The sequence below is a fragment of the Lissotriton vulgaris genome, chromosome 12 (assembly GCF_964263255.1).
Source record: "Lissotriton vulgaris chromosome 12, aLisVul1.2, whole genome shotgun sequence".
Classification (NCBI taxonomy): Eukaryota; Metazoa; Chordata; class Amphibia; order Caudata; family Salamandridae; genus Lissotriton; species Lissotriton vulgaris.
The window spans coordinates 665990054-666566769 of NC_141700.1; the positions used below are offsets into that span (position 1 = coordinate 665990054).

A 576716-nucleotide genomic window follows, 5' to 3' on the forward strand; every position below is an offset into this window, starting at 1 on the left:
ACAGAAAAGCGCATTGTTAATTTCATTCATCGTTTTCAAATACATTGTACTAATGAATGCAGCAGCTGCTTTTCCAAACAAATTTTTATCAAATCCGTAAAGGGACAGGGGAGCTTGTATAATGCTCTAAATCTATGATCACGCTCCACGTGTCTGAGTTATACAGAGTGCCTCCCTGATGCTCTCAAATTATACTCAGGAGCGGACTACAGGGAAATATGTGAAGCAACACTGCTACACAGTAAAGCAGTGATATTTTAGGAAAACAATTTAAACTGTACCAATGTACATGAACAAAATTAAAATTCATTAGTGTACCCGCCTGAAGTCTACAAACTAGTAATATATTGAAGTGATTCAACAATAACTAAATATTGGTTTTATTTGGAGACAGGCAAGAATACAGCCTGCTCCAACATCAGGAATGAAAGCACAATATATTTATCCTCAATTATTGAGAATAATGCAAAATATTTGAACACGTTCACACATACCACAGTGGTTTATAGATATTAACACATACGTATATATTTTTATACATATATACATAGTTTATTTATAAATGTACATATTTGGATATATATCTACATAGCTATAGCTATCTGTGTTTGCCTCTAGAATAAAAATTTAATTATTTTCAAAATTAACTCACTGAAAATGATGTCTGAAAAAAAAATGTGATAAACTGAAGGAAACAAAACGAGTATCTCATTCGGTCATGAACTACAGAATGAAGGAGAAGATCATATAGTACAGCTTTGGTAGACCTTGCAACACATTCCATAAACCGATTACAAATGTGGTAGTTAAATAGTAAAAAGTAAAGAGAATGAATAAAAGAAGACTAGCATAGACAATTCCCAAAAGATTCAGTTTAGAGGCAAAAAGGTAGAAATAGTATAATTTTACAAAATTAATAAATTTTGTCAAAGAACATTGACAATGACATTCAAGTGTTTAAACCACCGGCTAGTTTTGTTCAGTCACAGAAATACCATGACTACCATGCATAACCCTACCGTAATACACTAACTTCACAGACAATATGAACGACCCCACAGCTTCCGCAAAGAAAAAGGTTCTATACCATCAAGCAGGACTTGAATACACTTGGCTCTTCAGCCACATGGTCACGATGTAGCCAATCTATAAAATAATATTTTAGTAGATTCCAATCTAAGAAGAAACCTAAACTGATGCTTCCTTATGTCATCTCCTCTATTATGTGTGCTTTGCGTCTTAGCCAATATTGTTTAAGAAAACTGTGATACAAAACGCTGAGCTCCTTCAACATGACTATTATGGCCAAGGGGACAGATTCAGGGGCACTTCAGACTCCACAGCAAATTACATTGCTTGGGCCAGTCGTGTTAAGCAAGAGATTACAAAAGTACTACAGTCCAAATACTGACGAACACAACATATGCAACTCCGAACAATATTGCATTTGTTGCCACTGCTGACTGAGGTGAAAAGGTTTCCTACCTACCACAACATTGACTAATGATGCATGCAATTACCCTCAGTCAAAAGAGGCAATAAAAGACCATATTACATCGCATCATGGCTTTCGTATATAATTGATGTACATACATTGTTAATTCCTAAATGTTCCACAGTAAAATATTACCACTAACCTTTTATACATTTGAAACTGAATTATTTATGTACACACACACATAAACACACACACAAAAACAATGACAGTTTATGGACTATACTTTCCGACCTGTGGTGTGCTTAACTTCTGTTACCATAGGCCACAGTATCTCTATGCTTAAATTTAATTAGAATATGAAATATTCCAAAAATAGAATACTGAAGTCTCTTTGCAAACCATTCAATTGTCTCTCTTTTAATCTATTAGGCCACCTTGGATTAAGAGGCAAGGTGCACATGGATAAGAGGTCAAATACCATAAGGTGAATGATTTGTCACTTTCTGCAAATAATACAGTGCATGGTTATTCAACAGTCATTTCTGGCTAAGCGGCTGATTAAAAATGAACGGAAGAATACTACAGTTTCCTCTTGATTGCGTCCAGCATTAATACCTGCTCTCAGGATAGAAGAATCAAGGAGTAAGCTTTGATGATAAAAAGCATGATAGTACCTACAATGTTTTCTTTCCCAAAACAAAAGGGCTTTCATGGAAAATCTGCAGAACTTTGTAAAATTAGAACACAGTAGTACAGATATGATTTGGCTCATTTACATGCCATGCCCTACTCAATTTCACGTTGGTGGCATCAAATGTATACTTTCCCAAAATTATGTAGATGTTGAAGGAACGGCTTATAAATGTACTTCATAAAAAAATGTGCTTGCAGCAAGCCACGTTTTCTTTCATTTCACTCCACATTGGTCATAAAACGTATGTACACAGCTTTTCTGGCACCAAATAAATATGATAAATGTTTGGTTTTTGTTCTTTAAAAAGTTCAGTAGGGTACTCCCAGATCAGACTGAAAACTCTGGTCCGCCTTTCCTTCCTCGGAGGAGTAGGCGCCTGATGTGGAGTCCAGCAAAGGGATTGATCCATAGGAGAGATGGCTGGCCCCCGAACACAGACTTCATGCCATCCCATCGAAGACGTCGCTCCCATGTGGGCTTCTCACTTTTGAGTCGCTCAATCTCCTGTGAGAGAATAGAGATGAGAAGCAGTTATAGAACATAACCTATTAATCAAGGCTCTCCGTGAAAAAGCGACAGCACTTGAAGTACGTAGTGATATGCACACCCACAGGAAATGTAACATACTATGGATAAAGGCAACATGAAAATGAAGCCATAATGTGATATTAAGGTCATACACCTTTAGCAGTTGTCCCATTTATGAAAGAAGGTTGACTTGGAGATATTTCGAATCTTCAAAGCAATTTATCAATAGAATAGCATCCTTCCCTTAAAGAAAGCTGACTGCCAAAACATTACTGCATATACTCCTATGGCAAAATCTGCAGTGGGATGCATACTTCACATACTGTTCAGTGATGTAACATGTGAGATGGCTGGAGGTAAAGTGGATGAGGTACAAGCTTCCACAGAATACTACCAACCGATTGATGATCTCAGAAGAGCGCACTGGGCAACCTATATCCCTAATACTTACATTGAGGAAGCGATAGGCTCAAAGAAAGGGGATGCACATACATACGCTCAACTGAAAAAAAATTCCTGCAATGTTTCAATCATGTAGTTACCCTCTTCAGATAAACACTATGCATCATTTTTAGCTTAAACTTTGCAAACTTCAGGAAACCTCACCATCTATCAAATTCTCAATGTTTGCACACACATTTATTCTGGGTATTGCGAAAACTAACCCTGGGCGGAGTCGCACACACTACGCGGAGCTCGGCACGCGGCGGAGTACGTTAGAAAAATGGCGTTCGCGGTGATTGCACAGTGCCGGATGCTTGTCCACACTGTGCAATCATTGCGAACAGCACCATGCACAGCGCAAGCTTACCTTTTCTGCCACTCAAGTAGATTTTTACTTGAGCTGCAGCTTTCTCAATGTGAACGGGCAGTTTCTCAACGCGTGTGGTCGCAAGCATACACGACCGCTCGCAATGAGAACTCTGACCCCCCCTGAGTTCAGAAATCTCGCCGGAAGGTTTATTTTTGACACTGCGCGAAGCGGAGCTTTCGGAACTCCGCAAACTCAGTGAGTGCTGGAAACTCCGCGAGCGGAGCAGAATTCACCGCCCAGGGTTAGCTACAACCTCGTTTAACTTATTCACCTATTTTGCCTAGAAATTAACCAGAGAAATGATCTGCTTGTATGGCACGTTCAGAGCTATTTATTCGCGCTCATCCACTTCCTCAGTCTGACTTCGACCATGTTGATATTGATTTATGCACTGAATCTCTAACGGGAAATATGAAGATTATTCTATTTGTCAAACATGGAAAATAATATGGCAACATTAATTAAGGAAATAAGGTATTTTAGTTCCAAGTATTGGATTTCTAATTATGGAGGATTTTCCAAGGGGTGTGATCCGCACAGAGTATACATATCGCACTTCCCAACTGACCCACTATAAATACCAAATGTTACTATTACCACCACCACCACCTATAAAAAGGCTATCATTAATATAATGTTATTCTGTTACAATGTCTAAGGTCAGACTTTACAGAATTTAAACTGTATGAATAACCTTGCAAAAGCGGGTACAATTAAGGTAACTGAAAAATACGCCCCAATACAGTTTTCTTGTTGGTAGCTTTTGTCCACCTACATTATTGCAATAGTCTTCTATGAGAGGCTGACATGCTGATAGGTCATATTTCGGCAACAAGTTGTCCAGTTCAGGCAACGAGAGGCGAAACAAAGCACAAAAGAAATCTTTCCACAAGGCACAGAGCCTATTGGATTACTCATACAAATTATTGATTATGTAAACCGAATTGAGCACCAGGTGACTTCAGTAGTACATATGAGGAGGATTTGCACATACCCACAAACAAATAATTTGTTTTGAGGAGCAAATTGATACACAGCAGGAAAACCACACTGCAGAGTATATATTTATAAAGTGTTTACTTTCGGTTAAATAGGACTTGTTATTATATCATTGCTGGGGGAAAAACCCCTACAGCAAAACAACAGAGCATACAATCATAATGCTTTGATATGTTTGACAAATGCAAAAAGAACAATTGAATGACAGAATGCAGAACAATGTCATACATTCACCCCAGTACAGAGATCTGGGCCTAAATTCATAGTTTTTTTGCTCGCCATGCCATGCCAGTTTGGACCCAGTCATATGCAAAATCAGTCTTGACCTGGCACCCAATGGGAACAGTCCAGCCCACACTGTCAGGCCAGGTCCTCCCTGGACTAGAAACAAGCATCGTAGGACCGGTTCCTACTGCCACCCTCTTACTTTGTGTCCAACCTTGTATTCTCCTTATCGGGCGTGGGAGCGTCACGAGTGGTCTTAATGAAAACCGGCTTGCTTGCTGTATGGATGACAAGGGAGTCTGTTGGGACATGAACACACATGCAGGCTGGGTCGTTGGTTAAAGGCTTGTATTTTTATTTCAATCTGTGATGTTACCACCCTGGCCTTGACGGGCTCCTTCAAGGCATCGGAACCAGATTTTTTCATGCCTTTACACATAGGGAAGAGCACCACCATTCTCTACGACTTGGAAAGTGTCTCCATGAGGTATAGTTTTCCTCAAGGAGGACATGCATGCCCACTATGTAAAAGGTGGTCGCCGTTGAATCACCTCGTAGTAGGCTGTGGCGTTATCCGGGGGCAATGCCCTTACAGAATTGTATGCCCATACGGGATAATGATCCAAGTCTGGATCCTCTGCGGGCGCTGCATCAAATGGTGTTGGAAGGGTCGGCAGGGCCGAAAGGGAAGACTTCCCCAAAAAGATTAGGGGGATCCGTCTTGTGAGTGTGGACGCAATGGAGGCAGTAAAGCAGGAGGTGGTGATCGGGGTGGATGTAGAGGAACTGGAACTAAGCGGAGAATGCTAGTTCCCATATCCTTACATTTTACTTTAGGTGTGGGAGCTGGCACCAACCATTTCTCAAAGGTCAGAGTTCTCTTGCGAGGCACTGTCTCTGAAGATGCTGGAGAAAGCTTTGTTGAAATTTTCCTCATTTAGGGTCGGAGACAGTCATAAATGGAAACCTGTGTGCAGATAGTGGTCTCAACAGCTTCAGACTCGACACAGGCCTCAGAATCGTGGTTGGCCTTCATGCCAGAGTCAAAAGTGTGTTCTTCTTCTTAGGTCCTTGAGGCTTATGGAGGATCTTAGGGCTCAACGGCCGAACAGGGTTGTTCCCTGGTCCCTGGAGTCTGAAATGACGCCTGCTCTGAAGTATTTAGTCTGTGCTGATCACAGCCAGACAACTACTGAACCCCTGGTGATTCTCTGGTTGTCAAAGCACTCGATGCCGACCCTCTCTGGGTCAGTGCTCTGCCTTTGCATGAAGCCTCCTGGAAGGCTTGGTGTGAGTGTGCGTGTCAATCATATTTACAACCCCTGCGGAGTTCTTCGTTTGAAGGCCTGAGGAAGGTGAGGTGAGCTGAATCTCTTAACTTCTTGTTCATCTTCCTTCTGGTCTGAGTCAGAGGAAAAGGATGCCTCTGGACTGGGTGATGATTGATGGGGTAGGATGTCTGATAGGCCAACATCCTCACATGTTTTGCGAAGAGGTTGAGGGTGTTGATGGAGGCTTGCAGCCGTATCTTTCAGATGGACCCATCTATTCTCTTGTCGATAGTGGAGGGGCTGCTTTGAGCAGAAGACGAGACAGGCCTGGCATGAAGTGTTGTCGAGGTAAGGGGAAAGACAGACGTTATAAACCTTGTGGTGATTGTTGTGTTCTTGAAACGGGGAGTGGCAGCCTTAGGGGTATCAACTTGGGGCCTACACTCCGGGGCATCTAGGTCTAACTAGGCCTGACACGTGGCCCTAGAAATAACTGAGACGGACACTGGGAATAACTTCTTGGCTCTCCGTCTGCGCGTCTGACTGCGTACGTGCGTGCGGGGCCCCTCTTTATTATAGCAAGTCACATGACTCAACGTTGCACGCTCATGGCGTCATGGGCGTGTCCGAACCAGGAACATAACAGTGATGAGACTACGGAAACTGGGAGTGGCTGTGGGGACAGAATTGGAATGGGGTTAGTTCCATCACCCTGAGTGCATTCTTTGCAGAGAAATTGTCAAAGATGACGTTTGCAAGGCCCTAAAAAAGGCTTAAGGACCGAATGGTCGAGAGTCAATGGATAAATCGGTCTCTGGATGTTGTGACCAAATGGAACGAAAATGCAGAAGGATTATTCCTGAGGTTCGGATGCAAATTATACCACCTGTGCCGGTGTGGAGAAAGTGTCAAACCTCTGAGCCTTAGCAGTACACGTCTAAACTCAATGGTGGGAAAAAAACACTCATATAAGGAATAGTGCCCATTAGGATCACAATCTAAAGGAGAAGTCACACAGCATTTCATATCTTGAAAACCTTATTCTATCCACGTATATCAAGCACAGCAATTCATCAACTGTCATAAAACAGGCATTTGATTGATTTATGTTGTGCTTCGGGAAATAAGAGTTGGATTTAGGTGGGGAAATCATCCCTCTAAATAAAATGTAGTGGGGAATAATAGAGGGATAATATGGTCCAAATATTAGGTGTAACACAGATGTTCAGGTGAATGAAAACGCGAGAGAGGTAAATGCCCAAAAAAAGAACCAGAATAACAAACAGTTATGACAAATAAGAAATTTGAAATTATGAAAATCTGTGAAATGTCTGTATAGTACACTTTGATTGGTCAAGATTTTGGCAATGGACATGTCAAATAAAATACAAGCATCTGATATACCAGAATAATCATTTTTTTCATCAGAGGCATCTCCAAACTAAAACATTCAACAATGTTCCAAAGTCATACATTTAAGTTATTATTAAATATAGCTAGGGGAAACTTTACCTACCGTTTCATCGTTGCATATGGAATGAAGCTGTGTGCCAAACATGACTGCTGTAAAAGTGAGAAACAGAAGACCCTCAAGGCACAGGAAGATCATCAGAATTACAGTCACAGGAGGGGAGAAATTACTGCACACTGTGAAGAAAAAACAATCATGAGTGACCATGCAATAAACCATTTAAACATGTGTAACCGATGTCTTATGCAGAATTGGTTTTTAATTTGTACCATTTTACAAATGTTAAAGCAGTCACTTTGAATTAATAGTTTGAGGTTCACATTCCTTTTGAAGTCCATCACACATCATACTGATCGTAATATTTTTACACCTAGTAGTTAATAACTCACAAACCAAACAAAAAGCTTACTCCTACATACACACGCACACAAACACTCATATATATAAGCAAACACACCCACCCACTGTATATATATATATATATATATATATATATATATATATATATATATATATATATATATATATATATATATATATATATATATATATATATATATATATATACTTATATACACACACAGTAACTTCTATATAGAACTTCAAAGTCTGAATGTTTTCAGGAAACTTGGAAAATGTGTAATGACGCCATAACTGGTTATCAGGAATATGCAGTTTTTGCATCCCGCTCACCTGCCTATGGTCAAGCAAGCGGTGGGTTATATACCTATGTGTCGTTGGACCTAGATACCAAGCATTAAGAAATTGATTGTTAACTAACTTTGCTATTATGGATTAAAATAGATTTTGAAACACCGATTATATTTTTAAATGTATATTTAAGTACAAAGAGATCAGACAAGATAACTCAGTTTACTGTCCTTTGGGAAATAATTAAAGTCTTGAATCATCAACATTCTGCTACTAGTTTAATTATTTCAGGGGATTTTAATATACATATGGTTTCTAAGAACAGTGCTACTGAACCAAGCAGAGCTTTAACACATACGTTTTTCCCAACTAAAAAAATAAGATCTTATAATGCTATAGGAGGTCACTAAAAATAATGTTTTGAGCACCTAAACATTCAAAGATGCACGGCAACACTCTACTATTGATCTGCAGAGGATCTGGTATCTGGCTTTATTGGGTATCAAGTGGCCCCTAGAGTGGAAAACGACCATAACCCCCAAACAATTACACTGCTGTTAATAGTTGACCGCCTACCAAAGTCCAGATCCCTTGAATCTGGGTACCCAATAAAGCAAACTGAGATCTTGGCCTACTTAGAACCAGCAATATAATTACCAATTATTGAGCGCAGATATGGGAAACCAATGGCTGAAATTTTGCCCGACTCTTTTCTTCTTTGATTGATTGCTTTTTGGTAAAAACAACAGTTAGGGGATACCCTACAAGGCTAGCAAAAACTGGGTGGTATTTGCATAGCTTATATCAACAAAAAAAGGCACTTAATATATCTCAGATCAAACACTGCTTAAAGATTCTAAAAATTGTGCTTAATAAAACGCTTGAGAAGAATATATAACAAGGATTGGCATAGCCAATAGGTCTTGCTTTTGGGACCTTATAAGTATTTAGTTATGCAGCACAATAGCCTTGGTGCAACAACATCAACTGTTGCATGGCTAAACACTTATAAGGTCCCATAAGAAGCAATGCTTGCTTCTTATGCAGCTTGAGTTAGGCTCCCATGCCATTCCCAACTTTGGCAGTGAACAAAGGGAACAATATCAGAGTACACTGGACAGGTGTTACACACCTAAACAGGAGTGAAGCAACCAAGACAATTAGCACCAATTCAGAACCTAAGATGGTGGAATTCACAAATGTCAACAGATACCCATTTGCTCACTTGAATGTTTGATGGCTTTGCCACGTTTTCTTACCCGCAGTGGCCACTGGGAAGCTCCAGACAGTGGAAAAGATGACCAAGATTATAATAAAGTATGTACCTCGAAAACAAGCAACAAAAATACAGCAAAAACCAAACTCTGCTCCTCTTGGTTAACTATTAAGTAACATCAGCGGAGTAAAACAGTAGCTGGTGATGACTGCTCGTTCAGCATCAAAGACTCCATGATAACAACATCATAGTATTCTACAAGTTTTGGTGAGGCCACAAATGAGGAGTCAAAACCACAGATCATACAATATTGTTATTTTAAGTTTGGATGATCATGATTACTTTAAAAAAAATTACTTTCTCCAATTGCTTACTAGATGCACAAAGCAAGGACTGAAAAATTACAATCAGGGTGATAAATCCAATGGAGGTATACAACGATTTGTAACGTGCTGATTAAATAGACGATACTTCAAATGTCTTATTTTGCTTGTGCTTACTTTCTTCAGGTTTAGTATCTGAACAACTGTAGCATTTTAGGAAGGTTAAAGACCCCTGGTTTGAAACTGTACAAAGTCGTTTGCTTGTATTTCACCGATCTTTGAAAATGGCAAAATAAGAAGCTTTTTCCTTCCCGTGAAAAACAAAGCGTTTTCTTCACTTTTCATGTGCACGCCTTGATCATGTTATCTTGTCGGGATACATCACTATCCGCCTCTGTGACTGGCAGAAAGATCAGTTGCACTTTCACTGCTGCAGGGCACAAGGTCGGCAGCAGTGCAGTTCTTCAATCACTGCCCCCCCCCCCCGCTCACTGACAATTTACGAGCAGAGAAAAAAATAAAGACTAGACAGCTAAAGGCCAAGAGGAAAGCCAGATGGCGCAGGCGTGAAGTGGCTGGTGTGAAAGAGCAGCAGGGAAGGGGACAGAGAGGAGACTGCGGGAGAGCGATGGCTAAAGGCCGAGAGGTAAGCCAGCTGCTTGAGGCAAGGAAAAGCCTCTGGTGGCACTTTTAAAAGGCAGTTTACTAAATTTCTCGCAGAGCGGCGCATGCTCTGGCTCAGCGAGACCTACAAATGAGATATGGAAGGCAAAAAGAACATACCATGAAGAAATATGGCCAAAGTTGCACTTCACCAGTAAAACCAACAACTTGAAAGCATTTTGGGGATTAATTAACAATCTTGAATATGGTAGTAGGAAAGTTAAGTGCCAATCTCTCTGAATCAGGCTGGGCATCCTCCATTAATAAACTGTACATGGCCTCTTCAATGAATGTTTCAGACATTAACATCAAACAATATATGGTAGCACCGCTGCTGAACATATGCAGTGGGATGAAGGAAAAAGAATATTATAATGAAGTCCAACCATCGGTAACTGAGTAATTACAAGAGGAATCAGTTAAAATGGCCTTAAGCATGATTTGATCAAATGGAAGGCAGGGCCCCAATGGGGTTCTCAACTCTGTTCTTAAAGCGAAAATCGATCTCTGGTCAGAGAAATGTTATCATCACTGTTTAACGACATGCTAAAATCCAAAACAGTTCCAGAATCATGGCAAGGAAGCATAATACAGCCATCTATAAAAGTAGCCCACCACATAATCTGGCTAATTATGGGCTAATTGTCCTAACAGACATCGAGGCGAAAATCTTTGCTACAAGTCTGCTTAAGAAGTTGGAAGAATGGGCTGCGACAAGAGCAATCATACCAATAGTCCACACTGGTTTTCGTAGGGCACAGATAAATGATCACAAACTTGCTGTCTCTGATCTTTTTGGAGGAGAGAGCAAAGCATAAAAAGCAAAAGTAATATATCTGTTTCGTAGACCTAAAGGCTGCTTTTGATTCCGTTCCCTGTAACTTATTTTGGGCAAACCTATCACCATGGGGTGTTCCTAAACAATTGTTAGACATTATATAGTTACCCTCTAATACGCGGGTCCAGGTCAAAGTGAGGGATGGCAGATGTACTACTCATTGCCTGAAAACCTACGGTTGGCTCATGTGTTTTAGTCCCATGTCTTTTTAACCTTTTAATGGCCGATCTACCATCTTATCTCGAATGTTAATGCTCATTCACCAAATTTTGCAGGACATAATATAAAATATTGACAGTACACAGATGAAAATATATTGCTTAGCCACACTGCTTTAGGCCTACAAAGATTGATACAATCATGTAATTACTATATTCTAGCCAATGGTCTACAAATGAATCCAAATAAAACTAAAAATCATGACAAAAGGATCAACTAAATCAGATATGAGAATATGGAATATTAATGGGTTGAAGATTGAAACAGTAAAACTCTATAAGTATCTGGGTATCACGTTTGATGACAGAATGTCTTTTAAACATCATTTTAACAATATAAAGGCTAAAGTCACCACACTTTATTTTGCTTTTAAAATGCTGGGAGATAAGCTGTTACGTCAAAGCCATGAGCATTTACTTAAGGTAATGGAGTCAAAGCTGATTCCCCCTCTAGGTTATGGGTCAGTAATTTTTCAAGATAAAGATTCCGAAATCCTTGATAATCTACAAATAAATGTTTTTGAATCAATTTTTAGGGTACTAAGAAACGCCGGGCATGCTAAAGTTAGATTGGAATATGGTTTGAAAACACAAAACGTAGTGAGACAATCTCCATTTTTTAAACGCTTATATTTGCTTTGATCCCTGCACTCTTGCAAATCATTGCTGGCAGGAAGTAATGAAACATGAGTATGCAAGTGATTGGAGATCTTATATAAAGGAGATCCTAAACCCTTTAGTCCCATCCCTTTAAACACACGGATAGAAATAAAACTGTATTTAGACCGATATTAAATTAATCAGCAAATTTCTTATCGACCATATTGGATAAGGAGGAGTTTGCAAATAAAAAGCATGAATGGTTGGTCATGAATTCATTTAATAAAATAGAGCCACAAGCATATTGTATTTCCTATTTAAAACCGTTTTTAAGGGATACATTTCTAATGCTAAGATTCGGTTAATACCCCACAAGGGACGGAATTCTTATATGGTTACAACATTGGCCAACAAATAGATGTAGATTATGTGGGTTTTATAATTAATCATTATTGCATATTGTATGCATTTGTCCCCGATTGCTTTAGAAGAGGAAAGCACTATTAAAATCCATCCTCAAGGAAAATGGGTGAGAACATGTCGGCAAGCAATTATAACTTGGCTTTCTGGGAACTCCGCTCTCTTATCAATCCAATTTGTAAAGTTCATTCTTATTGTAGAAAAAGGGTAAATTATGAGTGCCCCCCAGACATAAAGGATAGTAATGACAAGCAATTTGTCTGCACTGTTATTTTATTTTCCCAACGTCGTCGTGAGACCTGAGCATGGTGATATTGTTAATTGTAACCCCGTATACATTTATGTTGAAGATGTTATTAGGTTTCAGGAATGGAACCTCCATATTTGTTTTTTTTACCTTCCAGTAACCTAAAATAACTATCACTAATAGGCATTTGATTTACTTGATGTATTTTGACTTTTGTTAAATGTCAATTTCATTCCAATTGCACATAATACTGAAAAGAAGCAATTTGACTATTTCCCATGAAATACAATTCTAATAAAAATAGCACAGTTTGAGTGAAAAGCACAATGGCACTTTAACATAGAACATTTATAAAGTAATGTGGAAATTACAGTTTTTCCGGAAGTTTTTTTTTTACTAGTATATAGAGAATCATTATCTTAATAATGAAAGAAATATGGCATGAAATGTTAACAGTGGAATGAAATGCCATTCTAGTGTTGGACGTTTGTGTCATCAATGATTCGGTACTTTACGTTATCCCTAAATCATCTTAACACTAGTAATATTTTGTTCTGTATTTGATGATAAAGAAATTACCACTGCTCTTCTATGAACTTTTAATTTTATTCTTGTAACTTATTTAATGTATTTTATACATTCTTTGATTGTATTGATTTTTAATAATTGACAAAGATTTAATTAACTATATATATATATATATATATATATATATATATATATATATATATATATATATATATATATATGAGCACAAAGTTCCTCCTCTGTCTGCTCTGCGCTCGTGGTCACAGCCTCCACGCCAACAACAAAAAGGATACGGACCACCAAGTCAGCAAATGTTATTTATTTTAGCCACACAGAACCAAAATCAGCGACTCGTTTCGAGCACAAGTGCCCTTGTTCACACTGCAACAAAATGAACAATCACAAGCCTTTTATCAGTATGCTAACACTCTGTTACCACCCCCTGGTGGTAACCTTCCGTGTCACGTGAGTAACAACAGTGAAAAGAAACTTTTGCTGCAAATGTCAAATATAAACAGCACACATAGAGAGCAACAGTCACAGGTTAAATCCATATGATGAAAGTAATGACATATATATATATATATATATATATATATATGCAACAATGTATCCCAACTCCTGAACAAAGGATATGGACAAACTCCACGGCAAGATGTTCAGCAAATGTATTATTGTAGAGCGTGCAGAGTGACTGTCTACGCATTTCAGGTGCTCACAGCAGCCTTGATCACGGCAGTGAGCTCCATTTTTTAAAGAACTTATATAGTGGTATATCTAAGTGATAAACAAAAGGTGCAATGGACATAGAAAACATATCCAATTCCAAGTGTTCACATATATTGCCATAAATTCAGTTGAATACTTGCTGTCTTACAGGGAGGAATGTTACAATTTAAAACATCTCCATTGCAATGCAATTGTGGAATCTTGTTTAGTGGTGCTATAATCCATATTTGTGCAGCGTGTTGCTATTGATGGTTTAAATAATTCAATGTTTCAACCACAGTTGGTTAAAAAACTTCTCAATACCTCTGAGAAGGGGCCTGGGACATAAACATCCCAACCGCATAACGCTAAATTATCAAGAGAAATCATGGGCACGTGCCCCATGTATGCTATGTTGTATATCTATATCAAATAATATAAAGTGCACTAGTGTGAAATTAATCTAATCCAACAAAAGTATATATATATATGTCAGCTTAAGACAGGAAAACCCATCAGAGCTCATGCTTCATAGAATTATCTCAAAAAGGTAAGCGGATAGGGAATACGTGCCATCTCCTCACAGTGTAATATATACATCCTAAAATATAATAAAGAAGATAGCATAGAAAGAAAATTTGAAAGTAAAATCTGAAGTTAAGAAATTCATGATTCAACCTAACACACAGCGAGAATGAAAAATGGAAACCTCTATACCGAATGCCAATCAGTTCATAGAAAATGACCCCACATGTTGAGAGAAAGATGTAACATGTGCTCATATTGTTCTCTCATAGAAGGCAGGTGTGTAATTCTTTGTCTATAATTCAGACCCACAGGTTCCCTGCTGTCCAGTTCTAGAATAAACCAAGTTTGCGTAGTTCCTTCTCCCTGTCCCCTCCTCTTTTCTGTTTAGGTATTTGTGCCACACAGCTATATCTCATGGCTGTGGGATTACCTTGATGATTTTTTTCAAACTGGTGGGCAACGGGTTAACTGCGGTCTTTGTGCATGATGGCCCGGATATGCAGTAATATTCTTTTGTGTACCAGCAATGTGGTACTGCCCACATAGATTTTCTTGCAGGGACACAAAAGAAAATACTGTTGTACCCTGTACATAGAGACACAGGTAACCATGTAGTATTTCCAAGTCTTCTTTATTAGTTCCATGTCCAGTTAACATCAATCTCTATCCAGCCAGCTCTGGTCAAGTACCAGTCCCACCAGGAGCTGCCTGCCTATTGCTCAGCCCATCTCTGTCACCACTCATCCACTTAGGCACCCAGGCACTCCTTGCATTACAGTCACACCAACATTCCGTATCCAACTCACACTATGGCTGAGCAGCCAGGAGAACCTAGGCTGGTTTACATGTAAATGTAATACTGATGATATAACATTATCCCTTTTCTTTAAACAAAAATAACAATACAAAAGTAGAGAACTATTGTAGTGTAGTTCCTATTTTCCCTATAGGCCCTGCGCATTGGAATAACAAACAGCAGTTTGGACGTAGAAGTGCGGACTTCCAGGTCTCTACTGACTATGCTAAACTTAATCGGGTTTGTTACCAACTAGCTCAGAGGTCACTGGAAACTTTCTTGACTGAATAGGAAGTGATCAGCTTCCCTGGTACAGACAAGAAGGGATTCAGTTTTCCAACAATCGCATAAACAGGACAACTTTGCTCCTTAGAATAAGAGTCAATCTTTAGAGTCGTGTGAAACAATAGACAGTTATTTTACTCAGTCAGTTGTGCAGATTACTTTCACCAAGATGCAGAGAATAGAGAGACGGGCGTTTTCAATAAAAGGTATTATTTATTGAACAGTCTTTCTTTTCATGCAAGAGAAATGAATTGCCACAATTGCAAGACTAGTTATTATAAAAAGTGCGTACAGTAAAATGAGGATTGCGAAATAATACTGTAAAAGCATTGATATGGTTTCTTAGCCATACATGGTTTAAAATGAATAAAATATATACATTCATATATACATTTGACTAACGTACTCAACTGGTGCTTCTAACTACGCCTACCCCAGTGTACCTGACCTAAGCCTAATACGTGGGAGGGAGTAAGTAGCAGTTTTAGTTTAGTTGGTTTTGCCAAGGTTTGCTTCAAGAATTCTCTCTAAGGGTTTAGTCAACACCATACCTCTGGAATACAATGTTGGAGGTCTTGTATCTCCTTTCAGGACTCGATATCCCAGTCACTCGCAAGGGTGGGCTGGAAACGCCGGAGCTGGATTTTCTCGGCAGGAGAAAAGACAGCGTCTCTCTCAGCGTGTCGAGGAGGAGGAGGGGCAGCGTCTGTGGGCTGCTTGCATCTGCTGGGCTCTGCAAGGGACAGCTGTTCTGCTCCTGTGTTCACCACACCATCGCTATCATCGATGTCGCATTTGCTTAAGGCAACGTTGGTAATATTTATACTTGAAAGGTGCCTTGTTTGACGTAAGTTTTTGGACATAAGACGTCAATAAAGATGTCACTAGGAAGTGATCGTCCTTTCAGTGCTCATTAGAGTTCTATTACTAATCAAAAAATAGCAAGCAGGGCTTTCCCAGGTTGCTGAGTTTTATCTTGTTGAAGAACTCTGAGTGTAATCTAGGAATCTTAGATAGTGGCTTCTGCTGTGTCATGTACTGTAATGAGCTGCAGAGGCGAGTTTCAGAAATATGGCTGCAATATGGCTCTGATCGTTTATGCCATTATAGGGGCATGAATGGATTATAGCCGTATGGGGGCATAAGGTCACAGTATTGATCGGGGTCCTAGATTAGAACACGACACTATGCACAAGAAAGCTGTAATTTTAAGAACTCAGGGATGCAACATAAAGCAAAACATCACGAGAGTGAACAGTACAAATCAAGAAAAGATGGGCAAAATACAACATCAAAAATACGAACATCAATATCCCAGATCGCCCCTCATGAAAATGATCAAAACATTTTGCCACTCAAGCACCCAGGCATTCCACGCATCACAGTCACACCAACTTTCCGTATCCCACTCACAATCTGGCTGAGCAGCCAGGAGAACCTAGGCTGGTTTACATGTAAATGTAATACTGAGGATATAACACATACACAACATAGTCTGACTTGCATGTCAAATTGCCCTTTATTTTGATGACTTTGTTGAATGGTGTTGCTATGGAAGTACGATTCTCACTGCTCCTACATGCCTTACACTCAAAGCATTTTCTGAAGCCATCACATTTCATCAACCAGGTTTGGGGTCTAGTTTTTCTTTCAAAGTTACTTTTGACTAGGAAGTCTCTCATTGCCTTTGACTTCCAATAAGTGATCATAGGGTGTCTAGGAATTAGTGAACCTATGATTGGGTTTTTTCTCAGAAGGTGCCAATGTTGTGACATGTTCTAAAGCACCTTTTGGTGTTCCTGATTGTATGTGGTTATGAATCTTGGCATATCTGTTGTGTTCATTCTTTTCATGCTGGTTTTAGTAGGAACAAACAGTGCTTCCTCCCTGTTTATGCATCTAGTTCTTTTGCAGGCTGTTTTTAGGATGTTATCTGAATAACCTCTTTGCTTAACTTTCTTTTAACATTTCAGTTTCTGTAGCAGTATAGGATTCATGGCTGCTACAGATTCTTTTGGCACTTAATAATTCCCCAATGGGATGCTTCTGACAAGTGGTGCTGGGTGGAAACTATTGGTATGCAGTATAGTGTTACCAGCAGTGGGCTTTCTGAACACCGCAGTTTCTAAACGCTTGGGTTCAACCATAATACGGACATCCAGAAAGTCCACTGTGGTGGAGCTGATATTGGCGATGAATTTCAGATTTAAGTTGTTCACATTAAGCCCTCTCTGTGCCTTCCCACAACACAAAGAGGTTGTCGATATATCTTAGCCATAAAGCTGTATGCTGAGACGAAACAGGCTCCTGCTCCATCTGCCCATTTTTTTCAGTAGATAGCCCTGTGGCATATTATTAGACCTGTCAGATGTTCCAAGAAGTGTGATATACTTTAAGATGGTAGGCTTTGCATACTCAGACGTTTTCCTTTCCTTTGTATACAGGTCGTACAGAGCCCTTTTTACAAGGTTCTTATGGGTACAGTCAATAGTTACGGGTGATGAAAATAAATGCCCCATTCCAAACTTTACTGCTCTTATCCATGGTATATAGTTACCCCGTTCACATTTTAAACAATCTGTTATGATTTCGCGGGTTAAAGAAGCAGCAGGATTCCGCCATATTTTCAACCAAAACCAAGTGGGCCTTGATCTTATGAAGTCCTCCACATAGAGGAGATTCAATTCCCTATGGCAGATAAAAGTTGGAGCAGAAATCACCACCACCCCCCCCCCCCCCGAACCTTCCTACAAAATCTATTCTCCTCGGTCTATATGTTGGTGCAGTTTGAATAGCCCCACACCTCTGCACCATAGGTTCCTGTTGGTAAACATTGGGTTTTATAAATTTGTAACAGTGGTGCTATGACCTCGGCATATTTCGGTTGCCGGAGGCTGATAATGGAGTTAATAGCTTTACGCATTTTATTCCTCCCACTGGCAACGTGCGATTGCCAGCAGCCAGAGTCTGAAAACAATAGACCTAGATAAGGAAAAGTGTTTGTGCTTTTTAAAACATTATTACCTGAGATAATTTGAGAAATGTTGTGCTTTTTTGGCCCACATGACATTATAAAAGATTTACTAAAATTGGTGCAAAGACCAAGGTCAGCCATATATAAAACAAAACCTGATATTAAAGTGCGTAGGGCATTGGGTGTGCGGCCCATAAGGACCGCATCATCCGCATACAGAAGTACGGGAAGTGGCTTATTGTTAATATTCGGGACATCATTAGTCAATTTACATAAAGAGATACTCAATTCATTTATATACAAAATAAATAGGAGGGGGGCCAGGACACAACCTTGTCTGACCCCCCTGCCACTTAAGATGTCCCCCGAAACTTCCCCGTCATTGTTGATTCGGACGCGTGCTTTCAAGTCACTGAGTAAGTGAGCTAAAAAGTAAACAAGTGACTCGTCTAACCCATAATTTAGCAAGACAGACTAAAGGCGGGAGCGATTAACAAAATCAAAAGCTGAACTTAAATCCATAAACCCCAAATATAAAGGGGATTTTTTGGCGATAGTGTATTTGGCCAGCAATAAATTTTGATTTAAGCATTGCTCCACCGTCCCTACATTGCTTCTGAAGCCTAGCTGACATGGGTGTAAAATCATGTTTTCCTCAACCCAAGTTCGAATTTTGTTAAAAATTACCCTTCCTAAAATCTTCAAGGTGTTATGTATTAAAGATATGGGACGATAACAACCAGGATCTAATCTATCACAATTCTTGAAGATTGGCACAATTATACTATTTGACCAGGCTGCCGGGACTTATCAGATAAATTATTAAAAATATTACAGAGTAAAGGTGACCAGAAAGCGGGCTCTGATTTAATTTGGTCCATAGACAATCCATCGGGCCCGGGTGCTTTATTACTTGCACTTTGGGAAATAGCATCTTCCACCTCCGATATTGAGACATTCAGTGCATTGGGGTGGTTCTGTGTTGCTGTTGCTGTTACTGAGTCAGGTGCAGCATAAATACTAGAGAAATGGTCTACCACCTAACCCCTGGTATATTACAATTTATGGGGGTAATATTTGACCCAAACGATCTCATGTTCTTTACCCCACCCCAGAATCCAGCGGTATCTCTCAATGCAGCTGTGCATGCTAGGGATTCCCAATGATCTTTTAACAACTCTTCTGTTCGTGTTTTTACGGCGCGCTTATAACTTGACCCAAGTCTCCTCACCTGAGACTGATCCCGCGGTTCAGCCATAAGAGCAGCCCGTAAATCACGATTTGCCTTAGAACATGAAGTGTCGAACCATCTTGGGTTTTTGTTATTATTGTTTACTGGAGTGGGTTTAGAAATCTCCTCTTTTATAGCCCTACACAACCCAGTGAAAGCCTCGATGATATCATGTCCAGAGTTGTCACAGGATAGGCAGACAGACACTAGCGAAGGGTACTTTTTAATTATGCGGGCTAGGACCTCCTTATTATCTATCCCCTTCCAGACTACCCGAAGATTGTCTGTAGATGCCACCAGATTTTTGGCCCCCGGTTCTTTACGTTTACACGTTTTTTTTTTTAAACATTTTCAGAAGAATAGGAGAATCTGCTGGGAGTTTCTTTCTGTGATCGCCTCCACCATCTGAATCACCTCTTCCCAATAGATACAAACCTTTGGGGAGGTGCCCCACATGTATACCATGCCTCCCTCTCTACACAACCTCTCAAGTAGAGGTCAGAGACACCATTTTTCGCTTTCATTAGAGCTGGGGTGAGGTACCATCTAGTGAGGAGTTTGTATGCATTTTCCTATTTTTTTTACACACTGAGGACTTCACTGATTAAGTTCACACTGTTCCCCAAGTGTTGTCTGATATCTCTTTATACAGGTCCCTGCTCCAGGCTGTCGTACAGGAAGGGAGGTTGTTCACTGTGTGATTGATTGATTTCTGTGTACAGAAGGAAAGTCCCTTTTTTTGTTTTGTTATGAGAGAAAGTTGTAATCAACATCTTATATATTGGTCTATTGAGTGGTCCTCGCAGCCCCCTATCCTAGGTAACAACTGGGTCAATTTATATTTGTCATGTGGTTGGAGGTGGAATTGATCCATGCATGCTTCTCTGTCTACAAGTGTCCCTTCTTTGTAAAACATTTCCCACTGGTAATTGGTTTCTCTTAATTCAAGTATGAAAAGCCTGGGTCTAATTGGCCAAGTAAAAGGTGAGGGTTGTAATTAATTGGAGTCATGGGAGAAGGGAAGGAGATCTTCTTCCAATTTTGTGACATTGTCTACTTGCAGTCGAGATGTATGTGGTGGCATGGAGTAGAGTATTTTGTTTCGGTCTGTGTTTACGTGGCAGCCAAAGTATATGGCATAAAGGAATCTGGCATAGTGTTTTTCTACTTTAGCACTGAGAGTGGTATGGGAGGTTTAATGCTAGTCTAGCGCCTGCCACAGCTGAGCAGTTAGCATACAGCCAGCAATGTTAGTAGCCCCACAACCCCATCCTCAGGCTTCCTTAAAAGTGTGAGCCTGGACAAACTGGGGGATTTGTTGCTCCAAACAAAGTAAGAATTTTATTTTGGATAGGTTTGAGTAATGGAGGTGTACACCCACGTGGAGGTGGCTGAAGAACTTATAGTAGTCTGAGAAGAAAGTTCATCTTGTTGCTGGCAACACATTCCAGTCAGGAAATCTCCAGCTCACCCCATCTTTATAGGTCTTTGAACAGGACATTTAACAACTGTGGGATGTTAGCCTCATAGATACATTCTGTATCCAGCACTAGGGTGATTCCTAGATATTGCAGTGTGCGGTCATCCCAACAATAGCCCAAATTGGCCTAGAGAGTCCCTTGGGATCGGAGACTCCCAACGCAGATGATTTAGCATAATTCACCTTAAATTCAGAGACCAAATCAAACAGTTTGATTTCCAGAAGCAAGGCTGGAATCAATGTAACCGGTTCGGTTATAAAGTAAAGCATATAGTCAGCAATCAGAGCCAATTTGTATTGCTTCAGGTCCAAGACGGATGCCCCAGATTTTGGGTTTCGGATTTATTTTTGTACCAAGGGTTCCATTGTGAAGGCAAAAATTTGAGGGGCAGGAACACCCAGTCGTGTTCCCCTTGCTAGAGTCAATTTATCAGATAATGCACCATTGAACTTTAAGTTAGACGAGGGGTGGACAAAGTTTGTCATAATATATTTGAGAATGTTAGGGCCCACACCCCTCTTGGCAAGAATTTTTTTATGAACTTTCAATCTACATTATTGAAGCCTTCTCAGCGTCTAGCGAGAGAAGGGCCATTTGTGTGCTGTGCATTTCTGTACATTGATCAGGTTATATGCAATGTTATCCGCCACTTGTCTGTGTTTGATAAAACCCCATTGTTCCACTGATACTATTAGGGGTCAGGTTCTCGTAAATACTCAAAGTTTAGCAGGGCGATCAGTCAGTAAGAGAAGTAGGAAGTGGGGTTTTCTACGGTTTTAGTAGTAAGATTATTGTAAATTCGGTCATCGTTGACCTAAGCTCTCTGGTTTGGAGAAAAGAATTGTAAAGCTTTGTAAGTGGAAGGGGCCAATATGTTTATGTATCCTTTATAGAAGGATGGAGATAGTTCATTGGGGCCCTGCTCCTTGCTGGGCATCTACCTTTGTCTGAAGTTATTGGACCATCAATCAACAAGAAGTTGAGCTCTCTCGTGTTGGGGAAGACAAAGGACTCTAAATAACAGTCTTAGCTCATCTTATCCAGTGATTGGGTGATACATAATTTGACGTAGTGGCAGTGAAATGCCTTCAGTATGTCAGAGTCCTGCCTCTTCTGTAATTTTCGAAATAGTATTTCTGGTTTGGTGTTTGAGTAAGCTAATAACTGAATCTGCCTAATTACATTTCTCAGAATATTTCACATTTATATAGAGAATTTTCTTTGCCATCTCCTTCATCAGGAGTTGCTCTAGCACACCCATCGCAGTCTGTAAATTTGGGTATGTTTTCTGAGAGCCGCCATGTTGATGGCGTAGGTTGAGCTCTTGTATTCAGCTTGCTAATTCCACTTTTTGGGGGGCTGATATAAAAGTAAATTGAGCCATATGAGAAATGAGGTCTCACCTAATGACTGGCTTGGCTGCGTCCCATATTATATTCCTCTCCACCTACCCACTGCCATTTTCCATAAAATAATTTTCTATGGTCTCTTTAATAGAGTTTAGCAATGTTACTGGTTATAGAGGAAGCATTAAATCTAAATGCATTATGATTGCAGAGTGGTCTGACAAGATCTTAGTACTTATGCTAGTATCAAAGATTTGGGGTGCCAATCCACTGTCTACAAGAGTGGTGGCATGCATAGTATTTTGCGAAACTCGGATGAAACTACCCTGTTTGGTGACCCAGCCTCACGTGTATACATTTGCCTTTTAAAGCTGGTCTCACCTAAAACAGATGTTTGCTCCACAGGCTTAGGGGAGCCTCTCACTTTCACAAATCTGTAGTTATGATCAGTTTGACAATGACATCCAGAAAAAAACACATAATAAGCGTTTCAAGGCAGTGTATGTTACTTCTTTTTTCATGTACATTCCAAACCTGAAATAATGACCACAGAAAAACTACTGAGCCTCTTGTAATGGCATCAAAAAGTAGCTGGCAAAGGATACAAAAATTCTGTACTGTCAAATACATTAAAAGCTACAGGTCTGGGGTCTGTCCACGAGTTGGAGGAGGTCTGGATGAAAATTTCAGATAACACAACTGTAACTGATAAAAAGTTAAGAATTACACCTTAACTGACCCTGAAAGGCACAGTCGACACTCATACTCCTGGTCACAAAAAAGACCCCAAATTGGAATGGAGGCTGTATTGCTTGATGTTCAACATCAACAAGTGGGGGGGATGGGGTGATGAGATCAGGGCGAAACTGTTGCACTCTTCTATTATCCTTTTCCCCAGTTTTATGCTTTTTGTATTGTATGAAAGAGTATCCAAAGAAGGCATGGTAAATTAATTAATGAGAAACATTTTTCCCTCTGAATGGTGTCATTTTCCTTGACGGGCTTCGATACGTTTGACCTATCTGGGATAGCTAATTGAGATACAGGCAACACCAAGACAGCCCTTTTGTGAGTTGGACTCTCTATCCCATGACAGGATTATAACTCTGAATTTAACATTTCTAGGGTATGTTACTAGGAGATCCCGATCAACCACCAAAATTATCCAAACCTATGAAGTTGAGGAGGCACAAGCTCAACATACATAGTAATGTAGTGTATAATAAGAAATCAGCACCCATCCAGAAAGTATTGTCTTTATAGTCTCAAATGTCCATAGTACATATACAAATGCACAGTCTTGTAAAAAAAAGGGATCCAAATTCTTGCAGACTTTCTTGTTCAAGTTCTTTATTATAGTATTTCAGCACAAGAAAAATCCAAGAACACAAAAGGATTTACTTCTTAGCCAGCCAACGCGTTTCGTCTCTTACAATGAGACTTCTTCTGGGCTAAGGATAAAACATATCATAATTAGACACCATACACCATTTACATATACAATTGAGTTAAGAATAAAAATCTACAAAAAACCACCTAAAATTGTGTTGTCTCCATTTGATTTACCCAAGTTGGCCAATGAATTAAATTCAAAAGAAATTTTAAAGGAAATTTTATGCAGAAAAGGAGAGCGGATTGATTGGACAAACAGAACAGAAGGAAGCAATGTTCTTTTGAGAGAACCCTACTTATTCCACTATAGTGCTCACAACCTTTTTTTGTCTGTATGCAAGGTTTACAAAAAAATGATTAAGTTACAATACAAAACAAAATTACACAACAGAAAAAACAACAAAAACCTGGACCCGTAGCATACCTTCAACGGGAAATGGTAATCATACATCACTACATCATGGTAAGTTTCTCAAAAACAGGATATTAAGGTAATTTTCTAGAAAGTGCAAAACAGAAACAATTTCCACTTTAGATTATATAACAGAAAAAGGAGAAATCAAGCACGAAGTCATGACATTTGAGTAACAATCTAGTTCTAGAAAGGTTGTCCATTGTTACCTATTGCAAAGCTTTGGAGTGTCTGATAGTTTGTGAGCATAAAATATCTCCCTGGATTCAAGGCATACTCTTATTAATTTATTAACTGATTCTCCTCAAACGGTACACTGTTATCTAAGTAATCACCTAGTCTTGTAACCAAAAAACTATTAATAGCCATGAGTGAAGCCCAGGATGTTTTTAAGATGATATGGGACAGTGTAGTGTCCCTTATGACTGTATTGCTGTTATACCTAAAAAACATCTCTTACATTAGATGAAATCCTGCATAATATATTACATCAGACTATGTGATTACCTCTTTGTTTTGACGAGCAGTGTTCAAGAGGACAGAACCCATACAACGTCAGGATTCCCTGTCTGTTAGATAGCTGTATTGCTCACACTGAAAATAAATGCCATATTAACATCAGTATCATAATATTACTCATTAAATTAAGATGGAAAGTTTTTAGATCATATAGTCACTAAACACATTTAGAATTCGAAAACTACCTGTTTTTGCTGTGCTTACTCTTAGTAGTCTGGGCATGATTCATAGAAAGAAACAGAAAGGAAAGAATGTAATTATAAGTATATATACTATACTAGTTATTAAACAATTCTGATTTAGATCATCTATAGAAACTCACAAATTCACAGATTCAGGCCTTCAAAGTTAATCATGACATCCTTTCTTTACAATACTAGAGTCACAGGCTGGTTACGCTTAAATCTGGTATCTTATATGAAATTCCCTACCAAAACACAACCCTCAATGCATAATATGCAACCCATACTCTAAGTACCGACATTGAACATGATTTTATCATTCTCCTTAAAAAAATGTATTCAGTATGTCAATTCAAAGTTATCTCAACAAGATGCTGTTGGAGAATAAGAGAAATTGGGAAAGCTGCTATCTGGTCCATTAACTATATACAACAAGTATAGATTTATAAAATAGCACAGAATTTATAAAGTGAGGGTGAATCCTGAAGGAGGTTTAATCAAAAGGGATCTAAGCAAAGATTGACTTTAAGTAAAGTCAGCCAACCTTGTTAACAAAGTTAAAAAGTAAGTAACCCAACTATCTACACTCACTTGGGTTACTTACTTTTTAACTTTGTTAACAAGGTTGGCTGACTTTACTTAAAGTCAATCTTTGCTTAGATCCCTTTTGATTAAACCTCCTTCAGGATTCACCCCACTTTATAAATTCTGTATATGTAAGAGATGTTTTTAGGTATAACAGCAATACAGTCATAAGGGACACTACAATGTCCCATATCATCTTAAAAACATCCTGGGCTTCACTCATGGCTATTAATAGTTTTTTGGTTACAAGACTAGGTGATTACTTAGATACAGTGTACCGTTTGAGGAGAATCAGTTAATAAATTGATAAGAGTATGCCTTGAATCCAGGGAGATATGTTATGCTCACAAACTATCAGACACTCCAAAGCTTTGCAATAGGTAACAATGGACAACCTTTCTAGAACTAGATTGTTACTCAAATGTCATGACTTCGTGCTTGATTTCTCCTTTTTCTGTTATATATTCTAAAGTGGAAATTGTTTCTGTTTTGCACTTTCTAGAAAATTACCTTAATATTCTGTTTTTGAGAAACTTACCATGATGTATTGATGTATGATTACCATTTCTTGTTGAAGGTATGCTACGGGTCCAGGTTTTTGTTGTTTTTTCTGTTGTGTAATTTTGTTTTGTATTGTAACTTTATCAGTTTTTTGTAAACCTTGTATACAGACAAAAAAAAGGTTGTGAGCACTATAGTGGAATAAGTAGGGTTCTCTCAAAAGAACAGTGCTTCCTTCTGTTCTGTTTGTCCAATCAATCCTATCTCCTTTTCTGCATAAAATGTCCTTTAAAATTTCTTTTTAATTTAATTCATTGGCCAACTTGGGTAAATCAAATGGAGACAACACAATTTTAGGTGGTTTTTGTAGATTTTTATTCTTAACTCAATTGTATATGTAAATGGTATATGGTGTCTAATTATGATATGTTTTATCCTTAGCCCTGAAGAAGTCTCATTGTAAGAGACGAAATGCGTTGGCTGGCTAAGAAGTAAATCCTTTTGTGTTCTTGGATTTTTCTTGTGCTGAAATACTATAATAAAGAACTTGAACAAGAAAGTCTGCAAGAATTTGGATCCCTTTTTTTTACAAGACTGTGCATTTGTATATGTACTATGGACATTTGAGACTATAAAGACAATACTTTCTGGATGGGTGCTGATTTCTTATTATACATTACAATTTTGGGCTTTGCCCTTGACGGAACAAACGGGGTTGTGTTCCTTGGAATCACAAGCACCATCAATTTGAAATACAAGCCACAGGTGAAAGCAGGTGCTATTTGTTTTACCTCAACCCTTGGTGTCCTTTTGTATAAATACATAGTAATGTATTAAACTTATCAGGTTTGAGCAGGTTGTACAGTACCGATTGAGTTCAGGTCTTTTGAACAGATGTATTCTGACTAAGATGCTTAGTTGCTTGAGCATGGAGTTATTACCTCCTGAATAAACAGCTGAATACCCAAGAGGGGAGAGGCAACCATCACATCAGTACCAATAAGAAATGCAAAAACAAGTTTCACACCTGGCCCTAAATCCCAGAAGGAATGGATTGGACCCTAAGTCCATGGTCTCTTGAAGCACTGCTTCTACTTTTGATATGAACAGAATACTGGTCGTTGGTGACCTTAGCTGAATTCCCTTGCAGAATAAATGGGAACCGATCAGGTAAAACTTTTTAAAGCAGGATATGTAGGATTTGTGAGGTTCAATTGCTGAGACAGAAAGTCCTATTCTGAAGCCCATATTTAGTAGTAAATGGAGAAGGCAACTTTTTTAGACCAATTAACATGAAAAAGCTGCGCCTTCAGTAAGGTAAGGCAGCATAAGCAGAGTAAACACCTCAGAACAGGTCAAGCGTTAAGAGAAGCTCTTCCATTGGTATTGGTGGTAGGAGGAAAACATGATCTTGGCTGGGATGGTTGAGGCAGAACGGCAATAGGATGATCCTGCATGTTAGGGGAGCATTTTGCGCTGATGCCACTTTCTACATTTAAAGAGCATCTATTGCATTTTCTTTTACCAGTCCGACCTGACATGTAGACATTGCTAAATATGGAGGGAGAGCAAGACGAGAAAGGATGCTACAGTCTTTTATTCACTCACCACAGAATTTTAGCTGACAATACTACCACTCCTCATCTGTCTCTTGTAGTATTCTCCATCAATACCAACTAATCTACCAACCGACCCCAGTATATGTTGGGAAATGTTGTATTTTCACCCTGGCCCGTCATACATATATATGCTGAAACTAGATGTCTAACTTTATTGAGGGAGACTGATTGGTGCAATAGTAATTCAAATCAAATAATGAATGGGGGAAGTCAAATAGAAGTAATTGGCCATCAGCTGGCTCATTCTGTCCAGGTTAGAGGTGTTCAAATGAAGAATATGCCAATGTGTACGCACAAAAAACATTTGTTTCTCTACAATGAGCTGCATCAATACTTGGGTATTGATCTGAAAACTCTCATTAGCTATTATGATGTTGGGCAACAATTCATTACTTTGAGGTAAGCCTTCTAAAGGTAAAGTATGCTTGTTTAAAGACGGCAACGAGCACAACAAATGTTTTGAATTACAAAATAGTTTTGGCTCAAACTCTCCTCCTTTATGCTTTGCTAGACACAGCATGTTACTAAGTGGCAGCAGTTGTATGTCAATCTTATAAGTTTCCCAAAGGTAACAACAGTAGTACATCTGCTTCTTTTGGGATTTCAATAACCAAAACTCAAATGTTTTAAAATGTGGAAGATTTACCCGTGTTTAGTTGTGACCAATTATGGAGATAGGTACAACAGGGAGAGTATGGCAATAATTACGATAGAAGGGGTAAGAACGTGACAGCCAGAAGAAAAAGTGTTCCTAATTAAAGAAAGGCAAAATAAAAACATAATAAACCTAACAGGCGAAAGCTAACTGGTATTCCTAGCTTTCAAGAACATGTTTTATCCTCTCTCATTAACACAACTGACAACCGATTAATCGAATTGTATTTTACAACGAGCAAAAGAGAAGTTCTGAGTTAAGTTTACAGAAGATAGGATGGAAACATTAATTCAGTTTTATTGCAATTGCGGTTCACTCTAATTGCATGTTGCTGTATGTGAAATGAAAATGGACCAATGGTATAAATAAAAAATAAGTAACATTTCTGGGGGAAAACATTCGGACAGCGAACTGACAAAGCAAGAAGAATTTCTAAATACAGTTGGCACAAAAACTGGCAGCTAGAGCATTAATCACAGAAATACAGATAGAAAAACAAACATTGGCAAAGCCAATAGTTCTGGTCTTATTATGCTGGTAAAATGTTTACGTGTCATTTCTTTTTTCACATTTATTGTACACATGACAAAAAAAAAGAAAGCAGACCTCAACGTAAACGTGGGCACCATACTCTTGCAATAAAAAATGTATATGTGAAAAAAATACGGCTGTGATTTATTTTGTATTATTATTTAAGTTGTGCCATGCATTTTACCACTGCACTTTTTGAAGACAAGAAAAAATAATTTTCCAACTAAGCATTAATTTTACTGCCTGCTACAATATTACATAAAACTATTTACAAAAAAAGCTGCTTTAAAAACGAGACAAAAAAAGAATTGCCACCTAATCGAGCACCTGAAGAGCAGGCAAAATAAATTCCTGTTTATTTTGAAGAGAAATATATCAAAATAAACTTAAAGAAAACACTTTGATTCTCCATTGCCACATGCTGGGACCGATGGAAGTAAATTGTATTTCAAACAACGGAGCATAGTGACCAAAAGCCCATCTTGTGGGTTATTTATTAATACTTGTCTCGTGAGCCACATAAAGCGGTCTCAAAGGCCAGAAATTACAAGAGTCCAATGGATGACCAAAAGTCCTTCATTGTACGCACATTACGTATGATTTTTTGGATATCTTTATTCTGACTAAACGGGTGAAGCATTCTTGAAAGCCAGACCTAAATGCACATTGTTCCAGTCCATGCAGAAATTTCGGGCAATGTTTGACAATCCTAAATTACGTTTAAAATACACAGAAAGACATAAGAATAACTGAATGGATTTAAAGTATAGACATTTCTCTACCAACTGAAATAAGCAAAGGCAGAAAATGCGCGTGCCAATACCAGAAATGAATCCGTCTCTCGTTGACTTTTTCCGACCTTTCAGTCTCGAACAACCGAGAAAACCAAGAATGAACTCCCCTCCCATTCGCATCTTCAATGCTAAGCCGGTTCTTCAAACTATCACTCACCATTTCATTGTGCTGAACAAGCAGAATGCAACGCACAGAAATGAGTAGGCATCTTCCTTCCCGTTTCTATCAAGTCAGCATGTTCTTTATGAACACCGAACAGCACAGTTAGAGTTAAGGAAACACGTTTGCTTTCCCCGTTTCCTGCTTCCTTACAAACGAGTTTTTTCCAACCATAAACTATCAAATTGAATTTGAGTTCTCTTCTCATTCAGCTGTACTATAATTACCAGAGGAAATGGACCCATGTGGTCTACGTAGTTATCAAGCAAAAATATGTGCTAACCTAAATAAGACAAACATATCTGTAGCACATTTTGCTTTTTAGTTTGCAAGGTTTCTAATCTCTTTACAACAACTAATAACATTAACTTTTTGACAAAGGACTTGGGATCTACAACTGCATAAAAGCTGTTCCACATCAACCTAAGGTTAAACCTTGATCACCAATAGTTTCTGTATAATTATATATTAATTTTTATTATGTCAAAAAATATTGCCTTCGCAAACTGCTTCCTTAATTTCAGCTCTAAATTGAATTGTGATAAAAAGAATAGCTCAATGAACTTGTAAATACATTTACACTCAGCTCTTCACGGGGAAAATGGGATGCCCACACTCAATATTTGTAATGCCAAAGTTATAATCTTGGGCCCCTCAGTTCTAGTTCTCTTGATCACTAACCTCATAAATGCATCACTCAACTCTGGTGAAATTCGTCAAACACTGAAAGATGCACTAATAACCTTGCTCCTCAAACAAATCAAATGAGAATGTAGCGGTCATGTCAAACTACGGTACCACTGCTTGTCTCCAAAATACCGTAAGCACCGTGCAATCAGTGGTGACGTTTCACCTCTCCTCAAATCTTGAAACTAAGGCAGAGAAACTCTGCCCCTTAAAATCCCGAAGAGATAATCACTACAAGGAACAAAAGTCAAGCCTGAGCCTTGTTACTATCAGACCTCTTCGCCACTTTTAGCACCGTTAATCATCGTACACAAAAAGCCTATTTATCAGACCCCCTCAAGAACCTGATCGACAAATTGCAAAGAATTCACAACCACACTTCAGGATTTATCTTTTGCTTCAATTGCAAAGACCATATTAGCGCTGTCTGGAAATCACTACATTTGGTAACTATCAAAAGGGAATCACAATTTAAAATGCTGCGTGTTGTTCAAATATTTGTGCATGGTTGAGCAACTGGTTAACTATCCAAACTTTTTCTTCCTACAATACGAGATCCTCCTCTGCAAACCTGCTGATGAACCATCCTCCAGGTTAATAAAGGTTTTGCAAAGACCACCTCAGGCACTGTGATCAGAAAAGGACTTCCTAATGTTTATCATAAGTCTAATGACTCTCCTATTCCTGTCCGCCTACAGCCAAACCTATTCTCAGCTGGTCCTCTTACTGATCCATCAATCAATTACTTCTTCAGTCTATCTATACCCCCACCCAAGACTTTTTGTTAATTGCTCAATCATTACTGTAAAGGTTTTTAAGTCTTTGAATAATTCATAGTATTCCCTTTGCGGGATTCAATTCTGGTTTGTTTTGTTTACATTTATCCCACTTTAGTGTTGCCACTTTTTCAACCTGCATCCAGCAATACGAGCATACCTGTAGTTTGAGCGTTCTACAAAAACTCCAAATCGATGAATAACTCTTAACCCCCATTTTATTTTTACTATGGAAGATGTCATACTTCGATAACAACCTGGGAATATAGCCTCTGTATTCAGATATGCGGATACTCAGACCTTCATCGTTGAGACGAAGGAAAAAATAAAAACACATTGCATTTCAATGCACGTTAAAACTGTTCTTGTGAAATAGGTTTTTAAACCTATAAGGATTATTTAAAAAGGTTAATATTCACTCACCAGTCCATTGTCCTCGGACACAGGAAAAAAACTGAAACCCACAGAGAATGAGGGAATGGGCAGAAATCAGAGCTATATACATCTGAAATAAAAGAAACTCTAGTTCAGCGAAATGTTATTCAAACTACGTAGACAAGCTGGATAGAAAGGATGTGTAACATTTAACTCTTGATACTTAGATTCATTAAATACATCAGTAAAGAAGAGGAAAAGTAACTGCACCTGCTTCAAAATTAGAAGGATGATTTCATGAAATATTTTTAGCATATCCTAACAGAACAAGTTACTTACCTTCACTCGTTCTTTGGGATACTCTCTATAACCGTTGTTTCCTCACCAGACAGGATCCGGACGTTTTACTAGTCAGAGCTTGTATGTGCCAACTTGTTCCACATCAAAGTGATGGACCAGAGTAGTATATAAGCACAAACCCAGTGCACCGATGTTAGTTTCTTGCTCAAATCTTTCAGCATCGTTATATGCATAGCACCAAAAAGCTATCTAAGAGGTATCAGTGTGCAAATGTCTAATTTGGACCATTTTAGTGGACAAAAGAAGACCATTGTTATCATTCACCATCGCCTTCATGCCACGGTTGACAAGGTTGTCCAATTACCTAAAGTTCCTTGGAGCCGACTTCAGATAGTGATCACCCAGATCGGACTTACCCATGTATTTTGTCATTGGAAATATTTCACTTTTGGACCACTTCATCCAATAATTGGAGAAGAGAGAGAATTCATCAATAAGTGCCATGATGGTGGCGATGGAAGACTAGGGTTCACAAACAGTTAATAGAATGTCGTCCATATGTAATACTTTTTGTTAGCCTGTGGGAGTCACTATCCCCTCCACATCACTGGACTGTCTGATCTTGGCAGCCAAGGGTTTAAGCGCCAATATAAACAATAGTAGGGAAAGTGGTCTTGCCTGCCTGGTCCCCCTCTTAATTGGGAAGGTCTTGTACAGAATTCCGTTACAGTTTATCTGAGCTATGAGATTTCAGTACTGCCATAGGATTATATGGACAGAAGTTTTTCCCATAACAGCTCTTTTTAGGTTCCAAACCAAATAATCCCAATCAAATTATTTTTTGGAATCCACTAACAGGGACACACTTCTCCACATCATTTCTAACCTGCCTAATGAGAAGCCAAAGTGTTTTTTGAGTATTATCTCCAAAAAGCTACCAGGAACAAACACTACCTCTATTGTGCATGGGTCTAGCAATTAGCGAGATGAGCCTCTTAAGAAATAACTTGGCAAGAATGTTGACATCCATGTTCTATAAGGTCATTTTGGTGTAGCTAGACACTGTGAAGGGTCCTTGCCAGGGTTGGATAGGAGATTATAGTGTTGTTAAATACCACACACACAGGCAGCCCAAACACTCAGCTACTTTAAAAGCCCTTAAGAACAAGGTTGCCAGCCCCATCTTATTAATCTTTTAAAATTCAATAGGAAAGCAGTCTTCTCCTAGAAAAGATGTATACTGCCTGAATGTGTGATATGTAAATCTGTTAATGCACAGCACTGATGTTCTGTGGAGGGGGCGATGGACTTTGAGTTGTTTCCAACCCAGTTTTCCTATGGTCTCCGCATCCCTTCCCCCCCCCAACCCCCCTAAGCCCTCCCTAACAGCCTCAAAAACTTGACTCAGCTGACTCACTAAGTTATTTTTTCTCCTTTTGTTCATGCTGTACTGCTTCGCCATTGTTGTTGCTAATGTACAGCAGTGATTCTTAACCTGTGGTATGGGGACCACTTTGGGTCTCCTAAGCCTACTCAGAAGCTCCAAGGCTGCTTAGAAAATTAAATAATATTCGCACATAAATAAAGTATGCTTAACCGCATCGCTGCGGCGGCTTTTCCCGCTGTGCGCGGCAAATTCAAAATTACCGCGTTACGTGACGAGCTGGCCTTGTCATCCGCGCAGGACAGGTAAGCGCGATGACGAGCCCAGCTCGTCAATAGCCTCGAAGGGGTTAAATAAAGAAGTAAATTGTAAAATTGAAAATCTTAAAACTTCTGTAAATGTTAAAGAATTCGAAATTGGAGACTAAAAATTAAATTAGTATCCTTGGATTGATTAGTGGGAGAACTGCAAGTGAATCAAATAGAATAAAGTGTAGATGTTGAGTGGTCTCAATGGAATTTAGAAAAACTCCATCCTTCCAATAAAAATAAAAATGTTTCTTTTAAAACAGTTTTGTGAATTAATCCAAATATGGATGTGTTTGCCGAGTGCTTGTTTCTGTATTTTTTGTGTATTGTTTTGCAGCTCAAATCAGCAAAAAAGCTTACGTTGGGATCCACAGCTTCCAGTAATGTCTTAGTTGTGGTCCCTGGATTCAAATAATGATTCAGTAGTGGTCCCTGGTTTCCAATAAAGATTGAGTGGGGGTCCACAGAAGTCAAAAGGTTAAGAACCACTGCTGTACAGGATGAAAAAAGACTTTGGCAGAGCCTATAAGTTTCAAAGGTGCGACCTACTGGATTTGTCAATGCTTGTGTTGCCTCCAAACATATGGAAACATCTGTCTCTAGAGTTGCAGGTGGAATCCTCTCCTTACATATTCAGAACTCAACTATATAATTCATATTTTCCTTCTAAATTCTCTTGTTTATACCAATTTAGTTCTCAGCAACTAAAGTCTTTGTTTTTGAATACACTTCAAAAACATCTTGCCCCAAAAAAAAGACTGCATTTAAATACGAAACTATTGATTAATATTTTAGCACAGAAGTGTCTTTTGGAATAAGCAGTGGAGAAAGAATGGTGTAAGGAAAGCACCGAGGAGGAAGACTGATTACATGTGCCTGCCTCTCGAGATGCCCAAGAGACATTCGGATTTCAATATCACATTAATATTGGGATTCAGGTTGATTTGGTGACTAGAAAATTCTGTGATAAAGAAGGTCGATGATCAATGGTAAAAAGATCCTCAGTAAACCAGTACAGACCTCGAAAAATCTGTTCGCCCACTCGCAATGGGAAGTCAGATTTTATCAGGTCTCCTACTTCCACAACAAGATCGCGGACATACACAACAGCTTCAGCACTCAACCGACGCACGCCACGACCGCACCAACGCCCCCCACCACCACCCTCCGCGCCTAGACTCCGATCAGCACCGAAGACACCGTCCGCATGATTAACTCCATCCACTCCGGATCTCCGACCGACCCCTGCCCTCACCACGTCTTCAACAAGGCCGACGCTGTCATCGCACCCCACCTGCGGGACATCATCAACACCTCCTTCGACACCGCCACCTTCCCGGAGATCTGGAAGCACGCCGAACTCAGCGCTCTACTAAAGAAACCAACAGCGGACCCCACCGAACTCAAGAATTACCGCCCCATCTCGCTCCTCCCGTTTCCAGCCAAAGTCATCGAGAAGACCGCCAACAAACAGCTGGCCGCCTTCCTCGAGACGAATGGATCCCTCGACCCCTCACAGTCTGGCTTCCGAGCCAACCACAGCACCGAGACCGCCCTCATCGCTGCCACCGATGACATCCGAGCCCTGATGGACAAAGGAGAAACAGCGGCCCTCATCCTCCTGGACCTCTCCGCGGCATTCGACACTGTCTGCCACCGCACCCTAGTGCAGCGCCTCAGCAACGTCGGAATCCAGGAGAAGGCACTGGAATGGATCATCTCCTTCCTCGATGGAAGAACACAGAGAGTCCGTCTACCACTGTACAAGTCAGAGGCCACCGAAGTCATCTGAGGCGTCCCTCAAGGATCCTCGCTGAGCCCCACCCTCTTCAACGTCTACATGAGCCCCCTTGCAGCCATCGCACGCCAACACAACCTCAACATCATCTCCTACGCCGACGACACCCAGCTGATCCTCTCCCTGACCAACGACCCCGCCGCCGCCAGAGCCAACCTTCACGAAGGGATGAAAGACATAGCCGAGTGGATGACGACCAGCCGCCTGAAACTGAACTCAGACAAGACGGAAGTCCTCATCCTGGGCTCCTCGCCCTCCGCCTGGGACGACTCCTGGTGGCCCCCCGCCCTGGGCACCGAACCCAAACCGACAGACCACGCACGCAACCTGGGCTTCATCCTGGACTCCTCCCTCTCTATGACCAGACAAGTCAACGCCGTCTCCTCGTCGTGCTTCAACATCCTGCGCATGCTACGGAAGATCTTCGGGTGGATCCCCACCGAGACCAGGAAGACGGTCACCCAGGCCCTCGTCACCAGCCGACTGGACTACGGCAACGCCCTCTACGCCGGAACCACCGCCAAGCTCCAGAAGAGACTCCAGCGGATCCAGAACACCTCAGCCAGACTAATCCTCGACATCCCACAACACAGCCACATCTCCGGACATCTGAGAGACCTGCATTGGCTCCCCGTCAACAAAAGAATCACCTTCCGTCTCCTCACCCACGCACACAAAGCCCTACACGACCAAGGCCCGAGCTACCTCAACAACCGCATCAACTTCCACGCTCCCAAACGCCACCTCCGATCAGCCAGTCACGCCCTCGCCGCCGTCCCCCGCATCCGAAGAACGACAACAGGAGGAAGGTCCTTCTCCTACCTGGCCGCCAAGACCTGGAACTCCCTCCCGACCGACCTGCGCCTGACCCAAGACCACCTCTCCTTCAGGAAGAAGCTCAAGACCTGGCTGTTCAAGCAGTAGCAGCACCCCCCCCCCCCCCTCCCCCCCCCCCCCAAGCGCCTTGAGACCCTCCGGGTAAGTAGTGCGCTCTATAAATGTCTTGGATTGACTGATTGATCAGGTCGAGGTATTTTTAGCACTTAGTCCTCCTTTCTGGGGAGTAAACTTAGCCTGGAAGGAACAGGTGTTCTGTTCATTCAGAAAGAGAATGCGCAAAAAAAAGGAGGCCTTTAAATCTTGTTTTTATCTTGACACATGCTGTCTATTCAAGGACAGAGGTCAAATGTCAGTTTGTCTCTTTTTACTAATTGTGATTTGTTTTATCCTGGAAAATTATGTTTACTTTTCTTTCTCTCATTACAGTTAGAGGTTTTTGTCAAGTGAACGGTCCCACAATCATTGTGAAACAAAAGGCTGTAAGATGCCAGTTGTTTTTTTCTAACGCACAAGATTTAAAAAGCTTGCAAATGAATAGTTCAAGTATTTCAAAACGTATCAGGAATTACAAAAGAACATTTTTTTTAATTCATAAGTGTAATGCAAACAAAGGTTTATGAGCAAGCAAAACCAATCAGAACACTTTACTTGGTGACATGCAAATGGCAGAGGTTTGCTGAAACTATTTCCAAACACTGTACGCTATATAGTTTTATCAGCAAAACCACATGTCGGGGGGGAAATCTTGTGGCCATTTCGATGGAAATCTGCTGATTGCACAGTTAATGAGTTCGATATGTATTTATTAAAAGTGAAAGTTTTTAAACGTTCATTTGAGAAACATTTGTGCCCCTGCAGTGATGACAATGCGGTTAATGAACTAAAAGGCATGTCAGCAGTCATGTGTATCCTATATGTGGCTAGATTTGCATTACAAATGGAGCACATGTTTAGTATATTAAATCGAACAAAAGTGTTTTTTGTACAACAAACATGCTGAACTCGCATATCCGAAGGTGCTTTCATATTTGATAAAGAAGAAAATGTCAGATCAGTCAATTAAAAAATGTGCCCAAGATCAAATCATATGAAACCAGCTTATGGTTTAAGAGCATTATAATTAGTTCAAGCAGAACATTTACGTCACTAGATCTGCAGGCCTAGAAACATTTTTATGATTTTTCGAGACCTGCAGTAAGGTATTCAAGTTTACCTGGCTATCATTATTGACTTAAATGTCAGGCAAAACGAGAACCTGCAACAACATACAGTAAAGGTGCATTGTTAGAGACATTCCAAAAATAAGAAAATCTGAAAAGGTACCGAAGTGAGCAGCAATAGTTCAATCTGTGCTATATTTTTTGGGGGGGCGGGGTGGAAGGGGGGAAGAATAAGGGTATTTTGGAGCAAGCCCAATCTTAGGACTGAAAGGGAAGCCTGGACTGGGCAATATTTAGAACACAAACAACTGTAACAAATACTGCCCCACTGGACAGCCTTAAAGGTTGGTTTAACAGGATAGGGCATGATGATGCACTGAGGCTATGTAGTGAGAGGAGAAGGTCCATCCAAATATGGAAGAAATGATCAGCAATGCCAACGTGCGGAACAGAGGTTCATGGGTGGAAAAACGGGTATCTAGAGTACCTTTAGGTATTTAATCTGGCAGGCTGTTGATAAATGTGTAAGGGTATCCTTGATTCAGATCATGGCTTGCCTAAGCTAAACACTATTTTATTGACTTCTGCTAAAATGTGTATGATGACTTTGTGCATGCCTGGTGATCGCATAGTTAATTTGGCGTCAAGGTTTCATAGGCCTGAAGAAAGGAAGACAAGAAAGAAGGGCAGATTTCAAAGTGCTTTGTCTTTTTTTATGTTTACAATGTTATTCGATAAAATTTCAGTGTGAACTGCCATGAGATATACACTAATCGTAGTGCATGTGTACTTCGTTTCAGCCAGAAAACTGGAGATATGTGTACAGCTCTTAGATACGTATATATAGGGTGTCTTTAAGCTATATTATACTGCTTGTGTCCCATTTAAGTTGTATCTGTCTATTCTGCTTATGGTCAGTGAGAACGTGAACAGGATTTAGAGTTTATAAAAACATACTACATATTGAAGCAAGGATTCCATGGACCTAATGTAATTAGACAAACCATATTGGTTGCGACAGCCATGATTTGCGCACAGTGGGACACATCATACACTTGAACGCTGGTGCCACTGCATTTACCACGCTAATGATCGCTATTCACATATTGGGTAATAGATAAGTGCACTAGCATCACAATCAGCAGATTACCCATAAACGTATATTGTTTACTTAAAGGGAAGAAAACCCATGCCACTAACGGTGTGCTACTGCATCGAAAAGTCTCCCAACTAAGGGCCCCATTAGGATCTCGGGCAGATCACCACTGCCCGCATGGTGGCGGCGATCTGCCCGACATCGGTCCCCGCCCACCACCCATTTCCCCCCGCCATATTACTATGGCTGGGGGGACCGCGGCGGGCGGACGGTCTCCGTCCGCCGCTTTTTTGCCCGGTTGACAAGTCGACCGGGCGGAAAAGAGTTTAATATGGTGGCAGTGTCTACTAGACACCGCCATCCTTACTATGGGAGCGGACACATGCCTTTCCATGGTGGTGTTGCCGCCACGGAAAGGCATGCGGGAATCTCTTGCGGGGGCCCGTGTGGGCCCCAAGGGATTCTGGGGGGTGCACATGGGGGGTAACTATGGTACCCCCCTGCATTTCAATATACAACGTGGCAAGCACCATACGGTGCCTGTCACGTTGTGATTTGAAATGCATGATATGCATTTTTAACATTGCAGTGGGCGGTGCTTTGAGCACCGCCCGCCGAAATGTAAAAAAAGGTGGGATGGCGGGCGCATCCTAATGGCCCCAGGGGGACCCCCGCCCTTATGGCGGGCGGTCCCTTTTTACGTCGGGATGGTGGTCAGACAAAGTCCGCACACCATCCTAATGTGCCCCTAAATGTTTCTGTGTAATTATACTAATAGGCATAATATCAACTCAGCCAGAACAGTTCAATTAAACAAATGAATATCTACAATATTAAGGGAACTGAAATAAGAGCATAATCTCAACTGCCCACAGGCACAAACAGTTCCACATTCAGAATTTTAATATGGTGAACACGAATACTTACAGTAAATAGTACAAAAAACCTCTGATTTTTTTCTCCCACACAATTATTCACCCATGGACAGTGATGATCCATCTTCCGAATACAGCGTTTGCAAATACTATAGGGGAAAGAAAACGCATCTTCAAAGCAGGCAATCTGTTTTCTTGCTCTTTAATTCTACTTTAGAAACGATTAAGTTTACCAGATAACCATGTACTGTAAGTACGTATATGACAATCATTTAACATGCACAGATCCAGACCAAACGTTTCACATAATTCATTCACGATCAGGAGCTCTTTTCAAAACAATCTTTTTTTGTTGCCATTATGGTCTTAGAAAAATTCTAAGTTGTACGTTGTGATATATTTCATAAAATGTGCAAAAGTAACAAAAATATAAGAGTGCATTCGTTTTCAAGAACACGTAGGCACAGTCAAGCCTTTCATAATGATCCAATGAGACACTTGTAAGCCTCCACAATCAAACTCAAGATGTGATCATAAGATGGGGCGTCAAGTACAATGTGTCCACGCAAGCTTGCCCAAAATGAGGAACCCATACACAAGTAGATTATTTAAGCAAAACACTTCATAGGTGCGACCCCTTATTACATGAATACATTATATTTAATGAAAATGACCAGACACTACTTTTTTTTGCTTTAAGATTGTGATCCGTTAAAAAAAAAAAATGTTTTACTGTCTAAGGAAAACCGTAAAAGACGCATTTAACCTAAAATCACTGAAGAATGCTCTTGATAATAACCGAGCATACGCAGCTATATATAAACAGATTATGCAATATTTCTAACGATGTAAAAATACAAAATATTAAAAATAGGAATATTCTTATTATAAAAGAGGATATTCAGTAACTTGAGGCAAGATATCAGCCATTTGTGTATATAGCTTGCGTAATGATCCCACCTCTCGTCCAATATACACAGAACATCGTCCATTTGCACATGATGGGGAAAAAAGAGATAACATTGTGGGTGTCACTGTCAGTCCATCACTCTCACCATTCTTCAAACAGAATACAACATCAACAGAATACAAAGATATTGCCACACAAAATCAAACCTATAGGTAATTTGGTTGGGCCCATGCACAGGCTTTTCTAATGAGCATAGTAGTCAGTATTCAACCCACAATTTTACTCTAGGGCTAAGGCTATATTTAAATTTGAGAAACATTCCTTCTTTCTGGCAATGTTTAGTGATTCGAAAAATAAAGCTTTTGAAGTCTTCTTCCCAGACAAAACTTTATCTTAATGCGGACAAAGTAACGCAGCTGATCCTTTTACTCGAGACTGCAATGAGTTGTACTTGCTGAAAAATCCCAAAACTGAAAAACGACTCCCCCAAACTATCTCCCTCACAAAACTAAATCATACGGGGACAAAGCACAGTTGTACTCACCACATCACAGGTCAACAACACATTCAGAGACATTTTCAACTTTCAGACTTCTCAAGGTACAATATTTGTGGAAAATTATTTTTAAAAAGATTGTGATTATCAAGATACCCAGCAGTCAGTGGCTTTCTGACGCCCGATTTTTCCCACAAAAATGTATGCATTTTTTCTAACCCCTGCAATAATTTGTGCTGTGCAGCATGAAAAACAAAAGCTTTTCTTGAAATGTATTATGAACGCAATTATTAACCCCTTCGCTGCGGCGGCAATTCTGCCGCAGCGCTAGGGGGGGGGGGGGGCGAGCCGCGGTTGAGCTGTGCTCGTGACGGAGCGGTTCCGTCATGGCCCCGCCCGCTCAATAGAACGCGCCGCTGAGGCGCAAAATCAGCACCGCGCCGGCGCGCCGGCAGGGCCATGACGGAACCGCTCCGTCATGAGCACAGCTCAGCCGATGCTCACGACGGAGCGGCTCAGTCATGAGCATGGGAGGGGTTAATGAACTACATTTGTCCATCAGAAATACTGTACACATTAACAAAGCTATATATTAGCGTTTTGGTGGCATAGTAGTTAAATAGAGCAGTGGTGATGGAAATGAATGGATTCAAAAGATAATAAAGAAACATCTCCAGTCCACCATAAGCACTGTGTTTAAGGACAGCTATCCAATGTACAGATTTGCCTGGTTTAAATAAACCATAATAAAGCGAATTCACTTACCACCTTGAAAAAAATACGTATAAATGGTGCCACATTACAAAATACAGTTCTCCAGTGGGTTGAATGCAGATGGATTACATTCTATACCACTATGACAAATGCTATTTACTCTTGTTTGTCCAAATATACAACAGGTCAAGTTTGACTGTCTCAATACACACGGCGCATTCTTCCAGAAGTAGACACTTATCTTCTCACCAACACTGAGGAGGGCTGACGATTCATAAGGGAACAGCCTTCATTACCTTGTCAACTCGTGAGTCAGTCAGTAGACTAAAGTAAGGAGGTCAATCATTTGGTTGGTGAACAACCAGGAATCTACTGTATGATGCCCTGCTAGACCTCGGTTTCTTTCAGAGGGTATGTGAGTGTTACCTTTGAAAACGTTGATTAGATTAGTCAGAGGACCTTAGATGTCTAGTTTTAGTACAGAGCGGATCCACTGGGTGACAGGACAGGACACTGAACCCATTTATGGAGCACGTAAAGTGTCTCGAAGGTGTCTATAAGTCTGATTGCCAGTGGAATCGTTTTCTAATGTCCATGGTACGATCTTATATGGCAAGACCGTCTGGCAGAGGCACTGCAACATTTGCTGGCAATGCAATTCTAAGAAAGCTGTCTCCAAGTCACCGATCCTGCCCTGCCAACCCCTCCCCACTCCACCCCCCCAAAAACGATATGCAGTAGTGAAGGTGTGACTGCAAAAAGGCCCATTTCGTTGCTCTGCACAGAAGAAACACAAAGACTAGTTCAGAGTGATGTAGCTGCAAATAATAAGGTTTGACAACTTGACTGAGTTGCAGGGACTTAAAAAGTAGACATCAAACGATCTCGTAAACTCATTTCTGACATGGAGGTTGGCTTTTCTTCTAGTAAAGTGTATGCCACATGTGAGACCTTACAGAGGACACAGGTCGCCACTGTATTTGCAAAGTGAGTTGCTTGCAGCTTATAACGAAGGCTTCTCTGCAGATACGTCCTAAGAGATATGGGCTGACGTGCGCCGTATGGCTTTCTTTACCGAAACCAAGTGGTTGTTTAGGTGCCCTGGGCATTAATAAAGATGACAGGATTGCACAGGTGTCTATATCTCAGTATGTGGAAGGTGTCAATACCTAATAAGAAATAAGGGAGAAAACCACAAATCAACCATTTGAACGCAAAACACAGGTGTAATGAGTTAACCAAGAGAACAAAAGCCTTTTCTAACACGACAAAAAAAAAATCCTTTCATTCTGGGAGAAAACTGCTGTATCACTTACCATTGTAAACATCAACCATTGAAATCAAGCATAAAACAATGCACCAGTGGTATTCTTTCATATAATTTTAACAGAAAGTCAATAATTAAGCTGGCTCTGCTGCATCCAAGATGGCTGAAACTCTAAAGCTCAAGGAACCCTAGCTCAGATCCCAATCCTGGCTACGGCTATGGGGACTGTTGGTGGCGGATAATCACTGCTCATCCCCGATCTGATGTTCCCCGACCTCGGAGAGCAGCCGTGGTGGGCCGGAAAATCGAGGAAAGGCCCTCAGTGGCATGCTGCATTCAAGGCCAGGCACAGCGCACAGCAGTAACCCTACCCTTAACCTCTGTACGACCAGCGCAGCAAACTGTTGTCTGAGCCAGGCACGGGTGAACACCGACCCAATACCCAAGTGAGCAAGCCTATGAGGAAGAGCAAGAAGAGACAAGAAGTAAGACTCCTACCACTCGAGCCATGCTAGAAACCCCAGAAGCAGGACATTTCATGGCACAGCACAGCTGGCCACACTAACATGCTACTGCTCAAACTTGTGGCATTCTTGCTTCGACCACAAGAGTTGGACCCCCACACTCATAAGGTGGGGTTGTTGTGGGAACCAAGTCTCCACCTTCCTGTACCCCATGGCAGATGGGGTGCAGGTCTGGGGCGTAGTCCATTGATGATGCATGTATGTCTTGCCCTCAGTTTCACCTGCTAGGCAGTCAGGAACTTCTGCCCAAAGGAAGCCACTGTAGCAAAACCCTAGGGACACTGTTCAAAATGAGGCCCATCTTTGCATGACCCTTACAACATCAACAAGCCAGATCACTAATCATGGTAGTCAAACAGAGCAATGGGCCCTTCCTCTAGAAGACCACAAGATATTAATTTCTACCAACTTCTCATAACAAACTAAAACCATAACGGGAAACAGTATGAACAGGAAGACCTGGAGGAATGAATGGAGTTTGACACTACAGGTATGTCAGACGTTCCGCCAACCCGCCGTTCATCTACATGGACAATCTAACAGTCCAGGAGTATGACTTGGCGACAATAACAGAGCACCTAGAGCTGGACATGAGGTACTGGCTGAACCAGGATCCACACACGAGAGGTCCAAGAAAAAATAGATTAAGGGACAAATCTAGTTTGCAGTTGAAAGTATAATCCACTGTTACTATAGATCAAGGTGATATTCAAGTTGACATTTCTTGATTAAATATGGATGCCACTTCTTTCTTTTCCAATTGTGTGCATATTGTGACATGTCATGTTTGCAATGCAACCTCCACAACTGACCTGCACCTCGAAGAGATGAGTGATGGGATCATGGATACATGTCTCATTCATTTCTTACACCAACTAAATGTTTTATTTGAAGTGCATGCCCTTGGAACCCCAACCGTTGGTACTTTCTGAAATGTTTCTTACTGCATACTTGACTTGGTCACCTGGCTTCTCCCCCCACTATTGCTTATTTCTCTATCTTGTCCTTGTTCTTAGCCAAGGCAGATCCAACAGTTTTTATTTAACTCCTTCTCTTCTGGGTGACAGGTGGTATTTGGCCTTTTTAATGTATAGACCACCTGATTGCAGTAAGAAGCAAGCTAAGCATTGACCTGACCCTTCCCTCGCCGTCACTGACCCACTGATGCAGTTTTGTGCCCCAACCCCAGTCCCCTTTGAAAAACCCTGATCACTGGGGTCTTATATTCCCCTCTCAGTACTCATTCTGTGTTGTTTTGGAGGTGTGGCCAAGTGGTCCAACATGGCGGATGCACATTAGATCAGCGCAGCCAGCCCGATCAGTTATTTGCCCGAATACTGATTAATTACTGCACTAAACCTGCCCATAGCATTGGAAACTGCAAGCAGAGCACAGATACGACTGATCCGGACCACCGGGACAATTACAAGAATATGCCTAGGGCCACTTTGTGTACCGGGCCTGTGTGTCGGCAGCCTTGGCTCGGCCACGGGCTGTGCCGAGACACAGGTGCTGGGTGGATCGGGGACCGCCACTCCGGTGCGCCTATAGCCCTGCAGCAGAGAACAATAGTACCGTTCCCAGGTGCTATGTGTGGCCCGAGCATCCACACATGGAGGGGCCGGACGTGTCCTTGCTAGGGCTGTGCTGGGCGCATGGCTAGTGCGCCGGGGGCCCTAGTTTCACGGACAGGCCGCGGGGTCCTGATACACGGACCTGTCGGCGGGGCAGACTTGAGCTCCGACCGGTCCGCCTTTAGGGGAGCAAGGCCCACTTGACTTGCTGTCGGAAGTGATTTCTCAGCGGGTGAGCGCTGGGCATATCAGTGTCGTACATCTCATTAATGTCTGAGGAGGACTAGCCTGAATTGTTGACCAAACAGGACAAAAGCCTGAAGGAGGCCAGGCTGAAGTTTAGCTTTTTCAATCTCTTGCATGATTACATACAGGTGTTCAATCCCTTTCCTAAATATATACTGATTCCATACTGTAGCTCTCTGACGTCACGGACAATGGGGTTCATACTTCATTCTTACAGTATTCTTGGCCCCATGTCCTATTGTACGATGTTCGCATGTTTAGGCATTTAGATAATTGCCAAATGAAGAATAGTTTCACACAAAAATCAATTATCAGGAATTTAGAAGCCAAAGAGAGGTAAAGGAGAGGGAGCTTTCTCACGAAGTTGGATGTATTTGGGTTCATTGATACGTTAAGCTCAGATGAAAATGAGGATGTCGTGTAAACAGCTTAGCACATTTTAGCAGACACTGCTATCATGGACACTCTTGGCCTGGCCATTGTATTAGAGATAATAAAATATCTGAGATGAACATACTTGGCAGCGTCTATCTATTTTGAATAACATTCTTTTTTAGCTAGTCTGTGTGTAGCACCAAAAAAAAAAACACGTCTGGTTACCTATGGTACTAAGCTGCTAAGCAGGACATGAACTGGACTGCCTAAATTCTGCTTTAGGTTCAGTGTGTATTAAGCTCAGATTCTTCGTTTGTATGCTACGGGTGGCCTGAGCTGGCCTGAGGTCTCTGTGAAGGAATACTATGCTCTGTGGAACTATCTAGGGTAGCTTGAGGCAGCAGAACATCTAAGATGTCTTCACTGAATGCAGAAACTTATGCTGACTGAAAGCTGTGTGAGACAATGAACTTTATTTAAACAGAGAGAGAGCAGATGCACATGATGTCCTCGGAGAAGCCAATACTGATGTGAACTGGTCTTAGGGCAGTGTTTTAATTTTTAGAAGCCTACTTAGGAGCCTTGTTGCGTAAACTCATGAAAGGGTTTTGAGGCTCCCGACTATCGACCCATTCTTAGTGAAATAAATCTTTACATTAATGCAAACCTAGCGAGGACTACTCAGTGAACATTAGTGACCCACCAGGATTCCACTTTGAGGGACATTAATGGATGGTACGCGCCTCAGGATTCGGACAATGAGTGAGCCGGTCGAACATAACACATATGAGAATGAAGGAGTGCTTATGGCACAATCGCAGTATCACGGCCAGCAATTCAATTTACTTTGTGTTTAACTAAGGGAAGGAAAGTGGGAAAGTAAGAGTACATGTGCACACCACAGAAACACTCTCAGGCTGTCAGAGGTGTAATTTCCATGTTTCTGTTAAGATGATTTGTCCTTGAAAAGTCAATCATCTATCAAGAGATACCTTGAGGATTTAAGGGTCCTCACTCTACCGAATAATGGCAGTTAAGAGTGACTTGTTCAACAGGAAGTATTCCCCAAAAAAGCATTTCTTTATAGAGAGTGCAGGCGAGAACCGCCTTATATTCCGGACTGACTAGTGTTCACAAACCACATTGCAATAAGATTTGTTTGCATTGCACAGTTTAATACAAAGCCAAGCACTAAACTAGTGTTGACAGGACTGAAAAATAAGTCAAGTGACCCATTTACATACAGACAGACACAGCATCACGGGTAAGATATACCTTTTGAGAGAGGAAATAATCTCTATTTAGAAAATTGCTATACTGTACTTAATTCAGCTTACAACAGACCATAAAGGTTGTGGATAGTGTTTCGTATATGACAAAATGCTTAGTAACTGGACGAAACAGAGGCGCGTGCTTTCAGAAGTACAGCATCCATTTTTTAGGTATAATGAATATTTTTTTTTTTTATTGATCAGTGTTGATGAGCTAGTAGTTTCACCTCCCGTCAAGTAAGTTCAGTAAAAGAGATCCGGGCGACGTAGCCTCATGAGATGGTCTGGTGCTCCTTTCTTAGCAGTTATTACATGCCAGACTGGCGAAAAGGGGAAGCGGCGGAAGTAACACCTGCTGCATGAAGCTGCAAAAGGTATTTACCAGATGCAAAACAAACTGCTAGTCAACGTTCCCTTTGCGTGTAATGGCACTTTGTGGCCCTACTGGGTTTTCTATCTGTGAAAACCACCTCAAACCCTTGGGCAGAGATAAAAGAAATCTCCAGGTTCATTAACGTGTAATTGTGTCCAAGCAGCTGCAAAGATGCTTTTCGCACTAAAATATAGCGCTAAATGCCAAATTTGCATCTCATGTATTTTTTGTAGAATTCTATATAATTACACAACAGCAAATTATACGAAGGTTGCACGCAACTGATTCCAACCAAGGTGTGGGCCCTGACAACGACCTGCATGAACAGGGATCTGAAGTAACTGCCCAAGATCTGGGAATGCTGAGCCCATGTCATGACTGGTCTTCCCTATTTGAAAAACACACTACAAATTACATTTCGGGCAGCTCCGTGATGGCAGTGGCTGCCAACACATTGAGTTCTTTAATGATTGATGGAGGGTAGGTGAGAACAGGGATTAGAAAACATCGGAAAATGGGCAATTCCGTAAAGGGACCAGCATGGAATCAGAAATGCAGTAACGAAAAATTGCATAGTACTGCATATATCAAGTGATAATTTAAAATGTATATTATTATTTTGTAAATATTACAAGGGCCGGACTAAAACCAGGGGAGGCGCTGATATAATTGATAACTTCTCGACATTAAGAAAGCTTTAGGGGCTGAATTGAGCAAAATGTGACATTCTTAAAACTATTATAAGAAAGCAGTTTTGTAAACATTTCTTGAGGATTCGAATAAAATTATTTGGGACATCAGGACACTCGGGCGTATCAGATGGAATTGAATTATTTTCACCTATGATCCTTTTCGACAAAAAAAAAACAATTAAAAAACAGAAACCAGGGTTTTGAAGCAGTTTTGCACCAGAGTTGCAAGACTCGTGTACCAGCAAGTATGCGATATATATCTGCAGAACAGAGCCCCTCCCTTTATGAGCCTCCTGAATATACTCAGGGGGAAGATGTGTTACAAATAAACGTGTTCCAATTAGCAACGAAATATCCCGTAGAGAAAAAGAACAATAAAGAAATGCATGTTTTCCTCGGACACCGTACAGGGGTTCTAGTGTAGATCGTTGTTTACTATTTTCACGTCACGAGTAACGAAAAGATTGCCTTTTACACCACTACCGCTAGATGTCCCCATAGCCATGAAATTACTGCAAAGTAAATGGGACCGGTGGTTCATGCTCTATAAATTAGAAGCTTCCTCGATAATTTAGTTTTGCATATCTTCTACATTCTAAAGATAAAAACTCGAACAAACCAAAATCCCTGGCAGGAACAAGCGGGAAAAATGCCCATCTTGATGGACCAGACTGCTGAGGCAGCTGAGCTACGTAAACATGTGTCCTGATGGCCATGTAGCTGACTGACACATGTGCAGGCAGACTGCGCGCTGCCTACACAGCAGCCTGACAAATGGACAGACACTTCAGGGGCCAACGCATAGGAACAGCAGCTTTTGATCTGGTGGAATGAGCCCATGGCCCTTACAAAGCCTGCTTCTGAGCCAAGCGTATCAGATTTTAATAGAGAGAAGAGGCCATCGCAAGATCGTCTGTTTCTGCCCTGCTTTGCCCTACATTGCTCGCGAGAACAATACAAAGAGCAGATCATCCACCCGCTGTTCCTTGGTGCGATCTATTGAATATGAATAAGAGATAAAAATAGGAACATGTACAACGATTTGCGATATCCCAGACTCGTAATCCTCGATCATCATTTCAGAGATGTGCCAAACAGTGCACCACCATTTGCTCTGGACAGTGCACCAGTATCCACTGGATAGTTGGCTACCACATACAGTACATTGTCCAACCACTCTCAGAACAGTGCTCCACCACCGGCTGCACATTCAACTATAACCTGGGTCACATGCACCCTCAGAACGGTGTACTACCACCTGAGGGAGAAGGCACCACCCCCCACTGAGTAATGTATCCCCTCAAATGGCATACTGCACAGTGCACTGCTATCACAGTACAATGGACTTTAGGCTCAATCTACAGACAGTCCATGTAGTTAGCGTACAGCTGTTCACCCTACCTCCGGAAGACATTCAAGGGAGGTACACTGGCTAACAGAATGTAATTCTGGCAGCCAGTGCAATAAGTAATATTTTTAGAACACAGTCTTGAATTCTTTCACTTCCTCTTTGATGAATTGAGATTTTCTTAAGCATAGTTTCTGGCTTCAAAACGCTGACAGGGTCTTGCTTAAAGTCTATCCTCTATTCCAATGCAGGTAAGAAGGCAGCTGAGAAAAGTACAGAAGCCCTATATAGGGAAGGTAAATAGTCTATCTGGCCGGTGTGCACTAGACAAACGCGCCCTATCAGGATGTGGTGGCATGGTACTACCTTTTGGAAAAGAGGGGACCCCTACTACTATACAAATACAAATAGGGCATGGTACTACCTTACATTTGATGGAATCCAAGGCTTGTCGGATGCTAAATTGGATTGTACCAAGAGAAGCAAAGAGAGCAAAGCGAGTGTCTTACTTTCAAACTACCTCTAGTGTTTCTCACAGACCTTCCTGGAATCTATATGGGTAGCAGCAGCTACTTTATGTCATAGCCAAAGGCAGTACCGCTTTACCTCTGGCAAAAACAGCAAGCTGCAGCGCATGTAATAATGACACTCAGCAGAGAGGTTGTTACATTGTTCAGAATGTGGAAATCCATCCATCCACCCACCCAGAACCTCTACATCCACCCACTTTACCAACTAGTTCTTTTTCGTTCATTCCCACACTTCCGGTCCATTCACCCATCTACACTATCTTCAATTCATCACGTCGCTGCAACCATCCAACAGCTACACCTTCGCTCACCCCAATCTCCACCCATTCGTCTGCACCCTCTTCATTCACCCAAAACACTATCCCTCTATCCACACCCTCTCCATCATCCATCCAGCCACTCATCTACTCATTAACATAGATTTTGTCTAGTTAACATGTTTAAAGACTATTGTTTGTTCACAGAGCATTTGAGGTTTGGGGGGCATCTTAAACTGAGAAATATTTTAGAACAATGCAACACACCTCAATGAAGAAATACGAGAGTTTGTATTTAGTTTAATTACAGGATAAAACATAGATGATTGATATAAAACAACGAAGGCATCCTTTCATAGGAGTCAAAGCGAGACATTAAGGCCTGGCCTAAATCAGCATAAAAATGAGTGCCCTATTGTAAAATGAGAGATTCATTTGAGGTGCACTGAAATGAAACAGGCTGAAGAGAAAACAGACGGTTCCTTTGGGAAACTAAAGCACACTGAGGTGCTGTGGAAATATTCATGCCATTTTGGAACAGCGGAAGCGCACCCAGGACATTTTCAATGAACTTTGGTCCTCGTCAGTAGTACATTTTCTGAGGGAGGGATCACCCATTCCAAAAGAGCTTGCTCTGTTTTCAGTTTTTAATAGGGTGTCTGCATGTATCTCTTCAGAGAGAGAGATGTGTGCGCAGCTCTGAAGACCACCCACCCTTCTTTGATCCAGTTCCTTACTTGGGGGACAGTTTAGAAAGAGAAACAGGCAGACCCGCCCCTCCTACCCATTCCCTTTCATCTGTTACATGCACATGCAGGACCGCGGGATATAGTTATTACTCTTTAAAGAGCTTTAACAATATTTAAAATAAGTGTCAATCCTCCACATTTTAAACAGGTGCAGCATGAAGGCTGGGATTGCACAACACCTTCAAAACCCATTCGAGGAGGTTGGCGCCAGTGTGCCAGCCTAGAGCATAGATCCTTAGGCTGGAGCTGGCTGAGACTAGGGCTGCTCCAAACAGCAAGTCCTACTGCGTAATGGCAACTTCCCAATACATGGAAAACCCAAGAATCATTATAAGCAGCCGGTCTTTGAGTGACAGTGATAGACCTTTTAGTATATGGACACAGGATATCACTTAAGTGAGAATGATGTCATAACTCCCAATTTAGTCACTTCTCCACCTATACATTACTCGAAGTGAGCTAAGCGCTCGCACCATATAGCGGTCTATAACCGACATGTCGGCCATGCCTTACCTGTGCATGTTCGGTACGATTAAAGCGTGTACTGGTCTATCCTGCTGGATCTGTCCTGCAAGGAAGACAAGACTGCACTTACGCCCTTCTGTGACAGAGGGACGTGTGATTTCCTACTGCCATGCTGTAACTGTACAAGGAAGAAGCAAAGCTTGCAATGTTATTGCACAACGTGTCCGTGTCCAGTAATGGGAAAAGCTTGCACTGCTGACGCCCTACTTATACCGGTCCTCTGCAGGAGGGAAGTTCGCACAGTTTGTGCTCAGGGTGTAACCTGTCTTATGCAGAAGGGCTGACTCAATTTCTATTGCACCATCTTATGAAGATGTAAAGTCTATATTTTAGGCGCTTGGTCTTCCTGTTTGTAACCATCTGGTAGGGAGACAACAGTAAAAAACATTTTTAGCATACTCACTCCCTTTTAATAGAAATCTAAAAGGGTGGGAGAATATACACGTTGACATGGCTTAAGGAACATAACGTCACCCATACTTGGGGACCTACACATTAAAGTCTGTACAAACAGTAAACAATAGCACTCTAGGATGCTTCTGAGAGCTAGTTGTGGAACCCACTGGTGAAGCATACCACGCTAGATAGGTAAGGGTTAATAATCCAACTTGAATGTTTGGTCATTCCATAAGAGATTTTGGATGTTTATTCCAGTGGTTCTGTACATTTTGTATTGTTATATCTGTTAACGGAGAGGGAACAAGAGCCCTTTAACTCCCCACACTCCTTCAGCTACCTATGTTGTACCTGCCCGTATGTGTGAGAAAATTGTGTGATGTTTCTACTGCGACCACCACATCCTGCGCTTCATCTGTCCATGTTGTTCCTTTGTTGTCCCTACCTGCACTCCAAAAAACCAAAGTATCGATCCAGCTGGAAATCTTCAACTTGAGAAAATGAAAAAATGCATCAAAATCCTGCAAATGTTTCAAGACCACACGACCAGGACTGGCCCTTGTGACACAATCTGATGCAAACGGGGCCTGACTGGACACCAAAATCAGCCCTGGCAACAATGGTCAAATCAGCATTGCATTGCACAAGGCCTGCTAGCACGCAGCGCACTGGGGATATGCAAAAGGGGCAGAATGGCCCCAAACACAAATCACTGAGTCATGACTGCAGGGCACAGTGCAAGAGACACTACTAACACCAAGCAATCAAAAGTGCTACCAAGTTCTATGTAATCAAGATGTGAACTCCACTTCTTGGGGGTGGGTAGGCACACCCAGAAAGATCATCCAAGCCCCATCAGGATTTATATATGATGTACCCTCTATGGAGGAATGGATTCTCTCAATCCACACTACAGGTTGTGCTCACTTACTATAGGAGTCAAGAAACCCCGTCTGAGTAACTCATCTGTAGTGCAAGTACTGTACAAAGTTATCGACCTCCATCCTGGTCCTAGTATTATTATTATTATTATTATTAATTTAATCTTATAAGGCGCACAGCTACCCAGAGGTTTCCAGGCGCCATCGCACTAACGCAACAAGAGAGGGAAAGCGGTATTGGTTAAATAACCACGTTTTAAGACCTTTGCGAAAGTTCGTGGCGATGGTTTCAGGCCGAAGTGGTTTAAGTGTAGTAAGTGTAGACACAAACATTTGTTGGTATTTTACAATAAAAAGTTATATATTATGGCCTATTTTGATATGTTCGCTAATGCTACACCCCAGGGGTTGCCGGGGAGCATTTCTAACCCCCTGGCACAGGACTTAGTCAATATGCCAATATGAATTGGAAATCCAGTTGGACTAGAAACTGCACAATACTGTACAAAAAGAGTTTCCTGGTAATGATCAGACCCACAACATGAGTTAAGGGACATAGTGGAACTCAAACCCCTCTTTCATTTGATGAATAACACACTCACAACAGCTCTAAGAAACAGAACATGTATTTCAAAACCTCTCTTTTCAAATCCTAACCTAATGCATTAAATGTGAATGGTAATCACAGAGAATATGAAAAGCAAGGCAGCAAAGCATATTATATATGATGAAAAGAACAAAAAACCTTTTATTGTTATTCAGTTCTATAATCATCAAAGCCTTATGCTGTTTCTAGGTGCTATGCTAGCTGTGGCTAAGACAGAAAATAGCGAGCCTGTTCTCAAGTTTCAGAAATGGTTCGCACAAAATACCTTTGTTTGGCCATTTTCTATCGCAGCTTATACCAGACTGGAACATAAACATCAATCGGCTGATTGAGCCAATCTTTATGGCATTTCTTAAGGGGTCCTGTGTGAGAGGCGATGAGGAGGAGGAAAGCTAATGATTATTGGATACAGAGATTATATTGTCAAAGGAAGGGGGCCTTAGTAGCAGGGGGTGGTGGTTGGTCAGATTGGCTATCAGGAGACTAGCAAAAGAAGTTCAGATAGACAGCTAACTGGGTAAGTAGAGTTTAAGTAGGATGTTCCTGTTTTATCTGCTAGATTTTAATACTCTTGTTTGGGAACAATTCTATGAAAGCTGTACATCTGTCTCTGAAAGGAACAGTTGTGGGACTGGTGTATTGTTGGCATAATGTTTAATTGTTTTATAGAAAATGTTGCTCCTTCTGTAGTGTTGGTTGATGGAGCTAGTGTGGTATGGGGTCTTTGCCTCAGTAATTTGTTTTGGTTATCTGTGGCTGAAACATTCTTGTTGCTTAAATCAATGCCATGTTGTTGTAGTCTATGTATGTGGTGCTTGCTGTAGTTGGCATTTCTTATATATACCAAGGGGCGGATGACGGAGCCTTCCGTCAGCTACTGACTTAAGGATGACCCTGGATTTAGAAGGATAGTCAATGCAGTGGTTTGGGGTTGAAGGTGGCTATCAGTGTATCTAGTGCCCTGAATGCTAAAGTATTGAAAGACTTGGAGGAGAGACATCAACACAACCTGCTACATTGACATCTAGGCATCTAGAAGGAATCTTTTAAGTAGTTAAAATTGTTCTCAGGAACGAAGAGTAATCAATTTAGAGATACAGTGTCAATTTTTCTTGCCAAGCCAACATATGTTTTAGTTCAATGATTTGAAATATAGGTGTACTGGCCCTCCTTTAGTGCAAGTGGTAGACTGTTTAAAAAATAACTGAAGACTAAAGCCTGCGAAATATGGAAACTTTTTAGAAACTAGTAATGAGCACCCTATCCATATGGAGAAACAGTACTATGTTTTTTTAACCAGAGGATCTCTAGATAAATAGAGCACTTGGGGGGAGCTAAGATGGTGGCACAGACCAAGACAGAGCTCCGTTTCTACATGCCACGGGTCCTGAGTGTGCAATCTTCCCTATTTGCTGGGCCCACTGGAGACTGGAGCACACTCTCCGTTGATGGAGATTCCTCAAGAGGATCAGGGAGACGCTGAGGCCCAGCAGCAGAATAGTATCCATCCCTGACAGTGCAGAGATAGATTAAAGAAGGCAGACTGACCCCAGTGCGAAGAGAACAGAGACCGGTAAAAAAATATAGCACTGCCTTTAGCGGGGACAGAGGTAAGGTCAAGTGGCCTATATCCCTCCTCATACCGTCAGAACACGAGGTCCTGGGAAGTATTTTGGAGCCCACAGACATAGCAACTACAGCCTCAAATGGAGAGAGTTGGTGGGTCTAGACTGCTGTTGCATATAGAGCATCCCTCGCAGTGAACACTTGAGACCAGAGAGAGACGGACTCAATCAATCTGGTGAAGGTGGCAGCAGACAGGGGAAGAAAGAGAGTGAGGTTGCCAGCCTCAGAAAAATAAGGGGGGGGGGATCAAGAATGGAGATCCCTTTTGCACATGGTTTGTCCCACTCCTGACCTCAGTAACATTGCAGGCGAAGGGCTGAAAAAGAGCAGTAGAGACACTGCCTCCATGAGATTGCCCTCTGCCAATGCTAGGAGTGGGACCACGCCGGTAAAATTCAGTGTGATGTGCGAGGAGGCGGCGGGATTCTTGGTGTATGGAAATCCGTTTGACCTCTGAAGAAATCTAACCTATCCTCCCACACACAAATACATCTCTGAACAGAGTATTTGCTACTTGGTCCTGCTAATTTATTGCAAGCCCTGCTCTAAGCCTGCTCCCCCACATTGCAGGCCAAAACCTAATTAACAGTTCAAGCAACAGCAATGACCACAGTAGAGGGAAAGACGGAAAATAACCTCAAGGACATATTGTGCCCAAAACCTCCCACCTAAAGCAGATGAAGAGAAGCCACAAGACTAAACAGGGTTACTCCCAAACCAGCAACGTAAAACAGAAAACTCAAACACAGGAGAAGGGCCTGTTACAAGGAAATATCTAGAATCTTTGTTTGAGGGCCTCAAGGAGGATTTGGAGGGGCTGCTTGCGATTAGTAACTGAGAACTAACAGACCTCTAAAAAGATGTCAATGAGCTTTGAGAATGTATTTTCTCACTGGAAGAGAATAATATGTGAGGGAAAAGAAGCATAGGTGTATTAAGGAAGAGCTATTACTGCTTCAACAGCAATATGTTCAATGCCTGAGAGACTTTGTTGCAGCAGGATCTTTTTTCTAAGTCCTCAATGTCAGAATTCAGGGAGAGCCTTTATCCATGATCGGCAATCACCAGAAAACGTTGGAAGCCTTCATTCTCTTGCTCTTTAAGGACCTGCTGGGCACTGACACCCCCTGAGCATACTGAATTAGATAGAACACATTGAGTGAGTCTGCCGCAAAACCCAAACAAGCCTCCAAGAAGCCCCATATGAAGTAGTCACAAGGATTCACCGCTAGGCTACCAAGGAACAGATAGCAGCTACCTGTAAGAGAGGAGATCTCATGGTATAGGGCATTAAGTTCAAAATCTTTCACGATGTGTTCACTGCCCCCCTGAAGAAGACATGGGACTTAAAACCAGTGACTGATCATTTAAAAAACCGAACAAATCAAGTAGCAGTGGGGTCACCCTTTCCTCCTCATGTTTTGTGGGAAGGAGAAATTACATCGATATGTTCCAGGGTGGAAGCTAAGTACCTTTTGCAACCAGAAGTCTGTGCTGAGGAGCATCTAGAATCTAAGAATCAACTGATTAGCCAGACCAATAACCCAGCCACAGACCATTGCTGCAGAGTGAGTTGCAAGCTGGGAGACCTGAAACCCTCCCCATAGCAATCTGAAAGGGGGATGAGAGATCGGATAAGCAGCTAACAAAACAAGCATTAGAAATGCAATAGGTCTCGCAGCATTAGAGTTAGTGCTTTTAGAATTGTTAATGGGTTTTTTTGTAAATCTTTAGCATGAGGTTGAGGGTGAGTGAGGGTGAGTGAGGGTGAGTGAGGGTGAGGGTGAGTGAGGGTGAGTGAGGGTGAGTGAGGGTGAGTGAGGGTGAGTGAGGGTGAGTGAGGGTGAGTGAGGGTGAGTGAGGGTGAGTGAGGGTGAGTGAGGGTGGGTGAGGGTGGGTGAGGGTGGGTGAGTGTGAGTGTGAGTGAGGGTGAGTGGGGGTGAGTGGGGGTGAGTGTGAGTGGGGGTGAGTGTGGGTGAGTGTGGGTGAGTGTGAGTGTGGGTGAGTGTGAGTGTGGGTGAGTGTGGGTGAGGGTGAGGGATTGAGGGTGAGGGGTTGAGGGTGAGTGAGGGTGAGGGGTTGAGGGTGAGTGAGGGGTTGAGGGTGAATGAGGGTGAGGGAGGGTGAGGGGTTGAGGGTGAGTGGGGGTGAGTGAGGGTGAGGGGTTGAAGGTGAGTGAGGGTGAAGGTGAGTGAGGGTGAGTGAGGGTGAGTGAGGGTGAGTGTGGGTGAGTGTGGGTGAGTGTGGGTGAGTGTGGGTGAGTGTGGGTGAGTGTGGGTGAGTGTGGGTGAGTGTGGGTGAGTGTGGGTGAGTGTGGGTGAGTGTGGGTGAGTGTGGGTGAGTGTGGGTGAGTGTGGGTGAGTGTGGGTGAGTGAGGGATTGAGGGTGAGGGGTTGAGGGTGAGGGGTTGAGGGTGAGGGGTTGAGGGTGAGGGGTTGAGGGTGGGTGAGGGGTTGAGGGTGAGTGAGGGTGAGGGTGAGGGGTTGAGGGTGAGGGGTTGAGGGTGAGTGGGGGTGAGTGAGGGTGAGGGGTTGAGGGTGAGTGAGGGTGAGGGGTTGAGGGTGAGTGAGGATGAGGGGTTGAGGGTGGGTGAGGGTGAGTGAGGGTGAGTGTGAGTGAGGGTGAGTGAGGGTGAGTGAGGGTGAGGGTGAGTGAAGGTGGGTGAGGGTGAGGGGTTGAGGGTGATTGAGGGTGAGGCGTTGAGGGTCAGTGAGGGTGAGGGGTTGAGGGTGAGTGAAGGTGAGGGTGAGGGTGAGTGAGGGTGAGGGGTTGAGGGTGAGTGAGGGTGAGTGAGGGTGAGGGGTTGAGGGTGAGTGAGGATGAGTGTGAGTGAGGGGTTGAGGGTGAGGGGTTGAGGGTGAGTGAGGGTGAGGTGTTGAGGGTGAGTGAGGGTGAGGTGTTGAGGGTGAGTGAGGGTGAGGGTGAGTGAGGGTGAGGATGAGGGTGAGTGAGGGTGAGGATGAGGGGTTGAGGGTGAGTGAGGGTGAGGGTAGGTGAGGGGTTGAGGGTGAGTGAGGGTGAGTGAGGGGGTGAGGGTGAGTGTGGGTGAGGGTGAGTGTGGGTGAGGGTGAGTGTGGGTGAGGGTGAGTGAGCGTGAGGGGTTGAGGGTGAGTGAGGGTGAGTGAGGGTGAGTGAGGGTGAGGGATTGAGGGTGAGGGGTTGAGGGTGGGTGAGGGGTTGAGGGTGAGTGAGGGTGAGGGTGAGTGAGGGTGAGGGGTTGAGGGTGAGGGGGTAGGTATTTTGGGATGCGAGGTGACACCGCCACGAGACCTTGTCATAAATGCATAAAAACATATCCCTATAAAAAGAAAACAAAACACGAGATAAACAACATCCCTTAAGGAAAGTTACGTGCTGTGAGCCGCGGGGAGGGCTGTCGGAAACACCTACGGAACTGACATTTTAGAAACGCGTGGGCTGCAGGAAGGTCCCCCGGCACCTTGCAGAACAGAGCCTGCTTGTGATTGTGAACAGTGTGTGGTCGAATCTGCCCTCCAGCGGAAGGAACGCATCACATTGTAAATGCACGCAGCAGGGGGCGTCATGATTACCAGAGTGGGCACAATAGCACCGGAATACCGCCTATGGAGGGGTGTGGGCAGTCTGATTCTATCAGGCAGCCCCCTGCAGGTGCTGCGTGGGGTGGGGCTTGAACTACAGGCCGGGGAGCTTTGTGTACTGTGCTTGTGTGACTACTTTCAGTAAAAAAAAAGGTTATTCTACTGTTTGTCCTTTAGACGATCCGGGGAGGGTAGAGGGGAGCTATTTATTAACCAAGGCGTGGGCGGGGGGTCTGGCCCTGAACCCCAGGGCCGTCCCAGTGCAGTTTGCGCATCACCTCGAATGCTGTTCATGCAGCTTCAGACCCGGAACTGGCCTGCCCCGTCTGGTCTGAGATATTGGCTCAGTCCGCTTTCTCTTTACAAGTGGTAACAAGAAAGGGTGGAGGGGGCAGGGGAGGAGGGGTTCGGGGAGGAGGGAAGGGCCAGAGGGACTTGATGGGAGTGGTGGGGGGGAGGGGGAGGGTATAGAGAGGGAGAGGAGGAGAGACAGGACAGGGGCAAGCAGCAGAGACACGTGTCGGCTCGAGTCCGCCAACCAGCTGTGACGGAGGCTGCTGCTGGATCCAGCCCACGTAGGGCTATGGCACTGGGCCTGTCGTGCACAACAGTCGCGTACGGGGATACACTGTCATCACTGAGGCCAAAGTATGGGATGCAGGGAAAACAGCACACTGCGGTGCTCGTGCTATGATGCAATTGCAAGTTGAACGCGTCCTGGAACTGCGGTCAGTGGTAAACCCTACCTGGTGAGACCTGTGGAGACCCCTGCGACACACCAACCGCTTGCCGCCAGGATTAAACAGATTGGGTGGATCTGGTCGACCCCAAAGTGCAGCCTGTGCCTGCACGCCATACTGTGAATGGGCCCACAGGACTAAATAGGGGAGCTCAGTCCGCTTTCTCTTTACAAGTGGTAACAAGAAAGGGTGGAGGGGGCAGGGGAGGAGGGGTCCGGGGAGGAGGGAAGGGCCAGAGGGACTTGATGGGAGTGGTGGGGGGGAGGGGGAGGGTATAGAGAGGGAGAGGAGGAGAGACAGGACAGGGGCAAGCAGCAGAGACACGGCGGGTAAAATAAACAAACAAGCCTTTCACCGTAACACGGCGGGCAGGGGAGGGGGCGGAGAGGGGAGAGGTGCGACACGGCAGGCAGGCAGGGGAGGAGAGTAGGAGGAGGAGGGGGGAGGAGAGTAGGGGAGGCACGGCCTAGCGGCAGGCAGGCAGGGGAGGAGAGGAGGAGGGGGGAGGAGAGTAGGGGAGGCACGGCCTAGCGGCCGTGCAATCAAGTAGTGAGGGGGCGGAGCTGGGGGAGGCTGTGAGAGAGAGTAGGCAAGGCAGGCGGCTGGGGGCATGTGCACGCGCATTTAAGCTCAATGCGCATGCGCATTGAGCTTAAATTTCTCGTGCACTGCAAGGAATCGCCACGATTCCTTGCAGTGTGGATAAAGAGCGGATAAGTGCCAATACTCTCGCCTTGCTCGATGCGCATGCGCATCGACAGGCGAGACCTAAAACTACATAGATGATAGACTCTAGACTCTGGCAAATTAAGGCATGGCCTCCAGCCAGATCTAGGGGTCCTGAAGTCAATGTGGACCCAGAGTACCAAAAGAAATACTGACAGTTGGGCAAACACAACCGGGTGAAACATCTAACTACACAATCATGAAATGTTAACCATGGAACAGAGAAAAAAATGAAAGATACCTAGGAGGTATATTGAGAACTGCACTCAAGACCCTCATCCACGTGTTCGACCTCAAAGTGGTAGGCTTATCTCCGCTAGGGTTGATCTCGTGGACAGCATCAGGACAGGGTCTCCTTTACTAGAGTGTCCTGTTCTTCAAGTGAAAAGCCATCCTCCTTTATGTAGTAGTGTTATTAGGCCTCCAGGCAGGAACAATGACGTTATCAACTCTAAACACATAATGCTCCTGTGGCACCTACTGGTAGATACTATAACACGAATAGCTACCTACAAGAACAATACTATCAGGTCAAATATGCTGCAGCAGTTTGGATAGCTGCGGTGGTCTTAGCTTTTGAAAAATGATTGGACTACTTGACCCACACAGAGCAGGAATTTGCAGCCATGTGGTTCTCACTGATTCAATACCTATCCAGAATAGACCATCAACATTTCACATGGCCTAAGCCTTGGGCCTTACAACTATTCATGTAATGCTATCTCATGTCTGCCAAATTTGATCAGCTATATGTACTGTGCAGGGAAGGTGTTGGGAGAAAGCCCCATGAGCATACAATTTATGCAAACATATGTAACGGAGAGTATGGCGAAAGGGACCATTGGGGTTGTTGTGGCAGCAGATGGGCTTGTTCTTGTTAATGACTTGTTTTGCTATCTTGCTGGAATACCGATAAAAACGATTTAGCAGAAAAATAGAGCACTTTAAAACCACAATCTAAATTTGTAAATTGAAAATTCGAAAACTACCGTAACCAACTAATAATGATATAACAATTCTAGTGGGTAGTACCAATGTATAGAAATTATTATGAAAAAAGTGGAGAATAACCTGTGGTATTGAGTTTCCCATTTGCACTTTCCGACCTCTTTCTATCGCAAGCTTTTAACTGGTGGTGAAAGGTGACTATTTTCCTCAATATTTACAGTATTTGCTACTAGTGATTAAACACAGCACAGAAATAAAATGCATGATAACCAGATTGAGAGACATTTATACCTCTCCACTACCTTTTAAATGAGTTTGAAAAGATTCATTTCATCAACACTGGAAATATCAACGACTGAAATGGCTTCTGTGGGATTCAGGCTCATGATCTTAAGGTCACACCAGATGTCAGCAGGAAGTGCGCAAGTCATTGAGCATCTTGCTGGGAAAAACAGGTCTCCATTCATGGATTCGGGAGTATAAGGACATCATCAATGGAACCCTGATTCTTAAAGGAAAGCAGCATCATAGTGGGTGGGAGTGCTGACTTTACATATGTGCTTAATGGTTATAGGAACTTTGACAGAAGAATTGGTGAGAATCCGAAACGTAGGCCACCTCTCAGGACCATTCACGGATTATGTATGTTATAAAACTGACGACAATTCCTGTACTGAGTCATTGACTAAAAATCCACATATGCATACACCAATATGGAAAAGATGAATTCAGTCACCTTCAGACGAAGATCCCGCTCATGATTATCCATCGACAGGAGACTCAGAGCAACCCTGAATTCACGCCATAGGAGTCATCTATGTCTGACTACTGAGAAAATGCCCTGTTGCTGGGCAAACTGCCACAATCAGACCTCCCAAAGTAGAGTCCTTGAACCTACACAGCTCTTTCTTTTGATATACTGAACAGTGGAGGTGTTTTCTAGCACAAGTTCAATTTCACTCGCTGAGAAGAAAGGGAGAAAAGATTTCAAAGAAAGACAGACCACCCCATAGCTCCAACACATTTATGTGTAGGGGCTGCTCTAACATGGAGAAAAGGCCTCATGATCTGCTGCTGCCCAAATGAGGCCTCAAGCCCTACAGATAGCCTACAGCTGGCGTGGACTGAAAGGGAAACTGTCCTACAGCTCGGAGGCACATTCATCTATCCAGATCCAGGACTTCAGATTATAAAACCTGAACCCAAGTCAAAAGGATATCCTGATGCTGAAGTGATTGTCTCCTTAGGCACCACTGAGGAGCAGAGTCGGGAAGCGTTGGGGTTGAAGCGGATGGAATCATTAAATGCACAGGAGCAGACTCGCCCTCAGAGAAAGACAAAGAAGGTAACAGGCCTTAACCTGCATGACATTGTCTGATGGAATCAGAAATTCCAACTTTATCTTCTTCAATGCTGGAATGCGAGGAGACCCTGGTCATAGGGACTACAAACGGTCCTTAGAGCAAGAGCACTTCCTAAAGGAAGATCATATTTTCTTCATGCCATTGTCTGTGCTTTTTGCTTGAAGATCATTTGATAGATCGGTCCACGTCAGGGTATGTACCTGAAGAGGAATGCTTCCCTGCAGTCCTTGACCTCAAACAGCTTGGCCTCCCACTCTGATGATTTCTGGTGCATCAGCCACCAGGAGTTACAGGCCAAGTGGGTGGGTTCTTATCCAAAACACCAAATATTTAGATGCTGAGTAGGTCTGCCAAAGATATCTTCTTAAGGTACCTGTGGCACTGCTTGAACTGACAAATCTCAAGAGGCGGTCTTCGAAATCTGAGGAATTTCATTGGTGAACCAGCGAAAGGTCTCGTCTCAAACCAATGAATGTAAAAACAGGAACTAATGCCAGAGTACCAGTTGACGTCTTGTGATCTTTGATGCAATCACATCTGGGGAAGACAGAGTCATGGATAAACCTACATGACGCAACCTGGTGACGATGGAGAACTGTTAATGGGGTATCGCATCCTTGATTAACTCATCTACGCAATTTCCATTTTGTTCACAGCAGTATTCTACAAATAAGTATGCATACTATTTTGTTGTTTAATATAATTGTATTGTTTACTAACGTCATATCTGCTAACGATTATATGTTTTCAACACCCTTATCAGACATACTGAGCCCTAAATTATATAAGCTTGTTAGATTTAAGGTTCAACTGAAAGGTGTTTATGCCATCTAAATAGGACGACATTAATACACTTGGAACTGTAAACCAGAACGTATGGTATACATTGTTTGGAAGTTCCTGTCAACTGATGAAATGCTTAGTTGCATAATGCTGTGGTAAATGATAAAGAAAGGACCATGTTACAGAACTGAAAAGACTGTTTAGTGTGTCCTTCCTGAGCACAACTGGCTCTGCAATGCCCATACATTAATTCGGTAAATGAGTGCAATCATGGCTCTGCATTGAGCGTAAAGGATCCATTTTGTGCAACAGCAGATGTTTGTATACTCTCTTCAAATGACTATATACAAGTAACTAATTGTCAAGTGTCTCTCAGAAAAAGGCTACAATAACACCAGAAGTAGTTCTGCCAGATACAAATAGAGACCATTCCATTTAAGGAGTTTAGTAAAAGATGTAATGCGTACTTGAAAAAACACATAGAATACTGATTTCAAGTAACTCCTCCAACAAACAAATATGATATTTGACTTTACTAGAGTATTAATCCTGTTGAAAATTGATCTGACCTAAATGTATTTCCCTGGTAAGTGTTCTGTCTCTGCCACAATGGTTAATTCGAAAAGACATTCAAGAGTGCCAAATACTCCAGTACCATTAATTGTTAGTGGATAATTTTCATTACATCCAAACAGTATATTCATCACTCAAAAGGAAGCCTCTTCCAAATGTGCTTAAACAGCGGATAATTAAAAATACTCAGCAATTGGTTACCTGCAGTGGTGTGCACGTTCCGGCTTGATACTACAACATTTAGGACATTTGTAGATAACTTCTCCCGGTTTCAACTGTAAGCTTTCCATGTACTCCTTAGTAGCATTTCCTTTGGGCACTGCCCCCTACAATGACAACAAATAAAAAAAATATATAAGAAGAATGAAAGCTATTAAATCCCATGTACAATATATGAACTTGCTCGAAGAGTTGGTACAATCAGTATTTAATGTACGACAATTCTATAGGCAGTGAAGCTGCTACTTTAATATATAGAAACCATTGTCCAACTACAAAGGAAATAAGCGGATGGGTATTATTGTTCACCACTTAATGAGTGGATTTTCGGCACGCAGCACTTAGAGCAATGCCAGTTTTAAATAATGCAATAGCTTCCAATGGCTAAACAAATACACCCATCACTGATAATACGTTTGCACGAGTTTGTTGCAAGTTTCTGCGAGAAATATTGAGTTTAGCAATCGCTGGCTGCACTGTCTGGAAGATCTTAATGTGAAAAATTAGAAAATGTTAAAAAAAAAAAATCAAACGATAAGTTAGAATAACATTTTTTGCAATTAAAACTACTTCAAACTAATCTTTTTAAATCAATGTATTTGAACTATTTTTGAAAAATAATTAGAATTGACTATGTAATTAATAAAAAAAAATAGCTAAAAAGTAATGCTTGTAATAAAAAAAATTTAAAAATAAAGTTACCTAGTGGTAATGAAAGGTGAGAGTTTAAAGTCAAATGAGAGGAATAGGTTTGGGAATGGGTTCCGTTTTGCGCAGAGTTCATGAGGGGCGCAGGGATTCCATCAATTTTACCAAGAGAGCGAGTTCAAGTAAAATACAATATCAAACAAGTGACTTCAAACTAATTACACTTCCGATCTAAAAATATCACTCAAAGTAAATAAGTTCACCCATGTTCTTGCAAAGCACGGTCAGAAAAGAGCACGTTTTTGCACACAACTGCACGCCTCAAAGTCAAATTGGATGGGAGCCTCAGAAAAGTTTGAGACACAAAAAAATCTGGTTACTACTACTCAAAGTCTCAAAGGTGACATACTGGGGAAATTAATTAAAAAGCAAAACAGAAAAATAACCATCAAATCATTAACATATTTAAAATAATCAACAAACTAAACCTGGACAAATTTACTTTTGCAAAAACTATAGAGATGCTGAACATAGAAATACTAGACCCAGGTCCTCTACTGCTCATTCTTATGCTCTTGTCAGTCCCAAATTAATTTAATCAGATCCACTGAATCAAATGACCATATGGGTAAGGTGTAAATAGACGCTTTTATGCAAAACACAAGGGAAAGCCTGAGATAAAATGCAGAAAGAACCAACATGTTCATTAATTTATTCACAATGTCTTGTCTTGACAGGCAATTCATACACCGGTAATTTGCGGAGTATTTGAGGCAGGAGCTTGTAATTTCAAGAATCAAGTTCTTCTACCAGGGCGGAGACGTGTTCCACAACATATCACTAGGGTTTCTCCACACAGTTATCCTCTAAATACCGAAATACTTCTAGGTGCCCCACACTAGAGTTACCTTCACCTTGCTAATGTTAATCATACACTTGGCACGGTCCAGTATTCTCATATTGGAGCACTCCTTAAAATTAGCAGAAAGCAGCAGGAAGACCTGGAATCCCTGCCTGGTACTTCTCTCTACATGTAGTGTATCCACAGTTCAAGAATGTATTACCAAATGCATCAAATCACTTTCATTTATACTTCTGATTAAGCTGACGAACTGAGTCAGAAAAGGCATTTTGGTTATAAATGCCTGAAAAGGTTCCCAGCTCACCATGTCAAAAGTATTTGCATGCATTCAAAACAAAAGCAGTGGAATTTTACATGTGGAGGCAAAATAATTGTACTCTACTGGCTAAGATGTCAAATAGGTCAATGTAAATGTAAGCTTTTGAATGGTTTTGTTGTAATCTGTTAGTTGACCATAAAAATATGCCACTGTTTTACGCTTTTGCCCATTTTTTTTATCTCTTTCTTAGTAATAGTGCAATTATCAGCCAATCTCTCAGAGGGCGAGCCCTCCGTGTTCTGCTCTTTTAAGTGACTAAAGCACTTGTTTGCCCACATTCAATTAGAACTCTTCCCAACCTACCAGGTCAGATACTTTTCCAGTGACTAATCAGCTAATTTGTTAAACAGTTACACAGCCATTCTGTTTGCTTTATGAATTGAGTTTAGAGAGATGATTGCTAATTGTCCTTCGTCATGTAGTAATTAAGAAATCTAATGCTTCCCATGACTGTACAGATTCCTTATTAGAATACCTGTTGTGATACCTGCACCTTGCTTGTCATTCAGTCCAACCCTGACTTGCACGCACCTTTTCGTGCCTAGTTCTCAACCCGTACAACCCCTCCACCAAAAGGAAAGAAATTAATGTGCAGTGTTTCATAAAAAGCAAAAACTCCTTTTCCTGAACTTTACAACCAGTTTCTATTACTTTGTCCCATGAAGAGACATTCCACAGGTAGGAGAAGGGGTCTCGTCTATGCGCGGGTTACAAAATTTACAAGCTTTTGGAATTTAGGAATTAGTACATTCATAGGTTGCAAGACTTCAGCCGCGTCAGGGCTTAACTCTAAAATGAAATATACTGTAGAGCACACTGGTGCACCCAATGCCTTTGAACTCTAGCTGTACAAAAGGGGGTGGTGATGGACGGAGCATCTGAATCAATCAAACACTCACACCCAGTCAAAAGATGTGGGTTTAATCCATCACCGTTCTTTAGCCCACTCTGCCACCCCAGTTCAGACATGGCTATATGCAAATCAGTCTGACCCTGTGCCTCATGGGAACAGTCCAGCCCGAACTGCCAAGCCATGTCTTCCCTGGACCGGAAACAAGCTTCCGAGGACCGGTTTCTGGCATTCCAGCCGTCTTCAGCCCGGCTTGCATGAATCCAGTGGCAAAGTGAGCAAGGGACTCACGTCTGAGCATACCCTGCCACACTTATCCATCACCGTTCTTTAGCCCACCCCTTGCTCACTTTGCCACTGGATTCAAGCAAGCCGGGCTGAAACTGGTCCTCGCTTACAGTCGCTGCTAGGCAATAAAGCCTCTGTGGTAACAATCCAACCTTTTACCTAATTCCTCATCGGATGGTAAGCGAGAAGGATGGTGATGGTTCCCACAACATTATCAGTAAAAAGACAAGGGAATACTTTGCATGTACAAAAATGAATCCAACATGCCGCTTAATGATAAGACCTGAGCAACAGGGCCGTCATAATTTTATTCCGGACTCTGATTCTTAAAAGCTGGCTCAGAATGGAACAGATTAATAAGATACTCGTACAGCAGTTCACTTTATGAAGCTATTGCCATCACTGAAAAACAGATTCCAAAAAAGTAGTAATGTAGCACTGTGCACAACATCTAAATATGCCCCTTCTGGGGGTCCTAGTTCTGTTGCATTGGACTCCCATCACTCCATGGCGGAACGTAAATCAGCCACACTACATTTTTAATGTAGTTCCAGCTCTAAAGCTTTCAGTCTATCTATAGATCAAATGAGATAAGCTAGTAATAGAGATTCTGCCATTGCCTTAATCAGATCACTCAAATCGATGGGTGCTGAGATGTTAAACATTGTTATTCATACTCATCTCCATAATTACAGACACTGATTGCAAATTCTCGTATCAGCAGTCATAAGAAAGAAGTTTTAAAGGCTTCTTGTTACGAGTTCTATGGACACTAATGAAAACACATTACCCAAACCAATCGTTTTTTCCTCTTGTATAGTGAAAAGAGCTTAACTAAAACAAACAGGGGTGCAAGCGTCATGCTTAAAGTACAGCAAAGGCCTCAGCAGTACAAACTACACTAAAACAACAAAGTGGTAAAATTGCTTCAGCTTTCCTTTAGGAATAGGTGCCCTGTAATAACGTGACTGAAGTACTGATTTTGCAGGGGCAAATAAATATTTAGTCGCATAGGGGCACATATACCAGGGGCATTGATGTAAAGGGGCATAAATATACACGAGGGGGCCATAGCAGCAGAGAGAAAAGAGGTGAGGGACGTTGGAGTAATCAGTAGTGGTGAAGCAGAGGGTGAAAGAAGCAGGGAGGTAGGTGCAGGACCCAAGGCTGACTGGGAGGGCTTGGGGATGACGGAGACACAAGTGAGAACATTGTAGGGCATATGGATGCAAGGAATCACAGTGGGTAGGGAATCAGAATAAGGAGCTTATTACAATGTCCATCGCGGATACGGGTCCGACCGACCTCTGCTCGGCGGTCCTGACCGCCTATTTAATAAACTCACACTAGCACAAGCTCCCAAAGGGAAATGGGAGCTTGTATTCATCCCTGCACCGTTTGACAGGTACAAGCGGTGCAGGGATCAATAGGGGGGCATCATATCTGCCGCCCTCGGCCAACAACCGTAGGCCGCTGTTTAAAGGGGGCCCTGCTAGGGGGCCCCTAACTCAATTTCCGACAGGCTTTCCATGCCGGCATGGAAAGCCTTCCGGAAACCTAGAATTGCAATCCGGAAGGCGTAAACGCCATCCATATGGATTACGGGCCGGGCTCCGACTGGCCGATGGGCTCCTTGAGGATGTCGGTAGCCAGCCGGAATGACAGTCCGGTTTCACTTCCGACCACCTAGATTGTAATTAGGCTGTCGGAAGTGAAACCGATGATCTCGGTCGGAAAGCCTCCGACCTAAGGACAAAGGCTTTCCAACCGAGATCGTAATCGGCTCCTAACCAGGGGAGCACAGAGAAACATCAGCAAGGAGGTGTCTGGGGCTCAAGAAGATGGGAACTGGGGTACTGGGGTACTGTGGTGCAGGATGAAGGGCTGCAATAGTGAAGCACAAAGGATAGACCGCTTATAAATAATACAACACTCAATGTGGGTACCACTAGCTAAGCGTGAACCAGCTTGTGCTCCCTAAGCTATTTATTTGCATCAGACATCACTAGTGCTAAATATTTGCACATGAAAATGGAGTGAGAGCTTTGCCATTCATTTAGAGGCAGATAAGCACAGAGCTATGTGTACATCATCATCAGCTAAATTTATTTAATTAGTGGCAGCTGGTGGATGGTACCTCACTTGTGTGGGTAGTAGGCATAGTCCCTACGACAGGAAATGGCACAAAACGCAACGTGGACACATCACATTTTTCCAGTAAAAGCTGACCCTTTTTTTCAATGTGCCTAGCTGTGGATTTAGAACCTTAGCTGGCCTACCCACAAAAGTAAGGTCCCATTTTTATCTGGAGACTTGCGGGGTGGGTGGAAGATTGTGGATCCATGCAGATTCCAGAACTTTCCATCACGGATATGTGAGAAAAATTAGTTTTTTTGAAAAAAGGTCTGAGGTTTGGCAAGGGATTCCAGTAAACAGAACCTGGAGAGAGCCACACAAGTCACCCTATGCTGGATTCCCCTGGGTGTCTAGTTTTCAAATAAGTATAGGTTTCCTAGGTTTCCTGTTATAAAGAAAGTCAACTGTTCCCTCAAGGTTGATGGAGGTAAGTGGATTTATTGCGTAGAACAACAGTCGTGATGGATCAAGCCCTGATCTTTGGACTGGGTAAGAGTGGTCTGCTTAATTCAGACACTCTGTTCATCACCACCCCCTTTTCTGAATAATTTTTGTCCACCATAAGCGTGGAAGGGTATACTCAGATGTGAGTCCCTTGCTCATTGCACCATCAGGATTCAAGCAAGCCGGGCCGAAGACGGCTGAAATGCCAGAAACCGTTCCCCGGTAGCTTGTTTCCTTCCCAGTATAAGAATTGGCTTGGTAGTTTGGTCTGCCCTGTTCCCATGATGCACTGGGCCAGGGTTAGACTAATTTGCATATAGCCAAGTTCTGAGCTGGGATGGTGCAGTGAGCTAAAAAACGGTGATGGATCAAGCCCTGATCTTTGGACTGGGTAAGAGTGGTCTGCTTAATTCAGACACTCTGTTCATCACCACCCCCTTTTCTGAATCGAACAACAGTCGTAAGCAGCTCCTCCTGTGCTGGCCAGTCTTCAACTGTCCACCTCAGAACCCTGCCCAGCAACGTTTGTGTGGAACCCAGTATAACCAGGATTCCACCACATTGGAGGCACAAGGCAAGCGCAGGACTGTACACCTGTACATTTATTCACAAGCTTTATACAACACATCCCCTCCCGCTCCGAATTGTATATTATCGACAAGAACAAAATGAACAATACATGGCGCAGGAAAACATACCTGAATTACCAGATCAAACTCGCCATCTTTCATCAACATGTAAGCACTTCAATCCTCCCCCTTTTCTTTACACTCAGTTCACCCTTCTGGTACAAGGCCACTCCGCGTTTACTACACCTTTCACCATTCTCCAAGACTACATTAAATTTATGTACACACTTCACGCAGAAAGGACCCTTGAATTTGGACAATCCTCTCATCACCCTACCAGACCTGTCCTTGATCCAATCACCTCCTTCAATTTCACCTTTTGCAACAAAGACCAATGCCTTGGATCCTTGCCTCTCCACACCACCCATCATTACCCATTCTTTCAACCTTGAGGGTATCATTTTGGAACTTGGAACCCTACTTCTCATCAATTCGAATGGAGAACTGCCAGTGATCTCAGGCTTCGTAGAGTGAAACGCCCGCACCAAAACTTCAACTGCCCTCCTGACATCATGTCCAGCCACCACAGCCATCTGGATCACACCCTTGACCAATCTGTTAGCTCTATCAACCACCCTGTTTCCTTGTGGGTTGTATAGAGATGTGGTGTGATGCTTGATCCCTCTACTCAAGAGGAATTCCTCCATGTCACGAGAAACAAATTGCGGATGAGTGGTATTCCCTCCTCAAAAAACATCTTCCTTAACACACAAATGGTAGCCTCAGTGGTGATCTCATGAAATCCAGTCAACCCACTTTGAGAGCAACCATGGCAAACCTACACTCACTACTGACTTCAGACATGGGACCAATAAAGTCAACAGATGGACTGTGCCAAGTTTTCCCAGGATCTGTGATGTGCCCTGTGGCGACTTACTTGCCCAATTTGAGCCTCTTCTCCCCTTCTTTGCATACACTGCACCTAACAACCCAGGTGGTCACCTGACCATCCAGGCCAGGCCACCAGAATTGCACTTTAAGACTACGCTGCATCAAGCTTTGTCCAAGATGTCCCTTGTGTGCCAAACCCATGAGTGTGTTTCTCAACCCACCAGGAAGAACAAACCTCTTGACCCTCATAAGGACCATATCACCACACATGGTCAATTGCTCAAGGATTTTGAAATAAGGACGGACAGGTAATGGAACACAACTCTTCCTCTTTCCACCAAATATCAACAACTTTACAACCTCTTTGAGAGTGTTGTCATTATAAATTTTCCTGCACCTTTCTTCCTGTGTGAAAGAACCTGACCCTTCCAAAACCATATCCTGTACAGAAGCTACTGATTCTTCACATTTGTCACCCCAATCATCCAATCCACACATGGTTTTGTGATCAACTACAGTCAGAGACAAGCAATCAGCTTGCATATTGTTCTAACCTTGTATGTGCTCCAGTACATATCGATATTCCCCGAGTCTAGCATCGAGACTGGCCAATCGGTCTGACCCTTTACCGGCTCAACCAGGCAACAGAATCTTTATCAGGGGTCTATGATATGTACATAGCAAAATCTGTATCCCATAAATATGTTCTGTAGTATTTGACACCCCAAGCTGCAGCAAGAGTCTCTCTCTCAATTAGAGAATAGTTCATTTTAGCATCTGTTAAAGTTCTTGATGCAAATGAAATTGTTCTTTCCCTACCAGGATGCATTTGAGACAAAATGGCACCAACACCTGTTGCACTAGCATCTACAGTAATAATGGACTTACGACTTGTATCAAAAGGCACAAGAATTCCTGCCTCACTAATCTCTTTTTTGATGAGATTGGAACAATCTTCTTGTTTTTGCTCCCATAAAATTGTTTGCCCCTTTCTCAACAGTAAACATAATGGTTCCATCTTATCAACAAAGTTTTGTACATAATTTGCATAATATTATGTTAGACCCATAAAGGATTTCAATTGTCCTTAATCCTTGCTGCTAACTCAGAGGCTCTCAAAAGATTTTGCTTGGACTTCACTCCATCAGCCGATAACTTATACCCCAGATACTCCACAGATTCTGTTAGAAAACAATATTTGTCCTTGCGTGACATGAGCACAACATCGACAATGCACTGCAAGGCTTGCTTCAGAATAGCATTGTGCTCCTCTATGGTCTTACCAAATATCAAGATATTGTCTTGAAAACAGAGGATGTTATCCATTCCTTGAAATCACATGCTGAAAAACGCTAGCAGCGGATGACAGACTGAACAACATACTTTTAAGTTGGAATGTTCCCTCCATTGTTATAAAATTAGTCAGATGTTTGGATTCATCATGCAGGGTGATCTGATATACGTTTTTCAGATCCGATTTTGCACAGTACTTCCCTCCTTTCAATAACAGTATCAACTCATTTATATTGGGCAAGGGATAGGTATCAGCTACAATATTTTGGTTTAAAGACCTCGGGTCCACACAGAACCTCAAACGCTCATCAGCTTTGCGTGTGATCACCACTAGAGACACCCAATCCGAGGCTTCTACAGGATCAATGACACCTTGCAACATTTTAATAATCAACTCCTTTACACCATCCCTTACAATAACTAGAACAGTCCTAAGTTTGTGCTGTACTGGGATATTTTTGTAAACATTATGTTATGCACATAACCTTTCAACATACCTAATTTGTTGTCAAACATGTTATCAATTGAACTTACAATATCAAATACTGACTCATCATTGACCACCATAACCTGAGCAGGTGCCCAAGGGTTCACTATAATATGCAAGTCGTTTGGGGGACCTTTTTCAGTCACACAGAGCTTTTCTCATGTATTCCTCCCTTCAAACAGTATCTGTTTGTTGATGTAAACCACAATATCTATAGTCTACCCTTGGTAGCCTGCTGGTGAAATATCCTTGGGTTGTAGAGACTCATTACTCCACACTTGCTCAAACATGTCCCTAGGTTACATTGAACCTGTGTCAACCATTAGCTGAACATCCTTTCCATTTAAGGTAAACACAGCGTTTGGCCTATTCCTTCTTTGATTTTCATTGCTTCAGTATAGTCTTCAACACTACCACACCTACTACAACCTCGGTTTCCTTGTCTGGATGGTATATAGCCCGTCCCTCTTGAATTGCTTGGTTAAGTTGTAGAAAAGGATTCCTGTCCACATTTGTCCAATGCTCCTATCTCCGAAACTACCTCAACCAAGGTTTTTTTTCTAACTCCTTCATGCACAGGTCTGACTGCTCTAAAACTTTAGCTATCCTATTGGCATCACCTAGTGTGGGATTTTTTGCAGCCCGCAACCTCTCCTGGATCTTTATGTTCCTGCACTATATAATTAGCTGATCCCTAATAAGTTCATCTGTCATGGGCCCAAAACGACACAAGGTAGATAATTCATGTAATCTAATCACAAATTCATCAATGGTCTCGCCTATTTTCTTATGCTGGGTATAGAACTTATACCCATTCATAACTAAATTCTCTTCTTTGGCATAACAGGTTTCTAACCTATGCCTCGCCTCTTTGAAAACATCAAGAATGGGTTGACCATTTGCTTCAGTAGCTGTGGGTAAGTATCTAAACACTCTTTGGCCTTCTTTGCCTGAACCACTAAACAATAAAGCCTTCTTTCTAGCAGGTCGAAATCCTTCACCATCCATTGCCTCTATATAATTATCAAACATTAGGATCCAACCCTCCCAGGGCATATGTGGGGAACTGGTTGCATTAAAAAACAAGCATTTACGCAAGAGAACACAATGCGGCAGACATCGTTAGATAAATAGCAGGTCCCACGCGTCACCGCCCTCTTTCTTTTGTTAACCAATCAAAGCTCCCCTTCTGTTCTAGGCCTCTCCCCAGCCTTTACATTCCTCCGGTTGATAAAAAGTCCCTGCAGCAGCAGGCAGTGCTGTGTGTTCAACCACACGGCAGGGTCTCTGCACACACATGCACACCCTCCACACAACCGTCGGCAGGCTGGGCACACCTTGAGTGACCAACACTGCCTGGCACATTTCTGTTCCCTTCAAATATTTATTTTCACTTATCGAAGCAGCCTTCCCGCAGTGTTTGCGCCTCGCCGCTTTGGAATCCAACGGTAAGTGGACCCAAGCTTTTAATTATTAATTAAGTGGGTGCTAAGTGCCTCCCTGGGAATATTATGCGCACCTGCTCATTGGCTGAATCCTGATCCTAGCAGGAGAAGCGAGGGAAGCCGAGGGGGGGGGGGCGGGGGGTGGCAGGCAGGAAAGCACCATCTACTGCCCTTGTAGAGCTATCAGTTGTCAAATAATCCAACTGTGACAGGTGGGGGCGCCATTCTACGCCACAGCAGGCCAAGGGCCTGGACTCTACCTGGGGGTCTCAAAGGCGGGTAGGGGGCCTGGACGATGCACGGGGAAGGTACAGAGCAATGCTGTGTAAATACCTATAACCTGTTCACATTTCTGCAAGTCTCAAAACGGGTAAAGGTCGCACCCTGTACAACATTGTCTTTCAGGGATACAGAGTTATCTTTATGCCTGCCTCCATGCTTGTGCCCCAGAGTGATTCACCATCTTTTGCAGTTACCGCGTGGGGGTTTTCCTCTAGGCCATTGTTGTTTAGTCACATTAAATGATTCAATTATGATGTAAGGCCTTCTTGATTTACTGCACAGCAGCTCATAAATAACTTAAAAGATAATATTATGGAAGGACTGAAGAGTGGAGCCTATTAAATCCAAAGAAGGCAAGCACAGTTGCCAAGAGTGTAGAAATAATGACAATTGAAAATGAAACGAGTGGTGCGCGCGCGGCGTGCCACAGCGAGTGGTCGGTTTTCAATGATCGAGCCTGTGTCTGGGCACGATAATTTAAAACAGATGTCGGCATGCGGGTAACAGACACCAATAGGCCATGGGCGGAGCAACGTGACCGCCTTTGGCCTATTGGTGCTGTCTTTCAAAAAAATACGACCGCAAACGCCAATACCGTGGCCCAAAAGGAATCGCACAAGCATGTGAGATTCCAGGATCCGTTTTGGAACCCTCCACAAAAAGACTCACCTGCGCGAGCGGTGCTGCACACTGCAACGCAGGGTGCGAGCCTTAACAAGGTGGGGGTATGACAGAAATATGTGCAGGAGTGACAGGAGAAACTTCACGGTGCTTATTCCTCAGACACTTCTATGACCTTCACATAAATGTTGTAATTCAGTACAATAAAACCTATAACAACTTACACCCAACACACTTATGGTAGTAGGCTACACCGTAATTGACAGCAGAATATACCTTATGACGTGTCTTATGCACAGCATTAAGTAAACAATGTAGTTCCTCCACCAATTAGTAGCCAATGTTGCACAGGACTTGTATGCTTTATGGTGTGCACATCACCGCTTCCTACAATGTGCACGCACTGTGGTGTGCGCATCACCATTGAGAAATTCGGATTGCCACTCACCAACTCTTCAAAATGGCTGCTAAATTGTTTGACATCTTCTGTTGCCGCAGAGCAGTAGTGGCAAACTTGCGAACACACGCAGCGTTTCCTCAATGCTTCCCAAGATGGCCACATGTCTATGCTGCGTCATTAAACAACTAGACCCAAACAACTGATCGCCCACTCTTGACATTCATCACTTCAAAGATGGCCACCACGTACTTGCCATGTACGAACTGAGCACAGCCTATATTCCAGTAATGGCTGCTGTATCATGCATGCAAATCAGCTTCTAAGCTCAATATTTTGCTCCTATTTCGGAAATACATAGGTGTCCTCGATACCTATTTTTCAGTCTAAATTTTATTAAAAGAATTGCTACATACCCGGTGCACAGTGAAAACGCATTGTAAGGCGCAGCACAGTTATTTGCTCTGGGTACTTTGGGTTCTTGGTGAATCTAAAAGTCCTATATATCACCACAACCAGAAGGGTCCAGCGGATAAAACTGTATATTGCTTTAAAAAATCTGCCATACATAGAAGTTACTGGTGAAAACGTTGGCACAAATGGCTGTTTTTTTCAACTCCATTTCAATAATGTTTTAGTTCAACTGTTAGGATCTATAGGAAAAACTCGAAGGATCTACACAAATGACCCCTTGCTAAATTCAGAATTACCTAGCAGCGAAATGGTTAATTTTGTCGTGGACATTCACTTACCTATAACGTTACATATATATATATATATATATATACACACACACACACACACACACACACATCACTGTAGTGCCTAAATACTCTCCCTATATATATATATATATATATACATATATATATATACACACACACACACACACACATCACTGTAGTGCCTAAATACCCTCCCTAAAGGAACATACATTTTAATAGCTTTTGCATATAAATGAGTGAATGTCCACGCAGTGAGCTGCACTCCACACGAACGTAAGGCACAAAGCCTTTCTTCGGGGTAAAAACGTGGTGCTGACTGCAGAAAGTCCTTGACAGCTACTCCTGCGCATTGCCTTACGTGTTTCGAAAATTCCTTATTCTTCCTCAGAGGATTCGAGAGGAATAGATGGTGCAACTCAGAACCTGACTCCCACTGATTTATTAGCGGCTGAATACACGCCTCCAGATGGGCCGGGCGGTCAGCTGATCTTGCTAAGCCTTATGGGAGTCGTGGTCCCGATCGTAGATGTGGAGTGCAGCTCACTGCGTGGGCAGGTTTGGAGATATATATATATATATATATATACATGCAAAAAAGAAGGAGAGAACTGGGTAGTTCTCAGTTTAGGTGGAAAGCAGCTCCTGTTAGAGCACTCTCAACACCAGCGACATTCTAGATTTGCTCACCTCAAATGTCTGGTTTTCTACCAAATTCTTTAAGCATAGGATTAGCACAGTGCCATCCACGCCAAGATAGAAAAGGACAAAGTCTTTTGCCATTTCTTCAGCAAAGTCTTTAAGAATAGGAATAGCACAGTGCTGTCCTTGCCGAGCTGTAAAATGACAAAAGCCACTTACCACTCCAGGCACAGTATTACAGGTTTGAATTGGTAAAATACCAACTCAAGCCAACCTGGAATGAGTAGAAGCAACCCCTGACACAGTGTTTCGCTCTAATTAGAGCTCTTCAAAGAGGTATAGCTTTCTCCAGACACAAGGGAGCACACAGTAGAAGTCAAAATAAAACCCTTTCAGGCATAGAGCGACGCATAAATTATGAAAAAAAGAAGGAGAGAACTCTGGGTCGTTCTCAGTTTAGATGGAAAGCAGCTCCTGTTAGAGCACTCAACACCAGCAACACTCTAGATCTGCTCACCTCTAATGTCTGTTTTTCTATCAAAGTCTTAAAGCATAGGACTAGCACAGTGCTGTCCTTGCCGAGCTGTAAAATGACAAAAGCCAGTTACCAGGCGCAGTATTACAGCTTTGCATGAATATATATATCTCCTCCCAAAAACGCCCATGCATGCACGAGCTCTTTCCTCAGAGGCAGTTCGAGTATGCACATTTGACTCTCCCATAGTTCCCTGCATTTAACTGGGCTTAGCTTGATGAGCCTCCGGTGTGCTCTTCTTTGTAAATTCATTACACTGCATGCCGGAACTTGTGGTTTATTTCAGAGTTAGTTTAATCCTCCAGTGGATGTGTGCAAAGTTCGAAATTTAGCCAGGACACAAATTGTGTCCTGGCTAAATTTCGAACTTTGCACACACTGCCTCTGAGGCTCTGAGGAAAGAGCTCGTAAGCTCTGAAACGCGTCAGGCAGCAGGACTGAAATATTGGAGCGAGGATGCCTGTTCCTTTCGAATAAAATGATTTGTTTAAATCGCCAGCTGGAGGAGTGCGTGTCTAAATGCATGGGCGTTTTTGGGAGGATGTTAAACACGGCAAGTCCAAGCCGTGGGAAGGTCGCACCACCCCTCAAAAAGGTTACGAGGGGCCCGTCTTACCTGAAGCATTTGGGGGAGAAATACGGCGCAGCTGGCTCCTTATACTGCAGGAACAGGATTTTAACTCTGAAGCCCACTGGAGGGCTTTAATTTGTGTCCTGGCTAAATTTCGAACTTTGCACACATCCACTGGAGGATTAAACTAACTCTGAAATAAACCACAAGTTCCGGCATGCAGTGTAATGAATTTACAAAGAAGAGCACACCGGAGGCTCATCAAGCTAAGCCAAGTTAAATGCAGGGAACTATGGGAGAGTCAAATGTGCATACTCGAACTGCCTCTGAGGAAAGAGCTCGTAAGCTCTGAAACGCGTCAGGCAGCAGGACTGAAATATTGGAGCGAGGATGCCTGTCCCTTTCGAATAAAATGATTTGTTTAAATCGCCAGCTGGAGGAGTGCGTGTCTAAATGCATGGGCGTTTTTGGGAGGATATAGATATATATATATATATATATATATATATATATATATATATATATATATATATATATATATCTTCACACACAGGTTGCCCCATTGAAGGTGCTGCATACGAAGGGGTAACGCACAGGAAGCCGCTGGTAGCAGAGATCACAGGATGCCGCTCGCTCTCCTGATACAGCCATACGCGTTTCGAGCATACCTGGGCTCTTGTTCACTGGCACTGCAAACACAAAGGAGGCGGGCTGTTAGGAATCACATATTTATTCACAATAGGTCACGCCCCTGTGGGCTATGGCATTATGGTCCTGATAGTCCTTAGTACAGCCAAAAGACCTTGCATTTCCTTTTAAAAGCCAAGTGGATACCGCTCCCTCAGTGATTGAAAAGTTAATGTTTGTTAGTGGAAAGCGTCTCTCGCACCTCTGTAGAAAACCGCCAATATCAAAGCGGCTCAGGCCCCCTTCGTTCTCGAAAGTACTTGTAATCACCAGCACTAGAGAGCCGCTGAACAGCGCGGCAGAGCACCTTCGCGACCGGACTAGCCGCCTTTTTATCCACACACAGGTTGCCCCATTGAAGGTGCTGCATACGAAGGGGTAACGCACAGGAAGCCGCTGGTAGCAGAGATCACAGGATGCCGCTCGCTCTCCTGATACAGCCATACGCGTTTCGAGCATACCTTTGCTCTTGTTCACTGGCACTGCAAACACAAAGGAGGCGGGCTGTTAGGAATCATATATTTATTCACAATAGGTCACGCCCCTGTGGGCTATGGCATTATGGTCCTGATAGTCCTTAGTACAGCCAAAAGACATTGCATTTCCTTTTAAAAGCCAAGTGGATACCGCTCCCTCAGTGATTGAAAAGTTAATGTTTGTTAGCGGAAAGCGTCTCTCGCACCTCTGTAGAAAACCGCCGATATCACAGCGGCTCAGGCCCCCTTCGTTCTCGAAAGTACTTGTAATCACCAGCACTAGAGAGCCGCTGAACAGCGCGGCAGAGCACCTTCGCGACCGGACTAGCCGCCTTTTTATCCACACACAGGTTGCCCCATTGAAGGTGCTGCATACGAAGGGGTAACGCACAGGAAGCCGCTGGTAGCAGAGATCACAGGATGCTGCTCGCTCTCCTGATACAGCCATACGCGTTTCGAGCATACCTGGGCTTTTGTTCACTGGCACTGCAAACACAAAGGAGGCGGGCTGTTAGGAATCACATATTTATTCACAATAGGTCACGCCCCTGTGGGCTATGGCATTATGGTCCTGATAGTCCTTAGTACAGCCAAAAGACCTTGCATTTCCTTTTAAAAGCCAAGTGGATACCGCTCCCTCAGTGATTGAAAAGTTAATGTTTGTTAGCGGAAAGCGTCTCTCGCACCTCTGTAGAAAACCGCCAATATCACAGCGGCTCAGGCCCCCTTCGTTCTCGAAAGTACTTGTAATCACCAGCACTAGAGAGCTGCTGAACAGCGCGGCAGAGCACCTTCGCGACCGGACTAGCCGCCTTTTTATCCACACACAGGTTGCCCCATTGAAGGTGCTGCATACGAAGGGGTAACGCACAGGAAGCCGCTGGTAGCAGAGATCACAGGATGCCGCTCGCTCTCCTGATACAGCCATACGCGTTTCGAGCATACCTTTGCTCTTGTTCACTGGCACTGCAAACACAAAGGAGGCGGGCTGTTAGGAATCACATATTTATTCATAATAGGTCACGCCCCTGTGGGCTATGGCATTATGGTCCTGATAGTCCTTAGTACAGCCAAAAGACCTTGCATTTCCTTTTAAAAGCCAAGTGGATACCGCTCCCTCAGTGATTGAAAAGTTAATGTTTGTTAGCGGAAAGCGTCTCTCGCACCTCTGTAGAAAAACGCCAATATCACAGCGGCTCAGGCCCCCTTCGTTCTCGAAAGTACTTGTAATCACCAGCACTAGAGAGCCGCTGAACAGCGCGGCAGAGCACCTTCCCGACCGGACTAGCCGCCTTTTTATCCACACACAGGTTGCCCCATTGAAGGTGCTGCATACGAAGGGGTAACGCACAGGAAGCCGCTGGTAGCAGAGATCACAGGATGCCGCTCGCTCTCCTGATACAGCCATACGCGTTTCGAGCATACCTTTGCTCTTGTTCACTGGCACTGCAAACCCAAAGGAGGCGGGCTGTTAGGAATCACATATTTATTCACAATAGGCCACGCCCCTGTGGGCTATGGCATTAAGGTCCTGATAGTCCTTAGTACAGCCAAAAGACCTTGCATTTCCTTTTAAAAGCCAAGTGGATACCGCTCCCTCAGTGATTGAAAAGTTAATGTTTGTTAGCGGAAAGCGTCTCTCGCACCTCTGTAGAAAACTGCCAATATCACAGCGGCTCAGGCCCCCTTCGTTCTCGAAAGTACTTGTAATCACCAGCACTAGAGAGCCGCTGAACAGCGCGGCAGAGCACCTTCGCGACCGGACTAGCCGCCTTTTTATCCACACACAGATTGCCCCATTGAAGGTGCTGCAAACGAAGGGGTAACGCACAGGAAGCCGCTGGTAGCAGAGATCACAGGATGCCGCTCGCTCTCCTGATACAGCCATACGCGTTTCGAGCATACCTTTGCTCTTGTTCACTGGCACTGCAAACACAAAGGAGGCGGGCTGTTAGGAATCACATATTTATTCATAATAGGTCACGCCCCTGTGGGTTATGGCATTATGGTCCTGATAGTCCTTAGTACAGCCAAAAGACCTTGCATTTCCTTTTAAAAGCCAAGTGGATACCGCTCCCTCAGTGATTGAAAAGTTAATGTTTGTTAGCGGAAAGCGTCTCTCGCACCTCTGTAGAAAACCGCCAATATCACAGCGGCTCAGGCCCCCTTCGTTCTCGAAAGTACTTGCAAATCACCAGCACTAGAGAGCCGCTGAACAGCGCGGCAGAGCACCTTCGCGACCGGACTAGCCGCCTTTTTATCCACACACAGGTTGCCCCATTGAAGGTGCTGCATACGAAGGGGTAACGCACAGGAAGCCGCTGGTAGCAGAGATCACAGGATGCCGCTCGCTCTCCTGATACAGCCATACGCGTTTCGAGCATACCTTTGCTCTTGTTCACTGGCACTGCAAACACAAAGGAGGCGGGCTGTTAGGAATCACATATTTATTCACAATAGGTCACGCCCCTGTGGGCTATGGCATTATGGTCCTGATAGTCCTTAGTACAGCCAAAAAACCTTGCATTTCCTTTTAAAAGCCAAGTGGATACCGCTCCGTCAGTAATTGAAAAGTTAATGTTTGTTAGCGGAAAGCGTCTCTCGCACCTCTGTAGAAAACCGCCAATAAACTGGCTTTAGGAGTTGGCATCCACTGGGACTACAGGAATATGAAGTCTTGTGGGCAATATTTGTGGACTATCTTAACCAGAATGCCTTGAGTGACGCCCATTTAAGGCGGGACTTCTTACTTTAATAAATCTTTTTTTTTCTACACAGCCTGCCTCATCGTCAGTAACTGCCAGTGATCAAGAGCATGCAAGTTGCTCGAAACGCGTATGGCCTTGAAAACCCTGCCGCATGCTGTGATACCCGCTGCCTGTGATGTTTTGTGCGGCAACCTCTGCTTGTGTGGAATCTTCTATGGGGCAACTCTTGTGTTTAAATATAAATATAAATATAAATATATATATATATATATATATATATATATATATATAGTATGTATGTGTGTATATATAGTGTATGTATGTGTGTATATATAGTGTATGTATGTGTGTATATATAGTGTATGTATGTGTGTGTATATATATATATATATATATATATACACACACACACACACACACACACACACATATATATATATATATACACACACAAAATATAAAATGCACATCAAGGTATTACAAATAAATATTAGCTCAACTGTGAAGATGTGCTACTAACGAGGAAAATGGCTGCTTTTGATATTGGATGCAATGTAATGACATGCAGCCAATTTTGTGCTTTATAAAAATAATAAATTCCCTATTTTACCATTAAATGTTCTGTTAAAAAGGAAGGGGGCAAGTAGTACGTTTTTAAGACAATGGTCCATGATCTTCTGTGGTTTAAGGGAGACAGCTCTGGAACGACTAGATTACATAAAACTTTTTAGCCGAAGTCCATTGAGGCTTGAGGTGTGATTACTGCATTGCACTTTATTAGGAGTGAGTCTGACCTTGACTTGTGTTCATCAGAGAAATCCCACCAGAGATGAAACAGACATGTTCAGCTAGACGCCTAACAAGAGCCTGGCGTCACATCGACTGGGGCGTTTACTCAGTAAACGCTGCAGAGCTCCAATTCATGCCATGATTATGGGTTTAATTGACTTTATGCCAGGGTTTGCGAAAACAAGAAGCCTACATAAATGCGGTTCTTTTATAGGGAAAGTGGCAGGGAGCTAGGTATGCAGACAATTACGATATTTTCTCTAATTGTACTAAAAAAATATATTGTTGCTGTTTCAAAGATTAACAAAGTCGTTTACTGCGTCTTGCGGCAGTTCTTGGTGCATCCTATAAGACCTTTCACAGGTGTAGTTACTTTGCGTGTATCAAATGTAGTGTCGATCAGAGCAAATGGAAGGAATAGTTCTTAGAAAAATATCACTTATTACAAAACCTTGTGCGTAGTCACATCTCATAGTTTATATATATATTCGAGGTTTGTGCACATAAATAAACAACTTGCCTCTCATCGCCGTGTCCGTGCAGAGACTTTGGAGCATTTCGAGATATATATATATATATATATATATATATATTCACTGAAAAAACCATAGGTTTTAGCCCATATATAGTTAGGGATTAGCATTTACAAAACCTTAATTTACTCGCACAAAACCATAGAAATTCGCATATATAGTTAGATGCAATAACTATATATCGCGCACCCGCAATCCACTGCTGATCATGTCACATATTACATCATTCATGACATGGTCAGTGACATCACTGATGACATCACTGATGACATCTCAAATGACATCACTGATGACATCACTGATGACAACATCCAGTGACTGTATGTTTCTGTAAAGTTAAAATATGTCTTACATATTGAAGAATGAGTGGATGTATAAGTGTCTGGATGAAGGATTTAGTAGGTGCATGACTGACTGTATGAGTGAGTGATTAAATGTGTCTCACTGAGGGCATGGGTTAGTGACTAAACTGTCTTAATTTGTGCATCATTATGTCTGTTGTTCTGTAAACTGCTGCATGTGTTGATCAGTAGCTATATGAGTAACTATATGGGTTATTGATTGGTTGCCCAAGTATTTGTATGGGAGACTGAGTGTGTGTGTGGGTGGCTGGGAGGTGTATGACTCTGTGCATAGATGTGTGAGCAGTTGATTCACTAGATGTATGGGTTCAAAAGTGCATGTGGAAACAGCTGTATGGGCGGTTGACTGTGTGCATGAGTGTATTGGTGAGTACATGGATATCTCAGTGCTACATGTCAAAGTAAGTACATATGTAAAACACAGTACATGTGAGAGTTGACATATATAAATAACTGTGCATAAGAGCCAGTGAATGTGTGAGTGGCTGTATGGATCATTGTGAATTTGTATCAGGGATTGTATAAGAGAGTAAATATGTGTTAGTATATGTTTGAATAAGTAAGGTGTGTATAACTGTATAGTTGAGGAAATGGAGGTGTGATTGATTCTTTGCATGACTGACTAGGTGTGTGAGTAACTCCATAGATGAGTGACAGTCTTTGAGTGTCACTTTACATTGAGTGTATCTAAGGTTATATTAGAGTCTGAAGAGGTTCATCGTATTATCACATGAATGATGTCATCAGTGATGTGATCAGTAATGTCAAATGAGATGTCATCAGAGAAGTCATCAGTGATGTCATCAGTGATGTCACTGACCATGTCATGAATGATGTAATATGTGACATGATCAGCAGTGGATTGCGGGTGCGCGATATATAGTTATTGCATCTAACTATATATGCGAATTTCTATGGTTTTGTGCGAGTAAATTAAGGTTTTGTAAATGCTAATCCCTAACTATATATGGGCTAAAACCTATGGTTTTTTCAGTGAATTTCAATGGTTTTTTAATAGCAAATATCAAAAGCTGTTAAATGTCAAGTACGTGATAGGTAAAAACATTTTCGTATTTATGCACGCTGATGTGCTTTGAACACTGCCCCCCCCCCTCTTTTCTCTTAGAAGTACTCTCTCTTTGCAGATAGTGAAGGGTAGTTAACGCAGGCCTTTGCCCCCGTTGTAATCCGTCGTGCCTGCTTGTCTCTCCATTTGATTGATTGTTATCCAAGCATTTACTATTTTAGAATTTATTCTCTTTGGTTCATTCTCTATTTACTAACAAGCACAAAGCCGCAATACTCTGTTTAGTCTTTGCAGATAGTGAAAAATCGTGTAAAAAAAAAATAATAATCGAGCAAAATCAGTAGGCCACTAATGGGATCTCTTTTTGACCTCGCTAAAATAGAAACATTAGGAACAACCCTTCATGAGAAATACGAAACTAGTGAGATGAACTGAGCTCCACACCATGATGGCTGCAAGACAGCTCGGCTCCGCCACCCACCCCACCCAAAATAATTATAAACTCTATGCTAATATTATAAATATACACAACACACCAGCAAAGTAACAGGGTAAAACATTTTATTAAATAACTATTTACATAACTATTTTATACTTTTTGTTGCCTGATCCGGCTAGCTCAATCGATCGAGCATGAAACTCATGCACTCTGATAGCAAGCGTTGCTGCTGATGCTATGCAAACAAAAACTGGTTTTCAGTTTGTACATTCTTCAAGATTTTTCATCCAAGGCTGGTTGAGAGTTTGTAGAACGATGGCTTCAGATTTTCAACATACGGTGTGGTGGCGCGGACTGGGAGGGTGCGCTTGACTTCTGCCCCCTCCCCAAGTCGTGTTGCCCTGGCGTGGCCTAAGATCGCCCCCGACATACGCGGCCGGCTCCTGGGGTCCGGCGGAACTTTTTGCCTTTTGATGACTCTTCCATTCTGGACCTTATCCCACAATCCGTTTGACCTGAAGACACGCTGTAGTGGGGCGCCCCTTTACCGTTTCAGTTGCCATTCCGCCCGCTTTTGCTACACTGTGCCTCTTCCGCCATTCAGCTGTTTACCGCCCGCTCTTGCGACTACAGCATCTCGCTCACCGTGTAGTTGAGTTGCTCCCGCTCTTGCGATGCAGCTATAGGCGGCTGCCACAGGACTCTCAAAATGGCGGCCGCCTCTTCAGATTTGGGCGTGGTCCACTAAAATGGCCATGGGACACCTTGGAACTCGGACGCTTGTCTGCTAGGGCTTGGGCCCCATTCTCGAAAGCGTCCACTGAGCCTTGAAGATTCTACAAAAGTCTTGGGGGCCCCCGACTCCCGCAGGCTTCTGGTGGGGAGCGGCTGCCATGATTGCTCGTGGAATGGCCACGACTGAAATACGAGATGGTGGTGCTCTCATGCTAACGCCAGCTTCAGTCTGAAACATCCAGAAACACTGTAGACTACCAATTCGATCAGTTCCGGTAGCGCCCCAACGTGACCCGGTAGGGAAGAACTTGCCCTCCCCTCTTTGACTGATGGTTCTTGTTGCCTGTCCCTTCTGTTGTCATTTAACAGAACTTTTTAGACTGCTGAAAGGGGTTGTGTTCCGACCACTGGTTGGTGGAGACATTTTGACTATATTCTGGACCTATGTTGTCGCGTAATGCGTTATATGACACGCCGCGTTAGCGCACCCGGAAGTACTCCAGTGCGCAAAGCGCAGCTTCCCGGAAGGGATCCGGGGCACGGCGCGCAGCGCGTAACGTAAGCATAACAGGTCATGTGACTTGTTAATAAAACTTTTCATTGGTTCATTTTACTTTTGTTATTCTAATGATGAAAGGCTTGGTCATATGACCTAAAAATTACGCTTTTTATTGCTTTCGAACATTATTTTTTCTTAAACATATATGTTATAATGTTCCAGGCTAATGTATTTTCCCGGAAAATTTACAACTGTCCTGCAAGTAAAATATATTCCTTTTTCTAGAAAAAGGGCGTTTCTTCGTCCCATGACGGAGCCGTTGAGCAAAAGATGCTCGGCCTGCTGTCTTAGTCGCCGATACGCCTGAATATCAGATTCTTATCGATCACTTTATGTTGCAGGAGTAAAAAACACAACAGCCCTTGACCATTTATCTTTACTGCGTTCCTGCGTATTATACCTTTTATCCGTCATGTAATTGGACTGCTTTATTTCACTTGCCTTTTACTGATTCGAAAACAGTGACTAAAATAAAAAACTTTACCAATGTAAATACTACTACCATGTTTTGTTTTAAAAACCTTTATTGTGAAAATGTCAGTATACAAATACGGGCCTCTAACCACGTGGGCCGGCCACGGAGCAAACTGGAATCGTATATGAAGAGGAGACATTTACACTGTAGAGGAACGCAACGAGCGGGCCATTAGGTTGCAAGAACTAAGGTGTCTAACAGTTGCGGAATCGGTGGACGTACATTTTGTAATTAAAATAAGACAGGGCCACTTACAATAAAATTATCTAGATATACATTTGCGGGCAAGTACCATGGGTGACGTTAATTCAAACTTTCAATAGAACAGTAATCAATAACACATCAGAACTTAATATCAATAGGGATGTCGAAATATTCAATCAATTCTCGTTCCCGCCCGCCATGTGCTTCAAAACTGCATACGTATCTCGTGATATCAAGGTTGTGCAACCAGTACACAACAAGGAGTTACAAGTCCCATTTATACCGGCGCCATTTTGGGCGAGGCCGGGCAGGTCCAGGATATAGTCAAAATGTCTCCACCAACCAGCGGTCGGACCAGAACCCCTTTCGGCAGTCAAAAAAGGTTCAGTTAAATGACAACAGAAGAGATAGGCAACAAGAACCAACATTCAAAAGAGGGGAGGGCAAGATCTAAAGCCATTGTTCTACAAACTCTCAAGCAGACTTGGATGGAAAAATCCTGAAGAATGTACAAACTGAAAACCATTTTTTGTCTGTATAGCATCACCAGCAACGTTTGAGTCAGCTTTGTGTGAAGCCGCCATTTTGATTCAATCAATAGCGTCCCCCTGCCCACATTCAGGGACCTGGTCGTGTCTAAAGGTCAAACGGATTGTGGGACAAGATGCAGAAAGGAAAAGGATAAAAGTTCCGCCGGACCATGGGAGCCTGCCGCCTATGTCATGGGCGATCTTTGGCCACACCAGGGCAATAGTGAAGCTGCAGCAGGTGCAAATAAGCTTCAGACAGTGTTACAAGCGCTGCTCAGAACTCTCAACTATGACACCACCTCCGTGCCATCCGGATCTTGGCGCCTTGTGCTGGTTCCGACCTATTCACACATCGGTCCGCTACTGACACCACCTCATAGGCCAACGGGACACCCCACGCCGACTTTCGGCGCAGCATTGTAGGATGGCCACACCAGTGCGGCAACTTGCTAGACACCACCTCAGTGCCATCCAGATCTCGGCGCGTTGTGCTTCCTTCGGCCTACTGTAGCCGCAAGTGCGGACGCAACTCAGCTGGATAGCGAGTGAAACACCAAGGGGCGCCCCACTGCAGCCGAGGAGCCTCCATCTTGGGGGCGACGCACAGCATCACATTGCTTTCCAATGCAGTCAGATCCTCAAACAGCCCCCACTGACTGACGCGACCTCACAGGCCAACGGGGCGCCCCACGCCGACTTTCGGCGCAGCATTGTAGGATGGCCACACCAGTGCGGCAACTTGCTGGACACCACCTCGGTGCCATCCGGATCTTGGCGCGTTGTGCTGCCTTCGGCCTATTCGCACATCGGTCCGCTACTGATGCCGCCTCACGTGCCAACGGATTTTCTACGCTTTTTATAGCAGCGCGTAACGTAAGCATAACAGGTCATGTGACTTCTTTATAAAACTTTTCATTGGTTCATTTTACTTTTGGTTTCCTAATGATGGAAGGCTTGATCATATGACCTAAAAATAACACTTTTCATTGGATTAAAACCTTTTTTTTTCCCCAAACGATGAAAGCCCCACCTTGTTTCTAGATGTTTCAGACTGAAGCTGGCGTCAGCCTGAGAGCACCACCATCTCGTGGCTCCGTCGTGGTCATTCCGCGAGCAATCATGGCAGCCGCTCCCCACCGGAAGCCTGCAGGAGTCGGGAGCCCCCAAGACTTTTGTAAAATCTTCAATGCTCAGGGGACGTCCGAGTTCCAAGGTGTCCCAGGGCCATTTTAGTGGACCAGGCCCAAATCCGAAGAGCCGTCCGCCATTTTGAGAGTCCTGTGGCAGCCGCCTATCGCTGCACCGCAAGAGTGGGCGCAACTCAACTACATGGTGAGCGAGACGCTGTAGCCGCAAGAGCGGGCGATAAACAGCTGAATGGAGGATGAGGCACAGTGTAGCAAAAGCGGGCGGAATGGCAACTGAAACGGTAAAGGGGCGCCCCAGTACAGCAGACGAGCCTCCACCTGGGGAGGCCCGTTCTCTACAGCTGGGGCCATAAACTACATCTGCAGGGCTAGGTGATAGCCTGGGACCGGCCTGGACAATCGGACACAGAGGAAGAGGAGTGTCAGAGGGTGCGGTAGTGAATAGGGTGAAAGGGTGGTGTCGGGCGGGCACAGGGTGTGATTCTCAGGGAAGAGCAGCGCACATGGGAGGAGGTTTCTGGCCCATGCATGAGAGAGAGAGCGGGGGTGACCAGTGCGTGGGGGAGATGCTTGCGAGGGTGGGGAGCCATGCTGAGGATCGGCGGCGTGCAGAGAGTGGGTCTGGTCAAGGCATCTAAAATGGCTGCCGTGCTCAACAAAAGTGTGGCATTGCAAAAAAGACAAGATGGCGCAGACAATGTTTATCAATAAGGATTAATTTATAACAATTATTTTTAACAAAATATTTACTCGCAGTGACAAAATGGCGGTCAACAGTTCCTGATTTCCATCGAATCGAACGTTAACAGACGTCACGCAGCAAAAAAAAAAAAAAACGCTCACGCACAGCCGTACCCCCTTATACCTAGTAATTTAATTAAATCGAAACACAAAATGGCGAATTCACGTTTCGCTACCAGTTTGCGACCCGGTTCGCGAACCGAGAAGCGCTTCTACCGCGAAAAATCAAATTTTTATTATTTGCCCCACGGGACCCTTTAATAACCCCAACATCATTCCTAGGGGGTCAAGAGGGGTCTACCTAGCCCCCTTTCATTAAATTCCCCCTTCGTTTTTCTCCTCCTCTTGTCTCTCGATCCTACCGACAGACAAGATGGCGGCCGCACCGGACTGTTTAGAATGTTGACAGACACCGGAGAGCCAATCAGCTTCGCTACGCAAAGCTCCGTTACGCGAAAAGTACGCGATCTGGAGCGCTATCTGGGACGCTGTCACAGATATATCTGTTTTTTAAACGTTAATTTCTCAAAATCCACTGGAGCACATATATTGAGACCCAGCAAAGGCACATCGGGCTAACAGTCCCTATAATTTTGCCAAGTTTCGTGCAAATCCATTCAGCCGTTAGTTTGCGACCCGGTTCGCGAACCGAGAAGCGCTTCTACCGTGAAATATCAATTTTTTTTTATTTTCCCCACGGGACCCTTTAATAACCCCAACATCATTCCTAGGGGGTCAAGAGGGGTCTACCTTGCCCCCTTTCATTAAATTCCCCCTTCGTTTTTCACCTCTTCTTGTCTCTCGATCCTACCGAGAGACAAGATGGCGGCCGCACCGGACTGTTCAGAATGTTGACAGACACCGGAGAGCCAATCAGCATCGCTTCGCAAAGCTCCGTGACGCGAAAAGTACGCGATCTGGAGCGCTATCTGGGACGCTGTCACAGATATATAAATTTTTTAAAACGTTAATTTCTCAAAATCCACTGGAGCACATATATTGAGACCCAGCAAAGGCACATCGGGCTAACAGTCCCTACAATTTTGCCAAGTTTCGTGCAAATCCATTCAGCCGTTCGAGCTAAAAGTGAGGCCAAACGCCCTATGGAAATTAACATGGGAAAAACGTGTTTTGGGACCCCCCTTTTTTCTCGGCCCCCCTTGACGAAACCCCCCCAAATTTTCAAGGGCTGCTCAGTAACAAAATGTGCCATTTTCCTGAAAATTTCAGCCGATTCCGTCCACAAACGCCAAAGTTATTAGACATAGAATTTTCAAAAGTCCCATAGGAAAAAAATCCTAACTATATATACCTACTGGCTATCGCCAGTAGGTAATATATATATATATATTGACCAAGAGCCTGTGCGCTCGAAACGCGTCTTCTTTGTGCCCATTAAAAATATCTAAAACCTACCCGGCTGGAGTGGCTTGTGATTCCTTCACGTTGCAGTGTTGTGCAGGAGATCGGAGTGTGTATGTGTGTGTGTATATATATATATATATATATATATATATATATATATATATATATATATATATATATATATATATATATATATTCACTGAAAAAACCATAGGTTTCACACCAGTTATAGTTAGGAATTAGCATTTAAAAAACCTATTAAATTCACTGAAAAAACCATAGGTTTCACACCAGTTATAGTTAGCTGGAAATTTTACTGATATAAAACCATTGAAATTCCCACGTTATAGTTAGATGGACTCACTATAACTTGCGCGTGCAATGCACTGCTGATGACGTCACATATTACATCACTCATGACATGGTCAGTGACATCACTCATGACATCACTGATGACACCATCCAGTGAATGTGTGTCTTTCTGAAAAATAAATATATTTTATATATGTATATGTAAAAGTTGATGGAAGAATAAATGTTTAAATAAGTGTCTAAATGGATGGTTTTTAAAAATTGATTGGTTAACTGGCTTAATAAGACATCATCAGCAGTGCATTGCACGCGCAAGTTATAGTGAGTCCATCTAACTATAACGTGGGAATTTCAATGGTTTTATATCAGTAAAATTTCCAGCTAACTATAACTGGTGTGAAACCTATGGTTTTTTCAGTGAATTTCATAGGTTTTTTAAATGCTAATTCCTTTGTATATCGAGTTTCTAACCTTTTTTTTTTTTTACAATTTGCTGTTTTTTTTTAAGTATTCATTTTTTTATATAATTTTTTTCTTTTGCGCTCTGGGTGCGCGCTCCGGGAAGCTTTCAGCTAAGCTCTCCGGTAAGCTTTTCCGTGAGCTCATCTGAAAGCGCACCCAGAGCGCAACTGTCGTTCGTGAAAAAAAATATGAATGAAAAGTTAATAATAATGCAAAACATTTCGTACCATACAAATAAAATTAGTTTTTTTTAATAAGGAAAATGATTATGCATTTCTATAAAAGATTGATGACGTCACTTCGGCGCGCAACGTAAGTGCCCTCGGAAGCGCCTACGTTCGCGGCGCATAAACGCACGCAAAAGCGCCTACGATCGCGCCACGTTTGCGCCCCGGAAGCGCCAACGATCGCGCTGCGTAAACGCACCGGAAGTGCTCCGGAGCGCGCAGCGTAAACGCGTCGGGTCATGTGACCCTAAAATAACACTTTTCATTGGTTGCTAACAGTTTTTTTTTACAATGAATGAAATCCCCACCCATTTCCTTCACTTCTTCTTTCACTTTTGTGACTGAAAGACCTGCCTTTTTTGCTGCTCCATATTCCTTGATTAATCATGGCTGCCAGACCATCCAGCAGTGAAGATGACTCCAATGATTTCATTGATGAAGAGCCTCCTCAGCCGAAGGTCAAAGAACATTTCATCTGGAAATTTTTTAAGTTTCCAGCAGACCAGAAGAAGGTGAATGCACCAAAAGTAGAGTGCAGGATCTGCAAACAGGTCCTGTCACGGGGTAACCCCCCAAAAAAATACTCTTTTGGCAACTTCACCATGATTCGCCATGTGGAGAGGAGGCACCCCCAGAATTTTGCCCGGGAAAGTGTCAGGGCTCTGGCACAAGAGGTTCCCAGAGATGGGGCCTCTACATCAACAGGAGGAGCAACTTCTTCTGGAAGAGAACAATCACAGGAGCAGGTAGCAAACATTCAACCTGCATTTAACCATGGGGTCGTCAGATGCAGATACTGCAATCAACTCCTCACCTATGGGGAGCAAAGTGTCCTGCTCATGGTTCGGGCATTGGAGAACCATCGCTGCCCTTCCCACCCCTAATTTTTTTCTTTTCTTTTTGCTCCTGTTGAGCAGTTTCTATTCCCTGTTTTTGTTCCTGTTCAGTTAAAAGAAGAAAACCAAAAGTTCTTTTCAGAACTACCTCCAATTCTCATCAAAGAGCTATATTCTTAAAAAATGAAAAGTGAAATATAGTGCATTGATAATTGAAAGGAGAATGAGTAAGAAAGAACAGAAAGGTATGAGAGGTGAAAGGAAGTGAAGTAGGAGGAATGAAAGAAGGTGAGTGTTAGAAAAGAAAGTTATGACACAGTGAATAAACTGGAGGCCTCATTTCTGAAAAGTGACGCATCGCTACGTGAAAACAGCGATGCGTCACTTTTCTGGACGCACTCCTTATGACATTCCAGATATGTCATATTTAATATATGACTAATCAATTCGCAAGGAGTTACAGATATGTCAGTATTTCTGACATATCTGTAAACACAAAAGTAACGCATTGCAGGAGTGCGTCACAAAAGTGACGCAACTCCAGTAATGTGTCCTTTCACATGGAAAAAGCACCATGTGAAAGGTTTGCTGTGAAGCAGGCGCAAGATTTTGGCGCAACAGCATCCTAAAAGTGACGCACTGCGTCATTATTACCAAGCTTTTTGCAAGGAACACCCCCTCTGCATGCATTATACCTGACACTATTTTTTAAAAAGTGACGCATCTAGGTACATGGGTCACTTTTTAAAACACTGCGCCACATTGTATCTGCATCAGGTATAATGTATGCAGAGGGGGCAATCCCTCGCAAAAAGCTTGGTAATAACGACGTACTGAAATCTATGAGATTTCTCTGCGTCACTTTTAGGATGCTGTTGCGTCAAAATCTTGCGCCTGCCTCGCGTCACTTTCATGTTTACAGATATGTGAGAAATACTGACGTATCTGTAACTCCTTGCAACATGATTCGTCATACATTAAATATGACACATCTGGAATGTCATAAGGACTGTGGACAGAAAAGTGACGCATCACACCAGCAGTGTAATAAAATGTGCCTCGTTGCACTATATTTAAAGGATGCAACAGCATCCTAAAAGTGACGCAGTGAAATCTCAAACATTTCACTGCGTCGCTATTACAAAGCTTTTTGTGGGGGAACACCCCCTCTGCATGCATTATACCTCACGCAGATATAATGTGGCGCTTGATTTTAAAAAGTGACCCATCTACCTAGATACGTCACTTTTTAAATATAACGCAACGAGGCACATTTTTTTACACCACTGGTGCGATGCGTCACTTTTCTGTGCGCACTCCTTATGACATTCCAAGTAACGCATTGCTGGAGTGCGTCACAAAAGTGACGCAACTCCAGTAATGTGTCCTTTCAAATGGGGAAAGCAGCATGTGAAAGGTCTTGCCTCAGTCTAACACCTGCTGTAAAGCAGGCACAAGATTTTGACGCAACAGCATCCTAAAACTGACGCAGTGAAATCTCAAAGATTTCACTGCGTCGCTATTACAAAGCTTTTTGCGGGAGAACACCCCCTCTGCATGCATTATACCTGACGCCATTTTTAAAAAGTGACGCATCTAGGTACATGGGTCACTTTTTAAAACTCTGCGCCACATTATATCTGCGTCAGGTATAATGTATGCAAAGGGGGCATTCCCCCGCAAAAAGCTTGGTAATAACGACGTACTGAAATCTATAAGATTTCTCTGCGTCACTTTTAGGATGCTGTTGCGTCAAAATCTTGCACCTGCCTCGCATCACTTTTATGTTTACAGATATGTCAGAAATACTGACGTATCTGTAACTCCTTGCAACATGATTCGTCATACATTAAATATGACACATCTGGAATGTCATAAGGAGTGCGCACAGAAAAGTGACGCATAACACCAGCAGTGTAATAAAATGTGCCTCGTTGCACTATATTTAAAAAGTGACGCATTTAAATATTGCATAACAATGCGCATTTTTTTACACCGCTGGTGCGTCACAAAAATTGACGCACAGGAGGCGCAAAACTAACAGCGCAAGGCCTTCATAAATATGGTCCTGGATTTTCCCCGTGCTTCGCCGGTGCGCGTACCATGCGCTTCCCCCGCGCAAAACGAAAAAAAAATTTTAATGCCCTGCAGGACCCTATTTTAGTCCCTACATCAAACCTAGGGGGTCAGAGGGGGTCTACTCTTCCCCCTTATGGTCATTTGCCCCTTTTTTTTTCAAACCCCTTGTGTCTCGATTTTACCGAGACACAAGATGGCGGCCGCTCCAGACTGTTTAGAATGTTTACAGACACCCAAGAGCCAATCAGCTTCCTGCGCGCAAGTCGCGTGTCGCGCCTGGAGCGCACTCCGGTGCGCGCACCGGAGAGCGCATATAGATATATATATTTTTTTGAACCTAAATTACTCAAAATCCACTGGAGCACATATCTTGAGACATAGCAAAGGCACATCGGGCTACCAGTCCCTACAATTTTGCCAAGTTTGGTGGAAATCCATTCAGCCGTTCGGGCTAAAAGTGAAATTGACCGCCCTATGGAAATTAACATGGGGAAAACGCGTTTTGGGACCCCCCTTTTATCTCGGCCCCCGCTTGACGTATCCCCCCCAAACTTTTAAGGAAGGACCCGAGCTCGACGAGGCCATTTTCAGGAAATTTTCAGGCAGATTCGTCAACCGGTGCCAAAGTTATTCCAAATAGAATTTTGAGATTTAACATTGAAAAAAATCCTAACTATAACTACCTACTGGCGACCGCCAGTAGGAGATATATATATATATATATATACGCTTGCTTCTTGTCCCTTCAGATCCCAAAAAGGACGACGCAGCACTCACGGTGGAGAGTCTCCAAGTTTATTAAGATTCTACAACGCACCAGAAGCGTTTCGGCAGTCGCCTTCCTCGATGGTACGAGGGCGCGCCAGAAACTGCCATTTTTTATTTACATTTTCAACACTACTTCCTGTGTACAATCAACAAAATAGAAAGAGGGCCAAAACACCTCTCTGTATTGAGGGCGCCATCTTACTCTTCAATACTCTTGTGTAATCAAGGATACATAACAGTAACCGACATTGATGCCAGTACAAAATCTCACATTTACAGTTGTAATAATGTTACAAATATCTGCACATGTTTTATCACGCCCTGAATGGGCTGTCTATTGCTCTTACACATATGTTATGTATCACATTCCTATACTCTCGCCCTGAATGGGCACTTCACAATAATGAGTATACATTCTTCTACCATCCCTTCCTCGTGCCACACAAATATTGGTCCTTTTCCCTCCCATAGTGACAACAAAATGAATGATCAAAATTTACCAAATACTTTAAATTCAAATCCATCGCAAACAGAAATAAAAAAATTACAAATTTCCAAAGTATTTAAATGTATACAGCTACATCTGATTCAGAGTCCTTCCCCTTATTTCCGATGAGTTCTTATTTCATTTTATTCATCTTACAGAGGGACAACCCCTAGGAAGAGAGCCCTCTACCCTAGGTGAACTGCCAGTTCCTTGTTACTCTTCAACCCTCCAAGGGCCTTAGTACCTAGTTCTATAATGTATCTCAACTCTAATCGTCTCAATCTAGTCAACCTGTCTCCTCCTCTTAAATTAGCTGGGACATGATCTAGTGTTAAGTAGGTAAGTAGATCCCTGTTACTATCATGTAATACTTGATAGTGTCTCGCTACCGGGCATGTTATATCCCGGTTTTTTACTGCACGTTGATGTTCTAAAATCCTCACATTGGTCTGATGGATCGTACTCGCAACATATCTTGATCCACAGGGACATACCAGACAGTAAACAGTATAGGGGGTACTGCAAGTTAAAAACTTCCTGATCCAGCGTGGTTTGGTACTGCCTTTCACTGATTATGATGTCACTTTTTTACTCGTACTATACGCTTTACATCTTCCACAAGGAAAGAATACATGTGGGGCTTCCCCAAAAGGCTTAGGTACTGTGCGCACAAAATGGCTTTGCGTCAATGTGTCCCTAAGGGCCCTCGCTTTTTTGAATGTAAGAATAGGGCGTACGGGAATATCTTTCCCAATCACTGGGTCCGATCTCAGTAGATTCCAGTTCTTTCTCATAATATTTCTCAACTCTCCACCCCCACTCGAGTAGGTCATTATCATTCGAAAGTTATTCTTTTATTTTTTGGATTTCTTGGTGTAAGTAAATCCTGTCTGGGTTTGGCTTCTACTTTAGTAAGTGAGTCTCTCAGTAACTGTTCTCCATACCTTCTGGCTCGGAATCTCTCAATGCTAGCTTTCGCATGTCTATGAAGAACTCGTTAGTGGTACAGTTTCTTTTCATCCTCAGTAACTCCCCATTCACTTTTCGGCGTTAGCCTTTTTCAATCCTTACCAAGGAGTACAAATGACACAATTGAAAATACAGCACTTAAATATCCACCATCAAACATCCCTATTGGAGGATGTACTGCTTGGCCTTTGGCCGTGCGCAGAGGTGGGCCTGCTGCAGGGCCATGCTGCCAATCACAAGCAAACACCCATCTCCAGGCATCACATGACATTTGGGAGTGCATGGCAGGGGGACGGATGCAAGATCTGTGGACCCCCCCCTATGTAGTCAACCCAGGAGAGGGGCTGTGTGCCCCTCTACCATCCCATCCCCCGGGGCAGAGCCCATTACTAAAAGGTGCGGGGGCAACATTGCCTCCCTCCCCGGGCCGATATTTTGGACCGGCCGACCCCATCTCTTGGACCCAGACAATTCGTTTAAGGGGAGGGGAACTGTGTGGCCCTCCCTGGGTTGATTTTGGCCCCAGGGAACCCATCCCTTGGGGCCAGGCCACTTGATGGACTCAGACTTTACACCCGCCCAATTTTTGCCCTGGCCCCACACAGACACCCAGTGTACACTTTTGGGGACAGTGGGGAGAGCCTCAATGCCCCATTGGTCCCTGATGACTCCCTACCTCCAGTGGAAGCAGGCATTGTTCGTGCACGCAGGGAGCAGCAACAAATGCTGGAGCAATTCTTTAATTTGTTTTCTAACCTGGTTGACCACAGGCAGAAAAACAGATGAAAAGTCCATTCCCAGCGGGTGGAAGCAGTTGTCCTACTACCATCGCTGGGAGCAAACTTACTGTTTGCTCTTGACTGGCAGCAGCTGTGAAAGCTCCTGCCAAGCAAAGTAAACATCTATGTCCCAAGATTGGGGGCCTCAGGACACAGGGGCCAGCACCTGGCAGTGGTGGTCCCCAAGGCAATTAGTGACTCCAGGAAGGGGGCAGGGAGGGGGGCTGAAAACGGGGTGACTGTGTGGCACCCCTCCCCATTGAAAGATAGGCCTAGCTCAGGGGAGGGGGTGGTCCATGAGGCTGGTAATGGCCCTGGTGGGGGCTGTGCATCCCCCCTCCCACATTTTCTAAATTGGCATTGTTCCGGGAAAGTAGTGGTCCCCGGGCCGTAATGGATCCAGGAGGGAGGTCCAAGCAGCCCCCTCCACTCTAAAACAAAGGCCTTGCCCTGGGGAGGCAGTGGTCCCTGAAGCCGTAAACTGCTTTGGAGGGTGCCACTCACTCCATTATAAATATCACATTATACCCCTGAGACCTGGCCTACCCGGGGGCCGAGGTTGAAACAAGCGTGGTAGAGTTTGCTTTTTTATTTTAAAAAAGAAAAAACATTCCGGAGATTCTTGGATCTGCTGCGATTATTGCAGGAATAGTTTTTTTAAAGATGCTTTTTGGCCCTGGCCAAGTCCCAGGGGAACCACCACGAGGCATAGGGGGCTCAGAGTATTTCTACGCTCCGTCTTCTCTTTTTTAACTTTGATTTGGGGGGGAGGGGTCGTCTAAGTCAGAAAATGGCTGCCAACACTTCCTTCTTGAAATGTTGCCAGCCAATCAGATCTCAGTATGAGATCTGTTGGAATCACAGAGGATTTGTATCCCTATATTTCTATACTTCTTTGATAACTTTACAACCACTGAAAAGATGTACACCAAATGACGAAAAGTGCTCTTCCTGGACCAAGTGCTAACTATTTGCCAAATGTGGTGTCATTCAGTGCAGCGGTTGGGGCTGTAGTTATGTCTAAAATCACTATGGTAAATTGGAAGGGGAAATTACGTTTTAGGACCCGCCACTTTTTTTCGGCCACCGCTTGGCGAACCACTCCAGAACTTTGAACACAGCAGCTGAACTCAGGTGCCTACTAGCTTTGAAAATGATGTGAAGATTCGCAAAATGCCGCCAAAGTTATTGGCAAAACAAAAAATAAACGCTATTCCTTTAGAAACTAAGTCCTAACTATAGCTACCTACTGGCTACAGCCAGTAGGTAATGTGTGTTTGTATATATATCTATACACATACACATACACATACATTATATATTTATGTAGCCATACATATATGTGTATATATACACACACACATACATATCTGTAATTACATACGCATATATAAATATATGTCTAGATATATAATGCATACTTAATATACACATACATATACATACACCCACACACATTTGTATGTAAATGTATTTATTATATAACAATATAAGACTCTTTTTACAATACTGGAAAAAGAGGCAGAGAGAATACATTGTAGGTATCAATGTAAAGTAACCTATGAGGCAGAGAGAATATCTCTCTCTCATTGTGATGTTTTATCAGTATATAGGGGTGCAAAGAATCAGTCTCTCAATAACCCTTAAATCTCCAAGGATATAGATCCTATACATTTATAACAAAAGCAATGATTTAGCACTCCAACATGTGCAAGGATTAATATTTTCCGTAAGTACGGACAAGATGAAGATGAAGAGAAGCACATCAATTCAGCAGGTTCTGGTTTCTTTATTGAAAAAATTCTACTAAAAATGACCGTAGCCAACGCGTTTTGACCCAAAAGGTCTTCTTCGGGGCAATAACAGTAACAATGTTCTATTATAGTTCATTTAGCTCCTTTTCTGTAATTCAACTAGGTCCCTCACTATCTAGGAGTGCCAGTTGACCCTCTTATTTTATAAGCGCACCAACTAGGTAAATATTTCCTGTTTGAGTTGCTTCTTAGTGAACTATTCCAAGGAGCTCTTGTCAGTGTAGACAAGGTTTTATTGGCCCATGTATATCTTTTTTCTGTATAAGAACCGCTCCCGCCGCATAGCCAAAATCGGCAGAATAGTTCACAAAGAAGCGACTCAAACAGGAAATATTTATCCCGTTGGTGCACTTATTAAATAAGAGGTCCAGCAATGTCGACACAAGACTGTGTATAGTTAAAATTACTCTCGGGACAAAATGTCAAACTAAGAGAATGTAATTGAGTCTCGGCAGTCGTCAAGATGGTATCAGAGAGATTTATCACGGTATTATCACCTGGGGCTGTTGGTTTCACCATGTCTTCGCTCTTGCTGCCCTGCCTCTGAGGTTTCCTCTGAACCCTGCGCCTCTCCCTCCTCTGTTCGGTTCTCCTTCTCCCTGCTTGTGCTGAGGGTTCCGGGGCTGTACGGTCTGGCACCGATCCTGCGTCAAAAATTCAGTTCTTCAGCCGCAGTGTGTTTGGCAAATGTGGCAGCTAGAAGCATTCCCCCCCCCCCCCCCCCCCCCCCCCCCCCACGAGTCCCTGTTGTCATCAGACTCACAACTGCTTTGTATCAACCTGGCGTCATAAGTCAGCGTTGCAGGGTCTACATATGTAGATCTAGATATATAATTACGTCAATGCCTGCAGCGGATTGGACTCGGATCACTGAGTTCGTGAACATTGTCACCTCTCCTGCCTTTAAAGAGCGTTTTAAACCAATGCGAGAATAGGTGCTCTCATTTGAAATGGACTGGATTGGACAAAGACGGCAGCGACATTTGAAAAAGGAAATATTCTGAAACGCATCACGCCACCCCTTACTAAGCTGTACTTTATCCATCCTTAAACGCCCTTATAAGCCATATACTATCCCTTAAATGTACCCGCTTCTTTACTCTAGAAACTCCTTAGTAACTTATACTGTTAGACAGCCCTGAACTTTAAATACAGGTTGTCAACTCCTTCCCTGAACCCTTAAAACCCTTACAGAAAGGTACACTTACTCAATACCGAACCCCTTATCACCCTGACTACCCTGACCCAAAATCCGGTTAGTAACCTCTTCCGTTACCCATCCATGCAACACTAAAAACCCTAAAAAAACCTTCTGACACAATATCCTCACCAATTCTGAAAAACTAAAAATCCCTTACAAACTTATACCCTTGTCTTTGAACCCTTAAAATTACTTACACCTCCCAATAACCGTATCATGCTTAATAATGAAATAAAACACTTACCTGTGTTGTAAAATACTGAAAATTGGCTTTTATCGTACTTGCCTGTGTTGCAACGTCCATTGTGATAAAGACCACGCTGTAAACGTTACATACCTTCAAATGGTCTAGTAGACCTAAAAGTTGGGGCAACAAGGGGCGGCTCCAACAGGGAGACTGTCTAGTCCAAGTCGTAATTGCACAAATATCTCATTTGAACGATGAGAGATTTATTAACAAGGCAGCTGCGTCTGCCGAAACGAGTCATGCCATTCTTGATGGATTAAATAAAAATACATAAAAAAGAACTGATCCCCAGCAGTGTCGGTAACTGTGTTTAAGTCACAGCAGAACTGGGATGGTGTAGTGACATATGCAATGTGTTGACTTTGGAAACCGAACACAAATATTCTGTTCCTGACCCAATCGTCATGTCCAGTATGCCCACGTTCCTACACCTGAGTGAGTGTTTTGAAACATAATAACTATCAGAATTAAGAAGTACATTCAAACACTTGACCTTTCTTCGTTAACCTAAATGGAATTAGAGGTGACTCACACTGCAAAGTTGTCCTATGAAAGCCTACTGACTCCCTGATTAGTAATCAAATTAACACTGCCAGGAATGCAAATATCCAAGAGTATTAATCCTGCTTACACCTCAGAAGCATGCAGGCACAGGTGACAAGGCATTCCATGGGTACCGGTCAAGCAGCCTCTCGATTTCTGCCACCCACACATTAGTAAAAAAAAATGAATCAGAGGCCAGATCAGGCTCCAGAAGCCCTGGAAGGAGATGCTGTGAGGCTTCCTGGCCCCAGCCAATCGGGACCGATCTCTCAATTTCTGCCTTTCGGACAATACAAAACAGGAAGCAAAATACAAACCCAGCCATATTTTTACCTACAAGCCCGAATTAAATACCTGGCCAATTTTTGCCCACCTTCCCTCCACCACGTCCCTGTTACTACTGGGAGTCCTACACCCGGGAAGCACAAGTTATCTTAGCCAAGGATTTCGAGCAACCTGTGGGCTGGATCAGAACATAACTAGACTCATGAACTCCAAACAAATCAAAGGAGCTGATGAAAATATCCACATAGAGATAGCTAAAAAAAATTGAACAGCTTTCACACTATGAATATTTTTATATAGACCTGCGTGTAGTAGGCAAATTATTAAATTTCGACCTTCATGGAGTACAAAGTTCCCAGAACTTGCGCAAGCATACTTGAAAATTCAACGACTCCCTGCAGGTTGATGTCCCAGCCATGAGACTCATGGGGCTGTTTAAGCAACACCACTCTGTGGTCCTGATTCCTAAAGGGCCAGGGGGGGGGCTTCCTGGACCGGAGAAAGTGGCTCTCATTAGTTTAGCGGTTTGTCATTAACAGTGGAAAAACATAACGGCAGCCGCTCAGTTGCCTCAATCTATTTTCTTTCTATGTCACTCCCCAAAAATATTACATGGAGTCCTGATGTATCACCATCCTGACCTAGATATAAAATATCAACCGAATGCGGACGTTTGCCACTTGCCCCGCAGTTGTTTCCTTCTGTGTAACTTCCAGGATTGAGAAACCGAAGCGCATGGCACTCCCTGAACAAGGTAAAATGGCTGTTGCTTCCGGCCATGCACAGTAGTGGGAAAGGTAACAGTGCAGCAGTGAGACATACATACATACATACATACATACATACATACATATATATATATATATATATATATATATATATATATATATATATATATATATATATAACATGAGCGTGCTTTGCAATTTAAGAAGGTGCCAAACATTATTTAACAAGCACTGGCAAATCCAATAGGTCTGTGCAAACAAATGCAAACAGGCATTCACAACTGCGTTGTATCACATTAAGCCTGCCACATTTAAATGGCTGGAAAAAGTAGCAAAACGGATTGCTTTCTTTACAGAATAGATATATAGGAGATTAGGAATTTAATGCGAGAAACTGATGACTGAGTTTATTTTCCTATATAAAATAGTCGCTCATGCCTGCCACTGGAAGCACTTCCAGGAAGGCGCTATTTTGATACAGCAATTAACAGCATCAACAGCATCAGGCTAGTAGGGACTGATACACGCCTGGCTGGAGCCAAAGCCCACTCTATGTATACTTTGCCAATATATCAGGCAGTCATAAAAACTTCAGTGGTGTCGACGTTCATAAATTTACATAGCCCTAATTCTAGACACAAATGCACTCAAACTGAAACCAAAATGTCAATCATCCTCTTGAAAAGTAAACATACGTTCCTGTAGTGTTTCGATTCTTATTGGTGCAATGTGCTTGAAGTGGGTCTTGCTTGGTCAGCTACAGTGCTGTACAGAGGAGTACATGCATGGAGTTTGCATTTGGATTTGCTTGTACACGGTTTAACCAATGAGAAACGCCACAACGGCTCAGCATCAGTCCTCGGGCATCTCAGACTAGACTGCTCACTAATCACTGTCTGAGCTGGTGATGCAAAGTAGGTAATTACGCAGTGACATTTCACATGACACTGCGGTTTCCGCAGGCCGGCGCCTAGGGCTCAAACACCAGCAAACTCACTGCAAGTTGTCACCGCCGATCTCCGGCTCAGAGAGAGGCTTTTACTGTTGAAGAGGGACTAACACTTGTGAAAGCAAAGATAGCAAACGATGGGACTGCAGTGGCTAAAATTAGATTGTAAGGAACATTCGAAGATTAGAGAAGCTCTAGAAAGACCGCAGAGAAACAGCTACAGGGAAGGACTGCAGAGTAAAGTTATTTATTTATTTTAAGATTTATATACTGCGAACTTGATCCCGAAGGATATCAGAGCGCTTTACAATTTTATTATTTTTTTATTTATAAAGTTTTATATAGCGCAAACTTGATCCCGAAGGATATCAGAGCGCTTTACAATTTGAGGCAATTAAATAACTTTTCACCCTATTCCCCTATAAACCCACATCCCACTATGGAACCAAAAATGCATGGAACCAATAAAACAAATCTTACACCAAAAATACATGCATCACATACATACAAAATAAATACAAACATAATTACATTAATACAAAATCAATATTTTTAACATCTATATTTCTGCTAACGACATCAACACTTCGATATTTTTTACATCTATGTCTTTGTAAATGATATTAAACACTTCGACATTTCGTGCTGACATTGTTTTCGTAAAAGGCTTCTTATGTTGACAATCCCAAGGTCTCTTACGGTGTGTTACAGTAGTTGAGACAGGGCAATTAAATAACTTCCCACCCCACTCCCCCACATCCCACCATGGAAACAAAAATGCACAACTAGTACAAAAAAATGCAACAACCATAGTCAATCCATGGAAGTGATGTGCAGACCCATGGTCGAAACCCCATCCCTGGTGACACCGTCCAAACAATGCACATCCAATCTGGGCTCCGAGCCTCCACCAGGCAACAGGTCAGAACCACTCCGGGCATTGGCGTACGCATGGCAGGAACGGAATCCAGACACTAAAATATATACCTTCCCCTCCATCCCACATAACTTGCGAGTGCGCCTGGATACGTTTCTCTGCTCCACAACAATACTCCCGAAAGAAAAGTACACAGACTATTTAGGTAGAGTACTATCAGATCATGACGCACATATAATGACTCTCAGGTGGAAGCCACCCCACCCCGGTATCCACCTGGAAATTACCGCGGGACTGCCTCACAGAGCAGGTGTTTTGTCACGAGCATGGGGATCACATCCAAAAGCATTTCACACTAAACGCCAGCATGGCGACGTCCAGACTGATAGAATGGGACGCATTCAAAGTCGCAGCCAGTGGGCAAGGTATACAACAAATATTAGGGGTACGTAGAACGCTCGAAATATCACTGCAAAGCGTGGAAATAGCACTAGCGACTTTAACGAAAAAAACTGATACAGGGGAAGCCACCCCAGACCAAGTAGCAACCGCCAATACATCCCACGCAGAGGCAATGAGAGACCTCTGCAGATATCATTTTAGGGTCTATGTTTCCAAGGTACATCGAGAAGGCAATAGAGTTGGGACGCTCTTAGCTTGGCTAGCCAAGCAAGACACAGATGTGAAACCTATCAAAGAAATAATTGACAAGACTGGGACCCCTCGGCATTCACAGAGAAAAATCTTGCACATTTATCACGACTATTACTCCTGTGTCTTTCAGGCCCCAGCGTCGAGAGACCACCACACGATTACCCAGTTCCTCCACCCATTGCTCCTACCCCGCATCCCAGCCACAAACAAAAAAGCACTGGAGGCGAGGATGTAGTCCCTGGACGTAGTCCAAGCAATCAGAGCATTGGCGCGCAACAAAGCGCCAGGAATGGACGGCTTCCCGCTCGAATGTTATAGCACCTTCTCAGCCCAACTGATCCCCATATTGTAGCCATGTATGAAGAGGTTTTGACAAGAGGCGAACTTCCCAGGTTCACTCAGGGAATCGATCCTAGTTACATTCCCAAAACCACAGAGACCCAACGCTCCCTGCCTCATACAGACCAATAACACTACTAAACGCAGACTGTAAAATATTGGGTAGCATACTAGCGGACCGTTATAACCAAATTCTCACATCACTAATCCACCCAGACCAATGTGAATTTGGCCAGCGGCGTAACACCTCGCAGAATCTACAAGTGTTATTCCATATCCAGGACAGGGCGAGAACATGGTTCCCCAACGCGGCGTGTCTGATTCTAGACCTCGAAAAGGCCTTTGATACTTTGCTTTGGCCATACTTATTTGCTGTTCTCCGCTGAATAAACATAGGACCTACCCTGATGGTGTATACAAAAACTTCTATATACAGGCCTTACCTCGCGGGTGAGAATAGGAAAATACATTTTAGTGACATTCGCGATAGAACAAGGAACTAGACAGGGGTGCCCATAATCCCCCATCCTATTCGCCCTGGCGGTAGAGCACCTGGCGATACGTTTACATCGAGAGGGTGAGAAATGGGGTATTCCGATAGCAGACACGGTACACTGTGTATCACTGTATACCGATGACCTCCTGATAAATGTCCGAGACGTCACAAGTGACCTAACTCCAATCTGGACGGACGGCGTTACAGGACTTTGCGGAGGCCTCCAGCCTCAAAGTCAATTGGGACAAATCCACACTCTATTCATGGAGACCCTATTTGGCCCCCTTAGATATCCCAAGTTGGGGCTCAGAAACTTGCCTGGAGTACTGCAGTGCCCAGATATCTGGGGGTGAAGCTGTACCATTCTCCCAAGGACCTATAAAGGAAACCACCGCAGGGCACTGGCAGGGATACGCACGGCAGTGGGCTTCTGGAAAACACGCCCCCTGGCTCCCATTGGACGAGTAGCCCTGGCCAAAATTATCATGGTTCCCAGATTGCTGTATTACTTCACCAATCACCCAGTAATACCACCAAGCCCTTTCTTTCAGGAGCTGAATACCCTGCTCGCTGAGTTGATATGGGGAGGGGGTCGACATAGGGTAGCATTAACCACATAGTAATTGCCCACCAATCAGGGAGGGCTGGGCGCTCCATCCTTTGAAGCATACTTTCTGGTGGCTCAACTCCATTGGCGGTCGCATTGGACGGCAGAACGTCATATGGGAGAAACCGTTACTGATGAAGGTCGCGCACCCCTCCTGGCGATCCGGAGAATGCTCCTGCCAGGTACCTGACCACTGTGCACCTACTCCCTGAAAGTGTCCATAGCCCGCACATGCATGCTGAAAATCCATCGCATGTCCAGAGGAAGACCCTGTACTCATCTCCGCTCCCACTGGTAGGTTTCCCCCGAAAGGATAAATACTATACCGCCGCTCGAGAAGATGCATTGTACTCCTAGCCATCATATTTAATACATGGGATCTTGAAAACACTATATAAAACACCTTTACTGTTCCTATTGTCATTTACCCTCATGTAATAATGTAATACATTTGAGTTTCAGTGTAAATTATTGCACCCAAAGTCGTCACACAGTGGAAAAAAACATAGTGCCATTATCTGCAACACACCCCACCCGCAAACACAGCAATCTCATAATAAATAACATACCAGACACATTGTTTATTGTCGAAAATATTCCTACAGGATTATTTTGCATAAGAAATATGCCAATGTGGTGGTCAACATACGGGCGATCCAAGCGCAGGCAGCAGTGACACCCATAAGCTGCCCTGCCACCTGAAGAGTGAAATTGCACCGTGGCCTAACCAATCGGTGCTCACCATTTTGGGGGGTCACCCCTTACATCATGTGGACCACCATTTACTCACGCCCTTTGAGCGGGCAGAGTGTATCCAGGCAATCCCGCCGGTTGGTCAGGTTTACAACCGCCTGAAGGACTAATGAGGCGCTGTGTTTCCTCCAGGGTCCTGCAGTAAGGACTTCCTGGGGTTGTTTGGCATTTTCACCGTTGTTGTGCTCCTGAAGAGGGTACCCCAATGTACCATTCAGCCTCTGTATCGCCCAGTAACTCCGCCTGCAACACAAAATAAAAAGTTAACAGCCTTCCTACCCATGCCACCCTTCCAGCCGACATGCCGGGTAAGCGGTAGGGAGAGAAACGCTGTGAAGTTTCGGCGCTAAAAAGGATTGCCAGATGGGCGGGGGAGGTCTGTATACCTGTCTCCCGCCCACTGGTGCGCCGGAAATGACGTCTTTGGATAGCGCCGGACCCGGAGTGGGTCAGAACACTAGACTTGTCGGGTTTGTGCCCTCATGTGGCAGTAAGGTGGCCACCCTCCTTATGGGGGCCCCCTGCGTGGGCTGCGGGCAGCCTCACATCTGGGCCGGTCTCATGATGGGTCAAGGGACTGTATATTGGGGGAGCGGGAGAGGTATCTAAAGTTCAAACGCATAACTCAGAAATTCTTTGAGGTAACTCTTGAGCTTTAAACACATAAGGTAGGAAATAAAGAGAGGCAATCAATCTTTGCTCACTATTTTCCACTTGTTCTATTTAAGGTTCATGAATTAACTCGGGGAAATTTGGAATTCTGTTTGAAAATCTCAGACACCTCAAACGGAAGAAACCGACGCTCGGCCCAACATATGGCACGGCCCCTGGTGCATAACACACTCATCTATTTTGGCCTTTGTATGCTGACAGAACACTGAACTTTCTCAATCTTACGTAGTCAAAATTCTGTCTATCGTTCAGCAAAATAAACTGGCCCTAAACTTGACGAAACATGGCTCAACATTTGTAATGCCTCTTTTGGCCGGGGCATAGTAAAAGACTTAGTCAAGTTATTAAAAAAAAAATAGGCAGCTCGACTAGCGACACAGACGATCCCAACAATTAAAGACACTCAAAAAGTCTTCACGTTTTAGATAAACTATTTAAAAAAGGTCTTGCAGCCTAAATAAAACTACATCTTGGAAAAATAACGATTATGTACCCTCCACTTACATTTCAGTTGAGTGATGCCCTAAGCACTTTGAGCAAAGCTGTGTCAATTCTCTTTGTCCTGCACCATGGGGTTTAACACTGCAGGCCGCATAACAGCCTGCAAAATATAGTTGGCACCGACTCTGTGCAAAAACTGAACTTTGAATTATCTATGAAACGGAAAAATCACACGGGGCTGTCATTCTTCTAGTTCATGCCCTCCTAGGTCTCACAGTGTGCCCCAAGGTTCTATCCGCGCTCCTCTACTGGTTAATATCTAAATGCATCCATTGAGAAACCTTTTATAGCAACTGATTATTTACTGCAAACAATATGCTAGCGGGCACTATGCTCCAGCTTAGGGTAAACTGCCTGCGAGGTATGTAATTACTTGCAAAAACCATCGAGCAAAACAAGTCCTCGAGGTCCCAATGAAAAATCAAACTACATGCTTAAAAAAAAATCGAACTATGAGCATCTTTGTGGGTCATTTTATGACAAAAAAACTGGCTAAGCTCACTGGATGCATTAGGTGTAAAACCAGTACTGGTAAAAATGGCAGTCCTCTGGAAACCATTCTCGATAGGAAACCTTGTATGGATGGTCAACTAACAAATATCTCCAAAGCAGCACAACTCCAACTAAAGAAGTTAAGAAAAATAAAGAGGGTCATGCCTATACAAGACTGAGAACAAGTTGAACAACCCCAGGTGTTAAAAAGAATCAATTCACAGCAACTCTTTTTTTTGCAGTTTTATATAGTGCAAACTCGACCAAACGGTATTTGAGCGTTTTACATGAGCACCATTTACATTTCAGAAGGATACATTTATTTTTGGTAGACACAGGGAGATTAAGTGATTTGCCCAGAATCACAGGATTTTGAGCCGACACGACACTCGAACCTGGTTTCCCAGTTCCAGAGTCGGCAGCTCTGACCCTCAACGCAGAATTCATTTATCTATTTGTTTAGAGGCAGACACCACGAACAAGAACAATATCACCTTTGTAAATAAATAATCACTACTCGCTCATTGTTGAAGAAAGATGCTGCTTCAAACTCACTTGCATTACATACAGTGCAGATCACCTACACATGCAAACCTACTTTTTACAAAAACCTTCAGGAAATTAGGTGAAGGAGAGCTCCTTAATCAGGAAATCCATGTACCTCCAATGAAAGCACCCACCTTAACTTATTAAAATATAAGCTGAAGAACTTGCAACTAAGAGAACACAAAATTTACTTCTCCTTCAACATGCCTCACGCTTAAAGCAAGGAGTGTCTCACCTTTGATGGGACGAATGCACCAGATTTCATTTCACGATTCATATTTAATGTTCATGCACAGCAAGCTGTACTCTCCATAGGCACAGCGTCTCTACTGACCAGCCACTAGTGTGTGCAAGATATATGTGCCATAATACATTCAAGCTGTTTTACATCATCTGACCCTCCGGAATAACCCCCCACCTAATAGAAAGCTTTAGGGTACATAAACAGTCCACATGGCTGAATTCAAATGTAAAATTTAGGCATCAATTATTTTCCCTGTCGTGTTAAAGTGGACATCTGATTTCGGTACAGATGTTGGTATTACATATGAAGAATTTTTCAATCCCTTACAAACTAAAGGAGGTCTCAATTCTATTAAAAACCAAGTAATGCCAAATTATTGCTCAGCTATCATTCCTCTGTTCTTAGATATTGCCCGCCGTTGGGCTTGCACAGGTAAACGCTGTGGGACGGTGAGGCGGGGGTCGAGGAATTCGACATACGACGGGAATGTGAAAAGTAAATAAACAAAAATAAAACCACTTACCTTGCGCTTACCGCTTAGCCGAGTGATGCGGTGAGCACAAGGTAAGTGGTTTTATTTATTTACTTTTCACATTCCCGTCATATGTTGAATTCCACTACCCCTACCCCGCCCCTGCCCCGCCTCATCGCTCCACAGCACTTACCTGTTTGAGCCGTCACTGGTTGCCCATATGAAAATATCCACATACGATTAAGTTTGCTGGACTCACTGGGTACAAGTGCCACTGTGGTTGACTAAATGATAGGCCAGGCTAGATAAGGAGGTTGCCATAGAGCTGCTGAAATGATCCCTAGCTATGGGGCTTTAAGGCCAACATCATGCCAAATTTAGATTACAGCGTTATTACAATTTATTTGATTTCTCCGTCACTTCAAAAAAAGATAACCAAATGGAAATCTGATTTATCACCATTTTGTCCTAGATATAAAATGCATGCTGCAAACAAAAATCCTATATTTGCCACTTGCCCTGCAGTTAGTTCTTTTTGGGGGGGATCAAAGTGCCTATAGAATCACTGATGCAATTGGCTTACCAGACTGCTATGATGTCACCTTCATTATGAAGGAAGGGAGAACCGAGGTTACAAGCAATTTGGTCTACCCTGCAATTTTGATTTCATGTTTGCCTCTGTCTACATACTGAAAGGGCTCCTCCCACCCATGACTGGGTCCAAGAAATACTCAATATATCATTTTGAACAAAAAAGTATATGACACAAAGAAATAAGAAGTTTAAGGGAGTTACGGGACATTTTGACATTAAAGAACTCTAAAATGGCAACTAAAGGATACCACGTCACTGTGTTAGAAGAGTAACTCACTTCTAGTTATGTTTGGTTTATGTTTAAAAAGTAGTTACGGCATGACAACATCAAAAAAGAATTTCAGGAAAGAAGGTGAAAAGAAGAGTTGCAAAAGTAAGGAAAGCGACAGTTGAAGAGGATAGGCAAGGAGAGAGAAAGGAAGACAGGAGGGAAGAAGAAAGGAGGAACGTTGAACATGGGCAGGATGGATGAATATCCAGAATTAAAGCAAAGAGTGAAACTATTTAATGATTTTATTTATTTATTTTTGGAATTTTATATAGCGCGAACATGACCCTAACAGGAATCAAAAGCCTGTACATATAGTTATCAAGTCAGATATAAGACGACTACATACAGTCGCAATTAGCGTTATTAGGTCATTATTACAGTACATTACCCACAATCTCCCGGGCGGGGCCGCAGGTGTTGCGGCGCTTCCAGCCGGACAGGGCGGAATGAAGCTTAGCCCTGTGATGGTAAACGCAGTGATGGGCAAGCGCCCCCAGAATAAGGATGACTTTCTTTTCTGGCTTGCCGAGAAGTTTGACCAGCTGGAAGCAGTATTTCCTAACAAAACTCCTGGTGAAAAACACATGATTCTGACAATTAGTATGCCTAAAGACTTGATCCCAGAAGCTGGTGACTGAGTCTTGGGGTAAGATTTTTACGGCAGTATATACGAGATGCTTCGGCACTCCGTCAATGACTGTCCTTCCCTTGGTCATTAAGCGTGTTCAAGATGAGCACGGACCTGAGGCAGCGGTTGAATTGGGTATGCGCCTATGCGGCAGTTTCTGATCTCGTACTTGCTAATGTCAAGTGAGATGCGGTAAGCTTTCAGGTGTCTAATGCTTTGCTGGCGGTTCTCAATGCCGATAAACCCAGACAGTTACCAAGAATTATTGTGGCGGCCTATAAAACCGTGGGCCGCAATAGTTTAGGGGTCAAGCCTTTCTCTCTTAAAAGAGAAAAAGCAACCCCAAGGGCCAAAGTCAGAAACAGACGAACAGCCCAAGGCTAAAAAACAAAATTGGCCCAAAAATAAAAAACAGGGTGAACAACAACAGCAGAAACAGGAGTCACGTCCTGCATCTCCAGTGCCTGCGTCTACAGAACGTGTTTATGACTTGCGCGATCGTGCAACGTATAATCACCTGATCGTTTTCAGGTTTCTGAACAACGCTCTCCTCGTTCTTTTCAGGACTCATCGACCGGTGGTGGAGGAGGCGGCAGATGTCGGGGTGGCCAGCAGAGACGCGACCAGCCCCGCCCCAAAGACAGTAAAGGCAAGCAGGACGATTCTACACTGAGAAGACCCCAGTTTCAGAAAAAGAAAGTTGCCTCTTTAACAACGAGATATGCTACAGATAGTGAGAACACAGCTTCAGAATCCAACATGGGCGCTGACGTTGTTGGACAGCGCGGCGGAGATTACCATAGTGCGAGAGGCCATGCGTCCACTACTAAAGGTGACAGCGACTGACCAATATGTTGTTGTGGAGACAGCTGACACTAGAGTAGCTCCCCCTGATAGACTTTATGAAATAGTCCTTTTAATTGAAGGTGACATACAACGTACCGTTAAGGGGGTATTTTGGGAAAATCTTACAACTACCTATGACATATTGTTAGCGGAGGCTGACTGGCCCCCACCTTTTGTGCTCGCGGCTCAGAGAGGCGAGAAGGTAATCCTCCCTAGTTTCGCGCACACGGTCTCGAAAGAGCATGCGCTGAATTTTGCAGAAGAGTGGGCTAAGGCTCTTGAGTCGGCTTTGTACCGTACACATTGTGGGTGGGATACATTTTCCCCACACCATGAGATTCCTTTACGGTTAATGCCACATCCTCAACCTCAATATCCCATCCGACGTGAAGCTAAGGCTTCCGTCGCCGAAATCCTTGAACAATTGGAATATCAAGGTGTAATTGAAACTTGTGTGTCACCGATGAATAACCCTCTTTTTACTGTGACCAAGCCAGACATCTCGGTATTGTATTACCGGCATTTGAACTCGCATTGTCATACCTGTGCAGTACAGAATACCCACGGCTCTGCTCTTGTGGATGGTCTTGTGCGGAAACGGTTTAAAACCACACTTGACATTTCCAATGGTTTTATTGCCCACGATTTGGATGGACTGAGTTCCCAATGGACCAGTTTTACCTGTGGCGGCAAACAACGCCAATTTAAACACGTAGTGATGGGCTATAAGAATAGTCCAGGCGTGCTTGCTGCCCGTATTGTCTCTCTTGGAGAGAGTGGGCACGGATGCGTGTTCGTATGTGGATGACATATCTCACAGACGACGAGCTTTGGGCGCATCTGTGTCGCATTGACCGCATAATTTGTACCTTTGCGGACTTTGGTTACAAGTTCAACTTTGCAAAGTCTCACATTGCAGAATACACAGTGTTGTTCCTGGGCTATGAGCTCAACAATGAAGGTCGAGGATTGGCCCCTCACTTCTTGGAGAAATGCGCACAACTGCGCGCTCCTACAACTCTGAAAAAATTACAGTCCTTTCTGGGATTTCAGAATTTCGGGCCTACTTATATTCCTGAATATGCCCAGTGTGTCAAGCCATTGTATGCTTTGATACAACCTACTTTTACCAAATCTTGCTGGCTGCCAGAACATTCAGCTGTTTTGCAATCTTTGCAGGCTGATCTTCTAGAATCAAAATTCTTACTGACTCGTGACAACCACACCAACCTGGTGATAAGAATCATCTCTGGGGCGGTGGGTTTCACGTACCTTACTTTTAACGAAGGAGACACAGTACATATTGCTTACAAGTCACACTTGTACACTTCGGCTGAAATGCGGTTTTCCTCCGTGGAAAAAGTTTTGACAGCAGTGCAAATAGCGATTCTTAAGGAAAGTGCACTGTCGCAGAGAAAACGCATATTGGTTGTTACCCCGTATCCTGCACTAGAGGCAGTGACAAAGGCCAGTGTACCGAATTCTAAAGCTTTGCACCCACAGTGGATACAATGGGCAGCATCATTGACATCTCCGGATGGCACGTTTTTTTTGATGCCTCCTTACAGTCGCAGGAATTTTTGCAGTATGAATTTGTTCATCCTGCGCCTTTGGCTATGCGGCCTTTGGAAGATATCCATTGCATCATATACACTGATGGTTCAGCGCAAGTTGCACATGGGTCTAACCACTCATGCGTTTCCGCTGGCGCCATTGTGGTAGGTGCCATGGTGAATGATGAGATAAAGTCGTGCACACGCAGATTTTAGTGGACTGCACCGCACAATTGGCAGAGCTTCGTGCTCTGATGCTTGCATTGGAGTACGCTGATCATAGTGTGACAACTCTTATTGTGAGTAATTCCTATTATTGTGTCCAGTCTTACAATGAAAACTTGTTCTTTTGGATTCAGAATGATTTGTGATTCCAAGGGTAGCACAATAAAACATAAAATGATCTGGGTCCGAGTGGCTGAACTTAAAGAACAGTTGCCACTCGTGTATGTAATTCACACTCTCGGTCATCAGCGCATGGGAGTCCACGCTGTTGGCAATTTGTTGGCTGATGAGGCCGCGAAATCAGCAGTATTGACATATTTGGTTGCAGCAGTTACACGTTCCAAAAGTAAGATCGATGATATCTTGGCAGCTGTTGCTGCATCTGATAGGGGTAGTAAATATCCTAAGGGATTCCCTTCGAAGTATTCATACCACTTAAGTCCTAATAAAGTTCGGTATGTGATAATACCGGACGTTGGTGAAAGGTTCATTCCCAATGCGGACCGCAGGCCCAAACTGCTTACTGCAGCCCATTAAGGTGTTGCGTCTGCGCATGCGGGCGTTTCGGCTACTGTAGCTCAGTTACAACAATGTTTCTGGTGGCGGGGACTGTGCAAACAGACGCGTTATTATGTCCTTCAATGTGACATTTGCCAGCAGATTAAGCCTTCAACTGATACGCGTCCGCCCCAGGCACGGTTGTACATCTATATCTATACTAATATAATAAAGAGAGAGCCCAAACCTTTGAGGCGGGTAATCTCAGGAACCACAGCACCAATCACAACACTCAATACAGCGTTGGAAAGGGCAGTTGCAGCAGAAGGACATAGGCTATGCAGACGCCCACCATATACTTTTAAAAGGTAAAAGAACCGTGCCAGCAAAGTAGTCCCTTGTGGGCCTGTCTGCGTTATGCTAGGGGCGTGACAAACGCTGGGGGCGTGTGGTACGTTCCGCCCTTCATGCCATGTCTCATATTGTGTGCTAATACCACCCTGCTCCCTTTAAATACCCTTGCACCCCATAATCATAACCCACTCTTACTCCTTAAAATACCCCAACACCCTTAAACACTAACCCATCTTACCCTATAAATATACCCTGTACCCCAAAACCTAAACCCTAAAAATACCCCTGTACCCAAAAACCCAAACCTAGCCCTGAACCATAAAAATACCACTGTACCCCAAAACCACCCTTGAACCCTAAAATACCCCTGTACCCCAAAACCCAAATCTAGCCCTGAACCCTTAAAATAACCCTGTACCCCATAACCCTTAAAATACCCCTGTACCCCCAAACCTACCTCTGAACCCTAAAAATACCCCTGTACCCCTAAATCTAGCCCTGAACCCTAAAAATACCCCTGTACCCCAAAACCCAAACCTACCCCTGAACCCTAAAAATACCCCTATACCCCAAAACCCAAACCTACCCCTGAACCCTAAATATACCCCTATACCCCAAAATCCAAACCTAGCCCTGAACCCTAAAAATACTCCTGTACCCCAAAACCCAAACCTAGCCCTAAACCCTAAAACTACCCTTGTACCCTATAACCCAAAACTATATCTGAACCCTTAAAATACCCAAACACCCCAAAACCTATACCTCAGCACCCCAAAACATATACCCCTATACCCATACTTCCCTTATCCAAACATTACAAAAAACATGCTTTTACCATTCATGCATTTACAACGAATTTCGTTGTAAATGTATGCGTGGTAAAAGCATATAAAATGTAATGCCATGAGTTATAATGGCATTGCGGAGTCATGGTACTTTCGAAATGAAAGTATGCAGAGTGATGGTATGCGGAAAGAAAGATGCGAATTAATGGGTGTTTACCCTCCCCCGGTAAGTACATTGGTGGCACGGCGGCCCACATCTCCAGCAACATACTCATATTTTTTAACCACCCATTTGAAAAATGCACAGGTCTCTCTCATTGATGGCCAGCACTGACATACACTTTTAGACACACCTCCCGCCACAAGTTCTAGAATTGCGAACTTTAGAGCTGGGGAGCTACGTTCGAATCTCGGCATCAGCTCACCATCCTGTGATTCCAGGCAAATCGCTTTGTCTTCCCGTGCCTACCACAAATGAATACGTTCTTCTGTAATGTAAATTGTGCTCATGCCAGGTTGTCGAGTTTGCGCTATATAATATTGCAAGGAAAAATAAAGTAGGGAAACTCGAGTTCACACACTACTGAACGCGCACTCTTAAGCACATCAGCAGTGCACTGTGAATCGGAGCGTTTCACAAGCCTGTCACAGATAAGAAATGCTATCAAAACGAAATCCTACAAAACAATATACTACTGGCCGGCAGCAATTCATACCCGGACAACGTCGGGACGGGCTGCTAGTTTCTAATAAACTGCTTGGATGTGTTTATTTAGATCACTGCGGTCCTTTTTCTTCTGATACTGCGTATAAGTACATAGTAGCAGTTGATTCATGCACACGCTTTGTGTGGGTGTGGCCACACCGCAGCGCTGATTCACGAACTGTCATAAGAGACTTGCGTGTCTTTGTAGGGATTTTTGCCAGTGGTACCTTACATTTGGATCAGGGTACGGCTTTCGCCTCTAAGGCGTATAAGGATGCCATGACTTAGTCAGGTGTCCAAGTCAAGTTTTCGTCTCCATACAGACATGAGGGTAACAGTGTTGTGGAACGAATGAACTGAGATTTAAAGCAATCTTTGACAGTTAGAGTTATAGGCACTGGCAGGAACTGGCTGGCCCACCTCAATAGCGTACAGCATGCTCTTAATAATCTCCCTAGAAGGTCTCCGAGTGGGCGGACTCCATACGAAATGCTCTTTGGTATCAACATGTTTGTACCGGACCTTGACGGTCTAGACCAGGCGGCTGTTGCTGCCTCCTTTGACGTAGATGAACATTGCAATGTTTTGCAGAATCTACAAGAGACAAAATACAGTCTTGCAAAGGAACATTTGCCCTCCACCTCGGATGATGCGTTGCAGATACCGGTAGTTGGCTGGCTACCCCAAGTTGGAGAACTGGTTCGAGATAAGATCGAAAACAAGAAAGAATTTGGTCCCTCTTATCGAGCTTCGGTTCCAGTGCTTGGTGTGAAGGGCACTAGAACAGTCATTTTACCACCACTTCCAGGTCGTAAGGAAAACAGGTACATCTCTATTGACAATGTCAAGATACACAGAGTGACCGATTCTTCTTAGTATGACACCGGCAGTCTCATGTCCTTTAATTTTGAGAAATTCTGTTTTGGCTACGGCTTTTAATCCAATGCCTGATGTTGCCATCAAGATGCCTACAATTTCTAGTCCTTTATTGAGTACACTGCATGTTACTCAACTTAATGAAACAGACTACACTTACCCAACTGACTTATCAATGCCTGATTTGCAAACTCGTTTGGCTACGGAATCCAGATTTTCATTTGACACTGATTCACACACATCGGGGAAACATTCAAGAATTTCTGTTTTGGCAAGACTGTTTAAAAAACATTTTTTGATTCCCCCTTGGACCTACATTTGGCTGGTGCTTTTTTCAATTTACCTTTTTATGTCAATTGGCTTTGTGGTGTATTTTTTCCGACTCGTGAATGGACACTATGTCGAGGAGAGAACATGCATCCGACATATCAATGGAACATTGGCTCCCCATTCCTCATCACACACATTGAAGAGAGACTTGGCTTTTGTTAATATCACTGCTTGGCCCGTCTTAGATGGGACTGTATGGGATGCTGTTCAATTTCAGATCCATGGGCCTACAGAGGTTATAAATGTCCCTAATGTGCTTAGAGTTTCAATGGGGGATGTAATTAAACAAAATATACGTTCTGATGATTGGGATGTTCAGACCGTAGAAGCTTTGATTTCTGATTTGAAATATTATGCTGCCTTTGATGCTGAAGATTTGTATTTAGAATCTGCTAATTACAGTGATTTATATTGTTGCCAACATTTTGGCAATCATTACCTCCATAAAGCTAATACCAGGGGGAATACTGCAATTATACGCAATGGGAACATTGTCCAGCTTCTATACAAGGCAGTTCTGCTTCCTTTTTGAAAAGGTTCACTTACTTTACCGATTTTAATCAGTCGAATCCCAATGCATTTTATTTTAAAATGACTGAAAAGTCCACATACAAAGTTCGACTCACTGATACTAAATTATTGTATTCGAAGTCCTTTCTAGACCAGTTGGCTGTTGGAGACTATGAGTTGTGGAAGGATACCATTGACCTGAAATCTGCCTGGGGTTCTAAAAGCTGGCAAGTGCAAGGCACTGAGGCTGTGCACTGTGCATGCCTCATCCCGAACCACATGTTTTTGAATTCTTCGATTTCACAGACAACTTGCTTTGGATTGGCTACTACTAAAAAATTGAATGCTCCTTTTCCTGAATTAGAAGAATAGTCTGGTTGGAATAATGCCACTAACTTTTCGATGAGAGAGATACAAAATCTGGTTTGAATTCTTCCTTTAACATTTCCAGTTTGGATCCCAAAGGCTGGTTGCTCTGGCACACAAGTGCTGGCTCTTGCCAGCATTGTTTTCTGGGTTTAGCAGAAGGCTTTACACAGGTCAGGGTGGATCCCCGTTTTGAAAGTGGTCATTCTCTGCCTACCTATTCTGTAGGCAAAATATGTCACAATTGGGTCAAACATTCTACCTTGGCGTCAGTTAAACTACATTTGTCTACACAGACTGACAATGTTGATCTGAATGATTTTATTAAGGCCCGGCTAACAGTAGATCTAAAAGATGTATATATGATAGTTACAACGAAGTCTGGAAAACATCCCAGATTGAGGCAGCTACCCGCATTAGGGCTATAGATCGAGCCAATTTAGAAAAAGTGCTAGCGGTTGTAGATAATAGCATAAACACGCTCTCTTCCCGCATTTACACATTAGACAATATTGTGTCATCTGTTGTTGATATTGTGCAAGATGAAGTGTCTGTTCTGTACCATGGTCAAAATCAATTGCGTTCTATTATGCAGTTTGAATGGACACTGCAGACCTTAAAGGCAGGAAAAGGGCCCTAGGATTGCATGAACACGTCGTCCTTGTTTGCCCGTTTAATTTAACTGACAAACAACGTTTACTGTTGATGAAAGATGCTTCTTTTTCTATGTTACAAATTGAAAGGTTGGAACCTTTACCATTTTCTGTGGCAGAATCCAATACTTATCCACGGTTTGATAACTCTCCCGTTTCCTTTATTCAAGTTCGAGGGATGTATGAAGTACTTTACCATTGGTAGATATGAGCCTCTTAGCAGTGCTCATCTCCATGAAGCTTGGTCGCTTCCATTTACCTATAGATGCCTTAGGGAGGGAAAAGAAGTTTATTTGAATGGTGAAGATTGCACTAAAACACCAGATCACTCGATGTGTAGACATATCCAATTACACAGCTCCTGTAATCAGAATGAGCCGAATTTGGCCTGTATTTTGAAAGGTACACCTGCGCCTGCTATCGTACCCACATTCACATTACTGGCAAACGGGAGTCATTTACTTTTAAATAATGAAGATTGTTGTGGGTTAGTAGCGGGAATTGCTTATGTTATTACAGTCAGTGAAAGGGTGGTTTGCTGTAAAACTTTAATGTATCCTCCTCCGCATGGAAGACTTGATGTTTCCATCTGGCCCACGATTCCGACCTTAAAAGCAGAGTTCAACAAGATGAGTTGCAAAAGAGCTCTATTGTCTCAAAAAGAAGTTGCCCTCACATCTGCTCGAGAAACATTTGTCCTTCACGTGGCTAACACGTGGCTAACACCCGCACAGAAGTGCATGCTTTATTGAATACTGATTTGCCATTGCATTTCGGTGAGTTAATTCACACTATCTTCAATGCATCCTCCACAACTGGGCTGGCTCACTTTTTTAAAGTTGTAAGCAGTGGCCTTGTCACTTCTTTTCAGACTATATTTGGTGTCTTTCCAGCATTTTTTCATTCTATTTTTTCCAGCCTGTTTGGTGGATTTCCCTTACTGCTGGCTCTAGCTGCTGGCATGCTTTTGCTGTTTTACTTGTTTCAAAATGGATGCAATTCCTGTGTTACAAGGAGAGCTGTCTCGGCTGGGGCTGCTTTGTGCACGAATGCTTGAGTACTATGGAGCGCTGCCTCTTGCTACATTGAGTGCAGTTTATGGATTATCATTTCGATTTTCCTACTTTACATGCATCCAAGCTTGTCTTTCATTGCCTGAGTTGCGACTTCGAAAGGGCACTGGATTTGTGTCCCTGCAATACGTTGTCTCCCAATGCAGATTATAATCAATTTATGAGCCCCTTAGTTGATCATGAATTGCTTTGTTCTGATGGAGGGATTATGGCCTTTGCAGCGATGCCTGGAGTACTGGGTCGTTGGAATGTGTTCGCAGCGGCGCAAGGTTTCTTGGCACGCAGCTTCATTGAAAACTCGCCGAGTTGTCGTCTGATGGTGCTAGAGGCTCAGGTAATTGAGGAACATGTATGTTATTTCCCTTTGTTAAATTGGATGGCCGAATTATTTTCAGATGAGAACAGTGACTTCCTCTTGGAGGCTGTTGCTGCATATTTTGCATATTCATTATTAGGATGAAGTTTATCTTCCGTCTCTCTTCCATGACCGACGCCACTTATTGGATATTTTTAAACTTTTTCATCAATTTTGTTTTGGCCCAGACCTATTGACTTCACTATGTCCGAAGGTTAAATTAAAAAAAAAATTTGACAAATTGAACTGTTGACAGACTGAGATTTTGGCTTCTAAATTTTTTTTTAGCTCTATCGTTCTAGGAACAAATTAGAGACTTATGTACAGACTATTGTTCTTGAACTCTGCATACCTAAATATTCCCCTTATCTTATCTTACCTTATCCGTGCTAGGATCAAGGGAGGGTGTCATGGAAATAGGCTTTGTCTTCACACTGTCTTAAGTTAGCATGAGCTTAGTAGAAGTTTAAACACCATTTTTCCTTTCTGCTGCTTCTGCACACGGCACATATTGTTATTAGTGCTTTGAGCCTAGTAGAATATTTTGCTTCACACGAGAATATTATGTTTTCCTATAGTATCAGCTTTGCTTGGTAAGCTATGTCTGAACAGTGAGTGCCAAGGCCTTCAAGGTTATTTCAACACAGTGGTGGTTGTTCGGCCTGATCAGAGCACGTCCTAGACATAACACATATGCAGCTGTGGCCAACTCTGGCTTTTGGTGCGTTTAATAATGCACAGCGCAGAGCATCCAAACACACTTGATGAATATTTGCATGCAGAGAGTTGGTGTAGAAGATGATGTGATCCCTTTCTACTAAGACCAGAGGTATGGGGCCGCCCTGCTAAAACCCAAAGAGACCTTCTTTAGATATAACATAATATACTAGCAAGGGGGGGTAAGACTTAGGTGTAATTTAGCCGTCTTTCCTTTAGCATTTTACCATGCTTTCTCCCTTTGTATTTTATGGAATAGTAACTATGCTGATAACCTTGTTGCTTATAATATGTTCGCTTGTATTAGCTAAGATACTGCGCCTGAGAACACGGCATTAGAAATAAATATTTCAAACTTGCACGTGTCCTCATTTACTCCTCGTTCTGGACTGATACGTTAGTATAACGAAAGAGTGTTCATGTGTTCCACGTGACCTGAGGTGTTCTAAGTTCATGTTCTGGGTTGCCTAATCATTGGGGGTGTTTAAGAACCAATGAGACACTGATTGCTAGTCTGGTAGGGGATTTTGGATACTAAGGTGAGTTTTGGCACACCCTAATTCACTGAGGGTCCAAGTATGCACAGTTCTGTGTAGGAGCAGAATCCCTGCAACAGTTCTCTATTAGGGTTCGAGGGAATGGTCTGGCTGGTGTTCAGTGTGTGTAGAGTAATTAGGAGTATTGGAATATGATATCAGAAAGGAGTGTATGTCGACATCAGACAGGTGTAAGTGACCCTATGGGGTTTGGAGATGGGGCTGGAGTAGGGTCGAGATCTTGCGAGCAAGTATGGTGAGTTTTCGTTAGTTATTGAAACATGGTGAGAGAAGTTAGGTCGTACCATATAGAATGGAGCGAGATGGTTCGTGTGAGGGGTTCTATTATACCCAGAGTTCCAGTTAAGATTTAACAGCTTTTCAAGCTTGGAGGTGAGGTGTATATGGTTTTGGAGATTGGCTTTAACAAGCTGAAGGTCTTGACTAAGGTCAGTGAGTTTGTCCTCAAGGCAAGAGGATTCCTCATTATGTAAGGAAAAGTAGTGAGGCCTCTGGGAGGAAGAGGAAAGTGTGCTTGTTCGGGTACTTAAAGCCGTACATGGTAATGGTCCAATCTATATCAGGATGAGGATGTCGCACTACTCCCCTTCTTGGACTCTGCGGTCATCCTCCATCCATCTGGCTACCATTCCTAGGTGGGCAGGCTTAGAACCGGAGGTAGATCTTTCACGTACTTGGGTGCCTAAGCCTGGAATCAAATCCCACTTGCACTTCGTGCCAAAGTGGAATTGGGTCTTTCAAGAAGCAACTAAAAACCTGGGTATTCTGCAACTAAAGTGTTCCTAGCTGTTAAGTGTGGAGATGCCCTGCTGGCGCCGCGACACACTACGGAGTAGTCGCATGCTCTACAAATGCTGTTTAAATTTGGGGAGGAGGTCAGAAGCCCAGAAGGACTACCAGTGTTGTGTGAAGGAAAGGCTGTTGTGGCACTTCATGGAATTGGCCCGGACTACCTGAAGAATAACCTTAAATGATATTCTCCAGGTATATTTCTATACTCTAGCTACTCCAGAAATCTGGTGGTTCCTTTCCCCAAGAGTATGTCCTGGAGAGGCAGGAGCTTCATTAGATGTACTGCCCTTAAATGGAATACTTTTCTTTACTCTCTGAAATCTTCAACCACTCTTTTAGCTTTCAGAAAGTTTCTAAAAACTTGTCTGTTTTCAAATTAAGACATCCTTTTCCATTGATCGCAGACAGTGCAAAGATGCCTATGCGTATATGTGCACTCTGCAAATTCGTTCAATGTCAATATGAGCATCCTCTGCCGTCGGGAGGTCAGTTCTGGTGAGTGGGAGATCTGTGTGGGCAAAAGGGATGCTGCCTGTGTATTCACAGTGTTGAGGCTGTTGATTATTCTCAGGCGGGGATTATCATTTCTTGGTCTGTTGGTCAGCCCTATATCGTCTCTAAAAGAGGGGAGTGGTAGAAAAGCACAGATCATCAATATGAGAGGGTGATCTGGGTCATTCAGCGTAGGTTCCTGAGTTGCCAAGACCTGTGGGGACAGCAGGTAGCCTTGGACAATAGCTTTGAGAGGAGATTAAGGCATTGTTAAGCAATGTGCTTTTGATCTTGAAAATTAGGTCAAAGCTTTTTGATTACGATAAGATTGGATGAGACTGTTTCCATTGTTGTATAGGGTGATGGTTACCTTCACATTGAAATCAGCTGAAGGTGCTGTGGAGATACGAAGCCCATGTGGTGTTCTCCTTGAAGTGATAATCTGGAGTGTTGCAGCAACAGCTCTTCTCCATTGTGCTCTTCTATTGGTGAATAACAGGTGTCAGGTATGAGTGTTTCAGAGCTTCATTTTAGAAGATTGTGCTTGAAAGGTTAGATAGATTGGGGGTGGTAGACTATGTTACATGCATTATGTCGTCTCACTGTCAACAGATTATCACTAGAGCTTGGGATATTCGGTTCCATGTTAACAGTGATGAATCGAGATTTGAAACGAGAGGAGGAAACAAATGTGATCCAAGTATCCTCTAAAGATTTGTACTCTAGTGACCACGATGTGTGGAGTCCTTCTTTTATTTTAAGCAAATAGGTTAGACACACCAAGTCCTTTTTTACTGCCTAGGGTAATGTGCAGCAAGTCCTATTTCAGTGTCAATGGATGAGGAGCAAGTCCTATTTCAGGGCCCATCGATGTGGAATTGCCACCATCTTGAGGAAGTAGTCATCACAGAAACTACACGGAGGAGAAACCTACAAAATGGCGCTATTGCAACACGAAAAGTAGAACTCAGACCGATCCAAAAGACAAAAAGAAAAAAAGTATTGTGAGAAGAACAAAGAAAGAAAGACAGAGAACACATGAACAAAAAGGATTTAATGACGCTGAAGGAAATGGAATGAACAAAACAAGAATTAACAGATGTGGTATAGGGGCTAGGTTCAGTACTGTGTAACCTAACCAGAAGATCACAGGCAAAACTGTCTAGTGCAAAAATGGAGCAAACCTATTTACACCACGTTTAATGGGTATGCTAATATGGGCTGCTGCAGATAGGGGTTGTTTGATTTCATATTCTTTTCAAATTTTTGCAGTCAGCTAAAAAAATTGAACACACTTCATTTGACCAATTTTACTATGTTTGCGTGGAAAGAAATGGAAATTAATAATTTGCTCCACATCTAAAATGTGATAGATAAAAGCAAAGTCTGAGACAAAATTAATTTACTGTTTTATGGTACAAAATCAGTGTGTTTCATTTTTAAGCCAATGAAATGTTTATGTAATCAGACCCATGTTCTAATTCTGGTTTCCCATTTGATAAAAACTGTGTGGTAGACCAACCACTTAATCTTTCTGTTATGTCAAATTCAGGACCATCTAGAAACTGGTTGACCACCTAACAAAGTGCTATATTAAAGACAATTTACTCCCAAAATATTAGTAGCATGAACTTCACTTTATGGTACATCATGTATTATTTGCTCCTCCTAAGAATATTTTGCTCATTTCAAACTGAAAGGGGAGGAGGGTCTTTTACTATTTCCCATTGTCAAAGACGTAGAACAAGAAGATAACTGTAAACATTGAAAGCGAAAATCTGAGCAGGCTTCAGTTTACTGGTTTAACAAGTGCTTTCTAAAAATGCAGCAACTTTCCTGGACAACAGAAGATACAAATTCACAGCACTCAAGACATACCTTATGCCCAGAACCAACGTTTCTGTATAAAAATCAGATTCTGCCAACTACTCATATCATAATAATCATCAATGGTGTATCCACCACAATCTGAAGATCAATGTTCATTCTATGCTATCGCCTTTACAGACAAGTGAAATAAAATAACAATTTGTGATGGATCTCAAATACTCATTTATCTGAGACAGGTGTCAACTTCTTTAAACATTTGTACATATAGGGAAACTATTTATTTAATGAGCTTCCTGATCAAGTATCACATGTATCACCATTTGCTTATAACAAAGAACTCAAGCCAAAGGAAGATGTAGAGGAATGCCCAGTAACACTCTTCAAATATGTCAAACAAAATGTCAAATATCATGTAAAGTGCAAAACAGAATGCAAACTGCACAAAATACTGCAGAACAAAAGAAACGTTAAGATCAGGGAATATGTAAAGTGAATTATATCGAGTAGTATAGGGCTGTCAATATTTATTGCCATCAAAGGTATCAATGAGACATTTGACCCATCCTGTAAATGAGGCCAGAGCAAAGGGAATACTAAAGAGAGTGCATGTTTAACGAACAAGGATGACATCTTACACCAATGGAAGACTGACTGTAACTTCAACCAGGGAGTAGAAAGGACAGCTAAAGGATGGGAAAGAAGCCAAGTGAAGCATCTGGTAATCAGTGAATAGAGGGGATGGGTGTCAGAGGGCCACCTGATTAGCCGCTCCCACCTTTCTGCAAGTAAGTAGGCCTCGGAGTAGCTGCTCTAGCCCTAGCTGGATGCTTTTCTTCACAAGAGCTGCAAGATAACATTCTTAGAGAAGACAAAGATAGTTAGGAGGAGAGTGCAGTGATCGATTCACTAGAGTGTAGTGGTCAAGAGTGCACAGCCCTCCTTTTGAGGTGCATTTACATTAGTGGAGGAAGGGATTTGTTGCCTTATGTTGCTTAGTGGCAGAAGCTAGGTATCCTCACATCCCCCAATCAGTGGTGCCACCTGTGAACCCTGGAAGGAATGGGATCACAGATCCACCAAGACATGTTGAAGAATTTTGCAAGAAGGGAACTACATTCAACGTTTACCCACAATGAGAAAATCAAAATAGCTTGCAGGTAATCAGTAATATTTCTTGATTACAACACTATCAGTTTCTGTGACAATGCATTTAACACTCCTAAATATATAAAACTTGTTCCCTAATTCATGTTTAATAAAAGCATGCAAAAATAATGAATTTGCACTTACTGGGTCAGTTAGCATAGTCCTCATATGTGATGCCAGGGCCAAAACTCCCAAACAGTTAAAAATAACCCCATTGATAACAGAGTACCAAAAGTCTTTGGATGGCAGCAACATGACAACAGTTACAACAAAGTCTGCATATAGAACCAGCATCCAAGTCATTACGGCACAGACCATGCCACATCCATCTCGAATAAACCAAACCCTCTCCGTCATATCCGCTTCCAGCGGTGATGAATCATAATTGTCATTTTCTGGAAGAAGGGGATGGTGCTCAACATCTCGAAACCTGTGGCCAGACGACTGCATGATTTTCCAAACTGGTCCTGAAATATAAAAGAAAATCAAGGAGACATTAGAGAATTTCAGAAAATATTCCAAATCAATCAATTTACTTTGAAAAAAAACAAGCAGTAAGAAAAGAAGCTATTGATCCTATTTTAAAATAATTTAAATTAAACATGAACATACACCAAATATTCTATCAACTAGCCAATGGAAGCACAACACCAGGTGTTGACGTGGAGGGATCCGGCATCACACACTTCTCAAAACTCTTAAAAAAAAATCCAAAATATATTAATGAACAAGTTACTTACTTTCAGTAACAATGTGTCTGTAAAAGACATGTTAGTTAGAGATTCCTTACCTTAGAATAACTCCCAGGTGTCAGACTGGATCCAGAGTATTTGTCTTAGCAGTAACCCTGCATGTCGGTAGGTGGGGTCGGTCAACTCCATGTCCATCGGTGGCGTCGTGTCCGCCAGGATGACGTTGCGGAGTCTACATAGACGCCGCCCCTGTGTGTTGACATCAGTTTGACTCGACTTTCCACGCTAGAAGCGCAGAGTCATGCAAGACACTGGCCACTGATGTGCTAAAAACTAGGGACCTGCAAGGGAGTCCCTATCCCTAGAAGTCAGTATTGGGAGGATGGGTGGAGTGGTAAGAAATCTATAACTAACATATGTCTCTTAAAGATACATTGTAACAGAAGGTAAGTAACTTGTTCATCTGAAAGAGACCATTAGTTATAGATTTCTTACCTAAGAGTAGATACCCTAGAAATACCGACCCAAGAGGGATTGCAAACTAAGTTCATACCAGAAAGTCCTAGAGGACAGAACGGGTATAATAGCCATCTCTCTGGACCTGACTATCCAGGCAGTAATGCCTGGTGAACATGAAGAAGATGACCACGTGGCTGCCTGACAGATGTAAGGGAGTGGAACTCGGCGAGCAAGAGCAGTGGTGGCCCCCGTGGCTCTTGTAGAATGAGCACGGAGCCCCACTGGAGTGTCCTTTTTCACCAAAGCGTAGCAGATTTGTATACAATGGACAACCCATCTAGAGACGGTCCGCTTTTGAAAGGCCCGACCTTTCTTGGTACCCACATAGCCAACATAGAGTTGATCGTCCCCCCGGAAATCTTTCCTGGGATCAAGGTAGAAAGATATCACCCGCTTGGGGTCCAGACGGTGGAGTCTCTCGTCCTCTTTGGAAGGGAGCGGAGGTGGGGAGTAGGTGGGCAAAGTAATGGGTTGACCAATGTGAAAAGGCATTACCACTTTGGGAAGGAACAAAGACCTTGTCCTAAGCATCACTTTGTCCAGGTGCACAGAGAAGAAAGGGGGCTTAGAAGAAAGGGCTTGAAGCTCACTCACTCTGCGAGCAGAGTTGATAGCAACAAGGAAATCTGTTTTCAGAGTGAGGAGCCTGAGAGGACCGTTGTGAAGAGACTTGAAGGGAGCACACATAAGGTAGGCTAAGACCAGATTCAAATCCTACTGGGGCATTACAAAAGGAGAAGGGGAATAGAGATGAGTAATGCCCTTGAAGAATCTCTGCACACCAGGGGACTTAAATAAAGTTGGATGATCAAGAAGCCGAAGGAAGACCGAGATAGCCGAAAGATTTCCCTTAAGAGTGCCCAGGGCAGAGCCCTGCTGGGCCAAAGAAAGTATATACAACAGGTCCTCTGAAAGAGGGGCAGAAAGGGGATCCACAGCCTTTGCTGTGCACCACGCCATAAACTTGTCCCATCTACAGGAATATAAAGTCTTAGTGGAGGGAGCCTGGCTGCCAAGATGACGTTACAAACTTCGGGAGGAAGTTCAAAAGTTGCCAACTGTCGCCGCCCAATACCCACGCAAGGAGGTGGAGGCTGGACAGGTTCGGTGAAGAACCCTCCCCTGCTGCTGCGATAGAAGATTCTCCCGAAGAGGCAGTCTGACTGGAGGATCAACAGGCAAGCTCAGGAGCTCTGGGTACCACACTTTGTGCCCAGTCCCGAGCCACAAGAATGACTTGGGCACTGTTGCAATTGATCTTCTTCAGTAGTCTGGGCAGAAGTTGTACAGGCAAAATGGCGTACAGGAGGCTGCAGTTCCACCAACGCCGAAAAGCGTTGTCAAAGCGAGTGCTACCTTCGAAATTCCAATGCACAGAATTTCTGGCATTGCGCATTCTCTTCGGTGGCAAACATATCTAACCATGGCTCTCCCCACTGCTGAAAGAGACCTTGCACCACCTCATAGTGAAGACGCCATTTGTGATCCACCAGGCACTGGCGGCTGAGTTTGTCCGCCCTGGTGTTTAAAGAACCTGCCAGGTGTTGAACCACCAGGGTGATACCCTTATGTTCCAGCCATGTCCAAAGACAAAGAGCCTCTTGACATAGGGTCCACAAACCCACGCCGCCTTCTTTGTTGCATTACCACATGGTGGTGGTGTTGTCTGTTAACACCTGCACCACTTTCCCTTAGAGAGGGAAGGAATGCCATCAGGGCCAGGCAAACTGTCTGTTGCTCCAGCAAGTTGATATAGAGCCCGGACTCTGCTGGAGACGAGATGCCTCTGATGTCTGCCTCTCCCAGATAGCCGCCCCATCTCAGGAGTGACTAATCTGTCACCACTGTGAGGTCTGGTTGAAGAAGGGAAAGGAATCTTCTTCAGATCCAAGCTTGGTTTGTTAGCCACCAGTGCAGTTGTTGCACAGTCCCCTCCAAGATCTGGACGCAGTCAGAAAGATTGCCCTGAGGCTGTACCCACTGGAACTTCAGGACCCACTGCAGAGCCCACATTTGCCATCTGCCATTATCCACCAGCAGTATGCAGGAGGCCATGGAGGACCAGCAGCCTCAGGGTCATTCTCGCCGAAAACCGGGATATAGGCTAAAACATCTATCGTAGCCCTAATATCCGGGACTCGCTGCTCGGGAGGATAGGCCCGAAACTGCACTATGACTAGAACAGGTCTGATTAAAAGGAGCGTCTGAGTGGGAGTCAGGCGTGACTTCAGCACTTTGATAGTGAACCCCAACGAATGTAGGAGGTCTGACATAGTCTGGAGGTGGGAGACAACAGCCTGGGGGGAGCCCGCCTTCAACAGCCAGTCGTCAAGATAGGGGAAGACTGGAACCCCTAGTCTGCGCAGAGGAGCTGCGACCCCCGACATCACTTTCGTAAACACTGAGGGGCACTGGTAAGGCCAAAGGGGAGCACGGTGAACTGAAAATGCTCATGGCCTACCATGAACCGTAGGTAAAGTCTGTGGGCTGGCAGGACAGGAATGTTGAAATAGGTATCCTGCAAGTCCAGCACCACCATACAGTCTCCAGGGTAAAGGGCAGATAGGACCAGGCCAATGTTAGCTTTTTGAACTTCTTCTGGAGGAAGCGGTTGAGGGCCCTGAGGTCTAAGATAGGACGCAGGCCTTTGACCTTCTTGGGCACCAGAAAGAAGCGGGAATAGCAACCACAACCTACTTCTGACGTAGGAACCCTCTCGGCAGCTCCCTTGGCCAAGAGAGCTGAGACTTCCTGCCGGAGAAGTGCCAAATGATCCTCCGACATTCGATCTAAAGAGGGTGGCATGGTGGGAGGGGTACTCTTGAAGGGGAGGGAGAAGGCCCTTGGGACTATCTGGAAAACCCACCTATCTGACGTGATGGATTGCCAGTGGGGGAGGTGATGATGAATCCTGCCACCCACTGGCCGTTGATGGGGCTGAAAGGTTAGACTAGTTGGGTTTAGAGGCTGCAGCAGTGGGTGGGGGTTGAGGGGTGGGGAGGTGGGTGTATTGACCCGCGTGCTGGTTCCCAGAACCGCACCGCTGGGTCCCACATCAGCGGCCATGCACGTGCTGAGTAGGATGCGCGGCCCCTTCCGTGGCCACGTGAGGGGCGAAAGGCAGCCTGTGGGGGATGGGAGGACGCAGTGAACCCCAAGGATCTGGCCGTAGCCCGAAAATCCTTAAAACCCTCTAGCGACGAGTCTGCCTTGTCACCAAAAATGCGACAGCCATCGAAGGGCATGTCCAGCAGAGTTGACCAAACATCCCCCGGAAAACCAAATGTCCTCAACCAGGCGTAGAGCTGAAGGGCTACAGACGTGGCAATCGTTCTGCCCAGTGAGTCTGCAGTATCCAGTCCACAGGGAATTGTGAATTTTGCTGTGTCTCTCCCATCTGACAGTGCCTGAGAGAGAATAGCCCGGGCCTCCTCCGGGCACGGAGTCAGCACCTGCGTAAACGTATCCCAGATGGCATGGGAGAATCGGTCCAATAAGCATGGGGTATTCACAGACACAGTGCTAAGCTGGAGGAAGAGGACACGGGCTTTCCAAGCTGATCCAGCTTCTTGGATTCCCTGCCCGGGGGTGCGGAAGGGAATGAGTCCTTGGATGAGCCCCGGTGCTGGGCTTGGACCAAGTGCCCAGAAGGACGTCAGTGAGGGCTTCATTAAAGGTCAAGAGGGGTTCAGAGGAAGTTGCCGCTGACTGAAGCACCTCAGTCAGGAGATTAGCCCAAGGCCTCAGCTGCCCTACGCACCACTACTCCATTGGACACTCCCTCCTCCGTAGCTACAGTAGGGGGAGAAAGCATGCCAAGGTCTGGGGAGCTATCCAAACCACTGGCATCACCCAGTTACTCTCTTCAGTCCGGTTCTTCCAGCTGGTCTCGACGGCTGGAGGGTTTCCTGCCCCGTGGAATGCCATAGAAAATTATTTTCCGGACGGACGTCTAAAAGCTATCGGAACTGCTGACGCCTGCACCAGCGACATCGAGAGACTCACTCTCTGCATTATTTCCCATTGAGGCTTCTGGCAGCGTATATGACCACCGGACCTGATCTATTACCGATCCCCATGAAACAATGTGGATCGCAGATTTTTCATTCCTGACCTTATAAAGAGAACCCTAGTGAATATCCTTATCTTTCAGGTGTGTTTGTGTCCCCCACGCTACCTATCCGTTTTCACCCTGATGAAGGTGCGACCCAGTCCTGGGCTGTACACCGAAACGCGCGTAGGCGTTTGAACTCCTCCGTGTTTCTGGACCTTGTCCCCACTTACCATTGGGATGATTCACGAGAAATTTTCCATCTCAATATCAGTTGGCAGTTTTACCACCTTGAATGATGTGTGATGTTTCAGGACATTGTTTGTTCTGTAGAACGAATGTTTGCCTGTATGAGTGAATGCTAGTAAGAATGATGTGTGGGACATTGTATATTATTACTGATGATTCTTCTGTATTTATTTATGCACTGCTAAAGCTTGTTAACTAGGTTTTGACACTATGACAATAAAAATAAAAATAATTTTGTTAATCAATTTTGTGATTATTCGGCATGAAAATATGTTTGGGTCAGCCCCAGTTAGTGATGTATAATATTGGGACCCTTCCTTTGGGCCGGTTGTATCCTTAAATAGACAGGTGATTTTTGTTAGTGTTGGCTCTACTAATGTTCCCCTGCTCCACCTGCCTATCAACTGTCTACTGGGGTCCCCCTTTGTATTGGTCATCAAAGGGTTCAGCTATCCCTCCTAGTCCTCACCACCACCCTTAGGGCAGTATGGAACACCTGGGATAAAGAGGGGAACAAAAGTACCCTAAGGCGTCCGATTCAACCTCATCCGGGTCCATCTCATGGATGGGGACAGCATTGGCCGGTATCAGCGCAGGGGAAGGTTGAGCCAGGTCGACTGGCATCGATCCAGATCCAGGCCTGGATCCACTGGGGCCCTCCAGTGCCGGGGGCAGAGCTGCTGGCATCGAAGGCCAAGGGCCCCCAACAGGCTCTGTGGGGCCCGAAGGCGCGCCCGCGGAGTCGGGCTGCCCAAACGCACGGTGGAGGGCTACGTAGAATGAATAAAGCTGGGCAGGGGGCGCTCTCAGTCCGGAAATAGGGGCTGGAGGGCACAGAGTTATCCCTGAATCAGGTGCCGGAGACAGCGCCTTCGAACGACGACGCTTCGGATCGCATGTCGCATCAGCCAACCGATGGGCAGAAGGCGAAGAGCGAACGTACTTCTTCACCTTCTTCTTATACTTCGACTTACCCAATGAGTGAGAACACTTGGACGGGTGTGATGGCTCCAAGACTGGTCTCGAGACGTTCGCCTAGAGCAAGACTGGGAACGACATAGAGCAGACTACCGGGCCTCCAAAAGCTTTTGGGACCGCTCCCGCAAAAACTTCAGGTTCATGTCCCGACAGTCGGAGCATGACTTCTGGTTGCGGTCGAACTCCAGGCAGCAAAGGCACACGAGGTGTGGACCAGTCACTGACATCAGTTTGTGACAGGAGTCACAAGGCTTGAAGCCGGTCTGACTATGGGACATTCTTTGCGCACCAGGTGTAGAAGACTTATTAAAAGATGTCAACAGAGGTTGAAAAAGTTTAGTCAAAAAATGACTAAGAGGCAAGCTCTCTCTGCCCAAGTCTGGCACGGAAAAAAAGCACACTACGGCAGCGCAGGGGTGGCATCTATGAAGACACTGCAACGTCATTCCGGCGGACACTACGATATATATATATACATAAAAATATAAACATATATAAGCAGTCCTAGTCCCGTCCGATGATGGCGGAACCAAACATGTCAAGACCTCAGAAGCCTCACGCCCAGCAAGATGAAATAGCCACAAAGAATGCCAGGAATCCAAGAATGGAAAGCAGGGAAGACGGTTTATTGAAGTAAGGATGACGCGTTTCGCTCCACACGAGAGTGTGTGTGTATATATATATATATATTTATGCGAATCTCTGCACCTATTTTTAAAAACTGTTTTACCTTTTACTTGCTGCACCACCTGCTCCTCTTGGGGCCACACTATCCTGTTTTCAGCGGACCGAGCGCTGTCACGGGACTCTGGGGAAAGGAAAACACACTGCCGCCATCACTGGCGAGATCGCTGGCCACACCCCTTTTTAGGCCACGCCCTCCCTTCGCCGTTTTCCAACACCCATAAAAATGTGCCATTTCAGGAAGCGCAGCGGACGAGCACAGCAGGCGCGCCTAAGGCAAGCCCGTCTGCGTCCGTCCGCGCCAGACCGGGCCCAGGGGCAAGCCAGGCTGGTCATATCATCACATATTCGACCACTTCCCTGCGGGACTTAGTCTCCCAACCTCACACCCTCCCCTTCCACCATCAGAAGCATCCTCACGGCCGACATTTCCCAACCAGATCGGCATCTCACCAATTTGGTCGCATCTCCTAGTCAGCCTACTCAGAGCAACACCACCATCAGAGTCCTCTATTTAAATACTCGATCCTTAGTAAAACATCACGCCGACATCTTCATCCTTCTTTCTAAGGAAAAACCCGACGTCGTCCTGCTTACTGAAACTTGGTTGACAGTGGACTCACTCCCTGACATTCTGGCAGCCCTCCCCCCAGACTATTACATCCTCCGCGCCGATCGGCCAGGAAACCGCCCGGGGGGTGGGGTAGCGGCTTAATTTCCAAACACCTGAACTCCACTTCCACTTCATCCATCTCCCTCCTGGGAGTCGACAATCTCATCTTCAGCTTAAACATGGATAGCGGGGCCTTAATTTTCCTTCTTCTTTACCGCCCCCCTCAACCGATGCCAACTTTCGCGGCCACTTTGTCTGATCAGCTGATTAATCTCCTCCCATCCTAGTTTCGCACTATTTGGCGATTTAAATTACTGGTTCAATGACACCAATGCCGGGCCCTATGCCTCGGAGGCCTTTGAGGCCCTCACTAGTCTCAATCTGTCCCAACAAATTACTTTGCCCACACACATCAAGGGCCATATTCTAGACCAAATATGGACCCAAAACCTTACTCTATCTCCCCCCTCCGTTTCACCCTGTACTTGGTCAGACCACCATTTAATAGACACCACTCTCACGATCAGTGGCAAACCCCCCATCCCACTGATGGCCAGAGGTCTATCTCGCAAATGGAACGCCTATGACGCTGAAGGATTTCTCGCGAACCTATCAGACACTAGTCCTGCCCCTATCCCATCCACTAACATGGATAAACTAGAAAATTACATCTCCCTCTGGCTGCAGTCAGCCAGTGACAAATTCGCCCCCCTCACCAAATTTCCCACAACCAGACATCAAAACTCCCACAGATGGTTCTCGGATGACCTCAAAAAACTGAAATTGAAGGTACGTCAATCAGAAAGGGCATGGAGACGTAACTACTCCGAAACAGCTAGATGACAATATATCTCAGCTCGCAGAGACTATAAAATTGCCATAGTTTCTGCCAAATCTAGCCACTTCTAGGACAGAATCTCCTCCTCCGACAACAAATCCAAAGAAATTTTTAACCCCTTTGATGCTGGTGACGGAACCATTCCGTCATCAGTCACGGTTGAGCTGTGCTGATGACGGAATGGTTCAGTCACAACCACACCCTGTTCATAAACAAGCAGCACAGCAGGAAAGTTCCTGTAGCAGGGATGTGGTTAAAATTATGAATGAACTGACATCTGACGACCAAACCCTCCCAGGCCAGACTCCCACCCAAGAAACCTGCGACGCCCTCAACCTTTTCTTAGTCGAAAAAATCAATAAAATTAAGGCATCGATCTCCACCATCCCTCAGATCGCCCCCCTGGAATCTTCCTCCAATAACCCTTCGGTTTTCACCGAATTCCCCCCCATCAATCCGATCTCCCTAGTACAGCTTGCATCCCGGTTAAAATCAGATTCCCCAAATGATGGCTGCCCACCTTCAGTCCTGCGTAGAGTATGTCACTCCTTACCTGAATACATACTACCTCCCTTGAACAGCTCACTCAGCACAGGCACTGTCCCGAGATCCTTCAAAGAAGCCATCCTTGTCCCGCTATTAAAAAAACCAGGCGCGAACCCAGCGGCACTCTCCAATTATCGCCCCATATCGCTTCTGCCTTACTTTTCTAAACTCCTCGAAGCACATGTCACCAGATGCCTTTCCAATTTCATTGAGTCCTCTTGTTATCTGGAGCCTAATCAGGCCGGCTTCAGGCCTTCGTTCTCTACTGAAGCCGTCATCCTAGCTGTCCTCGACACACTGAGGAGAAATGCCGACTCAGGAACCCCCCAGGCTCTCGTTCTCCTGGATCTCTCGGCCGCATTCGACACGGTTGACCATAACATCTTGCTCAACCGTGTCGAACAGGCTGGCATTCAGGATTCCGCCCTCAACTGGATCCGGTCTTTTCTGTCTGACAGATCCCAAGCCGTCGGCCTGGGCCCCTACACAGCTCCCAAGACCCCCACAACCTGTGGAGTCCCCCAGGGCTCCTCCCTGTTACCCCTCCTGTTCAATCTGTACCTCCGGCCCCTACTCCATTCACTCCGTAACTGGGACATTACAGTTTTTAACTATGCCGACGATTTGCAGATTATTTTTCCACTCAATTATCCCAATGCAATAGACAATTTTCACTCCGTCATGCTTCATATCCAAGATTGGATGAATTCCAACCAATTGAAGCTAAACCCCGGGAAAACCGAGCTCCTCCTCCCGGGCTCCAGCTTTTCTTCCTGGGGAACCCAGTTCTGGCCTTCCGAACTGGGCTCTCCGCCGACCCCTTCCACCTCTGTAAAAAGCCTCGGCGTAATTATTGACGCCGAACTCTCCCTCCGTCCTCATATCAGCTCCGTGATCTCATCCTGCTCCTTCCAGCTCAGAAAAATCCGGAAGGTCAGCCATCTGCTTCCCACACCTGCTCTGACCCAGGTTATCATGTCTCTTGTGCTCTCCCGTTTGGACTTTTCCAACTCCATTTATCACGGACTTCCAAAAACTCTCCTTCACCGCCTTCAGGTGGTCCAAAACCAGGCAGCCCGGATCACCTTTAAATCTCCTAAATGGCAATCTGCCAAACCCATGATGTACAAACTTCACTGGTTACCAATTGAACAAAGGGTGGCCTTCAAGTTGGGCTGTCTCACGTACAAAGCCCTCAACTGCCCCAGCCCTGTCTTCCTGAGTTCCCTTATCACTCCCTACTGTCCAAACCGCAACCTCCGCTCCACCTATCTAAAATCACTTAGAAGTGTGGCTCAGGGGTTAGAGGCGGCAGACTCGGAAGCTGAGATCAGTCCTGGACCAGGGTTCAATTCCCCGCCTCGGCGGGTCTTGGGCTCAAAAATTCCACAGACTCGATAATTCTCGTTCCGGTGCCTACTCGACTCACGGGTTCACACTCTGCGACTCTGGGCAATAGCTTGCTTAATCTCCACTACAGCCCCTCGCGGCGGGATGCCTGGCTTTCACCTTGTGGATACCCTGCTGGGGTTATCTCACAGGGGAATACCAGGACGGGTTCCCAAGGCAAGCGCCTTGATGCCTTCGGGTGATACGTGCGCTATATAAATCGCCATACATTTACACCCAAAACCAGAACTAACAAATTCGGTGGACGAAGATTTGCCTTTTTGGCGCCGAAACTCTGGAACTCCCTTCCCTTGAACATCAAATCAAGCAGCTCCCTCCTTCATTTTAGGAAGTTGCTTAAAACTTTTCTTTTTCCCTCACCCTGCTAACCCTGCACTTTACCTCAGTCCCGGAATTTGATGTCCCATAGCGCCAGGAAACCCATGGTGTCAGTGCGCTCTACAAATTTCATTTAATAATAAATATATATATATATATATATATATATATATATATATATATATATATATATATATATATATATATATATATATATATATATATATATATATATATATATATATATATATATATATATATATATATATATATATATATATATATATATATATATATATATATATATATATATATATATATATAATCCAAACACAAGTTTGCCTGCAAAGTAGAGAAGCTAACGAGCAAGGTGAGAAATGTTGCTTTTATTCTATGTAGAAAGCAGCCTGCGAAATGGATGCAAATACAGCAGCATTGTCAGAAAGTCAGCCTGACGCGTTTCGTTTTCAACTTCTTCAGAGGCACTGACTCAGATACACCCAGGCAAACATTTTCAGGCAGCTACACAAAGATTTATCTCCCGCCTCAGTGGGCGTGTCCCAGCACAAAGCCTCATGATAAATGTAGTGTCCTGTCATACTCGAGTGAGTTGCTTGCCTCCCCTTTTGTGGGAAGGTGATACAGCTGGGATGTCGTGATGTGATGAAGCACACCCCACTGTGGTTTAATTGAACAATATCATGGTTCCGGGGCAAGCAACTAACTCGAGTAAGACAGGACACTACATTTAGTATGACAAGGGTGACAAAGAACAGATTTACCCTCAAATCCGGCTGCAGTGGCGAGAAATCATCGTCCAAAACTATTTTGGAAGCACCACTTGGTGTTTTAGAAATCCTTTCACTGAATGGGCTCTAACGAAGGACTTCAACGTCCAGCATGCAGCGGGACTGTAGGAGAGCGCAAGATGTCTCATAAATGTGAGGCAAAGGTGGGGCCAGTTATCACATGATCCAGAGTGGTCACAGGTTTAAACATCACCATAACGGACTCCCGGAAAAAGCGAGAAGGCAGCTGAGACGGACACTGATGAGGCCAATGGATGGCTGAAACGCGTCTGCCCAGCGTTTCAGGGACATTATTGCCAGCGCAAGACAATCAATAAATCTGTTCTTACTACCCCGGAGCTGTGTCACTCTCTTTCTTGAGTAAGAGGGAGTCTGGATGATATTTATTTATAAATATAAACAAACAAAATTCAAATGTGACAAGCACAAGACTTGCAATCGCAAAGCCTCAGAACACCATCTAGCAGCTAGTGACATCGGGGAGCGAACAGCACGGAATGACGCTGTTGCTGTGTTGTGCCCATACATGCTGTGCAACGTCTGGAGCAGTGGCTGGGGGGAAAGGACTTTACAAGGTGCCACAGGGCATTTTAACAAGTGTAACCCATCGTCCTGGAACAGAAGAGCTCCAGTAATCTGCTCCAGGTGAGCCTTCCACCACATGACAAGGAGGAGCTTAAAATGAATGTCAAAGATGGGGCCCACACAGTGTAAGGAGGACGGCTTTTGAGAAAGGCACTGACCGAAACTAGTTACAACGAAAATCTTGAATAAATCACATGCAAATGAACCCGCAGTGTCTCTTGAAGCTCTTGAAGTCTCTTTGATGTGAGGATATATATATATATATATATATATATATATATATATATCCAGAAAATCGTCGTATTCACCATCAGCCTCCCACGCAGAACGACGAAAGGAGCGAGACCACCAAGTAGCTGCAGTTTCCTTCAGTGCATTTTATTTCGTGCAAAAAGTTACAGCCTGCAATCCACCATGACGCGTTTCACCTCGAGAGAGGCTTGATCACATAGCGTGTCATGGACACAAACAAGGGTTTTTAAAGTGCTAGTGCCTAATTCCAAACAGCTGTGCAGTTCACATTTTTTTCACATTTTTTTCCACATTTTTTTCATCACTTTGACACGTTTTTTTCATTTCATCAACAGTGAAAACATACTCTGCTAGGTCAACATGGGATAAAGGGCTTAGTGCCCAACGGGTTCCGGTGTGTATACAAAAATTATTATAAATATATATTCATGAGGTAAATAATTCTCCTTAAAAAATTATATAAATAGATAAATTTCATATATATACACATGGCTAAAATTTGTCCATATCCAATACGTATAATATACTTCATATATATACACAATTAAATCAGTATTCGCAAACATTGTTCATATGTAAATGTCTACGATGTTATGAACCCTAATTTATCACTGTAATCACAAAGATAAAGTTTTCACATAAAGAAAGATGGAAAAACAAGGATTCCGCCCTAGTGGGCTTATTCAGAGGAACTGCACATTTTGATAAACACAATAAGGGCATGCACTGTTAAATCAACCTCTTATAGTTACTGCAGATCAAAATTTGTTGTGAGTGAGAAGTGTTTATACTAAATATTAAAAAACATGCTACAGTTAACAGCAGGTAGCAGAGTCCGATAAAGACAAATCGAGAGCCAGCAAAGGGGGAAATTTTACAGATACCCCTAAATAAAGCCAAATATAAGATCGTGGATCATACAGAAATGAGGGACCGCAGAATTATATTGGCTAGAGACAGGTGTAAAGGTCCTCGCTATTGTTTAAACCTGCTGGGCTCTTAGTGTTGAACTCAAGTATGAATCTGGTTTCCAAGAGACGTAATTTTGCGTCTCGATTACCCCCTCTCTTGAGAGGCAAAACTGAGTCAACTAAAAAATATTGGAGGCTACTGGGGTCACTATTATGAGCGGTTTCAAAGTGTCTGGCCACGGGGTATGCCTGATCCTTTCCCGAGATAGCCCTGAGATGTTGTAAAATCCGCTTGTGGGCAGGTGGGCGAGTACTTCCCACATATTGTAGTCCACAAGGGCATTGCAGGACATAGACAACATATTCTGTCTTGCATGTTAACCTTTTATTAATAAAAAAAGGTTTTTCTGAAAAGGGGCGTGAAACCTGAGTTTTGTTTATCCCGTGGCGGCAAGCTTTGCATGTAAAGCATTTCTTGAAACCGGTAATGTGATCCATCCAGGATCTTGTAGGTTCTAATGTATTGCTGACTAAGGAACTGGCAAGGCTGGGGGATTTGCGGAAAGTTAGTTATATAGCATTTCTTATCTGTGACAGGCTTGTTAAACGCTCCGATTCACAGTGCACTGCTGATGCACTTACGAGTGCGCGTTCAGTAGTGTGTGAACTCGAGTTTCCCTACTTTATTTTTCCTTGCAATATTATATAGCGCGAACTCAACAACATGGCATGAGCACAATTTACATTACAGAAGAACATATTCATTTGTGGTAGGCACGGGGAGACAAAGCAATTTGCCTGGAATCACAGGATGTTGCGCTGATGCCGAGATTCGAACGTAGCTCCCCAGCTCTACAGTTCGCAATTCTAGAACTTGTGGCGGGAGGTGTGTCTAAAAGTGTATGTCGGTGCTGGCCATCAATGAGAGAGACCTGTACATTTTTCAAATGGGTGGTTAAAAAAATATGAGTATGTTGCTGGAGATGTGGGCCACCGTGCCACCAATGTACTTACCAGGGAGGGTAAACACCCATTCATTCGCAACTTTCTTTCCGCATACCATCACTCCGCATACTTTCATTACGAAAGTACCATAACGCCGCAATGCCATTATAACGCATGGCATTACATTTTATATGCTTTTACCACGCATACATTTACAACGAAAATCGTTGTAAATGCATGAATAGTAAAAGCATGTTTTTTAAATGTTTGGATAAGGTAAGTATGGGTATAGGGGTATATGTTTTGGGGTACCGAGGTATATGTTTTGGGGTTTTTGGGTATTTTAAGGGTTCAGATATAGTTTTGGTTTATGGGGTACAGGGGTAGTTTTAGGGTTTAGGGATAGGGGTAGTTTTAGGGTTTAGGGATGGGGCTAGGTTTGGGTTTTGGGGTACAGGGGTATTTTTAGGGTTCAGGGCTAGGTTTGGGTTTTGGGGTATAGGGGTATTTTTAGGGTTATGGGGTATAGGGGTATTTTTAGGGTTCAGGGGTGGGTTTGGGTTTTGGGGTACAGGGGTATTTCTAGGGTTCAGGGCTAGGTTTAGGGGTACAGAGGTATTTTTAGGGTTCAGGAGTAGGTTTGGGTTTTGGGGTACAGGGGTATTTTAAGGGTTATGGGGTAGGTTTGGTTTTGTGGTACAGGGTTATTTTTAGGGTTCAGGGCTAGGTTTGGGTTTTGGGGTACAGAGGTAGATTTGGGTTTTGGGGTACAGGGGTATTTTAGGGTTCAGGGGTGGTTTTGGGGTACAGTGGTATTTTTATGGTTCAGGGCTGGGTTTGGGTTTTAGGGTACAGGGGTATTTTTAGAATTTAGGTTTTGGGGTACAGGGTATATTTATAGGGTAAGATAGGTTAGTGTTTAAGGGTGTTGGGGTATTTTAAGGAGTAAGGGTGGGTTATGATTAGGGGTGCAGGGGTATTTAAAGGGAGCAGGGGGGGGATTAGCACACAATATGAGACATGGCATGAAGGGCGTACCACACGCCCCCAGCGTTTGTCACGCCCCCAGTATAACGCAGACACGCCCACAAGGGACTACTTTGCTGGCACGGTTCTTTTACCTTTTAAAAGTATATGGTGGTCGTCTGCATAGCCTATGTCCTTCTGCTGCAACTGCCCTTCCAACGCTGTATTGGGTGTTATGATTGGTGCTGTGGTTCCTGAGATTACCCGCCTCAAAGGTTTGGGCTCTCTCTTTATTATATTAGTATAGATATACACATGCATATTATTGGCTATTGCTCCGGGGTCTATTCAGTGCTTATGACTATTGATGAGTATCCCCTGGAAGAGAAGCAGGCCACGCAAATGTTTACTTAGGGGCCTAAGCACATGAGGTAAAGGAGAGGGTAGTGGCATAAGCAAGGTAGGCGCCGGGGCAGTTGAAGGCTTGGTCTCTATAGCATAACGGACTAAGCACATGGGCCATTAGGGTCAGTGAGGTAAACAAGAGGCAAGGGGTGGGTGAGACCCGAACATATTAGGGGAAGAAAGCACAAGGCATGTATTTTGGAGGAGAATAACATTTAGGAGTGGTAGTTTATAGTCTAAGTGGAGACTAAAGGTTAGAGAAAAAAAAGATATGGGGGATATTGCATGGTATAGGGAGAGTAAAAGGCTTTGCGTTGGGGAACAGCAGAATGATCTGCACCAGGGAGGAAAGCAAGGCACCCAGTTTGGAACATGAGGTGGAGCAGGGAGCTGAGGAAGGAGCCTGTGGCGAACAACTGGGAACAGGGTGTAAGAGGCTGGGAGATGGGGGTAAGGCAGCAAGGTGAGAGGAAGCAGGCAGAAATAAACGAAAACACTGGAAAAGCAAAGGGCAACTGACAAAGCCAGTAAGTCTGGTTTTGCCTTTGTTAATGTTTGTTTCGTGTTTTTTACAAAACATTGTTTGTGAATCTAGTGTGCTCTCAATCTGAAAAAACAAATAAAGGCTAGAAGCAAAAACGTTTTGCACAATGAAGGGAATATCTGGAGGATTTAAGAGGGAAAAAAGAGACTAACGCTTCTGATATTAGGAGTATAGTTCTAAAACTAAATTAATAAAAAAACTAAGAAGGAAAATCGGGTCGCTGGGAGAGAGAATCTGGGAAACGTTAAATAGTTTCCGATTTAAGAACGCAAGCAACAGTTCAGTAGGGATGGTCAGCGTGTTTCTTTTACCTCTCAGACCTTCAGGCCTTACAGACAATGCTCTCATTCCACACTGGAAAACAAACACTTGGGAGCGAGAAGGCTGGGGATCTGGGCCAGGCAACTCTGCTTTAGCCTGGATTTAAGAGAGCGAGAGAACAGTGCGAACGTGGAGGCCAGAATGAGGGCAGTGGGAGGGTGAGGAGGGGCAGAGAGCCAGAGGAGGGTGCGTGGGGCAACGCTTTGTCTGGGCACTACGAGCGGAAGTTGAAAGGTTGTGTGGAGGAAACGAAGGCTGAATAAAGAGGGCGAGGTCACAGCAAGAAGAACCTTCTCAATGAAGCAAATTTGCACACAAAGGGGAAAAAAACAAAAGCAGCGAGGGGCGTGGTGTAAATCTCCTTGTTTCACTGAACACTTTATGACGTGTGGTGGGGATGAGAACGTCTGCTGCCAGCTGTCATTCCTCATTATATTCAACGCACGCGAGCCTGGTAAGAGCGCTTTCATATTTTGAACTGTGTTTTGTCCAGAGCAAATGCCACGCAGAGGGAGACATTGATTTGGTGCTAAGTGAAAGCCAAATGCTCGCAGGGGAATGAGAGTTGTCCAAGGCAAATGCCACGCAGAGCGAGCTATCGGTTTGGAGCTGGGGGCGGGGGAGCGGCTTCCTTTGAAGAGATGCAGAGGCTCAGAATGGTGTGCGATGTGGCTGGCGATGTACACGCGCCTGGCTCACATGAACTGTACCCGATCCGCAGTTTGGGTAGACTTTTGAAAGCCTTACTATAATCTCGACAAACAAGCATTGCTAAAGCAATGCTGTAGTTGAGACCTAAAAACCCTATGATGACGCACTAACGCAATGTAAAACGGCGGAGAATCAAGATATACCGCCATGCCATCTACGTAAAAAACCTTGGCTACGTAGTTTCAAGTGGTCCATTCTCCCCAGTTGATTGTTTTGGATACATAGCCTGGAAGCTAAATGGATCGCAACTTTTACCTCCCTCCATTTTGATTGAAAAAGAAAAACCGTTTGTGACAGTCCCTGCAAAGCTTAAAACGGGTTGGTTTAGGAGGGGACATTTCCCTTGAACACTGAAAACTTTAAGAAAAAGATTAGAAAAATCTCAAAGACCAAACACGTAGACTTCCAGATCGACGTCAGACGGTGCAGAAATAAAGCAACTGATGTGGGCGTGAATAGGTGGCACCTACATGCTGCTCTGTTTGTCACTTATGGAGCAGAACATAGGCAACGCAGAGCCGAACAATGCCTTCTACCGGCACACAGGAGTACTGCTTTTGAGTTTGCCAGATCCAGTCTGATGTCTGGGGAATATTCACAAGGTGAGCAATCATCAGTAAAACGTATCCATCAGAAACTGTTAATAATGATGGTGTCTACCCTGAAGAGTTCGCCTAAGGCAGTCCTCTTAGTATATGTCTTACCAATTCCCAAACCCACCAGAAGATTTGTGGCAGTGGCACTGCTGGTTGTTAAATGTAGGGGAGCCTTGGCCTAGTTCAAAGAACTTGATGCCAGGTAAAATACTGGATTAATGACCTTACTACATGTAAAAAAAAGGACCAAACTTTCCTCAGCCAACAACCCATGAAATCACTGCCACAAGATATATGAAATTAGGTTTCTACTTGGCTAGGGAGTTAGTTGGGGGAAATTGAACAGCAACAGTGTATAGCAATGAAAACCCCCAAAACACACTTTGAGGTTAAGATTGAAAAATAAATAGTGTGTCAAGTTCTCTGGATGGTTAAGCAATCAATCAGCATTGCATTCCTGGTGTGTGGTGATGTACTACTAAAGACCCATATACTTAAAAAAGATTATCATGCAGCCCTGCCCTTGTTACACAGACACCTTAAAAACCTTCAGCGACTCAGGTTTATGGTCCAGGCCAATAGGGAAATGGAGATAGGCATTCAGTGTTAAAGGGGTACAGGGTTGTCTAAAACATGTTAATGCATCTATAATATTTAAGAGGCCCACGGGGACACATGTACCTCTTCAAAGATTATTAAAGTTTCCCATTGGGATAGCAATTTTCCCTAAACTCTTCCAATGAGGCCATATTAAGGCTTAAGTACATAGGCAAAGGCATTTCCTCATTTGAAGGGGCTAGACACCACTGAAATTAAGGAACACCTTTCTATTGCATGGAAAACAACTTTTCACTGGTGCAGTGTGTATTACAGAAAAGGTCGAATAAGCAACTGCAAGGCCTTTACTAAACAAAGCTGGCCATAGGAGCATAGGAACAGGCATAAACTATCGCTTGCACTCCTGGGGCAATGTTCCTACAACTGGTCCAGGCCATGAGGCAACACCCACCAAATTCACATATCAGCTTTAAGACAAAAACTTTTACTCTTCCACGTGTGCGTAACAAAACATTACTATAAAACAACGATAGAGACCATACATAAGTAACTAAGACGGAGAAAAAATACATTTTAAGGACATTTGACTAAAATTCACGGTGGCAAAACTGTGATAGTTCAGGTTTAGCTTCAAAGGGAAAAGGGGCGAATCAGGTAGTTTTGGAAAAAAAAAAGGTAAAATAGACATCAGAGGCCTCAGAGTTCATTCCTTCAAAGCGCGTCAAGAGTCATTGAAGTGAGAGCTGCTTAGCTCTGGCACTCACGTCAGCCCACATTACAATAAAAAACGCGGTACATTTTCTCATGACAGATCTGCATTCGTTCTGCAGAGCTATAGACGGGAAGTGACACTCGTCCTGGGCAGCATTTACCACCGAATCGAGCAGACCCATTCGACTGCACACGAGTGGAGCTCAGAGCACATCTGGGACCTCGAGAGTGAAGAAAGGCCAAGGAAGGAACTGTGCTAGCAACGAGTTCTACCTGAAACGTCTCGTCATTCTAACGTCTACAAATCATGCCCCTTTCTCTAATTCTATACCACTGGGAAGGGTATACATTAGCAGAAGAGAGCATGCTCTTCCAGCCACATAATGCCACAGACCACCCACCGTGCACCAGCGCACTCACCTCTTGCCATCACTGCCTCGCCAGTCTGATCACATTAGAGTGGATGGAAGGGTCACACAAGCACATCTCAGTGGCGGAGGAGCGCGCGCCTGACTCACTCATACACAGGAGGAGCAAACACAATGTGTAATTAGATGACGGACTTCTTGGAGCGCTTCAACATTCCAGGAACAGGGAGAAAACGTGCCGGAGCGACTGAGGCGACTTTACGCAAGTCATACCGAGTTACAGTTTATCTGCTTCAATAATGCACCCCACACGATCCTATGACTACATACGACAATTTGCTTACAGTAACAGAGGTTATCCGGTCAGACGTGTTCGTACAGTTTCACTACATTAGCACTACTTTCCGAATCCGGGAGGGTAAGTTAGCACCAAAATCACCAGCAATCTGACAACTGCCATCAAGCACAGACATGCCTGGGAGTCTTGCACTACAGAAATGTCAAGACTACACCACCCTCTGTTACCACAGCCAATGACACTGCGCCAATGCATGCTTGCCAGACCGCCTCAGCAAGGGAAGGCCCAGCACGAGGGAATATCAGGCAACAATTACTCTGACGACATGGAGGCGGGCCCGGGCAGGTCCACAGGTGGCTCTAAAACCTGGGGAATGGCTTCATATCTACACTGTAAAACTTCCCACGCTGTGTTCAAATAACAATGACATCACCATCTTCCGTAAGAAGAGCTGAACACACCAAATATAGCAGTGAGTCATAGCCAGCGCCTATTATTAAAACTCCACGGATAATATTTGCATCATGAACCATGCACCTCGATGACATGCTTTAAATAACTTCCAAATATATCATTACTTGAAAGACGAGGATTGACCGACCTTGCTGGGGGTTGAGTTGAGTCTTTGTGGGGCATAGAACAGATAGTTGAGCTCCAACTGTGGTTGAGGGAGTTTGCCACTATAGTCCCCGCTTTCGACCTACTGTGGCTCTCCATACTGGGCCAAGTACAACTCTTTACGCTATTGACTCAGAGCAGCCAGAAGGTCGCAGGTTTCTGAGGGAGGCCGCCCAAGCTCAGGACTCGAATCTGAACAGACACAGTAACTTCAATGCGCAGTCTAGTGTTTGTCAAATTAAAAATTACTTTTTTTTCTTAAAAACACAAGAGTACTAATTACCACACATTTCCATCCAGTATCCATGGCAGTGACCTTGGTGACATTTACTGCTTGTGCCTCTCAGCAGGGAGGGAAGTAGCATGAATCAGGTTCCGGTGCAGTGTAAAATACCCCACAAGACAAATTCACACTCAGTCCACGTTTGTCAAGCTTGCTTTCCCTTGTGGTTTAGTGGGTGATAAATGTAGTCACTCGTAATCCTCCAGAGCGGATCCAGTGGGATGAATATCCTCCAACAGGCAGAGGCCCACGGAAGCCAAGAAAACCTCAGCGGTTGCTGAAGAGGACAAGTGCGGCCGGCTTCTGCGTAGACATGGTCTCCCCGCTCAGTTCTGCAGTGAGCAGCAGCCCTGGTGCTTATGGACCCAGTTACTGTACAGGCCAATAGTTAGGCCCAACTGGGTTATTTGGCTGACTCGGGTACAGGCCCCATCCAGACCAGGGCAGTTACCACAGCAGGTGTAGCCCCAATCGAGTCAGCACACATGCGACAGCAGTTGGGGCTCTGATCAGGCCAGCACAGTTACCAAGTAATTTGGAGCCTCAACTGTTTTGAAGAGGTTCGGGACCCGCTCTTCGCCAAATGTAGTAAAGAGACTCCGAAGGAAGGAAATATTGTTTGAAGTCTTCTTTATTGAAATACATGCAACACCCACAGGTATGTGCTGCCGCTCGACTCAAGGACTCCGGGCAACTGACTTTCGTTGACCAGAGTGCTAGAACCGAACGGAGCCATTAGAATCAGAATCCAAAACATAACATGAAGTGTTCCCTCGTGCTGAGTATAGCACGAGGACAAGAGGAATATACGACACAACTGAGGCGCCGATCGGGTAACACACCCTCTCTCCTATTGGGTTGATGTCTGGACAATTTCGGCCCGATCAGGCCACGCTGGCAGTTGAAGCTCCAATCAAGCAGACACAGCAGTTGCAGCCCCCATTGAAATGACATCGGCAGTTCTAGCCCGATCGGACCGACCAGGTAGTTGCAGTCCTGATCATGCAGATTCAAGCAGTTGCAGTCCGGGTTGGGCCCAATCAGGCAGTTGCAAATACGATCTGGCTGGCAGTGTCAGCTGCAACAATGATCTGGCCGATGCAGACAGCTGTAGGCTCTTTACTCTTCCTGACCTGTCTCTCTTCTTGCCAAACATGGCACACTTTTCCGCTTTCTCAGCATGCAGGCCGGCTTCTAGACAATAGGCTGGCCATCTGCTCCTCTAGCATAAAGTGCAGATTTCAGGTAACGTCCTCTTTCTTGTTGGAGACTGGCTGTCAGGCAGACACAGGCTCTGATCACACAGCAGTCCATTGGGTACTCTGCACATTATTCCCTTCCTTGGCCATCAATGACTTGGAATTGGAAACAAGTGGATGGTTTGGGTCCCACATGTTTTTTGGGGGGGTATATGGATCCATGGTCTCAAACTTGAAAAGCGACTTGAGGTGTTTCTCCTTTCTAGTGTCCTTCACACGCTGCTCTCAAAGCACAGCTCTTAAGCAGAGTGCAGCTTTCAGAGCAGGTAGCACAAGGTCCGTCTCCAAACTGGACAACCCGAAATATAGGCATAACGAAGTGTGAGGATTTTGCTTCTGGCTGCAATCAGCCTCTCTGAAACAGCAATGAAAGAGAAGAGGGGTAAGCCTGACCTTGAAACTTCCTCACCTAATGCAACAAAACTGTAGTATCATCCTTCATTCATACCACCAACCAAATGGCAGTGTTCAGGAAGAAATAATCAGCAATTTGAAACAAAAACTCACAGACCTTTTAAAGGTAGCCTCGCCTCCAACCTCCTCCTCACTTCAGTGTCTGGATCTCCACCTTCCAAACACAGGAATGAACACACAATTATTCTGCTGCCTGGGGAAGCGGCCTCCATTCTCCACCTTATTCCGGGACAATTCATGGCTATGAAAAAATGGGTATGCAAAAAAGATCCCACTGACTTCAGTACTCTGGCTTACTCAGACTCTGAGCCTTCCAACTAAACATGAACTCGACATACGCACAGACTACTAGCACAAGGCTCTGGGCATACACAATACTAAACACTCTCAACTGAAGTGGCTATTATCATGCACTCCATTTACCAGAATGCATCTGGGGTAATTGTGTATTGGTATGCCTGGTAGTGTGCACCCTCCTCGTTTTATGATTGGCTTCATGAGGAGTTATTGATTTGAGGAGCTACGGGATGCACCTGTGCTCTGGGACTGGTACTAAGCCTAAGGAGTCTGTGAGCAGCATTGCCAGCACTCCCAAAAGTCACTTCTTACTCTTTACTGAGTAAAGACAGCAATCCTGAAACATGTGTCTAGAGATACTTAGCACTGGCTGCACTAACAATGGTGGATACTTACGACTTTCAACTGAAATGAATATTATCATGCACTGCATTTACCACAAGGCATCTGGGTGAATTGTGTGCTGGTATGTCATGCAGTGTGCTCCCTGTTCTTTTTGTTGAAAATAACTTTTTCTTGTGACTATAGAGTAACTACACCATTGTTTAGCAATCCAACAGCTGTGCTAGTCCCATGTGTGGGCTTTGCAGTTTCAGCATGCCTGCTACACCACATTTACATTAGATCGTCTGATGTTCTGGTCTTTGCACATCTTAAGATGCAGTCACTAAACCTTAAAATTAATTTGAAATAGAATTCTAAAATGTCTTTTCAAAACTACAATCAGTCTTCTGGCTTGTCTCATAACTGGTTTCCGAAACGGTGCAGAAGACAAAAAGTTACTTGAAAGTTAAGGCCCACTTACTTTTCATCATAGTCTCACTCCTCTTCAAACCCATTTTTGCAAACTACAATCCTGGTTTCACCACTGAATAGTCAAAACGTTCTATTTGAAGGTAGGTTTTTCCATATACCGTGAAGGCAGTTCTGAATTCTGTTGATTTATTTATACACTAGTAGAGCGCGGTTTTTCCCAACCCAAGATCTCCTCGTGTTACAAAACACAATGAGAAGAACACTAGGAGAGTTTGTGAACAGACATGCAGATCCTCAAGTTGTTTCCTGATAGCAAGCAAATTACTTTTCTGTTTGAAGTAAATGAGAGTATTGTTCCAAGGTTTATGGAGATGGTTCCTTCTACAATGAGTATGATTTTAAATCGTATTGGGCTAAGGGCGAAGGTCCCATTTCTAGGTACAGCAATCCCATTCCCACTGACAAGATAACCACTAAACAACAATTTCTGCGAGTAACAAAAAAGAAATCTGCCATATTGTTTCAGACGTCTTGGCTGGATTCTAATATATTACTAATATATTGGACTTGTCGGCTGCTTTCGACACCGTCCCTCATGTCGGTCTCCTGTCAAGATTATGGGGGATCGGTTTGCGGGGGACGGTGTTGGAATGGTTTAAGTAATTTCTTATCAACCGCCGACAAGTGGTCTGGGCACCTCCGTTTTCCGCTGAAATGCCTCCGCTGGAGGTAGGGGTCCCGCAAGGGTCCATTCTTAGCCCCTGCCTGTTTAATATCTACATGGCTCCTCTGGCGGAGGTAGCGGAGTCTTTTGGTGCCCAGATCATATCCTATGCTGATGACAACCAGCTACTTTTCACATGTAACAAGGGAGAGGATTTTGACGGCAAGCAGATTGGGGAGTGTCTAGACGCCGTGTTTGAGTGGTTTCAGAGACACAGCCTGAAATGCAACTCTGATAAGTCAGAGTTGCTTTTCTTTGGAAGCCCACCAAATCCTGAGTGGAGGTCCTGGTGGCCACAGGATATGGCACCGCCTAGAGAAACCTCGTTAAAAGCCAAAAATCTGGGCGTCCTATGTGATATAGATCTTTCTTTTAGACCTCAAGTCATAGGATTGACTGGAAAATGCTTTGGCATGTTGAAGAGGATGCGGAAATTCCTCCCCCTAATATCTCTTCAACATAAAAAAAAATCATAGTTCAAGCCCTGATAGGCTCGAGGCTTGACTATGCAAATGCCCTCTACCTAGGCCTCCCCAAATATCTCTTAGCTCGCCTGCAGGTTGTGCAAAACTCGGCCGCAAGAGCTATCTTTGGACTGCCGCGAAGGGCACGTGCGTCAGAGCTGCTGGAGAAATTGCATTGGCTCCCCATTGCCAAAAGAGTCACTTTTAAAGTTTTGACTCTGGCCTTTAAAGCCCTTCATCACATCGGCCCTAAGTATCTCCGGAAACGGATGGCTTTTTATGTCCCAAAGAGAACCTTGAGGTCTGCACAACAAGCAAAAGCTATTGTCCCTATAATTAAGCGAGCCCGTACTGGAGGCCGCTCTTTCCGTTATCTGGCCCCTTGCTGTTGGAACGAGCTCCCAATTGCTGTGCGATCATTGTCCAATTTGCTCGCCTTTCGAAAAGAGCTGAAGACGTGGCTTTTTACCCAGTAATATCTTTGCCACCTGCGTAGAGCACTGTGTTATGTACTGACTTTTTTTTCTCTTTGCCAAAGCGCCGGGACACTCTTGTGAGTAGCCGCGCGCTATAGAAGAGCTTTATAACATAACATAACATTACTAGGAGATTGGACCGGTCAGTTCGTGAACTGTTTTAAATAGCTCTCTGCTTGAGTTCTTTGCCCTATTGATCCTCTCTGTGTAAAGATTAGCCTTTTCATCACTGATCTTTCTTTTAATAAACCTGAATTAATTGTTTAGATTTTGCTTTCTCGTCATTGGAGTAATTACTTCTCCTGACTGTCTCCTGTTTTCTGCAGTTACTTAAGTTTGGAGGAAAACCAGGGTGCAGTTGGAGGCTTTCTATCTAAAGCTTTTAATTAATTTGGCTGGGACCAATTTATTAGCTTCTGAATTAACCCATTCCTTATATTCTGTGGCGGCCATACTGGTATCTCCCTTCAGTGATGGTTGGGATGAGTCTAAGATAATAATCATGTCATCCTTGTTAATTTTATTCCAAGCCTGCACTAGCTTAGCCTCGCCTTAAATTTTGATAGCTGGTCTCTTTGAGCGTGAGTAGATGCTAATCCAGACCACCTTATGGTGTGACCATGTAAGGGGAAGGATATCTCCTAACTGAAGATCTGAATAATTTGCAAAAATGCTGTCCAGTGTATGCCTAGACTCATGAGTGGGAGTATTGACCAACTGGACGGAATTAAAATAAGTCTTGTTGTCTATTATAAAGAGAAGCATGCCAAACCACTTACATAAATAATCCAAAAGTTATTATAGTTAATAATTAAACAGCTGTCCTGGGACCTCTTTTTAGGAGACTGGAAAAGCTTCATACCTCTGGAAAAATGGATGCTGCATATAGTAAGTATTTTGTTCACAAGCTTTACAAGCAAAAGGGCCTGTAGGGCAATATCCCATTTAAGGGCATCTGCCGGCATTCTATCAGGCTCCGGGGCTTTTGTGGCTGTGTTGTTTCATGATACCCAGCCAATTTAATAGAGGCAAATCATCCTTAAAAATTAAAACTCGAGGTGCGACGTTCTCAATTCTGAGGGTTATCGGCAATGTATACAGCTGCACAAAATCATCATCCCATATCAGTAGATTAACAGTTGCGACTTATCATGGATCAACAAGTGAGAACTCTAAAGTTTCCTTGGTTCATGAGTGAGCAGCTCATCCAGGCCACATGTCTGCTTTCCATTCTAGAGCTTGTAGTCTTGGTTTTTAAAAGGGTGAACAGGAATATAAATTGCAGATGAAAAAAAAAAACCTGGATTACATGAGCTACTCATGCATGGGCCTAAGAAAAGTGTGAGATATACATTAAGTCAACACCGGGTAGTCATCAGAGGTTTGCTTGGCTTCTGCACAAGACCTCTCGTACTGGTGTGTTTCAACAGCACTTCAATTAGAAGCTAATTAGGAACACATTTATTAATGGCTTGTCTCATGTAAAGCAGAATCCAACCAACTAGGTTTCAGAGCACAATAAATCACAAAGTGATTCAGAGCACATAAATCATACTAGCATCATACTGTAGAAGAGATCATGACTCTAGCCATGAATGTAGTAAAAAATGAGCAGGGTTAGGAAAAACTACAGGCGAATGGTAAATATAGAACACATTTGAGAAATTGGGAAGAAGTACACAGATTAGACGAGCTGGGAAAGAAAAATCTGACTAAAAATACCAGGGGGGAAACTGGTCTCACAACATTGGGGATACACAATAAATCTAGATAGGAGAGCCAGAAATAGATTGAAACAGGTAAATTCAGATGCCCATTCAGCAATCATAGCATCTGTATATTACATGAAGGGGACAGAAAGAATCATTTATACATTAACAGTGGCACTACTAAATCACATTTATAAATGATTTCAAACAAGATAGCTGAAAGTGTTAGAAAAGCTTATAAAAACAGAAATATAAACAAGGTAGGTTACCAGATTACCAAAAGTGTGTGTAAATTAGTTCGGCAAAATATATCTGAAGTTTGAAGCAGAATTAAGTTTAATTGCAGGAAAGCTAGAGAGACTGTAGTCCCAATAGGTACTGGCCCAGCTAACAGATGAACACAGTTCTGTCGGTAGGTGTTAATAAAGAGATCACTGTGGAAAAGGAGGCAGGCTTCCTACTGATCTGTACCACTAGTGGCAACATGATCAAAGTTTGGATTTATGAACGAAATCTGAAAGTGTTGGTAGATGAGCCTTTGTGTTTTCAAATGTAAGAAATACTTACATGCACAGCTACTCAAATTATTGGTGTCCATTCCTCTTACTGCTCTCTTGGTTGAAACAAAGTCGTATAGAATTAGCTGTTCCAGTTAAAACATGAGGGTACCCTAGAGAGCTTGGTCAAATTTCCGAAATGGTCATTGATTTTTCCTTCAGGGCTAATTAAAGCGAGCACCATATGGTTTCAATGCAGAATGGTAAGACTTTGTACAACTCCTAATATTTGTATGGGACATTTTAAAATTAACAACTTTGCTTTCTTTGTTTCAAGCATCAAAACGCTGTGAGAAGTGTGTGCAAAAAGGTCTTCAAACAGTCCTTTGCTGTTTAGTTAAAAGAGGAGACCGAGGTGTCTCACTGAAAGCAGGAGGAGGAATCAGTCTTAAGCACCAAGTGCACAAACCGAAAATGCAACCCAAGGAGATCGGCCAACCCTGAAGTCACTATTGATCTCTGGCTATAAATGGATGGTCACAAGGGAGCCAAGCTTCAGAGCACTATTGATTAGTCAAACTGAGCATATGTCACAGCAGTCAATTTTCTCTGTTTTTGTGAGAATGTGCTTCCTTGGAAATGTTAAGGACAGTTTGTGTATTTGTGAATGGGAGCCGCAATGGAATGGTCACTTTTTAGGGGCACTTTTCCTGGAACTAAAGAACAACAATGCTTTGTTTGCGACATCACTGAGTCAGCTGGGCACTACAACTTGGCAATAAACTCTGTGGCCCAAAACTCTGCTTATTAATAGAAATTTGCCTAGCCTACGAGAAGGTAAGTTTCAATTCTATTAAGAACGCGGAAGCGAGGATTATGCTATATATTCTCTCTTCGCTTTATTCAAATTTTGCACAGCAGCTCCTAATATAACCATTAACAAACTCGATTTCCCACAACACTAGGGAAAAGAAAAACAAAGTCTCTTCAGTCCTTCCACAGTTTCCATGAAGGTCTTCCCATAAAACCTCATGCAACTTCCTGCACTTCCTCTTTCTTCGCTGGAGGAGTTTCTTTAAGTTTAGGCGCTTTGTTTTGTGTGATCATTCCCTGAAAGAAACAACACCAAATTACTAGAGATGCCCTTAATCGTTTTGCACATTGAGGTACATGAACAAAATAAACATTCTGTATACACAGCTGTGATCGTTAGAAAAGAGAACATTGTAGGCATGCAATAACAAACTGAGTTACTTACACCCATTACGGCGAGGGATAGCAACCAACGCGCTTGCAGGGTGGGATAATCCTCGCCATGCATCCTTAATAGAATTGAAACTTACCTTCTCGTAGGCTAGGCAAATTTCTATTCTATGTCAGGACTGGAGGCGAGGATTATGCTCCTTCAAAGTTTACTCACCACCACTTGCGCTACACTCAGCAGCGGCTTAAAATAGAACCGTTTAAAGGTTGAGTCTGATGACCAGTCCTCTGCTCTCATAAGGTCTTCCAAACGCACACCAAGGTTGAACGCCTTGGACGCCACAGCACCCCGAGTGGAATGCGCACCAAAAGCTCGTGTATGGATACCTGCCTCCTGCATCACCCACCGTACCCACCGGGCAATCGTGGGGGAGGAAACCGCCTTAAAGGGCTTCTTGAGGGCTATCAGGAGTTGTCGTTCGCCCGGGGGATGAACTTCCTCCGTAGCGACCTCATAAGCTTTTAATCATTGCACCACACAAAGCTTCGGGGATTCTGCAAAAGCAGGATAGGAAATTGTGCGTGTGTTCGATTTGGTACGTCTACTCACTGTAAAAGTCACCCCATCCGGGGAAAAAATGCTGGCCGTGATGTCTAGGGCACGATCATCAGACACTCTCCTACACGACACCAAACATAACAACATAGCTAGTTTAGCCGACAATTCCTTGCGTGAAAGAAAACGATTAGGCTGCCATGACAGCAGTAAATTAAGAACCAGGTTTACGTCCCAGAGAACTGAATAACGGGGTTCTGGAGGGAGCGACAGCCTAATGCCCTTCAGGAGTTTACACACAAAAGGATGTTCCCCCAAGGAGGCTCCATTCACCAGAGCATGTCCTGCTGAAATTGCTGACCGGACCGCATTCACTGACCTATATGCCAGACCCTTTTTGGCTAACTCCGCTAAGTAATTGAGAACATGGGCCAGATCTGCGACCACTGGATCCACTTCCCGTCGTAGACACCAGCATACATCGCGTCCATGCAGATTTATATCATTTCGATGTGCTGTCTGCCCAAGCTTTGGACAACAAGAGCTCAGCCTGGCCCGAAAAGTCTGGCAATCTCCAACGTTGCCTGTAATCCACCATGCTACGAGCTGAAGGGAACCCTCCTCCACTAAGCGGTGGGGACTCCCCTCTGGACTCAACAGGAGATGGGGAGTCGGGAGGAGTCGGATTGGAGAATCTCAAGAAAGTCCCAGAAGAACTGGAAACCAACTTGCGACCTCCAGCATGGAGTGATCAGGACCACCGCGGCCCCTTGCCTGAGAACATGGGCTGTTACCCTGGTGATCATGGAAAACGGAGAAAAGGCATATCCCCTCTCCTGCGGCCAATCCTCTCTGAACGCATCGCATGCCTCCGCTAGAGGATCCGGTCTCCAACTGAAGAACCGGAGAAGCTGCCGATCGAGGTGGCATGCAAAGAGGTCGATGGAGAACGGACCCCCATCTCTCCTGAAGGTAATGGAAAATCACCGGACCCAGCTTCCAAACGCTGGAGTCCTGGAGGTAACGGGAGTGCCAATCCGCTACAAGATTCTCCTTCCCCGGAAGGTACTCCGCTGTTACCGATATGTGATGGGCTAGACAAAACTCCCAAAACTGCTTCGCCATATTCGCTAACGCTTTGGACCGAGTACCCCAGGTGGTTTATGTATCGGACCGCCAACACATTGTCCATCTTTAAGAGGACCGAGGCTTGGACCCGGTCTTTGATCCAACACTGGACACAAAGGAGCCCGCTATGAGCTCCAGACAATTGATGTGGAGCAGTTGCTCTTGCGGAGACCAGCTGCCGCCGGTAGAAAACTCTCCACATCGTGCAGCCCAGCCTGCCCGGCTGGGGTCCGACTCTATCACTAAGTCTGGGGCTGAGCCGAAAATTGCTCTCCCGTTTCACGCTTCCATGTGTGATAGCCACCACTCCAGCTCCTCGCGGACCTCCTCCGTTAGGGGAACCACCTAAGAGTAAGTGAGACCCGAGGCCGAAAAGAGGCCTACCAAACGGGCAATTTGCCGCAGGGAGGTCCTCTGCTTCGCCAATTTCTGCCGGATCTCTTGACGGATCTTTGCTACCTTCCTGGAGGGAAGGTGGAATCTATCACAAACCCCAAAAGGTGGCCTTCTGCGTAGGAACCAGGAGGGACTTCTTCTCGTTGATAACGAACCCTAGGGACTGGAGGAGAGACACCGCCATCTGCAGATGGGTTCGCAGTTGTGAAGGACTTTGACTTAGGAGAAGCAAGTCGTCCAAGTAGACGATCAAGCAGACCCAGTGAGTCCTCAGGTACTCCACCACTGGCTTGAGGACCTTGGTGAAACACCACGGGCAGAGGAGAGGCCGAAGGGGAGGCACTGGAATTCGTAAGCCTGCCCCCTCCAAAGAAATTGGAGGAACCGCCTGTGAGGGGAAAGATCGGCACCCCCAGGTACGCGTCCTTCAGGTCCAAACGTACCATCCAATCGAGAGGTTGGAGAACATCTCTCAACAAATGAATGCCCTCCATTTTGAAGTGTCTGTACACCAACCACTCGAACTCCCGAAGATTGATCACAGGCCTCCGACCACTGTCGGTCTTGTCCACTAGGAAAAGGTTGCCTAAAAACCCCGATGGGTGCACCTCTGTGTGATACACCGCTCCTTTGCGGAGCAACTCTCGCACTTCGTCTATTAAAGCCGTGTCTGATGCGCAACACACAATTGGTCGAGGGGGGCGCGCCTGCCAAGGGGACCCATAAAACTATTTGAAATCCCTGGACTGTCTGGAGTACCCACGCATCCCCCGTCAGGGCTTCCCATGCGGGGAAGAACTGCGCTAACCTGCCCCCAACCTGCAGCGGCGCCGCCGGCAAGACACTCACCGTTGTTATTGCCGTTGTTTCCTCTGTAGCCTCGTCCTCGGAATCGTTGGCCCCTGGTTGGGTAAAAGTTGGTGAAGCGCTGGTCTGACTGATATTGTCCGCGCCCCCAGCCTTGCCCCCTACTTTGGGGCTGCTGGTTTTGGCCACGGCCGGGCGGGCGGCTCCTACCTCGCCCGCCTCCTCGGAAAACCCACGGAGTAAAGACCCTCTTTATGTTCGCCTGGGCTTTGTCGAGGGATGTGAACGTGGCCACAAACTTCCCAAGTTCCTTTATAAATGGTTCACCGAACAGACCGCCCTGCGCCGAGGCCCCCGCCTCGGAACCTGCCAAGTCCCCCAGCCTGGGGTCGACCTTAATCAACAGAGACCTACGCCTCTCCGTCGAGAGGGGGCAATTGGCATTGCCCACAAAACAGATCGCCCATTGCGCCCAAGCTGAGAGGACCTCGGGATCAATCAAAGAACCCAAAACCCGAGCTTCCTCCGCGATGTCCAGGATCTTGGCGAGCGGGCAGATGGTATCTAGCAGTTTATCCTGACAGGAACGCCAGGAGCGATCTATTCCCTTCTTGGGATCCTTGATAAACTTGGCTAAGAACGTTGCCATTTTGCTTTCAATTTCCGGGGTAATGGACACCTTGCCTTCTAAAGAGGGCCGCAGGCACTCCGCCCGTAGTCTTCTGCGTGCCTCATTCTCCAAAGGTTTCCTGACGCGGGAAGCCAGGTACAAAGCTGCTTTCTCGGCGGGCACCCACACCGCAGAGCGGGGATGAACAATGTCATCGGGATCTAACATGTCAGAAATGGTCGCCTTAGGTGGATCCGAGGATCTCATAGGCCTCCTCAACCTTGAGGAGCCCGCCTCATCATCGAAAGCGTCCAGGGACGCTGGCGGGAGTTCATCATTCCCAGAAGAGGGGTCTTGGGGCGGTAAAATGGGGGCTCTATGCTCCAAAAACACATGTTTGAGGTGCTCAAAGGAGTCTGTATCTACCTCTCTATCGCACTTTTTCTTAGGCGGGGGAGGACCCTGACTGTCTGAAGCTGGACGTGGAGTATCCGACGTCCCCGGGACTGCAGGGGGTGGCTGGCCCATCTCAGCACACAGCTGCTCTATTTTGTCCACTAGACACTGTTCCACAGGCGTCATTAGGTCTGATACTGCCTTATGAATAGAATCGTCGACTTTGGCGTAAAAATAGTCATCCCATTTCAGGTACGCCAAGGAGTCTTCCTCCTCATAATAGTCTTGCTCCATGTTAAGTGCGCACACCCATGCAAGCACAGCACCGGGTACTGAGGCTAAAGCTGTTTAAAACCGGTTGCTAAGAGCTTAGGAGCACTTTACCACTAATGCGGTAACTTTTTGCGGCTGAGGGTCTCTCAGTAATGCTAGCGGCCAAAGTCACAATTGATGGGCTTTCCAACTCAAGGACACCACTTTTCCAACGTGTCCAGCGGGAAATGCTGCCGCCTGATGTGGTGTCCGGGGAACTAACTGCTGAGGTCCCCACAACGCTACCTACCCGACCGTGGATCGGGCGTGAACAGGATAGGAATTCCTTGGTGCACCGCACCACTACCTACCCGCAGCGCGGGCGTAATCAAAAAAGGGGGAAACACTTTTAAATACAGACCCAGTACACCTGGGCGTTTTCAGGCGGGCCGGGCGCGGACTTGCACTGAGGACCGGAGCGTGTCTAACGTTATCCCTGTCAGAACGCGCTCCGGGAACCAGGTCGCGACGCCCCTACAGCAGCCTCTAGCGACCGGCGGACCGCACCGCAGTCTGCTGATGAAGCGGGATACCGCGTAAGAAGCGCACAAGCGCTCCCTCGGTGTAGGGGATCTGAAATAAAAGGTTAGCCTTATTCACAAACAATCCCCCAGCACGAAAACGTTCACAAAGCCCAAGAGAAAAAAATGCACTTATCTCGAGCTGCCGAGCAGCGAAGAAAGAGGAAGTGCAGGAAGTTGCATGAGGATTTATGGGAAGACCTTCATGGAAACTGTGGAAGGACTGTAGAGACTTTGTTTTTCTTTTCCCTAGTGTTGTGGGAAATGGAGTTTGTTAATGGTTATATTAAGAGCTGCTGTGCAAAATTTGAATAAAGCGAAGAGAGAATATATAGCATAATCCTCGCCTCCGGTCCTGACATATAATTCATTTCTAGAGGAAGGCCAATTGTGGTACTGAAATCTACCGAGCATTTTACACGAGCACTAAGAATCAGTGACACCTTCTTGAAATCATAGCCATGTGCCTTTAACCATTCTCTGCGTCTCCTTTAATATTTGTACACCCATCAAGTATGTTGAGGCTAGCAAGAGGGTTTGAGGATTAAGTTTTACGGACAGCATGTAACTAAGAAATAAAAAAAAACGAATGGATGGAATGCTTAAATTACATTAAATCAATACCTAAACCCAAGTCGTGTGCACCATATTAGTGGTTTACAGGCTTAGACAAACACAATACGGAACAGTATATGCTACTAACAGTATAGGATAGCTGATGGCCATATTTCCAGCAGACAAGGGCTTTTGGCAGAATAGAGATTTCCAATACATTGACTGTCTGATGATAAAAAACACGCCTCATAAATAACACAGTTAACTGGATAATGGCAGCTTTCCAGCAACCAACTCCTCTAAAAAGAGAGTCTTCTAACTACCATCAACATTCAGTACAGATTATTTTTAAACAAAAAAATGCTTGGTTGCTTTCTTATCGCACAAGTGAATGATATGTACAACAGAAAAGAACGGATACAAGCAATTAAAGCAATAGAAGCCGAAAAGGCTGTTTTGATCGAAGAGGTACAAGGATTTTAGATCAAGTACACATGTATAGCCCATTCTCATTATTTGTATGGAACCGCAATACTGTCTGTATCCCAAAGACCTTTACGGGTCTTGGGTTTTCATCATTCGGAGTCAAAATGATAACTTATTTCCGTCTGTTTTGTATAATTTAGAAGTAACTAAAGTTCTAGTCTCATGTCTACCAAAGCACTCCACTGCTGATGTATTATAGCTAGAAACTATGCGGCCTACAGTTTCCGAGCCAATCTTTGCATAACTACTGGGAAACTATGGACACTGAACGAGATTAATCATGTTAACAAGAGTGAATAGATCTGCAACACCATTCTTCTGAATCATTTCAATAAAGTTATGGACTGATCAAATGAATAGTTTTCTAAATACAACTGGCCAAAAACCAGCACATCCATTTCTTGTAGTGATACCTTTGCCTTTGGTTGATACATTCATGTAGTATTGTGACCAGATCGGCACCAGCAATTTCTTTTAATTCTTACCTGCAAGTCAGTCTCAGGCACACATGGAGTTTTGCAAACCAAAGAGGTAATTTGGATATAGTGGGGAAAAAGCCACTGTACGAACACTGGGCTATGTACTTTTTCGTCCATAAAACGTTTCCCTTAAGCAAACATACTAAGAATAAACACAAAAACTGGTTGTAGAAAGTTCTTTAACAGGTCCTTGATCATCAACAGCTAAATAATCGCCAACCTTAGACCCAAGTCACAGATATTTTCATTGACAGCCTATCCACAAAATACACTTTCAAGTAAACCTTTTCATTGAAAAGAAACGAGCACCTTTCGCCTAAATTTTTTTATTCAATATGTAAATAAATATCAGCAGTGCACTTTCTGTGCAGACATTTCTTCTCTACTGAATACAAAGGCCTAAACTTCACGGGGAGCCAAAACTCTTACCGGCCAGCAATGGACCACTCGCTGGCAAAACTGTATAATCTTTACAATGATCTTTGTGAATGGCTAAGTTGCAAGACACAACTGAGCACTGCTGTAACGCAACTGCCTTTGATGGTGCTGGTAAATATCAGGGAAATATAAATGCAATGCAAAGCTGCTTGATCATTTATTCAAGAGTACCTCCCACAGCCTCACAAGGCACTGGCTCCAGATGTCCATGTCACTGCAAATTCAAATAAAAATGAAGGGTTTACCTTGCAAATGGAGCAAACGCTATTTGGACATAGTTGCTTTGCCTCAGGCTTCCAAGTTGCATGCAGTCATATGTGATGTGATCTGAAAAGACAATCAACTTTTAAGAAGTGTGGCTCCACAGAACTATTTGCAAGCAAAGAAACTCTTAAAAAAAAAAAGACATGCTTGGAAATTCAGTACATTGCCCATTTCTTCTGTTTGAAAATGAAGAAAACAATAGCCTTTAATGAAGAAGAGAATTAGAAAGTACACTAAGAGGTCTATTACTGATTAGCTAAAGTACCCCCTTCGTACATTATAAGGATATGGCATGTCCCCTAGGGGCTCTGTGACCATACAAAAAAATAAGGTTGAAGAAAGTTACTTTATAGTGTCATGGAACTCCACCGTGACTTGCAATATCCTTAAAACGTATGGTAAGAGCGTACTTCATTCCTTAAAATACATCAACAGAACACCCCTCTTCCTAAAAACCACTTAAATCCTTGTTGTTTTGCTCTTTCATATGAGATATATAATGTAGTAGCAGTCATGGTGAATGAAAGCAGAATCTCAGTGCAAATGTAGACACAACAAAAACAGTTATTTCTTGCAAAAATATATACAGATCAGTTTTATGTAAATCAGGTAAAATCGATGGTTAACATTACAATGTGTACATAAATGCATAGGGATTCCATTTTTCCTGCTATGAACTTCAGTGCGAAAAAATAAACTTGTTACCACTAAAACCTAAATTATGCTCCTCGCTTTTCCTTTTAGAAAAACAGATCAGAAGGAGGAAAAGGCAGTTTTTGTTGCTTTGTTTAAATTGAGCTGGAATGATGCTCCATGACTTGCATTCACCTTGTCTAGTGGCTCTGGCAGCAGGTATTACAGCATACAATTCAATTGTAACTAATTACATTTGAGCATTAGCAACATTTTGTAATTACAGGTGACTAGAGACAGCATAGCTCCACTGTATAAAGGATATAAGAGAAGCTTTTAACTGGGGCTGCAGACAAGTATTCTACACACATTATCAACATTCATGTCTTTGCTGCTGTGCATGAATATACAATTGCCTTATTTATACACATAATAAGCAAATCCATAACCTTATTTATAAGATTATTATAGAATACTGTCTTGAGTTCTGAACTGCAAGAATATCAGTGCTTGGCATGATGCTAAAATGATGCATATGACACACATATATAGATCGCCAAGTGCATATGGAATCGAGTTTTGAAACTAGGTATTGTAAGAAATTAGGCAACTGGTTGAGGGGGGTGAAACCTTTCTCAAGCAGCACATACACATCTTCTCAAGGTGAAGTCACAAGAAACCCTAAATTAACCTGTGCTCAACCCCTGCATAGTTTGGCAGAGGTCAGTCAGGCCTAACTCAGAGGCAATCTGTAAAGTATTAGTGCAACACTTCAAGCAGTAACTCAACACAAAATGATCCCATAACAGTTTAGAAATACGAGTTACTTACCTTCGGTAACGATGTATCTGGTAGAGACGATTCTAGTTGCAGATTCCTTAACGTCGAATTATCCTCAGGCGTGAGACTGGATCTGGAAAACATTTCTGCCACAGCACTCCTGCGCGCCGGGGGGAAGGCACCACGTGACTTCTCCTTGACTTCGTCCGCATTCGTGACGTCAGTGAGGATACACAAGTCCCACCCCAGCGCGCCTACATCAATTTTCTTCGGAGAACTTTCCGCGCAACAACGCGGAGCCATCCCAAACAAAACTGTGAGAATACTGGAACAGTGTGCAAAACTATACAGAAGGGAAACAAACAAATTGTGAGGGAACAGCACCATCCAGAATAGTGCCAGGTACTAAGGCACCAAGTCATGGAATGAAAGAATAGAGCGCAGCTACTGTGAGCAAGTCTGTAACCAACATAACAGCCTCTATAGAGGTAGAAGGCATGTGAAAAAGGGAACAGCAGACGAAGAACTCTACAACCATCGCCCGGAACCAGGAAGGGTTCCAAGCCAGAATGGAAGAGCAGTGACAAGTCATCCCCCAACCACACCAGCAGGGGGGGGGCGGGGGGGGGGGGGGGGGGGGGGTGGGGGGGGGGATCCCTTAAAAGAACTGAGGGGCGAGACCCAGCCAGGGGACTTCAACATCAAGGACTGTAAGAGTCAGAAGTGCAAGCAAACACAAGGAAGCAGGGCACAACAAACCCTACATTGGAGACCAAATAAGGTTAAGGCTTGCAAAACGTCGCTAACGAACCCAAAGGGGACCGCACCGGACAGAACTGATCCACGAAGAAGTGCGATCAGCTACAAGAGAAGTGGAGAAACTAGTAGGACAGACCAGGCCGTTACACAGGACAACTATTCCCTCAGAAACATCAGACAGAGGACCAGAGCAAACGGCAGGCGAAGGGCAAAAACACCGCAGCACAACACTGTAGATGGCCAAGCTATGCCCTAGTAAGGACCATAAACCACACCATCGTAATGCAGCAACACCAGGAGGGGCGAGGAACCAGCAAGTGGGAGCCCACACCCTCCAAGCGCAAGACCCGGGTATACAATAGCTACATGTACCCCACATAGGGTAGGACACGTCCCAAGAACGCATGGGAACCGGTCTTAAGGAAAAAACAATCCTGCATCAGAGGACAAAACCATAGACCTGCGGCAGAAACCACAGAAGGCTTAGTAATCAGCCAAAAACACCTCCTCACCAAAAAAGGGGGATGAACAAGCAGCCAACTGAAGAAAGGGGCCAACCAAGGAGCTGAGGGCACAGTAACCCTCACAGAAAGTGTAACAGCCACTCCAAAACCCAAAAGTAAGAGCAAGTGGGATAACGCCTCTCACCAAGACCCAGAGGATCAGTAAAACAACCTACTGAGGAGGTGGAGGTGGAGGTGGAGGTGGAGGAGGAGGACGGAGCCCCGCAAGAAGACGCTGAATGGCGGAGTCTGCATGAGTATTAAACAGCAGGATCCAGTCAAAAGGGAGGTCTATTAGACGCGCTCTAATATTTTCAGGAAACACAGCATCGCGTAGCCAAGCATGGCGATGGAGTGCCACAGTAGTGGCCATAGTACAGCCAAGAGCATCGGCACCATCCAAAGCTGCACAAAGAATAAACGCAGCCAACTCTCTTCCAACACATGGACCCGCAGATCAGCACAGGCACACTCATGAGAGACATGAGAAAGAAGGGACTCCACAGAATCCCACAGGCTGGAAGTAGCCCTGGTCAACACACACACACAGTGTTAAGCGCCCACAAGGCAGCACTGGAAGAAGCGAAGACATTAGGTCCCCATGAATCTAACCACCGGGCCTCTCGAGACGGAGGAAACAACACCACAGGCAAACACAGAAAGGCATTTCGCAGTAGAGCACCTTGAGTAGAAGGGTGGAAATAAAGATAGACCGGGTCGCGCAGAGCAGGACGATGGCGATGCAGTAGTGCCTGAGGCACCAGATCGCCTGTGGCAGGGGGCGCCCACATAGGAGAATTATGAGGAGATGCTTCAAAAGGAAGGACAACTCCCGTCCACCAGTGCCCTGGTGGAGAATCTCCAAGAGGTTGTCTGTAGGAAATGGAGTGACAGGTTCACCCATCCTCAGAATTCCACCAGCCGTGGAAATAGCCCGACCAAAGGCCTCAGTAGGGTGCCGCTGAGGAGAAAGTAATTCCTACGTCGGTGGCGGTTGCAGACTGAGCCGCCCATCCCCAAGTCCAGGGGGAGCGGCCAGCCCCAGAATAGAGGAGGATCCACAGAGGGATAGGAAACCTGAGGGGCCCCAGGGGAGGGCGGAGAGGCCGGTGGATAAGCCAGCCGCAAGCCACGGAAAGAAGGGTTCGAGGATTTAGGCCGTGGGGACGGCGAAGAGCCTTCCCTGGAAGATGCCGGTGAAAAGGCACCAACACGGCACCCTCTCTCCGGGGAGAAACCCACCAACAGATGATGTCATATAGCTAATTCTTTTCTACATACTGTGTTAAGTTAGCATGAGCTTATTAAATGTTTAAACGCCTTTTTTCCTTTCTGCTTCATTTTTGCACACAACACATAATTGTTGTTTTAGCTTTCAACCCAGAAGAGCTTCGTGATTTACTTGAGAAATAATATGTTATTGGTCTGATATCAGTTTTGCTCGGTACTCTGTCTGCACAGTGAGTGCTGAAGGCTCCAAGGATAACTTGACACAGTGTTGTTGTAAGGTCTGAACTTCGCACCTCTATAGACATAACACACATGCTGCTGCCAAAATCTGGCTCTAGGCGGGTTTTATATTGTTGTGCTGAACACACACGAACACACTTGATGTGCTTCGCATGCAGATAGCTGGTGGAAGATGATGTGATCTTCTGCCACTGAGATTTTGAGGTATGGGCCCGCCCTGCTAAAACCCAAATGAGACCTTCATAGATCTAAAAATACTATGCTAAATAAGGAGGGTGAGAATTAGGTATTGTAAATTCCTATTCATTACAGCATCTTAGTATGCTGTCACCGTTTGCTTTCTATGGACTAGTAACTATGCTGATAACTTTGTTTCTTATAATATGTTTGCTAGTGTTATATAAGATACTGCGTTTGAGAACCCTGCATTAGTAAATAAATATTTCAAATATCAACGTGTCCTCATTTACTCCACGTTCTGGTTTGAAATGATTATATAGCGAAAGAGTGTTCATGTGTTCCACAGTTCTGTAGGAGAACAGAATTCCCGCTACAATGACAGACCTCTGGAGAAGAAGGGCCCTCAGGAGACTAATCCAGAACCAGACGCTGACGCGGATCTGTGAAGTCCGCCATCGGCGCCTGATCGGCGTCGACCGGCGCCGAAGGGAGCCTCCGTGGCGCCGGGCCGACTCCTGCCACCACGTGCTCTCCAGGAGAATGGGGTGAGGTAGATGCCGGAACGGATAAGGTGCGGCGCCGAAAAGGAGGTGAGGAAGGGTTCCGGTGACGAAACGGCGCCGGCTCGACCTCTGGTGAGGCAGCCGCCTGCTCAGAGGATCAAGGGGGACTCAGGGACAAGCCCAGAGTCCCGGCGATCGCCTGCGACACTACGGGGAGCCCCGTAGGGATTTGCGGTGAGGCAAGGACACTAGGCGCCGAAGAGGGGAGCCCCGAAGGACTACACCTCAAAGACGCCACTCTCCTACGACCCGAAGTCGAAACCTTTGGCGCCGGAGACGCCAGCGACTCCGCGGAAGTCCCCGCACAAGGCAAGGGATCCGCAGACTTCACAGGAGGTGGAGGAAGGGCCAAAGAAGCCTGCAGCGCAGCAGCCTAGGCTGTCATTTGGGCCCGAGCCGCCTCTGCACCGGGAAACGGCTGGTTGGGAGGCGACAGGTAGGGGCGCCTGTTCCGGGGGGAGCTGGCGCCCACTGCGGAAGGAGGACTGGGCCTCAGAGACAAACTGAAGAACATACGAGCCGGTGAGCCACGCCCAAAGGGCCGCTGCGACAGGCGATTTCGCAGACAAAACAAGTGGATCCTTGCTTCCGAGGTAGGGGATGGATGCTGGGACAACACCGACCTGGATAAGCGCGCCACCAGCAACTTCATCCGGCGCTACCGCCGTGATTTAGGCTTAAGTACTGGCAGGCGTGGCAACTCTCCAAGTCGTGGTGCTCACCTAGGCATCACATGCAAATCGGGTGAGTGTCCGTCGCGAACATGGGACGTGCACAGGAGGTACACGTCTTGAAGCCCGAAGGCATTCGCACACTGTTCCACGTAATGCCAAAGCGTTAAAAAGAAGAGAAGGCCTGAAAACAGGCCAGGACACAATCCGAATCCACGTTGCACGCGGAAAGAGAAAAAACTGATGTAGGCTGACTTCACGAACACGGACGATGTCAGGGCCGAATCACGTGGTGCCGCCCACCCGGCGCGCAGGAGTACTGTGGCAGAAAAATTTTCCGGATCCAGTCTCACGCCTGGGGTTAATAATTTTTCATAAATAAAACTAATCCAAAATGACAAAAATCGAATCAGTAGAACCGGAGCTATTCAATTTAAATGGTTTTAGTAAAAATAGTGGCAAATGCACAACATGCCAACTGTTGATATCTGGGCACACCGGACCGGGACAAGGTCACAAGTTCAGGCTGAGGGCGGGCTGGCTACAGGGACCAAGTTAGGCCAGCTGAACAAAGTTCCTGAAATCCTGGTTTGGTTAGCAATGGAAGGATCCGCATCAAAAAATATTTCGCACAGCCGTAGCTATTGTGCCGGTCCTGAGATGAGGAAAGGCTGGAATGCGAAGTCTTGCATTGGCATCAAGGATCCTGTCGACAAGGGCTTACAATGCAAAGTCCGCCTCGAGTATGTGTTGCGTAGTCAGGGCGATGCGCTGGTTCCAAGGAGGAGTCTGACATCGTTAGCAAGGCTGCCGTTCGCAAAGGATGTGAGGGCCTGAGCAGAGGACGTATCATGCAACAGCAGTTCTGATGGGCGACAGGCTGCGAAGCTGGTCTTTGTGGTGGTTCAGACTCAAGCATAAGCGGCGATGTGTCTGTTCTGCTAAGGTTTATGCCACGCAGCAGAGGAGATTTGTCCACTCCGTTGGATCCACAAAAGCTGGCAACACACCTTAGTCCTACTTATTAGCATCCTGGACTGGGATGGGATGGCACTACTTGGCAGGGTAGATTCAGAGATGGTAGAGTCCAAGTGCAGGTGCAAGGTTGTGTGAAGTCTTTTTTGTCACCGAGGTTTCAGATCAGGAGGCCAGCCAACTAGCCCTTGGAGTCACTCTGGGGTAATGAGTTCAAGAGAGACAGGTCCAGTCTGTGTCACCCAGGCAAGAGTGCAGCAGATCAAAATGGCAGGGCAGAAGTCCTTCAGAGAGGCAGTCCAGGACAGTGTCAGTCCTTTCAGCAGCACAGCAGTCCTTCCTGGCAGAGCATGGATGTGGAATTCCTATAGCCCGACCCCCGGGACATATTGTTTGGGGTCAAGGGCAACAAGTTTCCATGTGTATTTTGTCCTTGGGACAAGTAGGCCCAACCCCCACATCACAAACCCTTTGACTACCAGTTTACAGTACCACATTATGGATCAGGGAAAGGATTTGCCTGCAGTTAACATAATATGTGTGCCCATGTGTTAATGCTGTTAAAACTTGTATTCATGGTCCATTAATGCAAAACCTTTGTTATTAGGGTGCGCGATCTAAGGACATGTTGTAAGTTCAGACAGTGCGTACAGTATAAAAACGTGTACACACGTTTTCAATATTTAGCATTTTGAGGCTGTGCATTCTGCTCCCAGAACGCTCTCTGATTAGATGTAAATATATGCAGAAGCTTGAAAGCAAGAGTGATTATTCTTTGCTTTCAAAATAAAATGTTCCAAAAAAATGCAAAAACATTTTGCTAAACTATTGTAACATTTTAGGTACCGTTTTCCTGCAGCATCATTTAGTAAAATGTGTTGATGTATGCTAGTGTTTCCCAAAAATATTCATAATGGAAAATCAGTGTAAGGGGTTTTAATAAGATTATAGGAAACAAAAATAAACAAGCAATTTGTAGAGCCAATAGGTCTCAAACTGTTGGTCAGCCTTTTGGTTTTGTCAATGCGTGACTTGTTTTGGCATGTTTTTAGGAAAACCTTATTGTGTGGGAGCTGCCGGGTCCTCATTATAACAAGCATTGGCAAAAGCAAAAAGTTATTTGGTCTCAAAAAGCACACATTGCCACAGTACTTCCTGGCACTGAATAAAACGACTATGTGTCGGTTATGCTCCTTGTGAAAGAACGGAATGCTGTCACTCAGTGAAGCTAGCCGACAGGGAGAGAGACAGAATTTTAATAAACACAAAATGTCATGGTTAACGCCAGACCTAATCAGGGGCCCAAATATTAAATAAAGTCTCAATATTCACTCATGTCCTTGCATTAAGTACAGATATACGACTTTAATGAATTCACAAGACTTTACAGAAGTAGGCCAAGAAACAGTCCTTCTAGAAAATATTTGTGAGCTGCATTTTAGCAAGTTCACTTTCCCTCCAACCATTTTTTCCCCAACCCTGAAAAAAGTTTTATGTCTGCCATTGTCAGGAGTAAATGTCCAACCTTTCTCAGTATGGGAAAAGTTTAGAGAATAGTTGGTGAAAAACCTTAAAACATGCAAATTAGTAGGTTTGCACAGACTCAAACGGGCATTGCAACCCTGAAACTGATGCTTACCTTCAGCGCTAGTATATAGATCTGATGAAACTTGACAACATATGGGAATAGCTAATATCCAACCCCTACTATGGAAAGAGCCCTGGCATAATCAGAGAGGCTATTTTGGAGCCCTTATATAATGAGATTGCTGCCATAGTTTGTCACTGCATTACATGGCTCTGAAGGGACAAGTGGATTTTGTCACAGGACATGTAGATTTATGAAGCAAACTGCCCAATGGACAAGTAGATATTTTATTAAATCCCACACCCCTGCAGAGTATCCACAAGGTCATGGGTGTACTGACGAGTTGGTGTTTGAAGTCCAGCATTTATACCCAGTTGTGCCTTAGAACTGGGAGACAAGCTTTCAGTAGTTTCCCTTTTAAGTCTCCATGCATCCTGTTTTCCCTTTCCTAGCATCCAGACTATCTGCAGGGGTATGCAGTCCTTTGTTCGGAGGCCGGGGCCAGCCTATTTAAGTGTAAGTAAGTAGGGTTGGGTCCATCTCCACCCTTACATCCAGCCAGTGATGGTCAATCCATGCAAACCTAAGCTTTTTATTGTGTGTGGCTGTTTAGAAGGAATACACAAAGCCCAACTGTCAGCTACACCCCGCCACGTGACCCAGAGACAGGCCACAGGCACTAAATGGCTAAGGAAGAAAAGTGCCAACTTGATAAAAGTGGTAATTTCAAAATTGTTACTTTAAATCCCACTTCACCATAAGTTAGGATTTTTCATTACATGTCCAGACACAGACATGAAATGGTTACCTCGTCCCATTTGACATTACAGCTTTTTAAATGCAATAAGGTACTCTAATTTTATCCTATGGGAGAGGTGGACCTTACAGTAGTGAAAAAACTAATTTAAGAGTTTTTGACTCCCATGACAGGTAAAACTTAAAAGTACAAGTCCAACTTTTTAAATGCACTGCACCCTGCCCTCTGGACACATGGCAGTGAGCACATGCACTTTAGCATTAATTAGCAGTGGTAAACTGTGCAGAGTCATGAAGCCAGAAAAAATTAGATCAATGAAGTAGGTGGCAAAAAGTTTAGGGGAAAACCACCTTAAATCTTATAAGTTGAACAGATATGCCCAAAACATTTATCTTGAAGTATGCCAGTACACAGGAGCCGACTGAAGAATATTTATGTAGGAATTCTACGATTAATTTGTGGTATTCCATTTTTCAAAATATTACAAGTTTGAAAGAGGAGTTTGAGGGTCAGTCACTTTAACCAGATCTCCTGACAACAGATTAATGAATAGGATTCATTTGTTTACAACAGAATATGAAAGGTTAGGTATTTCTCAAAACACTGTGGGCTTGCATTAAAAAGCCTAAACACCATTTCCACTAGTCAGCTACCTATCCCACTATGTTGTAAGGGACTGGAAAGCATCAAACTTTATTAGGGATAATATTTCAAAACACTATGAAATCACTTGACTAGTAGGCCTCGGTGTACTGAAGAATCTAAGCAGGGAAAGAAACAGTGGCAAGCTATAACTGGAAAAATGGATGTATCCAACCCACGAACCAAGAGCAAGATTCACCAACTAATCTGACAAGCGTTATACCAAAGTATGTATTTGGAAAATGCTGTTAAATGCACGGACGTTAATGTAGCATAACTGCCAGACCTGCTAACTTTGGAGGAGGGGTGGGGTGGGGAGGGAGGGGAAAACATGAAATGAAATGAAAAGGGTTTTTATAAAGCGCATGGCTACATGGAGGCATCCCAGCGCTGTGACGTTAACTAGAGATTAGAGAGCTTCTACGGGAAGAGTCAGGTCTTCAGAGGTTTTTGGAATGTTTGAGTTTCGGCATTGCCTCAACATCTGTGATTGTGAGCAAATTACTTAATCTCCCAGAGCCTAAAAAAAACCCTGACCTTGTAACATGTAAAACACCAATACCTTGGTCAAGTGGAGCGGAATGTGTAAAGTGTTCCAATACCTTTGGGCGAGTAGAGAGAAGAGGGAGTTAGGGGTAAACCACAGGAGTGGGTGGTGGTGAGGGAGAGGGTCTGCAGACATCTGCACTTTGTAAGAGTGCATGTGGAAGATTTAAAAAAAAAAAAAGGAGTTTCGGCACCTAGTGGAAGGACACTGGCCACAGAAAGTAGTACTTGCTCCATGATGCTCCAAAGCATGGATAAAGACTTGAAACCTAGGAGGAAATTGGAGGTCAGGAGGAGCCACTGACAAATATGAAGGCAGGAAATCAGAGTAGCGCGGGAGCCAAGCAGTGGTGATTAAAGGTAAGTAATGTGCGGGCTCTAAGCCCCTTTTTAGATTTTTTTTGTTTTCCATTACAAGAAATTTTGCAAGCACAGTGCAGGTGAAACCTAAAAAATGGGACCAAAAAGGAATCCTTAACTAGCCAATCAACATGATTCTAAATTGCTACTGATCAAAAAGTGTGCAATACTTTGACACCCATGCCAAAACCCTATAAAGGTAACACTACATTCTACACATGCTTCCAACCCCAAATATAATCATTATAGTTTAATCACCCTTCAACTAGAAGTTACATAGAAAACAGCCACACTGCATATTCAGAGGACATGTACTGATCCCCTAATGTCTTGCTTGGATAAACGCAGAGCAGGACTGCATTTATCCTTATGATGGAAAACATGTATTCCCACAGAGATTCCTATCACAATTAACAATTACACTGCTCAGAAGCAACAAGATTCACTTATGCCTTAAAGAAGACCAAAATGTAACACGTAAATGAGACAGACAATATTCGGGTCCAATTTTGAGTTGAAAGTTTCCAGAAAGGTTATTAATGGGTTTTCTTTGCCCAGAGGATCCAACCAGGAAATAATGATGCCAGCTGCTCACCACGCCTACTGGCATTATGGACCTTTATTCCAGTAACAAGGAAACAAGTTCCTATGTTAATTAATGCTCCTATAGCTAATGCTGTCACATGCTATTTGCCACCACCACTGGCTGCTCCTAACTAGCATCGCACTATGCCATTTTCCACCACCATTAGCTGATTTTCCAACTCAGGGCACTGCATAGCCTATACATCCAGAACGACTAGCACCACTGCCTACAAGGATGATACGCCCACTATCCATGGCTCTCGGCTCACCTGCAGCCAGGACACCATAAAAATGGAGGTGAAATAGTGTGAAAAAGGAAAAAGATGTCAACAGGCCTTCCCCATTAATAAACCCAAGGTCTGGAACAACAAATTTAAGAACGGAGGCATCTATGTAAAGAAGACTACTTCATGACGAATTATGAGTCTGCCTCTTCTCTAACTACCAAGTTTCCCTTCCAACAAATTATTGAATGGATCTTTGCCTTTGATCCGGTACAGCTCTAGTTAGGTTTGTGCAAAAAAAAAAATAGCCTGTTATCACATAAATACATACACTACACACAATAGGTCACAGCGGCAGTTGAAAGACCTCTGTAAACAAGTCCCACAAAGCTAGTGAAAGAATATCATCATTTGATTCCCAGTCAGAAGGGAAGGACAAGAGGTCCTTGGGGTTGCCACCAAGATCAGAGGAGAGAACTGCTTGCATTTAGACAAAGCACTTCTGGAGTGAACAGCTGTATCACCAGACTGGACAATGGCAAATAGCACCATGTTCCGGCATTCATCATCCGTGCTTCAAACCCATGCAAGTTCAACAAGTCGGTGTTGTTTAGAAGGGTGAAAAATCATGACTGCATTTCATTTAACACCAATCATTACACTGATTATCTGTTCAATAGTATACCAACAACATAATATCCCACCAAAAGCCTTACATTGTTAAGGTTAAACCTAGAAGACAAAGCAAGCTGTGCTGCTGCAAAAGAGCTAATGTGGGCTTATCAAGAACTTATAGGGACTTACAGCCTGCCCACTACTTACCACTGATTGGGTTTTTTGTTACTTATTTGCTAGCTTCCTACTGAAAAGCTTTCCTTGTCCCAGTTTGTCCATAATGTGTTTCTCCCTCCTCTAGAGCACATCATCTTTACCTTCTCTCTGACTGGCTGGTTTCTATTCTTCCACTTTTCTCTTTTTTTGTCCAAGTACTTCATGAGAATTCTTGTGCTTTCCAGTGGTCTCCCTCGTGTGCTTCTTTCCCGCTACTAAATATCCACACAGGTGCTCTGTGTTCCTGTCACCCTCATTTTGCAAGCTCTCCCCTTCACCAAACTTCCTCACTTTACATGCTGCGTGATGGTTATCGTGTATGCTTCTCATCTGCCCCCTGTGTTGCACTCTCGTGTGTGTTACTTTTCTTCCCCCATCCACTCCCACCTTCTTTAAAAAAATATATACATATATTTACTTTAAGTGTGGCGAAGACCATGCAACAAGTTGATGCTGGCAACTATACTATAATAATAATTTTAAAAAAAGCTTTCACATTACAACTTTTATATTTTTGTTTATTTACCAATACATTTCGGGTCGATAAATAATAAAATGGCATCCAAGTCGTGCCTCATGCGCACACCTACAAAATGCCACAGAGGTGTCATCATGCTTTTTTTCTTTTGAGCATGCTGGGCAGCTTCTCCCTGATTCTGTACAGCCAAAAGGTGCCCTTTTGGCTTTTGCCAATGCTGGTTTAGTTCACTTTTCAGTAAAACCTTCTGGCCCATTATCTTTTCTCCTTCTCAAAATATCTGCCACGCCCCTTTCTTTGCTCTGAAACTGGTAGGTAGCACGCCATTTCAAATCTAGGCGGCTGTGGCCTAAAGAGAACTTTCTGAGGGCATGGAAAGAACAGCAGCCTCCTTTTTCATGGACGAGCATCCCCAAGCTCGGTTCTTATGCTCCACCTATCTTTCTTTGATACTTCTTGGGAAAACGTGTGCTCTAAATGTAAGACTAGAGGCAAATAATATCTATAGGCACATAACATCTGGAGGCACTCGCACATGCACACTCTCTTGCTTATGCATAGCAGCACTGAGACACTTGGTGCCTGCCACATTCACAAGAGTTTTTTTATTGTTGTATTTATACTAGACACTTTCTTTACTTCACACTCGGGCAAGGTCTGTCATTCCTTAAGTGAATGCAGAAAAAAATCCTATGGTTGAATTCCAGTCTTGGGTGGCCGGATTCATTCATGCTGGTGGCACAACTTAGTCTGCAACCATTGCAACACACACATCCAGTCTGATAACGAGTCACCTCCTTCCTTATTTATTGGCAGTGCTTGCCACGACAAGAAGGAACAGTCATGGAGAAAATTAATCACACTGCTCTGCTCGTAATTACAGTGTGCTGAAGAGCAATATCTGGAATACACAAGAGTCCCACGACCGCGTTATGAAACCTCCAGGCTGCTATCAACTCAGGTGACTGCTCGAAACCACCACACCGCCCAGCACACGCTAAAATGTGGCTAATTAGAGGCAAACCAATATTATGTTAAACAGAACTCAGGGAGCAGGGTTGGCTACGGTCAACATTCTAATCCGGATTTAAGAGGCCTCTAAAATACAGTGGTGCCATCATGCGTCACGCGCCTGGCATCTGAAACAGCCATGATAAGAACGCGTCCCACTGATGATCTCAGGCACCCTAAGTCTCCCGCCAAAACCTTACTCACGAACATAGGTGGAGAGAGATCTTGTAGAGAGAAACAAAGAACAATTCGAGCCTAAACTTTAAACCTTCCAAGGGAGCTGAAGTCGCTATAACGGACACACATAGTGATTACAAGCTTCTATGTATGATTTGCTGTTTTTCAGAATGAGGAGCTGTACATTTCTTTGCTCTTATTTATGGTTCATGTTTTCTTGGAGAAATTAAAGGCTTTATTATTGTAATATTAAAGGGCATTTCCCAATCTTTTCATCAGACCGATAATAGCTTACAACTTTCTCCCTGGGCCCATACTGGACTAGGAGGACCCAGATTTACCAGGACTTGGCCCTGTAACATGAAAACCTGTTCCATAAAAGGGCCCTTATCACACTTCATCCAGTGAGTATTGAGGGACATGTTTTTATCCTGAAAATCTAAATTAGACCCTTATCGGACACGGGGAATGCGCTTCTGATACATATAATTTTGTTTTCCTTCCCTTGTTCTGCAGCTATTGTTTCATGGATGTTTTTATTACTTTACATAACCATGATGGCGAAATTTTAACTGACCTCTATACGGATGTTCGCTCAAACATAAGCTAGCAGTTTCCCCCAAAAAATTAGTAGTTTGCTCTTTATGTCTGTTAGACGGACCGGGAGGGTCGGCCGAGGATAAGGGGAGCGGTCTTCAGGGAGAGCCGACTCCAGGGACCGTACAGACAAGTAACTTCCCCCCCACAGACGGACACCACACAAGGGTAAGGTTTAACGAGATTTTATAGGCGATTCTTAAAGTACGATCAAATGGTACCAGGAGGTCTGGACTCAGGGGTCCCCTCGATTCTGGTCTCTGGTTTGGGGAAAGGGTAGCGGGACAGTCTTGATTACCAAAAGATGGAAATAGCTCTCAATCCTCGAGCTCGGCGTTCTAGATGATCGGGCCGCGGCGGAGCCAGCAGGTCCCGAGATGGACGAAGGAAGCGACGGTCCGCGGCGGAGCCAGCAGGTCCCGATGAAGATGATGGTTGCAAACGGTCGGCGGCCACGCCAGCAGGTCCCGACGACGATGAAGGATTCCGAAGGTTACGAAGGTTGCGGCAGCACCAGCAGGCAGGGAGATGGTGCACAAGGCAGAGCTACGGCAGCGCCAGTAGTCCGTCAAGGATGAGTTCTTCTTTACGTCTCTCGACTCCAAGATACAACTGCCTTCCTGCTCTGGAGCTGCCCCAGTTATAGGGCTGGTGTTCTTTGATGTCCGGACCCTCGCACTTGGAGGTCGGGAGGTCCGGGATGGGGGAGTCCAGACACCCAGCAGGGGGGTGGGGCCAGCGCCCGGGGAGGCGATGGGCGAGCGGCACTTGGCGGGGAGAGCCATCGACACCTCGTTCTCCCATTGACTTGCCAAGTAGCCTGCTCACCTCCTGGGTGGATGGTGGTGCCGGGATGTCTGAGGTCTGGCCAGGCCCAGGGTTGAGGTCGATCGGGGGCCAGGCGGCCTCGTGGTGGAGTGTCCAAGATGGCGCCCAGGATGGGCGCGCGGGCCAGCAGTGGATCGGGTCCACGAGGTCGATATGTTCGAAGGCAGGGGTCCCTGCGGGGACGGAGGACGTGCAATGGTGGTGTGTGGTACCTGTGTGACCGGGCTCGGACCGGGTTGGGCCGGGGGAGAGCGGCCCTTCATGTGGCCTGTCCAACATGCGTCCCCCCCAGCTGAAGGCGGGGAGAGTTACCCATCCTCTTGGGGACTCTCCTCGTCGAGGCGGAAGAACCGGGACAGGCCATCTGCGTTGGCGTGATCCGGCCCAGGCCGGTGTTCAACTGTGAAGTCCATCCCTTGTAGGGAGATGGACCAACGTAGTAACTTCGGGTTTTCCCCCCGCATCTGCATCAGCCACTGCAGGGGTCGGTGATCGGTCTGCACCCGAAAGTGTGTGCCAAAAAGGTAGGGCCGGAGCTTCTTGAGGGCCCATACCACAGCGAAGGCCTCCCTCTCTATGGTGCTCCAGCGTTGTTCCCGTGGTAGGAGGCGCCTGCTGATGAAGGCCACTGGCTGATCAAGGCCTTCGGTGTTCACTTGAGACAGGACTGCCCCAATGCCGTGGTCGGAGGCATCCGTCTGGACGACGAACTCCCGGCTGTAGTCAGGGGCCTGGAGCACAGGGGCGGAACACATGGCGGCTTTCAATTGTTCGAATGCTGTTTGACACTCTGGGGTCCAGTTGACTTTCTGGGGTTGATTTTTTGACGTGAGTTCTGTGAGGGGCCCCACGATAGTACCATAGTCTTTCACGAACCTTCGGTAATAGCCCGTGAGGCCCAGGAAGGCTCGTACCTCGGTCTGGGTGAGGGGTGGCTGCCAGGACTGGATGGCGGCAATTTTGAGCTGCAGAGGGGCCACCAGGCCGCTTCCCACCTGGTGCCCGAGGTAGGTCACAGATCCTTGCCCAATTTGACATTTGCTGGCCTTGATCGTGAGGCCAGCTCGCTGAAGGGCTTGTAGCACTGCTTGGAGGTGGTGGAGGTGCTCGGACCAATGGTGGCTGTATACAGCGATGTCGTCTAGGTAGGCGGCACTGAACCCTTCAAGCCCCGCCAGGACCTGATTGACGAGCCGCTGAAATGTTGCTGGGGCATTTTTCATGCCGAAGGGCATGACCTTGAAATGGTAATGCCCATCGGGGGTGGAAAAGGCAGAACGTTCTTGGGCCCGGGGTCTGAGGCCGATTTGCCAGTAGCCCGCCGTCAGGTCGAAAATGCTGAGGTAGCGGGCAGCTCCCATGCGGTCGATTAGTTCATCCGCCCGGGGGATGGGATGTGCGTCTGTTCTGGTGACCGCATTCAAGCCCCGGTAGTCGACGCAGAACCGGAGTTCCGGTGGGGTGCCAGGGGCGGCCGCTTTGGGGACCAGTACTACAGGGCTGGCCCAGGGGCTGTCTGAGGGCTCGATGACCCCGAGTGTGAGCATTTTGGCTACCTCTTCCTGGATGCAGGCCCGTACCCGATCTGGCACGCGGTAGGCCCGGTGGCGGATAGGGGGGCTGTCCCCCGTGTCCACATCGTGCACACACCAGGAAGTGACCCCTGGGGTGAGGGAGAACAGGTTGGCGAACTGTGACAGGAGGACTCGACACTCCTGGTGTTGCTCTCGGGTGAGGGCCTCCGAGAGTCGGACCCCATCCACGGAGCCGTCTTTCTCCTGAGTCCGTAGGAGGTCAGGGAGGGGCTCGGAGTCCTCTTCAACCCCATTGTCGGTGGCCATCAGGAGGCCGAGTTCGGAGCGCACAAAGTGGGGTTTCAGTCTGTTAGCGTGGAGGACCCGGAGGGGGTTCCGGGAAGATTCCATGTCGATGAGATAGGTGGCAGGACCCTTGCGCTCGACTACTTTGAAGGGCCCCGTCCACTTGTCTTGCAGGGCGCAGGGTTCGGTGGGGGACATCACCCATACCTGTTGCCCAGGTTCAAATTCGATGGAGGAGGCATTCCGGTCATACCACCTTTTCATGTCCTCTTGACTGGCCTCTAGGTTGGCTTTTGCCAGCTCTCTGAACCGCCGGGTCTGGTTGCGGAGTGTTAGGAGGTACCGGAAGACATCTGGTGGGTTCTTTAGAGGGGGCATCTCCCAGCCCTCTTTGACTAGGCTGAGCGGCCCCCGCACTGGATGTCCATATAGCAGTTCAAACGGGCTGAAGCCCAGGGACTTCTGGGGAACCTCTCGATATGCGAAGAGGAGGCACGGCAGCAGTACATCCCACTGGCGACGGAGGGGTTCTTCCAACCCCCCGATCATCCCTTTGAGCGTGCGGTTGAACCGCTCAACGAGTCCGTTTCCTTGATGGTGATAGGGGGTCGTGAATCGGTAGGTAACCCCGCACTGTTGCCAGAGGGACTTCATATATTTGGAAATAAAGTTCGTGCCTCTGTCGCTGACGACTTCTCGGGGGAAGCCCACACGGGAGAAGATCCCCATTAGAGCCCGGCCGACTACCGGGGCTGTCACAGTTCGCAGGGGAACAGCCTCGGGGTAGCGGGTGGCGTGGTCCACTAGCACCAGGATGAACCGATGACCTTGTTTTGTGCGCGGGTCCAGGGGCCCCACGATGTCTATCCCGACCCTCTCGAACGGGGTGGTGACCACGGGAAAAGGTTGCAGGGGGGCTTTTAGTTTGCGGCCGCTCTTTCCACTGGCTTGGCACGTGGGGCAAGATCGGCAATGCTGGTGTACATCGTTCCTCATTTTGGGCCAGAAGAAGTGGGTCACCAGACGACTGTAGGTTTTATCTTGACCCAGGTGTCCCGCCAGGGGGACATCGTGGGCCAGGTTTAGCAGAAAGTCTCTAAAACGGAGGGGCACCACCAGTACTCGGCTGGCCCCCAGCTCCGCGATTCTTTGCTCACTGTACAGCAGGTCATTGTCCCAGTAGACCCAGTGAGTGCCGGAGGTATCCCCTGCGCCTTGGGCAAGCGCTTGCTGGCGGAGTCCCTCGAGGGAGGGACAGGTCTTCTGTTCTTGGCGAAATTGTTCTTGCGTGGGCCCCCCCTCTTGAGGCCACTGGTCGAGGTTAGTGAGGTCTGGAGGTTGAGCTTGTTCTGGGGGGACGTCACGGTCGGTGGTTTCGGCTGGGGCGACCGGAGGCGGTGGCGCCGGCCATTCGGGTTCCTCTGGGCGGGGGCTGGCACGGGCGGCCATGGACCGGGTGGTGACGCACGCCCAGTCCGGGACGCCTAACATCCCCAGGTGTTCTCTTCGTTCCACGGCGGCCCACGGGGAGCTTTCAAGGTCATTCCCCAGGAGGCAGTCTACGGGGGCATCGTCTCGGACCGTGACTTTCAACATGCCGGAGACCCCCCCCATTCGAAAGGGACGCAGGCCATCCGACACAGACTTTCCGAGTTATCGGCTGAACGTACAGGGCAGAGAATGTTCGGTAGATACTGTTCCGGGGTCACCAGGTGACAGCGGACGGCTGTTACACTGGCCCCAGTGTCACGAAGGGCTTCAGCCCGGCGTCCATTGATGCTCACCCATTGGCTGTACTTCTGGGTGTTAGCGGGTAGGGGGACCCGCGGGACCATGTCTTTCCCCCCTAAGCAGGCTAGAGCCATGGCGGCTGGCTCCCATTCCTGATGCTCTTGCTCATATTCTTCTTGCTCCTCGGAGATCTGTTCTTCCCCCAGGGCAGCAGCAGCCACCTGGCGGGGTCTTGGGCTCTGGTACTGTGGGCAATTTGGATCGTTGGCATAGTGGCCGACTCGTTGGCATCGATGGCACGTAACATTGGCTCGGTATCCCGGTCGCGCCGGGGCGCTGCCCCGGTTGGCCGGGGGGGTGGTGCTGACCGCGGGGGCGACCGGAGCGTTGTCTCTTCCGCGTCCTTGGCCTCCTCCTCCTCCTCGGGGACGGTGCTGACCATTGTTGTTCCGGTTCTGTTCGTAGGACCCATTCCGGCCCACTCTGGTGATTTCCCATCGGTCAGCTTCGGCTGCGAGCTGCCGGGGATCGGTTAACTTGCTGTCGAGGAGGTGCTGGCGGAGTTCAATAAAGCAATTGTTCGATAGGTGCTCCCATACCATGAGGTTGAACAGTTGTTCGTAGGTTGTAACCTTGCTTCCTTTGATCCAGCCCTCGAAGGCTCGGCTAAAGTAAGTTACATAGTCCACCCAAGTTGTACCCGGGATGCGGGTGCAGTCTCGGAACCTCTGACGGTACATTTCGGGTGTGAGGCCATAGCGGGTGAGGAGGGCAGCTTTCATATGGTCATAGGAGGTCATCTGGTGGTCCGGGAGCTGTAGCAGGGTGTCGCGGCCCTCATTGAGGAATCTCCCCCATAGGCCGGCTCCCCAGTCGTTTCTATCGATCCGGTGTGCCGTCATAGCGATTTCGTAGGCTTTAAACCATTGCTGGATGTCGTCCTCTCGGAAGTATTCTCGAACGACATCCTTGGGGATGTGTACCTTTTTCTCCGTTGTCCCTGGGGTGTGGGGTTGCTCGGACACCCCTATCTGCTTGCGTAAATCAATCTCAGCTAGTCGTCGCTCGTGTTCATATGCCAGTTTCTTTTCCTCGAGCTCCCTTTGTCTCTGTTTCTCCTCTCTTTCTTCTCGGAGACGCAGGTGCTCTAAGTTTATTTTCTGTTCGGCCAACTTAAGTTCAACGTCCATTTTGAGCCGAGCCATTTCTAGCTCGTGTAGTCGGGTTTTTTCTCGTTCCTGGATCTCGTCTTGCGAGAGACCTGTTCTTTGCTCTTCAGGAGCCATGGTGGTTTTTGCTGCGATGCTTCGATCGGGGGTTCCGGCGACCCCGGTTTCTGCCCAAGACTCTAGGGCAGTGTTTCCCAAACTGGGGTCCGCGGACCCCCAGGGGTCCGTGACACATTCCCTGGGGGTCCGTAGGCAACAGTTTTAAAAGCACAGAAAAGTTTATTGTATAATTAGCAGCTTTCCAGCAACAATAAAAGTGTCAAGATCATGCCAGTGATTAATGTACCGGCTGGAGCGTGAGGAGAGTTTTGGTCAGTGGCAGCTTTGACTTAACTAATATAGCACAGAGGGTTAATGTGCCTACTGCAAAGAACGTGTAACATGCATCTTAAAAAGCAGCATTTTATGTGCCTAGGTTCGTGGTTACTGCTTTTTTTCACAGCGATTCTTTCGTTACTGTGCACTTCACAAGTGACAATTGTAATGTAGCAGAGGGACCTATAAACTGTCATCAAAGAGCTGCTTGCAAACTGCATGGTACCAGTTAGTAACTTATGTTTTCCCCCAGTTATTCATTATCCTGACGCTGCTAAAAAGATTTATTTGGGTGGAAATACATTTTTAATGTTAAAGTCAGTGCTAGCCACCGTGATATGTTCTGAATCCTGAGTTTGTGCTTTTCCAGACCGAGCACTCTTTAAACATTTTATATACACACTGATTTCCATGTATGATTCAATGTCTCTATATGTGTGTGATGTAAAGTGCTCTGACATCCTACAATGGTATGAGAGATGCTATAAAACAAATGAAATACATGTGACAGAGGGGCTATTACTTCAATATAAAATACCAAGGGCCAGATGTATGATCAGTTTTTATATGTGCAAACGGGTTCGCGAACCCGTTTGCGCATGCAAAAACCTATTGGGCCATGTGCATTGCCTATTTTGAGTGTTGCAATTTGTTTGCGACTCGCTAAATACATTTTGCAACTTGCTATTTGGAAGGGGCATTTCCTTCCAAATAGCGAGTCTAAAAACCATGTACAAATGGTTTGGGGTCGCAAAACGTTCACAATTACCACCTACTTCAAGTAGATGGTAATGCATTTGCAAATGGGAAGGGGTCCTCTGGACCCCTTCCCCTTTGCAAATGCATGAAAAATTAATATTTAAGGGCAGGCAGTGGTCCCAGGGACCTCTGCCTGCCTGCCCTTATAAAATTAAACGAAAATGTTTAATTTCCTTTTTCTTTAAATGCATGGTAATTGGGCTGCATTTTCTTTTTAAAACTGCTTTATTTAAAAGCAGTCCCATACATGGTGGCCACCATACCTGGAAGGGCTGGCATTCCCAATGGGCTCGCAAATTGCGAGAGGCTCATTAATATTAAAGAACCTCCCAATTTGCGACCCCATTGGGAATCCCAAACAGTGTTAAACACACTGTTGTACATTTCATTTAGCGACTCACAATTTGCCACTTGCCATGTGTCGCCAATTGTGAGGCGCTAAATGAAATGGTCGTACATCTGGCCCCAAAATCCTTAGTACTTTTAGTATTTGTTTTGTATGCACATGTGCGTATTTTTTTCGAATTACGGTTTTAATATTTGAAATGTAACTCTTACAAATTGCTTGGGGGTCCCCGGCTTCCAGTGATGGATCAATGGGGGTCCTCAGGAGTCAAAAGTTTGGGAACCACTGCTCTAGGGCATGCTTGAAATCGTCTTTGGTACTTAGTCCGGTGGTAGCGATACCTAGTTCGATGCAGAATTGTTTTAGTTCACGATGGTTGTACTCGTCCAATTTCTCCATCTGGAATTTCTCGGTGGATCCGCTTTCTTTAGTTGACATCTTGATTTCGTCGTGGGGTGAGCTACTGTCTGTACGATTATGCGGTGATTCGGATCGCGCCGCTGGCCACCAATGTTAGACGGACCGGGAGGGTCGGCCGAGGATAAGGGGAGCGGTCTTCAGGGAGAGCCGACTCCAGGGACCGTACAGACAAGTAACTTCCCCCCCACAGACGGACACCACACAAGGGTAAGGTTTAACGAGATTTTATAGGCGATTCTTAAAGTACGATCAAATGGTACCAGGAGGTCTGGACTCAGGGGTCCCCTCGATTCTGGTCTCTGGTTTGGGGAAAGGGTAGCGGGACAGTCTTGATTACCAAAAGATGGAAATAGCTCTCAATCCTCGAGCTCGGCGTTCTAGATGATCGGGCCGCGGCGAAGCCAGCAGGTCCCGAGATGGACGAAGGAAGCGACGGTCCGCGGCGGAGCCAGCAGGTCCCGATGAAGATGATGGTTGCAAACGGTCCGCGGCCACGCCAGCAGGTCCCGACGACGATGAAGGATTCCGAAGGTTACGAAGGTTGCGGCAGCACCAGCAGGCAGGGCGATGGTGCACAAGGCAGAGCTACGGCAGCGCCAGTAGTCCGTCAAGGATGAGTTCTTCTTTACGTCTCTCGACTCCAAGATACAACTGCCTTCCTGCTCTGGAGCTGCCCCAGTTATAGGGCTGGTGTTCTTTGATGTCCGGACCCTCGCACTTGGAGGTCGGGAGGTCCGGGATGGGGGAGTCCAGACACCCAGCAGGGGGGTGGGGCCAGCGCCCGGGGAGGCGATGGGCGAGCGGCACTTGGCGGGGAGGGCCATCGACACCTCGTTCTCCCATTGACTTGCCAAGTAGCCTGCTCACCTCCTGGGTGGATGGTGGTGCCGGGATGTCTGAGGCCTGGCCAGGCCCAGGGTTGAGGTCGATCGGGGGCCAGGCGGCCTCGTGGTGGAGTGTCCAAGATGGCGCCCAGGATGGGCGCGCGGGCCAGCAGTGGATCGGGTCCACGAGGTCGATATGTTCGAAGGCAGGGGTCCCTGCGGGGACGGAGGACGTGCAATGGTGGTGTGTGGTACCTGTGTGACCGGGCTCGGACCGGGTTGGGCCGGGGGAGAGCGGCCCTTCATGTGGCCTGTCCAACAATGTCTTTTAGAAATTGGACTTTCCCCTCCTGAACATTTGACTCCTGAATACGGGAGGACCAGTTATTCATACGCCTTTCTCTTGTATTTTTGTAGAATAGATCTCAGAAAAAGACCATACTGCATCAGCCGCTTCTATGATCAGCTGGCCTCATCTCCTTGGATTAGATCATCTTTCATACCCATGGTGGGTTGATTAATTGTTGAATCATGCTCTTAGAAATTCTGGACCCCTTGTGTTCTATCTTGGGTTCATCGACCCCCCCCCCCCAAAAAGATTAAATCTTTTGGGTTTTCATATTATGGGTGGGCGTTTCCTTGGTTTCTCCCTTCCTTTTTCACATTTTTTTTCTTCCTTTTTTCATTTTTTCTGTGACCTCGATTAAACTTCACTCCTCTCAAATGGTGGAGTTTCTTGCTGTTTTCTTCACTTGCTTGTCTAAAAAAACTGCTCCGTCATTAGCCGCAGTGGCGCTGTGCTGATGACGGAGCGGTTCCGTCATGGCCCGCCCGACGCGCCGATGCAGATACTGCGCTGGCGCAGATACTGCGCTGGGCGTTCTATTGAGCGGGCAGGGCCATGACGGAACCGCTCCGTCATCAGCACAGCTCACCGAGGCTGGTGACGGAGCGGTTCCGTCACCAGCGTGTGAGCGCCGCGCGGCCACCCCGCCCCCTTAGCGCTGAATAGCCGCCGCAGCGAAGGTGTTAATATGTCCAGGTTTGCAATTCTTGTCAAATGTCCTTGTGTAGTGTGTGTATATATATATATATATATATATATATATATATATATATATATATATATATATATAGTTAAATTGACAGCCCTGAAGAAGTCCATCTGTATGGACGAAATGCGTCGGCTGCTAAAACTATCAAGATCAATGTTTTTATGCTGTTTGAATAAAAAGAAGAACTTTGAAGAAACATACTGTGGACACTGATCTAATATTTTACCTTAGTTTTGTGGTGCACCTTAGCTTTTTGTTTTCACTATGATAATCCTTTATAGGAATGCATTGTGGCAGAGGGTGCGTTGTCAGTGTGCACCAAGATCTCTAGATACTCCCAGTAGATAGACATATTAGGCCAGGGATAGTGTGTCAGGTGCTGTGCTTTGTAGGGCTCCGCTGTCTCCCCTTTTCTTCTTTTGTAATTTTATTAAAGTGCTTGTCGTCAGAAGACCGTTGCTAGAAGTGATGGTTTAGCTCTGGAATGTCATAACGATAAAAATGTAGTAGAATAGTAGTGATGATTGCATATAAGCAAGACAAAGCATACCCAGGTAATTACATTGTGCTGTATCTCACTGAAGCATTTGGATATGCCTCACAGGCCAGACCTGAAAATTACCCACAATCTAAGAATCCTATACCTCAAATCCTAAATGAAGCTTGGCTACTATATTCTAAAAGAGTGAATCTTATACTGTCCTCGAAGATTTTTGTTTAACGTTTTTCTATTGTGCAGCGGCAACTACACGGTATTAGCGTGCTCTACATAGAGCTAAGAAATCATAACCGAAAATTTATCAGACGATCTGTTAAATAGAGGCGAGAAGATATTGAGTAGCAAGAGTTTTGTATTAGTTCACGTGGTGACGGAAAACATGAGTTGCAGCAATTTCCTCAAGGGAGGCTATCAAATGTCAAAGAGATGACGATCTATTTCAAAAGGAAGCAACATCTGGTTGCACCAAAGAAGAAACAGTTATAAGAACATACATATGCTATGTTCTGAGAGAATTTATAGTTGGTGTTACGCCATTAGTAAAGCCTCGCAGCATATTGCTGTTCAGTACAGTTATCCCAGTCCATACACAGCAAACCGCCCTCAATCCCACATCTCTTGAGGATTCTGTTACAGACCAGAGTTTGATTTCCGGTTGTTTCAGCTGAATGATCAGTACTATAGGTGCTGTTCATGCACAGTTTTCATGTGCATGATTTGGTAATATTTGTGTTACAGTATGTATTTAGTGTTTGATATACGTGGGGAAGGAGGTCTTAACCAATTTGGGTGTGTGACATCTGGGAAAATTATTTTACACACTGTCCAGCAACTAATATGTGCCAGACATCAGCAGCGGTAAGATATCCTGTTGATGATCACACCTTGACTGGTTTAAGTTTGTGGTGTTGGACGATTGTTTGGCTTAGTTTGTTACATATAATTTTGGAGTACAGTATATTTTAAACAATAGATTGGCTACAGTTATGAGCCTGTTCAGATCCACTTATCTGATAACATTGAGCTGTACTGGATGTATGTACAGTGTTCGGTCTACACGACTCCTGCTGTACATCTGTTAAGTGTGGGGTTATTAGGTCACCGGTTAATGGACTAAAGACCTTCAACTGGCCAAGTCTGAGTGATAAACAAGATCACGTTTCTTCTGATCGATAAGATCTTCTCAGAACAGAGGCCGATTTGATACAATTTCACTTTTCGCTTGTTAACAGCATTAGCTCTGAATTTAAAAGTCTCTCCATGCTGTAAGGAGTATCACACTAGGGTTATAAACTAATATATCGGTGTAATGAAACATTTAGAATTTGGAGAGCAAAGCGTGCCTGATTCACAGCCACGTTTCTATGCAATAACGTCAGTGCTCCTGAAACTACACATTAAAAATGTACTTTAGCCTTAAACGCATCATGAAATCCAATGAAAACACTGATCTACACTTATATTTTCGAAAGCATTTATTAGGTTTGACTTCAAACTCAAGATATATTTCTACGGTGTATGTAAAAGAGCTTCCTCGTCTTACAGGGATTTTCTTCTTTAATTACCCTAAGTGTCATAATGTTTGTCTTTCAATTAAAATGAAGATTAGAGGATTGGAGTATGGCACATTCTAGGAAAACTGGCGATTATTAAATAATCCATTTACAAGATATTTTTCAATATATTTGTGGAACATTGAACTGGAAAGATGATGCTACCTTGACACAATGTATGCATTAATCGCAGGCACAATTCTGAACATTAAGGTTGCTGGCTCACAAATCAATGTTCTCCTCTAAAAATGTACCTAGGTCTCCATCTAATGTCCGACTTTCTGGAACTCAAAATGATAATCATGAAAAAGTACACCAAAGCTGAGACAGATTTAGATTCGTACTAGTACTCGCTTGCGAAAATTTATACATCTGAAAATATAGCAGCAGGTGTACATTTCGAGACAGTGAAAGCACTTAGCATTTAATTTTCTATAGTTTTTTCCGCTTTTTTGTACACGAGAAAATACACTGATCTTCAGAAGCACGAATGTAGGGGCATGCCATCATATAGCAAATGGAAAAGGCTTTCCCAATTTAAATATGCAGTCTGATTAGTACCGTATAAACGCCAGTATTCTTATTTTATCTTATCACGAACGCATTCTGACGTCAAAACAGCTGCAATATGTAAATGAATTCACTGTTCGCATGTGATTCATTATTATTACAGGTGGTTAGGTACACCATACCATTGGGCTCATACTTCACGCAAGCAGAGACGTAAAGAGTGCATAGCATCGTGCGGCTTCACCACTGTCGCCCTCCACCCTGTGTCCGCTGTTGCTTTTCCGTTCCCGCCCACCTCCTGCTGTTTGTTTCCTTCCACTCCCCTCCCACTGTCCGCTGTTTGCTCCCTCGCACCTCCTGCTCTCCTATCGCTATCCGTTTCTTTGCGTTGCTTTTTTATTTATGTTAAGTTTGACTGTCTTGGAGGAACAGAGCTGCGACAGAGTAATGCTGTGCTCTAAGAGGCTTCCCCTTCTTCCATTACCCTTGATTTCAAATCTGTTTCAGGCATTTATAAAATCCTTTCTCCAGCAACAAAAATAGAAACGGCATGGAAAATTGCTTGCCTCTTGTTTAAACTCACTTGAAAGTACATGCTTGTTCTCATTTTGAGGGGTTGGCGTAAATACTTTTTGGCTTTGTCAATGTTTTTAGACATGATGCACCGGAGCCCGTGCTGCTGAGCAACATGTCTGAGAATCATTAACAAATCAAAATGCAATTTGATTTGTCAATGTTTTTTTAAAATGTTGTTGCATGGGCAGCTGTGCAACACGCCTTAAAGAAAACCTTTGTGCTATGACGAGGTCAACGCAGGCCGCCTCATAGTGCTTTTTCAGGTTTGTCTAGCAGCAGCGCGCATGCGCTGCTTGCTCTGCGAGGCACTGGAAACCCCGCCCAATATCCGCCCATATTTGTCATTGGCTTGTGTGCCTGACCTTCGTAAATGCTGGCTGCTACTGGTTCGCAAATAGGCTTGTTAGTCCCTCCTTAGTATCGCCTTACCTTCATTTGTACCCTCCCATGGTGATTGACCCTTTTACTTGGCTTGTTACAAGGTCTCCGTTTTGTTTATTAACTAACTAATGGAGACAATGGCAGCTGCCTCTTGCATTTGCAGCGTACCTACACAGGACAATGGCGGCCGCTTTTCACATCGAGCGCTATGCCGCTCTAACTTTAAAAGTTACAGAATGGCAACGCTTTTTTGCATTTTATTACTTTTGAGATGAAAACAGCATGCACTTCAGTGACAACGCGCTTTCTCTCAGCTTTTATTTTAGGTTTAAAGCATTTTATTGCATAATGGAAAACAATACAAACAAATGAATACAGTCGTCTCAAAAGAAATAGTGCAAAGTTTCCGCCCCAGGAGCGCCATCATCGCACAATATACTGCAATTATGAAATCCTTCAGAGCATTAGGCCAAGTGTGCATGCGGCGACGACCATTTCAAAAACCAACAACCCCTTCCCCAACTCCCCTCCACCCGTCCCGCCCCCCCAAATCACCCGTCCCCCCTCTCCCCCCGTGTCGTGCGAATGTCTCAAACCTCTACCATGTCTACAATGCACCCACTTTTCACATCCAGCATTCTTCCCGGGCAAACTAGGTGGATGGGTTAGCCTGGGACGTTAGTCACAGTAGTCTTAGATACCAGGGACAGGTAATTTCTTTGAATTCTGACTGTAGGAGGGTATGGAAAGGCTGCCACAGCTCCTCAAACTTATTCACCTCCCCCGCCACCATGAGGGACAGCTTCTCCATTCCCAAAACGTGCCACAATCTATGTAATCAGCCAACAGTGGTGGGGAGCGTGGTGGTGCGCCAGTGGATGAGTATGTTCTGAATCGCCGAGCCCAAGGCGATCGCTATCTGCCTACCCTTCCTGGCCCTCAGAGGATACATTAGGCCATTGGGCAATCCTAGCAGGACATAGACCGGGAAGCGGGGTAATTCAATGTCGAAGCACTGGTCTATCTCATCTAGGATCTCCTTCCAGTAGGGGCTCAGTAAAGGACAATCCCACAAGACGTGCCAATCTGTCCACATTCTCGACAACAGGTGTTTACAATGTTCCAATTAATTTCATGTATTCTCTCAGGTGTATAGTACCAGTATGAGGATATCTTGGTGAATGTTTCAGTGAGGCCGGTGTGTTATGCAGAGTGGCGCGCCCGGTAGGAAATGTGGTCCCAGTCCGTGTGGCTCAGTATCCTTCCCAGCTCCCGTTCCCAGCGCTCCCGCCCGGGATTGTAAATGCGGAAAAGGGGGGGTTGCAAAAGCTTGTATAGGTCTGAGATGAGTTTGGAGTCCGAGGAGCGCGTCACCAGCCACTTCTCATAGGATGTGAGCTTCCGGTCAGCTAGAACACGCACCTGCAGCTGAAGCGCCCAGTGACGCACCTGCAGATATCTCATCCGTTCGGTCTCAGGTAGGTGGTATTCTCGCCTGAGATCCTGAAATGGTATGGCGCCGTCCGGGCCGTATATATGAAACAGCGCACTGCATCTAGCCGCTCGCCAGTTCGCGAAGGCTCCCGGTTCTATTCCAGGACGGAAGTCTGGGTTCTCAACCAGTGGCGTAAACGGTTAGGGGAAAGTGGTGAGCTCCTGCTTAGCATTTACAGCGTCCCAAATTCGTAAGGGGACTCGCGTGATAAAGGACACGTAGAGGTTAGGGGGACGGTGTGTCCTGCGCAGAAAGGGCACCTCCTGCAGGGTCCTACCCGTCACGCCTGGTCCTGGAACAATCAGTGTTTGTCAGATTCCCACTTGCTCCATTCCACTAAATACCGCAATTGCGCCGCCGGGAAGTACTTGTGTAGATCCGGTATACCAAGTCCTCCGGACTTAGATGCCAGTGTGGACAAGGCCTTCTTGAGCCTGGGTTTGCGGCCCTGCCAGACAAAGCGCGCGATGTCCGCTTGAGCCTGTCCAATCCACCCCTTCGGAGGTTGAAGTGGTAGGGCCCTAAAGAGATATAGCACCTGTGGCAAGAGTGTCCTCTTCACCGCTGCTATTCTGCCCAGCAACGACAATGTACCTTTATTCCAGCGGGTCAATTCCTCCCTGATTTTCTTACCTAAGGCCTCGTAGTTGGCCGTCACCATGGCAGGTAAAGAGGGCGCCAGTAGCAATCCCAAGTATGGCACTAGGTCCTTGGACCAGCGCATGGGGAAGAGACTCTGTAACTCGACTCTCGTGGCGGTGGTCAGCGAGATGTCAAGGGCTGCCGATTTCCTCATATTCATTTTAAAACCTGCCACTGCAGCGAAGGCGTCCAACTCGGCGATGCAGGCAGGGAGCGCCTTTCTTGGGTCATCGAGTATCAAAATCACGTCGTCCGCGTATAAACTTACGGTGTGGACATACCTCCCCATCCGAACACCCGATGCATCAGGATTCAGACGAATCCTCTGGGCGAAGGGCTCCATGTAAAGAGCTTAGAGCAGCGGCGATAACGGGCACCCCTGTCTGGTGCCCCGCTCTATCGCAAATTTTTGAGAGCTGCAGCCCTTCACTCGTACCACTGCGGATGGGAATCTATAACAATTGAATATCAAAGTGTGGAATTTCTCACCTATCCCCAGTTTGCAGAGAACTTTCTCTAAGTACGGCCAGTGCACCCTGTCGAACGCCTTCTCCGGGTCAACCGAAAAAAGCATTCGTTCCCCAGGAATACGGGATGCCTTTTCTAGGATATGGATCACTCTTGGTATTGTCAACCGTTTGCCTACCAGGAACGAACCCCGCCTGGTCCGAATCCACTAGCCCCGGCAGATGAGGTGCTAGGCGCGCCGCTAGAATCCCCGTGTACAGTTTGAGGTCCACATTTAAAAGTGAGATCGGCCGGTAGGAGCCACACTCAGTCCGGTCCTTCCCCGGCTTAGGGATAACCGACACCGTCGCTTGGAGTAGGTCCGGGGGGATAGCCCCCGGGTCAGAAAAAGGATTTGAAGAGTCGCGTCAGCAGCGGCGCCAGCTCTGGGCAGAACGTTTTATAGAAAAGTGGGGTATAACCATCGGGTCCCGGGGCTTTCCCATGTTTGAGTCGGGAAATCGCTGTGATCACCTCCTCGATCCGAATGTCCCGCTCCAAGTATTCTGCCTGTTCCGGAGCAAGGGCGGGAAGATCGACCGAAGCCAGGTAGTCTGCCTCTGCTTGCGCCGAAGAGGGCACGCCGGCATATAATTCGGCGTAGTAGCGACGGAACCCGTCCGCAATTTGGTCATCCTCCGTGGCCGTCCCCCCGCCGGGAACCGAGAGCTCCGTCACCCGATGGTGTTGGTGTTTAACACAGAGCTTATGCGCCAGTAGTCGGCCGCACCCGTCAACACCGGTGTAGTACGTGTGTTTCAGGCGCAACGCCGCGTATTCCGCTCTATCCATGTCTAGTGCAGATAGGAGTTTTCGGGCAGCTTTAAGTTGCCTCCAGACTCTAGGAGCCCCCGTTCTCTGGTGTACCTGTTCCAACTCCCTCACCTTACTCGTAAGTTCGGCTCTTTTTTGTTAGCGTTCCCTGTTTTCCGCAGAGGAAACAGCAATAAACTCACCGCGAAGACCCGCCTTCAATGCAGCCCATTGGGTCGCTCGGGTGGTGTCATCATTGTCATTGTGCCGCTGATATTCGTCGATCGAGTCTCGTATATGTTGTACTACAGATCGCCTATGTAATAGAGAATCCCTGAGGCGCCAGACCCCCCGTGTGGGAGGCATCGGTGGTAGCTGGAAAGTGCCCGTTACCGGGGGGGTGATCCGACAATGTGAGGACCCCTATTTCGGAGGCCGTTGCTAGTTCGGAAAGCGGCCCAGTCACTAGAAGGTGATCTAATCTCGCATAGGACTTATGTGCGTGTGAGTAGTAGGAGTAGGCTCGGGCAGTAGGGTGGAGGAGTCGCCACAAATCATGCAAATCAAGGTCTCCCAAGCGCGATTTACTCAACTGCGAAATCTCCCCAGTTTGTGGGCGTCACTGTGCCGATCTATCTAAGGATGAGTCAAAGACCATTTTCAGGTCCCCTCCGATAAGTATGTGCCTATCCGGGGTGGTCACAATGTCCTCCAGGGCCGAATGTAGAAACCGTTCTTGGTGGTCATTGAGGCTATATATCGAGCCTATAGTAAACACTAAACCTCCCATCCTGACCCTGTAAACCAGGAGCCTCCCTTTCTGTTCAGTCACTTTGTGCAAGACCTCCCCCTAAACCTCCTAGACACCAAGATTGCAACCCCTGTTGTTTTCGTGGCGCCAGAGGAAAAGAACTGTACTGGGAATTTCGATGATCGCATCCTGTGGCAGTCTTTGGCTAGGAGATGAGTCTCCTGCAAGAGACAGATATCTGCCTGAGTGTTATCAAGTAGGGACAGTACCGCCCTCCGCTTGACCGGGTTGTTCAGCCCTTTCACATTAAGGGTCACTATTTTAAGGGCCATCAATGACAATCGTAAGGGCAGTGCTTATGAGTCTGTCGTGTCCCCGTGGGGTCGTCGCTAGTGTCAACAGTGTGAAATGGTGGTGCAAGGTGAGAGTAACTGCATTAACAGCACAACACGGTTACCGGATCCGAGTAAAGGTAGTGCGAGGTCAAAGCAAATGCAACAACAATATAGCACGGCCCCTGAACCCCCCCATCCCCCTTCCTTTGAACTACCCTCCAACACCCCAACTCCCCTCTTCCCCCCCTCACCTGCGGTCCCCCGAACCCAAACCCTCCCCCCCCCCCCCAACTCCCCCTCACTCCTTCCTCCCTCACCCTCAACCATTCAAACAACACCATTGTCCCAGTCTAGTCCGTAATGGACGAGTCCGCGGAAAGTTATTTAAGTGGACGTCCAGCCACAACCTATGCCCTCCCGCCGCCCCCCCATTCCCCCGAACTCCCGCACCTGCAATGAAGATGAAGCCAAGATGATCTCCCCCCGGAGTATGCTCAGGCTGTGAGGGCCACATCACCTGCCGACGTGTCCCTGGTCACCTCCTGTATTGCACTGTCCATTTCCGCACTGATAGTGGGCGAGTCAGGCCGCAGGGGTGGAGGTGAGGATCGTCGCCTCCGAAGCATCTGCCAGCCATCCCTGGTGCTGCGTTGGCGGCGAGGTGTAGGAGCGTCTTCCTCTGTCGCGGTGATCCCTAGTACTCCGCAAGTGTCCTGGAGGAACCAAATCTGATGAAGGGTCCCGTTCCAACGAAAAATGAGCCGGAAAGGGTGGCCCCAGGAGTACTGCGTGTCATGCTCTCGCAGGAAATCCGTAGCTATTTTGAATGTCTTGCGTTTCTGCAGTGTGATCGCCGATAAGTCCTGAAACAGGGCCACCGGGTGACCCCGGAAACGCAGGGGCTGTTGTCGACGTGCCTCCCGGAGAATCCGTTCCTTTAGAGGGAAATCCGGCAGGAAGGCCAGGATATCCGGGGGAGGCGCTGAGGCTCTCCGTGGCGGACCCACTCTGTGTGCTCTATCAATTCTCACAGGGAAGTCCCCAGATTCGCCCAGGATTTCTCGAAACAGGTCCCGCAGGTAGGCGGCCGTGTCCTCACCTTCTTACTGGGACGGCACGCCCCAGACCCGGATGTTGTTGCGCCTGGACCTGTTCGAGATCTTCAGCGTGGGCCTGAAGATCGATCTGTTGATCTCTGAGCCGCAGTACCTCCTGCTGCAGGTGTGCGATCTCCTCACCCGGCCTCCTCCACAGTGGACACTCTTTCTCCAAGGGAGTCGACCTCCCTTCTCACCTCGCGGACCTCCCCGGCCACTTCCTGCTTCAGCGCTTAGAAGTCTTCCCTGAGGGAGCCGAACAGCGACTCCAAGAAAGATCTGGTCACCGGAAGTTCCCCTCCTTCCGCACCTCGAGAGCTGTTCGAGGGGCTCGGGCAGGCTGGCCCCTATCCTGTCTCGAGGCGCCCCTGCCCAGCATTTCTGGCAAGGTGCGGTCTCCTTTCTTACTCCCTCTGTTGCCTGACATTGTGGAGGGGGGGGGAGGTGCGGTAGGTGGGGTGAAACTCACAAAGGTCTGTGTGATGTGGTAGTGCTAGGGGTTGAGGTGTTCTGCAAGGCCTGGGCACAGCAGCACTCCCACGGGTATCTCTGCACAGTCACACCCCGTTCAGCATGCTCGCAGAACCACGGGAGCAGCGACTCAGGAGGGCAATTTCGGTCTGCTCTCCGCAGTAGGGCGCCTCCCCGCGTCGTGGAACAGGAGAAGAGTTCCGATGTTGTTGACGGCAGAGTAATCCTCCCCCTTCCTGCCGAAGATCCACCGCATGCTGGGCCACTAACCTCTCCTCCCGACCGACAATCAGGCAGTGCCACTCCCGCAGGAGTCAGGGTCGACCTCCACAGCACAATAGCGAGAGGGGATGCGAATCGGTCCTCTTCTCGGCATTTGTTGGCCACTCCAATTACCACTCCAGGAGTACGGCGTTGAGGGGTGTCTCGAGTCCTCAAGGGGCGTCCTGAGGAGTCCCTGCTGCAGCTGCTGGGCTTCGGCCCTGTAAGGAGAGGGCACGCAAACAGGGGCCTACTTCTGGCCGGGGCTGGTGGTTCACGTGATAGCCCTGCGACACAGGCCCAGAGGGTAGGGTCACTTGGGGGCCGGGGCCAGGCCCAGGCGGGGGTCGATTGGCGCGACCCCGGCCGTCGAGGTGTCCATTAGAGTTCCCTGGTCCCCACTCGTCTTCACCCTCCAGTTAGGCCGCCTGATAGGGAAGGTCTGGGGGCCGATGCACAGACACAGGCCTTCTTATCCGCCCGATCCCCGCTCTCGCGTAGCTGTCAACCGCCTGCTCCTCCCCCGACTCGCTCCCGCCAGAGCGCCGCACGTACCGCTCAATTCCTCCACCTTCTGGTTCCGCCAGTGGGTCGTGCTGGGTCCGCTGCTGACCCGCAGGTCACCGCTGCTGCACCCGGCCACTCCGGCGGGGAGCGGCCGCAGGCCCCTCTGATCTCCACCGGCTCCTCAGGCGTGTCTAGTTCCGGGGCCCTTCCGGCGCTGCGCCGCTGGTGTTGCGGGGCTTCTAAGGACTTTGGGCAGTGCCGCTGCTCTCTCGGCTGCACCCGGTGCTGTTACCGCTCGATCCGGGGGAGATCAGCGCTACAGACCGGTGCAGGGGCTCCTAGATCACAGGAGTTCACAGAGAGAGCGTCCTCTCAGCCCGCCATCTTGACCACGCCCCCCTCAGCTTTTATTTAAAAAAAAATTGCATGCTGAGCGCAGCAACCGCTTTAGGGACACCGTGCTCAGTTTAATTTTTTTTTACCTTCTTAAAAAAAACTTTAATAATGAGCGCTACGCCTGCTTCACGGACACTGAAATACAATAGGTCTCACTTTTCTAAATAATAAATGACAATGCTTTTAACTATTATAAACAACATTGGCATTTACAATGCCAATAGCTCAAAATCTTGCAATTGTGAGACCATTGCATTGTAAATGCTTGTTTCCCATTACTTTCAGCTATAATGCACAGCAGATGCACTGCTGTGCAACATGTCTAAATAAACATTGACAAAGTCAATATAGCTGGAATAGGTGAAACCTAATGGCTTTGCCAATGCTCGTAGTCCTTGCTATTTACATTGTAGGGGGTTCTGGGAGGTTCTCACTCCATTTCCAACTCATAGCTTTGGCATGCACCATCCACAGGTTCTTCTCCAAACAGTAGTAAATCTGCCTGCACATCACTTACTTAAACAAAGCAGTGCTCCAGTCCTGTCACACCACTATAGCTGCCTGCCAAGCTGAACTTGAGCAGAAAGGAGTGACAGTACATTTCACTGGGCACCAGCCTGGGCCTCATTTTCCTTCACAAGAGAGAGCCATTATATCACAGAGACAACTACAGCCCTGAAAAAAGAAGAAATCAAGCATTGGCAAATCGAATAGGTTTCCTCATTACTACATATTGGCTGTACCAATGATTTTTGATGAAGAATTGTTGTGCAACAATGGCAAAAACAAACAAGAAAAATCTTGAAGATGTGCATACATGTGAATGAGCAATTTTAGCCCACTGTGATGATGTACATTCACACATATACTACACTTGCACATCCCGTTCCAAGATGGCGGACACCCTTGAGCAGTAAATAAAAAGAAAAAGCTCAAAGACAAATCATGACAAAATTGCAGCCTAGTATGACCGCGTATGTGCATGCATAACGCACCACACATGTGCACCCTACGGCATGACACTGCCATCTTGTTTATATTTTTATTTGCCATTCCAAGATGGTAAATACTGTTGAGCAGTAAATTTATAAAAAATTAAATGTGCACAACAGCAGATATTTAAAACAGAGCAGCTTGGCAGCTAATGGCAGTTGCTGGGCCGTGAAAAATGATAAAAGTAAAAAAATATTAAAGGGCAGTGGTGAAAATGGTGGGGGAGCAATCATGATGTGGTTGGGAAGAAAACACGGAGGGGACAACGGGAAGTAGGTGGAGGGGACAACGGAGCAGCTTGACGCAATAGTAGAGGGAATGAAAAAATGAAAAAGTAGGGTTGGAAAATGAATGCATGAGCTGGGGGAGAAGTGTGCCTTATTTGGGCGGGAAGCAGCACAAGAGGAAGAGAGTGATAAAACACATGCACTTTCAAAGAATGCTGACTGAAAAAGAAAAAAAGAATTGCTCTAAATGTGAGCAGAGGAAATACACAATTCATCCAGTATAAATGCTATGATCCAGGGTAGGAGAAACACAAGAACAGTAAAAAAAAAAAAAGCCCTGAAATAAGAAACAAGAAAATGAGTGACAAGAAAGTCAAACCAGTGGTAAGTAGTGGGCTGACTAAGGTCACAACATTTTTCATATGGTTCAGAAGAGGTCTTTCGACCACAGACAGCTAAAAGATTTCTCTATGTGAGAGCTAAAAAGCAGCTCCCTTCCATCTCTGCCCCCCTACTCAAAACCCAACTGACGAAAAGGATCTCCAAACATGTATTTGTCTATGGGGTTTGCGGAATCCCCGTACAAAATCGGTCATTTGCCATTTGCTATCTTGGACCATATGCCAAAATGTTGCCCCATTTATCAAACCCCAAGGTTCACTATTCGTGCTAATTGAAAGCCTGGGCATCGAGAAACAAAATAAGTAATGCCCTTTGCTTGTCATAATGAAGACGATATGGTCGTACTTCACTCAACATGGTCTGTATTGTATTCACTATTGAATTGGACTACGTTGTGTTAAACAATGGCCATGTTGTGATATAGGATTGTACAATCTATACATACAGCTCAAGGCTCAATCTGTAATTACAGCTTTCTCTGACATGCTTAGACTACTAGGAATACAAGTATGAGATTTCTTTTTTTTAAATCACATCTACCTTTACAGAAGAGTACCAATCACGACAGCAAGTGCTGGATTTCTTCTAGATATTAAAAGATGAGATACCAAAACTACTAATTTGCTAGTGAGGAGCGTTATTAAACTGGTAACCAAGAATGCCAATTTTTAAATTTCATGAAGACTAACGATGTCAAAATACCTGTACACTGAAAAGGGCAAGGAGATCCACTCAACTCCACGTACAATTGAGAGTAAGTGCTATTGGGCAAGGGAAGACAAAAAAAGTCAGTCAACTTTTGGTGCTGTGGGATCAGTTGCAGATAGATTTTACTTTTTACTACTTTCACTGCACACAGTTTTCCAATGGTATGCGGTTTGCAGCCCTGCCACTGGTATGGGGCCGTCTCAGCACACACGTCTGTGGTTTCCATCACAAAATTGAGTCTTGAGTGGTCCTAATATATTTTGAGTATTGTGTTTAGGAATGTCTCTGGTTTTTGATTTATGCAGTCAAAAAGATCTGCCAAAGTGCATTTACAGAAAAGTTACACATCTCTAGGACAAAATCATGCCCTGTGTCCGACCAACAGCCTAGGCCTCATGTGGCCGGTAGAGTTCAGGCTCCGAGTTTGAGATGCGCTAGTGTGTACCAGATGTTAATTCAGATCTCATCTACAGAATGTCTGCGAGGTGGTTCTTGTGGTAAATGTAATTGGAAGAAAAATCTATTTGTACTGAGGAAGGACTCCTGGTTGATTACTTGTGCTGAAGGTGGATTGGTGGTGGATTATTTTTGCAGTGGGTGGATTGGTTAAATAAGCAAAGATAACTACTGGGACAGTAATAAAAGTCGGAGAACTAAAGAATCTGGCACCGATGATTGTAGCCCGATCTACCCGGAAGATGAGATCTGAGAAAACCACATCAGATCCAGGATAGCTATCAAAAGATGTGGGAAGGGTTTAGCTTACACAATAATTGCTTTTTAACATACTAACAAACGCCACAAGTGACTGGCTATCACCAGCCACCTCATTACAAAACAAACAAATGCATACGTTTTGCCTATTCTTCGTGGAGTTTTAAGGTCTAATTTCGAGCAGGTCCAGGTGGACGAGCCACAATTTGGTTACTCCTAGCTAGACAAACAAAATTTTGAATAAAGAACATCAATGCAATTAATGGTCTGTACGGCTACCTAGGCGTGCTGGAACCGATGTCAGAAGAAATGTAACGACTGATCTCAATGAATGAAACCGGATTCACCAAAATACACTGTACAATTAAGTGTAGAATATGTCATTTGAAAAATAAGTCTTGAAAAGTGGAACTAAAAAGCATGAATTTAAGTTTTTTGCTATTCATGATACATCCCGTGCACAGTACAGCAAACGAGGACACACTGACAATAAATAGCCATCTCCTCTAAACTTAAGGTGATTATCTTGGCATGCAATCCTCTATTTCAACAGCTAGCACTAAATTACATTTCACGTCTTAAAAGAATGAAGATTTCGGTCTGTTTCGCTGAGCATAAAGACAGCTGCCCACTTTGGCGCGGCACACTTCTATGAGCAGCACTTGCAGCAGCATGGCCACATAAAACCGGTCTCAAAAGCGCTCTACCGGCTACCAGGGGATACAAGAATAAAAGTTGGAAATGATTTACACCATGCGCAACTTGCTGGAAAAGGAGCCCATGATACATGTGTAAACTGGACGCTCAAAATGTGCCCAAAAGAAACCTGGATTCACAAACAGCAATCCTCAACTCTTACTGAGATTTTAGACAGGCTGCTGATGCAGATCTCTGGGAATCCAGAGATCGAGGATGTAGAATTCACTGACCCCAAGGATCAGGGTACAAACAAGGCGAGAAAACGTAACTGTTGCAGCATACAAGCACAATGATTAAAGAGTATCAGTCGGGTGCCCTCTACCCACCGACTGTACACTAAAATGTTCCCTTTCTGTATTTTACCTTCTGTATTCCAATAAGCACTCTGATGTCACCATAAGCAAACTTTGTGTCAATGAAACGTCTAAATAAATAAATAGAGCAACAAACATACTAAAAGCGCTTCGTGAGACAAGCATAACAGGCTTAAATTACCTAAAAGTCCATGTATATTTAAAGGAGGAAACAAGGCCACCTTTTGGTCAGAAATACATCGGCAGGAAACCAACACAAGAAATGTCAAAACAAATATATCTAGCTTGCATTTGGAGATCTGACTAAAATATTGTTTCAAAACAATTCTGCAGCAGTAAAAAAGCAACAACAAAACATTGCTTTCTATGTAGAATACACCTAGGGGGTAAAATGCTTAATCTAACTGATGAAGTGTACATGGTGTAAAATAGTTCCCAGTGTTTTGCAATTCAAGCACTCTAAAGAGGCAGAATGATATCATTTGAATTATATGTCAAACATATATATCATACAGCCAACAACGTGAGGGCGAGTGTCTGTCAAGGTAAACCTACAAAACAAATTTTGCAATTTGTTCAAAGAAATTGTGGCTTAAATGGAAATCGGGCAAAATGTATACCGGTGGTGGCTCTGGACTTTCAAGGTACAGCCCCGTCACCAAAGTCTGGCACCTATGGCACCTTTGTATTTTTTTTTTTTAAACTAGAGTAACCGTTTTACCAGCTAAATGTAGAGCTTGTCTGAGCAATTGAAGGCCTGGAAAATAGCTATTACAGGGATTATGTGGAAAGCGAGTAAAAAGCTATGCAGGGAGGCAAGAGTAGATTATGTAGGGAGTAATGGCAAATTATGTGCAATAGCCTGTGGATTATCTCGTTAATGCCATTTTATGACTAACACAGTTTCAAACAATGTTGCACCAAGCATGTTGCAAAAGACGAGTAACCCAGTGCATCGTAAATGTTTTAAAGCAACTCTGCACTTTTTAATTTTTTCTGTGTCCCTCCTAGGGGTCTTTGGAGCGACCTCTTGCGACTGAGAAACTATAATATATAAGTCAATATATACTGTATGTACACTTTTTCTTGTTAAGAAGCATTGTGCGAGTAACGTATCGGACCTTTCAAAGAGATCTAAAATATTTGCGATTTGTCTACACTTCGATGACCCTTCTAAAATAATTAGGAATTTTGGTCAGTATTAATTTGCACTGATAACGAAACCAAATATTTTTATGACAAAAAAGAAATAATTTTCACACGGATTGAAATACATTTCAATATAAATACTATTCGTGCTAATTGAAGGCCTTGGCATCGAGAAACAAAATAAGTAATGCCCTTTGCTTGTCATAATGAAGACGATATGGTCGTACTTCACTCAACATGGTCTGTATTGTATTTCCTATTAAATTGGACTACGTTGTGTTAAACAATGGCCATGTTGTGATATAGGATTGTACAATCTATACATACAGCTCAAGGCCCAATCTGTAATTACACCTTTCTCTGGCATGCTTATACTACTAGGAATACAAGTATGAGATTTCTTTTTTTTTTTTTTTTTTTTTTTTAATCAAATCTACCTTTACAGAGGAGTACCAATCACGACAGCAAGTGCTGGATTTCTTCTAGATATTAAAAGATGAGATACCAAGACTACTAATTTGCTAGTGAGGAGCGTGACATTAGCTGTGAGAAGGTAGCCCAAATTATCAGCTCTGCCGCATTCATTTTCTTTAGGTTTAACGTCCAGTGGAGGGTGATGTGACAGATGTTTTGTCCAACTTGACTAAACTAGCAGAATCTGAAAAAGGCACTAACCTTCATTTTTCCCAAGCTGTTTGTCATGGGTATAAAAATGTTTGGAAACATAATCATCATGTTGTTGTTGTTGTTACTTTCTTTCTAAGAAAGATTTGGTTCATTTGAGTAGGAGCGAAACCCTTGACATCATGCTCAAGGGTATCAATTTGCTTTTGAACAAGGGCATAATGTGAAATCGGAATGTGAAACTCAGAGGCAATCACATCATAGCATAGCGAAAAAATAGTGAGAAATGGAAAATAGAAAATGCACTGATAAAGTAGTGGCTAATGGACTCTTCCAGACCGGTTGTCCTGAATTTTGACTGCCCTCAATTTTTACAGTTCTGTCCAGAATTTGCCTCTATTCCAGGTGGGCACCCTAGGATCCATGGGGAGCGTCGTCATTGGAGCCTGCCCATTCATGTTTTGGCACTGGGCAAACATTTTAGCCTAAATCCCTTGACATGCTTTTTTAATGATGATACAAGGCTTTTAAAACAACTCCTAATATTTCTGACTTAAATGTAGGGACTCCATTGGTGGAAGACGCGAAGCCCTGGCCGACTGTCCTCTTCCTTTGGTACTGAAATCTTTCTCCCATCTTTCCAAGGAGAAGGTCTCTAACTTGATCACATCTACCTCTGGAGACCCCTGCCTTTCAGAGGTCTTCCACCCGCTTGCAACAGCCATTGACTCTCATCTCACGCCATTATCGGATATGGCACTTGAGTCAGGCATTTTTTGCCTTTATTAAAACAAACTCTCTCTTGACCCCATTGATGTAAAAACTGTAGGCCCATTTCATGGTTCCTAATACCAGCCACATTTTAGAAAAGACTATGGCCCAAGAAATCTCACTATTTGTCGAAGAGTCTAACTCTCTTGACCCTTCCCAACACAGGTTTATTTGATTTCACTGTACAGAATATGCCCTACTAGTTACGTCAGAAGCCACTAAAATTATAGTGGATAGAGGTGACAACGCAGCCTTGATCATTTTGGATCTTTCGGCCACGTTTGGCATGGTGGATCATCCCTCCCTAGTAAATCATTCAGAAAACATGGGCACTGTAGGACCAGCCCTCAGATTGTTAAAATTCTTTTTGTCCAACCGAAAGCTGTCAGTGGAGTTGGGCAGCTATACCGCTAATACTTGTTCGCTGCCATGTGGGGCCCTGCAAGGGTCCTCACTGATTCCAACTCTATTTAATGCATAAATCGCTCCTTTAGTCACACTGGTACGTTCTCTCTGGTTCTCAGTTATATCGTACGCTGATGACACCCAAATTGTGGTGTCTGTGTCTACTGACCTCAACAAGGCGGCTTGGGATTTTAGATCATGCATGCTGATGATTGTTACCTTGATGCGAAAGAATATGTTTAAATTAATTCTGACATAATACTGTTTGGTAGCGACCGTTCATTCTGGAATGCTTTCTGGTGGCCATCCAGTATTGGGCCCCTTCTGTGTCCTGTTCAGAAGGCAAAAAATGTGGGTGTCATCTTTGAATCAAATCATAGTTTCTTTATTCACTCTAAGTAACTAACTTCATCATGTTTTCTTATGCTAAGGATTCTAAAAGAAAATACTGCCTTTTATTCCTATGGAACTTAGGAAAACAGTTATACTAGCTTTTTTTTATATCAAAGATCGATTAATGTAATGCCCTCTTTGTAGGGGCCTAGTCTCTCCTTCTGAATAAACTACAAATCTAAAATACAGCAGCCAGCATTCTTAACAATCTACCCAAATTCTGTTCGGCATCTAAAGCCATAAGAGACCTTCACTGGCTGCCTGTCAGGGCAAGAATCAGATTCAAGGCACTTTGTTTGGCCCATAAGGCTCTACATCAAGTAGGTCCCCATTTTCTAAAATTCATTTTTAAATGGTACATTCCCTTTCGCACCCTTCGGTCGGACACTGCAAGGTTGGCCTGTGTCCAGAGTATAATAAGATCTCAATGGGGAGAAAAAAGTTTTCTTTATTCTGACCTCCAAATGGTGTAACTCCATCCCCTCTCATCTTTAAATATTTAGGAAAAACCTACCCGATTAGTAATCCGCTTCAAGAGATATGTTATCTGTTTTTTGCCCTCCGTTATTATTATTATTAGAAGGGTACAATGACACTAGCGCCAAGACGTCCTAATGTAATCACACACTATAAAAATGTAATAATGTGACATAACTGGTTTTCAGATAACAGCACTGTTGAATTGTTGAAGGAAGTTAAGCACGTATGAAGTGGAATGTTTTGTTCACAATTTTTGTAGGAAAAATAATGAACTTAATGATAAAGATAATGTTTTGTTGGTGACAGAAGGGGATGTTCTATATTGTAAGGGCCCTGCTATGCTGTAATAGCCCTTCCAGCAGCAAAGGCCGAATTTGCATCAAAATAAGAAGCTACATAAATTCCTCATCACCAAAATCTTTCATTAAACCAGACAAAATTCTTGTCCACATGTACTGGAAAATGACAACAGATCTTTTACAATGCATGGGAAGCAGACACAATTACAGTGAAAATTGTCAAATATCGCTATTGGTTTATACTCTTTAGATATATCACAGTGTGATACTAGAGAATGTGTGCACTCATGATTTAACTCCCTTTGATTTCAAAGGCAATATGGAGGGCATGCTGGATGCATTTCCCTAGCACAGAACGAGTGCTTCGATCTTCTGATATCTTCCTAGTACAGAAACTGGATGGCAATTTCAAAATTGGCACCTCCTGCTACAGAAGAAGCTAAAACCACATACATATGTTCAAGAAACGTGGATTCTACATGGCAAACTCAATTTCAAAAATTAAAATTACTGACAGAAATCGGTAACCAGTTTCAATATTCTACTTGTAGCTTTAGTCACCGTTTTAGTCAATCACTCACCATACGTCAACTGCTCTTATGTGATATATTGCAACTACAACTTAAAATGTGACCAAGTAAAAACAGGTCAGCCATAATCTAGCACAAGAGTCAATGATAGAAAATATCAAATTTGGAAACAGGATTGATTTGTCCTTAGGCAAACTTGCAGATTGATGACTGCAGTAAGCATGCGATGCTGCTATGGCTACTAGACCAGCTGCCAGAAAGCACAATATGTCATTCTAGTGATCAAGAATACCCACCTACGCCGAGAGAGCTGTGTGTTTTACATTTAGTACGCAGAGATGATTTTTGAGAGCCTAAATGCAAAACACATATAACAAAGGGCCTCACACATATGCCTATCTAACCACAAACTGCAGCTAAATTTACGTATAGGAAGATTGTTTATGATATCTATCATTTAGTCTCAGCCGCAGTACATGCTAACTCTCAAACTAATGGCTTGAAATATGTAAATAGAAGAATATTGCATGGTACGAAGTGCTAGGAATATATCTTAATAAGTGTATGACAGATGTCCATTAAACATACACAGTGGGAACATTAAAACATAAACCATCATCATTACATAACATAATTAAAAACGAACCCTCGGTGTTTAATAAACATTAAAAGAAAATGTGCAATATTAACAGCTGAATCAAACAAATACATATTCCCCAAAAAGGTAATTGCTGCAGGGCTTGACCAAATCTGATATTTAAAAAAAAACCTGGTTTTACATTTTACGAGTGTGTAGATAATAACGAAAGTTAATAGGAACATGTCAAATATAACATTTAATTAAAACATTTTTTGTACATATTCCATAATTATCCTTCAATACACGGTACTATTCAGATCGAGAAAACAATTGGATTACAGACAACCAGCATTTTAAGTGAAACAAAGCGCATTTTGGGATCTGGAAGATCTGTCATGTAGGGGAAAACATCTGCTTGACCAAGATTCTTAACTGTAAATGTTAAGAGAGCTTGGTAAAAAAAAGAGGTTCCATCGCCAATGCATGTGAGGCAATAAAGGAGGATTCTCTAAAAGTGAGTCTATTGGAAAATGGTACCACCTATGATACCTAGAGTGCTATGCATAGCTGTAATCTCATTGACTCTTTTAATAGAACCCGTGGCCAATTTCCTATCACTTACAAGAATCTCTTCCCAGCATAATTTTGAAAATGTTGATGCCTCTTCACAAGAAGACAATTTAGTAAGAAAACTTAGGAATCATGAGCCTGCCATAATATACTAAGGAGTGTGGTGAAATTCTCGTGAACCTCTGCTCCATACAAGCTCAAAGGAGGGATTTTATTTGCAAAGGGTTTCATAAGAGGGGCTAACAAGTATTCCCCGGATGTATGGTTACATTTTGCTAAACACCCAGCTTGTAACAGGGTTTTTGCCATTGCGATTTTCACTGGCCAACCCATTTCAGGTTGTCTGAAAACAGCAATCCGAGACATTTATAGGCTGACCACCTCAATTTGCTTTTCATTCAGGAACCAATTTGGTTTGATTACCTTTCTCCCAAATATCATCATCTGGGTGTTTTTAAGATTTATTTTTACAAAAATGTCCCTACAATAGAGTGTTAGAGCGTTAAGTTTCCACTACAAGTCTACTGCTGTATAGTCCATTAAAATTAAGTTGTCAGCATAGTGGAGAGATGGGATATGCTGGGCTCCATCTTTGGTGCGCAGGACTGGGTAGTTATTAGAACTCCTCCCAAATCCAATCCAAAGACTGAAAAGAGAAGGTGCTACTACACAGCGTTCCTTATACGGATTATACCAGATAATCGCCCCAAAGAGTCCAATTCTACATAGGCCAAGTTTGCCGTGTGCAAGGACAGTATGAAAAAGAAGAAACTTGTGGATTGTTGACAGCTGAAAGCATGTGATGCGGCCCTGGCTACCAGATTAGCTGCCAGAAAGCACCATATGTCAGTCTGGCGATCTTCATTACCCACCCACACCGAGAGCTGGGAGTTTTACATTAGGCACACACAACTGACTTCCAAGGGCAACCCGTATTTATAACCATGGGAGTTTACCACCTTTGAGAACGTTTATGTTGATCAGCAGCGGCAAATGCCAACTCATAAAGTAGTGGCTTGAAATAAGTGAATAGAAGAACATTACATGGTGCAAAGTGCTACAAACATATGAGCTAGTCCAATCAGGGTCCTGATATAGACATCCTGATAAAAAGATTCATCATTGCCTTTTATATTGGTATGTTTATGAATATCATAAGATACTGCAAAACAACAATAGCTGTCCGAAGAAGGTAGTTCATATAATAAATAAAGAAAAAGGGCTTCATTATTTTCCATTAGCAGAGAAAAACTATTTTTGTTCCTTACTATGATTGGCATGGCCCTTAGGGTTGTGGTCGCAGATAGTGGAGGACAGTGTTCAGAGCGGTCCAGATCTGTAAAGACCGTTCATGTGTGTTTTAAGAAGCAAGATATTTAAACCGGAATATAGGTTATTTTTTTGTTCATACGCTACCTTTACCAACAATGTTTACATACACGGTTCTATATAAATAACACTAATATATGCCCGATATTAATAAAGAACCATACTCTAGGGGGGTCTATACATTTGATTATGGAGAACATTTTGAGTCCAAACTTACTAAATCTTTGACTCATTTGACTGCAGCTTTCACTAGTAATCGAGGCAAGCAGGTCTGGAGATAGCCCCACACATTTGAGAAAATGTGTTCCTGTGGCATCCGTTGAACCTTTGCTCCTTACCTGAGATCCTGTGGACTTTGCTCTTATATATTCTTATTATGAGGCATTTGCTTATCTGCCATGAATAAAGAAGAGAAAAAGACATAAGCACCATAAGTATTCAGACTAGCGAGGTTCCTCTTTGGTGACTAAGCCAGTGCTCCTGCTAGTCCTTTTGTGTGCATCCATTATATTAGGTGCTTGAGATGTGGCTGGCGTTCATATTCACCCTGCGGTCAGTGCGCGTCAGTGACATAGCTGACCGTGTGTAGCGCAATTTTCTGTTGGATTTCAGGAGTGTGGAATGTATAATCAAGGCAAAATGTGTATGCGAAGTGTAACCTTACAGGCTGATCAAGCAATTATAAGAAGAGCATTACTGGCCTTTTGAGGGTGTTTTTTAGGTCACCTACCAAAGACAACTTGTTGGTCCGGATTGTACTGGAGGCATACAAGTGATAAGTGGCAGTATGCAGGATATCATATTTTCTAATTGTGGTAGTTTAGCCTCTGTTGAGATTGTGAAAGTGGAAAACAGTTGTTTCACACTACATAACGGTTAAGTTAAGTGTCACCAACTCAAGTATTCACTGGAGAGATGCATTGTTATACAGTGTCTAGAAATACACATTAGCATTTTTATTCATTAAGTGCCAGATGTATCAAAGGGTTTACCCATTCTGTGTCTATGGGAAAATGTGTCCATACATATGGCCCTAAGTGTACAAACATAATGATAAAAGAGCAAATAATCGAAGAGATTTCCTGAAATGTGGTGTCTAGTTGTATAGCGCACTAATCACGTGCAAGGGTATCCAGACGCATGACAGGTGTGTAGGCGATTCTCTTTCGAAAGTCAGGTCTTCAGCTTCTAGCGGAACTCAAGAAGCAATGAGGAGGCTCCTTTGCAAAGTGGAAGGTTGTTCCATGTTCTGCGGGAAATGTACAAGATATTTTGTAGTGCTTTGTGTGTGGAGTTTGAACAGAGAGAGCTGTTGTAGGAGGAGCTAGTAAAGTTCCTTGAGGTGTGAGATTATGTGGGTGCAGCGAGGTAGGTTGAGGAGGAGGCGTGCTGCAGAGCTTTGAATGATTTGGATCCTGTTCAGGAGCTGTTTGGTGATTCCTGCACATAAAGTATTCCCGTAATCGAGTCATCTGATTATCAGGGCCTGGGCAAATGTTTCCCTAGAATCCTCGGAAGCGGCTTTATAGCAGCATCCTCAGGATCTAGAACCATGCTTGCTTTGGTTGTTATGTTGAGATCGTCGTCTAGGATGATTCCTACTCTTCTGCCACGGATGGTGCAGATTGCGATGGAGTCAAAGTCTGCCAGCCACTAGGTGGACTCCCAACAGAGGTTTCCCTTCCGAAAATCACTGCTTTGGTGTTGTCTGAGTTGGCCTGGTTACTGTACTCATGCAAGTGGCACAGTTGTTTTTTGTTGCAGGGGTCTTCTCCATCAGGGAGAGTATCAGTTGGATGTCATCTGTGCAACAGAGTATCTTGATGCCATGAGATCTGCTTAGGTAGGTCAGTGGGGTCATGTAGGTGGTAAACAAGGTTTGACTGGGAGCTGATTCTTTGGGAACTCCCCAGTTGAGGTACATGGCTTGTGATGTGTAGTGTGGCATGCTAACCAATAGTGTTCTTCCAGTAAAGAAAGAGCAGATCCAGTTGAGGGTGAGCATTTGGCTGCCTATTTCATGCAGTCTTCTGATCAGGGTGAAGTGGAAGACCGTGTCTAGGATCATCTTAATGCGAACTGTTGCTGCGATGAGGGCAGTCTTGTGTGTGATTGGGTTTGAAGCCTGATGGTGTGGTGTCTAGGAGTTGGTGTGTTTCGAGGTAGTAGGCAAGATGCTGGTTGACTGTTTTTCTCCATTACTTTGGCTTGGTAGGGCGGGGAGGGAGGGAGACTGGGCAGTATTTGGCTAGGTGAAGAGGGGGGGGGGGGGGTAGGGGGGGTTTGTCTGCCAAAGTTTTCTTTAGAAGGGTGTTGACCCCTACATGCTTCCAAGACTCCGGGGACATCTTGGTGGTGATGAAGGTGTTCAGGATGTGGGCTAGTATTTTGCTGATAGGGGAGGCATCCAAGATGTGCTAGAAGTAGTGGTCCATCTGTGCCCCTGAAGTGGATGGTTCCCATGAGGTTAGTTCTCTCTTCTGTGGTGACTGTTTCCCATGTAGTCAGGGTATTTCCGAGGTTTGTTTTGGGTAGGCTGGAGGTCAAGCTAAAGGGTGCAGCTGAAATTGTTGTTGATGGTTTCGATTTTGTGGCTACCGGAAAATTCTGATAGGTTGTCACATAGGTCTTTTGGAGGGATGATGCTGCTTGAGGTGAAAGTCAGAGTGGTGACAATTGCACTCATTTCTTTACAGCTATTTGAGTTGTTATCTATACGCTTAGCTAGGGCCTTCTTCTTGGTCTCTCTGATCTGCTGATGGTGGCGTCTCAGTGCTGCTTTGTTAGTGTCCTTTTCATTTTCTTTGTTGGTCATTCTCCATCTTCTTTTTGGTTATTTGCAGTTTTGTTTAGTTGTGCGGAGTTCCTCGGAGTACAAGCTTGCCTGCATTACAGGATCTCTTTGTTTTGTACGTTTATGTGGTGCCAGGGAATCAGCGCATTCTGTGATCCACTTGTCAAGCTATTTGATGTTGCTGCTAAGGTCGCCGGTGTAGTTGTCTCATGCGCCAGGTGTGGGATTAATTAGCATTTGTGAAACTGATCCAGGTGCTACTGGCAAGGCGGTTACCAGGTCTTAATTGACGATGGATGATATTTTTGAAGTGGACGATGGCGTGGCCGGTTCAGGTGAGAGGCATGGTTGTGGGGACTTGGACACTGTTGAAGGTGGGGAAGACAGGATTGAGGGTGTGTCCAGCAGTGTGTGTGAGTGCGGCAACGTGTTATGTCACTCCGAGGTTTGCTAGACTTTGAAGACGTGCGACTGAGCTGGGGTCATGACTGTCTTCTGGGTGGAAGTTGAGGTCACCTAGCATGATGTAGGGGTGTGACAAAGTCTGCGATGTCTGTGAATGTCGCTTGTGGTCCTGGTGGTCGATAGAGGGGGTTTCCGTTCAGGGTGTATATTGCTGACATTCATAGTTTGAAATGTAGGTACTCCTTCAAGGGGGGTGGGGTGGGTCGAGGTTACTGTGGTTGTGGTGCACCTGGAAGTTTCTTTAAGGATTATCAACATTATCTGGTTTATGTTGGCGGTGCTCCTGTGCGATCTTGTAGTCCTCAGAGATGGCCGTGGCAATGTTGGGTGTCTTCTTGGTGGTCAGCCACGTCCACGTAAGGAAGAGAAGGCAAGGGTGTTGTTGTTCAGGATGTCCCAGATTTTTTATTTTTTTTCATTTTTTCAGTGAGCGTGTGTTAAGGAGCATGCATGATAGTTTATCTTGGGGTGCGTGTTTACTAGTGAGAGTGGGAGGGATGCTGTGCGTAGGTTGGAAGAGTGTGGGTGGCGTTATCAAGATGTGAGGCTTGTGCCACGTGAAGCGGCAGTTAGTGCAAGTGTAGGCTCTGTCTGTGTTGTGCCGTACTGGGCGTCCTGGATAGAGAGACTGGAGTAATGCTACAGGAAAATGCAGGGGGGGGGGGCTGCTAAACCAGGGTTCCTGGTGGTGGGTGCGGTCCAGGCACAAGCTGGCTTGCCTGTGGCACACCAGCGGTGTGTCTGCGCTCATCATTAACTTGGTACTGGGGACTTAGAGGAAGCACAGGAAGGAAACAGGTAAGCAGAGGGTAAAGAAGGGAGATGGGAGGCGGGAAATAGAGTGCAGGAAGTAGGCACCAAGAAAAAGGATAATAAGGGGCAAAAAGTCAAGAGAGAAAGCAGTGAAAAGGCACACAAGAACAAAGATTGATAAGCCACAAGAGCAGAAAAAGTCAAATGGAGCAGTGAGAGACAAAATGCATTAAAGGCAAGAGAGAACGGACAAAGGAGCAAAGAGTGAGAAGCCAAAGAGCAAAGGGTAAAAAGGCACAAAAGAGCTAAGAGTGAAAGGCCAAATGAGTAAAAGAGCAAGAAAGCAAAAAGGGCATTTGTGAAAAAGGCACAAAAGCGAGGCCAAAAAAAGCAAAGAGTTTAAGGCAAAAGAGCAGAGAGTGAGAAGCAAAAATAATAAAGAGCAAAGAGTGAAGAGTGAAAGGCAAAAAGAGCAAGAGGCGTAAGGGCCAAAGGTACAAGAGAGATGGAGAGAGAGCGAGAGCAGAAGGAGAGGCGGGAGCCTCAAGATGCAGGTGCCAGGTCCTCGACTGGCCGGAGGACTGTTCTCAAGTAAGTTCAGGGAGGACAGGGCCTCGGCATCGGCTAAATTCGGCCTTCACCAACAAATAGCTTGGGCTATGGGTAGATCTCCAGCTACTTGTAAGTAACTCTCCTGTCTGCTGCCCACATACTAAATTAGAAGGTTTTGCCTGGTTGGATTAATAGAACTATCCCAAAATTAAAAATTAAGACTTATCACTAATATTACCAGGGACACTGCAGCTATGGCTGTCGAGTATTACAGCTGAAGAGGCATTCAACATTGATTTTTACATTATGGCTGGCACTTCTACCTGATGCACAGACGTGATCATTGCTGGTAATCGTGAATGGGGTGACCCTAATATAATCTTGTCTGACGTGGTCAGTATTATGACACTAATTAAATTAGTGGCTCAGGATGATTTTCATTGAACATAAGTCGTTCTTCTAACAGAGAATGTTGAAGATCACTGGACTAACAGCGCTGACCCATCGCTTAAGTATTAAACAAAAACACTGACGATCAAGGACGTTCATACAGTACAAAGTGTGAATGGGAAGAGGGAAGTGAGGGTGTACTAATATATGAACAATGGCAAGAGTATGAATAATACGTCAGGATTTGACAAGTGTGGAAGGGAAAAACATGTGGCCAAATAGGATCAGTGTATGTATAACACTGAAATGATTCATAAGGAATGCGGCAGGAGTGGTCACAAGGTGGAAGGCATTAAAAATGATGGCATGTTAGAGGCCAAAACCGTGGGCGAGGTTTGTGAGGACATGGAGTTAAGGTTGGTAATTCGAGACCATACAGAATAATGTCCCAGATGGATGGCAATGGTGGGCAGTGAGGAAATTAACATGATGGTGGACTCAGGATCCAAACAGACATTCATTTCAAGTCAACGCATTAATAAACAATTGAACAAAACAGTTCACAAGTACAGAAACTAGTGTGAACTCAGGCGTACTCATTTTACATGAGTAAAACCAAATTACAGAAAAAGTATGTTTCTAAATGTTTTTCTGTATGCTTTACAATAGAATATGGTTTTATGATTTTTAAAAAAGAATAATATCTCGATCTGCTGTGTCAGCCTTGTACAGATGGATAGCCACAAGACAGGTATGACTTCAGTACAGGATTGTCCATTGATAATGAAATAACAGACCACACCATTAAAATGAACAGAAGTAAGCCCAGTTTTAGGTTCTGCACTAAGTGAGGCAGAGCCAATTTCGCCAGTCTACACAAATTTCAACAATTACTCAATGTGGAATGTCACAAGAAAATCTTTAAAAAGCTATAACTGAAAATATCCGACATCTAATCTTACCAAGTTCTCGCCACAGGGGCTCCTACCTGATGTTGAAGGGGTGAGAGCATAATATATGCGTGCTCTGCTGTTTAGCTTAGAACAATGCAAGACCAAAGTCTGCTCATTAATTGGGCTTTTTCCACTGTACTGGCACTAGCTCTTTGGGCACTTTTCTGGTCTGGTGCCCCTGCTCAGGGGCCTCCACGCAGTAATTTGTACATTCAATTCAATAAGTATCCGTATTTGGTGTCAATGTAACTGGTCATGCGACCCAATCAAGCAACCTCAAAAGATGCCCAGCATGCAAAAAGTTATTTATTTCCAGTTACCCAACTTCCTCCACACTAATCCAGGTGGGTCATAAAACAGTTGGGCGCTCACTGCTGGAAATTGTGATGAAACTTCTGCAAAATCACAGCACAAACAATGTAACTGGAAGATTATATTGGACCATCTACGTCACTACAACTGTGTCCAAAGTGCATCAAGTTTTGTGCCTGGAAGTAAAATCTTGTCCGAGAACCATCAGAACATTGATTAGATAATGCAATGAGGGTATAGCATTTGGGCCAGACACAGGTTACAGGGTTCAATAGGTTGGCTTCCGTACAGCCATCATATCAAAGGCCCTTTCTCAAACACCAGTTTCTGCTTCTCAAATACACGTCCCACATGGATGACCATTAGAATGTTCTCTGTTCTATTTGAATAGTGTCTGAAGAAAGGGTTTCTCTGGTTCCTGTGGGGATATAGACACATCGTCTGATATTGCTACAGTAATCCATACATCAAGTTTATCCCTGAGCCAGATATCGCTTTCACTGCAGAGGGGTTACATCATCGAATGACTTCTCATACAGACAACTCTCATTGTGCTATTCTATTGTCACAACTGTTGGACTGGTCAGTCGTCTTCATGAAACGTGAGGAGGGGCCCGAGGTAGTGCTTTTCCTAGTGTAAGCCCTATAAAACTACAAATCTACACTTACCTTACCTACTTGTTTTGGAGAAATCATCCTGAGTTGAAATGCCACACCAATGCAGTTTGGTGGCTAGGTACTGAATGCCAAAGCCCTTAAAAGGATAAGCTGGGACCTGGGGGCAGATCTAGCATAATCTTCAAGGGAAGAATGCAGAGCTAACGGAATGGAGTAATGCACACATGCAGAGACACACACTTTTCACATGCTTTTATATCAGGATGTTGAAAAGCCAGGTGAGATGGTCAGAGAAGGTAAGATAAACCAATGCTCTCTTCGTCAAGGACCAGACTGCAGACACCTGTGGTGTCTCTCAGAATGATGGATCAATAGATCTGTGAAAAGGATGAGCACTTAAATGCATTAATTCAGCCAAGCTCACTTACTGGCACATGGAAGGTTCCCGATCATAATATCTATTGGTGGAAATGCTACTATTCCTAAATCCCTCTGAAGGAGATGGACAAGAGATGAGAAGCGAGCAGGGCTCACTTCCAAACCGTTTACTGTGCATTTGACCAATAAACAAGCTCGCTGCCATACTCGTCCACCCTATAGGAACAGAAGATGTGGTAGAGAGATGTAGCAGGCTGGACTGGGATCCTGCAAGTGTGCATTTGTGCCACTGTATTGTTTGTTTAGCATTCAAAAGAGAGGTATTTAAAAAAAAAGCAAGTGCATTACTTATACAGAAATGTAACTACCTCTCTGATTCGCTTCGTTTTAAACCACAGAAATAGGTACACTGCAGTGCTTGAAATGGAAAAATAGAAGTGCAGGCAGAGGACCTGCTTGTTTCTGAGAAGTGGCGGTACTCTCCAATTAAAAGTATTGCATTTCTCCTGAGAAGTGCTGGTACTCTCCCTCTCAAAATAAATAAGTGGCAGTACACCAAAACACTTTCCAAATTTTGAGCATCCAGGGGAAACTTCAGCATTACCGACAGCCGCCAACGTAAATAAAAAAGGTATGTTGAGTACGTGGCCTCTCCCTAAACTCCTCTTCCTCTGCTCAGTTGATCCCTTGTTGAGCTGCGGAGAGGTACACGAATTATACATACCCCTTCCTTTGTCTCCAGAATAAAGGTTCAAACCCCCCCCCCCCCCACCCCCCCGCCCATGTTCTAGCGACTCAACCCAAATATATATATCATGTGAGCGGAATAAAGAAAACTTTACCAGCACTAATTCTGTGGTCCAATCATTGGGAAAATCGGCGTGTGGTGGTTGGAGATAGATATAGCGCCGGTGCATCCCGATGTTTAAAAAATGACATAACTAGAATCAGGGTCGGATTGGAATCACAATTCGGCCCGGGCATTCACAAAAAAGTAGCCCACATTCCCGTAACGTGCCTTTTCATTAAACACCAACTGATTAGTCTCATTGGGCACATGTTTATAGAACTGTTTGGTAATTTTAACATTGTATAGCTTAAAGAGCCAGTAAAAGGGTAAAAACTAGGAGCACGTAGTTTTGGCCAGTTGGGCAAGGTGAAATATAATGGTCCAAGGTCCACAACACATGGTCTGAATTGAGTTTTTAAATGCTGGCCTGAACGAAAATGACAAAAGTCACCAAAATCCGGTGTTTTTCACCCTAATCAGTATGTATTTTAAGCATATAACCTAAGGCAAATGCACTTTATATTGATTTCTAAGAATGCTGCCTGAATGATGTGTGACGGATCGTCAAATTAACAAAAGCAGTAAAGCCATTTTCAAAAAAATAAGGTTTTTATTCTACATAAAGATTTGTCTTTGATTATCATGCAAACACCCCCTCAGACCCCCCTCCCGCCTCCTCCCCCTCCCCCCTCCCCCCCACCCACACACACCTTGCACTCAACACAGAATGACACTGGGGCTGAGAAGACAACACCTGGCCCACAGCAAAGCCCCTGAATACTCTCTCCCTCCCCATCCACCACGGCCTCAATGTTATGTGTTGGCCTGGTGGGGAAGGGGGCAGGGGAAAGACAGTGATTTTGGGCTGGGTGGAACCTAAGGCAGAGGTATTCAAACTTTTCCAGGTTGAGCCCCCCCAGCTGAATTCCCCCAGATGTTGGGCCCCCCACCACCCGACCGGAACCTCGGGAACCCGACACACCACATGATCGACTGCAACGCGCACACCACGGGCCATATCCGGCAAACAATGCTCAACACAACAAGAGTGCCTAGCAAACTGCAGGCCTGTGAGTGGGTGTGGCGAAACGACAGAGGCGTACCACACAGCTCAAAACACAATCCTCCAAGGCAAAGGAAGTCATCACAACCCTCCCCATCCATCATGTACACCTTGTCATCCACCAACTCCCCCACCATTCATTCCGTCCCTCCATCTGTGCCCCATCCACATCCAAACCCCTTCAACCACTTGCAAACCCATCCACCATCCATCCCTCCATCCACCCCCTCACCGGTCCATCCATCATCCATCCATCCCCTCACCAATCCATCCACTCTTCCACCCATCCATCCACCCACTCATCCATCCAACCACTCACCCCTTCACCCAAGCTATCCTCCCACTCATCCATCCACTCCTCCATTCATCCATCCACTCTTCCACCCATCCATCCACTCCTTCACCCATCCATCCACTCACTCATCCATCCAACCACCCACCCTCTCACCCATCCAGCCACCCCCCCACCCACTTATCCATCCACCCAGTCACTCATCCGTCCACCCACTCAACCCCCCACTCATCCATCTACCCACCCATCCATCCCTCCCGCTCTCCACCCTCCCCCCACTCATGCATGCACTCTCTGACCCATCCATCTCCATGCTCCTCTCCTCACCCATCCATGCACACACCTGCCCATCCACTCTGCCAATCATTCATCCATGTCCTCGCTCATCCATCCATCCATCCTCCCCCTCTCTCTCCATTCCCCTCACCCAGCCACCCATCCCTCCATCCACCCTTCACCCATCCACCCACTCATCCATCCACTCATCCACTCATGAATCCATCCATTGACCTCTCACCCACCCCTTCACTCCTCCATCCATCCCCCGTCCATCCACCCTCCTCAATCACCCATCCATCCATCCCCACATCCACCCCTTCACTCATCCATCCATTCATTCATTCACCCCTTCACCCATCAATACATCAATCCATCCATCACCTCTCTCATCCATCCACCCACCGACTTGTCCACCATCCACCCCCCCCATCGATCCATCCACCATTTCACTGATCCATCCATCCCTCCACCCATCCATCTACCCTTCCAACCATACACACATCCATCCACTCCCATCCATCCCTCCACTCATGCATCCATCCTCTCTCCCACCATCCATCCACCCCTTCACCCATCCATCCACCCCTTCACCCATCCATCCACCCCCTCACTCATCCATCCACCCCCCCACCCATACATCCACCATGTCATTCACACATCCACCATTCCACCCATCACTCCACCCATACATCCACCACCACTCCACCCATACATCTATTCACCCACATGGCAACATAACGGACGTCTGGTGAGTAGCACCAGACGACTGCCGGGTAGCACGGGCTGCTGTGTTTTCTAGTAGCGCTCGAAAAAATATTTTGGTTTTGTTGTTAAATTCTGCAGATTATGCAGCAGATGATGGATTTTGTGTCAAATGTGGTAATCTACAATTATGCAAAAATCACAGCTATCGCACAATTGTTTAATTCCAGTGGCCCTATCAGTGCCTAGAGAACCAGCAACAGCGGCAGTGCTGAGCCCAGAAGGGACACACATTCACAGCTATTCTCTGCGAGCAGCCTCATAAACCGTGTGATCCCCGTCCTGTTTGCATCACATTTCAGCACATCACGTGCCCTGCCCTTTTAAAACTCAAACGCTTGTGTGTGCTAAGCGGAAGTGGGCTGTGCCCCCACCTGCAGAGGACCCTGTCAAGCCAGGTTTCCAAACCTTGTGTAGATTTATTTATTTCAATCTTTCTAGTCTCTGCAGTGGCAGGCGCAGGACGTTATGCATAAGGACATAGGATGCGTCAGCTTATACGGTTGACAGGTTAATGGGCTATTAGAGCTGTGTAACGCGCCTCCAGACCTCACCTTCAGCTGCAGTGGGAGGCAAGGGGTCTCCTCTGCTAAAGCTGAAAGCGTGTCTGTTTGTTTGCTTTCGTTTTTAGCAGAGGAGAATCCTTGCCTGCACTGCAGCCGAAGCCATCAACTCCATTAATTGGCCCCCTCCTGGGAGAATCACTGAGACAAAGGAACGGGGACAGACAAAGGGAAGATCGGAGTGGAGCGCGCGCCCCCCCTGGGATGGCGCCGCGCCCCCCCAGGGGGGCGCGCCCCACAGTTTGAAGAACCCTGACCTAAGGGGATGAGTTGAAAAAACAGCCAGAAGAACAACTGTCCCCCAGGGAGGCCTCTGGCCGCTTCACACTCTCATCCTTCCCAGCCCACTATGGCCTCAGGGCGATGGAGGGTGGGGGGTGGGGGGGGGGGGCAATGGGGGCTGAAGTGAAGATGGGCCATCGGCCGTTATCACCTGACAATGAACCCCCTGCAAGGCGTTTTACTCTTCCTTCCCGGCCTCTGTTTGACAGCCCAGCAGGGGAGAAGGAGCACTGATTTTGGGTGTGTGCAGTCCCAAGGGCTAAACTGAGGTCTAGTGACAAAAGTCAGCCTGTCTTACAATACAGCGTCCTGGCTGGGGGGCTGCCAAAGATTGAAAGGCTCTGTAGATCAGGTGACACATGGCTTAATAAAAACGGCCCACAGGTGACACTTAGGCGCCGGGTCATCGACCAATGCCCGACTGCCCGCCTTCCCAATCCGACCCCGACTATAATACTATCTCTATTACACCCATCTAGTTCGAGTCATTTCCTCCCCCGGACACACACACCTGAAGCTGGGTTCTCTGCTCCTGGTCCGATAGTGGAGAGTGGCGCTTTCCTGGATGCTCTGGGACGTCTGCCGTCATTGAGAGTTACAATTCATGGTCAGTCGAGCACTGAGCGTCAGGCAGGGGGTGAGGGGTGTGCAAGAGCGCCCACGCATTCTCTCGCCTCTCTTGCTTTTCTCTCCGATTGACACTGAAGCAGTGAATAACCAGGTTTGAAGCCTGCGTTTGGACAAAAGTCTTGCAGTGGAAGCCGCCATGCACCGCAACCAAAGCAACCTCTTTCTTACTCGCCCACCTGCGCATTCTTTTGGGCCTCACAACGGATGCGAATCCCCATGCAAAACACCACAATGCAAAAAGACAATCTCTAAACCCATTAGCCTGAACACGAACTCTAGAGCCGACGAGCGCTCCGGTTATGGAATTTGCTCAATAGGGAAAGCATCCGCGAAAAACATCTTATTTGACAAAAGCGGTCAGCTTTTTGTTGTTGTTGTTGAAATATACAAATAAGGTTAGGAGATACAGCTAACTCGTTGAATTCACGTAACACCACTATCAGTAGATTGTGCTCCAACTGTGCTGAACCTTTTCCACCGGGTGGACAGATCTGAAGCATTTGTGCGGATTACGCAGAACAAAAACCCAGCCCAGTTTTAATCCTTCTGTGTTTCGCGCTCGCAGCACCAGTGTTTCAGAGGTCCACAATCTAGATGAGAGTTACTCATGGGGAGACCACAAGCTCCAGGAAGCTGTTGCAAAGTCAGGATCATAAAACAGGGCTGAAGCATGACGTAGCAAAACTGCAAGCAAAAAACACACAATAAAAGCGCCTTGTCACGTTTACTTTGCACTACTGTTGTGTTGTATATTACTAACGAGTCACTTCAAGGTGCTTTAACGGATCGTATGAGGGAAGAAACGAGGAAGGGAAAAAAAGAGGGAAAGATGTATTAAACCGTGCAAAAATGAGTGAGAATTAAGGACAGGAGGTGAACTTGAACTGTTAAGACCCTGGATCTCAGAATAGGAGGAACACAGCGCATGCCAGCTGAAGCAAGAGCCTGTGCCCTGCTCTGTGTGAGCTAACCCTGCAGACTCATTTTAACTTTAGCATACAATATTTTAGTGGCATAAGGCCAACATAGCCACTTAGCGCAAGCCTTCTTTAGAAGGAACGAAGGTTTTATTGGCACTATAAGAATGCTGTTTGCTCTGGACATCACAGAAGCAGTCTGCTTGGAAAACATTACACTTTCAAGGTACTCTACAAAACGAAAAGTAAAATGGAAATAGCTATGGCTCAGTGACAATGAGAGCCTCCTCGGCAGGGAGCCGTGCTTGGTACACTGCAGTGTCCAGATGTATTGTATTGTAATTCATTTATACAGCGCTTACTATCCCCGACGAAAGTGCATTAGTAAAACTGGAGACTCAAGCTTCGGAGGCACAAAAAACATACTTTATATTTAACCTAAACAAGCCATAGTTTATAATTATTACGTGATCGAGAAAGAGCATTCCACAAGCAATGCTAACTCACCGACGGAATACCTAGATTGAAAGACGGCTAGAAAACTTATAGCCAACAACATCCTGTCAATTTGAGAATTTTTAGTTAAATGCAGTTTAACTAAACTTCCATCACCCAGATCAGGGGCCAGTTTAACAGAATCATTAATATCGAGCAAATGTGAAAAACTGCAACTAGATTTGATGGCACGAACAATTCAAAACCTAATTACCAACCTTTGAGGATTAATTCTTAGCACGTTGTATTAGTAGAAGGTGACAAGTAATATATTCGTAAAATGTGGAATTGTTAGTACTGCAACAGGTCTCTCTAAAGTTATGATACCATGTCATGTTATATGAAGCAAAGCTTCTCTGGGTACTTTAGGGTTGAAGCTTACCAGACAGCTCAGTTCTCTGGTTGAAGAGATATCTTGGGAAAATGCCTAAAGCTTACGTATGGATGCAACCCACCCCTTGAATACTATTGGCTTTGTGTTTTGTCACTAACATTTGCCTGGTTTCCTTTTGTTTGCTATATTAGTTTTGACTCGTTCCTCTGGTCTTTGCTACGCCCCCACCCCAATGTAGTATAGCTTGTTTTTCACTCTCACTCGCTCATGCTATTCTTTCATGATGTTCGCTGTTTGAGAACTATTTTTTGCTTTTTCGTAAAGAACTCCAAGAGAGTGCATGAGTTTCCCAACAGTCCTCCTCGTGTGCTTCTCTGTCCACAAAGTATGTTCCTGAAGGTATCTACAGAGTTATGGGGAGATGCGCTACCATTGGGGGCATCTCATAAAAAGTTACGGACTGGCCTCACACACAGCCCAATGTCATGCTTAATCATCGGCTGTCCTCGCCCTCTAAAAACTTGGTTTGCTAGAGGGCGGGCATACACCTGGAGACAGGGATGCACTTCTACATCTAAGTGATGGCCATGAGGGAGTGAAAAGTGTATTAAAAACCATTACCTTTGCCCATATCCTAAGTTTATTCAGGGATCAAAAGTATGGTGGTTAAAAGAAGTGATCGGTGATGTGGGACATTATTCTCCCTTCACCGTGTTATATAGGGTCGACATGTTTCTGCTTCTGTGTCCCCAAAGGGTACATAGCATTCTTCAGGACCAAAAGGGAGGGGATACTACCTCAAGGTCCACCTCCTGACACCTAGTGTCAGTGTGTCTGGACCTGCCTCTAGTGTGCAAATTATCCCTCTTGGTGTAGTACTCTAGTAATTAACTCCTAAAGTCTAACTTACTTGCTCCATGTGAGGGCAGGGGTGGAAGGACCTACTTGGACTTTTGTCTGGACTTTTGTCTTTCTTCAGTGCTTCCAGCTGCTTTCCGTGAGGCATCCTCTCGACCTCCCAGTCGATGGGGGCGAGGAAAGCCGATGATGAAGCATCCCCCCAACTCTGTAGATACTTTTAGGAACATACTCTAGGGGCAGCCCTCTTTTGTGGATTCATAGTAGAGTGGAGGCTGGCTTGTCCCTAAGCCCTGTGCCTCTGGTTCCCACCCATGGCGAACGCTAAGGTTAGTGTGTGTGCTTCTCTGTCCACACCCAGTGCCCCTGTTTTTAGGTCTCGCCTGCCATTGCAGCGCAAAGCGCTGCTCGCTCGGCAAGAGATATTGTAAGAGAGTAGATTTGAGAAGGGGAGTTGAAACCCAGCCCCTCATTTCCATTGGCTGGCGTCACCGTTTATGCTAAACGGCGGGCTGCCATTGGAAATTAGGTCTTTTTGTTGCCACCCTTTCGCCTTTTTGTCCGGCCCATCCAGACTGGCTCGTCTGCTTTGTGACTGTCGCAAATCAATTTCTTATCTTTAGTGGGGCCATCTGTTTAGAATTAGCAGTATCAGGTTACTTCAGCTGCATGTTTATTTTGGCATTGCTCTTTCAATGAAAGTGAAAGCGCAATGCAAAGAAAAACAAGCGGCTGCGAACGCTTGTTAAAGGAAGGCTTTGTTATAAATTGTTTAACTTCAATATGCATGCCAATTAATAATAGTACTCGAGTGACGTATTAGGCTATGCTCCTATCAGAGATCCAGAGCCTGCCCCATTTAAGGGGACTCAGTTACACCATTTGGACTGACTCTCAAGGTATAGACACTCTTCTTTTGAACCGCCCTTCAAGCGCTGCGCCTCAAGTTTAAAACACCAGCGGCTGTTGGCTGCATTAACTGCTCAACTTTCTAGTGGCAACACACAAATCTCGATTTTGGAAAAGGGGGTGGTGATGGACAGAGTTTCTGAATGATGCAGAATACTCTTACCCAGTCAAGAGATCAGGGCTTGATCCATCACCGTTTTATAGCTCACTGCACCATCCCAGCTCAGAACCTGGCTACATGCAAATTAGTCTGTTCCTGTCCCAGTGCATGATGGGAACAGGGCAAACCAAACTACCAAGCCAATTCTTATACTGGGAAGGAAACAAGCTTCCGGGGAACGGTTTCTGGCATTTCAGCCGTCGTCGGCCCGGCTTGCTTGAATCCTGATGGTGCAATGAGCAAGGGACTCACGTCTGAGTATACCCTCCCACACTTAGTGTGGACAAATCTCAGCAGGAGGCACCGAAACCACTGAGCTTACCAAAGCTCTGTGATATAGATATGGGGCTTTTTCACAGATATTTCAGACCTGTCTCTCGAACTTCCCGTATGTCGGTTCACTTCACAGGGCCCCCAGCCCCCCCTGTTGGTTCGATTCACAGGATGCCCCATCCCCAGCTAATAACTCCCCCCCCCCCCCACCCTATGGGAAATCTAATTGCTTCAGCACAGAAAAGCAGTCACATTAAACAGAAATCTGTTCCCTCTCAGAGAGGTGGTCCGCGGCGTTTATTTATACCAGCCTCAGAGGGATAAAGGTGAGGGGCAGAGGGCCTGGAACACAGACTTCCTGTGTGTGACTTCCCCTACGGCCGCTGGCCGGTGGACCACAGGAAGCGCCCCTCAACCCTCCTCAGGTGCCAGGCATCATCCGGACACCCCTCCTCTTACCCCTGATGAGGACTGGGGGCTTCAAAGGCACCCCTTGGTTTTCTGCCCCTGGCTGCAGCGCACTGACTGTCAGCGCACCAGACTGAGGGAGTCAGACAGACCACACAGAAAATTTAATCAAAACCACATTTGAATAAAAGCTGCTGAAGGGCCCTGAGCTATAAAGCTCAGGCGAAACATGTTTGCCTCAGATCAAATGTATCAAAAATAAGCGGCCACGCCGGGCACAATGGTGCAGCAAGGATGCCAGGGGGCCCCGGTGCAAGAAAGGAAAATGGCCTCTTTGACTGCAGAGGGAGCAGTAAAATGCAGCAAATGGCAGGGTTCAGTCCCCCCTCACGGCTCTCGGACGGTGCCACTACACCTGCTGCACCAATGGTAACCACGGCCCTGGTCAGCCATTGCCAACGTCCTCGAACTTGGTAGGAATGCATGTTTATGGTGCGCCTCGTTGCGTTGTTGGTAAGCCTTGGAAATGCCAAGCTAATATTATTGCACAATCTATTGGCACTCAATGTATTGACGTCAGACTGCCCCTATCCCGGGATTCAAATGTTTGCCCGCAGATCACTTAAGGTGTTGGCAGAAGAGCTGCGCTGACAGCATGTGTAAAGCACTTTAAGCAGCATGAAAATGGGGGAAGGGGCTGTAAATGGAGTGCGACCTTAGTGCGTCTTTAAGAACACCCACAAGATGCGTTATGTGTGTGTCCAAGGTCAAAGTCAAATACATGTGAAATAGTTATTACTCTTTGAAACGCACAATTCTAACAGGCTGATTTCACATCTCAGGAACAGGTGCCTTACCCAATGCGCTGTCTCCATCTTAACTGACGTGCTTTAAAATCAAATAATATAAATTATCTTGTTATTGTGTGTGCTTCAGGTGTTTGACAAAGTGTCTTCCGGTGATGTTTTCGGTTTCGTTTGATTTGGTTCGGCTAGCACCCCCTGCCCCTCCCACCCCCCTCCCACCCCCTCCCTCCTCCCACCCCCACCTCCTCCCCAGCACAACAAATTGTGTATCCATGTAACAGTTGATGTTGTTGCACCAAGGATATTGTGCTGCATAACTAAATACGTTTAAGGTCCCAAAGGCGAGAACTATTGGCTATGCAAATGCTCGTTTTCCCTCTCCTGTGCTATGCCTGCCCCACCCACCTGTCCGCCATTCCTCTTTACTTGCTCCAATTCTGCCCTCTGTTACTTTTTACTTTCCCTAATCCTTTGTTGCCGTACAGCAGCCACAGTGCTGTACAGCGCGGCAAAAAATCATCAAAGACAACAGGTCTATTAGGGGAGACATATTGGCTTTTCCATTGCTTGTTTATTTTTGCATATGAAACAGGCCTGATTGTATAGTGACAGAGGTTTTTTTGTGCATCTACCTTTGCACAAAGGCGTGATGGAAAATATAGGGCCTATAAAGCAGTACCCTTCTGTACTCATTTCTAATAAGGAGTATTGTTTTCAATCCTCTGCAGCAAATAAGGAGCCCAGCATTGGCTGACCCCTCGTTCGCTCCATAAAGAGCCATGCATAAGAAAGGTATATAAGATACAGATGTACTCGCAAGATTTTAGACAGCAGACTTGTTGATGGAGGAATGCTGAATCAGGCTGTTCTACATTTAGGACTGATGGCACAATAACGTACAATGTGAGCTGTTACATGACTTGGCTTATTAGGATACACAAATCCAACTGTTCGGCTGTTACAATTTTCGTAGTGTTTAGACTAATTGTTAGTGATGTATGATAAATTATGATTGTGGATTTTCTAATCTTCAATCAATCAAGGATTTATAAAGCACTGCAAATAACTAGTGAGGGTCTTAAGGCCCTAGAGTTGCTAGTTGCTTCCTGGTGATCTGTTCAATCGAACAGCTAGGTCAAGTCCTTTCCTGAATTATAGGAGCAATGGGGAGATTCTGAGGTGCAGGGGAAGGTCATTCCAAGCTTTGGCCGCCAGGTGTGGGAAGCAACATCCGCGGGAGAAGGATCCTAGGTGTCATGTCGGTTGGTGCAAGGTCATGCTTGTGCATGCTGGTCCTTCGTTACGCAGGGCTTTGTGTGCTTGGATCAACATCTTTAACCGGCATCTCTTCTGATCGGGAGCAGTGTAGCTTCTTGAGGTGGGGTGTGATATGGGTCTGTCTGGAGAGGTCAGAGGATGAGTCTTGCAGCTCAATTTTGTATTGTCTGTAGTCTCTTCAGGAGGCGTGTGGTTATTCCTATGTAGATTCTGCTCCCGTAGTCCAGCCTGCTGGTTACTAGGGCTTGAGTGACAGTCATTCTGGTGTTCACACCTGAAGAGCTTGCGGAGCATGTGTAGGGTGGCTCTGGTGGTGGATTGGACTTCCGACAGCGAGAGGATGAGCTGGGCGTCAACGTAGGAGACAATGTTGAGGCCATGCAATCTGACCGAGTTAGCCCGGGGGGTCATATATGAAGAGACTGAGGCTGAGGGACGATCAGGTTCGGGAGATGAGGGCCGCTGTTTCCCTGCTGACCATGAGGACCATGATGTCGTCGGTGGCTGCGATCAGGGCAGTCTTGGTGCTGTGGTTGGCTCGGAATTCGGATTGAGAGGGGTCCAGGAGGTTGTTGCAGGGTGTTTGGTTAATTGCTTGTGGATTGCCTTTTCGAGAACCTTCGCTGGAAAAGGGAGAAGGGAGATCGGCCGGTAGTTTTCAAGTTCAGCTGGTTCGGCGAATGGGTTCCTCAGGAGGGGCCTCACTTCAGCGTGTTTCCAGTCTTCAGAAAAGGAGGAAGATGTCAGAAGTGTTTAGGACCTTCTCGAGCTCATAGACAATCAACTTACTCCCGAGGCTGAAGATATGATGGGGACAGGGGTCTGTGGGTCCTCCCGAGTACACAGACTTCACAATGGAAATTGTGGCTCGAGTTGTGAGAGGATCCCAATGGGCGAGCATGTGTTCACAGTTTGTGTTTGTGGTGTGAGCAGGCTGATGGAGGGATGGGGTTTGAAGTTTTTATAGATAACAGAGATCTTCTCATCGAAGAAGTCTGCCAGGGTGTCACACATTTCATGAGAAGGGGTGATGTCGTTCTCTGCAGATGTGGTGTGTGCTGGCTTCTATGTTGTCTCCTAGGGAGTTCTTCTTTGTTTCTTTCAGGAGGCAGAGGAGGCGGTACTGGTTGAGCCTGTCTGGTGAGCCACTTTCTTTCTAGTTGCCAGAAGTTGCATTTGGGGGATTTTCAGCTCAGTGGTGAACCAGCTGCTATTCTGCCAGGGGCGACTGTGTAGGAACAATCTGTGATCCTTTGGGAGAAGTTCTTTGCAGCCTGTCTGTATTAGGTGTTGCGTACAACAGGTGGATGTTGAGAGCATTGTTCCACTTGTTTGCTGACATCTTTTTCCAGTTTCTGCGCGTGAAGCTGAGTGGGTAGGTGGGTGGGGATGGGTGCTAGTGTTGGCAGGTCCTCAAATGGTGAAGTGGACACTTTAGTGGTCAGTCCGGGTGAGCTGCGAGACGTGGTTGTACTGGACTCTGTTGCTGGAAGTTTAAATGGGGTTGAGGGTTTGTCCTGTGATGAGGGTAGGCTTGGTGACAAGTTGACTGAGTCCGATGTTGCTCATGCTTTCCAGATTGTCCGTTAAGTTGGGGTTGCTGGGGTCATCGAGGTGGAAGTTAAGATCCCCAAGAAAGATGTAGTGCTTGGAATCAATGATGAGTAAAATGCACTGGAGATGTGCATATCGGTCACAGTCGGTGTGGTAGGAGCAGTTATGTTTGTAGCCTATCTGGCATTGTTGGTTGCTTCTGTGCTGCAGGTGAAGTGACAGTGCTGGCAAGAGAATGGTCCTCTGGTGGTGCGTGGAGACAAGCTTCAGCAGTGGTTCGTGTTGATGCACCCAGGATCCAGAACTCAGAGGTCTGCAGTGGTGTAGCTGCGTAGGCTGGAAGAATCAGAATTCCTGGCACTGGGTGCAGTTTATGCACCGACGGGGTCAAGCAGGCTTACATTTGGAGCGCCCGAGCTGCAGTTTCCATAAATAGCCCTGGGGTTGATCAGTTTATAATATTTACAATCTTCCTAATGAACATAATTTGCAGATAGATAACCTATAATAACCGTATGGGGACTACTAATACTTTAAACGATCTGAGCCTAACTCACTAGGGAAGTATTGGGACATATTTGACAATTTTCCTTTTCTCCAACACACTTTCAGTCTGGGTACTTGACCCCAATAATTTGAGGGTAAAACTTCAGTCTGCGAGGAGAAAAGAGTAGGAAAGGATAGCTCTCTATAGAGTTTTAAAGAGTAAAGCAATATGAAACGAGGACCCTAATACAGAAGTGAAGATAAAGATCAAGCCCCTTGCTACTTATTGATTTCTATTGATGCGACCAAAGATACTTCTATTAACGGACTGTCTCTCTACATTGTATTTGTAGCACTAACAGTGCAATGCACAGAAAAAGAGACAAGGAAAACCATATAATTAGAAGGGACCAAGGGTAGTAGTTTTTTAAAGGAGACAGTGGTCCCGTACAAGGTGAGTCAGTATGATGCCACAATTTCACAATCAAGATTGGGTCTATTAGTGTCTCAATTGACAGTTCAAGGATTGTATTCACAAATAATTAAAATGAAACAATTCATGAAAAAGTTGAGTGAGCAGGACGTGACAGTGTATTGGGAAATCAGCCGATTTCCTTACCACAGGCAGGTGACTTAAAAGTGACCTTCAAAGTGAAAAATTGTGGCTAAGCAGAAGTCACAATCAAAAGTAAATTTTGTACTCCACAATTATTTTCACCTACAGCTTACTCCTTGGTGGAGGAAGATTAACCATTGAAAGCAAACACATAGTGGCCCGTCTGTTTCCTTTCTAACTTTGGAGGCAGGGTGTGGATAAAGATCAGGCGGATGGGATTCTCAATCAATCAAGACATTTGTAGAGCGCACTACTTACCCGGAGGGTCTCAAGGCGCTTGGGGGGGGGGGGGGGGGGGGGGGGCTGCTACTGCTCGAACAGCCAGGTCTTGAGCTTCTTCCTGAAGGAGAGGTGGTCTTGGGTCAGGCGCAAGTCGGTCGGGAGGGAGTTCCAGGTCTTGGCGGCCAGGTAGGAGAAGGACCTTCCTCCTGTTGTTCTTCGGATGCGGGGGACGGCGGCGAGGGCGTGACTGGCTGATCGGAGATGGCGCTTGGGAGCGTAGAAGTTGATGCGGTTGTTGAGGTAGCTCGGGCCTTGATCGTGTAGGGCTTTGTGTGCGTGGGTGAGGAGACGGAAGGTGATTCTTTTGTTGACGGGGAGCCAATGCAGGTTTCTCAGATGTCCGGAGATGTGGCTGTGTCGTGGGATGTCGAGGATGAGTCTGGCTGAGGTGTTCTGGATCCGCTGGAGTCTCTTCTGGAGCTTGGCGGTGGTTCCGGCGTAGAGGGCGTTGTCGTAGTCCAGTCGGCTGGTGACGAGGGCCTGGGTGACCGTCTTCCTGGTCTCGGTGGGGATCCACCGGAAGATCTTCCGTAGCATGCGCAGGATGTTGAAGCACGACGAGGAGACGGCGTTGACTTGTCTGGTCATGGAGAGGGAGGAGTCGAGGATGACGCCCAGGTTGCGTGCGTGGTCTGTCGGTTTGGGTGCGGTGCCCAGGGCGGGGGGCCACCAGGAGTCGTCCCAGGCGGAGGGCGAGGAGCCCAGGATGAGGACTTCCGTCTTGTCTGAGTTCAGTTTCAGGCGGCTGGTCGTCATCCACTTGGCTACGTTTTTCATCCCTTCGTGAAGGTCGGCTCTGGCGGCGGCGGGGTCGTTGGTCAGGGAGAGGATCAGCTGGATGTCGTCAGCGTAGGAGATAATGTTGAGGTTGTGTTGGCGTGCGATGGCCGCGAGGGGGCTCATGTAGACGTTGAAGAGGGTGGGGCTCAGCGAGGATCCTTGAGGGACGCCGCAGATGACTTTGGTGGCCTCTGACTTGTACGGTGGTAGACGGACTCTCTGTGTTCTTCCGTCGAGGAAGGAGATGATCCATTCCAGTGCCTTCTCCTGGATTCCGACGTTGCTGAGGCGCTGCACTAGGGTGCGGTGGCAGACAGTGTCGAAAGCCGCGGAGAGGTCTAGAAGGATGAGGGCCGCTGTTTCCCCATTGTCCATCAGGGCTCGGATGTCATCGGTGGCAGCGATGAGGGCGGTCTCGGTACTGTGGTTGGCTCGGAAGCCAGACTTTGAGCGGTCGAGGGATCCATTCGTCTCGAGGAAGGCGGCCAGTGCAATGGACCCGTACCTAGCGGTGAGTGTTACCTGCCGGAACCTCGGTTGTGAAAATTATATATTATACAGCGCTGAAGGGCCCTTGGATGGAAAAAAAAGATAGAAGAAATTAATAGAAAATGGACAAACGTGACACCAAGCAAGCACACAAGGAAAAGAGTGAAACACCGATGCAGTACTGAAAGAAAAAACTAAGCACTGATTATAAGCAATGGAAGGGTAAAAAGTATCCTTTCAGAAATATTGTAAAGGAGCTAAGCTCCAGAAAAGGGTCAGCACAGGAAAAGGAATGAAACCCATTAAATAAGGAGCAATGAAATGAGAACAAGGTAGCCAACCAGAAAAGCAGTGGTCTGACCAAAAGCCAACGCTATGTATTGCCGGTATAAAATACATCTTCCAAAAACAGAGAAAGACATAAAAACGTGGATAACAACTTTTCGCTTTGTATCATCACAGAATGCCTGCTTTTTCTAACTTTGCTCCACTCCAAGTCTTTCTCCACTGATATCAAGTTATAGAGGACAAAAAGGGGAATAAAAAAAGGTTCGGCTGATGCCATGGTCAGATAAGCTCCTGTGAAATCACACACAATCAACCTTGCCTTTCTTCAATACATTGTATATGTTTACACATAGTTTTACCACCTCTCCTACTTCATTACTTCAACTTGCAACCTTAATCTCTCACCGTGAAGAGGCATTAGTCGGGAATTAGCAAGGAGTTGTCTTATACAGGGTATCTGAGTACTAGGAATAAGTCTCGTAAATAAGCTACAACTGATACATTTTTTTAAACTGCTCAGTACACCCTGACTTTTGCTTTTTTGGTCGAGCCTGGGCAGCCATGCGCTGCTCTGCAAGGCATGCTGTATTAAGGTATGGACGTGAAGCTCCGCCGACTCTCCACACAGTTTTTTTCATTGGCTTGTGTCACTGTCCATTGTAAACTGTGGCTTTTCATTAGTCAATAGGCTTACTAGTCCCTCCTTTGTACCACCTTTTCCCATTTTGTACCCTCCCATGAGGACACCCCCTGTAGGCTTTAATTACAGCCTCCGAGCACTATTTTCTCAAAGATTTTTGTCCTGCCTGCTCTTGCTGGCAGGAATGGGCAGGTCACACTTTCTCCCAACGTATTTACAATGCAATAGGTCTCGCATTTGCGAGAGTTCAAGCTATTGGCATTGTAAATGACAATGCCTTTTATTTACCTGTTTTATGCTTGTGATTTTTAGTAATAAGACTTTTTTTTTATTACAATATACGGGCCTCTCGCAAAGACATGCGGAGCCTACTGTCAGTGATTTCTGTGCTGAGAGAAAGGGTTAACCCTCCGTACCCTCGACTTAGGATGCTTTGGTTCATTGTTTTCCTTATCCATGACTTGTTCACAGCCCTTCCATGCAAATTGAAGAGTTTTTACTGCGTTTTAAAAATGTATTCGTGAAAGTAACATGTTTTCCTGTGGTTATTTGTTGTTGAGAAGGCAGCTTGGCTTTCTATTTAATTTTTTATTTTGGTTTGAAGAGTTTCTTTGTTTTCAATAAGGTGTGCAAATCCCTTAACTTCTACATACAAACAACCTCCATGTATGCCAGTCACAGCAATGATAGAGATTTTTATGGCTATGCTAATTCTCTCTTTAGTCGAGCAAGGCTGACTCCTTTCTTAACACAGTTTGCAGACCATTGAATCCTTTCTCGCCTCTCCAGAATCCCGGACTCTAATTTGGTGCTGTTTGTGTGGAAAAGCAATCTATTTATGAAGGTTTGGCCCTGACCCATGATCACCGATAACCTTTAGGAGCACTGTTTTCCTTCACTGAACAGAATTCCAGGATACAGGAGACTACCCAGAGGAATATAGATGATTTGGAAGTCTGCTTTTCCAAGAAGCCCTCATCTAAAGTCTCAGATAGTCTAAGTCATTCAGTCAGGGAATGGAAAAAATCAGGAAGAAAATTTATTGGTTAATATGAACTTCTGAAGGTAGAAGATATAACGAAAACTCTGTTAAACGTCATCAACAGTACAAAACATTATCGTTTTGATAATCGTTCTCAGGTGTCTTCAAATCATCCCAGCACACCACTTTATCTATATTTCAATCAATCATCCAGTTTAACCGAAGAACAGCAACCAACCTGCCGGCAGAGCACTGTTTAACAGCACAAGAACATGACTTTCCTACTGTCACCTTGATTCCAGAGTTTGTTAACAAACCTCTTCAACATGGTACAGTACTTGCCTCACTGAAACACACAATATCTCTGCTGACCCTGGGTTAATGCCATCAACTGCATCATCCCAAATATACCTTATATTAGAAAGGTCCTATATGTAAGATTGCAAAGTTTCCATCCCTTTGTGAAGGCTGATGTCAAGAGTTCTGACACTTTCACACACACTGTGTTGCAGACTAAGCTGTCTGCTCCTCTCCCCGCTCAAATTTCATAAAGCATAATTTGTCTGTCTGTGTACACTCTCTCCCCCACCTACATACCGACCTTGCCGCTTTCAATTTCAGTGAATAGGAATGAGACACTATTATGTCATTGAGTTACCACAGGCAGGGCATTGCCCGGGAAAGAATCACTGTTCAAGGAGGATCACTTAGCTCAGCCTATTTGATAGGGCTCACTAAGGCCCACTTCAAAGGCCCCAGTCATTCCTCTTTATTTTTATACTTGTGTATGCTCACTTGCTGCCTGAAAATACCAGTGTATTCATGTCGTTTTTTGGCAATTTAAACTATTTCCCAAAATGTTTGAAAGATTCATTCATAGCAAAACAAAGAAGTTGTACAAAACATGCACTGACATCCAATACAGAGTCCCAAATGTATATTTAATGTAGTAAAAAGAATAACGAAACTCATCAGCAAAATTACTAATTCTTCCAGGGTGAAAGTGCCAATTATTACCCCTCACGATGCTCTGGAGGAAGTGAGAGATTATTTGCATTTATTTATTATTGTGTTTTTTAAACTACAAACCTGACTTCAGGGCATTGGAGCACTTCAAACGAGCATCAGAATATGCCACATGTTTGTTTAGGCACATAGACATGAATTGTTTTGCCCAAAATCACAGGATGTTGCGCCAAAATCAGGATTCAAACTTTGGAGCTGATTACGATGTCAGTCAGAAAGGCTCTGAATGGAAATCCTTCCAACCCACCGATTACGATACTCTGAAAGCATTCGGACTTTCCAAGTCTGCTCCAACTCGGTTCTGAATGGCATTCGGGGGAACCAAGTCGGTCAGAGCCGACTCGTACAGGTCTACAGACTAAGTTTCTACAGACTAAGTTTCCGACCGAGCAATTACGATATCGGATTCTGATAGCCTTTCAGAATCGGTTGTTCCAACACGGATCGACTGTCGGAATCTGACTTTGGGGGCCCATAGCAGGCCCCCATTTACCCGGGGGCCCCCAAATGGGGTCCGTGGGTGTACCCATGGGTCACCCCTGTAAAACCATGGGATGCCTGTCACAGGGTGCACAATTTTCCCCACCCACCCCTTTCTTCAATGGGAACCTGTGTTGTCAGTCGGAGAAAAGGCTCCCATTGAAGTCAATGGGAGTCCGACTGAACGGTGTTCAGAAGCATCGTAATCGGTGGGTCGGACCCCCCCGAATCACATTTGGACAGAAACCAATCCGAAACCGAGTTGGTCTAAATGCTTTCTGACCGATATCGTGATCGGCCCATTAGTTTCCCTGTTCATGATCAGCAGCTCTGTCTGCAAGGTCACATGCCCTTACAATAAGCAAAAAAGCATGCACTCAAGAACTTCCTAAAACACAGATCCTGGCCAGTTAATCTTCTGTATATTTAATCACATTAGCATATACTGTGGCTGCACTACACCCATTTGTCCATAACTTCTCACGGACAGATGGAGATTTCCACTCATGCAACGCTACCTTGCTGCAGCTGCACACTATTCAGATGAAATTACTCAGACAAAAACTGGAGATGGACATCCAAGAGATTCCACATCACAGTAACAGTCACTGGTATATATTTGAATTTAGGAGGAAAGGCGAAAGATCCTATACACAGGCGGACACAATCATAGGTGAGATTGCCTACAAGTACAGAAATTCAATCAATCTGGAGGCTAGTTTACTAACTTGCATGTGCAGATGGAGGTCTTACAATTTGGTTGGTAGTAGGTCTGCCAATTATTGAAAAGCCACTATTTTGCACTTAGTAAGGATATTATGATATTATGATCACTGGGACGTGTCTTTAGAATCATCTCCTCTTTAACCATGTTCACTTTTAACATGTTATCTTTGAAATGATGAAGCCCATCTTTATAAAGTTTAACAATTAAATAAACAAACAGTGAATAGCTTCATTAATGGCACCTCCTACCTCAGTAATGAGGCAGAGGTTGGAGGGCACTCAGTTGCGATGTAGCAGTAATTAAATAGTAGCAGTAATTAAATAGTGATACTTTACAGTTATTACACACACATACCCTTTGAGCACCTCGCTTATATGAATGAGCTCATGATGAACAAAATTAGAGCTAACAAAAGGGAAGAACCTATTGTGAGAAGTTGGCCCGATATGCAACGTTCGCTATTCTAGCGACCGCTATGTATCGTTCCAACGACCCTTATGGTGTTTGGTTGTAAGTCAACCTATAGACCAGCTATCCTAGTAGCGTGGATACGAGCAGTCTAAGGCTAAAGACTCGAGAGGGCGCGTTAAGCCAGCTGTTTACCACACATGTACCCCTTGAACACCCAGTGAAAGGACACCACACAAGTGTTATGAAAATAAACAGTATATTTATTAAGAATCACAACAGCCCTGTACTCTTTATGAGGACAGGGTACTAAGCACAAACCAAATCTCTTTAGCAAATACTTCAAGTGCACAGTTTAAAACAAGTGTCCGGGGACACGGAAAGGTTAAGGCAAGTCGGAAGCGAGGGACTCGGGACCCTAGAGTAAGGAGGCTATGCAGGCACCGAAATGCCGAGTTACCTAGCCACGAGGGCTGCGGCTGCAAGTCTTACAGGCGTCGGGGTCTTCGCTGACGAGCCAGGAGCCGGAAGAAAAGGAGTTGCTGGCCGGCGACCAGTGGTGTATAGTTCGTAGAGATTGATGAAACCTGAAAGCAGAGGGGACCAAGTTCGTACTACTAGCCAGTAGTCAGAGGGTACCAGGAAGGCACCAGTTGGCCGTCACCTCGACCCTGTGAGTGGGCGACGCTAGGCTCTGCAGTCTCACGGACCAGGAGGCGTTGTCGGCGACCACGGTGGAGGTGCGAGCTGTCCCACGACGGATGTCGCTGTCGGCGTCTTGGGTGGACCAGGAGGGTCCGGGGTGCTTCTCAAAAGATGGAAGCAGGGGCCAGTCTGGAGCAACCAGACCGGCAGTGTTGATTCTTGGTCGTCGTTACAGAAGGGCACAAGCCAGCGGCAAGTGACCAGACAACGTGCTGAGCAGCGAGCAGAAGGGCCCCACGCAGATCGTGGAGATGCTGGGAGACTGCACTTCGGTGCTGGAGCGGCTCAGGGTCGGGGCTTCTCGGACCCCAGAGCACTCACCAGAGAGTTACCTCGATGGTCGTGCTGGTTTTTAAGAGCGTGCAGGTTCTGATGATGGCCGGTCCCTCGAGGTCTCGTCGCACCCACAGATCACAGCTGAGCTGATGACGTGGGTAGAGGTCAGAGGTGCCAGGGAAGCCGGTTCTCGTCGAGCTGGGCCGTCGGATTCCTTGAGGAAGGACTTACAGCAAACCGCAGAGTTCTTAGATGGTGCCCGCTGATGCAGGGTGACTACTCCTTAGTCACAAGGGAGAAATCTTAAGAAGAGTCTTGAAGTCCTTTCGTAGAAAGTATTCTTGATTCAAAGATGATCTAATTTGGAAGGGTCCCCGCTCCGGCCTTTATCCTAAAGAAAGGGGTGGGTACATGACTAGGTCCTGCCCTAAGGGTGGGACCAGGAAGGGGGGTAGTTACACCCCTCTCCCCTGCCGGACTTTCCCCAGGCCAGGGCTGTCGCCCCTGGAACTGGTTCTAACCGGCAGATGCGTAGTGAGCACCGGGGTGCCACTCCGCAGTCACCTTCTCGCAAAAGCCCTACCTACCCAGAATACACAAACCCTGTCTGGGACGGTGCGAACACCGCCCTCGACAGGAAACCCTTTGTCCAAGTGCTCCTCGCTGGAAGGACTCCCAGCAGCAGGAGGTCAGACTTGTGTCTGTGGTGGCAGCATCCATTTTGTGGAGCTGAGGCTTTCGTTAACTTTAACCGGGGTTCACAGTTACGTACATGTCGTGTCCCTCTAGAAGGGCGGAATGCTAACCTCGTCGCCAGAGTTGGTGAGAGGGCAGCATCCCGATTCGTATGACACCTTACTCGACATGTCTTGATAACGCGACACCGAAGTTACCGATATGGTACGCGTTATCATGGAACAGCCATTGGGTCTTGATTCCGCAAGCTGCAACCGGGCTCGGCTCGGGCCAGCGATTAGTTCACACGAGCCCATGCACTCTGCCTTCAGGATTGTCAAGGCCTGCCATAGGAGTGACTGATAGGAACTCGGGTGTCCATTGGAGGGTTAGATATAGGGCTACTATATCTAAAGCAAAGGGTGATTACACGACTTTGCCCCAGCTGTCATGCAGCCAGTTGTGTCAAATTTAGGAGGCCAGCCAGGGGTGGCATAATACATGCTGCAGCCCCTGGCGGCCCTGGGTACACCTACGCCCTGGGTTACAGGGTCTGATAAGGTGGCCCAGTACCAATTGGTAAATGCACCTAGGGTACATCTCGTAATTTAGAAAGAGAACAGCCAGGCTGTGGGTCTGATTGGCAGGCCCACAGCCAGAGAAAGTCGTAAACCAGTGAAACAAAAGCGAAAAATCTGGGTGATCATAGGATTGCAGACCCTACTCTCCTACATGACCCCCCCCCAAACGTCGGAACAACTAACTAACCATGACCAGGTAAGTCTTCTTGTTCTAAGTGGAAATATCTGGAGAGCCCATCGGCATTGCCATGATCAGTACCAGGTCTATGTTCCACTGTGAAGTCCATCCCCTGTAGGGAAATGGACCACCTAAGCAGCTTGGGGTTTTCACCCTTGATCTGATTTAGCCACAAGAGGGGCTTATGGTCGGTCTGAATCTTGAAGTGAGTGCCAAACAAGTATGGCCTCAGCTTCTTCAGGGCCCAAACCACAGCAAAGGCCTCCCTCTCAATAGCTGACCAATTCTTCTCTCTAGGGGTCAGCCGTCTGCTTATAAAAGCAATGGGCTGGTCTTGACCATCAAAATTCAGTTGAGAAAGAACAGCTCCCACACCCAACTCAGAAGCATCTGTTTGGACAATGAATGGTTTGGAGTAGTCCGGACTCTTGAGGATAGGCGCCGTGCACATGGCCTGCTTTAGGTCATCGAATGCTTTTTGACAGCTCGCTGTCCACTGAACCTTTTTTGGCATTTTCTTACTTGTCAGTTCGTTTAATGGTGTCACGATGGAACCATAGTTCCTGACAAACTTCCTGTAGTAACCAGTCAGGCCCAAGAAAGCTCGAACCTGAGTCTGGGTGGTTGGAGGAGCCCAGTCCCTGATTGACTATCTTGCTCTCCAGTGGCTGAACCTGACCTCCACCGACAAGGTGGCCCAGGTATACAACCTGTGTCTGCCCTATCTGGCACTTGGTGGCCTTGATAGTGAGACCTGCTGCTTGCAGTGCCTCTAACGTCTTCCGCAGGTGGACCAGGTGATCCTCCCAGGTGGAGCTAAAGACAGCAATATCGTCAAGATATGCCGCACAGAAGTCATCCAGCCCAGTAAGGACATGATTCACCAACCGTTGGAAGGTGGCAGGTGCATTTTTCAGACCAAAGGGCATCACCACGAACTGATAATGCCCACCAGGGGTTGAAAATGCTGTCTTAGGCTTGGCGTCCTCAGCTAACCTGATTTGCCAATACCCAGCTGTCAGGTCAAACGTACTTAAGTAGTTGGCCGAAGCCAATCTATCGATAAGCTCGTCTGCCCTTGGTATTGGGTGGGCGTCAGTCTTAGTGACTGCATTGAGACCCCTGTAGTCTACGCAAAACCTCATCTCTCTCTTACCACCCTGGGTGTGAGGTTTCGGCACTAGAACTACGGGACTAGCCCAAGGGCTATCCGAGGGTTCAATGACTCCCAGCTCCAACATTTTCTGCACTTCACTTTTGATGCAGTCTCTGACGTGGTCAGGCTGCCTGTAGATTTTACTCTTTACGGGCAAGCTGTCACCAGTGTCGACCTCATGGGTGCACCAATCGGTCTGACTGGGTGTCAGAGAAAACAGATGTCGGAACGACTGAAGAACCTGTTTACAGTTGCTCTGTTGATGTTCGGAGAGGCTGCCACAAAAGACAACACCATCTACCGAGCCATCGTCAGGATTCTGAGAGAGCAGGTCGGGGAGAGGGTCACTCTCCTCCTCCTGTCCCTCATCTATGGCCATGAGCAAACTCATGTCCTTCCTGTCGACATATGCTTTTAGCCTGTTGACATGAAGCACCCTGTGGGGGCTCCGGGGAGTTCCCAGGTCGACCAGGTAGGTGACCTCTCCCTTTTTCTCCAGGATGGTGTGGGGCCCGGACCATTTGTCCTTGAGTGCTGCTGGGGCCACCGGCTCCAACACCCACACCTTCTGTCCGGGCTGGTAAACAGTCAAGACAGCCTTCTGGTCATGCCAAGCTTTTTGGAGTTCTTGGCTGGCCTTAAGGTTTTCGGATGCCTTCTCCATGTATTCAGCCATCCGCGAGCGGAGACCGAGCACATAGTCCACTATGTTGGTTGCAGGCTTTTTGAGAGGTCTCTCCCATCCTTCCTTCACCAAACACAGGGGTCCTCTTACAGGATGCCCGTACAAAAGTTCAAAAGGGCTGTAGCCAACCCCCTTTTGTGGGACTTCTCTGTAGGCGAACAAGAGGCAGGGGATCAGGACGTCCCATCTACGCCGAAGCTTTTCCGGTAGTCCATGAATCATCCCTTTTAGGGTCCTGTTGAACCTCTCAACAAGCCCATTGCATTGTGGATGATAGGGTGTAGTGAATTTGTAGTTGACACCACACTCCTTCCACATAGCAGTTAAGTAGCTCGACAAAGTTTGCACCTCTGTCAGAGACGACCTCCTTAGGAAAGCCCACCCTGGAGAACACTCCAACTAGGGCTCTTGCCACAACAGGTGCTGTAGTGGTCCTAAGGGGAATAGCTTCAGGATACCTGGTGGCATGATCCACTACCACCAGTATAAACTTGTGCCCTGATGCTGTCGGTGGTTCCATGGGACCGACGATGTCGATCCCCACCCGTTCAAAGGGCACCCCCACCACAGGCATTGGTATAAGGGGGGCCTTTGTCGTGCCACCTGACTTACCACTGGCTTGGCAAGTGACACAGGAGCGGCAAAACTCCTTGGTATCTTCGTTCATGTGAGGCCAGTGAAAGTGCGAGACAAGCCTGTCCCACGTTTTCGTCTGGCCTAAGTGACCTGCTAAGGGAATCTCGTGGGCCAAGGTAAGTAGGAAACCACGCTGAGACAAGGGGACGACCAGCCTCCTGGTCATGCCAGGCTTGGGGTCTCTTGACTCAGTGTACAGGAGTCCATCTTCCCAGTATACCTTGTGGGTACCTGTGGCGTTCCCAGCAGCCTCAGCAGCAGCCTGCTGTCTGAGGGGTTCAAGAGAAGGGCAGTCTAACTGGTCCTTCCCCAGGTCTTCCCTTGAGGGTCCCCCTGAGCCCAAGAATTCAACTTGATCAAGTTCGAACTCTCTCGGCTCAGTTTCCCTCAATTCCTGTAGGTCAGCCTCCTCTGAGACTTGATCCTCGACCTGGGGCAAGGGGGAAGGCGCAGCCTTAACCCTACTGCTCTTTTTCTTGGGAGGTGTCTGGTCCATTGTTCCAGGATCCAGCACCTGTTCAGTGGGGCATTTCCTGACCTGTGACCTAGTCACAGCGAACACATGTGCTGGCAAACCTAACATTTCCATGTGAGTCCGGTGCTCCACTTCCGACCATTGTGACGACTCCAAATCATTGCCCAACAAACAATCCACTGGGAGGTCTGGACTAACTACAACCTTCTTTTGGCCAGTTACCCCTCCCCAGGAGAAAGCTACAATTGCCATACTGTGATTGGTAGTGACATTGCTTGCATTGGTCACCAGGAATTCTGTACCTGGCATGATCTGTCCAGGGTCCACAAAGTTAGGCGTCACCATGGTGACGCTGGCACAAGTGTCCCTATAGGCCTGAGCCATCTTTCCATTTATAAAAGGCGTCTGCCTGTATTTGCCCAAAGTATTGGGGCTTACGTCAGGGGACACGTCTACGTCCCCTGTACTGACAAGGACAGCCTGAGTGAGTGTGCCAACTAAGTTGTCACGCCCCTCAGAACCCAGGGTTAACCCTACTAAACCCTTGGGAGGCGCACTACCACTGCTGACTGTACTAGGGGGCACAGGTGCCTTAGGGGCTGCAGTGGCAGGAGTCTGCCCTCCTCCTTTCTTGGTGCACTCACTAAACCAGTGAGATTTACTCTTACAGTACTGGCACCATCGTTTGGATTGGCCTTCTTTCTTCTTTTGGGGAGCCTGACCCCCACCCTCTTTGGGTTGTTGGGGACCTGTCGAAGACTTCTGGTCATTTTGTTCCCCCTTAGAATCTTTACCCTTCTGGTCTGCTTTCTTCTGACCACCTTGATTCTGGCCCTGGTTCTGTTTAACTCTCGTACGAACCCATTTGTCTGCCTTCTGCCCCAATTCTTGAGGAGAGGTCAGATCCGAGTCGACAAGATGCTGATGCAACAACTGGTTCTGACAATTGTTTAAAATTTGTTCTCTCATCATCAAATTATACAATCCTTTGTAATCAGTAACCTTACTGCCCAGCAACCAGCCCTCAAAAGCCTTAGTGGCACAATCGACAAAATCAGACCAATCTTGAGACTGCGTTTTCTGGGTATCCCTGAACAGCACCCTGTACTGCTCAGTGGTTAGGCCGAACCCTTCAACGAGTGTATTCTTCAAGACTTGGTAATTGTTAGCGTCCTCTACCCTTGTGGTGAGGAGCTTGTCTCTTCCTTTACCTTCAAAGGAGAGCCACAAGATAGCTGCCCACTGACTCTGGGGAACGCCTTGCACAGTGCAGGCCCTCTCCAAAGCAGTAATCCATTTGTGGATGTCGTCCCCTTGTTTAAAGGGGGGCACTATCTTCCCAAGGTGCTTCGTATCGAAACTCTTTTCCCTATTACTAGGTACATTGCTGCCACCAGTGGGGACTGCCCCACTTAACTGTTGCTCTCTAGCGAAAGCAAGCTTTTCCTTGGCCAGGGCAAGTTCTTCCCTTTCGATCCGCAGATTAGCTGCCCTTTCTTTCGCTTCGTACACTCTCCTCTGAGGGGACGTCATCCCTCTTTGAGAAGAGTTGTGAGAGCCATTGGTTCGAAGGGATCTGTTAGAACCTCTTGATAGAGACCTAACTCGTCCATTCCCAATGTTAAGCTGACCTGATAGTGGCCCCAGGGGTCCCCCAGTACCGCTATCATGTTTGCTTAAGTTGGACCTGCTTAGTCTGACGACTTCTACCTGTCCCTTATCTGCCTCGTCCCCAGAGAGATCCTCATCCTCATCCTCCTCCACATCCCCGTTCTCGGTTGCGAGGTGAATGAGGTCAGGATCGTCCCGGGTTCCCTCGAGGGGAGGCATGTCTCCTTCTGGATTAGAAGGGCTAAGAAGCTTCTCAGCCTTCCTGGCATCATAAGTCTCTAGGAGACCAATCAGAAAGGAGGTGGTGGGGTTAGCCCCTTGCTTAATTTTCCTAGAGGTACATACTTGTCGTAACTCATGGAAGTTAAGCGCAGTATATCTTGACGGGATGACCTGTGGAGGGTCAACTGACACCAGGGGAGACTCGATGTTTCCTCCTGTGACTGACATACTGCTTCTAGTGTGGTGTAAGTGATGCACCTACCTACACTATGTGTTTACCTACTTTTTCCCTTGCTAAGAGTTGTAGCCAAGGTGTGCTAAGCCTTGAGGAGCTACAACAGCTGGTTCAGTAGAACTCAGAGTATTCTAAGCTTTAGTTATATGTACTAACAGTACTTGTGTGATCTTTCAACAAGATATTCTTAGGATACGTGTGGTAAAACAACAGCAAGCTCAAATCCCAACCGCTGCTCACCAATGTGAGAAGTTGGCCCGATATGCAACGTTCGCTATTCTAGCGACCGCTATGTATCGTTCCAACGACCCTTATGGTGTTTGGTTGTAAGTCAACCTATAGACCAGCTATCCTAGTAGCGTGGATACGAGCAGTCTAAGGCTAAAGACTCGAGAGGGCGCGTTAAGCCAGCTGTTTACCACACATGTACCCCTTGAACACCCAGTGAAAGGACACCACACAAGTGTTATGAAAATAAACAGTATATTTATTAAGAATCACAACAGCCCTGTACTCTTTATGAGGACAGGGTACTAAGCACAAACCAAATCTCTTTAGCAAATACTTCAAGTGCACAGTTTAAAACAAGTGTCCGGGGACACGGAAAGGTTAAGGCAAGTCGGAAGCGAGGGACTCGGGACCCTAGAGTAAGGAGGCTATGCAGGCACCGAAATGCCGAGTTACCTAGCCACGAGGGCTGCGGCTGCAAGTCTTACAGGCGTCGGGGTCTTCGCTGACGAGCCAGGAGCCGGAAGAAAAGGAGTTGCTGGCCGGCGACCAGTGGTGTATAGTTCGTAGAGATTGATGAAACCTGAAAGCAGAGGGGACCAAGTTCGTACTACTAGCCAGTAGTCAGAGGGTACCAGGAAGGCACCAGTTGGCCGTCACCTCGACCAGGTGAGTGGGCGACGCTAGGCTCTGCAGTCTCACGGACCAGGAGGCGTTGTCGGCGACCACGGTGGAGGTGCGAGCTGTCCCACGACGGATGTCGCTGTCGGCGTCTTGGGTGGACCAGGAGGGTCCGGGGTGCTTCTCAAAAGATGGAAGCAGGGGCCAGTCTGGAGCAACCAGACCGGCAGTGTTGATTCTTGGTCGTCGTTACAGAAGGGCACAAGCCAGCGGCAAGTGACCAGACAACGTGCTGAGCAGCGAGCAGAAGGGCCCCACGCAGATCGTGGAGATGCTGGGAGACTGCACTTCGGTGCTGGAGCGGCTCAGGGTCGGGGCTTCTCGGACCCCAGAGCACTCACCAGAGAGTTACCTCGATGGTCGTGCTGGTTTTTAAGAGCGTGCAGGTTCTGATGATGGCCGGTCCCTCGAGGTCTCGTCGCACCCACAGATCACAGCTGAGCTGATGACGTGGGTAGAGGTCAGAGGTGCCAGGGAAGCCGGTTCTCGTCGAGCTGGGCCGTCGGATTCCTTGAGGAAGGACTTACAGCAAACCGCAGAGTTCTTAGATGGTGCCCGCTGATGCAGGGTGACTACTCCTTAGTCACAAGGGAGAAATCTTAAGAAGAGTCTTGAAGTCCTTTCGTAGAAAGTATTCTTGATTCAAAGATGATCTAATTTGGAAGGGTCCCCGCTCCGGCCTTTATCCTAAAGAAAGGGGTGGGTACATGACTAGGTCCTGCCCTAAGGGTGGGACCAGGAAGGGGGGTAGTTACACCCCTCTCCCCTGCCGGACTTTCCCCAGGCCAGGGCTGTCGCCCCTGGAACTGGTTCTAACCGGCAGATGCGTAGTGAGCACCGGGGTGCCACTCCGCAGTCACCTTCTCGCAAAAGCCCTACCTACCCAGAATACACAAACCCTGTCTGGGACGGTGCGAACACCGCCCTCGACAGGAAACCCTTTGTCCAAGTGCTCCTCGCTGGAAGGACTCCCAGCAGCAGGAGGTCAGACTTGTGTCTGTGGTGGCAGCATCCATTTTGTGGAGCTGAGGCTTTCGTTAACTTTAACCGGGGTTCACAGTTACGTACATGTCGTGTCCCTCTAGAAGGGCGGAATGCTAACCTCGTCGCCAGAGTTGGTGAGAGGGCAGCATCCCGATTCGTATGACACCTTACTCGACATGTCTTGATAACGCGACACCGAAGTTACCGATATGGTACGCGTTATCATGGAACAGCCATTGGGTCTTGATTCCGCAAGCTGCAACCGGGCTCGGCTCGGGCCAGCGCTTAGTTCACACGAGCCCATGCACTCTGCCTTCAGGATTGTCAAGGCCTGCCATAGGAGTGACTGATAGGAACTCGGGTGTCCATTGGAGGGTTAGATATAGGGCTACTATATCTAAAGCAAAGGGTGATTACACGACTTTGCCCCAGCTGTCATGCAGCCAGTTGTGTCAAATTTAGGAGGCCAGCCAGGGGTGGCATAATACATGCTGCAGCCCCTGGCGGCCCTGGGTACACCTACGCCCTGGGTTACAGGGTCTGATAAGGTGGCCCAGTACCAATTGGTAAATGCACCTAGGATACATCTCGTAATTTAGAAAGAGAACAGCCAGGCTGTGGGTCTGATTGGCAGGCCCACAGCCAGAGAAAGTCGTAAACCAGTGAAACAAAAGCGAAAAATCTGGGTGATCATAGGATTGCAGACCCTACTCTCCTACACCTATGAAGTAACCAAAGCATACTTGATGAGCCAATAGCACTCAAGAGTTATGTGCCAACTTATTTCTTATATAGTATACACCGTGAGAACCAGGATTTACATTCAAGTGAACTGCCTTAGTGGAGAACAAAAGGCAGAACGCTGCTTGGGTCATTGCTTTAGTAAAGGAAACACAGAGGCACTGATGAGAAGTCGGGGGGAGGGTGTAAAGCAATGCAAAAGCTGGTTTGGGGCTGGTGTGACCAATTAAAAGAAAAAAATGTAAAAAGGTGAGAAGGGTGGGTGGGTGCAGCAACAGAAAAGCTAGGAAGTGACAGCACCTAGAGCAAGGATGGGGATAGTGGGAAACAGCAGACCGGGTAGAGAACATGAAACATGTACTCTCATGGAGTTCTAGAAAAAAAAATTCCTTGTTGTGTACCTGATGAATGCTACAAGTCAACCACTCAAAAAGATTGTAACGAATCAATGTTCAAGTAGGGGCACAAGAAGAGGAAGTAAAGCCATTGACTAAGAAGCAAGCACATTAGATTAATAAGAAAGCCAAACAATGGTAAGCAATCTGCTGACCCAAAGCTTACTGTAAGTATCAGTACTGTACATCATAGGTCTTCAACAACAGAGAGCTAACGCGAGACCTAAAAACAAGGGAGTAGCCAGAAAATGTAAATAACTCCCACTCTGAATCAAGTCATTGAACCGGACCCTCCTTAGAAGAGTACCATTCACACTTTCTTCCGCCTTCCTATCATCTATCCATCCATACTTTTGACCTTCCATCCGTTCGTCCTTTTTGCTTTGCATCCACTCCCATCAAACATTACTTTCTTTATTCCATCCATACATATTTACATCTATCCTTTCACCTATCTGCCTCCATATGTTTACCCATCTGTCCAGTCTTCTATTCACTCATACTTTCACTTATCAATCCTGTCACTCTACAAGTCACCTGTTTACCTTTCCTCTATTCCTCCTTTCACCTACCCTTTCATCCATCCTTTCACCCTTCCATCCCTTCAATTTCCCTGCATTCTGTCTACACCTTTCACCGTGCCATTCATTCATCCTTTTTTCCTTTTACCTTTCCATTCTTTCACCTTTTCTTCCTTCCTAGCCAGTTTGCTTCCTTTCACTTTTCTTAACTCCTTTCTTTATTTGCACTTTGCATCTTCTCCTCTCTATTCTTCAAATACGTACATTTACATTGCTTTTCATTTCTTTCACTTACTCTTTCCATTTTCCCCTCTCTCGGTTTCCCTATTATCATCATTTCACTTTTTGTTTCCTTCGTAAATCATACGTTCTAATATAGCGCCTTTCACCGTAAGGTCTCAAGGCGCTTGCTTTGGGAACCCGTCCTGGCCTTTCCCTGCGAGATTACCCCTACTTGGCATCTACAAGGTGAAGACCAGGCATCCCATTGCGGTGGGGCCGTTGTGGAGATTAAGCAAGCTATTGCCCAGAGTTGCAGAGTGTGAACCCACGATTCGAGTAGGCACCGAGGCGAGAATTATGGAATCCGTGGACATTTTGAGCTCAAGGCCCTGCCGAGTCGGGGATTGAACCCTGGTCCCTGGTCTGACCTATGCATCATGGACTGCCTCCTCTAACCGGTGAGCCACACTTCTCTGGGCACTGGGCAAGTCGGCCCAAGGGCCACATCCCTCTGTCATAGCATTCCTTAAGAGTGTTATTTACCAGCATTTGTCTGCAAGCCTGCAGACATATGAAATCTGTAAATAACGAATTCATGTTTTAGACCGAGTGAGCTCACTAGCCTATGGGATCAAGTGGCACCCCCATTAAAGCTACCAGAGCGGGACTTAACTATGCCACTGCCTAAAAAGATCTACTAGGAAGCAGCCTAGCCAAAATTAAGGTCGGTAATCTCTGCAAAGCAACACTTGCCAAGCAGTGAAAAAAGCTCCTGAGGGGGGAGGAAATGGAACACAAAGCACCCTCAATCCATAGAAGCCACTTTGGTAATCAACATTTTTACGTTAGAGCCACAAAGCGTTGTTCACTGAACTTTTCTGGAAGTAGATACATTACATTTATATTGGGAGACAAAATTTCGAGTAGCTTTCAATTAGTTACCTAAGATAAACATTTAGCAGCAATATTGGAGCAAGAAAAAGAATGGAGCTTGCATTGCTTGTACTATATACAACTGAAAAGTCAGTGCCTATGTCAACAACGTATTTTAGTCTATAATTAGACTTTAATTACCAAGTTAATATAACAAATAGATGTATTTCAAGTAGATCAGGCTAAGCCGTCCATCGCCTAATACTTCGCCATAGATGCTCTAGTGTGTTTAGAATGCAAATTTATAGACACTACGTTTGTTTTCAAAATAATCTCCGTTAACCTAATTTCCAACTCACTCAGCTGCTTGGAGAGACAAATATGATCCCCTTTGAGTCACAATGAGCGATTAATAACAGAAGGCTAGTTCAATTTTCTGCATCTTGCCGCTGTTTGCAATTAAACTTGCAGCATACAGAACAAGAGTTCAAGACAGGAGTGTTGTATAAGGTACTAAAATGTGGAAGATTCAAGCTTTCATGAGCTTTAAGAATAGTTGCACTACCGGCCATTTTGTCCAGAAATTACAACATAGCAGTTGAGGCTTGTCAGCGTGTATGCAGAATTTGATTATTCGAATGTGCAGTAGTGAAAGTTAGCCTTCCAATGTGATCCTTCAGATACTGTAAACCTAACACTATGAAATGTAGAAACCATCGGAATTAAGCAGTCCCCTTCATCCCTTGAACAAATACCCTTCCATCATTTTATTAACAAGATTTGGCAAGGCCAATAGGTCTTGCCTGTGTGAGAGATATTGGCTTTGCCAATGTCTTTGAGCCATGTTGTAGAGCAGTGTGGCTGCTGTGCAGCATGGTTAAAAGTTATAAAAATAGGTGTTGGCTGTGTTTCGGCCTGGCGAAAGCAGCGCATGCGCTGCTCTTGCCATGCAGAGGGCTTCTTGGAATCAATACGGATTCCGAAGCCGTGTCCCAGCTCTGCCTGCAGTTTTCATTTGTGCGCGTCATTTGGCGTCACGAAGTATGCAAAAGGCAGTGCAATGATTGCACCGGAGGCATTTCAATCCTGCATGGTTGCCACCCTGTCCCCTTTTGGCCCCGTCCAGCGGGATTGGATTTCTCACTCGCGGCTTTACACACTCTCCTTCATTAGCTGTGATGCACTATGTTTTTCACACAATGCCGACAGCTTGTTTGTTATTTCTGTTGCAGTGAGTTTTTTCATTGTTAGTTTTGTGCAGGAGGATGTTGTTTTTGAAACAATGGTGTTTGTGTTGGTACAATTTCTTGGGAGGAGGAGAAGGGACAATGTTTGTCTCCCTTACCCAACCAAGAAAGTCATCTTGGAATAGTAATGAGGGCTGGGATGGAGGTATGAGGTAGGTGCTCAGTGAAGGGGGTGGGCCCACAGCTGCTTGCAAAGGGAACTCAAAAAACAATTATTGTAGAATTGTGGAGAGGAGTAACTATTTTTGTTAAAGTGGATGTTGCCGGCTGATGTTGAAAAATACCAATTATAGCGTCACGGAAATTTGCATGTAATCGGCCGGGACCTATACAGCCATCAGGAGGATAGCAAGTAACTCTACTTATTTAGACAGTCGAAAGACAAGCTAATCTGCATGTGAAAGAGACCGGGCTGCTATTCACCATAGGGAAAAAAGTCTGTTATTCACGCTGGTGTGGAAAAACTTCACGAGGATGTGAAAACCACGTGCCTGCCATCAAGCCTGTGCGAAGCGCAAAGATGGCATTGAGTTAATTCTATTAAACGAAATCTTCACGGATGTCTTTTAAACTATTTTGTTTTGTTTTCTTGTTATGGTTCACACGTTTTCCGGTCCTGTGGTTCACCAATGACTGGCGGATCGGTTTAGTGTATTTTATTGAGTAGTTTTAATAAGAATTGTACAAATATTCTGTTTGGCTGGTGGCGCCCCGCCCATGTATGTGTCATTGAAACTTTTTAAACCAAATAATCGGAGTATTTGTCTCTGGAGGTAATTTATTTCTTTACCATAAAAGGGTTGTTGTCGATTTTACATGTTCGCTATTGCCAGTCAGTTCTCCACTTAGTAAAATGTTTTCGCCAAATTAAATAAACTTCTCCATAAAACTTGCAGTTTTTGCTTAAGCAAGAGCCGTTAAAAAATTGTCAAAATTCATTCATGAAATATAAAAGCGCTAAAACTGGATCTCTTTTGTAAAATTATGTGTTTTTTCTTTTCAAAATTACATGAATTTTCACCAGTTTAGCATTAGTTCGGCTCATTAATGTTTTCGCAGTGGGAATTTGCGATTTCAAATTATTTAAAGATTTTATAATGATATTGCTGTACATGAAGCCAAGTCTGGACATTTTTCGCATTCCAGTATACATAAAGCTGACATTTCCTCAATTTTCCGACTTTAAACAAATTCACCAACCAATGTTTTTTAGGCACCCAGACTGTAGTGCTGACTGAAGTCAGGGGTAGGCAGTTTATTTATAGTTTAATTGAGGGATGTCTAACGTAGGCCCAAGGATTTCATTATGTAATGATTTCCATTCTCTGAATAGACTGCGAATCTGGCCTGCTTTCTAGGGCCTGGTTGGGCACCTCTAAATACATTACAATGAGTCCAAGCCCTCCTGTGTTCGATTTGTCACCAGAAGGAGAACAAGCATTGAAAATTCAATAGGTCTCATTTTTGATTAAGTTAAAGCCATTTGCTTTGCTATTAGTATTGTATAGCAAAGCAAATGGCTTTAACTTAATGAAAGGCAAGACCTATTACATTTCAAATGCTTGTTTTCTTAAGAAGAGTGAGGGGGCAACACAGACAACCGGGATGAAAGGGAAGAAGCAATGCAGAGAAGGGAGGGTGGGAGGGAAGAAGCAGCGCAGACAAGGGAGGGTGGGAGGGAATAAGCAACGCAGACAAAGGGAGGGTGGGGGGGAAGAAGCAATACAGACAACTGGAGGGAAGAAGCAACGCAGGCAACCGGAGGGTGGGAGGGAAGAAGTAATACAGGCAATGTGTGGGTGAGAGGCGAAGAAGAAACACAGACTACTGGAGGGTGGGAGTGAAGAAACAACGCAGACAACTGAAGGGTGGGATACAAGACGCAGACAATGGGGGTAACTGGGGTGGAAGAAGAGACGCAATGGGGAAAACACAAAAAGACAATTGGTACCTCGATCACAGGAGCAGAAGGACCCTAAATAGGATAAAGCAAATCAGTATGTGGTCCATGCTCCAGACGAAAGAAGAAGTATTGAAGTCGGTACATGCTATGAAGCCCATAAATAGTACGCTGTGGGCAAGTCCCTTGTAGAAAAGAATATCTTTTTGCAAGTGAGATTGGATGTGCTCTCGCGGTAGAGACCTAAAAAAAGCATGATCATATTCCTTTCTGTGAAAGCTCGAATGTACTATTTTGTAAAGTCGTGCAACCCCAGTTAGCGATGCTCCATGTATAGGTTCAGATATACAGTGTATGCATAAAGTAAATTTAGGTCTTTCCGAGCTACCTGTGCTGAAAATAAATACCTACAGATTGGAAACAATCTGCTTGTTAAAAAAAAAAAGCCCCAGTGACTTAAACCACAAAACTGCTCTCCGAAAGGTGTTAACAGGAGATCTGCAACCATAAGGGCACAGTATCCTGCTGCCAAATGGCAAGGGAGAGAAGCAGAGGTTCAAATATGCTGCTGCCAATTTAGAGTCCTGAACTTCAAAAATCAGGTTGACTTTTTTCAAGAATTCTTGCACCTTCTATTTTACACGGTGACAATTTCTAGAAGGTATCAAATGAAAAGAGTCTCGAATGATGTTAGAAACATATGACTGTCTATTTATGAATATAGCATTTTTACAACAATTGCTCTACATAGGATAATGTTAGGAGGGTGGGGGGTGGGAGTGGAATAAGGAACACGGACGAGGGGGTGGAATGGGAAAGAAGCAACACTGACAATGGAAGGGAGGAATAATAGTACCTCAATCCCAGCATGACCAGCGGAAGAAACAGCAATCAAGTTGAAGAAATCAGTACTTGGTCCATGCTCCGGGCAAAAGAAGAGGTTGTGAGGCAGCAGGCGCTGGCCAATGAGAAGGCAGCAAGTGACAATGAAACAGAGTGGTAGACAAATGGCTGTCATGATGTCTGCAATATCTCTCACACGCGAGAACACATGCTCTGTTGAAGGCAAGACCTTCAAAACTACACACATGACTCACAAAACAGTAGTGAGGAAGCAAATCATCATATAGTGACATCTACTTACTTGCTTCAACTCCAGCAATGTTAGGACCAAAAGGCAGCTTAAAGAAACTTGTAGATGGCTCACCATATACACGCAGGTATCTTAAACTGGTGTGCAATTTAAGTCCAAAAACATATCCAAACACATGGAATTTTGGGATAAATTTACGAATCCAGTAAAAAGTGTACTTAAAATGCAAAGATCCAGAGAACTTAAGAGGTGAAACATTCTAAACAAAATAAACTTTAAAGCACAACCTTACAGTTAGACATTATAGAGCTCTAAAGACAGGCTTCTGAATTCCAAACTATTGTTTCTTACTTTAATGTACGACATCTGTACATTTCTGCAATTCCTTCCTGCTGTGACCTCAAGCTTGTGAAAGATTATCTGTGAGGAAGTGTCACAACAATGTGAATAGGAGGTTTCCCGCAGAGCTTTAGCTAGCATCTCAAAGCACCAATTTCCTTTCTGCTCTACTGGTAGTGTCATACCCGGAATCGCAAAAAAATATTAACAGCGTTCGTCAGCTCTAGCTTTCTTCAAAGTGTATCTATGTGTACACAGTGTCCCACTCCCTCAGCTGCTTGGAGATACAAATGAGGTCCCACCTGTGCACAGTGACCACCTCTTATCAAAAGAGAAGATTATGGGCTATATGTATGAACACATTTTCCCATAGACACAGAATGGGTAAAACACTTTGATACATCTGGCCCTATGTTTTCTGCATGTTGCCTTGTGTCGATAATGTAGCCAGTGGAATCGGCACAAAGCAATTCTAGTCATTTGAAACAATGCAGCTCTTAGGTTAGGGAAACCACTGTCAGGTAGCCTTTGCACTCTGCACTGTCCATCCATTCTATGGTAAAATCCAGACATAAGTGCTTAAGGATCAAATTAAAGGTGTTCTTTTATGTTACTGATATGTATGAAGGAGACATAGGGCAGAAATTGACATGTGGCTCCTAGTGCGAGTTTAGGGGTGCATAGTAGACAATGAACCATTGTGCCAAGCTAGAAACAAGGTTTATAGAGCAGGTGACTTTTAAAGGACTTTTAAAAAATACAAATTTAACGGTTAACAAAAGAGTGCATGAAAAGACCCGGGGTGACATGCTAAATATGGTTGTAAAATATTTCAAATGTACTTTGCTCAAAAGACACCCTGTGGAAGATCCAAACAGCCCTCAATCATTTGCGGAAGAAATCACCATAAGATGCACCTGAACGCAGCAACTATTGGGCCATCTTACGACTGAGCTTTATAGAGTCGATCATTCAGTGCTTTCAGTGCTTGTAGCCAGTGGCCAAAATAGATATAAACCATGACAGCTGGATCTTACTTTAGCCAAGACCTTCTGTTTTTTGTTCTGCATTAGATAAAACCTCTTAACCTGATTTGTTTATTTATTTCTTTACTACCTACATCTGTAGAGGGACTTTCATCACCCTCTATTTGTCTGTTATAGTTTCATTCACATTTTGTTTCCACGCACCACAGCATGTAGTGTAATGGGTCAGCCAGCTCAGTACTTCAATCCACTCACACTGTGAGAGACTGCATTTGTACCTGTGCAATCAAAGTAGTCTACAAATGTGTCATTTTAAAAACATTCTATTACCCTTTAATTGTTTTTTCTTTAGCGGATGACATCCAGCATTGTATGCCAATGGTAGCTTATGACTGCATTTCTTTCCTAACCCAAGATGACAGCATTTGTGTAATCCAATTGTGAATTATCCACAGAGCCCACTAAGTTCAGAAAACTAGGAAACTATTTTCTTATTCTGACACAGCACATGGGCTTCTAGGAACAGATGAGCTTCCAGATACATTCCACGGTTCGATGATTAATATTGTTTTTTGATGGGTAGCAAGTAGCAATTATGTTACATATTTCTATGCAGTTTTAATATGGACACTTAGTCACCCTAGACCCGATTGGACAGCACCCCCCAGGTGAAAATCAAGGACAGCGTAAGAAAAAGATCTAAAGAGGATTCAGGAGCTCTGTGTTTCAAACAAATATTGATGAAGCCAAAAGGTCTGTCTTGGGCTGCAGAGCTAAAAGTTATGTCAATGTTTGTTTGCATAGAGAGTGTTTATGTGAAACATTATTACAAAGAAAACAAGCATTTCCAATGCAGTAGGTTTGCCTTAGTGAAAGTTTGAGCTATTTGCGTGGCAAATGATAATGTATTTTAGATGTTTTTTGTCACAAAATATCCCAGCAGTAGCATAAGTAACTAAAAGAAATCCATTAAGAAAAGGTTGCAATAACACAGGCTGTAAGTAGGTGTCCCAATGGAGTTGTAAAGGGACCTCTATTATTCACATAAGGTACTTCACCCTTGATGCAATTATAAAGAGAAAGATTGAAGACGAGCATACGTTTCCATTTGTTTTTTATTGAAAGTGAGATTTTTGTTAACTTACGATTTAAAACATTTACCAAAAATCTCACTTCCAATACAAAGAAATGGAAACATATGTTCAGCTTCAATATTTCTCTTAATTACATTATGGGTGCAGTACCTTATGTGGCTGATAGAGGTCCCTGTACAACTCCACAGTGACACCTAGGAATTGCCTGTGGTACTGCACCCTTTTCTTGCATCGTGGAATATCTTTTATTACTTATGCTACTGCTGGGATATTTTTTGACCCCCCCCCCCAAAAAAAAAAAAACGAACAAGGGCTCCGTGGCAAGCCGAGATGCGAGACTGTAGATCTTGCAGACAGCGTGAACTGCAAGCTGGAGGGATGGCAAACTGACTGAGGGGGACGAGGCAGAGTTGGCCAGCAGTTGGACCGCCATGTAGCTGTCCGGACCACCTCCGCACGCTGGGCGACTCTAGCCGGGCCAGAAGCCTGCACACAAGCATCCAGACAGCTGTGTGACCCTAGGATCGGAGTGAGAGGGCCCTTCCCATTGTCTGCTGCGGGGACTGAGCCTGAGAGCTGAAGGCGGGGGACCGAGGGGCTGACTCCCATCGAGCCCTAGCGTTGCCTTAGAGAGACGGCTCATGCTGTGGAGCTGGATTGGGGGCTCAATGGCCTGCCTACCTGGAGGTGACCTCGTGGACCGCCTGACTGAACGAAATGAGCCCTGCCCCAGTTTCCTGGTCTCGAGGTGTCCATGAGCCCTAATGGTGAGTGGTGCAGTGGTGATGCAGCTGGACTGCCTACATTAAGTAGCCTGGGCTTGAAGTGAGAGGTTAGATGAGTCCCTGTAGGATCTGAAGGCAGTGCATCGGGGAAGTTAGAGAGCAGCCCCCTTCTGGAGATATTTTGCCCTGATCTTGACCCTGAGGGAGTGCTTTGGGCCCGTGGTGGAGCTGTGAAATTCTTAAGGCCTGAGGGACGAACTTTGCTGCATGGCTCAACGGGCTCGTGGTGGGTAGGGACCTGTGCCCCCCTGAGATACAATCTGCCATGGGGCTTTGCCTTTGATTGACTTTTGCTCCTCAGCGGAACAAGGAGACTGCCGTTTTCGTTTGGGACTCCAGGTCCCAGAACCCATAGTGCTTGGAGGTGCCATCAGTGGTGTTGGGTGCAGAACATCCTTGTGCCATAAAACGCTGCCTTGTTCCCTCTACGCGTCAGCGATAGGAAGAGGCAGGGCAAGGCCACCCCACTTGGCCCAAGTGCTGTGCCAACAGAGATCTAGACTGGGTAAGATCTTGCATGCTTTAATACTTCGCTTCCCACATTTTGCTTCAGCTCTGCCCTAATTATAGCAGCTGGCTATAGGAATTTGACTTTTTGCAGCCTGTCGTAGCTTTGCTTATCTACGTTCTTTTCTGCCTTCTTCTTTCTACTCTCTGTCAAAATGTGGAAACACAAGGCCGCAACAGCCACAGTAACCCCAGCAATTGAACTACCTTGGATGGCTTTTAATAGCATGCTGTAGTAGCGATTTCTAAGGAAATTGAGTTAGCAGTAAGCCACCTTTCACTTTCATCACCACGAGGAGGCCCTTTGATACCAGATACGGCTGCTCGAAACAGTGTTGAGATCAATAATAAATCTACTACTTCAGTGTAGCCCCCTACAGGGGAGGGGAATTCATATCGCCCGACGCCCGAGACTAGTTGATTTCTGTCAGGGGCAAGAAGATGTAATGTCTATTTTGTCCCACGGTCAACTAGACATTAAATCAAAGGAAATGGAGACGTCCCTACTTGGTACCGCCCCTACAGCTATCGGCTCGGTAAGTGGCCAGAAGTGTTCTCTCAGATGCAACTTCTCTTCGCTACTGGTTGTGGCTTCTGCACGCATGCATAGCTCTTGTGGGCACAAAAACAATGGTCTGCCTATGAGAGCTCTACAAGTCTCTCTCGCTTAGTTTACTAATGCCATAGTATACGTGATGGCACAGGATGCCAAATACAGAATGAACGCACAATTTATTTTCCTTGCAGGCTAGGATTTTAAAAACAAGTTTTTGTGTTTTACTAGCAGCTAATGCCTGTGTGGCTAGTGCTGAAAACTGGACACTTTTGCTCCGCAATCTTATGAAGTGGGGGATAGAGGCGGCATAAAGAGAATGAAACCAGGATGAGCAAGGAGAGGGGTCTTTGAGAGCGGCCGTAGACTCTGCCAGTATATATTTTTTTCCCTCACTAATTGCCACAACAACACACAAAGGAACTCCATAGTAAAGTCATTTTTTCTTTTTTTAGATGATAATAAGAACGCAATATAAAATCTGCTGCGGCATGGAAACTCCTTTCTTCCGTCTGTTTTGTTGTCCGTTTTCACTTGCTCCTGTGGTGCGGCTGTTCAAAGAAATCGAAAGTGTGGTGGAGATTGCTCATGCAGGTAGCGAGTTTGCATTTACAAGCCTTATTTGCTGGTGTGCCAGGAAGCATTCCTGCATGGGTAGCACCGGAAAGGACTGTCTCATCTGGCGTGTGGGGTCCCATTTGGCTCAGATTCTCCTGACTATGGTGGGTCTGCAGGGGTTGGAGTAGTCGGCTGTAGCTGTGCTAAAGAGAGCAGTGGAGTTGGATGGAGCATCAGGTTCCGGACCAAGAGACCCTGATTTGCTGCTCGGAGGGCACAGACCTTGTTATTCAGCGTCTGAAAGGTGAGCTTTTGCTTGGGAGAGGCGCTGACAAGTTGTCAGTGTGCTTAGGCATTTCAGGGTATTTTTTTTGTGGGTTTTTTTTGGGTATTTTTATTTAACGTTGTCTTATGTGTAAAATGTAAGAGTTATGCTTTTGGCTCTTTTAGCTTTGGCTCTTTTAGTTACACACTTAGCCCAGCCTTTTGAAGGCCTTTTGTGTGATGTGCTACTCATAGCTGCCGACATTTCATTGCTTATGGGTGACATTTCCGTGGTTGCAGTGTACTTAAAACGAGTGACATTCTGCTGCCAAATGTTGGCCACCTCAAGTGACATTTTATTGTGAGTAAATAAATAACAAAGACATGTAAAGAAATGCATATCAGAAATTAACCCTTTTGAGAAATGAGAACTGCAGCGAAACACCTGAAATAGACGACCTAGCCTACAGGGCATGTTTTGAGAACAAAACAAGTAAAGAACGTGAGGCTGTCTGTCTGAGGAACCAATGCCTAATATTAGGAATTAATATAATCTAGAATTAACCAATCTCATTCTCAAAAATACTTTGACATCATAAGGGTCCGGGCAGGATATTCTTTTCAGATCTAAATAGTATGGATCCTCAATGGTCTGAAAGAATACCTTTTTAAAAAGCAGTAATCTTTACTATAGTGCTTCAACCTGCACTCCTGCCATTTCTAAGCCCAAACAAAACACATAGCTGCACTCTACAAGGGAATTATTGATTGAAACATTTAATGATATATTACGCATTAGAGTGAAAACAACATACTTTTTTAGTCAACACGTACTTTGCCCAACAGTAATACTGTCTCCATTTTTCTCCATGCTCTCTAGAAAAGGAACTACAAAGCAAGCAGTGAGACCTTTCCCTACAATCCCACCAATTTAGGTGGTGTTTTCTCCCCACTTCCAACCTGGACACAGATTTTGTCCGAAATTTGATATGAACAAGTATTTGCCCATGTCCATGATGCGAATAGGCTGTGGCAAGATTTGTGAAAACTCCCCAATGCATTATTTTGTGCGTGTGCACAAACTTCCCAGGGGATTCCAACACTGAAACACCCTCTTCTCACACCTCAGAAAATATTAATTCACAAGAAAATGTAGGTGTATCTTTTACAAGTCCACATCTGCACTCTGAGCCTAACAAACTGAAAAGCTGTGCTTTTTGTGAACCGAAGTTGAAGCAAGCATTGGCAAACAAGCCAATAAACAGCCAAAGAGACTGGGTGTGTGCAACGTGTGTCAAGGACAGCCAAACAAATACTAGATTTTCAGGATTATCACATAAAATAAACAGATACTAACTTAATCTCATTAGAACGAATTTGAATAGGAAGTGGTCATTTTGAAAGTCTGGCCATGGATTCTATTCTGACCTGCCCTCATGGACCTATGCTGGACATCATTGCCACCTAATCCTAAACTTCCTACAAACTCTTTCCCTTCTGCAACATACATTTGTATTTTTTATAAAGTTGTAGAATATCCTACCTTAGAAAAGAAAATCAGTGGCTTCTACCAGCCTTTTTGGAAATCCGTGGTATTTGTGCAGGAAGTATTTCTGCTCCAGTCATTGGCAAATTAGGCACATGTTATGCAAACCGTTCCTGTCAGGTGCAGCTTGTTTATAGAGAGCGCTTGCGTCTATCTATAGTGGATGTGTTTATGTCTGTGCGGGGGTAAGTCTCTAGGGGTGTGGTCCTGCATGTCTTTGTGCGTTTGACCATTAAGTGATGTATGAGTCTATGCATCTGTAGCTTAGCGATGTGTCTGTGCAACGGTGTTTGTGTGCAGTGGGTGTTTGTTTGTTTGTCCCGGGAGGGTGTGTCATTGTAGTTGGATTGTGTGTCTATAGTGGATGTGTTTGTCTGTGCGGGGGTAAGTCTCTAGGGGTGTGGTCCTGCATGTCTTCGTGCGTTTGTCCATTAAGTGATGTATGAGTCTATACATCTATAGCTTAGCTATGTGTCTGTGCAATGATGTTTGAGTGTGCAGTGGGTGTTTGTTTGTCCCGGGAGGGTGTGTCATTGTATTTGGGTTGTGTGTATGTTTAGTGAGTATGTCAGTTTGGGCAAGATGAAAGGGGAAGAAGCAATTAGGCTGGAAGCAGGCCAAACCTCTCATGACAGACAGCACCTCCTACACTGCACAGAATTTCTTATAGATTTCTTTTTTACTGCAACCCTGAGGTACTCTACCTTAATTTTGACTTCAGAATATCGTGCTACCAGAATATTATATACAAAATATTGAGGGTCAAAATTTTGAGAAGGTAATTAATTGGTAAGTAAAGATTTACTATTCTTATCTCCAGACTATATTTTGGTTCTCAATATTTGGCAGCATGATGTTTCTGCAGTAGGTATTTTCACATAAAACCAACATGGATCGATGTGCAAATATGCTGCAGCTTATTTTTGGACCAGTATATCCAAACTACCATACCTAAAGTCCGCTATTCAAGATCCTTCCAACATTTTTACAAATCATTGATAAATCACTGGTCAGTTTTATTAAAACAAAAATCCATTAATGGCTCTGTGCCATCCCACGTAATTGATTTGGGAATAGGTGGGACAAGTTGATTGTTTTACAGGACATGTAGGTTTATGATGCATTTTGTCCCATGGACAAGTAGATTATAAAAAAAATTCCACACCCCTGCCCCTAGTACTGAGACCACTGTGGCCACTCCCATTGTGAATGAAATAAGCATAGAAGTGGACAGTGGAGCTACTAGGGGTCAATTAGGCAAAAGGAAAATAACAGCGGTGGTTTCTAAGCGGAAACGACCCTGCATAACTCCTATATCCCCTCTACCCTCAGTGATTGGTAAAGATATGATAGACTCAACTGGCTTCCACAGGTTTTGGAGACTTTTGTCAATGATTTTAAAGTGTCTGTTTTGGGGCACATTTCAAGCTGTTTTGACTACCTTTCTTCTCGATTGTAAGCTACTGAGGCCAATTTAAAGAATCATGCCTTCCTTTATGCTGCCAATTAACATCTCAATACACTATTAGTGCGGAGGCAGGATCAGGGGTAGGACAGGTGGCGTCGCCATCACAACATGATATAAACCAAATCACTAGTGGTGGTCCTTCTTTGAGACTACCAACCCCATTAAATGTATTCACAGGGACCTCTAGCACAAGCCAGCTAGATAAAAGGCCGGCCCCAAAACCGGAACAAGTTGACCTCGTCAGGAATGGCACCTCCGGTGAAGTCCCAACCAGTGCAGAATCTAGGCAAGCTTATCCCCATCTCCTCCCGAATGTACTCCTTACGTTTTTTATGTATTAAACTTCCCCACTCTTTCGTGAAATGTACATGAGGATTTACCTGGGCCTGAAGAATAAAATTATCAATTGGTTCAAGGATAAGGGCGGTCAGATGGTGGACCTCCCTTCCGAAATATTGATGATGCGGAGAACCCCCTCAATGGGTCCTGTCAGAAAAGAATCAACAGGAGACTATGTGGCTGTTAATTGTAGCAGCTAGATGGTGGCAAAGCTCTTTTTGGATGCGCAGGGTACCCAATCTCAATCTCTAAGTAACATTCAGGTGCTTCTTTTAGGTTATTTTTACAGACCCATCAATACCCCGATGTTAAGACAGTCCTTTTCCAATGAGCAGCCGGTACAATATTCCTACTGGACATTTTTTCGATCCTCTGTCCTTATTAGAGGAAATTTATTGGCACTACAAGTAATCTTCTTTACCCATCAGCAACAGATCTGTTAAACCAACAATACCTGTTACGCCTGAATCCCACAGCACCCAAACAACAAGGGACGACTGCACACAGGAGCAAAGCATTGACTCCGGTCCTTGACAACTGGTACAGGTCCAGCAAGAAGCAACCACTATGGAGACAAAGGCTCTCAGTATAGTCTGTTGGAAAATTGCGGGAACCCAATTAAAAATTGTGAATAATCATTATATGAAATTATATGTTGTCAAGAGCCCTGGATGCAATCAGACTTGAAAGAACATAAATGGGTATCAGGGCCTTTTTCAGTCTGCATTGTCTTCAAAGTCAGGCAGAGCAGGGGGCTTGGCCACCTTTCCTTCCGTTAAAATCACAGATATAATTATCACAAAATGTTGGTCTTCCACCTATTTTCTTAATTTACTTTTACAATTGCGGGGTGGCTTTGATATATTGTTAATTAATTTTTTTGATAATATTTTTATTCAGTCATCCAGGGACATTATTGATCAGCCATGTGATTTTTTTAAAGGACTTCTTCCAGAATGCCAAATGCACTGTACATATCATTTGGGTTGGGGATTCAGCTTTTCAGATACAGGGTCTGTTACCTTATTAATGGTCATGTTGGCAACCCCACTAATTTTTCTCATTCTATTTATGGTGGGGCACTAAATGATCTGGTTCTAAAATATAACTAGGTCTTCCCTAGCGACATTTGTGGGACAAAAAACACCTGTGCCCCAACCTTTTTTGGCAACTATAAGGGCTGTACTATAGATTATATTCTCTTGTCATATGAACTGTGCCCGTTTTTAATCTATTTTTCGATAAACAGTAGCTGCATAAGTAATCATAACCCCCGTTTTATTAAATCACATTATTTTATTTAGACACCCAAGGTAAGACTGCCTGATAATTTGGAGCTATCTAGGAATAAAGAACTCAATATACTGACATTTAATAATCTCATTGTTGATGAAGCAAGGACTTCCTTTATGGCTTGTCTTTCAGAAGAAATGGGACTGGCCCCAAACCAGCCTGAATTCTCCAAAAATCGGTAAAACTATTTATAATCAATTGTATTTCTTATTAGGCCTGGTTTGGTTTGATTCAGCTTGTTCAGCCGCATATAGAATCTTGCAAACCCCACTAAAAAAAAATCTCCCAGGGTAGTATCCAAAGTAAATCAATCCAGGGGTTTATATAAACAGTTTATGGAAGACAGAATGGTCAAGAGTAGAAGTAAAGTTTGGGACGACCTCCAGGAGGCCGGCAATTCGAAAGATAGTACCACATTTTGGGAAGTGATCAATAGAGCATTTTTTAAAGGGGATAACAATCCTGGTATAGATGTTATCTCAATGGAGGCATGGGTAGCGCATTATACAAGAATTTTTGCTCCAGAGGCTGTGTCCCCTTCACGAGCCCAAGACTTAGGGCTAAGAAAGGCTTTTTTCATCTTGCGTTCATTGATTTATCCAGTGCCTTCGATCTTGTGAATTGAATGAAGTTGTGGGATCTCGTGGGTAAAAGGGGAGTGGAGTGAGATTTATTGTTAATTATGTGCCTGCATCAGGAGCTTCTTGTTAGTTTCTGATATGGCCCTTCAGGTGAGTGATACGCCCACATAAGATCGACTAGGGGGCGTTAGGCAGGGGTGAATTTTGGCCCCTTTTCTTTTTCGGCTATACATCCATGGTATTAGTAATCATTTCGTAGAACATGGCAAAGATGTACCTCACATGGGCAAAAATCTGTCCCCATTTTATTATACGCAGATTAGACAGTCGTACTGCAAAAAGCCTTCAGTCCCTTTTAGAACTGTTTTTAGCATTCATGGAGGACCTGGATCTTAAAGTAAATTTCTCAAAGTCTTATGTAATGACATGTGCCCGTCTTAGCACTTACTTAACGTCTTTTAAAATGGGGGACTCGGTCTTATCAAAGGTTAAAGTTTTTAAATTATCTAGGGATCTTATTTAAACAGTCACTGAGCTGGACCCCGCTTTTAACACTTAGATGCCAGACTTTTATCTGGAACACTGAAGTCATTTTTAGATTTGCACATAAGCTCCAAAATAAACCAATTCTAGAAATGTTGAATCTATACAGGAGCAAGTGAATCTCAGCGGGGGTATATGGTCCTCACCTAGGGGGGTACAATAAGGTGGATATCTTACAACGCTCAGAAAATAAATTTCTACGTAGGCTACTTTCAGTCCGAGGGGGCACAGCTGCCTTAAAATGCCATGAGGAGCTTGGGATGCCTCACCTGGAAGATCATATTGGATTGGCTCCTTTATTTTGGGAGTTAAAATATGGTTAATCTCAGAGTTGTGCTGATTAGATCTTGCATGTCATTAGACGGGGTAGACCACATACAATGGCTAAGGTATTTGAAGGTCACCTTTTATAGTTTGGGCCTCCCCGATCTTTATAAATTCCCCAAATCAATTGGCCCCAATCACAAATGAAGTGCTAAAGAACTGTTTTAGAGCATTGGACGAATAAACGTTTGGCTGCTGCTCCAGCCAAACAATAAATAGTCAACTATGCCACAGTCTCAACAACTTAAGGCTTAGAACCTTACTTGAGGTGGTGTGTTTCCCCTACATATCACTGGCTGACTTGGTTTAAACTTTGCACTTTAAACATATGCGATAACTTTTCGATCCAAAGCACCGTTCAATTATTTTTGTTCTTCCCATTATATCAAGATCCAGGACAACGTTTTTTGGTGCTGTTTTTGCACACGGCTAACGTGAGATGGCATATGGATGGTTTAATAAACATGTAATCTTTGGGCTCACCTGAAATCTGTTATGCAATTTTAAATTTCAGTAAATCTGGGTTTTGCATTAGGAAGACATGAATTTTAGGGGTTATTTTTCAATGTTTTAGATATGACTTGGCCCTTCTGACGTGTCTTTTTTAAATATTGAACTCAGAATTGCTACTTGAAAATTGGCCATGGTTTATAATTTTGTAATTTTTCATTTTATGTGTGGTTTATGGCCTTTGGCCAAATAAAGTTTACTTTGACTTGACATCTAACAAACATTATCATCTGTAACACCAATACCTCAAACTTTCACTTAGGTGAGACCTATTGCATTGGAAATGCTTGTTCTTCTATGAGTGGGGAGCGAGTGCACATTGAGCAGTAGATATGCTGGATTAAAGATTAATAGTTTTACTTACGACGATACTACTGTACTGCGATAAAGTAGAAGAGTAAGGTCAGGGAACGAGGAGAATCAATGCTTCTAACTTTGTTCCGGATGTTAGGCAACTCAGTGATCTCTACACTGGTGTAGAAGATTTGCCACTGGGTGAGTGCAAGCAAAGTAATTTGGGCAGTTAGTCTGTGAGCGGAGGGGTAATCTTAGAGGGCTCAGCACCAGTGACAACAGGCTGCGTGCCCATGCCACAGTCTTAGAACAGAAGTGTGTAGACATGTTTGACCTAGATGTGCCTTTGGTGCTGGCTGCAAGCCTCCATGCAGTGGGATATTTATTTTTAAAAGCACTCCATGGTCTGCACATGCCCAGAGAGGAATGAAACACTAGAGCACTAACACTTACTCAAAACAGGGAAAAAGCACTCTAGCTAGAGGAAGGCAAAGAGGTCAGCACATTAAGTAATACAAGTACCTTTTAGGAGGCAGCAGTGAAGCCCTCCTCTCAGCGGCTGGAGGAGTGATGGAGTCACTGAGATTTGTAGCGGTCTCCAGGAAAGGGTAGAGGATGGCTGTGGCGCTAACCTTAGAAGCAGCGAAAGGTGGGACGGCACAGTGGGTGCCTAAGCTTAAGAAGCACCGCTATGAGTCCGAAGAAGCAGCGAACTCGGAGGTGTGTTGGGGGCGGGTATGCACTGCTGTGGGAGGGGTGAGGTGGTGTGATGAAGGGCACAGGGAGATTAGGAGCGGCACAGCAGGCACCAAAAAATTAAGGTTTCATGGCAGGAAGATGAGCAAAGGCAGGCTAACCTAAAAAATAAAAGAGTGCGTTTGAAGTTTGGGAAATAAAGTGAAGTGTAAAAGCACATGTAATGGGGCAGTCCTCATGGGAGGATACAGAAGCCCAAAAGCAAGGACTACTAAGCCTATTGACCAATCACAAGCAGCCATTTACAAACAACCGTAAGAGAAAGCCAAGACGGGCGGTGCTTAAAGGCCGTATCCAGGAACAACATGCCTCACAGAGCAGCGCATGCGCTGCCCAGGCTTGAGCTAAAAAGCGTAAGAAATCTGCCCTTGTGAGCACACGCAAGTGCACACACATCCAGGCAGTCTGTGCAGCTACATGCATGTGCTTACACAGACAGCCATCTTCTAATGCTTTTTGTAAAACATTTTACAAAAAACATTCTAAGGGTAGTCGCTGTGCAATCGATGGTCCTTCCTGGAGAAAGAGATTGCAGCACTAGAGAAATGGTTCAGAACATAGGGTGCTACAAGGGACTTATTTCAAAAATGTTTTCTCTTTGTAAATGAGTGGTAACACAATATCACACTCTTTAGTATCCAGAGGATATCAAATTTGTTGAACACAACATGAATTCATGGAAGGTTAAAAACAGAGCAACAGAGAGGAAGTTGGTTTTGAATCAAGTCTTTACTTAGAAAAAGTAACAGGGGATGTATGTACACAAATTAATTGAAGCAAGGAAGGTCATGAACAAAGAAAGACAGTATTTTTTCTATGGTTCATAACATTAAGTATCAACTCCGGCTAATTCAAACAAACAACCCAAATTGTACAATAAAAAGTGGTTGTAGGTTGGCGTCTAAAGACAGCATTAAAGGAGATGATAACAAGATGTCGACGTTTCGGTCTTTGTTGTATTCATCGATAAGACCATCATCAGGACGATGTTTTGTTTCAATGCTGTAAACAACTCCCTTATAGTATTTCTAGGGGAACCGTGACAGATGCTGTAAACGGTCCGAATAGATGTCTCACAAAGAATGACAGGTGTGGGACAACGTTTTCGGTTTCCGAGTAAGCTGGCTAAATAGTCCAGTCGAAGAAGTATTCTGTCCTATTTGTTCGGAAAAAATCGAGCGTCCGAACAAATAGGACAGAATACTTCGACTGGACTATTTAGCCAGCTTACTCGGAAACCGAAAACGTTGTCCCACACCTGTCATTCTTTGTGAGACATCTATTCGGACCGTTTACAGCATCTGTCACGGTTCCTCTAGAAATACTATAAGGGAGTTGTTTACAGAATTGAAACAAAACATCGTCCTGATGATGGTCTTATCGATGAATACAACAAAGACCGAAACGTCGACATCTTGTTATCATCTCCTTTAATGCTGTCTTTAGACGCCAACCTACAACCACTTTTTATTGTACAATTTGGGTTGTTTGTTTGAATTAGCCGGAGTTGATACTTAATGTTATGAACCATAGAAAAAATACTGTCTTTCTTTGTTCATGACCTTCCTTGCTTCAATTAATTTGTGTACATACATCCACTGTTACTTTTTCTAAGTAAAGACTTGATTCAAAACAAACTTCCCCTCTGTTGCTCTGTTTTTAACCTTCCATGAATTCATGTTGTGTTCAACAAATTTGATATCCTCTGGATACTAAAGAGTGTGATATTGTGTTACCACTCATTTACAAAGAGAAAACATTTTTGAAATAAGTCCCTTGTAGCACCCTATGTTCTGAACCATATACTGCCCAAGCCTACAAGGGTTGATTGGGTTTCCCCTGACAAAAATACTGCACTAGAGAAATGACATGTGGAGACAGAAGAAGTGCACCTACTGGGCGAGATTAAAACCGAGTTAGATGACAATCATGAAACCGCCTTGCAGGAGGTCACTTAGGTAAATATGCAGTTGCCAGGGTGTATGGAGGAGAGAGGCCTGGGGCCACGATTGCCGTTCTGCGGCCCCGCCGGGCCGAGAACACAATCACTGACATACATGATGGGGAATGAAGGAAGTTCGAAACAACCCCAGAGATACTTGATCGATTTGTTAGATACTACACTGAGCTATACAGCTTGCGGATTGACCCAGAGGATGAGTCTGCTTTGGCGTATCTAGCTCATATTGCCATGCAACAGCTTACTAATGAGCAAAGAGAACATCTTATGGCTCCGCTGAACCCTGGTGAAATTCATGCTGCACTAAAACCTATGTCGTCGGGGAACGCCCTGGCAAAGACAGCCTTACAGTTGCCTTTTACAAAGCATTCCAAGAAGTGCTGATACCTCACCTGATCGCACTGTTTGAGGAGATAGCCACATACGGATGCATGCCTCCCACAATGCTGGAAGCTCTGCTGGTGATGATCCTGAAACCTGGCAAACCCACAGCAGACTGTTCTTCCTATAAGCCATTGTCCCTACTAAACGTAGACATTAAAATCTCAGCCAAAATTTGAGCTAACCGCCTGGCACTATTGCTTCCTGGTCTGGTTGGCGTGGAACTGGGGAGTGATACAACCCTAGATGGGAACTGTGGGGATGTGATTTGAAAGGTAGTAACTGTGCAGGATGTTGTACTATACCAAAATGAAGGGAAGTATAATACAAGTGTAACGTGCTCTGTAATAAGGAATTATTCGCTCAGCTCCATTTGTTCTTAGGCCACTACCGTATCACTCATATAAGAAGAACCGGACTGTAAATGGTATCATTGTGGAATCATCATGCAATGCAAAAGGTTCAATGTGCAGCTGCATCTGCGACCAATAGACATATTGCTTTGTGTTAAAAAAAAAATTAAATATTAAAAAACACTTTCAAGAGTTCGCCACCCATGGGCCTGCACCCTTGAGGGGCAATCTTGGAATGGGTTACAGTGTCAACTGAAAACTGACTTGCACATGAATGGTCTCTCTCTCTCTTTAGAGTGGCAAAAGTGAGCAAAAAACAATAGTCTGGAATGCTGCCATCATTACTGCTGTCCACATTATAATCACTTGCAGCAAGTAGTAAGCTCTCTCAGAGAGCGATTTGAAGAATGCATTTAAAACGGATTATTCTTCCTTGATTTGCCGTGTCTTCCTCCTTTCAGCCTAGAATTTTCACCATCTGCACAGTAACTTAAACTCCCTCTCGGACTAACACCTCTAACTCTCTCTTGGTCTGAAACCTTTTATTCCTTCTATGTCACAAATAACTCCAGTTCATCACCTTCCTAGAGGATTTCTAAGGTGTCTGTCCTGCAGTTTTAAGTGTGCTTTTCATATTCTGCAGAAAAATGCAAAGAACTTAAATAGCCAATTATCCATCACAGCCAAGATTTGCGCTAACCAATGGGTGAATGCGCAATCCTATCTACCTTTTATGCATATTGAGGTGCTGACTCCATTTATTCCTTCAATTGAGGACTCCTTACAGGTATGGAAGATACCTCCCTCTAAGAAATGTGCAAATTTGGACTCAAATAACTTACCCTTGTGCAAGATCACAAAGAACATACAATTCCTTGAACGGTTATTCTCACAATGCTTGGCCTAATCGGTTACAGACAATACAGGTGACATTACTGTTCTACTGCAGGCAAAAGAGCCCAGAAGGATGCATTACTACAAATTCTAATTATTTTAAAACTACTTTGTTAACTGGGACTTTGAGGGACTTTGATCCTGGGGGGACTCACGGTAAATGATTATGAAGGGGACGAGGCAAAGGGACGAGGCAAAGGGACAACGTGGTAATTGCTTTAATGCTCTGCAGGGTCATGCATGAAGCCTGGTGACTCATTGATATAATTCATTTTCCAGTCCTAAGAATTGAGCATCCTTGCCTTGGATGTATCACGGTACTCTACGGGTGAGCACTGAAGAGCTGAAACAAAGTTTTGAAACATCGACCCACCAGAGACCCAGGGCCAGCGCTATTTAAATCTAGCTTTTTGGCAATTATTTCCCGCAATATCTGGTAAGTATTCCCATCAAGGTACGAATGTGTACTGTTGAGTGGTTGTATGTGATATAGCAAGTTAGAGTCAGCCCTCCTCACCACTCCCACGGAGTATGGTAAAGAGGTAACTTTAAAAATATCAACAGGATGATGATTTGTCTGTTTGTAACAACTGTAAACAAACATACTTTAGTGACTAACCCGTACCAAAGGTACCACCTGGAACTGGTCCATCACACTTAAGCAATATACTCTAAACATTTATATGATAACAGGCAGTTTAAGTAACTCCAAAAAACAATACTAAAGTAGAGCTAAATTATTTAATGGCTATTTGATATGAGCATCTAGCTGTAGATAGATTTGGCCACTGCCAACAACACCCCTTTGGCAGTTATAGCTTTAGATGCAACGAAAGCCTTTGACCGGTTCAACCTATTTTTTGTACGATAAATCTACTTGCCTAACAGATTTTAGCCCATGGAAATTAAGATCAAGTGCACCTCTCCGCTGCAAGGCCTAACATTGCAGAGTATCACTGCGCTAACACCAGAAACAGGTGCATAAGGAAGGGGGCAAAACAGCATCCAGCAACAAGCAGGCCGCACGTGTCCAGATCAGAAAACAACCAGAAAGACCAATGCTAGGTACGAGTTAGCTCATGAAGAGGTAAGGAGATTCACAAATAAGAAGAAAATGGGAGTGGCAGATGTGTTGCCATTCAATATATTCTCGGCTCTTCATAGCATAATGAGAACTTAGTTCTGGGGCAAACGCTCATCAAACGAGACCTGACTAGCACAGCCTTCTTTCCCTCCACAAACAATAAGTATAATTGACAAAACATTTTCGAAGTAATTATAATACTTCACAAGTCATTATGTAGTCAAATAGCTATTTGCAAAGCAACATACCACCAACAATTTATTAAGGACATATCACAAGCAAAAGTATCCTGCTGCCTTGACAATGGCTGTTGCTTACTCAACTCTATCATGTTAGGTTTTGTTGACCTCAAAGTAAGCAGGCGCTGGAAATTGTGACCTGCAGAGAGTACACTCATTTCTCTGCGTTGTGTACTCCAGCTGTTCAATTATCTAAATGGCCTGCGTGAAATAAACACTAACTGTTTAGCAATGCTATTTTCAGTGCATCTCATTAGAAGTTATCACGTCTGATTTTCGGTTCTTTCAGAGCAATATTTGTTTTTTGTTGATCTTTTTTACGAACTTGTATGCAGCGAGCTCAGTAGTGTAAAGGAAACAAGCTCAGATTCTACATACACACACACACACACACACACTGCAATTTATTGGAGAGCATTTTAGTTAAGGTTTTAGTGAAGGCGGTGTGATGTGAATAATGGCAAATTACAGTAAACAGACCAGGGAAGCTGAGATCCATTCTCAGCTTTCTTCTATCACGTTTATAGACTAAAACTTTGATAACTATAATACCACTCTACAGCATGTACAATATCAGCATACAAATATCTTTACACATAGAATCCCACTCAAAATTGGCAAAAATGTGGACCAACATAACATTAGGCAATACAACGAAACAGTGTTATATAGAGAGGAGTAATCAACAACAAAGGCTGACATATCACCAGCATACTGGGAAACATACGTAAACATGCAAACATTACACACTGAGAATAAGTATTCGTACCTATAACATAAATACAATTGGTATTGTATGTGGGGGCCCAGGCACAAACTCTTCCCTCCTTTAGTGCTAGGCACGTGTTGTAGGGTGCGGTGTCATGGTAATTTCCCCTCCAAAACCTTTAGACAAGTTCAAGAGGAATCAATGAGTATTTGTAAATATGGGACCAGGGTCAAACTGTACAAGGGAAAGAATAGGTAGATCCTATGGGTGGAGCAGGCCCAAGAATGCTCGCCCAGCCAGGTGCAAGCCTTAGAAGGATTTATTTATTTTTTTACAAAGTGGCCCTTTAAGGAAAGGGTGTGTTTTCAAACAACCCTACAAACTTGGCTTGGAAAAGCAGGTGAGAAGTGAAAGGCCTTATTTTCTTTTGTAATCTCTCCACTAACCGAGGGGCAATGTGCATAAATGGATGAGCAAAAGGACAACCCACCTATGGGAAATACAGTATCAGCTCTCCCACAGTTCTTTAAATTTTTTTTATTAGTAATAGGTTATGTCAACAAAAAACAACATCTTACAACATATTCACTGATTTCACATGTCTAATGTGACGGAGCAGGGTTTTTGTGAAACAAAACCTGCTCGGATTAAACCTCCCATCATGTAGGATAATCATTAAAAAGCTAACTGTGTGATACTAATCGCTTTTGAGTTAAACTGCGCATGCGTGAACAAGAATGTGTTAAAATCTTGAGGTATGCAGCAAAGCCTGCACATGACTAATGCAGAAACTAAAGGGCTGCACGTTTAAATCACATTAATGCTTTTTGAACATTGTGCAAACCATTAGTATTGCTGGTCAAAACACTATTAGAAATAAACTCGTGTAAAGTTATGATTTTCATGTTGTATTTGTGTTTCCTAGAAAGTGTTTTTTCTGTGCTGGAGAGAAAAGCCGCAGAGAAACCTAGTTTGAAGTATTAACCATGGTGTGAGGAAGGGAGAGTGCTTAATCAGCTTTCAGTGTGTCACTGGTGATGGCCAAGGCTACGTGGAGGAAAACAATAAGCTACTGAGGGAGAGTTCCTCTGGAAGCGGACATGTGTACCAAAAGATACTTTTACAGAGAGCGAAATGAGAACATGCTTAGGAAGAGAAAGATACCGAGGCCCGAGGATGAAGTATTGAGCTTGGACAATAGTTTATTTGAAAATTAGAACTTGCCTGGAGTGGTGTGATCAAGACACCCCTTGTTTTAGCCAATTATAATCTTTAGTTAGGTGGGATGGACAGAGTAGGGGTTGGACTTGTGTGAATTTGGGGTATAATTATATCTAAGTAAGTAGTAAGATTTGTTGCATTTCTCCTTACTTTGCGAGAGGAGAGAGCTGTGACGCCGTTTCCTATTTTCATGGGCTGGCTGAGGATCTGCTGCTCCTGACTTATAATCTTTGCATTTGAAACTCTTCTTTGAAGCGCCTTGCTTACTCTCATGGCCAGAGGCTATCATTTCCTAAATCTTGAATGAATAGGTAACAATTACTAAATTAAATTGCATACCCGTTTTCAAGAGATTTTTCTTCTTTTGTCTCTCTACCTATCCACTCTCTCATTGCACAGATCAAAGGGTGTATTGATATTAATAGTTTCCCAAGTTACTCTGTGTGAATAACTCTGTTTTAGCCTTTATCTTACTTAATGAGCATTACATTATACAAGATAAAGATTACTATTAATTAAATGGTGTTTGTTGTTATTATGGTATGACAAGAGTTTATGAATATGATTTACCAATCCCTGTCTTCTTACAAAGATCTATTGCTTAGGTAAGACCAGAGGTGATGAACAAGTTGGTAAGTTTGGTCTAAACCTATGTAGTGTGGAGGAAACTGACAGGTATTGGGTCCAGGTTATAGATTATTCTGACTGTGTTCCCACAAATCAGTCATTGATAGCAGACAGGATGTTTTAAATGGTTAAATTAGTAAGATAATAGGTTTGAATTAATGATTTTGGTGATTACACATTATACCATAAATTGTACGTAGTGGTCCATCGTTAATCTTAAACTCAGACACGGAGTGGCCTAAAATTCTGGGATATTATTAGCCTAATCTGCAGAGGAATTAGTGTGGCATACACTACAGAAGTGTTTTGTCTGCTGGTGTGATATTAGGCAATGAAGGATGTTGCTAATATTGCAAAAGGAACTCGGAAGTTAGTATAGTGGAGATTTATTTAGGTACCTTTAGAAAGCGAAGCTGAAGAAGTCCTGAGAATGTTTCACTTGATTATGGAGTAGAGTAACTCTGGTCGATATTCTACTAGTAGCGAAAGAATTCTTTGAGTGCTTGTATCTATCTTTCTGTTTAGTGGGGCAGACAAAGCCCGATTGTTTAATGTTGTTTCTAATAATTGTTTGCTTCAACAAAAAAAACACAACAAAAAATTGACATATAATTCTGTAAAAGGAGGGTAAGTTGTAGGAGTTATATTGATGTTACTCTGTGCCGCCCTGGCATTGGTCAGCTAGTGTGAAACGTCACAGTATGTGCTGCGATGCTATTAGTTGGTTTGTGTGAGACGTGCTGGTATTGGTTGTGGTGTACGAACAACATCTGAAGATTTACAAAAGGGTTTTGAGTTTATTTGGAATTAGCGTAGTGAGGTAAGAGAAATTTAATTGTCGAAAATGATGAGAACATTATTTAGAAAGGATGAACCAATTGAAATCAGCGAAGGAGTCCAGGTGTCGAAAGATGGTACGCCAGCTGCTTTCATGACTTTGGAATGTGGTTATCATGCGTGCACATGATTAGAGAACTGGGTGAAATATACAGAAGAAGATGGCGATTTGGCTTTCCCAGGGAATGGTACTTTTAATGTGAGGATTTTAGAAAATCTAAGATATCAAATGAATAGGTTGAGACCTAATCCTAGGCTGATGCAGTATGAAGTGCTTGAGGCATGGGAACATAAAGCATATCAGATGGAGAGAAACAGGACATAGAATAGATACAGAAGTACAGTGAATAGATACTCAGAGGCAAAATGGGATGTACAAATAAAGAGATAGAGGAGAGAATTGAGAGAAAGTGGAGGTTTATATCTGGTTATGGTAGCGGAAAATCAGACAGCAGATAAATGTAAAGAGAAAAAGAAGAATGCAGAAAACACAGAAACAAAACCAAAAGAAATTGAGTTTCTAAATGAGCTATTATTAAATAGACTACCACCATACCAGGAAGAAAAAAGGAGAGTTACTCCGAGCGCTCCATTAATTGAAGTTGAGGTTTCTCAGTCCTCTCAAAAAAGAAATGTTAATAACTCAAGAGAAGTAAAAGATGATTTGGCACAAAAAATTACTCAATTAAATTTGAATGTGGAAGCTTTATCAGTACCAGTGACAATTGGTCCAATAGTTCCTTTGTATAGTGAGGGTCAGACTATATCCCAAGTACACGCTTTGACAGTACCAGTAAATGATAACAGTGTTTGTAGAGGTGCTGGAGTGAGTGTAGTGGAACCTTTGATTGATATTTCAGGGAGAGCTGTAGAAACTCCAAAACGTGGTATGCAGATAGAACCAGGAGATTGTTACAAAATCTGGGAGAACCAACATCGGGGGGGGGGGGGGGGTTCAATAGGACCATCCCCAGAAGAATTGGATGAATGGATTAGAGGAATGGTGTTAAAAGTGAATGTTAACATGGATGTAGGTAGATTCAAAGTAGACTTGGAAGAAATGATTCTAGGTACAGTAAATCCACAGAGATTGAGTAAACATCAGGAAGAGGAGTTGTTGTTTTTGTGTAAGAATTCACAATGAGAGCCAAGGTTCTTCATGAGAAATCTGCTGATGTAGCACAGACATATGGAGTGGCTATTGAGAAATTAAAAGCTTTACAAAAGACATATCGATTGGACTTTAGAGACAAAGATTAAGAAAGTTTGAATGCTTCCGCGAAACGATTGCAAATTAAAGAGCTGATTAATACATTAAAGCGTTGGGGTGAGTTAGAACGATGGAAAGACAAATGGGCTAAAAAGAAAGAAGAGATGCTTGTAAATGCAGGAACAACATCGTCCATGTATCCAGTGAAAGAAACAGATGAAGAGACAGTGACAACTGAAATTATATATCTAATGGAAGAGGTACCAGGTGGTGGATATGTTCATGTACCCTGGAATAGATAGGATATTTTGTCTTTTACAAACGACTTTCCAAAATTGCCATTTAAATGGTACAGACAAGTATAAACGATTGTGATGGTGTCAAAGGTTTTGTTAAAAGATTTGGATGGTTTGCTTGATATTGTGGTTCCAGCAGATTTGTGGGTTGAGTGTTAGGTTGCAACAGATCGGCCTAAGGAAGAAACCCAAGAAATCCAAAAACAGGGGCACCGTCAGATGAAGAAATGAAAAAATATAATCAGGTCATCACCTATTTGAAGGGAAAATCTTCACAAAAGCAGACAGATTGGGATAAAATAGATAACACAACTCAAGAGTCAAAAGAGTGCTTCTCTTTTCAATGAGCAGCAAGGGAAGTGGAAGTAGGATCCAGAAGATAGTTTCAAATCTGCAATACGGCGTGCTTGAGCTTACTGGTGCAACGCTATTGAAAAAACAACCGTAAAGCACTCAGCGCAGCCGTAGGAATTTGAATCCGTTGAGTTGGGCAATTCTGCATTTACCGTCGGCAAGCCGGGTCGCGGATTGACAGAGCTAGTCTGGCTTGCCGACGGTAAATGCAGAATTGCCCAACTCAACGGATTCAAATTCCTTTACGGTTGTTTTTTCGATAGCGTTGCACAAGTAAGCATTTACTTTTAAGTTGATGTTAGCAAGACAAGAGTTAGAATTGAGTGATGAATTCCCTTTATTTACAGTGAAAGATTTGCCAGTTGAATTGTTTAAGGGAAGAGCAATGAGACAGCCAATAGTTCCAGCAAATCAATTGATGACAATAACCGATTATCTAGTGCTTGATTATTGCAAAGGACTGGCTGATGTGGCACATTCTGTGTTTTATCAGGTTGGAGAAGCTGCATCTACAACACAGCAAGAACAAGCACACAACCTAAGTCCAGGTGAGTGAGTCCTGGTGAAGAAACATGCAAGAAAGTTGTGTTTGGAACCACGTTGGCGTGGGCTATATCAAGTGATATTGGTGACAACAACAGTAGTGAAGTGTGGTGGCTTACCAAATTGGATCCATGTAAGCCACAGAAAAAGAGTCCCAACTCCACTAAAAACAAATGAAAGAGATCAAGAAAAGGCTGAAAATAACAGAGTCAGAGAATGATCGACCAGAGTGGGCATCAACTACTGGATCTCAAGAAATTGTTGAAACTTGTCAAGGAAGAAGAACAGCAGAATCAAGCTCAAGCACAAAAGAACAAATCTATCAAAAGAAGTTTTGAAAGTTGTCCTGAATCTGGTGATTCTGTACAAGTGAAAAAGGCAAGAAAAGGAGATATATGGCCAAGAGGAGTGAAAAGACTGAAATACAAGCTGAATAAGAAAGTTCCAAACGCAATAATAGAAGTATCGAGCCAAACCGAACAGAGTGATTCAGAAGACAAGACAGCGCGAAGAACAAAGAGAGCAAGAGTTCTGAACAAAAAGTACACAGCACCTGAATGGTGATATGTGGTGACTGAAAAGGTCGGGCATAAGGATCAAAGCCAAGAAGAGACCGATACAGGATTGAGTCAAAAGGGTTGTTATGACCCACCCTAAATGAACTGTCAAGTAAATTAAGGGTGTAGAAGATTGAAAAAGAACACACAATATGGGTGTATAAATACTTAGTTGGAACTAAAGTCAAAGCTGTTTAGATAGATATAAAAAAAATTAAAGGGGGGCAAAGAAGCAGGCTTAAGAAGTGCTTTGGATAAACTATACTCTTAAAAGGTTTAGGTTTTTATGTTAGTTTAGGTTTTTGAATTGATGGCAGAAATAAAACAACAGCAGACTGGATGTCAAAATCAAGGTGGTAGACGTAGATGTGTTAAGGGATGCTTCTTAAGTATTTTACTACTAATGTTTGTCTGTTTAACATGAATTGTTGTAGTGACTTATTTCCTGTATCCCACTAGAAGTAACATTACTATGAAGCCTTTCACGCCAACCCGAATAGAGAACCCCCACACAAATTCAGAGTCATAAATAATGACAACCTCAAGCGAGTTAACATCATCCAGACTCTTCCCTCCCACAAGCCGGTACGGCTTAAATGCGTACTGCTACCCTGCAGATCAGCCAGAAAACAAGCCTCCGATATCTACGACCTCATCCAACACAATGAGATGGATATCATCATCCTCACGGAAACTTGGCTTAATCCCTCTACCACCCCTACCCTAGACCTCCTAGTTCCTCCTAGCCATGACATAATTCATCTTGACAGAGCGAAAAAGCAGGGCGGTGGCCTAGCCTGTATACAATGGAGCACACACTTGGTTTCCCACTCTGAGTCCACCATGTCATCCTCCAGTGAATACCTCTGCCTCAACATCTCAAGTAAACATCCCCCGGTTTTCAAACTACTTACATTCTATCACCTCCCCCCTCCCCCCCCCCCATCCCCCCCGTGGGACAATCTCTCCTTTATCTAACAAATAATGGAAATCATCTCCTGCAATGTCGACTCCTCAGTGTCCCAAATATTCCTCTGTGATTTCAACCTTCGCTGGTCTAACCCCAATGACCAAGCTGTAACCTGCCTTAAATCATTCTTATTGGATCACAAGCTGATTTAATACGGAGACCAGCCAACTCAACAAAGGAGAAATTTTTTAACCCATCATCTCTAAAGGAAACACCATCACACTGGATACCGTTACCCCTTGCAATTGGTCCGACCATCACAACATCTTTTTTATTAACAGTGAGGTGTCCCTGAGGAAGGATCAACTGAAGAAATTGAAGCTATGGAAAAGGAACCTCAGAAATATCAATACGGCTGAACTAGCAACCCACTGTAAATGTGCCCTGTCTACCCGGGTTGACATGTCAGAGGTTCATGTACTCACTGACTTCTATAACTCTACTATCTCTAGTATAATGGACTCCATTGCATCACTTCAACAAAAAAATGCTTCTACAAAAATCTCCAAATCTTGGTTCAACCAACTTAAATTTAGAATGTCGCAACTTAAGGGTAGTTGAATGATCCTGGAGATCCAAACCATCCTCGGATCAGCTAACAGCCCTTAGATCAATTAGTATTTCTTATAACAAACAAACCAAGAACGCTAAGGCCGACTACTTCAGATCCCAGCTTAATCAAGCCTCTAATTGCCACAAGAAACTTTTTGAAATTGTTAAACAACAATCGGTGGAAGCACCCAACTGCCCTGACCCAAGAGTTAGCCCACCTTCATGTGACGAACTGGCTGCTTTCTTCAATGAGAAATCAAAATATTGAACTGGAATCTAAGAAGGCTCTTATGCCATCCTATTGGTTTGCGCCTCCTCCTGCCCCCTTGGAGAGGCTCAAACCATTTAGTCTGAGCACCAAGAACAATGCCTCATGGGGCACCTTAACAAGATTCTTCAGAGTATCGACCCATCTAATCAATTCAGCGACAAGCTGCCACCACCCGTCTTCAAAGAAATCAAGGATGTTGTCATCCCCTTAGGACAAAGATTGTCAATGCTTCCCTGTCACAAGGCACAATCCCTGATTGCCTAAAAGCAGCTCAGGTTTTACCTATTCCAAAAAAAACTAATGCAGATAGAGCTGACCTTAACAACTTCCGCCCTGTCTCCAACATCCCCACTCTGGCCAAATTCCTAGAAAAATGCATTCAATCACTAATCTGTGCTCAAATTGAGATTTTCCAACTCCCGGACTAACATCAATCTGGCTTTCGTGGTGGTCACAGCACCGAATCGGCACTCACTCATGTGCTAGACCAAAATGAATCTTGCCTCCTAATCCTCCTTGACCTTTGATCTGTGTTGGACACTTAATCACGACAACCTCATATCCATTCTGGAGCACAGGATGGGCCTTTCTGATCTGGTGTTCCAATGGTTCTCGTCCTTCCTTCACCACAGATCCCAAAGAGTCAAGGTAAATCAATCTCTATCCCAGCCCTCGTCAGTCTCCCTGGGAGTCCTACAAGGGTCCGCCCTATCTCCCATAATCGTCAACATGTTCTTCGAACCATTAGCTAATGCACTAAATTCAACAAATATTCTTTTTCATATGTATGCGGATGACATGCAACTTGACCTGAAAATCACCTCCCCTGAAAACCTCATATCACTCAACACTACCCTAACGAATACTCAAAACTGGCTAACCGAGAACCACCTCCTGCTCAACACCTCCAAAACAGAATTTCTTCTCAATTCTTCTCCGAATCACACTCCCAAGTTAGACTTCTGGATGAAGCACCTCACTGCCTTCAATTGCTCCCACCACATTACAGGGTCAGCCACATCTCTCTGAATCACCCTGGACAAGCATTTGAACATGAAGAATCATATTACTAAGGTGTGCAAGGGTGCTAATCAGCTGATGAGGCTACTCAGGAATCTCAAACCTTTTCTTCCACGAGCTGACTTCAAGCAGGTGGTCCAATCGCTTGTTTTGCCGAGGCTAAACTATGGCAGTGCTAAGCTCTGTGGCCTCCCCAAATATACCTTGGCCCCAGGAAGGGCTTCATTGAATGCTGTTGCCAGATTGATTGCTGGTTCAAAAAGAAATGCTCACATATCCCCAGTCTAAAAATCCCTAAATTAGTTGCCCTACGAAGCAAGAATACAGCTAAAGATTGCCTGCTTGTCTAATAAAGCTCTCCATTTCAAAACCCCCAGGTACCTGGCTCAAAAGCTAGAATTATCTGGATGATAATAAAGCCAGAAGATAGAAAGAGAAATTACTATGAAATAGTAAAAGACATAGATAAAATTAGGATGAAACAAAAGAAAACTACTGCTTATTAGATAAAAAAAAAAATGAGGACAATAGGATTTTTGGGTTCGTTTCTTTGATGGCTCAAATCGCCATCAAAGGGGGATTGATGGCTCAAATCACCATCAAAGGGGGATTGATGGAGCAGGGTTTTCGTGAAACAAAATCTGCTCTGCTTAAATCTCCCACTGTGTAGAATAATCATTAAAAAGCTAATTGTGTGATACTAACCGCTTTTGAATTAACTGCGCATGCGAGAATAAGAACGTGTTAAAAGCTTGGGGTAGGCTGCAAAGCCTACACATGACTAATGCAGAAACTAATGACTAAAGGGCTGCAAGTTTAAATCTCATTAATGCTTTTTGAATATTGTGGAAGCTATTAATATTGCGAGGCAAAACACTATTAGAAATAAACTTGTGTAAAGTTATGATTTTCACGTTGTATTTGTCTTTCCTAAAAAGTAGTTTTTCTGTGCTGGAGAGAAAAGCCTCACAAAAATCTAGTTTGAAATATTCACCACGGTACGAGGAATGGAGAGTGCCTAATCTTCTTTAATTCGAATGTTATGATGATGAAGTCAGGATTTCAAGCTGGAAAACAAAAACATTGGCTTTTTTGACCACTTTCGCCTTTCATGAAACTATCCTCCCTTCACCATTATGCACGATATCAGCGGTTTTTCATCTTTTGATATCTGTGGACCCCTACTAAATCATTTTGAAATCCAAGGATTCCCATCCAGTCCTTGTTGGAAGTTGGGGACCCCATGGCTAAAAAACGTCTAGGATTTTAGCATCAAAACAATACTCACTAATCTAAAACCAAGTACACACTAAACAAATTCTCAAATATTTAAATATTTTAATTTAGAATCAAATATAGAAAAATAACTCAATTTTTGCATACCCTTTATTCATGTTAATATTATTTAATTTTCTAAAACTGTAGTGAAACCCATGAGTATGCCTCACGGACCCCCAGGGGTAATCGGACCACAGATTAAGAACCACTGCACTATATATATCCAGCAGGATGAAAGTGATTACTGTACACTGGTTAATTCCAAAATTAGGAGCAGGGACAAAAGAAGAAGAAATAGGGGACTCCCTGGATGTATCAGAGCAATTACAAAAATGTAGATATCGCTTATCTGATACAATACCTTATGTACATACATTCACTCTGAGTCTGACTGGAGAGTGAGATATAGCCCTAATTAAGCATACCAAGAATCATTGAGAAGACTGCATAGAACGTAATAATAGCATGACAGGACTGAAAACAATCTGCACTCCTCCTACCAAATCTGCATATAAAACCCACCAGGGAGAAACGCAAAATCTCAAACTCCTACACCAGTAGAACTGCGCACAGATTCTACCCAAAGTAGCAGAGTAAATTCAGATGCCCTCTTCACATCTGGATGTTCAAAAACGTTCAAAGATACACCTCAATCAACTCCAACTGTAACGCATTAAGTGGCACGCCAAAGGATTCTACGATCCAAAAGCTGCACACATAAATACCTTTCACAGAAGCAGTTGCTGTGAAGTCCCACAAAAGACTCTCAAATAGCTAGCAATGCTTTGTCACGCTAGATTCCATCATGAGAGAACTTACAGCAAGTAAACAACTCACTGGAGCAGTAGAAGATACACTAGCCAAAAAGGCTAAGGCCATAATCTTTGTGCAGAATGGCACAGAGTCCAATGGTTTCTTTGATTACGAAGAGGCAACTATTTTGCCCACTGCAATTAATTGGACCTTTAGAATTCACAGACCCCAGTCAAGGCTTCTTGGCATTCACCCACAACAATAAGACAACCCAGCTGGGTAAATAGACATGTATTGCCACCGACTTTAAGGAATAACGGCCTTGCAAAGAGAGTTCCAATTTAATGTTAAGGAAGGAAAAGGAACAGCCACCAAGCAAACATTATGGGTGTAAAGGTACTCAACTGCATGGAACATTGTCGTAAACAAGTTAGAACGTAAGCTTGAAGTTTGTTTTGAATAAAGTCCTGATCATCTGAAGATAGTCAGCACGAGCAAGATGTAGACCGTGAAAGGGTGATATGTTTAGTTCCCAGACGCCAAGAATATGGCCCAAGATAGTCTCTCACCATTTGAGGTCTAGCCAAAAGCTACCAGCCACGTTCTGAACGAGCTGTAAATATCGTAAGAGATAACTAAGGAGACACAAATTAAGGACCTTGGCATAATCAAACCTCCAAGACAAATTGGGCTTACCTAAGAGTTTCAGATGTGTCAGTGGGATAAGATACAGAATCTTTTTGACAGTGCAAAAAGAAAATGGAGCAGCAAATGTGCTCATCTATTGGGCAAACCCAAATTTCTTCAAAACAAAAATCAGACGAGGAGGAGCTCTCATAGAGGTATAGATACTTGAATATACCCGATCTTCTGAAAATGATTTTAGCATTATCAAAAGTACCTTCCATACAATGGCTACATCTTGGAAAAATATTAATGCTTTTGGCCAAGGGGACACCTGCAGCATCGACCACCCCCATTTTTTGTGTTGATTCACAGTCAAATTTCAGATGAAAGGCAAGCGTCATAGGATAATACTTTTTAAAACTCAAGTTGAATAAAATTAAAGTTAAGGGTCAATAACACAAGTGAAGTCGTACCAAAAGGGAAATGGCATTGTGAACAGAGTCCTTCCCAGCCAGAGATGGTCTGGCATCATCCATATGAATAAGAAAATCAAAACAAATTGGGAAATTAAGTGATTAACTTTGTTTAAGGTCTTATCATAGGGTCCTTAAGTAGGTTCTCTGTGGCCAACGTTTTCCGTGTAAACTAGTTCACTGGGGCTAATAGTTTTGGTTCCAGTAAGTGCAATTCACATCTACATGTGCCGGGCAGATAACATGCATACTGGCCGAAAATACGTATATAAAACGTTGGTAATGCCCTATGGCATAAACTATAAAACTCACAATTCATTAACATAACCACCCAACATGAATACAATATAGCACAATCTACTGACCGCTAATCTCCACAAACTGAACAAATCTCCAGACTATTATGGAAACGTCAGAATCGAATGAAAAGATCACACAAGTAGTTTGACAAAGCACCGCAAAACCATAATGACAGCAGTGTGTGCGATAAATACATGCCAAAAATATTACCAATTAGCTTCCACGAAGAGCTGGACGCATCTACCCTTTGCATGGGTTTAATAGGGACTTCGGACATGCCAACCAAGCGCTATATTTTGCAATAAAAATGGGGTGATCTTGTGCCCAATATTTTACATTGAGGATTTGGCCAGGTCCAATGCTAGAGGTTTCCCAAACTGTGTTCTAATGGGACCTGCATCTTTGCCCAACGCGTTAATGGCAGCAGATAAACACTACCCATTATTTTTAAACAGCTGGGTGAACTGTACCCCTAAGGCCTTAAAATAAGAGGGTCTGAGCCAAACCCAACTATTTTAAATGCTTTCCGAACTGTAGTTGCACAGATCTCAACCGATCAGTTACAATGATGTTCTTGGGCATCAAAGTGCTCCAACGACTTGCATCTTCCATTGAAATGCACAGATTTGGAAGGTTATTGTAGCAAGCGCGCATTTTCTGTGTACATGAACGTTGGAAACTTGGACGGTCGCGAGAGCAGGAACGAAACGGTTCGCTGCACTCCCGAGTACTTTAATGCAAGATTGCGCTTAGGTGGGGGCAGCTGCACTGTATCATGTTTCCACGAGGAGGACAACTATCTCAATGCTTTTCAATAGGCTAAGGGAAAGCATGTCCATTACCGATTAGGCACGGGCCGCGCCCTGTGCATTTTGGTGACAGTTGGAAGGAGGCCCGCCCGTACCCTGCCGCAATGTGTGTAGGGAGCTGTCACCTCTCTCTCACCCGAGCGCACGCCCCCTTGCAGATCCACCCCACTAAAGCGCAGGTAATGCCTCTGCAAAACCACGAACCATACATCTCCTCCTCTCCCGCAGCCATCATGTAAAGCGCGACCCTGTCCTCAGCTTCCACAGCATGTGCACTCACCCCACATACAGCCGTCCAGCTCGCTCACTCGTCCATTGTCTGCCCACAGCTCCCCCAGCGATATCCGAGGCAGCACGGCCCCTTCTGAGCCTCCGGCCGCCACTTCCGGGGTCGGGAATCGGCAATTCCCTAGAACTCCCTTCGGAAACACTCGGGAAACCTCGACAAAGAGGACGGACGAACAGCCTCTTGTGGATGAGTGTGAAAGGAAACGGCCATATTTGAAATGTCAGTTCACGTGCGAAGATGTATGAGATAAGAAGGCTTAAAGACAAGATCTGAGTGTATTTAAACGGCGTTCATAGTTTGGGTAGTAGGTGCCAAAAAGTGCAAGTGTGTAGGTTACTTAAACATGGAAACTACTCATATTTACAGATTAACTGTAGTTTTTTTTATACAAAAATTATTTATTTTTAAAATGACAAAGTGGGCATATACATTATTACCCTTAAATAAATATTATAAAGTTTATTCACTTGCAGCCAGTTAGTTTACTTCAAAATGTTCATTATTGTGAAACTGCCACGAATCTTCATAGGTTACAACTTCTTTAGTGAAGGACACTTTGACCCTAAGGTCCATGAATACAAGTGGGGAGATTTTGGCAAGAGCAGTATAGGCTGGTGTTTGCTGGAGTCTACAGTAGAGTTACTACAATACAGTTGTAAAGAGTGGAGTGGCATAGAGTAGAGTGGTGTAGAGTAGATTGGCATAGACTGGAGAGGTTTACAGTAGTGTGACATAACTGGTTTGGGTTGTGATATAGAGGACGCCACATATTTACTTACTATTTCAATAATATTTGTAGCTTCTGAACAAGTAAAATGCTTTATTTCAAATCAGCCAATTTATTTATCACAATATTTTTAAATGGATCAAGTCGATAACAGAGTCTTATGTTACTACATTTCTACACTGAGGTCATCAGTTCATGTACTCAACAGATCTGCAGTTCTCTGTTACCTTGAAAATCGTTTTTTTTCCTATCTTGTCCAAACATTTTGCTACGTAAATGAGAAGGTGGCAATGTGCTGAGTTGGCAAAAGGGGAACACATTTGGGATTCTGTTCTGTAACCCATGATTGATGACACCTTCCACATTATGAAAGCCGGAATTTGATTCAGTATTAACTTCAGCACCCACCTTCTTACACTACACCTTTTTATTTTTTTTCAAATAAGGTTGTCTGCAACACTCCCGATTCAGATGGGAGGCTCCAGATTTTTAAAGCCAGAAATAGCTTTATTTTACCTACCTTGCAACAAAAATTGTGTTAATTTCAAAGGAAGGCAATGGGGAAAATAAAGTCTTCTGATCATTTAACACTCCCTGTTTCCTCTTCTCAAATTTTGATACGTATGAATGCCTTATTTGCGACACTTTGAGTGGCACTTTATTGCAGTACAAAAAAAGCGGTTGCATGTATGTGGTGCAAGAAATTACATAAATTAGTGTCGTTTGTTACTGTAGTTCGCTAAAAATTGCCTTAAAACTACTGCGACTCTTCTAATGTACTTATGCTACCTCACTTACCCATATCAAATTTCTAAGAGGATTTAACTGGAAATTCTTGTGGCAATGGACTAAATTAAATACAATTCACCTGACTGGAAAGTCCCCCATGGTAGAGGTTTGGAAGTAAGTTGCCAATGAGAAAAAAATTAACTTATACTCAGCTGAATTTTGATTTAAAAATGTTGACAGGTATGCAGATGCAAGGCATTCTTGTCAGCAGTTGACCTGTTTAGTAGGGAGCGTTTAGGGAGAACATTGGGATTGTTATTTCTATAAAATGTCTCCTTTAGCCATCAATTATTAGAGTAATGTAAATGTAAATGTATGAAGCTTATATAGCGCATGACTTACCCTTGGGCATCTCCGCGCTTGCTTAGGGAACCCGTCCTGGTATTCCCCTGTGAGATAACCCTTGGCAGGGTATCAACAAGGTGAAAGCCAGGCATCCCACCGCGAGGGGCCGATGTGGAGATTAAGCAAGCTATTGCCCAGAGTCGCAGAGTGTGAACCCGTGAGTCGAGAAGGCACCGGAGCGAGAATTATCGAGTCCGTGGAATTATTGAGCCCAAGACCCGCCGAGGCGGGGAATTGAACCCTGGTCCAGGGCCGAACTCAAGCTCCAGGTCTGCCGCCTCTAACCCCTGAGCCACACTTCTCCACAATAATGATATTAACATGTTTGTTACATAGTGCTTCATACTGTACTCTTGCCAATTCCAAGTCCCTAAAATAACAGATTCCAATATTATGCAGTGTAATGGTACCAACTTTGGAACAATGGAATGCTGAGTTGGCCTTGCTGAGATGTGAACTTGTGAGCTTTCAATCACTGTATATAGAAGTAGAAACATTCAAATCTCTGGGCCACACTGCCACTTAATTGAAGACATCTGTTTTCATAGACTAAGCAAACAAAACATCACACACAAAACAAACACTTTGAGCCTATCAGCTCTCAAGATTTCTGATTTGGTGCGTGTGAGTAGGTCATCAAATACTGTTTTTACTTTACATTCTGACATTTGTAGTTCTGGGTTTATAATGGGATAAATACACCTAAAAGTAGCATAATGCAAAGAAAAAGAAACACCTGGCTTAGATGTAGTGGCATAGTGATGATTCAAAGCAGCTTGCAATATGGCAGTTACAAGGGGAGAATCAGCACACAAATGCTATATGCATCAAAACAGTCATGAGTTATAGCTACCGATAAAGTAGAACATGACGCTGGAGCCTAGTCACAAAGATAAACATAAGCATACCCATGTAAGTTTACTCATACACTTTGCTGTAAATTTACTACTTAGCCAACACTTTGTAGTTTAAATTTACTACAAAGTGTAGTTTGCATGTCACTACCGCCTCAATTCAGGGAATGGAGCCTAATTAACGAGTGTAAAGTTACTGCTTGTAACTTTTCATACAAAGGATGAGATCTCCTCTGCTGGGATGGAGATCTCTCTATGTTAAAGTGTAGGGAAACGTTTACAGGTTTATTAAAGTTTTAAAAAATAGCAAACTTACTTTAAAAATACTTTTAAGATACATAATAATTTAAATTAATGAAAATTTTTTATTTTAAGTGTAGAACAAAAGAGAAATTTGGAATTAAGAAAAAATCTAAAACATTATCAAATTTATTTTGAATTACATGTTTAATTAATTTGAATATATTTAGATTACAGTTTACATTTATTTGCTTTGTAATAAAAAGTATTTGAAATTATATCCGGTATTAAATTACATAATTTAACTATTTATTAAAACATTAAAACTACATTAATTTTGAAATTTATAAAGGCTATTAGCATATTTAATAGTAGACTAATAATCATGTTCTATTTATATATCGTTTTTTTTATTAAATTCAATGTATTTTTATTATTAAAATGTTAAAATATGTAAATTTAATGTACCATTATTTCCTATAGGCTTTTATTTTAAGTTCAAGCTTCCATTTCTATAGGAAGTTGCAGTACCAGTGGTTGGCTATGTGTTGTGCTGTACCTAGGCCAGCTCTGTGCTGGAGCACATTTACGACTGTTTTGGTTCCTTTGTGGCTGTAGTAAAAATAGAAGCGCAGTTTGCGAATATCAGCTGGCTTACTCTATTTGGGTGGGTGCTTCTTCATCACTATACTCTTCCCTAGCCCTCTCTTAACCCTCCTTACTCTCCCTCACCCCCTTCCCATTAGTAGTAAGTATCCCCCGTTTTCTAGTCACTCCTCCCTGCCCTCCCACATTTGCCAAAATGCGTGTGGAGAGCTCTGCAGTCAGGGTGGGGATCTCCGTACATAAACGATGGGAGAGGAGCAGGGCCGTTTCTACCATTAGGCAAGAGTAGGTGGCTGCCTAGGGCGGCAAAAGGGCTAGGGCGGCAAAAGGGGGATTTTGTTTTATTTGCACCTACGAAAGTAAAGCTAGGCGGCCGCCGAGTCTTGCGTAATGGTAGAAACGCCTCTGCGCACCAACAGCACCTGCCCCACGGACCCCTCTGCGGCCCTGCAGCCCTGACGAAGCAGTGTAGCATCTCCTGCTGAGCCCGCCACCCACCCCGAAGCAGTGTGCTGGCCTGCGCTGGTCGGAGAAGCCGCCCTACTCCTACATCGCGCTGATCGTCATGGCCATCCAGAGCGTGACTGCACGGCGCCTGGCGCTGGGTGAGATCTACCAGTTCCTGCAGGCGCGCTTCCCCTTCTTGCGCGGGGACTGCCAGGGCTGGAAGAACTCGGTGCTACACAAGTGACAACCTCTCGCTCAATGAGTGCTTCATCAAGCTGCCAAAGGGCCTGGGCCGGACCGGCAAGGGCCACTACTGGACCATCGACCCAGCCTACGAGTTCATGTACGAGGTGGGTTCTATCCGGTGGCAGCCCTGTGGCTTCCGGCGCAAGTGCCAAGCGCTGAAGCCCGCCATGTCCAAACTTCTTGCTCTCCACAGACGTCCCGACGTGCAGACACATCTACGCTGTGACAGTGAGTGCACCGATGACTGCACTGAAATGCACATTGCCAAAACTGAAACACAGCAGTATATCAGAGGCCCATCTCAAAGCGTAGATCATAGAAGCCGAAAATAATACACTTTCCGGTACTTGACTTTACCATCTAAGGCACCACTACCTTCAATGAAAACAAAACCAGTACAGTGCTCCCACCTTGAAGATGGCACAAATGTTCACCGCAGTGCCGCTAAAATCTGCGTGGTCAACGGCCTGGGTTTTGGGGCCTTCGACTTCCAGGCGCACAGACCCTGCTGGGTTGCCACTCGGGGCTACAACTCCATGGGCCTGGAGGGGATCAGCTGCGCCCACCACATGCCCCCTAGCCCTGGCTCCAGCTAAATGGCCAGCTGCCCCTCCGGGGGGAATACATGCCAGAGAGCAGCAGCAGCCCCCTGCCCTCCTTGCCTGCCCTGGCCAGCGCAATGGACGGCCACTCGCCTTATTCCAGCCCTCCGGTGCAGTGGAGCTACCAGGGGGCAGAGCCTACATGAAGCAGCAGCCCTTGCCGCCTGGTGGTGCTCCTGCGATGGGGGTGCACTCGGGGTGGTCCCTTACTCCCTGGACCAGGGCTACCTGAACCAGAACACAAGGGATGAGCTCTAAGGTGAGCGCTGCCGTTAGCTAAGCAGGTTACAGCTGGAGGTGGGCGAGGAGTCTTGTTAAATAGTTTTGCTTTTGCACATTGTTTTTTTTTTATCTACAGGGTCTCTTCTTCAGCAACCGGACTATGGTGACAAATTCCTCTGCGCATGCATTTATTATCTTGTTAATTCACACATCCATATATTCATTCCTGGGCCCATTTGTTAATGCATTCACAATATAGCCATGCAATCACTTCTCGTTTAAATGATTATTTTCCCATGAATTAATTTATTTGCACAGTTTATTCTTCACTTCTAACATTCCTCTGTTCACTCACAGAATAATCCATCTTTCCAGCCATTCATGGATCCATCTAATCATTCATCGATTTCTTTCATGAAAAATTTGGCTGTGAGGAGGAGTTATAGACTAAATTTAGCACTCGAACACTACAAAGATTGTTTCTTTACAGTGCGACCCGCCCTTATATACATTTGTATGCTTTGATTCTAAACGGATATTACATTATTTTAAATACTTAGATTCTGTTTATAGCGAAAAGCAGACCTTTTGCACCAGCTAGCATCAGGGTTCCACATGCCAACAAGTAGACCCCGCTTCCCGTTTGATCAGCAGTGTGGTCCTGGGGATACCCACTTATAATCCCAGTACCCCTGTTCCTTCACCTGACAAACTGCTGAGCTCTTAAAATACTCCTCACATGCACTCCACATCAAGTGTCGTGTAAAAATGGGCTTTTACAAGAAACTGAACATTAACTTCTTTATAGTAATCTGGTGTGTTAAAGAGAGCGGATGCGGTAAAATCACGGCAGCTGAGCAGGAGACCCCGATTTGTAATCCCGGATCCTCATTTAGCCAAATGTGTGGCACCCTGAGCAATGGTAGATGATAACTATATCAGGTGCCTCAGTGAAAAAAACAAGCGTTGGCAAAACCACTAGGTCTGGCCTTGGAAGATGGTGCAAGTTACTATTTTTGTTGTTTCTGGTTTTGAAAACGAAGTGCACTTGATGCCTCTGTGGTATTTACGATTCAGAAAAGGGGGTGGTGATGAACAGAGTGTCTGAATTAAGCAGACCACTCTTACCCAGTCCAAAGATCAGGGCTTGATCCATCACCGTTATTTATCTCACTGCACCATCCCAGCTCAGAACCTGGCTATATGCAAATCAGTCTGTCCCTGGCCCAGTGCTTCATGGGAACAGGGCAGACTAAACTACCAAGCCAATTCTTCACCAGAAAGGAGACAAGCTACCGGGGACCGGTTTCTGGCATTTCAGCTGTCTTCGGCCCGGCTTGCTTGAATCCTGATGGTGCAGTGAGAAAGGGACTCATGTCTGAGTATACCCTGCCACACCTATAGTGGCCAAAAACGATTCAGAAAAGGGGGTGGTGATGAACAGAGTGTCTGGTCTTTGGACTGGGTGGGAGTGTTCTGCTTAATTCAGATACTCTGTCCATCACCACCCCCTTTTCTGAATCGTTTTGTCCACCATAAGCGTGGAAGGGTATACTCAGATGTGAGTCCCTTGCTCACTGCACCATCAGGATTCAAGCAAGCCGGGCCGAAGACGGCTGAAATGCCAGAAACCGGTCCCCGGAAGCTTGTTTCCTTCCCAGTATAAGAATTGGCTTGGTAGTTTGGTCTGCCCTGTTCCCATGATGCACTGGGCAAGGGACAGACTAATTTGCATGTAGCCAGGTTCTGAGCTGGGATGGTGCAGTGAGCTAAAAAACGGTGATGGATCGAGCCCTGGTCTTTGGACTGGGTGGGAGTGTTCTGCTTAATTCAGATACTCTGTCCATCACCACCCCCTTTTCTGAATCTGTGGTATTTAAACACAAGGCTCTATTGTGCATCCGGGTACATAGTTCTGTGAGTGTATGGCTACCGTAACTCTCTGGCCTGGGCCTTTCGTTGAGGTTGCTTGCAGGACTGACTGTAACATAGAAAGGTTCCACAGTAGAGGGTGTGCCTCTCTAACCTGGATGACAGGGGGAGAGAGTGATGGCAGTAAAAGGGAGAGGGGCGGCATTTTTCAATTCTCGCCTAGGGCGGCAAAACACCTAGAAACGGCCCTGGAGAGGAGGAGATGATGACCTCCGCATGTAGGTTTGTGAATAGCATTTTGTATTATATTAGTAGTACTATTGTAGTACTAAATACATAATACAAAATACAGTTTGTGAATATGCCCCATAATGTGGATGCTTGGCAAACATGCTAGTGAAAACACCATAGTGAGTCAAGTAAAACAGAGGAAAGCCTTTTAGTGCCAGCCAAGAAAGCACAATTTGAAATAGACCCACATTAAACTCAGAAGTTTGTCGAATTCCTTCAGGCTTACCTGTGGCCAGGATGTTTTTAGCAGCAATAATGGCTCTAAAGCCAAACACCAACTGGCTTGTAAGCCATCTTCTATTGTGAGCATATGAAGACCCTTGTGAGTAGAGACTGGCCCCAACCTTTGTCTCCTACCTGTTCTTGCATAGGTACCTTTTGGCCATACACTCCCCACAATGCAATCTGGTGCTGGAACCGAGGCACACTTTCACTGCTGCACACCGCACACTTCATCGGAACTCTATGCTATTGTCTCTCTTGACATCCAGGGCTGCTGCATACAGAGGCTCTTTTCTTGGAAGCCGCCAAGCCTCAGGTGAACTGTAAATGGAGCCAAAGTTCACACAAAGATCACAGACTCTCTTGATATCGAGGACCCTGGACATTGCTCTATGATGTGGGCTCATCAGCATTTTGTAAGGTAAATATTTTGGACATCTAAACAGCAGTCCAGCTCCAGTGCATGCTACACTGGGGTGTAGGTAGCAAACAGGTAAATACGCTGTTAGCATCCATTAGATATGTCTCATATGTCCCGACCGGTCTCATCGCTGTAAGTCTGCACCTGTATAAATTAAGGAAACGGTACCTTCTACACAAGAAATAAAAGCTCAATAAAGAGCAAGTATTAACTACTAACTGAACATCTCTGCACCTTTACATCTAGAAAGTATAAATACAAATAAATGCTGACACCCAGAGAACACGCTACCAGCTGAGTTGATTTGAATGAAAAATGCCAGACTCTGCAGGATGCGGATATTTATCGAAAATGTGTTAGTGTAACCCGGGATGCGTTATACTTTGCAGGGTTGAAAAAGTTTGGTTTTAGCACATCTTCTCTAAAACGTGGGTATGGGAAAATCTGCAACCAAGCTAGTGGAATGAGATGAGATCACGGCAGTAGAGAGGCGTTGCAAGACTCCAGCAGAGTGGGCAGTGAACACATGAGAGGTAAACAGCTCAGCAGAGCACGACAGAGGAAATAATATAACATCTTTTGTTTTTTTCAATATAGCAGCTTTTGTTTTTTCCAATCATAGAAGGTTTTCTGGAAATATAGCAATGAAATTCAGGGGGGACTTTGAATGTTTTACCTCTGTTGTCAGTAGAGGTCGGACTCATGTGCTGTCATCAGAATCTAGTTTTGCATTAGCACTGTCTGATGGTACAGACCAGTTACTAAATATTGACATTGATACCAAATGGTATGAATAAGAACAGGATTTGGAACGATTTAAAATGCTCAGCAAATTGCTGCTCCGAGAGCGATAATTGCATGGCGAGGAGTTGGTGTGAGCAGCATCCATTCTGCTCCATCGCACTTTGCTCCTCTGAGTTGGTCAACGTAAGACCATGCCTCTTTGATACTGCTGAGTGCTTTTTCCAGCAGCTGTGTCACTACCAAGACACCTAGGTCACCACACATGGTGACCCTATTTCCACCCTTATTTAGATAGCAACTAGGGCTATGTTTCTTTGAGTATTTGCGATAGTTGTTATGCACTGATTTATTACACAGTCACTTTGTTACATTTCTGACTGATTTTGAGGCAGAGAAGAGGAGCTTTGCAGAGTTCTTTCACCCCCACAGCAGTTCAGCTGGAGATTTGCCAGAAGTACGTGGAGAAGTGTCCCAATGCTCTCTCAGAGTCTGTAGAGTATCCTGGTGAACTTGGGAATATGCACCACTTTCAGATTTCCCTTGAATTATTCCACCATGCCATTGGCTTGAGGTGATAATGGAGTTCTCGTAGTGGCAGAACCCAGGGGTTCAACAAAATTGTGGAAATCTTTCCAACTAAAAGGAGGGTGGTTGCCTGCATTTATTCTATGTAGAGAACGTGATGTAGAACTAGTATCATAATTTCAGCCGCAGAACTGGAGAGTTTCACAATTTTAGAGAATCTGAAAGATTTAGTCAGGATTGCAGTAGACATTGGGTTCAGGTGACAGGGCAAAGAAATCAAGACACCAACCTCCCAGATTTTGACAGGCAGCAAAGACATTACCCTCTTGCAATTTGCTGTACTTTATCGTCAGTTCGGAAGAATTGCAAGATAAGGTAGATTTGTTTTTATACAAGCAGAAAAGTTAACCTCTAAACTTTGTGCCAGAAGTTCCCCTAAAAGAATGTTGCCAGGACTTTGGAATGTGTTTGATTCTCTTCACTAGTTACTACCCAAACACCCCAAAAACACAGACAGAATGATATGTGTGTCCATCTATAGCCCTCACAGCAGTTTGGTATAAAAGGAGAAAATGCATTGTGCACAAAGGAACCTGAAAAGTCAAAAATGTCATGTAAAGGGCTTCTAAAATTGAGGATCACATTGTACATGATACTATCTTTTCACCCACAAACTCATGAATCATTGCTGTCTGCCACTGATTGCTAGGCACTTTACATGCTGCAGATCAGGTGCCTAGGATTTCACCCAAATACAAAATGTGGTCACCACAAAGAACTTGCATTTTCACTGAAAGAGAACACCTATTGAAGAGCAAATTGGTCGTTTGTGCAATTTGTTTCTACCCTTAATCATATTTATCTGGGGAAGACACAAAACTACGTATAATGCAACATAAAAGAATGATCAACTAAAAAAAGGAAATTGTGCCATTAGTGACAGACTTTTAGAACACAACCAATCTCAAAATGACATAACTTGTTAAGCTACTGAAGTACCTAAGTGCCTCCCATGGTGGTGGCACTGTGACATCACTAAATACTCAGAACTGGATCGACTGTTTTGACTCCATTACCAATGGCAGAAATACCACTGACCAATAGAATTCACTTTTCACTAAATAAGCAAGTGAACTTTCTGCTAACACCAAACACTCTAGATCAGTGGCCTCTCACCTTTTCAGTAGTGAGAGCTAATTCTGATCAGGCAAAATCATTGTGAGCTACTAAAGGCTGAGCAACTCAAGAATTGTCTCACTGCTACCTTGATAGACACCATAAGTGCGGAGGGAGGGAGCTTTTGAGCTCTTCAAAAAGCCAATGTTGGGGCTCCAGTACGAAAAACATCTATTTGGAAACTATTGGCCATGCTGTGTTTGGTAATAAGATTTAGGCAGGTGGGGCTGTTGTTGGGATATCCACCTCCCCCATACTCTTTCATAGTTCACATGCTACACTGCTCCATAGCACCACGGGTGTAGCTTCAGTTGGTGCAGCAGGTGCAGTGGAGCCCAGAGGCCTGAGGAGCCCACTGAACCATGATTGTTGTTGCATTTTATAATTCAAACAGTAGCAGAGGGGTCCATTTCCTTCCTTTAACTGAGGCCCATGACACACGTTGTGGGTTCATAAATGCATGGACTTGGCAGCATCTTGGTAATCTCTGTCACTGAGAATGACAGAAAACAGCCGGGGGCCCAGTTTTTCCTCAGCTGTGGAATGATAACCTGAGATAAGGTGGTAAGTCTTATGATTTGATAAAATAAAAAGGGTCTCAAGAATGAGGAGTGCTGGCGACAGGGCCCTAGTTCCTGGCTGAAGCGCAATAGATGAAGCCTAGGTCCAGGAGTTGGAAACTCATAAAGGTTTGTTATAGTGGTGGCAGAGAAAATGCGAAGAACTTTTCAAACAACCACCAGGACCTGCAGGATAGGTGAGTGATCTGTAGTCTTCCCACGAGTACCACTTTAGGAGGGGCAGTCTATACTCGGATCTACAGCTCGTAACTTATGTAAATGTGGACTTTTGTCTTCCAATTTGTTTCCTCCATGCTACGGCCTCTCATTCTTATAAGAAAATGTCCCCCTTTCACCATTCTGAAGATGTAATTAAGCACTGAGAATGAGCAACCGCGTGTGGTAACTTGCCACTTGCATGCATTTACGCACGAGGAGGATGGTGAAATACTGCCTTATTTCAAGCACAAAACACCCATATATAAGTTCCCACAAAGCCATGCCCCTTTCCAGTGATTTGAGCAGGTGCTTTCAGGTGCTCAGCACCAGCACTTCTTTCACAGAAACAGGGCTACGATTTCTGGTCCTGCAGGTGGTGGTCTCAATATTAATTGCCCAATTTAAAATAAAAAGAACTACATACCTTGCATGGTGACAGGCTGGTATGTTTTCATAGGCAGGCATACATCTGTTCAGGAAGGCATGATTGTGTATAATCACTTTAGTGATGATGTCGTCACGCCTGTCATGAATCTAAGAAGTCATCATTAACGAATGGCTTGCATTCTATTCCCAGAGTCTGCTGCACCCTGCCACTGCCTGAGCCTAAGCCTCCCATTGGATAATTGTAGTGGGGGCCTGCAGCCCTGCATTGCTACTATCCTCAAGGTGCTTGATGTGGCGATGGCCCACCGCAACTTTTGCGCTATGGAGTTACCTGTAGTTTCTGTTCTCTGCCTCCAAACATTCTAATTGCTAACTGTGCTTGAGCCCAGTAGGTACAACAGCCATACTCACATCTCACAGGCATTGCAGCATCGCGGCTGGGGACAGTGCTTGTGCTGTGGCAGGCAGGGTCACAGCATGCTGAGCAGTGGATGCCTATGCCGTCGTCATAACTGGACCAAACTAATTACAGACAGCACTAGCAGTGACATGACCTGCTGTTCTCAAGCAGCCTCCTGACCTGCAACAAACCCAGTCAGACCGCACTGATTAATATGTTAAAAAAAAGCATTTTCATTTGGAGTACATTTTGTTTTCGCTCTCATCTGTCGCTGTAGGTAAAGAAGTAAAACGCATGTCTTAGGGGACAGACAGCAGAGCATGTTTACAGGATAGAGACTGAGGCAGTGTGGGTGTTGGGCACACCGGAGGTAGAAGTGAGCTGCAGCCTCCTTGGCAGCATTTTCAGCACGACACTTCATGTTTTAAAATTAAGCACTGCTCTCATTGCAAATATGTTCTGCTGTTAAGTTGGAGTTATTAAGGCATCCTACTGCTGCAGTAACTGCAAGAGCACACCCTAGAAAGTGTTGTTTCAAGAAGAGCTGCTGTTTTAGGTCTTGAAAATTATGTGCCTAACAAAAATGAATGTGTCCTTGTGTAATGAAACTGGTGTTATGTAAAGCACTCTGTTACCTGTTTTAACGCATCTTGTTTGCGCTATATAAAATTCCCCCCGCCCCCCTAAAAAAAGCCAATTGCCTTTTCAATATTGTCTCTGTGTTGCGGTTGGATTTTTCTTTCTGTCACCTTGTATCTCTTTTGTGTTACTTGGTGGTTATTTTCTATCAAGTATCTATGCAGATTGCATTTCATGTTGCGTTTCATATAGTTGATATGGGCTCACTTTTTTTTGTGTGCATATTTATATAGCGCAAACTCGAACCAAAGGTATTGGAGAGCTTTACATGAGCACCGTATTTACATTACACATTCAGGCACGGGGAGATTAAGTGATTTGCCCAGAATCACAGGATGTGGACACGACCCGAGGCTCGAACCCTGGTTTCCAGCACCAAAGTCGGCAGTCTAGCCAACGGACCACACTTGCATGTACTTACAATTTCCTGGCAGTTACTTTTCAGTGAAAGTAAGTACTCTAGTGATGTGCTGCTGCCACTCAGGCCTCTGAGCAAACCAGAGCCTGACTGGAGTTTGCAGAATGCAGGCAGGGCTAAATAGTGCACCTTGCAGCCAAGGTAGGTGACGTACTAACGCGCGATGACAGGATTGTGAAATGCACCACCTGTCCTCCCTCAGCTGAGCTTGTAGCACCCGGTAATGAATGAATACATTTGGAATTTGTATTGCGCAACTTAACCCGAAGGCATCAAGGCGCATCTGATGGAAACAGCTGAGTGATCGGAGGAACGCGACAGAGGCGAATTACAGGTAGGACTCTGCGAAAAGCCAGGTTTTTAGACTCTTACAAAAAAGGGCAAGAGACGGCTGGCCCTTTAGGTCAGCTGTAAGCGTGTTCCACAGTTTAGGGGCAAGGGAGAAGACGGCCCTCCCTCCCCACCTGGCCTTGACTGTTCGGGGGATAGACAGAAGGTTTTTGTGGGCCGATCGCAGGGCCCTGCCCGGGGTATAGAAGGACACGAGAGACCCGATGTCCTCAGCACCCAGGCCGTGTAAAGCACGGTAGGTAAGGACAAGAACCTTAAAGTTAATCCTGCCCTGCACAGGCAGCCACTGGAGGTTTTTTCTGATCCCCGAGGCAGAGGTACGTCTGGGGCATCAACTACAAACCAAGCTGCTGCGTTTTGGACAACTTGAAGGCGATGAATGAGCTTTTTGCTTATGCCAAGGTAGAGGACATTGCAGTAGTCCAGGCGAGGAGAGATGAGGGCCACTGAAACCTGTTTCCGGGCGTCAGGGGAGAGGTAGTGTACGAGTTTCCTAAGGATCCTCAGTACACCACAGCCGGTGGAAACAGTCTTGTTGGTGTGTGGAAGCTTTTTCTGATTGCTAAATTTTGAGTGACAATTTTATTTTGAATACTAATGTTTTTTATAATTAATTTAGTTGTAACTGATGAACTGATGATGTTGCATTTGAAGTGATTCTATTTAGAGGTACAGAAGTGTTTATTAATGAAGTTTAGGTATTCCATATTTCTGCAGTGACACCATTTTGTTAAAATTGATGCTGTTTTTTAATGTGCTCTGTTAATCTTGCTCCTCCCAATCAATGTCCCACAGAATACAGTACACTGTGACACAATTGATTATTTTCCTTAAAGAGCATGTATTGTGAATGAAACTTTCATTGTGTTTCTAATGTTTAGACAACAACCTCTCCATGATGAATCATATCAGCTCCACAACCATAGGGGCCAATTTCCATCTCCACGTCTTAAGAAAACTAAAGCCTTTCCTGCCCAATGCAGATCTCAAGATGGCAGTTCAGGCTCTCGTGATCTCCAAACTTGACTATGGGAATGCTACCCTTTTTGGCCTACCAAAAATAAGACTCGCCCAGTTGAGGCCTACCCTCCAAGCTGCTGCACGGCTCATCACCGGCGTAAAGAAAAATGATCATATCTCCCCAGCCCTCCACTCTCTGAACTGGCTATCTTATGAATCTAGGATCCACCTAAAAATAGCATGCATGACATACAAAGCCATCCACCACAACACTCCTCGCTACCTGGCTCAGACACTGGTGCTATTCGAAAGGAATAGAGCGTCTCGTATTCCATGCTTCCTACTGCTGAAACCCCCAAAATTTCACCAAAAAACCTATCAGAGACCTTTCTGTGGAATTGCCCCAAGAATTTGGAACTCTCTTCCCCCAGAGATCGGGTCCATCCTTCATTTGATCATTTCAAAAACTAATAAAAATTAGACTACTGAATATTCTCCTTCCAATCTGAGGCGACTATCCATACCAATTTGATTTCATTGCTGGTGTTTTCACTATGTCTCTTTGTATTATCTTTTCATGCTGTATATTCTATATTTTGCTCCTTGTATATTAGATGCTATTTATTAGGTTGTACAGCACTCTGACACCAACATTTTGGTCATGTTTGCGCTTTATAAAACTTTCTAAATAAAATAAAATAAAAAAAATTAAATAAATGTAACTTTCCGGAGGACTTTTCTGCTAGAAGTTCTGATGTAGGCTTGCTAACATAAACTAGCGATTTCCTCTCCCTTAGTAATGGTTTGGTGCTATAATAGTTTTAATGGTGCTGATTATTGCTATTAACACCATGCTGAATTTGCAGATTTTTTGTTTATTACCTATGCGTAAAAACGCTTGGTTTTGGGTGAGAGCCAGAGATGTTTTGTTTTGTTCACAGGACTCTGTCAGAATTTTGCAAGACTTTTCCTTTTCCCCTTGAGATACTGTTGGCGTTCTTTGCGATTCTAACAGTTAGGACTTCATGACTTTTTGCTGCTTATTAGGAACAGAATCATTTTTCATTTTTTGACTATGAATTCTATATCTGAGCCTTTATGGCACTACATTCTTATTTTCTGTATTGGCTATTTTGAGATTTTGTAATAAACCCTTTCATTTTTTGCAGTCTAGAATTCAGTTATTGAGCAGTCCCAGTCATTTATTTAATTACTTGGCTATTTGTTGGACCTGTAGTTAAAAAGGGGGGTGACTCGTAAAGTCTTGTGCTAGAGACTCCTGAGAAGTGACTAGCTGAACGTTTTGGAGTGTAAGTATGAATAGGGTGAATTGATTTGTATGTGGAATATGCGTTTGTAATGTATGTTGGAGTTTGCGTTTGAGTAATGGATCTCTGTTCCTGCTGTGAGTTGATTGGGTATGCGTTGATGATTGTGGGTTGAGTTAGTGATGGAAGCCCCTGAGGGAGGCCTAGGATGGGTGGGACCTTGGGAGCTGGAGGGCAGGCAACGTAGGGGGTGGTAAGGGACAAAAAAGCAGACAGACTGTACGGTCTAGGGTCTCTTTATCAGGCTATGAGCTTTGACATGCATAAGAACTTTCTTAATAACCAGGGCCTTCAAAATGAGACACCTAAACATCTAGCTATAGAAGGAACTGATGTCCACCTCCCAGTTAAAAACGTTTTACATATTTCCTATGATGAGTAATATACTTATTAAAATAGCATTGTTCAATATTAATGGGGCTAACAATCAGGTTAAACTCAATCCACTCTCGAATGGCTTGCAGCAGCCCAAGTTCAGAATATTCTTGTACAAGAAACGCATCTCAACGCCCAATGCGAATTTCCAAAAATGCCAAAATGTATCTCTCAAGCATTCTTTGCTTTCGGCAGGTGCAGCAATCAAAGGGGGGCTATTCTGATATCACAGACATTTAAAGAAGAGATTCTAGAGGTGCTTACAGATTCTAAGGCTAGATGGATCATACTTGAGGTGGGAATTGGAACACAGCATTTGTTCTTAGTCAGCTTCTATGGTCCTATTGATGACAATAAGAGTCATACAAAGCATTGCAGGCTTTCTATGGCCTGTTGGTAATAGGGGGAGATTTTAACATTCTGCAGGATAATAGATTGGATTCATCCCTTATAAATATGGCTCAGAACAAACCCAGAGCATCGAGATTTTTAGCCAAAATGGTCAAGGACCTAGTCCTAGTCGATCCCTGGACTCCAGATAATCCTCAATCCAAGGAGTTTACCTTCTTTTCCAAAAGGTCTAATACGGCCTGTAGGATTGATTCTTTTCTGGTCCAGTATCTATGGGCTAGGAGGAACTCTGGCATATGGTCTAAACCCTTTTCAGACCATTCAGTTCTGTTAATAGAGTAGAGTTAAATGTTAATTTGGAGCAGGTTGAAAGACCAAGGTGGTCCCCAGATAAATCACTGTTAACCAATAGAGGATTGGTAGTAGCTATGAATTCAAATCCAGTGGAATTTTTTCAGAGAAATATAGGGTTGGCGTCCTCCTTTTCTGTCTGGGAGGTCTGCAAGGCCTTTATACAGGGTGAAGCTATAGATTTTTAATCTCAAGAACTCAAATTAAAAAGGGAAAAGGAGCTAGCTCTGCAGGTAGATGTGGGGGTGATGTGCAGGATTCTGGTTCGAGATTAAGCAAAGCAAGGCAACCTCTGAAAGAGTACTACTTTGGCCAGACAATCTTCAATCAGAACTCTAGCTTTAAGCAGCTTTTCGAAAAGAGTGAGCAGGGCAGATGATTCCTAGTGTGGCCCGTCAAGAAGAGGCATAACAATTCTATTATTAAACCAATCTATGATGGAACTAGTGGGCAGAAGGTATCTTATCCTTAGGAGATAGAAAAATTCTTCCTAACCCACTATACACAGCTATATAAGCCCTCAACCATTATTATGCCTGAGGCAATCAACAAGTTTCTAAATGGTATTGACACACCTACTCTTAGCCAAGAGCAGCAGTCTAGTGCAGCTGTTCTCATAACACTTAGAGAAGTACAAGAAGCGATCAAGAGTTCCCCAAATGGTAAAGCTTGTGGGAATGATGGCTTAACAGCGGATATGTATACATTTTTTGGACTACAGTTGCCACCCTTCCTGGTTATATTGCTCACTGAAATTCTAGAGGGCTGTGAAGTACCTCGTAACTTTTCGGAGGCAGTAATCATCAGCTTTTTGAAACAAGCATTTACAATGCAATGTTCTCGGCATTCTTAAAGTTAGAGCTATTGGCATTGCTCATGACATTATTTTAATTTATGTTTTTTTTGTTTAAACATAAATAAAAGGCATTGTCATTTACAATGCCAATAGCAGGGCAGTAGAGCAAGCACAACGAACGAGGGGGCAGGACAGCAAGCACAAGCAACGAGGGGGCAGGACAGCAAGCACAAGCAATGAGGGGGGCAGGAGAGCAAGCACAAGAAAAGAGGGGGGCAGGACAGCAAGCACAAACAACGAGGGGGCAGGACAGCAAGCACAAGCAACGAGGGGGGGGGCAGGAGATCAAGCACAAGCAACGAGGGGCTTAATATTTGATTGTTATTTTGGGCTACTTTTAAAATGTAAGAGACATTAACGGTTGACAACGTAGAAAAGGTTGCAAGTGTTTTTGGTGGTGAACTGCTAGCGAAAGGGGCGCTCCATGTTGTTGCTCTCTGGATTTTCTTTTTTTATCTAGTCAGTGAAAGAGGCAAAGGTTTTTATACTATTCAGCAGATCACATACAAACCTTTGTTGGTTGGTTCTTATTCAGTCACATTTCTAAGGTCAAAATACTGAACAGTTTGCTAGTTTGGTTGCAGCCCTATCAAACTCCGGCCATGTCTTTGTCGTTCTGTGGCCTAGAAACACCTTGCAGGAAGCGTCCAAAGTTGTTTTTTCAGCAGTCTTTGTAGGTTGCTGACCATATTGGCTTCCAACACCTGCATTCCAGCCTGTTCATATTTGCCATGTCTGTATTGAACCATTTATTTGCTACTTTGGCGGCTAATTTCAACTGTGTTAACCAAGCTGAAGCTACCACATGAAGATTTCAAAGAACTTGCAGCTGCTCTTGCTCAGACATTTTACAATGTATGTTCATGGCATCTTAAGAGTCTAGATGGGATGGCCTTCCGCCAGCAATATTCTATGGGGGCACTTGGCTCAGTTTCTCGTGACACTGCTGCATTTCGCCTGGTTGGTTTTCAAAGTAACTTTTGTTCTGTTTTTCAAGCACATTATTGGTAACGTGGCAACTGGTTAATTGGAATAAATCAAAATGGCCAGAAGCAGATGGAATTACCGGATGTAGGGCTCAACCTTCTTAAATCGCTACTTTGAGGAAGGGAATTCAAGCAGTAGGGGAAAAGTAGCCCGTACAAGAGGCCATTTTGGAGGGACGTGGAAGCAGTCACCCACTCAAATTACACTGAACTTGCTTGCAGAACAATAAGAAATTCCATCTACAGCAGCACAGGTAAAAGAGCGGTTGAAACACAAGGTCGACTGATAAATGTCAACAAGAATCGTGGCAAAGACAATCTTATGAATGGAACGCAATACATGCAACAAGGGGGGGCAGGAAAGCAAGCACAACAAGTGAGGGGGCAGGACAGCAAGCACAAGCAACAAAGGGGGCAAGACAGCAAGCACAAGCAACGAGGGCGGGGGCAGGACAGCAAGCACAAGCAACAAGGGGGGTTGGACCGCAAGCAAGAGCAACGAGGGGGACAGGAGAGCAAGCACAAGCAACGAGGGGGCAGGATGGCAAGCACAAGCAACGAGGGGGCAGGATGGCAAGCACAAGCAACGAGGGGGCAGGACAGCAAGCACAAGCAACGAGGGAGGGAAGAGAGCAAGCACGAGCAACTAGGGGGCAGGACAGCAAGCACAAGCAACGACGGGGCAGGACAGCAAGCACAAGCAAGGAGGGGGGGCAGGAGAGCAAGCACGAGCAACGAGGGGGCAGGACAGCAAGCACAAGCAACGAGGGGGCAAGACAGCAAGCACGAGCAACGAGGGGGTAGGACAGCAAGCACGAGCAACAAGGGGGCATGACAGCAAGCACTCACCAGAGGACTCGGCAGCTTCTCGACTTCTTGCGGCAGCGGTCGGGCAGAAATGGCGTCAGAAAAGTGCCAACATTTTCGCATTCGGGGGCGTGTTTTTTGCTGTTGAGTGACGTATGACGTCACTGAGTTAAAAACTGCAAAAAACACACCCCGAATCCGAAAAAGACAGGGCTTGAACGGAGTGACGCCCCTCTCCTCCAATGGCTGGCCTACGTTTAGGAAGCCAGCCAATGGAGAAGAGGGGCGGGTTCAAGCCCCCATACTAAGAAACATTAAATCTCGGAGCGAGACTGCGCAAGCGCAGCCTACGGTCCGAGATCTAAAAAGGAAGATCCTCTGATCAGCCTGGCTCTTATCGCACTATCAGCATTCTGAACAATAGTTACAAGATCTTGGCCAGGGTAATTGCCTCCAGAAAAAGAAGTGTTTTTTTTGTTAATAATAAGAGTAAGGCTTCTATCATATTGAAAGACAAGGAAAAAGCATTGAACTTAGTTCAGTGGGCGATTCTCTTTGCTACCTTGAGTAGATTTGGGTTCCATTTGAAGCTGGTGAAGTGTTTAGGCAATCTATACAACAAAGCTCAAGACAAGGTTTTGGTAAATTCACATATGGCATTTAAATCAGCTGGGGTACGTGCCAGGCTGCCCCGAACTCTCCAGTGTTTTTTGCACTATTCATCTAACTCTTGGCTCTAACTCTCCATCAAGATCCCCAAATTGAACCCTTTGTTTTGGGTTCCCCAAACCTGATATTATTTACAGATGACTTGATCTTATATCTGTAGTGTGAGTATCATAATATTAAAATATCTTTTGACAAAATTCAAGGCTTTTTTGAATGGGGGGGGGGGTATAGAATTAATCATTCAAAATCAGATTTTTTTTCATTTATTATCATTAACTGTGTATTGCCTAGCGACATGCAGCCCGAGGTGCAAGCTTTGCTTCCCATTAGATAATTAGGCATTTTCATATCTCATGGTTTTTTGGATCTATACCAACTCATCTATGCACCCATGTTAGTGAAAGCCCACAAACTATTAATGCAATGGAAGTTATATCCGCTTACCACCATTTGATGAATAGCATTAATTAAAATGATTATAAAAGTCCCTCAGAATTTTTTTACAGAAATCGACTAGATGCTGCATCATTTTATCTGGGCAGGCAAAAAGCCTTGTGTCAAGTTTGAAAACTTCCATTTATTAACTGAAGATAGTGGATTAGCATCCTAATTTTAAGAAATATTTTCAGGTTGAATTTTTAGATTGGTGTGTGTGCGCAGCAACTTCCGAGACTCCTACAAAGAATTTCTATCTTAACCTTATGCTGAGAGAAGTGGACATCAAGCTCTTCCCCTTTCTTAAAATTCCCAGGCTCCCGTAATGCTGCAGGTATAGATTTCGCTTGGTTGTAGACTAGAGATTTAACCAACTGAAGGAGGAGTACGATTTCCCCCAATTTCATACAGATATTCCTTTGAAAGATTGTGACTCGTTAAGTTTACATTTAGGAAGAGTGTTTATTCAGGATTGGGAGAAAGCAGGGATTTGTAGATTCAAGGATTTATTAGTGGCTGGAAGAATGAAGCGCTGGAGGCAGCTCCAAGAGGGTAATTCGGCAATTTCGGACACAATGCTTTTCTCATATTCTCAACTACATCTCTATTATGAAAGCCAGCCCCCAGGACATTCACCACCCTATGCAAGTAGCTATGAGTTCTATGTTTCTCGGCAAGTGGGAGTAGGTAAATGGTATGATATTCTGCTGAAAAATGTGTACCCGAAGGGGGTGCCAGCTACCCTTGAGAACATTGCGACCCCTACTGGTTGCAGGAGAGAGCCCTCAACTTGGAATATGTTTAATGTATGGGCCCACAAAGCCATTAGATGGGCTAACTTCAAGAGGATGGCTTTCTTTGCAGAATATTTGTTTTATTATACGCCATCCAAATTGCAAAAGATGTTTCCAACTTTACCTGCAACATGTTTCAGATGTGAGGCTGAGATGGGGGGACTGGCTCCAGATAAGTTTTACCTGGCCAGCACTGTTCGACTTTTGGAGCAAGGTATTTTAATGGCTAGGGGTAAAGTTACAGACCCCAGCGACATCAGAACTTGTGGGAGCCCTTTTGGGGATATGTAATTCGGCAAACCTGACAATGCATCAGAAACAGCTATATTTTATTGCATCCTTGAAATGGTTGATAATGGGCCCATTAATTATGGAAAGGGTTATGGAAGTTGCTAGGCTTATGTAAAATGGTATGTTGTTTTTCTTTGACAATTTGTTTTTTGAACTCTATGGATTATGGTCGCCTTAGTCTAGAATGAAATGATAAGCTTTAACCATCCGAAGCGAAGGATATTTATTTAACCATGGGTATTTGAAATTAATTTACGAATTGTGTTTGCTAGAAAAGAAAATCGTTTTAGTATTTTATTGGGAAATTATGAAGCGTCCAATTGTTTTTAGCTCGATCTTGTGGGGAATCATTAAATGTATCCTATTTATTCTCTTTTTTTTACCTTCTCGGAAAAAATAAATAAAAAAAAAGAATTCAAAGAGATGGGTTTAATTTCATTAAGAGCCCATATAATTTATTTGATTGAGAAACAATAGATTGGAGTAATTTGAAGAAATAACGAGAAAGACAGAAGAAAGGACGAATAATATAAAGTGAGTAAAAGGGACTGAGAAGTGTCTCAAGTGATTTGGAACTAGGGAAAGGAGCAGTTTTAGAATTTCTTTTCAGAAAACTCCTTGGAGTGAATTTTGTACATGTGACATGGAATTGAGCATATCGGAATGTATTTACTAATCATTTTCAAAAATGGAAAGAGAATCCATGAAAATGGTATGAAGTGATGTTTAAATTGACACATATTTCCCAGATGTTATGGGCTGATTTGAATATGTTTATTGAAATTGTGGGTTGCCAGTGATTTGTGGGCTGAGTTTAAGGCTGATGTTGGATGGCCCACACAAGAACCCACAAGTAATATCCCTACTGGTGCTCCTTCTGAAAAGGTAATTACTAAATTTAAAAATGTGATGAGTATTTGAAAGTGGGAGTTCCTGAAAAGGATATAAATTGGAATAGAATTTTGAGAACTTCACAAGGGCCAAAAGAGTCAGTACATGCTTTTTATGTAAGTCCTATACAGATTTTCAAGAGACAAAGTGGAGTCAACTACGCTGAACGAGGTGGGGATAGTATAATCGTGTTTGCTTTCGTGAAAGGTTTAAGGCCAAAGATTAAGCAGAGTGAATTGTGTTGGCAGACAAATAAAATGTATTACATTTTTAAATTAGCTAAATATAGTAGTGTATATACTGAAATGAAGCAGAAAAAGATGAAAGAGAATTAGATGATCTTGCAAACAAAATATTTGTTGAAGGGATCTCGGAATCAAATGGGTTCGAATACAAATATGAATATTGGTTAAAAGGATGGTGGGAGCACACTGCCTCACATCCCAGCACTAAAGGTGCCCAAATGCATCATGATAGCACTTACTTCAGTAGTAGTCTTTAATTTCTGCACCCTTGTTGGTTCAGCTTATGCTGTGTAACTCTAGACACGTGTTTCTGGATTCATTACTTCACCAGTATAGAGCAACAAGTTGTTTTGGGGTTGCTGGGAATGCTGCCTAAAGGCTTCTCAAGTCTATGTACCTCTCACTGGGCACAGGTGCATCAACACAAGCTTGTCAACTCAGTAGCTCAAGAGCGCCTTTTCAAATTGCAGAGTGGGAGCACACTGCCTGCATTTTGGTTAGACTGGAGTGAATGGAATGAATGAGATGCAGATGCAAGGTGCTCGTTGATGTACTGGTATGAATATGAGTGTTGAAATGCTGAAAGATAATACAGCTTGTCACTTCTGTGGGAGAAACTGCAGTTCCATCAATGATTTCAAACAGGAAGCACATACTTTACAAAACAAGCTTCGGGACAGGGGCTACCCTACACGACTTCTGAAAACCTCTACCAAAAGAGCGCTAAACAACAATAGAGAATCCTTACTCGAAGTGTATCCCAAAGAGCAAGACGATACGATTACCTGCGTGACCTCGTTCACCAAACATTCAACATTCATAAAAAAGACTGTTAATTCACATTGGGGCATTCTCAATTCTGCAGGGATGGAGCTACCGCGCCCACGCTTTGCATTTAAGAGGACAGCGAACTTAAAGGACACCCTGATTCACACCCGTCCGAAGAAAACAAGTACCCAGCCTGTCAATACTCTCTGGGACCTCCCACCAGTCACCGGGCACTACCGCTGTGGTTCCTGCGTCGTGTGCCCTCAGACCATCCAAGGTAAAACCATTGAACTCCAAAGAGATTTTACATGGACAATTAACAAACACACCAATTGTAATAGCTCCAGGTGCATCTATGTCCTGATTTGCCCATGTAAGATGCTGTACATTGGGATGACCATGCGCCCTGTCAAACATCGGATTATGGAGCACAACAGTAATATCCGTTGCCATAAGACACACTAAACTTTATGAACACTGCAAAGAAAACAATCATTCCACAGAGAACATTCGGTGGACTGTCCTCGAATGTTTACCAACCATCAATCAACAAGCCCTCTTTAGACTTGAACAAAGATGGGTACATCGTTTACACAGCGATGAACTGGGGCTCAATGATGGGGTGCCCTGGACGACTTTAGCCAGATAGTCTTTATCCAGGACTGTATTGTCCAGCTCCGAGTGACTACCATCACGCTTTAAAAGACCTAACTCCCGTTCCAAGATGGCCCCCTTATTTTACCTCCCTTACCTCGCTGTTTGAGCAAGACCTTCTTTGCTCTCTACCCCCGCGTGACGCTGCCTAGCAACCGAAGGGACACGCCCCATTGGTGCGCGCACAACTCGCCCTTAACTGCACCGGCCATTGCTCCACAACTTTACTGGCTGTCCTGCTTTTGGCGTTGACGTGGGAGGGGTAGGTGCCTAGATGCCTGCTACCAGCGATTCTTGAGGTAAGGTGCGGAGACAATCCCTAACCCCCGCTGACTTCCGCGTGCGCTCTGTTAAGCACGCTGCGGCTGATCTCTCAGCCGTACCTCAGTCCACGGTAAGCCGAGCCGCTTGATTAACCTTCGGTCTCGCGGTGCGCCTTACTCTTTTGTAGGAACTCCTCACTTGTTGCTGGCCCCACCTGGACAGCTTGTGAGACCTACAAACGGGATTAACGGGTAAGTCCATCCTTGATCTTTTCTACTCCAACCCGGCGAGCATGGCATTCTATTTGTGATTTTCCAGCTGATCACGTTTATCACGCCGGCGCCGGCCACCACCTAGTATTAAGACAGAGTGTCAAATGGTTTATTATCATTATTTCTGTGCGGTTTTAGCAATTTCATTTGCCTGCTCTTATAAAGATATAGGCTCCTCACGTCACTCGACTACTGTAAGGTTCAAAACAATGACTGGTGTTAGTGTTATTAGCACACCCCATACAGTATGTCTCACCGCCGTGAGCTCAACATTTCACTACGATGCATGCAACGATTGAAGCATGCCAGCCACACACAGGACGTAGCATTCCCCCGTTCTGTCTCACCCCTTTTCTCTCACAGAAACTCCAAACACTGACAGGGTTCGTGCAGTTTCTACCTCCCGGCACACATCACTGTCACGTTCTTGTTGGCACCACATGATGTACTCGGGCCACAAATACAGTAATGTTAGTAACTTCTTGTTTATTTCCTCCCTAGTTCCCAGGAGGTCCATCAAAGGATACAATCACTGTGCGACACTGTACAGGTCGTATATCCGAGTCCTCTCACTTAAGAGGATTCCAAGCAATTATATGAGCACTGAAGGTCCTGATGAATTGCCCTTATGGCAAGAAACATGTCGACCGAACTCACACTAAGGGTTGAATAAGGATTGATCACATTGCCCATCACTCCTTAATACCCCTTTACTTCCTTTTAATAAAGCAGTGAGCCAGACTATTAAAATAATTTTTAATGGACTCTACTGACTTTTTTTAGTACACACACACTCACGCTCACTATTGCACTTTTTTAGGCCCCTTACACGCACACACCCGTTGGCTCGGAATAAAAGAACTCCGCCAAAGTGCAGCCCCCCATGCTGCCCGACGGGCATTGCACCGCCAGCCTGCCGTAGGAGCAGGATACCAATGATGACGCTGGACGGCCATCGGATGGGATGACAGTAGTCGTCCAACCGGTAACCTGTGTGAGGTATCCTTAAATTCCGAAAAGGGTTCACATCATGCACTTGCCTTTTCATAATTAGTGAGAGAAAAGCTAGCTTGAGCCAATTCATTGGCTCCCACTGGGGAACTCTGTACAACCTCTTTGTTCACTACTTCTCAGGACGAGTACATTGGACCCCACTAAAAATCGTCCTCTTTTATTCCCCTTGTTTGATACCAACTTCTGTGGGAAGATCAAACACTGGAAGAGGGAATGTCGTCACAATCCTAATAGAGTGCAGGGGAATGTAGAACAGATTTCATAGATCCAAATAAATAATGTAGAAGATTCAGAATATGCAAAATTGTGAGCAGAATGAGCAGAGTCAAAAATCATTTTGAATGCCAGTGCCTACAGCCCTGGTGATTCAGCAAAACATGAGGAATGAGGAATGAGATGCCTCATGGTACAGTTTACCATCAGAAGCCATTGATTCAGATTGATGAGTTGGTAGGAAATTGTTCACAATGACGTTGTTTGAGGGAGGATAGTATTGCATACACGGAGTAGTCCTAGAAATAGACCAAAGTGACCCATGTGTTGACAGAAAAGTCAATGGCTATCACTTTTTGTTTTGATTTATACAGGGGGGGGGGGTTCCCATTCTACCATTTGTTCTGTTAAAGTCCCAAACCTGCCCTCTCAGGCAAGATGTCCAAATTATAGTATAGGGATTAGTAATAAAAAAAATATTTATTAGGTTACAGCAGATGTTCCAGTTAAAATTGGCCATATGGAGAATGAGCATCAATTTATTCTGTGTGATTCAAGTCCAGTGAACTTGTTGGGAAGGGACTTGCTTTGCAAAATGAAGTGCATGACACTGGATGGTGTTGCTATTGATGGGTACTCTATGTTCTAAATAGATTCAGCAGAATTGACAGTTGAGTTATTCTCCGTTTTGATCAACAAGGACCTTCTTCTGGATTTAAGACATACTGTCAAATATAAAGTATGGGATCTTTCTGGAAAAGAGACTGGATTGATCCAAAAAAACAGAACCTGTCAAAATGAAGATGAGACCTGATGCAATATTTCTAGTACGAAATGATACAGACTTACTAAAGAGACAGGAATGAAGCCATTGATTGAAAAGATGATTGAGTAGGGTATCCTCCGGTAGGTACTTGGTAGTTCTTGTATACCTCCTGTGATGGGAATTAAAAAGCTGAATGGCAAATGGAGAATCATTCAGGATTTCCACAATTTGTTGTTCCATGTTGTCTAGTGGTACCATGTCCAACAATAATTTTGTTTGCGATTTCATCGAGGTAGAATGGTATACAGTCATCGTTTTAAACCAAGTGTTCTTCTCAATTCCTTTACATGAGGAATCATAATTTATTGTTATCATGTGGTGTAGAATCCCATGAGGGTATATGGAAAGTCCTTCAAATTTGAGCAACATCCTGAATACAGCTCTTGAGTTTTAAATTGCAATGTAATTTAGTCTTGGTGTAATATATTAATGATCTACTGGTCATATCTAAGACCAAAGAGAACTGTACCCTTTATACCATTGCCTTGTTAAATTATTTATCTGAAAATGGACCTAAAGGTTCCCCAACTAAAATGCAGTAATGTAAAAAGGAAATCATCTATCTTGGAAACAATATTGAAAAAGGTGTAGGAATGTCTCAAAAGAACGTGTTTCTCAATTCTGAAATTAGGTCAACCGGCTACCCAGAGGAGGTTTGGATGTTTCTTGGAATTGTTGGGTACTGTTGTCAGTAGATTTCAAACGTTTCTTTCATTGCAAAACCTTTAGTAAGGTTGATATGCAGCAAAGTCCAAGATCCGTTACCATGTAGTGAGAAATGCATTCACACATCTAGCAACCACAACCCAATTTTTAGAACTACAAACCTTTCGCGACCCACTTAGCTTTGGTGGAAAATCAGAAATAAGCACTTTCTGATTTTCCTAAAAAGCTCTGTTGGTGAAAGCTAATATTTTCCTCATGAGTGTATGTCAAAATGACAATCGTACAAAGGAGGACTATAACGCAGTCTATCTGGGCCAACCGATGATTTGCCCTTACTCTTTCTCCACATTTCTTACCTCCTCAGTTCCAACCTTGTTCTGTAGTAAGCACAGAAAATTGAATTGTGAACATAAAAGAAAATTACCAACACAATAAAGGGACCTGCAAAGCTAAACATGTGTCGGCATACCACATATATAAAGTGTGCGTCTGTCATTCATACTTCTAATCATTACACCACCACGTTGTGCATGCCATAACATGATAATCACACCTAGGTGGTCATCATGCATGACATGGAACACTTCCCGCGTAGGCTCAGGTCAAACATAGCACACTTCCAACCACACAAACATATATAGCGTAGTGTTGTATCTGTGGGGATAATTGCCCTACATAGGGGCAGTAAGAGCTATACAAATGCTATAATGCAGTACAATACAATATTTGCAGCTAATTTACCTTGTTACACACTTCAAACACTTTATCCGGTTGCGATTGATCCACTTGTTCTCTACCAGCAGATCCCTTTAACTGGTCGTAACTTCCTTACTGCATGACCAATCTGCACTCCGATAACTCTTCTGGATATAGCAGACTCTTGTATAACTTTTGCGGGTCAGAGCTCGGTCTCCCAGGCTGAAGTTTGACAGCCAGTGGAGCTCAGGCGTTCTGAGCTACCATTTCAACAAGGCATGACTTTTTAGCTTTTGAGGCCCTGGAGCGATAACAGGAAGTCAGTCAACTGACTCTTGGAGTCTCTTCTTCTGTCTGAACCTTGGGAACCACTTTTCTTAAGCAGGGCATCAAAGGCACAATCCTCTCTTTGCTAGCTCAAGGAGCAGCAGGTGCAGTCAAGTCTTTGGTTCAGTGTAAGAAAACAAGGGAACCCCAATAGGCGAACCTGGGGTTATGATATGTTTTATGAAAATAATGGTTCAAGGTGGGCCTTACTAGGTCCTGAATAACACCCCTGGGGGTGGAGCAGTGTGAGATAACTTTAGACTGGACAATTAATCAAAAAGGGAGCGAGAGTGTGTGGAGAGACATATGCAATTTAAACATAGAATTCTCCAGATATTATCAGGTTCTCACATAAGTGACAAGGTGTGTGTTGTGAGAAAGTGAAAGTGAACTAAAAAACATAACATCACAATTACAACAGAGAAAGGAATCCCAAGTAAGTATGTACAATGAGGAGGGGTTCCTGCTGTGAGGGGGTCGACGGCGTTTCGATCTTTTACTTAGTAAAGATCATCTTCAGGACAAGGGAGTGAGCAATCTGAAATTCAGATGAAAAGGGATTATTGACAATAACTTGGTATCAAGCGGTAGACATCAGTTTGAAAGTTGGGAACGCCTGGGGCCAGTGTCTAGACAACTGGTGGCGTGGCGGTAGAGGCTGGTCGGCAGGGGAACCCACTTGCAGGTAAAAGATCGAAATGCAGTCGACCCCCTCAGAGCAGGAACCCCTCCTCATTGTACATACTTATGTGGGATTCCTTTCCCGTTGTAATTGTGATGTTATGGGGGGGATGTATGTCATTACCACACATGGTTTTACTAAGCATGTCTTTACTTCGTAGATTTTACCACGCATACCATTAGCACACTTTAGCATTAGCATAAGTTTAAAAAACACTTGCCACGCAAACGACTAGCACACACACACTGTCACCATGCATTTCGTTACTACAGTTATTTAATAATATTCAAAACAGTAGAGTTGCAAAAATATCAGCAACAATAATATTACTGCAAGTAAAATTAATTAACAGTAAATGTCTGAGAATTTGCCATGCAGTTTGAACATTCTTTTTTGCTACTGTATTAAATATAACCACACATGTGGCACTCACTGCACACAATAGCAGTTCAGCAGCTCTCCCGCTCTCATTATAATCAGAATTTGAAATTGTCCATGCCAAGTTAGCAGAGATGCTGACTGACCAAGAATAGGTGCCTGCTTCTCATTCAAGTTTATGCAGGAAATAAATAAACATGTAAATAATCACTTGCTGGACAAAGGCCAAGCTTTAAAAGTCTCGTCCCCCCTCCACCCATGACCTTTCTGTGGCTTTTGACTCCCTGGACAATGGCCCTCTTATCTCCACCATGAGTGTACCTATGTGCGCCAGAGCTGAGGTGATATCACTGCTGGCTTAAATATAGCTATCTAAAAGTAAGGATAAAACCCTAGCTCCTCCCTACACCTGACCCTACACAGACCACGCCTCCCTTCCCATGCCCCTACATGCCTCAGTATCTATGGCAGTCTCCAGGAGAGCTTCTGGCCGACGTCAGTGTCACCACATAGCAGTGCCATCAAGATACCACACTTTAGCTCAGAGCCGTAAAGCAATAATTTACATCTTAATTTATTTCCTGCATGGAATGAGAAGCAGGTACCTATTCTCTGTCAGTCAGCATCTCTGCTAAAATTCTGATTATAATGAGAGCGGGAGAGCTGCTAATGTGTAATTATCTAAAATCCGGTCATGAAATGGGCATTTGAAAGAGGAAACTTAACTGCTATTGTGTGCGGGATTGCCACATGTGTGGGTATGTTTATTGCAGCAGCAAAACCGCATTTTCGAAATGCCTGGTAAAGTCTTGCGATGTTAAGACTAGTGTGGAAAAAAATTTCCGAGCAAAGGCTGTTTCCCCCAATGGGGCCACTAGCCTTTCCACAGCAAAAATGACAGTGCAGGACTTTTACTGTCTGGACCTGTAAAGTTTATAAAACACATGTCCAAAACGCACCGTACCCTGGCATTCATGCCGTGTGTGTGCCTCGTATCACTATTGTGATGGAGCCAGCATGTGTAACGCACCGTACCCCGGCATTCATGGTGTGTGTGCACCTCGTATCACTATTGTGATGGTGCCCTACGTGAGCGTGTGTAACGCACCGTACCCCGGCGTTCATGGCGTGTGTGCGCCTCGTATCACTATTGTGATGGAGCTATACGCGAGCGTGTGTAATGCACCGTACCCTGGCGTTCATGGCGTGTGTGCGCATCGTATCACTATTCTTATGGAGCCATAAACGAGCGTGTGTAATGCACCGTGCCCTCGCGTTCATGGCGTGTCTGCACCTCGTATCACTATTGTGATGGAGCCATACGCGTTTGTGTGTAACGCACCGTACCCCGGCATTCATGGCGTGTGTGCGCCTCGTATCACTATTGTGATGAAGCCAGACGCGAGCGTGTGTAACGCAGCGTACCTGGGCGTTCATGGCGTGTGTGCGCCTTGTATCACTATTGTGATGGAGCCATACACGAGCGTGTGTAAAGCACCGTACCCCGGCGTTCATGGCGTGTACGTCGCGTACTGGGTATGCGGTTTGGGTCGGACTCTTCTTTTCCGGACGTTTTGAGCTCCTGTAGAAAAAGAGTCGTATGGAGTGTCGCAGAGACAAATCGTACTTGCTGGGCCGGAAACGGCTGCTTAATTACGTACGGACATCACGTACTGCGTGTTCTGGATACAAATCGCACATTTTTTTTAGTCGTACAGTTTTTAGTATGATTCATATGGAGATCTGCTTTGGATCCAAATCGTAGTTCATCGTACGTACGGGGACGTTTACGGGTACGATTTGTACGGGAAATATGCTCCGTACAGTAATTTGTAAAGGGATTTTACCGAATCGGAGTCGCCCCCTATATATAAAAATAATATTTTTTAATATACATGCAATGCAAAATAAAATACAAATAATATACCATTACATTTTTAAATAAAGTAAGAATACAACAAAAGTTCAAATGAACATTAATTAGCAGTTCTCATATAAGGAAAAAACTGCCAAATTAATTGAAAACATTAGTAACAACCAATGAAAAATATCTACAACTAAAGTAACCCAATAAGATTGAAAGCCCAATTAAAGAAACACTATATAAACAAAAGAAAATGTAACATTATTTTATGCTCCAACAACAAAATCAAGAATAAGGGGAATCCCTGCCGGATTGCTTCTGGATTGAAATCTCTGAATACAAGTTTAAAAAGTAAGTAAAATATTTATTTAATGTTACAACTGCATAAAATAATCGTAAAGCACTTTTTATAATACCCAAATAATTAATATATATTTATTTTTAATTATATCTCCTCCACAGAAACTTCAACACCTACTCAACTACCTTCAAGCATCATCCAAAAACCACCTTGCCAAAAAAGTAAGTATAAATCTCAATTAGACTATTAAAGCAAGTCATATTCCCTATCCAAATCGCCCACTAACCACACAAACCCCAAAATGAAGTAAATTCTGTTAAACAAATTTATTAAAATTTGCATTTTTCTTCTGTAGGAAATCAAAAGAAACACTAAAGGCAAGCACCAGCAGAAACACCTCAGCGTCAAAAAAAGTCCAACATGTATGTATATGTTGTATATAAAAACCTGTATTAAGATTAAAATAATTACAATACATTTAATATGTTTTATATACATTTCTCATAGCATTTGAAACACAGAATGATTGCAGGTGCCAAATTCATAACTTCCCAGAAAGGTACATTTTTGTTATGTTATATGGGATTCGTCTACACTCAGGAGAAACAGACAGGCGAAATAATTAATTGGAAATGCAGCAAATATTATTCAAATGCATGATATGGGAGGGCTATAACAAATGAAACTACTGTGTTACATGTTAAACAACATAACCACCCGACCAACATAGCTGAAATAGAAGCGAGAGACACTTGAAACACTCTGAAAGAAGCTAGCACTAGCTCTCAAAAACCTTCTACTGAAATATTAAAGATGTACTTCCCAGAGTTCCAGAACATGTAAGTGGCCAATTACCCTCTGTCTCAATGTTGAAATGCTAATAGCTAGAACAAAAAAAGCAACTGCGACCACCCCACCTACACCCACAACGTTCAGTGTAATACAAATACCACCTGAACTCACTGTAAGTCATAATGAAGATCAATTTCTACTTTATGACAATAAATCTAATGACATAATCATATATGCACCTCCTACAAACTTACTTAAACTTCAGAATTAAGAGACATGGATGATGGATGGAACATTTTAAATATGTCCCAAACCATTTTACCAATTATATACAATACATTAACTGTATCACAATACCAACATCCCCTTTATATATGCCCTGTTACCAAACAAACAAACCACTACCTATGTTTAACTCTTAACAAAAGTAAAGCAAGAAACTAATAATTACTATCCTCAAAAAATTATCATATACTTTGAACAGTCAATGATACAAGCCATCCTGAAAAACTACCCTCACACAGCAATACAAGGTTGCTATTACCACTTTATTCAATGCATTTGGAGACAACATAAAAAATCTACGCTCATTGTAAAATATGCAACTAATAGCAATTTTGCATATGAAATTAAAAAACGAATTCCACTAAAATACGTCCCAATAACTGATGTAGCAGAACACTACAATCTCTTAATAGAAAGTTCCTACTATCAAACAAATGAACATAAACTATGGTGCTCATTATGATGGCGGGTGGACCTGAATCTGCCTGGCATCGTTGCAGAGGTTGGGTCAGCCCACCAGCCATGATGCGGTCCCACCACTGGAATTATGATGCACCCCCCAGTATGGCGTGCGCATCCCAGTGTTTTAACATTGCGGACGGTGCTGCTGGCTGCAGCACTGTCTGCAATGTTAAAATGTCATACAGTGCAGTTCCCTGCACTACGTGGCAGGCACCACTCAGTGCCTGCCACGCAGTGCAGGGAAATGCAGGAGGGTACCATGGGTACCCCACCCAGTGCAACAACAACTCCTCACAAGACAAGGGGGCCCACAACGAGTCCCCAATCCAATCCTCACCAGCCTTTCTATGGCGGTTTCCCCACTATGGTAAGGCTGGCTGAGGCCAGCATTGTGATCTGGCAGACGATGCCTGCTAGGCACCGCCACCATTTTTCCGGTCCTGTCTGCCCCACCAGGCAATCGTAATGATTGCCTAAGGTGGAAGTGTGGTGAGTGGTCTTTGCGCCCGCCACACTTGCAGAACTATTCCACCCGCAATTGTAATGTGTCAGGGGAAAATTGGCAATCGATGGTGGAGGGCCCACCACCGCCAGCCACCCTAATGACCCCCAAGTTCCCCTATGTGACTATTTCGAGAACACCTGGGTGGAAGGCCACACAGATCTGGACACAGGAGACAGCCCAAAAACCACATTCCACGATGGAATGTATATAACAGTACCCTAATCAAAGAAGCAAAAACTAATAACACTGTGGAAGGATTGCATACTGCTTTTCAAGTCAGAACCCCACCAACCCTATATAAATTACTCCAATAAGTTCAAAAAGAACAAAGCTACCAACAACTAAAACTTGAACAGTCTGTAACACAGCTAGGTCCAAAACTTACTAAACAGACTAAAACAATGTCGGAGCACCTACAATACAAAGTAAGACTCTACCCAAACACTAAAGGGCTAGAGTATCTAGAAACAATAGCTAAATCCCTACTTTAGAACAGTACTACAAAAACATATGAAAATCTTAATTGTGCACTAAATTCTTAAATAAACATTTCTTTGCAAACATGTAAAATATAAATATTATGATAATTAATTGTAACTTATTTTTTATTATTATTTGACCTAATAATAGATATATTTGATATATTTACAAACATCAATAAAAATGACAAAAATTACATTTTCCTCCCATTGTAAATAATTTAAAATGACTTACTTTTTTGTTGCTGAAGAATTGAATCCAAACTGCCATAAATGAATCCAAATGAGTAAAAATCCCAAAACTTGCTTAAAAGTCCCCCCCAAAAATGGCAAAATACAACTGTAAAAAATATAATCCGGCGACAACATATCCATAGACTCCAATCCGTTATAAACCCGAAAAATGTCATTAAAAAAAGAAATGTTCCAGGAAAACTTGAAAAATAAAGGAACTGTAAAATAATTATTAGTTTACTGGAAACTAATACACAGTTCCTTTTAAAAAAAAAAAGCATGCTTCTCCCAACGGCAACTTTCAAATGACAAAAACCTGAAAAAAATCCCTCCCGCACAAATGCACAATAAAATCATTAAAAAACATGTATAAACACACTAATAACACCATACTCTAAACATATTTATACATATAATACATACCCTAAAACCTACCTATTAACGAACTAACCGCATTTCACAAACTCAAAACTAACTAAACCGCACCAAAAACACAAAATGCTAACTATACATACAATATACACTACCTAACTACCTTCACTCGACACCTAAATTAAGCCTAAAAGTAATGAAATTAAACTTACCTTAGCTGATGCGACACAGCTTCCAACCGCGATAGCTTACAAAATGCAACTTAGGGGTCTATTACAATAGCGGGCGGATCACCACCGACCCGCATGGCGGTGGCGATCCGCCTGCCATTCCTCCCCACCTGCCTACCATTTACCCCTGCCATATTATGATGGCGGGAGGGACCCCGGCGGACGGGAAAGACCAGCAGAAAAGGGGTATAATATGGTGGTGGTATCTGCAAGACACAGCCATCCATATTATCAAGCAGGCGGGGATGTGCCTTTCTACGGCGACATTGCCGCCATGGGAAGGCATGCAGCATCTGCATGTGGGGCCCGTAGCGGGGTCCCAGGGTGTTGCGGTTGCGCATGGTTTGCATTCACAACTTGGCAGTCAACGCGCGGTGCCTGCCACGTTGTGCATGCAAATGCACAACATGCCTTATTTACATTGCGGCTGGTGCTGCTGAAAGCACCGCCTGCCACAATGTAAAAAATGCTGGATACGCCCGCCTGTGTGGTGGGTGCATCCTAATCTGCATCACTGGACCGCTGCACAAATGGCGGGCGGTCCCTTTTGCCATTACGGTGGCGGGCGGAATAGACCCCTTAGTTTGGAAAATGGCTACCTAAATGAAATATTAGAAATACCTTTTTATATTAAAGTCAATGTACATTAGAAATGCAATACATAAGGTTTACAAATAATAATTAATATTACTAATGTACAAATGTTTTTTCTTTACTGTTTAAAAATGTTAAAGTATAATACTAAGGGGTCCATTAGGATGTCGGGCGGATTGCCTCCGCCAGGGTAGCGGTGGCCACCGCCACCCTGACGGAGGCAATCCGCCCGACATCCTTCCCTGCATTCCCCCCGCCATATTACGATGGCGGAGGGGACCGCAGCGGTGGGAAGCACCGCCCGCCTGTTTTCCGCCACGGTCGCCTTGCGGCCGGGGCGGAAAAGGGATAACATGGTGGCGGTGTCTATCAGACACCGCCAGCCATATTATAATGGGCATTTTTAATGCCTTTCCATGGCGGCAATGCCGCCACGGAAAGGCATGCAGTCTTCACTCCTGGGGCCCCCTGCGGGCCCCCAGAGTGAAGTACAGTTGGGGGGGTGCACATGGGGGTTACCTGGGGTACCCCCCTTCATTGTCATTTGCAAAGCGGCAGGCACCGCGCGGTGCCTGCCCCTTTGCAAATGAAAATGTGAAAGTGCATTTTCAGCATTGTGGCGGACGGTGCAGAGAGCACCGCCCGCCACAATGCTGAAAATACATGATGTGCCCGCCACTGTGGTGGGCACATCCTAATGGCACCCCTGGGACCCCCGCCCTTATGGCGGGCGGTCCCGATTTACGATAGGATGACGGGCGGGCAAAGTCCGCCTGTCATCCTAATGGACCCCTTAATATTAGAAAATAAATAATATGTATTACTATACATTAAAATAAAAAATGTTAACTTACCAATGTGATTTATTTATAATGCTCGCTAAAAATGTGAAGAAATATGTAAATATTTAAAAATATTTTTCTTTTTCAAAATGTTTTCTTACCTTAATAATTTTATTTGTATATACAACTTAAATATTATTACACAAACCATAATATTATGTATTAAAAAATATGCAAACATATGTAAAAATGTATACAATGAGAAAATTGGAAATAGATGTTATTAAAAATGAACACTGTATGTAATTATGTAATACATATTTACAATGTAAATAAATATTCTATAACTGTTACCAAAAAACAATGTCACATATTTTTATGAAAACCAGTGGACAACTACATCTTTTAGTTCTTTATTATAAAAAAGTTAACATTGTTTCATGCTGAATATACTTAAAAAATATATGCTTATGTTTAAATATGTACTAAATATGCAATGTAAACAAACACAAGTAATAATATTTATCTATATGACTATATATATATATATGTGTATATATATATATATGTGTATATATATATATATATATATATATATATATATATATATATATATATATATATATATATAATGTTTAATAAAACAAAATACATATTATTTGTTTGCTTGACTCTTTGAATGAAAATAAAAATGTTAATAAAATATAAATATTGTGTTGTGTTTTATTCCTATATCAATTGTTGTTTTCTGTATTTAGAATAAAACAATTATATTAAAATATACATCACACATATATATTTTTTAATACACATACTATTACCACTTAAAAATAGATTTGTATCATTAACCTTACTAAAAGAAAAAAGAACAAATATTTTTCTATTCCTACTCTAAACTATATCAGCTCAGGAAAACTGTAGGACACTACACATATATAATTTACTATTCCCGCTCCAGACTGTATTAACTCAGGGAAGGCACTGGACACTAAACATAGATAATATATTATTCTCACTTCCAAACTAAAAAAAGTCAGGGAAGGTGCTGGACGCTAAACATATATAATTTTCCATTCCCACTCCAAACTGTATTAACTCAGGGAAGGTGCTGGACACTAAACATATATACTGTATTATTCCCACTCCAATCTTGAAAAAGTCAGGGAAGTTGCTGGACACTAAACATATATAATTTACTATTCCCACCCCAAAATATATTAACTCAGGGAAGGTGCTGGATACTAGGGGGCACATTAGTCCGCCCGCCACCCCGACGCAAAAAGGGACCGCCCGCCATAAGGGTGGGGGTCCCATGTGGGCAATTAGGATGTGCCCGCCACAGTGGCGGGCACATCCTGTATTTTTAACATTGCGGCAGGCGATGCTGAAAGCACAGCCTGCCGCAATGCTAAAAATGCATGTCAAGCAGTTCAATGTACAATGTGACAGGCACCTCGCGGTTCCTGCCACTTTGTATATTGAAATGCAGGCCCCCTGCACCCCACACTCTCCAGAATCCCTGGGGGCCCTCAACAGGCCCAGGCAAGTAATTTCTGCATGCCTTTCCGTGGTGGCGTTGCCGCCATGGACGCCGTCCGGGGTGGTCCCCCCGCCATAGTAATCTGGTGGGGCGAAATGGGTGGCGGGTGGGGACGGATGTCGGGCAGATCGCCAACGCATTCGGGCGGTGGCTATCTACCCGACATCCTAATGGGACCCTAAAATTACTATTCCCACTCCAAACTATAAAACGTCAGGAGAGGTGATGGACACTAAACATATATAATTTACTATTCCCACTCCAAACTACATTAACTCAGAGAAGGTGCTAGACAGTAAACATATATAATTTGCTAATCCCACTCCAAACTACATTAAGTCAGGGAAGGTACTGGACACTAAACATATATAATTTCCTATCCCCCCTCCAAACTACATTAACATATATTATTTTCTATTCCCAGCCCAAACTATATTAACTCAATAAAAGTATACAAAAATATAACTTTTAAATGTAATATTGCCAAACAAATTGCATGAAATCATATACAATAATACACATAATACATATATTTACATATTCCCATGTATAAAAACCTATCCAAAAATAAGTAATATTTGTAATTAACTTTATATCATAATCAAAAATATGTATTTTATTTTTTTTACATTTATTTTCAACATTTCTCAATGTTCATTTTTTAATTCAAACATAATTTAACAAAATGTTTTACAAATTTCACAAAATATCACAACAATTTTCATTTTATTTCAAAATGTTAATTTTTTTCAAATATATTACAAATTTATTTAAAACATTAACATTATTTTAAAACTACCCCCATCATCACCTATACCCCAATATCACACTCCTAAAATCCAAAATTTATATTTTGTATGCAATTTTATTTTTTATTTCAAGTTTTTTCATATTAAAACATTACCCACCCTTATCCCCTATAACCACAACATCCCTTTCCTAAAAAAATATATTTTTAAATATATTTTTATGATTTTTTTCAAAACACTCCCCCTTAATCCCCTATTAACCCAACATCCCGCTCCTAAAACACAATTTTAAATTTCACTTATAATGATAAAAACTTTTAAAATTAAATTTTGTGTTTTAAAACACTACCCACCCTTATCCCCTATAAACCCAACATCCCGCTCTTAAAACAGCTTGTATATAAAACATATACAATTAATAGAAAATATATAATACTTTTAAAAAATAGATACTATATAACATTTTTTACAACATTTACAAAATCGATATTTTTTAATAACGATATTTTTAAAATCGATATTTTTAACAATATTTTATACAACAAAACAAATCGATATTCTTGACATCGATATTATATACAACTATGTTTTTGACTTTCGACATTTTAAACTCGATATTATTGCAGAACAATATTTAAAACTCAATATTTTGTCTACTTACCTTCCTGATTTTCCCCCATCTGCCACCATGAGACTTGTCATGTGTGCTATATCATGGTGTAGTTTCAACCCTCTGAGAGTTTCCTGGGGCACTAAGGTCTACAAAATAGGTGACTTTCCCTTTCTTTTCCGAAAGTTGATAGGGCCCTGTCCATTTGTTTTGAGATACCCTGGGTGCCACAGGTTCTGAAACCCACACAAACTGTTCTGGTTGGTATTCCAACAATGAGGATGTCTGGTCATACCAGTGCTTAAGAAGATCTTGACTGGCCTCCAAAGTCTTGTTTGCCTTTTCATGTACTGAGCCATTATGAAATGAAAGCCCAGTACATGGTCCACTATTTCATGTTTAGGCTTATTGAGGGGCCTCTTTAACTCCTCTCTTACCAAACTTAGTGGAACTCTTACAGGGTGACAAAACTCTGACAATGATCCAAAGTCCCAACCCCTGACAATGGTGAACTTTGAGTGGGGCGGGGTTACTGGCCTGAAGGAGGTAGCTGTGTCCCCTGCCATCTCAGGAGCTCAACAGGACTGAAGTGTAGTCCCTTTTGGCAAACAGTAGGGATGGAAGCAGAACAGTCCATCTCCTTCTGAGTTTATCTCTGGTTCTAGGAGAGGTGTGGAGCAGCAGCCGGCAGCTGACTCCGGAGCACTGGGCTCGCGGTTTGATTCCCAGCGCCGGCAGCAGCTAGCCCAGCACCCTGTGACTCTGGGCAATAGCTCGCTTAATCTCCCCTACGACCCCAAGCGCCGTGAGACTCTTAGGGGTTATTAGTTTACGCTTTACAAATACTGGGCTATTAGTATTTCTTTGGTAAACCCATTATTATGCCTTTCATTGTCTTGTTAAATCTCTTAAACAGACCATTATCTCGGGGATCGTGGGAAGTGGTGAACTTGTAACATTACACTAATCCCACATTGCTTTAATATAGACAGAAGTAAAGTGGTTACTTCTATCTGAAATCACCTCCTTTGGAAACCCCAATGTGTTGAAGATACCAAGTAGGACCTGCTGGTGCAGAGACTATCCTAGGTGGAATTAGTTCTGGCTACATGATGACATGGTCCACTACCACCAGGATGAATTTACCTGTTCCCAGATGCAGTCTGTGGGTCAAGGGGATCTACACTATCTCTCTCTACCCTCTCAATGGGAGTCCACCACAGGTGGTTATATTAGGGGAGCCTTTGTCTTGCCACTGGCTTGACAGGTGACATAGGAGAGACAGAACTACTTCCCTTTCTCTGACATCTGGAGCCAGCAAAAATGATTCACCAACCATTCCGAGGTTTTGGTCTGCCCCAGATGACAAGCTAGGGGAATTTCATAGGCTAGTATGAGGAGGAACTCTCTGTATAGTTGGAGGGGGCCACCACTCTTCTAGCTGCCCATGGTTCGGAGTCCCTTGTCTCACTATACAGAATTCCCTCATCCCAGTATACTTTATGAGTACCTTCTTCATCCCACTTTTCTTATCTTTCAGGCAGTTGCTTCAGGCCTTTAAGAGTGGGAGACGTCCTCTGGCCCTGGCACATGTCCTCTCTGGAGGGACAACCTGTCCCCTGACGTTCTGACAACTCTGGCAGGTCTCTCAAGGGGCCATACTCCTCTTCTGGCACCAAATGCTTCCCCTCAGAGTGAAGCTTTTTCTGGGCCTCAGGACTTTTGCAAGCTGGCAGACAGACTTCCTGCCCTGCCTCTCCCTTGCCCCCACACATGCATGCATGCGCATGCACACACACACACACACACACGCACGCGCACACCCGCACACACACACACACACACACCCACACACACACACACACCATTGCTGCATGAGCTCTCCATTTCACACCTGCCCAAGCAGAAGTTTCCAGGCCATTCCCCAACAGACACTCTGCTGAGATGGCAGGGGATACAGCTACCTCCTTCAGGCCAGTAACCCCGCCCCACTCAAAGTTCACCATTGTCAGGGGTTGGGACTTTGGATCATTGTCAGAGTTTACTATCTGGTACACCTCATCAGAAGTGATTTGGTCTGGGGAAACCTGCTTGGCCAATACCATGGTTATGCTGCCTACCATACCCTCAGAGCCTTGACTTCAACCCCATTAATCTTTGGCTACTGATATACATGGAGGTCAGAAAGCCAATGCGTCAATTAACACCCCACCCTATGATCACATGGAATCCCCAGGGACAGCTCTTACCCCATCGTTAGGCTGGCAGTGTGCTTGGGATGGCTACCAGCGGGTTACTTTTTGGTGCACACAGAATCTCCTCTATTGCATCCTGGCTACTGAGCATCATAATGTACCCCACATTGAAGTGTTATAAATATTTCCGAGATACCCGGTCCTCTTGGACTGGGAAGGGTCAAGTCAAAAAAGTATTTTATTCGGTTAATTAAAACCATAAAAGCATTCTATACAAAGAATATTAAATTAATGTAACATTTGTTAGCAGCAATAGTATTGCACTGGTTTTCAACATAAGATAGACAAAAACAGACAATTTAAAATACAACATTAAAAACCCTGATTTGTTAAAAGTTAATTAATGTAAACTAGGTCATAGAAATCACTCTCACTTTTTTTCTCCATATTCTAACTGCTGCTGTAAGGAAACTCGCTATACTAAAAATCTCCCAGACATTGGACAGCATCTGCAAATATATAAGTGCTGGTTTTGCTTGTAAAAATCCTTTGCCTGTTATAATTAGGAGGATAAAAAAGTTTCCGACTGTGCAATGTGTCATGGGTGGAGAAATTGTTGCATGAACAAACTTCCAGGTCCTCCACCCTTCTCCATCCTGGAGGATCCGCAAGGAGAATATTTAACTGGTTCAGCCTAAATCTTACCAGGAGGAAGCAGTGGCTACAGTTGGTTACCACATTCAAATAACGTTCGATTGCACAAGATCTTTTTAGCAATTGATGGCACGTTCCATTGGTTTTGCCAACTCCCTTTCTTCTCTTTCCATGAAAGCCATATATAAATAAGATTTCTTCAACCCATTGCACATCACCCTTTACTAATTTGTCTGGGGAATTAAATAGTTCTGGCTGTCCCAGTTTCACTGCCAACCTTTTAACATGACACAGCCAAGGTATACTACTAGCTCGGTCTAGAACTAAACAATCTCTGGATTTAACCAGGTTGCTATCCATTTTAGGAGAGGTGCTATTACAAGTCCTCCACAAAGCCTGTCCCAGTCTCTTGGTGAATTATGTATGTTGGCGTGGATTGTGGCACCGATAGCAAGTTTCTTAAAAAAAAATTCTCAACTGCTTGGATTTCCCTTGCTTCTCTAAATCCCCATATACCCGCGCCGTAAATTGCAATGGAGGTACATTTTGCTCTATATACATTTAACAGTGCTTGCATTGGTTTTGCCCCTAACCTACGTGCAAAACCTAGAACCGCAGATGGGGATCTAGCCAATATATTTCTCTTTGCATTCAATTGCGGGATCCACGTACCTCTATCATCAAATAAAACACCTAGGTAAGGGAAAGTGGTAACCCTAGTAATCACATTACCCTCACAATAGAGAGTTTTAATCCTTTTAGGCTTAGAACTTATTATCATTGTATGTGATTTTGAGAAATTTACACTTAGGTCCAAAGAGTTCATAAAAACAGCAAAGGAGGTTAAAAAACATTGTAGACCAACCGCAGTTCTCGCTAATAGGGCAGCATCATCCGCGTTTAAGAGTGCTGGAATCAATCACTCCCCACACGCGGAATATCTTTACTGGCTTCCCCAAAGACTTGATCCAGGTTATTGATATAAAGGGTAAAGAGTAGGGGCGCCAAAATATATCCCTGCCTAACACCATTAGCGATGCATATTACCTGGGTACAGTTCCCCCTTTGATCGTACCTCACTGTGGCGGTCAAATCCCTATGCAAGTCGGCAAGGAAATGGGCAATATTTCTATCACACCTAGTTTGAGGAGTATAGCCCATAATTTGGATCTATTCACTCGGTCAAAGGCCGAGGAAAGATCCATGAACGCCAAGTACAGTGTTCCCTTCTTAGCGATGGTGTACTTCCCAATTAATAGGTGCAGATTAAGGCACTGGTCAGAAGTGCTCCTTCCTTTCATAAATCCTTTTTGCAGGTCTGATAGGGTATTGGTTTCAGTTAAACAAGCCGTGAGTTTACTAAAAATCACCCTTGGGAAGGGTCTAGAGTCTCCCCCACTTCCTTTGGCTTTCTTTAGGGGCCCATTATAGAACTCCTTCTTTCTATCTTTGTTGCCCACATCTTTCTCTTGAAGACAGGCCTGATCTCCTTTCTTAGGATAACCTTCATAGGACTTCTTGGGTAGTCTAGTGCACACCCATTCATCTGCCATCTTGCCTTTGTTACTGCCACCATTCTCTTTGGTGATTCAAGCCCAACCTGACAATCCTCTTCTCGAGGGCGAGCCTCTTTTCTCTAAGCCCAATCTTCTCTCCTCCAGGTCTAGGGAGCTTACTTGGGCTTCTAGATCTCTTTGCCCCATCTCTGATTTTGAGCTACTCTCACTGCCAGGCATTGAGGGGAGCCGTGGGTGGATGGTGGTGCGTCAGGAGGTCGTCATACCCCTCATCCTCCTCATTGATGACTCTCCTGTCATCATTCTCTGTCCCATTATGTGGGATAGTCTCACGCTCCAAGAGTGCTTGCACTCTGAGGGCCTCCTTCCAGGCCCTGAGAACCTTCTTGAAATCCTTCTTTTTTTCTGAAGAGGCCAGATTTATCTTCCTCTTCTTTCATAATTCTCTCATTTATTTTGGTGGTGGACAGGGTGACCGTTTTGATCTCTGTAGTACGTGAACTCTTTTGATGACTTTTAGAAAGTTTACGAAACTGTTTTATACTTTTTCAAACATTATCAAAACTTGTTTAAAGTTTCAAAATTATGGAATCAGTGCTTTGGAGACTTTAGAATTTGTCCAAATGAAGCAAAATTGATTGGCAAACACAGTTACTCCTTTCTAAGTGCCGACTATTTAAGTTTTCAAACTTATTAACTGATTGGTACTGCTAGACACAAGTTCTGGATCCCACCGCTAGGCACAAATGTGAGGAAAGTGGTTTATTATATGGTGTGGCTGCATGACCTTACCGTGTAATAAAGGCACAAACCCCTATTGGGTCTAGCCAGATTCATTTGAAAAACCTTAGCTTAACCCTGGGTAGCAGTGGCTCTGAGCAGTCAGGCATTATTGAAGGAACAAGCGTAAAGCATTAAGAAGTACCAAAACAGTTGAAAAGAAGAAAACACACCACAATACAAATCTGATTCCAATTAATAAAAATATTTTTTATTTTTATCAATAAATAGACATCTAAATGACAAAAATCCACAGGAGAGTTCCGGGAATGTTCATTTTTAGAGGAATAATACATCACAGCTTTTCACTGAGAACAATAAATCATTGTAATGGATCGCGATAGTGGTACATTTTTCAAATGTTTACAAAGTTGTAAGCCACAACTTCAGCACTCTCGGAGTGACCAAATCCAACAGGGAGCTAATCATGGAAACCAACATGGTCCAGTTGAACAGTAACCTTGCATTCAGATGGGCAAGCTAGGCTTAGCAGGACAGTTACCTTCCAGTCAAACAGTCTCCAGTCCATTTCCAAGTTCTATGGTTGAACTGCCATGGATGTTTGTGGAATGGTCCTCATGTAGGGTATACAGAATGCTGAAGATGCAGAGCTAGTGACAGGTGTCTTCTCAGGGCCATTCCTCAGTCCACAAACATGATCGGGCAACTTTGGCAGCAGGGATCGATTTCCCACAAAATCAGGATGAAGTCCAGCCACAAACCAGTTGCCAGTGGTTTACTGTAAAACCAGTGGGACCCATTAACTGTTAGGATTTTTGTTTTTGGGGGGGTGGGAGTTTTATATAGCTCGAACTTGACCCAAAGATATCAGAGCACTTTACATGAGCACCAGTTGCTTGCTTGCTGGGTGTCCAATCTCCCCTCCAACAACTCTCCCAGGCCCAGCTATGTTGGGTTAGGACTCAGTCTCCCAGGCTGCACTTCGGCAATCAGTGGCGCTCAGGCGTTCTTGACTACCAACTCACCAAGGCAGGCTTCTTCAGCTTTTGTTGCCTTGTATCCATAACAGGAAGTCAGCCAAATGACTCTTGGATGCACTTCTTCTGTCTGGGGCCTCGGGACCCCTTTTCCTCAAGCACGGCACCACAGGCACAGTTTATCTTTGCTAGCCCAAGGAGCAGCAGCTGTAGTACATTCTTTGGTGCAACCTGTCTTTGCTGGGTCCAGGGAAATGCAGGGCAGGTCTTCTTTGGTCCTCTCGCCAGATCATATGTGATCTGGGTGCCAGGGGTGCCACTTTTATGCCCGGTTCTTGTACTTGGGAGGAGTGGTGACTACTAGCCAATGGACCATCAGGTCACCTCCCACCTAGTGACGACTTCCTGTGAAGTGTGGCTTCTAGCTAGCTCAGAATGCACCATTCTGCCCACTTCTAACCTTGCAGAACCCTTCTCTTGGTGTGTAGAGTTCCTTGCCCATCTCAGAGATGTGGCTTCCCGGAGGGCTACATGCCGATGAAATAAAATGGTTTGGCAATGGCTTTCATGCTCTGTCCCCGATGCAGCCTGTCTGCAAAAACAAAAGAGTAGTCACTCTTGTGTGTGTCTACTATTTGCCCATCAAAGGCGGCTTTTCCCTTGAAGTTCACCTTTTGGGCTCACATTTTGTTTGGCCTTCCTGCCAGGGAGAGGTCACACGTCTTCCAACTGCAGGTCCTTTGTGTTCCTTCCTGAGAGTCATTAACATCTCCCTCCAGGAGGGTAGAAGGCTGCCTCTTCTACACAAACCATAAACTTTGGGCAACAAAGTGGCAACTTTCTAAAGATGCCCTGTGTGCAAAGGTTACATTAAAATTGACTTGAGCATTAAGTCAGGTTAAATACAATGATTCTTTTGATACCTAAAAGTATTATTTTTAGTATTGCAACTCAGGAGTTAGCACTGCTAAGTTGTCCGTGTATAACCCTGTACTTGCCTATAGGGTTACTAGCTTTTCCACGGTAAAAACAATGATGTAGGGCTTTTATTGTCTGGATATGTACAGTTAAAAAACACACTTACACCTGGCCTTTAGGGATTAGTAGGCCTGCATAAGCAGTGACTTATAAATGTTTAAAAAGAAGGTTCTTTGGTTGCTTTACTATTACTTTAAATGGCAAAGGCGGGTTAGCAGTTTGAATACTACTCTGCCAGCCAGCAGTGGTGTGCTGGGACTCACACTTTGCTTTGCCTCATCTGTGGTGGCACAATAAATGATGTAGTCCACAAGAGACATTTTAAATTACAGGCCCTGGTTTCCCTTGGTACCATAGAATAGAGAATTATAAGTAAGTTAACTTATGCCAATTGTGGGTGAACCATCAGCCATACACGTTTTAAGGGTCAGAGGACTGGTACTGAGGCCTGTTTGACAGTACCCAGTGCACCTTCAGAGTCGAAAAACCAGCAGCATCATTCCAAAAACATGGGGCTCATCCTGCACAAAGAGACATTTCCTTACAAAAAGAGCATCTCTGCAGTTGCCCTCTGTTGTCTGCAGTGTGGTCCTTGTCATAAAATTTGCTGGTATACAGTCTCTATGTGTTATACTTTTGGTATTCATGTAGAATAAGTTCACTGCAGCCACTCTCGTGTGTGTACATATTGTCGTTGTAATGGCTCAACAGGTGATGATGTTTCACCCAGTAATGTGGCTGAGTATACTTTGACCTGGATCCATGTTGAAATTACCTATGCAACTCATGGTGTGAGCCAACTTTCCCTCTATAACCCTTGTAAAACATTCTGCCTGCTCTTTACCTGACCTGGCATCTAAAAAACAGGTCTAAGCAAGTTTTGTTCTTCTATTGCCTTAAACGTGAAGAAATGATGACAGTAACAGTCCTCAGTGCTAGCAAATGCACAATTATTCACATCAACAGATGTCAAACATTCTTTTGTTTGCTGAAAAGGTAACTAGGCAACTAAAACTTTACATGCCATAGCATTTTCTAGGCTCCAACAGTTTATTTACAAAGAAACTCTTCTCCTCAGTGGAGTTTTTACGAAGGTAACGGTCACTATACCTCAATAAAATATTCCCAAAAGAGTTCAGTTTGAGTGTACCATTAGTTTACTGACTGCACAATCCTTTAAACTCAATCACTAATTAGTAGCGGCATGCGCTTCCTTACCAATTACATATTACTTCCCTGTGATTGTGGTGAATTTTCATCTGAATGTGCTAACAGCTGGTCTTGACTTTACCCCTAGCATTCAATTCCTTTTACAATCACCCATCACCAGCTTGTGAGTCACACTTATGTAACCAGTTTGCCTACTATCATAGCTACTTACCTCTGGGGCTAGCTGTATGAATGATTCTGTCTAGTTTGCCTGTAAAATCTATGGCCCCTGGCCACCGCTCCACTCTTGACTGTTAGCTCCTCAGTGTCTGACTCCCACCTGCATCACATTCTCCTCACCTGAGCACCATCATTCCATTACTGACATCACCAGTATTTCAGCTCTAGCTGATTCCAGCATCTTCTTCACAATTTCACTCAAACAGATGTTTGCAATGCAGGTGTGTGCAAATAATAAACACCTGAGATACATTACTACTATTTTGCAAGCAACCCAATGATGCATAAAGGCCGTACAACACAAATATTACTGACACACTCTAACCCCTAGAGTGGTGTTACTACCTCCCCTATGTGGCATACAGCCATTAACACACCTTCTTATTTTGCCTCTTAGAGTGAATTTAAGTAGGTGTGAGGAGACTGGATAGGAAGCGGGAAGGGACTGCTAGAGTGAATGTTAGCTTTATGGTGCCACCCAGGGCCCCTCAGAGGTACAGTCTGGAAGGGTACCCTGGCTCCAAGAGTCAAGCACAACCCAGACAAGCCACCACATCAGGGTTGTGAATAGCCAATAGGGAGAGAGGGACCCAACACATATTGATGTCTGGGTGGATTCACAGGATTCAAATAGCACAGAAGAACAGAAACCCAAGTTTTTTACATTTTCCATTTTTTCCTTAGTGGTGTGATGTTACACTTTTATATGCATGTATGCATATGAGATTTCTATAGTGTGAACCCAGCCAAAAGGCAACAAAGCACTGTACGGGTTCAATGAAAAGCAGATATTTTGTCATTGGTGAATCGGTAGGTATACACCCACTGATTCACAAATGACATACATGCCTGTTTGGATGATTCCGTGGGTGCATGACTGACTGTACAAGTGAGTGACTAGGTGCCTCAGTGAATGTATGGGTGAGTTACAGGTTTTGTGAATGTCTGTATCAGTTTGTCAGTTGGTGTCTAATTGGCTGTATGGGTGTGTGAGTGGGTACATGAGTTTCTGAATGGATGAGTGATTGGATCTCTGAGTATCTCTATGAGTGTCTGAGTGGGTGGTTGATGGGATGTGTGGCTCCCTGTAAGTATAAGTGAGTGGGTGAGTCATTGGCTGTATGGACTAGTGAGTGTATGTGTGAGGGGCTGTATGGGTGAGTTAGTGTGCGTATGGCTGTGTTGGTGAGTAAATGAATGTGTCAGTGGTATATGGGTGAGTAACTGGATATGTGAAATGCTGTATAGGTGAGTGATCGGTATGTCAGTGACTATGTGTGAGCAAGTGAATGTGAGAGTGGCTGTATGGGTGAGTGTGTTCTTGTGTGAGTGACTATATAGGTGAGTGAGTACCTGTTAGTATCTGTATGAGTAAGTGAGTGAGTGTGTGTAACTGTATGTGTGAGAAAGTGGCTGTGTGATTGACTGTATTGGTGAGTGAGTAGGTGTGTGAGTAGCTCCATGGGCGACTGGCTCAGTGTGTGAGTGGCTGTATGAGTGTATGAGTGGATATGTGAGTGGCTGTATTAGTGAGTAAATGGTTGTATGGGTGAGTGAGTGGATGTGTATGTTAATCTATGAATCAGTGAGTGGCTGTGTAAGTACTGGTATGGGTGTAAGAATAGGTTTTTGAAGGGTAGTATGGAAGTTGGAGTGGGTTTATGAAAGGTTGTATGGGGTGTGAGTCGGTGTGTCAGAGATTCTGCGGATAATGTCATCAGTGATATCATCAGTAATGTCAATTGAGATGTCATCAGTGATGTCTCTGACCATGTCATCAGTGATGTAATATGTGAGGTCATGCCAGTGCTTAGTGGGGGCGCAAGTTATAGTTAGCTCGCTAACTATAACAGCTGAATTTCACTGGTTTTGTACAAGTGAAACGTGAGTCTAATAATATCGTCCCTGTAGCGTTTGTTTTTTTACAGAGAATTTCTAAAGATTTTTTAATTCCATTTCCTAACTATAATGTCCCTATAACCTTTGTTTCTTTCAGTGAATTTTCAAGGTTTTTTAAGTGCTAATTCCTAACTATAACGTCCCTCTAACCTTTGGGGTTTTCAGTGAATTTCTATGGTTTTTTAAATTGTAGTCCCACTTACAGAGTGGCGGAGAAAGGGGAAGGGCCTCCGACCAGCTCTCAGTAATCCCTCTGTATAGGACTTACAGGAGGTACCAGGAGGGCTTCTTGGCCTACAAGGTCCCTCAGGACTAAAATTGACTTCATCCCCAACCAGTAGTGCACCTGGAGCAATGTTTGCAGAGTGGTGGAGAAAGAGGACATGGCCTCCAAAGGCCTCTTAATAATCCCACTGTGTGGGACTTACTGGAGGTAACAGGAGGGGTAGTTGGCCCCAAGGATGTCCTTGGGGTCCAACTACCCCTCCTGTTACCTCCAGTAAGTCCTACACAGCAGGATTAGTTAGAGGTTGTCGTAGACCATGCCCTTTCTCCCCCACTCTGCAAACATGCCTCCTGGAACACTTCTAGTTGGGGGATGAAGTCCCCTTGACTCTTGAGTGTCCTTGGGAGTCAACTACCCCTCTTGTTACTTCAATGCCCTCTTTCTCCACCACTCTGAAAACGTACCTCTTAGGGCAATACTAATTGGGGGATGAATTCTACTTCAGTCCTGAGGCCCTCAGGAGTAAAGTGGAATTAATTCCCCAACCAGTAGTGTGCCAGGAGGCGCGTTTGCAGAGTGGTGGAGAAAGGGGGAGTGGCCTCTGACAATCTCTTAGCTATCCCACTGTTTGGGACTTACTGGAGGTTGTTCACCCCCAAGGACCCAATGGAGGCAAGGGGACTTCAGCCCCCAACCAGCAGAGTGCCAGGATGTGCTTTTGCAGAGTGGTGGAGAAAGGGGTGGGGCCTCCCGTGACTTGTCTTGCTTTCTTAGTTTATTTATTTATTTTTCATTTTTGTGCAAGGGGGCTGCATATCCCCCTTACCCTGGGCCTAATTAGGTTCCGGGGACGCTATCCCCCAGGGCCAGGCATTTTTAGAATGGGGAAGGCGGCCTAGTGGCCCCCGCCTGGGGCCGATTTCAACCCCAGAGACCTCATCCCCCGCGGCCCAGCCTTTTAATTTTTTTTTAATTTTAGAGGGACGGGGGCTGCGGCCCCCCTCCCGGGTCTATTTTGGCCCTGCGGACCCCATCCCTAGTGGCCTACCCCTTTTTATTTAATTTTTAAAAAAAATAAAAAGGGGCAGGCCCCGAGGGAAGGGGGCTCCGGGTCCAAAATAGGCCCTGGAGAGCCCATCCCACAGGACCAGGCCTGTACTGTGGGTGCCCTGGCCCCACCTAGGGCACCCACTCTCATCTGTTGGTGACTGCAGGGGACCCTCATTGCCCCTGCAGTCCCTACCGGCTCCCCCTCTCCTGTGGGAGCCAACATTGCTTTTGGACAGAGGGAGCTAATAAACATGCAGCTCCCTCTGTCCAAAAGCAATCATGCTCTGCTTCGAGTAAGCAAGAGCATTTTACATGCTCTCGCTTTCTCAATGTAGAGCAGTTTGCTACAGATTCACGGGAGCGGTGATCCTGCCAATCCATAGCAATGTGCAATGTCCCTGGTGGTCACCTGGGGACATTGTAGGAACTGACCCTGAGCGTGGTGGTCTCCAGGGCCATCCAGGCCCCCTTATTTTAAGTATTTAACCCAGGGAGGTGGTGGCCCCTGGCCAGGTGTGGAAAATCAGATTTCGATGTGAACATTACCGGCGCCATCTTGTCCAAACCTGGGCCCATACGAGCGTGTAAGCGGCAGCCATCTTAGGCACCATGGCCACTTCATACATTGCCGATTGCCTGCACGTCTCCCTGACCTCGCTAACATCCCCTGCGCGCTGGCAGCCCCCATGCACACATGCCTGAACCATGATCGCACCTACAGCGCAACCCTGCCCCGGAGCCACTTCCCGTGCCGGACCCTCATTCTCTTTCATCCCTTTCACTCGACTAGCCCCTTTTGATAACCCCTTCCTCTGTACCCGATTGTCCGACCTGATCCCAGGCCATCACCTAGCCCTGCGGATGCAGTTTATTGCCCCCCTACTGTAGAATCTCGCCTTTCATCAAAGAAGCCGGGATTAATCAGTGTCACCACCCCATGAGATCCGACCGATTGCACACATTTCGGTTCCAAGCAGAATGTCCTGCTGCGCGATAGTCATCACCTGCTGAGATTGGGGTGGGGGCCTCTACTGTGAATACGTGTGGGAAAGGGCCTGAAGTGGGGATTCCGGGGATGTCTAACTACAATAAACTACAGTATAAAAGGCCAGGCCACAGAGATGCAGTTCGAGCACCTCGAGACGATACCCTGTTTGTCCGATCCGACGTGCTTTGCTCTGGAGAAATAAAAAACAGTTTCCTGCTTTCCAGTTTCCAGCGCCCGCCTCTTTATTTGATAATTATTGACCGTCAAGCAGTACTTGAAGGTCTTCTGCAGAAAACTGCTTTTCCACACAGGGGTTGGCAACGGGCCCCCTTAATTATTCTGTTTGTGTTCCGGGCTGCGGCGAAGGCCGTAGGGCCTCCCCGCATTCTTTTCAAAATAATGTTTGTGTTTAGGGTAGGTGCTGCTCCCAGGGGCATCGGGGGAGCTTAGCGGCTCCTCCGCATATTATTACTGCCCCAGGAAGGTGGCAGTCCACAGGGCTGTGGGGCAGGGAGTATGTCCCCCCGCACTCCCCAAGGAGGTGGCGGTCCCTGAGGCAGACAGAGAGCTACTCAGCCCCTGCAGGTGGCAGTTCCCAGGGCTGCAGGGGATACCAAAGGGCCTCCACCACATTCTTTTCAAAATAATGTTTGTGTCCTGGGGAGGTGGCAGTCCATGGGGTAGTGGGGGAGCCGTTTGGCTCCCCTGCATATTATTACTGCCCTGGGGAGGTGACAGTCTCCGATGTTGCAGGGGAGGCCTTAGGACCTCCCTCACACTCCTTTAAAAAAATCTTTGTGCCCCAGGGAGGTGGCAGTTCCTGGGGCAGGGATGGAGCTGCACGGCTCTCCCGCAGGAAATTTACATTTACTGCCCTGTGGAGGTAGCAGTACCTTGGGCTGCAGGGGGCCAAGTAGCCCCCTGCACTTCCATTGTTCAGTTCCCCGGGGATGTGGCTGCCCCCAGAGATTTTCCAAAAGCCTAGGAGGGGGGCCTATGAGCCCCCCTCCTTCATTATAACCCATCATGCCCCCGGGATTTGGGCCACCCTGAATCTTCTTATAAAAGACGAGCAGGCGCCCGTGAGCCTTTTTACTTTTTAAATTTTGCTGCAAATACATGGATCCACCCACGAATTTGAAACTTTTTTTCCATGGCAGGGTCGCTGTGGGACTCACCGCACCATATCTGGGGGGTCAGGGTATTCCTACCCTGCCCCCTTTTCATTATTCTTGAATTTTTTTGTGGGACTCTGCTTCAAGCCACATCCCAAGATAGCTGTCAAAATTTCCAGGTTGAAGTGATGGCAGCCAATCAAATTTTAGTAGGATCCGCGAGTCCACTGCAAGGACTCCTGTCCCCAGATATCTATATTTTTTAAACTTTAATATCCCTGAAACTACTGAATGGATTTACACAAAATTACAAAAGCACGCTTTCTGCCTAATTTGGTGTAATTCTGTTCAGCGGATCGGGCTGAAGTCGTGTTCAAAAAATGAAATATCCCCATAGACATAACATAGGGGAAAAGTGTTTTAGCACACCCCTTTTTTCTCGGTCCCCGCTTAACGGATCCCCCGAAGCTTTCAACACAGCAGATGAACCAAAAATGTCATGACGATTAGTCAAGCAGTGCAAAGTTACTGTCAAAACAAAAAAAAGGGTTTTCCTATGGAAACTTTGATCCTAACTATGTGGTGTGTGTGTGAGTGTGTATGTATATATATAAATATATCTTAATAACTCCACTGCCCAGCGGCTTTGCAGTTTCACAAAATGGAGCACAGACCACAATTCAGTGCACAGAATCTTTATTGTTTCCAAACTCTGCCAGCCATTACGTGTTTCGGCTCCGAGGAGCCTGGATCACATGACACGTGAGTCAGTCACCTGACTGTATTTATACCATTTTATCACCATTTTTTTCTCCACCAGGGTTAAAGTGACAGTGCATTATTAAACAGTTACCGCCTAAAGGGTGGTCTGCAACCTCCGTCTGGTCAAACTTCACTTATTATGTAAACCATATACAGCTGTCATTTGTTTGGATCATGGTTTGAATACCCATGTCAGAGATCACTGTATGAATACCAGAAATTCATTGTCATCCTGACTCCCTGACCAGTATTTTGTGCAAAACTTCAGCAATATGACACAGTGCAATATAGATATATACAAATTAATAAATAAATAAATAGACCTTAAAATCGCATAAAATCTATTGGAGACAATTTTAAGTTGGAATCTGTGCAAATATTGGGTGTCAATACCCTCTATATCCACTTGGGATTAAATACATTAATACCTTTGGATACCCTTGCAAATTAAACATAACTATGTAAACATACTGATTTGATCATTTCTAGACCCCAAATATGTTTTTGTTGAAACACTCCGCAATCTGGAAGTCCCAGAGTGTTAATCAACATTGATGTTTAATTCATCTCATCTATTATGTATAATCCTATATTGCTACTGCCTGGTTGATGGTTATTCTTTTTACATATTCAATGTAGCTATCTTTCCGGACCTTTCTGGTTGTTCCCAACTACTCGTGCAGTAACTCCTACTTAATCGACAAAAGTCTCTGTCTTTAGTAGTGTACATTGAAGTAAGATGTAATCTAAATGTGTAAAAAAAATGACACATAATGATTAAATAACAAGACAAAAGCCTTTATCTTGCAATACGTTTTTTACAGTACTATCCGTAAGGTAAATGACATTTTAAATCAATAAACTCAACCATACCCATTTATGTGATTATTGAGTCCTTCTAAAATGCAACATCACTACGTTTTTGTGATTAGGACCCTTGATCGGGCAGACCCAGTAAAAGCAAGACAATATAAGACCTATAGAAAGTATGTTGTGTCTAAACAGGTTAGAAAAGTATTATATTAAAGAGAAAACCATAGGCATGCGTACAGATCTTCAGTAATATTAAGACCATTGGGGTGCTTGGAGTCCAGTTCTAAAATGTACCTGGTTTCCAATTTACGCCGGGTTCCTTCTCTATTGCCCCTCTTTTGTTAAAAGGTACACAATCAATTAAATAGTACTTTAAATGCTTTGGGTCTGCTTGATGGAATTAATTAAAATGTCGGACAACGGAGTATACTGGATCTCGGTTCTTAATTGCTCTAATGTGTTGTAAAATCCTCCTGTGCCCCTGCAGCTTGGTACTTCCCACATACCGAAGCCCACAGGGGCACTCGAGGATATACAGAACAAATTCGGTTTTGCACGACAGAGACTTGTTGATCACATGGGCACCTCCCCCAAATGCTGTTTTAAAGGTGGTGGTATAAATGCCATGTTGACAGGCTTTACAGGTCTTACATTTGTAAAAAAACCTTCCTTTGGCTTAGCCAGTTCCCCTTTGGCTGATCTATTGGATTTTTAACCACCAATCTATCTTTCATATTGGGGGCCCGTCTGTTGGTGATAGAGACTCTCGAGGGCAATGTATGACCCAGGACCGGATCATTTTTGACCAATGGCCAATTTCTTTGAATGATACAGTTGATTTCTTTGTGCTGCTTACTGTACCCCACAATCATTCTGAGTTCATCATTAGATTGATCTGTGGTTTTCCTTGAACGTATATTAGTGTCCATTTCTTTATTTGGTGCTGGCCCTGCTGTTGTCAGTTTTAACAATTTGTCTCTGTCGGTTGCATTGCTTTTAAGAAAAGCTGCATCAATGCATTTTGCAGTATAGCCCTGTTCAAGGAATCTACGTTCACTTTCCAGTTGGGCTTTTTTCAATTCACTTTGAGTGCTACAGATGCATTTTATTCGTATCATTTCCCCATAGGGGATGCTCTGGACAAGGTTTTTTGGATGTAAACTATTTGCGTGCAAAACTGAATTTACAGCAGCAGGTTTTCTATGTATTTTCATTTCAATCTTGTCTCCCTCTATGTATACTTCAACATATAGAAAGAGGACCCTGTCTGCACTGATGTCTGAAGTGAATTGCAAGTTGATGTAATTATGGTTTAGATCATTGATGAATGCTGTTGCTTCAATTTCTGAGCCGTGCCAAATTAAAAACAGATCATCTATGTACCCCCACCAACATTTTACATGTTGGTTGAGGATGTTGGCATATTTTCTATGTAGGACCAGTTCCTCCCGCCAGCCCATGTGGAGACAGGCATAGCTGGGGGAGAAACTGGCCCCCATAGCGACACCCCGCAACTGTTGGCACAGTACATGCTGAAATAAGAAAATATTATTATACAGATCAAAAATCAATCATGTCATTGATCATTTTACTATGGTGTTTGTTTGTAGTTGGTCGCTGTCCCAGATAGTATTCAATTGCCCTCATGCCATCCTTGTGGCTATTGCTCGTATAAAGAGCTGTTATGTCCATTGTTATTAAGAGGTAATTGTTGTGCCACACAAAGTTATGTATCTTGGCCAGAAAATCCCCAGTGTCTTTCAAGTATGGGGGAAGTTTTTGGACAAAGTCCTGTAGAAAATGATCTTTATACTGTGACGTGTGTTCCGTTAAACTTTTCTTGGCAGAAATGATGGGGCGTCCTGGTGGTTTACTTAGATCCTTATGTCATTTGGGTATGAAGTAAAGAACCGGCATCATTGGTGAATTGTTCTTTAGAAACAGGTATTCGTCTTTACTTAACAAACCCAGTCCCTTCCAGGGCATCAATTTGGTGTAAAGATTTTCATATATTGCCTTGACAACTGATTGATCACATCGGCAGTAACATTCCTTATCTGATAATTGCTTTAGAGCTTCATTGATGTAGTCAGCTTTACCCCAAATTACCAGATTGCCACCTTTATCCGTATTATGATGTCTTTATTATTAGATAGTTTGTTCATCAGTTGATGGTATTTGATCTCCTGGGTATTTTTCTTATTATTTTTCTGTTTGTTGATCTTGTAGTTTAGTTGTTTTAGTCTCATGATGATCTGTTCGTGATAGCTGTCGGTGCCATCCCTAGGCATAACTGGGACAAAGGTTGAGCGAGGCTTTGAATGTTTTGCTTTGCCTAATATTCTCAGTATCTTTGTTGGTTTGCCCTGCTCCACTTACACATTGTGTTTCCATTTGTGCCAGTGATTGCAGGTCTCTGAGAAGCGGCATATCTTGACTTGTGAGATTAAACAAATATATGATATAAAAATTCTACTCTCATTCGAGTATAAACAAGGGACACAGCGGGGTTTCACAGGTTGTTTATTGGGAACTCACAGTCATGACATGTTTCGGTGATTAGCCTTTTTCCAAATGCCACAGATCAAAATAGAGGTTTCCCAATGCATGTCCTTTATAAGCTCCTCCTTTCACAGTGGTGGGGAGATCACCTGCATCGCATTGTCCTGCTGACTCCTCAGTAGTCCGAAGTCCAAGACTACTGCTCCCATCATGCAATATGTTGGATTTTGAAATGCGGTGCAGGAGGGAAACTTCCAGAAAATCCAGGAACAAAAGGCCTTGTGTTCCCTACTTCCAACCATCCAGACCCACAGGCGCAAAGGCTGGAGGCGTGAGTACAGTGCCAGCACCTCTCCATGTCGTAATGGACCGCCAATGGCAGCAGATTCTCAGCAGCGGGTGGGGCTGTGTGGCTGGTCGTGGACATCCGATACCTCGGCATTGATAAAGTCACTAGTTACCCATGTATGCTGTGACCTCTTCGTGGAAGGGTCCCTTGGGAGCGTGCCACAGGCAGCATGCTATTAATTATATGAAAATTCTCCTCCCATTTGAGTAGAAACCAGGGACACAGCGGGGCTTCACAGGTCGTTTATTGGGAACTCACTGGCATGACGAGTTTCGGCGATTAGTCTTTTTCCAAATACCACCATTCGTAATAGAGGTTTCCAAATGCATGTCTTTTAAGAGCTCCTCCTTTCACAGTGGCGGGGAGCTCACCTGCATCGCATTGTCCTGCTAACTCCTCAGTAGTCCCAAGTCCGAGACTACTGCTCCCATCATGCAGTATGTTGGATTTTAAAATGCCTTGCAGGAGGAAAACTTCACCAAAATCCAGGGAACAAACAGCCTAGTGACCCCTACTCCCAACCATCCAGACCCAGAGGCGCCAAGGCTGGAGGCGTAAGTACAGTGTACAGACAGAATATATATATGGTGCACAGACAGAATATCGAGTTTTTAATTTTGACTTACAGAAATATCTAATTTTATATATCTAAGGGACAGAATATCGACATCAAGAGTATCGTCACTAGAATATCGGCCTAATGGTAAGAACTATTGTTTTTGTTAATATCAAAGTCAGTAATATCGTTTGCAGAAATATAATTGTTAATAATATCAATGTTTATATTATTGTTATGTATTTTAGCATGTTTTTTATATGTATGTGTTTATGGGGGAATAGAGTGGGAAGTAATTTAATTATAGTAAAATTAATAATAATTTTTAGAAATTATGAAAAAAATAATTTCATTTTGCGTTTTAGTGCCGTAGCTGGTTGTAGGTTTATAGGGGAATAGGGTAGGAAGTAATTTCATCATAATAAAGTAATTAATATTTTTTATTTATTGGTTTTGATAAATAATTTATTGTTAATTAATTATTACTTGGTAATTAATTTGTATTAATTGATTAATTGATAATTATATTAATTGTGTTCATATATTTTAGGAGCGGGTTGTGGGTTTATAGGGGAATAGGGTGGGAAGTAATTTAATTATAATAAACTAATTATGAATATTTAGTTATTGGTATTGATAATTAATGTTATTTTAATTAAATATTAATTGGTAATTAATTGATTAATTGATAAATGTGTTAATGTATTTTAGGGGCGCATTGTGGGTTTGTAGGGAAATAGGGTGGGAACTATTTTAATTTTTTTTAAGTAATTATAATTTTTTATTTATTTGTATTCATAACGAAGGAATTGTTAATTAATTATTAATTGGTCATTTCATAATTTTTTTTATTGATAAGCATGTTAATTTGAACTCTCTGCTATCCAACACTTTCACTACAGTTACACTTTCTGGAGTGGGAATAGTAATTTTTACCCCTTCCCTATCCAACACTTTCCCTACTGTTGCACTCATTGAAGTAGGAATAGTAATTTTTACCCCTTCGCTATCCAACACTCTTCCTACTGTGGCACTCTCTGGCGTGGGAAACGCAATTTTAACCCCTTTCGCTATCCAACACTTTCCCTACTGTTGCACTCACTGGAGTGGGAATAGTAATTTTTACTCCTACGCTATCCAATACTTTCCCTACTGTTGCATTCTCTGGAGTGGGAATAGTAATTTTTACCCCTACGGTGTCCAACACTTTCCCTACCGTTGCACTCTCTGGAGTGGGAATAGTAATTTTTACCTCTACGCTATCCAACTCTTTCCCTACTGTTGCACTCACTGGAGTGGGAATAGTAATTTTTACCCCTATGCTATCCAATACTTTCCCAACTGTTGCACTCTCTGGAGTAGGAATAGTAATTTTTAACCCTACGCTATCCAACACTTTCCCTACTGTTGCACTCTCTGGAGTGGTAATAGTATTTTCACCACTTCCGCTATACAATATTTTCTCTACTGTTTTAGTTAAGGTAGTGTATAATTTATTTTAAAAAGATTAAAAATATTGTAATTTTTTAATTTGTTATATATATTTATTATATTTGTATGTATATTATTGGTGTATGTGTATATATATATATATATATATATATATATATATATATATATATATATATATATATATATATTTATAGTTGTTTTTAATGCTTTAAACAATTTATAAGTTATTACAATAATTATTTAAAAAATATTATTAAGTATATATATTAGAAATTAATACATATATATGTTTAATCATTTTTTATATTACATTTATTATTTATATTTGTTAACATTTTCTAATAATTATATATTTTTATTTATATGTATTATTTAATTTACTTTACATTATTTTTTATATACTAAAAAAACAATATTTTGTACTTCGATATTTTTAACAACGATATTCTTTTCGATATTTTTGATCATCCCATGTTGTAGATAGGATGTCACTATTTTGTCAGTGATTCTATCTCTCTCTCTCTCTATATATATATATATATATATATATATATATATATATATATATATATATATATATATATATATATATATATATATATATATATCTTCTAGCTAAGTAGATGTGGAGTTAAGAACAGTAAATCGATACCACCCTCTTTGCATGTACCTTTGAATATTTTGTCCCTCAATATTGTTTTAGTGATATTCTGCCCCGTCGATATTCAGGATTTGATATTCCTATGCGCCTGATATAGATCTTGGCCGACGGGTTACTTCGTCACAATGTTGACGGATATCCGGTCAGCCAAAATATAAATCCTGTTCGATATAATGGGATTTATATTTCGGTGGATGGGATATTTGTCACCGTTGTGACGGAGTAACACGTCCACCAAGTTCTAAATAAGGCCCTATAATCTATAAAGTACACAAAGATGTAACAGATACCAAACACCTGTTGCCATTGTTAAACAACTAAGGTATGTACTGTGCAGGGTAAATCCATAAGTGATAGATAGCCAACCCCTGGAAGCACCATAAAACAACCAGGGAATCTAACATTACAGTACATTGGAATATGTACCAGAGGACTGATAATTCGAGGGCCCTGGAATTGTGGCCTGCCCTGTGACTCCCTAGTTTTCAAAGGGATCTCATTGTCTCTGGCTCATCTCTCTGATTCTGGTACCCATGGTCCTAGCCTGCTGACTCTTACAATTGCAGAGATATCAGTCATGATATGTTTTTGTATCATCATTTTAAGGTTCAAGCTCATGCCGTGCCCTGCTTACTCGGAACTGTTTGGTGCACCTGTACTGTGTTGGATGTGTTAGAGGTGTTCTGTCTAAGGTTTCATATTGGGTGCAAGAGCCAAGTGTCCAGATGTTCTGCATACTGGGATCTGCTGGATATGGGGTGGTCCTGTGTGGGGATCAAGAAGGTCAGTGGTGCAGTGCTGTGCTGTATTGTTTACAGCAGGGCCGCACAGGAAACTCAAAGCAGCGTTGACAATTTTGTCAGACCAGCCCATGGGGTGGGGGGTGGGCTGTAGGGTGATGCAAGTGTAAAGCACTGCTTCTTATGCTACTGGAGGCCGATATTGCAGCACCGCTGCAAAACCGGTCCCCACCAAAGCAAAACCAGCCCCCACACTTCCAGCCTCCCGGCCAAATGCCCGATGCCCGGTATGGCCAATCCTGATCTGGTTTACAGCACAAAGGGGTAATGCTGGCAGCCCAGTACCACAAAAGGTAACACAGACAAGGGAACAAATCAATCAGGGGTTTATAAAGTGCACGACTCACCTGTTAGGATCGCAAGGCGCATGGGGGAGGGAATGTGCAGCTCCGTTGGGATCATCTGAAGAGCTAGGTCTTGAGACCTTTCCTGAACTGGAGCAGTGTGGGGCTTTGCCGGAAGTGAGACGGGGAGGACATTCCAAGTCTTGGCTGAGAGGTTGGATAAGGACTTTCCACCCGCTCTGTTCCTAAAGATTTGAGGGACTGTGGTCAGAGAGAGCCCGGCTGAATGGAGGTTTCTATTGGGGGCGTGGAAGGAGAGACTGTTGTTAAGGCATTGTCGTCCGATGTTGTGGAGGGCCTTGTATGCGTGCGTGAGCAGTTTGAAAGTTATTCAGGGAAGAATACTTTCAATTGAAGACAATTACACCAAAGGAGCAAAATACCATTTGGAGTAGCAATAAACGTTTATGACAAAAGCAGGCGCTATGCAGCTTTACAGAGTATTCATAGGGCCTGTTACTATACATGGAAGTCACAAGAGCTAGGCAAGAAGTGGAAGTGGTATCAAAGATGTCAACCTCAAGAAACCTATGCAACCCTTTGAAAGCCAAGATTTCACCTACTCCTCCAAGGACAGAGGATGTCAAATTTAGAGGAGGGGTCTGCGTCCCTGGTTCCTAGCATGCTCCTGAAGGCAGGTGAAACCTAGTTGGTTCATGGCTCATTCCTAGACAGATTGCAACCATGAACATGTAAGGAATAGACATGAAGTGCTAGGTAGACCGCTGTGCTGAAAGTGCAAAAGAAAATTGCCCGCCCCTTTTTGCACTCATATCCTCACCCCTTCCTGCACAGCCCAATACTTTATTTTAGATACCCTTGTTCTTTCTAGTTCACATCCTGCCATTCTAAATTCCTGCCCCACATTTCCCACTTTCAGTGGTAGTAGGGGTTCACATTTCAGTTCTACAAAGTAAGAATGTGCCGAAAGGAGACGTTCCCCTGCGTCCACTGATTGGGTCAAGACACCATCATTTTTTTAAAACTATCTTTATTAAAGTTTGAAATTGATAGTATTTATTTATTTAGAAAGTTTTATAGAGCGCAAACAAAATCCTAGGCGGATATCAGAGCGCTATACAATCAGTAAAGTTAATAGAGTACAGACCAGGTCAAAACCGGTTAGGTTACGTAAAGTACATAAATACATGATAAATCATAGAAACTTGGGAAAGGTCAAGTTGAGAGCAAAGTACATGATCGTGCCATCTTGGCGTGGCAGGTTAATGGTGTGTCGTCATCTTTGTCCCAGTATGGGCGATGTAGGTAAGATGAGGAGAAATAGAGGGCTCTTAATGGAGCCTGTATCCGGTATAGGAACAAGGACCAAGCTGAAATAATCTTGCTGTGTCTGAGCATCACGCTCCGCAGAATTTGTCCATGAGGATCGACTTCACATGTTTTTTGAAGGAGGCTGTGGAGGGGTTCAGTCTGACTTCTGGGGGGAGAGCATTCCAGATTCTGGGTGCCATCCCGGAGAAGGATCGGTTGTATGTTTTTTTCTTGTGGAATTTTTGTGGCTTCAGTAATAGGTTTTGCGTGCTTCTAAAGGCTCTAGCCCTGCCCGAGAGGGTTAGTTTCTGCGCTAAGTAGCTGGGCGTACTTAGATGCAAGGCTTTATGCACAAGTCAAGAAGAGCATCGCAAAGGTTACAAGTGGTGCTGTCAAATAGATATAAAGCGAGCATTGCATGAAACATATAGCGGGGTACTGAGCATATGACCACATATCCAAGGTGCTAGATAGTACAGAAATGCTTTTGTTACGTACTACACTTTAAGGACGCTGTTCTATTAGGGACTGGTATATAAGGCACCTCATCCCAACGGGTGAAGGAAGGAACAAACAAAGCCCATAGCAATTTTATTTATTTATCTCACTTGTAAATCGCTCTATCACCTAACAGGCATCCTGGTGATGATAATAGAAAGTGCATGATTTAGAGTAATGCCACACGTGAACTGACAACAGATTTAAGCTTTAGGGAAGAGGCAAGTTTTTAGTCTCCTCCGGAAGGGGAGAAGATCCCTCAGTAGTCCCAGTTCTTGTGGGAGTTTATTCCATAATCTGGCGGCCGATACACCAATCAACCTGTGTGTCGTGATATTCCCAGTGGTGAAAAATTGGATGTGTGTTGTGGAGGCGAGAAGGGTGGTAGAAGTAGGGAATGGAATCTACACAGGACCTTATGTGTTTGTGTCTATGTTTGTGTGTGTGTGTGCAACCATGTGAGGTGTAGGTGCTAAGTCCAGGGGGCAGGCAGTATGTTTTCCCTGTGGTCACCCCCTGCGGCCAAGTGTAATCGAGATGGGTCATTGTGTTGCTTGTCCACAAAACATTTATTCAGGGTGGATGTGTGTCATCTTTGGGCTGAGCCTGTGAGTCCATGAGCAATGCATCCCATCCCTGCGAAGGGAGATGCCTTCTCCTGCCCCTGGCCTCCTTGTGCATCAGTGCGCTGTGTTTCGCACCAGCCAAGACCACCACCGATTTGCGCCATGCAAATACCTGAGGTGGTGCATTCAGCTTCTAGTGCTTAGTCACCAGATGCTTCACCAGCAACAGTGCTAGCTCTAGTTAGCAGGGCTCAAGCCTGATCTTTAGAGTGCAGCAGAAAAGCTCCAGTGTGCAAGCCTCCCAGCACTGAAGGACATTGACTCCAGTGAGACCACAAAGGTGTGAAGTAGCACCCCCTCCTCCAATATAGAGAGAGGGAGGGGCAGAACCCGAGCATATGAAGCATGTCAGCACTCAGTAATGGCAGCCGAAGCGGCAACAAATTTGCATCAAGGAAAAACTCATTTACTTTAGCAGAAATGAGGTAAGGTCTTTGCAGAAGGAAAGCTGAAGGAGCTTGAAACTGGCATTTCTAGTCACCTTGCTACGCTAAGAATCCGGCCCACTCCTTGTCAGTGAGGGCCCTTCTAAGGTCTGGCCTCCCACTTAGTCTTTCGGCCATTCAGGGGGACCTAGGTGCTCTGACCAACACCCTTGATCAACCATTTTTTTTTTTTTTTTTTTTTTGTCCAAGGCGTAGTCTTTTATTCACATCAAATTAGATAATCACCATGAACCATTACAATAGTAAAAGTATTCCACTTGGATATATATAATTATTCACAGCATCACACTTTAGGGACATCCACATGTCAAAAGCAGTAAGGAAAATTAGCCCAGACATTACACTTGATCTTCAGCTTGGCCGTACACTTTAACTTCAATTTGGCCAACACAACCGTCCCACTCAGCTGCGCACATTGTGCCAGCAGGCCCCAACGCGCTACAGCAAAACAGTTGCATTACTTAAAAAACAGGGCACCGGATAGTGCACCTCGAATTTGGCCGACACAGCCGTCCCACTCAGCTGCGCACATTGTGCCAGCTGGCCCTAACGCGATACAGCAAAACAGTTGCATTACTTGAAAAAAAGTCCCTTAAGGTTTTTGGCGACAAAGTATGTCATCCTGGAGACCAACTGCAATGATCTCTATCCCACTAGAATCCATGCCAACCTGACAGAACCAGAGACAAATCAGCAACCGTATGATCGCCCTTTGCATTTCCAATACCCTCCATCATGGAGGAAATGACCCAACCGAGGGCCTCCTCCAACGCATTGTCCCCACCATGGTGAGACCCCTCTCTCGCCCGCCTGGAGCTCAATATGCTAATTACCGGCTAAGCCATGTGCACCTTACTGATGCCTTTTGGGAGCCACACAATGACTCCCTTCTGCTGGGAGCCCTTGCTCACATCTTGCCATCTTGTGTCCTGCGTGAGTTGAAGATATTTCCGTTGATCTACAGCTTTCCCCGTCTGACTTAGGTTGCCACAAGGGTGTGATCACTGGTGTACTTATGATGTTATACAGCATGATGTGAAGTCACACTGGACCACCTGTACCAAGCGGCCTCCAGCGGGGCTGGACCAGTGGTCTAAACCAGCTGGTACACCATATCCAGTGCTCAGTCTGTCCCATGCATGCGGCGTTTGTGATACTGCAATGCATTTGATTTGATTTGATTTGATTTAAAGCGCTTTCTATAACATGGACTTAGCTTGAAGAACAAGTACAGATCTTTATAAAGAACATCTGGGTTGAATGAGGGGCATCATTGACGCGCCTTGTGAACACCACCAGACAGCAAAAAGAAAATGTTATTATTAAGCTCCAGTTACAGTGTCCCCAGGTAAGTGGCTCAGCTTAGGTCTCGCTAAATTATGTTATCTTCCTGGTACAACTAGTGCATTTTATTGAACTGGTGACACTCATTCAGTCTCCAAAGCATATTACCTCTATTTAACCCAAGTGCTTATTACTTCTTATTTAACGTGAGTGCCTAACAATAAGAAAAGTTGTGTTGGCCTTGTCCAAGGCAAGCAGTAGCCATAGTTTTTTTTCTTCTTTTTTTAAATCTGATGACTAGTCAGATCGTGCACCCAGGCAAAAAATAGTAACCCGTGCAGCCAAACAATCTAATTCTATGATGTTTCTGATGTCCTCAGTTATTGGTATCGTTACTGCGCTTGCGTACAACTAATGTCCCTAGTAAGGTGGCACTAAAGGTTGTCTAAACCGCCCTTGATGAATGGAATAAATGCGCCTTGAGAAGGATCTTGCACAGGCTGCATAGACTCATTAGAAGTACCATGAGAACAACATGGTCCCGGACTGATTGACCCAACTTTGGGTGGAAGGCGGTCCTCTTGCGACAATCGTCTTTAGAAAGATCTCGCACTGGCTCTATAGACTCATTATGAGAACTATGAAAACCCCATGAGCGCCTACCTATTAATGCCGGGAATTAGTTCCCCCCTTTGCTATCACCCCAGCCATGTGGTTAGATGTAAGCATAGGAATGTAGGCTGGTACCGAACACCCTTGATCAACCATCTGATGGGATGTCTGCTGTGGTCCAAGACATTAAGGTACTGGAGAGCCGAATGTTGTGGCGGTTCTTCTGCGTCTATGCCCGAGTCTGACAAGAGCACTAGTGTCAGAGCATTATACATTAAAAAGTGGCCAGCAGGAATGTCACATTGTTCAGTAATTTCAGAACTGAGGAGAACACAATTGTGCAAAAGCTCACCAAGAGATGCCAGGTCTGCAGCAACTCAGTGACACAAGTTCAGAGCATCCAACGTGTTCCTGTCCCTCAATAGGCTGAGGAGGGCGATGTCTGGTGTGTAGGGATAGGCTTGAGGCATGAGCTGCAGTCCTCTCTCAAAGCATTCACGAGCCATGCAAGTCAAGTGAAGCCTTGAGAAGAGAAAAGTAGTTGAAGCATTTCCAATTGAAGAGGGTCGCTACTGCAGCCGCGGCTTGTGCGGGTTAGGGCGGGGGCGTGGGGGGGGGACAGGTTCTAGAGACGATGACGAGGGGAAATGAATTATTTATTTAACTTTCCTTCGTGGTCGTCTCTTGAATCCCCCTCCAAACCGGCCCCACGGCTCTTACCTATTTGGGCCGCGACTGCACTCGAGTGAGAATCCCTGGCCAAGTGATCTATCGCATCTGAGTAGCCAAATAGTAATGTTCAGAGTTCAGAGTCCCCAAACATCCTTGATCCATTGGGTGCCACATCTTGGTGAATGCCACCTGGTTTCGACCATTTCCCAAGATTACATCACAGTGTGTAGAGTGTGAAGGAATGGCCGAAGGAGAAGTATGGGCAGGTTGGCAAAATAGCAGGGAAGGGTCGATCCACCAGAAGGCCCCCCACCTGGCCTCTAAGCTCTGTGACTGCTCTTGTGAAGTTACCAGCATGTAAATCCCACTCCTTGTGATAAATAAGTATCCCCAACTGTCAGAACACAATGCACGGCCATTGAGGGCAGTCGGAGTAATCGGATGGCAAAGGGTTACGCTGCCCAGGCAAAAAGGAGGGGGGGTAGTGTGGGCAACCCTGTCTGGTGCTACAATGAATGGCGATGGAAGCAGAGATAAGGCGCCCGGCCCGGACACTTGTCAGGGGCACGCATAGAGCAGCCCAATCAATCGTAAAAAGAAACTTCCAAAGCCAAATCTACCTAACACCTCAAACAGACACGACCAGTCTATCGAGTCAAAGGCCTTTTCAAGGTTGAAGGCCAACCTGGCCTCCTGGGGCTAAATTCTGGGCATGAATACTAAGACTCCCATAGAGCCTGCATATATTTCACAAGGGACTTCTGCCCAGGACTAAACCATGTGGTCCTGGTGTGGAAGAAGGGAGAGCAATTGACTTGCTAGAATCTTATAACGTATTTTACAATCAGTATTCAAAATGGCGAGGAGGTGAGAGATCGCTGAAGTCCTTGCCAGGCTCATGAAATGGGCACAAGTTCAGCCTCCCGCAACAAGGAGGGAGGAGGGGAGGACTGTCATCTTTAAAGGCCAACTTATATCATTCTTCCAGTTTCAGGACAAGGAGGTCAGAAAGCGTCCGGTAATATTCCAATGGCAAGCCAGCAGGACCAGGAGCCTTGCACGCTGACAGTGAGAGCTGGGCTATTCCTATCTCCCCTGCATCCAGTTCCAATGGCTGTTCTTGGAAGATACGTGGCAGGGGTGATTTCATCTAGCAGGTACTCGAGGTCCTCACAAGGGTAGTGTTAGGGAGGGGAAAATAGCGCAGGCCAAGGATACCATCATATCTGAAACAAACAGGTGACCAGGTAGGCAACTGCGAAATTGCTAAACTACACCTAGACAATCAATTCTAGGTACATGTGGTTTATTTCACTTGTTTTTTAACACATTTTTCAAAATTTTTAGAAATAAAATATCATCATGGCATGGAGAGACACACCATCAATACAATCTAAGTACACACATAAAAATGAATTACTGACAAATCACATAAGAAAGTAACAAAAACTTAAACATCAAAGATATATACAATATGACAACCATTCATATTATCATTGTCCTTGTCCTTTTAAAGTTTAAGGGACACCAGTCCTTACGTGAAGCACACAGAGCAGGTAAACCCTATACAATTCAAAAAGGTCCTGCCTGTATACTAGGCTGAAGGCAACAAAGTCATCAAGTGGGTCCCTTCACTCATGGGTATAAACAACTTTTGCCAATTCCCATATGTGGCCCACCAAGTTGGTTATCTTCAGCCAAAACTGCCAACGCGTTTCAAACCCCACTAATTTCTAGGGTTCTCCTCAGGGCGTGGACTGGAGGTGTCTTAGCTGATATGTCTAGAAACTCCTATGTACAGCTTTAAAGGTTCATGGATCAGCCGGTTTAGGGCATACACCTGGCTTCAATTGAAGGATTCATGCTGCCTAATTAACGTTGTCCTCGTAATGTTGCTGTAGTTCAAATGCCCTGAATCTTTGTTTGTTTTAACTGTGCCCCCATGAAGACAGCAGCATCATTTCTTTGTCGTGTCCTCGACCATCATGTCATTGGGAGAAGGCTTATTTTTCCTCCCATAGCCCAGTTCTTACATGGCTTTTCAGTACTAGTTAAACCGGTCTTAGTAGTAGTTCTTACATGTGATAATAATATTACTGGTACTAATACTATTCTTGATAGCCATAGTATGCGAAGGAGAAGTAATAACTTTAGCTGGGTCTCGTGACTCAATCAAATAACATATCTACTTGAAGGACCGATGGTCGCTTAGTTGAATCCCGGTGTGCCCACTCAGTCTTTCATCCTTCTGAGGTTGATAACATGAGTACCATTGAGTTGGGCTGTAATAAATATCTGTTTCCCATCAATACCACCCAAAGGTTAGTGGTACCCATAATAGATAACGTAGTAACAATCATGGTAGTTCTAGTAGCAGGTACAGCAGCGGTAATGGTAGCATATGTGTAGAGTTCTACGTGTATTAGTCCTCTACTGCCTAGAGTAGTGGCGCTAAAGGTATTACTGATAGTATTATGAGCATGAATAGTGGCTGCGCCTGCCTTTGCAGCCATACCATCATTAGTAGCAGCACTAGGGTCATGGGAGTAGGTGACAAGGATCTGCGAGTAGGCATGGTTTTGGGCATGGGCCCAGTTAAGTGACAGGTTCAAAAGGTTTATCATCCGGTGTGAGGTGTAGGATTGCCAATGGTGTGTTTAAGCACAGGATTATTAGTATGAATAGTTGTTATTGGAAAGAAAAATGAAAATGCAGCCTTGGTGCTGTAGGAATGTAGGTTTTGATTCCTTAATGTGAGTTGGGTTAAAGCTTCAGAATGATTCCCTACACGCTTCACTGTGATTCTATGCCAGACTGCACGTCTTGTTCACATTTCATTCCGTTGGCCTCTCTGTCGCTCTTCTTAGACGAAGCCATGCTGCCATCTTGTGGGCTTTGGTAAGTATGCAGCACTGGATATGCAACATGGTTGCAATAAGTTAACAGGCATTAGCAATGCCACTAGGTCTCGCATCTGCGGGAGTGAGAGCTATTGGCGTTGTAAATGACAATGTCTTTTACCTATGTGTTGTTTTGGTTTGCAGTGCAGTGGCCTTTGGGACCTTATAAGTAGTGCGATGCAGTATATTATCCTGGGTGCTGTGCCACCAGGGATTGAATAGCTATACAATTACTGTACAGTGGGTCATGCAGTCTGATTCAGGAATACATGCTTGCCCCTGGAAACATTTATTGACACATTCCAAGGCTTTTTATTGCGCAAACAGAAAGGCAAGTGCCTTGATGCAAGTGAACAGCACTATAACATTTTGTGTGTGACTGTATAACTAGAGTATTGAACAGCCTGAAGAATCAGCGTCAGGGGCAAATTATACCTAACTCAGTAAGATGACAGATTTAACACACCTCACTCTGACAACTATGCACTGAATTTAGAAGCACAGTTGTTTGAGCAGTGCATGAATCTTGATCTATCTGAGTTCATGGACTGTCACCGTTCTCTGCGTTGTATTGCAGTCTCAAAATAAATGTAACTGCATTACCCTGTCTCCATCTTAAATGAGGACACATGATGTCTAGCTGAAATGGGACTTCTCTGTCTCCGTCCCTGGCCGTAGATGCCATAAAACAGTAAAATATAAATCTGCCTCCACTGCATTGTCTGGAAAACATCATAAAAGGAGGCCATCTTCAGAAAATGCTGCTGCTCACTCAGGCTCTAAACAGGGGGTTATAAATATGCTCTTGCAGGAGGATAACAAATTGTGCATCATTGGAAAATAATGACATGCGCATATAAAATTGTTATTTGAGAGTTAGTGTGTACAAAACTAATTTAGAAATCCTAACGCATAACAATACCATTTTAGTTATAAACTATCTTCATATTGGATAGATCCTCACACAAACGTTTTTTTAAATGAAAAAACAGGTAATATTGAATGCCAGATGTCTGGACCATACACCCTCCCATCACATCAACTCTCCCCAACGAGATTTGGGCTGTATGGAGAGTTCTTTCAATGCAGGGCTAAACCAAGTTAAAAAGACCTATTAAAATTAAGTGTGGCCTAACAAAGGTATTAACGTTATTTTTACCAAAGTAATATTTAAAGTTGACTATCACGGTTTTACCTTACCTGAAAAAGCGGAGCAATTTGGCTTATCCACAAAACAACTGCATGGGTATGTGAGGCACGGCCATGATGCTAAGCAGATATATTAGTGGTAAATATTGTAATTGTGGGCACAGAAAGGTTAACTGTCTTTATTATGCTATGTAATCTGGTTCCTCTTGAGTTCGAGATGCACTATATCAATAAATAAATAAATGTAATCGTACTATATTTGTGGATGATCTATGCTTATATCTTGGGACATGTGTTTGACAGTGATTTAAGTGCAGGCTGACGTTTTGTGCGGAGATATTAATGCAAGGCCCGTTTTCGAATCTTTGTTTTTGCAAAGGAGGTGTTTTAGTGACACAGTACACTAAAAGCTACAAACATGGCTATACACCACTAAGCCCTGCATGGTGCCTGCTAGGAGATGCTCCCCTACCTTAGGTTCTTGCAGCCATGTGCATGCCGGCTTGGGCATTACCTCCTTAAAGAAAGGAATGTGCTAACACTACTCAATCAATCAATCAGTACATTTGTAGAGCGCGCTACTCGCCCATGAGGGTCTCAAGGCGCTGAGGTGAAAGGGGGGGGGGGGGTGCTGCTACAGCTCGAACAGCCAGGTCTTGATGTGTTTCCTGAAGGTGAGATGGTCCTGGGTCAGTCGTAGGTGTGCGGGGAGGGAATTCCATGTCTTCGCTTCAAGGTAGGAGAATGATCTTCCTCCGGTGGTGGCTCTGCGAATCCGAGGGACGGGGGCGAGGGTGAGGCTGGAGGAGTGGAGTTGGCGCATGGGGTGTGGAACGAGATGCGGTTGTTGAGGTATTCGGGGCCCATGTTGTGGAGCGCTTTGTGTGCGTGGGTGAGCAGGCTACTGAGGGGGAAGCGGGGGATGCCCGGCCCCTCAACCTCCTCTTCTCTAGCTCGAGGGGCTGAAGATCGTCCATAAAATTGGTGATATCCAGGAGGAGTGGGGGAGTCATGAGGGATGGAGAAGAGCAACGGAGGGAGGGGTGGGTAGATGGGGGAGTGAAGTTTAAGGGGTATGTGTTGAGGGGGAAGAGGAAGAGGAAAGAAAGGGAGAAAGTGATTTGATAAAGAAAGAGGGAGGGGAAGAGTAGAAGAAGGAAGAAAAGAGTGAAAGGAAGTAAGAGAGGCATGAAGGGAAGACGGGCAAAACGTGTCAGCAACAGGCGGGGAGAGAGAGGAGCGCACACCACAGGATTCGCCGCCGGGCACCAAAGCACTGTAAATACCAGGCAGTGACGGGCGGGAGAAAGAGCCCCCTGATCATAGACTGTGCTCTGTGCCTGCTCACACGCAAGAGCTGAGTAAAGGCTTGGAGACTAAGGCACTTCCTTCACAGCCCGGCCTGGTGCTTAATTAAAGAGTCTGTGGTCCGTGTTTGCAAGAGTCCTTCAGGCTAATCCCTGCCACATCCCACATAGTACATGCCTGAAACCAGAAGCGCATCACGGTGGACATGTGCAGATTAAACAAATGATGTATAGGGCTATCGGAGCAGCAGCAACGTGCATTCTTTTACCAACATGGCACCCGCTTCACGACCACTGAGCTTCATGAAACATGAAGCATGGTGGCCGTGAAGCGGGCGCCATGCTGATAAAAGGCGCGCGGACGCACAAGCACCCACAGAAGTGTCCATAATAAATTTCAAAAGAGGCCCTGCTGCCATATTTAAAGATAAAGCGCAACATTGTGGCGTGCCACACTGGAATAGCTTTGTGTTGATATAAAACAAGTAGGAGGAAGCTGCAGCCAAGGAGAGGGAGCAAGCATTAGCAAATGTGAAGAGCAGCTGAAAAAAAGAGTGCTCAGAAGGTAATAAATAACATGACGAGAAGACCACATGTAACAGGGGACGACCTCATGGGAGGTTGCAAAAGTTCAAAAGGAGGGACTACTGAGCAATTTAATCATCCCATCCGCCGAAAATTAATATTTCCTATGTATTTTTAATTTCAGTGGACGAGATATCCTTCACCTGTCCGCTGAATCTAAATCAGACGCTCAGTCTTTTTTTCCATGCTCTCTTAAGGGACTCCCAATTTAAATTAATTCACAGGTTATTTGCAACTTAGCTATGTGCCTTGCTTATTTAAAATCCCACATTCTTTAGCCTTGGTCAGTAGTCAACATTCTATAAATATTGAAAATTATGTGACCGGATCCTTTCACGTGTTGCAGAAGTCTTCTTTCCTTTTAACAGCCAACAAAGTATTTGAATGTATACAAATCAAACATTGTAGCCGATAAACGCATATATTTTTTCTACTTTTTGAAAATATTTTTCTTGCCTCCTTGTTTCCTATTTTAGTCCCACGGCCAGCCTTCCAGTTGAGAATGTCTGCCCAGAACATTTCAGGTGTAAAAGATTTGTTTCCAAATGTTGGCGTGAATGGGAATGGAAAGGTTGGGTATACCCACTTGACCTCCTACCATCCAATAACATGCTCGTCTTTGCTCGGATAGCACCTAGAGCTCCATCAATTTGAGGTCATCGCTGCTAATAGAGCTTAAAATGAGGCAACAAGGAGGTCCTCTTTTGTTTGCAGGTAGGCTCTTGGGTTATTATATCAGACAGTGATTGGCCTCTGAACATAAACATCTTCCCCCCTCCACCCATCTCACCAGAATCGCCCACACCTCAACTGCCAGCACACTTTTCGGGACACTGCATTTTTTTCAATTTCTCTTTTTTTTTGTTTTCAGCTGCTTCCAACGCCAAGCTTTCTGGTACTTGTCATTTCCATCCAATTCATGTGAAATACTCCTAAGAGTTAGGATAGGACATGTGGCAAACCTTAGAGCAATTTTAGATAACATTTTCAGGACAAAATTTTAAATCCACATATGTACATTTCAATTGACATGGCAATCACCAGAGCCGATCATTCACACCCTTTCAGAGTGAGGATGCCTGAATGCTGTTCTTTTAGTAAATTTTGGTTTATTACCAGCCAGGAACAAGGTGCACATCCGGGGGGCAGAGAACTCCATTATATTTAACTGTTGCAGGTTCCAGCTCCTTGTCAGCACCTTCTACACCGGTTGCATGAGATGGAGAAACATGGCATGCTTCCTGTGGTATTTCACATCTTTAGTATATAAACCACATGTCATAGTCGTTAAAAATACTTTTCTGTTCTGAAGAAGGACAAGAACCATGGAACACATGTCAGGAGATTTACAGTACTACTGTGCAAGGTATTTGACTGCAAAATAATTGAAATGTAGTTAAACTGAACACTAGCTGCCATAATCCACTGCATGAGGAATAGTGCATCGTGTGGGATCGTGCAACCCAGCCTGTGAAATATTTTAAAGGGCCATCTGTAAGCAAGAAGCAAAGAAGATCCTATATCAGTTTACTGAGTTGATGGCCCAGACCTTGCTTTGTTTTGTATTTTACTACAGTAGAACAGCAGCATGGAATGGAAGGAATATTTTTCTCAGAAGAGTGGCAAAACCATGATAGACCTTCTGGAGACTGAGAATAGCTTAGACATTTTTTGACCTCAAAATCAACTAATATGTGAGTGAGCTCAAATGCATTTTGGGAGGTCTGTGGCAATATGTGAAACACCAAACCACAGAAATGTTTGATAACCGAGGCTTTGAGACAAGCTGGCTGTTACATCCTTCCTATCCCTGTAATATCAGGACTGGGGTTGAATTGGGAACCAAAAGAAACCCATACCAAATGTTTTAATACCAGTCTCTCAAATGTCACCAAGAATCCATGGCAAGGCTGAGTCTGGTGCAATGCTTGTTTTGTTGGGGGTAAGGGGCCGAATACTGCATATTTGCTTTGAGAGACTGCCAAATTACCCAGGAGCAATATACTTCTTCAACAGCAAAATCAGGTTCTGGAAGCCCACAAGGAAAATTCCCAAGTCTATGTGCTCCAACTACGGCCATGATTATGAGTGTCGTAGGAGGCATACTCTATTTATTGCACCTGATAAAATATGAATCCTCAGGTTCAATAAATTGCAACTATTCTGAATTTCTGGGGAAAAACATGCAGCTTTTGGTAATTATCTCACTAAAATCTCCATTGCACGGTATATACGATGTTCATTTCTCCTGTTAAATTGTAGCTGGTTTGACCTGCTGAAATTTAATGAAGGGTGGGTACATTATTCTGATCCCTGCACAAAAAAGGGTCTGAATAGGGGTCTGAAAAATCCAGAACACTCATAAGCCGGGAATTTACCTGGCTGTCACATGCCACTTGCCAAGCATCTTTTCAGGGACTGGCATACCAATGAAGCTGTCTTTTCTATCAGACATGGGGTGGATGGACCCCCAAGAGTTTTCCATATATAAAACCTAATAGAGAAACATATTCAGCTAGGCTCATAACCTTGTCAGTTCACTAAATATAAAAGATAATAGGGAGATTTGAAATTGCAAATCTGACATAAAACCATCCCATATGATTATTAATTATTATGTTTGCTGTGTTGTTTTCTAAATATGCATGTGTTATTGGCCACATACTCCACCTGCTGCTGAGTAAATTGCAAATATCACAAAATCAACAACATTCTGCATGTGTTTTTCAGTGCAGCTCCTTATACATTTGCATACATTATCAGGGAATCACCCTGTACTCAAGAACCAATGAGGTGGGATTTTCACTTAGATTGTGTTATTAGCCCTACAAAAGGGTTTAATGTAAATATTTTAGTATTGGGCAAGATACAAAAACACCTAATTTATAAGTATTTTAAAACAGGGTGTAATTCATGCTTTATTTTTATTGTGATATATATTTTTTTTGCTATAAGTGTTTCCAAGACGCATTTTTATTCAAAAGGACGGACTAGATAGAAAAGTCCTGAACATATGGTGTTGTGTGGCGTTTTAGTCTCCGAGTGAATTTTCCCGATTCTTACCCTTATATAGGTACAATTCACATTGCCCTAATATAGGCATAGAAATCTAGCCCTTATTTAGACATAACCCATGCAGACCAAATACAGGCATGGCTACTTCCACCCGTACCAAACGTCACAACGATTTCTTGGAAAATCGGCTTAAGCAGTTAGGGAACTTCCCCTTGCTTGAATATTGATTTGTCCAAGAACTCATGTACTTTGCAAAGAATGACAATTCCCTAGAGGTTCCTTCCTGATGTTATTATGCCCGACTTTACGTCAATGTATGGCATTCCTAGACACCTTCAAGGTATAAATATACCTACACTTGCTCTAGCAAGTCATGGTGGTTCGGAGAAGATCGACTATCTACCAGCCCGACGCAGCTCGCTACAGCAAGTGCCGAAGGAAGCCGACCCTCCAGCTGATGCACTGATCAGGAAGCTGTCCTTTCTCCTGCCGAGAATCCAGCTCCAGTGTTTTCAAGCTCCCCTTGCTGGGTGTTGGGAAATCGAGTCCCGAGACAGAGATACCAGACCTCCTTCATTCTAACCCAGGTATGGAGCTGATTAGAACCTAAGAGAAATCTTGGACAGATTCTTGGCAAAAAATCGAAACCCATGCTACACAATACTTACTTCTTCCCACGTACTAGACCTAGGTTAGGTACATTGGGGTAGGCGTATTTTGCGAAGCACTAGTTGAGTATTTTAGTCATTGTTATTTATGTATGTATTTTTATATGGCTTAGAAACCATACAATGCTCTTACAGTATTATTTTATAATATTTGTCTTGCTGTACGCATTATACTTTGCAGTCTGCATTACGATTGTAGCAGTTCACTTCTCCTGCATGAGAAAGAAGACTGTTCAATAAACCATTTTTATTGAAAACGCCCGTCTCTCTACTTTTCTGCAACTCTGTAGAAACGAAGCATGCACGATTGACTGAGTGAACTACTTATCTATTGTTTCCACTACTCTAGAGATATATTTCTTATTCTTGGGAAACAAAGTTGTCATGTTTATGCGGTAGTCAGAAACTAATCCCTTCTTGTGAATTCGAGAAAGTTTCTAGTGACCTCTGAGCTAGCTGGTATTCACTTTTAAGTTTAATATATTCGATAGAGACCTAGTCGACCTCAGTCCTACGTCTAATCTATAGGATATATTATTCCAATGCGCAGAGCCTATTGGAAATATAGGAACTACACTACAATGGTATCTACTCCAGAAGATCATTCCCTCATAATACTGTGGCCAAAAGTTCAAAACGTGGGTGTTTTTCAGTGAATTTCATAGTTTGTTAGAAACTAATCCCTTCTTGTGAATTCGAGAAAGTTTCTAGTGACCTCTGAGCTAGCTGGTATTCACTTTTAAGTTTAATATATTCGATAGAGACCTAGTCGACCTCAGTCCTACGTCTAATCTATAGGATATATTATTCCAATGCGCAGAGCCTATTGGAAATATAGGAACTACACTACAATGGTATCTACTCCAGAAGATCATTCCCTCATAATACTGTGGCCAAAAGTTCAAAACGTGTGTGTTTTTCAGTGAATTTCATAGTTTTTTAACATACATTATAGTGTTATAATCATAGATAAACATGACTTCAATGTAATCTTTGGTCTTAGTTTTTTTATGTGATATTTAGATATAGATATATAACATTTACAGGTTTTGGGTTTGTCTTCAACCCAAAAAAATAAAAAAAATAATTAAAGCTCTGAAATAATGGTGCAGACACATGCAAGGCCAAAATAGTAGTGAAATGAAATATAAAATCCCAAAGAACAGAAACTGAAATTGTGGAATGAGAAACATTCAGCCCCTAGGGTGGCATCATAAAAATACATCAATATGTCATACATATGTAGAGATGACATGGACTACTCTTAACATTGTTATTCCGAGATCACCCCCCCTCATTAGCCAATGGCTTCATGGCCAATGCCAATGCCAATAACAAAGTGGAAACCGGGCATGTCTGTTGGATTCCCCTCTTTGTTTGGACAAATGATCTATCATGCTTTCAGTGTTAATTCTACTGCTCAGGAGGGGAATACAACATAGTGGCCCATCCCAAAACTGTCTCACCTATTCCGCCCCTCATAACACTTCGGAAAGATATCTTCAACAAACCATGTCAAGGCTTTCTCAAGGTCCTCTTGAGGACTACTGGGGAAGGGGTCATCGCATTGTTGATTAATTCACATACATTAGGCTTCTAATTTTGGGACATGTGTTCCAACCAGTCAAAACCCCACTTTGATCTTTGTGTATCAACTCAGTAGCACCTTGAAAAAGTAGTTCACTTTGATTTTCCTGAGAACCTTGTACCTGTTTTGTACGAGACAATTAATACCTGTCTAGTGGTGAATGGTAGCCTTACTTTCTGATAGGTTGCCTCCTACAACACCAAAAACATCAGTGCCAACATATCAATGTAGGACTTATAGAATTCGGTGGGCAATATTTCTGTCCAAAGTGTTTGCCTCGCTGCAAGTGCTTCAACTGCTACCTTCTCATGGATCATGATTGGTCTGTTTATGTCGTCTCAGTGCTCAAGATTAATCATGCTTATATTTAACATGTCCAGGTACTGCAAAAGGTGTCAGTCATTCAGCTCCTCATGCAAGATATCGATCTCTCAGTAATACAGCTGAAACATCTTGTACATATGACACTCTAACATTTGGGCATGAGCTACCAGGTCTCAGCAAGGATCCTACCAATCAGCTAGGGACAGAGGAATGGTTTCTTCGGAAATATGCAATCTGCTTTCTTCTTTGCATATGTAGATTTCCAATGATTTCCACAGCCCTTATGCCATTCTGATGAAATGGCCTATTTTTACCACTTTTAATGCATCCCATTTAGGGGGTCATTAGGATCGCGGACGGACTTGAGTCTGTCCGCGACCCCAGAGCATGAGGGAACGTCCGCATGGGCTGCGGCATTCCCTCTGTGCAGATTAGGATGTGACCACCAGGGTGGCGGCCACATCCTCAATCTTTAACATTGCGGCAGGTGCAGCTTCAAGCTGCACCCGCTGCAATGTTAAAAATGCATGCACAGCATTTGCGTGCACAAAGCGGCAGGCACCGCGCGGTGCCTGCTGCATTGTGCACGCAAATGCAGGGGGGTACCATAGGTACCCCCCATGTGCACCCCCCACCACCCCTTCACCCAGGGGGCCCACAACGGGCCCCCGAAGTGAAGGTCCGTATGCTTTTCCATGGCGGATTTCAGACATCCTAATATGCCTGGCGGTGTCTGATAGACACCGCCAGACATGTTAGTGCTTTTCCGCCGCGGTCGGAAGGCGACTGCGGTGGAAAAGCTGCAGACAGAATATCAGACCCACCAGCCATCCTAATTTGGCGGTGGGTCTGTGGAGGCTCCGCAGCGGATTTCCCGCATCCTCCGGGCCGGCAGTGGCTTCCGCCGGCCCGGAGGATGCGGGAAATCCGCAATCATAATTAGCCCCTTAATTAGGGCATCGAAAGAGGTCCCATCATTGTCTTTGAAAAAATAGTCTATTTCATCCCCAGTCGTTGTTTAAAGACTGGTTCTTCCAGCGCACTGTTTGGATCTTCCAGGGAGGAATTGCAATCTTGCACCAATTCCAATTTATGTGTGCTAGAAATAGGCTGTGACCTGATTATATTTTGCATAAATACTCAGTGGGCAAGAATGAAGAAAGTAACCCTGTATTGCAGCAAATACTATCCTATCATCTGTGTAGCTGGTGTGTCTGCAAAAAATATGAGTACTCTCTGGCTGATGAATTAGTTGTGCACCAGATGTTCACCAGGTCCTAATTAACTTGTCAATCAGCCAGTACCTTTGCCTTTCTCACCATAGTAGAGGAGGGTAGCGGCTGATTGGATCTGTTCCAGTCTTCATCCCCCACACCATTGTAGTCACCTCTCAACACAAATGTAAACTCCACCTGGTGGTCTGATAGGGAGCTTTAGAATTTAATTTAAGAGTATGAGCATTTACATTCTCTAAAAGAATATTTATGCCAGTCTTCTCACTACCAGTGAGTACCTCCCTTCCTGATCTAATAATATCTTCATGGTGGGAAAAAGGACCTTGTGTGTCACTCATTTAAGGCTCCTTGGTGGCAGAGTGGACTAAAGAACGGTGATGGATTAAACCCAGATCTTTTGACTGGGTGTGAGTGTTTCATTGATTCAGATGCTCCGTCCATCACCACCCCCTTTTGTACAGCTTTTGGCCCCCATAATTGTGGCAGGGTATGCTCAGACGCGAGTCCGTTGCTCACTTTGCCACTGGATTCAAGCAAGCCGGGCTGAAGACGGCTGGAATGCCAGAAACCGGTCCTCGGAAGCTTGTTTCCGGTCCAGGGAAGACATGGCTTGGCAGTTCGGGCTGGACTGTTCCCATGAGGCACAGGGTCCGACTAATTTGCATATAGCCATGTCTGAACTAGGGTGGCAGAGTGGTCTACAGAACGGTGATGGATTAAACCCAGATCTTTTGACTGGGTGTGAGTGTTTGATTGATTCAGATGCTCCGTCCATCACCACCCCCTTTTGTACCGCCCTTGTGGACTGCAGCTCTTATTGTGCCATCACGAGTGTGCTGACTCAACTTTACCTTTTAAATAAAGGACCAAGACCCAAATCTTATTTTTCAATATTTATGTCACTCCTAATTCAAGCCTACTGAACCCTAAAGGCAAGGTGACCTAAATTAGAAATTTGGACATGTGGTTCTCAATGTTACATGTCCTGACAGTAACAATCCGGCATTGTTGTTTTTTGCTATGTAAAGGCTAGTAGCTCCTTTGGCACAGTTCAGGGTTACACATTGACCACTCAGCAGTGCTAACTTCTGAACGGTAGTAGTAAATATGATGCTTCAAGGTATCGAAAGAATCATTGCAATAAACCCGACTTGACGCTCAAGTTGAATATAATGTAACTTTTGCCCAAATGGCAACCTTAGTAAGCAGCAACTTTGTTGTCTAAAGTTTTCCAGTGGCCGTTTATGGTTGCTGGCCACAAGACAACCTTCTACCCATCTTGGGGGATGGGTGCTCTTTTGTTCTTGCAGACAGGTTGGCTTCAAGGACAGAGAGGGTGAAGCCGGTGTCAAACCAGTGTTTCCTTGGGCATATAGCCCCCCAGGTAAATACATCTTTGGGGTCGACTAGGGAGTTCTACATACTAAGAGAAGGATTCTTCTATGTTGGGAGTGAGCAGAATGGTTGATTGTGGGCTAACTAGATGCCACTCTTCACAGGAAGGTGCCAATAGGCAGGAGGGGACCTTGTAGCCCATTGGCTAGTTGTCACTGCATCCTGAGGGAGCAAACTGGTCATAAATGTAGCACCCTGGCAGCCAGACCTCAGATTACGTCGGTACTGATTAGAGAACCAAAGATGAACTGCCATAATGTTCCCTGGACCCAGCAAAGAGAGGCTGCACCAAAGACTGGACTGCTTTTGCTGCTCCGTGTACAGCAAAGAGAGGACTATGCCTATGGGGCCCTGCTCGAGGAAAATTCCTCCCCAAACATCAGATGGAAGAAATGACGTCATTTGGCTGACTTTCTTTTAATGTTACAGGGCCACAAAAGCAGAAAAAGGCTGCCTAGGTGAGTTTTTATCCAAGAACGCCTGACCACTGCTGACCACCGTAGCACTGCCTGGGCGACTGAGTCCCAAACCCTGCTAGACCCGGGAGAATTCTCAGAGTGCAGTTTGTTCGCCCAGCAAGGAACTTATCACCAATTAAAGGAACTGCTGGTTTCACTATGACTGTCGACCAGTGGCAACTGGCTTTTGGATCAAATTTAACTTGACTTTTGGGGAAATAGACCCCTGTGGCCAAAGTTGCCCCATCATGTTCTTGGAGCGAGGGATAGCCCCAGGAAGACCCCATCACCGGCTCAGCATCCTCAGCATCCATGAGCATCTTCTGCATCTTGTATCCAAGCATCAGGACCGCTTAATTAAACTCTATGGCTTTTCACCTATAGACCTTGGAACTGGAAGGAGACTGCTTTGACTGCAAGCTAACTGTTCACCTAAGCCTTTTTGGCCCCTGTGACTGACTACTTTCCAGAGGTGGTTACCCAAAGTGGGCTGGAGTAGTAGATTACAACTTTATAAAAGTTTTACAAAGTTTACACTTAGTGCGGTCCATTACAATGATTTATTGTGTTAAGTGAAAAAGCAGTGATTTTTTGTTCCTAGGAAAATTCATATCTCTGGAACCCTCTGGTGGATATTTGTCATTGAGGTATCTATTTAAAGATAAAAGATCCACTTTATATGTTGGCAGAATGGGTACTCCATCGCAATGGTGATGGAGTACCCTTTACACAAACATAACGGTCTGCCCTCCTGATTTAAAAGCAGGTGGATGTTTGGTGTAACCACAGTGGAGACTGCTCTGTCTCCACTTTGGTTAGACCCCTTCCGATGGCCCAATGGAGTAAGGGCAGTCGGAGTTTGACGTGCATGTCCACCCATCTAATTCAGATGGGTGGACATACAAGTCAGTTTTCACTGCCTTTCACAGCCAGGAAAACTCTGGCTATAAAGGGCAGTGAAAACTGCAAAATGCTCCCCTCACTATGCAAAAAAACTCCCATTTCGAGGGAGACTTTTTTTTATTTAAAAACAAAATCCAGCTTTGTTTTTTATTTTATTTTTGATAATAAGAAAAAAATTGTAACTTTGCCGTACGGAGCCATAAAACAAAGTTACAATGCATTGATTGGAACTGCCTTGGCGTTGCATCCATTATGAGGTTGAGATGTGACGCTGAGAGTTGCACGCTGAGAGCGGCACGCTGCAGTAGTAGCTAAAAGTAAAGGCATAGGCTGAGGCTATTTTCGCTCGAACAGGAGCTGCTGTGTTACAGAGCCCTGAGCAGCGCAGTGACCACCTGAGCACCATGCTCCTCCCCAGGCACTTGCTCCCATGCACTGCTTGGGTGGTAGCGGAGATTCACAGGTACAAGCAGGTGAAGTAGAGGCCAACTTTTGGCAGTGGCAGAGGCAGGGGAGTAGGAGGAACCAGAATGAAGAGGTCCGCCCGCCTCTTGAAGGTGAACGATTAGGGATCTGCCCGTTCATCTCCACCCTCCACCCATCTGGTTTAACCCCTAGCCTGATTTTAGAGGCTGAGAAGATTGCTGCAGAATTTGCCAAGAGGGAGCAGCTTTGAGTACTGCCACCATCATTCAGAACCCTGAGAGCTTGGAGAGTGGAAATGCTGAGTCAGCAAGTAATTAGGTCCAGAGGATGGAGTGCACTGAGCCTTTAGTGCCTGGCTCAAACTACCCTGTCTCGATCTGTGAGAGCTGCCGGAGTAGCCAAGATGTTTGGACTTACAGAATTAAAGTAAGTGAAGTGAAATTAAGAGCGATGAGTGAGGCCCGAGGTGCTTGTGCCACAAGTACTATTTCTAGAGCACCCCTCCTAGAGTACCCAGAGAACTTTGGTGTGCCCTCGCCTCCTGGCCTCCCAGTCTGGCCTGAAGTCTGATGCATTGGGTACTCCATCAGGAGGTCTCTGGTGACTGGAAGCTGCTTGAACCTTTGTGACACGCCCTCAGTTTGTGCCCAGGTAAGCAGCTTGTGAGCAGGGCAAGCAACAGTTGTTGCATCTCCAAAGGTCCTGAGGTGGGGCATAGAGGCGGAGGCCGGGAAGGGAGACTAATGGCTGGCAGCTCTAGGGCAATTCCTGGCTTGTCTATGGAACATGTACATCTCTCAACAAGATTACAAGAAGTGCAAATAAATTAAAAGAAGATTCAAAGCCAAAGATGCCCACAGGCTTTAAGTGTCCAAGGATCTCCTCTGGGGCCTTTAGGCAATTTTAGACTAAGGGACAAGTCAGTACCTCTTGAGTGTCACCAATTTCTTTCTTTCTTACTTACATGTTCCTCAAATTCAAAATAAGTTTATTGATAAAAAAGCAATATAATAACATATAAGATATAACAGCAATGAAAGTAAAGTGGTGCATACAGTATAGCATTTGGAATTGGCAATTATACAAAAATATGAAAGAAAGCAATAAGCCATAAAAAACCAGTAATGACAAAGAACTAGCTTATTATATAGGGTGTGCAAAATAAAATGAAGTAAAATGAAACTAAAGAATATCAACATAAAGGAAGTCACGGAGGTTTAGCCACCTCTTGCTGCAGGGGAGTCTGAGACAAAGAGTGCCTAGCACTTGTGTCAATGAATAGCGTAACAGCGTAACAGATGTCCAGAGGTCCATCCGTTTTGACGCCAAGTGTGATGGATGCACAAATGTTGTGTCTAGTCTATGGTTGTAACAGATAGCATACCACCATGCTTGATACGACAGTTTGGTAAAGTCCTTCCAGTTTTTAGTTATCTGTTGGAAAGCTACTGCTAATAGTAGATCTATTATCTTTATGTTAGAATCGCAGTTCTTCCAAATAGGAGATATGCTACCTAAATAAATATGCGAAATGGAAAAGGGGTGACTGGAAGAAAAGATAGAGTTAATTTGAGACCATACTTTATCCCCAAATTTTTGAACAAGGGTGCAATTAAAAAGCAAGTGAAATACGTCTGCATGTGGTGAGGAGCAAGTCCAACAAGCATCTGAGAGGCCAGAGTGTCTTGTACTGAGAACAACTGGAGAAAGTAAGAGCCTGTTGTATATGAAGAAAAGTGTCTGAGGGGTTTTTCAGCTCTGGATGATTTTTGCATCTTGAGCCATATCCTATCCCAAAACTCCACAGACCAGGAAACTGCTAAATCTCCCTCCCACAAAGCCTCTGTCTTAGTTTTAGCTCTCGGGACAGATGGACTGTTTACAAGTTTATATATCATAGAGGCTCTGGTACCATGAAGCAGTAGGGGCCGAAGTCCAGCTGTGTGGACAGGTTCAGGACAGGAATTATGATGAGAATTCCTGTAATGCATGTAAGCAGATTGAATTAATGTTAGGATGGAGTATTTAGAGCAGAAGTTGGATGGAAAGTCAAAAGAAATGGCTGCCTGTGAAAAAGAAATGATTGCATCATGATCATATAATTGACGCATCCAAATTAGTCCCGTTGTCTCTAGGACTTCCAAAAAATGGGTTTATTATTTATTAAAATAGAAACATTATGACAGATGGGATGATCAAGAAAGGAAGTCAAGGAAAAAGGTGGACGGATTTTGGAAGTATGTTTGATGATGGGAGTAGATATAGACTGTGGTTTGCGGGAGAATGAAAGATATTCTTGAAATGAGAGTGGAGAGATAAATGACTGTTCAAGTGTAGTCCAAAGAGGATAGTTTGCAGAGGGTTCAGAAAGCCATCTTGATGCTTTCTGAATAAGAAGGATTCATGGTAGAGAGGAAAATTAGGAAAGTTCGCCCCATCTTCTGTCTTTGGACGAACCAGTTTCGAGATGAACATTCGCGATTTCCTATGACCCCATGAAAAGGTAGATAAAATGGAGTTAAGTATTTTAAAATGTTTTAAGGGGATGGATAACGAAATATTGGAAATCGTATAGAGGACTATAGGAGAGAGCATCATTTTGATGGTAGCGAACCGCCCCCACCAGGATAAGTATAGAGGATGCCATTTCGTGGTTAAGGTAGATATCCTTTGTATGCAATTTTCCATAAAGCGAGCAATTGAACCTGAGATAGAGGAAGTAAAGTGGAGACCCAAGTATTTAATGTATATGGAGCTCTGTTGGACCTAGAGTTACCAAGTCACATAGGGTAGCCTGGCCTAGGGTAAGACAGTCAGTTCCTAGAAGCACACATGTAAAGTTTGCGCTCCACCCTGCAGTAACTCAATGTACTTCCACACAAAAACGACACCACACCAAATTTGTGGAAAAATATGGACTGGTTTATAAAAATAGTTTGATTCACTTTTTCTTTTTCACACCATTATTTTTCCATAAGAGTTCAGCATTAACTATACCTTGCCTAAAAGAAGTTGGCAACTAGACAGGTTTTACAAAAGATAAATCGTTACTGGTATTTTCTAAGAGACCTTCACCTCGAAGAAAGGGTTCTCTACCACCTCCTCCTTAAGCAGATGAAACAGGCATTATAAATTCTAGAATCTAGCAAGCATTAATCTCGCTGACATCCAGATTGAGCCATGCATTTAATTCTCTTAGTAGCAACCCCGCATGAGATGGTTCAGTTTTTCCATGTACATAGCCCCCGCAGGATGCCTGCTCAGTTCCACCTATGGCTCACCCAGTTATATTCAGTCAAATGCCCAATTAATGTCTCGAAGTTGTTCTCTTTTCCTGATTTTAGCAATATCTATACCCCTACTTCACTTCCTCACTTTCACTAGAAGCACTGTCTAACGTTTACCCCCAGGGCTTGTTTTCAGTCAACCTCAGCGCTCTATTCTTTTCTCAGGTCCGCGCTGGTAGCTGGTACGGACACAGGCTCTCCCTCACCAAGCTCTGTTAGGCACTAGCAGCACCCATTCAGACTCGGCCACGCTACCCACAGTCTTACCAGGGGTTTCGTTTCATCCTGGTCCCACAGCTCCGCTCTCTCCACTCACCGCAGCGCTCTTATACTGAAGAGCCCTCTGACCTGGCGTGGGCACACGGAACGGTTGCCGATGCTGGAATCACCCCGCACTTGCTCCTTCTGAGTCAGAAGCAGTTCACCGCCGCCCGATGCACTTCTAGCGGACCGGCACCAATGAACCTGCGCACCTCACGACGTTGAGGCACTGCTCCCGGCGCCCTCACACGGCTGCTGGGCCTACGCAGTAAACGATGAAGAGACACTGCTACCGGCGCTCTCACGCAGGCGGCTCCTTCCTCGCTGTCTACACACGCCGACAGTCCCGCCTCCTCCGACCAGCTTCCTCTGACGCTGCTCCGCCTCCCCTGTCAACTCACGGAGGGTATCAGCGCCAGCCAAGGCGTCCACGAGCTCACCGGATCCTTGCACAGGGAGACCTTGGTGAAGAGATCAGTCAGCTTCTCACAGAAAGGTGGGGGTGAATTAAGCTCCGAGGTTTCTGGGTATGGTCCGGCAGCATTGGGGTTTTTCACCCCTCCAGTAGCGACTCCACACACACAGACGCCTGAGCCTTCTTGGGTATACTCATGGGTTGTTCAAGAGCTTCTAGGTGTGGATCATCACGGCAGGGTTTGGTCAGCACCAGGGGGGACGAGTCAATACAGGAGATCGGCTGGCCCACAGGTCAATCCCACTCCTAGTAAGCACTATCCTCCTCCTCAGAGTTGCCTCTCTCCTCACCAGTTCCACCCTGTGATTTCACTGGTCACCTCTAAAATGGCTGCCCAGTATTCCGCCTTTTATAGGCTGCCCTTAGGAGGTCCAGAAGGGACCAGAAGGTTCTGGAATGCCCTATTCTATCCTATGGGTCAGGTCTCAGGGGTGACAGTTATGGCAGTTGAAAACCACCTTTTTGTGTGACCCTCACTTCTAGTCAGGAAAGGCACCTAGGCCTCAGGTAAAAAGGACTATGAGGGCAAAAGAGCATCTATCCCCCAGGACAACACCACAGAAATTCAGTGGGCATAAAAAGATAAAAGGTTATGAGGGGCAAAAAGGGGACAAAATAAATAATTATTAGGAGGGGGCTACGCAAAGGGCAGACAGGTCTAACACGCGTCCCCCCCAGCTGAAAGTGGGGAGAGCTACCCAACCCCTTGGGAGTCCTCATCACTAAGGCGGAAATACCTAGAGAGACCGTCTGCATTGGTATGGTCCACTCCAGGCCGATGTTCCACCCGGAAGTCCATTCCCTGTAGGGAGATGGGCCATCTCAACAACTTGGGATTTTCCCCCTTTATTTGCATCAGCCAACGAAGGGGTCGGTGGTCAGTCTGAACCAGGAAGTGCGAGCCAAACAGGTATGGCCGCAACTTCTTCAGTGCCCACACCTCCGCAAAAGCTTCCCGCTCAATTGCACTCCACTTCTGTTCCCAGGGAAGCAGTCTCCTGGATAGGAAAACCACAGGCTGATCCAGACCCTCTTCATTGAGTTGTGATAACACTGCCCCAATGCCATGTTCTGATGCGTCTGTCTGGACAATGAACTCCTTGGAGAAGTCTGGGGCCCTCAGGACCGGTGCTGCACACATTGCCTGCTTCAATTTCTCAAAGGCTTGCTGACAAGCCTCTGTCCAGACTACCCGTCAAGGTTGTTTCTTTGAGGTAAGCTCTGTGAGGGGCGCTACAATAGTGCCATACCCCTTCACAAAGCGACGGTAGTAACCTGTGAGGCCCAGGAAAGCTTGGACCTCAGTCTGGGTCTTGGGGGGTTCCCAGGCCATGATTGCCTCAATCTTTGACTGGAGGGGCTGCACTGTTCCCCTACCCACCAAGTGACCTAGGTACACAACCGACCCCTGCCCAATCTGACATTTGCTGGCCTTGATTGTCAAGCCAGCTTGTTTCAGGGCCTGGAGAACTGCTTGCAAGTGATGTATATGGTCCTCCCAACTGCTGCTGAAGACGGCAATGTCATATAGGTAAGCAGCAGAGAAAGCCTCCATTCCGGAGAGGACCTGGTTCCCCAGCTGCTGAAATGTGGCAGGGGCATTCTTGAGCCCAAAGGGCATCACGCAGAATTGGAAGTGTCTCTCAGGCGTGGAGAGCTGACCTTTCCTTTGCTCCATCTGTAAGGGAGATCTGCCAGTACCCTGAAGTGAGGTCAAAGGTACTCAAATATTGGGCAGCTCCCAGCCGGTCAATCAATTCATCCGCCCTAGGGATCGGATGGGCATCAGTCTTGGCCACTGAGTTCAGTCCCCGGTAATCCACACAGAACCTCAGTTCTGTAGTGGTGCCTGGTGGAGCTGCTTTTGGCACTAGAACCACCGGACTGGACCAGGGGCTACTGGAAGGTTCAATAACTCCTAGCTCCAGCATCTTGGTAACCTCACCGTGGATGCTAGCCTTCACCTTGTCTGACAGCCGGTAGGTCTTTGACTTCACTGGTGGGCTGTCTCCTGTGTCCACATCATGGGTACACAGGTGGGTCCTTCCCGGGACAAGGGAGAACAACGAAGAGTACTGACCCAATATCTGGCGGCAGTCCTCCCGCTGTTCCGGAGTTAGGGATGGGGAGAGAATCACTCCCTCCACCGACCCATCCTTTTCCTGAGACGAAAACAAGTCCGGGAGAGGCTCGCTTTCCGCTTCCTCTCCTCCTTCAGTCACCATCATCAAGATGACCTCGGGCCTCTCATGGTGGGGTTTGAGGCGGTTAGCATGCAGCACCCGTAGGGGCTGTTGAGGGGTCTTGAGGTCCACCAGGTATGTGGCCTTACCCTTCTTCTCTAACACCTCGAAGGGGCCTGTCCAGCGATCCTGGAGTGCACTTAGCTCTCCAGGCTCCATCACCCACACTTTCTGGCCAGGCTCCAACTCCACCGGGTGAGCATTGTGGTCATACCACTCCTTCATTACGGCTTGGCTGGCCTCCAAGTTGTCAGAAGCTTGCTTCCACAACTTCGCCATTTGGCTCCTGAAGGCCAGCATGTAGCTCACCACATCCTGGGGAGGCTTCCTGGGAGACTTTTCCCATCCATCCTTCACCAGGCTGAGAGGTCCACGTACAGGGTGCCCATACAGAAGCTCAAAGGGGCTGGAGCCCACTCCCTTCTGTGGCACTTCCCGGTAGGAGAATAGCAAACAGGGTAGGAGGACATCCTATTTCCTCCGCAGGCTTTCAGGCAGACTTCTGATCATGCCCTTCAAGGTCTTGTTGAACCTTTCTACCAGTCCATTTGACTGGGGGTGATAGGGAGTGTTGAACCGGTAGGTCACTACACACTCCTTCCACATTGCCCGCATGTATGCTGACATGAAGTTGGTCCCCCTGTCGGACACAACTTCTTTGGGGAAACCCACTCGGGTAAAGATCCCCATCAGGGCCTTAGCCTCAACAGGTGCAGTGACAATCCTCAGAGGAATTGCCTCTGGGTACCGCATGGCGTGATCCACCAGAACCAGGATAAACCTGTGACCAGCTGTTGTTGGTGGATCCAATGGCCCCACAATGTCGATGCCCACCCTTTCAAAGGGGGTGCTAACGACAGGTAGTGGTTTCAGGGGAGCTTTCAGCTTCACCCCTGTTTTCCCACTGGCTTGACAGGATACACATGTCCTACAGTAGGTGTCAGACGCCACTTTCATCTGAGGCCAGTAAAAGTGGGGGACAAGCCGGGCAAAGGTCTTGTCCTGACCTAAGTGTCCTACCAAGGGTATTTCATGAGCCAATTCTAACAGAAAGGCTCGGTATCGTTGAGGGACTACCAAGGCCCTAGATGAACCGGGTAAAGGTACCTTGGGTTCACTGTAGAGGAGTCCGTCCTCCCAGTAAATGTGGTAGTGTCCTGCAACGTTCCCTGCTGCCTGGGCTTCGGCCTGTCGCCTCAATCCCTCAAGGGTAGGGCACTCCTTCTGGCCCTTACCGAACTTCTTCCTGGTAGGTCCTCCCTCCACATGCCACTCAGCAGGGATGGGTAGGTCCTCCAAGGAGACTACTTCCCCCTCCACGGACTCCTGGCTCACCACCGCAGGTGGCCGATCTGTCACATGGGGCGTGGAAGCCGAAGCAGGCTTCTCCTGTCTTCGGGTCTGTCCCTTTTTGGCAGCGGGTTGGGCCATTGTTCCAGGCTCCAACCCAGGCGAACTCCCTCTCTGGGCAGTCGCAGACCTTGTGCTTGCACAGGCCCAGTCAGGTGTACCCAGCATCTCCGAATGAGTCCGGTATTCCACCTCTCTCCAAGCATTGTGCTCCATGTCATTCCCCAGCAGGCAATCGACTGGCACGGCAGGGCTTACGGCAACTCGAAGTGAACCTGCAACCCCTTCCACTCAAAGGGAACCTCAGCCACAGGGTAGTGGCTCATTCTACCGTCAGCCATCGCGGCAGGGTGGAGTACATTGGGAATCACCTGCTCTGGAGACACCAGTTGACTCTTCACCATAGTCATACTGGCTCCTGTATCTCTCAGAGCCTTCCCTCTCTGGCCATTGATGGTGATCCATTGCCCATACTTGGTAGTATTTGGGGGCACCTGGATCTTAGGAACCATCTCCCGATCTCCCAGGGACACTAAGGTGACACCCGCCCACTCACCCCCCTTATCTAAGGGCAACTCCTCCCCGAGCGCTACACTAGCTACTCCCGGGGCTTTTCCTCCGGTGGGAGGGGGTGGTCTCTTTGGGCATTTAACATCTCCCTTATAATGTCCAACACCACCACACTCAAAGCAGTGGACAACCCTTGGCTGCTGGCTTTGGCCAGGATGAGGGTTTCTGGGCGGGTTAGCCTTAGGGGTGAAACCTGTTCCCTTTCCCTGGAAACTGTTTTGGGGACCTTTAGAGAACTCCCGCTTTTTATCTCCCCCTTCTTTCTTCTGAGGGGCGCCCTGTCCGGCCCTTTGGGAATACCCTCCAGTCCCCTTTGAGGAAACCCGGGTACTTGCCCAGATGTCCGCCTCCTCTGCAAGCTTCCGGGGTTTGGTCAGCTTGCTGTCCACCAGGTGTTGACGCAGCTCGGGAAAACATTTCTCGAGTAGGTGCTCTTTGAGAAAAAGGTCATATAACCCCTCATAGTCCTTCACCTCGCTGCCCTGTACCCAGCCCTCCAACGCCTTCCTCGCATAGTCCAGGAAATCCACCCAGTTTTGGGTGCTTAACTTGTGGCTCCCCTGAACTTTTGGCAATACTTTTCCGGGGTTAGCCCAAACTTTTTGATTAACGCTACCTTCATGGTGGGGTAGTGGGTCTGCTCCTCCTGTTCCAGGGCCAACAAGGTGTCCCGACCAGTGGGAGGCATATACTTATATAAACCACCCCCCAGTGTTTCTCCTGGATCCCATGGGCTCTTAAGGAGACCTCATAGGCAGCCAGCCACTTGGCAACGTCATCCCCTTGGCTATAGCTGGCAACTATGTCTTTAGGTAGGTAGGGTCTGGATTCCCTGGTTGGTTCTCTTGTTTTGCTGCCACCATTCGGAGAGTTGGAGGGTCCTAACTGTAGGGCCTTGAGTTCTAGCTCTCTTAATTTAAGCTCATGAGCCATCCTCTGTTCCTCCCTCTCCTGTTCTAACCTGGCTAACTCCCACTATAGCTGCCTTTTCTCCCTCCTGTCTGTTAGTTCAGCTTCAGTCAAGCTTCCTCCGGAGACACTACTGCCCCTCCTTGAGTAGGTCATCGGTCTTGGAAGTAGGTTTCCCATCTCAGGATGGAACAATCCCTCTACCCCTATGACTGTGTCCCGGTCCGTCCCCTCTTCCTCCTCCTTCCCTTCTCCATGTGCTGCCACCCAAGCCCTCAAACTGGTCTGGAGTTCCCCCTTCTTGGCACCACGCTTAAAGAACACTCCCATATTTTGACAAAAGTCCCTAAGCTGGGCGGCAGAATGAGTTTCCAGTTCTTCCAGAGCAAATTCCATTTTGCTGAAAAGCAATGTAAGGACAAGCACACAAAAAGAATAGATACACAAGGGGCAATCTGAAGCTACCTCCACCCACCACCAGGAATGAATTTAGAAAAAGCAAAAGTAGTAATTGGGAAGTCCGCCAGGAGAAAACTTCTGGTGTAGGTCAGTGGAATACACGCAGTAACTGCAGAGTAGTCGCAACCACAGTTCTCATCCCACCGCTAGACACCAAACATGTTGGACCTAGAGTTACCAAGTCACATAGGGTAGCCTGGCCTAGGGTAAGACAGTCAGTTCCTAGAAGCACACATGTAAAGTTTGCGCTCCACCCAGCAGTAACTCAATGTACTTCCACACAAAAACGACACTACACCAAATTTGTGGAAAAATATGGACTGGTTTATAAAAATAGTTTGATTCACTTTTTCTTTTTCACACCATTATTTTCCTTATACTCCTTTCCACTTTTAGAATTTGATATCACATTACAAAGTCATCTTATACTTTCTTCGTCAATTACATAAGAGTTCAGCATTAACTTTACCTTGCCTAAAAGAAGTTGGCAACTAGACAGGTTTTACAAAAGATAAATTGTTACTGGTATTTTCAAAGAGACCTTCACCTCAAAGAAAGGGTTCTCTATCACCTCCTCCTTAAGCAGATGAAACAGGCATTATAAATTCTAGAATCTAGCAAGTATTAATCTCTCTGACATCCAGATTGAGCCATACATTTAATTCTCTTAGTAGCAACCCCGCATGAGATGGTTCAGTTTTTACATGTACATAGCCCCCGCAGGATGCCTGCTCAGTTCCACCTATGGCTCACCCAGTTAGATTCAGTCAAATGCCCAATTAATGTCTCGAAGTTGTTCTCTTTTCCTGATAGGGATTTTAGCAATATCTATACCCCTACTTCACTTCCTCACTTTCACTAGAAGCACTGTCTAACGTTTACCCCAAGGCTTGTTTTCAGTCAACCTCAGCGCTCTATTCTTTTCTCGGGTCCGCGCTGGTAGCTGGTACGGACACAGGCTCTCCCTCACCAAGCTCTGTTTGGCACTAGCAGCACCCATTCAGACTCGGCCACGCTACCCACAGTCTTACCAGGGGTTTCGTTTCATCCTGGTCGCACAGCTCCGCTCTCTCCACTCACCGCAGCGCTCTTATACTGAAGAGCCCTCTGACCTGGCGTGGGCACACGGAACGGTTGCCGATGCTGGAATCACCCCGCACTTGCTCCTTCTGAGTCAGAAGCAGTTCACCGCCGCCCGATGCACTTCTAGCGGACCGGCACCAATGAACCTGCGCACCTCACGACGTTGAGGCACTGCTCCCGGCGCCCTCACACGGCTGCTGGGCCTGCGCAGTAAACGATGAAGAGACACTGCTACCGGCGCTCTCACGCAGGCGGCTCCTTCCTCGCTGTCTACACACGCCGACGGTCCCGCCTCCTCCGACCAGCTTCCTCTGACGCTGCTCCGCCTCCCCTGTCAACTCACGGAGGGTATCAGCGCCAGCCAAGGCGTCCACGAGCTCACCGGATCCTTGCACAGGGAGACCTTGGTGAAGAGATCAGTCAGCTTCTCACAGAAAGGTGGGGGTGAATTAAGCTCCGAGGTTTCTGGGTATGGTCCGGCAGCATTGGGGTTTTTCACCCCTCCAGTAGCGACTCCACACACACAGACGCCTGAGCCTTCTTGGGTATACTCATGGGTTGTTCAAGAGCTTCTAGGTGTGGATCATCACGGCAGGGTTTGGTCAGCACCAGGGGGGACGGGTCAATACAGGAGATCGGCTGGCCCACAGGTCAATCCCACTCCTAGTAAGCACTATCCTCCTCCTCAGAGTTGCCTCTCTCCTCACCAGTTCCACCCTGTGATTTCACTGGTCACCTCTAAAATGGCTGCCCAGTATTCCGCCTTTTATAGGCTGCCCTTAGGAGGTCCAGAAGGGACCAGAAGGTTCTGGAATGCCCTATTCTATCCTATGGGTCAGGTCTCAGGGGTGACAGTTATGGCAGTTGAAAACCACCTTTTTGTGTGACCCTCACTTCTAGTCAGGAAAGGCACCTAGGCCTCAGGTAAAAAGGACTATGAGGGCAAAAGAGCATCTATCACCCAGGACAACACCACAGAAATTCAGTGGGCATAAAAAGATAAAAGGTTATGAGGGGCAAAAAGGGGACAAAATAAATAATTATTAGGAGGGGGCTACGCAAAGGGCAGACAGGTCTAACACGCGTCCCCCCCAGCTGAAAGTGGAGAGAGCTACCCAACCCCTTGGGAGTCCTCATCACTAAGGCGGAAATACCTAGAGAGAACTTCTGCATTGGTATGGTCCACTCCAGGCCGATGTTCCACCCGGAAGTCCATTCCCTGTAGGGAGATGGGCCATCTCAACAACTTGGGATTTTCCCCCTTTATTTGCATCAGCCAACGAAGGGGTCGGTGGTCAGTCTGAACCAGGAAGTGCGAGCCAAACAGGTATGGCCGCAACTTCTTCAGTGCCCACACCTCCGCAAAAGCTTCCCGCTCAATTGCACTCCACTTCTGTTCCCAGGGAAGCAGTCTCCTGGATAGGAAAACCACAGGCTGATCAAGACCCTCTTCATTGAGTTGTGATAACACTGCCCCAATGCCATGTTCTGATGCGTCTGTCTGGACAATGAACTCCTTGGAGAAGTCTGGGGCCCTCAGGACCGGTGCTGCACACATTGCCTGCTTCAATTTCTCAAAGGCTTGCTGACAAGCCTCTGTCCAGACTACCCGTCAAGGTTGTTTCTTTGAGGTAAGCTCTGTGAGGGGCGCTACAATAGTGCCATACCCCTTCACAAAGTGACGGTAGTAACCTGTGAGGCCCAGGAAAGCTCGGACCTCAGTCTGGGTCTTGGGGGGTTCCCAGGCCATGATTGCCTCAATCTTTGACTGGAGGGGCTGCACTGTTCCCCTACCCACCAAGTGACCTAGGTACACAACCGACCCCTGCCCAATCTGACATTTGCTGGCCTTGATTGTCAAGCCAGCTTGTTTCAGGGCCTGGAGAACTGCTTGCAAGTGATGTATATGGTCCTCCCAACTGCTGCTGAAGACGGCAATGTCATATAGGTAAGCAGCAGAGAAAGCCTCCATTCCGGAGAGGACCTGGTTCCCCAGCTGCTGAAATGTGGCAGGGGCATTCTTGAGCCCAAAGGGCATCACACAGAATTGGAAGTGTCTCTCAGGCGTGGAGAGCTGACCTTTCCTTTGCTCCATCTGTAAGGGAGATCTGCCAGTACCCTGAAGTGAGGTCAAAGGTACTCAAATATTGGGCAGCTCCCAGCCGGTCAATCAATTCATCCGCCCTAGGGATCGGATGAGCATCAGTCTTGGCCACTGAGTTCAGTCCCCGGTAATCCACACAGAACCTCAGTTCTGGAGTGGTGCCTGGTGGAGCTGCTTTTGGCACTAGAACCACCGGACTGGACCAGGGGCTACTGGAAGGTTCAATAACTCCTAGCTCCAGCATCTTGCTAACCTCACCGTGGATGCTAGCCTTCACCTTGTCTGACAGCCGGTAGGTCTTTGACTTCACTGGTGGGCTGTCTCCTGTGTCCACATCATGGGTACACAGGTGGGTCCTTCCCGGGACAAGGGAGAACAACGAAGAGTACTGACCCAATATCTGGCGGCAGTCCTCCCGCTGTTCCGGAGTTAGGGATGGGGAGAGAATCACTCCCTCCACCGACCCATCCTTTTCCTGAGACGAAAACAAGTCCGGGAGAGGCTCGCTTTCCGCTTCCTCTCCTCCATCAGTCACCATCATCAAGATGACCTCGGGCCTCTCATGGTGGGGTTTGAGGCGGTTAGCATGCAGCACCCGTAGGGGCTGTTGAGGGGTCTTGAGGTCCACCAGGTATGTGGCCTTACCCTTCTTCTCTAACACCTCGAAGGGGCCTGTCCAGCGATCCTGGAGTGCACTTAGCTCTCCAGGCTCCATCACCCACACTTTCTGGCCAGGCTCCAACTCCACCGGGTGAGCATTGTGGTCATACCACTCCTTCATTACGGCTTGGCTGGCCTCCAAGTTGTCAGAAGCTTGCTTCCACAACTTCGCCATTTGGCTCCTGAAGGCCAGCATGTAGCTCACCACATCCTGGGGAGGCTTCCTGGGAGACTTTTCCCATCCATCCTTCACCAGGCTGAGAGGTCCACGTACAGGGTGCCCATACAGAAGCTCAAAGGGGCTGGAGCCCACTCCCTTCTGTGGCACTTCCCGGTAGGAGAATAGCAAACAGGGTAGGAGGACATCCTATTTCCTCCGCAGGCTTTCAGGCAGACTTCTGATCATGCCCTTCAAGGTCTTGTTGAACCTTTCTACCAGTCCATTTGACTGGGGGTGATAGGGAGTGTTGAACCGGTAGGTCACTACACACTCCTTCCACATTGCCCGCATGTATGCTGACATGAAGTTGGTCCCCCTATCGGACACAACTTCTTTGGGGAAACCCACTCGGGTAAAGATCCCCATCAGGGCCTTAGCCACAACAAGTGCAGTGACAGTCCTCAGAGGAATTGCCTCTGGGTACCGCATGGCGTGATCCACCAGAACCAGGATAAACCTGTGACCAGCTGTTGTTGGTGGATCCAATGGCCCCACAATGTCGATGCCCACCCTTTCAAAGGGGGTGCTAACGACAGGTAGTGGTTTCAGGGGAGCTTTCAGCTTCACCCCTGTTTTCCCACTGGCTTGACAGGATACACATGTCCTACAGTAGGTGTCAGACGCCACTTTCATCTGAGGCCAGTAAAAGTGGGGGACAAGCCGGGCAAAGGTCTTGTCCTGACCTAAGTGTCCTACCAAGGGTATTTCATGAGCCAATTCTAACAGAAAGGCTCGGTATCGTTGAGGGACTATCAAGGCCCTAGATGAACCGGGTAAAGGTACCTTGGGTTCACTGTAGAGGAGTCCGTCCTCCCAGTAAATGTGGTAGTGTCCTGCAACGTTCCCTGCTGCCTGGGCTTCGGCCTGTCGCCTCAATCCCTCAAGGGTAGGGCACTCCTTCTGGCCCTTACAGAACTCCTTCCTGGTAGGTCCTCCCTCCACATGCCACTCAGCAGGGATGGGTAGGTCCTCCAAGGAGACTACTTCCCCCTCCACGGACTCCTGGCTCACCACCGCAGGTGGCCGATCTGTCACATGGGGCGTGGAAGCCGAAGAAGGCTTCTCCTGTCTTCGGGTCTGTCCTTTTTTGGCAGCGGGTTGGGCCATTGTTCCAGGCTCCAACCCAGGCGAACTCCCTCTCTGGGCAGTCGCAGACCTTGTGCTTGCACAGGCCCAGTCAGGTGTACCCAGCATCTCCGAATGAGTCCGGTATTCCACCTCTCTCCAAGCATTGTGCTCCATGTCATTCCCCAGCAGGCAATCGACTGACACGGCAGGGCTTACGGCAACTCGAAGTGAACCTGCAACCCCTTCCACTCAAAGGGAACCTCAGCCACAGGGTAGTGGCTCATTCTACCGTCAGCCATCGCGGCAGGGTGGAGTACATTGGGAATCACCTGCTCTGGAGACACCAGTTGACTCTTCACCATAGTCATACTGGCTCCTGTATCTCTCAGAGCCTTCCCTCTCTGGCCATTGATGGTGATCTATTGCCCATACTTGGTAGTATTTGGGGGCACCTGGATCTTAGGAACCATCTCCCGATCTCCCAGGGACACTAAGGTGACACCCGCCCACTCACCCCCCTTATCTAAGGGCAACTCCTCCCCGAGCGCTACACTAGCTACTCCCGGGGCTTTTCCTCCGGTGGGAGGGGGTGGTCTCTTTGGGCATTTAACATCTCCCTTATAATGTCCAACACCACCACACTCAAAGCAGTGGACAACCCTTGGCTGCTGGCTTTGGCCAGGATGAGGGTTTCTGGGCGGGTTAGCCTTAGGGGTGAAACCTGTTCCCTTTCCCTGGAAACTGTTTTGGGGACCTTTAGAGAACTCCCGCTTTTTATCTCCCCCTTCTTTCTTCTGAGGGGCGCCCTGTCCGGCCCTTTGGGAATACCCTCCAGTCCCCTTTGAGGAAACCCGGGTACTTGCCCAGATGTCCGCCTCCTCTGCAAGCTTCCGGGGGTTGGTCAGCTTGCTGTCCACCAGGTGTTGACGCAGCTCGGGAAAACATTTCTCGAGTAGGTGCTCTTTGAGAAAAAGGTCATATAACCCCTCATAGTCCTTCACCTCGCTGCCCTGTACCCAGCCCTCCAACGCCTTCCTCGCATAGTCCAGGAAATCCACCCAGTTTTGGGTGCTTAACTTGTGGCTCCCCTGAACTTTTGGCAATACTTTTCCGGGGTTAGCCCAAACTTTTTGATTAATGCTACCTTCATGGTGGGGAAGTGGGTCTGCTCCTCCTGTTCCAAGGCCAACAAGGTGTCCCGACCAGTGGGAGGCATATACTTATATAAACCACCCCCCAGTGTTTCTCCTGGATCCCATGGGCTCTTAAGGAGACCTCATAGGCAGCCAGCCACTTGGCAATGTCATCCCCTTGGCTATAGCTGGCAACTATGTCTTTAGGTAGGTAGGGTCTGGATTCCCTGGTTGGTTCTCTTGTTTCGCTGCCACCATTCGGAGAGTTGGAGGGTCCTAACTGTAGGGCCTTGAGTTCTAGCTCTCTTAATTTAAGCTCATGAGCCATCCTCTGTTCCTCCCTCTCCTGTTCTAACCTGGCTAACTCCCACTTCAGCTGCCTTTTCTCCCTCCTGTCTGTTAGTTCAGCTTCAGTCAAGCTTCCTCCGGAGACACTACTGCCCCTCCTTGAGTAGGTCATCGGTCTTGGAAGTAGGTTTCCCATCTCAGGATGGAACAATCCCTCTACCCCTATGACTGTGTCCCGGTCCGTCCCCTCTTCCTCCTCCTTCCCTTCTCCATGTGCTGCCACCCAAGCCCTCAAACTGGTCTGGAGTTCCCCCTCCTTGGCACCACGCTTAAAGAACACTCCCATATTTTGACAAAAGTCCCTAAGCTGGGCGGCAGAATGAGTTTCCAGTTCTTCCAGAGCAAATTCCATTTTGCTGAAAAGCAATGTAAGGACAAGCACACAAAAAGAATAGATACACAAGGGGCAATCTGAAGCTACCTCCACCCACCACCAGGAATGAATTTAGAAAAAGCAAAAGTAGTAATTGGGAAGTCCGCCAGGAGAAAACTTCTGGTGTAGGTCAGTGGAATACACGCAGTTACTGCAGAGTAGTCGCAACCACAGTTCTCATCCCACCGCTAGACACCAAACATGTTGGACCTAGAGTTACCAAGTCACATAGGGTAGCCTGGCCTAGGGTAAGACAGTCAGTTCCTAGAAGCACACATGTAAAGTTTGCGCTCCACCCAGCAGTAACTCAATGTACTTCCACACAAAAACGACACTACACCAAATTTGTGGAAAAATATGGACTGGTTTATAAAAATAGTTTGATTCACTTTTTCTTTTTCACACCATTATTTTCCTTATACTCCTTTCCACTTTTAGAATTTGATATCACATTACAAAGTCATCTTATACTTTCTTCGTCAATTACATAAGAGTTCAGCATTAACTTTACCTTGCCTAAAAGAAGTTGGCAACTAGACAGGTTTTACAAAAGATAAATTGTTACTGGTATTTTCAAAGAGACCTTCACCTCGAAGAAAGGGTTCTCTATCACCTCCTCCTTAAGCAGATGAAACAGGCATTATAAATTCTAGAATCTAGCAAGTATTAATCTCTCTGACATCCAGATTGAGCCATACATTTAATTCTCTTAGTAGCAACCCCGCATGAGATGGTTCCGTTTTTACATGTACATAGCCCCCGCAGGATGCCTGCTCAGTTCCACCTATGGCTCACCCAGTTAGATTCAGTCAAATGCCCAATTAATGTCTCGAAGTTGTTCTCTTTTCCTGATAGGGATTTTAGCAATATCTATACCCCTACTTCACTTCCTCACTTTCACTAGAAGCACTGTCTAACGTTTACCCCAAGGCTTGTTTTCAGTCAACCTCAGCGCTCTATTCTTTTCTCGGGTCCGCGCTGGTAGCTGGTACGGACACAGGCTCTCCCTCACCAAGCTCTGTTTGGCACTAGCAGCACCCATTCAGACTCGGCCACGCTACCCACAGTCTTACCAGGGGTTTCGTTTCATCCTGGTCGCACAGCTCCGCTCTCTCCACTCACCGCAGCGCTCTTATACTGAAGAGCCCTCTGACCTGGCGTGGGCACACGGAACGGTTGCCGATGCTGGAATCACCCCGCACTTCCTCCTTCTGAGTCAGAAGCAATTCACCGCCGCCCGATGCACTCCTAGCGGACCGGCACCAATGAACCTGCGCACCTCACGACGTTGAGGCACTGCTCCCGGCACCCTCACACGGCTGCTGGGCCTGCGCAGTAAACAATGAGGAGACACTGCTCCCGGCGCTCTCACGCAGGCGTCTCCTTCCTCGTTGTCTACACACGCCGACGGTCCCGCCTCCTCCGACCAGCTTCCTCTGACGCTGCTCCGCCTCCCCTGTCAACTCACGGAGGGTATCAGCGCCAGCCAAGGCGTCCACGAGCTCACCGGATCCTTGCACAGGGAGACCTTGGCGAAGAGATCAGTCAGCTTCTCACAGAAAGGTGGGGGTGAATTAAGCTCCGCAGTTTCTGGGTATGGTCCGGCAGCATTGGGGTTTTTCACCCCTCCAGTAGCGACTCCACACACACAGACGCCTGAGCCTTCTTGGGTATACTCATGGGTTGTTCAAGAGCTTCTAGGTGTGGATCATCACAGCAGGGTTCGGTCAGCACCAGGGGGGACGGGTCAATACAGGAGATCGGCTGGCCCACAGGTCAATCCCACTCCTAGTAAGCACTATCCTCCTCCTCAGAGTTGCCTCTCTCCTCACCAGTTCCACCATGTGATTTCACTGGTCACCTCTAAAATGGCTGCCCAGTATTCCGCCTTTTATAGGCTGCCCTTAGGAGGTCCAGAAGGGACCAGAAGGTTCTGGAATGCCCTATTCTATCCTATGGGTCAGGTCTCAGGGATGACAGTTATGACAGTTGAAAACCACCATTTTGTGTGACCCTCACTCCTAGTCAGGAAAGGCACCTAGGCCTCAGGTAAAAAGGACTATGAGGGCAAAAGAGCATCTATCCCCCAGGACAACACCACAGAAATTCAGTGGACATAAAAAGATAAAAGGTTATGAGGGGCAAAAGGGGACAAAATAAATAATTATTAGGAGGGGCTACGCAAAGGGCAGACAGGTCTAACAAGCTCCATGTAAAACCTGAGTTAGCAAAGTCAGCCTTAAAAGTATATTTGGTTAGGGGTAGAATTTCACACCTATCCTTATTCAGTTTGTATCCAGAAACGTATGCAAAGGAATCGACTTCTTCCAAAAAAGCGGGGAGAGATGTTTGGGGTTGTGATAAAAGTAACAGGACATCGCCAGAGTAAGCCGCCATCTTAACATTAGTCTGTTGAAAATTAAAACCGTGAATGTTGTCATTTTGACGGATCCGTAACAAAAAAGGTTCCAGAGCAAGGTTGAAAAGAAAGGGAGAAAGTGGACAGCCCTGCCGGACACCTCTGCCGAGGGGGAAATACGATGAGATGTCACCATTCACTGATACAGCTGCTCTTGGGTTGGAATACAAAATAGAAATTAAGGCAGACATTTTTGGGCCAAAGCCGAACCAATCTAGTGTATGAAAAAGATAAGGCCATTAAACTCTGTCGAATGCTTTTTCTGCATCCAGAGCTATGGCTGCCAAGGGATGAGAAGAATGAGAAGTTGTATCCATAAGTAGCCTCCCTTTAACAAAACCAGATTGTTCCATCCCCAGTAAGTCAGGCAATTGGGATTCCAAATGTAAAGCCAGAGACTTTGAAAAAATCTTGTAATCAATATTGACCAAAGAAATGGGTCGATAGTTTTTGCAATATTGCAGAACCTTACCCTCCTTAGGAATGAGGCAGATAAGGGTTTCTGAAAAAGAGCCAGAAGATGCACCCGGTTGTAGGAAGGCAAGTAGAAGGGTATGTAGTTTAGGAATATGTAGATGTGCAAAGTGAGTACAAAATTCTACAGTGAAACCATCCGGGTCAGGGGCTTTGTCATTTTTGAGTGTTTTTAAGGCAGCAAGGAGTTCTTTCTGTGTGAGGTTAGTTTCCAACAATGAAAGATCTGGTCGGTCATTAGCGGTGCGTCGAATCTTGGAGAGAAATTGAGATATGGATTGATCAGAAGAAAGAGTTTCAGAAGTGTATAATGATTTATAGAGTTGAAGGAATTCATTTAGGATTTCTTCATCTTTAAGTTTTAGTGAATGATCTTGGCCATAAACAGAATCTATATTGAGTTTATTCTGTTTAACCTTTAAATAGTTAGCCAGTAATTTCCCAGCTTTATTCTGCCCCCCATAGAATTTTGCACTAGACTTTAGCAAGTAATTTGAAGCATTATTGGTTGTATCTTTGTTAAATTGAAATGTAGCTTTGATAAGTTCAGATAAACATTCTTTCGACTTAGAAGAGTTATTTGAGTGTTCTAGTCTTTTAATTTTGGATAACAGGTCATTGGTGATTTGTTGTGCCTTTTTCCATTTACGTGAGACGAATCTTATAATAAAATCTCTAGCTGATGTTTAAATGCGTCCCATACTACGGGAAAAGGAATGGTGTCCGAGTGATTGAGGAGAAAATATTCATGAGAGAAGGAAGCAAAGGATGATGTGAAAACCGAGTCTAAAAGCAAAGTATTGTTAAAACGTCATTTCCGAGATAGTTTGAGTTAGTGTAAGACATCCAGGTGTATAGTGACAGGAGCATGATCAGATACCAAAATAGAGCTAATATCCGCTGCTATAAGTGATTGGGAAATCTGGTGAGAAAGAAAAAAGTAATTTAGTCGTGACTGAGTATGATGTGTCGGTGAATAGAAGGAGTACTCTCTCAGAGTAGGATTACAGAGTCTCCATGCGTCAATAAGTTTGTTTTGCTTAATTGTTTGTGTAAAAAGTTTATGAGAGCTGTGAGGGAGGAAGGGACTTGATGATTTACGATCTAAAAATCGATAAAAAACCTCATTACAGTCCCCTGCGAGGATAAAATTATCATCAAAATACTGTGTAATTTGTTGGGCTAACGAGGTCCAAAAGGAAGCTCACCAGTTGTAGGCGCATAAATATTCAAAAGTGAAACTGGGACATTGTCTACTGTAAACTTAACAAAGACCCATCTACCTATTTGATCCGTACATTGCGTTATTACCTTAACTGAAAGGGACTTACGAAGAAGAATAAGAACTCCATTACGTTTACCATTGCCCGGGGAAAAGAAAACCTCCCCCACCCAGCCTCTCTTCAACTTTGCGGATTCTTCAGCTGATAAATGTGACTCCTGTATACAGGCAATATCAGTACCAAGCTTAGCTAAGTGTGTTAGGAGTCTCTGTCGCTTAATAGGTGAATGTAAACCCCTGACATTCCGCGATACAATTTTTAAAGGCATAGAATAAAACTGTCAATATGCGTTAAAAGCCAATTAAAATCTTAAACTATATAAACCATGTTTAACATCAATCCAAATGTATGTAAATTGAAACACCTGAAAGTGAAAAAGGAAGGAGGAAAAGAGAGGGAAGAAGTAGCAAAATAGCAACTGAAGGGCATGAAAATAGATCAGTACATAGAAAAGTGCAAGGATGGGGAGATGATGAGATAAGAGACATGAAGAAAAAGAGAAATAAAGAAGAGAGAAGATAACAAAAATGAAGAAGATAGTAGATACAGTAGTAGACTTACATAACATCCAGAACATACGAGAGATGGAAGGGTGGAAGGCCACACAGAACAATGACGTGTCCAAAACTCAGGAGAGAGGGCGGAAAAGGAAAACGGCATCAAAGGATTCCAGAAAATGAGGAAGGGAGTAACATGCAGGAGGGAACCTGTCGATAGAAAAAAGAGAACAATGTATAATAAAAGCAGTAAGACCCCTCGCTTCCCGGGAACTATATACCCATCTCTCTCCTGCCTAGTTTGGCCAAGGTTTGCGAAAAGGCGGTCACTTCGCAGTTAACCAACTATGTGGCGAAGTCAGGCGCTCTACATCCTGCGCAATCGGGGTTCCGGGCCGCCCATAGCACAGAGTCGGCACTGCTGGAGGTGACTGAAGCTATTAGGGACTGTTTGGATGCCGGCAGGAGAGCAGCTCTGGTGATGCTGGATATCTCGGCGGCATTCGATACGGTTCCCCACTCTCTCCTCCTCGAGTGACTTGCCGACATCGGCATTGCGGGCACGGCGTGGAGCTGGTAGCAATCCTTTTTGGAGGATAGGTCACAGCAAGTCTGGCTGCCCCCGTTTGCCTCGTCACCCTCCCCTCTCTCCACTGGTGTCCCGCAGGGCTCTTCCCTTACCCCCCTTTTGTTTAACATCTTTGTGACTCCCCTGGTTTACCTGGCGGAGTCATTGGGGGCTAAGGTGATGGCCTATACTGACGACATGCAGTTATTGTTCACCTGGAGAAGGGGCGAGGACTCGGTCAACATGGCTCACCGCTGTCCTTCTGCGGTGTTTAGCTGGCTGGCCAATGCACAACTTAAGTGCAACGAGGAGAAATCAGAGGTGCTCCTGTTTGGAGTGTTTCCTGCGGGTTTTAGAGCCAGACTGTGGCCTCCGGACTTTCCGCCCCCTCAATTAGATAAGGGCCTTGCAAAAAATTTGGGAGTTTGGTTCGAGGAAAATTTGACTTTTGCGACGCATGTCAAAAAACTTACAGGGACTTGTTTTGGCATACTTAAAACCCTGCGAAAATTCCTCGCCCTTCTGCCTGCGGAGGCCAAAGAAACAGTAGTCCGGGCATTGATCCTTTCTCGGTTGGATTATTCCAACGCGCTTTTAGTTGGATGTCCAGGCTATCTGATAAAAAAGCTACAGGTAGTCCAAAACGCGGCTGCCGGGCTCCCACTGGGTCTCTCTTCCAGGCAGAGTGTGCGGGTCCATCTCCGCCACCTTCATTGGCTCCCAGTTGAGGCCCGTTTGAAATTCAAAATGCTGGCTATTGTGCAACGGGCCTTGTATGGATTGGGCCCACTCTATCTGCAGAAGCGCTTTGCTTTCTATATCCCTTCTAGGATTCTGCGATCTTCGGGCCAACTCCTCATCCAGAACCCGCGCTTTTTGCGCCAGAGGTTAGGTGGTTGCTCCTTCACCCGTAAAGCAGGCCTAGCCTGGAATGAGCTTCCTCTTGCTCTCAGGAGGGTTTCTGATCCGGCTGTCTTCAAAAAGAACTTAAAAACACTATTGTTCTGAGCCCATTCTTTTAGAGGCTCTTCCTGCTTAGCTGGTTGGTGGGGGTTTCAGGGTAGCAGCGCCGGGACACTCTGAGTAGCTGTGCGCTTTAGAAATGCAGTATAACAGTAAGAATAAGAGTTAACTAAGTGTACATCTCAATAAACTACATGTGAGTCCTAAACAGAATCAAAGACCATGAACAGAGCAGACTCATGAGAGGATCAAAAAGAGACTATTTAGAGGTCGATGGAGAAGCAGTGTCCATTGTGTCAACATTGTGGGAATAAAGGAAACTCTTCAATTTCAATGTATCATCATAAGTAGTAGTTTTGTTGTTAAAATTCACTTTAAAAAGGCAAGGGTGAAAAAGACCATATCGTCCACCCAATGAACGTAGCTGTGGCCGAAGTGTAAAAAACTCCTTGCGACGGTCCGCAGTTGATTTGGCGTAGTCTTGAGAAAAGTAAATGGAGTTTCCCGACCAGGTGATTCGATTTATAGCTCTAGATGTAGATAAAGTTTTCAGTAGATCAGTATATTCGAGGAAGTATCGGATCACACCGCTTGATTTTTTTGTGGAGGAAGCGGACATCACACTAGGTGTTTGACCTAAACAATGAGCTCTCTGGATATTTAAAATGGTGCTTTCCGGTAACTTAAGAACTTGGCATTGTAGAGTATTTAGGAACATATTCTACTGGAGCAAAGGACAAAAACTCTGAGAACAAGTGAATAAGCGGCAGTATTGAGATGTGGGGAGCCACGGTGATACTTCACTCTGTCATTGGTAAATGACAGAAATAATGGAACTGGTTGAGTTAAGCCACCACACACTGTCCTTCTAGGGAAAACAGCACTGACAAGCGCAGAAGAAGAAAAAATGCTCAGAAGAACGACAGAAGCACCGTCGGCATCAATTAACAAAATGGCGGCGGTCGTTAGGTTAACAAAATCACAAGATATCTTGTTTAAGAAAGAATAGCAAGGGGAAAGCAAAGGTTATTTGTGGCGGAGCATAAAAGAACTCGCTGCGTAGGTGCGGCATATACGAGGAATGAAGTACTGCGTTGGAGCAAGGCTCCGTCAGCGGTCAACGTAAAATGGCGGCCATGAGTCCGGGAATGCCGCGCTACACTCACTTGCCAAGAAAAATGATTTGAAGAGTCCACAAAGTGCCTTCAAAGGGAAACTCTCCAACTCCTCAGGGACTCCTACAACGCATCCCTCGTTTTAGCAGCTGCACATGACGAGAAGAGTCGCACTGAGTTCCTCACCGTCTCCGCCGCCCGGAAGAGCTAAGGAGCTACCGCCATCTTCCTCAGGCACTAGCCACTCCCACCCTACTTATATCTTCCTATGAGTGTGTAAAGAAGTTAGGATATTGGAGACTTTCATAAAAAATCATGACAAAATATATTTTAAAAAAACATTGGTGAATCGCCCAGACTTCCCAGAAAGTAAGACATCTCAAATCAATAATACCACCACTGATTAGGGTGAACAAGAGCAAGTGTAAGGAAGTAAGAGCCCAATAAGGACCCTGAAAACATGGGTTGTGAAAAAGAAATAATTATTAAAAAAAACACTTTCCCATTAAGGATAATCAGTCTACAATCTTACAGTGTCTTAATCTATAAGAGTCAGGGGAGCAGTCCGGCAAGACTAATGGGAATACAAAAGTGAGGAAGCCAATGGAGTGTTTTCAAGATATGACAGTTTTAAATGAAAATTCACATAACCATCTGCTAACGAACATGAAAAACAGTTATATTGCTTGATCTGAGAAAGTCTGGCATAAAGAGCCAGTGTATAATTCCCATACATACTGTTTAGAATGGAGTAAGAATCAGCCAGTTGACGGCCAAGTAGTGACTTGACTAGCTACTAAATCCTTTTTACTGTTTTCATCTCGAAATATGCAACCAGGTAAAAAAAAATCCATCAAATATTTTATGTTCCCAAAAATAAAAACAGGACTTGCAAACCAAGAAGGGCAACTCCCCTGTGGGATGCAGCAAAACTAGGTACACAGACTGGATTTTATAAATGGGACCTCATCAGTCTATTTAAGATGGGAGGCCTCAGGACACAGGGAGAAGTCATCCTTTTCATTGAACGGCAATGCGAGTGCCCACTGAAACATAACGCTATTTGCTGATACTCCATGCACTGCAGATGGTATTGCCGAAAGGAACTGTGCTCCCAAGTCCTTGCTAATAGAGGACAGGTTGTTAGGTGATCACATACACAGCAAGGCAATTTCCCTCATGTACCAAAAATTAATCAACAGCTCACCAGATACCCTCATACACCTACGGGAACAGGGGGAGCGTGATTTGGAGAGTCTCGAGAAGGAAGAGTGGGCTGAGGCTCTGGCATCCTCAAGGGAGGTGGCTACAAGGTCGAGGTTCCACCTCATGCAGCTAAAAATACTAAATAGATCCTATTATGCATTCACTACCTTGGTAAAAATGGGCAGGACAGCAGATGCACAGTGTCACAGAAAGTGCAACCAAATAGGTACAATCTGTCACACTCTATGGAGCTGCCCTGAGATACAACCATATTGGTAGTCTGTGGGAGCAACATGGGTCCCTCTGCAAAATGGTGTCTCCTAAATGTCTGGGATGAAACAGATCTCAACCACATGGAGCACATTTGGATTACACTGGGGCACGCATGAGCCAACAAAATATTGCACGTTTATGTGGGGTGGCTTAAGCACCACAACTGGGAGACTAGAAACGAGATATGGATTGGTGCTTGCTGGCTGTGAAAGTGGTTTATGATGGCCAAGGCTGACCTAAAAAATGGGCGAAAATATGGGGGAAATGGAACAATCATAGAGGAGATCCCAGCACTTCGCTCACTCGTGCTGGTTTCAATGTATTCCTCACTAATCACCACAAATCAGATGTCCTTATTGGTGATGTGATGGGGGAAAGGGAGGAAACACAGTGGATGAGAGGTAAACTGTATTACTTGACAGTGTCAGTGTACAACAGTGTGTTGTTTTCGTTGTCTTTCTTATTTTTTTGTTATGTCTACAATAAAAAGATGTATTAAAAAAACATAAAAACATATTTAATATAGTTCAAACAACAAAGAAAATGACAGGGGGGAAATTGTTGAAACACCAGCGCAACCCAAGAGAGAAAAACCGGTGGTACAGCGCCTACGGCAGTCCCCTTCTATTTCGGAGCTGTTGGTACGTGGTGGTAAGAGCCAAAAGAATGCCGATGCGGCGGTGCTGCAGCCCCTAGCCCAGGAGACAGCGACACAAAAACTCAAGGAGACTAAAGAAGCAGGTATCAATCCCGCACTTACCCCCCTTCCGGATGAAGAGGAGGGGCTGGTGGATGTGACGTTGCCAGCTGCTGTGCAGGCCGAAGATCCGTCCGAAACCGAGGGACAAGTGGTAGCTGATGAACTCCTGGTGCTTATAGGTACGGACACACAACCTGGTGGGGCTGCATCTGATAGTGGGGGGTCAATTGAACTCGCTTTGTATACTGCACAACCAGTGCCTGTACAGTCTCCACAGCCAAGTAACCAGCTGGAGATGGCTCCGGGACAAGCTATGGTGTTTGAAGAGGATACGGGTAGAGTGAAGGAGAAAGAGATTACACAATTGTGCCCTCCTCTAGCTCAGCTGACTCTTACGGATGAAAGGTATATAGAACAAGAGAAGGAGAAAGACAGTAGCGAATGTTTCTTTTCGGTATCAGAGGATGCAGAATGGTCCGATGAGAAGAGGTCCTCTGAGGAGGAAAGCATTTTGGGATCCGATAGTGATTTGGAACAGAACCCCACCAGCATGGCTAAAAGACTTGGTGCCCATGGAAGTGCCCATGCACAACCCATGCGGGATCTGGCCTGGGATCACTCTTCAGCTACACCCCTTCAGGGAAGCTCTAATACCGAGGTCCCCGCATCCTATCCTCCATTATTAGACGTCATATATCCGACCATTCTTACGCATATATAGAAACAAGGCAGGACACCCGGAAGCCACAGGCAGCAATGCGTAAGATACAGGGTGTCGTTAGAAAACTGTCTAAGGCATACACTAATGTGGGGGATAGGGTCACCAACTTGGAGGAACGAATTGTGGCAACTGAAGCAGAAGCTGCTGTAGCATCATCTAAGGTAGACTTTGCTGCTCATTCCTCCTGAGGCGCCTGCCGGGAGCTACGCCTGCGCTCATTTCCATCTGTGCACCTGGAAGCTGCACTTATCTCTCTTGGCGCTGCCCTGGGAGCAACGTTTGGACCTATTTTAAATAGCCGGTGCCTGGACTTGAATCAGCACTTGCTGCTTGTTTTAAATACTCTTACCTGTCTCTGCCCTCCGGAGCGCCTCCCGCTGATCGCCCCCTCCTCTACCTCTCGGCTTGCTCGAGTGGGGACGGGCGAGGCTGGTTGCCATCTTGAGCGCTCTGGGGTCGACGGGCTAGTGTTCTGGCCACTCCCCCCGGCAAACCTTTTTCTGATGACCGACCTCTGCCTCACCTGACTTTGCTGCTCATTCCTCCTGAGGCGCCTGCCGGGAGCTATGCCTGCGCTCATTTCCATCTGTGCACCTGGGCGCTGCACTTATCTCTCTTGGCGCTGCCCTGGGAGCAACGTTTGGACCTATTTTAAATCACCGGTGCCTGGACTTGAATCAGCACTTGCTGCGTGTTTTAAATACTCTTACCTGTCTCTGCCCTCCGGAGCACCTCCCGCTGATCGCCCCCTTCTCTACCTCTCGGCTTGCTCGAGTGGGGACGGGCGAGGCTGGTTGCCATCTTGAGCGCTCTGGGGTCGACGAGCTAGTGTTCTGGCCACTCCCCCCCTCCCCACGCCCCTTCCTCCTCCTACATTATGACATTGTATCCCCGGCCGCGCAGCGGACGAGCGCAACGGGCGCGACAAAGTTAAGCCCGTCTGCGCCCGTCCGCGACGGCCCGGGACCAGGGGCCAGTGATCCTGGTCCTTTGTTGGTCTATTCGTCTGCCCTGTTACTCTCTTATTCTGCTAATACACCTCCACCTCTTCCCCTTCCGGTGGTACACCGCCTTGATTCTCTTGGCATTTATGTCCCCCACCCCTGTCCTATGGTCACTCTTTCTCATACTCTACCCCCTCTCCCTTCTGGTTCCCCCCCTGTCTTCCACCTCCCTCCTTCACCTCCTGCTGCCTCTGCCTACCTGCTCGACAGGAAAGCACCAGATGGACCTATTCAATCTCCTGAACATGGAATCTCCCGATTTTTTATTCCTCACGGAAACCTGGTTTTCAACTGATTCTCTTCCCGATATTTTAGCCATTCTCCCTGACTCATACCACATCCTCCGGGCGGACCGCCCTGATGGCAAGGTTGGGGGGGGCGTGGCTATGATTGTTCGCTCCAGTTTGCAATTTCAACTCCTTTCTCACTCCCCCATACCCAATGTGGACTTCCTGGTGGCCCGCTCACTGAACCTCTCAGCTCCCCTCACGGCTGTTCTTATGTATCGCCCTCCTCAGAGCATGCCCTTGTTCGTGCCTATTCTCCAGGAACTCCTAGCCACGCTTGTGGTTAACAACTCTTCGGTTCTCCTTTTAGGTGACATTAATTTCTGGCCAGGCGATCCTAAGGAGGACCTGTCCTCCAAAGATTTCTCGGCCACTCTCCAGTGTCTCAATTTTTCACCTCACGTCTCTGCCCCCACACACGACCAGGGTCACATACTGGACCAAATTTAGTCATCACGCTGTGTGGTCCTTTCCCCCACCATTCTTCCCTGCACCTGGTCGGATCACTCTATGGTATCTTTCTCTATCCACCTGGGCTCCACTGACAAACTCCCTTTACCTAAAAACATTCTCGCCGCAGTTGGAACCGGGTCGATCTGAACTCTCTTTCGCTCGCCATAGCTTCTTCCACTCCTGATCTCTCCGATCTTTCCCTTGACTCTCAGGCTGAGGCGGTCAGAACTTGGCTATCCTCTTCCTGCGATCAGGTTGCTCCGCTTAGGAAGGTTAAGACCATTCGCCCCCATGATGCCCACAAATGGTTCAATTCTGAACTAAAAGCCCTCAAGTTAGATCTTAGACGATCCGGTCGTCATTGGAGACGTAAATATTGTCCCACTCTTCGGGCCAAATACAAACTTCTTTCACATGAATATAAAAGAGCGATTCTCTCGGCCAAAACCAAATATCTCTCCGAGAAAGTCGCCCTTTCGGCCAACAAATCGAAGGAGATTTTTTTCTTTAGTTAACTACTTAGCCACTTCTGATCGCGCCAGCCCTAACCTTGTCCCTTCTCAGATTCTCTGCTCTTCACTTAACGACTATTTCATCGACAAGATCGTTAAGATTAAATCTAACATTCCCACTGTATCTTTGCCCGGTCCATCTTCTGTTGTTTCTTTGCCCTCTTCTTTCTTAGACCATTTCTCGCCTATTTCCTTGGACTCATTCCTTGCCCTACTTACTAAAGTTAAGTCCGGATCTCCGGCGGATTGTGCTCCTGCACGTATCCTCAGAACACTTTTCTCTAGCTGTCCAGCTACCCCTCTTTCTTTTCTTAATGCTTCCCTCACTCAGGGCCTAGTTCCTGCTTCTTTTAAATCAGCTATTGTCCTACGTATTCTTAAAAAACCTGATCTGGACCCATCACTCCCTTCTAATTTCAGGCCCATCTCTTTCCTTCCCTATTTGGGCAAGATCCTTCGAAAGTCATGTAACATCTTGTCTGTCCACCTATATCGAGGAGAAGAAGTGTGGCTCACTGGTTAGAGCAGGCAGACCCTGAAGCAGAGGTCAGACCCGGGACCAGGGTTCAATTCCCGACGCGGCAGGGTCTTGAGCTCAAATGTCCATGGACTCGATAATTCTTGCTTCGGTGCCTGACCTAATCATGGGTTCACACTCTGCAACTCTGGGCATTAAGCTTGCTTAATCTCCACAACGGCCCCCCGCGGCGGGATGCCTGGCTTTCACCTTGGGGATGCCCTGTAGGGGCTATCTCACAGGGAAAAGCCAGGACGGGTTCCCAAGGCAAGCGCGGAGATACCCCTTCGGGGGTCGATTCAGGCGCTATATAAGAAACATAATAATAATAATATTCATCTTCTTGCCTCTCATCAAGCGGGCTTCCGCCCGGGCTACTCTACGGAGTCGGTGGTCCTTGCAGTGCTAGATGAGTTGAAGGGCAAAGCCGACTGTAATCTTCCTCAGGCCATGGTCCTCCTCGATTTGTCCGCTGCGTTTGACACGGTCGACCACTCCATCCTTCTCGACCGTGTTGGCGCAGCGGGCATCCGGGGTTCTGCTCTTTCCTGGCTTGCGTCCTTCCTTAAGGGACGGTCTCAAGCAGTCCACCTCTCTGGCTTTTCTGCCCCTCTTCGCCCGGTTTCTTGTGGGGTTCCCCAAGGTTCTTCCCTTTCCCCTCTTCTCTTCAATCTTTATATCCACCCTCTCATCTCGTCTCTTCTCGATATGGGGGTCTCTGTGTATAATTACGCAGATGACCTCCAGCTCGTCTTTGATCTTTCTTCTTCTTCTGATTCCCTTCCTAAGTTTTGCTCTACCTTGATTTCCATATCTGAGTGGATGAGTTTGAATCATTTGAAACTCAATCCGGACAAGACGGAGCTGGTTTTGACGCGCAGCTCCTCTAACCCCTGGTCTTCCACTTTTTGGCCCTTCACCTTTGGTCCTCCCCCTCTACCTGTCGCTTCTGTCCGCACCTTGGGCATTAGGGTCAGTCAGGATCTTTCTATGCATGCACAAATCAGTTCTGTCGTCTCTTCTTGCTTTCTCTCTCTTCGTCTTATTCGAAAAATTTCCTGTTTCTTTTCTTTTGATGCTCTCAAAATTATTATTATGGCCCTTATCACTTCCCGCCTTGATTATGGAAATGGCCTGTACGTGGGCATTCCAGCCTACGAAACACGTCGCCTACAGGCAATCCAGAATCAGGCTGCCCGTCTCATTCTTCATCTTCCTAAAACCTTTCACATCACTCCAGCACTTAAGTCCCTTCACTGGCTCCCTGTCCTCCAGAGATCCCTCTTCAAATTGGGCTGCTTAATTTTCCGGGCACAGGCCCGCTCTGCTCCTTTGTTTATCAGTTCCCTCATTTCTTCTCACGCCCCTACCCGCACTCTTCGCTCTTCCACTCTCTCTCTTCTTCATGTCCCCCGCTTTCGCAAGTACAGAACGGGTGGTACCAAATTTTCCGTTTTGGCCCCCCATTTCTGGAACTGCCTCCCCCTGTCTATACGCTCTATCCCTATCTATTCCCATTTTCGTAAAGCCTTAAAAACCTTCTTGTTCTCTCAGGCGTTCTCCTGTTAAATCCCATGGCCTCCTCTGTGACTTGTGGTCTTAGTCCCCAGCGCAAGGAAGCCGCTTGGCCACAGTGCGCTTAATTAAATATTTTTTTTCATTTCATTTCATTACTCCCAGAGCGCCCAGGTTATTGACATTTAGTGGAAACTGGAGGACGTGGAAAATCGGTTAAGGCGCCATAACCTGCGAGTTCTGGGGGTTCCGGAAGGGGCAGAGGGCTCAGACATCAGGGCCTTTATGATCAACCTTTTTAAGTCAGCATTCCCCGAATTATCGGAGTGGAACTGGGCGGTGGAAATGCAAAGAATACATCGCACTCCGTTTAGACCTCGCCCGGGAGCTGGAAGCAGTGACAAGCCAAGGGCAGTCTTGATTTCTTTTGGGAACTATGTCCTTCGACAGCTTATCTCTGAAAAGGTCCGCCCCGATGCAAAAAGATCTAGCGAGGGAGTGACATTTTTTGCGAGACCGGACTTCTGTCATGCAACGGTCGAGAGGTGGTGGAGACTCCGCCAGCTGATCAAGCCCCTTCAGGATAAACATCTCCAAGTCTACTTAGTGAATCCAGCGCATCTAAAGATAGTTAAAGATGGAAGGACTCTCTACTTTTCGTCAGAAGTAAAAGCAAGGGAGTTTTTAGACTCTTTGTAACTTAAATAAGCTTGAATGGCGGAGTACTCAGTCTGTTGAGGGGTTTAAAAATTCATAACGTAATTGCTGCTTTTTGCTTGTTTTGATTTGTCTAGTTTGGTAGTATGACCTTTGGTATAAGGATTTATGCTTAGGGCTGGATATTTTCTTAGCCTAGATCCGCACTTTTGACTTCTCTTCTGTATCTGGGTTTTTATTTTTTTGGGGGGGTAAGATATGGTTCACTTGTTTGTTTTGTTCTAATCAACTGCTGTGCCTACGCTCCGCGCTGCTGCACTCAACCATCATCAGCTCAGGCCAAGGTCTGAGTGCTTCCAGTGGGAGGGGGGTAGGAAGGGAGAAGGGGGGTAGGAGGGTAGCTTGGGGTGTGGGGGGGTCATGGGTTGGGGGGTGAGGGGGAGGGGAAAGCAAAATAAAATGAGAATTTATGATACAGCGATCTTTGTAGCTTTCGTACTTTCAGGAAATGACATATATGTTACGGAAAAAATCTCAATTTTTTATTCTCTGCAGGCAAAAGTAGGGTGCTTTTTCTACAATGGGTATGGCGAGCCTTAGTGTATATTCAATAAATATAGGTGGGTTGAACGATTGGAGGAAGGGAGCAAGATTGGCACAGTTTGTCAAAACTGAACCTATCAACATTCTATGCCTGCAGGAAACCCACCTACCATGGGCTAAGAAGCAGCTCCTCAGGCTTGAGGGGTTCAATATATTGGCATGCTCCACTCAAACCTCAACAGTAAGAGGGGTTGTGATTTTGGGGAAAACTATGCTGGGGCGGCGAAACGGGCTAAGTCTGATGCACATGGTAGATGGGCCCTGGCGGAGCTGGAGTGTGGCCTTACAATCTGTGGCATTTATGGTTCAAATCAGGATGACCCAGAGGTTTTTGAAATATTGGAAGATGAATTGGCTACCTGGCCAGTCCTCATCCTTGTTTGCGGGGACTTCAATATTTCTATAGACCTTTCTGCAGAGAGTTCGTATGCTGGTAGAAAACCAAGGGTATCTACGGCTCTTCGGTCCATGATGTTATCACATGGCCTAACGGATGTCTGGGGGGCAAAGGAGCCTAACGACCTAGGCTACACATATTTTTCCTGTCCCCACCAGAGGTATAGCAAGCTGGATTACTTCCTTATTTCGTCCACAGAAATTAGTAAGATCAGTATCAGGAAACTCCCCAAGGTCCTCTCGGATCATAGCCCGCTGGCGATCTCATATAATGGCACAGCATTAGTTAGGAACTGCAGGGCTTGGACATTCAACCGAAAACTCTTGATAGACGCACAGTTTGTGGAATATATGCAAAAATGGACCCGAGAATACTTGGATGCCAATCGATACAGCGCATCAAGAAACTGTGTGTGGTATTCATTCAAGGCAGCATTGAGGGGGGAGGTCATTAGTTATACTGCTCACTCCAGGAAAAAAGTTCAAGCCAATAGGAACAGGCTCATGGCAGATTTAGTTAATGCAGAGGAACAGCATTGCCAAGATCTAACACAAGGAAAAGAAGCTAACGAGAGTCAAACCAGTATCTGCCTAATTAAAGCGGAAATACAAAAACAACTGGCAGAGAAAGCGGCAGCAGAATATTAGACACATAAGAGGAGAGTGTATGAGACCGGTGAGCAGGCGGGGAAGGAATTGGCGTTAAGGGTCAGGCAAGGCTATATTAAAAATACAATAACAAGCATTCAAGAGAATGGACGGGAGGTTGTGGAACCTCAGGGCATCCTTGCAGTTTTTGCAAATTTCTATCAAACCCTGTATAAGGAAGAAACGGGTGGGGTGCGCCCACATGGCAGTTATCCAGACAATGCACCCAGAGTGGGATCATAAGACTGGGCAAAATTGGAGCTGGATGTAACACTGGAAGAGATCCGCGGGGTGCTGTCTGACCTGGCCTCCGGAAAGGCCGCCGGGCCAGACAGCAGCCCCCTCGAGGTGTACAAGTGTCTTTCAGGAGAGCTGGCTCCAATTTTGCTGGACCTATTTAATGGCATCATATGTACGGGTAAAATCCCGGAAACATGGAAAGACACCACCATCATAGTCTTTCATAAAAAGGGAAAGCCAAGGGAGAATCCTGGGTCCTACAGGCCCATATCTCTGATTAACTCAGATCTTGGCCGAACAGTTAGGGAGGGTCATTGGGGGACTCGTCTCGCCCTGGCAGCATGGGTTCATCCCCGGCCGGGGAACGACGGACCAAGTTAGGAGAGCAATTTCATTGTTTGAGGCCCATGCTGCTGGGGGTAGGGGGGTCGCCATGATCCTCCTCGATGCGGAAAAAGCGTTCGACCGTGTCAGGTGGCTATATCTGTGGGACGTCCTGATAGACAGAGGTTTGGGCCCAAAATTCCGGATTGCCATGTATCGAGACCCAACGGCCCGAATTCAGATGATGGGCCAGAGCTCTGATAGGATCAGGATCAGCAGGGGCACCCATCAGGGTTGCCCCTGCTCACCGATCCTGTTTGCACTATACATTGATCCACTGATCAGGCAAATTCTGGGGAACGTGGGAATTCAGCCAGTAGTAAACAATGTATTTGAAAGCAAAATATTGGTGTATGCCGATGATCTGGCAGTCACTACTCCAGAGCCAGGTGAGGCCATGCGGATATTGGTGGAAGTCACCAGGGAGTTTGGAAAGCACTTGGGGTACCGACAATGAGTCAAAAACTCAGGTAATTTGCTCAAAGGAGGTCGTTAAAGCTGATGAAAGATATGTAGATTCCGCGACTTATCTTGGGGTAGTAATTAACGCAGAAACAGGCTCTATTATTCAGGATAACTATGCTCCACTTAAAAAAAAAATCAAGGCAGATTTGAAGCGGATGGATTCACTGCACTTATCTTTGATAGGAAGGACCAACGTGCTAAAGATGACCATGTTACCCAAACTCCTTTATTTGTTTAGATGCATACCCTTTTTAATTGAGGAATGGATGTTAAAATTTTGAGTCTATCTTTATTAGCTTTCTCTGGCAGTATGGTAAAGTCAGGAGGGCAGCCAGGTATATGACCCTCCCACAGGAACGAGGAGGTCTAGCAGCCCCAAACATAAGATTCTACCATTGGGCTTGCTTGCTGACACAGAAGTCTATATTATTTACATCAGCACCTAGTGGAAGATATTCATATGACCTGACATCGGATTTATACGAGCCACCATCAATCTACGAACTATTGATGGGCAAGGAGGCCGTAGGGGCACTGCTGAGAAAAACTAGCCGCAGATTTTTTTAAAAATCCCGGCATAAAGGGTTGCTTAGTGCCTGGGATTTATGGAAACATCTGCAGAAATTGCTTCATATCCCAAAGATTAATAAGTACACCCCGCTGTGGAATTCAGGTTATCTACCAAACTTGAGTGTGATTGGGGCCTGGCAACAATGGGAACAACTGGGTATTCGGACGGTTGGAGATGTGATGCCAAATGGCAGCATACTGAGCTTTAACAGGCTACAGGAGAAGTTCGGTCTGACCAGCGGCCACATTTTTAAGTATCTCCAGGTCTCGCAAACACTTAAAACTGCTATCTCGGATATCGCTCCTGGCCCACCTTGCCCAGTGCTGGGATATTTGATAATAGGAGGAGATAAGATCAGGAACATATATCAAGCCCTTATAGAAAGAATACCTGATGACCTCGAGAAGCACGAGGCTGCTTGGGCAGACAGACTACAAGATCCGGACACCGATCTTGATAAAGCTTTGGGGTTGGATAAGCAACTACTGCGTTCCTCAAACCTGAAGGCCCAACATTTCAAAACAGTATTTAATCTGTACTACACTCCCTCTAAGTTACATGACTGGGGTATGAGGATCGATAGTAACTGTCACAGGTGCCAGAAAGGTCCTGGAGATCTCTTACACATGTTTTTCTATTGTGAGAAGCTCAGTCTGATAAAAACTGAGATTGAGAAATTTTTGGAGGGGCTGCTAGGCATAAAGATCAGCCTATCCCCGACAGTGATGATTTTTGGGAGCGATAGTAAAACGGCTCTTGTTAACAGGGAAACAGAGGCTTTTATTTTTCTGGCCGCGGAGGTATTACGCATTTTAATCTCAGCCGCCTGGAAGGATCCAAATGCCCCAACATTCAAAAATGTGGTTGTCCAGACTTCTTGGTATCCATAATATTGAATCCACCTTATATCTCTATAAGGGTAAGAAAATGCGCAATTTCAGCAATAAGATGTGGGACCCCCTGAAAACCTGGAGGGATGGGCAGATATAATTAAATGAGGCTGGGCCCACTTATATTTATAATGTATGTGTAAATATTTATTTCTATGTATATATATTGTATGAAATTATCTAAGCTGTATCCCTGTTTACCGAAGTATTTTACAATGTAATATATCTCCGTTAGTATAATGTGTATTTATTGTAAAGAAAACAATCTCTTTTGCTGCATCTGTTTTGTATCAATGAATTCTCAATAAAAAAAGAAAAAAAAAAGAAAATGACAGGGGGGAGTAATCTGACAATGAAAAAAGAACAGTTTGGTCCCTATGCTCTAAGAAATAACCTCTACTCAACTGAAGCTTACACAAATATTTCAAGTCCAGTACAGATTGTAGCTTTTGAGGTGCATGAGCAAGCACGTACAGCTAGCATTTGTAGGAAAGCCAAAACAGCAATTGGAGATAAGTAGGGGTTTACCTCCTCTTCTCCTTTTTCCAAAATCAAACAGTTCAAGCAGAAGTACATCCCCTTCCAGCAGATACATACTTATTAATAGTAGTAGAGGCATATCATCAATGCGTTCATCACCCAAAAATCAAGCAGCTATCTCTACTGGTAGTGTCCTTATAAGAAATAATAAGACTAAATAGAAACTGGAATCTAGCATAATTCCTGCCCTATTATTAGGCACACTGGATGGTAGTCCAGAGAAGAATATTGTAGGGCTAGTGGAAACAAGTGCCTTGGAGTCTCAGCAGGTTAGATTCAACATCTTAAGTGACAAATTGAATATGTAACATCTAGCCGATCCTGATGGCCCAGCGATTAAAGGTTCAGAAGATATGCCATTATGCTCCATGTTGTCTGGGAAATTAAGGTTTTGGGATTCTTATGTGTGTTATAGTCCCAAACATAGCACGGAACCCATTCAACCGATATTGATAGTAGATTCTCATAGGAAACCGAAAAAAATATCTCTGCCATATCTTTAGAATTGTTCCCTTACATTTTATGTGAGTAAGCTCTCTGACCGCATTCCAGCAAGAAGTGTCTATAGAAAAAGCAGAAAACCATGTGAGATGGGTGTGCTGGTTCCAATAAAAATATTTTGGAATCAATTGCCCAACTGCTGGCTAAAGTAGTGAGTGATTCTCAAAACAATGTACATACAAACATTTTTGGCACTGGAGCATTTACTGGAGTTAAAGATGAAGCATGCGAGGATTACCCTGCATACCATGACAATCTCGAATAATGGAACAGTTAGGCCAATTTTGAATGGGGATTCTACCTCACGTAATAAAAAAGATAAAAGATGCAAACTGAGGGGGATAGTCTCAAGAACGTGTGATAAGTACTGCAAATTAAATGCAAGTAAATTGAGTTTAACGCAACTCTTCATATCATAGTCTATCGCGGGAAAATAATGCTGTGTTAACAAAGTATTCAATACAAAGTGGTACCATGCGATAGGCACACAATAACGTGTCAAATGTCCACGATAAAGTAAACACGATGCCCCAAAAATGCGCAACACGAACGCAAAAAAAGTAGCGATGAGGCCAATTGCAATACAAAAAGCTGCGAAAACCAGCGACAGGCCTGCAATTCACACACGTCAGGCGGGAGAAATCACCATAAAAAAAGAAAAAAAACTGACAAAAAATGGCAAACAACAGAGAAGCACAATGGATGTTGCCGGAGCAAGTACGGAGGACAACCAGAACCCCACAAGGCCCCCGGAGGACCAGCCAGGAAACTCATGGTCAGGGAAGGGCAAGGAGAAAAAGAGTAGGAAGAAGCGGTTCAGTCTGCAGGAAAACAGAATCCTGATAAAGGAGGTGGTAGAACACCATCCACAACTGTTAGTCACCTCCACTGTGTCTTTGGCAACAAAAAATGGACTATGGCAGCCCATCGTGGACAAAGTGAATACAGTCGGAGTGCTGAAGAGGACAATGAAAGAGGTCAAGAGGCGCTGGAATGATGTCAAGCACAAAACCAAGCTGAAACTTGCCAACAACCGGAAGGCATCAATGCAGACTGGAGCCACAGGAGGAGCTGGACGATATGGAGGAAATGGTGTCCACAGTCATCAGAGGGGAGACGGTGGCAGGAGTAGGGGCACCGGACACTGGTTAACATGACCGGACACAACAGCACCAGGGTGAGTAATGACCAGGGACTGGGGGGACGGGGAGAAGGGCACAATAGCACACATGCACAATTATGTAGAGCACATCTGCGGATAAACCATGTCCCAGCCCCCAACTCCCACTAAGAGACAAATGTACTCAAGTATGCAACATCTCAGCACTGCATAAGCACAGAAGGCAAAGGCACACCACATGAGAGGGATATGGGGTACCAAAATCAGAGCTGTGGGGCGACTACCCCGAAATGCAGCACACACACACACATAACATGCAGAGCACATCAACATTGACAACAAAGTAGTACAAACCGCAACACGTCCACAACAGAACACAACTGGTGCCATTTGTGTGTAAAAACTGGCCAATTACATTTGGCATTGCAGGGAAATGTGAGTTGATAATGTACAAGTACAAACACACATCTGTCATATTGCCGAAATGTCCACTGACTCCTATCAAATAGGCATCTCCTCCCAAACATCCACAATGTACACAGTCATGAAGTCTGTATGAAAACATGTACAATGCGAAAACTTACATGTGAAAACATTGTTAAACTGCATCTCCCCCATTTACATTACAGAGGGAGAAACAACCCCTCCTGCAGAGCAGCCCGAACCTCTCTTCTTTGATGATGAAGAGGACCACCACAGTTTGACTCCGACACCCTCCAACAGCTCGTGCAGAGCCTTCACATCCCACCTCCAGGAACAGGGTAGCCCAGCTGCCACGAGGAGACCACACCCCCTGCACAGACCATGCACCAGGCAGCACCCACCACCACGTCTGCCTCCCAAGACCCCCATAAAGAACACATAGCCTTCCTTGGGGTGCAAGGAAAATCTGGAGAGCCGCCATGTGTCTTAATTGATGTTCTTTTGAGTTATTTTGAATACATTTTCTTATGTTAATTCGAAGGTGAATGTGTGATGCTCATTTTTATGATGACACATGCATGTTACATCTGATTGTGCGACATCAGTTGGATTTTTTGTACTTGATTTTGTGAAGTTGATGTGACATATCTGTGCCCGGAGGGGTGTCTGGGGTGCCCTGGGGGTGGGGGGTCCTGGTGGTGGTGGCGGTGGGTGTTGTGGCCCTGTTGGGGCTCCAAGCTGCATGGTCAGTGGCTCCATGGCATCTGTTGCCCTTCAGGTGTGGCTCTGGCCTGGGCTCCCTTTTGTGGTGCAGGCTGTCAGCCGACTTTACACCAGGTCAGAGCAGGTGTTAATTTCCTGCTGCTAAGGCGCCTTATCGCATGTTTCATGATCTTATCGCTGATCTAGCTGGCTGTTGAGAATGTTGCGGAGTGGTGTTGTCACTGCTTTTTGCACTGGAATGCCTACTCTGCATCTCATTAGCGATAGCCATCTGTGGTGATGTTTTTTGCGGCTGCTATCGCAGATAAACTGGTGATATCGGCTGTTAGCACCAGCTTGTGAATGGGGCAATAAGTTTATCCGCCACTTTGACTGCGATAAAGTGCTGTTAACTCGGTGATAGTTCCTTGAGAATATGCCCCTGAATTTACTAACACAGCACTCCTTGAAAGAGTTGTTAGTGAGAACAGTAGGACAGGTGAGAGATCTGCCAACAACAGTTCTGAGGGGAATGAGAAAAACATAAATTTTGACCCGTATCAAAAGCACAAGGGGAAAATGAGGAAAACAGTCCCGGGACAGTGAATCAGGTTTAGGTAGTCAAGAAAATGTTTACATTTTTTCAAAATAGAAAACAAAAGAGCTTTGTTGTAAGTTTAAAAAAAGAAAAAAATGTAAAATAACAAGGAAAAGTAGAAGAGAAGAAGAAACTTAGGTTACCATCTGTGAATTATGCCGTGGAAATAACCGTCAGTGACTCAGAAATAATATCTCAGAATCAAAAAATAGATTTAAATGGAATAAGGATAATTTGGACCCTACTGCAGTCAAAGCTTCACCTTCGAACATGGCAACAGATGCTACAAGAAGTTCTAACTTGATCATTGACAATACAAAAATAGCAACTACCGTGACCAACATTTAAGCGATCAAAAGTATGTAGATCCTCAAACTGCTGAGGACATAACAGAAGATTCTGGAGTAGAAATATCCTTAAGTCTACAAAATAAGCATAATGTTTACTAAATCAAATAAGCTGCTGTTGAGCCTACTCAAGTACAACAATTCAGATGAATGTGAAGATGAGGCCCCTGGTGGTCCCTACGCTTTATAACCTGGAATCGAAGGCAAGGACACCAAGTGTAACATACCCAGTTTGTCATAATAATGATGAATAGACCCTCCAATTAGTTGATATTTTTGTGGATTGGGGCCACGCACCCTTACTTAAACAGGTCAAAAACATTAAAATCATCAGTTCTCTTCCAAGGCTCTCGAAAATATCTTCAAAGATATAAACTTGGTTAACATGACTAAGGAGAGTGAAAATCCAGCACATTGGCCATATGCCTTAGTTTATTTTTACTGTAGGGCTATAGCCGATGAAGTTCTCTCTTTAGCAGAAGACCTAAAAAGAACCAGGTATGATATCTTTGAAACATTTCATTATAATCAGTTTGATGTTCCAACAGTAGCTTATACAAAAGGGGTGAATGCCCAAGGTTGGAGGAGAACTTGAGCAGTGATCTATTAAAAGGGTAACGCATCCTAGTTACAAAATCTGAACAAGGAAAATTTACACTAACATCAATAGGAGTGCTCCAACCAACTCATACGTCTGGGATTGGATTGCCATAGCAATAAACTCATATCACCAGGTCTCGAAGCCTTTACACTTGAGGCCCTGGTGATAATTGCATGCAATTGTTCTCTTGAAACATAGTTGCACTCAAAAGAATCTAGAGGTCCTTAAGATTGCTATTATTTGAGAAAGACCTCACAATTATTACACTACAAGAAACATGGGAGACAGAGAGGAGGTGATGATGAATGATTATTTAATCCATAATTTGAAGGCTGTAAAGAGTAAGTTTGGTAGACCCTCTGGTGGGTTAATGTACTTAGTGGCGCAAATAAAACTATGACGATTAAGAGAATATTCGTAATATTTGCAGATTTCTTTACTATTTCAATACTGGGCACAAAGAACCTTAAAGGCCCAAGCAAGGCAAAATAAATCATAGACCTAATAATTATTAACATGTATTTCCCCCCCCAAAAAAAGTGCAAAAGAAACAATTGAAAGCAGTGGTAGTCCCCATATTTCTGCTGGAAGATTTCAATGCAAAATTGCCAAATACAATAGCCTTAGACCAGTTTCAACAAGAGAAAGAGATAGGACTGTCCATTCCGGGTCATATCCTACCAGAGTACATGAGAGACGGTAAAGTGAAAAGACTGCTTAAAACGTAGTAGATATTGTAAATCTAACAAGAATAAGTGAAAGGCCTAAAGTAAATCAACCAGTAAGACATACATGTCACAGGCACAAATATGGTGACAATCACATAGAGATGCTGCAACATGCACCTCCAGACAACAAATGGAGAAGTGTGGCTCAATGGTTAGAGCGGTAGACCCTGATGCAAAGATCTGGCCTGGGGCCAGGGTTCAATTCCTGCCCCGGTGGATCTTGGGCTCGATTTCCTCGGACCTGATAATTCTCGCCTCGGTGCCTAATGTAATCATGGGTCCCACACTGCAACTCTGGGCAATAGCTTGCTAAATCTTCACAATGGCTCCAACAGCGCTAGGATGCCTGGCTTTCACCCTGGGGCTACCCAGGAGTGGGCAATTCACAGGGAGAGGCCAGGAAGGGTTCCTCAGCGGTAAGCTTAGAGCGGCTTGATGCCACGTCTGTGGTGATACGTGCGCTATACAAGCAACACTACATTTACATTTACCTTTTACATTTACATAATGGAAGATCCTCCTTGCTTATGGATTATGCAGCACTCTCCTCTGTTGATTTCCAGCTGATGTGTGACATGGAGATTGGGAACCTAAGCGGAAGTGACAATACGTACCTTCACTCAATTTTATCACTCAACTTTTTAAAAACATCGCAAATGAGGGATACAAGGAATACACGCCCTCAAATATGATGTAAGAATAACTGTAAGATCATTTGGCTGCCCTCAATGAAAAGCTCAACATTTAAAATGATAGATACCCACTTGATCTCCTATAATCAGCTTAACCCAAAAACTAGGAATACAGTAAGCTGAGCCTCCGTAGAAGCTAAGGAAAGAAATAGATCAATGGGAAGATCGGTTTCACAAAAGGAGAAAGCAAGAGTGCAGCTGAACAAGAACATAAGGGAGGCTTTTAAATGTGAGTTGGTCACTAGAGCATACTTAATAAAACAACCCTGAAAAGATTACAGAAATAACTAAGAGGGATTGCTTGAGTGGGAAAAGAAAGAATCTGGATGCAAGCAATTGCGGCTTTGCGACAAAGGAAAACCAATCCCTTTTTGGAAATGGTAAGACACTTGGGGAAGGGAGTAGTTTGAAGCTCCACCAGTAGCTGAGGAGAAATGGGCTTACTATATATTAAATCCAAGTTGTTCGAAAACTAATAACAAGAATAATTAAATTCAACTGTCAATTATTCAAAAATTGGAGAGCTCCATCGATCAAGCTGACATGAACGTGTTAACACAATCCCTAAAGGAAAAGGAAGGAATAATTAAAAACTTAAATAAATCATGTCCCCACGGCCCCTGATGAACTGGTCGCAGATATATTAAAGGCTGCTCCTAGTTTGTGGGCTCAAATCTTAACCCGTATTTCCATCCGTAATTAGTGTAAAGGATATTCCGGATTCTTGGAAGGCTAACATAAGGGTCTCTCTCCATTAAAAGGGTTCAACATCACTACCCCAAAAAATTACCAAATGATTACATTACTGGACACACCTAGCAAAATATATGCCATACATCTCCTTCAATTCTTCCGAATGGGTAAGATAAAAAGGCTAGCCTACCAATGACACAGCTGTTTTTTAGGAAAGACTACTTAATGGTGGATGGGTACTTTGCACTAAAATTGGTAGTTGAGGAATACACTGTAAAAAGGAAGATACCTATTCCTATAGGTTCTATCGATTTATCCATAACATTTGACAGTATATACCGAGATCAGCTGTGGAAAAAAATAAACAATTAGAAAATTCCACCTGCTTTGCTGAAATTAATAAAGCAATGCATGAAGGGTCCTGGGCAAGAATTTTTCTTGGAAATAACTGATCTCTGACTTGGAAAATCAAGACCTTACATGGGCTATGGCAAGGGTGGATTTCAGCTCCGTTCCTCTTTTCAATCTATATAGCAGATGCTCCAGGAAAACTGAGAGAGATCCGTTCATTCTCTCCAAAATTAGGAGGTGAAGCCATTCAGTCAATTTATTTATGTTGATGATACAATCTTATTTCAGTTTACTCCAGTAGGTTTAAAGACATAATTAAATGCCTTCTCAGAATATTGTGCAACGAATAATCTACTCACTAACGTTTTTAAAACAAAAACAATTATAATCTCTAGCAATTCTTTAAAAAAAATGTTTATTGGTCAAAAATAACACATAATACTGTATTTCAGCTATATCTCCAGGTCACAGCGTTGTATGAGATGCAATTCGGAATCACGTTACAAATCACCACACAGGATCACATTTTTGATAACAGGCACAATCATTAGTCGTGATAGACATTTACGTTACGGTCATACAATAACTAAAACGGGAAATAGAAAGGGATATACTCACCAGATGACACAGCAAGGTCATATGTGGAAAATGGGTTGGTGCGTTTTGGCAGAAGTAAGATACTGTAATTTGTGGGAAGCACTACTGGGTCACATAGATAATTCCTCAGTGAAGTATGGGAGAACTATCAATCATTGAGTTAGTTACAATAAAGTATCTGGAAACTGTTCTGTTTTTGATGCTCCTTGCTACCATTGAAGATCACACCCTGCCTGGCAATTTTGTTTTTTGCTCCCTCGGATTCAGGAAATACCACCCATGCTCCCCTGTTCCTTGAATGGTTTCTGCGGTCCTTGTCTTCCTATTGTTGTTTGCAGTGTTCTTCAGGTCCTCCTGTCTTATCAGAACTCAGGATCATGTTCCTTGTATGACTCAGGGTTCTTCACAGCTATAATAAGATGGCAACTGGTGAGCAGTTATATGTAAGGACATGTCCAGGGAAAGTGAGTGTCCCAGTGACGAGTGGTCCACTCAAACTATTTCCCATATTCTTTTCTTTGCTCATTTTATAAAGATACTAGCAGCCCGCCCCAGCGTTGCCTGGGGCAGAAGGGGGCTTGGGGCAGCATTTCAGGCTTGCGTGCACTCCCGCCCCGGCCCCCGCCCGCCACAACATTGTATGTGTCCCGGACAATGTTGTGGCGGGCGGGGGCCGGGGCAGGAGTGCACGCAATCCTGAAATGCTGCCCCCAGACCATGAACCTTACCGCAGTTGTTCCGGGCCAACCTCCTGCACCGGCTCCCTCCCGTCCCGTGTCACAGAGCCTTACATGAGCCACCGCTCCTCCCCGAGCTCCTCACTTCACCGCCGCTCCTCCTCGTCATCACGTACGTTGCGGCCAGCGCTATGTCGTGGCCGTCAGCGTCGCGGCAGGCGCTACTTTCAGGGCACTACTTTTTTTTAAGTTATATTTTTAAATTTACGTTTTTTTAAATTTTCTATAGCCTATGTCCATCTGCACACCCTGAGGATTACAACAATGTATTGGGTGTGTGGATTGGCGCTGTGGTTCCCGAGTTTACCTTGCCAAAAGGTTTGTGTTCTCTCTTTATAATAGTAGTATAGATATAGATGAGGAAACAAATCATTATCCCACCGTTGGAAAGATTGAGTCTACGCTCACACTCACAAGCTCTTGTAGCAATTCAATAATTGGAAACTCCTTTCTATGCTCTATGACAGCCTATTTTCTGCACTCAGCCCTATTGATTAGAAAGAGGTGTTCGCTAGAGGGATTGTCCTAACTGATTTTTTATTATTGCCCAATGGATTTCTGTGCTTTGTAAGCCATTCACTTTTAGTGTTTACGTCACTTTTTCTCTTTTATGTGAGCTTTGCACAATACAGACTAGGCCATTGTTATCCTCTACTGAAATTTATGTCATGTATCTTTTTTTATGTATATTTATTGCTATGTCGGTCTTTTATCATGTTGTATATCTTTTATTGTTTTATGTACTTTCATGCATTTATCAAATGTGAATAAAGTTAGTTGATGATGATAAGTGTCTGTAGTCATACCTACTACCGGGAGGGATGATCGTTACTGTGGCCAGGTGGTCCTGGGGTAGATGGACCACTGGTTCAGGAGGTACAGTAGGCAGAGACAACAGAGGCTTTATGACAGAAAAACAGAAACCTAGCAGTTCCCCAACTCTAAATAGAGCTGGCTTACAGTGTTCCTTCCGGTCCTCGTAATGATAAATGTGGCCCTAAGATTCTTAATGTTAACAATTCACATATGTATTTTATATGGTGATTCAGCAGTTTACAAGTGAAATTCTTGGATACAGAAGTGTTTGTTAAGGGGCAAGTCTTACACACACATCTGTTTAGGAAATCCATGGCTACACATTCCATTCTCCATGCACGCAGTGCTCGTCCACATAAATTGAAACAAACAGTGCACTCCATATGGAGAAAAGTTCATTGAAAGAGGAGATTGTTCAGAGATTCAAGAATTTGGCTTTCAAGCTGAAAGGATTAAGAATCGCTTTTTATCATGAGGCTCTAAATATGAATGGTTGACATCAGCACATAAAAGTGCCTGGCCTTAGAACAGAATTGAATTCTTGAATGTTAACCGAAGAATAATGCCAGATACTACTTTTTTAAAAGGAAGTTTTCAAATATCAAGGGTGTTACATAGACATTGGATTATCCTTGAATTAGACAGAGACTTGCATGAGTGTAAAGGGGCTAGGCCTCCTTTCACATATGACAATTTGCAAATCTGTAAAGGATATGATAGCTAAAAGGTGTTTCCTACGAAGAAAGCAAAATGACTGAGCAGTCAACAAACAGGGTTCTATTCCTTTAATCATTGCATATGCAAGTATGGCTGAAACATATATAATAAGTAAGTAAGGTGCATACTTGTTAGTCTTTTAGGATCAATTAATTTATAAAATGCTTTTTGAAAATGTAGCATATGCGCTGATTTGTCTATTTTGGAAACATAACTGTGATAGTCTCACAATGTTTACAAATTGCAGCAGCCATTTTGACTATTAATTGGATTAAAGTTTGTTATATTACAGTTTAAGAAAACAACCTTGAACGTATTTTCAAATCAGAAATCGTGTCCTCAAAAATAGAAGGTAGGTACCTTTTTCAGAGAAGGGAGTGAAATATTTCAGACAGACTTATCAACTTGATTATAGAGTTTGTTTCGTTTCTTAAACTTTATTCGATTGTTTTAAAAAACATCATAAAAGTATACAAAATAAAACAGTGCACATACAAAGATATAACTTCCAGGGAAAGTACATATCATATGGTTGGGCAAGAAGGTTTTAGCATAAAATGTAAAAAGCCTAGTACATAAATTAGGGGAAAACCATACTTTGTCTTACTGTGATAGATTTTAAAATAAAAGTAGCAGTAAAGAAACATAAATCTGGGCTCGCAAGTGAAAATAATAACTTCATTGCATTTCCTGCGGTATACGTGGAATATTTCAAAAACATAGGTTTAAGATAATAAATGCGCTGAGCTTTGTACAAAGGGCAGAGTAGGAGAAAGTGCAATGTGCTTTGTTTAGTTAAACCGTCACACGGACAAGGGGTAACAGAATAGCATTTCATTGTGGGAAAAGCAACCAAATTATGTACTATGCCTAGTCTCAGTCTTGAAAGTACAAATTGATGCGACCGTCTACTAATAGCATTAAGATACATAGGTATACCAGAAACATCATCTTTAAGGGAATAATAAAAAACATGAGTAGAATACTCTTTTGTTGCATTTTTCCGCAAATCGGTTTTGACCCGCAAAAATTCATTTTTGACCTCCTGTTTGGTCAGAGAATTAATACATACAGGATCTTTACTCACATCCATATCAAACAGATCCTTAACAGTTGAAATTACATATTTTAACCAAGGAATGTTAGAGACTTTTTCTAACAATAGACAGTCCTTAATAATATCTTTAGTAAAGGCAGTTTCAGACTTGGTAAAAATGGATTTCCAGACCAACAGTGGCCTCAGCTCGATTAGGTCAGCTAAATAGTCCAGATCTAATTCCATGTGCGTTAAAACAGTAGATGCCGAGGGTGGGAGGCAAAGCAACCGTTTGAGGAATATATTTTCCGAAGTTTGCAGGGCCTTTACATTACAATGTCCCCAAACCCCTGAACCATACAATGCTATCGATGTACATCTATGTTTGTATATATTCAACATATCTACGATACGGCGGCTTCCCACTTTTGAAGCAAAGCGAAAGACGCCTAAGGTGGCTTTCACCATTCTTGCTTTCACATTGGTTTGTTCTGGGACCCAGGAACCTCTGTTATTAAAAGTAACACCCAGATAACAAAAATTATCAACAGTCTCAATACGGTTTTCCTTACAATAAAAGGGTTTAAGATGTTTTACCTTTTTGCCACACACCATAACAAAAGTTTTAGAATTGTTAATTTTAAGTTTCTTCCCCTGGATAAAATCATAAAAACCATTCATCAATTTTTGAAGACCTATAGGGGTCCTAGAAAGTAAAACAGTATCGTCGGCATAGAGTAATACCGGTATAGGAAGACCTCCTGCTTGTGGAGCATCAGCTTGGATTTTCTTTAAATCTTGCTCAACTGAATTAATAAAGAGCGAGAAAAGCAACGGGGCCAAAACACATCCCTGTCGGATGCCAGATCTTACCTTGATCTTTCTTGTACACTCCCCCGCTGGTCCATAACGAATTAGGGCCGATAAATTGGAATAGAGTCTAGCTAAGAAGTGGATAATAGCAGGGGGGGCACCCATACCCAATAAGGTTGACCACAACAAAGTGTGGTCAACCAGATCGAAGGCGCTAGAAAGATCCGCAAAACACAGATACAAAAATCCTGGTTTGGCCTTGGTGTATTTTCCAATTAAAAGATTCAGGTTAATACATTGTTCTATAGTACCAAGGCCTTTTCTAAAGCCATATTGGGATGGGGCGAGAATATTATTGTCTATAGCCCATTCTTCCAATCGTGATAGTAAGACCCTACTCAGAATTTTTAGTGAGGAGTCCAGAAGGGAGATAGGGCGGTAGTTCTTGGCCTCTCCTCTATCCCCCTTCTTATAGATAGGAATTATAATGGATTCGCCCCAACTTAAGGGGGTCTTGTTATCCACAGCGGCATTAAACGCTAAGGTTAGTAATGGACTCCATAGGGCCAGATCATATTTATAAAGGTCAATTGGCACCCCATCTGGGCCAGGTGCCTTCCCTCCTTTACTGTTCTTAATAGCCAAGTCTACTTCATGAATCATGATTCCCAGGGGTTCAACTGGAGTAATGAGATTGTTACAGATGTTATCATTAGACTCTCCGGTTGGATCAAAAATCCCTGAGAAATGTAAAACCCCACTATCTTCGCTTACTTGGGCGGTAAGGACTGGGAATTCTTCCTTTTGGAGAAATGGGCTATTAATAGTACTCCAGAACAGCTTGCCATCCCGGAGGGCTGCTGCTTTGTTCAAATCGTCCCAGGCTAGTTCTCTAAGCTCTTGTTTCCTATCTCTTAGTGCAATGTTGTAATTGGCCCTCAAGTGTTTGACAGCTTCCCTGTCTCTAGGCAGGTTGGAAAGGGCAAGCTTAAGGGCTTTTAAAGCCTTAGTGCAGGCCTGGTTAAACCAGCCCACTGTTTCCCTATTAATTGGGGCCTTCTTGGTGGTAAGGGTTTGCTTGATTATGGTACCCAGTTTCTCAAAATTATTTACAATACAATCAGGTGGAGCATCAATTTCGAGACAGCAGAGTATCGTTTTTAGACCAGCTTTCACAACACTACGATGTAAATTCTCGGATTTTTCCCCACACCACTTAATACGTATCCCGTTTGGCCTACATGGGATAATGTCATCTACAACCCTACCGGAAAATTCTTTCCTAGTGATCTCACAAAAGATGGACATAGTTAGAGCATTGTGGTCACTCACTCCAAGATCAAGGATAGACGGGACCGTACAGTGCGGGACTATCCGGGTTGAGATGAGCAAATAATCAACAATAGAAACAGCATTCCTCCCCGTAAAAGTTGGGGCCATGTTACCCTCATTATCAGGGGCATGTTGGTGGATGGACATGTCATACTTTAACATAAGGTTGTTGAGGGAAGTACCATAGGGGGAGTGTAAAAAATGTAATGAGTACTCCCCATTGTCCCCATCATACCCACAAGCTGTTGTATAAGAGAGAGGGCAGGTTCTGATGTTAAAATCTCCCCCCCATATAATATCATAGGATATGGCCGAATTATAGAAAATTGAGTCTAAAGCTGTTTCAAGTTCATCCACAACAGAGGTACTGGTTGGGTCAAAGGTGTTATTATAGTGGTTAATCAACAGAATATTTCTACCCCTACTAACCATTATTTCCAATATCTGCGAATGGGACCCCACTTGATGGCTTTTTCTTACATGTACAGGGAGGTGTACAGATAGTAAAATCAGAAGTCCGCCTTTAGCCCTCCCCATAACAGATTCTTCAGCATGACAATTGTAAGAGACAAAACCATCATAGTGAATATCTTCCACAGACCATGTTTCTTGCAGACACAAAATGTCAAAGTCCGAGATGTGTTCTCTCCATCCCAGGGCTACAACTTTTTGTCGCCACCCTGCAATATTCCAACTTGCCATTGAGTATCCTGATGGCTTGGGGACCTGTACCAGTTCAGTGGGGGTAACTATGATGGATGGTGTTGCATGACCCACATCAGTAGGTCCCAGGACATGAGGTACTGGCTTGGGGGCCTGTACCAGTTCAGTGGGGGTAACTATGATGGATGGTGTTGCATGACCCACATCGGTAGGTCCCAGGACATGTGGTACAGGGTAGGCTGTCTTCGGGTCAACAGATAGAATAGATAGCATATTAGTGGCAGTTACCATGCATTGGACCGGTGGTATGAAAATAGATGGGGCTTCTCTGTCTCCAATGACAGGAATCAGCTCAGGAGATAGAACGTCAGGGGGTAGTCAATCAACTCCCTCCATGCCTTCTAAACAGCCATAACGATTGTATTCAGAAAAGGGGTAGGGTTGGGGCGTGTATTGGGGTAGCCTTGGGGGTCTGGTGTCAAACGGCCGCTGCCTGCCCCTACGTTCCACAACAGACCAATCCCCTCTTCTAGAATGGTGAAAATTATTGGTTGGTGGGAAGAAGTAGGAAACCGGAAGTGTCTGAATAGTGGAATCAAAGGATCTATTGAAGCCCGCACAGATATGCGAAACCGTACGGGGATCTCTAAAGCTAACGGTAATACAGTCTCCGTTGATGGTTTTGGGAGTCTTACCAACCCAGGGAACCCTCCTAACCATGATGATTTCGTTATGTAAATGGGTCGGGAGGGGTCTATTCCAGTTAAGCCATTTGATAATCTTGCTTTTCAAGGAACTAAAGGTTTCTGTTTCCCCTTTTTCTAATGGTGGTACTCCAGCTAGGATAACTGTAAACCAATTAGCTTCCGGCGAGAGATCAGGCCGTCTACGTCTAGGGGTTTTATGATCGTTGGCCGGGGATCCCTGATTTACCTCTTCCGTATGCACCGGGGGATTAGACTCACTAACTTGGTGACTCGCCACTTGTTGGCCGATTGTATTGCTGGGCATGGAGGGGGTAGGTAGACAGTTTACTAAAGAGGGAATAATAGGTTGGTTCGGGTTTGGAGGAGGAGGAACTGGTGGGGTTGGGACAATAGGAGGGGTATTTTGGCATTTGAGCTTACTAGAAATGGCTAGGATCGAAGAAGTGGTTTTCTCTATGTTGGATACTCTAGAATCCAACCTATCCAGTTTTGCCTCTAGCGGTGATATAATTGATTTCAGTAAGGCCACAACCCACTCCATAGACGCCTCACTTCCCAGGGGAGTAACTTCTTGAGGATTGGTAATCGGGGGTTGCTCGCCCCGCACTTTAGCTGATTTGGCAGATCTTCCCAATTTGGTTTCTTTTTTGTTATATACTCTTTTCCGCTTCCTAATAGCGCCTTCCCTATCTCCTTGACTCTTAGAATGAATAATACTCTCTTCAAAGTTAGACAGGATAGAAACATTATTACTGTCGGGAGGGGGGTTAATATCCGCTACAGTAACAATTGTGTTAACTATGGTGTCGGGGTCTACACTTAGCGGGGGTGTTACCTCCAGAATAGTAGGCTGCGAATCAACCACATGGCTAGGATGTTCACTAATTCTGGTAGGTGTTTTGGCATTGGCGAGGGGCCCTATGGATGAGCGTTTAAGAGAAATAAGTTCAGTTGATAGGCTTTTCTCCAAGATGACAATTTCTTTGTCTATGATGTTGTTGGCCCTTATAAGAAATTTTTCCATACCCCTAGCGGTTGAGAGACTCCCAGTTAACGATGATTTAATCCTGGAATCTCTGCCGGCCATTGTCCAAATAGCAGGAGGGGCTTGTACAGGTTAAGGGGGTAGCCCGGTCCGGTCACTCCTGGTCACGAACGGGCACAAACGGGCCCGCTCTTGGCCCGGTCTTCGCCCGCTTCTTCATCCGCGCGCGTCCCGCGTTCGCGTTCAGGGCGGAGCTAAAATAGAGGAGGAGAGGAGGGGGCGGGAAGAGGAACCAGGTGCGCGCGGTGGACGGCGCAAGCACTTCTGGTCCTCGCAGTCCCGCTCCCTATGCAGGTGGCCTTTGTATCTCTCCCCCGGCGGTGGTAACCGAGCCGAAATGCTCCCAGGTCACACAGAAGGGTTGTCAGAGGGCTCCGCTGCTGAAAATGCCCCAGGTACAGCCACAAGCAAGGTCCGCAGTCTTTCACGTTTCACGAGCGGCACCCGCGCCAGCGTGGGCCGCGAGGAGTATAAGTGGCTGCAGGAAGGTCAGAGGGAGGAGGGGGCGGGAAGAGGAACCAGGTGCGCGCGGTGGACGGCGCAAGCACTTCTGGTCCTCGCAGTCCCGCTCCCTATGCAGGTGGCCTTTGTATCTCTCCCCCGGCGGTGGTAACCGAGCCAAAATGCTCCCAGGTCACACAGAAGGGTTGTCAGAGGGCTCCGCTGCTGAAAATGCCCCAGGTACAGCCACAAGCAAGGTCCGCAGTCTTTCACGTTTCACGAGCGGCTCCCGCGCCAGCGGGGGCCGCGAGGAGTATATGTGGCTGCAGGAAGGTCAGAGGGAGGAGGGGGCGGGAAGAGGAACCAGGTGCGCGCGGTGGACGGCGCAAGCACTTCTGGTCCTCGCAGTCCCGCTCCCTATGCAGGTGGCCTTTGTATCTCTCCCCCGGCGGTGGTAACCGAGCCGAAATGCTCCCAGGTCACACAGAAGGGTTGTCAGAGGGCTCCGCTGCTGAAAATGCCCCAGGTACAGCCACAAGCAAGGTCCGCAGTCTTTCACGTTTCACGAGCGGCACCCGCGCCAGCGGGGGCCGCGAGGAGTATATGTGGCTGCAGGAAGGTCAGAGGGAGGAGGGGGCGGGAAGAGGAACCAGGTGCGCGCGGTGGACGGCGCAAGCACTTCTGGTCCTCGCAGTCCCGCTCCCTATGCAGGTGGCCTTTGTATCTCTCCCCCGGCGGTGGTAACCGAGCCGAAATGCTTCCAGGTCACACAGAAGGGTTGTCAGAGGGCTCCGCTGCTGAAAATGCCCCAGGTACAGCCACAAGCAAGGTCCGCAGTCTTTCACGTTTCACGAGCGGATAGAGTTATTATTTGTGTTTTAGTTCCAGGAATGCCACTCTTCTAATAGAATGCAGAGTGTAAGAAGCAGAAATGTCATGATAATATATATATTTTTTATGACAAGTATTAGATGCTGGAAATACTGATAAAGTACTAAAGATATTATTCCTGCCTTTAGATATCCACTATGACTCAGTAGACATCAGTGCTCAGCAGAGTGATGAGTCGGAGAGGCGATATCCAGTGCCATCAATCAATCATGGGATTGTTAAGCGTGGCTACTCACCCATAAGGGTCTCAAGGCGCTGGGGTGGAGGGGAGGAGCAGGATCCAGTCCATCAAGGAGGAGGTCTATTGAAGAGCCATGTTTTGAGGTCTCTCGTGAAGATGGGGAGTGACGTCGTCTGTCTGAGGTGGAGAGGGAGGGCGTTCCAGGCTCTGGCCGCGAGGAAGTAGAAGGAGCAGCCTCCTGATCTGGACTTCCAGGTGGGGAGGACCACGGCGTGGGATAGCTGTGTTGATCATAGGGTCCTTTGGGGTGCGTGGAATTTGAGTCGGCAGTTCAGGTATTCTGGTTCGGTGTTGTGGAGGGCTTTGTGGGTGAGGTGATTCTTGCTTCGATGGGGAGCCAGTGGAGAGTGCACGGGTGTTGGCAGATGTGGCAGTGTTGCAGCAGGTTGAGGATTTGTCTGGCAGAGGTGTTCTGTATGTTTTGTAGCTCATGGGTGAGGTTTTTGTTGGTTCCGGCGTAGAGTGTGTTGCCGTAGTCAAGTCTGCTGGTGACGAGGGCGTAAGTGACGTTCTTTCTGTGGTTGACGGGGATCCATTTGAAGATCTTGCATAGAAGGCAGAGGGTGTGGAAGCAGGAGGATGCAACGGAGTTGATCTGGTAGTCTATTTTGAGTTCAGAGTCCAGGATGATTCTGAGGTTGAGTGCGTGGTCTGTGGGGGTGGGCAGGCTTCCGAGGGCAGAAGGCCACCAGGTGGCATCTTAGGTGTCAGGGTGTGGGCCCATGATGAGTACTTCTGTTTTGTAAGTTTTGAGTTGTAGGCAGCTGCTCTTCATCCAATTGGCGACTGCTTCCATGCCTTCTTGAAAGTTATGTTTGGCTGCGTTGGGTTCGTTGGATAGGGAGAAGATGATTTGGGTGTCGTCCGCGTATGAAACAATGTTGAGTCCTTGGGTTCTGACGATGTGGGTGAGCAGAGCCATGTAGACGTTGAACAGCATGGGGCTGAGGGAGGATCCTTGGGGGACTCTGCGGGTGGTCTGTGTAGGGTCTGAGAGAAAGGGAGGGAGTCTGACCCGCTGTGTTCTGCCGGAGAGGAATGAACGGATCCAGTTGAGGGCCTTGTCCTGGATCCCTGCGTCGTGAAGTCTGTGTGTTAGGGAGCAGTGGGAGACTGTGTCAAATGCCACTGAGAGGTCGAGGAGGATGAGGGCTTCTGTCTCTCCTCTGTCCAGGAGGGAGCGGATGTCGTATGTTGCGGCGAGGAGGGTGTTTTTCGTGCTATGGTTTTTTCTGAAGCCGGACTGGGAGGAGTTGAGGGTGTTGTGCTCTTCGATGAAAGTGGCGAGTTGGTTGTTGATGGCTTTCTCAATGACTTTGGCTGGGAATGGGAGCACGGAGATGGGTCTGCGGTTTTTTAGGTCAGTGGGGACCGCTGAGGGTTTCTTCAGGAGGGGGTTTATCTCGGCGTGCTTCCAGTCGTAGGGGAAGGAGGCGTTCGTGAGGGAGAGGTTGATGGTGTGGCGAAGCATGGGTGCGATGGTGTAGACAGCTCTGTTGAAGATGTGGTGGGGGCAGGGGTCCGTGGGGGCCCCGGAGTGGACTGACTTCATCATCTGCAGTGTGTCTTCGGTGGTGAGGGCTGTCCAGCTGTCAATCTGTGGCTTCAGGGTGTTGGGGGTGGTTGGTGAGGGTTCTGTGTGTTGGCTGTCTTTGTTGGTGTTGTCGTAAATTTTCTTGCTTATGTAGTTGAAGAAGGTGCTGAGGTTGTCACAGAGGTCTTGTTAGGGAGGGATGTATGTAGACTCGCTGATGGGTTGCACAAACTTCTTGATGATGCTGAAGAGTACTTTGCTGTTGTGCGCGTGCATGGAGATTCTGTCTTTGATCGCTGTCTGTCTCATATTTCTGATGAGTTGGTGGTGAGCATTGGTGGCGGCTCTGAATTTGTTGTGGGCTTCTACAAATTTCGAGTTCCTCCAGGACTTTTTGAACTGGCGGCATGTGCGTCTGGACTCTCGAAGTTTGGAGGTGAATCAGCTGGTTTTCCTGGAATGTTTGTTATTCTTCTTGAGGGGGGTTGTCCAGGAGGGATGTGGTGTTGGGGTCTAGTTGGTTGTCGAGGTGAAAGTTGAGGTCTCCCAGCAAGGTGTAGTTGATGGACGCGATGGCGTGTGGGGTGATGATGTCTGTAATGAAGTTGGTGAATGGTCCGGGGTCAGTAGATGAGGGTTCCCCAGAGGGTGGTGATAGGGCTGGCCTGTATCTTGAAGTGTAGGTGTTCCATCAGGTCTGTCGGTTCGTTGGGGAGTGTGCTCAGCGGATGGTTTATTTGTGGACGATGGTGATTCCCCCCACAGGGCGGTTGGGGAGGTCCTTCCGGGAGATCTTGTATCCTTGGGGAATGGCGATGGCGATGTCAGGTCCCGAGGTGGTGTTGGTCCAGGTTTCAGTGAAGAATGCGACGTCCGCGGTGTTGCTGTCGAGGAGGTCCCAGATTTCGGTGGCGTGTTTGTGGAGGGATCGGACGTTGAGGAGGATGCCATGGTTTTCCCCATACTCCCATTCAAATGTAAAGTTGGTTGTAGATTCTTAGAAGTGCATTCGAGGCATTGTGTCTATATGAATTAAATTGGGTTCCATCATTTACGGTTTAATTACGGTTTGAAGTTTTTAAAAAATAGAATGATTAAAATGCATTAATTTATGGTGAAATTGTGAACTGAAGTTCTATATGGGATACCATAGTACTTGCTACCACACTTAAGTTGCATTACAATGGATTGGATTTTAATCCTTTACAAATATCTGAAAAATATTTTCCACTTGCAAAGATTCAGTCAATTGATTTTTGATATTTGTAATGGCCTCTTCGGAAATAGTTGGTGAACTTCAAGTTTGACGGTTAATGAATTAAGGACTATTAATGGAGATGTTATAGACATGTGTCCTTTGGAAGAAGACATGGATGATGCAGACCCTGTTTGTTATAGATTTAAAGAAAAACTTTCTGGGAATCAAATATGATTTGTTTAAGACTTAGGGGTCCTATGATTAATTAAATTGGACGGGGACTTTTTTAATTCTAGTGGTTTCTGCTCCGACCTGCCCATGGATTGGGGTGCTACTGGTGAGCCAGTACTTACTCTATAGATATCATGATTTTTGTCTACATTCATATTACGTTTTGCCAGTCAGATACTTGTAGTTGCACGGCTAACATAGGCCAAAATAAAGGAAAAATTATATATTTATATAACGATATTTCTAGAGGCTTGACACCTTGGCAAACTAGGGATCTGTGCTGATAGTACAGCTTTTCACATTAATAATAGTAAAGGAGATGGAGCTGGTGCATAATGCGTTAGCATATTTTCATCTAAAATATCAACTTTTGCAATAAATGCCTTGCCTCCCTACTTTCCCAGGATATGCAAGTATTTTTCTGCTCACTAGTTTGGGAAAATCTAGAGCTGCAGATGATACACACTTTCAATAAAGTGGCCAGCACCGCCTTTCTTTACTGAGGACTGCCGTATTAAATGTTATCGAATTGTGCATTGGAAGCGCAAGACAGAAACCGCCTTGTGCAAAGTTGAATAATCTAAGGTTAGACAGATCTAAACTAATATTGATCGGTGGTAATTTTAACATCACACCTCGGCCTATCATGATGGATCAAGAAGTTCTAAATGAGAAGTCACTACTGGGAACACCGTCCCGACTATTTCAACAATAGGTTTGAGGAGAAGGAAACTAGGTCAGAGACTCAGCAGACTGATGGCAGCCAATCCTATACAAACGCTTAATGAGAGTACTAGCTCAGACAAGCCGGCCAGGAAATTCTTCAGGTTTAGGAATCGAACAAGCCTGATAGATTAATTGTTGCCAACATGAGTGTTGATAGACGAATCGAGAGCGACCATCATCTGTTATTTGTAGAATTGCTCCTGCTCGATAGTCAGTCAGTCAGTCAGTCAAATACACTTTATTCGATTGTTAAAATCATAAAAGGTATAAAAGTTAAAATATACATACATTTCAAATACAGGATGACACATAATAAAACAGATTAGCAGCAAAGATAATAAAAATTGCTAGGTGCATTTGATTATAAAAATTTCATTTCAAAGAGTGAAAACAGACCAGCTCAATGTTAATATAGTCATGTTCTTGTTATGCGAGATTTCGATCTTGTTGCGGCTACCAAGAAATTAGCAACGCTAAATATAACGTAAGTGCTGCCTAGGAGCTGGAGATAAATTACAGCAGGCCTTACCTGGGTAAAGCCTTCCTTTCTTAAAATAGGTAACAAAAATGTAACCCTTTCCACAGTGAAAAACCTGCAAAACATAGTAAAGTGCATTGTGTTTTGTACAGATCTATTATCACATTTACAAAATGGGGCTGCCTCCGGTTTTGCCCATTTAGGGTAACTGCCCAACTGGTAGTGGATTAGGTTAAAACGGAACTTGGTCAACAGGAACCTATGGAACGGTTTGGTGACAATGGCAAGATATGGTTCCATTGAGGGAGAATGTAGAAGCAAGTAATGCGATCTAACAGTTGGCTTCTTCAATTCCCTTTCCTCCCGTGCCAGTCTGGCCCCCTCAATGTATTGTTTTTTAATCATACCAATATCCTCCCTCCTACTGCAAGAAGGTGATTAAAAAAGTTCTGGGCGACCCATCTCCACTAAAGATCTCTTTATGTATTCCAGCCAGGGCACCCTATTAGAATGATCTAAGGACATGGCATCAGCCATGATAGAGTGGTTCAAAGATAATTCGCTGTTCAGCCAAGTCCTAAGCCAAAAGATTATTGGGGCCAGCCTCAACCTATCGGAAACAAAGTCCAAACCCAGCTCCACATGTGTCGAAAAGGTTGGGGTAGACTGAGGGACCGACAGCAGCGATCGTAAAAACCTATTTTCCACCTTCTGGATGGTGTCGTCTTTTATGTAACCCCATAATGGAGAGCCGTATGCTGCAATTGCTACACATTTGGAGTTATAGATCTTTAGCATTGCCTGCATCAGCCTAGCCCCCAACCTTTTAGAAAACCCCATAAGTGAGGCAGTTGACCTTTGCCACGGCTAGACCTCTGGCTCTGACCTGTGGCCTCCATGAGCCTCTCTCGTCAAAGAGTACTCCTAAGTAGGGAAAAACAGCCACTCTTGAAACCACCTCCTCCTTGCATTTAAAAATCATCTTTTTAACCTTTCTGCAATGGAGGCCTACTACCATGGTGTGGGATTTGTTGGCATTTATTTTTAAATCGAGTTGGTCCATGAAAACCCCGAAAGCATCCAACAACCGTTGCAGTCCGACACCAGTACGGGCTATGAGTACTGCGTCGTCCGCGTAAAGGAGGGCAGGTATTTTAGCCTCTCCAATGCGCAGAAAATCACCCTGTACTGCCTCGAGATGGCTACTTAGGCCATTGATGTACATTGTGAAGAGGAGGGGGGCCAGGATACAACCCTGGCGCACCCCACGCATGGACCTGAAGGAGGTCGTGCATCTCCTCTCCTTGGTGACTCTGACCTTGGCAAACAATTCCTGATGTAATGATGCCATAAAGTTTACCAAGGCCCCATCTATACCCATCTTCAGGAGGATGTCCCACAATTTAGTTCTATTTACCAGGTCGAAGGCCGAGGAGAGGTCCATAAAGGCCAGAAATAACGACCCCTCCTTGGCTACAGTGTATTTTGCAAGCAAAACATGTAAATTTGAACACTGCTCGACCGTACCTCTCTTCTCCCTAAACCCATATTGGGCATTAGCTATGCCCCCACTACTTTCCACACTATCCCTTAATTTTGTCAGAAGGACTCTACCCAATATTTTAATGGCAGAATCTAAAAGGGATATGGGTCTGTAGAACCCTGGGTCCTCCCTCTGGCCTTTTTTTAAAATTGGTACTATGACTGAAGTGGCCCAGGAAATAGGGATTACATTACCATTGGCGGCTGTGAAGACTTTAGATAGCACTCCTGCCCATAGTTTTGGAGAGTGCCGGTAAAAGTCTGCGGGGACTCCATCTGGGCCTGGGGCTTTGTTTTTCGAGGTTTCTAAAATAGCTATCTCGACCTCGTCGGTAGTGAAAACTAGCGGGGCATACTCTGAGGTTGTAGCTTGGGGGCCCTGTGACCCAGGCGATGAGTCTCCGTACATTGTTTTAAAATGGGCAAGCCACCTGTCGTCAGGAATAACACAATCCATAGGCATGTTTTACTGGCCAGAAAACAGGGGCTGGTTTATCACTTTCCAAAATTGGCTACTATCCCGCATAACATCGGCTGAGAGTAGCTTCTCCCATGCGTCTTGCTTTATACCTTCCTTACGCTCTCTGACGGCCTGCTTATACTCCCTCCTTAGGGTAGATACAGCCTCCCTGTTTCTAGGATTACAGTTTAAGGCTGCAAAGAGGGGGCTATGTGTTTTGGAGCATTTAGAGTCGAACCAGCGGTGTTGTTTGTTGCCACTCTTCCCCAATCTTACTGTCAGCTGGTTTGAAATTTGTGAACAAATTTCCTCATAGGCCCCCAGGATTTCACATTTTTCTGCACTAAGATTTTGACAAATTGCCACAGCACTTTCTATTTTGGGGAACAATACCTCATAGAAGTCATCTCGCACCACGTTGGCCCACTTGAGCCGTCTGCCCTGGTCCACCACTTTTAGGGTTCCCACCCTAGGATTGACAGAGGGCGGCATAGGGCCCATGAAATCACCCCAGTAAACTTCCAATAGGACGGGATTGTGATCGCTGAAAGGGGAAATTAGGGTTCTATATGAAGCAACACTGTGTAGAATTGCTGGTGACACAAATATATAATCGATAATGGATCCTGGGTCCGACCCTTTAAAAGTGTTGAGCCTCGGTCCGCCTGAGCCACTGGCAGGTTCCAACAAATTGGAATTAGCCAATAACTCCTCTAATTCCTCTCCCCCTTTAGAGTGCTCAAAATGCATAATGTCTGGGCCACTCTGTCCCAAATAATCAATTGTACCACATAACAAAGTGCATGGATGGATATTAAAATCGCCCATGAGGACGAATTCGATATTAGTATGTGTATCTTGACTGACCTCTGACAAAAGTTGGTCCAGGATAACAAGGTTATCGTTACTATTATCCTGGGTTCCTGCATTGTAAAAGTTAATAAAAATAGTTTTCTGGGTTGAGGAGATCACCCTTTCCACTAACAAAAGGTGTGGCGAAGGTTGGTTAATTACTTTTAGAGCCCCCTTGGGTTTTAATGAGAAAAGCAAAATGAGGTCACCTTTGGCTCTGCCCACAGCACTGGGGGAAGCAGACACCACAAAGCTCGAGAACCCATCTAGACAAAAACTAGGTGATATGCCCCAGGATTCCTGAAGGGCTACAATGTCATGCAAAGAAATAAAAGCAAGCCAAGCCTCATCGACCCTTTTTGTTCTAACACCCGCCACATTCCAACTCAGTAGCCTGCATGCTTCCACTGAGTCAGAAGTGGGACTAAGTTCTTTTCCTGAATGTGCTAATGGTGGTGCAGGTAGTCAATCTGTGTCCTCTAGCCCCGAAAGTGAGGAAAAACGGTTATTGAGAGCCAGCCCACCCCCATCTGTTGTACCAGGTATATGTTGACCAGGGGGTGCGTGCTGCCGTGACTCAGGGGGATTAAAGCCAGTGTGGGTCAGTGGGCCCGCACCTGCTGGTGCTTGATGGCGGGGGTTTTGCAATCCTGACCTCACCTCCCTTACATGATGCGGCCCTCTCCTACCCCCTCTGGGAGCACAATGCAGGCCGTATGGACTTACTGTGGGATGGTAAAAGAAGCCTAAAGGCAGCGGTCTTAGATGATCGTTGCTCAAGACTCCAGATCCGTCCCAGAATAACCTTTCAGCCACATCGGCCCTGTCAAAATTGACTCTCACGCAATCCCCCTGCACCATTTTCGGTACCCTCCCAATCTACCCCACCCTATTGGCTGAAATGATCCTGTTGGAGATACTACTCCCACTACATGAGTCCGTACACCAGGCTCGTGCTTTAACTATGAGGTCACTTGCACACTCGCGCTCTCCTATTTTCAATGGGGGGGGTACCCACAAAAATTGCCACTAGCGGGGCTGCTTCTGGTGGTAAATCACGATGAATGTTACTGCCCATGGGACTAATCTCTGTGGGCAACCTTTGTGGCACCCTAATGTTTTCCAATTGGATGGGGGGTAATGTGGCTACCATTGGATCAGCAGGTGGTACGCTAACCCTGGGCTCCCTTATTGAGCTTCCTGACCCTGGCCCAACAAGGCCCTCATTGTGTCTATCCAGAAGCAAATTGTGAACATTAACCATTTTATCAATGATAACACATTTCTTAAGGAGTCCCTCCAAACAAGTATTTAGAGTATCCACAATGTCCTTCGTGATGGCCACAAGAAGCGGTTCGATCCGGGCAACAAGGAGCGCCTCCATCTGATCCCCTAGAATATTGGTAGATGTACTTGAGGGCCCTGGCAAGTGCTTAGCTTTCCCCCTTTTTTCTTCGTTGATGGGTCACCAGGCTGTGGAGTATTGGTAAGTTGTGGTGACTGCAGGGGGCCAGATGAATTACCCGCTCTCGTGGTAGGTGCGGCTGCTGGCTGTGTGACGATTACCAAGGGTTCCAGCGGAATAGCGGGGGTAGTAAGTACATCACCACAGACTGCTGGGTCAGCAGGTTCCACTGGTGTTAGAGAACTAAGTGTATTGGGTGGGGGGACAGCTTGTCCCAGACCCAGTTCAAGTTCAGCATTAGCAATTTCTTTGTTGATAGCCCCCACTGCCGAAGAAAGAAATGTTAAAATAGACTGTGAGTGTCTTGGCACCTTGGCTTTCGTGCTATTCTCCTCACCATTGCTTGTGTTCTTTCGCTTACCCATATCGCGTTGTTAAGGACCAAGCCCAGCCCTGCCTCCTTCTGCCAACGACTGCCTTAGACTGCCCGCCCTTTGCCCGGGCTTCACCCGGCGGCGTCCGCGCGCGTCCGTGACGCGGAGGAAGCTGCCCGTCTTTATGCGCCTCCTTGCGCGGTCAATTGCAGGAAGTGGGTGTGTCCGCCGAGGAGTCTGGGAGCTGTACTCTTCCCCCACTGCAGCCCCGCGATGGTGCTTGTGGTGGCGGCAGGGAAGACCAACAGCGTCAGGGCCGCAGACCGATGTAGACAGCAAGCGGCAAAAGCAACCCTCCAGCGAGTAAGTAGAAGCAGCGTTGTCCCCCGCTCCTCAGTGGGAGCTGCCCGTCTTTATGCGCCTCCGTGCGCGGTCAATTGCAGGAAGTGGGTGTCTCCGCCGAGGAGTCTGGGAGCTGTAGTCTTCCCCCACTGCGGCCCTGCGATGGTGCTTGCGGTGGCGGCAGGGAAGACCAACAGCGTCAGGGCCCCAGACCGATGTAGACAGCAAGCGGCAAAAGCAACCCTCCAGCGAGTAAGTAGAAGCAGCGTTGTCCCCCGCTCCTCAGTGGGAGCTGCCCGTCTTTATGCGCCTCCGTGCGCGGTCAATTGCAGGAAGTGGGTGTGTCCGCCAAGGAGTCTGGGAGCTGTAGTCTTCCCCCACTGCGGCCCCGTGATGGTGCTTGCGGTGGCGGCAGGGAAGACCAACAGCGTCAGGGCCCCAGACCGATGTAGACAGCAAGCGGCAAAAGCAACCCTCCAGCGAGTAAGTAGAAGCAGCCTTGTCCCACGCTCCTCAGTGGGAGCTGCCCGTCTTTATGCGCCTCCGTGCGCGGTCAATTGCAGGAAGTGGGTGTGTCCGCCGAGGAGTCTGGGAGCTGTAGTCTTCCCCCACTGCGGCCCCGCGATGGTGCTTGCGGTGGCGGCAGGGAACACCAACAGCGTCAGGGCCCCAGACCGATGTAGACAGCAAGCAGCAAAAGCAACCCTCCAGCGAGTAAGTAGAAGCAGTGTTGTCCTGCTCGATAGTCAATGGTGAACACATAAAACAGTGTGCTACCTAGCACCTTCAAACCTAACCCTCAAGGCAAATTGGAAGATTCTTAGGGCCCGATTTTAATGTTGGCGGTATGCATACTCCATCTCAATAGTAACGGAGTATACACATTCCGCCATCATGAAGGTCCACACGCCCTATTTAAATGGTTTGACCACGGCGGTGTCTACTCCATCACCACCATACCAAACCTCTCAGATGGCCCGGTGGGGAATGGGCCATCAGAGAAATGTCTACATGTCTGCCCACCGAATCCAGATGGGTAGACATGTAGCCATTTTTTTCTGTCCATTACCGCCAGGCAAATCCCGGTGGTGAGGGTCTGTAAAAACCAATTACTGCTGCCCCCAACATGGGATATTACTCTGAAGGCATGGGGAGCATTACTATTTTTATTTTCAAAAAGAAAATCCCATTTCTGGACTTTCTTTTTGGGCGGGGGTAAAAAAGAAAACTATTTGGTGCAGGGTTGCATCATGCTGATGCAGCCCTGCAACAGAAAGCAATATGGATTGACAGGAACCTTCGTGACAGTGGTTCCGGCCAACGTATTATAAATGACCGCTTGTTTCTCAGTCATTTATAAATTTATCAGGAGGTACCTTCATCATGTGGTCAGAGTAATTTACTCTGTCCCCATGGTGGAATGGTGGGCTGTCCGTCAAAATATAAATCAGGCCATAGTTGTGAATGCAGGACCCACGTTCCCCTGTGGGTGTGAGATGAATGAAACTTGAACACAACAATACCAAGGATTACTAGATTTGGAGGTGATGATTGACAAAGGTGCCATTGAGACTCTAGAGAAGTTTAACTGCTTCAAAGAACATGTCTCAGCCCTTTCACAGAAACCATGGGCGAGTTTCACTGAGTGGTTTGATGATGAATGCTTAAAACACAAGCAGATATTAACAAACACTTTAAAGTTTACTCACAGCAATGCAGTGATGGAAGTCTTTCTCAATATGTCAAGACAAGAATTCAAATGACTAATCAAGTACAAAAAGAGGCAACTAAAATATGAAGATTGAAGGTCCTCCAATTGACAATCATGAAAAAAAGACAAAGGAATTCTGCAAATTGGTCAGCTGGGGTGTTGAGACCCCCAGAATAATTTGGAGACAGGAATCAACTTAGCCAAATAGATCAAACATTTCTCATAGTGTTCCAGAAAGTTTCATATTGTTGTCTAGCAGGGGAAGGCAACTTGGGAAAGGCTAACACACATAACTACTTCTCTGCAGTGCCAGCTAAAGCGCTGGTCCAATAGGGACTTTTTCTGAGGCTAAACTAGAGTTTATGGAGAAAGACTCTAAAGCAATGATCAGCCGAACATCACTGAACGCACCAGCAACAAAAATAGTCCCTAGAGATGTCTTTTGTAATAACACATCGCTCTAGGTTTGTGTCCGAAAGAGTGCATACAATGCCATCTGGAAGCATGAAAAAGTTCCCCAGATGTGGAGATCAGCAACTGTAGTGTAGTAATCCACAAAAAATGACCTTGCAATGACCAGGAAAACTATCATCTGATTGCTCTGTTACATGGAGCTGGGAAAATCTATGGCACATTTCTCCTAACCCACATTCAGGATTGGGTTGAAGAAAATAACGTTATGTCCAATGTATGGTGGTTTCAAGAATCGATTGGGACCATAGGCCAATTAATGAGATTGTACTTTGTATGCTTTAAAAATGTAGCACTAAAGAAATCAAATGTGCATAGTCTTCATAGACCTAAAAACAGCTTTTGACTCGGTGGCTAGAATGCTGCTTTGTGCAGATTATAGAAATAAGGTATGACCGGCATGCTCCTTTCTGCCCTACAAAAGTTACACTGGAAAAATGCAGCTTAAATGAGATTTCAGCCAAGGTTGCGTACTCGCTCTCACTTCATTTAACCCTATTTGTTACAAGGTAGACAAACGGCTAGCGGTTCTCAACTTAGATGTGGGAGGTGAGAAAAACTACTACATTTATTATATAAAACTCAAGGTAAAAAATGATTTTATTTTTAAAATATGCATAGCTAGTTTAGATTGTGTCTAACCCTTTGGTTATCAAGGAATGTGTCTCAGTGACACCCTAACATGGGCAGAACGAATTGCGAAGAGTGCGTTAGTCATGAGTCAGAATACAGGAGCCGTCCTTCGTTTTTCAAACAAATATGGCAGAAGATCAATAGCGTCGGTTCTCCAAGGCTACAAAGCCCCAGCACAGGGCCGATCCAGGGGTGTTAGAAAGTCCCATGGGCTGCCAAAAGCTTGTGAACACATTCCTGGGGAATCTCTTACATCTCATTACAGGCTTACCTATGGAGGCCCTTAAGATAGAGCTGGGCCTACAGTGTTGAGGCCTGGATTTGCAGGGTGGCACAGGGACAGAAAATAGGCCAGGTCACCAAATTGAAGTGGCCCCCATCAGTAAATTAGAAAGCTAATAAAGTGGCCTGTGATTAAAACTTGGAAGTTTTGAACTTGTAGAGACTCACTGTGTAAGTGTTTTTTAAAGTGTTGAAAAATGCATGGACTTGAGTTTGCTGCAGCCAATGTTAGTTTTAATATCAGGGAAATCAACAGTAAAACCCGGGCCCACTAACAGCTAATAAACGGCCCACACACTGACCTGTGAAACCAGCCCATTGGGCACTGCCTGATTACCCGACAGGCCAGTCCGACTCTGTTGATATGTATTAAACGCGTTTTGTACTGGGCCAAGTTTGTGACAAATCTTGAGTTGGAAATTTACCTCAAAGCTTTTCTTGATATTTAGCTTACCAATGGTCCGTAAAAATTGTGATGGCTCGATCCCGTTGCCACAACACAAAAAAAAATAGGCTGCAACGAATTTTGGGAGGATCCTAGGTCAATGCATAGGAGGAGTCCAGAGACTATAAAAGAGCGCTATAAAGACTGACTTTGACAAAGCAATCTAAAAAGTGGCTGCCTGCTATAGCAGTGCATGGACACCATAGCCCTAAACTTAAAGAAAGCGCCCCAGACACTAAAAGGAGTCTGTACCTCAAATTCAGACTGGGAGTTCTCTTAGTCTGACCTATGCCCAAAAATGTTCCAAAAACAAGCCTGGTTTGGACCTCTGCAATTGTGTGGTGGTTTTGTGGCGGGGAGGGGTGGGTGTAGGGTGTCAAGTAACTGCATAATGTTATGCTCCTACAGAGCCAACTCCTGCAGGCCAGGAAGCAGCTCCTTCCACCTCCGTTTATAAAACATAATATAAGATTCTGCTTGGAGGCACTGGTTGCAACTGAACGCACTCAGATGACCTCGTGAAGCCTGTAGCCACGTACACATTTTTTGGCTTGAAATCTCACTAGACCTGGTGGCCCTGAAAGTTAGTTATAGTTGCTAATCTGTATATCACACTGCTATGACGCTGATTCACACACCTACCTGGTTCTAGTTGTTACAGTGAACCTGGATCCTGCAAACCCAAATGAACCTATTGTAAATTAATTTTCAAAGTTTTTATTTATTAATCACTGATTTTCACACTCATGATGTTGCTGCATTAAACACTTTGTTTTACTGGCCCTGGAGAACTTGGTTCATGTAAGGTCAGATGAATGAATCTAGAATTTGTTACATATTTTTTACGTTTAATCCTCAAATCCTGCGTGGTATTTGTTTGGCGGTTTCGAGCTGAAGGTATACACTTTGCATTTAATTTGTACGTAGTATTACGTTTGAGTCACAGACAGATTAATATACTCGAGGCAGGAACTGGCTCAAGCAGCCATGGTCAGGCAGAATGCAGCCACGTCATGGGGGTTTTAATAGGCATCTCAGAATCAAGTGTTTGAAAAGTATCATGAAGGAAGGCCTTTTTCAGGGTGGCGAGTTTTTGATCTGCACTGCAGCCTGCGTGTGACTAACTCCTGACACCGGGCTGGGCGTTTATGAGGAAGAAAGGTGTGTTTTTTACAAATTCACATAAGCTAGCTTTACGTCTCTGTGAATTAGATCCTGTGCAGTGTTTCAAAGGCAGCTTTCAATGACCCTGAGTGATTGAGCTTCAAGAAATGATTGGATGGTGGTGTACACAAGGAGGGATTATTCAGAACAGGCCTACATTGTTCTAATGGGAACCAAGCTTCATTTACTTTGGCTGTTTTTCTGTTCCTGCAGAATTTTTGGTTTGTGGTTATGGCTGCCGCACAACTTTTAATGACTGAATTAGGGAAAGTTTTCAGCAGTAAATCATTTCTTCCAGCCTGAGAGTGCCACAGAAATACAGCTTGGAGGCCCTGGAGGAAAACCAGCTTGCATTGCATAGCTTCAAGGACTACACCTGCACGCATGCTGGCAAAGTTATGTGGAGGTCCACAGAGAATTTGAATATTAATGTCAATTTTGAAGGACATAGGTTGGTTTATTTTTGATGATCTCTCTTTACTGAGCCAAAACAAGGTCAATCGCGCTCGGATGTGACCTGCGGTAGTTAGTTGACCGAGCTACAGACTGCCGCAAGCCTGGAGCTGGACACTCCACGGTGATACAGAAGCTAAGAGGTGGTGACTTATTCCGTTTGCTTTTTCAATGTAAGCTTGTCCGAGGTTTTGGGGAAAAAGTATGGACACAACTTAATTTGATTTTTCACTCTAACCATCCTTTTTGTATCATACACATCTTTTTAGGTAGTCTATCTCCTATTTGGAATAATGCTGTCACTAGTGTAAAAATAATTGACCTTTTAATAGGAGTAGCCTTTCAACAGATAACAAGAAATTGGAAAGATTTTACCAAACTCCATATCAAGCATGGTGGTAGGCTGTCTGTTATAATCACAAGTTAGAAACCACATTTGTGTATCACTCACACTTGCAATCCAAACGTTTGAACCTATGGGAACCAGTTGTACTATTCATTTATGCTAGTGCTAAACATTCTGTTGCCTTTACTCCCCGACAACAAGAAGTCACTAAATCTCCATGACTTCCATTTTGTTAATTATAGTTCTATTTGTAATCTCTTCTATGTAACATACCATAAGCAATGATTCTCTAGATTGTATTTATGATATCTGATTGTTTTGTTTTGACACCCTAGACTTTATTCAAGTCCAATTCATGCATTTCATATAATTTCATTGATTTCACTGTTCTTTTTGTTTCTATATTATGTATTTTGTATACATCTTTGTATTACTTTAACCTAATAATATTTCTTCTGAACTGAAAAAAAAAGAAGCTAAGAGGTGAGCAATAGAGCGATAAACATGTTTATTCATTAGGCACCAATCATGTTGCCTTCAGCCTGCTGTAGAAGATGGATGACTTCCTTGAACCACTATCCAGTGTGTGGAATTTTACACAGATAACCCCAGGTTCTTGGTTCAGTCAAACATAAGATCTCAGTGGATGACTGGGATCAATTGCTTTTTTTTATTTAATTTTTTTTTTTATTAGCAACACAAGAATCAACAGTATACAAAAATGAGTCAAATTAAAAGAAATAATCTAGACGTCTACAAGGTTAACGTTAGGTTGGCATTAGATCATTTGACAAATATCTTGTTAAATCCAAACAAAATATATACATGTATCTTGACACATATAAAACAGAAGACAGTAATGATCTAAATTAAACATGATTTTTTTTTTTAAACTAAAATATGAGAGACCTCCAGATCTTATTGAATTTAGCTAGAGATTTAGTACCCCTAAGCCTGGCCAGCGCTAATTCCATACTATGAATTTCATTAAGGAGAGACCACCATTCCATTATATGTGGGGGTTTAGGGGAGATCCAAGCGCGAGCAATTATAAGTTTAGCACAAGTTACCATAATAGTAAATAAGGATTTGTGTTGGATATTCCTACCATTAGTGTCTAACATAACTAGCGCAGAATCTAAGGGGGGTATATTCCCTAATTTCAGTGTTATTATAGTCTGAAAAGATGTCCAAAATTCTGAAAGTTTAGGGCAGGTGTAAAATATGTGCACCAAATCTGCTGCAACCAACGCACATTTGGGGCACTTAGTTCGTTCACTATATATGCTATTCGAGGCCCATTTGGTTATTCTTTCTGGGGTATGGTAAAGCATACAGGTTATTTTGAATTGCAGCAATTTTAAACTTAACGATGAGGCCAAATTATTGATATTACGTAGAGATGAGCTTATTACAGCCGGAGTAATATTGGTCCCTAACATCCTGCTCCACTTCTCTGATATTATATTGCAGTCTATGTTTCTATAAGTGTTGAGAGATTTATAACAACTACTAATTAATGATTTAGTTTCCTGTGAATAGAAATTATCCCATATGCTTGAATCGGAAATATTCTTTAGTTTCATTATTCGAGAAAAAAAGTCAAATAGCTGCAGGTACTTGAACTTCGTAGAGTCAGGGATATTATATAGTATTTTAAGTGTTTCAAAACTTAGGAGCCCTTGTGCTCCGTACAAATCCCCTAACTTTTTTATTCCATGTGTTCTCCATATGTTAGTTAATCCATCGTTAAATATTCCCGGTAAGCTGGGGTTTCCCCACAAAATCAAATTAGGATGGAAAAAATTCACGTTACAGAAGGCCTGGATATTACGCCAAATTTTAACTAGATCCCTCGCTATCTTAAAACGAACTCTTTTGTAATAGTTGGGGTCATTAATTCTCCATAAGAACATTTTTGCATCTAGATCAAACATAAATGTAAGGAAATAAGGTTGCTTTTCTGTACCTTCAGAGTTAATTAAGTATCGTAAGCGTCCAACGAATGCTGCCCAGAAGTACAACTTAAAGTCCGGGAAGTTCAACCCTCCCATATCGATAGCGCCTTTTAATAGTGTCATCGATCTGCGTGCTTTGCGATATCCCCAAATGAAACTGCTGAATACCCCGTCTAATTTTTAAAAAAAGGAATTGCATAATGCCAAGGGAATAGAACGAAAAAAGTACAGAAATTTAGGTAGAATTATCATACGAATCAAGTTGATTCTGCCAATGATATTTAAAGAAAGTTTATGCCATTTTTTTAGCAAAATTATAGTATTTTTAACTAGGTCATCGTAATTTAGTTTAATTAGATCCTTGATATTTGCAGATAGTTTAACCCCTAAGTAAGTAGCTGCCGAACACAGTCCAATAGTTAGTCCTTCTGGTTTGTAATTAGCAATTATTTGGGTTTTGTTTAGATTTAATTTATAGCCAGAGACGTCCCCAAATCTATTGGCTTCTAATATGATGCCCTGCATCGCCTCACCATTATCGGTTGAATATATGGCGACGTCGTCAGCATAAGCTGTGAGATTCAATAAGTGAGGACCGAACTTAAAAGGGATAATAAGTGGTTGTATTCGTAAAGCGTAAAGAAATGGTTCTATTGATAAGGCAAATAAGAGAGGTGATAGGGGACACCCCTGGCGGGTTCCCCAGGCAATAGTAAGCGAAGCTGATAATAGACCAGCATAGCTGATCCTAGCCATGGGATTATCATACAATGACTGTATCCAGTTCAGAAATGTGCCCCCAAAACCAAGACCAGTCATAACTAGCCACAGGTAATCCCACCCCACTCGGTCGAAAGCCTTTTCTGCGTCGAGCATAATCATACCGAGTGGGGTGGATTCCTTTTCAGCAATATCAAAGGCTGTGACAGCCAGATTGATATGTGCGGTGGTATCCCTACCAATTACAAACCCATGTTGATTTGGGCTTACTATTTTCGGTATTATCGGGGCTAATCGAGTGGCTAACACTTTAGCAAATATTTTAGCATCCGCGTTAATTAGCGAGATGGGGCGGTACGAACCGCATTGATCAGGTGATTTCCCCTTTTTTAAGAAAAAGACTAGTTTTACCTTATTCCAGGATTTCGGGGCTACCTTGTTTTCCCCAATATAATTAATAACTTGGGAGAGAAGAGGTATAAGTTCCTCGGCACACCCCTTATAGATTTCTAGTGGGATCGTATCTTCTCCGCATGCCTTTCCAGCTGGTAAGGAAGAGATGGCCTTTCTTATTTCACATGGGCTAATAGGATTAGATAGTTGTTCCAACTCAAGGGAGTCAGGTTTCTCCTGAAGATCGTCCAAATATTTCTGAATATCCACCTCTGTCGGTTGTTTTTCTGGAGTGTATAGTTTTTTATAGAATGCAGCGAAATGTTCTAGAATTTGATTGGGTTGATCAATTATATTATTATTAGGGCCCTTTAAATTCTTGATCAGAGTATTAGCTCGTTCATCAGCTATTTTATAGGCTAATAACTTTCCGACTTTATCGCCGCTCTCATACTGTGTCACTTGAAATTTGTGTAGTTTAATGCTACTTGCATCCCAGAAGATGGTTTTTAGGGCAGATTTCAGTCGTCCTAATGGTAGTTCCAATTCTGTTATATTAGTGGCTTGTCGACGAAGAGCCTCTGCTAGTAACAGTTCAGTAGAAAGTATATCATTAACCAACGCTCTGTCCTTTTTAAACCGCTCGGAGTTTTGATGAAATAAAAATTGCTGGGTAAAGCCCCGAATACTCGCCTTACAAGAGTCCCATACCATTAAACATGTCGTGGAGTTAAGATTAATCTTGATAAAGTCTGCAATATGTAGCTTGAGTTGTGAAATAAATAAGATATTGGTGAATATGTGCCTGGGAAATGAAAATGTTTGGGGTGTTATATAGCTCTTTTCGGTATCAAAAGTAAATAAAATAGGGTTATGATCGGAATTAATTCTGGGGCAAAGTTCGATGGTGCTATTTCTCATTACTCTATCTGATGCCCAGACCATATCGATGCGTGAGCAGAGCTTGTGAGAGACAGAGTAATATGTAAACCCAGGTGTAGTAGGGAAGGCAGCTCGCCAGACATCTTTGATGTTATGAATGCGCCCTATTTCAAGAATAGCAGCTCGTGTTTTCCGCATTCTATAATTTACATTGCCCCTTGTAGTATCAATCTTGTAGTCCATTATGCAGTTAAAATCACCCATGATGATTAATTCGCCTGCCCACTGCAATAATTCCATATTCAACTGGTCAAAAATGTAAGCATCATCAAAATTTGACCCATAAACTATACAAAAAACATATTTAATTTTTTCCACCATTAATTGAGCGATAGCCCACCTCCCTTTTTTATCACAAACACTCTTCCCAACTTCTAGCTTAAACCGTTTATCTTTTAAAATAGCAACCCCCCTTATAGATGCATTAAATTTCGAACAAATTATCACCTCAAGCCCCAAATATCCCAGGATTTTTCTATCAGCATAGGCAACATGTGTCTCAGACAGGAAAACCAAATTGGGCTTATACAGAGCTATTTCTTCCCGGACTAAACGTCTTTTCCTTTTACTATTCAAGCCAGCAACGTTCCAAGCCAAACATTTTATTCGAAGCATTTTAGAATAAAAAAAATTATAACATGTGTTTTGCCAGTCCTAACATTCCATGACATTACTATATTTGATACGTAGCTCCTTAAATGCTCTAGAATTTCAGTTTCATTTTCTTGTGTTGCTTTTTTTCCCCCTATAACATCACCACCCCTCCATCCAGACAGAACCCCCCCCTCGAACATTCCTGACCCCCCACCCTTCCTACCCCTTCCCTCCTCCTGAGAAGGGGTACCCCTCCCGAATATACTAACCCAACTGCCGCTGTACTGGCAGCAAAAAAGACGGAGCTGCGGCCCGAGGGTCCAGCTGTATAATATTACCAACTCCAGACCATGTATGTTATCTAACTGTATCTTTTATCACGATATAGTAATATATTCAGATTCAGCGTTTGATTCTCTTAATTAATGTCCACAATCCGATCAAACTAACCAATGTGTGCCTTAGTTCAGTCTAATTTTGATTGCTGATCAGAAATTATTTCATTGTTTGTTTTCCGATTTCCATTGATCCATTATTTGCTCTACCTCCCTTTCTTCCATACAGAAATATGAGCGCCCGTTCTTTAGGACTTTTAGCTTAGCTGGTTCTTGCAGGTAAGCCTGACCTCCCAACTCCTTGATGGGGTCAATGTATTGTCGAAGTTTCCATCGACGATCCATCGTGAGTTTACTCAGATCCGATCGTACGAAGAACGTGACTGAGTCAATAGTAACCGGGGTGTTTGGTCTTGCTTTTGATGAGACTGCTTGACGAAGAAGAAAATTACCCAGAAAAATCAAGATAGGACGCGGGTACTGACTGTTTTTATTTCTTTGGGTCAGAGGGAGTCGGTGGGCACGTTGTATCTGTGAGTCCCAGTCCCAATCTGATAGCTCTGGGAAAGCTCTCTGAAACAGGTGAACGATGTATGCTCTTGAATCAGCTCCCTCGGCCCCTTCCGCAATGCCAAAAACGCGTAGATTTTGTCTACGTTGCCGATTTTCTAAGTCTTCAAGTTTGACTTGCATTTGGCAGATCTGAGCCTCGTGTTTGTTCACTGTTGTTTCAGAGCGGATTGTTTTTTCTTCCGTTAAGACGACCCTTTGTTGTAATTCTTCCATCTCTTGAGATATAGTCCCTAATTTCTGAGACATTTCATGTAGCGTTGATTGAGTCTTGTTACTGTCATCCCGCATCTGCTGGTAGTGGGATTGCGCTTCATGTTTCTGCTCATTGAACAGTTGCAAGATCATTTGAAAAGACGAGGAAACCTCCCCATAAGGATTACATTCAGTGGATGCTTCATTTTGAGATATATTTTGGGGGGGTATATCATTAGTACAGTCTACCCCAGTGAAGCCATGACTAGCGGTTGTAGCTAAAGCTGGCGCAGGTATTCCGGATATTCCAGATACAAAGCTGGGGGTGGAGATCACCCCTGGTATTAACATTTTGGAGGTAGGAGGAGTAGAAGACAGAGCCCCCATTGTTTCCCCCGTAGCAATCACACTATCAGTTCCTTTCGCCAATGCCACCACAGAAATAATCTCATCCGCTGGGTAGTTTGTCTCCCCTGGAATAGCAGCTGCACCGGAGAGACTGTCCTCAGAAGGCTTTAATGCCAAAGATTTAGCCTGTGCCCATTTCCTTATAGGGCTACTCTCTGCTATTGCTTTTATTGTAGTAGTTTTAGTTTTGCATGTAATCTTCTTCGTCTTATTCTTATTTTTACCTCTTCCTTTCCTTATACCGCTCAGAAATTCCTTAGCTGAGCACGGGGGTGTGCTATTACCAAGTTCAGGGTAATCAATATAATCCTCATCCGTCTCAATATCTTCCAAGTGTCCCGTCAGATGCTCAGACAGAAGCTCAGCCGGTGTAAGTTGTTCAGTCTCAGCTGCTCTCTTCACATCTTGTATTATATTTTCCTCTCCTACAGCTGACAACTGCCCTACCGGCCTTATCATCTCTTCTCCATCAGCTGTTTCTTTACCGCCAAAGTCTTCCGATATCACTGCCGCTGATATAGGAGCCGACATAGATGGTAAAGATTCGGCGTTGGCTTTGGCAATAGCGTTAGCGTTAATGTTAATGTCCACAAGAGCCTCTAGTTGGACCGCTGACTGAGCCTGTACAGAACCTTTTAGTGATGCTGTATTTGCACCGTTCAAAGTGTTGAGTGCACTCTCTAAGACGGTATCTGAAACAATAATTACAGTATTATTCTCCCCCTTTGTTTGATTCGCTAGGGTTTTGCCCTGCGTCCCAGGAGAGATGCTCAGTGTCGTTATAGAATGGGATCAATTGCATGAGTGACTTTAGTGGGAGTAAGTCAGCTGATGAAGGAAGCAGGCAGATGGACGGGTGGTTATAAGTCATCTACCTGGCAGTCTACGCTCTGGGGCTTCTGGTCCCTTGACCAAACACTTTCCTGAGGTTTTCACATTCTTCCAGAATCTCTGTTAGTTTGGAAACAAATAATCAGGATCATTGTGCCCTTATATAGAGACTCTGGTAGGGATGCATACTTACCATTGAAATCTACTTCTCTCCATGTCTTACAGCTGTGTATGAGTTTTGCGTAGATTGCTTGTGGCACTGAATATTAACCCCTTCGATGCTGGTGACGGAACCATTCCATCATCAGTCATGGTTGAGCTGTGCTGATGACGGAATGGTTCCGTCATGACCACACCCAGTTAATGGATGTCCAGCACCGGGGAGGAATCAAGGCAGCAGGCAAGGTGTTAATATTGCATAAAGACGAAACAGTAGCTATCCATTTTGCAATAATTTCACCACTAGTGAATTTCAGAGTGGAGCGAACGGCTTTATGATGGGCCATCTTTGAAAAAGACTTCTCACTGTAGCAAAGATTAGACATATTGATTTTGCACAGTGCTGGTTCTTTTTGAAGTTACAAATGTACCAACGTTATTGTGTCTAAAATTGAGAAATGTCTTTATTGTTGGATAGGTGAGGCAAAACTACTTCACACATGACCCTAAGCACCAATATAAATTTGCACCATTTTTAACCTAGGTTCAAAATGTTATGTATTGTGGCAAAAACTAATGTGCCTTAACAGTTGGGCAACAAAACAAAGTATTCACCAAAACTTGGTGAATACCCAATCCGTCCAGTTATCATTTAAAGGTGGGGTAAGGACTGTGATTCTCATGGCAGGACCAACGCATGGTCTGTTTTGAATACACCTTCTCAGCGTCTGGGTAGCCTCTTTACATAGCATTTGGAGGTCTGTTCTAGTTAGCATGGGCCTTAGTATGCAATGTCAATTGTGATTTTTCCTGCCACCTCAAAACCTTAAAATGGGAACATTTTTTGAAAATGTAGAAAATGCTGGTCGGTCCGTCATCCCATCGTTTTCTCCTAATAAAGCAAAATAGTGGTCCCTAAACGGGTATGTGTAAACCTCTACTTCCTTGGAGAGAATCATTTTGACCATCAAGCGATTGGTTCCATTTCCCAATTGGACAGTTGTATTTGAATTTCTTAACAAATAGGAAAAAATCATTGCAGTTTTATACTTAATTCAGTTTATACGTAAGAAGGTAATCTCAAACGGCGAAAACAACGCAGTGTAAGTAAAAATAAGTGAATGTAAAGTGTGTTGGTGCTATACAATCTATGTACATACAATAGTCACTCATCCAGGATGCACAAGTGGTTTGTACACATTCTAACAAATACTGAAATGCTCCAGAATCAAAATAACAACAGTACACTATTATTGTGTCAAGTCAACATTTCGACCCTAAGCATACAATTTAGACAGGGTCATCATCAGGACATAGGCTTAGGAAGCACCTGCCCAATGTGTAGGATGGATTTGAGGATATTTTCTGAGCACTATTGAGGCATGGGATGCTTCAGAGGGAAACTGACACATGCGATGGCTCAGGAGACCAAACTATGTAGCGTGGTCCTCAATTAAGGCATGTATGCCACTATGAGGGATTTCTGGAAGGAGCCATGTGGTGTGCGGTAAATGGTTCTCCGTGGAAGGTGTCCTCAACAATCGAATTTAACTCAGGGAACTTGTGGCAAATAGTGCTGTCATGTCCTTGACTGTGGAACATCAAATGGGGAGTTCATGTCCATCTAAAACTAACTAAACAATGATTCCTCCTACTATAATGGGATAAGTTCAAATAAAACAAGAGGAAAAGCAATTCAATGGCTTGTGTTTGCTGTATTGTGTAAAGAAAGCAGCAGCAGATAGCATAAAAACTCACCCATAAAGATTGCTAGGCTGCAAAGTCGATTGTTTCGAGTGAATTGAAAGCACACGGGGCCGCACGTCTGATTTATGTGTAGTCAACAGTGCCTATGTGATCACGCCAATAATTTTCATCAGATTGATTTCTCTTATAGAATATTATGCTTTCCCTCAACTAGGCTTCTCAAGAAAGGTACTATATACATTGTTCAGACAGACGTATTTGTATTACTCCTATCCGCCTTCTATGCTGTGGCCCACCTATCACCAGACAAGGCATGTCAGGCCAGATCCTGAAGGCCAAGGGAAACAGAGGTAAGCGGATAATCCTTTAAACAAGTGTTGGCTCTTTAACCCAAGGAACCAGAAACTAGTGCAAGCTCACTAATGTACTAAGAAGCTCGTCTCTGGGCTTTGGCTCTCAGAAGGCAGATAAGGGGGGGAATTCAGGACTTACTACTGAGCGGTGATGTACGTTTAGACACTTAAATACATGTTGCACAGGAACTTGGAAGTCCAGGTGGTGTTATAACTCAATAAATGTTTAAGCCATTTATTCCTTTTAAAATCCAATAGCATATCATTGCTGTAATTTACTTTTCTAGCCAAAATGCAACCTTACCTTCCGGGGGTCACTCCTTAACAATAATGTACACTAGCGCTATAAAAAACAGCCAGTGTGACAATGTGGCTTAAGTATGGTGTCTGTCCTGCATGAGCAAGTCAGGAAGTTCTGTTCATTCTCAACTTCTTTATTCTTGCTTTCCAGGTACAGGCATCTGAATGGTTGAGCATCGCAACCATCTCAATGGTTCAACCAGCTCTTGAAACAGTTATAGTTTTGGTTCTTGAGCTGAATTAGTGGGTTCTCATCACTCTGGTCAGTCAACCTTTTTTTCTTCAGGTCACAACAGCCAGCGTTTCAACCAGTCCGTAAGTCTGATCCCACCTCTGTGGGAGGACATCTAGCTTTCCTGTCATTTCAGTATTTCAATATTTAGCAATTTTGCGCATTTATGCCTTCAGGTGCTATTCAGTCCCATTCCAACAAGCACCCCACAATGCTCACAGTGTCTCTGATTCCATGATAAGGAGACATTCCATAATACTCACAAGGGTGTGCATGTGGTTCTCATGAAATCATTCTACTAATCAGCACTTTTGCTGAGGCTTCAGTTCGTTTGCCAGATAGGACAACTAGATGCAGGGGATAAGGAGGGGACACATCCCTTTTGGTCACGCGACAGAAGCGCCTTGACCACAATCTCTGTTGAGGGTTTGCTTTTTGCAGGTGTGAGGTGGACCTTTCTAGACTGGCTTGATCCAGAGAAGGGAGCACAAAGATGTCTTCTCTGTTTCATTGAAGGATTTGTTGATCTGAACCAGGCATACAACAATTGGGCTGTTATGGCCTGTGCGGGGAGGCTGAGGGAGGAAGGAAGAAGCAGTGCCAGGGCATGCAGGAAGACAGAGCCTATGCTCTCTGTCATAGCAACCACCTTCTGGTGTATATACGTGTACGCTGAGATCCTCAGCCTGCGGTTCCCAACCCTCTAGAATACCATAACATGCTGCAAAATGCATGTCATACCCTGCGGGAAGCAAGGGGTACCAGATATGAAAGTTTCTTTATCCTTACCTGGAATGGGCCTTTAGACATTCCCTCATACCTGGGGCACAGGGAAAGATCTGTGCCCCTTGACTATCATCTGATCCAAACTTCGTTTATAAAGTCTGATTCGTTTTTCAACTGATCGGTGAATATTGCAATTCAGCATTACTGAACACCGTCTATACTCATTTATTTTTTGCAGGACCACTGAGCACAAAGCCTGGTTCTTGGTTTTAAAAATGGATCCCAGAGGAAATAAAGGCCCGCGTCTGAACTGCATTGTTACATTTCAGCTACCCAACATAACAGGAACAGTGTGATCTTGGCCACATCACTTTGCATCGTCTCCTTTTCATTTGCTGCAACATTTGAGGGCACCTAAAGTGATTTAGTTCTAGAAGCACTGAACATTTATTGGGAGCGCAAAATACACTTGATGTTCTATTGCCATTCTGAGGGCGCCTTCTTAAATCTTTCTATGTTGATACGCGTAAGTTATTCATTTTCAATCAGCATTACTCAGCGCATCTATATATTCTAATCGATTACCAGAAAATACAGTTGGTAAAAAGCAGGCAAAATAATTAATTCAAGTTGCAGTTAGGGGAGCTAAATCATTGTCCCACACTATTAAGAATATATAGATGTGGCGATGCTTTCTGCACGTTTACAATTTCCCTGTTATGCACTTTTTATATTTTATTGAGTTTCTATGGTACAGTCTGGGCCGCAGCGCTTCATATACATATTGAAGACAAAAATGATGCGGATGTACCAAGCATTTACACATGAAATGTAACAACCTAGGCAATTCAGTACTTAATGCTCAAGAGTAAAGTGACAAGGGAGAGAACATAACTAAAAAGACATAAAGTCAGTGACTTTAGATTTATTAACATAAAAAGATAAAAAAACATTAGTTAAAAATTGATTCTCAAATGTAGTTAATCACATATAGAAATAGTCAAATCAACAATACATAATATCACAATATAATACAAAAATACAGTTTTTATAAAAAAAATTATAAAGAGAGAAAAAAAGTGGCATAAAATGTTTCTCGACGCGCGTTTCGGGGACCAGCGCTTTCTTCTGGAGTAGCCACGAATGATCTGATAACAAAAGAATATTAAAAGTGACATAAGAAAATGTTTTTGACAATTTATTAGTTAAAAACAACCTTATAGATAAGGAGAATCCTAAAGAACACCAATTGTGATCAACGATGTTACAACAAGCCTCACCCATTGTGACTAATTGACATGTAGCATATAGTTCTCAAAAAAACAATTTATCATGACACTCAAAAACCTTTTTTTCATTGCTCATTCTTGCTCAAAACATATTTAATATATGTTAATGTGGGATAGAGTCGAGTAATTCAGACATAGTAAGCAACAGGTCTAAATGGGTACACTTGACAAGAACAATATGCTACATGTCAATAAGTGACAATGGGTGAGGCATGTGTCGTTGATAGATCTCTGACAAATTTTATGTGCACCCAGGTCACCCATAAGAAGGCGGCCCTCGAGGGGTTGGGATTCTGGCAGGGTTTCCAGAGAAAGAATCAAGGGGGTAAGAGCGTGGCGCAATTGAAGATATTTAAAAAAGTGCATTTTATGCAACTGGAATTCTACCTGTAACAAACGGAAGGACTTTAGAGCAGTGCCCTGCATAACATTCCCCAGTGTAGATCTGGCCACCAGGTCCCACTTGCGTAATCCCGTGAGAGCCGCCACCTGGCGTAGATGCGTGCCATGCCACAGGGGAGTCGCATGGATCCAGCGACCGCGCAACCCATCTGTCCAACCGTGTGCCTCCAGAGCTGAACCACTGTTCTGCTGGAATGGGTGAGGAAGTCTAGGCTCGCGGCCCCCTGCACCGCAGGGTCTTTTGTTATGCTACAGGCTCTGCATTTACCCATGGACAGCACGATGAGGAGGTCCCTCGGATAAATACATATGGGCACACAATACTTCCTCTCTTTAACTTGTGCAGCGTGATATATTATTGTTTTCAAACTAACCAGCTATCAAGGAATAAAAGAATGGGGTACAGCATATTAAAGTACTGTATAGACACACAAGTTATGGATGATGAAGAAGGGAAGTCAAGACCGTCAAGGAAAGTGTGCGCCAAAATACCAAATGTATTGTGAGCTAGAAGGAATGCTGTGCAGAAGAAATCAACCATTTGTGTCTTTGTACACTTCTTCCACACTACGGGTACTCCGTACAAACATTATGTCTAATGGTGTAATGGCTGGTGGCTGCACAGTGCACTAAAAGCACTGCTAATACTCACACAGTTTCTAACTTGTGCATTACTGTGTCTTGCAGACAAAATGGCAGAATATGTTGCATTCACAACGTTGACATTGGAACATTTTTCATGTTTCTCCATCAGCCTTCAACTAGTGGTAATCTGTGGTGGATCTAACGTGAAATTATGCGGTAGTACTGGCAATCATAAAAATATGAACTGCGATTAAAATATTTAATAGAGCGACCATCTCACATTTTTACCAGCTCCACAGCATTTTCTTAGCACTCTAAATGAGGGTTGTCATTTTCTAGGGAAGTGGGCTGTTGTTCCGGTGGGGAGCTATCGCAGGTTCCAAATGCACAGTTCTTGGTGTCAAGACACTTCTCTCTCACAAATCTCTTTAGATTCTGTAGTCTTCTTGTAACATTTTCATTACCTTGCTTTGTGTATGACATTGAATTTAACTTCACTACTATGTGCGGTTATGTATATTTTTATTCTTTTAACAATTTAGCAGGCCATCTACTAGAAGCTGTGTACAAGTTTACAGGAAAAAAATAAAAGACATGCCAGAAAAATAGCAGATAGGTTATCTAAGGCAGATGATAAGTGTATATGTGACTGAGACACATATACAGACTTTATATAATGATACATACAAGCAAACCTTGTGTAAAGAGGGCGATTTACATATCTGTTAGAAATGAGGGTCTCTAGTTGGCAGAGGTAGGTACCTTTTTCCAAATCTGGACCATTGCTTCTAGTCAGGGTAAGGGGGTACACTTCTAAATTAAACCCTGCTTACCTCCTTGGTAGCTTGGTACAAGCAGACAGGTTTATCTTAGAGGCAGTGTGTAAAGCATTTGTGTACACATACAGTAATACAGTGAAAACACTACAAATGGACACCACTCCAGTTTGAAAAAATAAGTAATCTTTATCGAAACCAAAACAAGACCAAACAACAAAAATCCACAATACAGTAATAAAAATATGCCTTTCAGATAGAAGAAATAGTTCAGTTCAAAGCAAATTGCAGATGCAACACTTTTCTCACAAAGAACCTTGGATGCATCATCTAAGCAAACAAAACGGGCCGCAGGGAATTTGATGCATCGGTTCCTTACACTCAGGGAAGGTGTTGCTTCGGAGTATGTGATGGTTCCCTACTGTAGCGCAGGGGAGGTGATGCATCAGTTGCTTACTGCGTGGGGAGGTGATGTGTCGGTTTCTTACTGCGTCTCCCAACGATGCGACAAACTTGGCCCCTTGATGCGATGCGACGATCCGAAACAAAGCGTAACTATTGGAGCGGCACAACAGACCTTGCTCGAAATCAGTGCAGTGATCTTGGACTTCGGAGATCAGTGCATTTGATGCGGCGTGCACCGATTTCTCGAGCCACAGGCAGGTGCTGAGTTTTACTTGGTGATGCGTTGGAAACAGGTGCGGATGCGTCTTGCTTCTCGAATTTGCGGTACTTTTCCAGCTCCCAGCAGAAAACAGTCTCTAAAGGTCCAAAACAAAAGCAGGCACCTCTTTGCAGGTCAGAACTCCCAGCAAGGCAGTTCAGGGGAGCTGGTGGTGAAGTCTTTGTGTCCCTGAGACATCAAAACAGAAGGCAAGCTCAGTTTCAAGCACTTGGAGATCTTCTTCAAGTAGGGGACACAGCAAACAGCAAAGTCCTTTTCTCCTTTCCTTGGCAGCAAGTAGTCACTGCAGGCCAACCCCAGACAGCAAACAGCACAGGGGCAGTATTCCTCCTCAGCTTCTCAGTTTCTTCTCCTTGGCAAAGGTTCCTCTTGATTCCCAGAAATGATCTAAAGTTCTGGGGTCTGGACCCTAATAATTATACTACAAAATCATTTGTTCTCTGGTGGCAGAGAAGCCCTATGCTGGGTCAAAACCGGTTCTGCCCTATCTGGTGCAGCTTCCTGGCAGGAGGTGGAGACAGCATTGTCCTTGGCAGACCAGGCCCATTCAGGTGAAAGAAACTCTCCTCCCCCTACTCTAAATGCAGCCCAGGTCTAGTAAGCTCAGCCCTGACTCATGAGGCCCTCCGGAGCCACTGCTCCTCCCCAGCCACTGTCATCCAAAAGCCAGACATGCAATACACAAACCTAGCAGAGGCACACTGGATGGCTAAGCAAGAAAATTCCTACTTTCTAAAAGTGTTATTTTCAAACACAGAATATAAAACTCACCCTCACTAAAAGATGCATTTTAACATTATGAGTTCAGGTATACTAAACTTTATTTTCGTACTTTGTCCCTTCGGGTAGTTATGTTTATAAGATGTTAAAACAAACTCCCCATACTATCCTATGGGAACAGGTAGCCTTGCAATAGTGAAAACCGAAATTGGCAGTAATCCACTTTCAGGACATGCTACACACATCAGGGCATGTTCTACCTTTCACATACACTGCACCCTGCTCACAGGGTACCTTGGGCCTACCTTAGGGCTGAATAACATGTAAGAAAAGGGAAGGTTAGGGTCTGGTAAGTGGGTGTACTTGCCAAGTTGAGATGGCAGTACTAGACTGTCCACAGGCTCTGCAATGGCAGGCTAGAGGTACATTTTTAGGCTGCTTATGTGGGTGGCACAATCAGTGCTGCAACCCCACTAGCAGCCTTTGATTTACAGGCCCTGGGCACACACAATGCACTGTACTAGGGACTGACTAGTAAATCGAATAGCTAATTATGGAAACACCAATCCATAACAACAATTTACAGGGAGAGCATACACACTTTAGCACTGATCAGCAGTGGTAATGTGCCCGGAGTCATAAAACCAACAAAACAGTTCAGAAACAGGAGGCCAAAAAGCAAAAAGTCTGGGGATAAACCCGCTGAAAACTCCAGGTCTAACAATATTCAAATATTAGCTTTTTTGTAGATGGTGGATGGATAGGGATAAGGGTTGTGATGAGCTTATACTCTTTGGAGGGAAGGCACTAATTTGGCAGGGGTTGTTTTTGTAAAGAAAAGAAGAGAACAGTTTGATAGATTTGAAACATGGAGGCATCAGGGGTTCTGGGTGAAACAAAGAGATGAAGGTTGGTGGAACATTAGGTTGTATGTCACAGGCAGCCGTACTTATCCTGCTTGACCTGTCTGCTGCCTTCGACACGGTAAACCATGGCATCCTGTTGAGACGACTCGAGGAGGTGGGAGTGAAGGGCTGTGCCCTGAGGTGGTTCCAATCATTTCTGTCAGGCAGGCAGCAGGCAGTCTCCCTCTCCTCTTTTCAATCTGAGTTCACTAGTGTCTCCCATGGTGCCCCACCGATTCAGTTAAATGGGGGAAACATTCAAGGGTGCCAGGGTGTCACTTTGACACCCTGTTGCACCCCTGAATCGTGCTTGTGTGCAGATGTGGCACACATACATGCCCTAAGGGCATGTATGTCTGCCACATGGCACAGTTGAAAATGCACAGATTTGCATTTTCAAAGGTATTCGTTATTTACCACCAACTTATAGTTTGTGGTAAATAACGAATCCTAAAATGGGAAAAGCACTCATTTGAGTGCTCCCTACATTGCAAATTCTGTAATTTACCAATTTGGTATTTTACGGTATTGGGCGACTGACATCTGGCCCTTAGTCAGATATTTTGCTTCGGAGGAAAGGCATAAGGGAAAGAAAGGTGATGTTTTTTCAATTATCTGAGTATAGATTATCCAAGAAATCAAGTAAGAAATTATGTTGCCCAGAGAGGTGCTCTAGAGAGCAAACAGGTGGAGTGCCAAGAGACAGAGAAGGAGGTAAGAGAAAACCCTATCCAATGCCACATGACAATGTCACTAACCAACAGCACACTGGAGAGCTTGACTCTGCTGAATGGAGCAGAGAGGAAAGGAGACTGAAAATGAAAGAGAGCAGGTTTCGGTGGACAGTTGTCAGAAAGTTTGAGAAGTTAAGGGGAGCCTTTTCTTTTGTTGCTGTTCCAAATTGAAAGACCACTGTTTAAAAAGATTTATTGTGAACAGGCAACACATAAATCACCATAATGCAAAATTGCATCATCAGAAAGATTTCCATTTCTTGTTCAGATATTTTTGAGTTCCTTTTTTCATTTTCCACCCCTGGATGTCCTTCTTGTGAACAACAGGAACAAAAAAAAATCCTGGTCATTGCTGCAGATCAGTCAGCGTCTCTTATGTATTCTGAAATGTGATTAATTTGTTTGTTGGTGATTTGTCAAAGGAGTAGCCAATGCAGGTTTGTTGGTGCCAAAATATGGATTCAAACCTTTAAGCTGCATTGATTGTGCTGAAGGTAGCAGCTAGCTACAATGGAATACAAATCCTGAACTATGTCAGTCAAACAAAGTTATTTTAGACCATGGTCTTTAAACAATAGCAAAGCCAATTACAATTAATAAAACAGCACAAACCATACATTCTCAGCACACCAAGGAAATTGATACACTATCAAAAGAGGAATAAGATACTGATTATCAGGGTGAGCAGTCCAACTCATCATAAAATGTGTATCTAATTTAATACATTCTCTAAAAAGACATTCAGTTCATGTATCTAAAGTTTATAAAACCTGACACAAAAATTAAAACAGATTTAAAATCTCTAAAAGAAGCTCTCCCTGGGAGAGCTTTTAATTGCTTTCATGTAGTTATCCAGTGCAATTGCTATCTCAAGGTTGGGCAATTCTGTAAGTAAAGCTTCCGCTTGAGACCGTTGCCTTGTATTACATTTTAGAAATATTAGGCGAAGGTATTGTTTACGCTGGTCTAATACAGTTTGGCAGTCTAACAAAATGTGCATTATGTCACCCTTAGTACCCAGCGTACATTAAAACGATCCATCGCCAAGTAACATTTCAGCTTTTACTTCTTCGTTTATCAGCCAAGGATTAATGCCATTTCTTAATCTTAAAATATCCTGTCTAAACCTAAGGTTAGGTAGAATATCCAAGTAGGGGAACCAGTTTTCCTTTAACCATGATTCTCTCATGAATTGTACAGATTTTTTCTTACTCAGGTATTCTGTATCAGCTCTTTTGGACACTTGTCCCTGGTTTCCAAGATCACTCTTGGTAAAATCTACATGTAATGATAACTGACAGATTGTCACCTTTATATTCTCACTAACCAATAAAACTTTCTTCCTTACCTCCCTATCCCATTTTAGGCTACTAGATTGTATCTCCTTTCTGCACCATTGAGATACCTTCTGGACTGATTCTGTATCTAGCCGTTTCCAGAATCTAATTAAAAGCATTTGAGTCTGTATGCTCCAGGCAGTTGAACCTATCTCGGTTCTTATTTCCTGGATCATCGATGAGCCTGGTAGGGACAGCAAGGTTTTCAGACACTTCGCCTCCTCTAAATCCCAGTCTCATTTGACACGTAGGAAGAGGATTTCTGCTCCGTAGAGGACTTGTGGAGGTATCATCACGCTAAAGGCTTTTATTAACGGTTTATGGGACATGTCTCCATAGTCTCGGTTAAAGTTTTTCAGCTTAAAGATTGATTCAAAAGCTTTAGCTTTCTGTGCTTCAAGATGAGTGTGCCACTTTAGAGTACTATCAAACCACAGTCCAAGATACTGATATTCCTTGACTGTTTCCAATTGCAAGTCTCCTAAAGACCAAGTAAAACTGGTATCCTTTTTCCCAAACATAAAATTTTTGTTTTGTCCATATTTATAGTTTCCCTTTACAGTACTCTCTGAAGGCATCTAGCTTCCTTTGGAGGCCAATTTCGGTCTGGTCCAGTATCACCAGATCATCTGCATATAATAGACAAGACACTTTCTTACCGTCTATTCTCGGGCTAGTGCTTCTATCAACCTCTAGGGGTTGCAGGTAAATCCGCCAAAAAGATTGCAAAGAGCAAAGGGGCCAATACACAGCCCTGCCTAAGTCCATTCTCGATTGCTATTTTTGGCATCAAAGCTCCTCCTGTATCTCTACTTACCTGTGCCCAGTTTCCGCTATGTAGTTCTTTTATGATGGCCAACAACTTTTCCGGGATGTTTTTATTCACTAATGTCTGCCAGAGACAGTTCCTGTTGACTGACACGAACGCAGCTCGAAAGTCAACGAAACAGCAGCACAATTTAACGTTTTGTTCAATTGACTTACGGGCCACTGCCCACAGGGCAAAGCAGTGATTGACTGTAGAGTGGCCTTCTTTAAAGCCCCCCTATTCCACTGGTACGATCGAAAACTGCTCCACCTAGTCCTTCAGTCTATGCAGTATTATTTTCCCGAAAGCCTTTTCCCCTATACCCAATAGATTAATTAACCTATAGTTTTGTGGTGCGTTCATATTACCCTTTATATGCACAGGTCTTATTACTGCCCCTTTCCAGTTCTTAGGTATTTTGCCTATATCAAGGATAGCCAAAAACATGTGGGAGAAAAAACTTGCCCACCAGTACAACTGTGTTTTTATTATAATAGCTGGGAGGTTATCTGGTCCTGCTGCTCTTGTTAACTTTAATTTCGCTATTGTATTTTTTACGTTTGTTTCTGTGAAGTCTGCTTTTAGTTCTGCCATTAGCCCTTGCCAGGGCTGGGGCCCTTCTTCATCAATTCTCTACGTGAGCCATACAGTTCCTTCAGATATTTCTCCCATGCAGCCTCCTCTACTACACAGTTCATTGCCCCCACCGAGTGGTCGGCAGCAGCTTGTACCAGTTTCCAGAACTGTAGTGTAATCTTCGTTTCAATAGCTTCCAGAAGATTTTCCCAGCATTTATCCTTATACACTCTTTTTGCCTTAGTAATTAGCTTTTTATATTCTCTTTTCAGTTTTTTAAGATATGTTTGTCTCGTCCCATCATATTTTGTTTTAATGCTGCTAGTTACTTTCCTTATCTTTTTTTTTTTCTTTAGGCATTCCATAGAAAACCATTTAAGTTGTTTTACTGTTAATGAATGTTGATTTATTTTATCTTTTGTTATTTCAATTCTAAGGCATTGCACCACTTGATCTATTTTTTCCTCATACCATTCTAAATTCCACCCCCCTATGACTCCCAAAACTACCTTCTGCTGTAGGTTCCCTAATTTTTCTATATGTTCAGCCGTTAATCTGGTGGTCACTCTTTTAGGGTACTCGATTTGCTGTGGGATTACTTTATCTCGGGGATGCGGAAAGCCCCATTGAATCTCCAACTGCTGGGGGTTATGGTTGCTGCCTTCCCTTTGGAGTATCTCAAACCCTTTTATGAGAGAAAAATTCCAAGCAAACATGAACATATAATCTATTGGACAATTTTGATTGCCTAATTTAAAGGTTTTAAGTGCAGGGATATCCGTTTCTAATCTTCTGTTCAGGCCTTTGACCCTAGATAAATGTGTTTTCCTGTCTTAAAGGTTCATAGGCTAGAAAGCGTGCTTGTTTTATTTCATATGCCTCCAAAATTTCGCTGTGCCAGAGATCTACCTTTTTTGGGTACAATTTGTGATTAAAATCCCCCATAACAAAAAATATGTCCGACCTATACCTTTTGCATAAAAAGTCTAGGTCTTCTTTAAAATACTCCAGCTCAATTCCATAATCCTTGGTGTCCCCCCATTGCATATACACATTTATGACAATTACATTTTCATATGTTTTGTCTAAAATCAACAAGGATAACCTACATGCAAGTAGCCATTTACATTTTACATTTAATAATATCACATTCTTTGCAACTTTTGTAGACAGGAGGGTCATAATCCTTCCTGCCGGGTGCCCAAACCTTTTTTTCTTGGCCGGTCGGTTGAGCTGGAGGAAACCGTCAAAAGTTGGGGTTTTGTCGCATAGCCAAGTTCTTTCAGACACACAATTCCCACATTCTTTGCTAACTGATTTATAATTTCTTCTTTTGTTATCTCTCCAAGACCATTTATATTCCACAATATCAACTTAAGGCTATGCGACACCCCGTCATCCTATTCTACCTCACTTAAACCACCATCTTCTTCTGTGCCTTCCTTATACCACTGAGAGGGGCCTGTGGGGCGACTTCTTTGACTCCAATTAGCACAAGAGTTATCAAATGCTGAGTTATTCACTGCTATATTCAGATTACCTGCACCCCCTTCATTCTCCTCCCATAACCTCACCTGTCTCTTACTGAGCCCTGCATGGCAGTTTAGAAAGCTACTACTTGGATTCGTTTTTTTCTCCAATTCTTTCTCTGGTATTAACCGTATGCCATCTTGCTGTATCTCCCTCTCTGCTTTCCAGATTGCCAATCTCACTAGATCTGAGTAAACTAGCACTCTTGAGATTTCCTTTCCTTGTGTGTTTTCTATAAATCCCACCTGTCTCAGGTCTTTTGTTCCAATACCCTTCAGGCTTGGACATTTCGAGAATGAGTATAAGAGTTGGGATCTATTTAAAGGTACAACCTTTCTTGTTTTTTTCCCCTTTTTTTCTGGTTGGGCGGGTTCAAAGTACAGCCGCCTATTACTTCCCATTTCCTTTTCTAGCTTAGGAGATTCTATACCTGACCACACAGAGCCAATCTATCCCCCCTTGTTTGCTTTTTACTTCTATTGTTCCTTGCCATTGGGCTGTTTTATCTTGATTTTGGTTCTTCTGAATTTGTATAATATAACCCGATTTAGTTGGTTTTGAAACAGATTTTAATTTTAGTTGCTCCTTACTTGGTCCCTTTTTAACGCTTTCCTTTGCATAGGTATTTAGGCCCTTTCTCTTATTCTCTTCTCTCGAGTTCTTTAGTGGTGACATTTTCCCTGGGGTTGTTTTTAAGTTAGATTCTTCCACCTTTTCCCTTTCACTTTCCCTTTTACCTCCTCTTTCTGTGTAACTTTCTTTTTAATAGACCCCTCAGCCTCAACAGACTGTATCTCAGATTTTCTCCTCTTCTTTTTATCAGCATTGGGCATTTGGATACATATGCACTATGTGGAGATTCTATTATTTCTGTACCCCCATTCTTTTCTGTCGACTGTGGGTCTAAAACAGGCCTCATCCTAGTTGGCATTTACCCTCTGAATCCTTGCAATTCCTCTTCGATCTTTTGTAAATATATTTATTGTGTTTTCAGCACCCCATTATTTAACATTGTGACTTCTAATATCCCCTGTAGGGTTTTTTGAAGCATCAACAGTAAGTCCATCATCGAGAAAGAAGGAGTTGCAGAGATATCAAGGTCCTGTAAACTGTTCCTCTCTGAATTGTCTCTTCTCTTAGTTCTCAATGTCTGCTGGTGCATTTGGATTATGTTTGTTTGTGGCCATAGTGCTTTTGGGACCGATACATCCCCCCAGTCAGATTTCAACCCTTTACTGTCATTCTTTGCTAAGCAAGAAGCTCCTAATTCCTGCACCTGCAGCGAGAACAACTTGGGTGACGAAGACAGTCGTGGTCCTGTTGTTAATTCATTTTGACTGAAAATGGAATGATTTATCAGGTATGATTCCTCCAATAATTCTTCGCAGAGTTCTACTTAAGCGTTCTCATTCTGCTGCTCTGCTTCTCCTTCCATAGGCTTAGTAGATGAAACTACTTCTTGATAGTGTTTGCCTACAAAGTCCTTTATTAATTTGGAGGCTGATGTACTTCCTTTATTATCTTGCATAGACTCTTTTATGACTTTAATAACTTTTTTGTATTTTTTCTCTTTTGAGCTACTTCTTTTACCCCTTCTTTGGGGCTTACCAGACTCTCCTGGCTCTCTTTTAGGATTCTACTCTCTATAGAGAGCTCTCTCCTCTCAGGGCTTTGCTCTATGGGCTCCTTGCGATTTTTCTGTTTCCTTTTTGGTGCCATTGGTCTCTTGTAGGAAGTGTATCGGAGATATAAGCAGTAAGCTTTGCTTACTTAAAAACTCCAATTTATAGCACCTTACTCAGTCATATTTGGTAATACTGGGGATTTTAAAAATATTAAAACTCTACAAACATACACACACTTACCTCTGCTGTGCCTTTAGCCCGCCGCTCCTACCGTGCCTGCCAATGCTGGGGGCCTCCTAACTCTTCCTTTCTGGCTTTGAGGGCGGAGGCAGTTCCGCAATGCAGCACCTTAATCAAAAGTTCCTTTGCCGCCTTTTCCTTCTCCTTCCTTCCAGTACCCGGGAGTTCCCGGGGCTGTCTGCCACTCCTTCTCCTATTCCTGCTCCCCCGCGGTTCTTTGAATTGGGTGATTACAAGCAAACTCCAATTAACTCTCCAGGGGTCCCAAGTGCCTGCCAAATCCACTGGATCAATGTGGCCCGTGCGCTTTGCGTTTTGCGCTTCTGTGTCGGCGCGGCAGTCTGCTTGCGTCCGAATCCATGTCCAAGTGTTCCAGGGGGCTGTGCTTCGCTAGGCGTTATGGCGTCATGGCATTGCAAGGCATTCTCTGCAGCATAGTCAGCCGGCGGCAACAGCAGTCAGCGTTTCTTATGTATTCTGAAATGTGTTTAATTTGTTTGTCGGTGATCTGTCAAAGGAGTGGCTAATGCAAGTTTGTTGGTGCCAAAATATGGATTCAAACCTATAAACTGCATTGATTGGGCTGAAGGTAGCAGCTAGCTACAATGGAATACAAATCTTGAACAAAGGGTACCAGGCTCTCAGCAATGTGATTGGTCAACTTGCTGTGTAAGCCATAAGCCAATCAATGTCCAGGGAAGCAATTTTAACTTTGCACAGCCATGAAAATAATGAAACATCCTTAAAAGCTTTCTATTTTCACCTATTATTCTGAATAGCAAATTTATTCGAATTGGAAAATATGGTTTTGTAAAGTCTGCTGACCATGGTCCATTACCAAAAATGGCTACTAATTGTAACCAGATGAGTGAAAATAATCACACCTGAATCCTAGAGCCTTCGGGATACAGATCGGCCCAAAGTCACTAGAGTTAGCAAATGGCAAGACACTCAGTATCCCTTTAGATGGGCGACTGCCAAAACTGGGCAAACACCCTGATGAGACATTTCTATACAGCAGAGGTTTATTGGAACCCAAAAGTGATTTTGCTTCTGCAATTCTACCTTCATTTTCATCCCATGCACCTTGTTCCACTGGGACATGTTTAATGCATGATGTTGTACGATTCCATTGGTAGCTACGCGATCTGACTTATGATGTCTTTGCATTTTACATTTGATCCATGTTCCAGGTCAGCCTATTTATTGTGCCTAGACCACTCACCCGGTACAACATGCGCAACACCCTTTATCTTCTTTCTAGTACCCTGCTGTTGGACTTGGCCCTTTTTGCACGGTTACCCCGGAACATTTGGCCTTCCTACTGTACGTTGTCGGACCTGTTTTTGTTGGTTTTATGACTTTGGGCACTTTACCAATGCTGATCAGAGCATATGCTCTCCCTATTGTAAATTAATGTATGGAGTTGTGACTCCATGATTGGCTGGTTTGGTTTACTTGTCAGACCCTAGTACAGTGCACTGAGTGTGCAGAGGACTTGTAAACCAAATGCTGCTGGTGGGCTTGCAGCACTGGTAGTGCCACCCACAGACGCAGCCTGTAAAAGTGTGTCTAAGGCCTGCCATTGCAGAGAATGTGTGCAGTCTGGTACTGCCATGTTGAATGGGCCAGTGCACCCATTTGCCATTCCCTAAACCTTCCCTTTTCTTCATATCAGACACCCCTATGGTAGTCCCAAGGGCAGGGTGCATTGTAAGTATAAGGTAGGACAAGCCCTGATGTGTGTGGCATGTCTTAATAGTGAAATACAGCCATTTTCGTTTTTCACTATTGCAAGGCTACCTATTCCCCATAGGCCAGAATGGGCAGTTTGATTATTACATCTTATAATCCTAAGTGACTCAGGGAACATGGTCGAAATTCGAGTTTAGTATGCCAGAACTCAGAATGATAAAATGCATCTTTTAATGAAGTTGGGTTTAACATTCTGGGTTTGAAAATACCACTTTTAGAAAGTAGGTATTTTCTTGTCTACCTATCCACGCCTGCTTCTGCTAGGTTGTCTATTCCTTATCTAGAGTTTGAGTGACAGGGGCTGGGGGATTTCAGGAGACAGGGTGAGTCAGCCCAGTGCTGAATAGAGAGATCTGCATCTAGATGGGTGGGAGGAGTTGCACATGGGACCTGAATAGGGCTGTGCCTTCCCTCCACAATGCTGGCTCCACCTCCTTTGGTGCTCCTGATGTCTCTGCCCTGCGAAAGGAAAGAAGGAGTCATGTCAACAGAGTGCTCCAGGACTGGCCAGAACTCGAATGGACTAGGCAAGGCCTCTCTGCCTTCAGAGAGCAAAGAGAAACTGTGTATAAAAGTGGGGACCCAAACCCAAGAGAATTAGATCACTTTGGGGAAACAAGAAGAAACCTTTGCTGAGGAGAGGAACCAGAGAGACTGAGGAGAGACGATCCCTAAGCTGAAGTGCTGCTTGGGGAATTGGCCTGCAGTGGTTGCTTGACTGCCAAAGAAAGGAGAGAGGAACTTTGTGTGTACTTTCATCAACTTGTGTAAGGATCTCCAAGGGCTTGAGAAAAGAGCTTGCCTCCGGCTGAAGTCTCTGGGACAACAGACTTCACCCACCAGCTCCCCAAGAGTTTTTTGAAGTGCCTGCAGTTGTGCTGGACTTTTTGAGGACTTGCGTGTCGCAAGGAGCTGGAAGCGCGACTCAAGAACAGGAAGCGTGTTGTCGTACTGCTGCTGCCACTTCACACACGAAGCATCTCGCATCGCCAGAGAAGAGGATCGCGTAGCAGCAGACACCGCCGCATTACCGGGAAGTTTGTCACAGAAGAATCATTGAGTTATCGCAGGTCCACCGAATCACCTCGCATCGCCAGGAGAAGAGGATTGACGTCACAGCAGACGCCGTCGCATCACTGGGAAGCGTGTCGCAGGGCCTGCCACGGCTCATCGCCAAAGAAGAGGATCAACGTCGCAGCAGACGCCGCTGCATCACTGGGAAGAGTGTTGCATAGCCTGTCGCGGCTTGCATCACTGGGAAGCGTGTCGCAGGACCTGTTGCGGCTCGCATCGTGTAAAGCATCTCGCATCGCCGGAGAAGAGGATCGATGTCGCAGCAGACACCACTGCCTCACCGGGAAGCGTGTTGCATTAAGGAGAAAGCGCCATCTTGGTTTCTTTGTACCAGATTTTCAACGCATCACCGTCCTTGCATGTAAGAGACTACTGCATCACCTTCCTTGCAACACTTTTGTTGCCCTGCATTATGCATCTTAAGGTACATTGACTCAAAGTGTTGCATTTTAAGATCTAAAGAGAACTAAGCTAATTCTACCGTTTTAAGTACAGTATTGTGGATTTTTGTCATTTGTGGACTTATGTTAAATCTATATAAAGAATACTTATTTTTAATATAAAACTGTGTGGTGTCCATCTGTAGTGTTGTCACTGGGTTATTGTATGTGTTCACAAATGCTTCACACACTGCCTCTTAGATAAGCCTGTCTGCACGTGCCAGGCAACCAAGGGGGAAAAGCAGGGGTTATTTTAGGAGTGTACCCCCTTACCCTGACTAGACACAAGGGTCCCTATTTGTCTCAGGTATCTACCTATGCCAACTAGAGACTCCCAAATCTAACACCTGCCATGTGATACGCCCCATTATATACTATTTTGGCCGCTCGATCACAGCTTATCGCTTCAAGGATGTTCACCTCCTTCCATGTCACCTCCTTCTCCCATGTCAAAGTTCTACTTGTTATGTAGCACAGTAATGGTCACGAGTTAATAAAACCTATAAATAAATGAATACATTCAGTAGTTACTACCAACTTGTGGACTCCAGTGACCACATCCAAAGTAACTTGCTGAAGATGTCCTTTTCCCAATCCAAAGCACAGAACAAGCAGAATTCCCATAAATTGGTGGGGGAACTACTTTTCCTTTTCAATAAAGTCGCAACTTAGTTCTTAATTGTGTTGCTTTTGTTCCTTTAAATCCACTGTGGGGTTTAGTCTGAGATGTGCACTTGTTCACGAGCCCAGGAATTAAAGAGGTTTATTTCTGAGCATCCCACCCTTGGATTGCTGCAGAACCTGGCACTTGATGAAAGATCCTTTCAGTCCGGGGTCGCCGCCTGAATGTGGTTCCCATCTGCTGCTTGCCTCCTTGGCCTTCGTCAGACGGAAGTCCTGGTCCCTTCGGGGAGATGCATTCTTTATCAGCAGGACCACCGTCAGTTAAACGAACGCACAGTAGGAAGCTAGTGCAAGAGATTGCTAAGCATGCTGGGAAATAGTCCCTTGCGAGGCCTTCTAGGGCCTTATGGAGCAACGGGGCCTATAAGACCCAGGTAGAAGAGGAGTGAATGGAGAGTTAAGGGCAGAATCCAAACTAATACTTGAACATTCATTTTTCTTATAATTTATCTTTTCCAAACATTAATGGAAGGTAAGTGGATAGCTGTTATTCGCTGGTGCACTGTAATTTCGTAACATTTTTATAATTTTTTTTTCATGATTATGGGCCATATGTATCAAGCTAATTAGCATTCGCAAAGGCCGAAATTCTGCGAATTTCGGCCTTTGCGAATGCTAATTACCTAAATGGTATGTATCAAACATTTTTGCATCAAAATAAGGAATCGCAAAATTTGCTATTCCTTATTTTGCGATTGCACTTAAGGAATCGCAAATTTTGCGATTCCTTAAATGCAATGTATCAAAGAAAAAAAATGCAAAAAATGCCATTAAGGAATCGCAAATTACCACCAACTTCTAGTTGGTGGTAAGTTGCGAATTATTTCAATAATGCATTTTTCCAAAAAACCAAAGGTGCCATATGACGCCCATACATGCCCTTAGGGCATATATGTGCGCCATATGCCCCCAAATGCCTTTTTCAGGGGTGCAGCAGGGTGTTCTTGAGACACCCCTGCACCCTTGAAAAAATTCCTAATTTGCGATTAGCAAATTGCTACTCGCAAATTGCCCCTTCATTCCTATGGGCCTCCTGGCCCATAGAAATGAATGGGTAATTTGCGATTAGCAATTTGCTAATCGCAAATTAGGAATGGTAAGGAATCGCTATAAAAAGCGATTTTGTACATACATACCGTTTTGCGAATTCCAAATAGCGATTCCTTAAAATTCGCTATTTGGAATTCGCAAAACAGAACTATGATACATATGGCCCTTAATGAAAAACGATACGTTTTCGCACACCTGTAATTAGGAATGCCCCATTATTTGGTGTGGTAATACTGCACATGGGGAGCCTCCACTCTGCAAGCTCACCTTCCCGCACAAATGTTGCACGTTGAGAACTCACAGCATTTGTGCTGGTGAAAAGTGTGGATTGCACAACCCCAATCCTGATTCAGGCGCAAACTAATGTTGTGTACGCCCGAAACTTCTCTACATATCATACACTATGCGGTTGTCTGATCGACCCGCGACTGTTCTATAAATAGTCAAACTGTATCATTAATTGAAGTGAATATCGAAATCCATGTGCCTGACAAAATGTAGCAGGCAGCAGAATAAAATACCGGTTTACAAGAGACTCCTGCTCCGAGTTTCCTGTCAGACGTGTGCTGAGTTCATTCCCGCTGAGCCCCTCACATCTGGAAGGTATAAACAGCCCACAAAGTGATCTTTATTTTAAAGCTGTGGGAGGAAAGTGAAATACAGCAATTTATATGGTCCCATGTGCTCAGGCTAATTTACTTTACTTTGCAGGCAAGGGCACTTTTATAAGCAAGCTTCCTTGGCCATGAACACTTGTGCTGTACATGCATTTTTCAGCCACTGTTTATGGTCCCCGGCAAATTCTTAACTGAACTATTGTATTTAAAAACACGTTTACTGAGAGTAGTTTCTAGTATTGCTGGCGCTTTTGACGCTGCAAAGCCATCACTTCGTTAGATGGTTGTATGACAACAGAATGAAGAAAAACCAGTGAGGAAATAATAAAGTACAAATTAAATGGTTTGTGAATAGTTTGAAAAGGCCATTTGTACTCAAATGTTGTTATGTGTATTTGTAAAGTGCACTATCACCCACGAGGTGTTCTGGCACTGAACAGGTGTGTGTGTGAGCCTTGCCCTGCCCATGGTAGGCTGGTTAATTGAAAAGCCATATACGCAGCTTCTTGTGAAGAAAAAAAAGACTTAGGGGAATATTTACAATAAACTGGCGGAGCACCATGTTACTGCGGCAGTAACAGTAAATTGGTAACGCCGAGCTCCAACAATTTTAAACTGCAGGGATGTGTCCCGTATTTACAAAAATATGGCGCACCTCTGCATTTCCCCTAGTGCTGGTGCTAAAAAAAACGGCCTAGCACCAGCGCAGGGCCGCCAATTTTCTAGGGTGCCTGTGCTGCCGGGGCTATTGTTTATGTACAGGAACGGACACCTTCCTGCACATAAAAATCTTAACAGCCGATTTGCTCTATCCTTGTGTGCTGCAGAATAGCACACGTGGAAATAGCAATATATGAGGAGAAATAAAAAAATTCTCCTCGTATCAGCTGTTTAAGACCAGATATTTCATGGTCTTATTTTTGGCGTTGCCCCTTACCTTGTAAATATGGGGCAGCGTCAAAAAGCAATGGGTATTGCTGCGGAATGTCCACTTCAACACCCATTGCACTCCTCTTTCAAACTAATAGGGGCATTAATTACAAGGCGGCGTTAAGACACAAAAAGTGGCTTAACGCTGCCTTGTAATAAAGGCGAAGGAGTTAACGCCACCAGAACGTCAAAATAAGTGACGTTCTGATGGCACTAACTCCTTTTACATATGCCCCTTATTGTTTTATTTGATTGTTTTTTCATAAACATTCCTATGTAGCCCTTCTGCACCGAAATCTTTTAAAGTTCTTTAAATTTTAACTCAAGCTACATCACATTGTAGAATGAGAGAACATTTGAAACAACAGATAATACAATAGGTGTGAGAATTACGTGGAAATATAATATATTAAGATTTATTTATAGTTAAAGTTTAACAGTCGCAACAACGCGGGCAGAGCCAACCATGGGGTCCGCCCATCATCCTAATGACCCCCATAGTGTCCTTATGGCATTGTACATGACCTAGGTGATCAATAAAAAGCAGCACAGCACCCACCACATCTCGCAAGTGACCAAAGAGGGCTCTAGTCTTCTATCACCCCCACTCATTTACCCCACATCCTGCGATACTTCTTCGTACATCCCCTGGTCTCGTACAAGGGTTGCTCCTGCACCGTGCACCAGTCCACCCCCCCACACACCACCGTGACATGGCGGGGGCAGTCACATGCAACCAATTTGCCGCAATGTCTCTCTTGGCCACCATCATGGCTGTGTTCAGAAAACGCTTGTCCGCTCTAGAGCCAGTTTGGATAGATTTATATAGCCTGGCATAACAAAGCCCTAGTTCACATTACTCTGTAACCAACCTAACTTTGGCTTCTGGGTAACCACCAAGTTCTGTCTTTCTAGAACCTGTGTTTTGCCAAATGATTTACTTTACTCTCAAGCAGCATTCACATTCCATATAAAACCCTCTGTAAGAAATTGGTTTATTAGTTGAGAGGGGTGAGAGACCCTCTCTAGTAATAAACGCAATCCTTGTCAAGGTGAACCAAAAAGGCATTCAAAAAGGCCTGCGCTTAACCCTCTGGTAGCCTTGCACAAACACACTTAGGCTTTAACCTAAAGGTAATGTGTAAAGTATTTATACAGCACTTCAAAAGTAATAACATGAAAACAAAACACTAAAAAGTCCCAAACCAATTTAGAAACAAGCATTTACAAAGCAACGGTTTCGCCTTTGCCAAAGTTAGAGCTATTAGCATTGTAAATGACAAATTGTTTATTTATGTGTTGGTTTTGAAAACAGATAAATAAATGGCATTGTCATTTACAATGTCAATAGCTTAATCTTTTGTGAATAAAACTTTGTTTCTTTCCATTGGATTACTTTGATTGAATTGTCTGCAAAATTATTCTGCACATAGGAGTGCTCAAGAGCGCCACCTTACACCTGTGAGGTTTTTTGTAACATAATATATGTATCAGGTGTAGAATAGTCCCTCATACAGAAGATGAAACAAAAATACTCCTGTGGCTGATCCAAGATGTGTCTGACAATATTTCAATCCAATGTCTGAAGGTTCTTGAACCAAAGAAGCCACAAGCAGAAGGAGGCTGAACCAAAGCCATAGGGAGTATGTATAGAATATATGTTCAGCATGAATGATAGAAGTGCCACTACACGTCATGCCCAATTAAAGTGTATTCTGTATGTCAGTAGAACTTAATGGCCATGTACACCCCACTTGCTGTAGAGGAATCCTGACTACCTTTTCTACTGAAGTTACCACACCCATACAAACTCCTGTAAGACTTTCCGAATAGTCTATTGCGCGTTTTAAACAGCACCATGAGTTTTAATTGTTTTTTGAAGCAAGATATTCCCTATGATACTTCTGTCTGTTTCTTAGGACTAATCGACCACTTTTCTTACTTTACAGGCGCCCTGGAAGGCTGCCTGCTGCACATTCTGTTCACAAATTCTCACCACAGTGAAATCTTAAAGCTCTCTTTTCAATGGCCTCAAAAACATTTAAATGAAAACATGCCTGAGAGAAAGTTTGCAGGGGGTAGAGGGTGCTAAAATGATGACAAACAGATTTAGAGCCTTAATCCCCTGTGCACTTTAAATTGTTCGAAGGTGTGCCTAACACATCAATAATTAATCTGTTCCCTTCCAGCTGGCAGCAACAGACCAAAAGAGGGGCACGCGCGGCGCACTCAGGAAAAGCATGCAGCAGAACAGACTTGTATGACGCATAAAACGTAAACACGCGAATAAAGACTAATTTTGGTTCCAAGAAGAAGCTTACCCTCATTAAAGGTGACGGCCTCGTGAAATGTAGTTTTCTTTATAAATAGGCACCGCTGGGAGGGTGGCATACATTCCTACACAGCTAAGTACCCTAGGGTTGTAGTTATTTCGTGGCTGCTGCTGGGTTATGTAAATGTAAATGTATTTGAGCTTATATAGCGCACAGCTACCCACAAAGGGTTTCCTGGCACTTGCTTAGGGAACCCGTCCTGGTATTCCCCTGTGAGATAACCCCGGCAGGGTATCCACAAGGTGAAAGCCAGGCATCCCGCCGCGAGGGGCCGTTGTGGAGATTAAGCAAGCTATTGCCCAGAGTCGCAGAGTGTGAACCCATGAGTTGAGAAGGCACCGGAGCGAGAATTATCAAGTCCGTGGAATTTTTTAGCCCAAGACCCGCCGAGGCAGGGAATTGAACCCTGGTCCAGGGCCGATCTCAGCTTCCGGGTCTGCCGCCTCTAACCCCTGAGCCACACTTCTCCACAAGAAGGTTCTCTCTTCTAAACGATCATACACCGAGACAAGTACCTCACCCATTAAACAATTTAATTAAACAAGAGCATAGGAACGACAGAGTGTACCACGAAGCCAACATGTCCTGCGTTGCGAGAATCTAAAGGAGCAGCAACTGCTTCCTTCTCAAAACTGGTATGTGTGACTTTCACCGAAAATTGTTCAATTTAACTCACTTAAAATAGCTAACGTTGCAACACTATTTAACAGCTGCAAGGTTGTTTGGGAATCTCAGTAGCACCGCTCCATAGCGTTCATATACAAGTCATTCTCTGATTGGTCACTCCAGAGGCAGTTCGGGATTGGATATTGAAAACCCTCTACTGATTGGTTATTGTTGCCGTCCCATTGTTTTCTGATGAGGACCGTATTATGAAAAGTGCGTGTTGACTGAGCAGTAATCCAATTAAAGTAGTTAATTGTTTCCAGCCAGCTGTATCAGAGATACTATGAACCTGTATTCTCTTACGGTACCCGACTGAAAAGAGTCATGTTAAAACGGCGGTACATTTAATTTATCGTATCAAAAATCATGCCTCTCAACCTTTCAATTCAGCTTAAAGGGAAGAAAGAGGTCAACATCTGTTTATTGTTTAACAAGTCAGAACTGTGAGACACGATATATTTTTGAAGATGTTGCTGAGCCGTGAGTATGTCCTTCCCCAACCTCCTTTAAACAAGTCTGGTCCCGGGCCGGCAGCCAATCACAGCGCAGCCCGGGGAATGACGTCACGGGGGTGTCCCGGCCGGCAGATTCGGGGGCGTGTTTTTCGTGCTCTCCCTTTCCCATGGGCTGGAAGGTAAAATTCCAGCCAATGGGAAGAGGAGAGGGCGGGACTTAAAAAAACACACGGAAACGCCCCCGAATCGCGTTTTCACAGGGAAAGCGTGACTGACAGCCAATCTCTTCCAATGGCTAGCCTCCATTTATGGAGCTAGCCAATGGAAGACAGAGGCGGGACCAAAGCCCCGTATGTAGGATCATAAGATTTCGCCCTGGGCGGAGCAACTGCTACGCAGTTGCTACGGCCAGGGCGAAACCTAAAAAGAGTGCATTTTAATAGATAAATAAAATGACATGAAAACGAGAAAAATGCAATAAGTAGAACCGGAGTTATTAATTTTTTTAAGTTTTAAGTAAAATGTCGCACTGGAACAGGTCAAAGTAAAAAGTTCAGTTCAACCATGATAGAGCATGTGTTGGATACAGGGACCAAGTTTGGCCGGATGAACATTTTCTTTCTGTTTTAGTCCATTTTACACACGTGAAGCGCTTGTCATCGAGGTCGTCGGAGGTCGGGCTGCAAGCTAGATCCTGAGAGGGTCTCATCGATGGCAGGTTGCTGAAGTCTCTGGCCTCAGTCAGAAAGTCACATTGGTGGTGTGGTCATCATTGGCGTGAAGAACTAGTCAATGATCTGAAATTTGCACGGGTGGGATAGACAGGGTGGTTTTTGTAGATGTGACGAGATCTAGGCGGTGAAGTCCCAGGTCTGTATCCCAGAAGGTTGCATTGACAGTTAGATGCAGGTACTGTGATGACCTTGGTGAAGTATGCTCACATTCGCAAGGAGGCTGAGGATGGTTCTTTTCAATGCACAGAGCACAGAACCTCTGGTTTTTCACCCGGAGTTCAGTTCTTGTAGTTCTAGTGTTGGAGGCGTACACTCTAACACCAGCCAATGGTCCAGAAACTGAGGAGGACCACCTAGGCTTTAGTACACACTCCAGCAGAGGCCAGCAGCAGGGTTCAGGCAGGTCCAGTTGGTACTGTCTAGCTGGGCAGTTTCAAGGAAAGGCCTCTGGAAGCTTGTTGTGTTCCTGCTGTTCAAATAGGAGCTCAACTGACCCTTGAAGTCACTTCTGGAGCCCTAAGTTCAAGGCAAACAGGTCTAATCTTCCTTCTTGCTTAAGAAAGCATGGAAGTCCTACTTGTAAGTTTCCACAGGTCCAGGAGTAGTCTTAGGGTGCCACGTTTATAGCCACTACCACTCTGTGTGTGGGGTTCACCCCCTTTGTCTAACCTTAAACTGGTACTGGTCAGTTCTTCCCTTTCTCTTGGTCTGTCTCCAGTCTCGCTAGTAAAACAAAGGCAGGCAGGTCCAGGTTTGGTCTGCATTAGCCAGTGACTGGGGAGGCATCTTTGGAAGGCAGGAAGGAGCTGGGTACATCTCTCAGCTACCCGTTGAAGCTTTGGAAGGGCTGAGCACAACCCACATGCCATGCTGCTCAGGACAATAACACCCTTCCCCACTCCCAAAGCCATTTTGTACCCACTCTTGAAGAAATACACATCATACCACAGGACAGCTGTTAGACCTGTCAGACATAGCTTACAGTGGTCTTCCGCCAAACTTTTTGTCTTTCTCCTCCATATTTGCTGATCTCATTTTTGCTGGCCTTAGGACTCTGCACACTTTACCACTGTCACCCAGTGCAAAAGTGCATGTGCTCACTCCTTAAAACATGGTAACATTGGCTTATTTTTAATCGGAGTAGTTAATCTACCTATAAGTCCCTAGTAAAGAGGCACTACATGTGCCCAGGACCAGTAAATTAAATGCTACTAGTGGTCCTGCAGCACAGATTGTGCCACATACTTAAGTAGCACGTTAAAATGTCTCAGGTCTGCCATTGCAGCTAGTGTGCAGTTTTACATTGCTATTTCGACCTGGCAAACTAAAACTTTAACTAGGCCAAAACCTTCCTTTTTAATACATATATGTCACCCCTAGGGTTGGCCATAGACAACCCAGAAGGCAGGATGCAGTGTATTTAAAAATGAGTATATGTACTTTTAGGTTTTGCATGCCTTGGTAGCTACAAACTCTTCATTTTTCACTTCTGCAATGCCTACCTCACTCATAGGATAGCAGTATAAGTTACCTTATTACATTTAACGACCTGCAATTTCAAAATGGGAATGGGTAACTGGTTCATATGTGGTTTCTTTTGAATTTTAATGGAAATTTCTAACTTATTATGAAGTTGGATTTTAAATTATAATTTTTAAAATGGCACTTTTAGAAGGTTGGCTTTTTCCTGCCTTTGCCGTTTAGTGCCAAGAGCCTGTCCCTGGGTCTCATGACTGGGTGTAGCTGACAGTTGGACTCGTGTATTCCTTGTTGAGCTTAGGTGTGCCTGAATGGGCAGTCACTGGCAGCATGGGAGGGCAGAGCTGGGCCCAGCTCTACTTACACTTAAATAGGCTGTGTTCTGCTTCCACACAAAGGGCTTCATACCCCCTTCAGTTCTTCTGGAGTCAGGACAGGGAAGGCAGATTGCCTGGGGACGTGAAAGGCCATCTCTAGGAGCTTCTCCTATGTTCCAGAGGAAGGGTACCAGGTATAAATATTGGACCTCAGACCCCCCCTCTGTGAGTGCTCTGCCAGGAAGAAGGACTGCTGTGCTGCTGAAAGGACTGATACTCTGCTGCACTCCTGCCCTGAAGGACTGCTGCCCTGACCTGCTGCATCTTTCCAGGGTAAGAAGGACTAGGCCTGCATCTTTTGTACTGAGGAACTCAGAGTGACTTTAAGGGCTTCTGATCTGAGCCTCAGGGGTACAACTTCATCCAACAACTGTGCACTTGCACCTGGACTCTGCCATCTATGAAGCTATTCTGCCAAGTGCTGCCACCCCAGTCCTGGACCCTTGAAAGTGGGCCTAAGGTGCCCTTCCTCCCTCTGTGGATCAAGCACAACCAATGCATCTCCTCTCCTGTGCGGTGCAACCCTGAGTAGAACTGACTCATTACCACTCCTGCGCAGATTGGAACTGTCGTAAAGACCTGCATCACAGCCCGTTGCCGCTACTGCACCACGCATTCTCGGCACTGGTCCTCACATCCCTCATCTACAGCCTTGATGACGATGATGCTGGACTTCGCATCGCAGTCTCACAGCTCCTCTGAACCGACACATCTCCCTGACTGAACAATGCATCATCAATGCTGGACTTTGCCTCAACAGCCCTCATCTATGGGACCCTCAATGACGACACAGGATCTCATACCTCAGCCTTGCCGCATCTCGAAACCAACATATCGCTCGGCTGAATGATGCATCTTCTGTGCGGATCTCCGCAATGCCCTGGAACTGGAATTTAAGGTACTTTGGTCAGCGGGCCTAACTGGGTCCCTGTAGCTGGCTCCATTGGAGTTGGCCTGAACTTTCGAGTTTGTCCCTGAGACCCGATATCCACAGTTGACGGTTTGCGCATTTTTGCTCTACTTTTTCTAATATCTTTAAAATGTAATATCTCCAGTTCTACTGATTGTATTTTTGTCATTTTGGTCTTATTTTATTTATTAAGCATAGCTCTATTTGTCTAAATCTGGTGGGGGCTCCTTTAGTGTTGTGTCTTCACTATGTTACTGTTTGAAGTGTTGTATAAATACGTTACACCTTGCCTCTTAGTTAAGCCTGACTGCTCTGTGCCAAACTGCCTGAGGGTTGAGCTCAGGTTAATTGACTTTACTCTGAGAAGAATTGTAGTTGCTGCTTGAGAAGGGTTTCACCCTGATGCCTCATTTTTTTGTATGGGAATCAAAGTGTTCTTTATGGTAGACTTAGGTGATGTTCAGGGTGAGGTGATGTGTGGTTACTGTGCATTCTTTTCTGTCCGCTGACTACTGATTTCGTTTGATATGTTAATGGCAGTACATTGTGCTCAAAAGGTAAATGAAGACCAGATCTTATGTTGGTTCTGGTAGCCTTCTGTTAGTCAAGATGTTTAAATTTGTATTCAAAGAAAAGCCGTCCCATAATTTGGCCATCTCTTTTCTTTGGAAATACTTAAACAGCTGTGGTAAAGCATACCTACAGATTTCATTGGTGATTTACCCACATTTAAAGGTAGTACTATAATTATGGTTACCACAAACTTCTTTTCTAAGATAGGTAATTTTTCTCCTTCATGAGTTCACATGCAATATATTGTTTGTATATGATTTGAATATGCCCATTTGTACTGAAATTAGAATAGTTCCAAACATTTGCAATTGTTTCAAATATTTTTCCTTTCATCTCCTTTGCCTTTACTTGTAAACTTAACTTTACTACTAACTTTGATGTCATACTAACCCTGTCCCTAATTCAATCTCTGATTTTCACGCCAACTCTGTATCTAACCCTCACCCATACTGTACCACCCACCTTATCCTTATCCCTCCACCTAACCCTTTCCCTATTTCTTTCCCTTCATCCTAAAGCTCTCACACTCTTTCTAGTCCTACCTCATTCTCAAGTCCTAATCAACACTCTAATCATAACAATTTAACAAAGTTTAATCCTAACTTTTATCCTAACTTAAAGTCAACTTTCAGCATAACTCTCATCCAAATGTTCTTCAGTGCATTTTTTGAAAATTCCTTTTTCAGAACATTTGTTTATACAAGCCAAAACATTTCAAACAGTCATAGCCTATTAAATAGGTAATTTAAACAAGTTCTAACTTCTGATTTCTAATTCTGGTTGCAGAAGAGCTTGAGGACAAGCCATGCATATTGTCATCAGCTCTATGCCTGAAAGGATGTGAGAGAAATTAGAACTTTTTTACCATAGCTGTTTTCCTAATTTCTTTCAAGAAATTTCAAGAAATTCCACCATCCATCCCAGACATAAAGCCAAATAAATCTTATTCTGATCACAACCAGTATCCGCTACCAGCATGGAAGCATCATCCCTTCTTCACTCACCATCACAGAAAAGTAATGGATAGAAATATTTGATTCATTTTGATCAGTTTTGGATCAGTTCCAAAGCGGACAGTTTAACCCTTCTGTATCTCTTCTCAACGCAAACACAAACAGCAACAGGCACGTTTTTGCTTTGTTTGGTGATATCAAAGAGGTTTTGCTTTAACCCAAATGGCACAGGGAGCCTGGGAACCACCTATGAGCACAACCCTTCCCTTGATAGAAACCCAGGCAGCAAAATGCGATGGAGGGAAAAACCTATATGTGCCTGAACCTCTGCTAATTATTGAGGGTGCCAGTATTTTTATTTAAATAATCTGTTCAGTGCAGACACCATATGCACATTATTCCTATTGAATGCCCAAAAGAGGCATCCAGCCTAAATTTCTAGACCTTGTGCTCTCTGATTTGGAACACAGCTCCAGATATGATCTGACCATGTTATGCCTCATGATTAAGGTTCAACGTGAGCGCCTGTGGCAAAGTGAGGTCGGGCACACTTCCGAGCATACCTCACCCGCATAGGGAGAGTTGCCTGAACAGCAAACAGTTGATGGTCAGAAATGCTGAATTCAACCCGAACCATGCTGCCAGATTGCATTAAACATTTGCTTTCTGTAGACGAGATTTTTAGAGATGAAGGGAGAGGGTTTTTCTGAAGCGAGTGAATGCCAGAGAAATTTAGTAGATTTTGAACTCACAATTGTAACTTTATTAAAGCAATCTTTTTTTTTGTCATGAAATTTGTATAGCGCACTACATACCCAGAGGGTTTCAAGGCGCATGAGACTATGACATTTTCTGTAAACCACTGCAACTTTTTTTAAAAAAAAGTATGATTTAAATATTGCAGTTTTCTAAACGGTCATAGAAAGACATTTTGTATTTCAAAATTCAGGAAACTTTAGAAAACGTTACATTTAACCTTTTTCAAATCAAAGTGTTCCTTTGATTTGCCTAAGGATTATTTAAGTTTTCATTGAAAAATAATAGAATAATAGACTTCTTTGAAAAAAAATGTCTACGTTATAAGAGTTGCATGATTTCCACACTTGTTTCACTGCTTTCCTGTTTGCATCATATTTTTGAAGCATAAATCTTATTGAGCAAGGTACAGGGTTGATCCTCTTGACCGTGAATCTGACTGACGTTTGGAAATAAGGAAGTGCAAAACGCTGATGCAGTGCTTGTTTTCTTGAACCATCATTCCCTGCAGTTCAACGCACATGCTACAGTGGAGTGTGGTATTACTGAATATTAATTCCTGCTTAGGAAGATGCTGGCTTGAACCCGCTGACTGCAGTGATGTAGAAGTCCTACGGATGTTCAGCAAACCTGAAGTGGGGTGCAATCAGCAATGCAATGGCAGTGCATACCAAGAGCATTACAACTAGTCTCTCAGGCCAGAGAATAAAATGCAAGACTCTGGAAACTGCATGGTGGGTTGCGTACAAACACACACCAACATCACACAAAAAAAACAGATGATGAAAGGACTGAGCAAGGAAAATGGTGCAAAAACTACCCAAAGAAGGTAGTTAAATATTGATGAGAAGCCTTGTCTAACATTACATTATTGCCTGATGGTAAAGGTTTGGCCAAGGAATTAGGTTCCATGAAGCTGAAAAACTCAGTGAGAACTAGAATAGGGAAGTTGTGATTCTCATGACCAAGATTCCTTTCCACTGCACATTCTGAGATTCACATATCCACGCCCCATCTGTGCAACTGAATGTCAATTAATGGTGTTCATGTTAAAGTCATCTGGAAATATGGTTGCAATCTGGAATGCTCTGATGAAATACCCCTGTTCGCTATACCATACGGCTGAAGACTGAAGCTGTATCTCACTCATGGGGCCGAACAGGCTGAAACTGGTCTGGGTGTGGTGGCCAAAATTAGGCCTGGGCGGTGAATTCCGTTCCGCTTGTGGAATTTGCGGAATTGCCAAAAATTCTGCATCTTTGCAGAATGTTTTGCTTGTTCGCGCTTTCAAAATGCGTGTTCACAAGATATTTCTCCCCGAGCATGCAAACAGTGTTCGCGACCAGGAAAAAAGCATTGCAAACGGGCGGAACAAGCAATTCCGCGTGTTTGCGGAACTTTTGTGTGCTCGCAGAGACTTTTTACCATTTTGCAGAGGTTTGCGTAGCGCGACTACTCAAATTCCGCCCACCCCTAGCCAAAATGTGATGAACTAGAATGCAGCCCTTGTAATTACCAGTGGTAAAGATCAATTCAAACATTCCACTCATTGCTTTTTTGTTTTATGTTGAAGAGTTCCTATAGCTCCAATTGTTTGAAGGAACTTCACAAAGAGAATGATATTAGAATTGGGGTTATTGAGCAAGAGATAATTTTTCTCACCTGAGCAATACATCTCGCTGGTTCTAACCTGCAGCGATTTGGACAGTAAATGTACACTTGCAAAGGAACCAATAGTTCATGGGACGAGTACTATCATTAACCTGATGGGAATGGATACTTTCACAGTTCTTGAAGAGATTGAAGAACTGTGTGGGGACCTCCAATAAGGAACAATAAATATACATATGAGTGCTGAAGCATTTATAACAGTACAATCCAATGTCCCTTTATTTGCACAATCGAGTCTACATCACAAAATGCAAAACTGTCAAATTAGAGAGACAACCAGGCCAATAACACAAGGTTCTTAACTTAATTCTTACACAGCACATCAAACTTCATGAGTAACAGTCTAAGCATGTTTTCCCCATACAGTTACTCTGGAGGCGATCACCTTTGATTGCAGCAAGGGGTAGTGGGAATGAAAAGCTCACCATGAAACTCTGATTGTAAAGCAATGTGTGTGGGCAATGTGGTCCCTTGCGATAAAACTCAAACCATCTGTGAAACAATCAAATAAGAATCTGAGGGAAAAGCAAGAGCCCTAAAGATCAATGTGACCATGATGAGAACAGTAACATCATCTATGGTAAGGCTTGCAGAATCCTAAGAGACAAAACTTTACAAAAACAAAAGACAGTATCTCCTTCGAATCGAGCACCCGTGAACTGCGTGCAAAATCTTTGTTTGATTGCTATTGTATGTGTGGTAAGTAACAGGACAGTGAACTTCCTACACATCATTATGGGGATACTTGTGGTAAAAAAGAAGATGTTGAAGATGGGAGTGTATTGAAGAGAGGTGGCTTAAGCAGAGGACTTGGAGAACATGATCATGATGATGAGCAGATAAAATATAATCTGCTGGAACTTGGCCTGGCTCTAAAGACAATTCAGAAGGCCATCACCTTATTGAAGGCATAGCCACACAGAGAATATTTGTGTATTTCCACAGCAGCCATGCTGTGCCATGTGGCTAATAAGAGGCAACAGAAACCATTATAGGGAAAGAACTTGTTGCATTTTTGTTAGCACAGATAAAGGGTTAACTTACAGGCTATCCAAAAGGGAAAGCCTGTTGTGGGTACTAATGTGTGTAGACTGAGTTTCTAACCTATGTAGATCATTTAAAAGTATTAGGATGTGTAAGCGTGTTGCGGTCAGACATAACTCTGTAGAGTTGTGATGCTCCTTGACTCTTAGAGCTTGATCTCTTACCTGAATCTTTGAATACTGGGGCACTTGGCATTACTCTCATCACTTCACCATCTGTCTCTTACATGGCTTCTCATGATAATGCCTGCTATTCTGTCATACAATGCTTCAAGGAGTACAAGAATTGAATGGAGTTCTTTCAAGTTTACCAAATGCCTCTTATTCTTCAAGGTTCCTTATGAGGCAGTATCTGTTCCCAATTGTGTTTAATAGGCATGCTCAGTTATTATAGAGGAAGGTACTGATACTCACTGTTATGTTGCACATTCATCTGGAACGATGATGACAATAAGGGCCATCTGCCTGGAATGAAAACTACAGAGCATTACGAACAAAGAGGAACACAGGTCCTCAAGTTTTAGCTTGAAGTTCTTTCATTGAAAACAAACAACCGAGCAAATGCTTGAGGTAATGCAAGTCTTTGAACCTGCAAATATTTCCCTTCTAGGGGAGACTCCTGCTTTAATTAACTTTGTCATTCTATCTTTTTTCTTAGCATTGGTGTAACCTTCTACAACTCAATGTGCAATACATTGTTAAATTTCCGACGTTAAAAATTGAGCATTACGGATTCAGAGCTAGAATGAAAGGAGAACTTATTTTAGTTGGTGTTGTCTTTGTTGTGTTACAATGATACTAGTGCTTGTAATGTTTGGATGTTGCTTGTTAGTATTACCATTTAAAAATGAAATACAAATATTAAGCTTCCTGTCTTCTATTACAATAACGATTTCCTTCCCAATTCAGGAAATATATCTTGTTAATAATGAGTATTTGTACACGAAATTACTTTTTTAAAATAAAACAGTACATATAACTTTATAATATATTAAACTATTTTATGTCGGGAAATTTTAGAATGCATTTAAACTTTTTAATTAGGTCAGGATTCCTGGCTAAAAATTTTCTTTCCTTATTTCTAATTTTGTTATCTGGAGGATCAGCCTTTGAAAATGTATTAATGTTACTGAAGATTATTTTGATATACTGTGTGTATTGGTTTACTTAGAAATGTAAAATAGAGTGTTTGCTAAAAGCTCAAAAGAGTCAATTGCAATCTTAAAATGTTATATTTCTATTGAATGAATTCTGGAAATATTGTAAACACTATTTTTAATAATGAGACAACATGCCTTCCATTTCAACTATTCAAAAACGTATTAAGGATATGTGACAGTATTGTAAAAACGTAAAATATTGATTCATAACATTGTTGTTACAAACATACAAAACCTTCAAAAAGCTAATAAAGTCATTTAGAGGTTTTTGAAACAAAGTAAAGATTGTCTGTTAACATGTTACAATATAATGTTTATACTTTTTAACAAAAAAAATGTTTGCTGCGAAATGTAAACATACATTTTACCTTTTCACACACAAGCCCCTTTTTGACAATGATGAGTATGTAACAGAATAAACATTGTAAAATATTTTGACTCACAAGAAGTGAATAATGTAATGAATAATAACGAGTAATGGCCCTTAGACTCTTGCAGGAGGCTGGATTTTCTCAGGGGTTCTAAAGTATTATACCCTGCCCCTCATCTCCAGAGAACACAGGTCCTCAGGAGCAAGAACATTGAGAAATGATAAACAAGAAAACAAATCACCTTTGGAAAAGTAGGTAAAGGAAACACCTCAATAAAGGAGGTGCAAACAACTAGGAAGTGTGTGCAGGTGGTGAGTTTAAGATGACAGTATTGTTCTGGGTGGTGGCCTGCCATTTACTGCCATTTTTCCCTTTCATTCCGGACGATTTTCAAATCAGCCTCAACAACACTGTGCCTGTTTCACTTATAATGCGACCTAAGCGGCCGTATATTTAGGTGCAATGTGTACCACAGCAGTGTGATACTACAGGTGCAGTTGACATATGTGCATTCCCAAATTGACTACAGATGTCCGGTTGTTGAGGGTCTCTCTTGTTATAGAGTGTTGTGTGTATTTGATATTGAGTGTACTTTATTACAGGGCACTGCTAGTATATGTACTTGTAAATTATATTTTGCCTTCTCTAATTTTCTGGCTCCTAAGGGCCGGATTCACAGAACTAACTTAAGACAAAATCCTAAACTTACTACCATTTTGGTATTTACAGAAGGCACCTACTCATTTCGGTATTCACAGAAGTTAGGAGTCCTAACTTCTGTGAATACCGAAATGAGTAAGTGCCTTCTGTGAAAACCAAACTGAGTAAGTGCCTTCTGTGAATACCAAAATGAGTAAGTGCCTTAAGTGAATACCAAAATGGTAGTACGTTTAGGATTTTTTCTTAAAATAGTTCTGTGAATCGGGCCCTAAGTTCCTATGTTTGTTGATTATTATCAGGAAGCCACCACAGTTTATGTGTAAAGTGATGTTTAGAATTCTAGACTGTTTAGCATCGCACACTTCTGGGCAGGGAACCGCATTGTCCCCGGGACACTATGATCGAACTCCAGTGGATGGGGTCGCCAGAGCTTATTTACAGGGAGGGACCCCCCATGTATATCCTCCAACCAAAAATACACTGGCCCCAGAGGATGGGTTTCAGAGGGCTTCATGCAGGCTCAGGGATGGTGGCCTCATGCCCCCTCCCCATTATTAAATTACTATCCCTAGTGGATGGGGTCCCCATGCAGGCTCAGGCCCCTCCCCATTATCAAAGTACTGACCCTGGTGTATGGGGTACATTTATACACTCGGCAGGGCATTATAGACTAGCTACATATTAATTAACCAATACACCTTGACTGTTTTCACTTTTTCTTTTATTGAAAAACTGTTTTCTTATAAAATCCTCTTTCAAAATAGTTTACTTGTTATATCAGCACATTTCACCCAAAATGTCTCTACAGTGATAGCTTTTGAACCACATTTAAAACAAAGTACAAGCCCCATGAATAGTTCTTGATGCTCTGATACAGTCACAGTCAAAACGTGGTTCTCGTATCACCAGCCCCTTCTTCAGGGCTTATGTGAGGAAAGTGAAGAGGAAAAAGAGTTAGTGGCTAATAAAATGAGATGCTTTCAAGTAGATCTCATGGTCAAAGGATTGATAGATTGTGTAGCTGTATCTTTTATCTTTGATGAATTGCTGTCATAGTAGTTTCAAAATAAAATGATCTTTCACTGCAAAATAACACAACCACCCAATACAGCAAAAATGAATGATTTCCAAATGCAAAAGGAACAATGTCAATTGCATTTCATTTAATGAATTCCCATGATGTGAACCTCAACCTCCCGTGCCAAGAATGGGATTGGGAGGTTGAGAGTCATTATATATGGATTTAAGGTGCAATTTAAAACCTTAATATAGATTGAACAACCATAATATGATGTGGAGATAATATAATTAAATGGGAATAAAACGGAATGATGGCCCTGGGCCATATTGTTCATGGGGAGTGGACTCCTAGCCCCCTCCTGAGTTGTTTCCAGCCCTGGGAATCCCAATCCCCTGGGTCCAATTTAGTTTTTTAGGGGTGAGCAAGCCCCCCATCCCTGACCCACATTCAGCCCCACAGACCCCATCCCTCAGGGGCCAACAGTATTCTTTATGGGGAGGGGGAAGCATAGCCCCCCCTACCCGAGCCTTTAAAAGGCCCTGGGACCCCATCCCCTAATGCTGTGCCTTTGAAAAAAAGGGAGAGTATTTGAGGCCCCACTCCCTCAGCCTTTAATATCCCCGGGAACTCCATCCCCTGGGGCTGGCTGGCATTGTGTCCTGGGGAGACCACCCCGGGGCACAGTAGTTTCCCTGCCAGCAATGGCGCAGACATGGAAAATTGTGTTTGCTCCCACCTGGTGGGAGAATTTTTGAAACTCCAACCAAATGGGAGCAAACACAAAGTCTGCTTCTAGTGGGTGGGAGCTTTAAAAATGTTTCTGCGAGCTGGGAGCAGACTTGAGATCTTAGTTTCTCTGCCCACACTGAGGCAGGCAGGGAAACAGATGAAAAGATTGTTCCTGCCAAAGGGAGCAACATATATAGCTGCTCCCTCTGGCCAGGATCAATGCAGGGCTGTGGAAATGCTGACTTAACTATAACTACTCACTGGCAACCACCACTAGGCAATGCATATATGTATAAAGGCACTCCTGGTGTGGACTTTTTTAATTAATTGTTGTTGCATGCAAAAGGGCAAATCTTACCAAAACTCAGTATCACAACATTATCCAACGCGAATCTGTGGCCATGGCCTTGATCACGGATACCTTTTTGTGCTCTAACTTCCCTAAAAAAAACCGCTGAAACATAAACATAGAAAACGCACGCCAGCAGAACCTAATGTCTTGGAAGCGTGAGCAAGGCCATCTTGGACAAGATACTTTTTTGGACCTGACATCCTTGGAGTGCTTTTTCCCCACCTTTTTGCCTTCAACCCTCCTGTATTTGCTGGCTTTGTTTTTGCTGGCCTTGGGATTTTGCACACTTTATCACTGCCATTTAGTGGTAAAGTGCTTGTTCTCTCTTTTCTAAACATGTTAAAACTGGCTTACACTCATATGGGATATTTAATGCACTTGTAAGTGCCTAGTAAAGTGGTACTACATGTACCCAAGGCCTGTAAATTAAATAATACTAGTGTACCTTTAGCACTTATTGTGCCACCCACATAAGTATTTTTTTAAACATGGCTCAGACTTGCCACTGCAGCCTGTGTGCTGTTTTAAACTGTCATTTTGAACTGACAAAAGAAACCTTTTGCCAGGCCTAAAACTTCCTTTTAATACATTTATGTCACCCCTAGGTTAGGCCCTAAACATCCCACAGGGCAGGGTGCAGTGTATGTAAAATGTTGGACATGCACTTTTAACCTTCACATGTCCTGGTAGTGAAAAACTCTTACATTCATTTTTCACTAATGCAAGGCCTATTTCTCCCATAGGATAACATTGGGTTACCTTAATAAATTAAATACGTGATAGCTTTCAACTGGGAGCAAGTAGGAAAGCCATGTTTGGTGTCTAACAAATTGTAACTAAAAACCCTCTTTAATTGTAAAGTTGAATTTTAAGTTAAAATTCTGAAAATGCCATTTTTTCAAAGTCGCCATTTTCTCGTCCAAACCATTATTACCTCTATTATTGGTCACATGACTAGGTGTATCTGCCTTTTGTATTTGTTCATTGCTCCCAGACAGTGAGATAAAGGGAGAATAGGTGTTGGCAAGATGGGTCATCTCTGACTTGATGAGGGGAAGGAGCTTTGACATACCACCCCTGCACATCACAAAGATTCTGCCTTAGCACACTCACAAAGGGTTTCACACTAGTCTGTTGCCCCCCAGACAAGCTGGGGCAGGGAGGAATACAACTCCAGACTCCTCTGTAGGGTGAGGACTCTAGAAGCATTTCCTACTTCAAAGTGGGTACCAGGTATGAATAGTGGACTCTCAGACCCAACTCTTCCAATCATTTCTGGATCTGCCAGGAAGAAGGACTGCCCAGCTGTGAAGTCTTCCCTGCTGAACTGCTTGCTGACCAAGGACTGCGCTCTTGCCCAAAGTTTGCTGTTGCTGCACCAGGACTCTGCTGTAAGCTGCCCTGCTGAATACAGCCTGCCTGTGGACCCAAGACTCTAAAGAATTTCCAAGGGTCAGTCGGCTGGCCCCCTGTTCAAAGCCACAGGAACATAACAGGCTTCTTTGATGCTGATACATCTCCACATATCTCGAGGGAGCGCGGTGCAGCTCGCCCTCAATTCCGAACCCAGCACGACACAGCTTATCCTTGACACAGATGCATCTCAGCGTACGTTTTCGCAAGCAATGGCGGCTCCCTCGATGGCTATGCTGTACCTCACATCTCATCTCTTCATCTACGGCACATCGACCCATCGCTGGGCAGCGCATCTCCTTGTCGATGGCTCATCGACACACCACAACACATCCCGACATTGGACCTGGATAGTAGCTCCTTGTTGGTGGCTCCTCAACGCCGCACGTGTAGCATGAGACAAGGTCTTCACATCTCTACACCTAGGCCACAAGGTACTTTTCAGCAGACTCAACGCAGCTCTGTATCTGGCCCACGCTCCATCAAGGTCGGCCTGAACTTGTGACTTGGACCACGTCTACTGCAACCAAAAAACCATGGTTGGCGCTTTTTGCTTCTTAGTACTTGATTTTCACGAAACCTTTAAAATTGCATTTATCCGGATCTATTAACTTGATTTTTGGTGTTTTGGTTCCAAGCAATTTATTTGATTTACTCTATTTTTTTAATTGGTGTGGGATTCCTCTGTTGTGTTTTCACTTTATTACTGTTTTCAGTGCTGCATAAATACTTCACACATGTAAATTAAGTCTGACTGCTTTTGTGCCAAGCTACCAGGGGGTTAAGCACAGTGAATTTGGGGTTTGCTTGTCTTTCACCCTAACAAGAATTGTGGTTGCTGCTTGAATAGGGTTTCACAATTCTCAACCAGTAACCCAATTTCCCACATCCTTATTACTTGTTACGAAACAACATTCAATTTATAAACATTGGTTAAAAAACGTATTTGATAATTCTGATTAAAATATTCAGCCAATCAATTAAGTCTTCACTCAAATAATACTTTATATTCTATTATACAAATCAAGATAGTTTATGTCATATTGACATTTATCTGTTCTTCTTATAGAATCTATTTACAAATATGCTATCAATCGTATCATATTGAGTTAATGTTCCAACAAATTAATTGCCTGTCTTATTTTCTGTAAATGTGCATGTAAACTGTTCTCCTATATTTACTCAATATCAAATCTGCCATCAAACTCTGTTAGATCTTGAGGATTTAAGCCAGAATTAAGCCCAAATTTGCTAAAATTCATGATCTCCAAATGCGGGGATGTCATCATCCCCGCTTTGCAGAAGCAACTGATAACCCTTCAAGGAGTAGTATACGGGGAAAAGAGAGTGGGATTTGCGATAAACAGAGACACTGCCTGTTCTGCTGCACTCAGCCTGTTCTGCTCTGATATCTAAAATAAAAAAAAACTCTTCATGTTTTTCACCTTTTAAGTATCAATACCTACTATGACATATGATACCACATGTGACAATCTATGTGTTTGCAAGTCTCTGAAGGAGGTTGAAGATCTGAAACGTACTACTATTGGAATGTAAATATGATCTATAATATAAATCGAAGTGAATACATTTGAAGTCAAATGTGTGGCTCTCTGTGGAAATAAATGTTGTTCTTGGTCCTCTTAATAAGAAAACAGTGCAGTTTAGAGTCCATATCCTTAGGAATGGAGGACTCCCGTCAATAATGTTCAAATACTAAAGCCTAAATTCTTGAACACAATGCTAACCCAGAATATTTCCCTGAATATGTTAGTATTTAAATCTTCAGTATAGCGTATATGTTTTAACTCTGATAATTGGAATCTGGTTGCAGCAACCAAGTTTTGATTACCTAGCATGGAATGCTATGAAACACAAGAACCTTTTAATGCACAAATCCAAGAAGATCGCCACCATTGCAAGTCTCATGAGAGGCAACTACTCCCCTGTCCTGTTTTCATAGGTGAGTGTGGCCTATGAATCATGACATCATTGCCTCAGAGCCCTGAGGAAAGAACTTGCCAGGGCAGTGCCAGAAATGCAAAAGAGGAAGTCTGCTAACCTGGCTTCTTTTGATTGATGTCTATTAGTACAGTCACCTTATGTCCACATGTGCACCAAGAAACAACACAACAGTTTAGGTGTGCTGTGGAATGGCTCAATAATGATGGGCATTTCTATAACTAGTTCAGATGCACATTGCCACTGCGAGAATGTGTTTGTTAGCTTTTGACAGGGGGTTCATTGAATGAAGTGATCCACTTTCACTCCCACTCTGAGTAGATAAATAATATCTTTCATTGTGTTGGCCTGTAATTTGGGTAAGAACCTCATGACTCTGTGGAAGACATTGAAAACAAAACGTATAGTCACATTCTGTGCTGTGGTAAGAAACCTGCCTTTTACAGCAATTGGCAAGCAAATCACATTGGTGACACATCATATATTTGTGTCGTGTTAGGATAGCATAGGATAGGATATAGTTTTATAGAGCGCTCGAATGCCGAGGCATCTTGGCGCTAAGAGGTGTGGTATGGGATTTTAGCAGCTAGGACTGATTTTTGAGGAGGTGGAAACAGTTGTGTCTTTAGTGCCTTCCTGAAAAGAAGCCTGTTAGACATTAATCTCATGGAAATAGGAAGCTGATTCCACAATTTGGCTGCAAGTGTGACAGACTTCTGCCTCCCCATCTGACTTTGTGAATCTTGGAAATACAAATGAAACCTGCATCAGTAGATCTAAGGTTTCTGGTGGGGGTATACCGGGAGAAGAGATTCCGAAAATTGGCAGCCCCTCCGCCGAACAATATCTTATGAATCAGGCACAGGGCTTTGAACTCTGTTACAGTGGTGATTCATTACCAGGGTAGTTTTCTTTCTGTTGTGCGGGAGGGATGTATATATTTTATTTTTTTCAGTGTGTTTAACTGTAAAAACGAGATGTTATAATGCCCGAGCCTTTTTGTTCCCATTATTCTGATTGGAAATAAATATTCCACTTTGGGACATAGAATGGGATGAATAGGTTTTGCTGAGGTTACATATGAATTAAGTAATTTCATTAATTACGTATTGCTTACCATCCCACCAACTGTGTTTTTCCCTTATTCAAATAAGTTTTGAGGTAATTATTCAAAGAACAAGAAAGTGAGATTCAAATTAATGAAGATCACCAGTAAGTAATTCGTACATACCCCACATCTAGGTACCCTAACGCTATATAGATATTTTTGGTGCTCAGCGCTCTGCATACCTGTTCACAGCAGATCAGCTGTGGGTATTAGACCCCCAGCCTGGAGAGTGTTTCCTCGAAAGGAAACCACAAATCAGCTGGGCTTAGCTCCTCTCCATTCAGTGTCAGCATGTTTATTTATTTAGAAAGTTTTGTATAGCGTGGACGTGACCCTTACGGGTATCAGAGTACTTCAAAAGTTTGGGTAAGAGGGATGCAGTATTGGAAAGCACACCATTTGTTACATAATTATGCAAGGCGCGTGCAGTGGAACATTTGAACATATGTATGTACAACGCATGTTAACAATGTTATTCCCAGGTATATAACCATGTCAAAAGTCAATCAAGATGACCGAGTAGAAGGCAGTAATAAAGTCTAGGAGCCAGGCCTACTAGGGCAGGAACTTGAGCATTAGTATTTTTTTCGCTTCGTTTTTGAAGGAAGCGGTGTAGAAGATTTTACGGATTTCTGGAGGAAGCGAGTTCTAATAGCATAAGAGTGGATGCTGCAGAGGTCTGACAGGATGCCTGTGATAAACTGGGATGAAATTCTCTCCACTTCAGTGGTCAAGTCATGGGATTTATATAGGGTTGACGACTAACTTTTATGCTACATTGGGGGACTTTCCATTCATCTGCAACATAACCGGTATGAACCAGCATGATGGAAATAGGTCAACTTGGAATACATGTTTATTTTAAACATCCTCTGTTAGACCCTCAAATGAAGATATCATGAAACATTTAGCAGACGTGGTCCCTTTATGTGTTAACAAAGTCATTGTTTAGATAAATTGACACTTTCACAAGTTCTGCGAAAGATAAAGACATATCGAATCTGTACCAAGGGCAGGCAAGCCAACTTAACCGCATCGCTGCGGCGGCTATTTTTCCGCTACGCGGCTTTTTTCTAAAAGCAGCGTTAGATGACGAGCTCAGCTTGTCATCCGCACACGACCACCGTGGCTGATGACGAGCTGAGCTCGTCATCAGCATCGAAGGGGTTAAGATGCTCAAAATGAAGTCTGGCTTTGGAAGCTCAGAATAAGATCAGAAGTTAAGTATAGTAAACCTATACTTACCTCTATATCCTTACCTTCAGATTATTCTAGTAGTCACTATCCTTGTCACAATTCAATGACAGTTTGATATTTAAAAGTCGATATTGTGGTAAACCATTTATAATTATTATTATCATTACTAATTATTTTTGTTGTTCTTATATTTTCCTAGAAATGCCCAAAATTAAATTGAATCAAATCTAATACCGGTGTGCAAGGTTATTATTAAGGCTTCCAGTTTTCAGTTTTTATAGATTTTTACAGATAAATACAGACAGAAAACATTGTGTTTCCAGTCTGTATTTATTTTTAAAAGTGGAAAAATACGGAAGATTGTGCTTCTTGTTGGTGACTTTCCATGCTGTCCATCATGAATTCCAAGCCAACAGCTGAGCAGATAGACAGTATGGGAAGTTAAAAAACAGGTTTGGATTTCCCTGACTACAGCCATATGTTAAGACATATGAATATTAAAATGCTGATATTTACATGTGGGTGTAATGTTTCGCTATATATTTGGCTGCTTAATTGCTAAAACGCTGAACGTAGCATGGTATGAGTGCATGTTTATCAGTTAAATAAATGTGGGAATATTCCATTTTACAACTCCATTTATTCTCAAAACACAAAGTTAATATGGATAAATACCAAAAAGATGGGCAAAAAATAAATATGGATAAATACAGATGGAAATGTTAAAAAAAATAAATACCATAAAACCGGGAGCCCTAGTTATTATTGTTCGGAAATAAGGCCGGATCACCCCTCCGTGAACACATATAGACTTTTGCTGGTTCCTTCATTCTGTCCCCATCATCTTTGAAGTCTGCACTCAGGAGCTGCAGAGGTTATTAACTTAACAATCACAACCACAACATTGCCAGGCTCTGGGCATGAAGCAGCAAGGAGGACTCAAGGTAACAGGTAGTCTCTTTTAACACACCCAGGATCTAGAAGTCCATCACAACGCGTATCCCCAACTTCCATCCCTTCTTCAGTCCCAGAAGGAGATGAAAACCCACCTCTTCGATCAACACCTCCTCTGCAAGCGATGCACAACACCCACATTGGATGGAAATGTCCAGCTAGCTCTCTGATCTTACTTCCGTTATCCTCTTTCTTCAAATTGCCTTCCATTGCTTTTTTCCATATATCTGTGTTACATAAGTATGCTGGCACGCACACATATAATTATGTTATGAATTTGTTCAATACGTTTACATTGACCATTATCGAGAAAGTAAACAATGGAAACATGCAATATTACAGAGATGTGCCTTAGCTGGCAGGATGGCTCAGTGAGTTAAACACTTCCGACTGATCTGGAGTTAGAACTCCAGTAACACGCACTCAGTCTTCCCTACTTCACAAATCAGTGAATACTATGCAATACATTGAGTAATAGTAACATCTTTTATTTACAGGACTTAGAAACAACAGAAGCGCGTTGTGAAGCTCTTTACAAAACAAGTGGTTATACTGCGGAATATCAAGGTGATAAGTAGTGACGCAAGAGAATATTAACTATCACTATACCGTCATGGTACGTATATAAGGGTAAGTGTAGATTTCACTATTCTTAACTCCATGTCTACACACTTTGAAGATATGTATGACTCCTCAAGGTAAGTAACGTGGAGTTAAGGATAGTAAATACATATTTAACCATATATACTTACCTTGTTTTTACAATGACATTCGATATTTTTTCTAGGTATATTATAAAAAATCGATTTTATGTATGTAGTCCACCATGTTGTGATCACACATTTCTTAGAAACTTGGAAGTCAGAAATTCCCACAAAATTAAAATAAAATAACTTTTGATTTGAAATATGACCCTGAAAGTCAAGCTGTAGCTCAGTCCAATTAGGAACTGCATAACATCACATGCCTAAACATCCACAGACCTTTTATCTACAATTAACAGTTTCATAGCGCACAGGCCTTTATCACCGTTCACAGCTATTGCGCAAGATAAAAGTTGATTGTTCTCTGCCCTGTATTATGAGCTCATGTTATCACAACGTGCTCTGTGTCATATTTGCCTTGCGATATGGCTTTGTCTGACAAGCATCATTTCTTTCTGTTTCTTTCATGTGCCATGGAGGCCATAATGACCCCCGTGGGGTGCTTTCCTGTTATGGGGCCCAGGCTCATAATCTGTGGGAAGCCAGCTCGGCTCGTCTTATTTTCAGACAGATAACACTTGTTGGGTTTGTTAATCTCAGACTCCAACGAGGCCGGTGGGAAATGGCCGTGATTTACAGTTTTATGGGCGCCTGTCAGCATTTATTTCAAGGATGGGCGTCGGGCCAGGGGAGAGCTGGAAAACCAATATGTTTTTGGTGTCAGATAAAATGGATTCGTGACTACACAAAGAACATGACGTCATGGCGAGTTCACAGATTTTTTCATGGCATTGTTACGGGTGAAAATCTTTATGCAAAGCCCCCTTTGGGACAGAAAGAACAATAAAAATGCTGCCAACACATGAAATCTTGCAACCAGCATGGCTGGGTTACCCATGAATCCCAAAGTATATTATTTCCCAGCGTAGCATTTTCCCCAAAGATGTAGTTTAAAGGGCTAAAAATCGGTTTTGGTGCCATTCAACGCCGTTGTGCAGAAAAAAGCCTTAAACTTTAAGCAGGATCCACAAATGTTTTTTTACGTGAACAAAAAATTAATTTTCGATTCTAACTACCGTACTGGGTTCGTAATGTCAGAATAGGAGAACTCGAAGAACCTACTCTTTGGAATATTATTACATAACTTTTTAGATTGGCAACGAAACGTCCAACTCATTATTAATAAAAGTGCAAGGAGGGCACAGTCATCAGCGGCAATTTCTTTAGTTGGGCGGGGGAGCATCCGCCCCCCCTACTCCCCCACCCCCATTCGCTGCGAGCCTCGCAGGAAAAAGAAAATGGAAATGGAAAGATTTCGTTGCCATTTTCTTTTTCCGACATGCGCACTCACTGCACTGCAGCAGCTAGCCTTCCCCGAGTCCAGAGACATGCGGGGCATGGCTAGATGCTCCAAAGTGCGCAAGTCACTTTGACTGGCTGTCTTGCGCCGGCCAAAGTGACATGCGCACTTTGAAGCTCTCCGCCTAGCTACCTTAAATAGCTGGGTGGCCACCAAGCATCAGGCCTACAGGGCCCAAAGGAGTGTCCAGCCAGCCCGCCCCATCCAATCCTGGCGCTGCTCTCACAGCATCAGAACAGTGCCAAGATTGGTTAAGGGAGTTGGCTGGGCCCATGCTGGAGTGGAGGAGAAGATCGGGAGGAGCGAGGACGAGAAAGCCAAGTAAATGTAAATGTTTTTATATAGCGCACAGCTACCCGCAGTGGGTTTCCCGGCGCTTGTACGAATACCGCAATGGAACCCTTCCTGGCTTTCCCTGTAAAGTGTCCACTCCTGGGCACCCCCATGGTGCAGACCAGGCATCCCTCGCGTTGTGGGGGCCGTTGTGGAGACTAAGCAAGCTAATGCCCAGGGTTGCAGCATGGGACCCATGATCAGAATAGGCACTGAGGCGAGAATATCCGGTCAGGGGAATTAATGAGCCCAAGACCCGCTGGGGCAGGAATCGAATCCTGGTCCCTGGCCAGAGCTCTGCATCAAGGTCTGCCTGCTCTAACCATTGAGCCACACGTCTCCAGGTAGGTGACTTATTTTTCTTTTCATCCTGACCTCTACTTCCTCCATTCCCCTCTCGACTCTGATGCCATGACACTGGCAGTGGTGGTTTGCCCGCCGCCCCCAGTCCCCATAGCTTGCAGCCGCCACTGCTTGACACTCCATTGTTTGAACTAATTGTGTGTATATATCACTCGAATATTTCCATTTTATTCCCATTTTACATGTTTTTGGCCGTCGAAACACAAGGGCATGAAAGAGTACATAAGAGTTCTATTGGCATTATAAGGCACACATGACATACGGCGTAAGATATAGCCGGAGTACACAAACAAAGTGTTCCTGTAGTAATCCTTTACATAATCTTACATGCCGTTATGGATCGGATCCATAAAGTCCCCTATAGAGTGTGGTATGGTGGATTTTCTACCTTCACAGGTTTAAGGATAGTGTTGGGAAAGGTGGATGTCAAGTTGAGGTATGCAAAAAACATGGAACGCCAACTACCTCATATGTTCATTGGTATTCACACATTGTTTCATGGGCATTCCCACTATGGATGCACTCAAAGAGTTACTCCAGAAAAAAGTGGCGCAACTGCATTTCTAGGACAGCAGGAACTATTATGGACCCTCACATGTAAATCACTGCTGTGAAAATGTTATTTTCATTGGGAGAAACATTTCATGTGTAGAAGTAACAACATATAAAACATGTAAGCATGCAATGCCCATTTTAGCCTTACTTACTCATGTCATGATTTCAAAGACTACTTCTGGGAATAATTGCAAATTACAAAAAAGTCAGATATACCATCCAAACCACTTTTTGGAGCAGGGCTTTTTGTAAATTTGGTCAAATAATTTTTTATTCTTATGTTGCAGAAATGTATCTATAATTCACAGACAATAAATTCAACATTTTTTTTATCCAGTTCTTCCTTGGGGTATGCACATCAAATTACACACATTTCTTCAAGAGGTAAAAAAATCAAATGGGGGAAGACAAGAGTGGGTGGACATTCTTGAACAAATAAAGGCAAAGAGGTTAAACCGGCAAGCGTAGTAGACAAAAAAGAAGATAAGAGGATAGAGGAGATGGGGTAATGTTTTACATTAAATGAAAATATGTCAGATCTAAAAATAAGCCGCATCCACCACCCCACCCCTAAAAAGAACTGCTCTTAGACTTTGGGGTGTAACATGCTTGCCTCCAAAATATAAGTGAATAACCAGTAAAGAAGGTGACAGTATGTGGTAAAAGGATTTACAACAGTATAACATATTGTCATAACATTTGTTTTGGTATTTGTACATCACACTCTCAGATATGTTTTACCAAGATTGACAGACTCAAAACACAGGTCCAGCATGGGCAGACGTAATACAAGTTTCTCGGATACAAATAATGGGTACTGCATAGGAATGTTTCCTCACCCACATAGAACAAGTAGAGTACTGGTAGCGGTCATACATGCTTCTTCATAAAGACAGAACAGGTACAGCATGTTGCCAGTGGAGGCAGCTATTTACTAGGGGTGGCCGGACGGGGAAATGGAAAGTGTTGTAAATTAAAGAAACGAACAAAAAAAACACTTACCACCTGGCCAGCCGCCACCTCTCGGTCACTTGCCACCGCCGCCTCTCGCTCATGGAAGCAGGGACAGGAAGCACACAGGCTCCTGACTCCCCTAGCCAATCACAATGCTGCAATGCAGCACTGTGATTGGTCTGAGCACCATGGATAGACTCTCAGGCAGGAAATGGGAGCCTGGGGCATGTTCTGCACCCAGGCTGTAATGCAACCTGGGTGCAGAATATGCAAAGTGCGCATGACGGTTTGGCCGGCCCGAGAGGGCCGGTCAATGCATCATTGTGCATCTTGGAGTAGGCAAACCACACCTTCCCTGCCCTGCTTTGGCAGTCCAGCCCCACACTGCCCGCACCAGGAAACGAAAACTAAAATGATATTATTGCTAGTTATGATCATGTTAGTTTTCTTGAACTAATGCTCGCAGAGCAGTGGGGCAAAGCTCCTCCCCCTAAGCGTCCAATGCATGTTACACAGCAGTGGTAGCCTTTTTTACTTGCTTTAACCCCTCCCCTGCTGATGACGGAACCGCTCCGTCATCAGCTGCGGTGGCGCTGTGCTGATGACGGAGCAGTTCCGTCATGGCCCGCCCGACGCTCCTGAGCGGCGGGAATTCCGCGCCTGCGCTGAGCTTTCTATTGAGCGGGCGGGGCCATGACGGAACTGCTCCGTCATAAGCACAGCGCAACCGACGCTGGTGACGGAGCGGTACCGTCACCAGCATGCGCCCGCCGCATTTCCGCCCCGCCCCCTTAGCACTACGGCAGAATAGCCGCCGCAGTGAAGGGGTTAAAGAGCAACAGTATAGAATTCAGCAATACAGGTTTACATAATGTGTGTGTGTGTGGTTGGTGTGTCATGTGGTCTGCGTGTATAGAAATGTGATGGTGCAGTTGTGTGGGTTGGTGACAGTGTGGAGTACATGATGTGGTGTTCGAACACAAAGGATGCAAGAACCTAGATGAGTAAGGAGTAGGTTGGAGGATGAGTTCGAAACTGCAAGGGAAGGTGATTATAGAAGGTAGTAGGTGAATGGATTAGTGAATGACTGGATGGTGGGCAATTAGTAGTGTGATGCTGGTTAATTAGATGCGTGGCGGTTGAGTAGATAAATGGATGACCAGATTGATTTAGCAGATAAAAGGATCAAAGGATGGTGGGCGACTAAGTGATATTAAATTAGTTATTGAATTGTTAATGGATAAGCTGGGAAATAGGTCACAGCTGAATTAAAAAGTGAAAAGGTAGATAGTGGGTCAGAAGTTAGATGGCTGAGTGGGTTTGCGAATGAGACATTAGTTGGGTGGATGGGTAAGTAGAAAGATGAGTGAGTGGGTAGAAGGATGAATGGGTAGGTGAACAGATTAGTAATTAAGTGAAATTACGTGGATGGTGGGTGAAGTGGAGTATATGGGTATATTGGCAGGTTAATAGGTCTATCATTAGATGGATGGTGATGGGTGGGTGGGTGATAGATGAGTTAGTGGACAATTGGACAGAATGGACAGAAGGGTGGTGGATAAATGAGTGGATGTATGAGCCAGTGAGTTTGTTAGTACTGTGTGAATGGGTGACTGAGTGGGTGAATCAATAAATAGGTAAATTGAGGAATGAATAAGTATGGACCTAATTGGTGTGTGGGGGATGAATAGATAGGTGTAGTGAATGGATGGGTAGATGAGTGTTCAAATGGGTGAGTGTATATTGGTTAACTGATGAATGAATGCTGAGTGAATGGAAGAATGGACACTTGAGTCATGAAATGAGTGAGTATTGGGTTGCTAAGTGGACATATGGGCAAGGCAAGCATGAGTGAGTAGTTGGACTAGTGGGTAAGGGTTGGGTAAGGAAAGAGTTGAGTGGAAAATCATATGCAGTGTTCCTTATGAAATACCTTTAGTTTTTAGAAGATGAAAAAGGCTCCTTTTGCTGCCGGTAGGTTGCAGCAGGGGTCCAAATGTTGGTGTTGGTATCGAAAGTGCTTACTCCGGAGCAAAATCAAGTTACCCAATAAAAGTGGCCCATAGCTGCAGAGAATTACATTCACCCATAACATTGTACACTATATGAATACATGAATGAATAAATGAATAATTGTGTTAAGTGCGCAGATACTTCAGTGACTGTCCTGGTACTACAGACTAACAGTACAAACAAGTATCATTTAAGCAGTCTAGACATCAGATACTGAGGGCCTGGTGAAAAGAAAGCCCTATTGGCTAAAACCATGGTTTTGGAAAGAATTTTCGTCCGCAATGGCAGCCATTGCAGCCAACTCAAGTGAGAGGACATAGATGTCTGTTGAGGAAGTTTGAAAATGAGTTCTGCAGCGTCATTTTGAACAACCTCTCCTAATTGGCTAATTTGTGAGACCCAGGTACAAACTGTTAACATAATCTAACCTAGTGGTGATAAGGCATGAATCACCATATTTCTGGATTTCAACGGGGGAAGGAAAATAGATTTTGTAAAGCTCGGACCAACCCAAAGCATGTGCCCACCACTGTGAGTACCTGCTGTTGGACGAACAATCGAATGTCAATTCTCACCCCTAAAATCTTTGCAAGCATCGAAGGCGGGGATGGAGTAGGGGCTCCATCAGGCCAGCAATTTGACCGTCGATCAGCTTGGAAAGAGCCAAGCGGTAAGATCTGAGTCTTATCTATGTTACACTTAAGATGACTAGAAGGGAGCTTTTTAAAGTCTGCCTGTAGGCAAGTCTCAAGAGATCCACATATAACTGCAGCCCCCTCTCAAAGGAGAGGAGTATCTGAGAGTCATTGGCGTTGGATGTAGGAGAGTAGGGTCTGCTTCCTATGGTCACCCCCACTTTTTGCTGTGATACTCTGGTTTCTCGACTTTAGTGTGGCTGTGGGCCTGCTCATCAGACCCACAGCCGAGCTGTTCTCTCTCTAAATTGATACCATGTACTTTAGGTACATACCTAATTGGGTATTGGGTCACCTTTGTGAGCCCCTGTATAGTGTACCATAGGTACCCAGGGCATAGGTGCATCCACGGCCTACCAGGGGCTGCAGCATGCATTATGCCACCGCTGGCTGGCCATCCAAACTGACACCACAGGCTGATCACTCAGCTTGGGTAAGGTGGTGTAATCACCCCTTACTTAGATATAGTATACCTATATCTACCCTTATATATCGACACATATATATATACCTATAAGTCACTCCTATGGCAGGCCTTGAAAATCCTGAAGGCAGAGTGCTTGGTTTTATGTGAGAGGGTGCTCTAGCATGAGCTGAGCCCTTCTGCAGCTTTCGCAACCATCTCCTTATAGCTGTTCTATGATATAGCCTTACCATGTACTCTTAAGGGCATTATAATCCTCGCGGTTAATGCTAACTTTGGTTTGGCTTTATCAAAACATGTCAAGTAAGGTGTAAAACACTTTGGAATACTATCCCCCACCAGTCCTGGCGGCGGGGGTAGCATTCCACCCTTCTAGAGGGAGAAGACATGTGGTTACTACTTTACCAGGTTAAAGTTAAACAGAGCCTCAGCATCACAAAATGATTGCTGCTGCCACAGACACAAGTCTGACCTCCTGCAGCTGGGGGAAACTCCAGCAAGGGAGGCTTGGACAATAGGTTTCCCTCCCCAGACAGCCTGTCGTGTATTGGGGAAGGGTGGGTTGAATGGAAAGATTCTTTTCCAGACACTGCTTGGGGCACACAAGGTGCTCCATGCATAGCCCGGTTCAAACCAGTTGCTGGGGCACTCCAGCCCCGCTCTCGCGTGAAACTGGACAAAGGGAAAGGGCTGTAACCACCCCCTTCTCAGGGTCCACACATAGGGGGACCTAGCAGGTAATCCAGCCCCTAAAATCAGTAAAAAGATAGGAGCTGAGTCTAGAGACTTTAGATTAATCCTGGAAGAAACTTTGATACGAAATCTTGGACCTTCAACGTTCTATATCGAATAAAAGACTGAAGACATCTCCCTTGTGGTCAAGGAGTGACCCCCTGGGCAAACAGGCAACACAAGTAACTTGCCGGTTTGCTTTGTCGATGCTCCTGCCGGAACCCGAAGACTCAGCTACTCAGGAACTGGACTTCCAGACTTCTCCGACTCTGATCTACATCCACAGCAAAGCTGAGACCTGGTGCAAACATGAGAGACGTGGGACTGGACACCCTAGACATCCTGCATTTTTCTAACAGTGCAACTACCAAGGCACCCTTGAAGTTGTGCATTAGGGTTTAAGAAGCCCTGGACCCGAGCGCCATTTGCACCAAAGCTCAGCCCTTCACACTCCATGAGTGCCATGTGGGGCCAGCTCCACAATTTCAGCTAGATACATCTTCCCAGTTGCTAGGCCGTTGGCTAGTGAGCCCTCTGAAGATGAACCTTTAAAACTAAACTGCTTTTTTGATTGCTCCACGCTTGTTCCAGCTTCCCTCCAAAGGAGAAGCTCCCCAGACCTTGCTGGTTTGACTCAAAGCCAAACTTCACTTTCTGCTTGGATTGCAGTTACCAAGGCTAGTTGGATCCAGTCCAGATACCGACACCGCAGTCAACTAGACCCCTTGTGGGACAGCTTGAATCCAGCTCCTGGTCATTGCCGACGCCTCCTGGTCCTCATGGCTGCAGAGACAAGCTTCACCGCTTCACCTGAATCAACTCGACATCGCCTGGTTCCTTCCTGGTTCCTTCCTGGTCACTGGCTAAGGACCCAGACTCTGTCCTCTCTGCTTTCAGGTTCTTCTCATCTCCAATTCACCCTTGGATCCACCCGGACACTTTTCCTCTGGTCACCTGCAGCACTTTTTTGCAGATCTCCATAGAAAACTTCGACGAAACCCGACACGAAAAGACACCAATGCACCCGGCTTCCCTGGGTGAGGTAACTCGAGTACTCTGGTGCTCCCATGGGTGTTGACTCTCGAAGTGTCCTAGTTTAAAGGGGTTTTACCGTAGTCCATCCGGAAGTGTCCTTAATCAGTAACTTTGTAACTTCTTCGTTCTCCATTATAAGTCAATGGTAACTCGCGACTGTGTTCAGACACTGCGCGCGTCTCCCGTAGGTCTCCTACTTCCTAACCTTTGGTTGTCTAGTGTAGCCCCAGCAATTCCCTAGGCCCTAGGCCGGTTCACTATTCCTGAAGTGGTTCTTATACCACTTACTTAGTATATGGTTTGTGAGGCCCCTAGGGCAGAACTGTATTTGTGCAACTTATAGTATGCTTAATGAGTAACTTGTGATGTATTTCGATGTCTGACCTCATAAAGAGTTCAGAGGGGTTGTGGTAGAAATAAATACATATATATTTGATATATACCTTGTGTGGTGTCCTTTCATTTGGTACTCAAGAGATTATAATTGGTAAAACAGCTTGCTTCACATGCTCTCTGAAGTTTTAGCCTAAGACTGCTGGTCCATGCTACCACTAGGATAGCTTATCTATAAGGTTGACTTTACAACCACCGAAAATAAGGGTCGTTTAGACTGGTGCAAGGCGCCCACTAGAATAGTTGACATCATATGCCAGGCTAACTTCTCACATAGGACACCACCTTAAAACAAAACAATTCAACCAGGGATGTCAGAGGGCCCGGATGAACGTCAAACAAAGTAGGACCGAATGAAGAACCCTGAGGCACCCTGACCGAAAAGGGACTTCACCCCAGATTAGAAGTGGGCCAACCACACAGATTGTGCTTTGGTATCCAGGAAGGATTCAATCCAGTCTAGGACTAAGACACCAATGCCTAGATCAGTAAGGAATTATAATAGGGTCGAATGAGACACTTTGCAATTGTGTGGAAACTAAAAATCAATGCTGTTCTCCCTCCCATATCCGTGCTATAATTAACAACGAAATGTAGATTGACTGGAATACAGTAGTTTGTTGGTCTCAAGTTTATTTGACTGCTGCTTCTCAAGCATTTTAGATACCTCAGGAAGAAGCAAACTAGGTCTAAATTTAAACAGAAATTTGAGTCTGCAGAGGATATTTTCAGAAGCAGGACCAATTTAGCCTGTTTCCAGACTGATGGAAATGCCGCTGTTGATAAAGAAATGTTCAAGAGCCTAATCAAAATAGGGTTGACCACCTCGACCACAGTAGCTACAGAAGCAGGACAACGATCGGAGGGAGAGCCATACTTTGCGCTTGATTTACAAAGACGTGACTCAGCGCAACGCAGCACGACAACTTGCTTTTCTAGGCCACATGAAGAGGGCAGGAATGCGCTATATCTCTTAATATGTGGTACATTCCTGATCTCTCCCTGCGCTGATGCACACAGTGCATCCTAGCATCAACGCAGCCAACCTTGCACCTTGGTGTAAGGGTACCTGAGTTGCAGGCAGGATTGTTTAGAGTCTTTTTCCTCTGCCCATGTCTGCTGCATCATGCAGCACATGTAGAAAGAGGAAAAACAAGGAGAAATAAGGTTATTTCTCCTCATTGCGTATATCCTGGATAGGTGTACATTTGTGACGCAGTCTCAGGTTTACTATTGGTAGTAAATCTAGTATTGAGCTAAAATCCATGGGTGGATGCATGGGAACACCTATGCTCCACCCTTGGAACGCCTTCCCAGGGCAGAGTAACGCAAGGCAGCGACTTGCACGGTGTGGCATTTCTCCAGGTTTACTATGCCACGCTGAGCCATGCAAGATGGCTCTGTGTGACATAGTAAATCTCACTTAAGGCTTGCGTTGCCCTTACGTCACTTTCAGTGATTCACGGGCAACGCAGTCCTTTCATAAATCTGATCCAAAGTTTTCAAGATAACAGCTTCAGGATTCTCTAAGGAGATAAGATTAAATTGTAGGAGCGAGCAATGCCTAGGGGCAATTGCAATGCACCTTGACGATTCACTGTCTTCTAAAACAGGAGTCACAACCAAATTATGCTGGATTTTAGAAATGTTCTCCTCAAAAAACAATAACTTATCACATAGCTCCTGAGAAGGTAAAATTCCAGTGTTGCATGGTGGAGGTGCTAGAAACAGCTTAATGATGCAAATAATTTCAAATGACTCGTTGGTGGCTGATACAATTTTTTCTTCAAATAAGATGTTTTCGCTAGCTTAATCACAGAGTGGTATTTGCTCAAGGCTGCTTTATAAATTTCCTTTCTTCCCACTGGTAATATCCTCACCACATTCGCTCTGCCATTTCACAGGCACTGTTTTCCAAAGACAAGCCTGGATAAATCAGGAAACTGAAGGACCGCGATTACGGGCTTTCCGAATCCATGGTGAGTCTAAGTTATTGGCAGCTGGGAGAAGCAAGCTGTTAACTACTTATCAGCAGTGGTCGGTAGTGGGAGTGCTGCCCAAGGCTGGCTTTAGCACTGGTGGCGCCCAGTGCAATATTTATTTTTTGGCGCCCCCACACCCCATGACCACCTCTTTAAATTTCCTCCTCACTATCACCGGGCATAAGTGCCCCTCATCTCTCCAATCACAAGTTATTGCTAAAACAGTGCCCCCCCTATGAGGCCAGCGCCCCCTCCACAGGCCAGCGCCCAGTGCAACCGCACTGGTCGCACTGCCCTAAAGCCGGCCCTGGTGCTGCCGAGGGCGCTGACGTGGGGAGGGGGAGGGGCAGGGTGTGGGGTAGTAAACTATGGATTACGGACAAATATAGGTAAGTAACTATAAACATAAATAAAACGAATTTCATTGCTCGCACTGCATTGCATTTGGCAATGCAGTGCACAACACGAAATTAGTTTTATTTATTTTATATGTTTACTTACCTGTATTTGTCCATATTTCGTTGTTTACTATCCCCACCCTGCCCCTCCCCCTCCCTACGTCACTGCCCGCCAGCACTCCCACTACCGACCTCTACTGCTACTTATGTGTCTGAGTCTGAGTCACCTGAAAAGCGAGGTAGATAGAAAGTTCATGAGATTCGAAGGCTCAATTTTATTCCAGGCAGAGTAAATATCGGAGAAAACGGTACAATCCAAATTAGCTTTATTGCACCTAGTCAGTGAAATTTAATGAGAGAATGGTCTGACCATGACAGGTGGCAGAGCTCTAAGACAGACTTAGGAGAATTAGAAAAGATAAGATCAATAGTATGACTCTCTAGATGTGTAGGGGTGAAGACTGGTTGGGAGGGATTAAGAGAAGTTATTATGTCCAACAAAGGCATAGCACCGCTGGCAGAGACACAGTCAGCATGAATATTAAAGTTTCCTAGTACAATAAAATGAGCAAACTGTATAGTAGGGTTGGCCAACGCTCAGTGCTTTAAATGGGCCTGTACTGTGCGGTACGGAATACCAGCACTTTTTTATCTTGAGAGGGAGATTACCGGCACTTCTCAAGAGAAATGCAATACTTTTAATTGGAGAGTACCAGCACTTCTCAGAAACAAGCAGGTACCTGCACTTCTATGTTGCCATTTCAAGCACCTCCAAAGCTTAATTAAGAGACAATAAATCGCAAGAGGGGCCCGGAGGATTCTATACCTGTACATCAGCCAGGAACTTCTTAAGGGGGATGGAAAAGAAGAAACCCGAAGCTTCCTCCCAGCTAGTTCATTTAAGAGCAATATGGAACATTAATAGTTTGCTTGAACCCAATATCCAACCCTCCTCTCCTATTAATCCTGTCAAAGTGACAAAAAGAATAACCTGAGGGCAGGGCTTTCTGTGGGCCTGGTCTCACCGGGTCTGAGCCCCAGCAGTTTTTTAAAGGGGACCTCGAACCGACTCTCTATCGGGCTCTGTTTTGGGCCCTGGCACATGCGGTCTGTTTTTTTCCGGACTGCAGTGAATGCATGCACATGGATGTGCGCATGCTCACACTGCTCACTTATCACTAGTGGAGAAGTTATGGCATGACGTCATGCCAAGTGAGCCTTGTAGGGGGAAGGGAAATCCTTTAAAGAGTCATTTTCTCTCTGGATATCCCTTCTCTTTTTGAAACTCAGGAGCAGCAACATTGTCCTAGTGTTACCAGTGGAAGGGGAAGCTTTTTTAATATTATATACAAGCGATAGTTGCTGCTTATTCATCTTATGCAGTTAACAACCATTGACAAAGACAAAAGTCCTGACTTGCTGTAGGCATGCTACTTGTTGTATCATATATCTGGATTCAATGACAGAAGCAGCAAAATACAAGTTGGGTGGCACACTATGCTAAGCACAGATGTTTAGTTTAAGAGTTTTAAGCCACGCCCTTAATTACATTGCCCACGCCCCTTTGAGAGACCCTCCAGTTTTTTCATCCCACTGGAAGCCCTGCCTGAGGGAATAGTTACCTCTATATGCAGAGAGGACGAATCAGTTAGTCAGGTTTCAGACATAAACAAAACAACCGGTCGTATATCACATAAAAGATCGGTAATTTGGAGCGCATTTTTGTGCAAAGAGCTGACATTGACTAAAAAGCGGAAATAGGAGTAATATCCTGCCATATCATAATATTGTCACCTCCCCCACCCACAAGCCCTCTCTGCTATTCTTAACCTGGGGTGGGGGGTATTGATGGTTTGTGGGTGAAAGGAACAGATCGCCAGACAGAATTTACATGCCAGGGCGCCAATGCAATTATCCACATACAGCTTCCATTGACAGAACCCCAGTGACCACCGATACTGGCACAACTAGGAGACTTCCAGCACATTCCCTGAGTTACTGGTACTCTGCCAGCATCCAGAATGGAGCACATTGTACCAATGAATGAGTCAGCTCTCGCCTCCGACAACTGCAGTAGACAGTAAGAGGGAACCACGAGGCTGGAGGCAGGGGCGGCCTTAGGCATGTGCAAGCTGTTCACCTGCACAGGGCCACCAAACCCCAGGGGCCACCACGCCAATATATATCCTTATTATAATAATCCTCTGAGGATGGATATATATTTTGCGTGGCGGCCCCTGGCAGGGATTTGGCGGCCTCCGGCTTTGTTCCACTTCCGAACACCCTGACCCCCCCTTCTTCACTGGCCTCCGCGTTCCGCCCCGCCCGGACCCCCTCTTCCGGGGCCCCCTACCTAGGCTCCCTGCCCAGGGCCGCCATGAGCCTAGAGCCGCCCCTGCTGGAGGTGTCCGACCAAATTTATGAAGCATGCTGGGAGAGTGTTCTGCTGTTTCCTTTGCCTGATCACACCTCATGCCCTAGCCTCCGACTCTCGTGCGTTTACGGGATTGCACAACTTAAACCTCACACAGCAGACTTGGGCAGGAACTCATATGAAGTACCAAGCGGCAGGCTGTGTCATGCATCCCTTAGAAAAGATAATGGATAATAGAGGGGAAACTGCAGGCATCACAGGAAGGCAGTAATGCAGCACCGCTATGAAAATTGAAGGTATTGTGGCATTCGCGTTCGGTGGAGAAGTGTGGCTCACCGGTTAGAGGAGGCAGACCCTGATGCAGAGGTCAGACCCGGGACCAGGGTTCAATCCCTGACGCGGCAGGGTCTTGAGCTCAAAATGTCCACGTACTCAATAATTCTCGCCTCGGTGCCTACTCGAATCATGGGTTCACACTCTGCAATTCTGGGCAATAGCTTGCCTAATCTCCACTACGGCCCCACGGCGATGGGATGCCTGATCTTCACCTTGGGGATATCCAGTAGGGGTTATCTCGCAAGGAAAGCCAGGACGGGTTCCCAAAGCAAGCGCCTTGAGACCTTACGGTGAAAAGGCGCTATATAAGAACGTATGATTTACGATTTACGATTTAACTGTACCAGGTGAGGCCTAATGTGGGGATAACAAGGGGCGATCGGGGTAAAAGAAACAATATATCGGGAGACTGACCCACGTGCGGATCCTCCCCTTTTATGATATCCCTGCAGGCCACACCTGCGGATGGTATGTACACTGGCATCCGGCCAACTGTCGGAACACACGACCGCTAACAACTACATCCCTCCTCAACTTGGATGTTTAAACTCTGCTCTCAAAAGTACAGCAACCACACAGGGTGCCTGAGCGTCAGTCTTACATATATTAACACGCGAAGTCCTGAAGGTGTCTGTTGGGGCGGGGATTGGGTAACAGGCTGAGTGGTGAGGTTGACCTTGGATGGATGGACTACCAGGCAATGTCAGGTTCGGTAGCAAAATGGGAGGCAGAGCCCTGGAGGAGGCGGAGTCTGGGGAGACGACCTTCAAGGTGTTGATATCCTCTTCTGATTGGCTCGGGAGATCTCTGTCTGGGTTTTGTGAGTTCTGAACATCTGATCCTGAGGACGCTGGCAGGACCTCTTTAAAGCAAGAGATGTCCAGAGATATCTCATCATTCCTTTTCCGGGCTGTCACCATGGCGCCATTGCTGGTGACAACTGTCCAGTTGCCGGGCTCATGGGTTGTCCGGAAACTGTGGCTCCTGGTCGGAGTGATTGGCTCATGGCACGACGCCGGATGCTTGCCTGGTGATTTTGCTGTTCTCGCCTCGCCTAGTTTGCATGGACATCATGGGGTGGGGTGCGTAGGGATTAGGTCTCTTCGTGGCCCTCTGAACATGAGGGCCCAGGGGCTCCTCTGAGTGGTGCAGTGGGGGGTGCTCCTGTGCTCCCTGAGGAACTCAGGGAGACTTCGCTCGGGGTCCACTTGCTCCAACCTTTGGCAACGGTAGCATTTTGTTCAAGGTCCTCATGAACCGCTCGACATCTCCATTAGCTTGGGGCCATTGGCGCATGACACGGCGGTGATGGATTCCACACTGATTGAGGAAGGTGGCAAACTCAGCCCCTTGAAACGGTGGCCAGTTGTCGCTTTGGATCTCAGTGGGGAACCCAAAAGTGGCAAACACCTTTTCCAAGACAGCTGCCACATGAGAGAAAGCGCTCAACACCACCAGCTCCCCAATGGGGTATTTGGAGAAAGCATCTACAAGGACGAGCATGTGTTTTTGCCCAGGAAAGCTTCCAAAGTCTATGCTTACATTCGACCACGGAATGGTGCATGCCTCTTCGGTGATTATCGGATTCGGACGCTCAGGTGCACTTGTCATCTGGTAATCTGTGCATCGGCATACTAAGTCCTCAAGCATTGTGGAGAAGTGTGGCTCAGGGGTTAGAGGCGGCAGACCCGGAAGCTGAGATCAGCCCTGGACCAGGGTTCAATTCCCCGCCTCGGCGGGTCTTGGGCTCAAAAAGTTCCACGGACTCGATAATTCTCGCTCCGGTGCCTTCTCAACTCATGGGTTCACACTCTGCGACTCTGGGCAATAGCTTGCTTAATCTCCACAACGGCCCCTCGCGGCGGGATGCCTGGCTTTCACCTTGTGGATACCCTGCCGGGGTTATCTCACAGGGGAATACCAGGACGGGTTCCCTAAGCAAGCGCCGGGAAACCCTTTGTGGGTAGCTGTGCGCTATATAAGCTCAAATACATTTACATTTACATTGTTTCAAATTCTGGAAACCAGACTTTTTCCCTCATTCTTGCTTTCATTTTTGTCACTCCTTGGTGACCCCATGAGTCAGCTGAGTTGCTCATTGCCTCAGAGCTTGCGGCATTACCAGCCACAGACGTTTCAGGAGTATTCCATCAGACGTGGCACTCAGTTCACGTCGCAGCCTCCACATTTTTGTTAGCTCCCCACGGTCTTCCTGTGGCCATGTGTTGGTTTGTTAGAGGTACGTCTTCCATGACCCTTTTTGGACCACTTGAAGAGTCCAAGTGTATATGGGGTCTTGCTCAGTTGCTTTCTTGATGTCTTCGAGCATCATCGCCTGGGGGCATGCCGCAACGGAGATCATCTTTATGTACTGCTCAGCCCTTAGAATTCATCAATCTCCTCTTTGGGGGGCGGGTGTCGAGACAGGAAGTTAGCGGGATTCTCCACCCCAGGTCGGAAGACTGCCTCCATCTGATAGGGTTGAAGTTGGATGGCCCACCGCTCAATGTGTGGAGGTGGATGAGGGGCTGACCCCTTGAAGAGGGGCACCAGGAGATGGTAGTCCCTCACCACGGTGAATGGCTGGCCCGTCAGGTACAGATGGAAATGGTTGCATGCCCATTTTATCGCAAGCACCTCTCGCTCAATTTGAGCATACCTTGCTTCAGTGGGGGTCAGGGGCTTGCTGGCAAATGACAGAGCCGCCCACCGGCCTGGCTCTTGTTCCTAGTAAGCACCACTCCGAGTCCCACAAGACTGGCGTCTACCATTAGTTCTGTTTGCTTCACCGGGTCGAAGTAGGCCAGCGTGGCTTCTCTCATCCTTATTGCTTTGGAATTAGCCCTGGGAGTAGTGTGCGTAGTGGGGCTATGTGGAGTTCCATGAAGTGGGAAAAAACTCTGCACACTCCGGGTAGCCCCACTATGTGCCACCCGCCTCCCTCCCGCCCTATTAACATTGAAATTACAAGGTTTAAAAGCAATGTAACAGTAAAGTAAAATGGCTTACCTGAGCTGCGGTGTCCCGGGGCTACCTCTTCCTCCTTCATCGCAACTTCTTGCTCAAAACTGCGCATGCATCATGTATCACTAATAGTTTATACAGCATCCTGCGAGCTATTCCAGGAAGAGCAGTTTTGCCTGGAAAGAAGACCTGTGGATTATACGCACTTGCACCCTGAAAGGCCCAATGTGAGCACTGGCTCAGCAACACACCACCACCCATGGTGTATGGTGCTGTCATTGATTATACAGTTGGCTACCTTCAAAACAAACCTGAAAGCTCTCTTCCTTCAGCAATACAGTAGTTAAGACATTGCAGTAAACCAACTCCATTAAAAAATGTTCACTCACTTTCCAAACCTTAGGGTAATGTTCGTGGTATATAAAAATGCATAAATAAATAAACCACTTAATGAATAGCCCCTGCTTCAGCTCCCGCCTCTCTTTACATCACCATCTCTTCATGAACCCAGGGTTTCTTCTCTACTTCCTGTCTTTAAACCCCTGTATGTCTTCCGTGTCACATCTCTCTATTGTCTTGACAACTGTTTGGACCACATCTCTTCATAGCTTCTACATTTCTTAACTCTCACATCACGCTATATTCTCTGCAACTCTTCACTGACCCATCTCTCCACAGCCCCTACATCCATTCACTGCTAAATAGCTGAACATCTCCTGAAGTTGCTTTGTGCAGGTCTCCTCCCTCTTGTGAGTCCTTTTTCTTTGGCACTGAAGGGCACCTGTTTAATAGCTCATAACCCCTCTAGCTTTGTGAGAAGGCTACAGGCCCTCCCGCCATTCCATTCTTTCCCATCAATTATGGACAACAAGACCTTTATGATAAAGAATGGCTGCAGTTTTTTATTCACATTATAAGTTGGTATATAAATTAGCACAATGGCATTGGTCATCTACATGCTCAGCTCTTGTTTATCTTGCACTTCAATGTAACACATTCTATTAATAACTGGTTGTACACTTTTCATCAACTGTTGTGACAGCTCTTCTTTTGTCGATTACTCTGAACAGTGGGTCGCGTCTTCGAAGCTTACCTTGCTACCGAACGTTGTCGTTCATTGCCCCGTACCCATGCCTGCGCTGCAAGTGCTGTGTCTGCCCAGTGCTGACCTTTTCTTACCCCTTTGTTCCTCAAGTGTCCATGCCGTGATGCAGAGGCATCCCAAGGACCATGCTCGGGCAATTGTACTTTTACATCCTTGTATGAAGATATTTATTGTTGAAAATCTTGGGCCTCATTTATGAGAAATGACGCATCGCTGCGTGAAAGCAGCGATGTGTCACTTCTCAGTGGCACTCCTAGAGACATACCTGATGCGTCATATTTAATGTATGACACATCATGTTGCAAGGAGTTACAGATACCTCGGTATTTCTGACGTATCTGTAAGCGCAAAAGTGACGCATTGCTGGATTGTGCCACAAAAGTGACGAAACTCCAGCAATGCGTCCTTTCACATGGGGCAAGCCCCATGTGAAAGGGCCTGGGTCAGTCTTACGCCTGCTGTGAGGCAGGCGCAAGATTATGATGCAACAGTGTCCTAGAAGTGACGCAGTGAAATCTCATAGATTTCACTGTGTCACTTCTGTGAGGCTTTTTTATGGGGGAAAGCCCCCCCCTGCATACATTATACCTGACACAGGTATAATGTAGCACAGGGGTTTACAAAGTGACGCATCTGCTTAGATGCGTCACTTTGTAAATGGTGCACAACAGGAGGCATGTTTTACGACGCCGATGCATCACAAAAAGTGATGCATCGGAAGTGCAAAACTGATGCAAGGCCTTATGAATGAGGCCCCTTGTGACTACCTAACTCCCTGCCCCTCTCTTCTTGTTGATACAGCTGCGACACCCTAGCCATCCGGTACAGGTGGGATCAGTTTCTCCAGGCAACACTTCAATGCTAGGGACCAATTTTTCCTTCGCATTTTGGCCGTGCTCCTGGCCAAGTCCCCTCCTCTGATTGGGCCATTCAAAAAGCAACTTGATTTGCTCACTTGCTGACCCTCTGCTTTGGCATTCTTTTGCCGCCCTGATGCTGCAGTGCCCATTGTTTGCTGGCCATGGGGGTGGGTTGGGGGTTAGCTGCCATCCTTCTAGGGTTGGCTGCACCTCCTGGTCCAGTGGTACAATGGGCTGAAAGAGTGAGATCTGTTGTCCCGCTGTGAATATGTGCAGGCAGCTGGACAGAAGCCACACTTGCAGAACCAGCAAAATACAGGACAGTTTGCTGTTGTAGTGACACTCCGTAGTTGAAGAGCACTAGAGAGGACCAGGTGGATGACACCGTAGCCCCATGACCGATTCTTAAACAAGCCAGTAAAAATCTGATTTTTAGGATGTACGAAAGGGATCATGCCTTTCTTCCTGTTGAAATTTTTACTTGTGTGCAGCCACCCTTGCTTATAACTTGATTTTGGAATTTGGGGTCTTTGAGTCTTTACAGCATTATTGAACATCTTCACAATCCTTGTGGGTCTAGAGAATTCTGACCAGTTTGCCCTGCCTGTTGGTACCTTAATTTTGACCATATCGCCGACTTTAAACTTTACCTTTTTGACTGCGTGTAGTTTATCAAACCTGGTTTTCCTGTCCCTCACTGCCTTGTATTCCCTGTCCCGCCACTTGGACTCTTGACAGTGACTCGTCCAACCTTTGTGCCATCCCATCCACCCTGGTACTAGCCTTGAGTTGGGTCTTCTTGCTCGCAATAGTTCAAACAGGGTGACACCTGTGGTTTTATGAGGGTTAAGTCTACAGGCTTCCAAACGTCTCCCTACTTCATCTTTCCAACTCAACCCACTGGCCCTTGCTAGTTGGATACCGTCTTTGATGGTTCTGTTAAATAGTTCAACCATCCCATTGGTCTCAGGGTGATATAACGCACACCTCTTGTGTGTGATCCCACTAACCCCTAGGAAGTCTTGCATTTCTAAGTATGGGCGAAATTTGCGAATTCGCGGTCCGCGAATTAGTGGGAAATGGCAAAAAAAATCCGCAAGTTCACGTATTTTCCCGCAAACTTGCGGATTTTTGTGACATTTGCACAAATATGTGACCACTAGTGCCTGTAACTTTGCCAGCACGCCAAAAGGCGCCGAGATCCCTTGAGTGAGCTGGCCATTATAGTGGGGACGGGCGGGAAGACATTTCATACCGCTAGTGTGTGGGGGACGGGGCCAAATGCGTGGGGCTTCTATGCGAGTTCACATGCATCCTGTTTATAAAGGGTCAGAGACCGAGCAGAGCAGCAGATGAGGAGAAAGCGGCCTCCTGGTCACAGGAGCTACACGGGGATGGCGCTCGGGAAACTCATTGATGCAAAAATATGTTTGGCACAGGACCCCAGAATCAGTCAGATGTCCAAGATAGCTCTGCTGCGGGTGTTGGTACAAAGCAATTCTGATCCTGCTCAGTGGTTTCAGGAACATGCAGCTGCTGCTGCTGGATAATGTCCCATCTCATACTAAACTGCCCCGTACAGGCATAAGCTGATGCTGTTCAGTAGGGTGCAGTGGCATGCGGGTGCTCCACGCCTGGTACATGCGCATACCGGTGCCAGGGGGGACACGTGTTTATTGGTGCTGTGTAGCAAGTTATGACTTCATATTTTGACTGCACCAGACGGTGGTACCACCTACACGGATCAGGAGCATCCAGGCACCAGACTTCATGGTGCAAGAGCATTATGGTGCTGTGCGGTACAGGTATATATGTACTGGGGTAGGGGGACACTTAGTACAATGTGTGCTCACACCCAGAGGACTCCCAGGCAATTGAGCACAAATGATTTTCACACTTAAAGGGCTCTGGGGCAGTTCAGCAGCACGGGGGCTCGCACCCACTGGGCCCTGGGGCAGTTTAGTAGCGCGTGGGCTCACGACCCCTGGGCAGCTCAGCAGCGCGGGGGCTCACACCCACAGGGCTCCCAGGCAGTTTAGCAGCGCCACCCTCTGGTTCATCACTGCCATCCTCTGGTACACCACTCACACCCTCTGGTTCATCACTGCCACCCTCTAGTTCACCACTGCCACCCTCTGGTTCACCACTGTCACCCTCTGGTTCACCACTGTAACCCTCTGGTTCATCACTGCCACCCTCTGGTTCACCACTGCCACCCTCTGGTTCATCACTGTCACCCTCTAGTTCATCACTGCCACCCTCTGGTTCTTCACAGCACCCTCTGGTTCACCACTGCCACCTTCTGGTTCATCACTGCCACCCTCTGGTTCATCACTGCCACCCTCTGGTTCACCACTGCCACCCTCTGGTTCACCACTGCCACCCTCTAGTTCATCACAGCACCCTCTGGTTCACCACTGCCACCCTCTGGTTCACCCCTGCCACCATCGTGTTCATCACTGCCACCCTCTAGTTCATCACTGCCACCCTCTGGTTCAACACTGCCACCCTCTGGTTCACCACTGCCACCCTCTGGTTCACCACTGCCACCCTCTGGTTCACCACTGCCACCCTCTGGTTCATCACTGCCACCCTCTGGTTCACTACTGCCACCCTCTGATTCATCACTGCCACCTTCTGGTTCACCACTGCCACCCTCTGGTTCACCACTGTCACCCATTTGTTTCATCACAGCACCCTCTGGTTCACAACTGCACCTTCTGGTTCATCACAGCACCCTCTGGTTCGCCACTGTAGATTATGGGGAGAAAGCACACCTGCCCAGCCTCAACCGGGGGCTGGTTAATGTGTTACTGAATTTGAGCTTCATGTCTGGAGCATTGTGCCATACTTGTAACTATTTTCTGACCCTGCTTCGAGGGTCAGAGAATAGTTGCAAGTAGGCAACAACTCTGGAGGCGCCGCTCAGGAAACACATTTTGTAAATGGTTACAAAGAAATTAGCTTCAACTTGCGCACCTGCTGTAACCCTGTAAGTGCTTCATGTACTTCAGTTTTTGAAAATCCGTCCCGCACACGATTTCGCGGATTTTTCTGCAATTTCGCGAGATTCGCGGACCGCGAAATTGCAGAAAATCCGCAAATTCCACGAATGGAATGGATTTTACGCCCATGCTTATGCATTTCTTTGGAGCAGAGTTGTACGCCATTGTCCGTTATTAAGGTACTCTGCAACCCTTCTCTGAGGAACACTTCCTGCAACAAGTCAATCACCACCTTAGTTGTGATCTCCTACACAAAATTTACCTCAGGCCACCTCGAGTATAAATCTACCAGGATGTAAGGTGTGCGATGTTCACCCACTAAGGGGCCCACTATATCCAACACCACATCCACCCATGGACCTACAGGGAGTTCTCTGCTCTGCATTGGAGGTGTGTGTTGCTTTAGGACCTTGTCACTTGCGGATCACAGTATGCAGTCTCTTACTTCCCTCTCATTCTCTAAATCCATTTTGGTCCACCAGTAGTCGGAACGCATCCTTTGCTTAGTTTTAGTTATCCCTAGGTGCCCTTTGTGCGCGAAGTCAACAAGAAGTTTACTTAGGACCTCAGGCAGAACTAATCTCGTGCCTCTAAATAGACAATCATCGGTGACTGATAATTCATTTCTGACCATCCAAAATGGTCTCAATGCCTCATCTTGTTTGTCACTGTTCCTCCAACTTCCCTTCGTTCTCATGCACACTTCCTTTAGTAGTACATCGTTCCTTAGTGTCTCTTTCCAGATCTCTTCTTCAATTGCTCCTTGAGTAACGATGCACACATTTTCCATCTGTATCTCCCTCTCGTCCTCATTCTCCTCCTCTGTGCCAAACGGATCTTCGTTCGACCCCTTCACCAGGCGTGACAGACAGTCGGCTGCTAGATTCCTTGCCTCCGGTACATATTCAACATCGAAAGTGTACTCCTGAGGTTCACCACCCAACGTCTTATCCTGCTTGAAATGGAGTCCAGCCCTTTCCTACTGAGCAGTTCAACCAACGGCTTGTGATCAGTCCTCAGGTGAAACCTCGGTCCCCACAAGAAATCTCTGAATTTGATCATGGCCCAGTTTACAGCCAGTGCCTCCTTCTCGATCACCGAGTAGTTTACTTCAGCATTCCGGAGCGATCTTGACGCAAATGGTATGATCTCCTCACCTTTCTCGCCCATCTGTGTGAGGACTGCTCCCAGTCCTTTCGAACTTGCGTAGGTGGTCAGCACTGTCTTCCTCCCTGCCATGAATGATTTGAGACTAGGAGCTTCTGCCAGTGCCTTTTTTGTGTCTTCAAATTCCCTTTGACACTCCTCGCTCCATTCAAAGACTGCCCCTTTCTTCACCAGTTTTGTATGGCAAATGTGTGCCTAGCAAAGCTTTTCACAAGCTTGCTATAGAACTCTATCATCCCCATGAATGATTTGATCTCTTCCTTGTTCTTTGGTGGAGAAAGATTGATGATGGTGTTTTCCAACTCTGTCTTCGCCGAATGCCCTCTGCCGTCATTTTGTAACCTAGGAAATTTATTTCTGCACAGCCAATCCTGCACTTCTCTTTCTTAACAGTGAGTCCTTGTTCCTTGAATCTTTCCAATGCTTTTCTTAACCTGCCTTCATGTTGTTCCTCGTTCTTTGCAAAGATCAACACATCATCCTGGTAGCACATGACCCCAGGGATGCCCTTAAGCAAGTTATCCATTATCCGTTGGAAAACTGCCGCGGCAGAAACCAACCCGAACGGCATTCGCTTAAACTTGATCGCTCCCATGGGCGTGATGAATGCCGTGATTTCTTGGGAGTGCGGGTGGAGTCTAACCTGGTGATAAGCTTATGCCAGGTCTAACGTAGTGAATATTCTCGCTCCTTCCAGTGTACATATCATTTTAAGATGCTCGGAAGTGGAAACTTGTCCACGATAACCTCCTTGTTCAGTGCCCTAAGGTCAATGCACAACCGAACAGAACTGTCCGTCTTCTTGGCTGCTACTATTGGTGCCAACCACTCTGTGGCTTCAATCGGTTCTATCACCTTCCCCCTGCATAGTCTCTCCATTTCTTCCTTCACTGCTTCCTGTATGGCAATGGGGAGGCTTCTGACTGGCTGCGACTGGTTTGGCATTCTCCTTGAGCCTTATTCTATGGGAGTAATTTCTGAGACAACCCAGGTCCTCAGTAAAAACCTCTTTGAATTCCTCCAGCAACAATCTGAATTGGTGAACCAGAGTCCACGGTCAGTTGAAGTGTGCTATCACTTATGCACACAACACAGACCATTGGAAGCTAGTATATTACCCATCCAGACAACATTGGCTAATCTAGCACCACAATCATCATGCTCCATCTCCACCCAATTGTTCAAAGATGCGCTCCTACTTTTGCAAACCACCTAAAAGTTGCAACTTTTTTCTTGACAACTAAGATTGTTACCTAAGTGTGTTTTTGACCCACACATGTATTGCCCTCTAAGAAACCTCTTAGTTGACCTTTTTGCCTTTATGGTTAACAGCGAAAACTTGCTACATTTCTTGTACATTCTCTACAAAAGATACAATTGTCGGAAGCTAGTGCTTTTTGGTGAAAGCATAGAATGTTCAATACTTTTTACAATATCTATCACTTCCATGAGTGCTGGGTTTCTGCAATATAAAAGTCATTACTATATTTTTTTTAAGAACAGTTAAAGACAGACTTATCTCTTCACTACTCTGTTTCCTTTTGAAGAAGTTATGAGGCTCTAATATAAATCTATGTTCATAAGAGTACTGTTTTTCCAAACAATCTAATCTAAAGCTTCCTGATACCCAACCCAGTTGAGTAATTTGCCCTTGAGCAGTCGCGGCCGGCATGACTCGTGGGTGGGGGGGCAGTGGGGGTAGCGCAGGGGTTCTCGCGGGCCTTCGCGGGGGGTTAATTTAAAAATAAAATACATTTACCTTCAGGGACCCATGCCATTTCTGCATATGGCTGACCTGCTCTTCTGCTGTCCTGCCTCCGGCAGGAAGAGGAAGCAGGCAGCCTCCCTCCAGCTCCCCTAAGCGAAGCACAACTCTGCAATGGCAGCGTTGTGATTGGTCGGAACGCCGACCAGCCAGGCGTCTATGGGGAGGCCATTTTCTCCATGTAGGATGCATTGCAGGCTACACGGAGAAAGGGCAGAGTGCGCATGACTGGTTTGGTCAGAGGGCCGACCAAACAGTCAGCGCCCTCAGCAGTGAGCAAGCCACTCCTTCCCTGCCCTAGAGCAGACCGACTACCCGTCCACCCCAACCAAATACTTCTGGTTTCTCGCAGTGTGAGAAACAGAAACATAAAATGGTAGTTTTACCATTTTATGATTCTGCTTATCGCACAGCGAGAAAGCAGTAGGGTGATGCTCCTCTTCCCTAGTGGAGGAGCCGCCCCAGCTCTTGAGGAGCATCAGCATCTGGAAGATTGTCAAAATCGTGTTGTCCTTCATGTCCTAAATGGCTGAACATATAATTGTGGTATCTAACTGTAATTTTGAAGCATCAAAATTAACCCCTTCGCTGCGGCGGCTATTCCGCCACAGCGCTAAGGGGGTGGGGCGGCCGCGCGGCTGCTCCATACTAGTGACGGAACCGCTCCGTCACGGCTCACGGGTGAGCTGTGCTTGTGACGGAACGGTTCCGTCACGAACCCGCCCGCCCATTAAAGCGTCAGCGCAGGCGCGGCGAGTGGGCCGTGACGGAACCGTTCCGTCACAAGCACAACTCACCCGTGGCTTGTGACGGAGCGGTTCCGTCACAAGCATGCAACGGGTTAATAAGGTAGTTCTAGAAAATTCGGAGCCATTGTTTTAATTTAATTTGAGTCTTTCCTGGAGTTTGCAAGAATGATGGTGGTTGTACCACATGTTGTGCTGTTGCCTTTGTATAGTTTGAATTATTATATTCAATTTGTATCAGAAAACTGTGTTATCAGATGAATAAACTGTGGCCAAAATGTTGTGTGAAAACGTATACGAACCACTGCATGCTGCAAAATGTGTTTGCAGTTGATGGTATTAATTGTACTAGTCAAGAATCTAATTTTAAGTTTCAATTCAAGCCACCATGAATTTACCCGTACAATTTTAAATATGAAGGGGATTCAGAGGATTACCGTACCATTGTGTGTTACTTGCCTCATAATGCACTTGTAGCCAGGTGTATAAAAGGGTTTCTCCTGTTCTGCGTATATGGGTAAAATGTGTACGTACATATGGCCCTTGATGTCATTAGGTGATTGTTGTGATCTTGAAACAGCTTATTTCATAGACAATTACATGTTCCAAGATGTCCGCCAACAAGATGACGTAAAATGACGAGCCCTGCCCACTATGCCTAATTAGGAAGTTGTCACATCAGCTTTGTTGGTCGGACAGATTTGTGGGGAGTTTATTGCTGCTGAGGACTTAAGCCAGCAGGACACCATTATACATAAAAAGAACAGTAGGTCTAATTCACTGTACCTTGGAATACTTGATGATGGTTTCACACAGTGGTACAGAAAGTCACTCCTTGGGCATCTACTTAAGATCCATGGTCTCATCTTGTGAGCTCTGCCATGACATTTCCTCATAAATGTGTGTGCTGTCAACTTTTATTCGCTCCATAGGATGTAAAACACATGAAATGTCAGTCGGCTTCATCAACACACTGTCTCTCGTTGCCAATATATGATTAATTAATGATGCTGACTCTCAGTTGTTTTGTAATGATGAGTTTATTGGAGAGAAGCCCATAACCAGGAAAATAGATCTACAGGTTTCAACGTCAAGCAGCACCCACAGTTCAAAATTCAAAGGTATCTTACAAGAAAGATAAGCAAGTGAAAAATAATAGATGCAGTGAAAATAACAGACTGGTGCATACAGCTAAACATATTATAAATCCCCATACCTTTGAGAGTGTGAGAGTCTCTAGTCCAACACAATAATGTTTATGAGTGGCAGGGCATAAAACACACCCCAAAGTCATTTTTTAAATGTGGTTATTTTCCGCCTTTGCCCCCCTTGATGACTGTGATTGACTGGGAGGACCCCGGACCCTGATTCCCGTTACATTTTTTCATGCCCGGATCGCATAAACCCAGGGTAACGAGAAACTTCGGGGCTTCATCCAGGGATACAACACACCAATCCCTTATCTCCTGGAACATAGCAGGTTTACCAAGCAAGTTCCCAGTCCCAGAATGGCGTAGCTTCGTCCTGGTGTTTGACATTATTTGCTTGCAGGAGACCTGGGCTGTGGACAATCTGTTTTTGTTGGAAGGGTATACATCTTTCTTTGTCCCTGCTAGCCCATCTAGCTCTGGTCAAGCTAAGGGGGACTTGTGGTTTATGCATCTCTTAGGCTGGAAAGTGGAATAGCTGAACTCAAGATTGATAATCAATGCCTGCAGGCCTTTTGTTTCTCACGAGGGTCTAGTAGTCTTTTGCTCTTAAAGTTTTATAATGCAGTTTCTTCCTTTCCTGAGATACGAAACATAGCTTGGTTAGGTACATTTCTGGATGGCTTTAGCACCTCCATAAGTTATACCCCTAACATTATGCTGGTAGTTGATTTTAATGTTCACCCTTGTGGGGACCCCAAAACCCAGGATTTAGGGGTTTCTGACTGTCCACGCTATCCGGGATGGCATTTTGAACATCATGGGCAGAGAGATCATCTTAACGCCCTAATATGTGATTTTGATCTACAATCTGCAATGGATAAGTTGGACCCGCCCAGAGCACTCTCGCACCAACCTTCATAGGTCAAGGTAATGACTTGTTTATTGACTTCATCATTGTCTCCACCCCCTTATTCCATTTAATATCAGATTTCACAATCAACACAAGTATTTATTGCGACCATAACCCTCTGTGTCTTAAAACCAGATGGCTTGCTCTAGGATTAAAAAAGGGGTGTCAGGGTGGAGGTGCCCTACAGCCCACAGATGGGGGCAGGAGGCTTAAATGGGCACAGATCACACCTGCTCTTTTTTACGAGTGCCAAGAGGAAATCCAGATCTGTCTGGCTGCCCAGTGGCATCCGGACGTGCAAGTAGTTAACATTTTTGAATCTATTTCCTGCTTCATTGCTGACCTACTGATGATCCCCGCCCTGAAAAACCAACCTGATAGGGCCCCGAGATGGTTCGCTATAACACGTTCTCGTGCGGCTAGGCCCCTTAAGGCGGCCTTGCATGCTGTCCCAAGAGACAGAGGTCTAGTCAGAACCTGCAGAATACAATACAAAACGGCCCTTAAAAAACGTAAAGAAACCTTGAAGGAGGAGGCCTGGGGGAAACTAATAGAGTCTAGTACCATTAGGAACAGCACTATGTTCTGGGGCATTATCAACAGCCCAATCCTGGGAGTAGAGACTGCTAGTGGCCCTGATGCGCACATTACAGAGGATGACTGGGCCAGCCATTATGATGGTATGTTTGGGGGTACCACAACCCAGATCTCAGCGACTACAGGAGTAAATGAAAAGTCCCTACTAACAGTCTGGGAGGAAGACATAAGGTGGGGAATAGCGGGCATAACGTGAAACAAGGCCCCTGGCACGGATGGCATTCCGCCCGACCTTTAAATGTCCAACATGGAGTTCTGGGCTCTGGTGCTTAATGCTGTTATTAATGAGGCTTTCAGAGCCATGAGGCTGCCCGGCCACATGGGCCACCTCCACCATTGTCCCCATTTTTAAAAAAGGGAATAGAAAGAGCACACACTTTTATAGGCCCATTTCTCTGTTGGACTCTGAGGTCAAGGTGTTTGGACGAATCCTGTTAGCTAGACTGTCGACCTGGGCTGCAGAGAACAACTGTCTGTCAGACACTCAATACGGGTTTCGTTCTGGTTGCTCAACTATAGAGCAATGTCTAAGCCTCTTCCTGATAGTGAACAAATACACAGTTTCCCACTCTGGTACTGTTTTCTTGGCTTTCATGGACCTCTCTTCCTCCTTCGATTGCGTGAATAGAAGCAGGCTGTGGCAGACCCTGCTCTCCTTGGGGATGGACATAGTCCATTTTCTACAGGATCTTCATTGAGATACCAGGGTGGTGGTGCGTTACTCTGGAAGCATGAAGGCCTCATGCTTTTTCCCTCTCAGGAGAGGGGTAAGGCTCCATTTCTATTCAATGCATACATTAAGGGCCTAGAGAAGACCCTCCAAGAGACCAGGGCGGTTTTTCCGCAGGGAGGACAACGTGGTATTCCCATCCTGCTCCATGCAGACAACGCCATCTTGATGGCCAGGATGCAACAGAGTTTACAAATGTTCATAAACTCCTTTTTCAGTTTATGGGGGAGCAAGACCTCGTGGTTAACAACTCTAAATCTTTTATCATGGAAATAGGGGCTCGTCCGAGTAGGCCATACACCTTTATGGTAGGGTCAACTACCGTCCCAAGAACAAGTGTTTTCTCATACTTAGGAGTCCTTTTGGATGAGGAAGGGAAGTGGGGACCCCAACTCACTTTTAAACTAAACGATTTCTCCAGAGAGATTGCAGCCATATTTAATTTCATAACTAGACTGGGGAAAAGACCTTTGAGAGCTATATTAAACATATATAGTGCCAAGTGTCTCTCCAAGTTATTATATGGCAGTGAAATCTGTGGATATAATAACACAGAGAACCTCCAAAACGTTTCTGAGACGGCTCCTATCGGTTCCTCAAGGCACCCCCTTGTTTACAATACATGAGGAACTTGGCATAAAATACATAACTGATAAGATAGCGATACGCCCTGTCTCATTATGGTTAACAATTTGGGCATGTGAGGGGACAACACTAAACAAACTCATCTTAAACGATTGTCTGGCCCTTGATCACGCCGCAGGAATATCATGGTTGAAGTATATTGAAGACTTCTCCATGGGCGTGGGGAGACGTAATCTTTTTATTAACCCAGACCTGATAACTAAGAGGGATCTGAACCCTATAAAGGCGAGCTTCATGGAGCACAGGGTAATGGCATGGGAAGAGAGGGAGCTCCTAAAGCCTAGTGTATGCCGTTTTATCATGCTAAAAACTACCAAGACGGCAGAGCCTTACATACTGGGATTCATAAATTCACATGACAGATTTCTGCTCCCGAGGTTCTGGTTTGACCTTTTCCACCTCCTTTTTGCTTATCCTAGGGGCTGTACCAAGGGCCAAACCTTGCAGTGTTGTGGCTGCGGTGGTCAATCTCCACAGGACATGACTCATTATATGTTGTTTTGCAGTTTTTATGAAACCTTTTATAATTCCAATTTTGAAAAGAGCTCATTTTATGCAAGTACCCCCAGCTTTTATTTATCTACAAATGTTGAGAGGCAGCACTGTGTTCTATGTACTTGAGTTATTTTAAATCTGCTTAACAGACTTAGATCCAGTTGTGATTAACTAACCTGTTGCCCCCAACTGTACCCCTTGCAAAGCCCACGGTGTCTCTTTTTACCGATGTAGCATCTATGTAATTCATAGCCAGTGGTCCGCTTGCATTTCCATTGGCACAAGCTATTTTAATGCACCGGCTGCTCTGGGCGTGGTCTGTTTTTATTTTCACCAGATTTATTATTGGATTTTGTATTTATTGTGTGCTTTTATGGTTTTAACACTTGAAACTGAATAAAGATTATTGATGATGACTCCCAGTTGTCTTATAACGATGAGTTTATTGGAGAGAAGCCCATGACCAGGGAAATGGATCTTTCGTGTCAACGTCAAGCAGCACCCACAGTTCAAAATTCAAAGGTATCTTACAAGAAAGATTATCAACTGAAAAATAATAGATGCAGTGAAAATAACAAACTGGTGCATACAGCTACACATATTACAGATCCCCATACCTTTGAGAGTGTGATGTATCTAGTCCAACCCAATGATGTTAATGAGTGACAGGGCATGAAAAACATCCCAAAGTTATTTTTTAAATGTGGTCAATTGATAAATGTTTTAAATATATGCACTAACAAGCAATAGGATTTTCAAGCAATTCTAAGCAGAAATGTAAATAATCCATTATTTCGTGAGTTGTCACAGTACACCTGAACATTTTTTTTTTATATTTCTTTATAGCATCGACTCATATGGATGTTTCCCTGGGTTGTTTTGAGATCTGGATGTGCTGGACATCAGTCAGCACATTTATCCATGATATCATCCACTTGGTTTTACTTGTATCCTATATGACCTGTCCAGCTGAGGCAGTTGTTAGGAGTTCTTACCAGCCTTTCTTATTCTATGCTCTCTAAAGGATATCTCACATAAATGGAGACTGGCTTTATAATCGTCATATCGCAAGACTTTTCAAAGACTTTTTTAGGAGGATCTTATTTTCATTGTTCTCAATTAACAGTCTCCATCCTCTGAAATGGCCTACATTTATGGGGGAACACCATTCCCCACTTCAGAGTTGGAGCCTCACTTTAAATTTGGTAGACAGCCCGAGCGGGAGTGGCTGGAGCACCCCTCAAATTTATTCCAGCTGTGCCTACTCATACTGGGTTGGCAAGAAGCTGCTCCCACTGACATAGTTTAGGCAGTATTGCCAAAAAAAACAGTGTGATGGCTATTCAGCCTTGAGTTGAAGGCATGAAGGGCCAATTGTCACTTTTTAAAATTTACTAAACAGAAACCTTCGAAGGAAGTGTCTGTCTTTGGAAAATAACAAAAGCATGTTCCCAGACACCACACCGGAAATGTTCACAGTGCATGGGGGGCATTTTTGCTTTAGCTTGCTGGGCATGTCAAGTTAATCATGGCAGAAACAGGCAAGAAAACCCTTGGAGAGAATGGCGTCAGAGACATTGGCTTAGTATTCATTTCACTGGCAGTTGTTCAGCAAGGGAGGGTGTTTCCAGTGGCAGAGCCAGCAGAATCTTCTTCAATAGCAACGCAGCATTCCTCTGGTCTCTAAATCATGAAGGGGTGATCAAGTGTGGGGTTGACAATTGATCCATCAATTTTTTTATGTCTGGGCCATTACTCCCAATCCCTAAATGTGTCCCTTAAAGATTTTGAACCATGGGACTTAAGTACAGAGGGTGTTAACTTTGGTAAACCTTCCAATTAGGTAAATCTGAGGGTTTGGGAATGCAAACACCCTTTTTCAAAAGTACTAAACCCATTTATCTATTCACAAAAGTTTTTTTGGTTCACAAAATGGGGTTAGCCATAGTTGTAAAATTGCTATTTAAATAGGGCATCCCTTATGAAACAGCAATGTTGACCCTGATGTATCCATGTTTTTAAACCATAATGTAGCTGAGACGCTGAAAATTTGGGGTGGTAACTGATTTACTAAGGGGAATGTGTCCCTTTGTTATGTAGATTTGTACAACACACTAATCACCCTTGAGGGCATCCAGGCACTTGAGCAGGTGTGTAGGTGCAAGGCCCTGCAGAGTTAGTCGAAGAGCCGGGTCTTCAACTTCTTTAGGAATTCAAGTAGTGAGGAAGGGGCTCTGATGGGTTGAGTGAGGTTGTTCCAGAATTTGGGTGCAATGTAAAAAAAAACTAGAGTAACCTCTAGTTCTGCTTTTGTGAATGAAGAGTGTGTGTGCGAGTATGAATGTGGCTGAATGTAGGTGTCTGGTCAGCTGGTGAAAGTGTATGTGGTTGTGCGGGTAAGCTGGTCAAGTGTTGTGCAGTGCTTTGCATGCGTGCGTGAGGAGTTTGAATTGGCTGCATTTGTGTATGGGGAGCCTCTGAGGTGTGCTGAGATGTGGGTGCTGCATAGGAGGTAGAGGAGTTCTGGATGGTCTAGAGTCTGTGTAGCATTTTTATGGAGATCCTGGAGGAGCTAACTGCATTGGCTTGCGCTGTCATATTGAGTTTATTGTCCAGGATGATTCCCAGGTGTCTGGCATGGTCGATGGGGTTAGGTGTGGTTCATAGCTCTGTCTGCCACCAAATAGAGTTCAAGGGAGAGTTCTTGTTTCCAAAGACCAGCACTTCCGTCTTTTCGGAGTTGATCTTCAGGCAGTTAAGATCTGATGATGCTAGCGAGAAGAGTCATGTAGATGTTAAACAGGGTGGAGCGGAGAGGTGGGAACTGAGGGACTTCGTAAATCAGGTTCTTGGGTTCTGATGTGTAGGGTGGTAGTCTGACTCTCTGTGTTCTCCTCATGTGGATTGAGCCTATCCAGTTGAGGGGCAGTCATTGGATGCTGATTTTGTAATGTCTTCTGATGAGTGTGTAGTGAGAGACCGTGTTGAAGGCTGTGGAGAGGTCGAGCAGGATGAATGCTGCAGTCTCTCTGTGGACCAGTGTGATTGAATTTCCTCTGTGGTCGCGATGAGTGCAAATTCGGTGCTATGGTTACTTATGAATCCTGTTTGGGTGTCGTCCTGAGTTGGTATAGTTCGAGGTGGCAGGTGAGATGTTTATTGATGGCCTTCTCCATCACTTTGGGGGTCAATGAGATAGAATGCAAGTTCCTCAGTTCATTTGGGATTAGCTGACAGTTTTTTGAGAAAGACTGTTGACTGCTGCATGTTTCCAGTCTTCTGGGAAAGTGACAGATCTGATGGAGGTATTGTTGATGTCAGTAAGGGTGTTGCTGATCGATGATCCTTCCATATTGTAGATGTGGTGGGGGCATGTGTGTCTTGGGGCCCCGGAATGGGTCATCTGCATGCTTGCTGCTGTGTTTTCTCTGGTAAGTATCTTCCATTCAGTCTAGTGGCAGTCTTGGCTGATGGTGGGTAGGTTGGTGATGAGGTCTCTGTGGTCCGGTTGGTATTCAAAGTTACTGTAGCTGTTTGCTATTTTGCTGTTGAAGAAGAATGATAAGTTGTTGGAGTAACAATAAAAGCTTTTTGCATAATGCTAGCCTCTGAGTCTTTAATGAAATCCAGATTCCCTGAACATAAAAACTGAACACAAAATTTAGAGAATCTACATTTTCTTGTAACCAAGATTTCCTTGAAGCTGTTGCTGCCTGCCTCAATGTGTTCAGCTAGTGCTCTTTGTTGGTATTTCTTAGTTGCTGGTGGTAGCGTTTGAATGCTACCTTGTATGTGGTTCTGGTGGTGGTCTTGTGGTTGGTTCTCCATTTCCCTTGTAGCTGTTTGCAGTGATGTTGAGATTCTTGAAAGTTTTCTGTGTACCAGGTGGCTTGTTTGTTGGCTCTTTGTCTATTGGTTTGATGGTGCAAGGAAATCTGCAGAGCTCTTGATCGATTAGTTGAAGTTGGTGATGTCCACATTGGTTGGTTATGTTGGGTTGGTCCATGTTGAGGGTGTTGAGCCAGTCTCCTTCTGAGATTTTTCCCCATCTGTGTCTTGGTAGGCTGATGCTGGTGGGTGCATTGATTTATGGTGCAGTGACTTGGAAGTGAACAATGGAGTGGTCTGTCCATGAGAGCGGTGAGGTGGAGTTGTATATGATCCTGTTGCTAGTGACAAATATGAACCCCTTCCCTTTGTATATCTTGAAAAAATGCTTTCGCGAGAGTAGACTGTGGTCCATGGGACCATGGGCAACGGTCAGTGAAACTTTTGGGAAAAACAAATCTGCGTTTATAAAAAGTTTGCTTCATGAAAAAGCAATCACAGGCATGATGGTCTCCTGACCCCTTTGTTGACCTCCAGTGTGAACCACAATCTGTAGCTCATCTTAGGAACATTCATGAATATTCATTACATAAGTCAGATTCTTCCCCACTATGATTAAGCAATTTAAGAATTGACCTTTTAGGCAGTTCTTAAGATTGTTTACTGGCCGCAAAAATACTGATCTTAACCGCTTAACCGCGACGCGAATTCTGCCGCGATGCGGCGGTTTTAACGAGTGGGTGGGGTCGCGTCGTCCAGCGGATGTGCACAGCACTGGCCAGGTAGTGCTCGTGACGGCCTTTGGCTGACGGGAGCACGGAATGGGTTAAATTGCAGGCAGTAAATAATACGTCTGGCCTTGTGCCAGATACTTCACATTCACAGCATAAAGGATAGTGTGGGGGTATGCATAAGAGACACCTATAAGAGGATAATCAGAAAAGTAAGAATATTTTTGAATCCCAAACGTTTTTTGTGAAACTTGGATGAATGTCAAGGACCAATCCACCTTTTTAGAAAATAAACAAACGAGGCCTTGCACGGTAGAGGAACAGTAGATGATGAACACATGTTGCTGGCAACGTTCCAAAAGGTCCAGGAATGTCTCATGTTATCACCTTGTCCCCACACCCGTTGACCGCACTAATGTCTTATAATTTAGCATGGACTTCTCTCAAGGTGATGACAACTGGAGCCTTGGGGTTTATGAGAAACAGACAGAAGGGTTCTCACGATGGATCCACGGGAGTGAACAGTTGCTGACAGAAGCTTTGTAAATAAATTGGTGACATGCCCAGAGGATGTTATCCATGTCAGCGATTACATTTTTTGTCCAGGTATTAAGGTCTACGTTTCCATCTGGATGAGATCAATTCTGAAGTCATTGTTTAGGACGTTCTTGGAAGATTAGCTCTTTTTTCTTTAGTTCTAATGAAACAATTGGATTTTTTATGATACAGCGAAGTAAAAAGGTTTTTTGTACAAGTTGCAGAAACCATTGTAGATACTTTGCAGAGAAGCAGTAGTTTTCACTGTCCACAAGAATGCTATGGGACTTATTACTGGCGAAGTATCACACCTTTTGGGGATTTTAGAAAAACACCTAATGAAGCTGCGACTTCTGTGGTTTCTCAGTCAGAGCACTTGGATTTTGGATTGCCCACAGCCCCGAAAATGTGCAGTTGCAAGGTTTTTCCAAAATGCATATTATTTGCATTTACTTAGCAGCTCTTTTTTTTCTCCACATGAAAAGTATAGTTTGATGTGGCTATATATTACAACACTTTGAAAAAATGGGAGTGTCTTATCCCCTTGCTAAACCTTGCAGCAGTACATAATGCCAACCTTCTGTAGGCGTGAAAGTAAATTCACCAAAAATACTAGGGGTAGTGAAAGTGACATCACATACCATTCACATTTACTTTCACTCACGCACACATGCTTACACATTGACACACGCATACACGCTCTCACATAAGAAACACTCTCAACCTCAAGAACACACTCAATATCCATTAAAAAGCATTTTTACCTACCTTATCTGCCCGGGAGGGCCATTTTCAAGGTAATTGCAATCAACTATTTATTACATGAATAGTGAATAATCTATTATTATTTACTATTAGTGTAGTAGAATTAACCGAAAACAAGGAAATTTGGGCCCCAAACGACGTCCATAAGGACGAAATGCCCCTAGGTTGCTGGCACTGATTTTGCCACCTCTGAGGTCAGGGGTTGCAAGTGCAGTTTCAGGGGTCACAAGAGGCAAGACAGGGGGCACAGCCGAAACCCCTAAATGACATCCATTTTTGTAGGTAGAAACTTACTCGTGTAGTTCTTGTGCGAAAAATATGGCACTTCTTTAAGGTATTTAGTTATATTTAAAAAGTTGCAATCGTCAAGGAATTTCAACAATGTTGTAAGCATTTTGAATTAATCATGTTAAACCTATCTCTCTGAAACCTTATCTTAGCTTAAACACAGACAGCAGGGATGTATGACTTATTTTGTATGGTACTAATTAGGTAGATGGGCCTATTCACAAACTCCATTTTGTAGTATGTTTAACCCCTTCACTGCGGCGGCTATTCCGCCGCAGTGCTAAGGGGTGGGGGCGGAAATGCGGCAGGCGCAAGCTGGTGACTGAACCGCTCGTCACCAGCGTCGGTTGCACTGTGCTTATGACGGAGCTGTTCCGTCATGGCCCCCCCCGCCTAATAGAACGCTCAGCGCAGGCGCGGAATTCGCGCCATGCAGGAGCGGCGGGAGGGCCATGACGGAACCGCTCCGTCATCAGCACAGCGCCAACGCGGCTGATGACGGAGCGGTTCCGTCATCAGCAGGGGAGGGGTTAATAGTACTCCAATAGTACTACTTAAGTACTACACAATGCTATTCACAAACCCACATGCTGTGGTCTCTGCCTCCTCCTGTCTTATCTTTTATGTGCTGAGATTGCGATCCGAATGTGGAGCTCTCCGCAGACGCAGGCCTGTGTTTTAGTAGTAAGTATAAAGGGACAGGGGGCAGTGACTCGGAAATGGGGAATTCTTACTACTAAATGGGAAGAGTTTAGGGAGGACTAAGGAGGGGTGAAGGGGAGTTGAGGATCTCCACATGTTGGTTTCTGAATATCATTTTGTAGTACACTCAGTAGTACTGTTATGGTTATATTGTAGTATTACTAAATGTACTGCAAAATGCAGTGTGGGAATAGGCATGATTGGGTGCAAGGTATTTGTGCATTCATTTAAAGTACTTGAATTTGCAAAAGAACATAGAATTGAAAACTTAAAGGTGTGTGGGTCGGGATTTGTTGTTTAAAATCAGAGATCAGTTGTGTAGGATCATGTTATGGGGCAGCAACTATCAAAGGGAGAGCATGGGGAAAGATCACCAGCCCTGTTACCACCCTGTTAACTCAACCAGACCCCCTCCTGCCTACCTTTTGTGTAGCTCAGGTCCAGATGTGTCAATATATTGGATGCAAAAGTGTGTGTCCAGTCTTTTTTTGAAACCAGTACTGAATTATTGTAAAGTATCTCCGTGCTAATAGGTTGGCTTGAATTTTCTTAATCAGAGTGGGTCACAGTCTAAACCACCTCATTAACATTCATGAGGTATGTTGCAAATTGTGACTCACTTCGATTGGTGGCAATCAGAGGCATGGTGGCATGCAAGAGAAAGCAGGCCGCCATGTGCGTGATTTCATTTGCATAAAGAAAGATTTAAAAGATACATATTTTTTTGAGTTTCTGTGATAGCTGGCAGTGTTCTCTTGGACCACTGCCTACTTCGCCTGACACTTTTTCTGCAACTTATACATGGGATTGGGTCCAATGCGGACCCTTTTGTGAATAGCTTACCATCCCAGTTTTGGAGTTCATAACCAGAATTCCGGTTGCAAAGCAGTGGATCATTGGGCTCCAATTTGGTATTTCCAAATACCAAATCAGTATATAGTTGGAAACACATTTTATTACAAGTTTACCCGTTCCTGAAATAGGATTGGTAAACAGCCAAAAACATTTTGATGATTGTAAGCTCTGAATTAGAGCGTTTGCGACTGTAAAAAGTATTTGTACTTTTGGTCCTAGGTCCTGTGTGCAGCATCCTGTGTGGGCCAGCATCCATTATTTTCCCCCTGCTTGGCCTAACAAAAGCAGCACCTTGTTCCATATCTGTGCAGGTGACTACCTACACACCCCTTCTTTTTTCCATATTCAAGTCAATGCTCTCACAAAAAAATGACACATTTGTGTAAATGACCACAAATTCCTGACAATGCATGTGTTCCCAACATTTGGTTCCTTCCTTGATACTTCCCTGAAAAATTCATGGTACTGACTCTAATTCTTACTAGGCAGGTTTAATCAGTTGCGGCCAGCACCAGTCTGGGTGATGGGGTGGAAGCAGGGGCGAGGGGGGGGGAGTGGATGTGAAAAAAACACACAAAATAACTTACCTTATCGCCTTCGCATCTCTCCTCTGTGTCAGGACTCGGCCGAACAGGAACCAGGAAGCATCCAGGCTCCCCCAACCAATCACAACGCTGCAGCATTGTGATTCGTAAGCACCCAGGCTCCCCTGACCAATCACAATGCTGCAATGCAGCGTTGTGATTGGTTGGCACTCAGACAGGACTGGGGGCCTGGGCATGTTCTCCACGCAGCCTGTAATGCAGCCTGTGTGCAGAACATGCAAAGTGTGCATGACTGTTTGGCCTGTCCCAGAGGGCTGGCCAAACCGTCATTGTATATTTGGAGTGGGCAAACCTCTCCTTCTCTGCCCTGCTCTGAGAGCAGAGCAGCCCCCCCCCCCCCCGACCGCCCTGAAAGCAGCACAAAAACATAAAATGGTAGTAACTTTTAGTCATTATCCTTTTATGTTTCCTGGGGCAACACTCATCCACCACTGTTTCCAATAATATTGAGTGCCATCAGTGCTCACAAAAAGCCCTAGGGTCTGATTCTGTGAATCAGGATCTGTAATTTGCTAGCACAACTGACTATTCCACATGCATCTAAGTTTAATTTCCAAAACAGTTTTAAGACTAGGGGCCAGATTTACCACATATTCACGCAGTGCAGCAGCCGCAAATGCTGCACTGCACTGCGTGAAAAGGAAAGAGGAGGAAAGCACCATATTTGCAGAAATATGGCACTCTCTTCCCCTTTCCCTAGCGGCAGCACTGAAATTAGCCTCCGTGCACCACGGCGACACCTTTGTGCCGTAGTGCAAGGGTGTCTCTTTGAGCGTAGCATAGGTTTTGTACTGTAAAGGTACCCTTCCAGTACAAAATACTATTCATAGACTGACTTTAACCCTTTCCCCTCTTTTTATGTGTGCTGTAAAGTACAGCACATGTACATAGTCAGAAAAGGAAGGAGGAATAAAAGCATTTCTCCTTCGTTGCACCTACTTCAAAAGGGTGCAGTTTTCTGATGCCAAACCCTATCTATTTCATCTAGCAAATAGGGTTTAGCATCAGAAACCTTGGGTGGTTGCATGGGAATGCCCATCCTCTACCCGTGGTACACCCTTGAGGCGCTAAGTAATGCAAAGCAACGAATGCTGTGCGCTGCTTTGCGATACTTCTATGTTATTTTCTGCACTAAACAAGTTTTGTGCTTAAAAGTAAATTGGAAAAAAGATTTTGCGCCGATTTGCCTCACTTTTGTGATGCAAATACGGCATAAAATCTTAGTAAATCTCCCCTTGGTCCTCATGCCTAATAATAATTTGCCATTTATTTTTACCAAGAAAGATTTTATGGGTACCCCCAGTGGCTTATCCCCCAGAAATGTACAAACATTTAATCCATGACATTGGGATACAATAAGCATTCCAATATTTCAATATCCCAGCCATGCTAAAGATTTATATAAAGTGAAAATTATTAGCATCTGGTGTTGTGATGCCATATCAATGTTTGATTGATTCAGATTCTTCGTCCATCACCACCCCCTTTTGTACCGCTTTTGGACGCCATACGTGTGGCAGGGTATGCTCAGACGTGAGTCCCTTGCTCACTTTGCCACTGGATTAAAGCAAGCCTGCTGAAGACGGCTGGAAAGCCAGAAACGGGTCCTCGGAAGCTTGTTTCCGGTCCAGGGAAGACATGGCTTGGCAGTTCGGGCTGGACTGTTCCCATGAGGCACAGGGTCAGACTGATTTGCATATGGCCATGTCTGAACTGGGGTGGCAGAGTGGGCTAAAGAACGGTGATGGATTAAACCCAGATCTTTTGACTGGGTGTGTGTGTTTGATTGATTCAGATGCTCCGTCCATCACCACCCCCTTTTGTACCGCCATATCAAAAGCACATTGCGTGGTAAAGAACACAATGTGTAAACCCTTAGGGTATACAACCTTCCATTGAGATGTGCGCTATATCTCACATACATATCTACATGAAAACATCTTAAAAAAACGTTCTTTTGATGGCCTTCATTTATCAGCCTTTGTGTGGGACAAACACGGCACTGATTAGTGTTTCTACCTTAAGCAAGAACTAACATTTGAATTTGTCATTGATTCTTTAAGAGCCCTTCTGCCCCTTTAAATATGTGTCCCTGAAACCTACAAATGCCAGTTTGAGTGGATGAGGTCTGCAGGTTTTCAGGACGTTTTGTGAGGGAAAGCAGGAGTTTGCAGGTGGATCAAGATAGTAAATAGTGTCAAAATGCCATACGTTCTTACCTTCACAAACTTTGCCATGTACAGCCTGGTAAAATTTGTGGGGGAAACACCACAAACATATGAGAATGAGAAGTAACATGAATGTGTGACCACACTGTCCTCCTCTGAACTCTGTGGAACTTGGAATGGGGAGGCAATAAAACAAATGGCACCTGGAGATACCATTATTTACCAGATGTAAAATTTTTGCGCCAAACAACGGGCACATCAGAATGAGTCCTCAACTGTGCCTCAGTATTCCATTCTTGGCCAGAATCAGCAGCCTTGTAGGGTAATGTGCAGCGGAGGCCCCTCCATTAGTCACCCCCCTGCTGCCAGTGCAGCAAAAGGTGAAAAATAAAATGGTATTAAAATGAATTTTTTGCCATTTTATTTTTACCATTTCCCCAGTCTGAGCCGTGTTTGGGGGTGGGGCCACTGTTGCTGACTGGCAGCAGGGGAGTGGTGCTCCCTCCCCTGCTGCTTACACTGCGTAGATCACTTTGGATGGCCATCTTGCGACGGCCAGTCTGACATGCCCAGTGTAAACCTCTCCACTCAGCTGTCTAAGATAGTCGGGTGGAGAGCAAGCAGTGCCACCGACGAGGAGACGGAGGAGCTGCGAGCACCGAGGGCAGAGGCAGAGGTAAAGGTAAGTTCATATTTTTTTCATTTTTTTTTTAATTTCAAAAGATTTTATTGTTATAAATAAACAAATGTAGATACAGAATATAAAGTGATACATTTGAGAGCAAATAAACAGACCATCAGAAGATGAAATCCAAAAATAATTCATATGAAATGCATCCATATATAGTAAATAAAAGTATTCTGCCAGAGATAAAAATATGCATTCATGAAGACCAATCAGGTTAGCTTATATGTAATCCATCCACAAATGTATCACTATCAGCTGATATAGTCAGAGGAGGAAAAAAGCAGAAAAAGAAGGAAGAAAAGCGAGAATAATAGGGAGCAGATGGAAAAAAAGAGGATACAGAGAAGAAAGAGGGGGAAAAGGAAAAAAGGATTTTCCAATGGATAAACCTTAAAAATAATGAATAAATCCGAACAAACAAGACACCATTTTGCCAGACAAACGAAAGGGATATAGATCAACCAACCCCTGTGATGACAAATCCATGTAATTGTCTAGAGCGGTCCATACCCCACTAGGAATCGACGGAGAAAGATGAGCTTGATCGACCGAAGTATGAGCACTGCGTAAGAAGGAAACCCAAGCCCACCAAGTATGATACGAAACAGAGGAGAAGGATTTCCAGTCCATAAGAATTACTTTCACAGCAACGGTCAATAGAAGATCTAATAATTGTAGCTCCATGGGCTCCAAGGGGAGAGGAGATGGAGCCGCAAGAGGGCCCAATAAAATTAATGGGAGAGAAAGTTGAAATTTAATATAAAAAATGAGCATAATATGTTTATGTATGAGGTCCCAAAAGGGTTGGAGTAGAGAGCAGTCAAAAAACATATGTGAAAAATCTCCTGGCGATAAGCCACAACTCCAGCATAGATTATCTTATTTGAGACTAAGCGAATGTAAGCGCACAGGCGTCCAATGAAGAAGATTAATAGAGAAAAATTTAGATTGCGTTAACGATGGGGCGATTTTATTGCGAAGAGAAAGTTTACCAATCATCTGCCATGTATCTGAAGAAATATGATCGATGACACTATGTTCAAAATGATGTAACCATTTATGTTGAGCAACCGTATGAGGGGAAGATGAAGACGCAGATAAAAATTTATAAATGTTTGAGGCTACATGACCAGATTTCAACCAAATTTGAAAAAGAGTAATCGTAGAAGAATTAGGATGAAGACGTACTTTAGCAAGTGCCACCTTAATTTTAAGAAAAGTATAAATATCTAAATTAGTTAAGGAGAATTGTTGAGCTAAAGAGGAAAAGGGTAGAGGCTCATCATTAGGACCATAAAGATGTTTAACCAACGATATCCCTTTAGCCGCCCAGTAGGAAATCAAGGAAGGATCAATATTAATTTTAATTTTAGAGTTCCGCCAAATAGACGACCATCTAGATTTATGAAGTGGAAGCGCCACCAACTTGTCTACCTTTCGAACCGCAGACAGAGTGTCTAAAATAATAGAGCGGGAAAAAGGGATAGATAGAGTAGACGCAGTGCAAAAAGATGCAGTCGGTAATGGAGAAGCCAATTCCTGCTCTATGAACAACCAGGAAGGCACGTGACTAACGGGACAAGAAAACCAAAGAGCACCTTGGGAAGCCAAAAAGGTAGTTTGGTATTTATCCCAGTCAGGCAGATTAACCCCTCCCATATCATAAGGCTTCCGTAAAAATTTATAAGCAATTCTCGCTCGTTTATCATTCCATAAAAATTTAGACGTCAAAACGTCAATTTCATGAAAAAAGGAATCTGAAAGTTTCACCGGAAGCATAGAGGATACGAAGTTAACAATAGGTGTAATCATCATTTTAAGAGTCTGAAGACGACCCCACCAGGAAATGTGTTTCGGTGACCAAGTATCTAAAAGGCGGCGAATTTTAAGAATAGTCTGGTTTTCATTATAGGCAATTGTATCATATAAAGTAGAACAGAAATAAATACCCAAATATTTTAAGTGTTTAGACTGCCATTTGAAACCAGCAGAACCCATATGTGTGGGGAAGCAATAGGCATTCAAGGGAAACAACTCCGTTTTATCCTTATTTAAGGTGTATCCAGAGACCTTTGAGAAAAGGGCAATCGTATCCGAGATAGCAGGTATAGGCACAGCAATATCATCTGAAAAAATAAGGACGTCATCTGCGTACGCCGCAGTTTTAATGCAATGAGGACCAAAAGAAAACCCTTTAATATCCGGATTCAGCTCAAACAATCTAAGGAGAGGGTCAATGGATAACAAGAATAAAAGAGGGGATAAGGGACAACCCTGTCTGGTACCCTGGCGAAGATTAAAAAAAGATGACGTAGCACCATTAACTCGTATATTAGCTCTGGGCTGGGCGTATAAGGGCATGACCATGTTAATAAAGGAGTCACCAAGATTATGTGCATATAAGACAGCCCGCAGAAATGGCCAAGAAACCTTATCAAAGGCCTTTTCAGCATCAAGCGCCAAGGCCGCAGCTGGGAGAGTAGACCGTTTGGCAGCACCAAGAATGTGAGAAAATGTGCGAATATTGTCACGCGCAAGACGGCCTTTCACAAAACCGGTTTGAGAGGAATGTACCAATGTAGGAATGAAGGATTCTAATCTCTTGGCCAAAATTTTAGCAAAGATCTTAGCTTCCATATTCAGAAGGGAAATGGGGCGAACATTTTGGGGATCTGAATGATCCTTTCCCTCTTTAGGGATCACCACAATCGTAGCATCCGCCGCAGTACCAGAGACAGATCCATTCTGAATAAAAGCATCAAACACAGACTGAAGCTTGGGAACAATTACAGGAAGAAAGGTTTTATAAAATAGAATAGGGTAACCATCAGGCCCTGGAGCTTTCCCCGAACGAGTAGCCTTAATTGCGGAGGTAATTTCATAAGAAGTAATAGGGCCACCTAAAAAAGTATTATCTTCTCGAGAAACCGATTCCACAGGAACAGATTTTAAGAACTCTTGACATTGCTCAAAAGAGGCCTGATCAGAAGGTGAGTACAGGTTATTGTAAAAATCCCGAAAAACTTCAAGAATTTCTCCGGTCTGAAATTTTTTAACACCAAGATGATCAGTAATAGAAGAGATTTGGAAAGACTTAAAGGAAGAATCTTGGACTTTCAATGTAGCTGCGAGCATCTTTCCTGCTCTATTTTTTAACAATAACCTTTTGGATTTCTGAGCTTGAACCCCAATATAGGCTCTCTTGGTAACTATAGTGTTGTATTTGTATTTTAGGTGCTTAATTGACTGAAGGCAAGATGTATCTTTAGAGTGACGAAAGGAAGATTCCAGATTTTTAATGTTAGTAGCGAGATCCGCAAGTTCTTTTTTAATATCAGCATTCCTTTTAGACATACATTTAATAGCCTGGCCTCCTGGCGTCTTGTGGAAGTGAGGTTGGCAACCACCTATGTGCAGTTCAGGAAATTGATAAAGACGTTCTTATTTTCTCAGTCATATCAGTAAAGTCAACTGTGTTGTTAATGCCGCTTCCTCTCTTGTTCTCAGCACCATGAAACCAATAAGTGCGCTTTATAAGCATTTTTAACATAACATCACAACATAACAAGGGACCTGTGTGAGGTAAGATGAATTAATTTCTACTTGGCTTTTAAGACCAGTAGGTGATCAGTGAAAGGTTTGGAAGAGTTAGGTTGGTAGACGGTGCTCAGAAGTTCTGTACTAGATATCTCTTTAAGATGAAACCAAGTGTTAGGTGATTTTCTGTGTAGGGAAAGATAGGGGACTGTAGTGCAACTGAGAAAGAGAAGCACCTTTGCTTTATTAAGGAATACAGAAAATTCCTCACACTTTGTTTCGGACTCAGATATTTTAGGCGTAGGTTGCTGGTTTGCTAATTATCTAACTATCCGAAACATATTCTTTGGCCAATTGGTAGCAGAATTGATGGAGGAATTGACTTAAATTGATTGAGGGATTTGTAGGACACATTTTCTTGTTTCATAAATATGTTTCCTGTAAGATTTTTTGACCGCACAAAGTAGTTTGAGATTGATTTAAGTGGGGTATTAGTGCCAAGGATGTTGGGTCAGCCTGAAGAGTTTCTTTTCTTCATTACAAATTAAATGTACTAAAGCTTTTTGCGGTCACAAACCATGAAATTTGCAAAATCACATTTTGATAATGCAAAATAGCATTCCAAACAACAGTTAAGAAGGAGCATGAAAGGGGTGTCCCTTCTTTGTTGCAAATCACCATGATATATATATATATATATATATATATATATATATATATATATATATATATATATATATATATATATATATATATATATATATATATATATATATATATATATATATATCCAACAACACAGGAGAACCCAAAGCGGAGTGAAGCCACACGGAAGTAGTAAGCACCTTTCATTTATTTCACTTCGTGCAAACAGGAAACAAATTCAAAGCAGTCCCCTAAGTTTATCTTGCGCCAAACGCGTTTCGGGATATCAGAATCCCTTCCTCAGTGGCGTGTCTGTAAAGCAAAGGAAGCACTGTTTAAGCATTCACTAAATAGTCAATTGCCGTCGCAAGTGGGCGTGGCCATACACTCTTGCATCCTGGGCATTGAAGTGCAATGCATTCTTCCCCCTGTGGGGTGGTTTTTCCCTCGCTTTAAATGTCAGCAAATAATTTCCCAAGTGCCAGCCGTGGAGTAAGCCCTCCGCCTCATGTGTGGATCCATGCCAGCTCAAATCTGGGTGCTGGCGTTGTTTGGACGGAATGAGAGTACAGCGCTGATACAGGACGGCGCTGACCTTCGGCACTTATGTTCACTCTGGCAAAGCAGAGCAGGTGACTGTCAGAACGGGCCTCTGCCCCACTTGGGAAATTATTTGCTGACATTTAAGTGAGGGAAAAACCACCCCACGGGGGAAGAATGCATTGCACTTCAATGCCCAGGATGCAAGAGTGTATGGCCACGCCCACTTGCGACGGCAATTGACTATTTAGTGAATGCTTAAACAGTGCTTCCTTTGCTTTACAGACACGCCACTGAGGAAGGGATTCTGATATCCCGAAACGCGTTTGGCGCAAGATAAACTTTGGGGACTGCTTTGAATTTGTTTCCTGTTTGCACGAAGTGAAATAAATGAAAGGTGCTTACTACTTCCGTGTGGCTTCACTCCGCTTTGGGTTCTCCTGTGTTGTTGGATGTGTACGGCTGTGCCAGCCGTGGAGTAAGCCCTCCGCCTCATGTGTGGATCCATGCCAGCTCAAATCTGGGTGCTGGCGTTGTTTGGACGGAATGAGAGTACAGCACTGATACAGGACGGCGCTGACCTTCGGCACTTATGTTTACTCCGGCAAAGCAGAGCAGGTGACTGTCAGAACGGGCCTCTGCCCCACTTGGGAAATTATTTGCTGACATTTAAAGCGAGGGAAAAACCACCCCACAGGGGGAAGAATGCATTGCACTTCAATGCCCAGGATGCAAGAGTGTATGGCCACGCCCACTTGCGATGGCAATTGACTATTTAGTGAATGCTTAAACAGTGCTTCCTTTGCTTTACAGACACGCCACTGAGGAAGGGATTCTGATATCCCGAAACGCGTTTGGCGCAAGATAAACTTTGGGGACTGCTTTGAATTTGTTTCCTGTTTGCACGAAGTGAAATAAATGAAAGGTGCTTACTACTTCTGTGTGGATTCACTCCGCTTTGGGTTCTCCTGTGTTGTTGGATATATATATATATATATATATATATATATATATATATATATACATATACATATATATATATATATATATATATATATATATATATATATATATATATATATATATATATATATATATATATATTTAAATATCAGTGGTTGAGAACTGCAACTCCACTCCTAAACCATTTAACAGTTACTGACTCCTCCAAGAGGGCAGTAACTCATTCTCAAAGGCACAGCTATCCCATTGGATGGCTTCAGCTTTGGGAATTGTTTGGGGGGCCTAACAGGGCCAGTAAGTGGTCCTGGAGACTCCTGCCTCCTCCCCTGATTCCTCCACAAATGGAGAACTTCTTTTATGAAAGTGAGACCGGTTAGCTTAATAAACATAGGCTGCTTTAAAAAAATGTTTCCCATTTGAGAATGTTAGTATATTGGACCCTAAGGGGGTGATTATTATGGCGGACGGACCTGCGTCCGTCCGCCACCCCAGAGGTGGAGGGACCGTCCGCAGGGGCAGCGGTGGTCCCTCCGTGCGAATTAGGATGTGACCGCCACTCTGGGGCGCACATCCTGTATTTTTAACATTGCGGCGGGTGCTGCTTGAAGCAGCACCCACCGCAATGCTAAAAATACATGCAGTGCATTTGCATGCACAAAGCGGCAGGCACCGCGCGATGCCTGCCGCTATGTGCAAGCAAATGCAGGGGGGTACCATAGGTACCCCCCATGTGCACCCCCACCCCCTGACACCGTGGGGGCCCGCAACGGGCCCCCAAACAGAAAAGACCACATGCTTTTCCACGGCGGAAAAGCCGCCGTGGAAAAGCATGTTTCCCCATGCATCCTAATATGGCTGGCAGTGTATGCTAGACACCGCCACCATATTAGAGCTTTTCCCCCACAGGACCACGGCGGAAAAGCTGCGGACGGTCTTCCCGACCCCCCTGCCATCCTAATCTGGCGGGGGGTCTTTTCTATCACCGCAGCGGTGAATCCGCATCCTCCGGGCCGGCGTGGCTTCCGCCGGCCCGGAGGATGCGGATTCACCGCAATCCTAATCGGCCCCTTAGTTTTTTAGTGCACCATTAAGCAGATATTTACCTCTAATTATTTTCTTTTTATGAGGTAATACCGATTTTGGCATGCAATGTTCCAATCCAAATGGCCCAAGTGAGGCTCAGTTTGTGATCTTATATTATTATCAAGACTCAAACATTACAGATACCTCTTTTATCTGATGCCCTATTCCTGCTACTTCATTCTAAGCCATACATACAAGAGCGAGTACTAATTCTTGTGAACTGAACTGTTCCCCATGGCTCAAACTGCGTGTCGAATTGAGCCATGAATGATTATATAGATATGCATTGCTAAAATTAATTTCCATTGAATAATTAAAAAATTTACATATAGCAATTTTATAATGCCTCTTTGTAATATTTTCCTAGGAGAGTTGGTTTGCACACTCTGTATATGATAAGATACATATATATATCTGGGTAGGCAAATTAAATGGAATTTCAAAAAATATGTTTTCAGCAAACTTCAAAAATAGCCTATGCAATTGATATTTGTGCCCTTGGTGCCAAAGGAAAGTTGGACATAGATCTGTAATTTATTAAAACAAATTTGCCCATAGAAAACATTGTGACTTATTGTGTGCAACTAGGGTGGATTAGCGTTCCTGGTATGCCATACATGAATGCTCAAACATATTTAATCACTCAATTCTTCCCACCCATGAACATTACCATTTTGCAAATAGTACGGGACACACGATCCATTTTAGCCTGGAAGAAACAATGCAATCAATAGACACATTCAAGCAGGGAAAAGCCCCAGGACTAGACAAACTGGCAGGGGGCTTGTTTAAGCATGACAAAGAGGTGTGTGCCCCTTACGTCAATCTGCTCACTAATGCTATAGCTTCAGGAGCACCAATCCCAATTTCATGGAAGGGGGCCGAAATAGTCCCTATCCATAAAAAAGGAGCAAGCAAAAATCAGAGAACTATAGGCCCCTCAGCTTAATTGATGTATTACAGAAAATCTACTCTAGACACCTTCTGAACAGGCTAAATGAATGGATAGATGATAATAACATTATCTCATACCAGGCTGGATTCATCGCTCGCATATGCACGGTTGATCAAGTATTTAGACTCTCATGTATTCTCTGGAAATACACTAAGATAAAGAGGGGCCAGATCTGCATAGCGTTTGTAGATCTAAGGGCAGCATTCAATCTTGTAAGACAGAGGACTACTGTGGGCCTTGTATGAAAACCAGCCAGTACCTGCAGATTTTTTAGACCAGATAGTAAGACTGTACCAGGACAACTATGAGAGAGTCCACTGGGGTATGAATGGAGAGCTTACTGAACCAATTCCCATAGACAGAGTGAGACAAAGATGCGTGCTCGCACCCACCCTTTTCTCACTCTACATCAATGATGTGGTCAATTGCCTTAAAAACTCCAAAAATGACCACCCTAAACTTTGCGGGATTGTGGTTCCAGCATTACTATTTGCAGATGACACCATGTTGATCTCGCAGACACTCAAGGATCTTTAAAATGTATTGAATTATTTTAATACATATTATAAGGAAAAAGGTCTCGAAATAAATATTGGAAAAACCAAATAAATGCCCATAAATCCTCACAAGAACTTCAGGAGAAATATCAGGGTGGGCGATCAAAAACTAGACCATGTAGCACATTTCACTTATTTAGGTATAACACTTGATTCAAAGCTGTTATGGGAACCACAAATAAACCATTCCACATTTGTTCTTACACAGGGATCGGGGGCTATCCTCAATAAATATAACTTATATACGAGTAAACCAATTGCACCACTGCTGGAGATTTATAAACACAAATCACAGGGAGCTGCCTTATATGGATCAGGACTATGGGGAACTGGTAGTACTTAATAACTCACATCTGGGTAGAAAAAGTTTATGAGAAGGATATTGGGGCTACCATTGACAACAGCACTTAACCCGATGTTCCACGACCTAAATATTTAGAGGATAGAACATATTGCAAAACTACACCTGCTGCTTTTTTGGACTAGAATATGGACAACCCTAGAGTTGGTGGATTATAGAGAGGTTATTAAAGACATTTTAGAACTTTAATAGACACTTAACCTTTTCTTGACTTAGATACATCAAGAAATAGTTTATAGAACTCAGCCTCCCCTCCAGGATGGAACTGCAACATATAGTGCAAAGTTCTAAGAAAACCCTCAAACAAATATACAGGGGACGTTTTCTAAATGTACTCCTTCGCAATCCCAATCTAGGGAGACTATCAACGCAATATCTTAATGTCAAGCCAAACCCATGTCACAAAGAGTTTCTTGATATTATCTAGCCACACTTGGCAAGAAGCTTGTATATTAAATTTCGGTACAAAATTCTCCAAATCAAGAGCTATACTGCAAAATGGGAAACACAGGGAAAATTAACCTTTACTTCATGTACTTTAGGCCACACTGAAGACATTGCGCATATCCTTTTCTTCTGCCTGGTATATGCTTTGGTGAGTAATTAATGGATTCAGCCATTATTGAATAGGTTAGGGCTTAGGAAACATCAAGATGCCCTCAGAGTGATGATACACAATACAACACCATACATAATTTTTACCATGTCCAAATATTTATTAGCAGTAGGATTTGCACATGACAAGATGGGTTTGAAACAGTGATGATAGAACGAGCGATATATCCCTCCCTAGCAAATACTGTATTGTGGATGCTGGTAGTTTTAACGCAAACTTTGTATATAACTTATTGCATTATTATTCATTGATTTGTATACATACATGCACTTTTAATGGTTTTAACTGAAACAAAAAGCTATCAAGTGGGTAGCAAACCACGGTTTTTACAACACAACTAAATGATAGTCTCAAGAACAAGCCTTTACTCTTCCATTAAGCATGGCGGACCATATAAGGTTTTTGTAAATTACTTTGTCCTTGTTCTAGTATCTTGGGCCGATATGGTAAGTTAAAAAAAATCTTGTATGTTATGCTCACTGAGTGGAAGCCCACCATGAATGATGTGTAGCTTGATGTCAACAAATTGTATTTAAACTTTGTTTTACTGCAAAACTTTTATGGCCTATGGCCAAAATAAAGTAAAGTATTACTACTCACTCAATTGTTAGCACCCATACCACCATACATCCTTCTTTCCATTAACATCAATATCTCTACCCCTCTCAAATAAAAGCACCATAGACTTCCCTCCAAATGTGGTCTGTCCTCTGACTCACTAGACCTTCCTATATCACTGTTCCACTCAATACCACAAAGCCTCCCTGTCAGTTGTAAAACCTGTCTCACACTGCCAATTTAGACTCCTACATCACTAATTCGGGTTCACCAGGGCACTGTTGTCCCATGGCATTTATTTTTGTGTAATGATGAGACCGCTAACAAGGCTGTACGTTAGATGGTACCAGACGCTAGTCCTACCGTTCTCCCTTTCCCTGGTGGATACTGTTTTCAATTAGAAACAGGTGCTCATGCTATATGTGGCCCCATGTGGAATTTTCAACACGGGGCCCACAAAATCGTCTGACATGCATGCTGATGAGTGAGGCACAAAGGAGAGTGGAGTTTAATAAAGACAAATCTGCTGCAGGGCTTAATTTGAGCCAATGGTTTCCGGTGCACGTCACAGGTACTTAAATGTCGGCACCGGTAGTTATGATAGTCAACCACATGGTGGCGCTGTCTGTCTAATCTTAAAATTAGCACACCAACAGTTGTTTGATAATTATTTATACGTTAAAAATGACTAGTACCAGTCGTCCAAGCCATTCTTATAGCTTTGGGCAGGCCTGGAATAGTCCAAACTGTCCCCCTTGCAAAAGTGTCATGGTTAGTAATTGTTATTTCCAGCGCAGGTGGGGGCAATGGGTGATGCAAGCTGCCGTGGCCTCATGAAATGGGCCCTGGCACTTCTTCTTTTGCAAATTAAGCACTGGTCTGCTGCATAATTAGATTGTTCCACCACATCATTAAATATAGATGTAGAGGCTATCTCGAAGGAAGGGAATCCCCTTACCAGTCAACATGGTACCTATTTAAGTGACTTGGAGATTTAGTGCTCTGTGATCTCCAGCTGCTCCCCTTCTCCCCGTGCCATTGGCTCTAATCAAAGAGGGTAGCATCATGCCCGGTGCTGTGTACTGCTGCTGCTTGGTAGACGCGGCATGACGTGTTGTTATTGAACTGCTCCCCGTCCCCGCAGTTGGTGCCCAAATGGATTTATGGGCTATCTCTGCCAGAAGCAGGGGTTGTTTCTTCGGGGGTGGGCTGTGAACCTATAATACCAGTGCCCCTCTATCAAAGCGCATTAACACTTTACTAAACAGGCACTGCAATACAAGCACTGTGTAAAAGGAAGAATACAACTTCACAAAGCTCCTCTCTCTGTGCTGCTTTTTAGTATCCTTTTTGTGATTGCATGATGCTTTGGCAGAGAACCAAAAATGGACCCTCATCCCTGCTTCACTGTCAAAACTCAGAACAAAATGGGGTGCAGCGAGCTCCCTTCCTGCCCAGCTTCCATTAGGAATGGAGTGCACATTGGAAACAAGGCCTGTGTTTCTCACAATATACTAGTGCAGCTACATTTGTGTGTCACAGCTGCATGGCTTTGCCAATATGTGTTCTCCAATTGAGCTATTCTTGGCTGTCCTTCGGGCCAAAAAGCTCAGTTTTATGAAACAGCGTGTCTTTTTGCTGTCATGGAGCGAAAAGGATAAGTTTAAAAAGTTGAATTTGTTTGGGGTAAAAATGTAGACCATCTGGCAACCTTCCTGTGCACTTAAAAGGGTGTTTCATCACACATGGCATCAAACGGTTGAGATGTTTAACCTTGTAAATCTTAATTTATATTGCCGGTGCCAATTCAACTTGCAGTATTTCTGTGATCAATGTGATAAATGTGCTGCCAATGTATTACTCAGCTGGCTCAGGCAGAGGAATGTTCCCCTCTTTTTTCCTCCCACAGGAAAGTCTGCATCATTCTGTTGTGTCCAATAGAGGGCAGTGTTTCTCTCTTACATACACATATAAACCCTAGCAGCCTTGGTGAGCCATTGATGGGCCAATCAATTGCTAACATAATCCAGTCTCAGGCCAGCCATGATCACAATGCTTTACCAAATTGGTTTGGTAGAATTTTGTTATTTAAATGCTGGTCTCTGTGCTATCCACCAAGGTAAATATTGAATCCTTCTCTGTCAAGTAGTAGAAAACACATTCACAGACACATGAACAGCATTTATCCATAACTCTAATCTGCAGTACTTTGCTGGGAAGATATTTTCCATGACATACAGTAATGTGCTCACCATCAAAATTACAATGTGGGTGATCTGCCTTATATGAACAATGTATTCCATACCCTACACATCTGGCAGTCTCAGATTAGCACCATGAGTTCAGCCACGTCCTCAGTGCTAGAGGTAGGTGCATTAGTCCTCAGAGGTACGCTGAAATGCTCAAGCTGCTGTAGGTCACTATGCAGGAAATCTGGATTTGAACCTCTGGATAATATGCCTTTGAGGTGGCATATTTGAACCCCAGATGTCATGAGGGTTTAGATACTGACTGCATCAATGAACAAGGCATGGAAAGATGTGTTTGTTACCTCTACTGATAAATGTCTGACCTCACCAGCTGCCACTTGTGAAGGCAACATCATTTTAAAGAAAGTGGCCAAAGTCATGTGTTGAGTAGGTGAAGAAAAAAAGCCAAATCTAACCCTGGAGATGCAAGTATTGGCTGAATGCAGCAGACAAGCCATCAATCTGCAATCAACAATGACAAAAAGGCATTGTTAGCTTCATCTTCGGATAGGTGGTACTTTCAATGTTCAGACACATTAGGAGTAAAGGGAAAGCCTCATCTGCGAAGACACCACTCAAAATGTCCAGAAAGAGGCTCAGATTGCTCGCTTGAGCCACAGTATATGAGGTGAAGCCACATATGGTCATGTGCTGTCATATAACCCTCATAGACATGTATGGCTAGGCACAGTCACATACGACACTAATCTGCCCAGGTACAGCTATAATATGCCCAGGTACAGCCATCTCATGCCTTGTTTATCTGGGTGCACCTAGTCCAGCCTAATGTGCCCAGATATGGCCAATGCATGTCAAGTATAGATAGCATCATATGCTTGTTATAGCCTAATCTACTTCCTACACCCTTACATGTCACAGTGCAGACATCATATGCCAGAAATATATTCATAGGCTTGTTACAGCCTAATATGTCGAGATACACCATCATATCCCTTGGCACTTTCATTACGTACCTCCCCAGATACGCCATTGCTTGCTAGCTGTATTCTTACATGCCCATGGACAGCTTCATATGCCTATTCACAGCCATATTATGCCCATTCATGCATATTCCCCATCTAGTGATCCTGTGCTAAGGTACTTCCTTGTAGTTCCCTCTCCAACCTCAAATGGTCCGATGTAGGCCCTTTCATCCAGGTACAGCATAAGTTGAAGTTTTAGCCCACAAATTCCCTGACATAACCTCATATTCCTTACGGGAGGCTATATCTTGGCATGGTGGGGCTGCACCTGAAAGGCTTTACCTGGGCATCAGAAGCCTATAGGTAGGCATATGTATGTTCTGAGCTAATACACTTCCTTTAAAGTTTGCAAATAGTTCGTAAACAATGCGGGTAGATTCTTGTGAAGTAAACAGTGCAATGGAGTTCATCGCACAACAATGACTCTTGTGAAACAAACAGGTGGTATAGAGTTTGAAACTCCTATGGATGATTCCCTGTGAAAATAACAAGTGCAAGTCCAATCTAAGCATGGGCGAATTTTGCGAATCTCGCGTTTGCGAATTTTGCGGATTTGCGAATTGGCAATCCGCAAAATCCGCGAATTCTCGCGAATTTTTTTTTTTTTTTGTGTTCGCAAGTGTTTCTACCAGTTCGCGAGGATTTGGTACTAGTTCGCAATTGCGAACTTACTTGTCGGCTCGCAACGGTCGCGACTATGTTGTTTCTACGTCTGGTTCATCATCACAGCCTCCCAGCACCCTCTGTTTCACCACTGGCACCCTCTCTTTGACCCATGCCACCCTCTGTTACATCAATGCCACCCTCTGGTTCATCATCACTGTAGAAGATGGGGGGGGGAAAAGCAAGCCCACCTGCCCTGCTTGAACTGACATGAATTAATTTGGGGTTAGTTTATTAACAACACCTGCCCTGCCCCAACTGACAATAATGAATTAGGGGCTAATTAATGTGTCACTGAAAGAATTTCAAGTTCCAGCCTGGCACCTGCTTGTCTGCTCCTTTAGCTGTAAATCAGGACCTTTGTGGCATACAGTTAAGGTCAGAGCAGGGTCACACAATAGTTGCAAGCAGGCAACCGAATTCTGGAGGGCCCCCTCAGGAAGCACTACAGAGAATCGTTACAAATCATGAGGTTGACCTTTTGCACCTGCTCATTGCTTTTGCTTTTGCTGAAATCGTTTTTCGGTTTTTTCGCACTATTCGCGGGGCGCGGCGTCGTGCGAAACCGACCGCGGAAGCCGCCAATTCGTGCGAATGAGCATTTTATTTTTTTGCGGCTTGTTGTTTCGCGAGTTTTTTTGCAGTATTCGCGAGCCGCTTGCAGCGCAACACGCAAATTTACCCCAAGGTCGAGTACGGGCGCGCCCATTTTGTTTGCGTGACGTATTTCCGTTTCCGCCCGCTATGTATAATCTCGCGCAGTAAGCGCATTGCGAGTAGAGGTTCGCACGAGATCGCACGGGAAATCTAGAGGTTCGCACGAGATCGCGAGGAAAATCTCGCGCGAACTTACTTTCGCGCTCGTGAACGGGCGCCGGCCATCTTGTTTTTCATTCATTTCCTGTGTCTGGGCATGGTGTTTAATCCTCTTGGTATCTTTGCCATCCTTTGCTTGTTTTCAGTTTTTTTTTTACGATTTTGCTTCTTATCTATCCCTCTCTTTTCCTAGCTGTATATTTTTGTCTTTTCTGCTATTTTTCTTTACTTTTAAACTACTTTTTTAAACTCTTTTCTTTTCTTCTTCCCTATCCTATTCTTTCTTAATTTTCTACTTCTTCCTACCTTACCTGCCCAGACCATGGTCAAGCCAGGCGCCGTGAAGCTGCCCAGGCACTTGAGGGCCGCAGCGGCGGCGGGGAGTAGTGCTGGACCCAGTGCCAGGACAGCATGCGGGAGATTTAGGGGGGAGCAGGTGACGCGACGGGAGATATTCAGCCCGGAGGAAGTGGGCGCGCTGGTCTACTTCGTCCAGCGCCGCCTGCCCAGGACCATCGCGGGAGGCGGCAGGATCGCGGCCGGCGGCTACAACATGCGGGAGCGCCGGAAGCGGTGGGAGAAGGTGTGCTGGGCCATATCCCACCTCTACGGGGTCCAGCGCACCTACAGCCAGGTCACCCATCGCTGGACGGACCTCCTGGACCGCGAGCGCGACCTGCTGGACCAGCTCGGCTTGGAGATCCCCGGGCTTGGTGAGTAGTAGTAGCCATTTAATCACTCACTACTATGATGTTTTCTCCTGCTCTGTGTTGTTGTATTGCAAATATTTGTTTTTTACATGGAGCAAGCCAATAATGCCGCTGATGACGATTACATTGTAGTTAAATTATATTTCAAAATCTTCTGTGCATTTCAGGTGCACTGCTCTCCTTCTCAGTGGCGTTGCTACTATGCTTATTTGTTTTCTATTTCGTGGTCTCATTGGCCTGAGTAACTATTATGTATGAGTGTACTTTACAGAACTGCGTAATGCTAGACACTAGGGAGCAGATTACATTTACAAGCCCCTTGCGCCACGTTTACGTTGCCTTGCGTGACGCAACAGCGGCGTAAACGTGCCGCATCCCTGCGAGTCATTTACGACATGACGCATCTAGGGAGATGCGTCACGTTATAAAGCCATGGGCCTGCACCACAATGGGTGCGTTCCTAGTACGCAGGGTGGGCGGTCCGGCGGCTGTGCGCCTCGCAAAATTGCCTGCGTGAAATCTACAAGATTTAACGCAGGCACTTCTGCGACGCTGCTACGTCAATTCAATTCCTTATGTCTGCTCGAAGCAGGCGAAAGGACTGACACAGCATGTTAAGTATTGGGTGGCCCTGAGCATTACTGGAGTTGCATTGCGTTGGCGACGTGACTCCAGCGATGCGCCGCTCTTACGTGACGAGATGCGTCACGCAAGTGCCTACCCTTGCGCCAGGGTGCGCCGCATTGTAAATGAGGCGCATCTGCCGTGTCGCAAGGGTAGTTTTGCGTGACGCATTTGATCTGGCGCATCTCTGGAGATGCGCCAGAACGCGTAAGTAAGTATGCCCCTAAGGGGCAGAATTGCAATTACCGTCGCATCCCTGCAAAGTAGCAGGGATGCGCCATTAATTGTGCGGCCCGCTACCACCACCAAACATGGTGCGCCGTATTTGCAATGCGGCGCACCATGGGCCCAAAACGTCACCGAAGCTTTACTGCTGGAGTTGCGTCGCAACTATGGCGCAGCTCCAGCAATGCTCTGGGGTACCCTATCTTCCCAATGCTGGGTCAAGCCGTACGTCTGCTTCAAGCAGGTGCAGGGTTTGTGTGACGCATCATTGTCCTAAAGGTGACTGATTGAAATTTTGTAGATTTCCCTCAGCCACTATTAGGATGTGTTCCAGCGCAGGAATGCCCTCCCTTGCGCCGGAACGCCCCCTGATGGCGCAGGGCTTTATAACGGGATGCATCTCCCAAATGCGTCAGGTTGTTATAATATTATACGCCGCACCATGGCGCCCTTTTTTGTTTAGCTGCTGCGTCACAAAAGTCACGCAAGAACGGCGCAAAAGAGCCGCAAGGGGCTTAAATCTGCCCCTTCCTTTGTACCCCTGACAATAAGAAAAATAGTGGCGGTGAATTGATAGTTTGACTATTTAAATGACTGGTAATGTAGCAGGCAACTGTTAGTGTTGTCACTGATCTGACTGAAATCACAATGGAGTTTGTCTGTCACTTTGCGTCTTGCCTGCGGACTGCTGCCTGCCAGTCCTAGGTGAACGTTTCAGTACTTTGTTTAGTGAGTTACGTGACTTTCGAAGTCACAGGTCCGCAAATAAATGAAAACTAACCCTAATCAATATAATTTCGCGGAAATATTTTGTTATTGTTCTTTTGAAATGTTTGATTTGGTTGACATTGACAAGCAACAATCATCCATGTTTTCTGTTCTTTCTTTCATGTTGTACGTCAGCTCCCCCCAGGGGCGAGAGGAGGACACAGGAGCAGCAGGCGGCGGATGCTGTTCAACAGGGCCAGGATCGGGCAGGCGAGGGCTCCTCTGCTGGCCCCAGTAAGTTTTCATTTTAGACTAGTACCTATTTTTCCTAGCGTTCCTCATTTGACTTTTTTCAAAATTGTCTTTGCTCTTCTTGTAGACTGTATCTAAATTCTTATCCTGCCTCTACTATGACTCCCTGTGGTATTACTAGATTATTCTTATTAGTCTGTCTGTGTAGCTAACTAAGATTGCACGGTTGGCGAAACTCCCATGATTCTAGTCAGCAATAGCTCTATCAACTTAGTGCAGTCCTCTGGGATTGTCCATAATGTCTTTTGAAGTGTTCTATCTGGACTCATGCTTGCAAAAATTGCAAAACCTTTCGCTCAGTCACTCTAGTCTGGACCAAAATACACAGATTGTATTTAAGTTTAAAAGCTTTATTAAAAGTAAACACATTTATTAAAATGAAGTCATAATAAAACTAAACGTTTAACTGATAATGGAAAAGTGGTTAGTGCTGACGATTAATTGAAGACATTTCTTGTGGTCGAGCCGAGCTCTCACCTGGTTTCAACTTGATCTTGTTGTTAGAAGTCCATCTTCTGTCTGTGTGGAGAAAAATGGTGCGTGTTAAAAAAACAGCCTTCATCAGTTGTGCCAAAAAGTGCAGCAAGACAACCTTCACTGGAAAAAGGGACATTTTTTTTAACTTTAACGTAGACAGTCACAAATTACATTGTTTTCACATGTCTTCATTCCTAGACCAAAGACTAGTGAGTGCTTTATTCTAACATTCTTAAATGTACTTTGTAGGTGGAACATCTGGTGGCGGGGCCAGTGTGGAGGTGGTGGTGCTCGACACGGAGGCGGAGGGCGATTCTTCAGGGGAGGAGGCGGCGGCTGTGAGAGTTGAGACGGTGGTGGTGGCGGCCAGAGGTAAGCTCTTATATATTCCTTACTTATTGAGATTGAAGACTAGCTGGGAAGGCAAGAATATGAGATGCATGGCTGGGTGAATGATGAAGCAATGATGGGTGGAAGGACAACAGCCTGGGTGGGTGACACAGAAACTGTATGTGTCCATATACCTGGATCATGCTACTATCTGACTCTTAGATAGCATATGTGTATCTAGAGCAGGGGTACTCATAGTACGGCCCGCGGGCCGGTGGTGGCCCGGCAAGCCTTCCTTGGCGGTGCGCAGACCTTGCAGACAATCACTGCTCCCCCGGCCCCCACAGAGCAGAGGCTTTTTTGTATTTCACCTGTTAGCGCCCCTGCATCTCCACTCTGACAATCACTGCTCCCCCGGCCCCCACAGAGCAGAGTGGAGATGCAAGGCCACAAAGAGGTGAAATAGAACAAAGCCTCTGTGGGGCCGGGCAAGCAGTGATTGTCAGGGTGGAGAAGCAGGGGCGCTACAACAAACAAAGCCTCAATAATATGTTAATGGTCTTTTAAAAACCTTTTAAGTACTTTGGTGTTGCTGTCTGTGTGTGCGCGTTGAGGAAGCGGTCTCAACCCGGGCTGAAGGCTGACACAGATAGACACACACACAGTGAGATGACAGAGGGGGAGGTAGAGGGAGGGCAGGAGGGAGAGAGAGATGGAGAGGGAGGGCAGGAGGGAGAGCAGGAGGGAGAGAGATGTATGTAAATTCTGGGTCTGGTGGCTCAGTGGGTGAGGGCATCTGCTGCAGGGACCTGTGTGCAACCTCATGGTCACAAGTTATCGTTTTGCTTTAGCCCCGCCCCCTCTGACTCCGCCCCCACCAGTGCGGCCCTCGGCCCCAAACTGCACTGTAAATGTAGCCCCTGAGAGAAAGTTTGTGAGTACCCATGATCTAGAGAGAGTAGACGGTCAGTGGATGAACTAAGTGTAACTTTGAAGAGCATGTAACACTGCACCCGCACGTCCGTTCCAGTGTAGGAAAGGCAAGGAAAAGAACTTTTAATTTTGTCCAAATACTACCATCAATAGTAGCAGTAGTTTGTATTGCAAGCACTGCATAGATCCGGTTATTACGGTGGCCACTCCCTACCTCTCTTAATAAGTTTAGTAGTACTCAGTCATTCATGTGTGGATGTATCACTGGTCACTCAATAAAAAGCAAAGCACCTAAAGTCATCCCATATATAAGCAAAAACATCCCATGTGAAGTGATAGATAATCAGATTATTTATCTTCTTCAATTTTCCATTTCTAGTACTCATTTCCACTGTAGGGTGAAAGTTAAATTAATTAAGCAGTAGCCCTTGAGTTGTAACAGAGTATTCTCAGTGCCACCCGTAATAGAAAAGTAAGAGCTTCACCACCTGCATGTACTGGACGGGTACAGTAACGCAACGCAAGTCTAGGTCACTCCTCATGGCGTGCGTCTCTTTTTCTCGGGTGCAAGTTTACTGCGCTGGCATTATGCCGGCTTGCAGAAGATAACGTACCAATTTTCCAAAACAAGAGACAAGAAGAAGAATAAGACTGGTGTACTTTCATAGTCGACTCCAATGGAAGTCCATAGTGCTCGTAGAATTTGTTCCTTAAACTCCCACTAATGTTAGAGCAAGGATGAAGAAGTGTGAGGTTAGATAGATACTGGCCTCAATAGTTATGTAATGCGTTTGCAAGTTGCTAGTTGTAGTGCAACACAAATTTCTGCTGAATGATTGAGTTAATCTTAAGGAGCATTGGTTACAGACTATGTCTTTCTTTCTTCATATAGGTTCTCCTTCCAAACGAACAAGGAGGAAGGAGCTGGCTAGAGCGGCCCGGCAACGGAGGATCGATGCCACTGTGGCCGAATATCGGCGGCTGGTGGCCCTGGAGGACGAAGAAAGTGTGCAGTCGACCACAACAACTACGTCGTCTGCATCGGCCTCCGTTCCCCCACGGGCTGCCAGTGCCACCCAGCACAGTGGTCCACCCAGACTGAGCCGGGCTGCCAAAGCCAAACGCCACCGCCGAGTAGCAAGGACAACAGCTACAGCTTCCTCTCACAGCCGTTGCACCTACAAGGCATTGAAGGCACGCCTGCGCCGCAGTACCCTGATGGTGTCCCGCCTCCAGCAGGAGCTCCACCACTTTTCCAACCAGTTGGAGGGGCTCCGCGTAGAGCACGCCTTGCTCCGCCAGGAGCATGATGCCCTGGCCCAAAAAGTTGACAGCATCCACCCATAGTGTCCCTTGCCCCTTTTTTAGAGACTTTTGGGGGGTGGGAATTGGGAGTTGGGTTTTTGGGGACTTTTGAAGGACAATCGTTGGGGTTAGGGAGGGTCTTGCGGGAGATTATTTTGTTAGGGATATAAATATACTTTTTCAAACTTTATCTGAGCATACCCGTTTCTTACTGCTTGCCTGGTGGGTGGGGGTTTAACGTTGACTTTGTTTTCCTGAAAGTTTAGTTCCATTTTCTTCCTTTAAGTGTAAATGCCCAAATGTTTTCAACACTAAGTGCCTCTCAGAGACGAAGTGAATCCAAGAGTCCTAGGACTTTAGTAGTACTACCTTCAGTCTCTCGTCTCTCGTACTAATACTCCATTATACCCCCAAACCACCAAACGCTTATCTTACCTGTAATTTGTGTTTGAAAGTAGGGCTAGACCCAGGGCTGGCTCCACGGGAAACAGCGAATATGGTTGGCAATCTTGGTCGGATAAAATTTCCTCATAGCGGTGGTACTAGTGGTGTGACACAGTGGCAGTTGCATGCCTATGAAAAAAAAGAAAATGAAATCTGGTTTGTCCTCCTGAGCAATTCAACGGTACAACTGAGAATATAGCAGGTGACAGAAGTACAGTAGAACAGTGCCACATTGTAGCCTAACAAATGGTAAAGTATAACTACTAATTCGGTTGAAGTTCTTTCACATTAGCAATGGTTCTTTGTCAAGCAGAGTAAGAATATATCCTCGGATTTCTTCACCAGCCTGTTGCTATCACCTTATCCTCCCCAGCAAGTGTGTGGATTTATTGCTGTCATTTAGTCACACATCAATCAAAACCACACAGCCCGGGGGAAGAGGGTTAGGGTTTGAAAAATGGATGGGTACGGGGGTTTTTGGGAAAGGTTTTGGGAGACAAGAAAAAATAGCACAGCATAGACAAACAATTGTGAACATAAACAAATCTTTGGGTACAAACCTATCCATCAATCTTTGAAAGTGCATGCACTACTGCATACATGTCAGTGAAAAGTAAGTAGTACATTCGACAACTGTGGAAGAAAGAATGCGACAGTACAGGGCCTGTGTGGAATTATTGATAACGATATTCAACATAAGGTCTCTGTAGCCAGATACCCGAGAGCCTTGCTGGTCACTATAAATCCATTCACAACAACACTCAGTGGGGTTGGTCTGGAAGGTATAGTAGATAGAAAAGGAGAAATTGCTTGTTTTCTAGGTGTCCCCTCACTCACCAGGGTTGCCCCTTGGTGACATGCTTCATCATTGGGGCCATCCCAGTCCTCTACGGCCTGGGGCGTGCTGCGACTTGCGAATTACGTAGGAGCACTTACAAATGACTATGTGTGGTGCAGATGTGATAGTGGAGAGGACTAAGTGATGTGTTAAGGGATCAATTTAGAAGCAGAGAGAGATCCAAGAAATGCAGTCACAGTCAGAGAAAAAGGCAAGGGATACTGTATCTATGTGGTTGTAGTGGTCCTGTTGGAAGTGGTAAGTAAGTTGCCTGCAGAAAAAAAATCCTCCTTTTAGCGGCACTCCTCCATTGCAGCCGACGCTTCGTCCATCGATGTTGGTCACCAGAAGACACCCTGTAAAAAAAAGCACAGCATAGACAAACAATGGAACATAAACAATTCTTTGGGTACAAACCTATCCATCAATCTTTGAAAGTGCATGCACTACTGCATGCATGTCAGTGAAAAGTAAGTAGTACATTCGACAACTGTGGAAGAAAGAATGCGACAGTACAGGGCCTGTGTGGAATTATTGATAACGATATTCAACATAAGGTCTCTGTACTTAGCCAGATACCCGAGAGCCTTGCTGGTCACTATAAATCCATTCACAACAACACTCAGTGGGGTTGGTCTGGAAGGTATAGTAGATAGAAAAGGAGAAATTGCTTGTTTTCTAGGTGTCCCCTCACTCACCAGGGTTGCCCCTTGGTGACATGCTTCATCATTGGGGCCATCCCAGTCCTCTACGGCCTGGGGCGTGCTGCGACTTGCGAATTACGTAGGAGCACTTACAAATGACTATGTGTGATGCAGGTGTGATAGTGGAGTGGACTAAGTGATGTGTTAAGGGATCAATTTAGAAGCAGAGAGAGATCCAAGAAATGCAGTCACAGTCAGAGAAAAAGGCAAGGGATACTGTATCTATGTGGTTGTAGTGGTCCTGTTGGAAGTGGTAAGTAAGTTGCCTGCAGAAAAAAAATCCTCCTTTTAGCGGCACTCCTCCATTGCAGCCGACGCTTCGTCCATCGATGTTGGTCACCAGAAGACACCCTGTAAAAAAAAGCACAGCATAGACAAACAATGGAACATAAACAATTCTTTGGGTACAAACCTATCCATCAATCTTTGAAAGTGCATGCACTACTGCATGCATGTCAGTGAAAAGTAAGTAGTACATTCGACAACTGTGGAAGAAAGAATGCGACAGTACAGGGTCTGTGTGGAATTATTGATAACGATATTCAACATAAGGTCTCTGTACTTAGCCAGATACCCGAGAGCCTTGCTGGTCACTATAAATCCATTCACAACAACACTCAGTGGGGTTGGTCTGGAAGGTATAGTAGATAGAAAAGGAGAAATTGCTTGTTTTCTAGGTGTCCCCTCACTCACCAGGGTTGCCCCTTGGTGACATGCTTCATCATTGGGGCCATCCCAGTCCTCTACGGCCTGGGGCGTGCTGCGACTTGCGAATTACGTAGGAGCACTTACAAATGACTATGTGTGGTGCAGATGTGATAGTGGAGTGGACTAAGTGATGTGTTAAGGGATCAATTTAGAAGCAGAGAGAGATCCAAGAAATGCAGTCACAGTCAGAGAAAAAGGCAAGGGATACTGTATCTATGTGGTTGTAGTGGTCCTGTTGGAAGTGGTAAGTAAGTTGCCTGCAGAAAAAAAATCCTCCTATTAGCGGCACTCCTCCATTGCAGCCGACGCTTCGTCCATCGATGTTGGTCACCAGAAGACACCCTGTCCACTGCCTGCCTGATGCTGAATTGTGGCTCGCTACTGTGAAGCCTGACTCCATCCTTTTTTCCCCATTGCAGAGACTGAAACCCGGCCTGTAATTATTCAACGAAAAACAGGAAGTGATATAATATTACAACACCACTGATAAATAAATATAAGGTATGTAGGCTGTGGAGTGCAAAAAGTCACAATTTGATTTTCCTAGTAGACAGTACAATATTTTTGAAAGTGCGTACTCTGAGTCACATTTTGAAGGATAAATAAGTATGGGCAAATTAATGTAGCGGATCTTGCCCCTCAAGCTAGGTGTACTGTAAACTGTGTTTTAGAACAAAATTAGATCTTCCTAGCAGTGCTCCCACCCAGACCCTTACTAAAGCCAGTCGCAAAAATGTAGAAGACCCCCAATCAAATCTCAAAAAACGAGGCCTAGCAGAAAACTGGTGACAAAACTTACTTTGAAAGTAAAAGTAGGCCGAAGTACCCCCTTCCTAATTACCCCTTACCCACCGTGGATTGCAAGCAACCAAGCAAAAGTAGCCATAGCCAGCATCGCTCCAAGACTCGAAATCCCCCCCACTCAAACACATGCAATAGAAATACTGCTAACCCTAACGAACCCTAAGTTAAGAATAGTGGCAAAGGCTTTCTTTAACTATGCCAAATCCCCCCTTTCCCACCATGGATTTTCTTCAAATGACTTGCAACCAAAATTACACATTCTCACGAGTGCTCTAAGACCCCAGAACTCAGTTGCAAAAATCTAGAACACCCCGAAACACATGCAATCCTGCTGCTAGGGCTAACCCTAACGAACCCTAAGTTACAAAAAGTGCCAAAAGGCTTTTCCACGAGGATTTTGTCCCAACCACTTCTACCCGGTATTAGACCTTCCCAGGAATGCCCCAAAACACGCCAACCCACCCACCAAGAAGCATAACACCCCCAAACAGGCCAAAAGCATAATCTCATACTTGCAATATTTCTCGGCCTTCGGTCCAAACGCGCTGCGTAGCTAGGCCATAAGTCGGGGTTGCCACGACGGATTTCCTGAAAAGCAAATGCAATCAAGATTAGAGTGTCCCAGCAGTGCTCCCAGACCACGAAACTCACCCACAAACAGACGGAACCCCCCCTAAGAGCACCTCAAAGGCAAGCAAGTCATCAAAAACACAAAAAAATTTCCGCCTGGGATTTGGTCCAAAACACTTTTATCCGGTATTAGAGCTTCCCAGCAATGGCCCCAGAGCCGTCAACCCAGGAGAAAACGAGTAGAAGACCCCCAAACAGCCAAAGAGCAAAAGTACAAAAATGGGGACTTAGTAAATTTTTCACAAATTTCACAAATCACTCCGCGCGCGCTCTGCAGCTAGGCCCTAACTCCCCTCTGCCACCATGGATTTGCTTCAAACCTCTTGCAAAGTAAAGTATATATAGCCAGCAGTGCGCCCAGACCCCGAAACCCACCCACAAACACCAGGAAGCCCCCCAAACAGGCCCCCGAAAACGCTACATTGAGCAAAATGTCAGAAATAGCCAAAAGAAAATCGGCCTGGATTTTGTCCCAACCACTTCTACCCGGTATTAGACCTTCCCAGGAATGCCCCAAGACACGCCAACCCACCCGCCAAGAAGCATAACACCCCCAAACAGGCCAAAAGCAAAATCTCATACTTGCAATATTTCTCGGCCTTCGGTCCAAACGCACTGCGTAGCTAGGCCATAAGTCGGGGTTGCCACGACGGATTTCCTGAAAAGCAAATGCAATCAAGATTAGAGTGTCCCAGCAGTGCTCCCAGACCACGAAACTCACCCACAAACACCAGGAAGCCCCCCAAACAGGCCCCCGAAAACGCTACATTGAGCAAAATGTCAGAAATAGCCAAAAAAAAATCGGCCTGGATTTTGTCCCAACCACTTCTACCCGGTATTAGACCTTCCCAGGAATGCCCCAAGACACGCCAACCCACCCGCCAAGAAGCATAACACCCCCAAACAGGCCAAAAGCAAAATCTCATACTTGCAATATTTCTCGGCCTTCGGTCCAAACGCACTGCGTAGCTAGGCCATAAGTCGGGGTTGCCACGACGGATTTCCTGAAAAGCAAATGCAATCAAGATTAGAGTGTCCCAGCAGTGCTCCCAGACCACGAAACTCACCCACAAACAGACGGAACCCCCCCTAAGAGCACCTCAAAGGCAAGCAAGTCATCAAAAACACAAAAAAATTTCCGCCTGGGATTTGGTCCAAAACACTTTTATCCGGTATTAGAGCTTCCCAGCAATGGCCCCAGAGCCGTCAACCCAGGAGAAAACGAGTAGAAGACCCCCAAACAGCCAAAGAGCAAAAGTACAAAAATGGGGACTTAGTAAATTTTTCACAAATTTCACAAATCACTCCGCGCGCGCTCTGCAGCTAGGCCCTAACTCCCCTCTGCCACCATGGATTTGCTTCAAACCTCTTGCAAAGTAAAGTATATATAGCCAGCAGTGCGCCCAGACCCGGAAACCCACCCACAAACACTAGGAAGCCCCCCAAACAGGCCCCCGAAAACGCTACATTGAGCAAAATGTCAGAAATAGCCAAAAAAAAATCGTCCTGGATTTTGTCCCAACCACTTCTACCCGGTATTAGACCTTCCCAGGAATGCCCCAAGACACGCCAACCCACCCGCCAAGAATCATAACACCCCCAAACAGGCCAAAAGCAAAATCTCATACTTGCAATATTTCTCGGCCTTCGGTCCAAACGCACTGCGTAGCTAGGCCATAAGTCGGGGTTGCCACGACGGATTTCCTGAAAAGCAAATGCAATCAAGATTAGAGTGTCCCAGCAGTGCTCCCAGACCACGAAACTCACCCACAAACAGACGGAACCCCCCCTAAGAGCACCTCAAAGGCAAGCAAGTCATCAAAAACACAAAAAAATTTCCGCCTGGGATTTGGTCCAAAACACTTTTATCCGGTATTAGAGCTTCCCAACAATGGTCCCAGAGCCGTCAACTCACCTGCAAAGAGGTACAACAACACCCCCACAAGTGCTGAGTCTTTCTTCATTGGGCGTAAACCAGCCCTCTGGTTTGATGGAAGTAGGAGTCTGGAGGAGGAGGATAGAGGAGCATGTTCTTCTGAACTTGTGAACCTGAGGAATGCAGACTGCGGCAACTTCAAATCAATTAGCAAACCAGCGAAGACAGTTCTGCTGATGGGCTTGATTTTGTGATTATCTGATTAAAGTTTGAAATATATTAACTGTGCACAACAAAGAAAGACAGACACACAGGAATAAAAGTGAATAGGGACGAAAAAGAAAGTTATTGATTCGTTGTCTCATTTTCAGGGCTCGGTATCACGGTCCAGGAATGAGAATAAGGCTTCGTCATCATACTCTGCGAATTCAGGCAGGGTGAGCTCAGTGTCACCTGACAGAGTAGAAATTCCCTCATCTATGTTGCAGGCCACCTCCTCTTCATCCGGCACGCTCTCTCGTACTCTGAAATCTGGTGGTATGAGGTGCTGATTCATCTTGATCATTGTTAACCTCTCCACTTTTTTGGGTGAGAGGCGGCTCCGTTTGGGAGTTACAATGCCACCAGCAGCACTGAAAACCCGTTCAGAAGACACGCTTGCGAGTGGGCAAGACAAGTAGTTTAAAGCCAGGTTGGTGAGCTGTGGCCACAATTCTTTTTTCCCATGCCAATACGCCAATGGGTCAGAATTAACATAGACCTCTGTTGAGTCATTCAGATAGTCCTTCACCATCGACTCAAGGTCCTCATCCAAGGTTCCTCCACTTTGCTTAGCTCTTGCTGTGCCTCTGACCTTTTGAGAACCAAACCCACGCAGAGCTAGCCAATCCTCTTCAGCCTCCAATGTTTCTGTTGTGTTTCGTGCAGATGATCCGGTTGCCGGTGTCTTTAACGGCTGAGAGGTCACTTGTGCTACAGCCACAGGTGCAGAAGTGGATTGTTTTGACTGGGGATGGCCTGCTGATGTACTGCCATTTCCTTCAATTTCCAGCCGTTCTGTTTCAAACCTCTTGGCTGACAAGGCTAGCCAACGTTTGTACTTTGGAACATGTTCATCATCAAAAGGAAAGAATGTTTGGCCTGCCAGCGCCTTTTTGTAGCGTGGATCCAGAATAGTAGCACAAATGTAATGCTGTTCTGAGTGGATCTTTTTAAGACGTTCATCACCTTGTAGGAGCTCTAATAATTGCTCAGCCAGAAGCAAAGAGTCTTGGTTTTTGTCATCTTTTTCAAACACAGAACACACCTCCTTCAGTTGGTCCTCCAGCATGTACAACAATGGGATAGCTTTTCCCAAATTAGAGTCCTCCTTGCTGACTGCACGCGTGAAGAACTCAAAAGGACGAAGCATGCGTGTCAGGCCTTGAACTATGTTCCATTGCGGCCCACCCATCCTCAGCTCCTCTGTACCCTCTGTAAGGAAATATTGATCGAGTTCCGTATACTGCTCATACAGACGCTCAAGCATGTAGAAGGTTGAGTTCCAACGTGTTACCACCTCCTGGATGAGTGCTTTCACTGGCATTTTACGTTGATATAGCAGGCTCCTCAGCTGCTTCCGGGCCTTAAAAGAATGGCTGAAATGCTTGCACATTTTTCGGCAGTTGTCCAATACACTGTACGCTGCACTGGCTTTATTAGCCAAGAATTTTTGGACAACCAGGTTTATACAGTGCGCCAAACACGGCACTCTGAAATAGTAACCGTCCCTCATGGCCTTAACTATATTGGCGCCATTGTCCGTGGAAACATAACCAACCCGGCGTTTTAGTGGGGACAGCCAGTTAAGGACCTTTGTGTTAAAGACATCCAAAATGTTTTCTGCTGTGTGACGTTTCTCCAAACCAAACATGGCTAGTGTTGCATGTTTCCGAGCAGCTTTAAAAACAATGTTCGTGTCAACACCTGTGTTTAGCTTTGCTTTAGCCCCTGAAAAAGAGACCCAGTGTGCAGTGATGCACATGTAATCAGCGCCTGCGCCACTGGTCCACATGTCTGTTGTCAGATGTATAGTGTGAACAGCACTCTTCTGCAAAGCTGCCCCAATCACCTTCAGAACATCTTCATGTAGTGCTGGAACCGCAACTCGGGCAAAATAGAACCGGCTAGGAACCTTCCATTTAGGGCAGAGCGCTGCCACTAATTCTAGAAAACCAACCCCTTCTACAAAAGAAAAAGGGAGAAGGTCCAGAGCTAGCATTTTAGCCAGCTTAGTGTTATACAGACGCGTCATTGGGTGGTTGCGTTCATATTGCGCTTCTGTAAACAACATCTTTTTAATGTTGCCCTGGACCAAGGATTTACGGGATGATGATGATATCTTCGACCCAGTTACGCTCGCTGATGAACTTTTCCGCATTGATGTCTCACTCTCTCCCACACTCTTAGTGTGGCTCACATGGGGTGTGCTGCTGACAGGGGTACTGGGTGTAAGTGAAGTGTTTGAATCGTCTTCTTCCTCCTCGTCATTATCAGATGAAACAGCATTACGTGCAATTCCGGCTTCCTCGATCGCCTGTAGGTGCGCAAACCATTTGACAGTGTGCTTTCTTTCAAGATGACCTCTCTGGCCTCCGGTACCATAGTTGGAACCCAACTTACCACGACTAACTCGAAGCTTACACATGCTACAAATGGCTATGGTTTCATTTTTTGGGCAAACACTAAAGAAGTCCCAAACTGCAGACTTGAAATGTCTTTGGGGGCCGGAGGAGGCGGCGATACTGGTGGTGGTGGTCCTGCTGCTAATGCCAGATGAAGTGGAGGATGTGGATTGCCGAACTTCAGTACGTTTTGCACTTTCACCACCACGAATTGAGGTCGAGGACGAGGTGGGTACCTTCTTGCGAGGAAGAAATATGGAAGCGGTAGGTTTTGGTGTACTACTTAACTCCAAATCTAATGATTCCATTTCCATTGCCTCCTCGCCGACATCATCATCACGCTCAGCAGCTTCTCGGGATAGGGTCAAAATGTCTCTTTGCTGCATGCCCGGTGGGGCTGCAGTGACCTTTGTGATGACTGGCTCGTCGTCATCGTGAGAGGCTTCCTCACCAGCAGTATCTGTCACTTCTTGTTGAGCCTCATCACACTCCATAGGTATGAGTTTTTGGACGACCTTCCTTTTACGCTTAGGTACCTGTGTCAGATCATGGTGTGCCTCACTGTCAGACCGCAGTTGTGGTTCCCAAGACAGATCACTTGCATCAGAACGAGGTGGGCTTGAAGAAGATGTAGACACCCCCCTTGATCTTTTCCTTGCTAGGGATGTGGAAGACAATGAATGATCATCAGGAGGAGTGGCTTCCAATGATACCTCGGCTTCATTGTCGATTTCCTGATGTGCCCCTACTTCGGGAGGAACAACTATTGTGGGCACTTGTGAACCTCCATGCACCTTTGCTTGCGCATCTCCTTTTGCTGCCTCTCCTTCCACATGTACTTGGGCGTGTACTTGCACATGGTGTTGTTGTTGCGGCTGTGGTTGTTCAACACTTGTCAGATGAGTTACAACAACCTGTGTTGATTCAGGGACATTGCTGCTACTTTCTTGCGATGAGCCAACATCACTGGTCGATGGTGATTGGAGAAGTACACTGACTGCCTCTGAAGCACTCAAGGGCTTTGACTTAAGTTGGTGTGGTGGTGGAGGCACTGAACCCAATGGAACAGGGGTGCTGCTCCCAGCTTGTTCCCCAGCAGATCCTGCTGCTGCAGGCGTACTTTTTTTTTTTCTCCCAAAAAACGTGGCGGGTGGCACACCAGCCTCCTTGGTAACTTGCTTCTTCTGCTCCTTACTAGCAACTTTCTTGCTAGAGGAGCTACGGAGACCTTTCTTTGGGGCCATCTTCTTCAGAGCAGGTCAGACAGCAGGCCGCAGTTGCACGAATTGTAGAGTTGTCTGAGGCCAGACGTGACGTCGCGTGACGTTATGCTGCACACACACACCGCTGCAGGACTTCTTCCTGGCACTGGTGGTTCTCTTGAGTCTTGTGCACCTAAAAAAAAATGGAAGACAGAGGAACATCAGTTCAGTTATACAGCACAAAAAAATCGAAAAACACTGCAAAATCAGCACAATCCCAATCCATCCATGCCCTCCATAATGTTTAAATTCAAGACAACCCACAGAAAGACTAGGCCCATGCAAGACTCACTACCCCTGGGCATAAATAAAGGTTGAAAAGTAGGCAAAATGGTTGCAGGCCTAACAACAAAGCCTGCATTCAAAATGGCCACTTGCCTGCCAGCACATGGCCAGTGCCTGTAGCTGCACTCAAAATGGCCACCAGCCACATGGCCTGTCCCTCCCCATGAACACCCCCAAAAATCGAAAAACACTGCAAAATCAGCACAATCCCATTCCATCCATGCCCTCCATGATGTTTAAGTTCAAGACAACCCACAGAAAGACTAGGCCCATGCAAGACTCACTACCCCTGGGCATAAATAAAGGTTGAAAAGTAGGCAAAATGGTTGGAGGCCTAACAACAAAGCCTGCATTCAAAATGGCCACTTGCCTGCCAGCACATGGCCAGTGCCTGTAGCTGCACTCAAAATGGCCACCAGCCACATGGCCTGTCCCTCCCCATGAACACCCCCAAAAATCGAAAAACACTGCAAAATCAGCACAATCCCATTCCATCCATGCCCTCCATGATGTTTAAGTTCAAGACAACCCACAGAAAGACTAGGCCCATGCAAGACTCACTACCCCTGGGCATAAATAAAGGTTGAAAAGTAGGCAAAATGGTTGGAGGCCTAACAACAAAGCCTGCATTCAAAATGGCCACTTGCCTGCCAGCACATGGCCAGTGCCTGTAGCTGCACTCAAAATGGCCACCAGCCACATGGCCTGTCCCTCCCCATGAACACCCCCAAAAATCGAAAAACACTGCAAAATCAGCACAATCCCATTCCATCCATGCCCTCCATGATGTTTAAGTTCAAGACAACCCACAGAAAGACTAGGCCCATGCAAGACTCACTACCCCTGGGCATAAATAAAGGTTGAAAAGTAGGCAGAATGGTTGGAGGCCTAACAACAAAGCCTGCATTCAAAATGGCCACTTGCCTCCCAGCACATGGCCAGTGCCTGTAGCTGCACTCAAAATGGCCACCAGCCACATGGCCTGTCCCTCCCCATGAACACCCCCAAAAATCGGAAAACACTGCAAAATCAGCACAATCCCATTCCATCCATGCCCTCCATGATGTTTAAGTTCAAGACAACCCACAGAAAGACTAGGCCCATGCAAGACTCACTACCCCTGGGCATAAATAAAGGTTGAAAAGTAGGCAAAATGGTTGGAGGCCTAACAACAAAGCCTGCATTCAAAATGGCCACTTGCCTGCCAGCACATGGCCAGTGCCTGTAGCTGCACTCAAAATGGCCACCAGCCACATGGCCTGTCCCTCCCCATGAACACCCCCAAAAATCGAAAAACACTGCAAAATCAGCACAATCCCATTCCATCCATGCCCTCCATGATGTTTAAGTTCAAGACAACCCACAGAAAGACTAGGCCCATGCAAGACTCACTACCCCTGGGCATAAATAAAGGTTGAAAAGTAGGCAAAATGGTTGCAGGCCTAACAACAAAGCCTGCATTCAAAATGGCCACTTGCCTCCCAGCACATGGCCAGTGCCTGTAGCTGCACTCAAAATGGCCACCAGCCACATGGCCTGTCCCTCCCCATGAACACCCCCAAAAATCGAAAAACACTGCAAAATCAGCACAATCCCATTCCATCCATGCCCTCCATGATGTTTAAGTTCAAGACAACCCACAGAAAGACTAGGCCCATGCAAGACTCACTACCCCTGGGCATAAATAAAGGTTGAAAAGTAGGCAAAATGGTTGCAGGCCTAACAACAAAGCCTGCATTCAAAATTGCCACTTGCCTCCCAGCACATGGCCAGTGCCTGTAGCTGCACTCAAAATGGCCACCAGCCACATGGCCTGTCCCTCCCCATGAACACCCCCAAAAATCAAAAAACACTGCAAAATCAGCACAATCCCATTCCATCCATGCCCTCCATGATGTTTAAGTTCAAGACAACCCACAGAAAGACTAGGCCCATGCAAGATTCACTACCCCTGGGCATAAATAAAGGTTGAAAAGTAGGCAGAATGGTTGGAGGCCTAACAACAAAGCCTGCATTCAAAATTGCCACTTGCCTCCCAGCACATGGCCAGTGCCTGTAGCTGCACTCAAAATGGCCACCAGCCACATGGCCTGTCCCTCCCCATGAACACCCCCAAAAATCGGGAAACACTGCAAAATCAGCACAATCCCATTCCATCCATGCCCTCCATGATGTTTAAGTTCAAGACAACCCACAGAAAGACTAGGCCCATGCAAGACTCACTACCCCTGGGCATAAATAAAGGTTGAAAAGTAGGCAAAATGGTTGCAGGCCTAACAACAAAGCCTGCATTCAAAATGGCCACTTGCCTCCCAGCACATGGCCAGTGCCTGTAGCTGCACTCAAAATGGCCACCAGCCACATGGCCTGTCCCTCCCCATGAACACCCCCAAAAATCGAAAAACACTGCAAAATCAGCACAATCCCATTCCATCCATGCCCTCCATGATGTTTAAGTTCAAGACAACCCACAGAAAGACTAGGCCCATGCAAGACTCACTACCCCTGGGCATAAATAAAGGTTGAAAAGTAGGCAAAATGGTTGGAGGCCTAACAACAAAGCCTGCATTCAAAATGGCCACTTGCCTGCCAGCACATGGCCAGTGCCTGTAGCTGCACTCAAAATGGCCACCAGCCACATGGCCTGTCCCTCCCCATGAACACCCCCAAAAATCGAAAAACACTGCAAAATCAGCACGATCCCATTCCATCCATGCCCTCCATGATGTTTAAGTTCAAGACAACCCACAGAAAGACTAGGCCCATGCAAGACTCACTACCCCTGGGCATAAATAAAGGTTGAAAAGTAGGCAGAATGGTTGGAGGCCTAACAACAAAGCCTGCATTCAAAATGGCCACTTGCCTCCCAGCACATGGCCAGTGCCTGTAGCTGCACTCAAAATGGCCACCAGCCACATGGCCTGTCCCTCCCCATGAACACCCCCAAAAATCGGAAAACACTGCAAAATCAGCACGATCCCATTCCATCCATGCCCTCCATGATGTTTAAGTTCAAGACAACCCACAGAAAGACTAGGCCCATGCAAGACTCACTACCCCTGGGCATAAATAAAGGTTGAAAAGTAGGCAGAATGGTTGGAGGCCTAACAACAAAGCCTGCATTCAAAATTGCCACTTGCCTCCCAGCACATGGCCAGTGCCTGTAGCTGCACTCAAAATGGCCACCAGCCACATGGCCTGTCCCTCCCCATGAACACCCCCAAAAATCGGGAAACACTGCAAAATCAGCACAATCCCATTCCATCCATGCCCTCCATGATGTTTAAGTTCAAGACAACCCACAGAAAGACTAGGCCCATGCAAGACTCACTACCCCTGGGCATAAATAAAGGTTGAAAAGTAGGCAAAATGGTTGGAGGCCTAACAACAAAGCCTGCATTCAAAATGGCCACTTGCCTGCCAGCACATGGCCAGTGCCTGTAGCTGCACTCAAAATGGCCACCAGCCACATGGCCTGTCCCTCCCCATGAACACCCCCAAAAATCGAAAAACACTGCAAAATCAGCACAATCCCATTCCATCCATGCCCTCCATGATGTTTAAGTTCAAGACAACCCACAGAAAGACTAGGCCCATGCAAGACTCACTACCCCTGGGCATAAATAAAGGTTGAAAAGTAGGCAGAATGGTTGGAGGCCTAACAACAAAGCCTGCATTCAAAATGGCCACTTGCCTCCCAGCACATGGCCAGTGCCTGTAGCTGCACTCAAAATGGCCACCAGCCACATGGCCTGTCCCTCCCCATGAACACCCCCAAAAATCGGAAAACACTGCAAAATCAGCACAATCCCATTCCATCCATGCCCTCCATGATGTTTAAGTTCAAGACAACCCACAGAAAGACTAGGCCCATGCAAGACTCACTACCCCTGGGCATAAATAAAGGTTGAAAAGTAGGCAAAATGGTTGGAGGCCTAACAACAAAGCCTGCATTCAAAATGGCCACTTGCCTGCCAGCACATGGCCAGTGCCTGTAGCTGCACTCAAAATGGCCACCAGCCACATGGCCTGTCCCTCCCCATGAACACCCCCAAAAATCGAAAAACACTGCAAAATCAGCACAATCCCATTCCATCCATGCCCTCCATGATGTTTAAGTTCAAGACAACCCACATAAAGACTAGGCCCATGCAAGACTCACTACCCCTGGGCATAAATAAAGGTTGAAAAGTAGGCAAAATGGTTGCAGGCCTAACAACAAAGCCTGCATTCAAAATGGCCACTTGCCTCCCAGCACATGGCCAGTGCCTGTAGCTGCACTCAAAATGGCCACCAGCCACATGGCCTGTCCCTCCCCATGAACACCCCCAAAAATCGAAAAACACTGCAAAATCAGCACAATCCCATTCCATCCATGCCCTCCATGATGTTTAAGTTCAAGACAACCCACAGAAAGACTAGGCCCATGCAAGACTCACTACCCCTGGGCATAAATAAAGGTTGAAAAGTAGGCAAAATGGTTGCAGGCCTAACAACAAAGCCTGCATTCAAAATTGCCACTTGCCTCCCAGCACATGGCCAGTGCCTGTAGCTGCACTCAAAATGGCCACCAGCCACATGGCCTGTCCCTCCCCATGAACACCCCCAAAAATCGAAAAACACTGCAAAATCAGCACAATCCCATTCCATCCATGCCCTCCATGATGTTTAAGTTCAAGACAACCCACAGAAAGACTAGGCCCATGCAAGATTCACTACCCCTGGGCATAAATAAAGGTTGAAAAGTAGGCAGAATGGTTGGAGGCCTAACAACAAAGCCTGCATTCAAAATTGCCACTTGCCTCCCAGCACATGGCCAGTGCCTGTAGCTGCACTCAAAATGGCCACCAGCCACATGGCCTGTCCCTCCCCATGAACACCCCCAAAAATCGGGAAACACTGCAAAATCAGCACAATCCCATTCCATCCATGCCCTCCATGATGTTTAAGTTCAAGACAACCCACAGAAAGACTAGGCCCATGCAAGACTCACTACCCCTGGGCATAAATAAAGGTTGAAAAGTAGGCAAAATGGTTGGAGGCCTAACAACAAAGCCTGCATTCAAAATGGCCACTTGCCTCCCAGCACATGGCCAGTGCCTGTAGCTGCACTCAAAATGGCCACCAGCCACATGGCCTGTCCCTCCCCATGAACACCCCCAAAAATCGAAAAACACTGCAAAATCAGCACAATCCCATTCCATCCATGCCCTCCATGATGTTTAAGTTCAAGACAACCCACAGAAAGACTAGGCCCATGCAAGACTCACTACCCCTGGGCATAAATAAAGGTTGAAAAGTAGGCAAAATGGTTGGAGGCCTAACAACAAAGCCTGCATTCAAAATGGCCACTTGCCTGCCAGCACATGGCCAGTGCCTGTAGCTGCACTCAAAATGGCCACCAGCCACATGGCCTGTCCCTCCCCATGAACACCCCCAAAAATCGAAAAACACTGCAAAATCAGCACAATCCCATTCCATCCATGCCCTCCATGATGTTTAAGTTCAAGACAACCCACAGAAAGACTAGGCCCATGCAAGACTCACTACCCCTGGGCATAAATAAAGGTTGAAAAGTAGGCAGAATGGTTGGAGGCCTAACAACAAAGCCTGCATTCAAAATGGCCACTTGCCTCCCAGCACATGGCCAGTGCCTGTAGCTGCACTCAAAATGGCCACCAGCCACATGGCCTGTCCCTCCCCATGAACACCCCCAAAAATCGGAAAACACTGCAAAATCAGCACAATCCCATTCCATCCATGCCCTCCATGATGTTTAAGTTCAAGACAACCCACAGAAAGACTAGGCCCATGCAAGACTCACTACCCCTGGGCATAAATAAAGGTTGAAAAGTAGGCAAAATGGTTGGAGGCCTAACAACAAAGCCTGAATTCAAAATGGCCACTTGCCTGCCAGCACATGGCCAGTGCCTGTAGCTGCACTCAAAATGGCCACCAGCCACATGGCCTGTCCCTTCCATGAACACCCCCAAAAATCGAAAAACACTGCAAAATCAGCACAATCCCATTCCATCCATGCCCTCCATGATGTTTAAGTTCAAGACAACCCACAGAAAGACTAGGCCCATGCAAGACTCACTACCCCTGGGCATAAATAAAGGTTGAAAAGTAGGCAGAATGGTTGGAGGCCTAACAACAAAGCCTGCATTCAAAATGGCCACTTGCCTCCCAGCACATGGCCAGTGCCTGTAGCTGCACTCAAAATGGCCACCAGCCACATGGCCTGTCCCTCCCCATGAACACCCCCAAAAATCGGAAAACACTGCAAAATCAGCACAATCCCATTCCATCCATGCCCTCCATGATGTTTAAGTTCAAGACAACCCACAGAAAGACTAGGCCCATGCAAGACTCACTACCCCTGGGCATAAATAAAGGTTGAAAAGTAGGCAAAATGGTTGCAGGCCTAACAACAAAGCCTGCATTCAAAATGGCCACTTGCCTCCCAGCACATGGCCAGTGCCTGTAGCTGCACTCAAAATGGCCACCAGCCACATGGCCTGTCCCTCCCCATGAACACCCCCAAAAATCGAAAAACACTGCAAAATCAGCACAATCCCATTCCATCCATGCCCTCCATGATGTTTAAGTTCAAGACAACCCACAGAAAGACTAGGCCCATGCAAGACTCACTACCCCTGGGCATAAATAAAGGTTGAAAAGTAGGCAAAATGGTTGCAGGCCTAACAACAAAGCCTGCATTCAAAATTGCCACTTGCCTCCCAGCACATGGCCAGTGCCTGTAGCTGCACTCAAAATGGCCACCAGCCACATGGCCTGTCCCTCCCCATGAACACCCCCAAAAATCGAAAAACACTGCAAAATCAGCACAATCCCATTCCATCCATGCCCTCCATGATGTTTAAGTTCAAGACAACCCACAGAAAGACTAGGCCCATGCAAGATTCACTACCCCTGGGCATAAATAAAGGTTGAAAAGTAGGCAGAATGGTTGGAGGCCTAACAACAAAGCCTGCATTCAAAATTGCCACTTGCCTCCCAGCACATGGCCAGTGCCTGTAGCTGCACTCAAAATGGCCACCAGCCACATGGCCTGTCCCTCCCCATGAACACCCCCAAAAATCGGGAAACACTGCAAAATCAGCACAATCCCATTCCATCCATGCCCTCCATGATGTTTAAGTTCAAGACAACCCACAGAAAGACTAGGCCCATGCAAGACTCACTACCCCTGGGCATAAATAAAGGTTGAAAAGTAGGCAAAATGGTTGCAGGCCTAACAACAAAGCCTGCATTCAAAATGGCCACTTGCCTCCCAGCACATGGCCAGTGCCTGTAGCTGCACTCAAAATGGCCACCAGCCACATGGCCTGTCCCTCCCCATGAACACCCCCAAAAATCGAAAAACACTGCAAAATCAGCACAATCCCATTCCATCCATGCCCTCCATGATGTTTAAGTTCAAGACAACCCACAGAAAGACTAGGCCCATGCAAGACTCACTACCCCTGGGCATAAATAAAGGTTGAAAAGTAGGCAAAATGGTTGCAGGCCTAACAACAAAGCCTGCATTCAAAATTGCCACTTGCCTCCCAGCACATGGCCAGTGCCTGTAGCTGCACTCAAAATGGCCACCAGCCACATGGCCTGTCCCTCCCCATGAACACCCCCAAAAATCGAAAAACACTGCAAAATCAGCACAATCCCATTCCATCCATGCCCTCCATGATGTTTAAGTTCAAGACAACCCACAGAAAGACTAGGCCCATGCAAGATTCACTACCCCTGGGCATAAATAAAGGTTGAAAAGTAGGCAGAATGGTTGGAGGCCTAACAACAAAGCCTGCATTCAAAATTGCCACTTGCCTCCCAGCACATGGCCAGTGCCTGTAGCTGCACTCAAAATGGCCACCAGCCACATGGCCTGTCCCTCCCCATGAACACCCCCAAAAATCGGGAAACACTGCAAAATCAGCACAATCCCATTCCATCCATGCCCTCCATGATGTTTAAGTTCAAGACAACCCACAGAAAGACTAGGCCCATGCAAGACTCACTACCCCTGGGCATAAATAAAGGTTGAAAAGTAGGCAAAATGGTTGCAGGCCTAACAACAAAGCCTGCATTCAAAATGGCCACTTGCCTCCCAGCACATGGCCAGTGCCTGTAGCTGCACTCAAAATGGCCACCAGCCACATGGCCGGTCCCTCCCCATGAACACCACCAAAAATCGAAAAACACTGCAAAATCAGCACAATCCCATTCCATCCATGCCCTCCATGATGTTTAAGTTCAAGACAGCCCACAGAAAGACTAGGCCCATGCTAGACTCAAATACCCCTGGTGAAAAGGCCACAAGTACAGCCCCAAAAAACGAAAATCACTAAAAAATCACCACAATCCAATGCCATCCATGCCCTCCATGATGTTTACATTAAAGAGACCCCACAGAAAGACTCAGTCCATGCACCACTCACTACCCCTGGGCAAAAGGCCCCAAAACAGCCCAAAAATCGAAAATTCCAAAATTTTTGTTGCAGCAACTGTAATGCCCCAAACAAACTTACTTGTAAAATTTCTAATCCAACAATGATCCAAAGAAAGTCAAAAAGGCCTCAAATCCAAATATCCAGCAGCATCCACAAAAAGTATTCCTTCCAGCTCCAGACCCAAATGAAAAGTGACCAGGAGATGGACAAAGCACTGGGAGGAGCCTGCTGGATAGGAACAGGAAGTTGAAGACTGTGGGGCACTTCCTTCCTCCCACCCCCCTCCCCCCTCCCCAAAATGAACTCCTCGCTAAAAAAGTGCAGGCAAATGTCAACCTAAGGAGTTATTCAGATAAAAATCATCATTTAAAGAAGGTTTATGCTGCTTGCTGGTGGATTTCTTGTGCAGAATTGCAAATTTTATATTTTCGTTTGTGCGAGATTCTTGCTGCTCGCCGCATCTCAAATCTCGCAATTGCGAAGTACCGCGAGACGTGATCTCGCTGTACTCGCGTTGACAAACTCTCGCTCGCAAGCCGCGATGACGTAATCGCGCTCGCCAAATCCCGCAGGATCACACAGCAAGATCCAAAATGGCGCAGCACTCGCAAACTATCGAGAAAAACAACCCGGCAAACGATGATAAACGCCGCGCGCCGCAAAAATTGTATCACCAACGCCGCGCGCCGCAAAAAAAATCCGCTGCGTGCGAATTTGCGGATTTTGAGAGAAATTCGCAAATCTCGCGGATTGCGAATTTCCCGAAAATCCGCAAAATCCGCGAGCGTAACGGATTTTCCGCCCATGCTTAGTCCAATCCTTGCCAGAAACTTCTCTGGTTCTAAGATGCATTTTGTTGACTTCATGGAAGAACAGATGACAGGATTCCAACAAGAAGTCAGGGCTGCAGCAACTATGTATTATGATTGCTAAGCAAAGACGCTATGAAACTTGAGAAACATATACTCTGTGTTTTCAAGATAGCCACCACTTCAGCCAGTCAAGATGGAGTGTGGTGGGCTTGTGGGGCAAGTTGTCCTCCTTGTGTTTCATTAAATGCATCTTTCTGAGAAATAAGGTTTCTGTCTGGTCAGTGGCCACACCTTGCACATTCTCATATCCTCTTCCGCTCCTTAAGACATGCACGCCCATGAGCCTTATAGCAGCATACTACGCAGGAACAGCAAACAGTGGTAAGTGCGGCCTGTGTGGCATCCTGCCATTACCTCGAAGCTAAATCCAAGATGGCTGACTCAGTGGATTTAGTAATGAACTAGCCAAATAGAAGATGGTGTTACAATGATATGACTCGACAGTTGGTGACGATATGTTAGTATTTTCCGTTTGGCATAACATATACTAATCTGCACTACATATGCCCATACACATAATCTGATTTTCACATTAGCGTTGATCATAGTTAATTATGTTCTCATTAAGTTAGCCATAGTTCATGCTCATGCTCAAAGAGTTAGGACCTAATTTATATGTTAGCATTACATAATAGTCCATCCCACCAGATATAAATCTGGGTGGACCTTTGGTGTAACGAAGGAAGGCATCTCTACCATGGTTAAACCCCATCCAACGGCCGACAGAGTGATGGCCATTGGAGGTTGACCTGTATGTCCACCCACCTAATTTAAATGGGTGTGAATAGAGGTCTGTTTTCACTGTTCGCCGCCCTGGTGGTAAGGGACAGTGAAAACTGCAAAATGTCCCCTTTCCCATGAGAGATAACTCCGGTGGCATTTATTTTTTATTTTCAAAAACAAAAGCTCACTTTGGGGTTTTGCTTTTGAAAAAACGAAAGAAAAAAACTTGAAAGTCATGTTAATGGAGCCGTCCGTAAAACATTTTTTTCAGGAACCACTTTGATGTAATATTTTGAAAGTATCAGAATAAAAAAAGGAGCTGCCGCTAATATCCTGGCTTTAGAAAGAATTAAATAAAATATACTACTTTCATTAGGATTGAAAATGTGTGATCTTTAGCACATTGCTTATCTGGTATCCAAAGGAAACCATGGGGGAGGGGGCTACTAGGAAGTGCAGATCCATGAACAAACTCCTGCTTGCACAGGAATTTCAATTTTCAGATTTGCAGTAAACACAGCACCCCCACAATTCTCCCCTCAAAAATTTCTGCAAGTAAAACCTTCCGAAATTCACCTTAAAAAAGCATAGATTTCAGTGCATACATAATCCAGCACCCATGCTGCAGGTAAATCGTCATGTTCATGAGAAAAACTCTGAATACAAGTTATTTAGTGTACCTGGTAAATACCTAACCAATTCCAAGGTATTTACAGGACTTGAGTGTTCCACCAAGTTATCAAGTTTTATAAATCTCCCTGCCAAATTTTAAACTTTGGAATATTGACTACCAACACCTATACTTCTTAACTCCACATCTATGCAACTTGAAGATATACAAATTGTGTGAATGTGAATTTTAAAATAGTAATTCTATGCTTAACTATATATAATTGCCATCATGGTGTAAAGGTAGTCGATATTCTGGATTTTATATTATGGCAGGAAGATATTCCTAACCTTCACATTGTGAAATACAGATCTGGATGCTGCAAATACCTGAACCTTACTTGGACCACTCTTGATCAGCCTATGGTGGAAGGCAACTGAGATAAAAGCGATGCACAAGTATTACGATTGTCTGTCCTATCGCTATAAGTTCTACTTTTGATTCAGATTTAGATTAATTCTGTTGGTTAGTTGCACTCTCTGTTCCCGATCAGCTAAAAAAGAATAGAGAACAATTGTGAGAAAAATCCATTACATTGCGTTTCTCTCTTCATCTAATCAAAATGACTAGTTGCTAATAATTCTAAATAAAACCAGATTAAAAAGTTACTCTTTGAAAATAAAGGGCCACATTTCTCAAACTAGCTTGGCTAAAGTCTGTGAGAAGGTCATGACATCTCAGCTTACCAACTATGTAGAGGTGGTGGGTCTGTTACACCCAGCGCAATTGGGATTTCGTGCGCCCATAGAACGGAATCTGCACTTGTGGAGGTGACAGAGACGAACCGTGAGTGCCTGGATGCCGGCGGGAGAGTCGCTCTGGTCTTGCACGATCTCTCGGCGGCATTCGATACGGTGCCCCACTCTTTACATCTGGATCGCCTAATGGAAATTGGCATTTCGGGTTTGGCGTTGTGCTGGATTCGAGCTTTTTTGGCGGGCAGATCACAACAGGTGTGGTTGCCCCCCTCCGTGTCTACGCCGTTACATCTGGCCACTGGTGTTCCTAGGGGTCATCCCTTAGCCTCTTCTTTTCAACATCTATCTGACTCCGCTGGTTTATCTTGCGTAGTCTCTGGGGGCTAAGGTGATGGCCTATGCAGACGACCCACAGCTCTTGTTCTCTTGAAAGAGGGGAGAGGATGCGGTGGAGGCTGTGCAGCATTGTCTAGCCTCGGTGTTTCATTGGCTAGCAAGTGCACAGGTGAAGTGTAATGAAGAAAAATGAGAGGTTCTTCTGTATGGTTCATTCCCTGAGGACTTCAGGGCTAGGCTCTGGCCCCCTGACTTTCCATGCCCTACTGTGAGCAAGGGCCTGGCCAAAAACCTAGGGGTTTGGTTCGATGAAGACTTGAACTTTTCTTCTCAGATAAAAAAGCTGACAGGGACTTGTTTTGGGACCCTTAAAATCTTGAAGAAATTCCTCCCTCTGCTGCTAGTGAGCGCTAAGGAGACGGTGGTCAGAGCAATGATTCTGTCTCGCCTAGATTATGCTAACGCCTTGCTGGCTGGCAGTCTGGCTTACTTGACCAGGAAACTTCAAGTAGTCCAAAATGCGGCTGCCAGACTGCTACTGGGATTGCCTCGTAGACAGAGTGTCCGCATTCATTTACGTACTCTGCATTGGCTCCCGGTGGAGTCTCGCATTCAATTTAAAATGCTTTCCATGGCTCACCGTGCTCTGCATGGTCTAGGCCCTAGCTATTTGCAGAAGCGATATGCCTTTTATAAACCCTCCCGGCACCTGCGATCATCGGATCAGCTGCTAATGCAAAATCCTCAGTTCATCTGCCAGAGGCTAGGCAGCAACTAACTTATTCGCAAAGCCGCCCTGGCTTGGAACCTACTACCGATGGCTCTAAGGAGTATCCATGACCCATTGCTTTTTAAAAAAAAACTAAAAAACGCTGCTGTTTTAGACTGACATTGGAGTATTGATACTTTTTAATTCTTTCTGGTGTTAGCGCCGGGACACTTTTAGTAGCTGTGCGCTGTATAAATTTAATATAACATAACATATACCATTTTGCGATGACCAAATAGTGATTTAAACTGAATTGCTCTTTGCTAATTGCAAAATGCTATGTATGTAAGGAATCACCAAAGATTTTCAATTCCTTAATATTACGTAATAACAATTCGGTAAATAGCGAATGGCTATTAGGTAATATTCGTTCCAATTGCCCGAAAGGCCCATTAGTGCGAAACGTTTGCATTAGCTAATTTACGTTTACCTAATATGTAATTGTAAGTTAGTGAATGCAAGGGTGCCTGGGGCCTAAAGCCCCCTGAATCACCCCAAATAAAGTACAATTTATGTGCATATATAAAGTGCGCTACATGGCACTTTTAAAAATACAGTTGTGTATTTTTCAAACTTGCACACATAAAACTGCCTCCCCTTAAAAAATGAAAGGAAAATTTGTAATTTTTCTTTTTGTAAAGAAAGGAAAAGGGCTGCTTTACAAAAAGCAATCACAGACATGGTGGTCTTCTGACCTCAGCAGGCCACCATCCCTGTGATTTTTGTGATTCCCAATGACCGCAGAAAGTGTTCACCACACTTTCATAAATGCCGTTTTCCGATTTCCTAATTGTGAATCACAAGGATTCGCAATTAGGGAATCGCAAAATGTTTTCTTAAATCATCTGACCCCATATATCCACAGCATGTTCACAAATGATACCGACAAATATAAAAGTCCTCCTTGATCCTCCCAGGTGCTAGCGGGTAGCTGGTGTGGAAGACCCGGAGCTAATCACGTAGTGGGTGAATCAGACTCTGGACAGGCCATATTAATCATTCAATTTCCCCTTAGAATAGTGATGTCTTAACGTGACACTCCTGCACACTCTTCTCCTGTGCTCCCTGCTCCCCAAGTCTCAGTCCATAAGGCACAAAAAAGTCACTTCTCCAACCAGTTACTGAAAACACTTCATGGTCTTGTCCTTTGACTAAATTAAATACTGAATATAGTACTAATGCCAATTCAACTAGAGTTTTCTTGGACACAATTTTTTTTTAAAAGTGTATGTCCTGCCAATTTATTAAAACTCCTTGTGGTGAAAACACAAATCAGGATGTGTATAAGTTCTTTGGGATTTAAACAGGCTTTAAATACAGAATAAATCTTTGTTAACGCCAGCCTTTGCCTTCTCCAGGGATACCACACTTGCACAGTTTTTCCTTCACATGAACTTCGTCGTCTTAAGTTTCAAAGACCTTTTTATGTTCGAGATGACTTAATTATGGCAAGAACTGGCGTGGAAAGAGCTGTAGCCTTGGTCAGAACTCTATTTATGCAATTCCAAATTCTTCCTTTTTAAATAAAAGTTACAGTGCTCAGGAACAGCCTGTGCAGACCTCCCAGGCTTTCCTTCCTTGAAGACATTTTGAAATACACAGCCGCCCTGGGATTTCCAACAGGCTGGAGTAATTACCCTCCAAGGTAGGTGTCAATGGCTCTGACAGTTGCTTACCAGTTGTCCTGGTCCAAGGGAGCGGTCTCTGTTCCAACTGAGAAAAGTCCCTGCCAGTACTGGCTCTTCGCATTTCTCTCGAGGCTTACCGTCCTATTGATTTGTTCAAGAAATTAGCAAAAAGGCATGCTTTTTTAATTGAATTCAAGTACTATGGCCAACATTATGAGTGCCGCAGTATTCGGATGCCGTAAAACCGCCTAGGAGTAATACCAATAGCCCAGGGAGTTTTCTTCCCAATGTTGGTTTACCTCCTCATTCCAAGCTAAGCAGAGGGCCATGAGGGATACTGTGGAAATACCACATATTTTCCCTTTTCCGAGCTGTAAAATTTGGCATTGGGCAGGGAATTATTGCAGGTGAATGAAAAAGTACCTATTTTAGTAGCTCTCCCAGTAAGGGGCTAAATTCTCAGTCGTTCATGCTTAACTGTAGCACAATCTATGTACTGTATATTCAGTGACGACACTTCACCTACATGCAGTAAATTGTTTTTATGTGGGGTCAATAAGCTTCAGCACAACTTCCTGAGGGGACAGGGTGTTGCTTAATATATCTATTTTATAGTTTTCTGCTACATATGTAATAAAACAAACAAGCATTCGCTTGCATAGTCCACTTGTGAATGTCTGAAGCTTTTTACAGAGGTCCCTAAAGTGAAACAGATGATGTGGGCAACAAGATTTTTTGATTTTTTATTTGCATAGTCCAGAAATTTTATAGATTGCATCCCATGTTTTGAGTTTTGCAGGGGTCTTTTACAAAAAGAGAGAAAATAACCAAAATATATTCATATAGTTCTATCGTAGATGCCTATTTAAATACATTAATGCAAATACAATTAAACATAAGTATAAACGGCAGGCGAGACCTAAAAAGGGCGAAGGGGATAATCAGAAACCGTCATGATTAAGGTGAAAATTAATCTCCTTCTTGAGTTGCTTAATAATCAAAGAAGGCAGTGTGAGCTTCCATAGAGAAAAGGGGCGAAGGCTCAACCAGAGTATGTTGAATCCCTGAATCTGGGAATCTCCAGCGATTTACTGTCGATAGCACAGGGTCTCCCACAAACTCAAAGGCAGCTCGCCGAATAAACAAGCAGTCAACTGCTATAAGCTTTGCAGCTGAAGCAGATTTACATGAATTAGGAACAAAAAGTGCTGGTGAAGCCAGTGTCTAGAATGCAGACCTACCAAGTGAGCAATGGCATCGAATACCAAGCAACCCCAAAGGAGCATGAGTTAGCCCCTCACAATGGTATTACTGCCACCCAACCTGGACATAACCAAGTCTTAACCAAAGGAGGGAGAGAGCTATGGTTTATTTTCTGATGAAACAGATAGGAATATATGTCATTACCACACATGCTTTACATCGCATGCCAATACAACGCGGTCATTACAACAATCGCGTTTTTACATCGCGAACCAATACATTGCAAGTCTTTACAATGACTTGCTGTAGGGGGCGCGCTGGACTTATGAATAATATAATTTACTATTCCTACTCCAGTTTGTGCAACAGCAGGGAAGGTGTTGGATTTACAATCCAACACCTCTGCCCCCTACAGCAAGTTGTTGTAACGACTTGCGATGTAATGGTTTGTGATGTAGCAACGCAGTAGTTGTAACGACTGCATTGCAATGGCATGCAATGTACAGCATGCGATGTAAACACAGTTTTTCAACAGATAGCAGCCAAAATAACAAGTCCCAGTATGAAAGGCGGACTCTGGTAGCATTGGTTGTTTGAGGACTGAAAGCAAGCAGATGAGTGGGCACTAGGAAAGGAAGAGATCGAAAATCCTGCTTTTTAGTAGTTTCAGGACAAAAACTAGACTTGCTCCTTGCTTGGTAGTGGTTGATGTTCTGGTTATAGGGATAAGTGCTGTGGTACAAACAGTGCAGTTCCAAATTCTTCTCCGAGAGTACCTGTCATAGCTGGCAAGTGTTCAGGTTGCTACTGTGTGTCACTTACCTGTGTCCAATGGTCTTATGTTTGGCATTTCTTTGCCATATGTCTCACACTTAGAGTGACACCATATCATAAGCAGAACCAATTAGTTATATCCCTGTAATTAGATGAATTGCAGAATTTAGCACATTTCTTGCAAAATGGGACTGTAGAAGTAGATTTATAAGAGCTACAAAGTTCTTGGAGTATTTATGCAATGACCCATACCTATTTCCCTTTTCTAACAGCATGCAAACATTTTGGGAACACTATAACAAATAACATGCAAGGCGCTTGGTGTCAAGGCTTTAATTTATTAAAGCTGTTTGGACTTACACTTGAATTATAATCAGTCAAATGTAAATGATGGACATAAGCCAGCTGATTCATTTCAGCACAATAGATATGAAGTGTAAGATAGCCTTAGAAAAAGCCAGGTCTGGTGGCTTAGTGGGCTAATGTGTCCACTGTAGGGGCATGTGTTCGACCCAATGGTAGCCGACATAAACAACAAGCATTGGCAAAACCAATAGGTCTCGCTTTTGGGACCTTATGTGTTGTAGAGTATTGTGGCTGCTGTGCATCATGTTGAGAAGTTATAATAAAAAGTGTTAAGCATTTTTGTTACCTTTATACAAACCACAACAACATTATATAGAGCTGAACAACCTGATTAAAAAAAAGATTTTAACATAAAATTATGCAGCACTGAGTGGTATTATGTGGTATTATGTGGAGTGTATTTATGTTGCATTGAGTGGAGGGTAATTACGTGGTGTGTAATTATGTGGTACTGAGTGGTATTATGTGGAGTGTATTTATATGGCATTGTATAGAGTGTAATTATGTGGCATGTTATTACGTGGCACTGAGTGGTATTATGTGGAGAGTATTTATGTTGTATTGAGTAGAGTGTAATTATGTGGTGTTTAATTATGTAACACCGAGTGGTATTTGGAGTGTACGTTACATTGAGTGCAGGGTAATTAAGTAGCATATAAATATGTGGCACTGAGAGGTATTATGTGGACTGTGTTGCATTCAGTAGAGTGTAATTCTGTGGTTTGTAATTATGTGGCACTGAGTGGTATTTGGAGTGTACGTTACATTGAGTGCAGTGTAATGATGTAGCCTATTAGGGAAACAACCTTTACAACGCAACTTTTACACCGCACTACCATTACAACGAAACTTTTACAACACAACATCCATTACAACGCATGCATTTACAACGCAACCATTACAACACATGACACTACAATGTACACCACTACAACGCATGCCATTACAACACAGTCATTACAACGCATACCATTACAACGCATAGCATTACAACACATAGTACCCTTACACTATCCAACACTTACCCTACTGTTGCACCCCCTGGATTTAGAATAGTAATTTTTACCCCTACACTATCCAACACTTACCCTACTGTTGCACCCCCTGGAGTTAGAATAGTAATTTTTACCCCTACACTATCCAACACTTACCCTACTGTTGCACCCCCTGGAGTTAGAATAGTAATTTTAACCCCTACACTATCCAATACTTACCTTACATGCAATGTAATGTTTTGCGTTGTAATGGTATGCGGTGTAAATGTAGTATGCGTTGTAGTAGAATGCGTTGTAAAGGTAGTTTCAAAGAATTTGTTGTAATGGCATGCGTTGTAATGGTATGCGTTGTAATGGATGTTGCGGTGTAAACATTGCGTTGTAAAAGTGTGCGTTGTAACGTCATACATCCAGCATATTATTATGTTGCATTGTGTGGTATTTTGAGGAGAGTATTTATGTTGCATTGAGTAGAGTGTAATTAAGTGGTACTGAGTGGTATTATGGGGAGTGTGTGTAATTATGAGGTACTGAGTGGTATTATGGGGAGTGTATGTTGTATTCAGTAGAGTGTAATTATGTGGCGTGTAATTATGTGGCACTGAGTGGTATTATTCGGAGCGTATGTTGCATTGAGTGCAGTGTAATTATGTAGCATATAATTATGTGGCACTGAGTGGTATTGTGTGGCGTGTATGTTGCATTCAGTAGAGCATACTTATGTGGCGTGTAATTATGTGGCACTGAGTGGTATTATTTGGAGTGCATGTTGCATTGAGTGCAGTGTAATTATGTAGCATATAATTATGTGGCACTCCGTGGTATTGTGTGGAGTGTATGTTGCATTCAGTAGAGTGTAATTATGTGGTGTGTAAATATGTGGCACTGCATGGTATTTGGAGTGTATGTTGCATTGAGTGCAGTGTAATTATGTAGTATATAATTATGTGCCACTGTGTGGTATTATGTGGAGTGTATTTATGTTGCATTGAGTAGAGTGTAATTAAGTGGTGTGTAACTATGTCACACTGAGTGGTATTTTGTGGTGTGAATTCATGTTGCATTGAGTAGAGTGTAATAATGTGGTGTGTAAATATGTGGCACGGTGGTATTATATGGAGTGTATTTATGTGGCATTGAATAGAGTGTAATTATGTGACGTGTAATTATGTGGTACTGAGTGGTAGTATGCTGAGTGTATTTATTTTGCATTGAGTATAGTGTAATTTAAAAGTGAACTTTGTGTCTTAATTGGTATTTTTTGCATATGTTTTGCGGCTATTCCCACATCTTTTTGGGATAAAATGGAAAGTTGAGGATGGAATTGACTGAGTCATCTTGCAGTTATTAAACAGCACTGAGACAATAATATTGACATGTTTATTATCCGACCGACTGCATGATTTCCCCGGAGTGGTACATTTAAGCACCTGGATTATTTCAGGTCTGACACAAGCTGGGTGCTTTGATTCAAATTGGTGTGGGGGAATGTGCTCCTCCGGTCTTTTGTGATGTTTAGTTGGTTAATGCGCAAGCTGCGGAAGTCCGCATGCAAACCAGGGGCAGTTTCTAAACCGTTAACCTTATGAACCTTCAGTTGTTCTGAAATTATTACAATGAGTTCCGTTGAGTTGGGTAAGAACGCCTGGTAAGTCGCGAGACGAGATGCATGCGCACGAACAATGCAAATATGTCTTCCTGTTGCCTTTCCATGTCCGCAGACTGAAACGCAGCCCTTATAAAAAACAAGAAGCACGTCCAAACAAAAGTATGAAAATATGTATCACTCATAAGTAAAGCACAGATAGAGTTTTGTATTTTGACCTTCACTGGGCTGTGTGTGGGCTTTAAAGCTCTTAGAAACCACACATGGGTGCAAATAGATTGGGTGTTAGGAAGGGGAGTTTCTCTAGTCAACATTCCCAAGGAGGTGGGAGCTTTGCGCATCCCACCCCCACCCCAAAAAACCTCATAATGTTAATCGGCGATCAGCACAAAGGAGGGCTGCAGTTGCCGCTGGCAGCATCAACATGCCTATTTGTATTGCAGGTTGTGTGGTTGTTCACAGCGCGCAAACGTATGGAGTGTCATTGGCATGCGATTTTACCACCCGACTCGAATCAGAGCGTGTATGTCACTCCATGGGCAAGTAAACAGGGGTAGGAAAGAGATCAAGTCAGAGGGCGGTAAAGAGCAAAGACGCAATGAAATATGCACACAAAAGTGGGGATTACACAAGAGTCACTGCAACAACAAAAAAACAAAAAAGTCAGAGGCCCAGAAATGCGGCAATGAAATGTGCACACAAAAGTGGTGATTAAACTGGAGTCACTGGAATACAAAAATAAATTGAACAAGTCTGAGGCCTAGAGAAGGCCGATGGAAGTGCACCCAAAAGTTGGGATTACACTGGAGTCATTTTCACTAGAACAGATGAGCTAAAGGGGGAGTTACGTGAGGGGCATGCACGACAGAGAAGGACATGCTTCACAGGGGAGACTCCACAGAACAGGACGCGCGGCCGCGAGACGCAGTCTGTGGTGGGGGGTGGGGATGAGCTTTGAAGCGCGAGCAAGA

General features: G+C 44.4%; 1 protein-coding gene and 1 pseudogene across 2 annotated transcripts; one reads left to right on the forward strand and one right to left on the reverse strand.

The window, feature by feature from the left end:
- Positions 1–347: 347 nt before the first annotated feature.
- On the reverse strand, positions 348–281949 carry ZDHHC7 (zDHHC palmitoyltransferase 7). 2 transcript variants are annotated; one of them, XM_086945852.1, is made up of 8 exons: positions 281827–281949; positions 161500–161581; positions 126137–126459; positions 63699–63823; positions 39495–39591; positions 31730–31811; positions 7486–7616; positions 348–2636 (listed from the first exon to the last, which is right to left on the reverse strand). In XM_086945852.1, the coding sequence occupies exons 3-8, from the start codon at positions 126440–126442 to the stop codon at positions 2460–2462; spliced, it is 918 nt and encodes a 305-aa protein (XP_086801978.1). In that variant the 5' UTR covers positions 126443–126459; positions 161500–161581; positions 281827–281949; the 3' UTR covers positions 348–2459. The 2 variants fall into 2 exon arrangements, with proteins under 2 accessions (XP_086801978.1, XP_086801977.1); XM_086945851.1 differs by lacking the exons at positions 161500–161581; positions 281827–281949 and adding an exon at positions 145625–145687 and having other exon boundaries at positions 531–2636.
- Positions 274153–286949, forward strand: LOC147677971 (forkhead box protein F2 pseudogene; annotated as a pseudogene).
- Positions 286950–576716: the final 289767 nt, after the last annotated feature.

What these genes read in the sequence shown, in the direction of transcription:
- ZDHHC7 (XM_086945851.1), bottom strand. An exon ending in GGTTTTTTGTACTATTTACT is followed by an intron (nt 31,812 to 39,494) that starts GTAAGTATTCGT and finishes CTTTTATTTCAG; the next exon opens with ATGTATATAGCTCTGATTTC. An exon ending in CCATATGCAACGATGAAACG is followed by an intron (nt 2,637 to 7,485) that starts GTAGGTAAAGTT and finishes ATTCTCTCACAG; the next exon opens with GAGATTGAGCGACTCAAAAG.